The sequence below is a fragment of the Megalopta genalis genome, chromosome 11 (assembly GCF_051020955.1).
Source record: "Megalopta genalis isolate 19385.01 chromosome 11, iyMegGena1_principal, whole genome shotgun sequence".
Lineage (NCBI taxonomy): Eukaryota > Metazoa > Arthropoda > Insecta > Hymenoptera > Halictidae > Megalopta > Megalopta genalis.
Window position 1 is genome coordinate 5,965,607 of NC_135023.1, and position 460,081 is coordinate 6,425,687.

General features: G+C 44.8%; 41 protein-coding genes and 1 long non-coding RNA gene across 85 annotated transcripts; 18 read left to right on the top strand and 24 right to left on the bottom strand.

The window, feature by feature from the left end:
- Nucleotides 1-1,201: 1,201 nt before the first annotated feature.
- LOC117226071 (uncharacterized) lies at nucleotides 1,202-15,970 on the top strand. Of its 3 annotated transcripts, none has more exons than XM_033480047.2 (8): nucleotides 1,202-1,596; nucleotides 2,469-2,624; nucleotides 3,212-3,663; nucleotides 4,070-4,316; nucleotides 5,286-5,471; nucleotides 5,542-5,791; nucleotides 5,872-6,074; nucleotides 6,242-15,970. In XM_033480047.2, the coding sequence occupies exons 1-8, from the start codon at nucleotides 1,459-1,461 to the stop codon at nucleotides 6,374-6,376; spliced, it is 1,767 nt and encodes a 588-aa protein (XP_033335938.1). In that variant the 5' UTR covers nucleotides 1,202-1,458; the 3' UTR covers nucleotides 6,377-15,970. The 3 variants fall into 3 exon arrangements, with proteins under 3 accessions (XP_033335938.1, XP_033335939.1, XP_033335937.1); XM_033480048.2 differs by having other exon boundaries at nucleotides 1,203-1,596; nucleotides 3,209-3,663; nucleotides 5,286-5,465; XM_033480046.2 differs by having other exon boundaries at nucleotides 1,205-1,596; nucleotides 3,209-3,663.
- A 770-nt stretch (nucleotides 15,971-16,740) lies between these two features.
- SC35 (SR family splicing factor SC35) lies at nucleotides 16,741-20,700 on the top strand. 2 transcript variants are annotated; one of them, XR_004491718.2, is made up of 5 exons: nucleotides 16,741-17,047; nucleotides 17,404-17,547; nucleotides 17,725-17,922; nucleotides 18,012-18,100; nucleotides 19,661-20,700. XR_004491718.2 is itself a non-coding variant. In XM_033480174.2 (4 exons), exons 1-4 carry the CDS (start codon nucleotides 16,866-16,868, stop codon nucleotides 18,016-18,018), a joined length of 531 nt encoding a protein of 176 aa, XP_033336065.1. In that variant the 5' UTR covers nucleotides 16,741-16,865; the 3' UTR covers nucleotides 18,019-19,604. The 2 variants fall into 2 exon arrangements, 1 of the variants encoding a protein (XP_033336065.1); XM_033480174.2 differs by lacking the exon at nucleotides 19,661-20,700 and having other exon boundaries at nucleotides 18,012-19,604.
- On the bottom strand, nucleotides 20,692-23,465 carry frj (membrane bound O-acyltransferase domain containing farjavit). The gene is made up of 6 exons (XM_033480168.2): nucleotides 23,202-23,465; nucleotides 22,287-22,558; nucleotides 22,071-22,222; nucleotides 21,791-21,999; nucleotides 21,399-21,720; nucleotides 20,692-21,325 (listed from the first exon to the last, which is right to left on the bottom strand). Exons 1-6 carry the CDS (start codon nucleotides 23,411-23,413, stop codon nucleotides 21,104-21,106), a joined length of 1,389 nt encoding a protein of 462 aa, XP_033336059.2. The 5' UTR covers nucleotides 23,414-23,465; the 3' UTR covers nucleotides 20,692-21,103.
- A 398-nt stretch (nucleotides 23,466-23,863) lies between these two features.
- Nucleotides 23,864-25,342, bottom strand: LOC117226129 (28 kDa heat- and acid-stable phosphoprotein). The gene is made up of 5 exons (XM_033480173.2): nucleotides 25,205-25,342; nucleotides 24,968-25,065; nucleotides 24,538-24,642; nucleotides 24,339-24,469; nucleotides 23,864-24,261 (listed from the first exon to the last, which is right to left on the bottom strand). Exons 1-5 carry the CDS (start codon nucleotides 25,212-25,214, stop codon nucleotides 24,045-24,047), a joined length of 561 nt encoding a protein of 186 aa, XP_033336064.1. The 5' UTR covers nucleotides 25,215-25,342; the 3' UTR covers nucleotides 23,864-24,044.
- On the top strand, nucleotides 25,254-80,730 carry Arl4 (ADP ribosylation factor-like 4). 3 transcript variants are annotated; one of them, XM_033480172.2, is made up of 5 exons: nucleotides 25,254-25,394; nucleotides 26,066-26,242; nucleotides 68,677-70,191; nucleotides 70,414-70,629; nucleotides 71,616-80,730. In XM_033480172.2, exons 3-5 carry the CDS (start codon nucleotides 69,981-69,983, stop codon nucleotides 71,810-71,812), a joined length of 624 nt encoding a protein of 207 aa, XP_033336063.1. In that variant the 5' UTR covers nucleotides 25,254-25,394; nucleotides 26,066-26,242; nucleotides 68,677-69,980; the 3' UTR covers nucleotides 71,813-80,730. The 3 variants fall into 3 exon arrangements, with proteins under 3 accessions (XP_033336063.1, XP_033336061.1, XP_033336060.1); XM_033480170.2 differs by lacking the exons at nucleotides 25,254-25,394; nucleotides 26,066-26,242 and adding an exon at nucleotides 27,734-28,060 and having other exon boundaries at nucleotides 68,677-69,040; nucleotides 69,142-70,191; XM_033480169.2 differs by lacking the exons at nucleotides 25,254-25,394; nucleotides 26,066-26,242 and adding an exon at nucleotides 27,734-28,060.
- Nucleotides 80,731-93,465: 12,735 nt separating this feature from the next.
- On the bottom strand, nucleotides 93,466-97,668 carry LOC117226240 (cilia- and flagella-associated protein 100). Its single transcript, XM_033480372.2, has 6 exons — nucleotides 97,280-97,668; nucleotides 96,844-97,101; nucleotides 96,303-96,663; nucleotides 95,395-95,624; nucleotides 94,576-94,899; nucleotides 93,466-93,882 (listed from the first exon to the last, which is right to left on the bottom strand). Exons 1-6 carry the CDS (start codon nucleotides 97,565-97,567, stop codon nucleotides 93,553-93,555), a joined length of 1,791 nt encoding a protein of 596 aa, XP_033336263.2. The 5' UTR covers nucleotides 97,568-97,668; the 3' UTR covers nucleotides 93,466-93,552.
- On the top strand, nucleotides 94,790-99,117 carry LOC143260277 (uncharacterized). Its single transcript, XR_013034414.1, has 6 exons — nucleotides 94,790-94,930; nucleotides 95,388-95,636; nucleotides 96,276-96,677; nucleotides 96,761-97,089; nucleotides 97,245-97,408; nucleotides 97,679-99,117. It is a non-coding gene; the product is annotated as an uncharacterized LOC143260277 (long non-coding RNA).
- Nucleotides 99,118-102,003: 2,886 nt separating this feature from the next.
- Nucleotides 102,004-106,864, bottom strand: LOC117226155 (uncharacterized). Its single transcript, XM_033480217.2, has 5 exons — nucleotides 106,645-106,864; nucleotides 106,063-106,371; nucleotides 104,030-104,269; nucleotides 103,394-103,780; nucleotides 102,004-103,323 (listed from the first exon to the last, which is right to left on the bottom strand). The coding sequence occupies exons 3-5, from the start codon at nucleotides 104,264-104,266 to the stop codon at nucleotides 102,589-102,591; spliced, it is 1,359 nt and encodes a 452-aa protein (XP_033336108.2). The 5' UTR covers nucleotides 104,267-104,269; nucleotides 106,063-106,371; nucleotides 106,645-106,864; the 3' UTR covers nucleotides 102,004-102,588.
- A 692-nt stretch (nucleotides 106,865-107,556) lies between these two features.
- On the top strand, nucleotides 107,557-109,436 carry bug (thioredoxin domain-containing protein bug). Its single transcript, XM_033480218.2, has 4 exons — nucleotides 107,557-107,827; nucleotides 108,220-108,509; nucleotides 108,587-108,822; nucleotides 108,912-109,436. The coding sequence occupies exons 1-4, from the start codon at nucleotides 107,782-107,784 to the stop codon at nucleotides 109,264-109,266; spliced, it is 927 nt and encodes a 308-aa protein (XP_033336109.1). The 5' UTR covers nucleotides 107,557-107,781; the 3' UTR covers nucleotides 109,267-109,436.
- A 346-nt stretch (nucleotides 109,437-109,782) lies between these two features.
- LOC117226151 (uncharacterized) lies at nucleotides 109,783-114,061 on the top strand. Its single transcript, XM_033480211.2, has 7 exons — nucleotides 109,783-110,485; nucleotides 110,552-110,654; nucleotides 110,726-111,042; nucleotides 111,119-111,487; nucleotides 111,561-111,915; nucleotides 111,989-112,293; nucleotides 112,377-114,061. Exons 1-7 carry the CDS (start codon nucleotides 110,225-110,227, stop codon nucleotides 112,926-112,928), a joined length of 2,262 nt encoding a protein of 753 aa, XP_033336102.1. The 5' UTR covers nucleotides 109,783-110,224; the 3' UTR covers nucleotides 112,929-114,061.
- Nucleotides 114,062-114,201: 140 nt separating this feature from the next.
- On the top strand, nucleotides 114,202-116,101 carry LOC117226103 (G-protein coupled receptor 54). The gene is made up of 5 exons (XM_033480099.2): nucleotides 114,202-114,441; nucleotides 114,520-114,929; nucleotides 115,008-115,233; nucleotides 115,306-115,508; nucleotides 115,604-116,101. Exons 1-5 carry the CDS (start codon nucleotides 114,331-114,333, stop codon nucleotides 115,890-115,892), a joined length of 1,239 nt encoding a protein of 412 aa, XP_033335990.1. The 5' UTR covers nucleotides 114,202-114,330; the 3' UTR covers nucleotides 115,893-116,101.
- Nucleotides 116,097-119,421, bottom strand: LOC117226099 (tyrosine--tRNA ligase, cytoplasmic). Of its 3 annotated transcripts, none has more exons than XM_033480093.2 (8): nucleotides 119,404-119,421; nucleotides 117,823-118,209; nucleotides 117,482-117,744; nucleotides 117,181-117,396; nucleotides 116,929-117,123; nucleotides 116,576-116,840; nucleotides 116,358-116,499; nucleotides 116,097-116,279 (listed from the first exon to the last, which is right to left on the bottom strand). In XM_033480093.2, the coding sequence occupies exons 2-8, from the start codon at nucleotides 118,197-118,199 to the stop codon at nucleotides 116,166-116,168; spliced, it is 1,572 nt and encodes a 523-aa protein (XP_033335984.1). In that variant the 5' UTR covers nucleotides 118,200-118,209; nucleotides 119,404-119,421; the 3' UTR covers nucleotides 116,097-116,165. The 3 variants fall into 3 exon arrangements, with proteins under 3 accessions (XP_033335984.1, XP_033335982.1, XP_033335985.2); XM_033480091.2 differs by lacking the exon at nucleotides 119,404-119,421 and adding an exon at nucleotides 118,568-118,829; XM_033480094.2 differs by lacking the exon at nucleotides 119,404-119,421 and adding an exon at nucleotides 118,269-118,494.
- A 259-nt stretch (nucleotides 119,422-119,680) lies between these two features.
- LOC117226102 (potassium/sodium hyperpolarization-activated cyclic nucleotide-gated channel 4) lies at nucleotides 119,681-121,181 on the bottom strand. Its single transcript, XM_033480097.2, has 5 exons — nucleotides 120,863-121,181; nucleotides 120,572-120,796; nucleotides 120,308-120,494; nucleotides 120,097-120,231; nucleotides 119,681-120,040 (listed from the first exon to the last, which is right to left on the bottom strand). Exons 1-5 carry the CDS (start codon nucleotides 121,150-121,152, stop codon nucleotides 119,822-119,824), a joined length of 1,056 nt encoding a protein of 351 aa, XP_033335988.2. The 5' UTR covers nucleotides 121,153-121,181; the 3' UTR covers nucleotides 119,681-119,821.
- Nucleotides 121,182-121,397: 216 nt separating this feature from the next.
- lt (vacuolar protein sorting-associated protein light) lies at nucleotides 121,398-127,940 on the bottom strand. Of its 2 annotated transcripts, none has more exons than XR_013034401.1 (14): nucleotides 127,609-127,940; nucleotides 127,407-127,544; nucleotides 126,966-127,242; nucleotides 126,696-126,894; nucleotides 126,458-126,612; nucleotides 126,147-126,387; nucleotides 125,812-126,076; nucleotides 125,125-125,628; nucleotides 124,715-125,048; nucleotides 124,409-124,645; nucleotides 124,300-124,337; nucleotides 124,141-124,214; nucleotides 124,009-124,067; nucleotides 121,398-122,407 (listed from the first exon to the last, which is right to left on the bottom strand). XR_013034401.1 is itself a non-coding variant. In XM_033480090.2 (14 exons), exons 1-13 carry the CDS (start codon nucleotides 127,627-127,629, stop codon nucleotides 124,014-124,016), a joined length of 2,544 nt encoding a protein of 847 aa, XP_033335981.2. In that variant the 5' UTR covers nucleotides 127,630-127,940; the 3' UTR covers nucleotides 121,398-122,407; nucleotides 124,009-124,013. The 2 variants fall into 2 exon arrangements, 1 of the variants encoding a protein (XP_033335981.2); XM_033480090.2 differs by having other exon boundaries at nucleotides 124,293-124,337.
- On the top strand, nucleotides 122,258-123,874 carry LOC117226106 (ciliogenesis-associated TTC17-interacting protein). The gene is made up of 4 exons (XM_076525199.1): nucleotides 122,258-122,427; nucleotides 122,501-122,762; nucleotides 122,822-123,106; nucleotides 123,185-123,874. The coding sequence occupies exons 1-4, from the start codon at nucleotides 122,258-122,260 to the stop codon at nucleotides 123,392-123,394; spliced, it is 927 nt and encodes a 308-aa protein (XP_076381314.1). The 3' UTR covers nucleotides 123,395-123,874.
- Nucleotides 127,941-128,113: 173 nt separating the features above from the next.
- On the top strand, nucleotides 128,114-130,095 carry Nse4 (SMC5-SMC6 complex kleisin component Non-SMC element 1). 7 transcript variants are annotated; one of them, XM_076525200.1, is made up of 8 exons: nucleotides 128,114-128,390; nucleotides 128,562-128,621; nucleotides 128,717-128,890; nucleotides 128,961-129,091; nucleotides 129,161-129,275; nucleotides 129,352-129,642; nucleotides 129,720-129,832; nucleotides 129,908-130,095. In XM_076525200.1, the coding sequence occupies exons 3-8, from the start codon at nucleotides 128,842-128,844 to the stop codon at nucleotides 129,953-129,955; spliced, it is 747 nt and encodes a 248-aa protein (XP_076381315.1). In that variant the 5' UTR covers nucleotides 128,114-128,390; nucleotides 128,562-128,621; nucleotides 128,717-128,841; the 3' UTR covers nucleotides 129,956-130,095. The 7 variants fall into 7 exon arrangements, with proteins under 7 accessions (XP_076381315.1, XP_033335992.1, XP_033335995.1 ...); XM_033480101.2 differs by having other exon boundaries at nucleotides 128,114-128,621; XM_033480104.2 differs by having other exon boundaries at nucleotides 128,114-128,621; nucleotides 128,798-128,890.
- Nucleotides 130,096-130,182: 87 nt separating this feature from the next.
- ATPsynbeta (ATP synthase, beta subunit) lies at nucleotides 130,183-133,413 on the bottom strand. The gene is made up of 7 exons (XM_033480096.2): nucleotides 133,254-133,413; nucleotides 132,206-132,409; nucleotides 131,846-132,109; nucleotides 131,420-131,763; nucleotides 131,124-131,349; nucleotides 130,811-131,040; nucleotides 130,183-130,727 (listed from the first exon to the last, which is right to left on the bottom strand). Exons 1-7 carry the CDS (start codon nucleotides 133,357-133,359, stop codon nucleotides 130,554-130,556), a joined length of 1,548 nt encoding a protein of 515 aa, XP_033335987.2. The 5' UTR covers nucleotides 133,360-133,413; the 3' UTR covers nucleotides 130,183-130,553.
- Nucleotides 133,414-133,555: 142 nt separating this feature from the next.
- LOC117226108 (protein FAM136A) lies at nucleotides 133,556-134,824 on the top strand. Of its 2 annotated transcripts, XR_004491715.2 has the most exons (4): nucleotides 133,556-134,046; nucleotides 134,174-134,314; nucleotides 134,389-134,677; nucleotides 134,754-134,824. XR_004491715.2 is itself a non-coding variant. In XM_033480111.2 (3 exons), the coding sequence occupies exons 1-3, from the start codon at nucleotides 133,960-133,962 to the stop codon at nucleotides 134,593-134,595; spliced, it is 435 nt and encodes a 144-aa protein (XP_033336002.1). In that variant the 5' UTR covers nucleotides 133,556-133,959; the 3' UTR covers nucleotides 134,596-134,824. The 2 variants fall into 2 exon arrangements, 1 of the variants encoding a protein (XP_033336002.1); XM_033480111.2 differs by having other exon boundaries at nucleotides 134,389-134,824.
- Nucleotides 134,825-134,895: 71 nt separating this feature from the next.
- On the bottom strand, nucleotides 134,896-150,225 carry LOC117226107 (DAZ-associated protein 2). 3 transcript variants are annotated; one of them, XM_033480109.2, is made up of 6 exons: nucleotides 150,069-150,225; nucleotides 141,092-141,166; nucleotides 140,918-141,021; nucleotides 140,634-140,795; nucleotides 140,388-140,554; nucleotides 134,896-140,061 (listed from the first exon to the last, which is right to left on the bottom strand). In XM_033480109.2, coding segments are annotated over exons 1-6 (525 nt in total). In that variant the 5' UTR covers nucleotides 150,085-150,225; the 3' UTR covers nucleotides 134,896-140,060. The 3 variants fall into 3 exon arrangements, with proteins under 3 accessions (XP_033336000.1, XP_033335999.1, XP_033336001.1); XM_033480108.2 differs by having other exon boundaries at nucleotides 134,896-140,554; XM_033480110.2 differs by lacking the exon at nucleotides 141,092-141,166 and having other exon boundaries at nucleotides 134,896-140,554; nucleotides 150,069-150,218.
- Nucleotides 150,226-150,912: 687 nt separating this feature from the next.
- LOC117226390 (putative ATP-dependent RNA helicase DDX23) lies at nucleotides 150,913-154,395 on the top strand. Its single transcript, XM_033480655.2, has 8 exons — nucleotides 150,913-151,922; nucleotides 151,999-152,343; nucleotides 152,416-152,838; nucleotides 152,927-153,053; nucleotides 153,127-153,366; nucleotides 153,435-153,695; nucleotides 153,776-153,950; nucleotides 154,010-154,395. The coding sequence occupies exons 1-8, from the start codon at nucleotides 151,348-151,350 to the stop codon at nucleotides 154,231-154,233; spliced, it is 2,370 nt and encodes a 789-aa protein (XP_033336546.2). The 5' UTR covers nucleotides 150,913-151,347; the 3' UTR covers nucleotides 154,234-154,395.
- Nucleotides 153,947-159,362, bottom strand: LOC117226393 (prostatic acid phosphatase). 5 transcript variants are annotated; one of them, XR_013034403.1, is made up of 9 exons: nucleotides 156,548-158,068; nucleotides 156,279-156,367; nucleotides 155,890-155,988; nucleotides 155,576-155,815; nucleotides 155,305-155,490; nucleotides 154,893-155,228; nucleotides 154,597-154,815; nucleotides 154,384-154,490; nucleotides 153,947-154,229 (listed from the first exon to the last, which is right to left on the bottom strand). XR_013034403.1 is itself a non-coding variant. In XM_076525195.1 (8 exons), the coding sequence occupies exons 1-7, from the start codon at nucleotides 156,759-156,761 to the stop codon at nucleotides 154,639-154,641; spliced, it is 1,341 nt and encodes a 446-aa protein (XP_076381310.1). In that variant the 5' UTR covers nucleotides 156,762-158,068; the 3' UTR covers nucleotides 153,947-154,490; nucleotides 154,597-154,638. The 5 variants fall into 5 exon arrangements, 4 of the variants coding, with proteins under 4 accessions (XP_076381310.1, XP_076381311.1, XP_076381309.1 ...); XM_076525195.1 differs by having other exon boundaries at nucleotides 153,947-154,490; XM_076525196.1 differs by lacking the exons at nucleotides 153,947-154,229; nucleotides 154,384-154,490 and adding an exon at nucleotides 159,224-159,362 and having other exon boundaries at nucleotides 154,547-154,815; nucleotides 156,548-156,893.
- fest (wurstfest) lies at nucleotides 157,699-160,480 on the top strand. Its single transcript, XM_076525323.1, has 8 exons — nucleotides 157,699-157,708; nucleotides 158,061-158,206; nucleotides 158,412-158,615; nucleotides 158,809-159,099; nucleotides 159,261-159,385; nucleotides 159,448-159,565; nucleotides 159,620-159,786; nucleotides 159,873-160,480. Exons 1-8 carry the CDS (start codon nucleotides 157,699-157,701, stop codon nucleotides 160,096-160,098), a joined length of 1,287 nt encoding a protein of 428 aa, XP_076381438.1. The 3' UTR covers nucleotides 160,099-160,480.
- A 2,106-nt stretch (nucleotides 160,481-162,586) lies between these two features.
- AspRS (aspartyl-tRNA synthetase) lies at nucleotides 162,587-165,548 on the bottom strand. 2 transcript variants are annotated; one of them, XM_033480659.2, is made up of 13 exons: nucleotides 165,367-165,548; nucleotides 165,275-165,305; nucleotides 165,022-165,059; nucleotides 164,871-164,955; nucleotides 164,588-164,771; nucleotides 164,407-164,509; nucleotides 164,026-164,347; nucleotides 163,790-163,961; nucleotides 163,557-163,704; nucleotides 163,283-163,472; nucleotides 163,115-163,195; nucleotides 162,941-163,052; nucleotides 162,587-162,877 (listed from the first exon to the last, which is right to left on the bottom strand). In XM_033480659.2, exons 3-13 carry the CDS (start codon nucleotides 165,057-165,059, stop codon nucleotides 162,714-162,716), a joined length of 1,599 nt encoding a protein of 532 aa, XP_033336550.2. In that variant the 5' UTR covers nucleotides 165,275-165,305; nucleotides 165,367-165,548; the 3' UTR covers nucleotides 162,587-162,713. The 2 variants fall into 2 exon arrangements, with proteins under 2 accessions (XP_033336550.2, XP_033336549.2); XM_033480658.2 differs by having other exon boundaries at nucleotides 165,275-165,548.
- A 155-nt stretch (nucleotides 165,549-165,703) lies between these two features.
- On the bottom strand, nucleotides 165,704-167,775 carry Phb2 (prohibitin 2). 2 transcript variants are annotated; one of them, XM_033480667.2, is made up of 6 exons: nucleotides 167,509-167,775; nucleotides 167,088-167,350; nucleotides 166,670-166,987; nucleotides 166,512-166,589; nucleotides 166,333-166,429; nucleotides 165,704-166,093 (listed from the first exon to the last, which is right to left on the bottom strand). In XM_033480667.2, the coding sequence occupies exons 1-6, from the start codon at nucleotides 167,636-167,638 to the stop codon at nucleotides 165,921-165,923; spliced, it is 1,059 nt and encodes a 352-aa protein (XP_033336558.2). In that variant the 5' UTR covers nucleotides 167,639-167,775; the 3' UTR covers nucleotides 165,704-165,920. The 2 variants fall into 2 exon arrangements, with proteins under 2 accessions (XP_033336558.2, XP_076381312.1); XM_076525197.1 differs by lacking the exon at nucleotides 165,704-166,093 and adding an exon at nucleotides 166,190-166,230.
- A 113-nt stretch (nucleotides 167,776-167,888) lies between these two features.
- LOC117226397 (succinate dehydrogenase cytochrome b560 subunit, mitochondrial) lies at nucleotides 167,889-169,168 on the top strand. The gene is made up of 5 exons (XM_033480668.2): nucleotides 167,889-168,038; nucleotides 168,116-168,172; nucleotides 168,419-168,618; nucleotides 168,691-168,833; nucleotides 168,929-169,168. The coding sequence occupies exons 1-5, from the start codon at nucleotides 168,019-168,021 to the stop codon at nucleotides 169,031-169,033; spliced, it is 525 nt and encodes a 174-aa protein (XP_033336559.1). The 5' UTR covers nucleotides 167,889-168,018; the 3' UTR covers nucleotides 169,034-169,168.
- A 31-nt stretch (nucleotides 169,169-169,199) lies between these two features.
- On the bottom strand, nucleotides 169,200-170,931 carry RfC38 (replication factor C subunit RfC38). The gene is made up of 5 exons (XM_033480666.2): nucleotides 170,601-170,931; nucleotides 170,329-170,466; nucleotides 170,087-170,252; nucleotides 169,706-170,024; nucleotides 169,200-169,631 (listed from the first exon to the last, which is right to left on the bottom strand). Exons 1-5 carry the CDS (start codon nucleotides 170,685-170,687, stop codon nucleotides 169,274-169,276), a joined length of 1,068 nt encoding a protein of 355 aa, XP_033336557.2. The 5' UTR covers nucleotides 170,688-170,931; the 3' UTR covers nucleotides 169,200-169,273.
- Nucleotides 170,932-171,026: 95 nt separating this feature from the next.
- Nucleotides 171,027-174,828, bottom strand: RASSF8 (ras association domain-containing protein 8). 2 transcript variants are annotated; one of them, XM_033480657.2, is made up of 10 exons: nucleotides 174,608-174,828; nucleotides 174,207-174,505; nucleotides 174,026-174,136; nucleotides 173,639-173,950; nucleotides 173,203-173,562; nucleotides 172,965-173,126; nucleotides 172,784-172,900; nucleotides 172,575-172,714; nucleotides 172,196-172,503; nucleotides 171,027-172,129 (listed from the first exon to the last, which is right to left on the bottom strand). In XM_033480657.2, exons 2-10 carry the CDS (start codon nucleotides 174,276-174,278, stop codon nucleotides 172,029-172,031), a joined length of 1,683 nt encoding a protein of 560 aa, XP_033336548.2. In that variant the 5' UTR covers nucleotides 174,279-174,505; nucleotides 174,608-174,828; the 3' UTR covers nucleotides 171,027-172,028. The 2 variants fall into 2 exon arrangements, with proteins under 2 accessions (XP_033336548.2, XP_076381305.1); XM_076525190.1 differs by having other exon boundaries at nucleotides 174,207-174,828.
- Nucleotides 174,829-175,239: 411 nt separating this feature from the next.
- On the top strand, nucleotides 175,240-180,795 carry rempA (intraflagellar transport protein rempA). The gene is made up of 7 exons (XM_076525183.1): nucleotides 175,240-175,559; nucleotides 175,632-175,934; nucleotides 176,004-176,251; nucleotides 176,331-176,649; nucleotides 176,748-176,964; nucleotides 177,035-180,002; nucleotides 180,090-180,795. The coding sequence occupies exons 2-7, from the start codon at nucleotides 175,671-175,673 to the stop codon at nucleotides 180,400-180,402; spliced, it is 4,329 nt and encodes a 1,442-aa protein (XP_076381298.1). The 5' UTR covers nucleotides 175,240-175,559; nucleotides 175,632-175,670; the 3' UTR covers nucleotides 180,403-180,795.
- On the bottom strand, nucleotides 180,576-196,320 carry Nasp (Nuclear autoantigenic sperm protein). Of its 2 annotated transcripts, none has more exons than XM_033479909.2 (3): nucleotides 196,080-196,320; nucleotides 181,781-182,524; nucleotides 180,576-181,684 (listed from the first exon to the last, which is right to left on the bottom strand). In XM_033479909.2, the coding sequence occupies exons 2-3, from the start codon at nucleotides 182,522-182,524 to the stop codon at nucleotides 181,025-181,027; spliced, it is 1,404 nt and encodes a 467-aa protein (XP_033335800.1). In that variant the 5' UTR covers nucleotides 196,080-196,320; the 3' UTR covers nucleotides 180,576-181,024. The 2 variants fall into 2 exon arrangements, with proteins under 2 accessions (XP_033335800.1, XP_076381307.1); XM_076525192.1 differs by lacking the exon at nucleotides 196,080-196,320 and adding an exon at nucleotides 195,423-195,608.
- LOC117226008 (uncharacterized) lies at nucleotides 183,599-195,155 on the top strand. The gene is made up of 5 exons (XM_033479910.2): nucleotides 183,599-183,830; nucleotides 186,770-186,994; nucleotides 191,824-191,931; nucleotides 192,569-192,706; nucleotides 193,324-195,155. The coding sequence occupies exons 1-5, from the start codon at nucleotides 183,752-183,754 to the stop codon at nucleotides 193,581-193,583; spliced, it is 810 nt and encodes a 269-aa protein (XP_033335801.1). The 5' UTR covers nucleotides 183,599-183,751; the 3' UTR covers nucleotides 193,584-195,155.
- Nucleotides 196,321-197,562: 1,242 nt separating the features above from the next.
- On the bottom strand, nucleotides 197,563-199,204 carry LOC143258716 (uncharacterized). The gene is made up of 4 exons (XM_076525202.1): nucleotides 199,075-199,204; nucleotides 198,855-198,996; nucleotides 198,355-198,588; nucleotides 197,563-198,051 (listed from the first exon to the last, which is right to left on the bottom strand). The coding sequence occupies exons 1-4, from the start codon at nucleotides 199,156-199,158 to the stop codon at nucleotides 197,762-197,764; spliced, it is 750 nt and encodes a 249-aa protein (XP_076381317.1). The 5' UTR covers nucleotides 199,159-199,204; the 3' UTR covers nucleotides 197,563-197,761.
- Nucleotides 199,205-199,246: 42 nt separating this feature from the next.
- LOC117226061 (uncharacterized) lies at nucleotides 199,247-201,832 on the bottom strand. Of its 2 annotated transcripts, none has more exons than XM_076525203.1 (5): nucleotides 201,372-201,832; nucleotides 200,311-200,397; nucleotides 200,040-200,139; nucleotides 199,654-199,742; nucleotides 199,247-199,588 (listed from the first exon to the last, which is right to left on the bottom strand). In XM_076525203.1, the coding sequence occupies exons 2-5, from the start codon at nucleotides 200,356-200,358 to the stop codon at nucleotides 199,391-199,393; spliced, it is 435 nt and encodes a 144-aa protein (XP_076381318.1). In that variant the 5' UTR covers nucleotides 200,359-200,397; nucleotides 201,372-201,832; the 3' UTR covers nucleotides 199,247-199,390. The 2 variants fall into 2 exon arrangements, with proteins under 2 accessions (XP_076381318.1, XP_033335921.2); XM_033480030.2 differs by lacking the exon at nucleotides 201,372-201,832 and adding an exon at nucleotides 200,868-200,951.
- On the top strand, nucleotides 201,131-202,287 carry LOC117226062 (uncharacterized). 3 transcript variants are annotated; one of them, XM_033480032.2, is made up of 4 exons: nucleotides 201,131-201,220; nucleotides 201,287-201,604; nucleotides 201,813-201,966; nucleotides 202,058-202,287. In XM_033480032.2, exons 1-4 carry the CDS (start codon nucleotides 201,170-201,172, stop codon nucleotides 202,126-202,128), a joined length of 594 nt encoding a protein of 197 aa, XP_033335923.2. In that variant the 5' UTR covers nucleotides 201,131-201,169; the 3' UTR covers nucleotides 202,129-202,287. The 3 variants fall into 3 exon arrangements, with proteins under 3 accessions (XP_033335923.2, XP_033335924.2, XP_033335922.2); XM_033480033.2 differs by having other exon boundaries at nucleotides 202,105-202,287; XM_033480031.2 differs by having other exon boundaries at nucleotides 201,813-202,287.
- LOC117226058 (uncharacterized) lies at nucleotides 202,215-204,770 on the bottom strand. 2 transcript variants are annotated; one of them, XM_033480026.2, is made up of 7 exons: nucleotides 204,274-204,770; nucleotides 203,733-203,952; nucleotides 203,326-203,458; nucleotides 203,038-203,258; nucleotides 202,821-202,967; nucleotides 202,577-202,753; nucleotides 202,215-202,416 (listed from the first exon to the last, which is right to left on the bottom strand). In XM_033480026.2, exons 1-7 carry the CDS (start codon nucleotides 204,287-204,289, stop codon nucleotides 202,284-202,286), a joined length of 1,047 nt encoding a protein of 348 aa, XP_033335917.1. In that variant the 5' UTR covers nucleotides 204,290-204,770; the 3' UTR covers nucleotides 202,215-202,283. The 2 variants fall into 2 exon arrangements, with proteins under 2 accessions (XP_033335917.1, XP_033335915.1); XM_033480024.2 differs by having other exon boundaries at nucleotides 203,727-203,952.
- An 81-nt stretch (nucleotides 204,771-204,851) lies between these two features.
- On the bottom strand, nucleotides 204,852-220,390 carry LOC117226056 (uncharacterized). 5 transcript variants are annotated; one of them, XM_033480012.2, is made up of 3 exons: nucleotides 220,155-220,390; nucleotides 209,067-210,142; nucleotides 204,852-207,495 (listed from the first exon to the last, which is right to left on the bottom strand). In XM_033480012.2, exons 1-3 carry the CDS (start codon nucleotides 220,388-220,390, stop codon nucleotides 206,360-206,362), a joined length of 2,448 nt encoding a protein of 815 aa, XP_033335903.2. In that variant the 3' UTR covers nucleotides 204,852-206,359. The 5 variants fall into 5 exon arrangements, with proteins under 5 accessions (XP_033335903.2, XP_033335905.2, XP_033335907.2 ...); XM_033480014.2 differs by lacking the exon at nucleotides 220,155-220,390 and adding an exon at nucleotides 212,839-215,065; XM_033480016.2 differs by lacking the exon at nucleotides 220,155-220,390 and adding an exon at nucleotides 212,839-215,064 and having other exon boundaries at nucleotides 209,067-210,124.
- Nucleotides 220,391-220,472: 82 nt separating this feature from the next.
- On the bottom strand, nucleotides 220,473-254,344 carry LOC117226057 (ATP-sensitive inward rectifier potassium channel 12). Of its 7 annotated transcripts, XM_033480021.2 has the most exons (12): nucleotides 247,014-247,754; nucleotides 246,479-246,890; nucleotides 239,804-239,899; nucleotides 239,587-239,701; nucleotides 238,822-239,060; nucleotides 237,872-238,145; nucleotides 237,179-237,371; nucleotides 236,883-237,104; nucleotides 235,619-235,854; nucleotides 234,706-234,992; nucleotides 233,570-233,825; nucleotides 220,562-220,700 (listed from the first exon to the last, which is right to left on the bottom strand). In XM_033480021.2, the coding sequence occupies exons 2-11, from the start codon at nucleotides 246,658-246,660 to the stop codon at nucleotides 233,570-233,572; spliced, it is 2,100 nt and encodes a 699-aa protein (XP_033335912.2). In that variant the 5' UTR covers nucleotides 246,661-246,890; nucleotides 247,014-247,754; the 3' UTR covers nucleotides 220,562-220,700. The 7 variants fall into 7 exon arrangements, 6 of the variants coding, with proteins under 6 accessions (XP_033335912.2, XP_076381299.1, XP_076381300.1 ...); XR_013034402.1 differs by lacking the exons at nucleotides 239,804-239,899; nucleotides 246,479-246,890; nucleotides 247,014-247,754 and adding exons at nucleotides 220,473-220,497; nucleotides 250,408-254,344 and having other exon boundaries at nucleotides 220,577-220,700; XM_076525184.1 differs by lacking the exons at nucleotides 239,804-239,899; nucleotides 246,479-246,890; nucleotides 247,014-247,754 and adding exons at nucleotides 250,408-252,762; nucleotides 254,037-254,344.
- A 1,079-nt stretch (nucleotides 254,345-255,423) lies between these two features.
- LOC117226063 (uncharacterized) lies at nucleotides 255,424-316,007 on the bottom strand. Of its 3 annotated transcripts, none has more exons than XM_076525206.1 (2): nucleotides 315,727-316,007; nucleotides 255,424-255,892 (listed from the first exon to the last, which is right to left on the bottom strand). In XM_076525206.1, exon 2 carries the CDS (start codon nucleotides 255,860-255,862, stop codon nucleotides 255,515-255,517), a length of 348 nt encoding a protein of 115 aa, XP_076381321.1. In that variant the 5' UTR covers nucleotides 255,863-255,892; nucleotides 315,727-316,007; the 3' UTR covers nucleotides 255,424-255,514. The 3 variants fall into 3 exon arrangements, with proteins under 3 accessions (XP_076381321.1, XP_076381320.1, XP_033335926.1); XM_076525205.1 differs by lacking the exon at nucleotides 315,727-316,007 and adding an exon at nucleotides 258,061-258,199; XM_033480035.2 differs by lacking the exon at nucleotides 315,727-316,007 and adding an exon at nucleotides 256,025-256,109.
- On the top strand, nucleotides 255,809-257,738 carry LOC117226059 (coiled-coil domain-containing protein 137). Its single transcript, XM_033480027.2, has 4 exons — nucleotides 255,809-255,948; nucleotides 256,484-256,613; nucleotides 256,683-257,322; nucleotides 257,395-257,738. Exons 2-4 carry the CDS (start codon nucleotides 256,537-256,539, stop codon nucleotides 257,593-257,595), a joined length of 918 nt encoding a protein of 305 aa, XP_033335918.2. The 5' UTR covers nucleotides 255,809-255,948; nucleotides 256,484-256,536; the 3' UTR covers nucleotides 257,596-257,738.
- On the bottom strand, nucleotides 257,825-259,475 carry BORCS5 (BLOC-1 related complex subunit 5). Its single transcript, XM_033480028.2, has 2 exons — nucleotides 258,637-259,475; nucleotides 257,825-258,566 (listed from the first exon to the last, which is right to left on the bottom strand). The coding sequence occupies exons 1-2, from the start codon at nucleotides 258,948-258,950 to the stop codon at nucleotides 258,071-258,073; spliced, it is 810 nt and encodes a 269-aa protein (XP_033335919.1). The 5' UTR covers nucleotides 258,951-259,475; the 3' UTR covers nucleotides 257,825-258,070.
- On the top strand, nucleotides 270,957-389,669 carry LOC117226055 (extracellular serine/threonine protein CG31145). 3 transcript variants are annotated; one of them, XM_076525188.1, is made up of 10 exons: nucleotides 270,957-271,435; nucleotides 274,220-274,338; nucleotides 294,747-294,920; nucleotides 324,105-326,514; nucleotides 368,243-368,367; nucleotides 372,726-372,801; nucleotides 381,780-381,872; nucleotides 382,699-383,003; nucleotides 384,102-384,375; nucleotides 388,640-389,669. In XM_076525188.1, exons 4-10 carry the CDS (start codon nucleotides 325,538-325,540, stop codon nucleotides 388,839-388,841), a joined length of 2,052 nt encoding a protein of 683 aa, XP_076381303.1. In that variant the 5' UTR covers nucleotides 270,957-271,435; nucleotides 274,220-274,338; nucleotides 294,747-294,920; nucleotides 324,105-325,537; the 3' UTR covers nucleotides 388,842-389,669. The 3 variants fall into 3 exon arrangements, with proteins under 3 accessions (XP_076381303.1, XP_076381304.1, XP_033335901.2); XM_076525189.1 differs by lacking the exon at nucleotides 294,747-294,920; XM_033480010.2 differs by lacking the exons at nucleotides 270,957-271,435; nucleotides 274,220-274,338; nucleotides 294,747-294,920 and adding an exon at nucleotides 323,152-323,635.
- A 13,084-nt stretch (nucleotides 389,670-402,753) lies between these two features.
- LOC117226076 (segmentation protein paired) lies at nucleotides 402,754-419,172 on the bottom strand. The gene is made up of 5 exons (XM_033480053.2): nucleotides 418,701-419,172; nucleotides 414,283-414,421; nucleotides 413,655-413,944; nucleotides 406,273-406,686; nucleotides 402,754-405,455 (listed from the first exon to the last, which is right to left on the bottom strand). Exons 1-5 carry the CDS (start codon nucleotides 418,759-418,761, stop codon nucleotides 404,872-404,874), a joined length of 1,488 nt encoding a protein of 495 aa, XP_033335944.2. The 5' UTR covers nucleotides 418,762-419,172; the 3' UTR covers nucleotides 402,754-404,871.
- A 38,725-nt stretch (nucleotides 419,173-457,897) lies between these two features.
- On the bottom strand, nucleotides 457,898-459,472 carry LOC117226258 (ciliary microtubule-associated protein 2). The gene is made up of 6 exons (XM_033480413.2): nucleotides 459,233-459,472; nucleotides 458,934-459,169; nucleotides 458,717-458,855; nucleotides 458,560-458,642; nucleotides 458,349-458,496; nucleotides 457,898-458,237 (listed from the first exon to the last, which is right to left on the bottom strand). Exons 1-6 carry the CDS (start codon nucleotides 459,460-459,462, stop codon nucleotides 457,928-457,930), a joined length of 1,146 nt encoding a protein of 381 aa, XP_033336304.2. The 5' UTR covers nucleotides 459,463-459,472; the 3' UTR covers nucleotides 457,898-457,927.
- Between the last annotated feature and the right edge of the window lie 609 nt (nucleotides 459,473-460,081).

Below are 460,081 nucleotides of genomic sequence, written 5' to 3' on the forward strand. Positions count from 1 at the left end.
GTATATCAGTCTCCACGATCGAAAGAATCTGAATCGTTATCCTAGGATTACAATACGGTTAATTAGAAAACTTAAATTAGAATTCTTTGTCTCAATTCTGTGTTTACAGATAATGATGGCATCTTGCACTTTTCGCGAGTTAAATTATATAACAAGTGTAACAGGAAAGCCAGACGGTCCAGAAAAATGGTACAAGAAGAAAGATGGCGCGGTGTTTGATCGGACATTTGAGTTCTCCAGTGAAATTAAGTATTCAAAACATTATTGTTATTTTATGAATACATTTCAAACAAAATCTTAGTATATTCAACATGAGATTCTTGTTAAAATGTAACAGTGTCCTTTTATTTTGGAGAACATTTTTATCGATAAATATACGATTAGATTCTTAGAAATTGTTAAAAGAAAATGAATTGAAAATGTCAAACGAAATAGCTTTAATTATCAGTACTTTATTAGTGTGATATGTGATTGCGAGGATTTCACAATTACTTATTACAAGTAATACAACAGTTTAAAAAATACTTTTTATAAGTTAAATATTTAAAATATTGTTTACACAAGTTTCTGTCGCATTTCATTTCATTTTCAAAATGGTTGCACAGGTATTCGAGCGCCATCAAGTGGTGGCGATTGAGAATCGTAATCCAAAACGTACGACATATTAGAGGCGAAACTTATATTGGAATCTTTGATTATTATATCCGTAAATTGGATGACCTTGCCACACTATTATTGGATGAAAATTGTTGCGAAAAACTAATATTTAAAACATAATATCTATTTATTCTTATTAATTCTATAATCTGAATAATATTTTACCTATTGTGGTATACTCTATAGTATTTTAAAAATTAGATTTTTTATTTATAATCAGATCTTCATGGTAGTCCAAAAGGTGGACTACCATACATTTTTCTCGGCAAAATCTAATTTTTCAACTTTAATTTTACGATAAAATTCTTTTGAATGAATTAACCTTCTAGATATTCAAAATGTACATACACTTTCTTTTTCAAGTAATTTTTCGATCAAATACTATTATACTATTGTATATATATCGTTCAATCTAGTACAGTTATCAAAAAGCGTTAGTACGCGTATATTGTACATAAAATTTTAGTGGTGTGTTTATAATGATCCCACTTACACACGCATGCGCATTAGCAATCGATTTTCTAATAATGGCGGGGAGTCGTATCTCGCGCAGTCTGTATCCGGAGGTCGCATGGAGCGGATAGTAGTCGCCTTTCTAGCTAGAATCGAGACTGTATGATCGTATGCACTGTGCCGCTGACAATGAGCCGCGGCGGTGACTGTGATAAGTGATCGCGTACCCTTCCTCGTCGCTAAACGCGTAGTGGCAGTGGAGAAAGATAGTACGTCGGCCAAGGAAAGAGTCTACCTCTTGATGACTCGCGCTTTACGCAGGGCGCAACGTAGCCGGAGCTCACAATTATGTTCGATGTACCGCCCAAGTTCTACGAGCTGTGTCGCCTTTGTTTATCGTCGGACGGTGTCAAATTGTCCATATTCGAGGAGGAGGGCGCACAGCGAAACTTCGCCGACAAGATACTGACATGCCTCTCGATCACGGTGAGTCCCGTTTCCGAGTTTTCACCGGGTCCTCGTGCGCTCGCGATGATAAATCAGACGCGACCATCTGTGGTTGCTCGCATTATCAGCGTGTCTCCCTCTCTCTCGCGTGCGCTCCCATCACTCTCGCTTCGTCTCGCCTCGTCCGTCCTCGTCTACGTCGTGTTTCGTCTTTATTCAACGTTCGCTGTCTCTCAAGGGTGCGTGTGTTCGTAGATAATGTGTGTGTGCGGTGTGTGTGTGTGCGCGTGCCACGGGAGAAAGTTTGGCAAGAGATGTGTCCGCGAGATAAGCCGACTACTCACGGGGGCATTTAAAATGGCAGTGATAAGCTCTGCTCCTCGCTCGTGCGGATCCAAAGGAGAGGGGAGCCAGCTCCTTATTTAGACGGCCTGTTATCAGGTTTCACACGCGGATTCCACGAGTCGCTGTCACATTTCACTGCTCTTCTCCCTCTGTAATTCGTCTTCCCGTCCACGATTCGCTATACATATATGCTCTTCTGGAGGAAAGCTCTGCTTCCGTCCAACCTACTTTAAACGATCAACACTTTGCGTTCGGCATCGCATTCGTTTCCCGTCTGGACCGAACGCGTTTTCATCGTCTGAGATTTCTTTATTTTCTTAATGACTCTCGAGATTTTTTTCCTATGCATTCGAAACCATTTATTCAATTGTTTATTCTTTGATCCCTGCTAAGGTATCATGCTAGGGATGCTGTATTAATTATTATAATTCCAAATTGCTTTAAATCTGTTTATTCCACAAAATGACCTAGATGCATATCCATTAAACAATGTAGGCTCTGTCTTATATAGACATAGGGGATCTGAATGGATTGTAAAATCAATCTTCTTGATGCATTTTATTCAGGTGAAAGATGGGGATTCTTTGCCACCGATTATCTGTCACCGGTGTGTGTACAAGTTGGATGTACTACACAATTTCCGTGAGGTGTCACACAAATCTGATGTCATACTCAAACAGTACCTGGATTATGCCAAGCAGTTATCATCACACGATGATCAGGTATTTGTTAAGTAATTTTTGTATATGGTTTTAACATGGGTGCCATCAGCAATACATATATGCTAGTAGGAGTCAGATAATATAAGTGTACCATTTATTGACTAATGAACAAAAATTAGTTTAACATTGCTGACAGAGGTAGTAGTCATTCCCATTCCTAGTAATGATGTAACCGTGACCATGTAATGTGTGATTGTAGATAAGAATGCTTCAGCACATGTGTATTCTATGTAACTCCAACACATTAGTAATATGTGCAGGATACCATGTATTTGCTTCTGTGTCCCGATATATCAGTAATTACATAAGATACTTCAAGGTTTTCTTTATTGCAATCAACTTTAACCTTATCAGTTTGATAGTGACTATACTATAAAAAAAAGTTATGCATAGCTAATTATTTTCCTGCTATTTACTCTTGAACAGGTACAAAGTACAAATACTGTGTTTAATTCCTCGCATTAAAAGAAACTACTCAGCATATGTTTACTTTTTGTTGATAAATAATTGTGCAGTAAATTGTGTTAATGTTCTTTTAGTATGATTTTCTCTTATTTTAATCATGCAACCTTATCTTGTTTCAGAAGAAGTCTTTCTCCACTGCCAAAGTAGCAGGCTTAAGTCCTCTACAGTCATTTCTCCAATTGAACAAAACATTGTTCAATGAGGAGCCTAACTCTCCGGCCAGCATTAATCAAAACGTTATACCTCAGACGCAAACACATCATTTGGAGTTGCGCACCAATGATATGCCAGAGCATGATAACATTAAGTGTGAACCAGAGGATGACACTTGTTCGAACAGCTCTGATCCAGACAGATTAGAAATAGAAGATCGAGATGAACAGGATACAGAAGGGGAGGAAAATGGTTATGACATGACCATTAACAAAAGAATGAAAGTGGAAACAAATTACGAGGAATCGAAACAAAGTACCCCCAATCACAGTCCAGTAAATAGAATGGACACACCAGAAAGCAATTGTTCAGACACTAATATAGATCAAGAAACGACTAAACTGTGGCAAGCATTAGCAAAGTGAGTACAATGTTTTTATTTAAAACATAGTTCAAATAGAAGAATCCATTAAGTATAGAATAAATGATCTTCTCTTTGAGAACAAAATGTAATTTACGTTCCATTGATAAAAGAAGTACACTTGTTCGTTCAGTGGACATTGTTGCTATTAATTTATGCAGTTACGAATTAAAGATAGTCAAATAAGCTTTGTGTAACTAATGCATATTTACCTAATGGATTACTTAAGTAGCTGCCACTTACAGCAGGTGTAGTCCCACAGATAAGATACCATTGTCATTATTTGGGATTAGAGTAGGAACTCAATTACCCACAGAATCTTATCTCGGCACTTTATTATTAAGCCATTGTATTTTCGTGGAATTATTTCATGGAAAATGTAACACTTGATTTGCTTTTCTTACAGCAACAGGAGTTTAGAGATTACCAGGACAAACGGTGACAAATTGAATAATGGATTTACCGGCGAGGCAACTAATCTTCTGCGTTCGTTAATTAATAACAGACAGATCGGTATTACTGCTGTCGATTCGGACCGAGTGTCACCGCAAATTAGGTTCTACAGAGATACTCAAGGAACTACAATCGAGCGTACAGTACCGGACTGCTCTGTGCTCGGCAATCGCACCAATGTCCCGTGTATAGAAAACAAGGTTTGCGTTATTTAATATCTATAATTAAATTCCTTCGCGGGCACATATTATCGATAGTAGCTATAACTTCTGGGCTTCCCAAATATTTACGGAATTCCTAATCAACTGCTAATGAAACATATGATGTCAGCATGCACAAACAGCCGTAAACGTTAACTTTTTTTTGGAGTTATAAGTTGAAATAAAATTCCGGGATTTGTGAAGAGAAACGGGGATTCTTTGCTTTTCCTTTCGGTGACCGTTTTTTCGGGCTCTGATCTCCGTGCAAATAAAAGTTTTCCGAGGGAAGTCCTTGCAGTTTGTTCAATGCAAATACCAGAAGAGATCTGCAGGTATAGAAAGAAAAACAGGTCAGGTGACCCTTGGGTGTCAAGGGATCCCTTTTGGGTCTATTCAGGTCCCATCTGCCTGCAGGTAAGAAACGTGGTAGGCCTTGTAGATAATAGATAACTGGGAAGCCTCTTTATGATAGGCCATAAGCGCGGAGCCCACCATGTCAACCCGCTGTTAACAGATGTTCAGATAACTTGGGATTTCTATAGATTTTAGAGCGTATTTTGTTCGGCGCGAGGAATTCTTCAATTTCTAGTAGAATGAGGAACAGGACTGCAGTATCCTTTGTGAGGCTTTCCATTCTATTGGCTTTTTGTTCTGATAACAGGTACCTACAGGGAATTACTGCTATTTTTCTCGAATTCTCGGCCAAAATACCCCTACCTACACCGATTTTCAAGCTACAAATCTTCTACATTTCCTTGCAAATAATTATAGATTATTATAGTTCTTATAATTTCTATAAGAATTAGATTGAGTAAAAATATACTTATACATGTAAATTTGTTTACATTTTTCGAATGTTTTATTATTAAATTTTCATTATTTCAACATATTTTATCACAGAATTAATTTTGTTCTCTGATTAAATGTAGTATTTATATTCGTGGTAATGAAGTAACAATCATCGTTTAGGGTACTTCTGTGGATAGCAATCCATCCAGTCCAGCCAGTGTCGGACGGAAGGAGACAAAGGGTCGCAGAAAACAAAGTTACCCTAGTAAAGCTCCAATGAGTCCGGACATCGTTAATTACCAGCATGAACCGAACGAAGAACAAGCCCAAGATTTTACTGCATGGTCAAATAAAATGAAGGTGAAGGTACGTTTAATTACTAACGTTTGATTAGTACACCCGCCAAACTTATATTCATACAGTCTCATCGTTACAGGTGGAGGATCAGAAACAACAGTATGATCAGCATAGCGGCAACATGACTAAAAAGGTAGACATGTCCTGCACAAATTGTGGTACTATGACCACGACTATTTGGAGAAGAAACATGAAAGGGGAGATGGTCTGTAACGCTTGTGGGCTTTATTATAAACTCCACGGGGTGAACCGTCCATCCACTATGCGAAGGGATACGATACACACACGTAGACGTAGACCTAAGGGTGAAAAACCAACGAGGCATAGAAGTAGGAACTTCAGACGTTTTATACTCACCATAGTGTGTTTGAATATTTTTATTTCAATGCGGGCGTTCTTTCTTTTTCAGAAAAAGGAGACGTAATTTTGCCACCGCAATCTGAACAAATGGACGCAGAAAGTGCAGATATGCTGGCGGCTCTACGAAGACAAATACAACCTCATCTAATGATGGCTGCAGCGTTGACACCGCCACGTATACCTGGTGCGCATCCACCACCTCCTGCCGCTCAACTTAATTACTCCCTTCCCTTGCCTACATACATGATGCATGTAAGTATAAAATATCTAGCGTTTTCACTAGATTCATTCATATATTATTCAGATCTTACTTTAAAATCTAGAGAGTGTTCTATAATTTTTAAAGATTTTTAGCGAATGCCAGTTCATCGTTAACTAATGTTGTTGAATGACGAATTCTAATTGAATGTTTGTGGTAGCACGTGAAAGCAGAAGGCCGAGAACAATGTCACTTACCTGGGGATGTCAAAGAAACAGACGAGGGGGACGAAGAAAATGTCTCCGACGTACCATTGAACTTAGTTGCGACGTCGTTATCCGAAGACACACACTGAAACACATTTTTGGCCAGCTACAGAACGACTTTGCTAAGTATATATATACATATAAATACGTATAACAAAGAATCTCTAGACAGCAAAGTTCTGTCCAGTGATACACAGGGTGTAGAAAACGAGATCATTCTCCTCGTGATGTCTGCTGCCGGTTTTCGTTCGAGAGGAGATCCTCTCCTTTTTTGAGCTCTCCTTTTCTCTCTAATTCTGTCTCTATTCCCGTAGCGAGAACGCCGAGAACCATTAGGTAGCAGGACATTATGGGGGGATGATCTTTTTTTCCCGCGAGCTACCAAGCCCGTGGCGCAGAGCGCACGAAGGAACGATGATATTAAATACGCAGTATTAATTACGTGGTTATTCGAAATATGTACATATATATACACGGATAATACGAAGAATATTTTTATACAAAATTTTGTACGCTTGCAGCTAGAGAGCGACGGGCGATCGTTGTACATAAACACGCGCAAATTGTTCTTTCGGTGTCGCGCATGTATTCTCGCGTTGAGATAAAGATATGTAATGATGGTGGTCGTTGTCTGTTTTCTTAGTGACGTAAGAAAGACAGTCACCGGTGAAAGTGTCTAAGAACGGTGCTAGAAATTACTGTTCGGGAAGACTTAGAAAGTATAAAAATGAGAAAAACCGAAAAACGTAGACGATATTAAAGGAAAAGAACGTTTTGTCACTAAACACGATTAGTGAACATGAAAATTCTCACCGTTTTGTTCCACGGGCTTTTAGCTGTCAGTGACGGTAACAATCATAATACTCTCGTTGTCTTGCGTAATAATTAAGTGAAAGAAACGACCCAGCTAATTCTAATTAATGAGCGAGAAAAAAACTGTGAAGAGAATGTATTTTTTAAATCGGCTTTAAATAACGCAAAGGATGTTCTCTCCCCTCGGTTAGTTGCGGGGATGAGATCACAATGGAACAGCAGAAAACGGTTGCACGACGTGACAAATGTGTTAACTGTATAATTGTCCGATGCGTACTCGGTAATTTGAGCTTTGCCAAATTACGTTAATGCCAGTATCATCATACTCTAGTGGCCTTTCAGCGATTTATCTCTTCCCTCTTATCCCTCCCCTTAGCTCTTATATCAGACGCGGCGAGCAAAAGCGCGCGAATATTTACTTACAAGATAACAAGATCTTCATTTAGACGATGTAGGTACGTTTTTTTTTACGTGAGCACGAGACTGCCGGTGTGAACACATTTAATACTGATTTTTCTACCTTTTACGTATTATCTCTGCCCCTTGCCCCCTGATTCTTATTATACCCTACCCCGTAACGTCTCGGAAGGCTTTTTTGCGGCTGTTGACGCAGCCGTTGAATAATTTGTACTTAAATAGATGAAACAGCGCAACCACCATGTATAAGCTAAGACTCCGAAAGCAATAAGAAACGCGATGGTACGTAGATTGTCGTCACACAATACTCGTTCACATGCTCTCTCGACGACAATGAACAAACATACAAGAAACTTCAGGAAATAATACTTAGATTACACTCATTCTGTATGCCGGAGGTTAAAAGTAACAAATTTTATTGCTCCACGGTTGCTGCGGGCATCCGTTAACCATTATTTTACCAAATTCTCTCCTCGACTTTGTTTGTTTTATATTAGGCTGTAACATAAACAAATTTCTATAAACATACAAGCATAGATTGATACAAACCAATTAAGAGAAAGTATTAAAAACAACTGAACTTGTTCATGTTACTACTTAATATATTTGTAAAAAGAAGAATAGGAAAACTGTGATTTTTCTCAGTCTCGTTAATCAATTAACCCTCTCAGGGTGAATGGTCATTTTAACCCATAACAAAACTTACCAGTATAAGCAGGTGCGATGACAGGAAATTTTTTTATACAAGTTATTGCCAAATTGTAGTTAGATAAGTACAGTATTTATTGTATGAGATACGCATGTGTTCTCGTCTCATGAATCTCTTTCGTGTTCAGTGTAAAAATAGATAAATCGTTATCGCTCTTTTATTAATAGATGATATTATAATAGTCTCAGAGTACGATCATCATTTTGCGATTTTTGTGAACCGAGAATGTGACAATAGTATATCTTAGTTGACTGAAATTGTGCCTGCTAACCGGGAGTTTATCTTCTCAAATCCATTATCTTTTTCTCTTTTCCCTTATTATATTCTTTTCGTCTAAGGGCTATCACTGATTTACTTTTTTCCAGATTGTACAGATCATGTGTTAATAAACAGGTATTAAGGGAAGCTAAATAGCACATAATACGATGGCCAGTGCATCTACTCATGTATCGTAATAATCTAACATTGTATACATAAACAACTTTGCCAAAAATAGATTTAGTCTGTGTAACATAGAGTATAGTTAAGGGCATACGATAAAAATTAACGTTTTATCTTTCTCTTTCACGACGTCATGCACAACATTTATACATTTCTCTCTCCTCCTTCATTTTTTGTTTCTCCTACCCCGCCTCAACCACTTTTTCTCAGTCTTCTTATCAGTGATAACTCTTGGTAAGGGCTGTTTAGACAGAGCTTCTTCAAATTCGCTTGGCAGTAATCCGTGGAGCAAAACTTAGTCTTTAGTCGTTATCAAAGGAGCCTTATGAACACACTCGTACAGATATACATGCATATGTATATACATATACACAATATATATATAAATATATATATATATACATGTATATGTATGTATATGTACTATTAATGTACAAGTACCAATGATACCACGGTGAAGTGCTGTTCTTTCTTTTCTCCGCCAGAACAATTGTAAATATGAAAGCGAATAATTGGTTCGTGTGATCAATGTTTCATAAAAACGTATAAATATATATTTATTTAGTGATTAGCGATGTATGCATAGACTGCGTGCGTTTATGCTAGCTCCAATACGAGACGATAAGAGCTAAATTTCTCTCCTTTGTTAAAGGTTTCATAAGATTGACGTTAAAAAGGGAAACGGCCGCGTTAAAATTTTTATTTGATCGCGGTCTTGCGAAATCGCACGCAGCCTAGACAGTATACATAATGGATTTTGAATGACGTTGATTTCATAAGAACGGCACTGTGCATGTGGTATCTCGTTACTGACTACCCGAGTATTGGAGGAAGAGACATAAGCGATGATGAGGTTTCTCACTAGTGCGATCCGAATGACAGATTGCTAAGCTTTCTCTCTCATGCGTCGAAATGATCCTTCCACTTAGTACGTATTCAATGTATTTCCTGTTTCACAAGTAGGCTCGGGAGTGACGTATCTTTTAAATAAGCCTTTACTATGTATACCTCATTCGTTTGCGTTTACACTATATGTAAATACAAACAAATTCAAGGCAGAATAGCTATCGGCTTGCAAAATTAACAAGATTTCATTATTGGTTCGTTAACGTGCATGAATTTCTTCTATATTTTCTCCCATTGACTATCCTGCGAGGTTGTAATAAAATTGTTTATTCAGAGAGTGACGCTTATTTAAAAGATACATGACGCGTGTAGACTAAACAGCATCTCCTTAACGGGGAGACGAAATCGAAAGTAAACGACTATTAAAGTACACAGGGGGGAACGTTTTGTCAAGCCCCCGGACCGCCAGTTTTAAATTTCGTCGACAGAAACACTTGTGTAGCATACCATTTTATAAGTGTACCATACGCGAAGAGAACGAACTTATTTATGCAGAATAACATCGATAGACGAAGACAAAGTGGATGAAATGGACAGTTACTTCGTTAGGCATTTTTTTTCTCCCTCAGTTGTAATTTTTTTTGGCTCGCGGTAGCTTGTTAAACCACACGAAAAACATAATTATTATTATTATTAATATTATTATTATGATTATTCTTATATATATTTTTTATTATTATTATGATTATTACCAACGTAGGCGTGTAAGTAGAACATAGGTTTGAGCTCTCTACTAATTCTGAAGAAATCTAGAGGATATTTTTTATAATTATTAGAACACGAGAAATCGAGTATTGCTATTATATATGAGGTATATATATCTATATATATCTACATATAACACACACACACTCACTCACTCACTCACTCACTCACTCACTCACTCACTCACTCACTCACTCACTCACTCACTCACTCACTCACTCACTCACTCACTCACTGTCGAGTATGAATTACGGTAAAAACGTTTACAAGATAATACGATCATTTTTAAACAAAGTAAGATTTAGTTGCAGGGACCGCCAGACACAAACACGAACGGTTCGTCTTCTCTCCTTTTTTTCTTTCTTTTATTAATTCTTTTTTTTAACAATGGTAAAGAAGAAAAATAAGCTGAGGCTTCTTATAGAGTTTTTTTTATGTATCAGTATTCTACGCGTTTGACTTTAGCTGATAAGGAGTTTTAACCAACACTACTTAAATGAATCCCCCGATGGCGAGATTTTGTCTTACTTAATTATTAAATTATTTAGTTATTCGCCCTCCCCCTTGGCCCCTCGATTTCCCAATTTTCCCTTTTTAAATCTCCCTCGGTCCCTTCCCCTCCCGAACCCGCGTCCTTGTTTTTGTACGTCTATTTTTACATAAGCGACCCTCCCCTGAATTTATTTAAACTATAATTTATTATTATATTCACTGTTTTTTGCACCGACGTTTGCGTAAGACATTTGGCAACGACTGGCTTAATTTATTGTTTCTACCGTATTTTTCGTTTATAACGCGAGTTTCACTCTTCTCTCTCTCTCTCTCTCTCTCTCTCTCTCTCTCTCTCTCTGTCTCTATCTATCTATCTATCTATCTATGTGTTTTTTCCTCCTGTCTATATATCTCTCTCTCCCTATTTCTCCCTTTTTTCTCATTTCTCCAGTATTTTCTTTTTATTTACTTTTTCGTTCGTAAACGAGTTCATTAGTTCGTCAGACATCAGACACTGCGCGCGTATGGTCATTCCCTCCTTTCTCTTTCGGGACACACTCGGTATACATACACGTGTATCTAATTAACCGCGGCACTTGATTAGTGTCCATGGTCGGTCGATGCTTTAGGTGCCTTCGCCTGGAGATTTCGTTGAATAATGTTCAAGTAATGATATTTTAAATAAGAGTATGTGTTCGGTATGAACGCGTGAACCCTCACCAACGGATCGGTCACCGATCGGCAGGACTCCCACTTCGATCTTTCGAGTCAGCCCCAAATTCTCTGCTGAAAAAAACAGCTCTTTTACCAAATTGCCATCAATTCAATTTTCTGTTCATTCACCATGAAAATTCCACATCTGAAAAAATTTAAAAATTCGAGCATAAGTACGGCAACAAAATATGGCGAAACAATTGGAACGATCAAAGACAGTTCGAATCGCCGCGTTTATTATCGCCAATAATTTAACGTGGCCACGGGGCGTCGTCGCGACAGATAGAGAGACTGTTTCGAACAGGGCGCCCGTAATGAACAAATGTATACGAAAGCCTCGAGACGAGAGCGTAGAGAACGCAAACGATGCATAACTGTACACGACAAAGCGAAAATAAAGATGAAGGGATTTTCGCGAGACGACAAAAAGGGAGACGAGATACCCTGCTCGTTGATAGAGCGACTCGGCGCCGCGTTGAGATCACCCATGCGTCTCGTTGACATCGTTTCATTCAGAGCGGCATTGATCTATTCATCGATGCATGCATATTCAATATTCATTGACGTACGCGTCGCGCGTCATCGATGATACGTTTATTTATTTCTCGAGAGTCGAGCGACCTGCTACGCGCCCGATCCCGGGAATCAATCTGCATACTGTGAACGGAACTTGTATCTGTTCACCGCAGGTGTCTTTCGAACCGTAAATACTGATCAGCACGATCAATATCGGTCTATTGAGAAGTGCAAAGTGATTTCATTGAATTTTAACCGTTGCATGTACCGATAATCGCATCTTTCGAGACACAGTTATAAATAGTTAGGTAATGTGTTAATAAATTCGCCGTCGTTTTAAGCCACGAATATGGCAGCCTTATTACAAATAAAATGATTTTTATTTATTCAAAAATGCGTAAAAGAAAGATTTAGTACCTATGAAATTCAGGAATAACGACTAAAGTAAGGCGTTGATCGATTAATAGCGGTGTTCGAGTACTTTTTCGGTATGGCAGAATGATAATCGAGGACGTCGCCGACAATATGGCGTCCTCTGTGGTGATTTCAACGGCGGCCCAGCTCTGTTCCGTCCGCCTGCTCGACCGTGGACATTCTGATATCGCGTCAGACTCCTCCGGTGGACCTCCTAAGTCACACTGTACGTAACTTAATAATAAATAAGTAAACAGACGAGAAAAAGGCAAAAGGAGGATAGCAAGAGAATACAGAGATTCGAAACGATTTCAACGATTGTAAATCGTGGAGACCGCACGACCGGATGCGCCAAGACCCCTTCCCTCCCCCGGTTCTACGCCGAGTATTAAATCTGTACTAATCGACTGAGTATTATTTTTATATCGAGTGTAATATTAAATAATGGTTAAATGAAACGCGAGGCGGCAACGGTTATTAATATCGTCGGACGAAACTCGTGAAAATTCTTAAGCGAAGCGGCGTTGACGCGTTCCTTTCGGTACTCTCTCCCTCTTTCTCTTCGATTATTGTCTGGTACCGAAGGAAGTAGAAAGAACGGAAAGGAAGGCGGCATACGACTGATGATGAAGAATCGTGAGTGCCCTGATTACAATATTTTGTATACAACAATGAAAGAAACCGAGCGATGCGAGCGAGAAAGAAAAGAACAAGAAAAAAAATACAAAAAAAGAGAAACGAAGAAGTAAGATGATATTAAGGAGAATAGGCTGTAGTAGGAAAGCGACAAAGAGAGAGATAATAGCGAGACGATCGTTGCGAGGAAGCTCGTACGAAAGCTAACTTCTTTGAACACCTCTCGGCGCGTGTTCGCGGGTGAAGAGAAGCGCGTCGTTTTAGCAATAGCGGAGAAAAAAATAAAAAGAAACTACTTTTGTATCCACGATCTACGATATGTAAGTTAGTTCGGGCTAAGGCCAGCAGCTGTTGAGATTATTCAAGGTTGTGTGTATCATTATAAGTATTTTGAATTGTTGAATAGTAAATAGTGTAAGCGGCGGCTTGAACGAAGCAACGTGAGCGCATTTTGAAGCGAGATGCCGCTTCGTCCAAGCTCGGTTCTCAAGTATTCAGAAGGATACTTGGCGGACAAGATCTAACGAGCTTGTAGAATTCATTGATGAGATTGTTATGACAGATTAAAACCGCACTGATTTTTTTACTATTCGCGGCAGCTATCTATTCAAATTGTTATGCAGCAATTTTATTTGTCTTATTCTTGGACCTGTTTCTTCGAGGTCGACGTTGATCCTCTTATCGACTCTTGTACAGATAATTGATTGACCTTTTATCGGTAAATTTTACAAGCTTATCACATCTTGTCCACCAACTTGTATCAAAGCTCTTTCTCCGTCATGACGATGATGTTTGCCCCGTACGATCGACCTGCTGAGTTCACTTCACCTGTATCTTGTACATACTGTCCTGTGATTTGTGAAACCGAGAAGATAACAAGTGATAACGCTTACTAATTCTTTCTTTGAACAAGATTATCGGACTGCAGATTTTTATACATTAATTTTTGGGGGATCTAGTTACCTATTCCATTGGCGTTGTTTTACTGAGATACTTGTTTGATTGCATTTTACAAGATTTTATCTATTGCATGTGCATGGAATCTGCAGTCTGGAATTATCTTATTGGTTCGAATAAAGTCTGTGAACAAAGAATCAAGTGTCTCGTGTCACGAATAACAGGGCACACTGTACATGCATATATATATATATATTAAAATATATATTCTATATATATTTATATTATATATATTCTATATATATTTTAATATCGTACTGTAACGAGTCGTGAGTCCCGAGCGCGATATCGTCGGGACAGAATAATTTATAAATACCGAAGCACAGTATGCGAAACCTCCCATGACAGTGGTACCTAACTTCGATTAACTTACGGGTCTAACTTGAATCCATGAAATTTTACTGGAATCTCTATCGTATCTTTCTCCTTCTCCTCCTCTCTCTCTTTCTCTCTCTCTTCCGTCTTTTTTTATCCTCCTACATCCTGAGTTCATGAATCTCTATCTTCCTTACTATAGACTATTTCGAAATCTCTTTTTTATATTGTATTGATAAGCGAAAACCCTGTTAGACATTTTAAGCTATTTATTGGGCTGCTATGTGATTTGTTGGAAATTAATTCGAGGCTGAGATGGACAGATGTATTAACTAGAGAATATAAGGAACTTATTATTAGACTGCGGATTTTATGCATTTATGGCATACACGATTGTCTTTGAATTCAGTATGGTATGAAGTTTAATAAAGTTTAATTGAGGTTTCTATTTTATTTAGAACCTGCGAACGAATGTCTACGCTGTTTAAGTTAATCAGACACGTACGAGAACTGCTTTAAAAGAAACTCATGATTCACGCGAACGTGAATACCGTTGTATTAGGTCTACCAAGAAATAATTCACTATCTTCTTCAGAGAGCCAGTAGAACGCAATGCTTAGGAATAAAGCTGGTCTTGAATTTGTTCTCTCTATTATAAATTAAATATTAAACAAATGCTCGCTCTTTCTATCGTCTCAATATTCTCCTTGACACATTTCGAACGAATTCGACACGATGAAAATCCATAATTGCATGAGGCTCCGCATTCTATTAGCCATCAATAGGTCATCGAATAATCATGAGCGCGACACTACAGACGATTATTTGATCGATCGGGACGCAGGATAAACCCACGCCACTCTTTTTCTCGGTCACGGATCAATTAAAATAATAAAGTGTTCTGTCCATTTCCGTTTCGAGGAATCTCTTTCTTGATGTGAAGACAAGTGCTCGAGAACGAACAAAAATCAAGAAATAGCAATTGTGAGAAAAAAAAGAGAGAGAGATTTGCGATCACTCGGCGCCTCTTTACTTTTCTGCGCTTACCGCCTAAGTCAATGAATGTTCGAGCGGACGCTGTGTTTGTCGTTGGCGTCGTTTGCCTTTGTTTCTTTATCGTCTGCGAAAAATTTCCGGGGCGATAGTTGTTCTTCGATTTTTTTTTTCCAATTTTTCCTCTTGAGAAAAAAGAAAAAGAGAGAGATAACGATCAACAGATTCATTCCGGATCGAAGCGAGACGATGATGTATGAAAAATCTATGTCGACGCGACAGACACAGGCGATCGACGGGCAAAGGACCAAAATGTACAACAATCGCGTTCGCCCTTTTTCTCCGATCCGATTTTCTTTTTGTACAACGTGTTAAACAGAGAAGAAAGAAACTATCGAAGCTGTGAACACGTGTTAGGCTACGGGCCCGACGATCTTTTTGAGCGATGTTGACAGATTATGTGTTTTTTTTTCTTGGGGGGCATCTTATTGCAAAAGGGCATTGTTGTGATACCACAGATGCAGCTTCATTGAAAACTTAAATAAAAACAAAAGTAATGCGTTAACGAGTCGTGTTGCGATCTGTGTTTCACTACCATTTAACGCGGCGAGCATTGTATAATATTTAATTTTTTATATAAAAACTTATTCGGAAATGGAAAGCTACTGATTGCGAAGAGACAACACCTCTCAAGAATTTTTCTCTTAATAATAGAACCTGTTATTTCCACACATTAGCTTAATTCTGGCGAATAGTACTTTAATGCATTTAATACTATTGTTTACTGCTTGATTGGACAGTATTGCAATTTTAAAATGATCATTGTAGCGGTTCTAGCAGTAGAGTGATTTGTTGAGAGGAATTGCACACACCACGGCACATTGCTTTCTTCCATCGAGTTATTTTATTTTTTAAAATCATTCTCTCAAGTTTGAACAAATATTTGTACTATTTTCTATTGCTACGCGGAAGGAACGTAAATACTTTTCATACAATTCCTAAATCCAAATTAAAATTGACCAGAAGCGTACTACGTAAGTCGTTTCACATCTCGTACGAAACAAGCATAACGCCGGCGAATTACAAGTCCTACTTTTCCATAAAGTATACCAATAAATAATGATCGAATCACGATATTAATATTTTAAAATGTATTGCGATAATTCTAACAGTTTTCATGCTGTTTATTTCAAATTTTCTTACAACAGAAAAATGAACGCCAACATCCGTCAACTTTTTCCAGGCGAAATAAATGAAAGAAATTAATCAATAAATTCTTCAGTCGAATAATCGCTATTGTTCAAGTGAGCAGAAAGGAATAACTCGTTTCGGAAATAGAGAAAACGGTTGGGTACGGACGGACATTTGAGTCACGCAGTGGGGAGTTTTATTTACGTCATTTCCTACTGTACTACGCGTATACTTCGTTCTTCCGTTATTCGCCATTTTGTCTCTGACGTCTGTGGACGTGTGCCACTTAATCAGAAACTGATTTTTCCGGCTGAAGTGTTGATTTCGTTCCTGGAAATAAGTTCGAGAATCTTGCTAAAATGAGTTACGGTAGGCCGCCGCCTCGAATCGACGGGATGGTGTCTCTGAAAGTCGACAATCTCACCTACAGAACGACGCCGGAGGATCTGAGACGTGTGTTCGAACGATGTGGCGAAGTCGGCGACATTTACATACCAAGGGACCGTTTCACCCGGGAGAGCCGTGGATTTGCTTTCGTCAGGTAAAACTCATCTTTCCTCATTTCCCAAAAATAATCTACAACTAATCAGGAAACTATTAGCACATTCGGCTTATCGAAGATAGCTTCTACCGAAATGTTCCGCTATATCGTATTAATGTGCTACTTCCTTTGCTGGAAGTTATATATTTCTAAAAATATATATAATTGTTTACCTCGCTTTATAAGCATAATAAGATTTTGATGCTTTTCTATTACCATATAGAAGTACTTCTACATATAAGCAATAGATTACTATAAGATTGTAAGCTTGGATGCCGCTAGGCGTTTTACGTCTATCGGTTACCTATATAGTTTACATCGGCAGAGGCACGCTCCTTATTTTTGTGATTTTCCAGATTCTATGATAAACGAGATGCAGAAGATGCGTTGGATGCGATGGATGGAAGATTGTTGGATGGCAGGGAACTTAGGGTTCAAATGGCACGATATGGACGGCCAACTTCCCCACATCGTAGCCGTGGCAGCCGCCGAAGAGGAAGGTAATTATCATTAGTATTGCTGATAAGATTTAAACTCATTAGTCACAACTGATAATAAAAAAGTAAATTTTAGAGATCATTGGTAAATGTGGATATGATTTTCTAGTTTTCATAACTAAATGTGTTTGACCTCTTTTAACTGTATCAATAGTTACAAAATTTGTTTACTGTTTGTAGATCACGCAGCAGAAGCAGAGATCGTAGGCGTTCGCGTTCTAGATCACGTAGTAGGTCAAGAAGCCGCGATAGGGATCGAAGGCGATCCTACAGCCGTAGTCGTAGTCGCTCACGTTCTGATAGTAAGAGCTCACGTGGCAAGTCTCGTTCCAGGAGCAAGTCTCCAGATAGACAAAAGGACAGTCGTTCTAAATCAAGGTAAATAAATAATGTTTAAACATATTATCGGAGTAAATATATTCAATGAACATTTGTTATAATAATACTTTTTATTTTGTTGAATCCAGGGACTGAAGTAATGAACCATAAGCGAGTACGACTGTGAACAGATGCACGTGCCGCGAGTGCGGAATAATCATTTCTTGAGAATGAAAAGGTATTCTATTACCCTCTAATACCTAGAGCAACACTGTCGCACGTTCACATTTCTTCTATCACTTACATATTAATTATGACGACGCACTTGTTTGGGTTTTTCAAACCCAAAACTAATTTTAATGTACTGTATCTAGACTGTGAGTTCAAAGGGGCTCATGAAGATTCTCGTTTGCAAGTTCTTTTTTTCTCTCGTATTACTCTATACTTCGTTAAGTGACACTTGTCACATGCTTATTTCGCTCAGACAAAAGTAAATGTATTCCTATTTTTTCTATGTATGATTAAGCTGTCGTGAGCTGGTGTTTCGATCAATCAATTCAAGTTTTCATTAAGTTCTTGATAAGAATTTTAGATAATATGCACTAGCATTATACATTTGATGTTCGCAATCGATCGTTGAAGTTAGAACAGGCATAATATAATTGAGTTTCTACATTCTATGGATAAAATAAAAGCAGAAAAAAGATTGTTGTTAGTTCGACCGGACAATGTTTCTTGTTTTATAATTGCAATATAGTGACGTGCACAACTTCTAGTACTTTGTCGGTGTAAGTGAGTTATAAGATAACACAAGTCTATTCTTTTTCTTCCATTTTTCTTGATTACTATTATAACTATTTTAAGCCACACCGGCGTATATAAATAATTAAGTACAGGAGAGCATCTATTTCGATCAGATATGTCCAATTGCGAAAAATCGTTTTCCATCAATATGAAATTGTTCGAACCAAGCAAGGTGGATTTAGATATCCCTGGAATTACATCGGGGTATTGATGTGTAATGGTAATTAGCAGGTAATGTAGTACGTATGTGGTCGATTGAAGTCCAGTTTCTGTACAAATTTTAAACTGAACCCTTAAATCAATGATTGCCTGGTTTTTCTATTATCGTTTATCGTTGAGAAACTTTAACGACCTTACTAGTTAACAGAAAGAAAGAAATACTAAAAGTTCTCTGGTACACACACGACTTTTTAGAGATAAGTTATGCGTTTCTGTAATAGTATACAGATTTATTTATGTAAGTTTGCCATTGATAATAAAGTGTAATAAAATGCGGAAGACAGAAACTGTTCGCATAGTGTTAGACAGTGACTAAAAGCTAAGTATAATTGTAGGCAACATAGGAAACACGATCAATCACTGTGTGTTACTTTTAACTTTGCTGAAACTAGGTATCCATGTCAGTCCATGTTACTTGAGTCTTGAGAATGAGTTTCAGTAATCATCAGTTGGTACCACGCTATCTCGTAATATGTATAAATACAAAACAATTCTCTTCCTTAATCAAACAAATTTCGAGATAGTTTCCCTAGAAGAGAAATACAATATCAAATTCACAATTAACGCTGTGAATTAAAGAAAAAGTAACACTAACTCATCATCGAGTTAAAGTGGTCTTGGGATTGTGTATAGATTATTGGTAATATTTTTCATTCACGTACAACAGATTGTCAATGTCCTTCCGAAAAGAAAAAAAATATTAAAAAAAAATCCTCACACACGGATGTAACACGTTTATTCGTTGTAACTAAGTTGTAATTTTATGGTGCCACAGGCGGTGGAAAGGAGTGGCGTGGCGAGTGTAGCCGATGATGGGGTAGCTGAGAGTAAGCAGTAAGCCGAGAGTAGCAGGGCTGTAAGCAGTTTGCAGTAGCGAGCGGTTGGTGGTCTGGTGAAAGCAGGTTCGCGAATCGAGATCAGGGCGAGAAAAAGAGAGAAAGTGTGTGAGCGAAAGCTGTCTCTCTGGGGGGTCGGCGTGCAGAAAATCGCAGAAGGGTACACGGTTCGAGAGAGCGCTGAGAAAATAAAGCGGAGAGGGTACACGACCAAAGCCACCGCGGTTGCTGGTTTCTCGGCCGTCGTCCGGTTTGCAGGTAGCACGTGAGCATCACCAGACCTCGCGAGCAACGACTCACAATTTCAACTGTGTTACGTTTGCCAGTTACTCCGCGTGTTTCTTGACGATCACTTCCAGCTGTGGTGTTGATTAGAGAACGTATCTCGTCCCAGCAGTGTAGGTTCAATTTTGTAAGTTCTGTGGTCCATCCTTGGTACCTCTCAAGGGGATGTTTTTGATAAGAGAAATCATTAAACCATAAAACTCTGGTTGAGTTATTAGTTCACAATTAAAATTGCACTTCGAATTGAGAATGCCCCCCTTGAGAGTACTAATTCGAAGTACGAGTCCTTGTTTTGCAAATTCGCCCCCCTTGCAATATTAATGTTTTATTTGCAATTTTCCTTCGTTGTTTTATTTTGGTATTTTTTGATATATAATTATCGGGTCTGCTTAAGATTTCTCGGGGAAATTGTAGAGTCTGTTAAAATCTAAATTTTGTGATCATCGCTTAAAACACTTGCCGCCACATTCGAGATAATTGGGAGAGTTCAAGGGTTGGGGAATGGAATCCTTTCGCTTTTCCTGTGCTTTTCTTTTCAGGTGCCAACGTACGTCACTGGAGTAAGTATGTTTAGTGGTAAACTGATGGAATATACAGATGATTTAAAATTTCTTTTCGTAGAGGAGAGAGGAGTTGAAGCATTGTAGTAGACTCGTGGAGGGTAAAATCAATAAAGATTACGACATTAAACAAATGGAATTTTTTATTACTTCTGACTTGTTCATCTTTACAAATGGAAGAATAGAAACCCTTTTAATATATTCGTGAACACTCTCTTTTTCATTTTTTCTCCTTTTTTTTTCTCATAAATAACATCTATGGAAGTATTAAGTCAGAATAAAATTGTTCTCATTTATCGTACTGACTGACTGACTAGTTCAATCATAATGATGAAGTATGTTATACATACACATCTTAATTAACATATTCATATATTATTGACTTAGCGTCGATAATATGCTACTACAATTTGTAAAAATTTGGTACTTAAAAAAACTCTATTGCTATAAGCTATCTTAGAGAGAAGACTGTGACAGAATTACTTGGAAAGATACGTACATGCAGATCTTTTAAATACTTTGTTCTAGCGTAGCGGACTAGTTGATCTTGTCCTTACTCTCTATGGGTTTTTGTAAAATATAGGGTTTCAAGCAGCGGACGAGTACGTACAATATTATTGCTACAATATGACCCGCAAAGTATACACTTTTGTAATAATGTATTGACTCTTCCATTCCTAGCAACAAAAACGGTACTCCTAAATATGCCATGCAGGTTGTTTTTTCATACCACAAGATTAGTTGCCACACCCTCCTCGCCTAAAACAATGACATCAATCAAAATCGTAGTTTAGAATGTCAACATGCTTAGGTAATTTTTGGTAGTACCCACCAAACTGTTCTCTTTACTCTGATTGTAGAATTTCATCCCTATGTCCTCGCTCATCAAGAACAAAGGAATTTGACAAATGCAGAAGTAGTAACCGGCTTGCCAGCCATGCCAGGCAGCCGAGAGCGTAAATGTGGCCAGTGTTCGTAAACTTTTGTACGGAAACCTTTTATATACATAAACGCCCATCCAATATTGGATACATGCGTTCCACGACTTCATAGCGGTTCTCGTCGAGTGACAACTTTCCAACTTCTTCACATTCATGTTATATACAGTATCAAAATTGTACTCTTCAACTTTCAATTTTTCAGAATCATACGACCTAGAATTTCATCAATTTTAGTCTTCCTTCTGGTTATTTAGATGGTATAAGAAGAGGTTGAGATATCTACATAGCCTGAATAGCCTTGTAATCTCGAGGTCCGAGGCCTATGACAGGGTTGGTCCTCACAGGATATGCTCCAAGCCCAGCCATTTGGCAAGCACATTCGGCCAAGGCCATGCCAATATACATTCTTAATTTGAAACTGAAAAACGTAGGATACATGTAGAAGTATCTATAAAGAAAAGCTCTTTCCGCGAATTCGTCTGTAGTGACATACTGAAATTTAAAAAGAACTTTGAAGTGCACAATTTGCCTTGGTTAAAGTACTAAGATAATACTGATATTACTCTGGTGGGGTAATATGCATTCATCAGAAGATAAAACACAATAAAGATTGCTGTTTGCTTGAGCTTGGAGTATGTGAGAGGCTCAGGGTCCACATATTTAGAGAATGGCCTGTGCAAATGATCCCAGTATGTTCTATAACGGTAGTAAGGACCTGGAAGAACAATATCATGATCAATAATAACAGAAAAGTTTGATTTGAGATAAATCAGACTTACCAGTCAAGACCCCCATGTAGCTGAAACCATAATGAAACACATCCATAAATCCTACATTTTTCAATGCCTCAGAATTTACTCCTTCCGGGTCATCAGATGCCTGAGTTGAAGCTGCATTTAGCTCAAAGGCTAGTCCAGATAATTTTAGTGTTAATATCATGAGCACAAGATTCGTGTGGGATGGAGATTCTGGTAGACCAATATATTCCCCTAAACGGAATATGAACAGTAGGTAGAAGAATGAAAAAAAGAAGCTTGCCAGGTGACATATTCTGTAAAAAATTAATTTCAAAGTAATATTTTAATTCTATAGGAAAGTCGTAAAGACTATATGTATTAGGATGTTTCAAAAACACTTTCTTTGTCCGAATATTTATAATTATTCATGTCAGATTCACATGCACAATCACCGAATGGTATTGTTTGTATATATTTATACATTATGCATCTTTAACTCATTATCACTCACACAGGCACAAATGATAAGAGTAAAGTAATCAATCTCTACATTGGGAAACCTTTTGAACTTTGATATTAGAGCGAACAAGTGCTAATGCGCTGATATTGATGATTGATATTGAATTACACTGATCGTGTACACCATGCATTAAGATCGAATTTCTCTTGATAAAGGTGTGAGAACTTTGTCTGTCTAGCGGTCTCTGTTCTTTCGTCATATTAATTCGGCTTAATTCGAGCGTTAATAAATCGAGTACAGAACTGACTGCAGTCGAGTAGGTAGAGAGCACTTTGTTAATGTCACTGGTCACTGCAGATATACCGCATAAAAATCAGGACATATTTATACGGTACTGCGGCACTTCGCTGATAAAATGAGAAACGATTGTACGAAGGCAACCGAAATGATGCTGTTTTGAAGTAATAGATTCGCATAGTATTAGCAAAATATCGTACTTTGGAGAGAGCTTGGTTATAATAATCGCGTTAATCACGGTACTGATTACAGGATGAATTACATGACTTCCAGAAACTATCGTGGCCAGAAAGAATCCGAGGATCGTGCATGACCATTGCTTCTCGTATACATTTTCAATTTGTTGATAAATCTTCCCGACAAATACACAGAACAAAAGTATCACCACGTAGAACACATCAGACAACAACATCGTATCGGCTTGACTGCAGTAGCTCGACTGCGTCTCGTCTGGTAGTCTCCCACCGTATTACATTTCGAACTGTATATGGCAGTGCACTCTGAACTGAGGAAGAAACCTTTGCACCTTACATAAATACTTTAATTTTCCATATTCACAAAAAATAAGTAGTTCAAATTAAAAATAGGAAGACAACAAGAATTTAAGGAAGAAATTTCTGTTTCCAGTTTAATAATTACGGCTATGTATGTATATTCAGTTATAAATTGCAATTAATTCGTTATTTCTTCTTCATAGTAAATACTCGACCTAATTAAGAATCATGTGGTTTCATTTTCACGTTATTCTTACGTGGATATAAATTCTTTAATCAAATCTTCTTTCGAGATCGTTCTGTATCACATATTTGGTAAAAATGGTGGATCCGGTGGAAGAGTGGAAGAGGAGAATTGCAAGTTTGAATTCAGTTACTATAATAATTGTATTTATACAAACAAGGACATCTTCATCAAACGCATGCTGAAAATGCGCGGATTTAGTTAAATTGTATCAATATGAAAGTAGAGATTGAACTGCTTGTAATGTTAATGTAATAGTAGCAGTGATGCAAAGTATTTGTATAATTGACACAGTTTCGAAAGTTCTAGGACTTTTTGCCGAGGGCTTTCTGTGTCAGTTCCGTTTTCTTTTGCTGGGCAAGTTCCTTCTGCTTCTTTTCGAGTTCTCGTTTCCTAGCCGCTTCCTCTCGTTGCTGTTTAACTATGGCTAATCGTGCTAAGTCCGCGCGAGCTTCGTCGGTTTTACCGGCCGCATGCAATTTCTGATAATTTGCATAAGCCTTTTGTTTTTCTAACTGCTCCCTTAACAGAAAATAGTTTATTCATTAGTATTTGAAGCCCATTTATTTGGTCTATTGAATAGTTAAGCAAATTGTTACCTTTCTTTTCTAGATAACTCTGGTTTTGCAGAGTCTAAGGATTGATTTAATGTGGATAATTTTTTTGTTTTCTTTTGTACCCTATTTGGATTTTCAACTTGAATTAAATTTTCTACACCCTTTGCTTTTCCCTGTAAATGATTGCATTTTAGATATCACAGTCTTGTAATTACCAAGCATCCATATTGAAATGTATTACCTCTCCTTTAGAATCTGAGTCCGAATCGCTTTCACTGTCCGAGCCACTGGCTGGCGAAGCTTTTGGTTCCTCTTCCTCTTCTTCGCTCTCTTCTCCTTTGTTCTTCTGCAAGAGAGAATTCCAATATATTTTGTACATACTAAGCTTACAATAACAAGTGCTTGTTCGCTAACTCCCTAAATAATATGTATGCAACATTTTTACACAATGTAAGTTCAACCCGTTGCTTAACGTCTCTTAAGAATTTTTGAAAATTTTGTGCTCAGTCTTGCAAATAGAGCCTGTACTGTTTGCAGAGTATCGTGCTCCGAACAAAATGTCAGCAAGTAGTGCATGGAATCAGACTCGACCATCAAAGGACAATTCGACCTTACGTACTCAACAATAATATCTAAGCCGTTGTGCTGTCGGTTAACCTAAAAATACTGACTCTCCATTGGAGCTTTTTTTCCTCCTGGCGTCGCTGCTCCTCCAACTCTTCGGGGCTGGTAAAGTGACGATTCCGGCCCTTGTGACTGACATATTTACCTGTAAATAGATCTCATTTGATCGAAGGTCTGTTGCTCGAGGTCAAATTGAACGAAATTGCGCTTTTGATCGAAGCAAATGTGGTGGGGACAAGAAGACATTTTTCTTGAGCGAAAAGCGTAATAATTTATGCGCTTACCGCGCGGCATTTTTTTGTAGAGAAGGCTCGAAGCAGCCTGAGTAAAATTCTACGGAAATTTCTTGGGAGAAAACTCTCTTTCTCAATGCGAAACGACAATTTCGTTTGATGTCAGATCAACACTGCGCTGCTGCTGATTTCAACGTCAACCACGAGCTCTAGCGGCATAAAAGCATTGCACGGAACATTCGTGAGTATGGTTAGCAGCTTGCATCATCCTGCTGTAATGTTCCAAGGACAGCGAAGATAAATACGCGTGATTTATTTATTTTCTAATCGACAACTATGCCGATACATCAAAAGTTATCTTTTTGTTTTGAATTAAGCTGCCTACGAGAAACTGCGTCAAACTGATGCTTAGGCTTCACTCATTTCTCATCAAATTGTGTATTAATATATTTTAAAAAATGAATTGCTCTACATTATAATTTTACATCCAAAATGCCTGCATAAGTAACCTACATCGTTATTATAAATATGTACATACTTACTCTACATATGTTCACGTAGAGCGTTCGTATGTTGTACGATGTTTTCTCATCTATTCACATAGAGCGTTCGTATGTTTTGTGTGGTGTTTTCTCATCTATCGACGTAGAGCGTTCGTATGTTTTGTGCGGTGTTTTCTCATCTCGTACTGTGCAGTTCATGCTTCAACAATTACGAGATTTTTCTTGACATTAGCTACCGAATCGAATCATTTATTTAAACAAAATTTCTTTGAAAATGAATGGTAAAAGAATATTATATTTTTTAAGCATCGCTGACTTCTTTTCAATTTCTTCTTTTCATTTTACAAAATTTACATTCCACAGTACGTTTTTTGAATGATCAACCACATTGCACACTTTCTTTTTGCAGAATTCAGACTAATTTCTGTGTTCTCCTGTTTCCAAGAGTTCGTCGTAAATCGCAGACGAGCCTCTAATCATTTCTGACATCTGGAAAATTGAATGTCATATGCAAGTCACGAGTCCATGAAATTTCAAACGGAAACGCGGTATTCAAACGCCGTCATGCAGCTGTTTATATTATCAGGTAATTCGATTTTTTATTCGTGATTTAACGACTTACTGTATTATGCCATAACTTCATTGCGCAATGCAATGAGTTTTCATTTTCAAATAACCTTGATTCTATAACTTCATCAGACATGCTAATAATATTTCGAATTATACAATTTTTATGTATGCATTTGCCCGCGATTAGATGAGACAAGTTCAACAACAAGTTCGTTTTTATTACAACAACGAATAGTCGATACAAATACCTATTAGCCTATAACATAGGCTAATTTTACATCGAATGTCGCAGAATCGATTGTATACTGTAAAATCATATTTTTGCGAAATTGTCTAAAAAAAAAAAAAACACGAATGACGATTTCGTGTTTGGGAAATATAAGAACCGAAGGACTGGTTCGCGATCGAGCGAACGATCCAGTCCCACGACCTCGGATCCAGCAAATAAGGGCAGAACCCCAGAGGAGCACAATAAATTATTTGATGAATCGAGTTGGGCGTTCACTCTCATCCTTTTTCTCGTGTATTGTGTTACGCTCGATCGCATGTGCGAAAGACGGATTGCTTGTTCCAGACCGGTCGCCGTTGAGCTACGTTCTTAGGCTCCAATTTATATTATTTAAGAACAATTGACTTGGTTGGTCTGTCGCTTCTTCGAAGGGGGGGCCAATCTCGGAATGCCGACAGCCCATAAAATCATTATATAGGGTGATTTGTCCGGTTTTGCACCTTGCCTTTCATTGTTGTACTTATTGCGTACTTACAGTCATGCCATACCATAATATGCACAGCTTAAATATAAATTAAACGACATAACAAAATATACTAGGATCTATTTATAATATAGTAGACAGTACATATATAGTATATAGTATAGTGTAGTAGGATCTATTTATATAGTAGGATCTAGACAGGCATAGATTGTTGTGGCCGATTCTGTCGCGAATAACAACGGAATTTTACAGTAACTTTCGCAATATATTACATGTGAAAGATATCCAAAAATTGCTATGGAGAATTACAAGTTATTTTATCTCTATTATATCCTTTCTGTAGTTGGTTATATACATATTGTTTTATTGCAACAATATTAATCTTTCATCGATGATATAACTGTGTGGCATAAAATTCTCAGACGCCCTATAGATATTCTAAACGAATTTTCGGCGTGTACCTTGATTTTGATTGGAAGTTCGTTCGCTGATGGCGCCACACCGCACTCCGGCGCGAGCTCCGCAAGAGGGACAATAAAACAGAATAAATAACGATTCTTCGCAAATATTCCTCTTGTCGACGATCGATATATAAACAACAACGAAAAATACAAATAACGCAGGGTATAAATCAGGCTTCGCCTTAGCATCGAATCCCATGGAATAGTTTCTAGACGAACCGACTTCTCCCAGGATCAAATGATTCGAATGTACCGCCACGCAGCATCGAGCACTGTCGCCGCCTGCCGGCGATTCTCTTAAGTGGCATAGTTCGTGATTCCGTGAGCCACCGTCGGCCAGTCTGTTTCGGGAGTTCGGGGTAGTCGGATGTGACAGGGTGGTGTTCGTAAGTGTCAACCGGCGGACGATTGTTTTGTTGTGCTCTAATGTCATTCATTTAAACGCTATCGAACACGGCATCAGACACGATATATCCGCGAGTGTTCCCGCGCCAGCATCGACGATCGTTCGGGGCGGGAAACGGTATATTCGACCGGTTCCTCCGAGTCGAGCGGCAAGTGTGTCAAACTCGATGTAACGTGTTTTCTGTGCGTCCATAGGCAGCGTAGCCGTGCAGTGGTCCGCTCAGTTTCGGATACGTTTCTCGTCGAATAAAAATGGTGAGTTTGAATTACGTCTCTATGCAATAACCTCGCGTTAGAGCTGCTCGGCTCGGGTGCGAGAAACTGTTGTCTGTCACGCGTAAAGCCGCGAGCAAAATAGGGTGTACATAGTATACAATATTGGGAGCAGAGTTGGGCTCAATCGTTATCTATACAGATATAGAATCGAGTGTCGAAGGCCCAATATCGGTCTCGAAATGATATCGGTTAGACGACTTTTCAGTCAGGTTAACTGGATGATTTTCTTATTAGTATCGCCCACGTAGGTTATAGATAAGGGAAAATTCGATTGCTATGGTTATCGTAACATATTTCTTGTCTATGTACACCGTGACACAATTAGCTTATGAGATTGCAAATGAATTTGAAAGAATGCGGTTAATCGTCGAAAAAGAACAAGAATTTTGCGGGAAGAAGGAGCCATCTTAATGTATGCGTTGGATTCTGCATTGATAGCATAGTAGATAACAGTAGAAACCGTCACGCAAACAAATCTCTTAGAAGAGTTCAGGGAATAATACAGAGTTCACAAATCGTTCGAAAAGCAGTCAATTGTTGCAGGAAACTGTAGTAACCAGTCGCGACAAACAAGTGCGATTAGGTTTTACAGATCAACGTACTCACTCGTGTAAATAACGACAAATTACGACCTTCTCGTTGATTTTATCGTTACAATTTTTACAGCTATGAGTTACAATTTATTTTTCATAACATAAATTGGTATGGTTCTATATCGGTACCATCTTATATCGTTTGTGCCAATACACATTGTGGCAGAATTAACGCAGTACCGTACCGAGAACCTGAAATGCCAATCTGAGAGGAAGTTATTAGGTTACATTTCTGAAGACGTTCGATTCCGTATGAAATTAGTCCATCGTTAATCCGCCGTCGGTTAATCGGCATAGTCGATCTCGTTAAGTGAAAATCGGAGAAGCTGAATAGGAACGACGAGCTAACTCGGCCGGTTAACGAGTTAATCTTTCGATTGTCAAGTCTAGACTCATTGTGTCCTTTGACTATTGTCCGCGGAAAATTGTGTTCGATTTTATTCGAGAATAGCCGAGTCTTGACACACTTGGCACGGATTTGTGCTCTGTACTCTCCGTTCGATTGTTGCCCGATGGAAAATCTAAACTATGGTCTCGAATCAATTGCGGCGGAGACATGATAATAAAAATAGCGCGCGCGCGCGCGCGTGCGAGCACCGACAGGCGCGACCGTTCGGTATTTTCGTCGAAGAATTAGCACGCGTAATGTAATTGTTTAAACTCGCCGGCCAGCACAGCTGGGGTATCGCGTGTGAATGAATCGGTGACTGCACGCCGATGTGACAGCTCGGTAGTGTAACCAAGGTTATTACGTTCCCCTCGCCGCGACGTGCCTTATGAATGGATACCTGTTCCCTGTGCCCTTTAATCGACGTAGATGTAGAAATACCGTCGGATGCTGCGCCCCGATGGAAAATTATACGTGTGCCTCTGCCGTGCTCGCGGAACGTTGCCATTTGCGCTCGCGGATTCGCAATCGCCGCGCGAATTCCAAATATGTATTCGATCAGTCGGGTCATTTGACACCAAATTTTTCATTTCGCCAAAATCGATTTTATCGTGCGCAACTTTTTCCATTTTTCAATCGGTCGGTTTTCAACCATTGTTGATAACCAGCTTGTTTCTTTCAAATCGACTAAGATTTTATTCTTCTGTTATCGGTGTTCCTTTTTTTAGCACAGAGAATTATCGAGTTGAAAATGTATATTAACACTATGCCGGTGCACACATCTTAATTTTAGGAATTTATATTACCGCCATCTTCGAGATTTTTTTTTAAATCTAAAATTTCCAAGCTATTATGCCGGCGTCAAACGAAAGAATCATATCTAAGATCTGCGGACGGCATAGTGTTAAGATGGATTGAACGAGGTTGGAGAAATTGTGAAAGATTTTCGAGATGAATTCATGGGAGCTTCTTACATGTACATGCTTACCAGATGCACTCGAGCCGCGTTTAGCATTCGTCCGAAGTCATTGCCACGCTTTATAAATATTCAATCGTTCTATAAACGCGATGGGCTCGCGCGTCGTTTCACGTGCAGCGTTTCTCGCGTTCGCGTCGGGTTTGTTGCGTATTCGGTGTCGATACTCTTCCGAGGAGTTCGATGTATCGTGACTCGTAGCCGCACGTTCGATTCTCGTGGACGCGTAAAAATGGGTCGGGTTTGTGGAACTTTTCCGCGAGACGCGCGACACATGATATCTAAACCAATTTCCATGAAAATGCCGAGGAACTTGCTTCGCAAAAATTGCCATGCAAAACTTCACGTTGTAGATATAAAGTCTTAGCAACGATATATGTACGATTCTTTGTCGGTCTAACGTTTGCTTGTTCTGCTATCGTAAAAATGGGTATTTATCCGAACGTATAAATAAATGAAATAAATTAAATTAAATATTGTAAACGGAAACCGATGAATAATTGACGAGTAGGCAGAGCGCTACTTAAAGTAATTCTCAATAATTCATCGATCGTTAGTTCGGATTTTACGTCGAATGCATTCATGACCTTCCCTTGGTTCTGTGCTCGCATCGTATCGGTCGCGTTGCATCTGCATACGCAGAGCCCCGCGCCGCATTAATTGCACGGACGTCGTATAGCCCGCCCTTAATTGTCCCCATAAATGTAACGAGCTGCTTGTCCTCGTGTAATATCGATGAACGGTTGACATAATGGGCCTTTCAACATTTTATCCGAGCGACGTTCCCCGTCTAGGATTTTATCGTTGCGCGAGCAGAGCAGTTTCGAGTTATTGTTTGCGAGGAATCTGGTAATGACGGAACATTAAGGCTTATCGATGAGTTATCATCGCTCGCTATATTGCTTCGAAGATTGATGGCAGCCCGGGAGAATCGGCGGGAACCCGAGAATTCTCGTGTTTAATGGCTGCGCGGGGAAATGGACGGCCTTGGCTGAGTAAAAACTCGAAGAATTGAATCCCATTCGACCTACAAAGCACACTGTACAATCGATTCTCCACGGAATTCCACCGAATCGAAATTCCACGGGCACAATAATGACCGAACTGCTGGTTTAGAGGCGGTCGAACTTTATTTCTTTCGCCTACAGTTTAACAATGACAAACAAATATTTGAATATATTGTTGCATTACTGTGGGCTCGTTAAAATTCTTACGAAGAGAGATAAATGTTTGTACAGTTCCTGCATCTTGCAATTAACGAAGACATTGTTTATTTTGCACGAAGTTTTGCGCAGTCTAATACAACAAAAATTGATGAAAATTTGAAGGATTCGAAGAATAGTGTTCCAATTAAATACAGTCTTAACTTTGCTTCTAATTTATCAAGTCTGAACTAAGTGCGAACACAAAAGTAACAGTTAGAGAACAGAACGATTAAATACAGTTTCACTTTGCCTTTAATTTTCCAAGACTGCACTTAGGTACTACCGAATAACGACAAGAACGTACATTTCCAGAAATCGACAATCGTCCGATCACGAATTCCGTTCGCGGAGATGCAATCGACGGCACACGTGCTCCGCAAAGAAGCTGTTACAGATCCAAGTTGCCCGAAGAATTAAGCTATCGATAGAATGGAGCTTCCCGTGGACGAAAGTTTCGAAATTGCTGGAGGAAAGGCGCGTCAACTATTTCGCGAACCGCGTTGTTCCGCGCCGGGGATTAATATCGCGAAGTTATTTACGCGGATCCGGGCGTGCTCGGGAATCCCATAAATTTCCCGGAAAAGCGAGGGCGAGGAGCATCGAAAAATTTGTCGGTCACGGGCGAAAGGGATTTTCGAGGCTTTTGATCGCGCGGGAATGTCGCATGTCGCCGGGGTCCGAATTTCGGGCTCGTGGAAACGCGAGTAGTATCGTTGGAAAATAAATATCGGCTGGCCGGCCTACGGGGAAGACTCCTCGTTCAGAAGTAATGGATTTCCGATAATTACGCGGGCAACTAAAACCATCAAAGAACGATGCACGCGGCCCCGTGACCAAGGGGTTAAAAGCCAAGGCCTGGATGCCTATCTTTTTTCACCCTTTATTCATGATAGTCGAGCGACGTCATTCATTACCATTATATCGTCGCGAAACGCGTCTGCCCGTTCACTGTTTTGCAAAGGTGCTGCTCGCTGTGTCGGAACACACCCGACAACTGTGCAAATAGTAACTTTATTTAGGTTGACACTCGATCGTTGTTCGACGATCTGTAAAAGATCACGTTCTCGAACCTACTAAACGTTCGACGAAACCATTTCGAAGACTTTTATCGACGTTTTTACATCCACCTTTCCACGCGGGATCGAGATCTCTGAAATAAACACAGGGTTTCATTCAATATGAAAGAGAAGACCCATTTATTTTCTCATCCAGAAGCGTCCCACTGTTTCACGATGTCCCGTCTATCTCACGATCATCTGTACAAACAGCTGTAGCGATTCCTGACAAACGAGGAACCCTTGTAACCCCGCTCGAGTAAATAATCATGGTTACCCTCGTCCTCGTTCTCACCCCACGCGCGAAAAACTATTCGTCCGAGGCTGCGACAGTTTCGTTTTTCTCGCGTTGCTGGGACTTGGATAAATACAGTCTTCTCGAATGATTCATCTAACTCTTCGCTGGAACGTAAACAATTCTTCTTATGACTTATCTTTATTTTGACATTCAAGTTCCTCCACCTCGGTCCCCTTGATAATAGAACTGCCGAGCCCTAAACGTAACCAATGTATATTGTTTTATAATAATGATAATTTTATAACAATGATTTCTGTTATAACATATGCTCGAATGAAGAAGTTCGTATAAAAATTTCCGAGGAAAACGTTTTTATAGTATTGAGAATTGTAAGAGAAAAAATTCAGAAACCAGTGATTTTGGCTGGTTCGATAGCGCCAGTGCGAAAACAATTTCGTAGAGCCACGACTCTTTCGTTTAGAAAATCCGAGCTGACCATCGGAACTCGATATCGAAAACGTGACTCTATCGTTCGGTAATCGCCGATTAGAATTTTGATGGCTTCCTTTAGTCACGGACGTACAATGATCCTCTTGTTTCTCGAAATGCGAGCTGGTTCGTGATTCCCCGGTGAATTCGGCGAAGAGATTACAATTTTTACGAGGGATCAGCAGTTTCGAGTCACGTCCAATCCGACCGCTACAACGAGACGCTGTTACACGGTGTAATTAAACGGTTTTCGACGTTACACGACCGATGGCTCGTATCTCGGAGGCACGTGTCGGTGTACCGTTTCGTCCCTCGAGTTTCTGGAATCCTATCTACGGCGAAATAAATAACGAAAACGCAGCCTCTATCGCGTCTAATCTGATCACGATATCGCTGTCCGGCGCTACGTGAAAGACTGCATGCCCCTAAGCCACCGCGATAATTGCCTGCAACGATTTATGGACGATCTACGGGCACGTTCCCGTCCCGGGTAGGATCTGCCGAGTTTTCGGAGCCGAGAAACCAATTTTCTCCGCGCTGAAATGAAAATAAGGCGACGGTAGATTGACCGTACTTCACTTAGAAAATTTCACCGGGCTACTTAAAGAATCAGGTTGACGAGGGAGAGTTAAATTTGAATAAAGAAATTAATTAAATCGTTTCTTAACCGTGCAAGTCCCAAGCAGCGCGATCGCGCTGTTTAGATTTTGTGTCGCGCTCAACTTTACTGACCCACGTACATCGCGTAGCTGCTCTTTTTTTCTTCTTTGTTTCTTTTTTTGTTTCATTTGTCAACCTCGACGAACGCCGTCGCGCCGCTTGGTTCTCTTCGCAATCGATTAAGACGAGCGCTGTCGCGCTGTTCGGCATTTTTTCGACCGTGTTTTTTGTCAATGACTCTTGGCATTCAAACGGTTAAGCAGGAATCTTCAGTGTTAAAAAATTGGCGCGTCGCTCAATTATTTGGAAAAAGAACCTAGTCTCGAATCGAAGAATTAGTCGACGCAATCGCACGACTCTTGTACGATAGTTCGTGAAAGCGCATCGAGAAAGCTGGAAAATCGAAAGATCCGGAGGATTTTTGTTTCAATTGTTCGTAACAGTTTGTCTCGTTTGATCGGCGCCCGATTCGGAACAGTACACGGTAGAAATCACTTTCCTGTGTGAGTCGGCTTGCTCTCCGATCGAGGGCCGATTCTAATCGCCACGTGCACCTAGTAACGGCATTCTCGGTGCCGTTCCCTCGCGAAAGCAGCTTGTTTCGATGCTAGACGAGCCCGGTGTTATTTCGAACACGAGGCCTGCCGCCGCCGGGGATAGACGTAGACCGCCTAGACGATTGTTTTCTCAACCGCGATCATCTCGTACTCGTTACGATCGTTTGCTTTCGATAAACAGCTCTGACAGAGATCGATGCGGAATCGCGAACACCTTTCCTTTTCTTTTTCTCCGTTTCTCGGTGGTGCAATGTTCGCCTGCGAATGCACTCGAAATTCGTACGAAATTCTATCCTCCATTTTTTTGTTCCTGCAGAAAGGAGGTTTTAAAGGCACCGTCGATTGGAGTAATTTGACAGTCGCTGCCAGTCTCGATTGCAAAGTTACTCGCCGTGAAAAATAAATTTGTCTAGGTGTAGTTCGCAGAAACAAGAGTAGAACAGATGATTATAATCAATTCCAACTTTGTCGTTGTAGCCTCTCGGTACTTCCCCGAGGCCGGAAGAGTCTTGACAAAATTATCAATTAATCCTTGCCGCGCACAAAGGATAAAGAGCGGCGCCCGGATTGAAATTAAGGAGGAGTTCGCTGCTGATGTAGTCTCTTTTGAGCCTGTTCCACCCTCCGGCTAATTACATTTATTTTTTTTCTCGTCCGAACACGTTATTCTCTGTCGAGGGCAATCGAGCATAATCGAGCGACCAATTAAAAGCCCGGGGGATCCTTTTCGCGAGCGAATATCAAGCGGGCACGAGCCTCCTCCGTCTCGTTAAACAAATAGGACGGTCAAAGGGAGCCGGGGAATTGCTGGGAATTGCTGGGAAGCGACGCGGATGAGACTAATAACTCAATAAAAAAAAGGGTCGATCGCCGGCGGAGGTTGCAGACAGCGTGGAACGCTGCAAAGCGGGTCAGTTTTCACTTTCGAAAATCTTGTTCGAGCACGTTCACCCGCGGTTCCTTTTTTCGGTCAGTGTTCCCGAGGCCGCGAAGCGCGAATGAGCTTGATTATAATTAGCCCGGGGACCTCCGCGCGCTTCTAACTATGTATGTCGACAAGAATCGGTCCCCTGCTTGCACGCTCGCTGAAATTACATGAGAAGGAGTTTTAATAATCACGAAACACCGTTCAATATTAGAGAGATTCGCGATCTTCGCAGACGAACACGCGAAGTGACCGTTCAAATACCGTTCATTACAAAAATTACAGCATAGAAAATTTTTGATAAAAATTGATCAACTTTGACCGACGATAACTCCGCGAAAAATCATTATAGGTCGATGATATTTTTTTAAAATTATAGTTCGAAACCTCGACTTCAAGATAGCGTTTCTAGATTTTAAGTTTGATGCACTCTCACCATGGCAACCCTTTAAATGCGAAGCCATGTTTGTTACATTAAAAATTGCCAAATTTGGCAATTTATCCTACAGTCAATGCATAAACTGAAAATTCTTATCCGAAGCGTCTTTAGCTCGCCCTTCTCACGACAAAGGAAACATCGAAGCAACGCTGTTACGTTCTTCGGTCTTTATCAATTAACTTCACGCTGTTATGGTCGTCGGTTCATGCTCGAGGAACCAGCGACCATTAAGGCGTCGACGATCTCGAAAACGCAACAGAATCATCAATGAATATTCACCGGGCCGCTGATTACCTAGCGAGAGGTTTAATTAAAATTTCTATTCGCGGCTTCCACGGTAAACTCCGGTTACACAAAGTCAGTTACACCGCGCGCGGTAATTACTTCCATAAATTACATAAAAGAAAAACGAAGCGAGTGTACGGCCGCATAGAGCCGGGGTGCAGCTAGTGCTCCGTAATTCCCTCGGTTGCATCAACGCGGCCGAATCGCTGAAAATCCGCAGCGATACGAAATAAACCATGGACAATGGGGGACTCGCGGTGAGCACCGGCGGGAACAATGTCTTCGCTCTGCCGGCATAAGCGCGTTGCCAAAAATCGTAGGTCGGCTGTTTCGCGACAGGTCGCAGACACTGCGACCTTTATTTTGCTTCTCTTCGGAGAAACGGAGCGATAGGATAACTGAAATGATGCAAGAGAGACGAAGAAAGAGGGAGAGAGAATCTAAAGTTTTTAAGTTTAGCCGGAAAGCGCTGTCGACAACAAAATGTAACATGTTGCTGTATTGATTTACCATTAGCTAGATAGAGTGCAGATTTTATGGATTTATTGGAAAAATGTACGATGATACTATCGATGCCATTTTGTTGACCGTAAAGGGTGCATATGAAATTCTTCTACGAGAATGCAATTTGTTCAACCGATGTAATTGGAGAAGAGCATCGATTTCGGGACCATCTACGCGTTCATTTAATGTTCTATACGGTAATAACAATTCGTGCTGCAATCGTCTGTGCACCAGTGACGTAAGAATTCGTCTAGAGGGGTGCTAGAGGAATTGAGAGGCGAAAAGCCCGCGGAGGAGAAACAGCGGATGTCGGGCAAAGAGAAAGAGAAACTGAGGGAATGTTGGCGAAAAGAGGAGCAGAGTGCAAGCGTAGGAAAGAGAAAGAAAAATAGAAAGCAAGAGGAAGATTATCCGGTCGTTCTGCATCCCGAAGCTGGCCGGTGTTGCGCTTCACGATCACCGGGTAAAGAGTTCGCTGCCGGATTGCTTTTCCTCTGTAAACAGAGCCGGCCCACTCGGCCATCGATCCCACACGGATATTTGACGACGTTTCGGGAACCGTTCCTTGGTCAGCGTGTTTGCCGAACTGTTTCGGTGCTGACTAGGTCTGCCAAGGGAATTGGGGATCCGGGTTACCGAGGAATTAGACGACAGAGCCAGATATCGCTGAGTCTTGTTTGGGAACATGGTACATACTCCGCAAACCGTAGCTCCGCTTGCCGATAAAAAACGATCGCGACTCTGGCAAGCATCGTTTGACAAACGCACACGTTTTAAACGAAGTCACTGTTCTTAAAGCGATTTTTCCGGAGCCGATTAATCGGGGGTCCATTGATCGATTCTGTCCTACAGAACACAGTTCTGTTTGACAACTTAATTTGTACCAATTAAAGCTGGCATTGTTCTTCGAAGACTGCTCGGAAGAATCGTGGACGGTATAGCAGACGTTAGAAATTAGTTTATTTCGTGGGTCGAGTCGTAATTCGATCAAGAATGGAAATTCCTGTTCCTCGAAGAAATTTCTAGTCGTAGAAATATCTGTTCGATCTTCTTCCAAGATTGGATCATCGATTGAAGAGCGATCTACGGTTGTGTCCCACGGTTCGTGGATCCACAGACTGATCCAGATATCGAAGTTCTAGGGAACGTTGCCCGCCGGTAGAACGCAAATAATTTCGTTTGCGTTTATCAGATCCGTAGCGGAGTGAATCTACAGTGGCTGTCGGCGTGTATCTGTTTGAAAAGTCTATCTCGGCGATATGTTAATCAAACTACGAGGAGACACGATAATTTGTTTAGACAACAAGCGTTTCCTGTCGTCGCAAATACAACGGCGGATGAATCTTCTCTCTCTCTCTCTCTCTCTCTCTCTCTCTCTCTCTCTCTCTCTCTCTCTCTCTCTCTGGAAAATCAAAAATTTAAATAAGATTGCGTTATCTGTCGGCTCGAATCTTAGCCAGACACGCACGCGAGGCTCCGCTGTGTTCGTGACGATGGTATCGCGATCAAGATAACAGGGTGATCAGCCTCTAATTGGTCACGAAATTAATATTACGATGTCTATGGCTTTTGCCGCACTCGATTCTTCGATCGGAAACTCAATCGCGCGGCGTTTCGTAACTCACGAAACAAAAGCATTCCGGTACGTTCGGTTGTTCGCACTTTGTTCCGCGTTTAGTAATTACGTGCGGATGCACAATTTCACATTTTTCTGTCTTTGGTAACACTTTTTCCTTATCTTTATGTGCGGCTTGTTCGTCGAGCGTGCAATTAGACGAAATACATACAGGGAAGGAAACGCTTCGTGGAAAGATTAGCGCTGTTTCTGATTTATCTTTCTGCCAGCGAGTCTCTAATTTACGAAGATAATTTTGGGTTAAACGTAATTTCCATCGAGTAGTTTCTGCGAGTCCATGTTCACGCAAATCTTCGCGATTTGGGTCGAAGAATTGAATCCGAAAGTGTGCGAAGCGTATTCTTCAAACTGTAGAGATTTAATTGTTGTTCGAGAAAAGCGTGTGAAAAATAATGGATGGAGGCAAACGAGGGTCGGCATAAAAATGAAAGTGGCAAAACCCGGAGAACAATATCCCGGTGCGAAAGCATAAATAAAAACGCAATTCGGATGGCAGATTTTTGGCCGAAAAGTGCGAACAACGCGGCAGCACAGATTGGTTCATCGCGGAGGGAACGGGGAAGGGATCGGTTGAATTTTAACGAGCCGAGAGGGCTATGGAAAATCAATATTTTCGGGCGACGGTGCATCAGCGTTCAATGACCAACCAGCCGCACAGCTAAATGTAATCCGATTGCGCAATTATTCCGCGTTGCTCGTCGCTCGTGCTGCACCGCGCATCTTGAAGCTTTCTTCTCGAGGCTCGGCGCATAGGTAGTATGCATCGCATACAAAGATGGCACGCGTGGTCTCTTACAAGTGAACGCGATCCTTTCGATAACGATTCGGGCGACGATGCTTCTATGAGAAATTTTGTGGTAATTCTGTTTCATTCAAGCACATATTGTAATAGAAATCGTACGAAATTTAAATCTAGTATTGATTGAACCGTAACATATAGGATTGCACGTATTTATCAGAAAAATCATCGTGAAATCAAATTCTATTCAAATTTTATCCAATCTAAATATTATCGCAAGATGCTGCGAATGCATAGTTAATTGCATAGAGATCTGCAGTTTATTGATTAGTTACCGTATACTTAATTTATTGTGCAACAGAATCGTGATTGTTCAGTTTACGTTCGGTGAATAAACTATACGGATCAAATATTTTTACTGCAAAATTCGATTTCATTTTCAACAGCTGAGATCAGATTGCGGAGCGATTTTCAAGTTAAACATTTTGTTACCGCGAACCAAAATTGGGTGCTCTGCAATTTGATACTGCGACGATCAGATTGCAACGCAAATTACAGCCGAAATGTTTGTTCCCTTTATGGAGAATTGCTTTCACCAATTTGCAGAACACTGTATATTCCATGCTGCAGTAGAAGTGGCTCTGCGATAGGTCCAACGTTTTAACGAGGTTAATCAGGTTTCGTTGTAAAATTATATTTTGCGCGCGTAAAATGTATTTACAATTTGCCGTTTAAATTGCCATTTTAGTGAAAAGTAAAAATATATTCGTAAATGTTAAGATGTTCCGAACATTTGGAGGCCAAGACGAAATGAAATGAACGAATGAAAATCGCAACAAGCTAACCGGTTAATTGATCATCTACACTGTTCATCAAAGGGTGGGCTCACACTGTGACTCGGGTAAACGTTCGATCGCGGTGCGAATTTCTCGCTGCCTGAATTACAAATTCGCGGGCAGACACGACAGACGGTTGAAAAGAAGAATTTGTAGGCGTTCTTATCGTCTCGCGGCCGAAATAAAGGACACTGGCAATGCGACAGACGCGTAAAGAGGGTAGGAAGAGCTCCGTTCGACAAATCCTGACGCAATTTCGGCCGTTGACGCGAACGGGAACCAGGGGCGCCTTGCAGGGCGTCATGGTAACCAGGATACGGAGGAGCAGGTACCATTTGTTTAGACAATTTAACGGCCCCCTGGAAACGACGACCACGTTCACGTCGACGTGTCCCGTGGAAGGATGGGGTTGGTTGGCACGCATGCGCCCCTCTGCCAGTCGATAACACCACCGATACGCCAGGCAACCAGCCTCGGTTGCCAGCTGCAACACTGACACACAACTCCACATTGCTAATCCCGATTCGCCAGTCGATGTATTCTTGCCTGGGCCGATATATGTACAGTCGCCTCGTGAGATCGTTCTAGCCGTCCATAGTCACGGGCTGACGTCACGCGAGTCCCTGCAACCCTCTTCCTCGTCTGTGATCGAGCCTTTTCTTCTTAAACGCTCTTTTCAAACCATCGTGTTCAACCCTCTATACATATACGGCCCTCTTTCAAAGACTTCTCTGAAAAGGATTCCATTTCGATCTGGGTGCATGATCATAGGCGTTAGGTTCTTTGAATTCTCGACGCTAGAATTTTCATATCCGTTTGGAACAGAGCAACCATTTCTGCTGACGTTTTGGGACTGAATTGTTTCTGGCGGATTTATCTGATAAATGTACAACAATTACTTCTTTGTAGTCTGTCCGGGCTGTTTGCGCAAAAACTTTTGCACGTAGCCGGCATATTTTGAGGTTGTTGCATCAGTTTACAAGAATGGACATAGCTTATAAAATGTTAGACGGTTAAATGAAATTATTACAATGTTCGCATACGCAAGTACTCGGTTTATAGTCTGTTCATCGTGTTTATTGTAGACAATTAAGAAAATGGCTACTTTTACTCATCCGGCATTTAACGAGCAGTCAAGAAAATGGCTATTTTTAGCCGCCCGGACGGTTAATGTGTTAACATATTCGCGCGCGAATGCAGCCCAGCAGCGAACGCAGCAGGATAATTATTCGTCCGAAAAGTTTCTTGGCCTTCGTTAGCCTTTATTATCTCGTCTTCGCTGCGCAACAACTGGACGCGGGAATAACGAGAATATAATTCGTGGAACATTGCGCAAGAGGGTTGAGGGTTACCATAACCGACTTAAAGGTTACGACTTGGGAACAGCTTACAGCTTGTCACGTCACTGGGAACAGAGTGGCAGACAGCGGAGCGGCGTGGCAGGAGTGCGATTGCCGGTACTATCAAGTTCCCGAAATTGAATTTCAAATACGAAAGTGGCTCGGACATTCGTAAATTGAATGGATACCAGGGAATGGACACTTCGCTTGGAGGAGATCGCTCGAAAACTTTCAACAAGGAGAATACCGTGTCCATTAAGGAATAGCATCGTCCGTCCAATGAAATATTGCGGCGCGCGTCCGTCCGTCTCGTGCGACCTATCGGCTAAAAACTCGATTAAAATCGATCCACCGATTTCCGATTTCATCGGATATCGGGGACTCACGCAGAACCTGTTTTTCCTGGCGCGGAAATCGTGTTATTTCGACATGCGGTGGTGCGAACTCTGATATCGATGTTCCTTGAATTCCGCAATGCAATTATCGAGTTTAATTTCTTTCCGCGAGATATTTAAAGAATAGATGATTTCGTAATGGGAGATCGCGCTTTCCAATGAATTGTGCCAGAGCTGAGATCTGTAAAAATTGGGTTCCCTAAAAATCGAGTTCTCCAAAAAGTGAGACCGCTAAAAATTAAGTCGTCTGAAAATTGAGTCCTCTGAGAATTAGAGTTTTAGGAAATACGAGTTCCGTCAAAATTAATCCCTGTAAAGTAAAATCGCAGCGAGAATTACAACCTGATCGATTTGTCTCTCCAAGTTCTCGACGAGTCTCCGCCGACTCGGCATTGAAGTTACCAAAGAACTCTAATTGAATGCGACTCGACTCACAACCAAGTAATTATCGAACCAGTTCGAGCGCGGATTGGATCCGAATGTTTCCTCATTTATCCACGTTGGATTATTGCATGGCCGCGTAGACGTGTTCGGCTCGGTGACATTGTCAGGCGCCACTGATGCAATTTCCCCGTGAGTCAGATTGCCTCGGCGAAATGCAATTAAAATTGCTCGAATTAGAACGGGCCGGTGTCGTCGCACTTCGGACACACTGAATCACGACCACGACCGCGACTCCGCCGTTGATTTGTTGCTTTCAGGCTCGCTCGATCCGGCCAAGTATTTCGGGCGACGTCCCGGCGCCTGTTCGCTCGCGAACTTTTCTCCCATCTTCGCCTCTTTTATCTCTTGCCGCATCAGTTTCCCGTTTTACGATCACGACTGACGAACCTCTAACAAAGTTAAGGAAACTTTCCTCTTGGGAAGACGTTGCCTTCCTCGCGCGCCCGCGATTTCCCCGCCTGTTTCCCGACGCTCCGTGCTTCTATCGCGATATGCGGATAGTGGTACAAACAAATAGAAAATGGAATACAATGCCATAAAGTTGCCCGGCGGAATTGGCAATAACGCACGCTGCAGTAAAGTTAATTCGAACACAGCAAGACTCGAGTATAGAATACCTACGGGTAGACTTTCGAGTCGATGCCGTAAAATAAACTCGCCGAATGATTCTGTTTAATTAGCTAACCAACAGTGTTCTTTCGATATTTACATTGTAGATTAGGTGGCAGATTAATCTCGTGGCAACGGCGAGAGATCGAGTTTCTTCGACTTGTTTGTACAAGATCCGCGATAATTATCATTAGAATTGAAAGGAGGACGATCGCTCTCTATCAAAGTCGACGAGATACGTCCGATAAATCTCCGCGAAGAGAAAGGGCCCTTCTGGCGATGGATTTTAGGCACACGTGGGTCGATCGCGTATCGACTTTTACCTTGCCGGGCTTAATCTAGGTAACGAACAAGAGAAACGAGTTGTCCTTTCTCCGAAAGGACCGTTAGCCTGATTTCCACTTCGTTTCGGCTATGCGGAAGCGAAACAGGTGCTTGTCTCACCGGGACATGCAAAACTTGTCCCTGAGAGCATCGGCGTACACTCATTATCTACTTTGGCATTCAGTCTATCAAAGAATTCCCCGTTCACTCTACCTAACACAGGAGAACCCTTTTAACGATTCAATTGGCCCTTTAAAACCTGCTAAATAAAACCACTTCGTTCGCTTTCTACATCGTCGATCGTTGCTTACACTGTACGAATGATTCTACAAATTATTCAAGTACGATCCAAGGGACGAAGCACTGCATTCAAATTAGATGTGGGGCACGTAGCAACGAGATCTTAGAATCGGGTGGGGCCTACGAAAATAAAACTCGTTGAAATCTGAAGTAAACTTCGCAGAGAACTTCGAGAATAATGTGCTCAGAAATTTGCAGAGATTAGGTTCGTTCAAGGTTTATAAAAATAAAATTCAGATAAGTCTGCAAGGAAGAAATTTACCTAAATCTGTCAGGATAAATATTCATTTGAATCTGCTAGGATAAAATCTATCGAAAATTGCTGGGATAAAATTCATAGAACTGTCTAAATACTTAATAAACCTCCGCGATGTTGAGACGAGCGTCACTTTGCTCGTGACAGAAGCGCTAAGAAATTGATCGCGCCATTAGGTCCGGGATCCAGGTCGAAGAATATTTTTCCATTAGGTTTTCCCGCGAGAAAATTAGTCGTTGTTTAATGCTGTCTTGTGTGCGGGTAGGCCAACTAATGGGCGGCGAAAGGGTGATCGTTTCGCAGCGCAATTTATGGTTACAGAAATGGAATTCACTTGTCCCGCGGTGCTCGCGTTGGAAAGTCGAGCAAGTCCCGTTTCCCCGCTCGCTTTCCAATTCATCTCTCATCCCGTGCGTTCAACGATAACATAATTACACTCGCAGGAGAGAGAAAGAGACAGAGAGAGAGAGAGAGAGAGAGAGAGAGAGAGAGAGAGAGAGAGACCAGTGGCTCGGTATATTTTCCGACGCGTTTTACAGCTTCATTAAGGAGCGTCCTCGCATTCATCGCCGGAACTTTCACCCCGGTTTCGGCGACCAGCCTTAATTCGGTTATTAGCATGCGGAGCCCTGCCATGAATCGACCCATTACGCTATGGCGAGGAAACCTTGCCCACGCCGCGCCGGCGACAGATTCTCCCTGGCCGAATAAACAATGCACCTACGTGCATTGTTCGACCGGCCTTTGTTACCTGCCCTCTCCACGGAAACTGCGTGCGCAGAGAAATCGGACCGATGATCATCATTAACTCGGGTCCTTTGATCTCGCTTTTCTCCCCTTTCCGCGGAAATTCGATCGATCGCAGCCATTTTTGCCGAGAAGATTGCAGGGCAGGTTCCGGGCTTGAAATTTTAGATGAACGAATTTATTAACAAAATGTTTATTTATATGTTCACTCGTTATCGTGGATCGCAAAAGAAGAAAACAGCGACGATCTATCGGTGTGATAAGTAAAGAAAATCTTTACGCACTTCAGCTATTGTTGTTCGAAACACTCGACTAAATGACTCATTCGAAACAGTTGAGCTCGACAAGATGCGAATGATTGAACGTCCGAGATACTCGATCTTCAATGGGGCTTTCGATCGAACTGTGGCGGAATTATTATATCGTTGGTGATTGCATACGTGCCAAGGATAAAACAGTTTTAATTGATCGGCGATTGCGCGAAGGAACGTGGAGAGACGCGCTGTGGACAGACAAAGGGGACGTTGACGATCCTCTGATTAACGCGAAACGGTGAACACGGAGAATGCGAGCCGGGCAAAAATGAATGTTTTCTGCAGCAGTTGCCGGCGATTCCGTCGGCGCGAAAAAACCCGACAATAATGCCGGGGTCGAATAATTTGCTCGCCCCGGCGCGAACGTTCTACTTCGATAATTTTCTTCGGAGTCCGAGGATGAAATCCACGGCTTTTCCCGCGTCGTGCTCGTAAAAATGCGAGCCGTCGAGCAAATCGAATCCCGGGGATACGGAGCTGGGAGAACGAGACGAAGGAGTCTCATGAAAGCAGCCGGGGCGAGGATGGGGTGAGCTCGCTCGCCTATGAAAATTGATTTGCAGAACGATCGCGACAGGTGGTCCTTTGTCCTGGACACACCGATCTCTATCGATTTTCTTGCCGGATCCGGATCCGTGGTTTCCAAGCGGAAAAGAAAGGGAATTTTCCCAATAAAAATTTCTATAGGCCCGTCCAAGTCCGATTGAAATCGAACAGCCGCTAATAGATTCCCAAGAGACCAATCGAGAAAATCCTACTGTCCTATGATAATCCTTCATTCGATTAATCGAGAACATTAGATAGTCCCTCTCTTTCTCTCTACTATACAATTTTCTATAGCTCCGTCGGTGTCCGATTGAAATCGCACAGGTGCTGAAAGATTCATAAGAGGTCCATAAAGGAAATCCTACTGTTCCTATGATCATCCCCTCGTTCGATGTTCGAGCAAATTATCCACGGTACAGAAATGGCCATTATTCGAATAAAATTTTATTCGAAATATGACACTATAAAAACTTTCTTGCGGAAAGTTGCGATCTTCAGAGTCAAATAAAAAATAATATGTAACCGTAACCGGCCAACAGCTTTGCACGCGAACATCACTCTTAGACAAATTATTAAACAATTTTGGTCGAAAATTTGTATAAGCTTGTATAAGCTTGTATAAGCTTGTATAAGCGCCGCGCTGTGCGACGTGGCAAATTTCTCATCGATCGTTAAAAATCGGTTGTGTGCTTTCTTTTTTTCGGGGAGGAAACGCGTCTCGTCGAGAAAGTAACTCTTTCGGCCGATCTTTTTCTCCTTGCGGCCGAGAAATCATCGATCCGCCGGCCAGATACACGGAATAATTACAAAATCGCTCGTGACGGTGGATCTCGGTATCCCGACGCGTCGAGGCACGAGGCATAAGCCGTAAGCCATAAGCTGCTGCGCGGCGCGGCGCGGCGATTTATTGTTCGTGGCCCAGCGTTTATATAATAAAGGAGCCTCGGTTGTTGCCGCGGCCCGCGCAGCTTTCACTTCTCGTAACCCCGTATCAATTTATTGACGCAGAAACCTGGTCGCGTCCCGTAAAAATTCACACGTGACACGGTCAGGTATAGTTAGAGCCGTTCATCGTCCCCGGCGACTTTGTCTCGCGATCGTTCCTGTTACCTAACGAGACTAGCAGAAACAACGGAGGAGTCGTCTAACGATCCTTGACGGGTCGGTGTCGGTGCTGCTAGGCGAGAAAGTAACACGCTGCCAGATCGCAGATTACCGGTGTCAGCGATCGTTCGTCGGAGATTAGTCTGATAGAATGTTTTCGGAATTATCGAGCAGAATTTTTTCGACAAATATACGCTGCTCCGATTCCCCAGCTAATGCAGGGTTTTCTGAGGCTCCTGGTCCTTGAGGACTATCAAGAATCGATGATCGCTCGTTTGGAGCCATTAGTTGCCCTCAGGAACGTCTAGAGGGATCTTATGTGGTCCTAAGATGTCCTTAGAAACTACTGGAGGTGTTTGGGTATTGCTGGAGGATCTTACAGGGTCTTTGGAGGTTCGTGATAGTTATTAGAGGATTCGCGAATTTCTCTTTCGTCCTTAGAAACTGTAGAGCCGTCCTGTTAACTTTCCAGTATTTTCAGAGGATGCAATATGGTCTTATTACTTTAATAATGTTGTCGAAGAGTTTAGGAATAGCCTAGAGATTTTAAAGAATTTCTAGAGGTCTAATAAAGTATTTATGTATCATCGCATCAATTAATAAAGGACCTCGAAGATTTCGCAGATCCCGAACCTTTTGAAAGGTCTTGATGGACTTCACAGAAGGATTTTATCGACGCCCAAGCTCCTTAAGATCTCCGCCTCTTGGTAATATATATCCTAGAATTCATAAATGACCTCGACGAAGGACTCCTAACGATCTCGAAGATTTCCTCGGACGAACCATGGTGTCCGAGCGAATCCTGGTAGATTCAGTAGCGACTCGGAGGCAGGCGGATGCGTTACAAAGATGCCCGGGGTATCTTTAGGGGGCTCTCGGGACGACGTTGTAATCGCTCGAGCAATCATTTCGGAGCCCGTTTCTTGGTCCCAGGTATTTAACAGAATGATTGAGCGATGGATTAACCGATAAGCCGGCGCGGCGCAGGAACGACCCGCTTTCCTCGGCCGTTAACGTTCGGAAACGACAGGTTGCATCTCCGGTGGCTTATGTCCCATTTACCCAGTTCATTAGGCGCATGCATGCGTGAAAACCGAGCGTGTCACGATTTCACGTAATTTTCCTCGGGACACGGTTATCAATCCGCGACACACCGGGATGGGCGTTCCCGAAATAAAGGAAAAAGACACGGGAGAAAGAGAGACAGACCGCCGTAGAAACCGCATTCCGCCGGTGCACATTGTCTAACGACTTGAACGCGCTCCCCTGGCCGTTTCTCCATCCGGTGAGAATATAGAGCACAAAAAACGTTCATACTTAGCGAAACTACCGCTGTCGCGGCGTGTCATCAGTTCTGATCAATCCCCGGCTCTCGGAAAAATAATACAACAGGAAGCTTCGGAGCGCTTTCAGCCTCCCGCGTAGAACGAATGTATATCTCCTCGAAGAAATTGCATCCTGTTAATCGGGCAGGGTGAATTTATCTCGAAGCTCTAGCTTTCCCCGACCTCTCTCTCTCTCTCTCTCTCTCTCTCGCGTTCTCTCGATCAATAATACTTACACTTTATTGCTACGCGGCATATCATCCGAGTTACATAATTTTCCGGAAGAAGATTCAGCTGTCTTATATTCCACAAAATTGCCAGACCCTATGCATCATCGCCGACAAGATAAATTCGATGCCGAAGATTTTCCTGTCTTCTCGTTTCCTTGTTTACGCGGGTCGATAAGTCTCACGCTTCACAAAAGCTTCACCTAATAACATCCCCTCGCAGAACTCGACGGTGAAAATGAGATAATAATTCGAATATTTTACAGCGGCGCGGTTATCCGGGGCGAAATAGTCGCGTCGATAATATTCCGGTTCGCGACGTGGCTTCGTGCTCGATGTATCGTCGTCCGGTTAACAGATTAATTCCACTTGTCGTCCGCAGAAGACACGGCGTCGTGGATCGACGTGGCGAAGGTGGCCGCTCGAAAAAAATCGGCTCGCGCGTTAATTGCGGTCGATCGTTCATCCTTGAAGTCGCCTGTCTCGCGGTGCTTCGACTTCGGCTCGCAACAGAGCTCTCGTTGTCCGTCTTCGTTCTTCGTCTGCCTTCTCTGGTGCACGCTCGCACTCGCGTCGAGTTTACGGGCCGACAGGTATGTTACATCAGTGTAACGGTATGTTATCGAGCATCATCCCGGTTCACCGCGTCACGAGTCACGAGTTCTCCGGGTGAACAGAGTGCTCGCTGAAACAGAACCCCAGAACAGAGACTGTCTCTCCTTCTTTTTGTCTCGTCTCGCCTCGCCTCGCCTCTTTCCGTGTCAACCTCGACGACCGGCTCGATCCGATATGGATTTGCCCGCTCGAGAAAACGTTCCTCCGTGCCTGTCTAGACCAGACCTAGACCTTGACTCGGCTATCTAGACTAGACCTCGAGTGAACCTGGACTGGACCTAGTCTAGAGCCGGAGTCCACTCTAGACCTGCCTCTAGATTAATTACTTCCGCCTGTTCTCTCCTTTTCCAACCGCGTCGTCGGCCACGTTTCCACGTTTCTTTAGATCGTGCTGCGGATCGAGCCTTCTCTTCGATCTCGTTCCGTTTCATTTATTTTGGCGAACCTTGTGCTTAGACTTCGCCAAAGGAGGACTCTGGATCGAATGCTGCCACAGACGTTTCCTTTCTCGCTGTCCAGTTTCATTCTTCTCTTTATTTTGTTCTTTTATTTGTTATTTCCAACCGCAGAGGGAGCCTTTCAATAATTTTGTCGTATGAAGTATTGTCGTGAACAGGTATGACTCTCGGCAGAGTTTCTTTATAAACTTACTTTATAAAGGAGGATCTTTAGAAAGGATTATAGGAGCCCTTTGTACATCACATACAGTACAGTAGTTTGTACAATTATTAAAATTATACTATTGTTAAACTATTAATACCATAATAAGTAAAACTAATAATATATCATGTATCGTATTCTTCATTTATTTGGCTAACAAAACTGGTTTCCAGGTTGGTCCTGTCTTGAACAAAATTTCAGCAACCGAGGTTCCAAACTAGTTTATTGCTGTAAATTCTCGGCTTATCATCGCAATGGACTTATATTTTGAACCGAATCTTCTCGACACAATGTTCTGGCCTCAATCTTCTGAGCAGATCTTAGAAAAATCCCTTACATTGTCAATTCGGTTTGATTCAAGCCGGTTGCAGATATTAATCTGAAATTGAAGCTACTCCGGGGCCGAAGTTCGATAAAGAGGATAGTAAATTGAACAGCACCACCCATTCGCCATTTCTCATCGGCAGCTGATGAAACGAGGTACATAATTGAATGTCTTCTCCAGAATCGGTGTTCGGCTTCTTTCTGTTTCGGTGGCTAGATGATAGTACGTGCCGTGCACACAATGCACCTGGTCTCGGGGCTAGATCGTGCTATAGAGAGCCCTAGATTAATTGCTTCCGCCTATTCTCCCGGCTTTCATCGTTACCTTGTACTCTACGGTACCAATTCTTTCATTCATGGAATAATCGTGCATCGTTTTGTTTGTTTCTCATTTAATTCGTTTTGTTCGGCCGGCCTGAATGGTAGTCCGAGTGGACCTCTCTAGCCTCGATCTAGACTGCGCTGGATAGGGCTCTAGATTAATTACTTCCGCCTATTCTCTGCTTTTCATCGTCGAGCCCGTATGCTACTACAATCGGCTTTTTCTTTCGTCCAGTAACGAGCGTGTTTCTTCGAACCGGCCACTTTCTTTCGATTCTCTTACGCCCGATTTATTTATGACGCGAGAAAGTGTCGTGCCAACAAATTACAGGGATATTTAATACTTCGGTTGTTCAGCGGATTTGCATACGAAATTCCCGCGCTGTTTTTCGAAACTAGAAAGCGGTCGTAAATGTCAAGATGAAATACCGCTCGGCAGATTTTGCGGAGTAAAATTTACAGGAATTATACAATATTAAAACATCCGCAAGAACGGTATTCTGTATAGAGTAGGATCGAGAATTCTAGATTATTAAAGTTCAACGAACTCGTCCATCGGTTGCATCAAGCGGTCGCTGATTGGAAATTCTAATTTTTCTCTACTCGAAGAGACAGCGACTCGGAGACGGGAAAAAAACGGGTTCGTCTCCCACGGGAGTCGATCAAATTCTGCACGCAACGGTGCTGTTCGATTAATTGCCGTTTAATTGGCGTCCCTTAACAGTAACCAAGCCGTTCGCTCGTTTCCGCGGATTTCAGAGGTCATTAAAACCGTGCGGGCCCGCGAAATCGAAACGAAAAGCCCTCGAGACGCCTCCACCTGTTCATCGGCCGTGAAGTGAAAGCCTCCTTTGGCGTTTTCATTTTTCTCCCTCTCGTCCCCTCCTCCTCCTCCTCCTCCTTCATCTTCTTCTTTTTCTTTCTCTCCTCTCTTCGCCGTTTGTCTCGCCTTCTTGTTTTTGTTTTCGCCGCGCGTTTTCAAACGGACCGCAGCCCGGCTCGGCACGGTGCATCCTAGTGCATCACGGTGCACCGCCGGATGCAATGCGACGCGACGCGTTGAATATTCTCGCTGGAGGACCGGGCGACATTATTTTCCTGCGTTTTCAGCTTTCCATCGCTTCCCGTACGATGCGATCGTCTCTGTGCCCGTCCACCGAAGAAATTCCGACCGCTGTGACTCGATCTCATCCAAATGCATCGATGCAATCGACTCGATCGCTTTCTGCATAACTTTTTTTTCGGCGCGCCGATCGGCCTCGTTCTTCCTCGCCGTTACCTGTTTTCCCGGAACTACAACGCGGTATACATCGTTGAATAATATTTTACTTTTATTCGATACAATTCTTAGAAAACAATGAAAAACGTTTGCTCCATACCTGTCTCGCAGGTTTATCTTTTCTACGAAATTAAAAACACGCGTTCGACGATCTTTCTATTGTATCTTTTTATCGATAAGGATATAAAAACGGTTTATTTGATTCCGCAGTCGCGTAGATTAAATATTTGCGGAGACTTTCACGGACTAGTTGTACAAACGTATCATTATCTAATCGATAACGATATCGTTTTCTTGCGTGTTCGAACATTAGTCATAGTCCTCGCCTTTCAGTGGTTCTTGATTGGACTCCTTCCATTCGATATTTCGTTACCAATGTCGGCTTCCATTCCTCTATCGAATAACACAAAATTGAATGGTTCCATGCAAGTACCGTACGATTCTCATTGGCACACTCGACGGGACGTTCATTAGCAGCGAATTCAATTCTCTCCGTCTCGAAAAAGATGTATCATTGTCTCCCGAAGGTTCCATTCCGATTCCGTTCGCGGACGACTCTCCTCGAATTCGTATCGTTCGCCTCCGAACAAAGACGAACGGCCTGCCGTTATGCAGATTTTTCTTAGAGGTGTGTAATCTTCTTATTACGCGCGAGTCCTCGACAAAGAAGAAGTTCCTCCTTTCGCCAGCGCCGCCATCGCGATTCCATCGGGCCGTCTCTCGGACCATCCTTTGAAAAATTTCTGTTTGTTCTTCCCGTGAGAACAATCAGTTTTATTATCTCCTTTAATTATCGTTATCACGACAGCTATCACGATTTCCATATCGCGACATTTAAACCGTTGCAATCCCCGTTCGAAAATTGATGTACGAGATAACGTGAAATTCATTAAGACGCGTTCTCCTGCCGGTGAGAATAGTTCCAGCTTGTGGAGAACAATTCGACGTTCTATTAACTTCCATAAAATTTTGCATTTTATCGGTTCCTTAAAATTTTCACGGCCCACGAGTGCGTAAAGAGCTCCGAATCACATTTTTTTTCTTCAAATGTCTCGGTATCGGATTGGAACAGCGATATATTGGGCACATAACTCATAAATCTATCTTTACAATCAGAAAAATCGTAAATCGAAAAATTAATGACCTGCCATTCCGACGGGTTCCATAAACCTAGCGTTAATGGCAATAACAACACCGCAAGGAATGTTACCGATGGTCCAATTATCACTGCGGATCCAACGATTAAAATCGTTCCGTTCTAATTATTATCGCTGCACGAAATACATAGCCTGCTCAGAACTAGATCAAATAATAGCGCATCCGTTAAAAATATTCATAGAATTTTCGACTCGTTAAAATTCCTCGGTTCGGATTCTCGTTCGATCGCCAGGCTCCGATGATTTTGCATAAAGGCCCGCCGTCTGGCAAGTTTTTTCGTCTTTGTATTTCAACCCGTCGACATGTTGTCACGATTTCGGACATTTTAATTACAAGAAGATACTTTCGGTCGTAACCGTTCCCGGTGTGCTCGCTTCCAGCCGGCGAGACCGCGCTGCCGGGAATAACGGGAACGGACCAGTTCACCGGAAAAATAATAATCACGAATGCGTAAGACGCACACGGAAACTGCAATTATTCCGTGGCGCGAGCGCATCGGTGCAGAATGCACCGGGACAACGGCTCGGACGAGCTTCCTCCGGCTAACATCGGCCGAATTAAGAATGAAATTATGTATCTTCAGTTTTGTAAAACGTGCACTCCACTTTCGTATGCGATCGTTTTTCTGGGCCAAACAGTAATTACCCTTCCTTCGAGAATTTATTGCACGGAAGTTTATCGATTTCGATTACGCGGCATTTACTTAGTATTTGTATCGCCTGGTTTCTGTTTAGCAATTCTATTTCGTCGCTTTCCATACGTATCCTTTGGTATCTCAAGACACATCAATTTTCGTTTTCGTTACATTTTATCGTCGTTTACCGAAACGATAAATCTTGTTCTCCATCAGCCTCTAGGCAGATAACATGCATGGGAAATGACTATTAATATATAATGAATATTACCGAAAATCATGGTTATTTTAACGGTTTACTCGAGACTCCTCCGTTAAATGCATCGATTTGCAGCGAACAAACAGATGTAGTCGTTAATGTTACGCTCGCAGTTCGAGCGTAGTGATTCTTTTTCCAGCGCTGAATGAACCGCGAGTGGTTGTATAATGTACATTTCACTGGTTCGAGTCCTAGGAATTCCTCATTGTTTGCTTCCCCCCTTGCATCGTTGCATCAAAAATCCGTCGCGTGTGAAGTAAATCGTTCTGACGAAAGCCGGTGCATTTTTCCGAAGAAATCGTTCCTAGTTTATGTAACGACGCTCGTTACGAATCTCTTGGCGCCTCTAGTGTCGTTTCCCTTTCCTCGTTTAGCCGCACACTGGACGCATCCTCGCATCTCCAGACACGAAGTTCTCCCTCGAAACTTTGTGTCCTCTGCCAAAATCCACAGACCTCGACGCAACTTTCCACGAAAACAAATCTATTAAGATAATTCCGTCGAAAATAAAAGCGTCGGGACTACCGAGCAGCCACGGCGCGCTCTCACGCGTCCATTGAAATTTCAATGAACTCTCGTCGTAGCACGCGTGTCAATAAATCAATCTGTTCTATAAATTACCACCGAAATGTTGTTAAATGCTGTTAAACCTTTAACGCTAACACCGCAAGTTCCGGCGTCGAAAATCTTCCGACTTTCGAAACTAGAGCATCCGAGGAATTTGAGAAGTATTCAAAAAATCGTACTACGAAAATAATTGCAGATCAATTAGCGAACCGTAGCTCGTCGCATAAATGTCCTAAGCGTCGGTCCGAACTCAAAATGAGGAGTCCAACGACTCGTGTCGTGAATGAAAACCGTGTGATTTTCCTGCAAATTGTTTCCCAGTTTATAGGATCGGCTCCGCGGTTATGAGTCACGATTATGTGTTAGGAGGATAAACCGGCGGATGAACGTGGATAGAAATTTCGATTCGCGTGAACGCCTGTGGCGTGTTTCAACTGGGTCGTGAATGCGCGGCGTGCATTAGCGATCGGCGATCGACGATCGCCGATTGGCAATCGTTTCACCGGCAAAGAACGTTATTATGTACTCGTTACAGATTACGCCATGTTGCCAGTAACGATGCCGGCGTATTTCTCGCGTCTCTCTGTTCGACACCGCTCGCTTTTTACCATCGGTGTATATGGAACGACGGGAAAACGGAGGATCAATTGGAGACCTTACCATTGTTTTACTTTTTCCACAAAGCCGACTGCCTTTGTCATTTTGCCCGACTGTACGGCACCGAGACCGTCGGAAAATAAGTAATTCTATTCACTTTTTTGCGAGGATTCTATCGTTAACGAGTTCGAAAGGTCAATCGTTCTTTGATTGGTTAGTTAGAGCGTGCAGAATTTGTTTGCAGCGAAATATTTGCTTCTGTATCGACTTCGCTGTGAAAATAACTGGTCTGGTAACTGCAATAAATGGATCGCGGATTTTTATACAAAATAAAAATCGTTTGCACCGAGTGCAAGCTACAGCAGCTGAATATTTGTTTGTTGCCTTAATTATTTCGATTGTGTTAAAAATAAAGCAATAGCAAATGCTTTTGTTATCTCGTATTTGATCTGCCCACTTTTGTCATAAATCCAGTCTAGCAAATCAGTCTCTCGAAACGAGAACGCACATGATGGTAATAATTCCACCACTCAGAGTTCCTAATGTGTAGTTGTATAAATGATGGGAAGCACGTAATAATAAGTCTGCGAATGAAGTCAGCCGGAGACGAGGTTCAAGATTAGAGGAGGCAGTACAAGTCTCTCAATTAGAAGAACTAACAATGAATCACTGACCCAGGGGAGGCAGTAATGAGTTTCTGAAGGTCTTCAAACCAATTTCCAGGGTTCCCGAGTCGCTGAAACCACGAAAGTCGTTCTCAGCAAATACTACAATGCTCGAATCACGGGGCTAACCAGCGATAAACCAAGAGATCAAGCTAACGACCGAAGAAACAATTGTGTCCGAACCCTGGCTTAGACGTTCATTTCTATTTCCAATACATTTGAACGGATCACATCGGAGCTCGGCTGCTGAAGGAATAATTCTCGATTTTCTGCTTTCAATTTCGTTAACGCTTCGACAATTGAAATGTTCTATTTAATTCGATTAAAATTGTGAAGAAGGTTTTCTAGAAAAAAGATCGACTTTTTCAAAAAATCGTGAAGTCGGCGTTGGTGCAATCGCGGAACCAGTCCGAGGGACTGTGACATTATAAAATTTCCGAACGATCGCGCAACGAATCATCGGATTGGACGGCGAGTTATCGGGTCAAACGGCAAGTTATCGTGTCAAACGACGAGTTATCGGGCTCCGGTTCCGAGTCCACTGAAAATCTAGGATCACGCGAGCGAGCCGGGATACGCGTTGCTCAAGAAATTTCCATTGAATTGCGGCGAAACTGAATGGAACTCGCGGATCTACTTTCGTGGCGGTGTCTCTCTACGAAAGCGAACACCTGCGGCTTTCCCAGAGCCAGCAAAGGCAGATTGACGGACAGGCACGCCGCTAATTCAGTCATTCGTCTAATTAACACCGCGTTTCTCACGAGCACACAACTATTGGAGAACGTGTTTTCATCGGTTGCCGCCGTTTTATCGGTTTGCCTCTGGTCGACATTTCTTTCGTGCAAATAGTGGATCGGCAGTTCGCTCGATCTTTGGGCAACCATCGATGCTAATTCCCGCTGTCAACGAGCTGGCGCGGTGCCACCGGAACTGTTAATTAGAAGAAACTTTCTTGCCCGAGGAAACGCCGAACTTGGGATTTCTTTTTCTGTTGCATTATTTATTATATATGCGGTGCTCGTTACTCGTGGATTACATTGTCCAAGTGAAATTTTCATTATTTCTTTGTCTCTTTATTTTGTTCTCAAAATATTCTCAAGATTTACACTCGAAGCCGTATTAATTCATATGAAATGGGAATGCGAAAATAGTTTGGTTTTAATATTGGTTTTAGAATGCTTTTAGAAGACCTAATTCTAAATTGTTCTGACCCAAGATGTTCCGGAGCGAAATATTAATGTAAATAGCAAGCAATAATTACTCTTCGTACTCTTCGATGAGAAACGAGAAGCTAGACTTCTGATAAAGCGATGAATTAAAAGCATCAGAGCGAATGATAGATCAATGCCGAACGACCGAGAATTGGATATGGAATGGAAATGCAGTGGTCGCTAGCTCCGTCGCATTCGTCGACGATCCTATACTAGCATCCTATTTACTATTATTAAACGCGGCTAGCCTTGACACGATACGAATTTGTTCGATGCTGATGCGCGCCCTCTGTTTCTCTCTCTGTCTCGATTCCCACAATATGCTGCCAAATCGTCGGTTTAATTTCAGCCCGGGCCGGGAATTTTCACGCGATCGACGCTATTTATAATCGCACCGCTCGCGTAAATATTGTTCTCTCCGCGAGCTCATTCCGACGCGTTCCGCGAACGCAGTTCACGACAATTCAATTATCGAGCTGTGCTTCGATGCGGCATTGTTACGCTATTAATTCCGTACTCGATGGTGTCTGGTAAAATTTCGCGCACCCTACGCGGCACTCGGATTTTGAAATGAATTGTTACCACGAAATAAATACCTGCCATCATGCCATCGACAATGAATGCAGTAGCTGCAATTCGAATGGACTCTTTAATCGCGATGGAGATTTTAGATTGAATTTCGATCAAGCAAATTGGTGAACTACAGTTTAGATATTGTCTAAATAATGAAGTTCAAAGAAGACAGCTTTATTTTCCTAATAATAATTTGGCTTTCGGAAACAATGAATTGTCCAGATAATATTATTTTAATACTGTTTTTCTTAAAATGTCTCGGTATCGAATTGGAACAGCGGCATGCCGCTGTTTCTCGGCAGGCTTAATGGAAGCTTGGTCGAGCAAGAAAGTTTTCGAATCGTCGGAGTCTGCTTCATCGATATCGATGCTAAGTGGCTCGACCTTTCGCCGATTAATAAAAATCCCATCTGGCAATTGAAGAGCATCGGTGCGGCGCGCGTCCTCCGCGCCAAGGATACCATAGCTAATAATAGTGTCGTGTAACAGTACGAACCCCGTTAGACGCGTTAGTTAAATCTCGTTGGTGTGCATTGGTGGTGGTATCTGGAACGCGGGAGTTCGCGAGGGGAAATCAGTGTGTCGGGCAAAGTGGGCCTCGTAATTCACGATCGCGTTGATAACGCTCGACCGGCCCGGCCGCGGTCGCAGTCGTTTTGGTACGATCCGCCGACATCCTTCTTGCACCCTTATCCGCTCTGCCGTCGTAATAACAGCGTTAGAGCGGCTGGCTTATGATTTCTAGATAAGTCACGGGGGGGGGGGGGGGGGGGGAATCGACTGAGAGAAATCCCTCGCGGATCACGGTTCCCGGGAAAATTCGTCACGGTCTGCTCTTGATTCGCAGCAAGCGACTTCGTTCGATCGCCCTCGGAGCGTGCCGCGATTTCGAAAATGCTGCGAACATGATCTGCCTCGTCCCACGGTAGTCCCCTAAATCCATTATACCGTCCGCCATTTATTTTCAATTCAATTCCTCTGCTCGTCCTAGCATTTAATCTCGTCTCTCGTTTACTCTATCGTCGATTTACGATCGATCTCTCGTCAATTTTTCATCGATCTACTTCTAATCTGTTATAGAATCTTCCACTTATTTTTACACAAAATAGATTTTTGTGTAGCTCATTTTATACCATTAAAAATCGCTCGCGATTATCATCGATTCGCAAATCAGAGTTTCTCGTTAATTTTTCATTGATCTACCTTTCAAATTTTGTACCAAATTCCACCCCGTTCTACTTATTCTCTGAAAATTAGTACGAACGTTGTCATACGGAGGCGAAATTGTTGGAGATTAAACGCAGACCTTCGTTAAATTAGCATACTTAACGGGCTCGAAGCGGTGTTGATTGCACAGAGAGCTCGAAATTCGGGTTAATTGTCGCAGCTCTTTGGAATTTGGATCAAGCGAGTGGAAAGAATCGATCGAACGAAACGAATCGCGGTGAGCGCCGATTGGTGGCGAGTCGGAGCTCTGTTGATCGTCGGTTAATTAAAGCGTACGGCCAATTGGTGCTAATCGGCCCGAGCGTCTGGAGAATCTGTTAACGCGCGAGACTTCGTTGAAATCGAGGCTGCGAGAGATTTCGTCGTTACACTCGATTTGTCGCGGGATCAATAAAATTCCGCGAACCGGAAACGAATAAAGCTCCGCACTATTTTTCCGTCGGTCTCGAAAGATACGTATCGTCGCGACGTAATCAGGCTAGTGGACGTATTTTATCGGGAGCCTAGAAATATTTCGTACGGAGCAGGGCACGTCGAAGTCGTCGCGCTGGCCTCGTAACTAGGCTGTCGCGGATCTCTATGTATTTATGGCTCGTAAAACGGCGCGACACAAAGTCCAGTGGACTTTAATACTGGTTTCGGCTGTGGCTCGTCAACGGCGACCATAAAGCTCTTTAATGAAACTGTGTCCGAGCGTGTTTACCTGCCCGTAAAAATGGCATTTGTTGCACGCGACGCGACTGCGATTCTTCGTACAAATATACATAGATATTCCGGCAGTAATTTCAACTGCGCTCGCTTCCACGGGAGTTCTATCGGAGTCGAAATTGCTCGGCGTTCAAGGATTATGTTGGATCGTGTGCGTTTCGTAAGCGCGCGAGATCAGTGCGCTAGAAATATTTGACCGGAACAATCGCGAAATATGCGAGGATTGCAGCCATAAACGCGCTCTCGCAGCCAGTTTATAGCGGAAGGAGGGCACAATAAAATCCGAGCAAGCCGGCACGGCGGAATCGAATCGAATTTCTATCGACTGGGAGCGCGAGAAATTCCATCTGGTTAACAAACACCATAAACCAGCTCGTAAATACCGCCAAACGGTCCCATTTAGTTTCAATTTAAGCCGCCGATCGGCCATGGTATTCCAGCTATCCTGCTGCTTGCGCCTAAGGCTGGCTAGCGTGATTAAGTGCTTCTTAATTGCTTCTTTAAGGAATTTTCCAAAATACCATTTCCAAGAAACAATTGAGCGGCCTGGAATCATAGCGGCGTATGTCACATTTTCCTCGTTGCGAGAAGCAACGACCAAATCTTTTTTTAAGATAATTTAGAGTTAAGTGAATTTTTTTCAATAGATTTTCAATAGATTGAAACTATTGACAGAAAAAATACATTTTCGTTTAACTCTTGTTTTATACAATTGCTTATATATACGAGGACTTCTTCGACGTTCCACTTCAGCGAGAAAAATTTGCTTAAAGAGATCGCACAGAAAAAAATTCGGTCGATATCCGAAAGTTCCAGGCGAGATTGGCGATTCGGTCGGAGTGGCAGGTTCTCGGAGGCAGCGAGGAATAAATTGACTGGTTCTCATAAGATAATAAGCAATTTCGGCCGAGACAACACGAAAACTCGGAAGAGGTTCACAGGTGTTCGAGGTGTTCGATGTGTTCGAGGCGGCGGGCGTTTCGAGGAGCGGAATCGCCGAAACGACGTGGATCGGGAGTATCGGTTAATTGGCTCACTTTTACTGCAAATTACAGAGCGATCCCCGCTCACGTAATCCAGCGGCACGCGAGGAATTCCGCGCCAAGCCGAGCCGTGGAAACGGAAGCGTGTTACAGCTCCCGGGTGTTCGCGCTCGATGTTCGCCCGAAACCAGGGAGAACGGAATCCGTATCGATCTACTATTGACCGAGATCGATTCATCATTTCCTTGGAAACAAATCCAAGTTCAAAGTTGCAGTCGATCGAAGTTCAATTGAAATCTATCGGGGCTGAATGTTGGAATCGGTCCAGCTAATTCGAACGCGTTGCGAGATGCTCTTCGTTCGAAGTACGATAAAAGGGCGAGAAAAAATCGTAGCTTCGATTTTTCGGACTCGTTGTAACGAGGAGATTCTGGGCTTTAAAACCGCGGTAGTTTCATTGACGAGAAAAATTTATTCAGTTCTGGGGGTACGTTCGAAGTGGCACAATTTTAGGAGCGATGTGAAGGTTCCGCGTGTAAAGGTCGGGCATTATTGGAATTGTTTCCGAATGATTACTTTCTCGTGAATAATTTTTATTCTAATTTATTCTTATCCGGATACATTGATCGTTCCACAATTTCTCCTCGCAAAGTTACAATGGAGCGAACATCGACAAGATTCTGTAGTTTTGCATTGGTGCGATAAGTTTGAGAACGAGCAAGTTCGGAACATAATTAAAAACTGAATTCACATCGAGCTGAATGGAAAGAGTGGGGAAAAGGGTTCGGTACCTCGAGGAAAAGTTTCTTTTCGACGTGCATAAAAGTTCTCGACGCGCTTTCCGATTCATAGAATGGCCTCCCTTCTTAATCCCGGCTCGGGAAGAACGAATTTTCTTTTCAAACATCCGTGCATCGAAAGTTGCCCGAGGAATAACTTTCCGCGACGGATAATTCGTCGATGAAGAAAACCGAGCAGCTCGAAGGAAATCCGTCACGTTAAATATCGACGTTCAAATACGCGCGGCATTAATTACGGCGATTGATCGTTGGTGTTTTCTTTTTGTTGTTCGTACTCGTCTCGTCTCGTCGCGTCGCGTTCCGAATCGGCATCGATTCGCAATCTCGTTGGAGACGTTTCGCGACGTAGATCAGCAAACGGTACTTCGTGTAGCTCCGATCGAATTTATTCGCCATAAACTTCACCATAAATAGAATCTCGGCATTTCCATTTACCGTTGCCATTACATGGCCGCTCCGAGATTTAAGGAATCCACGAACCTGTTATCGATCCCGGCTATCACTGCTGAATACCTGTGATCGCCCTCTCTCCCGTAGTCTTTCGCTTCTCTATTTTTCTCTGTTGTTTGGTGTAATTAATGTCAGACCATTGAGAAATCGCTCGAACATAGTCCTGGAATTTTCTAACCATTTTTACATGCAGATTTTGCTCGAATTTGTCCCGCATAGTTCTAACTTGTTCCAAAAAGATTTGAATCAAATTGAACACGATCATCGGTCAAAGGATGAACTCCAGGTGCAAAACCAGTAGTGCCCGGATTCTTATTGCTGGGAGTGTCTATTAAATTACCACGTCAGCGAGGATGTAGAGGGTGTCCCATTTTGCTGGTCGTACTCGAGGTTGTTCAACGATTACACAACATTGGCCTCGAAAAAAGGGGGATGCGAGCCGTGATTTTCTATAAATATTCAGAGGATGTAATTTATGCGACCCCGAATGCACGCGGTGGCCAAGAAGACCGCGCGCGACAGGTAGAGGCTGCACATGCACGTGCAAAAGTAGGCAAATCAAATTTAAACCGGGAGAACCGAGAGGAATGATGCGGCCAGAGAAATCTGGCGTTCTGGGTCATCGTTCGGACTCTCCGGTATTCATCGCGGGTCCCCTTGATTCCTCCGAACAGAGACCTCTAAGCAACCTGCAAATCTCGCTCGCTAAACCCTTGGGAAATTCTCACCGCGATCGATTGTCGCACCTCGGTCGTTTTTTTAGACCTCCGTCAAATATTTACCAGCGACAAATCGCACGATAATAGATCGCGTCCAAATGGGTGTTTACCCATGTATATAAATAAATTAAATAAATTAAAATCAAATATTGTAGTTAAATTTGTGCAAGATTGATCAGACATGTAAAATTTCTCGTTCAGTTTTTCTGTAATAAATAGTAGGACGTGCTGTCCGTTCTTTTCAATTAAAAATCGCACAATTCTATCCGTAATTTGCTTCTCGAGCACGTTCGAATTTCGCTCGGTAAAATCGTCACCTAAAATCTGCACCGGCGCGTTGCTGCGAGCAAATAATTTCTGCCTTGACTCGCGAGCCTCTCGCGGAATCACTGTTGCATAACTGTTACCCGTTCACGGCTCGCAAATATTGAAAATAAAAGAGCGGAGGTCTGTTTCATCGGCGAGGTCCTGTTCGCTGGTGTTACACAACCTCGTCTCGGTGTGCAAAGGTGTGCAGAGGTGTGCGCGTAACCGTTCGCCGGCTCTCGCGGACCGCAGCAAGCAAACGAGACAAGGAAAAGGAACGAGCGTCAGAATTTTCATCACCGGGGCTCCGTCCTCAATGGACACCGAACAATGCAACCTGTACGTATAACTGTTTGCTCTGGACCGCTAGAACGACGCTGCGAGATAGGGAACAGAGGCGACAACGGGCCGGCACACTCTAGAAACCCGTCGAACCAATGAAAAAGGAGTCGACACTATGCGAATCCGACGCTTAGACCGTTTCTCTTGCAACTTCGTTATCGTCGCCCTGATCCCCGATATCCCGGGCTTTGGACAAAATTTTCATTAACGACGAAATCGCTTCGGTGCGCAGCGACGAAACACGGACGAGCTCTGAAAGAATTCGTTGGGACAAAGCGGGAAGTTTGTTGAACCCGTTGAATCTTAATGAAAAAAAATGGGTTAATTAAGGCGAGGCTTGTTTTGTTTAATGGACGTCTTATGAAACTTTTAATGAACCCTATAAGCTGCTACACAGCTCCCCCATTTCTGAGATTAATGCACCGAATCGGACTTTGGGCGCGGTGCACGTTTTCAGCATCCGCGGTCGAAGTTGGGCTATTAGAACAAGTTTTAGGAAGATTAAGGAAGTTTGCGGTTGTCGGAGCTCGCGACCTAGGCAATCAATTTTTCTTCGGTTCCAGATTCTGTCGATTCATTCATTTGTTCTACTAAAGCTCGCCGAATGGGACCGAATACATAATGCGAATTTTGTGCGTTTACAGTGTTTAGAAATAAAAAAATAAATGACTAACTACTGATTAAAATTTTATTTTATGACAAGTAACATTTATCTGCAATCGTAACTGTAAAATTCGAAGCATGTAGAAAGTCTTAAGAAATTCTCGAAATTTTGATCTGGAAAAACAAGGTTGCAACTAATAAGAATTCGAGGAAGATTTGCAACTTTACGATTCAGGCGAATCGACTTATTTCTGGGCTTACCGGGAACCCGTTTAATTTCCCGGCCGAATCGCCGGCTGTTTATCGGTTGTTAAATATTGAGTCAGCGATCCGTTCCCTGCATTATTAAATTGGAACACCGAAAGGTGGAACGTCGCGAGAAGCGAGGGAATAAAAGTATTGGCAGCGATATCGGTGAACTGCATCTGGTGCATGTGCATCTGCATTGGCTCGCATCCCGACCCACTTTTATCTCCTTTTTTTCTGGACCAGTCGGCCGCACCTGCCAGCAGGATCATTTTGGAACACGCGTTCCCCTCCGAATCCTTTCATTTTTTTCTCTCCCTCTCCTCGGCTATCCCTTCGGGGACAGAGCCCTTTTTCGCTCTCTCGCTAAGCGATTCGAATTTTACTTTGCGGCCAAACGCTTCGCCGAAGCTTTTACGCGCCGTTGAGAGCTCCGCGAATCTAGAACGCGATCGGCGCGAATATTGTTGTATTTCTTGCGGAAGATATTCGATTCTTTTCTCCTTGTAAAAATTTACATTGTTTTAAGAGACAGCGAATAGTAAAGTAGACAGTGTACAATATTCTCGAAAACCAATCGGTAATTAGCATACTGTCGAGCTTCGTGCAAAATACAAATTTTCCAAGACACTTCGTCGCTGAAGTTTCATTTCTAAATTGCGACGAGCACAATCGATTGAACATGTTCCTTTAATTCTCGCCACACAGGCAACCGATTAATAAAATCGTTAGCACGTGCGATACAACGACGCCAGGCCACACGCTGCCTTAATTTATCTTATTATAAATCAATCTATTATAACCGCACAAGTTCGCCTAGTCATGCCCGCATCTGGACGATGATCGACGACGGCGTAAGTGGTTCACGGTGCTTATTATTCTCCTTTTTTTCCCCCGTCGACTCTCTTTTTTCCGTCGCTATTCCCGCAACAGAGACGCGATCGCGGCGAGCAAACACCATAATCATAAATCGTCTTGGAAACAGACCGAAGACCGCGGAGCCCTGTAACGTGTAAACGGACAAAACGAGTATCGGCCGTGTGTTCTGCGGTTTATTGGCTTAGCTTTCGATGACTCGTGTTCCTTGAGGCGTCGCCTAGAGTCGAGAAGCCTTAAATTTGCCTCGGTACCTTCGGATTACGTGTTTCGTCTGGTCTAGACGGTCCACCACATGGGGCATTTCTGTTCGCGAATGTCCCTGCACCTGATTCCGAGTGTCGTTTACGGCCCCGGGACCAAAGGTTGCCGCACCGTGTGCACCGCATGCAATTTTCTTCAAAATTCAACGACCCTGCAGCGTTTCACGTGTCGTCCGTAGTTCGAAATTCCACGATCGAAAGATCACTCGATTCAAATAAAATTAGCGAACCGTTAATGTCATTGCTAAATTCTGAAGTTGCAAGAATAATCGAGAACGCAATGCAAGATTGTCTCGTAAAAATCGCAGCGATCGTGGATTAATTGTTGCAATATTTTAGCGTGAATTGTCCGGCTAATTGGAGGTGCAGCTGCGACACTGATTAGGGGGAGGCGAGGTACGCTAATCGGGGTTAAGGTGCAGCAACGAGATTCGAGGACTTTTTAACGCTGCGCGCAGTCCGAAGGTTGCGCAATCTTCGAATTGCAACTGTTCCAGACAGATCTCCGTGACATTTCATTTACGATGGTTTAATGACGGTGGTACACAGTCGTTTAATATACAGTCGGCGCATGTGCCAACGATTCAGACAAAATGTCCTCGCGTTTCTTCGCGCACTCTCGCTTTCGCAACGGCCCTGGTCGTCGTTCGAGGAAGCGCGGCAACGAAATTGCACGGAATTAGCCGTTCTTGAATTAAACAGGCGAATCGCTATGGACGGAGAGAGAAAGAGAAAGAGGCAAAGGAAGGGTGGCGAGAACAAAGCGTGTAATGGCACTTGATTCGTTAGAACGCAAGAAGAAAAGTGCCGAGTTGCGTCATCGGAGAAAATAGTCTTTCTGGAACAATGGCACGGAAAGGATCCACGGTTGAAAGAAAGTTAAACGATTAGTCGATAATTGGCTCGGTTAACGGCTGCAATTGCTTCTTCGGAAGGGAGGGAAAATAGTCTCGATCCGTAAATAGGCACGCGGCAATCGAGCGATCGAAACGCACGGCGAACGCGGAAGTCCGAGCCGTAGATTCGATCGTGACGGAAATAAGAATAAAGGATTCAGCTGACTTGCTGAAAAAAGAGGATGCTAGATACCGGATGCCGGGGACAATAGGCCGGAAGAGAGACCGAACGGCTGTTCGATGTTTCTCTTTTCGCCTATCGGGCTCGTACCGATGGAAATTGTTCCATTTTTGGTCGATAAAAACGCGAAAAATTCTGCCACATGTTCGCACCTCCGTGTGGATTTTGCGCTTTCACAGCGAAAGTGTGTAGGTGAAATACAAAGCTATAAAAAGAATTTAAATATACTGTCACGTTATTTTTGACATATCGACATGCGATTCAATTAAAAAATATATTTTTGTTGAACTTCTGTTTTTCACAGATAACATCGAAACATTTTATTTCGCATAGGGATCCATAGTCTGGCTATAACAAAAATTTGTGGCTGTAATTTCAAACAGTGTAAACTATAGTATTTCCTTTCCCAATCGTTGCTTTCACTTCATGCACACGGTATCGAGCCTAGTTGCTCATACAAGACACACATTTTTAGCATTTTTTTAGATAAATGTAATATCGTTTAAAAAATTATATAAACCACACTGTTGAATGAATTTCTCGGACGAGTTGTTGTCGATCGAGCTTTTTCGGACGAACCCGAAGAAATTCGCGTAGCCGTGGGGTGTTATTTCTGGGGCTCGTTGCTGTCATTCCAGCCCAAGGGATGGCGGAACGATCACCTACCGTTTCCCCATTGAGAATACAATTTTCGCCGGCGGAAAGTTCGACGCGGGGTTGATTTACGACCCGGAAAAACCCCGAAACTCCTGCGGTATCTTTGGTGAAACACTCGGTTTCCGTTTCCCGGGGCCACTCGTGTTTCCTGCTCCCAGTCGAATGCAATTTTCCCGGCGAAATTGAAGTCGCCCTTTATGAAGCTCGCCGGAAAGGTCGCTCGATCCTGGCGGAAGGACGTGTGCCCTCGTTAAGCTTTCCTTCCGTGGCTGCAGTATTTTTCCAGCGCGACTTTTCTCGGCGACAATTGAATCCGGAGAATTCTCGAAAAACGAATTCACATTCGAAAAGAATCGCACCGGCAGGAATGGAATTACAGCGTGACAAAAGTTTACACGAACGAACACGTAATTTCACCGAGAACCGGAAGAATCGGGGAATTTCTTGATCCGAGATACGTTTATTTATTTACTAATTTATTTATTTATTTATTTACTGGCGAAAGATCAGAGGGAAAATTTATGCCAAACTCACGAATATACAGATAAATTAAAAGACGGATTGTTCTCCGTACACCAAAGATCTGGGCTTCGAAGATCGAAGAGCTTAAGTCGAAGAGTTTTCGAATTCATCGACGCATAAAATTTCAAGCTTGTTTTATTCAGCGTTTCGAGATGGAAAGCATGCGACTCGGTGCATTCCGGCCTGACAATTAGAGATGCATGCGAGGCTCGCATTCAGCGAGCCAGTTTCTAGGACCGTATAGTACATGGGGGTAACTCTCTTAATTAGGACGGGTTATGTCTCCTTAGTGAAAAGTAGAGAAAAAGCTGCAGGGAGAAGAAAGTTGAATGGCACGAGGAGCTGCGTAGATTTGTTTCCAAGTGCTTACGCGGTTTTTTTGTTTCGGAAGTCGGTCCACGGAGAATTAGAACCTGTACAGTTATTTAACATCTTTATTATTATTTTTATTACGTTCATTTATTATTCTTTACTTATTATTATCTTTTGCTTATTATCATTTATTTATTTCAAAAGAGAAATGCCAGCGTCTAGAACAGATTTCTTCGCAATATGCTTGGCAGTCAATATGTTAACATCTTGCAAAATCATCTAGACGCGAGTAAGAAAATTCTCACACGTACATATTTCCTAAAAATATCGACGGATACTCGAGGATTCGAGGCGCAGCATCATTAAAGAGCCCGTCGTCGCCTTGAAATTAATTGGATAATTCTCGCGAAAACTCGCAGTCGAGGCGATATTTCCCCGACATTCGAAGCACAGCTCTATAGAAAATCTGCTCGTTCACAATACTGCAGCGGCCATTTGGTACGTTGCCGTTAGGTCGGCGTATTTATTGTCGTTCGGCGACAGCCTAATATTCGTCGGCGAGCATTATGTTTAACGAACGAGGTCCAGAATTCCGCGACCGGTAATCGTCGTTATCCATAAAACGCGGCAGCCTGGAAGGAGAGATTAATCGTGTGCCGCGAAACTGGAATACGTTGCCGGCGGATTTGCATGCGCACTCGTTAGTCCGGCCACTCTTTGCCAAGGTTACCGATCCTCCGACGTCCCTACTTTTTCCTTTTCCTTAACGAGCTTTTCGTATAATAAAGTATCCTCTGCGCTTAATTGTCCGCTATAACGCCGCTTATCTCGATCGATTAATCGCTCCGCCCTTCTGCTTCATATTTAAGCCGGTTCTCAGAAGTGTTCATTGCTAAAACGTTAATCTTTATTAAAACATTGTTGCGACTTGATTCTATTCATTGGGATAAAAGCGGCTACTTCTTTTTTAAATGAAGAACAATGGAGAAGTAGCAAGCTTCCATTGTACAATTTTACGATGTTTTCTCGAGAGAGCTGCGGAAAATATTTTAAAAACGGAACTTTCGTTCATAATTGGAAGTTATCGGTCCGAGGATTTTTCTGCGACGTTTCCCAATCTTCCTCCGGTCGGCAGCGTTTTTCTCTAATTCCTCTCCAGAACTCCACCCACCGACCGATCCTCAGACTCGTTCCAAAGTCTCCGGGACGCAGGACTGGTTCCTCGAGAAGCTATCGATCTGAAGGTTCGACCGTCGCCACAAAGAACAACGCGAGAGAAAGACCGAGGGAGGAGAGAGAGCCTCTCGTCGCGTTCGGATTCAGTAGTTTTCGAGCCTGCTTGATCTTCCAACGATCTTTTCCGTGGCCATTATAGATCGAAGAGAGTTTCAGGATCGCTTCGCGATGGCTCCGGGCGGCTCACCTGGCGGTTTCGTGCACGATCCCTGTATCGGAACCCTCGTCGTGGACCGTTTAAGAGCCCTTCTGCGAATCCTCTACCAGGAATTAGGAACGAAGGACGCGATATTTCACGCCGACGTAATCATAAATTTGGTCGACGCGTACGGCGAATCGGAAGCCGAGCAGCTGAAAGAAATCGGCAGACTCTCGGGTCGGGATGGCCGACGTCTTGGAATTAAGAGACAATATTCTTCTCGATGTTCTGTTCAAATAAATCGATTTTAACATTGAAACGATAGCTTCTTAACGTTGGAACAATTTCTTCTTAACAGCGAAACAGTATCTTCTTAACAGTGAAACAATATCTTCTCAGCGATGCGTTCAGACAACGATATTGATCTTAGCTTTGTACATCAACATTTTATTTAGCAAACGTATTATAATTGGACGGCGGATCTTTATCCGAAATAAAAATTGCATAAAACAAGAATTAAATAAGTATATATCCTTTCCACAGTTTCTTAGCAAATTGTAAACGATGTAACGATATCGCCATAAACGTACAAAATCTGCGGTCCAATTACAATATACTATAACGATTAGTTTAGCGACGAGGGTTGATTTCGAGATGGTTGACATCGTCGAGAAACTTGTCCGCCTAAAGGCTCGATGTCAGGGCTCGCGGACCGGATCCGGACAGCCGGCAAAAAGGGGTTCGCGAAAAATCGTCGGATAATCGGCAGACAGAGCGGCATCGATAACGCGTTTCTCCTTTCATTTTCAGCCGGTGTGGTGGTGATCGTGGCCTCGAAGCGAGTCCTTTTACGGCGGGGACGAGCATCGAAAGCGGAGACAGCCAGCCTCCCTCCTCTTCTCCTCTCTTGCTCTCTTGCTCTCTCCCACCGTCCGCGACTTTGGCCCAGAGACACGAAAGGCACCCGGCCCGACGAACCAACAACTACGAGAAACAAGAAGAAGAAACGTCTCGGAACGGCAGGTACAGCGCCAGCATGGAATAAAGGGACGCCGCGGGATCATAAACCGAGAGGATTCGGAGGAAGGGCATTCTCTTTCTTGGCCCTGGATAGTAGGGTCAGGTAGAGCCACGAATGAAATGAACCGGCCTGGAGAAATAGAAACCACGAGAGGTAAATAGCGGGAGGGAAAGTTGGTGCAGAGGTGGGAATCCTGAAGCGGTGAGAAAATTTCGGGTGTTGGAGAATATAGAAATTTGGTGGTTCGGTTGTAGGAACAAGAGTCTCCTGGACAAATAGATAAGAAGAGAGACCTGGAAGAAATTTGAGCGCTGGAGAATATATACAACCAAAGATTCCTCTGAACGAACAAAAGTCAACTGGAGGCGTTCAAGATAGACGAGCATCTCGAAGACACACCCCATGGAAACTAAGGCGCCAAGGAGGATAGGAAATTAATGATCGATTGGTACGTCTGAACCTGCGAGAGTCTCTTCGGACGATAAATCGAGACGATAGAGAATCTAATCTAAAGAGAGTCTCTGCAGAGAGAGAGAGAGAGAGAGAGAGAGAGAGAGAGAGAAAGAGAGTCCCTGAAGAGACAAGAGACAGCTCGAGACGGGTAATTCAAGGAGCGTATAAAGAAAAACGTCGACTGGCAAGAATGAAGAAATAGGACACCTGAAAGGAGATCTGGAATGGTTCCTAGGAAGAAAGATAGAGGAAGAGATTAAGAAGAATTGAGACGGATAGCGACCCTGTCGATAAACCGATGAGGAGGACAGCATTCGAGAGAGGGTTAGAGAGGAATGAAAGCTTGAGAGGACAGAACTGTGGAAAGGATAAGAAATTGTAAAGGAGAGGGAAGCAGGGATAGAGAAATTGATTCAGCATTCGAGAGAGTATTTGAGAAGAATGGAAGCTAGAAGATAGGGAGAGAAGGGAAGAGGAACTTTGGGAAAGGATAAGGAATCGCGAAAGAGAGGGAACTCGTGTAATAAAAATTGATTAGAGAACGTGGAAAAGGCGTCGATATTAAGGGGCTGCGAAGGGAGAGGGGCTAAATGCCTGATAAACGGACGATAAAGGTGGAAGAGGTCTAAGAGGGAGAGGAATGGGTGCCGGGATGGGCAGGAGCGGGACGAGCGGCGGGTTCCTCGAGGCACTTCCTACGGGAACGCCGCTCCACGTGGCCATGCTCGGCCTCGACAGCGCCGGCAAAACGACGGCGTTGTATCGGCTAAAGTTCGACCAATACCTAAACACCGTGCCCACCATCGGTTTCAACTGCGAGAGAATCCGCGGCGGCATCGGCAAAGCGAAAGGTATAACTCCTTAACTTCATAACACAGCGACCTAGCCTTCTTAATTTTCGCAGAGAAATGAAAATCTCGTAGTCCATAAGAAGCCTCGAATCGCGGTAATTGTTCAATCGATAGCTTTCCTGCTTAAAGCCGTTTGCTCCGGAAAAGCCGTAGCCGTATGAAATAATTGAAATATACGAAATGGATTCGAATCTGATCACAGGGCATCCTTGTCTGTCGCAGGTGTGAATTTCCTCGTGTGGGACGTGGGAGGCCAGGAGAAGTTACGGCCTTTGTGGAAATCGTACACTCGATGCACGGACGGGATCATCTTCGTGGTGGATTCCTGCGATGCCGAGCGACTCGAGGAAGCGAAGATGGAGCTGACCAGGACAGCCAGAAGTCCGGACAACGCCGGCGTGCCTATCCTGATCCTGGCCAATAAGCAGGACTTGCCAGGTAAGACGAGAACTCGTCGCGCGCGTCCACCTTTCCTAGAAACTAATCAGCTTTGCTAGAAATATAGAAATCGAACAATATCTCGGGCCTAGATTATTCGAGCAATGATTCGGCGGTCTAGCACAGATTTCACCTAGGAAATTCCGGTTAAATGATTCCGATCAATGATCACTGGAAGATAGAGAATCGCCTTTGAAGTCTTAAGAATGTGCAGGATCAAGTGGCCGAGAAAACACTGTCGTATCGGTTCGAGGCGTACGGCTTCGCGTCGGAAGTCTGCAAATGCACTTGACCGAGATTTATAGTGGAACATGTTTAGATTCTAGATCAGGCGCTCTTCATCCTCTCGACGGGCTGCTGCTTCTAATAACGTTGAAAGAAAGCTATCGTAGAAAAATTAAAATCTGATCTCGTTCGAGCACGGTCCGTCGAATCGAGGTGTTCTACGACCCGCGTTGCATAACTTGCACCGTCGATTGAACTTTTCCGATACCGGTGCATAAATCTTGTTTACAGTTAACTCGTATTGTGAATCTGCTTCTGCAATTTCCTCTTTATCCATAAACCTTGCTAAGCGCATCAGGAATCCACGAGAATCCTCCTCCGTTCATCCTCATTCTGGACAACAGTCGCTTAGTCGCCAACTAAATTACATGTTAAATCGCACCGGGTCCTTAAATAGGCAATTTTTGGAACTTTATCATCGAAGAACCAAGTCTCGAATCGTTCGCTCCTAGAGACAAAGACCCAGAAGACCTCGAAAGTCTCCCATTCCCGACACACGAACAGATACCAAGAAGATCCTCCAATCATAAAGTCTCCAACTCTTGGCTCGCGAAGACAGAGTCCAAGAAGATCCCGAAAGCCTCCACTTCCTGGCGCGAGAAGTCGCCGCACCAACATCCTCCAGCCATCATCTATCAAGTCCCCGCGAGGACGTATCTAGTTTCCAGGACTGACGAAGCGGTGGTTTCGCGTGCCTACAGGTGCGAAAGAGGTCGGTGAGTTGGAGAAGCACCTGGGGGTCCTGGAGCTGGCAGGGATGCCGGGTAGCGCGTGCATCCGAGTGCAGCCGGCGTGCGCGATCACCGGCGAGGGTCTGCACGAGGGCCTGGACACGTTGTACCAGCTGATCCTGAAGCGACGTAAGCTGGCGAAGCTGAACAGGAAGCGGGCCAGGTAGGCCAGGGCCTCGGAGGACTGCACATGCGTCTTCTGATATTGTCAGTCGCGGACAGTCTCTCCTTTGGCGCCAGCTACGCCTTCCACGGTGTCTTCGTCCTCGTCCACTTCGGCGTCGCGCGATGCCGGCGTCCGGGAGGTGCTCGAGTGAGAGTACGCGAGGCATCGTCTTCTTCGAAGAAACGTCGAGCCGAGGATCGACGATTAAGTTTCCGTCGGCGCTGTGACGGATCGTGTCACCGGACATCGCCAGCCGGCGGACTCTCGATCGTTGACGGATCCTCCGAGCAAGGTCTCTCCCGAGGCGGAGACCGATCGAGGAGAAGCTTGTCATTGGAGAAACAGTTCTTCCAAAGAGTAGACGAATCATCCGGTCTTTTTCGAGATCGATCCTGAAAAGCTTCCGAAGGGAAGCGGGGGTCAACGGTTTCCGGATACTGTGTTGTTCCCCGAGAACGACAACGAAACGAGTGCTTCTTCGACGCGTTCACGCGAAAAGCTCTGTTTCGTCGGACTTCCTTTTCGACGAAGATGTTACACGGAGTCTGTCGTCGTCGACGAAACGAGACCGGCCGCGAGAATCGGACGCCTATTTTGCTGCCCCGGGAACGGGTCAGCGGGCAGGTCTTGCGATAACGACGGCTCCGTCGCTGATACAGATTACGTGGCTCGTATTAATAACAATGACGGGTCCCGCGCACGAACATCTGCGTCTATGGTAATCGGAGCGACGTCCCGAGCCGGGGATAAGCTTCTTGAGCGATCGTTGGCGACGCGACTGGGCGGAAAGATTCACGCGAGCAACGAGCCAAAGAGAAACCGGCCGATAAGAGCCACCGCTTTTCACAATTCGCGTTCGTTTAATTGTACACGTGTCTAGACGGCTGTTTAAACAAAGGGATTCGGGACACTCGTTTGCCTGTCGTTTTTGCCCGAGATAAGAACTGCCTTGGATCCTCTTATCTCGATCTTGACTAATTGACTAAGCCCTCCAGCCCTGTTTCATTTAAACCCGACCCAATTCTCACTAAGTTCACAACCTACTTTCGTGCTTTCGAAACTCGCAATTTCAAACGATCGATAATAGCAATTGATTTCGACGAAAGAAACGAAAGCCGGTCGCCGGAGTCGCTCAAAAGGTTTTTCCTCGATCGCCGATGGTCCCTGGACGAGCATACTCGTTCAGGCTACGGGGATCGTCTCTCCGCGTCAATAAATCTCAAACAATCATGGTAATCGATCCTGTATCGAACTAGGCGAACTCGTAGATATGTCGAGGTGGGATCGCGGACCTAGGAGTCCCGGCGACGATCGTGCCTCTCCGGATTTTTGCACCTTTATACGTTGTAAACGCGATGAAGAGCGACGCGTCAGGGCGTCCTGTCGCGTCGCATACCTCCCCTCCCCCCCACCGTGTAAAACCGATTTTTGTAAAAAGATGTGATAAAGAACGCCCCCCTCGTAAGCTCTGTAGCGTCGCGTAAAAAACCGCGTGTCGCCCGCGACAATTCTCGACGTCTTGTTAACTGCGACGGACTAATCACCGTCTTATCTAATTACCGTCGAGACTCGTCGGAGCAGCGTTCACGCGCGCCTGTATATTTGTACTCGTTGTCTGTCGTGGTATTTAACAGGGGAAGGGGACAGCAGCTCCCACGGGAAGCGAACCGATCGTTTTGAGCTTCGGAATCATACATATCTCGAGAAAGTTGCATGGTGCTGCTCTCGATGATCGCTGGATCGTGATACACGAGGATGATATCGTTTGTCTTTAGGATAGATCAAAGTATTTCGTTGAGTTTTCGCGGGTTGTTACACGCGTTTCGGAAATTTACGCGGCTTTCGAGTGTTGTTGTTCGACGTAATTGTTGCGTTTCGTTCGCGGAAGTTTGGCCGGGCTCCGCGTTACAGCCTCGAAAGTCTAGGGTTAAATTGGTAAGAATAGTCTTTCGTTTGCGGAGGTTTGACTTGAGTGCCGTTTCATGCGAATTTCGAAGAGGATGACGTTTGTCGAAATGCAATGGGCACACGATGTTTTGTTTGACAAATTTTATAGGTAGCCGCATTTTATACCGGAGCGCCGGTTTGAAGATTCCTAAACGATGATGTTTCGTTCGACGACGTTCAAAAGGCGCAATGTTTTGTTTGAGAAATTTTGCGGGAGGTATCGTTTTTTATGAAATAATTATTAGAGACGATCTTTTGTTTGAGAGAGTTTGACGAAATTGTATTGGGACGAGCGAGTGGCTTCGAGGAGTATAAAATTGTTTCAGTTTGAGCTTGACGATAATTTCGGCTAGTTTTTGAATAGCGATGATCGATCGTCGATCTCGCGGTAGCTTGAACTACGGAAACCGGCTCAAAACGGTGTGCGCTCGCGGTTCTTGCCAGTGTTTACCGAAGCCCCTCGGTAACACTGACACTTCCGGTAACGAGTAGCTCTTATCGACCAGCAGCTTGTCAGACAATATTCCCGGTTTCTGATTCCTTTTCCCGAAGCTGTGCCGTTCCCGTGTGCGTAACGATCGACGCGTGGAACGCACTCGAGACTGTCGAGACGGCTCTTCACCGTTTCGAGTGCGTTCCGCGGGTTAGACACGTGGGAACGCGGCTTAATGGAACTCGAAATCGTTGTCCGTGCGACCGACTATCGTTATCTGTTCGTTCAGGTGGCTCTCTGCTTGCTCTCCTTGATCCGGAAAGGGGAGATTACCGATTGCAAACGGAAACTCGGCTCGCCATCGATAATTCGCGAGTCCGCTAGGGAGTACATCTCTAAGCATATCATTCGTCTTTCCGCGAAATCGAAGGTAGCAATTTGACGAACAAAAAGATTGCACGAGAACAGTGATCGTTTCCGACTGAATAAATCATTTTTTGCAAGAACGAGAGGAATCTGTGAAACGATCGGAGAGGAGTGAATCGATTAATTGTCGTTAGGGTGCAAGGGAAAAATGCGCGAAGTTAATGGGGGCGAAATGATCGATCGGCTCCGATGAGAAACGTGAGCCAGGAATTTCTGAAACGGTCGAAGACGAAACGATCGATCAATTTTTGTTTGACGATAGCGTCAAGTGAATGGAATTTAACGATTTCAGTAACGGGAACTTCAATGAGCGCACAAGTCTGTCGTTGTTTCGAGTCGGAGACGTGCGAGGACTCGAATAAAGGATGCTGGAATAGCCATGAGTGAGTCATTGTACGAAACGTATCACCATGAACGGTGTCGATGAGTCATTAAAACCCTTGGCGAGGTTGAAGGGACTTGTCACCTACGTGAGCTCCAGTAGCACCACGGCCCCTTTAAATCGTTTCACTATTTGCACTCGATTAATTGGTTGAGCGGAATCATTTATTCCTCATTGAATTCTTCATTTCTAGTCAGAAAAGGTGTAGCATTAGTTGTATCAATGAATTATCATTCGATTAGAGAATCGATACCTTAAATAATCCTTGTTAAAAATTCCATAAAATCAAAGCAAAATTTATTTTACCAAATCGAGTTGTAAAATCGATTCCTCTCTCTTTCTAACCGCAATTAATACACGAACAAACCAAACGATCGATCGCTGTGTTAAAATCATGTTTCCGTGACGCGTTTAAAAAGATTGCAGGGTTCTTTTAATTTTCGGGAATCTCGAATTAAAGCTGGAAATAAGAGCTGCTCGTCCCGATCGAAAGCAGCTGTACCGCGAGGATTGTTCCACTTCCGTTCGCCTAATCGCGAAAAGCGAGAAGCCTCTTGTTCAAGCTTCGATTTCGTTCAGCGTTCTCGTGGCCGACCCTCCTCGCACTTCCCTGCGGACTGCAACTCTCCCCAGATAAGCAAATCTCATTCGGATCCGATATAAAACAACCCAGATACCGAGATCGATCTTCCAGACGTCCGTCGGAACGTCTCTCAACGAAAGCACTTTGCGCATCGCTTCGCCGTCGATTCCCCGAAGATACAACATCGTTTAATTAAAGTATCCAAGTAGAACGACGGTACCGAAGCAAACAAGCAGAAATAAACCGGACGAGGAACGATGCAAACGGTCCGCGCGTATTCCGTCTGATGTCCACGTTGAAACTTTTCGAACGTAGCAAAACTCCTAACAAAGATAGAAACTTCCGAAAATAAACGACCTAAATCGTTTTCCACGTCTCTGATCGGGGTTGGGGACAATCAGGATTTATTTTAATCTCTGTCCTCTAAATTTAATCGGATCCGGTTTGCTGCAGACACCGAAAGATCCGAGAAAGTGCTTCCAGAAAGTAACCACCGAGAGGATGCGTCCTAGAATGTTCTGAACGAGTTAGGGGAGCATACAAAATTCGATCTCCGTTCTCCAAATTGAATTAACTTCGAGGAAAGTTCTCTCATAAGGACAGAGAGAAATCGCCAAGAGGAGATCGAACATATTTTACTGCTAAATTTGTTCGCCGAGGAACCCGAAGCGGACCGAAGTTCTTCCATGAAAAATCTGCGAAAGAAACGAACTTCCAGAAACGAAGGAAATTCGGAGTTTCCCTCCAGGTGGAGTAGAAACAGACCTGACCGGAGAAGAAAAATAACAGAATTAATAATTAATAGGGCAAGTTCGCCCGAGGGTTCTGGAAGTTTTCGGCCTCGGACAAGGAAATTCCGAGTTTTCGTTCGAACTGTCGAAGAAGCCGCAAACAATTTTCATTAAAGAATTGTCCCCTATCGGAGGGGGGCAAGAAGAATCGGCAAAGAAAATTGTAGCCGCCCGGGGCTGGCGAAGTTTTTCGCGGAGAAGTCGCTGCGGGGAGCAGTCGGACTCGATGTTTACCGGCGAGACGCGAGAATCGATATTTAATTCGAGAGACAGGGGAACGGAGACCGGAAGTCGCGGTCTGCGGCGAACGATATACGCGTTTGTTGTCCGGAAGTGACGACGGTCTGTCTCGTGACGGCGGTCGCCGCGAAATCCGGAAGCGAGGAAAAAACGCGGGAGAGCGGAGTGATTTAAATTTCTCCGGAGAAAAACGCTGTATCGAGTTGCCAGGATTTGGTGAATGCGTGATTTCTATTCTGTTCGATCTATGGCTCATTGAAATCACGACAAAGAATTCAATCTTGATAATTTACCTACTAAAAGTCAATTAAGATTTCAAATTTAATTTCCGTCATCTCTTTCCCAATGTATCTTGATAAAAATGCAAGAAGGATTAAGAAGCACTCGGTATGTTGTTTAAATTGCAGAAGTTGCGTTAGAAGGATTCCCGAATGGCTGTGTTACACGGAAAAGAAGTTTGCAAATGTTTTAAGCCAATAATAGCTGCCCAATGAATCCTAAATACACTCACCGAAACGATACGATTGTTATCCGTGGTTTTATCATCGAGAACAAGTCGCGATCAGCAAACTTCCCGGTCACGAAGGACCGGTTGTAAAGCCACATCAGAATTAGCCTCGCGGAGAAAAATAGCACTTAGAAGATGCAAATGAGGTCTCGAAGAAGCAGGGAATCGATAAAAGCACAGCGAGTGAGTCAGAGTACAGGTGCGATTCCTTGAGCGGGTCACGCGATTTTTGAATATTCAGGGAAACCGGTGCCAGCGACGGGGGTAACCCGGTCGTTTCTATGGGAAATTCGATCGACCGAGAGAAAATGTGGGGGCGGTTCGTGTCACCGTCGGTCGACGTGCAGAAGGCGTGCAGAACGAGGATCGAGGAAATAAAGATGCGGCAGCGAGCCGTGAAACGAAACGACCGCGTCCCTGGAAACGGGAAACGATGATGGCCGATGGCCCGTGTTATCAGATAGCGGCAAAGTGATATTTCTAGCGCCCAAGGAAGACTCGCGGAGCCACGGAATTCTTTTACTGGCAGCTCGCGACACGTTCCCTGGAAAATGCAACGATCGCGAGCATTCCAGCCGATTACAAAATGTCTCGACCACTGGTAACGCTTCGGTTTTCTTCTGGAATTTCTGCGGCCAATTCTGTACAAGTGTTTCGAACTTCGAAAAGGTTTCTAATCGCCTTACAGCACTTCTCCGATTAGGAGAAAAGTTTCGAGAGGATGTTTTCTTCGAAACGCTGAAACGGTAGGTGGTCTTTGGATGTCTTTCGTGGAATACTGAAACGTGTCGTATCGGGAAAAATCTTTCTGGCCTTTCTTGGAACAGTTTTCGACGACAGATTTTATAATGATTTTTTAACCGGGCCCCTCGGATCGCTGGCGAAGATCAAGGTGAACTTGTTGTTCCAAACTGAGATTTCAACAGCCAAGTAAGACAAATTAACCCTACAACGTTGGCTCCGGCGTGAAAAATATCCAGTGTCCAAAACGCCTAAACGAACAATTTTCGTTGCCGAGGAGGATCCGGTTGCGCAACGCCTCTTGAATAATTATCGGGGGAAAAAGAAACTAGGGCCGGAACTGCTGTGTGCCATAACTCGACGCCAGATGAAAACTTTTTAAGAACGCGAAACTCGCAAGCGTGAGAAGCCTTCTGAATTGCAAAGGAAACAATGGCCTGGACTTTACACCTTTCTCTGCGCGGATACTCCTCTGGTTTTATCAAACAGGTGCTTCCAGGAATGCTGATTTAAATCGGCACTATTTTCGCAGTCCTGGTCAGAAAAAGAGAAAGAGAGACTCCTCGTTTACATGGCAAACAGGACGAAACACGTGAAATGGAACCTGTTCCCTTCACACTTGGCGACTTCTTCGGACACGCTTCCTGGCGTTTAAGCACGTTTGCGGAGTGACCAGAGATTTATCGCTTCCTACATCTCCGATCGCGAGCACCGTTGTGCTATCTTGCGATCCTTGCGATGATTCGATCCGCTTGTACGTCGATGGCTGTAATCGTTTAATATCGACGAGACTTTACAACGTTTTAAAACAATTATTTATGAACGATAATATTCTCGTTTCTTTCTAGACGGAATAAGAAATCAACTATGGATCGCGCGATGCACGGTAATTGATTAATATTTCAGAAATTACTCAGAGTTATCGGAAGTTTAACTATTCTACGGTTTTCGTAGAATCTTAGGATTTATAGATTCGACTGAAAATATGCGCTACAATAGGGTGCAGAACTTCTAAAACAATACAAAAATTGTGCCACCTGTTTCATTTACTTTCGCAGCGGATGCAGAACGCAAGATTGGTCGGGTTCCTCGTCCGAGAGTTAAGCTAGGTACACACCGGCAGGACCAATATCCTTGACTTCCCGAAAAATTCGAGCCGCGATCATAATTCAGGACCGCCGGGGGTTTGCTATTCAAAGTGGCCTCCGGTTTACCCCCGTCGGGGATTGGAATATCCTGCAGGACGAACATCCTGAACGGGCCGAACGTCCTCTCGCAGGCTGATCAAACAGAAGGCTCTCTCCTCTCGTCCTAGTTGCAGCTTCGCGTCGCCTTAACCCAGTTCCTCCTAACTTCCGGCGGCACCGATCGCCGCTACCGACGGCTTAATTACCCCGGGCTTCTAATTAGCGTGTCCTGGACCATCCGGCGACGACGTGTTCGAAGGGCGACGAGAACGCTCGGCGAGATTTCGCTTGTACAGGTGCGGCGGCAGCTAACGAAAAAGCCTGAGAAAGAGAGAAATGCGGGGAACGCGGATTTCTAACGACTATAATGAGTGACGATGCTAGTCGACCCGAGAATCATTGAGAAGTAGAGGGATGGGAGAAGGAGGATATGCGAGAGTTAGGATGACGAGTACGTGTAGCGTACGCCAAATTGAACTTTATACTGTAAGGACACTTTGTAAATAGGTAACCAGGCTGTAAGTCTTGCTGCGTCTCTGTCCGGCGATGGAAAACCGTCGACGATCGTTGGGAGAAGTTTTAATGGAATTTCGGAGCTGTTGCGTTCATTTTCACGGGAGCCTTCTCCCTGGACGAGTAAGTTTGTTAAATTGTCGGGGAACTCGTCGAACGATCCGCGATTCTCGCGATAGATCGTTATCGTTCGTGTCGACGCATCGAGTTGTTCGGAAAGTTTGCTGCTGAACGCAAACAATCGGAAACACTTTTACATTCGACTCTGATCGGTGCGAAGATAACCATCGAATAAATTATTCGTTTGTCAGCTCGCAACATTCCGGACAATCCAGTGATTAAAAATGCTTTGTTGAATTTTCCTCCGACGATGGAGTAAGGGAGGTGAAAGGAGCTTTGTTAAGTATCGCCGGAGAATTCACGAAAACGAGGCGAAAAAAGAGCGAAAGCCGGTCTCGTGTTTAACGAATGGAATTCGCGGTGTAGGAAATTGAAACGATTCGAACGGCCGGAGTTATGCCGTTCGATAGGAAATTGAGATTTTCGCCGACGGTTTTCCAGGCTCGGAGAGGACCGAACAATATCTGTCGAACATGGTTGTTGTTTTTATATCGACTGTCGTTCAAAATTCTATTGTACACTATAATACTTGCCCTTGTTGTGTTTTATTATCATTCAATATTTTATCTCGTGCTTCGATCGATAGATTACGATATTTATGTATTATACGTACCGCTAATCCCATAGCGAATGAACGAGAGGGAGAGCATGTGAGGATGGAACGGTTTGTAAAGATTTGTAACGAGTGTTTGCAGAAGAGAAGGGAGAAGACGGGGGGAGACAGGATGCAGGAACGAGTCACGTTTTTACCGTGAAAACGAGAGAACAATTATTATACATTGTCGTTCGTCCTCGCGCCGCTTCGATATTCGTATATTTATGTAGTAGGCTCTCGTCGCCGATTTCTTGTGTATATGCGCGCGCGCGCGCGCGCGTTGTATGCACTCGTGTTGTACGCCCGTCGTCGTAGCTGCAGCCAAGTGGATGTCGCATTAAACAAAAATCCGGGACGAGCTCTCTCGTTCCGACAGACTGAATGGATCCTTTTTCGACTGTGAGCGAGGATTTTTTTTCTCCAAATAAATCAGCTAATTCCGTTATGTTTTAATTGGACGTTTGTTTGTGCTCCGACCTTTCTCCACGATCCAGAGATCCCTGCCTCCGGGCGACAACCACCTTTTGTCGCGAATTCGCCGTGCCACGTTTTTCCGTCTGCCTAACGAACGACCGCTTTTCTCTGCAATCAACGAGCAAATCAGCCCAGCCTATATACACGAATGCTACTCATCCACTCGACGGGAACAGTCGGTTAAATCTGTACTCGAACGCTGTTCGGTAAATTGGTCAGCCTGTAATGACCAAGAAAATTGTTCCATCTACTCGAACGTTATACAAACGATCCCGGTTAATCTATAATCGGTAATCGTCGAGCAAATTATCCAGACCGGAACACTGTACTGAAACGCGAACGAACCTCCCCACAGACTGACATTCAAGACCACCGTCCCGAAATATTGAATTCCTGTTGCACCAAGACGAGCCGCATGCTACTTGACACTGGAACCGTTCTACCAACCACGCGGAACAGCCCCTTAATCATCGGTTCGATCCGGAGCCGGTGAACCCGCAAACGTTTATGCGAATCATGCCTTGAAAATAGTAGAATCCCGAAGGCGGAAGCTCGTTGATTACCCCCGGCCAATTACCCCGGTGAAAGACGTACCGAAACCCGGCATTCCCGTGCAGCACGAGCCTGATTCCCTGGTTCGGCTGTCTCTCTATCTCTCTGTCTCTCTTCCTCTCTCCCCTCGGACCTTGAAATTACCTTCATCCGGCCAATAACAATCGGTCGGCGCGGTGCGTCGCGTCGTGCGCGGACCGTTTCCACCTCCTCCGGTCTGTCGTCGTCGGCCGTCGGGGCTACTTATTCATGCGGATCAGCCCGCACGAGCGACGTCGCCGAGGAAAAAGGCGAAGGAACAACGGGAAATGGGGGGAGGACGAGAGACAGCCGGCGGTTATTGTTCCCAACAGGATCGGATAGACGCGGCGGCACGTGTCCATTTGCGCGGTGCACGCACCGCAAACGCGAGCACGTCTCGATCGCGAGGGACTCATCCTCGATCGTCGAGGATCGTCGATCCCGGAGCCGGAGGGGAACGAGAAAGAGGATCGCTATTGAACGGGAGCAGAAACTCTCCCGAAGCGGTCGGATCCCGTCGATCGGACATCCCGAAGGCTGGCCAGCCGACTGGAAGAAGTCCCGAGCCGACCAGCCAACCTGGGAACCCTCCCGCCGTTTGAATAATTCATCGCCTGTACGCTCTTTCTCTCTATAAATACGCTTCGATGATCTTTTTGCTACCGCATGGCCTTTTCTAGCTTATGAAAGAGATATGGAACAGTGGGTACGCTTATTTCAGATCTTCGATGGGCTGCGCAACCGAGCGACTTCGAAGAGAAGCGTCTGGTAATCGGGCTGTTGGGAAATCGAGACCGATCCTCGATACCCGAAGAGTCTGCGGGCCTTGCTTCTCTGCTGCCAGGATCTCTTCTGGGCTTCTTTGTTGCGTGGAAGTAAGAACTCGTGTGCTGTGGAAGGTAGAATCAACGGGAGAAAGTAGGGCGACCCTTGCTGGTCGTAGTTTTCCTTGAAGATTATCTTGAAGGATTTTTATCCGGAGCATGGATTTTAGATTTACCCGAGGCGAGTTTGTTTAGAAATTTTCTGGACCTCGGAAGCATGATCGGTGACCCTTGCTCGCCGTTCCAAGAGAATTGGATTGCCATGATCAGACAAGTCCCATGAGAGTACTCATTTAATCGTCGCTGTGGTTTTATTTAGGAACGCAGAATGTGGAATTTTTATTTATTTAAATTATCTTAGAGCCAGTAGAATGGGACAACCATGGTCAAACAAGTCCAACAAACATAACCATTGAATCACCAATGTCAAAGAGAAATGCGGTAGAATAGAATTTTTCGCTGAATCTGCGAAGAAAGATTTCCAGTAGAATCGACGAACCACGGTCAGACGAACTTCTAGTGCATCGATCGTCCTAGAGAACAGCAGAGCCTTTAGAACTAAACGCTCGAAGACTTTCTCAGGAACCGAGAAGGTGCTTCAGCGAAACTTCGCCAGAACAAATGAACCAGAGAACAGTCGTTCAACACCTTGTTAATGCATTCACAGTCCCACGATCCACATACGCGGCGCAATGTTACCACAGAAAAAGTTTCTAAATCGTAGAACAAACACTGCCGACTCGATCGATCGAGAAACCAATGTACGATTTCCCAAAAGAAAAAACTTCCTACTAAATTCTAAAAGGACATAACTATTTTCAAATTTGACCAAACGAAAAGATTCAATCATTTTTTGAGACGTCAGAAGGACCAGTTCACTGGACGATGCGTCAAAAAATGTTTGCAAAATTTCTTCGAAGAACACGCGGTCTGTGTCCGAAGTTACAAGGTAAAGTAATGTCTCCCTAATTGACGCTCAGATTGGTCACAAAAATGGACAATTTGGGAAGAGAAGCCTTGTGATAACAAGGCTCGAACAATCGTATCTCCTCTTCCAAAATTGTCCATTCTTGAGGACAGTCTGAGCGTCAATTGGAGAGACATTACTGTACCCACCGCCGGATCAGTTTCCGCTCGAGCGCGAGGAGGAAACGGTCCCGCCGGTCTCGCTTTCACTCGATCAGCGTGCGATTAGTCCTCGTCAAGAACGTCTCTAATCTCGGCGAGGCGACGCGAAGGAAAACGGAGAAGAAACGTTGAATTTTCACGGGGAACAATTACTGGCCGACGTTAATTGCTCGAATCGGGAAGATCGTGGGTGGCGATAGGGTTTTACTCGCGCGCGTGTTCGCGGTCCTCTCTCGCATTCGCGGCATTCACCGTCGTAGAAAGTTCGCACGGTGCGATGTAATTACCGGAAGGCTCGTTAGAGGACGGCGTCGCGATGCCACCGATGCTCGAACATTGTCTCTCGGTTCGACCCTCTGCACTCCGCGGCCCCTTGTCCCCGCGCAGCGTTATATGGCACAGAGTGCATCGACAAAAAGCCGAGCCGCGTGACGTCGTCGTCGCATCGCGGAACAAGGTTGTCTTTCAGCGAACACGGTGTCATTGTGCCGCGCCGACGACCAGAGATCGTGTTTTCCCGGGGTGCATCTGCGTGGAACGTTTCCTTGATAAGTATTTCCATTGCGTCGCCGTCGAACAACTCAATACCCGAGTGCATTCGCCGGGGAAAAAAGAACTAGCACGACGGGTTTCGGACCAAACTTTCAACGCGGACGAGGTATCCTTTGTTGCCGTTCGCCTCGAAGGATTTTCGCGAAGATATCGCCGTCCAGATTATTATAACATTTTGCCCCTTCGCTGTGACAAAGGTTCATTGATTTCAAAGGTGACACACATACCGCTGCTAAAGAGGAGACCCGCTGCAAAGAGGAGACTTTGCTCTCAAAATCCACGCGAATTAGAGTCGCGAGGAAAATGTTTCGAGCTCCGTACAATTCTTGAAATCTGTCGCAGAAATATCGTCGACGTTCAAACTGCAACAATTCGGTAAAGAATAGTCGTAGGACAATAAATCTGGACTCGTTTGAAAGCTACAAGCTTCTACTTTCGTTACACATGGTTCGTTTTCATGGGAACACGATTTTGCATTGTATAGCAAATGGAAAACTGGAAACACGCTATTTCGTGAAATCGATGCGGACCGAATCGTTCGCACACTGTATAATTCACACGCGAACGCAACCTCGAAGAAATCACTTATGGTAGGTAAAAGTAGAAGCTTCGCCCTGTAAAACGATCCTAAATTGATGGTTACACGATCTTTTTCCTGGAAGTTGCGTCCGCTTAAACATCAAGAATTTTCCATCCGACGTTCATTTCGATGGTCGGCCAACAATTTCGTTTTTGTCCATCGTCAATCTCGAAAATCCCGACGCACGCACATCCACGGACGATCACGATGCGGTGCGTTTCACGGCTCGTTAGACTCGCCAGCTGCGAACGCGTACGCGGAAACAATCATAGAAAGTTCGCGGTCGTTACGATGGGAGAACAACGCGTTGTTCCGCGATCGGGGCTCGGATCCGATTCGCGACATCTCCCAGACGTGCGCGAATAATTGGACAACGTTTCCGTTCATCGTGAATTTTCGATGGAGATCCTGACCGTTCGCCGATCACCTTTTGTCGCGCGGAATAATAGACTCGACGCGGCGGCGGGCCGAGCGGTGCCGTGCCGGAAATTAGCGCACAAAGAAGCACGAGCGAAGTTAAAGGCGGCACCGTCGCAAAAATAGCCGCTCGTCGCCTATTAACGTCCCGTAGAACAAGTGCTAAGCATAATTGCCGGAAGAGAGTGATCAAAGTCTCTTTGCATTCGAAATGCTCGGAGGGTACGAGCGCATTGAGCTTGCAAATTAGCCGGGGACCGAACGGATCGCCACGTGTCGCCGTGATGATCGCGCTGACCCCTCGCGCTGAACCCATTTCCTTGGAAATTATTATAGCCCGCTCGCATGAAAGCGACCCCTTCTTCCGGAAATATCTGCATCCTTTATCCCGGTTTTTTGTCCCGATCGCCGATCGATTCGTTCGCCTAAGAACACACAGCTCCGCGGTTGTTCGTTTTCGACGAATTCGAAGCGCGGCAGGCTGGTGTCTTCTTCCTCGGAGCACCGGGCTGTGTATCGAAGACTTAAGTAACCGTAAAGGTGGAGAATATTCTTTCTCTTCTAAGAAATTACGGCGTCGTCTGGCCGACGAACTTCTCGCGGTTCGGCTTTGGACTCGTCGTCGAGAACTTCTTCGGCGCCGTTTCTAAAAGAGAAAGAGAGCCGAGAAAAAGGAGAAACGATCCTCGAACCAGATTTGTTTTTCTCGAGAAACTTTCCGGCGTGTGTTGCCCTCGGCGAGGCGAGGCGAGTCGCGGCGCGTCGCACGAGTGCTTTCCTCAGATGATCGTCGAATACGTGCGCGCACGCTGCGCTCCGATTGTGGGCGGTGCAACAGCACGTGCACCGTATGCGAATATATTTAGATGCACATGTGTGTACAGTTGCGGCAAAAAGCGAAAGACGCCGCCGCGGCAGCGTCGTGGAAAGAGAGAGAGAGAGAGAGAGAGAGAGAGAGAGAGAGAGAGAAAGAACGCCGCCGCTCTGCAACACACTTTGTCCGCTTGTCAGCTTCCAACCCCGTAGGGACGTCAGTGTCAATTTAATCGCACCGTGTTTTCGTTTTACCGACAGCGGCGCTATTCTCGATCTACCGCGAAAGACGTCGCGGCAATTGTTCAAGTAGAATGGGACGACCGCGGTCGGGCCAATTAAGTGGAGTGTTCGGTTGATTGCACTGGGGACGATTGTTGTCGGGAGGACTTCGAGGTCTGTTCAATCTCTCTTTCTGCGACGTCGAGGAAAATGTTTAATGGAATCGGCCTGTCGGAGTCGGACCATTCGCGCGATCATGATAGTTGATTGATGAGGAAAGAAAACAGCCTGTTCGAAATGATTCATTTTAATATGATAGAATCGATGGTTGGATTTATTGCGGCAGAATTGGTCGACCACGACCGGATGAAACAGATAAGCAAAGGAAATACATCGGAGCTTTATATATCATGATACACTCGGCGATATTACGGTAGCATTACTGTTTTAATTATTGAGACGCGATATACAGTTAGATAGAGTCGAATCTGGTTAACCGACGTGTAAAGAACCAGCCTTTGAAATTACACTTCTGTGACGGGAAAGACCCACTGTTCGTCGACATTCGTTCTCCATTTTGTCACCGACTATTCCACTTGCATTCACGATTGTGCATCGCCTGAAAGCAGACAGAGCGCGTCTGTTTAATTTGATCGGACCTCGCGCAACAGCGAGAACCAATGAATCTCTCAACTATTCTTCGTGGATACTTGGCGTGTGAATTAATTACCGATCGATCGCGTCTACTCTTAGACTTTCAGGCCCTTTGGGACACCCGTTTCGTATCTTCCTCCGGATAATGACCCTTGTACGTCCGTTTAAAACAAAAAAAAAGTCGAGCTACCTTTACAACTAGCTCGTTAAAATTAAATTCCTGGCAAATAGAAGCGTCGGCTCGAAAAGAAATCGAGGTCAGCCGACAAATAAAGACGTCAGGGAGCAGAAGTGCGCGAGATGCAGAAGCACCAGAAACAAATCTTGCGAGAGAACAACGCGCGAAATGGGAACCGAGCTGGAAATACTAAAATTCGCCGAGAGGATTTCAGGTCTGGTTGTACAAGGATTCGGTAGAATGTGCGAAGCAACGCGGGAACGTAACCGTGGCGAAGATGGTGGTTAAAAAGTAACGATCGGAATCGACGAGGACGCCGGTGTCGTAAATACGCGGCGCGGCGGCGGAGCACCGACGTTTTCGTGCACACGCATCCGGAATCAAAACGCGCTGAAAATCGACGTGGGCGCCGACACCGCGCCGATTCGTGGGCGCCACGCGTTATAGTTCGCTCCTTGTATAGGAACGAACGATAGAAAAGGGCGTCGCTTATCCACCCGTATTGCACGCGGTCTACGTATATGGCGACGCACTATTTTCTGAAATTAATCTCTTCCGATGTATCGTGCACGCCCACGCGACTGGCGCCGCGCGCGAAACCGCTGCCAAAAATAATCTCAACAGCGCGCTCGCAGATCTGCACACCGACCGAATATCACGGTGCTGCTACGCGACGAAAAAATGAAATCCGAAGTGCATCGGAATCCCCGATGCGACGAATAAATCAAAGAATCGAAACGTTCGGATGATTGCTAGACGATTCTAAGTATTTCAGACTTACAGTAGATTTTATATATTTTCGATAAAATAATATATTATATATAATAATATATTATATATATTTTCGTAAAATACGAGACAGTTGTTTCCCTTCTTAACGATACGATCGAATTAGAATAGAAATTCAAATTTCGTTTGGCCTTTAATTTAGGAAATTGCGAGACCGTAGAAACGCTTTTCCATAGTAATCGCGATGATTAAAGAGAGCACGAAGAGGATGAGATGACTCGCTTCCGAAGAAACATCGTCGAGAACAGTAGCACAGATCCACTGTGTCAGGTTCTTGCCGTATCGTTCGAAGCTCCATGGAAAAAGCCGTGGGGAAGGGAATCTGCTAATCCAACACAGGCTAGGCAATTTCAACAATGGATCTCCGTGGTCCTGGTGAACTACTTTATTCGCTATTCAGCCGTCCGTGAACTCTGAATAAAAGAGCCCTTTGTCTCGAGTGCTACTCGTCCACGCGCGTTTCAATACCGCCGGCCTCTGTTCCCGGCTCCGCGGCAACTACGACTATTTACAGTATTCGGTTAAATATTGTCCGGATGAAAGCGGCCAGCCATTTACCGGACCCGGAGACATTCGTTTCGCGACGACAGCAATTCGAGCGCCAATTAAATCGTAAACGAATCCGTCGAGATATCGCCGGGCTTGAGAGAGAGAGAGAGAGAGAGAGAGAGAGAGAAACGCCGCGCGCAAAAATCGGAACACGGATATATTCTCCGGGAACCTTGAGGCTAACAAGGATCTCCCGAGCGAAGGCACACCGGCTAAATTATTTGCAAGACTCTCAACGACGTTTATTCAGCGAAGATAATCGCTAAAGTCCCAATTAAGACGTAAAGAGACGCGACTCGAGAGCACCGGACAGAGATGTAGACATTTTCCGAGGACCTTGGAAGATCGCTGGAGGATCTCGACCCAAGATATATCGCCCGAGATCTTCCTAGACTTTAGGAATTGTTTCAATCTTCTAGGATTCCACGAGATCCTGACATTCTAAGAATAACTTCGAGTTGCTTGAGCTGAAGTTGACGGAGGGTTCTACGTGTATTTCGAGTTCTTCGGAATCCCGCGATCCTCCTCCGTATCCTGGATTCTTCGGCGGAGTCTACGTTGCTTGGAATCTCAGCAATCCTTTCTCCAAACCCTTGGGATTAACAACGTTGCATAATTACGGATCGCGGGGCGTCGCGCAGCCGAAGAAACGCCTGCCGATTTCTTTGCGTTTTTACAAACGACGGCCCTGTGAGCTCTCTCGTTTTGCTTTCGCAAACGCGACGGAGTTCGCACGATTTCGAGAGACTAGAGGGGCGGGCCTTGAAAAAAGAAAGCAACTCGAAAACGATCCCAGGAGCGAGAAAAGGGTGCTGCACGCGCAACGCTTCTTAATGGGTCTTAATTCGCGGACAAAGTGTTCGGCGCGAGCGGCTCGCCGAGCCGTAAACTTTCTCACGAGGCCTAGAAAACCGAGGCCCCGATCTCGTTGTTAACGACAACTATAATTAACGAGCGTCTGTTTCTTTTTTCCCGGCGACGAGCCGCGCCGCGAGCCGCTGGGAACTTTCATCGGCGCGCTCGCTTTCGCGCCGATCTCGCGGGAACCGTGGAAGATTTCGGGACCGGAGGATCGATCCAAAAATAAGTTCTCCGCCGATGCGGGAAGATCCCTAAAGCGTTCGTTGTTAATCCGCCGGGCTTTCGGGTCAGCGAACCCTTGCGTCGACTCGCGTCCCTCCTGGCTACACATTCGGGTTAATTAGGTTCATTAAATTGGACGGCAGACAGCGAGGGCGAGCGCCGCCCGAGCTCTTAGCGTCTTCGTTGCCGCTTGATATGCCGAGGAAGAACGTCTTGGACCGGGGAAAATCGTAATTGCATCGGAACTCCTTGTTCGCGCAACCCTTCCGAATAATTTCGATACATCTCGGCCGGTCGTGCTATCCAGGAAAATGGAAACGGCACGTCCTATTACTTCGGCAACCCGAATCGCATTCCTGTCGCGTTTCACCCTTTCGCTGTGCAGTACTTTCAATTCGCCGGAGGGGAGCATTTTCGCAGCAAGAATACAAGCCGGGAGTGTTAAACCAGATGCTTCGCCCTTTGAAACGAGCCCAGGCACATTGTCCGGCGATCTTCTTTCACGGAGTTACAGTAGCTTGAATATCGACAATGATTCATTCGTAGAGAACGTCACGTTTTACCGCGTCGGTGCACAACTTTTTTAATTCAGCGGGGAGCAGCATTTTTCTAGCAAAAATACAAAACACAGGCATTAAACTGGAGGCTTTACCCTTCGAAACGAGCCCGGGTACACTGTCCCCCGATTTTTTGTCGCGGAGCTACGGCAGCTTGAACATCGACGACGTTTCATCCGAGACGATGTGCCAACAATTTCAACTATCGGCTTGCGGTGTTCGTTTTCCCGGGATAAATGAGAATAGGAGGATCAAAGTGGTGGTTTCGATCGTCCGATTTTCGTCGAGGATGTTGCAGCAGCTTGAACGTGGACCCGAGTCGAGCATTCTGACACATCGTCCGAAAGCGATGGTCGTTCGTAGATGAAACGAGGACGGAGGGTTTCACGCCGAGTGGAAGCTCTGCGGCAGGTGCAACGACTCGGATCTTTTCAGAGACAGCGCGTGGGAAGATAACGAAGACAGCTCGCTGGAGGAAGTCGCGAAGATTCGGCTGCAACTGGAAGACGTAGCGGAGACGAGGGCTAGGAGGCGGAGGCAGCTCGAACGCGAGGATGAGTGCCGCGCCGAGACAAAAGGCCCTCTTCTAGCCGCGGAGAGTTCACGGACAGCTGAATGGTGAATAATATAGCGCGGGTTGGACCCGTTGGAACGTGGTAAAGGGCAAAATACACGCAAGGACCGGTGTGCGTGCGAAAAAAAGGAAGAGAACGAGGCGAAAGCAGCCGTTTGCACCGGAGGGGGTTGAAAACAGTCGGGCGATCAAGAGCAACGGCCAGGAGAACGAGAGGGAGGACACCGGGAGAGAGGAGAGAGGAGAGAGGAGAGGAGAGGAGTGGAGAGGAAGAGGAGAGAAGGGAGAGGGCTCGTTGAAGAGTACCCTAGCCTGTCTGCTATCGAGCAATCCTCGTTGCCATGGGGATAATCTCGAAAGGCCTCCTCGAAGTACGCAAAATCCGGACTTTCCAGCGCCGATTTCCACGGGAACGACGCGGCGCAGCGGCGGCCATTCTTCTGGGACCGGTGCTCCAACCTTCTAGACCCTTGCTCTCCCGTTTTCCTCAGCCTGTGCACTCGCCCCGCATCTTGAAGTCACCGTTACCAGGAAGACTTCGCCGAGAAAACATTGTCTCCCTTGCTTCGAGCTCGCCGGTCTCTTTGGCTGATCGGTTCCTCGGAGATCGGTTCCTCTACCGGCACCTAGAGTGTTTGCAAAGGATCCAGCGACTCTTCGGCAACCGAAAGACTCGGAATATTCGGAAGAATATTTATAATAATAATTGACGCTCAGATTGTCCACAAGAATGGATAATTTTGGAAGAGGAGATACGATTAATCGAGCCTTGCGATTCGTTTTTATAGTTACGAATTTTCAACAACTATACTCGAATAATCGTATCTCCTCTTCCCAAATTGTCAATTTTTCTGCACAATCCGAGCGTCAGTTAGGGAGACATTACTGCATTTCGTCCGTTGTCATGTTTGCAGGAAAATTATCGAAGCTGTTCTTCCTCCCTTTTTCCGAGGCCTAAAATCGTCCGTTGCAAATCACCGAGCCTGAATTTCTAGCGAGATCCGCAATTTCCAGGCGAGCTTTGATCTTTTTTTCTTGGTTGAAGCTGTTGCCGCGATTAGAGTCGGCAAACTCGACGGTGAAAAGATGTCTGGGAGATCTCTAAGGATCGTTCGCTACGATACACAACTATCCCGCCCTCGACGCTTCCGTTCCCGGAGTGGAATCGGTAGCAGACACGTGGTCCTCGACTAACTCGAGCCGAGCCACCCTCGGCTTTTCAGCTTCCTTTGTGGCACTCCTCGGTGTCGAGACGACAGTCTCGAGACAGCCTATCGAGGCCGACCTAAAAATCCTCCTGTATTTACCTTGCCGGTTCAACCCTGACATCCGTCGCGCGGATCAATTCTTCCTCGGGGATGTCGGCTGCGTTCTTCGCGTCAAAGACTCTCGGCCGACGACGCGAGTCAATTACAGGCTGCGCGTTTTAGCTCGTCCCGGGGCATTCTCGATTCTCCATCAAAATCCGGAAGAAGCGAATGTCCGTTTTATTCGTTCGGGTCGCGGTGAAAATCGAGTTCGCAGATGTATCTTCCGGTCTCATCTGCCGCGGAGTTTCCAATCTTAACTAAATTCGAGAATAATCGTCCGGAGAGACCAAGAGGTCCGAGAACACAAAAGGCGACACGGATTCGTGATTCATTCCGGAGCTGCTTGCACGCGCGAGCATTTCTTTCGCGATTCGTTTTTAATTAAAATCTAGCGCGCTGCTTCAACGACGGATCGTAATCGCTTCTACGCGATTAACGTGTCTAATTAACGCTTGGACGGCGAGACTCGGGTGCACATTTAGACCCAGAATATAAATACAGTAAATTTTCCCCAATTTTCCTTCAGCTTGTAAGCAAACGTGAATAATTTAGGAAAAGGAGAAACGTTTGAAACGCCGACGCAATTTTTCCGAGATTCGAAAATCGCGGCCAGCAAAGGGTCGAGAAATTCATCGATTCCCCGAGCTGGAACCCGTTCAAACATAAATTATCGCAGCGTCTCCCGCAAACAGCGAGCCAACGCAAACACGTTTCGCCGGCCAGTTACGAAAAAGCTGATCGGACGATAATTAACGGGCAAAGTAATCGGACATTAATTACCGCGTGCAAACGCGCGCAAACACTGATTTTGCTTATTCGGTGTACAAACACACACACGAAGAGAGAGAGAGAGAGAGAGAGAGAGAGAGAGAAAGAGAGAGCTGCAGCAAGTATTGATTTTCCATGGGGGTTGGGAAAGACGAGTGTATCGCGCGCGGTGCCATTTCTGACGTACACCTTCAACCCCGTTTCTGTTCCATTTTTTACCGGACCACTCGTGAAATTGCTTCCTCCTTTCTTCTAAACTCTCTCGCTCCCTCCTCTCCTCTCATCCGCGTCCCTTTCTCCCGGTTCCGTGTACCGAGAAGACGCGTGTGTGCCTTTACGTCTTTCTCATCCGTCATCCGGCCGCGTTTCTCTCGTATTCGTCCCAGGGTCCTTTGGGAAACGAGAGAGGATGCAAAGGAACAAGCCGGGTGCATTCTTCGCGGCACTGCAGCTCCACGGAGTAATCCAGAATTATGGAAACCCGCGGAAGAATCGTTGCCGCGAGTGCTTCCTCCATGAATTCGCCTCATGGTTTTCATATCCGTCTCCCACGGCTCGAAAAGGCCAAACATTCTGTTCACTTCGTAACGACCCATTCGCGTTTCCTGCTGTCGCTGACAGCCAGACCGTGTGCAGCCATACGCGGGATAATTTTGAACGCCCCGCGTTTACTTCGCGAGCATCTCCGGGCGATGCATCAAAATGCGGAAAACACGGGAACTCGGAAGATCGTCGATTTTCGGCGAGTCGTGGGCGAAAAATCGTCGACGTTCGAAGCGTCGTAACTTCGCGAAAAAAAGAATATCTCAGAACAGTCTACGCGCACTCATTTTACAGAACGAACCCTCCAGTTTCGCGTGCTCTGAATTATTTGATCAAAGTTGCTTCTCTAACAGAAAACAGGGCGGATAAAGTAAAGATATTTCTCTCTTAAAATTCTCCACAGATTTTCCTCGGGTTCCCCTATCATCTCACGCATTTTAAATTCTCCCCAGAGCTTGGACAATATTTTCCGGGATTGAAACCGGCATGAATCGAAAGCGCGAAGCCTGCTCTTTCCAAACGCGTCACAGAAATTGCCCTGCGATCTTTGTCAATTTATTCCACATCAAACTAAAAGTGCTCTACGAGTCGATGCACGAGATTTCTAATTTGCATAAACTATTTCTGGAGATATTACCTGACGGTCTGTCGCGCTAACACTGCCCTACTAGCTGGCTGCAATTGAGATCACTTGTCCTCTTGCTCATTCTCTTGCTCATTCTCGACCTCGCGCTCGGCCTCCGCGACTTCCGAAGGGACTTCCGGTTGCTTCGGCTGGAAGGTGAGATCGAAATCGTCCGGGAATCGTGCCCGATACTCCGTGAAGTCCTCCTGGTGGCAATAGTTGGTGAAGAAGGTCAAATATTGCCACTCCTCGTCGGTCGGCACCGGGGGCGGCGGCGTTGGCTTGGCCCTTTGAGTCGTTGGCTCGGAACGCCACACCATGGGCCGACTCTTTATCGCCGGTGGCTCCATGACACGCTTCAGGGCGTCCAGTAATCGATGCATAAGCTCGAACTGCGAGAGTACCGAGAGAACGATCAATCCTCCCACTTGATTGCAGATCTTAACTGCCTGATAAATAAGAAACTAGTAGCGAGAAGCGCCAGGACTTGTTCGAACTATCGTCGAACTCGGCTCCGATTACGACGTGTCGTGTAAGCTTCCAAAGTGTCCGGAGCTGATCGAATTTATGAGCGTTTGACCGAGGAACAAAAACTCGCAGAAATGTTCAAGGACGCACAGGCTCAGAAATATTAGATCGCATAACGAGTTCGTTCGCGTGCGGTCGACGACGCGATTACAATTTCAGCCTAATCTACTCTGTCTTAAAGTAGACACTTCCAGCTTTCGTTTCAGCTAAGTTGCATAGAAATAGCTCTACGGGAACGCATCTTAAAATTCATCTGAACTTTTCCATTCGAATCTTGCAAACCCCACGATGTCAGAGGTCGATTCCCTTGAATTTTTCAAAATGATCTCGTCGTTCTATTCTATTCTAATCTACCTTGTCTTAAAGTAGACACTTCCAGCTTTCGTTTGAGCCGAGTTTCATAGAAATAGCCCCGCCAGAACGTATCTCAAAATTCGTTCGAACCATCGCTTCGAATTCGCGTAATTTTCTTTGTCTTTTCTTAGGTATCGGAGGTCCGCGAACGGAGAAGATCTCCAGGAGAGGATCGCAACGATCGAGATTCGATGTGCACTGACCTTCCTGGCAGCCTCCTCGGTCTCCCTCATGGCTCTCAGCTCCTGCTTGAACCCTTCCTTCTCGCAGATCTGAACGATTTCCGGCGGCAACGTGTCCAGTTCCAGATTAAGGTCCTCGTGGGTCTTCTCGATCCACTTCATCATGGAGAAACTGTCCAGATTGGCGTCGTTCGGCCCGATGCAGCTCTCGTAGGCGTCCTCGATGAACACTTGAAACCGGAGCACCTCTTCGGAGCACACGGCGTTCCGAAAAGCTCCCTCGAGCAGCGTGTTCGCGAGCATTTTCAAATCCGCGGCCCTTGTCTCTAATTGGAAGATGCTGGCCTGCGGAGAACCGTGCGCGAGCTCTCTCTCGGTGCTTTAAACTTTTGCGATCCACGCGATTCCCGGCATTCCGTGCCCTCCTGAAGCTTCAAACTTCGAGAACGATTCGAATACGTTTCCTCGAGCAGACCTTTTCGTCCACCGAAACCAAATTACTTCTTCCGCTTGTTTCTCTGCCATTTTATTAAGTCGAGTCGTAAATAACTTCCGATGCAGTTACGTAGAATCTGTCGTTCTCATCTGCCACGAATGACCGGGACAAGCGAGTTTTTGCTTTCACTAATTAGGTTAAAAAGGGTTCGATACGAATGAAATAAAAAAACAAAACATAAATAGAAAAAGAACAGAATGAATGTCCGATTAGAAACAGAAGTTAATAACGGAAGTTATTTATTGCTCGATCTAAATAGCTGTTGGCGGATCGTCCAGGAGGCACGGAACGCGTTTGGAAATTTTTCATCGACTAAGAGCAATCGTGTTCGTTTCAGGCATTACCTCGAGCTCGGCGATTGCGCTCTCGAGTTCCTCGACCTTCGCCTTGATCTGCACCTCGGCGGTCTCGATCTGGCTCATCATCTCGCTCATCGGCACCGCCATGGACTCCACGTGGATCAGAGCGTTCAGATTCTGTGTCTCGATCGCTCTAAACACTCGGATCAGATCGAACGGATCCTCGAAGTACATCTCCGTCGGACCTTCCGCCGCGATGTCTTCCTCGAACATTTCTGCGGACCAAGGTAAGCCGAGCTTAGCTTTTCCAGCATTAATCCACCTATAATCGAGTCCGCAATCTGAACAGCTTCGCGGCTCGGTTTACTTAACGCTAAACCTACCGAGAGCACTGAAAGCGATTCGCGCGTGTTGCGTTTTTTAAGAATAACAAAATTAAATTTATTTCGTTGGTCGATCGATTTCACGACAATGTATGCACGAATTAGGAAATCCGTTCGATCATTTCCTACGTAAGAATCTACACAGGGTGTCCCAAAAATGTCTCGCAATTCGGAAATTGGGGAACCAAGCCGCGGATTGCATCTTCGCTGAGGAAAAAGTTACAGTAATGTCTCTCTAATTGACGCCCAGATTGCGCACAAAAATGGACAATTTGAGAAGAGGAGATACGATTATTCGAGCCTTGCGGTTTGTTTTTATAGTTACGAATTGCCCACAATCATAAAAACGAGCCGCAAGGCTCGAATAATCGTATCTCCTCTTCCCAAATTATCCACTTTAGTGGACAATCTGAGCGTCAGTAAGGGAGACATTACTGTACTTCGAACGATCTAAATCGATCGAAACGACCGTCTCGGTATAAGTTCAGCGCTAATTTAATTATCTCTATGTAAGAGCTGCGACGTGTAAGTTCCGCTGTTCAGTTACAGGCGAGAAGAATGTAGGAGCACCTATCAAACAGTCCAGGGAAGGCACTTCGTCGACCATTCTGTAGCGGCCGAATAAATCGTTGTCGGTGACGACGCACTCTCCGGACTCGGTTCGATGGATCCAATCGTGCTCGGTCCGCCAGGTTATCGGCGAGACCTGGAACACGAACCTCTGGCACATCTTCACCATTCTCCAGTTCTCCTCCCACATGTAGACGTCCAATCTGACTTGGCCGTATTGCCTGAAAAGATCGTTTCTGATTCCGGTCAACGTCCGCGACTCTTTCGCTTCCTCCTCGGCTCGCATCAGGACAGCCATGCTGATTTCATGATCCTTGGCCAGGAAGTCCTCGAAGACGCTCACGTATTTGCTGTAGCGACGCTGGATAAGAAAAGGTAAGCGACGTGAGGTGAGATCCGTATGGTTGCTGCCTCGCTGTTTCGCGTTATCGCTAACTTTCGCTGTCGCACGATTTCAGCGTTAAAAGCAGATCCGAAGAGCGCGGAGTAAGATAACCATCGAAAGGACTAGGCCGTTCGACGATTCGCAGTGGAAAGATACCCTTATATTGTCCAGTCTCCTCTGTTCCTCCACGAATTGCTGATCGATGCGGATACAGTCGTCCGTCTCCTGTCCAGCCAGTAGCCGAGCCTTGAAGATCGAGCGAAGATCGTCCACGTACTCGTTCACGGAGAACTTCTCCTTCACCACTCGGTTGGTGAACAGCTTGAAGAAACCTGGATCCACGTCGGTGATGGCCATCGCCTCGTCCAGGTCCTTGTGCTTCTTCGCCTCCAACGCTTCCAGGTCGACGTCAACCTTTTTAATAACACGATCGATGCCAAACCGTTTCAATATCGTAAAGACATCGCGAGCTTGATGCGCTTATCGGAAAGTTTAATCATTTTTTAGCGAGAGTACATAGAGAGGTTCGTCGAAAGTAATTGCGCGCTTGATTGCAGATGGAGAATGGATTCCCGCCAGGACTACTACTTACACGAAGGGTCCGCAGGAATTCTTTGTTCTTCTCGGCGTCCACGGTGACTCCTTTCCTCCGCTCCAAATTCGCGGAGCGCTTTACGGCTTTCCAATATTGAAAATAAGAGAACATAAGGGAACATGGCGGGTAAGCGAAGGGCGTCTGCTCCTTGTTCAAGTTGATCGCTTCTCCCAAGTGCTCGTGGCCCTTGGTGAAATAATACTGAGTCCTGTAGAGAGAGAACACGGTGTACAGTAACTGCAAGAAAGGCTGCAGATCTCGTATCCAGTTAATGTACAACGACATCGAACTTTTGAAGTCACTGTTTCTCTCTCGACAGCTTGAAGAAGCAACTCGGAGACACGCGAGAGTTTGAACAATGTCCTAATCGTATCATTTGTTTCTTTTTCTATGAAGAGCGATCTCCGGGAATGGAGTACCTGAAGAAGTCTGCGGGTCGTTTGCCGGACCTCTTCTGCTTCCGGCGGCCGGTGGTCGGCTTGGAGCACCTCTGCGCGTCGGTCATTTTCCCTCGATTCATCTCGCGCTTTATTCAAGCCCGGCTTTTCACCTGGTCGGTCGTTCACCTGCGAAGCTTTACAAAAAGAGAGAGAGAGAGAGAGAGATAAAAGAGACGCCGCGCGCATTTGATTAAAAGTTTCTGAACTCTCCTGGCCTGCAGAGAGAGCTTAATCTTCCGTCGAGGCAACTGAAAAACCAAGCGGAGCATTCGACCCGTTTGGTACTTTGAATAATGTTAATCGCGCTGCGAGTGCCACTCGACCAGGTGATTAATGAGCTAACTTTCAACCTGATCAACTATTTTATCCGCTGAGTGCATCGTTTAATAACTATCTAATGTATTTTCAACGCATTCGGAGTCTAAATAGTTGACTACCGAAAGCTGATCATTTTTAAGTAATTGAAGACTATGTTAATTTTCACCCTGAACTTATACCACGTATTACGAATGTATAATTGTAAAATGAAAAATCGAAAACCGATCACGCGACCGATACTGGAAACTGTGGCGTTCCATAAGTTTAGTATGTAATGATCGAAAGTATGTATAACATTGTAAACGAGTGATTTGTAATCGACCGATCGGTAGAACGTTTAATGTGTCGTTGTCGGAATGGCATAGAAAGGCTCAAATGAATCTGATTTTCGAACGAGTACCTCAATGAATCGGTCGATTCTCAAAGGGCTCGGGTTTTCCACGCCCCAAGCGACAGAATGTTTCCCTGTCGAAAAAGCTACTTACCTATCGAGACAAAGGCTCCCGGATTCTCTTCTGTTCGCTGTCTCTTTCTCTCTCTCTCTCTCTCCCTCTCGCCCTCTCTTTCTCCCTCTGCCTCTCTACAGATTCACCGGAGCGTTCGAAAATAAAAGAGAAAACGAAAAAGTAAGAGGGAAAAAGTTCGATAACCTCCGCAAACCACTACCCTCTTTAGGCGGCTGCCACCGCTGATAGCGCGCTGACGTTTCGTGGATCAGCGGTTGTCAAGTGGGATTGTTTGGCATGCGCGTTTTATTTCCGAGAGCATTTTGCCTCTCACCCCTCTGGATAGATCATTCACTGTCAATTATCGACTGCCACGGGAGTGAAGACTTTTAATTCACGTTAAAGTGGAACATTGTATCTCGCAATACATTAACCAAACGGTAAACGAACAATTGTTTTGAAATTGAATTTCGAGTCTTTTGAATACATATTGTTAATTATTTACACAGGCTACATGTATGTATTAATTTTAGAAATCCATAAAACCTTTGTGTCCGTCACGTACATATCATGTAAAGCATATTTTGTAATATTTTTTATCTGACAAATATGATACATTTATTACATAGAATATTTTGTTATTTCTTTAAAAATGTTCCCTCTCACTCCCATGATTCCAGCATAACTTTGTCTATTATACAAAATATTTTATAATATATTTAAAGACGTCCATTTGATGTGATAGTAACGACAAGGACAGCACAGATCTCACACGTGATTTATTTATGAATATCCGACTTTATACACTATTAAACAATTGTTAATAAATTTTGCAAGCTGGGACCCGGAATAACCTAAGCAACTAAACATCATACTACAAATAATTAGTTTCTTGATTTTATAGACATCATTCATAATAATTTACGATTAAAGAAACAAGAATGAACTTCTAACAACGTTTCAATAACAAATTCAAACAGATTTCATTTTAATTCAAAATTATTAACGATTTTTGCAAAGACTTAATCGTTTAATCAGGCCTGGGCGAGACACGGCTGGTGAGCCAAATGTGGCATAAAGTAGTAGTAGTGGAGCTTGTTACTAGCGGGCGAAATGACTTGTCTATGTCCATAATGCGTTAGACAAGGAAAGCTGATTGTGCAACAAGAATGGAAAGAGCGGCCGGTGGCGCCATCTACGGTGGCGGGTCTGTGAACTAACTTTCCCTATCTCCACCGTGTGTAAGACAAGGACAGAGATAGTGTGCGACAAGGAGAATAAATGTCCCGGTTGTGCCACCAACTTTTTAGACGGACTTCGAATTCCCTGGTAAGTGGTAGGAACACATGATATAGATGGAGGTATCCGACAAGGACAAACTTATGCGTTTTACGGAGCGAGAAGAGGACAGACAGTGAGACTCTCTCTCGATGTATCAATTCGAGGGAAGATTCGTTAATAACTCAATTACCAGGAATAATTTATAAACATTTGCGATCGAAGCATGTAGAATGGACCTTCAGCTACTTTCACATATAGTTTTTGATCAGATTTTATGCGTTATTAGAGAGTTATTAATTAATTTTGACAAGCAGTATCCCCGCGTAACCTCAAAAAATTAAATATCGTTCTACAAATAATTATTTTCCTGACTTTGCAGACATCATTTGTGATTATTTATAATCGAAGAATGTAGAATGGACTTCTAGCAACACACCAATCACAAATTTAATCATATTTGGTTCATAATTAATAAGTTATTAACCATTTTTGCGCGGGAGTATTCTCCAATCCTATTGCCGTAACGGTGCAGACAAGGACAGGTAGATGGCGCAACAAGGATGGCAATAGTCTCAACGTGCCAATAACTTTGTTTCCTACGGCTCCTGATACTATTCTACCAGAACTCCCAAAAATTGTTAATAACTCATTAATTATGCGTCGAATCTTTACAAAATTATAACAGGAATTTAGCTGAGACTTCACTCTAGATTCTTTGGATACAAAGATGCATAAATTGTGTTTGTAAATCGGCAAAATTAATTATTCTCGGAGGCAATGTCAAATTATTTGAATTTACATCGTAACGGTTATTTTGAAAAATGTTAATAAATTGCTAACGACTAACAAATTGTGATCCAAAACGTATGGTGAAAGTCACTGGAGGTTTACTCTAGATTCTCCAATCACAAATGTGTATAAATTGTTATGCCAAAGAGAGTTATTAATAAATTTTGGAAGCAGTATTCCGACGTAACCTTAAAAAGTTAAATGCGTTGTCTGGAAACAATTTCTTAATTAGTTTTGCATCCATAATTTATGCATCTTTGTATCCAAAGAATCTAGAGTGAAGTCTCAGCTAAATTCCTGTTATAATTTTGTAAAGATTCGACGCATAATTAATGAGTTATTAACAATTTTTGGGAGTTCTGGTAGAATAGTATCAGGAGCCGTAGGAAACAAAGTTATTGGCACGTTGAGACTATTGCCATCCTTGTTGCGCCATCTACCTGTCCTTGTCTGCACCGTTACGGCAATAGGATTGGAGAATACTCCCGCGCAAAAATGGTTAATAACTTATTAATTATGAACCAAATATGATTAAATTTGTGATTGGTGTGTTGCTAGAAGTCCATTCTACATTCTTCGATTATAAATAATCACAAATGATGTCTGCAAAGTCAGGAAAATAATTATTTGTAGAACGATATTTAATTTTTTGAGGTTACGCGGGGATACTGCTTGTCAAAATTAATTAATAACTCTCTAATAACGCATAAAATCTGATCAAAAACTATATGTGAAAGTAGCTGAAGGTCCATTCTACATGCTTCGATCGCAAATGTTTATAAATTATTCCTGGTAATTGAGTTATTAACGAATCTTCCCTCGAATTGATACATCGAGAGAGAGTCTCACTGTCTGTCCTCTTCTCGCTCCGTAAAACGCATAAGTTTGTCCTTGTCGGATACCTCCATCTATATCATGTGTTCCTACCACTTACCAGGGAATTCGAAGTCCGTCTAAAAAGTTGGTGGCACAACCGGGACATTTATTCTCCTTGTCGCACACTATCTCTGTCCTTGTCTTACACACGGTGGAGATAGGGAAAGTTAGTTCACAGACCCGCCACCGTAGATGGCGCCACCGGCCGCTCTTTCCATTCTTGTTGCACAATCAGCTTTCCTTGTCTAACGCATTATAGAGATAGGCGATATTATCTCGCATTCTCGTCACGGTATATACTACGTCATAGGCTTGAAAGTATTATTCAGGCGCTTTTTGGAGGTTCGAAAATTTTATTCACTGTCTTATCATTCTTTTTATCTATTGGGCAATTAAGACATACATGTTTATGAGAAATATTTGAAAATTTTACGAAAATTTTACAAACTTGTAAGTAGTACGAGTCAATGAAAACGTGGAAACAATTTTTGCAATATTCTGTAAGCTTTCTAAATTTGATGAAAAATTGTAGTTTTCTAAATTACAAGGTGGAAACATAGAACGCATAAAATGTTGTAGCAAATGATCTTTATTTATCACCAAATAAAATACAACATTGCAATACTAAAACTATACATAAAAGGAAGGAAAAAGAAATATACAAATTTTTCTATTATTTTAAGAGTTGTAAAATGGTCTAGGCTTAAACGTTGACAGGATATAAGAAATGGGTAAGGCGATGAGTAAGAATGGACTAGGAATGGTAAAGAGTTAGAAATAAAGTTAGAAGAAAGTAATGGTATAGATATGAATCATGCCTTGGCAACTGATTGCTAACAAGCGACGAGCTGCCGAGGCTGGAACCGCTACACCATGTTCCGATCAGCCGGCCGGCCGGCAATAACGGAAACGAGTAAGTATTTGCGACGCTATCCGTAGAAAAATACTAAAACTGTTAGCCAAGTGTACCGATTTACATATTAATAATGGTAAGACTGTATATTAATCTACCACCTTGTCTTTTGAACAAAGTCTACTGTATCCAATTCTATGTATAGTTCTGAAGACTAGACATAAATACATTTTCACAGTGTCTCTGCTCGATTAAAAACTTCTCTAAGACTTACTAACAATAGAGACCACATACATCAGTGCTTTATCCATAACTAATAGTGTACCCCATAGAGACCATCAAAGTCTCTTTGATAGCAGGATGCAATTGCCGCTCTATAAACCTAGTAAGGGCCTGGCTAGCGCCTCTGAGGAACACGTCCTCCATTTCCCTAGCTACGTGTTCCTTAGACTGCCAACCCCTGCCATCATTTTCTAATTCAAGAGGAAATATATTATCTAAGTGATCATCAGGATATAATTGTCTCGTCTCTTTCGGATCCTCGCTGTTTTGATAACTATTCTCTCTTTTAAAATTATTTTTAGGCTCGCTATCGTTCAAAATCCGTAAGAAACTCTCTGTTTTGTTCTCCAAGTTGTTCCGATGATCGGTACAATTGTTGGTTTCGTTCGTTCTCAATCTCCTACTGGACAACGCTCTTGCGAAATCCTGCGGCGTGATTGTCTCCATGGATCTAGAGATCTTCTTGTTGTGATCGCCGGCTTCCTGACCAGTTTCGACAGATCCTGGAAAGTGGTCAACGCTCGAGGTGCCTTCGAGGACGTTGGATTCGGACATGGACCTCCTGTCGCGGGACAACGACTTGGTCAGCCACACATTCTTCCGCCAGATGCCCAATTTTGAAACCGGTGAACTCAGGAAACGAGAATGACGAGTCTCGTTCGGTATAATGACATCCACCTCTTTCGACACGCCTATTAACTGGCGGGGTTCCGCTGCCTCGTAGTCGTCGTTTTGCGTTACAGGCAACATGGTGTACTGTAAAAGACATTAATATTATCAGATGTTGATGTTAATTTACGGATTCTATAGAAGCTCCCATGCTTACCTCGTCTCGAGGTGGATTGTAAAACGGTGGCCATTTATCTTGTCTCTTGATCTGCTTGTCCAAACGCTTGGTATGGCAGCCATAGGCGTAAATAGAGGCGAATCTTGGCTCCAGAAAACTAGACTCGGTTCGGATTCTCATCTGTCCTCTGCCTCTAGCAATTGGACTGGTTAAAAAGTCGATTCCCGCGCGTCTTAAACGCAGACTCATCCTGCAAGACTCGGCTGGAATCGGCGGCTGCTGATCTCTAGGCATCAGCGATACCAAACCGGAAACAGACAGGTCATTGAACATCACGCGGGTCTGCAGGGAATTGTTGTTCGGCTCGTAGACGCATTTCTCCACCCTGGCCCATGGGGATCCGGTGTCCCTGGCTCCTTGCGGCAGCTGGAAGTCGAGAAATCAATTAATCTGACGATCTTTCCGAGGTTGACACGTTTATTAAACAAATCGTTTAGATTTTCGCTAAATTTCATGGTTGTCGAGGAAACGTGAACACTCTCTCGCTTCTTTTCGATCGACTACACATTGTTTCAAGTATGCGAATGAATTACTGTGTCGGACCAAGTGGGATACACGTTCTAAATCACACCCCCGTCTAGGAGACTTTAATGCGATTTACGCAATAAATATTACTTTAACAGCAATCCGGGAGACTGACATCTCAAGTGGTGCAGAACGAAGTTCTTGCTGATAAGACGTGCCCGTTTCCTCCTCCTCTAGTCTGTTTCTTCTGCTGGAATCTCTATGGAGCGCATCCAAGGCACGTTCCAGCCTTCCACCGCAGGCCTCCCAGTTAGCGATGCTTGTGCGAGCGAGCCTGATCGACGATAACACCAGCAACAACGGTGCGGATAGCTTGAGTGCCAACATCACCTGCGAACATGACAAATGTATCAGCGAGGATAACTCTATAGAACTTGAAGAGACCATAAAAAAACAGGGAACCGCTGATCAACCGCTTAAAATTCGATTAAGAAAACGATTACAGCGTGCGTTATACGTGCTTATTAACTCGCAGAAAATAGAGGAGACGCATCCAATAGATGCCATCTAAGCGGCCGGTGCCATTAAAATACCTCCACGGGCATATCCTGTAGAAACTCAGTGAATTCGAGCCGCTGAAACAGAGCATGAATGCGTCTTCCTTCCGTCTGTTTCAGCGACAATCGGGTGAAAACCAGGAAGCATAATTCGACCGGCGCTTGTTCAACGCGAACTGCCTCTATTGTATACCGCTCGATTGTTATTAATTCTATACTGTTCCTATCGTCGCGATTCTCACCGATTTTAGGAACAGAGAATATTTATCTCGTAGCATCGATCGTGAGATTTTCGCTTCCAACAACTAATTTTCCTAGTTCAACTTTTCGTTATTTTCGAACGCTTCGATCTTTTATAGTACTGTTCTAATCGTTTTTACAAGTTATATTTCTTCAACAAGGTTAAATGCTTAATTAATTTTCGCAATGCAAGGGCTGTTCTCTACATACTATCGCCCATTTTATATTGTATGTAGTGCGTACACAGTCGTGGAAAACAATGCGCAATTTCGTAGAGATGCAACGTGCGAAAGAGTTTCCCAATTTCCTAATTGGCCGATATTGAAACACAACGGCTGCATACGCTTACAAGCGTGCCACAGAGTAGGTGCAACAACAAAGCAACGCAATACTTTTTACGACTCCAGATACGAAATCTCATCATTGTTTTCCGAGGAGTGAATGAATCTCGGCGAATAAGGCCAGCGTTCCACTTATTTTTGTATGCTAATACAGCAAGAGGAGAACAACTTCGGTGTGTCCATATTACGTTTGCAAATGATTTTCACGCTTCGATAACCGACACGCAAGATTTTGCAACTTTTTCGCGTGAAACAACGTTGTTTCCGTTCCGCTTCAAAACTTTTTCCAACAGATGCAATCGTCGAGAAGCGTTTCTTCCCCCTTTTCTAGCGGTGCACCATTGTAATCGTTAAACCGATTAATCACTTAGGAAGAAACCTCGACGGAGCGAGGATCGATCCGAGGATCTACCGATTAGCAGGCAAAGCTCTCGGCTAGAAGATTTATGGAGCAATTAATTCGATCGTTATCTATGTAACAAGTGGAAAGGTGGAACTTTTTACTAATTAACAAGCCCCCTGTTATTAATTTTTCTCCGTTTACTCCAGTTTCATTCAAATGCTTTTAATCCAGATGGCCAAAGTCCTCGCATCAAAATCGATCCAATATTCTTAATATCCGTAAGTTTACCTTAAAGTGAGAAACCGTTTTGTAAAATGAACAGAAAGAAATCATTGAACGAATAAATACTCAAAACACCAAACCGGTCGGAACGTATAATCTCGGAATCAGTATCTTTCAATTATTGAAATTATGAAGATGCTTCTAGAAGGAACTACTAAAATATTTGATAAAACTTTTACTGGTCGGTAGAGTTTCAGCGTTAATATATAGCGTATAATAATAATGAATAATAGCGAATTTCTTCGTATCAGCAACATCCGCGAAGAATTTTTTCTCGACTTTTCAGCGAGTACAAAAACGAAGATTCGAGTCAATTACATAGACGCAGCAGCAAAAGGAAAGCGTTTCGGTGATAATCAGCGGGCGTGAAAGGCGAGTCGTGAAAGTGAGAGAGAGATTGATTGGATTTTCGGTACTCACTGGTGACTCGATCGCGCGATCAATCGACCAGAGCAGGTGGTAAATAGAGTCTCGGTGTTTCTCCGTGAGACGAGAACAGTGCTGATCCTCAGCTTGCGCCTTCGGGGTAAGGCAGATCGAATAACAATGAAAGTGGCTGGATACGCGCCGCGGCTCCTACTCCTGAAGTCTTCCTTTCCTTGTTCTTCCGGCGGCGCGTAGATCACGCTCGAAAGCCGCGAGCTTGATCGTAGCATCGCGTGAGATCGCCGTCGTGAATTATCTCTTTCGTAATTTACAAATCAACTGGTAACCGCGATGCACTATCGCCTGCAAACGGATCGAAACTATTAATAATTATCGGAACGCGATCTCGTCTCTTAATAACATTTTCATATCGTTGAAACTGTGTAGGATAAGATAAGAATCTAATCATAAACAGGAACTATATAAGTATGAATAGTTATCCCAGACTCTTTGCCCCAATGGTATCTCTACAGTTTCATATTTACATAAATTAAAACATATTATAGTCAGAAGTAGTAAATGTAACTACCCACACGTTACTAGACACACAGATATACGATCTTAATTCTCACTTACCTAATATGTAATAATGTCTGTTTCGTAAAACGATTATGTAGACTTTTCCAAATACAATGACATATTTTTCAATATTATTGCAGACATTTAAACAATGCATAAATTAGGAAGTACTCGTACGTTTTGTAGATGTCTGATAAAAAAGAAGATACAGAGATCTGGTCAAATATGTAAATGACCCGTCGCCTATGACGGCCCGATCGTGACTGAGAAAGTCATTAATCATGAGGTTACACAATGTCATTGTGGTATATGTTTCTGGAACAGAACAGGTGAGAGCAATAGAATGTGCTGTTCGAGCGCACCGAACGGAACAGATTTTGTTTATTGTTATCGTTACGAGAGTTTGTAAATGTGAATACATAATTGATCATGTGCGACTAAAATTACCTGGAAACGGAAATATGCAACGGAAATGCACTGAAAACATTACGATGTTAGCAATTCGAATAAGAAGCTCGGTTTTTAAATAAAAATGACAAAACTTTTTGCGTCTGTTCAACTTCGTATTAGAGCAAAATGTAACCACAATGGCGACAAATTTGGGTACACGGCGAGTTTCTGATTGGTTCATTTGGTACCTGTAAACAGAAGCGAATATGTTTAAAGTGATTCTAAGAATGACCTCTTGAAGAATAATTGATTGTTATAACCGCAGTAACTTACTAACCATCAACCATAGAATAAATTTGCTTCATGTGTTCTTTCAAATTTGATCATTCGTCACATCGTTATCGTTAATTTTGAAGTTTTATTTTTACGAAGGGAGAAATTAGTGTTGTATACGCCCCTAAAAAACGTCACGTGGTGTGTAATTTGCTCCATCTCGATTCCTCGTGTATTCACTTTGCGTCGATAGTCGAAATCGACGTGACAAGATAAACCACACGATACTAAATCGACACAGTCTAGAACAGTCGATTGTCCTCCTGTTCCATGTTTGAGAATCAAAATAAAAATAATGCAGAAATTTCTTTGTTGCGAATGTCACACGGTGAATTGCGAGCTAACTATGATTGTTCGTTAAATATAGTGCGTACATGTGAACAAGTATAAATTCATCGTGATTTGGATGCATCTGTTTCGCAAACATATATATGAGAGACGTGCGTGCAGTCTTTAGGTTATGTACATAAGATGTTTTCCCCTAGAAGGAACTTTTGTTTATTTATCATAGTTTTAGGTGATTTGCCAATATCTTTTCTCTATGTTCTCGCTAATAAATAGACTGCGGATATTTATGCAAAACGAATAAGTTTCCAAACTTTCCTTTATCAACATTAGTACATGCCTTCGTTAACCTGTAAACTGGATGTTTTTTCGGCCATCGAAAGATCGAAAACGATGACTCAGTGATTAATATAATCTAATTTACGCTACTTATTTATGTTACGGGTATTAGAATAGAATTAGATCGATGACTTTACTGCGAATAAATGTGAAAATAAAAAATAATTGGTTAACAGGTTAAGGTCTTTATATTCATGTATTATGTATACTCGTATTTGCTGAAACTTCATAAAATCTGCAGTCTACCGAGAGGAAATGACTGCTAATTTTCTTTCAATTATTTAGTTCAAACATTAGTTGTCCTTGGACAAATCGACAAGGAAGAGATAACGCAGACAATTCCTTTTAAAAGCCCGGATAAGAAATTGGAGTCTGATATAGAACCTACAGAGCCTATAAAGTCGAATCAAGAAACTAAATCGGATACAGATCCTGTGATAACTTCTCTGGACGCTACAGAAATAAAAACTGAGGACTTAAACAAGACCATTGAAGCAAATGTAACATTAAACAATTCTACCTCTAATGTGACTAAAGTGAATTGTTTAACAGATACAGTCTATGGACCAGTAGAAGTAAGATTCTGAACTACTGAAACATCTCTTCTATATCGGTTTTACAAAAATGATTTATATTTTACTCGTTATTACAGATTGCCAATGCAACTAGTTTAATGAAATTATTGATCTTAGAACCTGGACCAACAAACAGAAGTAGGAATGACAAAGAAAATAGACCCTGGTATCAGGTGCCAGGAACATGTATAATAGTATTATTTTATGCAAGATGGTGTGTATTTAGTAGCCATGCTGCACCGCATTTCAATGCATTGCCACGTTCCTTTCCACACATCAAAGCAGTGGCAATTGATGCTATAAAATACCAAATGTAATATTCTATAACTTATTACCATTAGGAACAGTGCCCCATAGAAGAAAATTAAATATAATTAATATATTGTTTATTTATATTTACAGCTTCAATGCTCAGTATGGAATTGTTGGTGTTCCCACCTTGATGCTGATTCACAATGGGAAACCCGTTGCGAAGTTTGACGACAATGTCTACACATTAGAATCTTTCTCAAGATTTATAACTTACCTAACTAATCTACAACCGAATGGTTCATTGTACGTTACGTCATTGGACTTTGCTGGACCAGTTTCCAGTACACCTTCGAACGAAACAGATTACTGTTTAGTCCTCTCGTGGGTCTTCATTGCCGCCTGCGCTCTCTATTTCACATTGCAAAGTAGATGGTGGCAACAGTTTGTTGAATTAGTTCAGAACACGTGGCGTGAAAGCAACGCGCAACACGAACATGCTGACTAAAGTATCAAAGAGAGACTACTTTTTGTCCCGTGTACAAAACATTATGTAAAATGTGAACTTGCGGTATTAAAAGTTTATTAAAATACGTGATAATATTTGTGGTAATTGTTAATTAAGACAATGTAAATATATCATAACAAATACGAGGAATAAACGTTGCTTTGAGAACAGATTCGCATTTTTTTTACTATATCTCAGCCTATGTCGAACGCATACATATAGGTAATTGCGGTATACAATTTCTATAATCAAATTGCAAATGATTAAAGATACCACTACGGGAAGTTTCGCAATCCCGAGAATCATTTAAACGGAACCCGAAAACATCGCGCGCCTTTTATCAATTGATCAACTAATTCACTTTTGATTACCATTAACAAAATTAGATATTCTTGATATTATTTGAATAACATAAAGTTTTGAAAACCCGAAATAAAACATGATTGTTATTATTCGTTTTGTGGCATGAAAATTATTACGTCATAAATAATTAGCGTTGAATTCGATCACCGTAGTTCAACACCGAAACTCGCATGTAATGGCCGACTTCGCGATTCACTTATCACTTCCCTAACTTCATGATTGTTGTGTGCGGCATTTGTTTGCGCTGAAGTTCGTCTCTAATGAGTTTTGTTATTGCAGTTATTACGGAGACGAAATGCTGCGTGTTTCTGTGTAAAGCGATTCATACGAAATAGACGAAGCTTCCACGAGACGATCGAGTCCCTGAAGGAAACAACATGACATTGTTCGGTATTCGGACACGTTCGAGCAATTTCACTAATTTTTGTGTTTCAACGTCAGGTTAGGTTTCCATCGTAGGAAAGCCGGCTGCATTTTCAAGTTAAGGCTAGGCTAGGCGAGCATACAAAAATTTAGTTCAATAAATATATTAACAGAGAGTCAGGTTAGAGTCAACAACGACTCTCTACGAGGCCAACATCTACACGAAAAAGACATGGGATCGTTGAACCTCGTTTGCCCAATGTGCTGTGGAGAGACCTTTAACAATCCACAGTCATTGAAGTATCATTTATTAAGTATGACGGACAACCTATACTGTCCTGGTTGTTCGCAGCGTTCTGACTCTGTAATGGCACTTATCCAACATTTGGATCGCTGTGGACAGAGTGCCGATCCAGAGGAATCGCAGGATGAAAAGCATGAATGTACACAAGAGATTCAAGAGGAATCAGAAACAGATGCAACAGTGCTAATGGTTTGCATCAACATTTCTGTACCTATCCCCACCATGACCTTGATCCTTACCTATTAATTATTTTAGGATGCCAATGTTGAAGACATAGACCAAAGTTTCTTAGCAACTGTAAATGATAGTAGAATTATGATAGTTGGGGGGCCTCAAACGATACAAGTTGATGAAAATGGTATGTAGAATTCCTAATTTAATCTATGTTAATTCTATTTATTTGACTATTGCTTCTAACAAACATATCAGGAGAGATTAAGGTCGTAGAAAAAATGGACACAGATGATACACAAATGGAGCAAAGACCTTTGGAATTTAAGATGACAGAAAAAGTTCCTACTACTGCCAAAAAAGAGGAGAAGTCCTTGACTCAAGATCATATAGTAACTATTTCAGCAGCTGAAACAGACGATAAAGATGGAAATAAAAATATAATTACTATTTTACCTGAGGGCTCAGAACTCCTCGATGAAAGTACCGGTGCTTTGATAAATATGGACCACATAAATGATGTGGGTGAATTAGATGAAGACGGATTATTGCATGTAAAGGAAGAACTCTGCGAGGTAAAAGCAGGAGATGAAAATCTCTTACAATTATACATGCAGATATTCAACTAAATGTAATTATTTAATTATATAGTTAGAACCAGAAGCTGTTTACAGCTGTACTAGCTGTGATATGAGTTTTAATTCAGTCGTCGAGCATATAAAACAATATCACGATGGCCAAGAAGTACTACTGGAAATAGCCGATCAATTAGACGATCTACCTACTGTACCTGTAGCTAATGCCCTACCAGCAGAGTCAGGGAATGTAGTTAACACAAGACAAAGGCAAAGCATGAATACGCTACGTACGGAAGAATGCGTGGACAGCGAAGGAAGACTGTACACACGAAAAGTTGTACAAATAGAAAGGTTTTGGGATAGAGCTCCGGCTCAAACGTCGTTACAATCCACCAAAGCACCGATGATAGAAAAGTTTTTTTCTAATGTAGAAGGAGTAAAAGTATGACAAACACATACTTGTTGATAACACATTAATTTAAACTATACTTTTTGATTGAAAGATTTAATTTCAGGTACGAGAGAAGAGATTGGCGGCTGCGCCAATGAGAATGTACAGATGTAATCAGTGCCTTCAACAATTCTCCAAATTAGGAAATTTCCGGGTGCACGCGTGTCTTCATGGCAACAATCGTTGCGACAGCTGCGATCAAACATTTGCAACGCCAAAAGCATTGCAACTGCATACGAAGGTTCACGAAGGTGAACCAGACCCGAATCAAAAGACATTTGTATGTGAAACATGTGGGACAGAGTTCTGTTCGCATAAAAGCTTGCGATTGCATTCTCGGATGCACGCGCCAGTTAGGGCAAGACACGTCGATGCACCCGAAGGAACACCTAGCGCTACATTCACCTGTCCCGAATGTGGTAATGATGGAATCGTAATTGTTATTTATCTCCTAGTAATTCATAATTCTTCACGTCTACTAATTACTTACAGGTAAAACGTTAGCAGAATCGTACAAGGAAGCGCATATGGCACTACACTCTGGCGACTCTGTAACTTGTACAGTTTGCAACCGGAAATTCGATTCTGCTGATAGTTTAGCGATGCATGCAGCGGTACACACAGAACTCAGTCAATCGCATTCGCCGACGCCACCCTCGACGGAAACCGCATCCACAGAACCCACGGAAAATCAAAAGCCATATCAGTGTCAGCACTGTGGTCGTCGATTTACAAGACCCCATGAGAAGGTGAAACATGAGCGAATTCATACTGGGGAAAAGCCACATGCGTGCGAAGTGAGTATAACTAGAAAAGATTTATTAAATAACTTTTCACGTAATGTAATAATGCTGATTGAATGTTTCTTATTTGCTAATAGGTCTGCGGTAAAACGTTTCGTGTCTCGTATTGTTTAACCTTGCATATGAGGACTCATACCGGGGTCAGACCTTATGGTTGTCAGCACTGTGGCAAAAGATTTAAGGCTTCCTCTGTGTACAATCACCATTTGCTTACGCACGGCGAAGAACGCGCTTACACTTGCCCTTATTGTCCAAAAACTTTTAAAACGCGTGTTCAATTAGCGGGCCACAAGAACAGCCACACGAAACCGTTCCGGTGCACTGAGTGTTCACGGCCGTTTGCATCCTTGTATGCCGCGCGTGCTCACATACAAACACACAAGAAGGATAACAATTTGAAATTCAGTTGTTACATTTGTGGTGCATCGTACGGTAGGGCATTCGCACTAAAGGATCACTTGAAACAACACGGTACAGACATACTAGCTCCGCCAGAACCAGCAAGGGAAGAAGAAGTTCATGAAGGAGAAGATTTCTTATTAGCGGAAGAGGAAGTGGAGGACGATGAATTAGTTATTCCCTCTCCATTACCAGTTGAACAATCATCAGAAGCTGAGGACACTGAATGAGACTATGAAAGCTAGTCAAATGTTTGTTATAAAATTGTAGTTTAACATTGTTCAATATACCGATAAATGTAATAACGAATAATTTTGTATTTTACGTAGAACTCTCTGGAGACTATATTGGCTAAATTTTTGTATTAGAGTGCTGGATTAGAAGTATAAAAATTTTGAATTCTAATACAAACTGCTGTGACTAGAGATGAGATAGTATTGGTTTGTAAATAACGTAATTCGATTTTGTACATCCTCATTTGGTTTTGTATGGTTAGAGAAATGTTACATACGAATAGCGATTGTACTATGAGAAACTGTAGTTTTTAATTGTGTGCCTATTTACCATATTCAAGTAAAATGGAACATATTATTTGATTCGTAATGCATTTTAACGTATTACACGTTCCGTTGTTCTTGTTGCAATGTGATTTCCCACAATTAAAATTTTCTTTCCTGTGTTTCTTGATTTTTAGTTTGTTCGGTATTAACCCGAACGAGGACTTGTAATAAAATACACTTACGGAATACCATTCTATTTGGAGCTCTGGACGAAATGAAGAATCTAGTAGAGGACAAAGATTAATTTTATCATTACATTAAGTTCCGTTGATGTTAGAATTTATAACACTGTAAAAATACAGATGTATTCGTGTAAAGTGTTCTGTAAAGAATTTACGATTTGAATTAATTTTATTCTTTTAAAGAGAACCAATACTTGTTACCACTGGAATCAACACAGAACTATTTGTGCATGTAACTTAAAACATTTTGAAAGCATAATACTTACATATTTTCCATATATATTAACAGAATCGTCTAACGTTTTGTATTCTATTCTTTAAAAATGATAAGAATAAAATGTTCATCCGGATAGTTCTGGGTACGACTGATTAGGAAATAATTAACTAAGTACAAATAAACACAAAGAGTCTAATACGAGATATATTACACGACGAAATAATTCAGCCATATAAAATTTGTATTTTTATTTGAATGTGAACGTGCCAAATTTATATACTTGTATATAAGAGATAAATTAATTCAACTTTGCTAAAAAATTTATTGCACACTCAATAAATATCTGTATAAAGTAAGCGTGTGCACATATTTGCAACCAAATAAAAATATAGTTATAATTTCAATGCTGTTATCATAAATAATCCATCAATAACAAGAACATCTTACTATGCATTTCTCTAATGCAGTAGGTAAATGAAGCATTTACACAGTAACTAAATCTGAATTTTATATTGCAATGAATTAAATATTTTCATTCTATTTTTAGTATGTTCATTATAAAAGATCTGAGTATGTAAATAGATTTTATAGCCACTATATCTAGAGAGCTATGCAAACAGAGTTACTTCTAATCCTAATGGGCCATCTGCTGCAGTCAGATTAAGTTCTTACAATGATTATTGTGCCCTCAGTAGTCTATCAGAATTCACGTTATACCTACATAGCAAGAACAACTATAAACAGCATGGAGCATAAGTATGAAATTACGACCACCGATTCAGAAGTACGATTCTACATTAAAGCAATACTTGATCTAATTTTACGGAGTATGTAAATCTGATAAGAGTTTGTGGGTTCTCAGTGGGAAGACATCGACACCAGCAAACATCCATTCCCTTCGGAGATTTGGGTAATAAAACCCGTATGGCAAGTGGTCGTAAAAATTCTTAGTGTTTTACCAATCGTCATCGTTGGATCTCTAGCTAATAGTGGTTTAATTTACGTGGTGATGAAAGAGAAGTCCCTCCGAACCACTACGAATCTCCTAATTGTAAACATGTGTATCGCAGACTTAGGCAGCTGTATAATATGCCCATGGATGTTCCTCTGCAGAGATCTATTTCAGAACTACATTTTGGGAGAAATTGGCTGCCGTCTGGATGCATCATTGGTACATGCACTGACATTGGTGGTAGTCTTTAATTTGAGTGCAATAAGTTACGATCGTCTGTCTGCAATTGTATTCAATTGTTCAGGAAAGCTAACAAAGAGGTTGTATTACAAAATATTGATCGAACTAAAAATGCACGGGATGCATCAACACGCATAAGTGTACTTTTCTGTTTGAAGGACGATCTACACGTTGCTCATCATTACTTGGATTTCTGCTGTTGCTGTTACTGCTCCTTTGACTTATTTCCGACGTTATTACGAAAGGCAATGGAAAAATTATTTAGAAACTTTTTGCACCGAGGACACAGTGCTGGTCTATCCATACTGGCACATATTTGCAGGCTTGAGTGTCTGGGCACCACTGGCCATTATGGCAATATGTTATTCAGCTATTCTAATTAAAGTACCCATCTAAACTTTCTCATATTTGATAAACAAACAAAGGTTTATTAAAGCTTCGTAATGTTTATTACAGCTAGATCGCTATGAATCACAAGCCCTAAGAAGTAAATATCCTATAGTGGTAAAATATAAAACCAAAGTGGCACAAGTGCTAGCTCTTCTAGTACTGGTTTTCATAATATGTCGTGTACCGTTCACAGTGTTAATAATTAGGAGGGCTCAATTGCTACAAGGTACACCTAAACCAGGACAAGCTGATGCTGTATACCCTCTGTGGTAAATATTTTTGTAACATTCAATTATTACAAAACATGATTTGTGCTGAAATCAGATGTGAAAAACTGTGTAACATAAAATAATTTATATAACAGGTATGTGAGTAGGTACCTGGTGTTGGTCAATACAGCCATAAATCCTCTATTATATGGTTGTAGCAGCAGTTCATTGAGGAAGCAGTTAGCACTCTGTCCTGCTACATCTTGGCTCATCCGTAAGAAGCACGAGTCAAAACCACATAGTGTTTCACAGTTAAAATCGGATCGTTTCCATGAATTAAGACCGCGTTCTCCTTGCATAAGAATAAACTATAACGAAAGAGATGTAATACCAAACAATATATCTACTGTCACCAGAACAAATTTAAACTCAACTCAACTTTAGTTTGGTGTTCCAAGTGGATCAGTATTAGTAATGAAATTCGTCACACATAATGTCACAATAAGGACAGGATATCATGAGATACGTACTAATAAATATATCATTTTTCTTGCGACGACACCTTTATCTACTTATATAAACGTTATATTTAAAAAATACAAGAAAAGTGTTATTGACAATAGAATAAAATAACAAACACCGACAATCTTAAAGTATGAAGCAAGTCTTATTTTTCCTGAATAAGTAAAATGCAAATTCAATACATCAGAGAAGAAATCATTTAATTGCTACGTTTTTAAGACTGTCAACTATAATTTTACCACCGTTGGAAGTGAACAAAAGATTGCCGCTCCAAGACGCTTCTCCACTACCATTTATTACAAGATCAGGCTGTAAGAAGATTAATAAATATTAATAAATCACAAGTCGAAATATCAATTTCGATACGGTACAAGAATAAAAACGTACTTGTAATTTCTCCCACACTTTCTTCTTTGGATTAAGTACATCATCAGGAGTTCCATCTTCGTATCCTTCCACAGTAATTTTTTCACCAGGTTTGCTATCTACTGGAGGTCTCAGTGGTTCCACTCGTTTCGTAGGTTCATCTCTATTCGAATTCAAGATTTATTAAAGATGTATTAAGACATAAAATATGATATTATATTCATTGAATTCAAACATACACAGAGGCACAGAGAACCATTCCATGAGACTGAATACCCCTAAGATTCGCTGGTTTCAAGTTAGCAAGAATAACTACCATTCTGTTTTCCATCTCTTCTAATGGTACATAATTTACAAGTCCACTAACTATTGTACGTGGCCCGCTGGCGTCTCCTACGTCAATTTTTTCTACATAAAGTGAATCAGCATCTGGATGCTTTGATACTTCGACTATTTTTCCAACCCTAATATCCAATCGAGCTGGTGTCAATTCCTCTATAGCTTCTAAACATTAAAATAATGAAATTTTAATATTATTATTTTGATTTATGTACTTTTGGAAATTATAATTGTATGTGCAAAAAGATATTACTTTGTTTCTGTTGGGGTGAATATGCTTTACTAGCCAAAACTTTCAACTTTGGATTCCCTTCAAATTCTTTCCTAATTGGGTCCAACAATTTGTTGATGTAAATTTCAGCTGCATTTTTCAGGTCTCCAGGATGTATTTCTTCCTTGGCAAATGCATTTTCCAAATCTTCATACTTGTCAAAAGATATATCTCCACCTGTAACAGACAATTTTTGTTAATAAAACAGATAAAATATTTTTGAATTGTACCTACCAAATTCGGCAGTCCTTGGTACATTGAATGATTCCCCCTCCTTAAACAGAGGATATATTACATGTTTGGCAAATGACAGAACTCCATTGTCAGTTATATTCCCAGGCTCGCAAAATGCTTTCTTTAACTTCTTCTTAACTGCTGCAGCATTGTCCAGAAGATCAATCTTAGAGTCTTCCTCAGACGAAGACATCTTTGATCCAGCTAAACCAGGTACTAAAACAAAATTGATGTATTTCATTGTTTCTGCTTAACAGAATCTACTTCATGTTTAAGTACTATATTTGTGCTGTATACATACTCATTGGATTCATTAAATGAATACGCTTCTCATAGCCAAGCATCGGTAAATATTTTTCTGAGAATGTGAAAATTTTTCTTTGGTCTACACCACCAAATTGGGCATCAACCTTAAGATATTGTTCATCTAAAGCTTGTAGTCCAGGATACAACAATCCAGACAGTAAGGGATTTGCTATTTGTTTAACTACTTCAGCTCCAGCTTTCTTTGCATCATGTTCAGTTACAAGAGAGGTCAATCGATAAACATCTAATGTGTATTCCCTAGTAAAAGAAAATTTTATTAAAATTATATCTCATATATTTTATATATATATGTTAAGTAATAGAATAATTAATTACTTAGACAACTGGTAATCAGTCCCTTTTACAAATTTTAATTTATCCAAAGGCACATTGATGGATTTAAGCATTGCCTTGATAACTGCCTCATAATATTGTGTACGAAGATCCAAAAGCTCCCAAGGAGCTTTCATGTTATCCAAATAAGCATGAAGGTCAGCAAACAATATTGTAACTTCAGTTCCAGCTCTTAAAAAGTCAGCTATCTTTGACATTGGTGTGAAGTATCCAATATGGGGTTTTCCAGTAGTTGCAGTACCCCAGTATAACTTAAGATCCCTCTGTTTTAGGATATTTTTCATTTTCTCATCACCGAGCCACTCTGCCAAATTCCTGGTAATGAGATCATATTTTTCTTCCCACTTTAATTCGACCATGTTTGCAACTCTGAATAAAATCAAAAATCAATTTATTTATTAAAGCGCTTAGTAAATATTAATATATACTTATCGAACAAAATGACATTCATATGCCGGCCACGTGTGTAATAAGCTTGTCAAGTCGATAAGACTTAACCTCTGACACAATATTTAAGTCTCTTTTTTTAACATAACGATAACCACATTTTATTTCAATAAAAAATAACGTAAAAGCGTTGAATGTAATTCTATTAAAAAATAATAGCTAAAATAAATGATGTAATCTAAATTTTTATTGAATTTGTATCAAATAGTTTTCAGAAATTGTTACAGATTCTAACGAATTAAACACTTTAATACGTATGAATTACAATAAATTTTATTACACTGAGTAACTTCGATTCCAGATCCAAAATTTCGTGATACGCGAAACCGGACGAAGCTGGTGGAGTACACGCATGCGAATATGATGTGTAAATTGTACGGGAAACAGACGGCTAATGTGGACGGAATGCAATGTCTGATGAAATCTTCAACTCAATAACACTATCAATTGTGTTTAATTATTTCAAGTACACATAACATAATTATACATGAAAGAATCATCTAGAATTTAGAGTAATAAATTCAATTTCTTTTGCGTTTCGTTATTACTTTCAATCGTTGTATCTTCCTCATCTCTCTCGTTAAAAACATTATAGGAAGTATTTTGCTGTATTAATGGCTTGTTTATCTCGTTCATCATCATTATTCTCTCGTGTCTTTCTCTAGCGAATTTGTCAAGCCTTTTATAAAATGTTGACGTTGATGGAAACATACGTTTGAAATCACGACGATTTAAACGCAATAATTCGCAGACTTCAATTGCCATTGCTGTTTCTAGCCTCTGCCGATTAGGTAAAATTAAAGAGCCTTCTCCAAAATGACCTCCGTCTGTTTCGTGGCATATCTTACAAGGAAAAAGGATTTAAATAATAATTTCTTTTCAATTTTTTCTAAAGAGGACAAATTCTCGTTAAATTACTTCTCTTCCCTCGAATGTAATTAGAGCAACAGTACCACTCACTATGAAGAACATGTCTAGACCTTCAGATTGACTTTCGTAGATAATATCTCCTTTCAAATATATAACTGGTTTTAATATCCCTAAACATATTTGTATGTTATAATAAAAAGAGCTACCAATTTTATGTTGTATATATATCATTTTTTTATGTCTTACCCATTAAATTTCCAATAACATTACGAGGTAAATAATGAAGAAGTGTGGCTGTATCTAACAATCCGCGACTACTGTTTATTATGATCTCTTGGTATAGATGATCTATGTTCAAGAATGAAATGATTCTGAGACTTGGGTACTAAAGTGATAATTATATGTCTTTTTATACAAACTATTAACTTGATAAAGTATTGGATATGGCTTTCTCCTTAAAGAAGCTGCCTTGGAAACGATATTCATAATAAGCAAGGAGCTTATGTTTAAGTCTGTCTGGAAGTTTTTTCTCGTGAATATATTCATTTACTCTGTACATAATTCGTTGATACTTCAACTCCGGCTCTGCAGCTGATCTTGCCAGTTGCAGAATCAATACTATTACAATACACAAGTTGAAAGATATTCTTTTCAATAAATACTTTCATAAACTTGAAAAAGAATTACCTATAATATAAATTAAACACCCTTTTCCTAGTATTAAAATTGTGCAACGTACTGCTGTATCTTTTGTGCTTAAATCGTACAGTTCAGTAAAACTTGATCCAAAGAAATTGCTCACACCCATGTGGAGATACTGTAAATAAATTTCTGCACTCGATTTCTTATTTATTCCTGATACAATTAAATACAATTCACTCTCCTGAAATGGTGGAAATTAAATTTCTTTATATTTATTTGATAGATCTATGAACATACTTCCATGGTTGAGCGATCAATGTGCGCAAAGATAACCGGAGCAACGTGTGTGAAACAGCAACTCCAGTGGAATATTAATGTCATAAGCATTGCTATCCATAAGGCTTTATCCATAGCATGAGAAATTGTAAAATTCTGCAAAAATGAAATTCTGTGTCTCCTAACTTGTTACTGCTTTGGAATTTTTCTTTCTATCGATGCTTATACTTACTGCTGTGATCTGCCTTAAATAAATGCGCAATGTCCAAATGCGAACTAACTTCACCGTTGGCAATAGTTCAGGTATTAAGAATAATGAGTTTGCTTCGGGGCCTGGAGGTGTTATAGTGTACTGCTGGAACCACAGCATGGGAACCGACGATATAAAATCAAAGAAAAAATAGCGTTTCCCATAATGTCTAAAACAAACATAATGCTTTAAATCATAAATGAACAACTATGAAATTTCAAACGAGGAAGATGTGAATTACTTTACCTTGCTATTAGAACTGGGTCTAAAAATATTTCATGTCCCTCGGATGAAGTGAATCCAGTTATAAAATTTAAACCAATATCAATTATACAAATCATTAATGCAGGATATATTAGAGTCCAACTAGATGGGTTGGTACTTTTTACTATTCTATGAAATGACACAATATATGGCGCAGTAATGAATAGGTATAGATAAATAAACGTCATTAGAATGTTCCAGTAAAACCTATGTATATGAATGGATATTAATTTCAATGACGAACATAAGTGAAACTTCACTGAAGAAAATTACCTAAAGTCGCTACATGGATGAATTATCCACCAAAACGAAGACCGCCCATGTCTTCGTTTCTCAAAAGCAATTGCAGCATAACTGCGTAACGTGTTACGCGTTAGAGGATGGTTCTCAGAAACCAAAATGAACTTTTGAAATTTTCGTCTCCAACGAGCATGAAACTTTGCGTTGGGTGGTAACTTCGGTAAATTACTCTGTGATGTTTTCGGTAGCTCACATACGTGAACATCTACTCGCTTCTTTAATAATTTATCAACAGTCATTGTATTACGCTTTGGATCAAACATTGTAAACTTTTAATATTTCGCTTAAATCTTGTAAATTCACTATCTTCAAAGTTATAATTACTAACTTCTGTTTGCTATTTCTTTTTTTTTCAAGACGTTTGTCTCATAACAGAAGCTGGAATGAAGGGTGACGAAAAAGAAATTTCTTGTAAACTGTTTGACATTAAAAAATGGATTCCGGAATTCCTCATCGGTAAATAGAAATGTATTTCTGGTCACTAGGATCAAATTAAATTCCTTTCATCTAGAGAAGATGGACTTTAATTATAAAAATCATCGCGAGAAAGCTTCGATAATTAAGCAACATACAGCTTTTAAAGCGGCGTGAAAAATTTATATATTAATTACAATTTGTATATATATTCCTGTTCTACATTGCAATTCATAAATCGTATTTACAGAAAAATCTAGACCAAGTATCTTAGGTATAGCAATAACCTAAGTACACGTAATCTGAGTGCTGATTACGTATTGTAGGTACTACAAAATGTACTATTAATCATTTTATACAATAATGGCACCTCGCTGTACAGGATAATTAGTTGGTCAACTGCTTATTGTTCTGTTCTTTGCTGCATTTTACTATAGAGTAATTCGGCCTTAAAGCTTCGATTTATACATAAGTATATACAGCGAATTAAAGAATTCCCACCAATCGCTTTTAAATGGTCATACACTGATAATAAACCTTGAAAAAGTTCTCGAATGAAAACATCCTATTCGAACATTTTGTTCTTGCCAGAATTTCCCCAACGACGAACACATACATGCGAGAAAAAAATGTATTAACATTCACGAAAACGTAGCGCAATGAAAGTTTGATATAGAAAAATATATATAATATGTATAGATATTGGCAGGGGTTTATTCGTCGTTGGCGAAATCACGTGTATGGAATGTAGTACACCTATTCTTTACAAATGGTTTCTGTTCCTATTATTTAACAGACAGAACATATACATATGTCGATTAATATCAAAAATGATATCACGTTCCGCATCTCTAAAGTCTCTCTTTCATTTGTACTTCAGACAATACGAAACGAACAGCATTATGCTTTCGAGAAACTTTAATAGTTTGTTCAAAGAATGAATTTGAAAAGGACATGATGCCGATAGGTGGTTATTGCATTTTGGTTGAGTCTATAGGGCCTCAGACCCACGAGTTTCTGGTGCAAATGCAATCTTCAATGTCCGTCGATGGTCACTTTGGTGGAACGAAAGTCATCAGCTCGACAACGTCGAAACTGCACTGTCTAGAAGAGAAAAGAACAGAGTCAGTTAATATTAAGAAAAATTTCTCGATAGATTTTTGGTAGGCATTGTGTTAACATTGAAAAATATTTTAGATTTGTGTACGAAGATGATGGTTTACGCGAGAAATCAATTTACATAGGTATAGAGGATAATTCTTACTATGTAAAATTAAAGCGAACTTGTCCATGTGATCAATCTGAAGAAATCAAAGATCTCAATTTTAATCACGACAATGAATTAATTAGCGAAGGAGTGAATATATTGCTCATGCGGTATTTGGCGTTAACAAATTATGAAGGAACATTGTCTTTTCAGACTATCACCATAGATGGGGAATTAACCACATCTAGTTATGTAAGAACATATCAATTTATGTTGCACAATGGAAAATGAAACTTAATTTTTTCCGGCAGGTATGTACTCCAGCCGAACGTATGGAAATAGATGGACACTTTTTAGATGTCTATACAATTCAGCGCAAAATACATAAACAGGATGGATATGTACAGATTATAAAAACTCATTTAAGTTCACATGGTATAATATTGCGGCACAATTGTTTAGATGTGCCTTATATATTAAAAATTAATCCACTGGCTGATCCAACAATCGCCAATAGTACAATAAAACTAGAAAGTCCACTAAGGGATCGTTGGTCAGAAGATATTGAAATGTTTTCTAAATATTTAGATACGAAAGTAAAAAATTGCGACAAATATTTTTAACGGTCATCATGAAACGAAAATCTGAGAAAATGCTTTTTTAACTTTTTATAGTTCTCTAAAATGGCTGAACATACGGAATACCTAGTTGATCATCCAGAAGTGAAACAACTGATTACAGACTACATTCAAACGCTACTAGTTGGTAATCACGACTGGATAAGCATTCTACAATTTCTTTTTAGACAGGTCATATTACTTATACAAAAAATATTTCATTTTGCAACAAGTTTAAATTTTGCTGGTCTCCACAGTGAAACCTGATAATGTAATTGACTTCACGATACAACATTTCAAAGCGTTTGCAAAAGATCCGATACCCTGGGAGACCAGTACAAGGGATGAAAATGATGACGATGTAATATCACAGCTAGCAGAGAAAACATCGGAAGTCGTGTGCGGTATTTGTGGATTGACCATAAAGTGTTCGAAGGAAATCTCTTCAAGATCTTCTTATGAAGAATGTCTAAACATAGTAAGTACTTTTAATCGAAGTGAATCATTATTGATACAAATAACTTTCAGTGTTCCTACGATTCTATGAAATCTATTAAATCATATGATACGTCCACCTCAACTTCATGTAAAATTAAAACAAGTTCAGAAGAGCAATCTGTTGATCCTCAAGATGATTCAAATTTAGAAACTGCTTGCAGCAAGTGCCACACAATCATGAAAACTTGTGACAAATATCAAGTAAATGTTTATATTGAAAGCATACTTCATAATTATATTATATCATCACATATTATATTCATAGAATTATTTGATTTCTAGCCTTTATCAAAATGTCCTGGATGTTTTAAAATAACCAATACATGTTCGAAATGTTCTATTATCGATCAAATAATACATATGTTAAAGGGATAATACATTACCTATATCATTTTCTGCTGGAAGACGTATCTTTATGTGAATTGCATATGACACAATTTTCCTAAAATTAAAAGTTACACTATGTGAGAACATATAGAACGTTTTACATGTATTCTAAAAATTAATATACATACCACTAGTTCAAAATTTGGTAAACAATGTTCATGGAATGAATGCTTGCAATAAAATACAACTAAGTTTCTTGGTTCTGTAACAAATAATAATTGTAAGAATATAATGAAAATAGAATTACAGCTGTTCAGGTTTTTGTTATCCTTATAGATACCTCTTACAATTATTTTCCGGTGGCAAGCTCCACACATTTGATCATCTGATAACAAAGTACATAATGATTATGAACATTGCTACAATTACTATAATTGCTTCTTAATAAATACCAACCATCGATAAATATTCCTTTCTGATGACATTTTACCAGCCTTTCGTGTAAATTAAAATAATCGTTGGATAAAGTTTTTTTGCAACCTTCTTGCACAGAAACTTGAAGATTATAATCACACATCATTTTGACTAAAGCTTTCTTCAAGCCAGGAATTTCCAAGAATGGGTCTATCCTCTGTACCATGAGTCTAGGATCCACGTAAGTCCCTATTTTCTGAAGGAGAAACGTAATAGCCTCTGAAAAAACACAACTCCGTTTAGAAATTTATACAAAAGTGCCACTATTAGCAAGATAACATTATTTACTAGGTTTGTCGAGAGAATAGTTGATTAGATCATTCCACAATTCCTCATCATCATGTTCTTGGCAAAAAGCAATAGCGCTTTCCATATCATTTAATTCCCGTGTCATGAGTGCTAAAGCTTCAGAGGTGTTTCCAATTCTACCAAGCAAATACACCATTTCTGGATAGAATTGCCTCTGACTACAAATATCCAGCGCTTGCTGTATCGGGTAAGTATCAGATCGTCGTAAAAGTGGCAACAGCTTATCCCGAGAATAGTCTGCATAGAGTCGAAGTAGTAACCCATGGTACTTTTTTGAATTTTTCGGATCCTTCTGATCTAATGCGTGTAGATACTGGTAGAGCCAATTTTTAAGAACATAAATATCATTTTTTAAATGCAAATTTCGTTATTTGGTTTGTATATCTTACCAAGTATAAATATCGATGATTATGTTCCAATCTTTGCACAACAACCTCGGGTGGCACGAATGACACTATCTCTTTCTCTAAAAAAAATAGTATAGCTTGATCCACATCCAAATCCATTAAACCTTCGATCATATCGGAGACAGTATAATATAGTCGGAACTGCCGTATAAGCTGGAACACGCCTTTGTGTCTTAATTTCAAATACATAGCTAAAGCTTTATCGTAGCTCCCACCGTAAATGTATAAAATAGCTAGAGCTTCTAAGAATTCTTTATGTCGTTGATTTTGAGCTGCTATAAGGTGCTCTAGAACAGCGCTCACAACGGCTGCGACGTTATATAATGTCGGCGACCATTCCTGCACTAGGTTAAGAAATCCTTTAGGATCCATTTTCAGATATTCGCACAGAACCATTTCATAAATCAGTGGGTCTAATTTTACATCGCCTCTTGGAAGAAAAGAAGAAATGGATCTCAGTTGATGAACCCTTGCAAATTTATAAACCTGCGAGAATATACAACAATAATCAAATTGAAAGCAAAATGATAACAGTATCCAACACCAATTTCGTGTTTCTCGCAGTTTTCCTTCAACATAAAAATCTGTAAAAATTGCCTATTAATTACTGAAACGTGTAATTGGTGTTGGACAATATAATGAAACACTGAATTAGTAAATTATACTAACTTCTTCCTCCCACAATTTTTTATCCCCTCCTAAAAATTGTACACAGAGTTTCCCTGCCTCATCGTATTTCTCACAAGCTAATAAGTGATCTAAATACACGCGGCCAACATTAACTAAATTATGCCTTTTACAGTCCTTGCCATTATTTATTGTTACAGCTTCTAATGCTTGTTTAAATTTCCCGTGCCTTAATAACCATTCAATTCTGTCATCTGCATCATATAAGCTAGCTACAACAATATCTTTTGGACTCACAATAAAAAATCTAAGTGTAAAAAAAGAAGAATTAGAAAAATTTCAAAATATCTACCACAATTTTTAAGCATCAAGAATACCTATTTTCTTCTTTTAAACAATCTAAGTGGTAATCGTTACAGCTATAATCCTGGTAACCACGTAGTGTAAGAGAATTTTCACAAACAATTACAAAATTTTGGAACTTTGGTTCAACAACATGTACTGTTGGCCTCTGTCTTTGTCCATTTTCATCTAATTCCTTCAAACATCCTAGTAATACTAGTTGATTTTCTAGTGGTGCAATACCAGAAATGTAGAAATCCACTTGAAATGTAGAGACTGAAATTAAAATGCTATTATTTATTATGCTCTTACAATCTGTAATTACTTGATTAAATGATAAATATACCTAGTTCTACTACATATTCTGGTAGGTCTCTATTAACCATTTCCTGAATTGATCTTTTCCTAATTTGAAAAATTCTTACTATGTCCACCCAACCAATTAATAATGTTCGATCATCTGACCACCTCAAATTACACCTATAGTGTTCTGGTAAAGCTCTAGAAAAGAGAAAGATTCTTTTGGTGTATTCTCTTAATTGTGTTTTACTATAAATTTTCTAATATATTAATCTTTCACTTACTCTGCAGACCTAGTCCATTTAATAAAACCTAATGAACACCTTGCATTTAAATCATAAATCCTAACACCTTTATCCGATGCCCATGCTACAAACTGTCCAATCCATGCTATTGATCTTACTGCACCTTCTGCTTCACATAACACAGTAAGCTTAATTCTAGATAAAAAAGTCTTTTCGTACAAAAGTAATTTATCATCCCCTAAAAAACAATAATATTAAAGTTATTTTCAGAAAACACAAAAATAGGACATAATGATCTTCCTTGCATACCTATAATAAATCTTCTGCCACTACTGCTTTTATAATAATTTGGATCTATAGCAATACTTTTCACAAATCTGTTAATGGTATGATTATTTTCTATGCTATAAAGACCATTTATAAAAACTTTTCCATCGTCGCTACAAGATGCAATAAAATCTCCATTATGATCTATAGAGATTTGGTTAACAGCAACAGTATGAGCCTGTAGACTCTTTGACTGAATATTGTTGCCTTGATGGTCTAGAAGATGGATCATGCCCCAATGAGAACCCAGGCATAGAAACTAAACAGAAATAGAAATAGATTACAAAATAATTAAGAGATCCCTAGAAATAATCCTTCTCTGAACTTTGGTCTAGTCTGTACATTAAAACAGCTTAATTTCTATGACACAAGAACATAAGATATGAACTAAACGAATGTTTGAAAATATTATATAATGTATACCTTCGGATGCACAGCAATGCAACTAGCTGAATCGTTTTGCAATATATTATCCAAATCGTTTCGCATCCTGACGTACTTGAGCCTCGGCTCTACCTCGTCGATTTCCCGATCTGAATCATCTTGATTGTTCTGTTCTTCCTATAAAGAAATTTCACAACATTCATCGGGATCTTTTGTTTGATTGTAAAACGAAAAACTCTACCTTGTCCGAGGTGTTTTCCATACCCGTTTCTTCAAATTTTTGCCCGTAAAATCGGAATGTACGATTATTTGTAATCACGAGCTGTCAAAGTTTTCCTCGCCTTCCTTAATGAGTAATCACTGTTTCTTATTCGCAGTCTCTTTTGGTGCTCACGATTCAAACGATTTTATAATAATATAGAAAATTGTTAAGAAACAATGCGAAAGTAACCGCTTGAAAATAAATAGTTTGGTAATGTAATGCGATCAAGCCAATGCAGCAAACAGTTCGTAAATATTAGCATAGATCAATTTCACAGTGATGGATGATAAGCATAGGGATAGGTTAACACTACAGTAATGCTTTAAGTTTAAGCATGCACAATTTTCGGACCGTAACTTGCGTAGCATGCAAGGATGGGGAGTGAAATTACTTTGCTCTCATTGGCTGACGATTCACTGTTGAGACAGTGCTGTCCTCGCAGTCAAAAGCAAAGAGAAAACTATGAATGAATAAGAGAGCGTAACATCGACAATTGCACAAGAGCACTTACCAGCACTTACTAAATACTACATAGTTAATGTTAAATCCACTGCTGATTACAAACATATCAAACATGACCAGAAATTTGTTGCTGCTATTACTCTAATTTTTGATAAGTTGTTTCAATAATATTGTAGCGAAGAAAGAAATTAAAATGTCCCGTGAAAGTACTAATTTGGTGGACAACACCGTGACTGGACGGTCTTCAAAGGAACGTAAAGAAATCTTAAGGGAAATTATAACCAAAGCCGAATCTCTTCGTAAGATCTCTATGTAAATTTAATGTATATAATATGTGTGATTTATCTAGAAACGTATTAATATCACGAAAAATATGTACGACATGTAACAAATTTTGAAATTAGTTAAATAAATCACATGCACATACATTGTATAATATAGAGTGTTTCATGCTTCCCATGCATATTTAGAATGAGTCGAAAGAAAAAGATGTCATATGTACTACAAAACAACGTAGCAAATCTCAAAGTGTAATAATTTTTTAATTAACACTAATGCATCAACTTAGTTGTAGAATGTGCATCATCTGACACTAAGTAATATGATATTTTTATTCTTCTCCCAGCTCGTTTTTAAAAATACAGCTTGTTCCAGTTGCATGGAATATTCTTATAAGAATAAACTAGTAAGAATATGTAATTTACAGAAGAGGCAGTCGGTGATATCACTATAAACACGTTAAACGTATGTATGGAACAAACAGATATTATAAACAATGAAACAACTCTGGGTGAAAAAAGTATATATACCCCTATTATTTTGCTTTTTTTATACATTTATCTATAACTAATGTTTTAATATGTTGCTAGTACATAATCAAGAGCAAGTATTATTAGATTCTGAAATGATGAACATATCATCTAAAGTCCTAAAACAATGCACGCGTGCTTTAACAAAGCATATGAGCACTTATAATTATGTAGAATTTGCGCAGGAAGTGGTATGTATTACAATATAACATATATTATGTTTAATTTTTTTTTATAACAAATTTTCTATATTTGTCTAGGTACAATATGTAAAACAACAACCAAATATAGAATCAGAAGTAATAGATTGGTCATATTTAGAAAACAAAGTTATAAAATGTTTTAAAACAACTCCTAAATACAGCACATTATTAGGTTTTATATGGTTTTTTAAATGTTTATAAGTAGTGTAGGCAAGTAAGGAATATTTTATTTCTTTTCTTATTTGTAGGTACATTAGTACCATTGGAGAGAAAGGACATAACTAGAAGAAAACCAGCAATCAGAGATGCTCGGGCACAGATAAGAAGGCCTGAAAATGTTGAAGTCGTTGATAAAGAAGAGGAAGGCTTAGAACAGACTGTGAAAATGAAAGCTTTTATTACGCGGCAGTTTAAAACTAATCATAAACCTCTCGATTTCTTCAAGCTTGTTTTGCATCCTTCAAACTTTGGAAAAACGATCGAAAATATTCTGCAAATATCTTTCCTAGTCAGGGACGGAAAAATACAAGTGACAAAAGGTCTTTCTTTTTTAGTAATTGCTGAAGCATATAGTTTTCTTCTGAGCTTACTTAATACTACTCCGTTTTGATAGTAGATAGTTCTGGGATCCTAGTGGTTCAACCATGTACAAAAGATACTATGCGAACAACAACTGGACAAACTTCAAATATTCAGAATATTGTCTACTTAAATATGGATCAGTGGAAGGTAAGAGTACCTCGATGCATCTTGTAGTTCTTTAATTGCAATTAGTCAATTCTCAAACATAACTTTCTATTTCAGATGCTTAAAGACACTTATCGAATAGAAAAACCTATGATAAATTTTTAATAACGGAACGTAAAACATTTGATTTCAATATTAGTTGCAGTAAGAATAATCTTTGTCATTTTCGATCTATATTTTGTAAAGAGTATGAATTATTTCGTTTAAAATAACAGAAAAAAATATACTTTTGTACTTAAAATAAATGTGTATTTTTCTCTATTCCTGTCTCAACTTAAAAAAAGAACGTTTTACGAAAACGAAGGATGATTTTGAAACTTCGCATTTATCCATACGTTTTTGTAAAATTTTTATTAATTCCTAACATATACTATAGTGTCTTAAGTATATGTTGAATAATAACAATGTTCTTCGATCTATAGCTGGTGGAAAACATCCTGAACAGAATTATAAAATTTACAGAAATTTTGTGGCTAATTATGTTCACGATGTTCTCAACACTTTAGTACGTCTCTGTGAATTTTCATAAAACTGAAAAAACAATCTTCTAATCCCCGTTTTGCAATTTCGATACAAAGACACTTGACAATTTTGGATAGAAGTCAATATTCCTCTTGTAAATAAAAAAGAAACAGGTTTGTATTATTAGAAGATCGTTTTAATTATTTATTAATGACATGATTACGATGACTGTGTTTTCGTCTTATTGCTTGGCTAACGATTCTGCCTTTGCTTCTACTTCTTCAATGGGGCCGACCATATAGAAGGCGACCTCTGGAAGATGATCATAGTCTCCACCTAAGATTTTCTGGAATCCTTTAATAGTTTCTTCCAATGGTACTAATTTTCCGGCATGGCCAGTGAACACTTCGGCAACCTATATAAAAATAATTAACAATCATGACATAGCACAAAAGAAAGTCAATTTCAGCGATACAATAAATACAGAGATACCGTTACCTGGAATGGCTGAGACAAGAACCTCTGGATTTTACGAGCACGGGCTACAGTAAGTTTGTCTTCTTCAGACAATTCGTCCATACCCAAGATTGCGATAATATCTTGAAGTGATTTGTAATCCTGCAAGATCTTCTGTACACCGCGAGCAACGTTGTAATGCTCTGTTCCAATAATATTGGGATCCATAATACGGGAAGTAGAGTCAAGGGGATCGACGGCGGGATAAATACCTGATATCAATCATTCAACGACAATGTTAGTCTTCTTCCAGAATCTATTGGAACGTTATTAGAGTAACAATTCGTTTAATTACCAAGTTCGGCGATAGCTCGAGACAATACAGTAGTAGCGTCTAAGTGAGCAAATGTGGTGGCAGGAGCAGGATCAGTCAAGTCATCAGCAGGCACGTAAATAGCCTGCACAGATGTAATGGATCCCTTCTTGGTGGTCGTAATACGTTCCTGCATGCTACCCATATCAGTTGCCAAGGTTGGTTGGTAACCGACGGCGGATGGAATACGACCCAACAAAGCAGATACCTAGGAAACGTCAATTATTATTAATGAAAGTCTAAATCGAAAATAACAGAAAAGTATAGGTGACACATACTTCTGAACCAGCCTGTGTAAACCTAAAGATGTTATCAATGAAGAGCAATACGTCTTGTCCTTCCTGATCGCGGAAGTATTCGGCAACGGTCAATCCAGTCAAAGCGACTCGGGCACGAGCGCCTGGTGGTTCGTTCATTTGACCATACACCAGAGCTACCTTGGAGGTCTTGTCCTTCAAGGAGATGACACCGGATTCAATCATTTCGTGATACAAATCGTTACCCTCACGCGTTCGCTCGCCCACACCAGCAAACACGGAGTAACCACCATGGGCCTTAGCTACGTTGTTGATCAGCTCCATAATCAATACAGTTTTACCGACACCGGCACCACCGAACAAACCTAACGAATCATATCGTATTGATATTATTGTTTAGACCATTGCACCATGAGGTTACATATATATGTAAAAAATCAAATTTACCAATTTTACCACCCTTGGCATAGGGGGCAAGAAGATCCACAACCTTGATACCAGTTACCAGAATTTCCTGTTCAACAGACATTTCTACGAATTCAGGAGCATCTGCATGGATGGGAGCAACCTTGTCAGTAGGAATGGGTCCACGTTCATCAATTGGTTCACCAATGACATTGATAATACGACCCAAGGTCTCAGCACCAACAGGAATACGGATAGGGTATCCAGAATCCAAAACAGTTTGACCACGAACCAGACCCTCAGTACCTGTATAAATACATTTCATCATAGAAAACTATAAGTACAATGGTCATCGAACATTATTTGAATTTGATTAAAAATAATAAAAAAAGGTTAATTTACCATCCATAGCAATGGTGCGCACTGTATTTTCTCCAAGATGCTGAGCAACCTCAAGGACTAGTCTGGGGCTACGATTTTGAACCTCCAGGGCATTAAGAATTGGTGGAAGTGCATCATCGAACTGAACATCAACGACGGCTCCAATGACAGCCACAACTTTTCCTTGGGCCCCACTCTTGCTTGCAGCCTTTGCATAATCTCTACCTAATTGTAAATAAACAGTGAATATTAAATAATCTGTACAATTATCTTTGTACACGGCCAACCAACATTTGTCAAACTTCACAATTATATATCCAATGTTAAATTATTATTTTCCTCAGAAATTATGCATCCATAGGACCTATAGATGAAATAATGATTAAAATAAACTCGATTGAATATTAGATAATACTCACAAGAAGTAAGTTACATAATACAAATTACATGTGTACATTTCAATGAAAACTTAACAAACTTGAATTTCAGACTGCATAAGTATCCGTAATTACTTTATTAAGTGCAAATGATATGTATTTATCGAAAGTTCAAACTTGTTTAATAACTTATACAAGGAAAGAAAGATAATCGATTGTCCACGAGACTTGACTGATGATAATAAGTCTAAGAAAATCAGGTATTTCTTACACCGTGATATTCAAGAGAGAAAATGCGATTCAAATAAAAACCGAACAATGATCGAAATACTGTCAATTGTAGTCATGACAAAAAACCGTTTCAATGCAGTCAAAAATTAGTCGAAATGACCTTAATGCCGCCATGTTGGCACAGTGGTATCACCACTACGGTACGGTCAAATAATACGGATTATATAATCAATACAATGCTTCCTTTCCTCGATATTCGTATGTCAGTTGTAAGAATAAAATAGATAAATGTTAAGTCAGTTTGAAGTATCAGATTGAGACGGTAAAATTCTAGAGGGTGGTACTGGTGGCTCTGTAACTTGTCGGCTGTAACACGATGAGGAACGGTGCGGACAGTGTTACGAGTTTGATTACGACAGGGCGACAAGAACGTTTGATAAAATAATAAATCGGTTACTCACTGTTCACGGACAGTACTCCGGATACTTTCGCAGCTTCATTTTGGAGAAGGGCTGGTTTGACGGCCCTCAGGGCTCCAGCGGCTGCCTTTGATACAGCACTCAACATCTTGGCCGGTCAAGTGAAGAAAGGCGACCGGAATGATTTCCAATTCGTATGGACTGTACCCTATTGTACAAATTTCGCATGCGCTCTATGAGACCACGTCTGCGCGCATTTCTACTGCGCAAAGTCGTTATTGGATCGTTGCATACAACTGCGTACACGTACAATCGTAAGCCGTGTTCTTATGTGTTCTTATGGAACAGTTCCAGTTTTTACAATGCATTGAAATAAAATACAATATACATAATATTAAAAATAACCTTTCATTCGTTTTGTATCTAAAAACGGTACTTGAAATTAAATCATATATTGATTTTTCATGCTACTTTGTAGTACATACATACGTTATTCTACTATGGAACCGTTCATTTGAATTGTACTTTTATTAATGAAATAGATCATGATGTTTCTTTTCTTCATTGAATAGTAGTCTGTTTTATAAATATTGTTGACTATTTGGACCCGCCAATTATAAATTCTTCTTCAATTATATAACTACACATGTACATGACCTAACCTACAATTTTCCATGCGAAGTGTTGATACAGCTTTAAAGGTAGCCGGTTATTTAATTCCCTTTTATTTAGTATCGAATAAGTAAAAATGGTTGAGGAACAGAGAAAACGAGTTGAAGAGCATATGAATAAAATGGTGGAGCAGATTGACAAGTCTCATATTAGAAAAATGCAGGTATATTTGATTGCACTAAAGGGTGTTTTTAGGTTATTTCATTACTTGCACTCTGCCATGATACATTAATGAATATTTCTGTAGTATGTGACAATAGAAATGCAATTCAGAAATAATTTTATTTCAGGGTGACATGCACAGGTGTGCTGCAATATGCTGTGACAATGAAACTTACAGCATGCAGAAAGTACACCACTGTGTAGAGAACTGCAGCAACTCTTTAAATAAAGCTCAACATTATATTCAAGGAGAGTTTGAAAGAGTTCAGGTACTGAATCACTCTCTAATAATAAAAAACAAATTAATTGAAAACCAACATGACAAATAATAATTTTTTTTCAGAATCGATTGCAAAGGTGTGTTATGGATTGCAATGATAAAATAAAAGATCAAATGGGACCGCATCCTACACAAAACGATGTAGATAGATACAGTGATGAATTTGATAAATGTGCTACAAAATGTGTAGATAGTTATTTGGATATGTTACCTACATTAGAGAAAACAATGAAGAAAGTTTTAGCTAGTAAAAAGTATGAACAGCAATAAAATTAATGTGAATACTAATGCAATCAAATGAACACTATGTACATTACCTTACTTATATAAAAGAAAATAATTTTACATGCTGGTAAATATAACTCTAGGTCTCATACATTTAGAGTACATAGAAATGTGCATACACTACCACAATTTATTAATTACAGATAATGATGACCTGAGTTGCATTGCAGATTATGTAGCATTTTGTATCCAATACAACAGTTTTTGTTACCAATTTGTATTTTAATCGTCACAGCAAATGTTGTCATAACTGTGGCAAGCAAAGAGAAGGCTGGTTGTAACGAATTCCATGATCATAGTATTTATTAACTAGTACACTTGATGATTGCAGTGGTACATTTTCGTTTCTCCTGATTTTATTATTATTATCTCTCTCGCTCTCTCACACTCTCGCTCGCTCAACGTAATAACAAATTCATCGTTGCAATTAATATCATTTCTTTATTGTTACAATAGACATTACGCTTATTGCACACTTTTTTTCATGATATAAAACCTTTCCACCACTCTTGCTGGATATAAAATAATAGGTCAAAATATGTCGCGGTAAATTCGTGATCTAAATTTGTAGAAATCTGCAAATAAATTGTTTAAATAAGAATAATTTAAATATAAATATCAACACAGTAATAGTTTCACTTGTTTCGGTCGTGTGTATGTGTTAACAGTTTTATCTGTGACATTGGGCTTTATATCTTTCATAAGTATTTTTTACTTTTTTTTCTTTTTCGTTTCTCATGATTGTTTTAATGAACAAAGTTCGACTTCGATTCGTTTGTTATTTCATTCCATTCAATTTTTTGTCGTAGCTGCAAAGATTCTTTTGGTAACTTGGTGCATTTATTGCGCAATGGAAAGGGCAAAGCATTAGCGGCCCTTCGCTGATATGCAAACTCGCAAAAATTCGACGAGAGTGTTTCTCTTAATTTGTTTTCTGCTTTTTATTACATTTGTCGAGCAACAACACGACATCATCTCTCTTGAAATTTTCGTCGTACCGCGATGTTTCAAAGTTTCTTAAAATATGCCTCATAAACACGTGTCAATGACCGTAGGTAGCTCAATGTCGTTAAGTGGAATGGCATGAGTTTTTTCATTTACTTATTCTTTTTTTCGCTTTTCCATTTCGGAGGGGAAACGTCAATTTTCTTCCGATGTCTCTCGAGGTATAAGTGAATGCTGCGGCTATAGTTCGTACTTGGCGTCGCATGGATTGTGGAAAAAAAAAAGAACGGTCTATGTAACATTCTGTATCCCAATCTCAGTCAGACTCTTCGGACTAGATTTCTTTTTTCGTTTTCTCGTTTAACAAAGATTGTGATCAACGCGCCTCCTTATCAAAAACGCTTGGACATTTAATACGAGTAGCTGGTAGTAGGTACGTCTGGTAGAAAAAGAATAGTAATCGAAGGTACAAGGTGAAAACGTAGGTTCACGGCGCTATCTTTCTTTCTTTCTTTCTTTCTTTCTTTCTCTCTCTCTCTCTCTCTCTCTCTCTCTCTCTCTCTCTCTCTGCGGCAAACATGCGTTTCTTTTGACTGGGTGGTGCGTTTCGCCTTATAAAAAAGTGTTTCATTTCCAATTATTGCTCACATATCTTTCTCTCTCTCTCTCGCGCGCGCGCTTTCTCTCTATCTTATCGTCTTACCGTTTTCATCTTGGATCGTAAAGATCATACTAGACTCGATCGACTCGGTACAAAAGAATCAAAAAGACAAGTACAAGACCTACGTTGCGCTCTTCGTCGGGACTTTTGAGGTAATCGAATATCACAAAAATACAAAGAACGGTATATTCGTATAGGGTGTACCAGAATCTTCCTGCCCAGGCTGTGCCCCTATGTTCAACGAACAGAAAGCAAGAGTAACATATGATCGTTTGCGGAGGATTAAATAAAAAAGTCATGAACCCAATGTCTTTCTGAATAACATTTATGATTGTAGTGTGTCCGGTAATACGTTTTAACATTTTTATTCAATATCCTGTCACAATTCCAAGGAAAAGAATAACTAGAAATTACCCTAAAACAAAACGGAGATTTCTTTCTCGCGAAGAAAAAAAAAAGAACAACATTTTTATATTTTGTCGTTTTCTTCTTCTTTGCGTTCGTAGAACATACTGATACAATCGCAGCGGGAAAATCCTGGAGAGCCTTGTGTGGTATTCATCGATTTTCATTAGGAAGTTCCTGCGTCTCAAATAGTGCAAAATTCAAAATGCTGACACGACGCTGTCTCTCTCTCTCCCTCTTTCTCTCTCGATAAATGGCCTGTAAAATTTTGTTTGACTTCCGTAGCGATGAACGCGCCCGCAGAAATTCAACTAATAGAGTCCCTTTTTCTCTTTGTTTTCCATCCCTTTTAAGGCAAAATAGAAATCACTTTAATTCGCATTCAATTCAATTGCAAAATTTCGTTTGTTTTTTATTTTTATTCTCTTTTTTCTTTTACGCTCTTTATCCGTGGAGCAGAAAAACTCGCTTCCTATCGCGTTACGAGGGCGGGATACAACAATATGCCTGCCCTCTCACCTCCGGTACAAGATTGAAATTGCGAAACGTATGTGTAGATGTACTGATCAAGTTTTCTTCTTCTTTTTTTTTGCCGGAACACCCATTTCGAAAAATTTCTAAATAGAACTGCGTTTCTTTTTTTGTTTTCTTCTCTTGGTCCTATCCTAAGCTATCACCGATTGTAAATTAGTTTCTTCGATCTTCATTGCTTAATTAATATCGAGTTTAAATTGTGCAGCCTGCCGAATGCAGCAACGACAATGTGCCCCATTCGCAGGCTCACATCGCACTATATATGCTATGATTGCGGAGCAAAACAGTCGTTTCGTATCAGTGCAATCAGACCATGATCATCATCATCATCGTCGTCGTCATCATCATCATTGTCTCTACATTCTTAACAATACATGATCTTCCTAGCATCTCACAAAATAATCGTTCCATTACCGATATTAACAATTCTGCACACCACAGTGCAATACTTACTCCGATAGCTTCAATGCTCTCGTCTTGGGGTCTGCGCGAGTATTATAGTTTTGCTATACATTTTGCAAGGAGCCTTTTCTAAATTCAATTATTTAGCAACTCAGGAGCAAATTTTTAACGGCAGTGTGTTTCTTGTTGTACATTTATGGGTGTCGTGAAATGCTAGGAGCTTCACGAACTCTCATAAAGATAGAACAAGAAATATAAAAACTTATTTAGAGCTGAAGATTTCGTAAAAAATTTCTGACTCAAAAAAAGGACACTGATAGAAAATTCTATAAATATATTTATAGAATTCGCGAAAATTATATAAATATATTCTATAATTATATTTTCGGTGGGTAAAATGTTAAAAACAGAGACGCTTTAATGCTTTTATGCTTCAAATACAATATATATTTAGTGCTCCTTGCATAGATAATGTATGACAATCCTGCTCGGCTTGGCGCTTGAGAGCGCTATGAGAATAAGTATTGTATCCTAAACCGTGGCCGTTACGAACCCGCTGCGTTGCTGACCGTATCATCATTGCAACTCGCCTAATATGGCTGACGATAAGGCTCGACCGCGTCGCCGCGAATTCACCCTCTACTTACATGGATATTCGATTTGTACTTTGAAATTGAGTCAACTATTTGTTTCCTTCGCGAGCTTCGGTCGAAACCAGTTCCCATACAGTCGCTAAACATTTAACAGAGAAACCATGGGAAAATTCGTGAAGGTTTTTTTGTCCGGATGTCAACGGAGTTTCGAATATAATACAAAAAGGGAAATAAAAATATATATATAGTTAAGAAACGCGACAATGTTTCATGTACGGGGACGCTACATGGTAACTGTTTCAATCAAAGCGCAATTGTAACCTGCTTGAAGAAATTCGAACGGCGCGGTCGAGCCTTTCATTTTCAATTAAATAATAACTTTGTTAGCCGACCTAGCTAATCTGCGTTTAAAAAAGAAACATCAAACAACTAGGAGGAAAGACTACTGATCGTTTAAAGAAGAGAGTGCGTACTTTTTTCTTTCGTTTTTCTTTTTCTTTTAGGTAGAGTAGTAAGTATCTTCGAAGTCGTCGAATACGTGAGAATCTTCGGTAATTCAGAACATATATATATGAATATATATACATATATATGTGTATATATATATATAGTTTTTTTTTCGCTTTTGGCACTCCGGAGCCTCGAACATCGTCGTTTTTCTTCTTGATTATTCTGTTTTTCTTTTCACCTTCGAATAGCAAAGTAAACCAAACAATAGGCGCTTTCGTAAGGCATACTATCTAAAACCAAATTCGCGTGTATGGAACGAAAAAATGATGTATGCAATAGATTTGAAGTTGGATCTGAAGTTACACGACATTAAATCGCGTTACAAAGCATGTTTTTTACGATTACAGTGTCACAACCACGAACGACTCTCACGCATTCCTCAGGCTCCTATCACGTACATAATCTTTTTTTATTTTCTTGTTCTCTAAACGTTAGGGCTACCCATTAATGATCGTTCTCTCTCATACTTCTTTTTCTTTTCTTTTCGTTATCGTTTTTCGCAAAGTAAAACGAGAATCTTTTACTTTGAGAAAAATAAAGACTACCTGCTGGTGGTCACCAGGAGTGGGGAACAAAGAATTCTCGAGGGAAAGAAACTAGAATGGTAGTCGTGTAAAAAGTAACAGAAATAACGTGAGCAGCCCCTTTGCTCTTCGGCCTGCATTGCAGAAAACCAAATCGCGCTTAAAAAAGGCTTAGAACACACTTTGAATATCGATCCCTGTAGGCGAATGAGACAACTCGCGTCCATTGATGCACGGTATTCACCCCGCTAACTCTAAAAAGAAGAACAACACCGTGTTCCCAACTCTCGCTTGCGTTCAATAACCCTTTTCATTTAAATTAATTAAAAAAGAAAAATAATAATAAACAAACTGGAACACCTCGTGCGTCTCGAGTATAGATCGTTAAATGCAGAATGATCGAGCAAAACGTACTTTGAAACGTCTTTTTGGGGTGGTGACAAGTCGAATAGTTTCGCTGAATTACTCCGTCCTTAAAATGCGATTTCGTTGGCAGTCGTACAATTTAAAACAATGCCTCCCTCTTCTTCCTGTTCTTTTTTTTTTTGTTTGTTAAATAATCATTTTCTTAGACTCTACTTTAAGTACGTCAGAAAAATTCATTGTATCGCTCGATCGTTCTCGTGAAGTCATCGTTCTAAGACCATAACGTATTTCTTTCGAAATATGCTGGGTTCTCGTTATGAAATTTTCACACATCTTTTACAAAATATACGTCTCGTCCTTTTTCCCCAATTTAATTTTTAAGTAGCCGCTGGTTTCTCTTTCTTTTTTTTTTTTGGAGTCCGCATGACAAGCGTCGCACGAGTCTTCCCTTCTTAATGATTCTCTTATTAAATTTCATAGTATGTTCGAGGCGCCGACCGATCGCTAAGATCTTAAAAAGAAAAAAAAGGGATCACATTTATTTCACCCGATGCGCGTGTGTACCTGCCTGTTCCTTAGTCATTAAAAAACCATGATCTTCAACGAAAGGAACAGAATATTATCAAGTTCTCTAAGCTCTCTTTCTATATAGATATTAACTCGCGCTTCGCGATCGGTCCGCGCTCAAAAATTAATACTAATTCAATAATTAGCTGCTTCCAATGTAAAAAATAGTAGAACTCTAACACAAAAATCGGATTTGCCTACATGGATCATTTCGACAACAATATGCCTTTGTTAGACTTTTAGTGTTTCACAAAAGGTATAATGGTTTACCAAAAGTAACCGCCCTCTGTTCCTCCTCCTAGGAAGTTTTTCTTTTGCGATATAGCCACGCTGTGGCTTGCCATTGCAGCTAGTTGGGCGGCGTTTGGAACTGTTGGTGGAGGTGGCAAGACGGGTTGTGAGATACTATCGAATCGATTAGTAGCATCGAACCCATTCTTCAAAATAAAACAGTTAATTAGTCATAATGATCGGAGCCTTGCACAGAGCAAGATAGATATGAAACTGAACTCTTACAGGCATCACAAGCGTAGGGGGCCTAACTGGAGGCTGCATTGCTGCTGCTGGATAGTATGCTGCAGCTGCGGCTAACGGTGGATAATATTGCAGTGGCCCGTATGCAGGATAACATGAGCCCAAGTATCCAGGGTATCCTTGACCATACATCGGTTGATACATCTGCAAAAACAATTAATTCTTAGCTTCCGTACTCTGTAAATGCTTGAAGAAAGCTGTAATACAATTGCTACAGTTATCTGTGATTCGCTCGACTTTTACTAGGGATATCGGTAAATTCTCACCATAGGATGTGTAAGAGTCTGATCATATGTCGGTGGTGGTGGACCCTGTGCAGCGTAGAGCTGGGGCTGGTTAGGAAAGACTCCGTACGGTGCGGCACCTGCAACTATTGTAGAATCGGCATGTAATCGGATCATTGGAACTAATAAAAATGGAACCAGAGATGAATCTCTTACGTGTACCACCGTAGGTAGCAGGCTGTGCCGGCGCAGGGACAAAACCTGTTGGTGGATGAGGTGTCACCGGGTATGCTGTAACACATGCAATGGAAAATGCAGGTCCGTTCACTTTGTTGGCAGTAGGTTCTTCTAAGCCAACGGTACGTGGTACCACTGCCAGGAAGGATAAAGGACGACGCGCGTCAGGTACCGACAAGGCACTAAATGAAACTGTTTGCTTGTTATTCATACTTCATACTCTATTCGGCCAGTTTCTCTCACGTGCCCTGCAGATCACCTGACTCGCGTTATCAATGTTGGGACATATCCGACGCCTTGTCGAACAGACATGCTGCTTTGAAAAATGTAATTGCTCGACCCTTCGCTTCAAGCTTTAACTGATCAACAGGTGACCCAGCGTCGATTACGTCCCAACTCCAAAAGTGGTACTCCCACACCCAAGTATATCTTACACATGACATACACCGTTTTTATCAAGGTACTATTCAAAGCTCAAACAATGTTAGTCACTAAATAATGGTGAAAAGAAATAACCGAAAAAACGGTATCGCTGCCTTCTCTTGTTACCGCTCGAGTTTACCGTCGTCACGCAAATGCAAGTCAAGTTTCCCAATCAACGGAAACATAATCGGCGACCGGAAGAGAGAGGAGTCGATCGGTAAAAAAAAACGTAAACGATACAAGATATATATATATATACTTATATATATATGGTATTTTGGTATATATGTATACGCAATATACATATATGTATGCATACATGTGGAAAAAGAAGTAACGCGACGCATCCGCGTAAACTGCGTTGGTACAAGACAGGCATCTGATAGTAAAAAAAAAACATTTACGCCTCTGTCGAAAATCCGTTTGTTCTCGTTTTCCAAAATGACGATCGTCAACGGATAGAAGAAGAGATAGAGAGAGTATCAAAAAACGTCGTGCAGATAATAGGAACAAGGAACGCTCGATTTCCGATGGGGTTCTCGACAGAGGCATAGTTGAAAGCGAGACACTTGAGAATAGCTTAGCGAACTATTTACTTGCGACCGGTTTGGCCGTGAATTAAAGAAACAACAGTACGTGTACGTTTGGAATCTGAGAATGGAGCAATCTGTGGTACATCTTGTCACTGATTTCATCGATCATCGGATCAGTTCACGAGCTACTTCGCCGTTGGAAAATATGTTTATTCGAAACAAAACAATTGAATCCGCGCGTCGAGATAGAACGAAGAAACGAAAAGATTTGTTTTCTTTAACTACTTTCTTTCGTAAAATAACAGGAAAAAAATAATCAATGAAATTTGAATTCTTTTCACCTTGTTTGAACGTAAATACACAGAAAAAGTACAATAAAGTATCTAACAATACAGCCACTACGAGTAATATATATATATATGTATTATGTAATGTATCGACATAGTCAAAAAAGTAATCATCAGGCAGTCGGTTTTTGTGAATCGAACGGAAAATCAAACAAAGAGGAGGGACAAAGAACAAGAATATAAGAATCAAGAAGAAAAAATGAGAAACTATTCTCAAATGAAAACTCGCGTATTGATCGACCTACCTTTTACTTCTAAAACTAAGATATAATACGAAACCGATCTCAAAGCAAATAGCGTTACGCAATCAAGGTAAAAGCCAAATACATTCGTCTAATTAATCGAACCCTCGGGGACTCGTCGACTGGCCCAATGCACGCGAACGGAACTAAAATTTTCAAAGAGTGTAGTTAGAATCAAATTTTCTCATTTTAAATTCTCAATTTGACACCTTTTTAAAAAGAAAATAAATTATTTCTGGATCAAAGACAAGAAGACAAATTTTTCATGATGGCCATTCGCGAGTCGTGCAGGCTCGATCACATCGAAAAAAAAGGAATGACAAAAAACAGAGCCAAAATAAAGCCATGGGTAAGAAGGGGGTAAATGGGGGTTGTTCCAAAAGGTGATGTTAAAAACAAGCCCAATAATCAAGATTCGGTCAGGTGAGACAGTTGTGGTAAAAAACCGATAACAAACGATCTAATTTCCGATGAAAAAAAAGAAACAAACAAACAAGAACGTCTCGGATCCGAGAGAACAACTCGTTCGTTTTTATGCGTTTTTTCTTTTTTTTTGTTCGTTTTTTGGTTTCGGGCGGTGAATGTGTAATTTATACAATGAGTACAGTGGTACGAATGAACAGAAAAAAATGAAGTAGATTATATATATATGTATACGTTATTTTGTTATATACATATATATCAATATGTATATATATATGTATATATATATAAATATGAGTATATGAATGTTTATGTATATATCAAGTTCCACACATTCAAAAACTTGTGACAAGATTCAGCAAACCACAAATTTCTGCAAATATCCATAAAATAAAGGTCAAACATGATTAAAAGTTATCCGTAATTGCGTAATATATAATTAATTAATTGGGCGCTACTCGCGCGAACCTTGCCACGAGCGAGATATACTTTTCTCTTTATCTTTCCTCTCGCGTCGATCGACCTCCTCTGTCTTCTCGTTCCCGATGGCAACCGCGAGAACGCCCAATTTTGTTTTATTTTTTTTTTTAGTAAACTAAGTTACGCTCCGTGCTGTTACCATTGATCACGCGCAAAGAGGAACGTTCGGAACAATGTTAGAATCGGAACTTGTCCCCGCGGATTCTCTCGGATATCTCACGGTTTCCACGGAAAACTCTTAGGTTCGATTTGCGTGTGATGAATAGCTCAAGCTCAGCAGCAGTGGATGGACATGTTGTACTCTAACATAGATGTCAGCCCACACCAAATTGTCCATGATAATTGAATACTGGTCCAACGCGTGGAAACGAGCTCTCCTCGAATTATGTTCCATTGCTCTTGATGGCCTCGCGTGTGTAGGACGACACCGTTTCCTTTCGTTTATCATAGTTCTCTCGTGTCATTATTTTATGATTCTCGGACTGGAATAGTAGCAAAAGCGAGGCGCATTCGTTGTCCATCGCGGTCGGATCAGTCCCCAATCGAATAATAAATTTATGTGTCAGTGCCACGGTGCAAACAATCATCGAATCCAATAACAATTGATCAGAATATTCAATATTATGCTAGTACGAGTTTTGCTGGGTAAATTCATTTATTATAATTATTTTTTGGTCTCTCTCTGTGTGCTCCTAATTTTTCCCTCTTTCTTTCTTTCTTTCGGGCTCTCCCTCTCCGCCTCCCCCTTTCTCTCAGCAGTTTAGCGGTCTCGACCCCTCTTTATCTCTCGTACACGCACGCATTCCTTCTCCGTCTTTCTCTCCGTCTGCTTTCTTTAAAGCCTGATTTGTCCCAATGAGCATATTCGACCTAGTTCTACCGTTCGTGCCAGATGGTCTTTCCAGTTTCGCCCGTTTCGAGAGAGAAACCGGGCGAATCCTGCCGCCCCGTTTCGGTTTTTGCTTTTTGGTTTTCGTTTTTCTTTCTTTTGTAAATTAGACGATCTTTCAATCTCATCGAAATGCTTCGGTGGAACAGTCTTCGTGTCTCGACGAGACCCAGCGACCGATCCACACAACCACCTCCGGCAAGATTCTTCTATTTTTCATTCAAGGGAGGCCATGGAATGTTCAAGAATTTTCTCATGGAACACTACAATCTCATCAGTCTTTCGTGCACGAAATCCGAAGCAATATAATTTAACGAAAGCATAAAAGGAAAAAACGTCTTCATTTGATAAGATCGCATAGATCACAAGGCAAACATGATGTAACCACCGCTAATTTTATGTGGAGTGTGTTTCCATTGAAACTTCTATTCGATCTATTAGAAATGAATCAACTTGAAATTGTGATAATAATTTCATATTAAAAACGATCGAATTCGGAGAAGAATTGAAATGCATGAACACGGATGCGCTGTCCAGGAGCGAGGCTTTTATCAAAGTCTAATGGACCAAGATTACTTGTAGTTCCCACCATTTTGGTTTGAATTTCAAGAAGATCCTGATCAATGATCCATTTTCGTGGGATATCGGTCCAGGTCACTGAGTCTCGGCGGATTCGAGGCACGTCTCGACACTCTCGGCAACAGTCGACCGTTGTCGTCGACTCGCAATCTCATCTTTAAGCTCACTATTAACAGTATACATGATAGATTCTGCCAAACATGCACATGCAGTTCAAAAATGCTCGAGAGAGATTCCTATGATCTTGCGGCGACAAGTGTAGCCAATCGAACCGTTTCATCAGAACATACGTTTCTTTCGCGTATCGCAACGCGAGTTTCGTGTAATCATTATCTTGTCGATCGCCTCGATAGATCCGCGAAGTAATCAAAAAATTTAACCAAGATGTTAATGAATTCGATGTCTCGTTCACGACAGGAATAGGAACGTCTCTGTATATCCGACTCCAAAAAGACATACTACTAAACTGTTCGGCTACACGACGATTAAAAAACGACGAAAAACAGATCGCTCGTGTCCTTCTTAATCGCGAATGATTTTCTCGAACGATCCGGAGAAAACGCGAGCCAGAACACGCGACACCAAAACGAATGTCTTCATTCTCGATGATAAGGAAGGAAGCCGACTCAAATTAAAAAGGTAACGAGCGATCGTACGTACGAACGTAAAAAAGATAGAATCATGGAAAAGGTCTATCACAACAGATTATATGAGCATGCATTGCAACGCGCTGCGCGAGCACCTTTTGCAATTGTATTCCACGCACGAAGACCATATCCTTTCAGTTCGTTTCGTTGCCGGTCGATCAAGGATAACGATAACAGAGATTTTAAGAGGTAAAAGGTGCTCGCGCACGTACGCGCTCGCGCGCGTTCAACCGCGCCCGTGCCACTACCGATATACATTCCAAGGCATGCAAAACTAAAATTACAAATACGTGAAAAATCATCAAAGCTATGTATATATTTATATACTTGCACAGAAAACCGATCAGGATGCAGGCAAACTGAATTTTTCGCTTGAGATCTCTTGTCGTGATGCGCTGCACGCGCGCGCGCGCGCACTCACGCACCCAAAAATAATTGGGCATTTTCGTTAACGACACTTAACGAAAACACGCCTCGTCGCTTCCGGTTTTGTTCAACCGTCTCCGACGAATCGTGCTTTCTTCTCTTTTGCTGTTTCGTTGAACAGTGTCGACGAGATTCCCGAATCGATTGTCCGACTAATTTTTCTTTGTTCGTTTTCTTCGAATTAGCGAGCACTACCGTAGTAATTCGTGATACAGAGTGTGCACGTATATATATGTTTACGTATATACGCTACTTATTTCCTTACGTTTATTTTTCTGTTCCCGTTTCAAAATGGGACTTTAAGCTAAACACGCTACCATTGTCGAAGGAACAAGTAGAAATTCATCTGGATATATATGTATATATATATATCAACTACAAACACGTGCAGAAACGACCACAAGTTTCGTCTCTATCGTTGCCTTTTTACGATTTTGTAAAGTCCTTGGTCGAACGGAAATGGCGGCCGACGAAAGCCGTTTTAATCATGAAGTCGATCGAGTACAGATCTTATTTGATGGCTTTTATCATTATATTCGTCTTTTGTTTTTGGAATTAATAACAAGAAACTTGTAGCCCGAGCCGAAGCGACATGCACTATTGTTAAAAGTGAGCTACCAAGTTTCTATCGAGTAGAAGTATCATATAAATACGCTGAGCTTAGATACAGCATTCGTGTCCACCTCGCTGGCCCATCGTGCCCCGTGGACAATTATTTCAAAGAGGATTCGCGTGGACGTTTTAATTAACAACGAGTCATTTCATTGATCGTTCGTCGAAGATGTTCGCCTCTTGAATGGTTGCGCCACGCGTGGCACGATGGGCGACCAGAAAAAAAAATGGAAAAAAAAGAGAAAAAAAGAGAATAAATTAAGCAATCAGCCAATACCACGGTCTCAGTACGAAATATTTGTACACCCATATCAATATCTTACGTTCATATTGATTTGGATATATAGCAGCCGACGTCTCCAATTCAAAAAGTATAAGTCTCGATCGTGTTTAAACGCATTCATCTCGAAGGACTTACGAAAATACCCTCGTCGTCGTTTCTAAAGGATCACTGTTCTTTTTTTGCACATCTTTTTTTTTTCTAATTAGATCAAAGGATCCTCCTACTTTAGAGTAGAAACGAATTCTGATCAATATTTCCATTTAAAAAAGGACGGTATATTGAAATCATGCTCTTCAACGAATTATATCGTAATCGATGAAAGTAAAATGCAATCGATATTACCGTGGATGGAGTAGTATAATTAAATTCGTTGGTTTTTCTAGAAATAAAAAATTAAAAGAGTAATATAGTTCTACATAGAATAAATGTGTTATAACTTTCTGAATGCAGGAGACTAGAAAATTGTATTGAATTAATCGATAAGAATATTGTTCGGAGAATTTCGAAAAAAGTTCTATCGTGTAAAACTAAGAAAAATATTTGAAGCACTAAAGTAGAAGAACCCCTCGAGCATTACGCGACCGGAAGTGCACAGGTCATTCTTCAGACGTAAACTCAAGAAACGCAGCACTTCCGTTTCCGTAACAAAACGACGGATTTTCAACGAGCGATCTCTTTCAGATTCAACGCGTATCTCTCGATCCTCTTATCGCTGCCAATCATGGCATTTAGCGTCTAACCAACATAAACCTGGAAAAACGAGGAAACTGAGATTAGTCACATTCATTCTATAATCTCTCCCAGATTTCCTCAAAGTATCGTCACATATTTATTGTCATTTTATACGCTAGCCAGATGCACGATCGCTTAGTATCAACGATCTGTCAATATGATTAACGACACGAGGAGCCGGAAGGGGCCGGGACTAATGTTCGATATTTCGAACGACCGATGGCGGGAAATCTAGATCAGCCAAGTTTTCATGTTGTTACTCGGTTTCGTGTCTTCACTTTTTGAATCGGGAGGCGCACGGTGCATCTATATCTTCATATATATATTGGTGGAATATATATATAATATATATATCGTGTGATACGTAATATATGTTGGTATATAAACACGTAGTGAGTTAAGGTAATATATAGAGTAAGGTGAGGTTAGATACGTGGCTTAGGCTGCGCGAACGCCGGTCTCCGAAGCTCCACCTACTGACTGGGATCAAATCGTCTTTGTAATGGTCCGCTGCAAACATATTGACAGCCACAACTGTAGGCGCTATCCTTCGGTTTTTTAGCGGCTATACCGTGTCACGATAATACGCTCGCAGAGATTTGCACCAGTATTATCCTCGATTCTCGGTTATTAATTTCTTGCCTGCGTGTTTCGTTCACACAGCGTATAAAACTGATCTACTTACAGACTAAACTTTTACACATCCCTTAAACGCTACGCTCTGTAATCTCACACGTCTGCCTTAGGAACAGAGCCGACTGAATTAGGAATAATCGCATAAGTATCCGAGCTGTTAATCAAGTACGATAGTGGATTACTATAAAACAGTGTAGTGGTTCCGAGCTGTACGTCGATTCAAGATTTCCATATTCCACGTACCAAACTCGAGAAAATCTGTTGCCAAAGTAAATTGTGTACCTCACTCGTACGAGTCGCAGGCTGATTTCTTTGTAAACAGTTTCAATGCATGTTGTTATGTATGTATGTATATAATACCGATTGTAGGTATAATACCCGTAGCAATGTTGCACCATTCAATATTGAAATATTTTTTAAAAAGTTTGTAACATCCCAATATAACTGATATCTGTTCGTGTCTAATTATTGTACAAGCAAAAAATAGCATAGCTAATTTCTAATACTTTGCAAATATGTGAGTAATTTGTACTCGTAGAGTACTACTCCTAATTATTTGCTGAAATAATAAATTATTAAATAAACTGTGCGAATTAAATTTTTTAATATATCCATCGATCGCCATATTAATGAAAATGAATAGCTTTTTGTTAACTCCATTATATCGATGCATATGGCTTCCAGAGATCTTATATTAAAATGAAAAAAATATAAATTAAAGTTTCTCTTAATTTTAGAAAACAATGGATCATCAGAAAGTTTAATTTTTATTGTTACTTCTTCTAATGATGATTCAAGAAGTTTAATAATTAATATAAGCAAAACTTTGTAATATCTGACTTTGTTCTTTGTATTTTGGATACCTATATCGTCGTTTCTATAAAAATTAATTCATGTACAATCAACTGATATTATAATTTTCACAGAATCTCAATCTTTGTATAATTATAATACAATTAATTAAAAATTACTGTATTTCCCCAAGGATGTACGACAAAAAAAGTCATAATGCTTTGTTTGGAATAAAAAAAAAATAATTTCGATCTCAAAAAAAAATCATTCCTATTATAAATATATTGCTAATTACATTGCAAAACCGATTTTTATTAATTCCGAATGAAAAAATATTAGCATACGGCGATTCTTGGCAGTGTTTAACAATTGATCGCTCAATAAATTTTTTTTTTAATCGTACGAAGCACACACAACTCGTGAATATATGCATAATGCGTACTTGGGTATGCATGTTGGCCGAGTCAATGAAAAGCGCATAAATAAAGCGGAACGTGGCATAGAGTGAAGGAAACTGATAACAGCGCAACAAAAACCGTCGATTTTTGAATTGCATTCGACTTTTAATAAAGAGTCGTCACGAAAATTATCCAGGACGAGCTCTGGAAGCCATTTTGTATTTCCCACACAGAATGCGGTATTGATTTATCTGTCACTGGGTAGTAATTCAAGTTTTTTTCTCGTCGCGCGAGGACGAGGATCTGTTTGGAGGACAAACGATACAGATCCTCGATAGAATTTGAATGTGCACCATTCTTCACAGGTGTCGGATAGCTAATAGCCAACAGAAAAAAAGAATTGTCCGTCGTACGAGTGACAAGTGGGTATATCCTCGACTCAAAAACACGAGATACTCTTAACGTGTGTAACACATACTTCTAGTCGTTATTGCGCGTTACGGTGTATAATTACCTTTCTTGTCGGTCATTATTGCTTAAAGTTTCACAAATTCTAGCAAAAAAATACGTTATTCCTAATTAAATCACCGATTCAAGTTTCAATACTGAGGAGACGAGCAACGGCTGTGACACTTGACGGACACTAGCGCCCTTTATTGAGCCTGCCCGTAGCTCCCCTGATGCCTCAACGCTATTGGTCGAGAATTTTACGAGCGCCTGACCAATCAATGCAGCGTTCTCCACCTGATATTGACCGCCAAAAATTCAATACTCTATCAAGTTACTCGAAATATTTTCAATAATTTTCCGTGTTATAATAATTTTTTCTTGTACATTGTATAATCTACATCGAGTTTGGGAAATGTTTAATGCATTTAATAATTATTGAATACAATTGAAATGTTTGATTATGATTTGCAAGTAACGATAAAATTTTCTATTTAAATGATATTTACTTTATCGTAATATATTTTTATTGTTTTATTATTAGAAATTAAATACTAACGAACAAACCATAAACAATAAACCGTAATTATTAAACATCTAAGCTTATATAAATCTTTACTAGAAGCATAGATCGAATACTAAATTTTTTAGTCATAAACATAAATTATTCAATGAAATTAAGAAGTTTAATCGATTAGTTCACTCAACTTTAATGACTATGCTATTCAATTGTACAAACACATTTATAAGTGGAACTAGTATTTATACAAAATCCTACTTCATAATTAAAATACTGGAAATGTAGCAATAATTTAAACATAAGTGTTTACTATATATGTAAATAATATATGGAAATAATTAAGATTATAAATTGATTGGGCTTGCATTGAAAATGCAACCAGAAATACAATTTGTCGCGCATTGCGACAATCTCTAACGCATCACGAACTGTACTATCGTATACACGACGTATGTGATTGAAAAATAAATGTATTAGAAAAAACATTATTACAGTAAACAGTTTACTAATTAAAAGTGCATAAATTTACACAAATATAATGTTCATTAAAATCAGTATATTCTGCTAAATAACTGCAAATAGTCGTGCATTATTGTACATTTCGCCTTGTTGTGACATCCGATAAAATCATTCAACAAAAGATATTTATCATTTATTTCTATTTAATAAGAGAATTATTGTTATAAATAAAATATATCGTCATATCAATATAGACTATTCTATTCTGTATAATAATATATCATAATAGTTCATATTAGAATTTTAGTTTCCTAACCTTATCGTTTGCCAGAATTTTGAGTTAATAAAGCAAACAACAGAGAAGAACATGCCAAGGACATGTGATCAACGTCGATCGCGAGAAAGAGATCGCGATCGTGATAGAGAACGCGGCGATCGCGAACGTCGTGATCGTCGACGATCCAGAAGCAGGTCCAAGGATCGCAAGAAGGACAGAAAACGTTCTAGATCGCGAGAACGATCAAGGGAACGGGATAGATCACGTGAGAAAGACAGAGATAGGTCTAGAGAGAGGCGTGAGTCCAAAGACAAATCTAAAGATGACAAGAAGAGGAAGCCAAGTCCTATATTTGTTATGGAAGATGAGAATAAAAAAGAAAATAAGTCTGAGCCCAAGAAGGAGGAAGACGAAGCAGATGAGAAAGCAAAGCTTGCTCTGAAAAAAGAGCCACTCAGTTTAGAAGAATTGTTAGCTAAGAAGAAGGCAGAAGAAGAGGCAAGAGCCAAACCAAAATTCTTAACTAAGGAGGAGCGTGCAGCTCTAGCATTGCAGAAGAGGCAAGAAGAAGTCGATGCCATCAGAAAACAGCAAGATGAAATACGTAAAAACTTATTTCACAACGAGAGTACTGGGAAAGAAAGAGAATGGGATGAAAGGGACAGGTAATTTATTATACGTCTGTATAGCTTATTCTTTCTATTAAAATAATACTTAAAACCTTTAAATATGTTTTATCAGTTTGCTAAGCAGACGTAGAGAAGGTCAGCGTGCAAGGGAAGAAGAAATCAAGGACAAGGATAAAGAGAAGGAAGTAGAAGCTATTAAAGAACGTTACTTGGGATTGATAAAGAAAAAACGTCGCGTTAGAAGATTAAACGATCGAAAATTCGTGTTTGATTGGGACACTTCTGAGGACACATCCGTTGATTATAACAGTATTTATAAGGAACGACATCAGGTTCAATTTTTTGGTAGAGGAAATCTTGCTGGTATAGATATCAAAGCACAGAAGCGAGATCAGAGTAAATTTTATGGAGAGCTCCTGGAAAAGAGGAGAACAGAAGCAGAGAAAGAACAGGAGAAGTATGCACTCATTTTGAAACTAAGAACAATTGATAGATGCAGTGTATTAACTATTTTTTTGTTACTTTTAAGGATGAGATTGAAGAAAGTAAAGAGGAAAGAAGAAAAGCAGAAATGGGATGATAGACACTGGTCAGAGAAAGCTCTCCATGAAATGACAGAGAGAGACTGGCGTATATTCAGAGAAGATTACAATATCACAATAAAGGGAGGTCGTATACCAGATCCAATTAGATCGTGGAAAGAATCAGGATTTCCTAAAGAAATTCTTGATATCATTGACAAAGTAGGATACAAAGATTTAACACCTATTCAGAGGCAAGCTATTCCTATAGGACTTCAGAACAGAGATATTATTGGCGTCGCCGAAACTGGTTCCGGAAAGACGCTCGCATTTTTAATTCCATTGTTATTATGGATTACCAGTTTACCAAAAATTGAAAGACTGGAAGAAGCAGATCAGGGTCCTTATAGTATAATTTTAGCACCTACTCGGTATATTAACGCACATAACTAGAATTAATTATTTGACATTAATATATATTAATATAGCTCAATGACCAATTATACAAAATATTTTCAGTGAATTGGCACAACAGATTGAAGAAGAAACTAACAAATTCGGACAGCCATTAGGCATAAGAACAGTCGTTGTTGTTGGTGGCCTTTCAAGAGAAGAACAAGGTTTTAGATTGAGGATGGGTTGTGAGGTAATTAATTACTTGATATTGTGCCTGTTGTTCACTATATATAAGATACATGCTTTAATTTCTATCATCGCAGATTGTAATAGCGACTCCTGGACGATTGATAGACGTTTTAGAAAATCGGTACTTAGTTTTGAATCAGTGTACTTACATAGTATTGGATGAAGCTGATAGGATGATAGATATGGGATTTGAACCAGACGTGCAAAAAATTTTGGAGTACATGCCAGTGACAAATCTGAAACCGGATAATGAGGATGCCGAGAATGAGGAAAAACTTCTAGCCAACTATAATACAAAGAAGAAATACAGACAGGTAGGAAATACTATTTTGCATTGTTCTATTTTCTTATGAATTCTAAACTAAATTTCTATTGCTTTTAGACTGTGATGTTCACAGCCACCATGCCTCCCGCAGTAGAACGATTGGCTAGGACTTATTTAAGGCGACCGGCTGTCGTGTATATTGGTAGCGTAGGCAAACCGACAGAGAGAACAGAACAAATTGTACACATTATGGGTGAGGCTGATAAGCGCAAGAAACTTATGGAGATCCTCAGTAGAGGAGTAGAACCACCAGTAATAATATTCGTGAACCAGAAGAAGGGTGCTGACGTTCTTGCTAGAGGTCTAGAGAAACTAGGCGTACGTTTCTTCATACCATTAACTTTTGATTATGTATAAAAAACTCGACATCTCATTCAATATTTTATATTTTTTTTTAGTACAATGCTTGCACACTTCACGGTGGTAAAGGACAAGAACAGAGAGAATACGCGCTCGCATCTCTCAAAAGTGGTAGCAAAGACATTTTGGTCGCTACTGATGTCGCTGGTCGTGGTATAGATATCAAGGACGTTTCAATGGTTATTAATTATGACATGGCTAAGACCATAGAAGGTAAACGACATCATTTTATTGTTAAACAAATGGAAATCACATCATACCTTTGTTTGCAGATTACACTCATCGTATCGGTAGAACTGGTCGTGCAGGAAAGGCTGGTCTTGCTATTTCATTCTGTACCAAGGATGATAGCCATCTGTTCTACGATCTTAAACAAACGATACTTGCAAGTCCAATCTCTACTTGTCCACCGGAGTTATTGAATCATCCGGACGCACAACATAAGCCTGGCACAGTGGTAACGAAAAAACGTAGGGAAGAGAAAATATTCGCCTAAAAGATACACTAATCGTATGCGTTTGTTTATAATCGGTCCGTGTGTTTCTGTCTCCCATGCGGTTACATATTTTTTTTTATAATGTATGGGCAGAAAAGAGTTATGACTGTGTATGTAAACAAAAATAGAAGAAAGTGTAAATATACATACTATGAAAATGGACTTTTGTATTATTTCTGTTCATGTAAATAGAGGATCTATGGATGTGGTATCTAGGATTGAAGAGAGGAAATGTAATCCTATACCAGCCACCATTTCTGGAAAAAACATATTAATAAATGATTTATTATACAATGAGCTGTTCTAAAGAGTGTATAGTTTCATAATTATTTATTATGCGAATTCAGGTTTTAACGTCATTACTTATTGGTAAATTGTCTTCTACAATGGTACAAATTGTCATAATCAAGGAACTGGAGCAGGCGGGGGTGTATAGTCCCCTTCAACCATGCATTCGTTTTTCCAATCGTCCGGTATTATCGGTTTCATAATTTGTATGAATTTGTTTAGTGGACAAACTGTTGTACATCCAGGTATAGTTAGAGGATACGGTTCATGGTCGGTTGTGTTTTTTAAAAATACCTATATGCGAACGTATAAAAATTATACAAATGTTTGTTTAAATACTTTCCCAGTTGCATAAAACATAAGTTTCTTACTTGAACATTCCAATCATCTCCGTCCTCGTGTAACTCGATCATGGTCATGATATTATAATGTGGCATTTGGTTGTTCCACACATGCATGACGTCCAACAAAGTTACAACGGTGCTATCGTGTCCAATATACATAAACATTTTCCTATCTACAGGCTCAATGGTGTCATCTTTCCTCGCCAACATGTCGGTCACGATTTTTTTAAGTAAGGGACCTCCTTTGAGTCTCTTTAAAATATCATTGTATCCATTGAGTTTAAAATCGTATAATGTCAGCGGTTCCAACTTATCAGGATAGTAATCTATGGACCATTCGGGGAGGGTCAAGTTCATTTGTTTCTGAAATATAATTGTGAAATTTATAATTCATGTAAGGTGTCCTAATGCATTCACAATCTTTGAAAAGAACACTTACCTCAGCTGTTAATGTTCCATAAAGTGAATTAACATCTTCAGGGGACGAAATTGTCATACCTGTTAGGTTTGTTAATTCTTTGTATAACTCTATGTTATTATCTTGAATCTGTTGTACCTCCGGTAAAGACGTGATCGTGTGTCGTAATTTGGTATATCTCGGACACGTGTCCCATATTAACATCAACTATAAAGCAATTAAAATAGCTAAAAATAAGTATAAAATAAGGCATGTACAAAAATACAATACATATATATATGTGTGTGTGTACTGTATCTTCTGAACGCGGTTGATAGAACAAAGTGACCGGTTGCCAGGGTAGATCAGCCTTGAAAGATTGCTTTTCGTTTGGTCTCCATAAAGCAGCAGCTACCAGCAAAGCAGACATTTTTGTACGATCGACAGCGGTGGATTGTAAATAGAATATATCTGGACTGTATATTGGTCCCAAAAAATCACCATAACGATGGCGTAGGTACAACCCTTGATTATATTGACTCCTCCTGCCCTCCTACATAGTAGTTTTGAAGTGTATCATTAAATCAAGTCTTAATATTAGGTCAGCCAATAGCGAGAAGGAATTACGTTTGTCAGTTGACCCCAACCATAAGGTTCCATTGTATTATTTATGTAGGGATCATTTGGATATGTGTCTTGTGGTGCCCTTTCACCATGTCTCATTACCTGAAAATAATTTCCTTCAATTTAGACCAAATAATTACTGAAATAAAAAAGTATAAGTAAACACCGAGCTATTTTGTGAAACTGCTATTAAAGCAGGTATAAAATTTATAATAGGGTAATATGTAAAATCTTCATAATTAGTTCACACAAATGGGACATCTTTGTATATTATGAAGGCTCTATATCATTTTCGTCGATCATCTGATAATGTTAATCTTAGCTTCCACCGTGCAGATAATAAAGTAAGAAGATATTTTTTTTTCGATGCGACGTAATTCTTTTCTACCTACCAGCGTGACTAGTCGAAGAGTAGTATATCCACTTTCCTTCTCATTTTTCTTGTTAATGGTCGCACCTTCTTCGAGTGTTACAGGCGACCCTAAAAATAAAGTGAATGTGATGCATTAAATGAGAATTTCAAGGACGTTGGTGAAACTGAATACTCGACATGGCTAATATAGTCACAGCAATATGTACTAGTTACTGTAAGAAAAACTGAACGTAACTATCGTTAACAAATTGTGATATTTTTGCGCGCTTATCAGTAAAAACGAATTACCTGACGATAAGTAGATGATGATCGTGAAAAATAATAGTTTAACAGCAAACATTTTTACGTATGTTAAACAGGTATTCAAGGACCGTCTTCCATTGACCATTCGACTACCACGAACTGCTACACGTGCGGAACAGCCGCGTACTGGGGTCTTAAGAACTGCTAGCAGATAAATTCCGTGTCCCCACCATGCGAAAAGCTGTATTATACAATACATTACAATGTTACTAGTAACAAGACTGGCTTATCTCTTCAAGTGTCGAACATTTATTCCATTGATGCCAGCGATCTCGCGGCATCATCGTGTTCCGGTTCTCCACCTTTGCGATTCGCTACCACTTCGTGAAACCTGCAGAATAAGTTAACAATTAATAAACCATAAATAAATTGATATTTCTTTATACTACAAAGCTATAATTGCCAATTGTTTAATTGGACAGTTGCTCTAAATTCTTCAGGTACTACCATATAGAGTATTTTTATCATTGGTCCTATATGATTCCCAGAAATGAGAACAATACCTACTCGAGGAAATAACTGCATAAAAAACGGGAATTACGTAGTTATGCAACTCAATTGACTTGCAACACTTGCTTGTTATTGAATTCTGTTACAGCTGCTCCGAAATCGGAAAAGGCATTTTAATTGCTATCCTGGAGAGAAAATGATACAAAATTAAGTAGCATTTTTTTTCAGCACGCACTATGCACCGCGCGTGATTCATCAGATTGCATGAATAAAGAAATGCAAATTTTGGAGCTTGAAAACGTGTCTCAACGCCTACGCAAAGGAACTAGCATCGAAACCGATACAGACTCGTCCTTAATGACATACGAAAATAGTTGCGACCTGACAATAAACGGCCCTTAAACATTGTTTAGCACAATACAAAAATAAATTTAAATAAGTGACATCGTTACTTCAACGTCGTCATTAGTAAACTGGGATTGCACAATTCGTGGAACGCGGAAAATGATTACAAAACTATTACGCTTCAACGATTTTGAAATAATCACTGAATGATTATTACATAACTATGTCATGTTACACATATGTCATGCTATATTATATATTGCAGTTACAAGATGAAAATAGAATATAAAATAATAAAAGACCGTGAAGAAAGTTCTATTGCTTCACATATTTAAAATGATATGAATCAGGGTATTTAGAGCAACAGGTCATATTATAAGCGTAACAAACTGACAACTACTTCTACATGAAATTGCAATTTGAGGAAACTGTTCCATTTAAAGAGAATCTGTTTGCTCCTCCGCCGATAGAATTCGTTCGAAGTCAGTCTCTTGTCATATTTTATTGTCAGGGCAACGACAAATCAAGGCACTCATTTGTTCGATCGGAACATCATCGAGCACCCTTGCAAGTTTATACAAGCATCTAACAAGCCTTGATCTTAGTCAACGCGATCCACGAGCCGAACAAGAAACCTCCAGGATAGAGAAAAATCGCGTATGCGAACATCTTCGTGAAATCGAAGACTGAAAATCCACTGAAGACGTGGATTCGTTGAAAGGATCCAAACGTGAGGATACAGAACCAGTTTCAGCCGTGGATCGCATAAGCGAAAGTGGTCAAACGGCGGTGTCGAAACCCCGGAAATCCCGTCGCAAGAAGCCGAAAAACGCTGCCGCCAACTCCAAGGTCTTTTACAAAATTTCGTGACTAGCTTACGAAATTCCTTAGATAACGCTTTTACTTTCTCTTCTTACGGGAAAGAATGACAAAATTAATTCAGTAAACGTTGTCTGTATTCTTTAAAGAATTTAATGTATATTCAACGTGTGAAGTTATTTTAATCATTTGATTGTATTACATAGTTTTTAATGATTTTTTCACAAATTTGAAGGCAAAAGCAATGGCTACTCCCAGCGGCGAGTATCGAAAAGAGGTACAGAAATGCAATTCACAAACTGGATCGCAGTCACAGCATCAACAACCGTGCTCCATATCAGCGATTCAGAATCAAACTAACTCGACAACGCCGATGCGATTAAGATCCCTCTACACCGCGCACAGTTATCACGCGCAAACAGATGAGTCTAACTATCAGGTACATCTGCAAGTACAGCTCGAAAAGTTGAAGAAGACTCTCGGAATTTTATCCCAGCAATTTTTTCTTTCACATAGATTAAATTTCAATGTTTAAAATTCTATTAGTCGTTGGCTTATAGATTTTTCTTAATTTGTTGAGCTGTACCTTGGAGAACGTTTGTAGATCAAACATAAGAATCATTTTCCTCTAGCGATACAGTGAATTTTCCAAGTATTTTGAAGCGCCTCCGACGGAACAATGGGGCGGATTAAATAACAACTCGGCGTTTTCCAATTCGACGGCTCTTTGGCGGCAGCCACGAAATTCGAAAATTATCTCGCCCTACTATGAGGAGACTTGCGTTTATGCAGAGAACTGGAGGGAACACGATACCGAAGCAACTATAGTCGCCACGCCACATGGGACCATTTCCTTGAGACTTCACAACAGGATCCGAGTAGATATGACAGTAGATCGGGCAGTTAGAGTAATTAACTTCAAGGTACTCTCGTCTTTTTCTATTTGAAAACGTTTTTAAATGATCACTGATTTTCCTACAAAAAGGAAAAATATTATATCGACATTTCGCATTAAAATTCATGTAGGAAAATTTGCTTTATACTCACAGAATTTTCATATGAATTTAATTTATTGTCAGCGTAGAATAACATTGTATTATCGTTGAGCGGTTCTGGAGCAGCCGCGGCATTACTACATCCTAATGGAAGGATATATCAATACGGATCACGAGTTGAAATCCTGGCGCACGATGCCCACGGCAATAACAAGTTAGTAGTATATCTGTAACAACATTAAAGTACTATTAATAATAATGATCATTCTGTATTAGATACGCAAAGATGTGGTACAAAGGGGTCAGCTTCACTTCCGAACAATGCGCTCTTGTTTACTTAGTGGATACAGCAGGGACGAGAACAACAACTGATTCATTTTCTGATATGAGTCAGGTATAAAAATTCTAATGTATGTCTAGTATTGTTATTTACATTGTACTTTTCTAGGATTTTGCTGTAAGCGTTTTCTACTCTCGTTCTCGACACGGTTCTGTCTGCTTACAAGAAGCTACTGCTGCTTTGAGCGCTGCTCAGTACTGGTTAACGAATGAAGGCGTGGAAAATTGGATCATCAATAATGTCAGAATTTCCCAGACACCAGACGGTCTTGTTAGGTATGTTCAAGTCATCTTGTTACATACTATCTTGCATAACGATTCACGCAATAAACAGTTAAAAATGTGACTTATGTTTTCATCAGGATTGCTCGCAATAGTAACAAGTATCAATTGCGTACATCCCCCAGTAATGGTACTGCCTCGTTGACTACACCATTTTTACACTGCACTGCATCCTTGGGCCAAACATCTCATCTTTTTGTGCGTCGCGGTGAACGGCGAATGCACTACGATGGGACCAGTTTTATCGTTCGAAATGCAGGTCATAGTGCTGGTTTCGACGACAACAATCAACTGAAAGTCTATTAAGAAATTCTCATACGAATTCCTATTATCGTGAGCTTCTTGAAGGCTACCGCTACAACAACGCAACTCATCGCATCCAGTATACAGATTTACTTTTAACGTCCTAATGCAACTATGTGAAACTGAAAAATATGTCATATATTTTGGAACTCGATGGTACAGCAAGCCAACAAAGATTGTAACCAGTTTTTAAGTTTAGAAATTTATTTGAATTCTATTTTAAAGATGTTTAGTAATTTAATTGAATTGCCTTCATTTACCCGAAAACATAGCACCAGGTGTGGAGTACAATAAAATGTTCCTTTAAATTCGGAAAGATTAATATTTTCGCTAACTTGTTCCCTATACTACTTTGTACATTTCTTAATAAATAATATGGCTTTAATATTCTACTTATCAATCTAAAGGGTGATTCAGTAAAGGTCATATTTTTCGAGACTTCAAAGTCATCAATTAAAATTTAAATAGGATTATATATTTCTAGCATTATACTATAATAGGTAAGATTAAGACGAATCAAATAACCTACAGTAACATGACCTTCACGCGACCTTAACCCGATTAAGCATTGCATTGCTCATCGCGATTGGAATTGTCGCACCGAAATTGGCTACGACTTAAATAAAAAAAAACCGTCTTCACAAATAGGACCACCTTGATTATGATAGAATTATATAACCCTATTCAAGAAAACACCTATGACCTTTAAAAAAGAAATTATTTCCACTGCAATATGTATCTCTCCAAACCATCCAATCTGTTCTTCTATTGAGCATTGTTAATAATAATAGAAATACTGCTTTATAACAACTTTAGTGAATCACCCTGTATATTATTACTAGGCAAAAACTTACTGATGAAAGTTGTACCTATTCTTCCTTAACAGTCTTATTCTAAATCTGACATATCCGAATCATATCCTTCAATTTCGAGATCATCTTCTGATTCATTTGAATCTGTTTGAAAGCCATCGTGAAGTAGAGGTCGCATTTTTTTCTGTATGCTAGTACTGGCTCTTCTACAATTTGTAAACATGAAATAATTAAGAAGATAAGTGTATTATAAAAATACAACAAAGTACATACTTTTTTAATTCAACTTTTGAAGTAGAAGCACCACAATTAGATCCACTCTGTAGTTGTTGAGTTTTTCTAGCCTCCTCAAATTCTCGAATGTCGTTAGTGATTTCCTCAGCAATATTTGCAGTAAATAAATTTAAACTATCATGTGACTTAATTTTAGATATTAGTGTCTGTTTCTTTTCTTCATAAGCTTTACTTAATTCACTGATTTTTGAGAGAACTTGCTGATTGTCTGTCATATCCTTTAAAGCTGGCAACACAGAATGTGGATTAAAGGACTGCATTTCTTTTGTACGATAATGCTTCTCCAGACCATACTAGAAATAATATACAATGAAGTTATGATTATGATACAATATCAATTTGATAATTATTTTTGAGGACTTAAGATGCCTTTATCATTTGCAAATTACCTCTTTATCAAAAATACAAAACTGAAATGCATTGTCAGTTATTAATTTACATAAGATATAATTAGCATCTAAGTGTTCCGCTTCCTTTATTTCTGTATGCAGTTCCATAATATTGCTCCAATCATTTAATTTGATTCGAATCTTAAATAGATTAGTAGGCATCTTATAATATACTCCGTACAAAAGATATAATCCTCCAATGCGTTCCTTGAATCTTGGAGGCAATAAAAGAAGTTTTTTACAGATATGCAGAGTTTCCTCACAGAATTCTAACATTTCAATATATGAGGGACGTCCACTAAAAACGTAAAAAATATTTTAGTAATGAAGTCTACGAGTTAAAACCAGGAAATAATTTTGTCAGAGATATAGTGTTAAATTTATGCATGATCTACTTGAGTACTGATAATGATATGGATTTTGTAAAATATTTATGTGTAACTTACGTAAATACTAGAGAAAATTTCATTTCTTTCCAAATCTCGCAAAACGTTTGAAATCTAATGTCCTCTGCCTGTTCGAAACGGTTAATTAGTTGTTCGCAATCTTCCTTGAATCCACTCAAGATCACCGACTTGCTTTTTGCCATTTTAACTATTTAGTAAACAACAACGAACAATATTAATAGTCGTTTTTATTATTTATTACTAATTTACCTGTTGTATGAACAGTAATTTAAAACCCGCGTTCGTAGAAGCCTATTACTGTTTGACATTTAACATCACTTTCTTTCGTAGTATGTGCTAGCGACATCTATGAAAATGTATTTTAAAACGCGGGTAATTCAAATGATTAGAAATTGTATACGAATTGCAATTGACTGTAATTTTACAACTAGTTGATATTTCGACCCTGTATCTATAATTCAAATCGAAACTCCAGCGTGTAAACAATGAAAACATATAATTTTAATGTTTGAAAGTGGTATTTTGTACTGGACACTCTTAATTTTTAATATTTATTGTTGTAATAGTTCTTAAAATCTAAAAAACTCGATGATTTAAAGTGTTTTATTTATTATTTTCCTTCTACTGTAAAGTAATTAGCGATAACATTTACTAATTACTTCTGCATGATACGTTTCAATACATATAAAATTGTGGAAAAATGAAAATCTTAAAACTTATGGCGTCAGACGTTTGGGATCACGGGGAAACATCGACACTTTTCTGATATTATCCAAGCCAAGGTATAGCATTACAACACGCTCCATACCGATTCCACCGCCAGCATGTGGAGGACAACCATATCTAAACGCGTCAATGTAGGACTTGATCTTTTCTATATCTGAAATATTACAACAATAGTAAATATACATGAATTTAAAATCTAGAATTTATCTAAACCTACCAATTCCATGATGTTTGGCGCGTTCAGTGAGAAGTTCGGGATCATGAATACGTTGTGCACCGGAAATAATTTCCTCACCTCGCATAAACATGTCGTAAGAGTTCGATATTTTCTGTAATAAGTACTCAAGATTTATTTAACAAGTCACTACAATATAATTAACTATAAACTTACGGGATTATCTGAGTCTGGCATTGTGTAGAAAGGTCTCACTGCTAATGGGTACTTGTCCAATATATAGAAATCAGTGTCGTACTAAAAGCCAAATTAAAAACACAATGTTATATTCATTCTTGAATCTATATGTACATTTTGAGGTATATTCTATATATAAAAACATACCTTTGCCTTTACAAGTTTGCCTAACAATTTCTCATCGGGTGTAGATAAATCATCTTCCTCGCCTAAGGTTACTCCAGCTTCTGCTAGTAATTCAATAGCATCACTAAATTCTAATTTCAGAGCCGGATCTAAGAATTTGAAAGGTTCCACGTTGTATTGTTGACGTACGGCTTCAATGTCGGCAGCATAACTAAAAAGAGTAGTGTGTAACAAAATCATCTTCATGAAATAAACTCGATTTAGTTATATTCTAATTAATTCTACATTTACTAACTTATCACGGAGACCTTTAAACATTTCGGTGAACATTTGTCCAATAGTCTCCATAACTTCGTGATAATGATATTTAAATGCCATTTCCAAATCGAGACCAACGAATTCCGTCAAGTGTCTGTGTGTATTAGAATCTTCAGCTCTAAAAACTGAGAAATTATTACACATATTGAATAATTATAATATATAACAAATTATAGGTGATTGTTCGTTAGATGTTTAATTCTATAATACCTGCACCGATAGTAAAAACTTTGTCAAAATCAGCAGCAATAGCCATTTGTTTGTAAAGCTGTGGAGATTGAGCTAGATAAGCACTTCCTTTAAAGTATGATACTGTGAATACATTTGCACCACCTTCACTTGCAGCAGATATAATTTTCGGTGTATGGATTTCAACAAAACCCTGTGAACAAAACATTAAGTCAGTAAATATGTAACATAGTCAATCAATTCCAGAGATTACTTACTTTATTTGTAAGAATATCTCTGAATAATTTACACACTCCTGCTTCAACCCTGTATATAGCTTGATTAGCTGGAGTTCTTAAATCCAAAATTCTGTTGTCTAATCTAGTATCTTGATTGACTTTTATGTTGAGAGCATTATCATCTCCTTCTCCCATAGGCCTTGAAGCATCCTCAATTTGTAAAGGTAATTGTGGCTTAGCAGCACTTACCACAAATATTTTTTCAATGTGAACCTCCACATCTTTTTGTGTGCAGGACTCAATTTTGGAAGGTACACATTTGACTACTGCCTCTGTATCCACAATGGATTCTTTGGTAATGCTATAAAATTATTTAATTGAATGTCAAACAAAATTTATTCATTCATTTCTATAACTTACTTTGATATAAACTTAATCATTTGTTTGCTAGTTTTTTCATTTACTGCTGCTAATCCTTGCACTGTGTACGATTGTTGTCTCAAAACAATAAAGCACTGTTTACCTGCAACAAAATACTCTTATTTTCCTTATTCCGAATCTAACAAGCTAAATAGAATATCACTGCTTCGATGTGATATACCTTTAGCACGACTAGTATGTAAACGTCCTCTTAACCATACAGTTTGATTTTCTAATGCTGGAGACAAATTTTTGATATCAGTAAATTTTCTCTCTGCATGTTTCTCTTTACTTTGTATTAATCCTGTCTCTCCATATTTGTCCCCTGAAACATCTTCTTCTTGACTTGAGTCTTGCTGTGCTTGCTACATTTATAAAGTCATAATACGATTCTTATTAAATAAAATTATATGATAGAAAAACTATTTACTTCCTATCACATTCATATACAAAGTCTAACTTACAGCTTGAGCTTTACGTTCTGCTTTCTTGGCTGCTTTCTCAGCCTCTTTCTGTTGCTTTTTGAGGGCCTTCTTCGAAATTTCATCTCTTTGGTAGAAAAATATCTTTAAAATGATAAATAAAAAAGCATTCAAAAATTATTATTTTTCTTACCCTCCTACAGGTGATTCTACAGGCTTATCCTCTCCCATCTAAAAAATAATGCAACATATTAACATAGTAAATGAAAATTATTTTCTATATGTAAAATATGCATATTTTATATCAATGAATAAGTATATGAAACAATTGACAATTCTATTCTATTACGAACAATTATTTTATATAAAACGCATATGGAAAGGATTACAAATAAGGTTAACTTAAATTCATACCTTAGAAACTTTATTATTTTAATTATACGCACCTTTATTTATTGAAAGTTTAAACAACACTCGCTAGAACACAATATCTATTTATAGTTTCTTATCATTAAATGATGTAGAGCTATGTACGTACATATATGTATAATTGCACAGATGTGAAATTTGCCGAAATTGTGTAACATCGAGGTACGTTCTGAAATTGTCTGATACTGATGATTCATTTGCACACATACATAAGGTGTAAAAATAGATGCTTATGTAGGAAATAAAACATCTATACTAAAAGAACACACTATATACTTATTATAATTATTGCGAAAAATAGATTACATATAATTTACTATTAACAAAAATGTCTTGACATTGTCAGGAATTTGGTCTGTACTCTCGAATTGTGATAGAAACAATTATCTTATAACATACAAAAATAAAACATTTTTACTTTGTACTTGATTTCAATATGATACAGATAAATTATAAGTTATGTTTTATTTACGACTATACTAATAATATGTGATACACACACATATGTGTTCACAGAAACATTGTATCTTTGTTACGGAGTTATATTAGCACAATATTGTTAAAGAACTTGCATATTTCACGACGATAATAGGATTCGGATAAGGAACAAATAAAAAGACGAGCTCGCATCGCAAGATCTCTCCAAACCTTAAGGTTTGCAGTTCAAGAAACTATCATTTTTGCTCCATCATCTGCTGAATCCAACAAAGTCGATATTTGCTCTTCTGGAATTACTGGCGCAGCCCCATACAACGGTGGTTGAGGATTGGATTTTAATGATTTCACCGCGAATTCGGTAGTATCATTCCAGCTTTTCCGGCCCATTTCTTCAGAATCTGCAAACACACGAACTCGAGATTTGCGAGCGAGCATCATCGCAGCGTAGGGCATAATAAAAGGAACAAAGTAAAGGTGCAATAATAATTTGCATCTAGAACGTCTAATGAATGTTATTGACATCTTTTGTCGGTATCTACATAAGTAACATGAAAAAATCAATTTATGTTGTATGTAACATTATTCGTAATGGAAAAGTATAAGTGTGAAAAATTTTCACATTGCCTTTATTTCTTACTTTTTAATTTATCTGATGAATCGTCGAACGACGGATCTTGAATATTCAACATTAGATTATTGCCACTAAGATAAAGGCGATTTTGGGACGCAGCAATCTAAAACAGGAATTACATTTGTACATCACTTGTTTCATAGAGCACATGGTAGTATACAAACGGAATAATGTTTTATAATTACTGTGCGAGAAATAGTCTGCGCTGCTCGAAGTTTTCTTAATTTTAGATAACCAGGGTTTTGGCTAACAGCTAGACCAAGGTACACAGGAGTTAAGGTTATTTCTTCTTTGAAAATAGTAATTATGTACTAGAGTTATTTGTATTATCAATAAAGGATATCATTTTAGCTGCTTCTGCTTCACCCTCTGCCTGGACAATCTTTTGCTGCCTTTCTTGTTTTGCTCTTTCTACAACAAAGGCTGCTCTTTGTGCTTCTTGCTGGGCTACTTGTTTAGCTTCTACAGCAGCTGTATATTCTTTACCAAAACTCAGCTCAGTAATAGATACATCATCCAGTACAATGTTAAAATCACGTGCACGTTCAGTCAATTCTTTTCTTACTAAGTTTGAAACCTGTTGTCTTTGTGTAATGAGCTGAGATGCATTGAACTTAGCTACAACTGACTTTAATACTTCATTACAAATACTTGGTAGAACCTAAAATGTAATTACAACCTTGAGAACCATTCTAATAAAGTCAAATTTTTATGATAGAATCTGAATAACAGTACTATATTATTATAAAATTCTTACCAACCTTCTCATCATAATCAAGACCTAAATTACGGTACATTATAGGTAATGTGGATGCATCAGGACGGGAAAGTACACGAAGAGAAATATTGACCATTTGCAAATCTTTGGATCCAGTGGGAGAAGAGATTTTTCTAGGTCTGCTTCTAATATCGTAAATAATTGGATAATGGAACCATGGAACACGAAAATGAAGACCCTCGGTCATAATATCTTTTTGAACACCTCCTATGCGAGAAAATATGATCGCTCTATGGCCAGCCTCCACTGTAACGAAACATGAATGTTTTAAGTGTTCCACCATTAAAAGAAATGCGATTTTGAAGATGACATGCAGAAATAAGTTCATGAATGATAAGATTTCATATTGTTATACAAATCATTGTAATTAAAGATCATAAATAATATTTAAAAATCATATGAACCTGTGTATAAAGATTTCGTAACACCATAAACCGCCACGCCGGCCGCTGCGAGGACTTTGAGTCCTAAAGAAGTACCATTTGGATTTCTGTAGAATCGTGTTGCAAACTCATGTAGTTTATTTTGTGCCATTGTTAATCACAAGAATGTATCGTTGCACCAAGCTAAAAATCGATCGTACTTTTATCAGACTATAGACTCCCAACGTGATAAAAGTTACAAGTTAGAATGCTGATGGTTTCCAATTAAAAATGGCGAATAACGTGCACCGTCCACAATGGAGAAGAAACTTAAGGGATGATTTGAATGAACAACGAATTTACATGTAAATTGTAATTCGAGCTGACTAGTTTTCATGAAACGAAATCATTATCCTATTCGTGCAGAAGCTTGCTAAAACATTAGAATTCTATCTGAATTTTGAAATAAAAAATTGCTTGCTACAATTTATAAACTGTGTTTGCATATAAATATATCTCATAGATAAAAATATAGAACATTCACAAAAAAACATGGCGCTGTGCTATACGAGGTAGTGAAATGTCTTCTGATTTTATATTGTATTTTGGCGTAGTTAACATTTTTTATAATATAAATTAATTTTTCCAGATTGCTTTGCCGGCGAGGCGTCGATCTCCGTAATTTTCGCAGCTTGTATACCTGCAGGTGAAATTACATAATATATAACCTTTTACTTCATTTCGTTGTAAATTAAATTTCGAAAGATTTATGTTATTATATACTTTTATGTAGAAGAATTTTCACGATCCATATTCTAAAATAAATTAAATTTTACTCAAATGATTGTCATGACTACTATTTCAATATTTTTTCTTTAACATTACATGACATGTCTATGTGTATATATATATATATATATATAAATTAACAGATATTCAATAAATAATCTAGCCCACTCAATGTTGCTGTTACTAAACCATTGTGTTCTGGATCTGCAATTTGTGAATCTCACGATGAGAAGAATATGCGTCTCAAACGACCCATGTCACCACATTTGACCATCTATCAAGTTCAATTGACAGCATTCCTGTCAATAACACATCGTGCAACAGGCATGGTATTGGCTAGTTATGCAATGTTGCTTGGTTTGGGTAAGAATGCAATTCTTTACTTAATAAGGACTGGAGCAAGAAAAATGTAGTAATTTTGATCTATAATTATAGGAACATTGGCGATCCCTGGAGGTATTCCTTGCCTCATTGAAGTGATTGAAGATTTAAGTTTGTCTTCGGTTCCTCTGTTCTTAGGGAAAACTCTTTTAGCTCTTCCTGCTACATACCACTCGATTAATGGATTACGTCACTTGGTAAAATATCAGTTACTTTTCTTCATAAAGAAGCTATTTTTAAAGTAATTATTTTTTATTTATGAGTCATTGATCTTTGTCGTTAATGTTTGCAGTCCTGGGATATGGGAAAATTCCTCACCATTAAAGAAGTATATAGCACTGGTTATGCAGTATCTGCCTTATCAGTGATCGCGGCTATTGTGCTTGCTGCAATGTAATCTCAATGGCATGGTCAAATTATGATACAATCTTCATTGTAAATTTACAGTGTGAATAGATCAATAAGTCGGGTCTTGTATTTTGCAAGCTGTATTAAATCTAGAATAAAACGTTTTGTTAGACTGTATTATTAATCAGTTTGTCATCGATTAATGTTATACAATCTAGAAAATGTATAATAATTTATTAAAAAACTTATTTATGTTTCAGTAGCTATACTTTTAGTACATTTCAATATATTACATAAAACCTTCAAGAGACGAATCAATAAATTTTTTATAAATCGCCATGAATCGTGCGACAAATGCCTCTAAGTGAAAAATTGCTTTCGATCCCCTATGCATTTTATGTTCATATTCTGCCGCAACTGTTGCAATTTCAATTTTTAATTGGAGATCGCAATTTTTTATGCATTCTTGTAAAAGTCCCTTAAATATCAAATCGGTCGGAATCGCGTGCGTTAATAATTCGTAAAGTCTATTACGTATTTCCAAAAGTTTTCTTGGACTTTGTTCACTGACCATCATGTTAGCAGTATTTCTAATATATACTTGCCAATCTGGTTCTGCTATCTTCTGGTCTGCAGTGAACGGATATCTGAAAACAAGTGATTTAAATTTTAAATTTAAACTCAAATTAATACATGCTCTGTTAAACACGAGTGGACTTACTGTTCTACTTTACATGCTTCAAGCATCAGTACAGCTCTTCTCAAATTCCTACCACTAGCTTCAGCCAATCCAGTAGCTAATTCATCTGGTAATGTTAAACTTTCTCGTTTACAAACTGAATGTAAAATATTCTTTATGTCAGATATTGATGGAGCTGGTACTCTAATTCCTAAACACCGAGATCTTATAGCTGGTAAAACTCTAGATGTTGAATTTGCGCAAAGTATCAATCTGCATGTAGCTACATATTTTTCCATTGTTCTCCTAAGTGCATGTTGTGCATCTTTAGTGAGCTGATCAACATTTGTTAGAAGCACAACTAAAATAAAATGCAATTAATTTAGCTAATTAAGACTCAATAGCAAAGAATAGTACACATACCTTTAAAGTCTCTTTGTCCACTTGAATCTATTTGATGAGTTTGGGCAGTTGTTTTTACCAAGTCCATAACAACTACTCTATCATAGATACCTACATCGCTAGGATTCACTTCTATGTGATAATTGCTGCTTATGGTTGTTATTTCTAACTTTTTTTTGGATGGTGTCTGAAAATAAAATCAGTTAAAAGATGAGATCTCCTCGAATTAAAACAATAAATAAATAAATAAAAGATTGATATACTTCAAAATGCATGGTTTCCATCCTCAATCTTTCAGATCCGCTACCATATAATTCTTTTATAACACACATTATCCGAGTCTTCTTTCCTGCACCTGGTGGTCCATATACTAACAAATGTGGAAAATCGCCTTTCTGCACCTGTAATTCCAATATTTAATTAATAAAAATAATATAGTTTCACTCATAGAATCCCAGTTTGAAGTACACTGCACCAGACAATAGTTTTCCAGATAACCTCCTCAATTAATACATGCGTTGATAAATGATATTACCATATTTTTTAGGTATTCTGCTTGTTCCTTGTGGTAATCCAATTTTGCGAGCGTTGTTGGTCGATATTTATCTACCCAGAGACTCATTTTCACCTAATTGTTGTAGAACTTTAGTATAATATAACTAATACTCCGTTTCTTTCACAATTTCGCAAATATACTTATGTATTAGTTAATATTACGTTACAACACATCTCACTTTTATAATGTATATTTACATCATATAGAATTAAATATTGTTCAATTATTTAAACGTATAATAATTATACAGTACAACGATTATTAATACCGGCAACTTTTGGTACTCAGTAGACATAAACACAGCTTTAAAAGCGCGCGAAAAGTGTAGATACATAATTATGTACATACATATATGTAGCACTTCTTCTTAATCAAATAAAATAAATTCAATTGACGAAATGCATATTTAATTTTATTTGATCTTGACTTTTATTTGTATATTCAATTATACAATAAGTGCTTGCTTTTACAACAAAAGCTAACACACTTTGGTAGATACAATAAATCATTGTACGAAACGTGTTGGTATTATTCATAACGAAATAGTTATATACTAAAAAGTAATATAAATTCTATATAAAAATGCAATAATGCACAAAATAATCTGAATTATTAGATTTTTAAAATTATTGCTAATGATAATGGCAGTGTGTGAATATGATTCTAGAAATGCATGCTGATAATGAATGAACAATGGTGATTGCTACACAAATCTATTATATAAGATGAAGGAAAGGTTCTCTTTAATTAATGGACTTAATTTAATCTATTGTATATAGAGCTTGATTTCGGAATGAAAGTTAAGAAGACAGCTTCTTATGTATTTAAAAATACGTGTAATGCAAACTAGAATGTTTCAATAATGTCTCTCAGACTTCGTTATCACATACTTTCAACGATATGTACAAGACACATATAGTAAATCTACTACATTTGTATTTTAACTACATAGTGCACCAGTAAGTAAATGCTTTTAATTCACAGAATTATTTTGATTATAGAAAATATAGAATATTATTTTGTGATAGTAGTATTTCGTGCAGTTTGCAACTGAATTATAATGACATTCTTTAGAGTCGTACAATTCAAGTGCGTTGTACGATTCATCATTTTTTAAAACTTTGGATAAATGTATTGTCTGATACCTATAATCCTTCATTATACACGAGTTAATAATTAAAATGATTATTATTTAATTCTTACAACTATGTTTGTTGAAAACTATATGGCCAGTGGATGAAATGAACAGCAATAAATTGCGTTCACGAAGATACAGAAAGAAAATACTTTCTTCGCTTTTTAACGTTCTTAACGAATGTGCGCACAGCACATATTCTCTATGTGAAACGTTTTAAGAACGAAAATTGCTATGTTTGACTTATTAAAATACATTGACTTAATGCACACTTATACCCAGACACCGTGTGGATTTTTGCTGGTGGGTACTGCAGTCTCTAATTGCCTCGGGGAACCTATCATTTTTCGTGTACTGCCAGGTTTGTGAGCACCTAAATATTTTTGACGCACGTTAGTAGAGCAATTTAATCTTTATCAAGTTAATTAAATTCAAGTACCTTCTAACAGCGACTTGATTTGTTCATCTTGACAAGCAACAGCCAAACTTTGTAAATTAGCTTCTTTCATATCAGCTACCAATCGTTCTACTTGTAACTTTTTTTCAACAATGGCAGATTCTAGGCTCACTACTTCCAGTTTCAATGATTCTGCACATTGTGAAGCTAATTCTGCAGAGCGTTTTGCTTGTTCCACCTCGTTTTGAAGGTGCTCAACTTCGGTAATGATTTTACGCTCCATTATTTGTCTCTCGTCTGTCTCACGACTTATGTTGTGCTGCTCTATGGCGAGTTCCTCCATGACTAATCTATAATGTAGATAGAACGAATTAGTATCTTATCGTATGCTATACGAATGGAAAAGATAATCTTTTTGCACCTGATTTTATTTTTACATTGAAGCAACTCTGTTTCACAGTTTGCAAGTTTTGATCTTAACAGTGTAATTTCTGATTTCAGCGTTTTTTCTTGCTGTCTTACTATTTCACTTTCCTCTTCTACATGCGCCAGTTCTTTCAACTGCAAAATAGACGACAATATATTGAATAATGTTAGCAAAATCTGAGTCAATACGTTTTGAAGACACACCTGTTCTTCAATGAGACGACCAGTAGATTCCATACGATTTACTTCCTGGGAAATGTAATCCATTTGATGTATCTGCTCTCTGTTTTTAGTTTCCCAGTATAATATTTCAGCATCGAACTAAAAATAATTAATTCATTTTATAAATTGTTAGTTTCGTTTACAGACCACTATTCCTGCATACTTTTGTAAGATCTGCTTGTTGTGCATTTATGGTATCACGTTGCTTATTGACTAGTCTAATAAGTTCAACATATCGTTGAGTGTAAGCAACAGTAACCATATTTTGAGATTGACCAGATAATTGATTCACGGACTGTGTCTGTCCCTTTGTATCCTGAAATTCCTAAACACAAAAGATCGAATAAGAATCTCAATAGCACGATTGTATGCAGTCGTACAAAAAATTATTTCTGTAGAACCTGTATGAGATTCCTCTTCAGCTTGACAGAATTACTAGAAGATGGTTGATCCTCCTTATGAACATGAGGACTTCCACTATTTGTACTAGATTGAAATTGCGATCTCCCAGGACTATTTAAGTTAGGTGGTGGAGGATCTCTGTACGGCGGCAGTGTTCTTAATGGCGGAGAACCTGGTCCTGGAGGATCCCTATACGGGGGAACTTCGCGTACTTTCTTTTGAGATACATGGGTATTGCTCTCACTGCTGCTAGCACGAGTAGGAGACTGTGATGGTTTTTGTATATTCTTCCTTATGTTCAGTTCCTTATTTTTTAAGTGAGGTGTGGGTTGAACTATGGCAACATTTTCCATCTGAATCTGTATTAAAATGTAAGTATTAAATAAAACCGTTCAGAACTTTTCAAACGGTTAGTATAACATATAAATTAATTACTTCTGCATTATTTTCCATCATATTTCCATGCAACCCTCCAAAAGTTAATGACTTTCTGGTGTCACGATTTCTATCAAGACACCCTTGGAAATCATCAAACTCAGAGTTTGGAGTTGCTGCAGTATTCTTAGTATCATCCTGTCCACTAGTAGGTATTGCAGAATGCTCTGAAGTTGAACTGACCACACCATTTGCCCGTGGACCATGATTTAAACGTGTACCTAATGAACTTGGAGCCTTATTGCTATCTGGTGTGGAGCGTCTTAATATTAGCTGTACTTCTGATGAATACTCTCCCCATTTCATTAAAATCTTGTACCAGAAAGTAATTATTTATAGCAAAATAGTATGAAGAAAGTATGAAGAAACAGTTGCACATATCAATACCTTCAAAGGGTTTTCATATGGAGCCAACAGACGCTCATTTGTTCGCCATCTCTCTACCAAAGTGAATCTACCTGTTTGTCCTGTAGCGTGAGCAAGGGCGTATACTACATCCTGCAAGTTAATTTGTAATTATGTAAAATCGACAGACTAACTACAAAGTATTTAGATGAATAGTGCCAACCTGACATGTAGTGGTTTCTGTAACACCACAAACAATACGCTGTATACCTTCTACCCATACTTTCAGCTCCATAACGTCACCAATTTATAATCGTAAGATTAAGCCTTAGCATCGCTAAATTGTGCTAAAAGACAGTAAACCAGTCATCAGATTCGAATTTAAATGATATCATTCACACGAAGAATGTTTGCGCAATGAAGATTGACGCGCGTCTCTTCAATAACTGCTTTTAAATACTGTTCGTAGACGGTCCTTCTGAAAGCTTTGCTATTGATATGATAAAATCCGTTTTCTTTAACCTGTAACGTGTAATTATCAAAATGACAGATTTACGTCCATGATAACGCAGAAGACAGGCAAACGCTTTTCTCTAACTCTCTATGATAGCAGTGTTACGTTACTTTGTCAATGCATCATGTTCTTCTAATCACAGAGACATTGCGCGCGTAAAACAGCTGCAACTTTCTTGCACACTCTCGCTTAGGCTTTTTATAAATACGAAAACTGTTTATCCTAATCTTAATAATAATATGGGATTGTATGAGATTAAGAAGGCTCAGTCGATAATTGGAAATAACCGACGGTGAAAATATGTACGGAGTTATTCACTCTACTGAAACCATACGAATTTGTTCTGAAAAACAAGAGCTCCCTCTCATGTCTCGATATGTAATGGTAAAACATGTATGGCTCTTTGTAATAAAAATGAAAACAGTCTAAATTTAAATTCTGCAAAACTGAACTAAGGAATTAATAATTTGCGCATAAAAATTTGAATAAATTTCCTATTCCCATCAAAATGCTTCGCTATTGAATACATATAAGAATAGATACAACGCCTTATGAAATTGCTGTGTTGCGAAACATTTCAAGTTACTTGCTTCGCGGCTAGATGGCGCCACCATTCACTTTTTCAGAGTTACTAAATTACTTTATTAAATAATTAATTAACATCGAATTAAAAATAGTATATATCATACAATTTCGATATAGAAGAGATTACTTATAATCCATACATACAATTTTTTATTTATTACTAATAATTTATGACACTACTCGTAGCTGTTTTCTCAATTAAATTAACAATATTTTCCACTTTAGCTAATTGCTTTTAATCAAAGAGTAATTACGCATTTTTATTTGGAACACATATGTTTTTTCGCGTCAGCCCTCTAGCGGGAGCAGTTTAATCACCTTCACATTGCTATGGCAACGTTTACATAAACTAAAGTTGTGAAATGTCAAATACAGCTGAATTTTTCATTAATCTTAAACATTGGTATTAATTATGCAATGGAATTTAAGTTAGATAAACTCGAGTACTCTTAATTATTTAGAGTATTTATTATAGAAGTAATTACTGCTTGTTTAAAGCATAACTAAGATTAAAATGTGAATAGTATTCAGTTTTTCTACTTCTGACAGTTTGGATAGAACCAGTAAAAGAGTGACAATTAAAACGCGATGACGTTGTACTTTGATACTCGGGTACAAAATCCTGAGACAGCTTCGATAAGCACTCATGCAATATGGCATTCCAATTATCCCATGTTGGCAGTTGCTGCATATTCTCAAGACAGGGGTGGTTTTGTGACACTTTACGATGATCAAGGTGAACCTGTTCCAAATGTAGAATCACCGAGACATTCTGTAGCTCAGGTGACTGCACTGGGATGGCATCCTGAGAGACGATGGCTTGCAGCAGGGTGGGAAAGTGGAGAACTAAGGGTAATAATTTATAAATTATTTAAAACTAATAGCCTCGAACTAACTTATTAAAGATTATATTGATTGTAGGTATGGCCTGGCGATACTGGTACCATAGAATTCAATGTAATAGTTACTCCACACCGTGAACCCATCAATATTTTACAATGGAGTCAACATGGTGGAAGATTAGTGTCTGCAGATGCAGCTGGATCTATAGTTGGTTGGAAAATAGATTCCAGAGGTCAATTGTTAATGATGTTCCACCATGAGTTAAAAGATACTTTTGCACAAATCGTGTTTAAAACTGTCCCACCAAAACCTGCAATTGATATTAGGTCTGCATTATGCATTCAGCTTTTAAGCACTGTACTCAATATTATAAAGACATAATTAAGGAATATGAATGTTTTTCAGTGGTTTAGCTAAAGCAGCAGTCGCAGGGGATGAGAGAGCTTTAGATATGTTCAGTTCTTGGCGCCCTAGAACAGCTGCACCAACAACAATTGTCTCCCAGAGGGACAATCATGCATTTTATATTGGTACCACAAGCGGTGTAATATATTTTGTGGATAATCAAGGACAATGTACAGAGGTTCTCAGTACAAGCGGCGCCACATTACAGTTCCTCTTGCATCATCAGACTAGGGATTCTATCATCATTATGACAGAAGGGTTGAATATAGGGCATTTTCAAGCAGATCCTATCACCGGCCGTCTCAGTGAATTGACTAGTGTGAGGCAACAATTCCTTTTCCTTTTAATCAACTCAACACAACTCTGCGATACTTTTGTTTTGCATGTTATATGTGTAATATATTTATTTTTTGTCAGGTGAAACTTAGCAGTAGATGTGACATATCAAGAGTGAGTCTATCATTATGTTGGGTCAGTGGAAACACTTTAGCGATTCTTACAGGGGATTTAGACATTCGTTGCTTGGATCTACATAATGGTGACACTTACGTATTGAGTCCGCCGGATTTATCTGCAGGGAACATTGCTACTCCCCAAGAAATCTGCACAAGCATATCCTTCTGTAAAACAAATGGTACCATCAATATTTCTATTTGTAGTAAAAATGATTATACACTAGATACTCCACTATTAATATTTTGTAGGTACTTTGGCAGCTGGAACAAATTTGGGAACAATTTATTTATGGAAACGCAAAGCTGATATGGACGCCGACGAAAATGCTTGGTTACCTGTACCAGAAATATGCACCATTCACGGTACAGTAAAGCAACTCACATGGGGCGCTGTTTACTTAAGAAGTCCGTTGCTGGCAGTCAACTGTATCACTAACGTATTTATACTGCACCAGCAGCCAATGTGTGCTGCATACAGTGGTGGTATTTGTGCGAGCCAGCTCAGCCCCACTCAGATACTAATAGAAGTTGAAAACTTCTCTTATACAATGAAAACAGATATTCGAGTACAGCTCGTCGCAGTTAATAAAGAGTACATCGCTGTTTCCTCCAGTAAACACGTATCGATATATAGAATCCATAAAGAAAACTCCTTGAACACTACATGGATAACAAACTTCATTTGTGATACAGAGAAGCTTTTAATTTGCGACCACACTTTGATCATTCTTACTCCCGTGGTTATACAGTTGAGATCAGTGGAGGGCACAGTTATTCAGGAGCTACCAACGTTGCCAGAAGAAGGTGAACCGATCACAATGGATCTGACTGGACAATACCTAACAGTGGCGTCCTTGAATGGCACATTAAAAATCTGGGATTTGAGTAAAAGGGAAGCTAAGCTGCACACTAGAGCAATGGCTCCTTACGAAGCCATCAGTGACTTTGCCGAGATCATAGAGGCCAGATGCAATGCAGACTGTCGCTGCGTGTCCATCACAGTTGCCATGACGAACTTGATGCCCAGTTCTATTTTATATGTATGGGACATCGAAAGCGATCAAATACACGAGTTTGATTTCGCAAAGTCTAACGACATTGACGAAGATGACACTGCACTAGCTGTAAAGTGTAGAGGAAGATTAGTCACGGCTCACTGCTGGGATGTAGAAGATCCTAGGCTTTTGGTGTGCTGTGCTCAACGACTAGAAACACGGGACTCTAAACACTCTAAGCAGAACAATGAAAACGAGTTCGATGTCTCCACAGCTACTGTGATTTTGGTATCAATGTTTGCCACATCGGATCACGGCATTGTTGTTAAAGACATAATGCCAATCAAAGATGACAATTGCAGAGTCCTGGGCGTTCAGACTCCGCACGTAATCATTTTAAACTCTGAGAAGACCGCGGATAAGGCTAGTAAAGTCCATAAACTGCTCATGAGAGGCTTTGAGGAACTCAGCTTGTGCGATTCGATCACAAGGAAGGCTGTTTTAGACTTTAGCTTTTATATTAGCATCGCAAATATGGATGAAGCTTTCAAGGCGATTAAATCCATAAAAAACGAGGGTATTTGGAAGAGTCTAGCAAGAATGTGCGTGAAGACGAAGCAACTGAACATGGCACTTCTTTGTCTGGGCCATATGAAACAGGCCAGAGCAGCGAGAGCCCTCAGGGAAGCTATGCAGGATGACAGCTTAAATCTAGAAGCCAAGGTGGGCGTATTAGCTGTGGAATTGGGTCTGTATAACGACGCAGAACACCTGTTTCGGGAAGCTAAGAGATTGGATCTCTTGGGTAAGCTTTTGGAAGCTCGAGGCAAATTCAAAGAAGCCATAGATCTCTCGAGCAACGAGAATAAAATTTGTGAGAAAACTAGCTATTATAATTATGCTAAAACTCTTGAGGCAGAGGGAAAAGTTTCAGATGCGATTGAAATGTATAGCAAAGCGGATTGCCACAGATTCGAGGTACCAAGGATGCTGCTAGTAAGACCGAGGGAGCTTCTGTCATATTTGAACAATTCCGACGACCCAGAAATAAAAAACTGGCACGCACAGTACATAGAATCAACAGGTGATATGGAAGGTGCTCTGCGTTTGTACGAGCAAGCCAAGAATACTTTAGCAATGACAAGATTACTTTGTTATTTTGGCAAGGAGGATGAAGTCAGCGAATTGGTATCGCGAACCAATCACGCTGCATCTGCATATCACTTAGCAGCGCACTACGAATCAAACAACAACGTGACACAGGCCATTCATTTTTACACTATCGCTAAAGCGTATACAAACGCTATTCGTCTGTGCAAGGAGCACGATCTTTACGAAGAATTATGGCCTCTAGCAGTGTTGGCGCCGCGACAGTCCCAGATAGATGTTGCCAAATATTATGAAGAGAATGATCAGCCGGATAAAGCAGTTTTATTGTACCATAAAGCTGGCTTATTGCACAAGGCTTTGGATATTGCGTTCAAGACAAGACAGTACAGTGCTCTGCAACTAATCATTATGGATGTTAATGCGGATTCTGATCCTGCGTTGATAGTGAAATGCGCCGAGTATTTTGTAGAAAATGATCAAATCGAAAAAGCAGTGGACTTGCTCGCAACAGGAAGAAAATACATGGAGGCTTTGGAATTGATGCAACAGCATAATATACTGTTGACCGAAGATTTGGCAGAGAAGATGACATTAGACAAGATCGATAATGATCCAGATCGCGAGAAGATTCGTATTTCTATATTAGAAAGAATAGGCGAGACCGCTTTCGAGCAAGGCAACTATCATTTAGCTACGAAGAAGTTTACTCAAGCTGGCAATAAGCTGAGAGCCATGAAAGCGCTGCTGAAGTCTGGCGACACCGAAAAGATCTGCTTCTTCGCCCAAGTCTCCAGGCAAAGAGAGATCTACATCATGGCTGGCAATTATCTGCAGTCGTTGGACTGGCAAAACCAGCCAGAAGTATTGAAAAATATCATCAACTTTTACTCTAAAGGAAAAGCGATGGACTTACTGGCAAATTTCTATGTTGCTTGCGCCCAAGTTGAGATAGACGAGTTTCAGAATTATGAGAAGGCCTTGGATGCATTAAATCAGGCCAGTAGGTGTCTTGCAAAGGTTGCGACGCCGAGGGATCCGAATATTCATAAAAGAGCCGTTGACCTGGTGAACACTAGGATAGCTACAATTAGACGTTACTTAGACGTCAAAAAGTTAGTAGCGATAATTGTGATAATAAAATTTCTGTAATCTGTTTTCGCTTCTTGAATCGTGTGATGCATTATATAATGGTGTTGTAGGTTGTTTGATAGGGGTGACACAGGGACTGCGATGCAACAGGTGCGGCATTTGCTCGATTCTCAAGGCTCTGATCTGGAGCAGTCTGTACGACGTGGAGATTTGTTCGCCACTATCACCCAGCATTATATCAACATAGGTGACACTGATAAAGCGCGTGCTACTGTGGATGAATTAAAGCTTTTAGTACCTGGAATTAACTTGAACTATTACTACAACGTTAGCATGCTCGAGGCACTTGGTTACAAAATGAAGATTCATAGACAAGAGAGCTCTGATAGGGAGGAAGACATTGAGGAACTTTTGGGAGAATAAAATGATGTTTCCTTAAGGAAATTTTCCTCTTATTACAGGTGAATTTTTTAACACAAAATGTAATTTCTGTTTGAATTTTCAAGACCAATCCGTCCAGAATTGTGATAGTTATTTGCCTAAAATAATTTATACAATATCGTGTCTTAAGTGTATAGTAAAAATATACAAGTATCTTCTGAACATTTAGAAAAAACCATTGTTTAACGTTTATTAATCAGATTTATACAAGAACAACCTTACTCCTTGATATTAATAGTCCTAAGAAAAATAAGAGCTGAAATCAATTAGGACAGTCGTTCACAGCTGTCATTCACTGTCGGTACACTTATTAGACACAATAAATAAAACATGTATTGATAAAAATTACGAAATAAACTACGGCAATGAGTGTGATCGTTGAATAAAAAAATTTAAGGAACGAAAAGTAGAAGAGCGATCCTGGCGTCTGCTCTTTTTTAAAAACAGTTGTCGCACCATCGAGATGTTTTCTCCCGCTGGATGCAATGTATTTAACTCTATCTTGGTCCAACTCTTCGAATTCCAGAGTGGTACAGTTTTTAGTAGATCACTCCGCGAAACATAGCAACGATTAAGAGTGTTCCAGTCTGCACGTAACTAGTCTTCAAACAGCTTTCTCCGGCGTTGGCTTTTTGCACGGCGAGGCGGTGGTCTCCGTCTCCGCTTCGTCAGCTTTCCGCTTCTTGCGTACCAAGTGGGATATATCGCTGGCTGGCTTTTGAACTTTTGGGCTAGAACCTGAATCGCTACCACTGGGTCCGGCACCGTTCGAACATCCCCCCGCGACCTTGCTTTTGATACCTTCTATCACCAGTTTGCAAGCTTCCTGTTTGAAATCTTTCATGTCTGAGATCTTTTCTCTGATCTCCGGCAGTAGTTCTTTCAGCTCCTGGATCTCTCCTTCAACGGTATAAAATGAGTCCTCCGTCTTGGGCGGTTCTTTGATCTCCTCCAGCTCTTTAATGCGTGCCTCTAACAGCTCGGTGGCTTTGTTGAACTCTTCTATGCTGGAGTCAAACTCATTGCCCAGCGAATGCGCCAGTGCAAGCTGGTAGTGGATCTCTGCTATCGCCCTTGGCTCGCGCGGCTCGATTTGCTGTAGAAGCTCCAAACACTTGTGTAGATCGTTTAGCGCACCTTGGAAATTCCCCCCCTCCATAGCCACTTCTCCTAGAAGCCGATAAGAGTCAGCTAGGAGCTTCCAGCCGGGTTCTCCTCGCTTTAGTAACACCAGTTTTGCTAACTCCAGGACTTCCCAAGCTACCTACAATCGGGGGAGAAACATTCTTTATAATTTGTAATGTTAAAACAAATAATTATCCGCTGTTCCATTCGATAGAAGTAATTTTTATTTTTGTACCTGTAAATTATTGACTTCATCCTCTTCGTCCTCCTTTCCAATGTCCTCGGTATCCTCCTCCTCCCCATTCTTCTTCACATCTCCGTTCTGTTCACTGGAGCAAGACGGTCCATTGGCATGATTCGTTTCCTTGCTGGACCCGGGTGCAGTTTTCTCCTCCTCCTTCTGCTTCTGCTCAGCTTTTTCCTCGGTTTTCTTCGAGTCTGTCTTCTCCTGTTCCTGTTTTTCGCTGACGGCCTCTGTTTTCTCTTCTTTCTTTTCTGCCTCTGGCTTTGCTGCTTCCTCTACTTCGGCTTTCTTTGGTTCCTCTGCTTCCGGCTTCGCCTCTGGCTCCTCCGCCTTTGTTTTCTCAGCTTTAGATTCCGTCGAACTTTGCTCCTTTCCCTCAGCAGCCGCAGCATCCTCTTCTTCTTCCTCGTCCTTCTCGTCCACGTTACTCAGCTTCTCGTCCTCGCCTTCTTCTTCGTCGTCGTCGTCCTCCTCTTCCGCCTCCTCTGATCCTGGCACTCCGCCACCCAACACTCCCGCCTCTTCTCTGGCCAGACCAAGAAGTGCTCGACCGTACAGAAGATAGGGTTCACCGAGTTCGTCTGCTGTATCCCCGTGCTTTTCTGCCAGCAGCTGGCAGGCTTGCGCCAACGCGGTCACAGCCATAGTGTAATCCCGCACTAACAGGTGCCGTTTCCCGTGGGAGATCGCAGTTGCTGGATCGGTGAATGCTGCACTCTCGGCGACGTCAGCCATCTGCAACGCGAACATGTTTTTGTTATGTCGGTTATCGATTTATTTAACGTCGACTCTGATCGAATTGGCAGACGTTGATCAACTCTGCTTTACAAGATTATAGAACTACCCTTTCTTTCTAGACCCTAGAGTTCAGGCTGTACGAAAAAGTTAATCGAGTCCACCATCGACATCGCTTAACTTTCAGCGAAATGAATCGCTCTCACTGATCATCCAATCACGAGCTAACCCATTCGCTACACTTAACATCGTTACGCAATTAATAGAGCATTCCTCCTACGCATAGCACGCGTCATACTTTCCACCTGGACCAGACACAACGATGTGGATGTCCGGTAAATGAAAAGCGATTACAGAACCGCAGTGAGACTTATGGGGGACAAGCCATCGCATCCTGACTGTAACAGGGCCAATGGAATCCAAACTGAATTAGCAAACTGTTGGAACTGGTTAAAAGATGGATTTCCTGTGGAGGACGGATTACCCTAAGGACAGTTGCCTTGTCTAATCAAGCGATTACCCGGCTGTAGCTCAGGATAACGAGGACAAACAGAGCTCTACAGAAAAATCTCCTATACTACTTAGACAAGAGTCCCACCTAAAATCAAAGAGGATTAAACTCCAGAGTCTCTTCTCTGTTCCGAAGAAGCTAGAGCTAAGCTCCTGCGAGATCAGCAGGCTGTGTCTTCGTCATCGGGATCTATAAAACTTCCTGCAACTCTATAGAACCGTGGTAACACCTACAAATTGTGGAAGCCCCGAAATTTGGAGCTCGGGGTGCGAAAGGTCGGCGAAAGTTCAGGTCCCCCAGGTCATCCGCAGTAGAGCACCCTCCTGCAGTGGTCGCAGCGTCAGCGACAACGGTGGAAAGTCGATCGCGTGTGATCATTTCGCAGGATCGGGAATTCGAAAAGGGCAACAGGAGACTGTGATCCGACGAGGAGAGTGGCTACGGAAGGAACGAGACGGGCGGAGGAACGGCTGCGAAGGAGCAGGAGCGGATTGTCCGCAGCATCCGGGGTGGGGTGGCACGTCGGTCGATTTTCGTGCGCTTCGACGCAGAACGGAGATGGCGTGCTGGTCGTGTTTCGCCCCCGAAGAGGGAGACTCGCCGAAAACAGAGTCTACGGGGGGTGTCGATCGGTCAGTGCGTAACTGGCGGCTGTCGGTGCGGTGTGCGGGTTCTCAGTGGGTTGCCAGCGGTCGCCCTGGGCACCACCTGCACGGATGGAGCCGACCCGTGTACCCAGGGCCCCTGATCCACGTCTCGTTTTCCTCATTGGCACGCTAGCTCTCACTTTCGCAGGTAAAACCGCTCTTATCCTTCGACCGCCCCCCCCGCCCCCCGAACAGCCCCAATCTCCTGTCGGCATCTTCTATTGTTATTGTTTTCGGTCACCCTGAGCACTACCTGCATCAGCGCCCCTGATCCACACGTCTCGTTTTCCTCGTTACCACGCTGGCTCTCGGTTTCGCAGGCAAATCTCGTTCGATCTCCTGTTGGCATCTCTTTTTGTTGTTGTTTTTGACCGGTCAGCTCGGAGACGGTCCCATAGAGAATTTCTGTTTGTCGATGGATTACCGAAAAGCCAGGTTTGTTTATTTGGTTGCTGCGACATGTGGGCTTTGCGATCAGCTGATCGGAGGGCTCGCATTCTTTGCACGCTTCTTCGAGCAGTTCGCAGGGGATTCGCAGAGGTGATCCGGAAGTTTGCGGGATTGTTCCTGCGGGGGATTACGTGGACAATCTGTGGGGTGTTTGTGGACAATGTTGCGTAATAAACGAGAGTTTGGTGGTTTTTCATTTCCGAAGGAAATTATTGCTTTTCGAAATATTTGGATATCGTAACGTTTTCTTTGCAGCGGGGACGATTGTAGGAGGCTGAGATCGTTTGTTTCTCTTTAATCGGCAGATAACAGGAAGTTTTCGAGCGTAGTTTCCTTTCGTGGTATTCGGTCGATCCACGAATCGAGGGGAACGTGTCAATAGATAGCTTCCAACTGTGCGGACTGCCGCGTAGCCGTGTTAATAGACAATCGATGCTCGTGCCAATCGGTGTGCCGATTAATTTCCCACTGTAGTCATCCGCACGGCGGATGATAGCTTGGAATCGATGCTACGCGGAGCACGTGGACATCGATGCCTCTCGCTTCGAACTGCAGGCACAGCAACTTCTCGTACCGGAGGGTCTGAACAATACATAGATATTTTGCGGATTCGGAAATCCCTCCCTCTATCTTTCCGTCGAAGATAAATTTTCTGTCGATCCCCGTTGTCGACTTACTAAAACTTCATGCTTCGGATACTCATTCTTCGTACCTGTTTGCGTGATTGATACAACGCTCAATGTATCAATGATCGATCATTGAACTAGATCGAAACGGATTGTTGAATAAAATCAAATTCCCGTATTAAGATCTAAACGACCGATTCGGCCGAAAAAGGGGCCTCGAAATCGGGATTTGCATGAAGATACGATCGCAGCGGTGAACAATATCCTGTCTAATCATAGCAGCACACGGATAACATCTATCCTCGATGTTCTCGTACAGCCTTCGTTGTTTCCAGTTAATCGAGCCATCTGAACGCAAACAATCCGATACGACTCCGCGGCGATCCATAAAAACACGGACACGGCTTGCTGCTCGCTGTGTAGCTCCCTTTTTAACAACTCCTTCGCGGAGATCGCTATCGTTTTTCAAGTCTTCATCGGGTTCTCCGGTCGCTGGTGCCAGACTCATTAGCGTTTCTCCTTCATCGATTCTCGGTGATTCAACCACGGCCAGCAACCACCGGTTGAACTCGTTGCACCTAGTACACTTTTTCACCGGAGGGAGGATACGGTCACTCGAAACAAGCGCTTTCAAGCTCGAGGGCTCTCTTCGGCGACAACCGCAGGATTCCTTATGCAATAAAATGTCATAACACGCAGACTCTGTCTGGCCGCGATGCTCCTGGAAATCTCGCGTCGTTCTCCGGCAAAACTATTGCTTCATCGACAGTTTAATCGGCTAGCAAGCCATTCGAGTTTATTGCCCTGAACATTACCTTTGATTCTCCTCCTCGTTTCTCCGTCGTTTTATTCCCGTTTGATCCATCTAATTTACATCGTTGCATCTTGCCTGGTGATTTCAAAGTGGAGATAAGAAATTTATTCGATAAATAATGACATCGATAGTTCTCGATACTTGAAATCCTGAACGGGCTCCATTGGAACAACGATTTGAACAACTAATTGATTTTGCGATCGATGCCATGGTGACTTTCAGGTAGTACCAATTGCTTTTGCACAAAGTTTAAAAAATTATTACATTGTCAACAAAAATTAATGCACCGATGCTAGGGCCACACGTTTCTGTTCTAAATTGCTAACAGTATCCGAAACAATGCGGGGATCTTCTCCAGCGGGGATGCAGTAGTTAGCATTAATGGCTCAGTGGTATAAACCCGTGGATGGTCAGACGCGACGTTTGTAGGACGCTGGAGCCTCGTTCGCCTGTCCCCTGTGATCGGACGCTGCAGCAAATGGATTTTCCCGCCGTAATTCTCGTTACATCGGTAAACCTCGGTTTTTAACATTTCCATACCATCGAGGTCATTCAATTTATCCGCCACCCAAGAAGAAAACGGTGATTTTCTAGGTCGAATGCAGACACTGCGGTAGGCTACTTTTGGCGACTGCGTTCAATATAAATCCGATAAATGCACGCGGATGAAAAATTCCGTCGTTCATAGTGTATTCAGCGAAATCCGCGTAAAGGAATAGGAGTACCGGAGGTTACCTTGACCGAATCCAGGCGAACGAGTTCATTGTTCAACGTTCGGTGACCGGGTTCTCCGGAAAAATTGTAGGGGAGTCGCATCCATATTCAATGAAGTAGGGAGAGATAAATGTATGGATCGTTTTGTGCGAGGCCACGTAATCCCCGGATCCAACTATTCCGGTATTCCGCAAGACCCTCCGTGGATATCCGGACTATTCCGTGGCGCGCGACAGAACGCGTTCCTCGGATCGTTTCGGCCAGCTTTTCCAAGTTTCCACAACGGGATCCTTTGAAAATCCAGCTCCGACGCTCCGTGAAAGGATCCGGCAATTCTTTCCGCACCGATTTCATTATCCTGGCGTATCGCCGCTGGCTGTGGACCTCGATTTGCGAAGAACTGAAATAACGAGACCGAAGTTCAGACGAAAAAGACACCCCTGCGATTTGGTCACGGAGGAATCCTCCATTTTTCTGTTGCAGCGACCGGTCTGTTGTGCGGCGCCATCATGTCCGACCATTGGGAGGAAGTCAGCTGGAACAAGGCGGCTCTGACCCACGCGAACGTGACCCTCAAGTGGTATTTGGATGGACAGGTGGCGATGCTCGAGCCCGCTTCCGGTCACCGGAATCACCGGCCCGGAAGACGACCCACCTTCCTCGTGCCCATGTACGGCGGCATTTGGATCATGTGCGTCTCCCTAACCGGTGAGTCGACGATCCTTTTGATATCATTTTTCACCGGTATAATATCGCGGCGACGATCGTATTATTTTCGTCAATATTTCATATCTCGCACCCCCGTTTCGGCGTTCTTAGACATTCTTTAACACGTCTCCGAGTGGCTTTTAAGGTGGGAGAATATTATTTCGCGGGAGCGTAGCAACGAGGGATCCAGAATTGTTTTCAAAATTTCATTCTTCCCCGCATTCTTACCGCACGAGGTCCTCGCGGGACTTCTATAGTAGTATATTGGTCCACGAGTGCCATTTCCTGGTCGTTTTAATATCAGCTCCAACGCCGCAATAGTTTCTTCAAAATCAAATATTGGTTTCCTGCGCCATGTGCCATTTTTGCGGCACTTAAGAGCCTTGTCGACGTATTGGTTCAGCCGAAGCGCCATTTCTTCCCTCCTCCTTCGAAATTCGATGTTCGCTTTCCAATATTCCGTGTGTCGTATATCCGAATCATTTCTGGAGGGTCTAGACTAGGAACTAAAATGTAACATCGTCGTTTGATAAAGAAAGTAACGAATCGTTCTCGCACCGTGCAACGCTAATCCTGTCCAATTACCCACTTGTGGAACTAAAAATTGCCACTCGCCCGGCTTAACTGCACGTTAATACGTTCCCCTAATTGATTTCTAATTCTGAGGGCGTTTTGCAGAAGGCTGATTGCAACCGTGGCTCTCGCGTGAGGCTCGAATAAAACAATTATGGCTTGCGATAAGAAACCGGGAATGTTAAATGACTTGTAACCTATAGATCACACGTTCCGCGCGAACCGTAGTATGAAAATACCAGTCGGAATAATAATCTCGACGAAAGACGTATGCCTGTTTCGTTGATGATATTCATGCGGAATCGATTCCGTGCAGAACCTCAATGATACACCCCCTCCCCCTACCCCGTAATCGCGGCGACGTATCTGTACAGACTGCTAAATGCGTTCTACATATACGTGGATACCACCTTGACTCTGAAGTTATCGATCAGTCGATTACGATCTGAAACACCGTCTAGGCATGCCGTGACCGTGAACATCTTGGATGTTCCTTCTCCGAAAGTTCGTGTCAATCACTTTCGCCTATCGTGGAACCGTTTAAGGAGGAAACCGCAGCCAATCCGAACTTCCTCGACATCCCTGTGCCAACAATAACCGTTTAATAACAAGCGTTACCTAATCGAAGGGTAGATCGAACGCGACGCGAAAAGTTTTTCTCATGGAGCCACTGCTCGTTCGGTCCTGATCCGCGAATTCTTTGCTCCAAAAAATTGCCACAAGCTCGATGAAGCACAACGCTGATTTTCACCGCCTCCATTTATCGCGTTTCTGTGCACCAGAGCATCGGAAAATAAATCAACAAGCGCGGATAACGAGCGGACTCGTAATCATGGTACGCGTGAAAAATGGGAGAAAATGAGAAAAACTCGAAATTTATGCGTCACAGCGACGCTAGAAGTACAGGGAAATTGCTCGAGTTTCGTCGGGCAGAAGACCGTGCAGGATCGCGTGTTTTCAACGTTCCTCAAAGAACAGTTTTAACGACAGAACGGTGCAGCTTGTTAGTCGCAGATCGCCCACGTTCGTTTCCAGCCGCTAATTGTGCGGCCGTTTCCTTTTGTTTTTGGATTAACAGAAAGGAACGACGGGAACTCCGAATATAAAAGGGACAGGGTAACTATTCAGTTATCCGAGCTTAATTACGGTGACGCCGTTAATCAGCGTGTCCGCCGCGCGTTTCTTTCATTAGCCTGAAACGTGGGAGCGGAAGAAAATCATGCTTTTCACGGTCGTCCTTGTTCTCTCTCGGTTCAGGCTCGTTCCCCGAGATGCGCTGTAAAATCCGCGGAGAGCGGACCAGTTTTCAGAGATTTTGTAGAGAAAACCCGCCAGAGGGAAACGAGTCGTGGAAAAGTACAAAATGGGTGTGACGCTGTCGGTGAAAATACTATCTACTCCTGGAATTATAGTCTCGTGTAACACGCAGCAGAGGTAGCTCGACTAATCAACTTATCCTCTCGGTTTACTTTCTATCCCCATAACAGAGATAAAAGAATTTCTGCAGGATCATTCAACGAGAGCTCTAATTGATGAAATTCTCGGGCTGCTTCCGGCTTACCGATTCATTAGAGTATATACGATTTCGGAGAACTCTGTTGTCCCATCGTGCGTCGCGTCGTCGAACAGTTAATTATAGACCTCTGCCAAACGGAATCGATAAACGGATTACGAATCTGTACTCGCCGGTAACGAGCGGCTCTATCAGCTTCCGCGACCAAGGCGTATCAGTTCGTTAACGACGGCGAAACGTTCTCGTTAACCGCGATATTCCGCACGGGGAGGTTTCCTTGTTCTCGAAAGACCGTCGAAATCACGCGACGGACACAACGGACGAGTTTTCCCGACGGTCCTGCTGTTGGTCACGACGACGTTCTCCGAACATTTAATTGAGAAAACTTCGGTCCGAAAGTTTCAATCCTCGCCTGGAAGGACCGTCCGCTCCCAACGGTCTCTGCTAGCGTGGGCGTGCAATCACGCTTCGATTGTATGCAACAAGCCTTTGATTTCCTCGCTTCGCCGTAGAAAAATCGGAAAAGCGATCATCGTCTCGACGTTCCTGTCCACTTCCGGAGACGTTCTCCAGAGATTCAGAATCGTAAACGATCTTCGTCCCTTGCAGAGAAATCTCGGGATGATGAAAATGTCCAAGGTGTCTTCTGCGATTGCTCGATTCTTCGAGTTCTTCCGACAAGTGTGTTTTCCCCGAAGGAAAATTTTTTGGAAGAAATACTGGCTGAAATCACGAACGAAGAATCATTCATCGTTCAAGAATTTGTCCATTGTTTTGAATCGTTGAAGCGGAGATCATTCGACAGATTTCGGAGAAGAGAAATAGCGGAGGATCGTCTCGTTTCGACGAAAGAGTTGCAGAAATAAATCGGCAATTGCGTCAGATTTCGGTGCACGCAGCTGATTCGTGGGCGGGCGGGTTTTTATCGTGACCTTCGAGAGAGCGTTTGAGGAGTCACGCGCGCGCAGAAATCATTTGTTCATTTCCCTTGTTTTTTTTCGGAAAGTTGCTCTGATGGCTCCCAGTCACGCCAAGCACGAAATATTGCCGCAGACTATGCACATGAACCGGGGGCAGCTCGACCTTCCCGCGAAAATCAGCCGATAGTTCTAAACACATAAATCCCGAAGCAATTTTCTGACGACAGACCGGACTCCCCTCGCGAGCTTGTAATTTACATCTCAATCCTGTACCGCCACCGTGTCGCGTAACTGCGAACGTGTTCGATGATTGATAGAGACCACCGAGAACGCGCGCGCCATAAAACAGAAACATTAATCTGCAGCTTGAAAATATTTCTCGAGGTGTTATGCAATCTCGCGATTACCTCGCCCGTATGCTGTTTCTCGCGCATCTGCCCTCGCAATTTTTCGTCTTTCAAATCTCGAGCTCGATGCGGCGGAATGTAGAGCGGAAGTTACACGCATTGTCCGTTTCCATTTTTATCGATGCTTCGCTCAGCTTTAAAACACGTTCGTATTATCTGCACATTGCACAGGTGCTTCGGGATCACCTTCGACAGAACCGTCGAAAAATGAAGCTCGGCGTTCAGAAATGTAATATATCGAGACCATAAAAAGCTCGCTGTTGCAGGAAGTAACTATTTCTGGATCGTCCTGAATTTTTATGATTTCAACCAAATTCTCGTCGCGACAAGACATTATCAAATTATTGTTTAAATCACGGCAACATCGACAATTCCCTGTTCGGAGCCAATCGGGTGGACCGGGTATTATCGGTGCACAAACAGATAGCAATTTGATAATCGTTGGGGAACTGACTTGCGGATAAAACGGCTCTGCAGCGCGAAAAGTATTAAAACAGAATCGAGCCGGCAATATCGGCGGGGGTGGGCGCGTGCATCCACGTATAAACTGCAATTCCGTTGGGGACGATCGATCGGACGGTTTGACAACCGTTAACGATGGTCCATCTTTAATTATCCCGTGCAGTCGAGCGCGTTATTCGAGCGTTCGTTATGGTAACGAGCTCGCGAGTTTCGAGGAGAGTAACCTAGACCCGGTGAACTTGGGTCGCGATCTATTTCTGCTTCTGGATTTATTATTACCCGATCTCCAAAGTTTCCGCGGCCTCGTCCGTTACACCTCGTTTCCTTCCTTCCTTCCTTCCTGACATTTCGCAGAAATCCGCGTTCGAGTTCGTCCCGTCTGACCAGGAATCTGATACCGCGATTCACGCTCGAGCGACTCCACGATCGCGGGGTCCCCGGTTAATTGGATCGGTCCTAGGCAGTCGGCCGAACGCGAAACGAACTGGAAATGAGAGCCGAAAAACCGATTGACGCCCCATTAAGCCCCATTCGCACGCGTCCAATCGGAAACGAACTCTCGCGAATTACGTCCTGGATCCCCGTTGAGACTCGCGGAAACGACAATTCGCAATTTACGCGCGTTCCGCGGTCCCTTTTCGAAACAGTTTTAACGAGAGCCGAGGCAACGAACCGTTCATAATTTCGAGTAATTACGCAGCACGGGTTTTTGTTTCGATCTCTACGTGCCGGGAGATTTTATTTTCGAGCCCGGAGGGCTGTCGCGACCGCGGCGAATTTCGCTGGAGACCGAGCGTTTTGAAAATTTCCTTTTGAATTGTCGGAATGCGCCGCGCGGATCGTTTAATTAAGATTCGAGTCGTCGGGCTCGGGTGAGAGCGTGGGCGGATTTTCTGCTCCGCGTTGGAACGTGACGCGGGGGCCGCTATTCCTTTTTCACTTCTTGCGTTTCAGAGGAGGAAATACGATTACTGGGTCAGGTAGATTTCCCGCAGCAGAGGTGCATTAACTACTTGACGCCCGACGAAGCTCACGAAGAGATCCGCGCCGCCTGGCAAAACCGTGAGTATGATTGACACCCCCTTTCTTTCCCCCTCGTACTTCATCGATCTCGGTACTGGCGCCAGTCGTATCGTTTCATTCGCGACGGCCATTCTGTAGAATCTGCCACAATGATTTCCGATGACACGTGTCGCCGAGACCGATCGCAAATTGGAAAAGATCTTTTGCACTGCACAGTGGTCTGGAAACTCGTTTGCCGTGGCCGACATTACAGTTTCAAGGTATTGACGATTAACGCTAGGTTTACGGAACACGTTATTTTATAAAGATACATATATGGGAATTTATTCGGTAAATTATTAGAATAATAATCGCGAAAAATCTGAACGAATACACATTTGTTATTTTTATGAAGCAACATACACACGTTGCTCTTAGTGTTCCTAAATCTAGCGTTAATACTGCATAAACCTCGCGCAAACAAGAGAAAAATGAAAATTTTCAAGATTCTTGGTAACAGGAGGAGAGATAAAATATCACATAGTAGAACGAACGTTAATGGATTGAGTCGGCCACAGAAGCTGCTTAAAAATTTCGAGAATCCGAATGGATTCTTTGTGCGAGTTTGATCCCCGGAGACCTTTTTCCGCCTCATCGAGCCATGCCCTAAATTCTCCTACAGTCTCTCTTCTTCCAGGGATGCAGAATTTGAGTATATCCTGTTCCCTAGTCTGCCTGATCATCTTGGGCACCGCGGTTTTGATAGGATTTTTCGGATTGTGCAGGCACCAACTATCCGCGGTTCTCGTCACCGGTGTGATGTACCTTCTGGCGGGTAAGTTGAACGATAGATCTCGTGGAAAGATCCGCGTGAACGGGATAATCACATTAACCGAGGAACAGTTTTGTTGGTACTGCGTGCTGCGGTTGCGGTCGGCAAGCTCGGTGACCGGGAGGATTCCTAAGCACTCGTCAAGTCGACCGCAAAATAAGCGGTTTGTTCGAGGAAGCCGGATAGTACTGTTATGCTGTTGCAACTCGATGAACTCGTGTTCTCGCTGCCTTCGTCCGTTTCATCCGCGGGAGCTTTCGAGATCTGTCCCCCGATGTTTATTTTATATGGAACAACGACCGGATCAATAGTCGCGGCCGTTCGATTTACATCTCCCTGTTGAATATTGCATCGAATTGTAACTCGAAGCGGACTCATTTCAATTTCAATTGGAACGAGTCAATAGAACCTCGATTAGTTTTTACAAACCGGACCGGGGTGTTTCCTTCGCGCTGCAAGAGGCAAACGCTTCTTATCTCTGATAGGGTGCTCTTAGTTTCCGCGACTGACGAACATCGTTTTCTAGAATGCCTTCTACAAGTAGGGAGACGTTGTCCGACGAAAATGTCTATGGATATCTTTTGAGTTCGAAGGTCCTTGACCTAGAGCAATTGTTGCAGCCACGTTCGCATTGTTCACCCTGACGATAATTCATTTCAAGAGGGCCCAGGATCGGGGCACGAGGATACTGGACGGTCCAGAGGATGGTGTGATTGGTGGACCGGTTCCTAGGAACGTACTGAAGGCCAGACGCTTCAGCAGCTCGTGGAGCATGGATTTCGGTTGGGGTGGCGTCACCCTGTGCGCCCTCGCCTCTGTGGCGTGGATATTGCTCAGCAAAATCATGCGTTTCAGCCCGGTCGCAGCAATAATAGCGTAGCAGTGGGAGGCCTTCGAGGTTTAAAGGTCGTTTCGAAGAGTTACGATAGTGTGTTTCGGTGTCGACGACCCTCCCGACGAGCTCTGACCACCGGGGTGGTACAGGCACGTTTTCTACGCAGGGAACATATTCTCTCTGTTCTCTCTCTCTTGTATAGTTAATGCAGAGATCACGGGGAATTTTTTGATTAGACGACTCGCGATTAATCTCGCGGATTGTAATTAAGGGCCTGTGAGCGTTAATTATATCAGGAACGGAAAAGTTGCCGCGTTGACAAAACCTGGACACTCTTGGCGATTTCCAGGGGAGCTGGGGAACTAGGTCAGACATTGAAATGAATTTTGAGAGTATTTTTTCAGAATCGAAATCACTACTGAAACCGACCACCTCGAAGGCAAGAGGCTGCGCTTGCACGTCTACTGGAGGGTGCATGTGCATCGCGTATTTATTTGTCGACCTGTACTTAAGGTGCGGCAAGTAACCAGTACAATTTTTGTCCATCACACGGAATGCAATGTTTTGTACAATTTACCAAGTAATAGCTAGTTTCCGATAGGGGAAACACCAAGTAAACTGTATGAGCTGTACGAGCCAATTTGATCCTGCAAGGGCACACTGTTTTTCTTTGGAAATGTCCTAAGTGTGTTTTTACAAGGGATTCTAATTGGTTGTTTGATTCCAAAGGTCCTCCTAACGATATGGTTCTTTACTACAAAAGAAAAACATATACAGATGCATGATTAAGAGACAGTGTCTAGGTGAAAAGCTTTTGGAACAGAAGGAGTATTATGTTACGATAGTCTAGAACAGTACAGAACAGATGTATGCGTTTACCTCGGTTTTGATTTGCACACGAATTAGTCAATTAATGTGAAACCAAATAGTCTGTCTATTTAGACACATTTTTAACAGTCTCCTGTAATCTATTTTTTTATGAAGTAGCAACGGATATCTTATTGAGTTTCTTAAGAGGAAACACCGGTTTGGATATTTTAAGTACTTTCACAGGTTCTAGAGGCCGAAAGGATATTTGTTGAGGTTTTGCTTGAGAAATTTAACTACAGAGCATAATAAGATATAGATGCCTATAGTGTAATTCGATCGCCTTACAATAGAGAGATAAGCATGTTTGTAACACGCATAGCATAGAGTTAAACTTGTTCGAGCCAATGTAAGCAACGATAAGCGTGTCTGCAAGAAAAAAAAATTTTAGCTTTTGCTACAACTTGTTACAGCGAAAAAAGAGGACTTATGCCAACAAAAAAATATATCGTACACCAAGGATTGTGAATCGCAATTCGTCCATTAAGATTTAAGATACAATGATGTTTTCGATGGGAGCATCAAACTATACCCGGAGTTTGAGCATTGCTGGTCCAATGGGAAAGCAATCGAGGAGGATATAATGTGCAAATGCACTGGCAAAATTATGCTCCGGGTGTTTATTTAAACAAACCGCATTTTTCTGATAATATTTTCTTGTCGCATTTTTTACCTGACCCTTGTTATTTGTTATATCAGAATTAATGTATCATAAAATGCAATATAAATAATAAGCTATGTATAAACACAGATGCCCTTGACTTTTTACTTCTCCCACACAAAATCAAATGAACATTCCAGCACAGCATGACTTTTATCTCTCTCAGTCATAAAAAAAATGTATCTCAGAGTTTTTTTTTGTAACTAAATCACTTGTGTAAGAACATTGAAAATCAATGCAACAGAGGAAGAGCAAATATAGCACGGATATTTGTTTCAAGAATAACACGAGTTATATTGTCAACGTTTTGGTCATTCTATGTATAAAAATAGTATTACAAAGCGTCCCATTCTTACGTATCTAACTCGTGGTTCTATAGACTTCTCGATGTGCATTTTACATATAATCTCAAAAGAGGAGAACGACTTATATGCCATAAATAATCGAAATCTACCGGAAAATTCAACGGTTAGAGGTTACAGAACGTAATATGTAGTTTGTTTAGTTAATTTTAGGTTATGTTTGTTAAACGGATTTCACAAAAATATGGATCCTCGGTGGGCAAACACACGCACACAACGTTACGATGCGATACGACGACGAACATTTGAACACGTGACCAGTCGTTCCGCGTGTGTGTGTGCGTGCGTGTGTGTAACGCGGGACACGCTAAACACAGTGTTCAATAACATTCTACTATACATATGCATGCACCAACACGTCACGTCTGTTCATGGATTCAAACAGATTACTATTTTTTGTAGTGGTAAACAACAAAGGTAGTAGAAGCGTGAACCGAACGGTGCTCGAGAATGTACGTACAAAAATACACCGCGCGTTACGACCAGTATTGTTCTGTAAAACCGTTCGAATGAAAGTAGCCTTATTTTTCGAACCTGTTAGGTGCTTGTTCCTTTCAAATCATTATTCCTACGAATACCGTTTGCTGTACGGTGCTCCAGTCCAAGAAAACAATGCTGGATAGCAGATATTAAGATAATATGTCCTCTTACCTTGAATTTGTTGGTTTAACTGGGTGTTTGACGGTTTCTCAACGACAGACACACTTTCACTGTTTCTTCGAAGGTTCTCCTAAGTTGTGATTCGATCGTTTGAACGTAAACTTTATGTAAGTACAAACAGCCAGGTAGATCGAATGGGACGGGACGACCGTTATGCCAAACAACGGTTTATTACCGGCACGCGTACACTTGTACGAGCGTCAAGCACACAGAAACGAGGCGGATGCAACGATGTGAACGACACGCTCGGTGCGCATGTGGTGCGCATGCGCCCTCGTTTTGCCGCCATTTCCTGCTAAAGGCGGGATTGGTTTGTCTTAGAAATATTACCATTTGAAATCAATTATTTATTGTAATAATATATATACTTCAATTGAATATTAAATCAGAAAAAATGCGATCATTTTGATTTCCAAGGACGTAACAATTGAAATCTAGAGTATTAGTTCCACGGTCTCGAATAGATACTAAGCGACATGTCTCCGTCTAGCTTAGTTCGATATATCGAACTAGACAGATAGAATTATATAGATTTTCTATAAATAAATTTTACCCACTTTTTCAATTACCGTTGTTATTCTGAAAATGACAGAATGTGAATAGCACAAGAATAGGAAGCTTAAAAAATAGTGTGTGAATATTATATTTAACAGATTCATAGATCGATATATTTCGAGAATCGCAATCTGCGTAATGTACGCTTTTTGAATTTTTGCGCAGCCTCCATTCGACGATTGCCGCACTCATTAGAAGCTGTCCCGCAGTGTCCTGATTTTTTGAAGAAATTTTGTGTTTATTGATTAGGAGTAGGTAAATATGCATCACATATCGATTATTAATCTATCAAGAATAGGTGGCATTGTTATCTAAAATAATCATCGCGAATATTCGATTATATCTTGCATAAATGATGAAGTATCAGCAACAGGCTGTTGCTTGCTGCTACCCCTAATGAATTAACGCCAGAATAATAGAAATTTCTATAATTAATTGAAATTATCATTTACCCGGGTTTAATAAAGGAAAATATACACGTTAACCTATTAGCGTAACATAAAATATGACATTATCGTATCAGATCGGTGCCGGTAGACAGACCTCAAAATGGCTACCGGTTCTATTCCGAATTTTCGATCTATCTAAAATCGGCGGCCATTTTGGTTTGCACTAAACTGTTCCCGCGCATTGAAATTTTTGCTCCGTGGTTTTTAGGAAAAAAACTATGCCAAAAGTGAGTGTTTCGTGGATCCATCGGTATGAAAAGGATCCTGGAAACAAGATCTAGTAAGTAATATAATAGGTTGAGACCCAATACATTTTTTACTCTAAGAAAATAGTAAAATGTATAGCATAGTCGATTACTTGTTTCAAGCTTGGGACACGGCAACCTCTACGAACCAAAAAAAAAGAAGAGACTGTGTTCACGCTGAATCCTGCTATCACAGAAGACGAAAATAACGTCGATCATCAACGGTGAGTGTTTCCACAATCCATCTCTTTTTATTCAATGCTTTATATTTTTTCGAAATTTCATACAAAGAGTCACAGAAATAAGATATCAAAATAGTCGTTGCACTGCGAAGCAAAATGATATGAAGTAATAAAGCAAATATGAAATTTGTTCGTTCGATTTCCGGATATTATATTTAAAAAGTCGAGCGCTTAAAGTGTAATTATCCGGTGATATCCGGCAATTCGTTTTTAACGAGGCTACTGTTGCCGTCCAGAGTGCTCTTAACCGAGATTCGACTATTAGATTTCTCGAGTATTTGTGGGAATTTCAACTTTTCCGAGGTAATATTCATCCCTTGTTCGCCGTTATCCTCGCTAAGTAGTTCCTTCTTGCGAGTTGCGAACAATTTCTCCTTAATTTGCGTCGTGGCGTGTTGCTTCCGGTTATGGTACTCTTTCCAGCAACATTGGAAGCTAGTGAACGCATTGTTCCAGATACACAGCTCCTCCACTGGAGGAAGAAATTTTATTTAACACTGACTGGCTTCTCTTGATTGCAGAATTAACCCTAGGAAAACTGAGACTGTCCTTAGAGATAACATTTTTACCAAATTAAAAACCAAGGAAGGCATTGCAAATAGGAATTATATCATTCTTTTATGGAACAACCACTTTCTAATAAGTAGATTGAGATAGAAATCACTTTCTAAATTGTTCTAAGAAAATCGACATAAGAACACAGGCTTTATAAATTGTTCTATAAAGATCAGAAGGAGAGTCTTCCCGAGGCTAATAAGTACCGTGTTCTTTGTACCGAATAAAATAATTGTCATGGCCAAGAACGCGCCAGCTGGCAACGTAACGTTAGGCAAAAGCGCGATGACCAGGTTCAAAATAGCTGGTCCCTCGCACAATGCCATTCCCTTCATGGTGTTCAGCAGCCATGGCACATAGAGATAAGGGATACCATACTTATCGCCGAGGGACATCATAAGCGTGGTTATCAGTCCTGCGGCTATATTCGTCACTAGTATCACGATCTTCAAATCTGCAAACAACGTGATACTTTGCTGAGGACATTTTTCCGCTAGATAAGCGAAAGAGGGCACTCGAGTTCTATCTAGACTATCAAATAATTTTTAACAGCATCGAGATATCAGTTCCGAGAAAGAGAAGTTTAGCACAGTTCGATTAGAAAGTTTCTTGGATAGGGGAAAATAGGATTCGAGTAGATTGAAGTTTGCCGGGATAAAGACACTCGAGGAAGGTAACGTTCGAAGTCTCGTAGGTGATTTATTATTCAAGTATCGTTACTGAAACTTCGCCGGAAAAGAGCATTAAAGGCGGCGGATTTGGTTGTTGCGTTCCCCAAGGGGGTTCGGCCTCCGGCTTCGAACACGATCGAGCTGAGACAATGTGTCGTGAAGCGGATTATAGCCAGGTATAGCGCTCCTACCTGCGATAACGTTAGGTATATTGATCGCGAACATTAAATCGGGAGCATTATGCGAGAATCCGGGCAGTACGTTTGTACCTTGCAAATGGACTTTTTAACTTCGGTTACTTTTCGTTCATTATCTTTGGAGCAGTTTGGAGTCTCTTTCAATTTAAGTGCCATTTTTTCCGGATCTGTTTCTTGTTTGGTTAACTTATCCACGTGTTGTACGTCGCTCGGCCGTAATAAGTTAACAAAGAAACACGCAATCTGCAATTTCACGTCGGTGTCGCAATCGCAGTCTGTCCTTTATTGAATACACGAACGTGTGTCTACACGGTGAACGTTTTACAATAATTTAAACGGCGAGGAATGGCAGGCGACATTAACTTGACTGGCTCGAGAAAGTGAACGGCTAACGAGATAGCCGAGCCTGTTTATGGAACAGACAAAACACTTGCAACCAATTGTGCACGGTTAGAAAGGACAGCAACAGTTCGTCGCGTTTCACGTGGAGCCCGTCCAAAAATACTCGAACACAGAACACGATCACTTCGACGATGATTACGCACAGTTGCATTAGCAACCAGGGTGTATGCAGCATTGGGTATTCCTAGAACAATGCAACAGCGCTCGATACCGTTCAGTTTGCAGAGAAATCCTGTCGAAGCCACTTACGGTTATCGCGCCTAACACGATCAACGTGTAGTGTTCTATCCCCAGTATCGAAGTCATCAGCTTTAGGTCCCTTTCCACTTCTAAGGGAACTAAAAAAGTTGCCAATCGTTAGTGAACGCGATGTTATACAATACGGTGCAATACGTAGGGATTTTTCTGAATGGGAGTTATCACTTTGTTAAGTGAGTTCGAGAGGTCCCAAGTGATCATTGAAGTTTTTAGGGAATTCGATTTCTCAATTTTCAGGGATTCTTAAAGGAATTTGGGGTCTCTTCAAGAAGTTTGTGAAATTTTAAAGAGAAAAGTGTTCTGCAAGGAATTCGAAGGATTCTCGAAGATCCAACTGTGGAAAACTGCGGTCTTTTTAAATGAATTGTTCAACGTACCAGATTCCTTGGCTCTGCAATGGGATATTTGCTTCTCATTGTCAGACCTCGTCACGGAGTTGCTATTCATTATTCGAACAATATCGAATGCCGTAATGACCTAGCAATTCATATCATTGTTAGCATTTCAAGTTGCAGAAATCGATACTCGGCGAACGAAATCAGCGTAAATATTCCTTCTACTTTCATACGAAGCTAGCGATACACATATACGAACTCGGTCAGCGTTCATTTATGCAGAAACAATTAATGGGTATTACGATCGACTAACGGTCCCAATGAGGCCCAGCAGGATCACGAAGATCGAGTGTCCCATCATGTAATGGTCGCACAGGTTGCACGCCAGGTATCCGATCCGCTAAAAAGAGGTCGCAATCATTATCATCTATTTTCTCGTCAATATCCACAATCTTCTAATCAAAGCATGATTGACTTCGTCGAATTTCATCGTGGTAACAACTGCAAATTCTAGTCATGCTATTCATTCGAAATTAATAACAATTAAACTTCGGAGAAGCGACTGACTAGAGGTCCACCCGGCTCGGTAAGTTTTCGTCTATTTCGGATTCTCATAGTGGTTGAGGTTAATTAAATAGACGGAAGTATTTTCTTAATTTTATTTCCACTAACGTGCACGCGTTGCCGCGCGAAGGAGCCAAAAAGCTAACTCTTTATTTCGGTAACGGGGTTTTCAAAATTGTTTGATCGATCTCTTCGTCTTCTATCGTTCGAGATCTCTTTCCCACGACGAGGAACACAATACCGTGACGTTAAAAAGACGTGCGATCGTGTGTACACACACATACACGTCGAATCATCGATATTTACCGAATTTCTATTGCTCCCTATGATCGATGTCACAGAGGAAAGCAGGGAACGTTTCCGACGACGCGCCATTTTCTATATTTTTCTGTGTTTCAAATTCACCGAAAATTTGACCATTTTTTACGGGGTCTTTATTACCGAAATTTGCCTTGGCAGGTTATACAGTACAATTTTCCAAATTCACAGATCCTCGCGAACAATCTGAATAACGACAAACACATACTCGACCGCGTTTCACTTCAGGCAACAATTTCGGCCATTTTCGATGTTCATAAAAATACAAAAAAGGAGTAAAAATACACACGATGAACTATCATTTCGATCAGATCGCAAACGTGTTCGGGAACCAGGCGACAGTAAGTCGAAATTTATTAACGACAGTCCGGTAGAATTTCTTGCTACGCTGCAATCATTTTCCTCAGAGAAAAAGTCGCGATCCCCATAATCGGAAAATTGGTAAGTCTTACGCAGAGCTGAAAGACAAAACGTTCGTTAACAATAACGTACACGAGAAAGAAGTGCTGCGAGTTTGTCAAGCTTTATTGTTGTCCACGTGTGTCCTGCTGTTGAGTTACCACAGCATTTTCCATGGCCGAAGCGAGTTTAGCATCCTGCAAAATGGCCAAATCGTTCAGGGATACAAGCACAAGGCTGTGGTCAATTTGAGCTTGGGTTATTCCGCACCGTACTCGTCGGTTTGCTTCCTGGCGATCGGTATGCTCGCCTATTCCCTTGTCTCGGTGAGAAGCACTATGGTTACTTAGGTATTACCGTAGATTTAAGTACCACGATCTCCTGTGCCCTTTTAATTAACAATCAGCGCATTGCTCGTTGAACGAAATCGTAATCAAATTAATCTGTTATAAAGAGATGGTAGAACAGTAAGAACAGTGGATTCGATAGGGAAAGTATCGAAGTTGATCAATAATGAATTGTTAATCGCTACAGAAGAAGCCACACTGGAGCCTACCATCGATAGTCCTCTATCTGGCTGACATGGTGTACGATATCAGTGGCGTAGTAGTGGCGATTTGGTTGTTTTTCACAAATTTATCGCTGCCAACAGCCGTGGCTTACGCGACAGCATCTATAATATTGATGCGTACGTTTCGATTCCTTGACTTATTAATCCTAAAAAAAAAAGGAACTAATTGCAAACAGGACAATTTTTTGAAGCAGATACATATTTTTAGAAATGATCTTTCCACCGATTAATACTTCCTCGATATATTTTCACCAGTCGCAGATATCTGGATATGGTTAGGCGTGCTCAGACTCTACGAACAACGAACCTTCAAATAACCATTAAATCTCGGACAAAATTCAAGGAAAATACAAAACAGACAATCGTTTCGTAAGAATGTTTCTCCATCCTTTATATACTACAATGTACACATGCTTGAATAAAGAAGTGAATCGTCAAGTGATGAGACTGTGCGAATCGGGATCGTCCTTGGTCAGGACACTAGAGTAGACAGTGGGACAGTCCAAAGAATCTGTTGAACACTTTGCACCTGTATCGAAATTCCTTACCTCTGGGCAATAATATAACCTAAAATTGAAAGATCATAATCAATCTTTCGATCTGGGTCACCGTCGGTTCGAAGCTTGAAGATTTATTAAAATTGTCGAGGAAAATTCGTTCGAATTTTGTTGCAAAAGATCATTCGCTTGTTTCTCTATCGGTTTGTGAATTCTCTGATACGTCTCACCTGGGACAGTATTTCCTGAGGGCCTCGTTAATCGTGAACTTGCCGTCGAACTTCGTCTTCGATATTTCCTGCACAAGAAATCCCATGAACGCCTGACAAGGCACCGCGGTCGCCTGAATGTCGTTATCAGGCTCGATCGTCGCCAGCTGATCGGGCACGCAACGATCCTTCTCGCCGCTGAAAATCGCAACAGGTTTCACGCGTTTCCCCAAAAAACGATATCGCTTCTGTCGCCGACACTCACTTGCACAGGAACCGTTTCACGGTGTCCAGAGCGCAGAACATGCTCGGCTTCACCGCGATTCCAGGAACGCTCCAGAGCAGCTGCGCCTTCGCAGCCAGTTCGAGAACATCGTCGTCCAGACTTTTCGCGACCCTCGACAACTTCGAGCTGAATCGATACGATTAGATTCGGTGGAACGCGTTTCACTGCATCCGCTCTGTACAGAGTAATGTCTCACCCTTTGAAGAATCTGCCGACAGAGAGATCGACGGTCTTTATATTGGGGTTCGCGATTCTCAATCGTTCCTTGATGCGATCCTCCGGAGTTGGCGAGGATCTTTCGGCTGGACGCGAATCAGTCGCGAGAGATTCGTTCGCATTTGTGCTTGCTCGAGTTTCGATCGGATCGTCCGGTTGGTTCCCAAGAGGTTCTTCTCTCAGGAGATTTATTAGATGCAGCTGTAGGTTCGGTTTGGATTAGTGTTGCGACGCGAAGCGGACGGGGTTTAGTGGTTTGAATAATTACGCTCAAGTCGGGATGCTTGCGGGCTGCTGTCTCGACGTAACAAAATTCCCTGGTGGACCAATTCCGGTGACCCAGTTTCAGGAAGTACACGTTCGACGACTCCTTGACGTCCAAGATTCGGCTGGTTTCGATTCTGAAATTGCGATCGCGTCGCTGCTAATTGTTCTGAGACGCGTCGTTCCTAATTGGGATGCAATTTGATTCTCCCAGATCGAATTTCTCGTTTCATCTCATAGAGAGCTGTGCAATCGACCGCACGGTATCGAATGGAAAGCGTAAATGATTTTGTGAACGCGTTAAAAGGCGAATCGTTATCTTCGTTATCAAGATAATTAGATTAACTGCGAGCGATAAGTGCAAACGATCGAACTGCAATTGTCGTGCAATAATTCGAATCATACCGACACCTGTTTCCGACGACGCTGGGCAGAGAAACGGCTACCATGACAAACGTCAGCAAGACCATGCTGGCGATAATTAGGCAAACTGCCAAAAACGCGCGGAATAGATCCGCCGGCCATTTCCTCAGCTGGTTCACCACGCCTTTTATTATCGGCGTGCCGACGTCTTCGGGAATCCCTTGATACCTCGCGTCGTAGAGAAGCGAGACGTCCTCGCCGAAAGGATCTACGAGGATTTCCAATGATTGCGAGTGCTCGCGAGGACCGTCGCGGCGTGTTCATCCGTTCAAAGGACACACGAAACTTTTCCGAAGAATATATATATGTATCACAAACTGCGTTTCGTATCTAAAAATATTCGACCGCCCGCGCTGCGGTAGACTCGAAACTGCGGATTTGATGCATTTACGTGCACGCACATAATTTTTTGCTGGCGTGTTCCATTTTACCTTCGACTAGCTCGCTCTTCGCGAGGATCATTGTTCACGTGATCGAATATTTTTAAACCGTAGCGTAGTTTGTGTTCGTGATTTCCACAGCGACTTACCCTTCGTGCTCGGCATAATGTTCGATACTTTCTCACTGCTAATATCGTCCGCGTCTCCGGCCCGTTTATGCAGTTAGTACCGTTCGCCAAGTCAGCATTTCGCAATAATTGGCCGTATTTAAATTGAGTCACGACGGGCCGCCATGCTAACGGAGGTGCGCGGCCGGCATAGTGTACAAAGTGGAGCATCGGATACGCGCTCAATCACGGAAAAAAACATGCGATCGTACGCATGAAGCAGGAATTCTCGCGACCGGTAAGGTTATCGTGCTGCTCGCGATTGTTTCGATCGGAGCGTCGCGAATTTCGCTGGATTGCGAGCCGAATTTCTCCGCGGGACGCGTAATTAATTAACGAACGACCGATCGAAACGTCGGTAATTCTACGCACTCGAAATTCATGCAGTCTCGTTCGCTATGCTAATCTCGTACTTCGGAACAATAAAAGTACGAGGAAAAATACGGGATTTAAAAATAGCATTGCGCACGTGATCGAGGCGAAAGCAAACACTGCGATTCCGATTAATCGTTGGTTCCACTTAGCACCGACTTCTGAAAGCGAGACAGATAAATCGGAGGTGAGGATAAATTCGAAATGTCTTTATTACAAATAACATTTTCACAATTTACGCTAGAAGTCACGATGGCAGGTGTCCATGACTCCGAAACAATGGAGTCATCGCTGTGACCGAGGTTCTCCAGCGTGCTCCATCTAAACGATCTCAGACTGATTGCTCGGCGATCGATCCGCGGATTCGAAATGATCGCTGATTCCTGTCGAGCTCTTCGCTTACGATAACCTGGAAGCAATAAATATGAACGATAGCGGTTCGTTCGAACGACGAAATTTCGGAGATTGACATCCCAAAATCCGAACACTTGTCCTATGAACGCGCTTGCTTTCACGACAACGGCGAATTCGATTGATATCGAAAAAGGATGCGCCATCACTATTTCGTGATCGATCTGCGCGGGAAGCACGAAAAGGCACGCGAATGACTCGGATCATCGTGCTCAATTCCTCAGGCACTAGATTACAAAAATATAGTTTCTGTTCTTGCCGCGCCGAATCGGCTCCGAATCGCTATACCAAGGCGGAGCAACGCCGATTTCGAGTTCCCGCGTCCAGCCGATCGTCCGTTCGATAGAAAAGATCAACACGATCGATCATAAATCGTTCCTCCGCGGAATATCGTAGGGCTAACGTGTCGGAAAAGCGTCGTGTCGCGTTCGATGCTAGTCCAGGAACGCCCCTAAACGAAGCTTTCGGGAATCTAACGCGCTAAAAGGGAAGAGGATCGCGTGCGAATCGACGCTGAATTACGCTTGGAAGCTTCGCGCGAACCGACCCGCGGTTTTCAAATCGATTTAGAGTAGAAATGATAGTAACGCGAACTCGAAACGGCTCGAGGAAACTATCGTGCGAATTAATTACGCGAGAGAACTAAATACATTCTGCTAGCTTGTGCTGCGGTCCTTCGACCCTCGGCTAATTTCGTTCCATTCCTTTCCGGCTTCGAACGATTCGGTGACGCGAAATTATCGCAAAATACGGTACAGTTTGATTGAATTCCTGCGTCACTGGTATCATCGGTGTCAAAGCGAAATTTGGTCTGTCCAACGGGGCAAGTCTGTTATATCGTTTGTTAAACGTCGAGCTCAGCATTGGTTTCTAGCAATTCGAGAAATTAATTTTTTCTTATTTGTACACGCCGCAATCACTGCGCATTCATTTGTATTTACTCGTCGTCTCGTTGCTGTTACTTCAAATTCGTTTACAAAGATACGGTCTGCTAGTCGCGAGCGTTACTCGATCAGCAACAACTGAATCAGCAATTCAAACAGGATCTCTCGACCGTACAATTCTACCTTCCCGAAACCAGCGACCGGTCCTAATCAGCTGGAACGCGAACAGCCGAGGGTTGAGCAACGACCAATTACGGATAGCTTGTTTCGGAAGTGAGCGCTGGTCCGACTGTATGTACAACACGATTGCACTGGCACTTGTTCGGAGAAAGGCACACGCGGTTGGCAATCGTTCGTGAACAACGAACCGTTCTCCCCGGAGTCCTCTATAGTTCAGGAGTTCAAACGCTCGTGTAGGAGACCGGTTGTTTCGCGACGACGCTCTTCTCCCTGTTCTGGGGAGCACTGTTCTTCGGGGATTCGTCGCTGTCGAGAGAACTATGGTCGCTGTTGGGCCTGGACAGCGCCTCGTTCACGTCCTGCAGCTGCGCGTTCTCGTAGCTTCTCCTGTTCCTGGTGATCGTAGCTTCGTGGGGCAGCCGAAGATCTTTTCTGATGTACTCGGGACTCGAGTTCCACTGGCAATGAGTGCCTTCGTAGAACCCCGACTCTGGCGAGAGATCGGACGTCGGCGAGATCGCGGTCACTGGAATCGGCGAAGGGGATTGGCTTGGAAGCTTGGGTGACGAGTACTCCGTTGGCGATAGATTAGGATCCGATAGGGAGGTTCTATTACCCTCGCTGATCTCCTGAAGACGCGGAGCTTGCTTCGGGAACTTCTCCATCTCGATGGTCAGTCTGTCGTCGTTCAAGCTAGGTCTTCCTCTCAGTTCGTTCTCCTTCGTCGAAATGTTCCTCCTGATCGCGTTCAGGCGTTCTTTGCTACCGGTGTGTCGTCTGGCGACCGTCAAACTTTCCCTGGGCTCCAAGGGCCTGTCCAAAGGTACCAACAGATACCTTCTGGACCCGTTCAAGCTCCTCCTGGATCCGTCCAGCGACCTTCTATCTTCCTCCAAGCCTCTCAGGATGTTTCTATGGTAGAGACTCCTTTTGGAGCACCTCTTCTCTTCGTCTCCCAACTGCAGCTTCATCGTAGTCCGTCTGCTACCTTGCCTCAACAGAGGACTGCTCTCTTCGGAGGTCTCTGGCTCCTCGTAAATGATCTCCCGACTGTTCTTCAGGATCTCTCTGTTGACCGCCTCGGGTAGATGTTGGAGGTCTATCTCGCCCATCACTTGGATCCCGTCAGGGTCCACGTCTAGGATCTTGTAGTGGTCTCGCGGTGGTCCTTGCTGGCTAGAGTCCCTGTGAGCGTTTCGATAGGGGGTATCTTCGACGCTGGCCTCGCTCCTCATGCTGTCCACGTGCGACAGCGGGTGATGATGGTTCGGCAGGATCATCGGAGGACGATGATGACCGCAGTGACACGGGCCGTCCGCGCAAGACTCCCCTAGGAAGTCCTCGTCAACTATCACACCTGGAAAGCAGTCTACTACTTAGCGATCTAGGGGATACGACAGTTGAATACGCTTTGGTCCCGATTAATTAAGACATCATCGTGGGCAAGCTTTCGAATTCTCGAATGTTTCAATTGTTCGATCGTTCGGCGTCTTTCTCCGAAGTTTGAACCCAACCCCTTGGACAGTTTACAAGAATTAGTCCCCGAATGTTAATCGACCTGGGAAACGCATGCTAGTTTCGGGGCCCAGGCCACGGAAGAACCAACCAACAGCAACGTACACCCCGAATGATTATACAAATGGCCTCGATTGGACACCGGGTTCACCGATCGCCTCGATCTTCAGCAAGGCCGCGGTGACGGACTCAGGACAACACGAGAGACAGAGACACAAGCTCGACGACGGACATTGGACTCCCCGTTCCGTCGCATGTCTAATCTTATCTCAGGGTCAGGATCTTTGGCTTCCCCACGAACGTTTGCCATTCGATCGTCGGGATTCTGCGGTCCTCTCTGGCGGAGTCTATCGGCTCCGATTCGCTTCCTCGCAGGGTGCTCGAACGGGTCAGACTCCCGGGCAGTCGTCGATCGATGGGATGTCGATGTGCAGCTTCGAGGAGCCCTGGGAGGCGTGTCCCTGCGGGAGCATGAACTCCGTGGCGTCGTTCTGGTTGACGGCGGTCAGCACGATCGGCACGGATTTCGGCTCGCTAGGGACTTTCCGCAGGCCTCCATCTACGGGTATAGATCCAGCACCAACAGTCAGACAAGAAACAGGGCACCGGGAAGCTGCGGAACAAGCCCGAGGAGCAAAAGCGAGGTGAAAAAGTTAGAAGCGAAGTGGCGAGCAGAGATGAGAGCGAAACCAGAGAGGCGTGCAGAAGAAACAGAGAGAGAGAGAGAGAGAGAGAGAGAGAGAGAGAGAGAGAGAGAGAGAGAGAGAGAGGGAAGGAGAGAGGGAGGAGGGTCTGGTGGATGCTATCGATTAGTTTGATTCGCATGTGCATCCCAATTAGCGCGGTTGGCTGGCCTTGCTGTATCGTTAGTGGTTGTTTTGCAACGAGTCGCATCGCTCGTTCTCGATGCCATGCCGATGGGCAGTTTTAATTGTGCCGGACATGCCAGTCTAGCGGAACTGCGACGTTGCTCGAAATCCTGTAACGTGCAGCGAGAGCTATCGACCAATTTTAGTCCAGGGTTAATCACGCTCGAGCTGGCTCGCTGGAGCACGTGGTGATCTTGAGAACGTGAATTGGTCGACGGGGGATCGCGGTATCGACTGTCGTCGTTCGACAAATCAGGGACGATTCGATTTTAGCCAATCTACGATCGGATTGGATAATGGCCGGCTAACTCGGACCCTGGTCGCGAGTGCTCTTCGACGAACAGCTGTATATCAGCTATAGATCAGCCCCAGATAGCCATCGTCGAGGAGCAACGAAGCCACGCCTATTCCGAGCAGAAAAGAGACACTCGGTCCTTCGACTTTCGTTGCTCCTGGACGCGATCTAAAACGCTCGGAACATCCAGATTCTAAAAGATCCAGCTAGTCTAGATTTACCACGATCGGTCAGGATCGCTATACTCACCGTTCCCATGACGGAGCTCCTCCTGCACCTTGTAGAACTCTGCGAGCTCTCTGCCGCAGCATAGCGGCGTGTCGACCTGCGTGGTGCTGTTGAACAACGAGTAGTCGACCTCGTAACCCTGCCTGTCCTTGGAGTAGGTGACCATGGGCTCGAACCGGTGTCCCCAGAGTATCTCCTGCGGCAGGTAGCTGGACCTAGCCTGGGTAGTCTGCCCGGTGGACTCGATGGTACCTTCGAGGATAGCGACGACCTCGAACCTGTCCGTCAGCATGTCTTCGGCAGACATGGTGTAGAAGGGGGACTCCGAGTTGATCTTGTGGACGATTGTGGTGGGCCAGATGAAGAATAGGTTGCCGTTCTGGCCGTCGGTGCCAACGGCGAGCTCCTGCTGGTTCTGCGAGAGCACCTCGCCCTCCTTCGTGGTCCTGGTCCTGATCACCTGCGCCCTCACCGCCGCCCCGATGATGTGGCTCTTCCGCATGTCCCCGACGCGGAACATGAAGCACAGCTCGCCGTCCCTCTGGCAGATCACCGCGTTCCTCGAGAACAGCAGCGTCTGCGTCCTCTGCTTCGGCCTGCTCATCTTCGCGAACACTATGCCGACCATGAACGCCTGGATCATCACGCCGGCGATGCTCTGCACGCACATCACGAAGATCGCCTCGGGACACTCCTCGGACGTCGAACGGCTCCCGTAACCGATCGTGTGCTGGGTCTCGATGCTGAACAGGATGCAGCTGGTGAACGAGAAGATGTTGTAGATGCACGGCGTCCAGTTGTTCTCGAGCTGGAACGGCGGCAAATGCCGCTCGTCGAAGTCACCGTGGGTGAACGCGATCAGCCACCAGATCACCGCGAACCCCAGCCACGAGAGGATGAAGCTCAGGCTGAAGCACAGCAACGTCCATCGCCATTGCGTGTCCACCAGGGTCGTGAAGATGTCCTGGAGGAAGCGCAGGGACCGCCGAGAGATGCGAGACTGCAGCACGTTGCAGTCCCCGTTCTTCAGCACGGCCCGGCGACGCAGCTTGCGGGTTGGTCCTGCCCTGTAACGGCTCCTGCAAGATCCCAGGCCCCTGCTCAGTCATCAATATCAGCACTTCAGAGACACGATCGTTCGTAGAATATTTAGAAACAATGGTTGTTAGGGGGGAGAGTCGAGTTATCGGTGAAACTGCGTGGATGGGAATCTTCGGAGTATTTCGCGGATTCCACGATGCATTTCTTATTTGATAGAATATTTAGAACCTGGTCGAATGAATCTTACGTAGCTGGAAGCATGAACACAAAGCGCAGATACCCTAATGACTCTTTCATTAAATAGATAAGGGTTCAAAATAAAAGAAAAATAAAAAAAAGACAAAATAAATGACTAATAACGAAACGGATAAATTGTACGTAGTTTGAAGAACGAAAACGAGGGTGTACAGACCCCGAAGACTGTTCAGAGTCCAAGAGCCCGATTAGGCACGCCGTAATCTTAGTTAACATGCGCACCAACCGACGCCAATTACGTTTTCTACGCTAATCTCGGACGTCGAGAGCGGAACTCGATTTGCATGCGGCTGACACGAGATGGAAAACGAAGGATCCGTCACCGCGTCGATTCCAGTCGCATCTTCCAGCCGAGCTATGTAACGTTGCTTGCACAATTCGACGGAATGCATTATGCTCGTCTCCCGAAGACTGGGTGTTGGGGACGCAACGAACATGGTGTAAACGTTGTCACCAAGGTCTCTTAGGCTCGACGCAACATATGCAACTCGATAATCTATTCTCCCCGAGAGATCATAGCCGATTAGAATAACAAATTCCGTGGATCACATTGTGTTCTGGATTGCTGGATCGATACCTGTATCTTTTTCGCTGCGAAAAAATTATTTCAGCGACACGCCCGCTTCGGAAAACCATTTATCAACGCTCCGACGCGTCTATATCTATGTTCATTTAAAATTTCACGCGACACCTAGGAAACCGTCGATGGGCGAACAAGCTTCCTTATAAAGAAAATAATCTAGACAGCGATCAAAACTTTTCTTACGTGCAGCCGCGCGAAGATCTAGAGGCACGTGTGCAGAAAGTTTGATCGCTTAACAGTTTAACTACCTTTTAAGTAATAATCCCCCAAAGAAGTTATTAGACTAAACGGCTCGGAATAATTTGTCGGTCCGTGAACGAATAATTGAACGGTTCATTGAATAATCGTCGATTAATATGGTTTCTCGAGACGGTTAAGCGACTACCGATAGACGAAACGTCGAGGTGCAGTTGCCGGGAGTATTTGCAAGGTGATCGATCGATCGCGTGGACCGCGCGGAACACGGGTTTCTCCGGGGTTTCAAGGGAAATACTCACGATGGATCTCTGCGCATTGTACGTCATCGTTCTTGAGCCTTTCCACGACAAGCCTGAGCGTCCCGAAATCACGGCAATTTAGCTGGTCGAACCGCACCGCGATTAACACGGGAACAACGGCGGCTCGATCTCGACCCGACCCAACTTCTCCCAATCACGCGGTTTATCGTGGACCTCGGCAAGACTTCGACCGGCAAATATATCGCTGCGCCGAGGAATTCGCGGGCTATTCACACGATCGGTCCGGCCCGGCCATAGTTCTCGCTCGGAACCAGTCGACAAATGATTCCCGGGCACGTCGAGAGGGCTCGATCAGCCGTTTTATCGCCACTGTTGCCATTCATGGCTACTGTCAGCGTTGTTTGCTCGCCGAAGAAACGCCGGACACACGCGTCGCTTAGTGACGACTTCTTAATCGGACCTCGATAAAGTAATTAGCCGGCGACCGTTGCCGCGAGTGTCGACGAACACACGGGCCCCGTTTCGTTGTTTGTGCGAGAGAAGCTGCGCTACCGTCACTGGGATAAAATCAATGCGACCGGTTCGATGATCCCGTTCGTACTCCTCCCTTTCGGACGGCCAAAAGGAAGTCGCCATTGTGACTTCGAATGATAACCGACCGCTATTTACCAATTTATTTATTGCCGTGCGCAAATCGACCGACGACACGCAGTGAACTCCGACGTTTCGGTCGGCTGTCGTCGATCGCCAACACGTCTCCTTCCTTTTTCGATTCGTAACCGGAATTCTCGTACTTGCGAAAACGTTGCGATCGAATTGTCTCACTCGTGCGAACGATTTCTAATTATTCGTGTGCTTATCGTCGTGCCCGTCGCACAGAACATTTTCCGGAAACAATGCGTCGAAAGGATTTCCGTCGCGCGTATAATTTCGAAATACGTTATCTTTGTGCTTTTATCGTCGAGTTCGCTGAAGCCTATCGCGTTGGAAAATAATCGTTTCGCAAAGGAAATAATAAATTAGAATTGGCTGTGTTGTTGTGCTTAACGTGCATTATGATCCAGAGAATCTTCTAATTCACAATCTATCAGAGAATTCCGCTCGACCTCCGCACGATTCTTCGAGATATCGGCAGGTCTCGGGCCGTTATCATAATCCCATGATAAGGCTAATTGCCGGCAAAGTGACTCCGAGCCACGGTCGCTTCATTAAACGTTCTACAAGGATGATCAGTTTCCACCAGCTGATTCGTGAATTAATCAGTAGCCAGCCATAAACGATCCGACATAACCAGATCCGAAAGATTGTCGCGCGCGAGCTGACAGCTCCGCGCATTAATCGTGAGCATTAATGAATAATGATTAATCTCGAGATTCCGTGCGATTCGCGCGGAATCTATTGCGCAGCGAGAATTCCCATCGATAGACGATTCGAGCGTGACGGAACGTGACTTTACCTGCTGCGAAAGGACGAGGTGGGACTCTTCGGCAGTTGCAGGATTATGGGAGTCGACGGTGTCACCGGAGTCAACAGATTTTGCTTGTCCTCGGGACTCGAGGAGGACGTTGTCACGCTCAGCAGCGGACTCTTCGGAACCTCCGCGTTCATTTTAGCTTCCTCCAAACGTTTCTCCGATCGGAAATCGATTGAGAGCTCGATTTTATTCTCCGCGAGCTTCTCGACTCGCTTTTTAATTTCCTTAATTAATTTCCCTTTACTTTCCCAGCCCTCCTTCGATCGCACCCTTGTGCCGGTTCAACGAAGAGTTTAATGGTACGCGCGCTTCGATTTCATCTAGCCTTTAATTTCCTGAATTTATTTCTCCTCGTCTCGCACTCTGTCCTCTCCGATTGTGCCTCGTCCACTCCTTTTATTCGATCGTACTCTTTGCACTCTTCAATTTATTTTCCCTTCGCAGACACTGTTGATTTTACATCTGGATCGTGCCAACGTTCTCTGGCTCCACCGCCTAGATCCCCTTTATCGATCACCGTTCCATCAATTTTTCTGCAATCGGGCGAATCGTTCAGATAGCAGGCTTATCGGAGAAATTCGCACGTGAGATCCCCGTTTAAACTCTGTTCAAACAGTATTTCGATCCGCGCGCCGCTCGATTTCTCGGAGATAAAAATTCCCGGCGAGGTTCCTGATCGCGGTATATTATAGCCGCGGCGGAAGCGGGTCGTCCGCCAGGTTCAGTAGCCGTGGAACGAGAACGTCATTGCTTCCCTCCCGTCATTAATTATCACACTTCACCGACCTTTCACTTATCGCGGCCGATCTTCCGCACGCTTATCGCGCTAATCGTGGCCGAGTCGAAAAGAACGGTATACATCATTTTTATCGATTGTCTCTCTCCTCGATGATGCTACTCAAGGATCCGTCGATCGGCGATCTTCGTCACCGGCGTCTTGAGTACACAGCTGGCACAATTCGAACAATCGTTCTCCAAAACGATTTACCGTCCCGCCGTTTCCCAATTAATTTAGCCGTATCTTCTCGATCGGATTTTACAGAGTTCACTTCGACGAGAATCGCTTCGATCCGAATGTTTCTTCGAGAAATTCCCGATATTGTTGCAAAGCGTTTTCAAGTCGATTCACTTTGTCGATGTTTCACTGCCGCAGCCTGGCTTTATCGATGATCCTCGGTTATCGAGCAACTTCCTTCATTTTTCTCGAAGATGATCGTTGGCTTCGATGATCGGTTTCGAAGACAGAGCTGGTCGCGACGGTGGATCGCTGACTAGTTTGCTAGTGGTGGATCTACTGATGTCCGACGAACGAGGCTGCTCGTCTTATACGCACGAGCCAATACCTGGCCAGCGGTCTCCACTTATCAGTTACTAACAATAACGTTTGCTCTTTCCATTTGCGGGAAAATGGGCTGGTTGCGTCATGCGGTACACTCGCGGGGGTATGCGAGTCCTGGCCAGGATACCTCAGGATCTCTTCCCCACTCTGGATCGGTGATTTCACTCCGGCGAAGTTTCAATTAAAAGCAACTTCTTTGAAATTTCTAGACGATGATTTTAGACGATGCTATATTTCTCTAACTATGCATAAATGATCGACGCCGAACAGATAGGAGTTTCTTAATTCTTTCCATATCATTATCGCCATTGTACGTCATAAGATCGAACTTCTGAATATCCGAGAATTTCGCCGAAGAATATCCTTATTGTTCAACGATTTTCCGGTAAACGAATGATTGAATGTTAAACCATCAAGCTCTTATCCCCACGAATCAGCAGCTCCTAATGGCCCGAAGCACTCGGCGTATCTTGATCTCCTCACCTCTAATTTGTTAAACGACACTCGCGGCGGAGGAACTCGCGGCGTTTCGCGTCGCGCCTCGAGCTTCTCATTTACTTATCCTCGCGCGATTAATTGTTGTCTGCGGGATCACGACGGGATGATTCGCTTCGAGGCTCGATCTCCACTTTGAATCGACTGTCTTCGACTGGTCAGCCACCACTCTTGTCCCGACAGAGACGACTTGTCCTCTATCGGCCAAGAATAAGGCTTCGCGCGCCGGTCTTCGCACACGCGTCTAATCTTTATTGCACCGATCTGCAACGATCCGATGACAGCAACCTGCCGGGTTGCGTGTCTCTCTTTGCTCGGTACTTAGACGAATTACTCAGGAAAATGGCATTCGCCGGTGTGTCCTATCTGCTTCGGCTGCTTAACTCTTTAACGAGCGAATTCCTGAAAGTCGTGCTCGCCGCGCTGAAAATTAACGAGGGAAAATCGTTACCCGGTTGCTCGGTCCATTGTTTCCGATTTTAATCGTGCAACAAGAACCGACTGCGGTCTCGCAAATTCTCTCGCGCACAGGAGACCGATATCTGTTGGTATCTGCTATCCGTTCCCGTTTTCGAGCAAAAGTTTCGCGATCGCGATAACGCGCGGCTCCCCGAGCGTCGTAACGTGCGCTATTAATTAAACGCTGTTCGTTCGATTCTCTTCTCTCCTCCGTTAGCTTTTAAAGACCCTTGATTTTCGCACTGTATTTAGAGCGCACGTGCGATTCGAACGCAGCAGTTTCTATCGCCGAATAGTTGAGTATACAATAATTTGAAAATAGTTAAACGAGATGTTGACTACGCGTTGAACACGATGATGCACCATCGACTTGGTTCGACTGACTGAAAGTCGGAGGCATGTCTTATCAAGAGCGAGACATCTTCTTATCGGAATCGAGTTACGTGAATTCGCTCATCGGCCGCGAAAACCGTCACGAAGCCGGTCGATCGAAGAGCGTCCGTGCAAAAGGAACAATTACGTATCGCCGATGCTGACGTTCGGCTCGATCTCTCTCGCGCTTGTGCAAACGGAGAATTTGTCAGATAAGAGTCGCCGATGCGAAGAAACGACGGGAATCTCGATCGACTAATGCACGAGATGAAATCAGCCGGATCGAAGCGAAAAACAGATCGACGCGAGAATTTCGAAGATGGATCGTTCAGAAAAATGTTTGCGGCTAATCGATCGTGTTCGCGCTAAGGTATAAAGTTGCACGGTGTAACGGTCCCACGATCGCGGGCCTTTCGCGTTTAATGGGCCAACGGTACCTTTGTGAACGACATTTTCACGCGTGATTCACCCTCCGCCGGCTAATTCGATCCATTGTCAACGAATTGGAGCTTCCTTGGAAAGAAATTCGAGCCGGAAGGGCTCGATCAACACCGGTGGAACGGTGAATCGCATTAGCCGCCGGTAATTTATTCCGCGCGCACTATAATGGCGCTATTCCATAGTGGACGAGGTATCGTGTGCGTCGTTTGTAGGCGTCAATTGAGAACGGTACTAATTCTACCGAGCTCGCTGCTCGAAAACTTGGCCTGCCGTGCTCTTCTACGACTGCCCGCGAAATATCTTGATTACCGATCTCTGTCTCTCTGTCTCTCTCTCTCTCTCTCTCTCTGCCTCCATTATTTACCGTAATTACCATCGACTGCTATTTCCTAACAATAACTCATCAATTATTCCCTCTGGAAACATTTATTTCATTACCGACTGCTTCGTTCATCAACGCGGAAGCTGTCAACCGTCAGCCAACAGAAGCTTATCGAGCAAAATTAATTACCGAGGTAACACTCTTGATTACTCTTCGTCATTTCCCTCAGAAGAATCTGCGATCTGACTATCCCACGAACGTAACAATAGATTTCATTACAAAGACAATAGTTTCTACGTTATCGAACGCTGCAAAAGAGGCGAAGTTCGACGCGAGTCTCGCATGTGCCAGATTAACCGGGAATTACCCACGAACCGGGACAACGCCTCTACTTTCCTCGTACACAATGTTGCAGTTCGTTTCTCTAGAGCCGCGGTGAATTCTATGCGAGATCGGGTTGTTGTAATAAATCGTATTCTACCTCGTCGAACAAAACCAACCAGTTGTTCCGTTTCTCGCGTCGCCGGCCAGAATCGGATCTCGATCGCGAACCCACGGATCTCGCTTCTCTGCCGGAAGAGCCGGCCGATTTCTCGCGGTCGGACATGATCGACGCACAGTTTTCAGCGAACGACACGATTAAGAGCCGAGCGTTAATGCAATCATCGGGTGCAAAAGCTCACTGCCGGGCCGGGCCGAGCCGAGTCTCGCCGCGGGCTGTCCGAGCGCGTCGTCGCCCGCTTCGATAACGAGCTTTTAATTAAACTAACGAGACCGGACGAGCCGCGAGGCTGAGACGCACGAAGATTTTTCGTTTCGACGACGACGCGCCACTCGGGAGTTTCCGAGGAAACGAAAACTTTATTCCCCCCCGCCTCGAGTACTGTGTGCTTTTCGAAATTACTCAGGGATCGCTGTTTGTCTTTTCTTCGATTAATATTCGATTAAGGGAGCCGAGCGATTGCGAAATTCCGCGATCCTCGAGCTTCGGGCTGCCGGATTTCCTTAGATTGTAATTCATTCGACGAGTATTTAATCGGGAAAACGAGAAGACGATTCTCGTATTTTTCTTGGAGCTCGAGACTCGCAAAACTTTCTGTAATTATCCGGAATTTTGTTTCCTTGGATCGATCTTTCGTTTAATTGGGGAGGATGCAGTTTTCTTCGACGGCAAAATATTTCAGGCTGCTTCGAACGATCAGTCCCTTCGGAATTTTAATCGTTTCGATGATCGTTCAATCCGATGAAGCGACTTGGAAATTCCCGAATTTTTCTTGCAGCTCAGAATGTTGTTTTTCTTCTCGATTACTCGTTTTAACCGAATCGAAGAGGATGGCGGTCTTCCTCGACGCGAAAATCCCGCTTCTCGATAATTCTCTGCTTGTTCAACATATTCGAAGTTCTTCGGCTCGCGTCGTGAATTTTAATCACTCTTTTGTGAATTGCCATTCAATTTCTAACAATAAACGACAATGAGTGCGGCACAGACAAGCGTTAGGTCACAGGATACCGAACTTCTATTTCCATAAGCGGTTCAGCGCATGGCAATTTGTCACGACAGGCTTGTTAAGCGTATCTGTTGCACGTTTAATCTGTACAGATAAGTGTGACGGATTAGACGCGCGGTTGATAATTGGTTCGCCACATAATCCTCGACGGTCTAACATATGTATATAATTTACATCGGTCCAGACGATACGCGCGAGTGTGTTTCATCGGTATTATCTGCGGAGTACATGCGATCCTGTAACGCTCGCGTAGAATCGCGCATATCCTTTCGGAATCCTCTAAATCGAATTCAAGTTCAAACTCGAACTTCCTGGCGTCGACGTCATTGGGAGATAAAGCGGAAGAATCGGCGAGAAAATCGCGGAGTTCCGCGAGGTATCGTCTTTCCAGCAGGAAACGCGAAATCTGATACACGGCGAGGTTTCATTCCGAGTTTCCGCGATTAATTCTGACCGCGATCCACGGATTAATCTGTTAGAGACGGCCTTTCGGCGCAACCTGAATTACTCCGACGCTCTTTGTTCGCGTTTCCCTCGGGAAACGACGAACACGTTCGTTTTACACGGCTCACGAATCTTCTGGCCTTCTTCGCGCAGTCGTCGGTTCAGTCGATCGCGAGATCGGTGACACAAATAAATCAGAGAAGCATCAAATATTTGCAGCGAAACGAAGTGATAATTGATAAGATCGAAGCGATTACATGTCGAAGACATCGCGGATCTCACGGATGCATCGAGAATTCTTTCCCAGCGACGAGACGACACCTCTGCTCGTAAATTCGACAAATGCATTCTAAATTTCCGTCACGAGCGAGTTGACAGCAAAAATGGCATGTCGCCGCAATAAATAATTAAAAGCAAAGGTGTGCGGAGGATCGATGGACGCCGGGAGCCCGCAGATGGGAAAGAAATCCTCGGGCATCAATATTCTCGGCGAATTAAGGCGAAAACGTGGCAGATCGGCGAGCCCCGGCGAAGGACGGGCCGCTCATTTGCAAATTTTGCAACCGCCTGGACGCGGGCCGCATGCGAAACGCGGTCCCGCCGCTTGATAAATGACGACGTGGGGTTTGCCGAACGTGAATTACAGGTAAAGGGTAAACACAGACGGTGTTCTGCGAGCTTGGTAGTCGGTGGACAGAGGCTCGTTAGTCGGACACGCGGCCTCGGGGACCTCGTGAAAACGTACGGCACCGGGTCTCGCCGGGACATTAATAGAACTTTGCTCGATAAATTGCACCTGTCTCGCGTATTAAACGCCGCCGCCGGTAAATATCGTCGACGAATGATAATAATTATGAACGGAACGGCTACGCCTCGAGCCGTGTCCCTGTGCCCGTGGAATCGTTGCGGGAGAGAAAGTATACTCGTTGGCTGCCGAACGATTACGAGCCTTCGTAACTCGAAGATCACGGTGGTCTTTCTTCGTCGATTTATTTTTATTCCGGTCTCGCTACCTGTCGGATCGTTACCGCAACGTCTACCGTATTTTCCCGAGCCCTTGGATCTTCGAACAATTTCCTAGAACCTGTTTTTCCAGATAGACCAAGAACTTCACGCGGTTCTTCACAAAATCGAGTAGACGAGCAAGGCTATTTGTCAGTCATCGAAACGACGAGTGCAGAGAATTCTGCTCGTTTTACAGTTCGTTAGTGGAAGTTAATGCCTCCTGTAGAAGAATCGCGTCGTCCGGACGAATTAACGTCCCGATTTTTGAGAAGAACGGTGAACAATCGTAGGCTTTTCCGATTAGCGTCGGCGTTGTCAGCGGATCGGTGTTTTTTCTAGCATTTTCGCCGTCTATTTCGAGCGGCAAACAGCATCTGGCGCCAAAGGAACTCGGCAACAAATCCCTCAAACAAAACGTGAACCGCTTTCAGCCGAGGACGATTCATGCGCGAGATACACTGCCTTGGGAAGTAGCCACGTGATGCTTAAACTGTTCGCGACTGTTTTGTTTGGTAATTGTCGAGCGATTATATCTGGTTTGTCGGTAATGCGTTCATTCTTCGCATGCTAAGTGGACGTTTCCGGCCGTCTTCGACGCACCTCCTTAGTTTCGCGATTCGGTAAATGAATAGACGGTTCAACGAACGATTTTTCTATCACTGATAAGCGCTGCGGGGACAGTTAACGCGTTACCAAGTCGAAACGTACTTGAAGAAGGCTGGATCGGAGGTAGAAGAGTAGCTTAAAAGTCAATCTCTCTCTAAGAGTCTAAGAGCCTAAGTTCGACGTCGACGAAGAAGCGAATGAAGAAGAAGGAGAAGAAGATGATCTAAATTCATCCGAAGAACAATCTAGGATCGCGAGAGTGCAACGAGTCCAATGAATGAAGGGAAAACAGTGGATTTAGACTCACCTGGTGGAATCCTGCCGACCAACGCCACCGATGCTGCTGCTCTGGGTGCTAACCCTGACGAGGGTGACGTTCCTGGGCAGGCTGGACAGGGTGCCGAGGTTTCGTTGGCCTAACAAGGGCGAATCGGCAGCGACAGGGTTCTCGGGTACCGTCAGCTGGCCTTGAACCTCGGTGTCCTTCTCCTCCTCCTCCTCGATGGTGCCCGGAAGGCGGAACAGCTTCTGTGGCTCCTCCATGCCGATCTTTCACTTTCCACATAAATCAATCTCCATCGGGAACTCGAGGATTCGTCGTCTCTTCTTCTTCGTCTTCGTCTGTTCTCTTCGGCCCTGTTAGCGGTCTTCTGTGGGAACCAACACGTCCTCAAGAACGATACCCCTTGATCCTCACCTGATGGACGTCGCCGGGCGACGATGACTCACGTCTGCTGGCCACCGAGAGCAACGTTCCGTCTCCTGCCATCGTTTCTTCGTCTCCGTCTCCTCTCACTTTCCACCGGCATTCGCACCGCCCTTCCGTTCCTGGAATCCCGGCATTCCGCGTACCCTACGAGAAACAATGTCACAACGTTAGTCGAATTCGTATCGGACGCTCTTCCTTTTGGACTTTGGATCGCCATGAAGATGTTCGACGATCACGAAGAGGAGAGGGGATTTACGTAGATCGATATCGTGTTACTTCAGACTTTCCTGTTTACAAATTTTACGAGAAATTTAACCGGCGAGCCCGCTACGAACAATTTACTCGATCGTGACGATTAGTCTGCAGATCTTCATGCAAAATGAAGTCTAGGTAATGATATTGTTTTGAGATAAGCATCGGATTTTTGCCTCGACTCGAAGAGCGACGTATCCACGTTTTTTTCAGATTTTTCTATTTTGTCTCTCGATGAACGATCAACAGAATTTTCGGAATTATCGTACACGTTTGAATCACAGTGTGCGAAATTGAGACAAGAGACCGCGGGTTAACGGACGCCGATAACATTGTTGAATGGTTCTTCGAAAAGCAACGCGTTATCGGTTGTCCTCGAACCGTGAAAGTTCGCCGATTTCGTGGACGTTTCGACGTGATTTCATTTCCACAAGAAATTCTTAACCGATGGATGAGTCACGCGTTCCGTTATCGCCCGGGATCGTAATAATTACAAGATCGCCGCTGTTTTTCGACCGTTCCGACATTGTTACGAAAGATAAGCCTTCGCTCGAGAATATTTGCCTCGAAGTATCTCTGTTTCTCTTCGAAAGAAACCAGAGGTAAAGAATGCTTAACGACTGTCCCGCGAGTAGAAAAAAAAGCCGAGACGAACACACAGCGTACTGGGAAAAATGACGATGAATTAGAACTTCGATGAGCGGTCGTATAATTATTTTGTAGATTTACAGATTACAACGAGTCGTAATCGCTGAATCATCGAACGAATCATCGCGCGACGTTTCTCGCGACCGTGGTAATTTTTATCGGAAGATGGTTTTGACCTGTTTTGAAAATGTCTCGTTCTATCTATCGATCGTCCGTCGTACATACATCGAACTCGATGATGTTTTAATTACCGTTGCGAAACTGTCGACGAGACAGAAACGGATAATCATTGTGCAAACAGATATTTATAACAGATAACAGATAACAGATCTTGTCTACCACGGTAACATAAATTACGCTCTCTGCTTTTCGATCCACCACGCCATCCTCATAAATATTCCGTTATCGTGCCACCGCCGCCTATCCGGGCTGTCTGAACCGTTCTCCGGGAGATCGACAACGTCTCGCCTTCATTTTCTAGCGAAAGATCCATAGATCAAAATGCGGGACCGTTGCTCGCGGGTACGAGTGAAAGTTCGGCCCGTTATTCGAATCGTGGAGCAACGATACGCCACTATTCCCTCAACGTTTCTGAATGGAAGGACCCGAACGTTTCGCGGAAACCGTAAATTACGGAAAGTCGGAGACGAGTGTGACTTAATAGTTGCGTGAAATAATCTCTACTAACATTCGAAGCGAGATGCAACAATATTATTCGCAAGCATGTCGACATCGCCGAAAACTTGTTCGAATTTATCAAACACTTCTGTGGCAAAATCTGGGCGCACGAAAATCTAGAATAACAAAAGCAAGATATTGCTTTCAAAATTGATGATCCAGTTAATTGTATCCAGTGATAAAATTGGAAAAATGTTTAAGTGGAAGAAAAACGATCCGAGGGAAGCGGGAATCCGAGAAAAGGAGAGGCGATTGAGAAGTATAGTCAGGCGATTCGAGTGAAAAGCAGAGGGTGCAAGATCGAGGAGGACGGCAAAGATTTAAGTAGAAGTGGATCCTCACTGATCAGACTGGTCGGTCACGGGGGCTCGGGCGATTCTCCCCTTGTTTCCCTGAAGGAGCAGCGCACGTAAGCGCGTCGCACTCGCAACTGTTTCGTTTCGGATTCGCGGCCGTTGCACGAGATTGTGCGAACGGATGCCATGGCGTTTACCTCTTATGGCGGGGATAATGCAGGCACACCGTGGCACATACGCGCTCGAACACGCGCCGCTGCCGCCTGGCACGTGTGCCAGCCTGCGAAACAACCCGCGCGATCATTCCGACGCGGAATTTCGCCGGATGCGGACCATGTGTCCCCGACTGCATTTTTATTTCGACACCGAAACCCTGCACGACTGCTCACAAAATTGCAATCTCGCGCTGCGCTTCCCCGCACATTCGAAAATTCCATACAAATTTCCCCGATGGTCGAAAAGGGATCGGAGTCTCTCTCCGAGTTCTCTCTCCGAAAATATTTTTAGAAGACTTCTCGAAGCGCGTCGTTCCTTCGACCTTAATATCCAATAAATTATCCACTATTATTATTAATTATCCAATAAATCGCAGAACGGAGAAAAGGCTTCCTGCACTGATAAAATGAGGAATTTCGAACTGCATTTGAATAAAATATGAGGAATTTCAAAGCGTTCATAGCCTAACGATCTAGCGAGTGCAGCAAGAAACGCGAACTTTTCGAGGCTCGAGCGTGCATTCTCTCGATTGTTCGTCGAGGAGACGATCGCGCGGAGTAGAAAGAAGCTTATTGATAAATATCTCGGGTCCCGCCGCGGCGGGCATAATTGCGCGTGTAATCGTATGCGTGGTCGTTTGTGCAGCGCGATTCAGGGAGAAGAGGGACGTTTCCGGTAGGGAGAATGCAGAAACCTGCGCGCGCGAAGAATCGTGTCTTAGGTTGGGCTAGCTCGACGTTGCTCTTAACGTTGAAATTCACGTGCCGAGCCGCGGATGATCCGTACCCGTTGATTGCGAGGCACGTTAATCGTTCTGCCCGCAATTACGGTCTCGCGTTGAAATTTCCATTCCACGTCTCGAATCGTACGAGCCAAATCGCGGTCGTCTTCGGGATCGAAGATGCATACCCATAGAAAGGTATGGCCAATGGATCGGTTACGTAAAACTTGCATGATCCTCGGCGGCACGCGAAAATTGTGTAACGGGCAACAAAAGATGGTACTTCATTTGGGATTCATTAGCGACGGAGATCTTTAGAGCGCGGCTTCTTCGTCGAAGCTTTCTAAAAGCTTTCTTCGATGGAAATTGGCTCGTGATACTCGCTCGTACCGAACCGGGTGGATTCGGAAAGATGGACGGTGTGTCCTGTAACTGGTGGTGCAACCGATTCTACGTTAGAAAATAAGTCGGGAAAAAGGGTAGCATTTTTTCATTCAACACTAGAACCACCGAGCCCTAAATGTGAGTGATGTGGGAAATGTAGGAAATATCAGAAGACTGTTTTTTGAAAGATGCAAGTTACGCCTGGTTTGTAGTATGACGAGAAGTAGAATCGGTACGTCACGACCAGACGTGCCACTCGATTCCTATTAAATACAGTAATGCCTCCCTAACTGACGCTCAGATTGTATACAAAAATGGACAATTTGGGAAGAGGAGATACGATTATTCGAGCCTTGTAGCTCGTTTTTTATAGTTGTTGACAATTCGTAACTATAAAAGCGAACTGCAAGGCTCGAATTCGCAAGGCTTTTCTTCCCAAATTGTTCATTTTTGTGTACAATCTGAGCGTCAGTAAGGGAGACATTACTGTAGTATCATTTCTTGAAGCTATTTTTTCTCGAAAACGAAGCCTCGAGTGTAACATATTTACTCTATACCTTCGACTTATCTTTTTACGTAGAATCAGCGCCTATCCGGATTTATCACCCGTTGCCCGCACCCTGTAGATCCTCCCGAGGTAACTAATTGTTCGACATTTTTTTCTAGATGCGACTTTATAGAAACTCGTAGATTGCAAACGCGTAAAGTTAAACGGCTCTGGAGAATCGTGTGGCTTGCGAAGGCATAAAACCCGCAGTTTACCGACCAATTATTTCCTTGGAGTATTACAGAATCGCGTGGATGATGATGGCATAAAATCCGCGGTTTATCGATCAATTATCTCCCTAGAGTCTTCGAGTATCTATCGCGTGTATTACAATAAAAGCCTGTGCCGCGCTTTCGATCGAACGAGACTGGAACGAGCGTGCATCGATCGTTGAAGACTGTTACGTTCGTCCTGCCCTTCGGGAAATAAATCCGAGCTCGGATTTCGGAATTGGTCTGCGGAATCGTGGAACCACGCACGCATCTGGATTCCATTGACGCCGGCGCGTCAACGCGAAGACGGTTTCGCAATTGTCGCAACGCGCGCGTGGCAAAAGCAATCAGCGGGAAGCGTGTTTTTATTGTTAAAAGTCCCCGCGTTTCGCACGGTCGCGATCCTAATCTCGCCGACGTTCGTATGAAAAATCGAAAGGCTGCGGAACCGTTTCGCGATTCCTGGTATTTCATTCATCACCGCGACGCTGTTTCCGCGTTTCGAAACGCGGACAGTGATAAGCGCGCTCGCGCGCTCAAGCGTCGTTCTCGTTGCCGAGCGTTCCCCATAAAATTTCGCGGAGAATTAAACGAAGGATTGTGTGCGAACCAGCGATCGAGAGCACGGCAGTCACGAAACGACGGGACGGGCCGATTCGCCGAGAAGAAACGAGGTCGACACGCGATCGGATGTCGGAAAATTCGCGTCCCGCTTGATGATCATTAATCACTGATCATCCGTCCGAGCGGCTCATTGTCTTTCCGGCGTGGATCACGTGAACCGACGACACGCCGCGCCGTGCAGCGCCGGAGCGATCGCACACCGATCAATTAACGCATTCTCTCACGTCATCGGCGTTTACCTTTCAAACGCGCCAGTGATGCCAACGATCGCCGCGGAAATCCATGGAAACGCACTCGCACCGGCGTCGATCTTCCCCCTTCGGCCTCCCTTTGGATCCTCCGGATCCTTCCGTCGATCCGAATCAGTCGACGCAGCGAAATCGACACGGTCGGCCACGTGGTCTTCGATCGCTTCACAGATGTCGTGCGAACTGGCGACGTCACTTTTCGAATTTCAAATCTCCCGCCAGAGGGATCGCCGCACCGTTCTCAGGGGGGTTCCGGCCGTTCTCGGACGGGTTTCTCGCGGGTTTCGCGGTGGAAACGACTCGGAGACAGGTCGGAGAGGCTACGACGTCGACGTCGAAACCTCGTGAAACTGCGATCGCGTCGGCAACGAGCGTACCGAGCAACGAGTTTGCCCAGTGACGTCAACACACCTTCCTCGCCCGCCTTTATCCCTTCCCTGTTCTCTCTTGCTTAGCCTTTTCCTCCTACTTCGCAACGAGATCGAGGATCGACGATCAACAGCCACGTACGCGTTCTCGAACCTCTTGCCCATCGGTCTCGGACCGTCGATCCTCGATCGCTCTCCTCTGGATCGCTCCTCGACGCGAATTCTCACGACTGGTCTCTCTGCACGTTCGTTCCTGTTCTCTGTAGTATCTTTGCTCACTTTTATATCCTTTTAATTCGCGTGTCAAGGGATTCGGTAAGAACGATTTTAATTATATTTCTTGTACGGTTTCTGATACCATTTCTTGTACCAATTCTTTCGCTCCTTACGTTCGAAGCTTTTCCCGCAGAGAGTAAAAACGTAATGCATTTAGTATTCTCGTGCACAAAAAGCTGAGAAAGAAACGGCAGAAGCCAATCGATAGACGATAGAAAAGCGATTCGATCTTGTAGCAATGAAGTCCTTTCTTCTGGCCTCTAAAGAATGATTGCCGCACTAGAATCAGTCGACCCGTCCGGACCACCTGTTGCTCGATTTGTAAGCAGAACGATCTCGGATCGATCGACAACAGCAGGGATCGTGGAAAGTTTTTCGTCGAGGTTTCGACGAGTGGTTACGTGAATTCATGGAACCGGTGTTTAGAGGCTCGTACACCGGTCTCGTGAATATTTGATGAGATACGTAAACCGGGAGGCGGGATTTTTGAGCGTATGCTAATCGGCCTGTGCTCCGTCTTTATTATGCGTGTTACGGTACTCTGCGGCTCGTATCAAATTGTCAATGGGCCGAAGGCTACCGTGTATGGTGTCGCGCGACACTGTTTTCGATAAAACAGTGCCACTTCGCTCACTTTTACTGCTCGATCGCTAGACAGAAAACTAATCGGTAGATCGCTGGATTACGATGTGCTTGGGACAAAAATCGATAGGAGAGACACGAAGCACGAGAAACGTTGGAATTCAATAATATCGTCGCATTGTTTTCAGCATAATTTCCATTTGGATTTAAGAATAAAGTTATTCGTCTTGTTTAAAGATTTGTCGACTAAAAATTATTCCCTGGAATATACTCAAATTCTTAATCTTCGGAACCAGGAAACTTTTCGAAAACACAATCTCCTTTCTTGCTTAAGAAAGCGGTCCAGTCGCAAAGGAATCACAATATCGTACAACAGATGCGTTGATCTCGTTGAGAAAAGTTGGAAGAACGTGCAAGATGCAACGCGTATTGAGAAGCAAGAATAAAAAGGACCGTAAGGACCAGGTTTTTCGAATTGTTTTTCGAATAGCAAGAGCGTCTCAAAAGTTGTTTATCGGCTAGAACGGACGACGAACGGTGGTTCGAAGGATTTCGACGGCGTCGGCCAGTTTCCCAGGCACGGCGAGCGATCATTATTTAATTCGCGATGCGCACGAGGTGCTTGTTACTCGATTTTTCGCTCATAGCGCCCCTCGCCTCGGATCGTTTCGCGGGCGGAGCACGTGCGTTCACGGTGCACCGGCTTGTGTGCACGCCGTACACGCTAATGCGCACTAACAAGGGACAGTGTGTACACTGGTATCCACTAATAGGGGACACACTTCGCCGTGATAATAACCAATTACGTCAACGAGGCCGGAGGGCATGACCGTGACGTTTCGATGGGCACCGCGAGCGCTGCGACCACCGATCCAATCCCGGGGACCGTACGAATTTTCGTCGAATATCGTTTGTTCGATACACCTTGCAGTTCTGCTCCTGAAAGCGGAGATCTTCCGCGTAAATCAGTTGCAAAGAGCAAGACAAATTTTTCACCGCATCAGAGAATCACTGATTAATTGTAACGAGGAAGAACTCGGTGAATTTTTTCATTCGCGTTCGATGAAAATGGATCCGACGATTGAGTGGACTAGAGTCATAGTGGGATAAGTCACTCATGCTACATTGTGAGAAGCAAGGAGTGTTACTGTTCACTGATTAGATATATTGTTGAGATAATTAAAAGTTACGTGAATTTATAGTAACTTTATCATTTATTTTACTCGTCTCTCTTTGGCACGCGTGGATCACATTTTAAGAACAAGTAAGTCAACATTTTCGAAGCTGTCACTTACGCCGTCTATGATTCTAATTCAGTTAATTAGTATGGCAATCTCCTTCCACGTAATGATTACGAGGAACCTTGGCTGACCGGTGTTTATCAACAATCGAAAGCCTCCTCCCATGGGATCCGGCAAGGTCAACGCACAGTTATTCAGGTTTCGACATCGAACAGGTGGACAGAACGCGTTTCCATGGCAACAGGCCATCTCGTCGATTAATTTCGCTATCAGCCATCATCGACCGATGCAATCAGAATTCGAAAGGAAGGCTTTTACCTTCTAGATACACGCCGTCCAGGACGAATATCGAGTTAGGAAACGGGTCCCAAGGTCCCCGGGGCACAATTTTAAGAAACGCCTTTGCGTCTTCTCGTTTCTCTCGATCGTGTCGCGATGAGTCACGATTTAATGAGAAAGCGGACGCGTCGGGATTCCTCGGACAGCACTGATTCACGGTCGCCGGAAGAAATCATATTTTCCGCTGTTTCATAGTTCGCCGTGATCCGTTACGGTGTCCGGCGACGATCCGACACCGACGACACGCGCGTAATTACCGACGTCCATCTCATTAATCGCGTCCGCGGGCTGGCTCATTCATGAATTCGACGATCCGCGATACGTTAACGCTCCGCGCTGCTCGTTACTTGCAACTTTGAAACCGCAATCACCGCCGAGGAACGTACGAACGGTCGTTTAATCGGACACGCGACGTGACGGTAACGTTTGCCCATTGATGTTTCTTATCAATCTCGAAACGTGTGCGAACCGTGCTCTTCGAGCGCTTTTATTTCTATTTTCGTGGCTCGTTCAACGAAACTACGACCACGCCGAATCGAAAAGAAAAATACGGCTAATACACCGAACAACCAAAGAAATTTCCAAATAGACAAACCTAGAGAAGCGAAGCAAAGAACGGATGAATTAATTAGCCCAAGCACTGACGAACATTCGAATGCACGGAACAGAAAGCTACACATCCAACAATTTTCTTTCAGCCTGCATAACCAGATCTCGTTGAAACGAACGATGTTTGGAACGATTGCAGCCAATGCAGTGAAAAAGAAAGAACGTTTTAGAGAATCGATGACGCACGATTCGATGCATCGGCCTAAACGCTAGCGAAAATCTAGCTTCGGTTCTCTTTGCTAGTAAGAACGGCGTTAGCAATGCCAGCCGTGGAAACTATAGTTTCCATTTGACGAATCAGCCGGTATCGGGCCGGCCCGTGTTGCCGCCTCGCTATCGTAACACTTACACGCTCGGCTCGGCTCGGCTCGGCTCGAAAAGTGTGACGACCTTCGGCCACGGCTGCCTTAGTCACGACTGCCGCCGTGAAAATGAGGTAAACAAGCGTGTAATAAAAGTGTTCTCCCAGTAATCGCACTGTTGGCCCGCGACGTTGGAAAACCAGACGGTGATTCCGTCGTGAAAAAAGCCGAGCCTCTTCTCCAATCGGCGACGAACTCGCCCGTCGCGTCGACGAGACTCGACGACACTGACGACGACACCCGTCTTCTTCCTCCTCGACGATACACTGTCTCGACTTTCGCCTTTCGTTTCGCTGTAACGCGAGACCGAGCCGGCAGCCTCGCCGATCCTCGCTTCTTTTCGTTTCTGCCGTCTTTTTGTCGCTGTTCGGTTTTACCGCTGCACAAGCTGCTGCAATTGGACCATCTATCCGCTGGGTAACCGTGTATAAACGCTCTCACCGCGAGAGCAAACAGTGCTGTCGAGGAGCTAAGCCGGAGTCCGCTTCTCTTTCCTGTTCTACGATTTTCAATCCCCCGCGGAATATTTCGCTAATATTTTCCGGTGAATTAGATCGCGTGCCAAAAATTTACGTAATGGAAAGAACGATTAATATTTTCTGCTATGTATTATACGTAATCAAATTCGATGTTCGTAATTTCTGGACGACGTTTGTCCGCAAATGGTCGATCCGTTCTGTGTTCGAGATCGTAGCTGTACTTCATAGGTCGTGCAGAAGTTTTGTTTCGGTGGTCAACTTAGCCGCGAATGTTGCACTCGTTAACATGCAAGGTGCGATAAGCATTCGAAAATTTATCACCGTTCTTTACCATGTTTTAAGTCGTCCGAAACCCTGGTCGGTTCAACAAGAAAATCGTCTTATCGTTCTCTTCGGGAATCCTGTCGACGAGTAACTTAATCGGCGTATCTGCTGCTGTTCTGTACAATTATCCTAATACGTTGACACTTGGCTTAATTGCTCGAGAATTTCAGGAGTCACCGTCGGAATCTTGCAATAGAGTTGTTTGTGTTTCGGACGTGAGTCACGACGAGTTTAGTATGTGTCGTTCAGAGGAAGAAGCGCCGCGCGAGCATTCGAGGTGCGAACAGAAGCACGCGAATCGTTATTCGCGAGATAGTGCAAGCATAATCAGCATATCAGACCGAGGACAGTCCCGGAGGAGGATGTCGCAATTCCGCGCCGCAAGGTGATACGCTTCGTCGTTTTTCCATCCTCGCGCGCCGGCTGTCATTCTAGACACCGCTCATTGTCGCGCGGACAATGGGCTGTTTTGAATAAGAAATTAAGAGAACCGCGATAACGCGGTTGTAGAAACCTGCCTAGAGGAACGCGGAATCGACTCCTCTCTCCCTTTCTCCCTCCCTCTCTCTCTCTCCCGGTGTAACAAAGGTCGTTCACTCGAGAATCGACGATCGAGATATTCCACCGAGATTTCCATCAGTGTCGGATACGAAAAGACAGTATATTCTAGTGTGAACAAATAGTTGGTCCTTTCTTCGCGACACATTTTAGGTACACGCTTGTGAAAGAGTTCGCCACAGAAAACTGGCCACAGCAAAACATCAGAAAGCTCCTAAGAAACCATCTGTTGACGGAAGCTGACAATTTTCAGAAGTATCTTGGATCGCGGGGAAAATCAGCCGGCCATTTCAGAAGAAGTGTTCAGAGAGGAAAACGAAGCAGACTTCAAAGAAACAATAGGAACCGCGGACCAGAAAGAGTCGGAACAGCGTCCCTGGGACACCGGGGTAGAACCTTGAGGTATTAAAGTTTTTATCGACGTCGAAACTGTGTCGGGTTCGAGGTAGCAAAAAGATGAGTCGAGGATTTGTCGGTCGGAGGAGAAGAACGGGAAAAAGAACGAGCTTTTCGTCGGTCGTCGGTGGAAGAGGTCGAACAAGGAAGAGCTTGGGTTCCCCTTTTGCACGATGGGCGAGCTTGCGCGGGTCTCGAAAGAGGCGGTGGCCGAAGGGAACAAGGACGCGGGGCCGTGCAACTTGCACGAATCGTACGTGCTCGAGGAACTTGATAGCTGGTTTAGCGTGTTTCGCGTGGTGTCATGGCTCGCCGTGCGTGGAAACCTGGCCCAGCGGAGACCGGAGGGACGCGGCTGAGATTAAACAATTGACTGGCGTGATAACGAGGGCACTTCCCGCTGCTAAACTCATCCTGTCCTGTCGTGTCGAGCAGTATCGTCTAACCTACGGCTCTCTGGATATCCACTTAGTCCTCTGCTCATCCATCTGCCCTTCAACCGACGAGTCGTGCCGGTCCATTGCATCATGCCGACCGAATATCTCGACGTTCAAGCTCCTGAATTCGCCGCGTTTCCCTATCCGCGGAGCCTTGAAGCTGTTTCCGCCATCTCGTTACGCTGGACCCACCGAGCCATAATATCGCGCGCTGCCTCGCAAAAAAGAACTCGTTCGGATTCTTCGAAGTTTTTATTAGAGAACGTGCACCAATAATGTATAATAATTGATTCGTGCAAGGAACCGGTCATTTTGACCGTGGTAGGTTCACTGGTAATTTCATAATCGAGGTCAGGAGTTGGCTGAATTGCTTTCTCGTTCTCTCTGTCGCTTGCGAGTTGCAAATATTTAGCTCCGGCTTGACCTTTCCCAAGGTGCAAATATTTGGTCAATCGTGTGCAGATTCTCGATGAAAGATTTAGGACAATGGTACGCCTTTGCGTTCATAACTTGATTACAATGATAATAGTAATTTATTTATTCATGCGCACGGTTAGAAAAACCCTTTTTTACCTGGAAGTTAGTTCGTTAGCGAAACCTTAATTTCGTGATTATATTCCAAGTATCCAGCCTTTTCCAGATCTTTTCGCAATTTCTTATTTTCGTCTGAACATCGAATCGAAGGGGTTCAGTTGTTAATTGGAAGATTTCTAGCATTCTTTAATTTCCTGCAGACCAATTATCCGCATTGATCGCAGGATTGCAAGACGCGAATCTTTTTATTGGTGTTTTTCTGCGTGGATTCGACGAATATTCCAGCGGACTCGAGTCCGCGGCGTGTGGAACGGAGGAGATAATTTCTTCTAGAGCTCATCGCCGTCCAGATCATCACGGCATGCCATTTAACCGATGATTTCCGGGCTCGTTTAGCCTCAGCCTACAAGCGCACGCTCGGATCTGCGAAGCGTGCCACGCGGCTGGCCCGCGATCTTGCAAAATTACACGTTTACGTGTACAGAGGATAAGTATTATTTTTCTGTGCGTATGTGGTGCCTCGCGGGAGAAAGAATCCGATGGAATCTAGACGCTGACTGATCGATTGCGAAACGCGTTACAGGTCCGTTCTACCGAAACGTTTGCCATCCATTTCGTCGATCTCAACCCGTGTTTTCGAGCTAAATCGTTTAAATCGGTTTCGCACAAAAGAATCTAGATCCTCCGAACGAGTCTAGAAATAAAACACCATCGTAGCTTTGGCAGAAAATAGAATACGGTAGATCGGCCAGAGAATTTTGCTCGGACAATTGCCATGGAACGATCCGTTGTCTTCATCGATTTGTGTCGAGCACCGTTCGAGTTCAAGTTCGCCCGATTCGACGTCGCGTTCCGAGAAAGGTCGGTTCACCGGCGGGATTTATGGTGTAGTCGCCGATTCGCTCTAAAGTAAACGCATTCGATTCTATTTATACCCGGTGTGTAACGCAGCCACCGTTGCGTTACATCGGAAACTGCGAAACGCTGATGAACGATAGTGACTCACGGCGATCGCGCGCCTTTTAATTAGAGTCCCGAGTAACTGTAGCTCCGCTCGATACGTCGAGATATCCCGATCGAGCAGAATTCCGCCGATCGGCTCGGAAAAGATTTGCCCATGCGTTCGCAGTCGCCCGATCGATTTTGGATCAAACGGAAGACCGAATGCGGTCTAAATCGAACACTGCGGGAATCTGAGCGTAAAAAAGAAATGAATTCTACGCGCGCGAGGGGTTATTAAATTGCGGAAAACCGGGAAAACGGACGAAGAAACCGGATACCAGATCCGCCGTGGACCGGATGCGGTTTAGTTGAAGGAACTCGAGCGTACGCGTGTATAGTACGAAGGCAGCCCGGCATGACGTCTTTGTGCCCCAGATAGAACAATTTAGAAGTCCGGTCTACGGTGAAGTCGAGCCGCGTTTTAAGAGGTCGATCGTTGCAAATCGCCCGGGGAGTAATTGATCCTCCTGTCCGTGGCAATTTGCCCGAGGAGCCTCTACCTTTCGTTTGATAACGGGTCGTCGATGCTGGAGCGGAAACGACCACCGTGTAACAACCTGTTGGGATTTCTCCCGGATCCGGGCTCGCGTGACGTCCACGGAATCGTTGAGCAACCCCTCGGTTCGCGAGGTCGATCGTTAACCATCGTCGTGGCAGTTCGAACGAAGTCGGTCACTCACCTATACCTGCTCCTGCGGGCCTCTGCTCAGAGGATGATGATTCGACTTCGATGAATCCGAATCCATCGGGTCCGGACCTCGATGACCAGCTTCGGGGATCGTGATCACACTGTCGTCGTCTCCCAGGATGAAGCTGGTCTTCTTCAGGGGCTCTCTGGGCCTGTGGTTGTCTCCTAAGCTCGATCTTCTCGATAGGGAAAGTGGGTGAGGGAGAGGCTCGCGGTAGACATCCTGAGGCTCCGCGACTTTCTGGTGCCTGTCAACGACAAACTCGATTAGCTAATTTCAGCTTAGTTCGTTCTTCTTTCGCGACTAACGGTAAGATTGTAAATCGAGGAGTTCGTGCTCCGAACGAGATAGAGCAGAGTTCGTTTTAACCCTCGGAAGACGAATGGTTTTCGATGGTCGCGAGAGACGAGAGCGGCGTCATTTTTATTCGTAATAAAGTTTGTGTTGGGAATCGGTGCGTGGTTTTAGTGAAAGTGGAAACGGACGACGTGGTCGGACACAGATACTCTGTACAGTAATGTCTCTCTAATTGAGACATCTGAGTCTCTCAGATTGTCCACAAAAATGGTCACTTTGGGAAGAGGAGATACGATTATTCGAGCCTTGCGGCTCGTTTTTATAGTCGTTGACAATTCGGAACTATAAAAATGAACCGCAGGGATCGAATAATCGTATCTCCTCTTCCTAATTTGTCCATTTTTGCGGACAATCTGGGCGTCAATTAGAGAGACATTACTGTACACTGTTTTCTCTCATTCTCTTGTATAAGATCTGTTTAAGGGTAAGTAGAAATGATCTGTCGTGACCAGACAATGGTTCTACTCATGAATAACGTTTTAATAATAATTATACCGTGGACCTTTATGTAAAGTAAACATTGTTTGTATCTATTGATTGTACAGATTGCCCAGACAAGCAGAAACAGCGTGATCAAGACCGACGAACCATTCTTCGATAATCTTCTCTAGGTAAGCAGTGAAAGTTTACTCAGAATTTTCATTAATTCTCTCGCACGAAATCGTAACACCGTCGAAGTTTATCGACGAGTTTGAGAACTTTGAGCCCAACAAGTTTGCACGACGCCTGTCTGAAACGATGCTTGCAAATTTCGTCTCCGAGTTCTTCACCTAGACTCTAAATGCTGACGGGACGGTGTCTTCGGCGGAGGATTGATAAGGCCTGGAATCTGATCCATGGTTGTCCTCGAGGTGGATCGCCTCATTACGTCGCTCTTTTTCGAGTCCATCGTGGCCCTCGATGCGTCTTTATGCATCCTCCTATCCTCCTTTTTCCTCTCCTCCGTTCGATTCTTCCTCAACGACGCGTTGATGTCCTCCAACACACGATTATAATCCTCCTGGTTCCTTGTCTCCTCCGACATGTGATCGATCGAATGGGCCTCGCTATCCAGCAGCTACAAAAACATAAACCGCAAGTTAATCGAAACCGCAACCTCTCCCCTCCACTATCAAATACTTCTCTCAGAGGAACTTTTACCACACCTACAGGATATTTATTCTTGTATGTGATATCGTATCTCTAGGAAATTTCTCATTTACGTGTATTATTTTCCAACAACCTGAACGAGGGAAAAGTGTTCTTTACGACAGAGTCGGGCAAAAAGTAATCCGATCGATGATCAACGATTCTGACTCGTTGGTAATTATGAATTATTATAAATCAGCTGGTATAAATTATAAATTAGTTACGACAACTAACGAGATACAATCGTTAATCATCGATCAGATTACTTTTCGCCCAACTCTGTTTCGCATCGACCAAAATAGCTACGGCAAGTGTACAAAATAGTAACGCGATCGCCTCTCGTTAACATCCTCGTCTTCTCTCGTTCTATAGATTTATGTATGCCATAAAGACCCGCGGTCTAATAGTTACCGAAGAGCAGTTCGATTCCTCCTGTATCTTTTTTCTCGTCGTATCTCGAATACTTGACCAATTATTCCCCTGACCGGTAAACGGGGCGCGATCCAGCGAAACGGTTGCTATTGCTGGTATAAATAAGATCGGTGGATGCCGTACCTCGTTCTGAGTATAAAAGACGGGCGTTTTCCCGTCGATCTGCATGCTCTGCATGCTGTCGCGCCTCAGGGAACCGTCCGGGCTGGTGATCATGACCGGGATCGGAGTCAACGGAGTCATCGGTACGTTCATGTGCAGTCCACCGGTCGACGATGCCAGGCTCGAACCGGATCCGGTAGTCAACGAGCTGCTGGACGCGTCCCGGTAATGAGGGAACCCGCTGCTGCTCATGCGCTCTGAAATCATCCGTGGAATCTAAATCTGTTGGTCGATGGCGGCAGAATATCGGGCTGTCGCGCCACGGTGATCCCGATCCGAGAGACCGAAACTACCGGTCGCTATCCGGGAATCTCGTTTACGAGCAACGCGAGCCACCGCCTTCTCGTTAACCGTTTCCCCGGCTTTTACGAACCTGTCCGGATATTAACCGTCCCGTTGCTTATCCCGGAACGAGACATTCTTTCGATCGGAGCCGAGGACGGTCCGTGAACCGACTAGTTCTTCGACGTTCCGAACGAGAAACGAGTGTCTTTCGACAGTTTATGCACCTCTATGGACTTCTAGGGGGAACTAACAGCAACGGCCGTCCACGAGGATCGTATAGAAAGCAAAATTTATCGGCACCTTTCGCGCGAATTGGAAAATTCGCAGAAAATTTCTGGATGATAGCTTTGTTTTAGATGGAATTGCGAAATAAGATCGTGCACGAAGATAATGCGGAAAGCGTGTGCGAATCGATCGGCACTTTTGGAACGAATAGAAAAATTGCAGAAAAATCCACTAACTTTCTAGGCGTACCGTGACAAAGTGTCGCGCACGAAGATCGAGTATAAATTACGCACGAACGTAACTCCTTGATTCAACAGGAGAATCGCAGATTTACGAAGCGCAGAAAAATATGTTTGAAAAGTTTTCGCCGACGCCATACTTCGTGCTTCCATTCAGAGTAATTCTTTCGTGGAGATTCTCCGCGGAAAATTTGCCAGGTATTTTCTGCTTTAACAATTCACGGACAAAAGCGTTTCGCGAGCAGCTTGAAACGAACGCCGCTTTCTGATTGACCCTCGCGCTCCTAGTCTATAAATATAGAGGAAAGTTTGAGCGACGCGATTAGTATCGGCGCAGATTGAATGAACTTGATTCATGTTAATCGGGGTCAATTACATTTTCCCCGGGCTCGCGCGATCCTCAATCAGAGTCCGCTTTTTACGATCCACGTGGAAAGAGCGGGAAATAACCGTCGGGAAATTCGTCGATTTCGTACCTCCCTTTGCACGCTGCATCGCTCGAATTTTATCGAGATCTGCGGCGGAACAGAGAGGCGTGTCCACCTCGTAGGTGTTGTTGAACAAAGTATAGTTCACTTCGTATTCCCCGGTCTCCTTCTTGAACGTGATTATGTGCTCGAACCTGTGTCCCCATAGTATCTCCGAAGGTAGATAGGAGCTTCTTGCTTGCGTGGTCATGCCGGTCGACTCGATCACGCCTGGAATTATCGTGACGTTTCTGAACGCGATCATCGATTTGTTCGGTCCCGAATCACCGACCGAGTTTGCTCACCCTCTAGTATCACCACGATCTCGAAACGCTCCCTTAGCATATCGCTGGCCGATATGTGATAAAGAGGCGACTGCTCGTTGATCTTGTGGACGATCGTCGTTGGCCAAATGAAGAATATCTTGTCCTCCTCGCCGTCTCCACCCACTTTTAATTCTGTCTGGAAGAATGGCAGCAGTTCTCCTTCCCTTGTCACCTGAAATGCAACGAGAGACGCAGCTGAAGTGCAGCAAAACTTACATCTTGGAGAATCGTAATTCTCCACGAATTTGTATCAGAGAAAAGTGCTTTATAGAAAATCCACCGTCGGGTCAACAATTTTGATCGTCTGTCTTTTTTTAACCCAGCAGAACTTTGCAACGAGTCGTCCTTAATCAATGTTTCCCCGATAATTTGAACGATTACGCGATAAGAAATCCGGCGTTAGATCGTTTTGCAATTGGAACGACTGCAAGAGATAAGAAAGCTGGCGTCAAGTTGTCATCTTCGAAGCACCGTGTCTTCCGTCTTTCTCGAGCTGCTGGCTCCACTTCTGACATTGTATAAATATATTGAGTTATTGCGGAATAAATGCGACTCGGTAAAAATAGAAGTAGAAAAGGACGAGCGGCGAAAGAGAGTGTTTCGGCGGAAGGCGAGTATACGCGAAGTGTGTTTTGTCTCGCGTTCAACCGGTCCAAGGTTCGATCCGCTCACCTTCCGTTTGATCATCTGGGCCCTGACGTGGGCCTCGATGATGTGGCTCTTCCTCATGTCACCGACACGGAACATCAGACACGGCTGGCCGTCTCTCTGACAGATCACAGCGTTTCGCGAGAACAGCAACGTCTGCGTCCTCTTCTTCGGCCGAGACAGCTTCGCGAACACTATGCCGACCATGAACGCCTGCAGAATCACGCCGGTCATCGATTGGATGCATATCACGAACACCGCCTCCGGACACTCGTCCGTCGGGTGTTTCGAGCCGTACCTAAAACGTTCGCAAATGATCCTTGCGTCTGCCGTTTCGAATTCGATCGATGTCTAAACCGTTCTATCGATTCCTCGAAGCGCGAATAGAGATTCGAGGATGCTAACACACCTTGACGACTCTTTCCTCCACAACTAGAATATTCGCTAATTACTGTGAAAGATACAGTAATGTCTCCCTTACTGACGCTCAGATTGTGCACAAAAATGGACAATTTCGGAAGAGGAGATACGATTATTCGTGCCTCAAAGCTTATTTTTATAGTTGTTGACAATCGGTAACCATAAAAAAACGAGCCACAAGGCTTGGACAATCGTATCTCCTCTCCCCAAATTGTCCATTTTTGTGGACAATCTGAGCGTCGGTAAGGGAGACATTACTGTATTGCGATACAACTCGTACTCCGAAGAATAGCTCTGCTCGATAACGTCTTTGCTCGTTCTCGATTTCTAGATAAATTCTGATCGATCCTTGCAATATCACTAATACGTTGAAAGAAAGAAAACTACTTGTCATCCTAAACAAACGACCAACGACAGCAGCGCGTCCACATTTAGCGGGTTAAACCGTAGGCGAAACGCTTCTCCCAAAAGTGATAGCGTCTGAAATTCGTTCGAATCATGGAATCATCTGATCCAGGAAACATCCCGCGAGTATTAGGAATATATCTAGTCACCCGATAGTGTGCTGCGTCTCGATCGAGAAGAGGAACGAGCTGGTGAACCCTCGGATGTCTACGATGCACGGCGTGAACGTCAGATTTGGGTTCGAGTAGTTCTCCGGGTCCAGGTCCCCGTGGCTGTACGCTATCAGCCACCATATCAGGGCGAAGCCGAGCCACGAGAGCAGGAAGTTCATGGAGAAGACTAGCAGCGTCCATCGCCATTGGGCGTCCACCAGTGTCGTGAAGATGTCCTGCAACGGATCTTCGGTCAAACGATACGTCCAATAAATGAAAACATCGAAGGAGTATTCGGTAAAGGACGATGGGGGCTGAAATCGGGGCGCAAAAATAGCGTGGCCTGTAGCGGTTCGATTTTACATAAGAGAATGGTAATTTTAGTTGCTTGGAGCTTGGTGATTCCGCGGCGTAAACGTTTCTAGATGATCGCGGAGTCAGCTGTTCGCGCGGAGAGCCCCGCCGCGGCTATAGATGCCGGGCAATTTGGCAAGTGGTTGCAATTATAAATCGAGAAAGGGTGAGTGGGAATGGAGGAACGGCGACTGGTTCGGGTATCGAACAACGGGAGGATATTATTCGGCTTTGGTTTCTCGGCGCGATCGAATCGTTGGTAAATGCGAAACCTCGAGACGCCGCGTGGTCGGCGTAGTCGTCGACCGAGGCTGCCTCGGAATCGCCTTGAACGACGTCTTAACACACCGCCGCGATCGTCGGTGGCTAGCACACGGCCGTACGCTTTTAGAAATACTTTAAAATTACCTGAAGGTAACGGCGCCGCCGCTTGGCGACATTTCCTTGTACGACATTGCAATCGCCGTGCTTGAAAACCACCCTCTTGCGGATCCGCCGCGAGCTGAACCTGGTCTGCCGGTATCTGAAAGCAAACGAATGGATGGTGCCCATTAACACGTAGAACCGGACGCCGCGGCACTAGAGCAGTCTAGTGGCTGTAAACTTTATTCGAAGCAATAAAAACCTCGTTTCTGCCCGCCCGGCTCGAGGGGATGATTTATTAACGCGAATCAAGCCGTCGCGGTCCCTGTCGCTGAATGTCGGAGACGTGTTATTACGTCTGGGTTAGGCAGCAGGCGTATCGAGAAGGGTGTATGAAAACACAAAGGGTGTTTAGAGTGAATAATCGTGAACCGTTCCCATATCGTTCGCCAGCTTCGCTTGTCGAAGTGGGCGCACTTCGATGGGCCGAGGGTAGAACGAAGCTGTGAATGAACTTGGAAGTCGGGACTAGTTTCGTAGCAACGTCGAGAGTTCGCGTCTACTTGAAGCGAGATGTTCATAAAGATATTTCTCGCGGGAACATTTTTACGATTTCACCGTGCGAAACGATCGGAAACGCGAGAAAAGTCGTAACGGATATGATGCTTTTGCTCGAGATTATTTTTTCTCGGCGTCTTCTCCCGGCTCGAAATAAAAAGTGGCTTCGCGCGCGATGTTTTGGCAAATATTTCCGAATTCGTTCGCTTCTGTTAATGGAAAGAAAAATATTGTTTCTAGAGGAATCGAGACGTATCTCTGTTGGCAAAAGCGTTTACAGGAGAACCTAGCAAATAGACTCTCTGAGAGAAATATTCCATCGAAGAATCATTGCTATCGCAGACTTCTCATATATTTGATGAACCTCTTTAAAAAAACGTGAAATAATTTCACATCATTTTCACTTCGCACTACTTCAAATTCCTTGCGTATATTCCACAGTCTAGTGACCAACGATGACCGGGCAATATCTCGAATTACTTGAACACTGTCTCGTCTGTCGCTAACTTTGGAAACGAAAGAAATTTTCTTCGCGATAGAAAAGACTCCCGTGGTCGATAGCTCGACGCGACGTTTTCGGTAGATTCTTTCTCTTGGTGCAGGAAGGGAAATCGTTCAACGTTGTTGCGTTCGAACGAAAAACGAGCCGTTGCCTCTCTCGCGGGTTCTCTAAAGGCCGTTTAAAACGGTAATATCGTCTGCTCGGAAATATACGGAGCTTAATGCCAGAGGACATAATTTACGGTCGAACGGCTTTCGTTGGAGCCAGGATGGACCGATCGAGGGCAATCTGCCAGAAAATCGACAGACGAACCTGCTATCGATGATCTTCGGCGTGTACGTGATTCACGGGGCCGGACGTCTACTCGTAAATCGTTCGGAAACCGCGAATAGAAAATCATCGAAGAAGGTTGAACGTTCCTCAGGGTCCTCGGGGTCCGTCTCAAAGAGAATTCCGCGTTCGCCGTGAATATTTTCATCCTCGTCTTTCGCAGTATTTCGGGAAGGACACCGATCGTTCGTTCTTCCACTTTCCTTTTCGCCTCTTTGCGTCATTGCCGGTCGCGAGCGAGTCCATACCTCACGAACGAGGAGAGAAAATAATGTTATTTGATTACCGAACGTTTGCAATTCCAAATATCAACACGAGCTATTTTCTCGCGGTTTCTATTCTTGTACATTTTTTTATCGAGTTTCGCCTCGCTGCTTTATTAGAGCGCCGAAAAATAGCGCGTTCTCCTTCCGATGGACAGAGAATCGCTTGGAATCGCTTAGAGAATTCTCTAAGAATCGCTTAGAGAATCGCTGGCTGATCGAATGACGAATTGATCGCTACGGCGGATCGGTCCGGCGTTTACGAGAACGCGACGGATTTATTAGAGCGACGTTTTTCCCTTATAAATCAACCGTAACCAGTGACGGATCGGAAGATAAACAGTGGCGGCGATCGTATTTAAGAGACTGGTTAATCATCGAGTCTATTATTAAAGGTGTATCTCATCCGCGGAGTCTAAAAGCGGTACATTTATAATTCGTTCCGATCGGTTCTCGGGCCCGGGAGTTTAGCCCGTTCGTTCGATTCGCCGCAAAGTGGTCCCGGCGTGTATAATGCTCCTCGCGAAAACATGTGCGACGAAGCTCGCGAGCGAATGTTTGTCCGATCCCGTTTCATCTGGGCCAGTGACGTTAGTCGTTTTATAGAAATGTTTACAGTGCCGCGCTTGCCGCGGAAGCCTCGTTAATTCGCGAAAAAGAAACCTCGCTATCCTGCCTCGGTGAGAAACTCCTGAAACTTCGAATAAAGAAAACGTGGACCACGATTTGTACGAGCCGCAATAATCGGGAGAATTAGTGCCTTATATAAACATTTCATAAGCAAACTTTTTCAAACTTTCTCAATCTTTTCTGCGGATCGTTGCAGAAATTCCCATGATCGAAAAGCTATCTTCGGGGACCCGAGCAACGTCGGAGGAAAAAGTTGCGGGATTCGGGATCTTCGAATCTCCGATCCACTTGTTGCGCTTTGAATCGTTGGTATTTCGTCGATCGGAAAGCGATAGGAATAAAGTGACGGTATAAATACTAATCGTCGTCATTTATGCGAATAAATACGCGCGTCATCGCTTCCGGATGACGGTGTAAATTCCAGCTTCGTTCGCCAGACGACACTAACACACGTATCGCCGTCTGATCGAAACGAAACCAAGCCCGAAATAAATCGGGCCGCGAGGGACTCCGAAACTTCGTAAAGCACGGACGCTCAGGATTAGAAGCGTGTCCGGCTGTTTACGGACGATGTTGCGCAGTCACGGATTATTACAATTCGCGTATCGTAGGCGCTAACGTTGTTGGCAGAGCCCAAGGATGACTGCCGGTCTCTTTGAACTTGTCTTTCCACGGCCGCGATATCGACTTTGTCCCGATTTTGCCGAGATCCGCGCGACGACGAGGTGTCAACGTGTTCTTCCAAGCACTGCACACCTACACGGTTGTTGGGTTTGGCAGAGCTCGCTACGATAACTGGCTGTTAACGACACGGTAATAAACGCTCGAGGATAGTCCACTTTAGCGTTAAATACGAATTTTTGATTTTTGGTCAGCGATCGGTGTTAGATTGTAGTCGGTTGATAATATCGACGATTTTTATATCCTTTCGGTCTTCGAATAATTTCTCGGACTTCGCAACGGGAACATTTCACAAAGAAATTCTCTAGTAATGTTTCTCTGATCGACGCTCAGATTCTGCACAAAAATGGACAATTTAGGAAGCACAATCTGAGCGTCAATTAGGGAGAACTTATTGTGTCTCATTGCTAGACTGCGATTTTTACGGATTTACGGGACAAATGGTCTGGCGCCACTTAAAACAGAAGAGAGATTAGAAAAATCGAAGAATGACGAGACACTAGTTTCAATTTACTAAAGTTATTAGAGAATTAAAGACATTTTTAAGTGACTTCTGTGTTTTCTGCAACTGACATAGAATACTCATCGCGAGACAACGTAATCGAAAAGTCTACCGCTACAAAAATCTGTTAATCGTTTCAAGCAGGAAGCGTTTAAACTCTCGACCAATACCGAACAAATGTTTTCACAGCGAAGCTGATAATATAAATTATTCTCTGAAATAAGCGTTAATCCGAAGAATCTTCCAATCGTTGAAAGTGAAAAGCGCCAATCCTCGTACCGGTGTCGGGCTTACAAAAGGATCAAAAGCACGACGTTCAGCTGGACTCTCTCACGTATTCGACTCGGGAAGGATCTGCTTCTAAACTTTATAGCGGCGGCGTAAACCATGGGGGTCGTATATTTATCCAAGGCTAGAGGGGCCGGCTCCGAAATTCGCTTTGTTATCCCTCGTCGAACAGGGAGGGCTGCCCGTTCGCCTAATCGAAGTACACCCGCGGTCCGTGCTCTGTCATTCTGCCAGTTCCCGGTGCAGTCTCTCAGGAAATCGCTCAATTCCGTTTTTTTTCGGCCTCCGTCAGCGACGATTCGACCCGTCGCGAACGGAAATAGTCCTCGATCGCCGCTTCGCGGAGCTATTGAACTTCGCGGGACGTTTATTCCGGGCCTCTAAAGTGTCCCGATTCGACGAAGGATTTCCATGTGTTGCGCTTATGTTCCGAGAACGCTTAAACAGCCTGCTTCAACGTTGTTTTCATCTTCGTTCATAAAGATTCTTCATGATTTCCTGAGTCTCCAAGCGATCGTCTCCGCGCGTTTACACGAAAATAGAAGTCGGCGGAAGCTTTCATTTTTACAGATCTAGTCGAAGATCTAGTCGAAGATCTAGTTGAAGATCTAGTCGAAGATCTGGTCGAAGAAATCAATCTTTTCGTTTCGAAGGAAAATCAAATATTTGGATCGGCAGATATCGTTCTCAGGATTTCAGCAGGTTAATACGAGTATTGTGATAGATTCTGATAGCCGCGGGTGTTATTTTGATAGGAGACCATCTGCGTTTCGTGTTAACAATGTATTCGACTCGGCGCTGAAGATCGCAACGGCCGGTTAACGGGGATAAATATTGTGATGGATTTTCGTTTGGATCGCGGATAGCGTTTCGATCGGAACCGTGATCCAGGTGGTAGGGGAAGCGTTCATGGATCGTGTCCAAAGGCGTCGTGAACGACGGGGGAAGACGAAGTCAAAGAAAACAGGATAGGAGGTGCAGGAAGAGCATCCGGCTGCGATTAACCAGGCTCCTCGTTATTAGTTTCCCGAACGGACCTAGACCCGCGTCGTTCGATTTGGCTTGGTTCGTTCGCCTGGCAAACGACGTTCTAAATTCGTGTGGTTTCGCATCGTTCAACCCTGACATATTGACCCGAGATGAAAATAGATTAAGACTTCCACACCTGTTCGCGGCTCTGTTGCTAGCGAGCCTGGAAAACTACGTGCCGGAGCGCCACAGATTTTCTCTCCTCTCCGTTTTTCATCCGGCGCCCTCGAGGAGCATCGCACAGGGCTCGCTTTATACGATCGAACACAATTCCACTGGCATCCTAACGCTTTCATCTCGATCTCGGTTCATTCTGCATCGGAGAATCGAAGTTCTTGCATCAAGAAAAATAGCTTCGTAATGCTATCGAATTTATTCGGAAGAAATCTTTAGCGTCGACGCGTTGCCGATCAAAGTTCCAAGTTGTCGAAAACTGCGATAAATCTGGTGTCTAGTTTGTAGAGCGAATTAAAACGATTCGACATAAATTTCGAAGATTTGTTTCTTATAAAAAGAGAAGGCCTGTACCGTACTTTTCTCACAGTTACGATTCTATCCCTGGTCTCTTGAACATGTCCACGGATCTTTTATTTATCGCAAGATCGATTAGAACGGTAAACAAGATCAGCGAGAATCTTGATTTCTTCGGTAACACCTCGAGCCGTTCTATTAATTTCACTGTACCTGTAATTAAGTCTTGCATGTTCTAACGTTTATCTCATTTGTCTCATTTAGAAAGATTTAATAGTATAATAATAATAATAACATAAAAGGAGCCGACAAGGATAGCTTTCTCTTTCGAATAAGAGAAATACTCGATCCGCGAGCGCGGCGATTACGATGCGAGGTGATTATCGAGTTACGGCTGGTCAGCAATTTGTTCACGGACACGTATTAATGGGCCGGAGCTCGAAAGGTCCATGGAACGGGATCCGAGAGTCCTGGCAATCAGTTAATTGATTAGTTGAACCACCGGTTAAGAAACACGCTACACACAGGATTTCGAAAGGCCCGGTCCACGCGAGCAGAAACGCGCTGCCCGTTGCAGAAGCCGAGAAAGTGGCCGCGATTATGATAACTAGCCGCAACGAGCCTAATGACATAAACCGTGCCCCTCCGGGGGCAGAGACAGAGACGGTGGTGGTTATTGTTTAAAGATCGCTCGGCTAAGATCGGACGAACGTTAAACTCTCGATGGACCGGGCAACCTCGCGATTGGGACACTTCCATCCCCGCTTCGAAACGGAGAATAAGTCAATTGTCTACCATTTCCGCAAACATAGCGTTCTTTGATCGGTGTCCAAAGTTAGCAGCACCGGAGACTTCTCAATGAAGTGGTAATCCCGAAGGTCGGCGTCTACGCAATTACTAGGCTGTGGATTTTCGACAGATACAGCGCACAGTTTTAATTTTAATTTCGACTTTGCTAAATCGTTGGCGAACAAGCGAAAACGTCGCTTATGAAAATCGTCTCCAAGATGTTCTCTGGTGATCGCAGTAAAATTCTTCCCAATTGTCTCGCAGCTCCTGAACAAATATGGACACGATCTGGGAAGAGCAGATACGATTATTCGTGCCTCGTTTTTAGAGTTGTTGACAATCTCCTCTTCCCAGATTGTCCATCTTTGTTTACAAGCTGAGCGACAATTGCAGAGGGTTTACCGTATCGTTAGGCTGCAGATGTTTACGCTGATTCGCGTGTTCGAAGATTCGGTTCCATTTTATTCATACTCGAATTCCGTTCGATTTCATTTATATTCTAATACAACATAAAGATCTGCAGCCTGCGAGCAATTTGCGTTTGCACAGATGCGTAAGCGGGAACTGAGAAAATACAGGGTGACACGATATTTTCGCAGATAGGTCCGTTTCTAAAATAATCGAACGTTTCCACCACGATGCAAGACCGTCGCCAAGAAGTGGAAATGGAAAACCATGATCGGACAAGACGGCGGATATCCATCGAAATGTTTCGAAGCGAATACTCTCGGCGAAGAAGCGTCGTTCGAAAGATCGTCGTCTGTTCGATTCGATCGACGGCTTCGCACAGAATCAGCCCTGGTTATCTAAGTTCCACTCTGCGTTCGAATAGGCGATTGACCGAAGCGTATGGTGATCAACTCGGAGGGGAAAATTCGTGGGGCGACAGCATACTTATGCAGTTCCTCCCGCCACGCGGTTTCCCCGGAATTGGTCGCCTTCACGACCAGCATGGACACCTGGGAGAGCGCCCTCCTGAGGCCGGAAAGCGCCATGCCGTCCCCCAGGTGAACCTTCCCCGACCCCGAGGAGCTCGGCGAGAGGGTTTTCGACGTGGATCCATCCATTCTCTTCATCTCATGGTCTAGGCGTTCGAGGTTGCTTCCTCACGCCCGAACAAAAAAGTAACGGCGGTTGTTCACTTGTCACACCGACGTTCCCACGGGATCGTTGCTCACAATCGTGCGGACCATCGTTTACCGATTATCCAATCGAGTTCTGCGCGCGGCTCGTATAAATAAATGCGGATCGAATCACACGTGGTGTCTCTCTGTCTCGGCGCGAGTGTCGGGCCACTCTACACGGACTAGAAAAATGAAAATAGAGAGAAAGGAGAGACAGAGACAGAGAGAGAGAGAGAGAGAGAGAGAGAGAGAGAGAGAGAGGAAGAGAGAAAGAGATAGAGAGCAAGAGAAAGAGAGGCGCGTACTCTCGCCGGAAGGAACGGACGTCAGATGGCCGTCGTGAAAAGCCCCGACGTATTATTTCGGTTCGACTTGCGCCGGAATATTCGGCGTCTAAGTTTAAGCGTTCACGCCCGAGGCCGCTGGTCTAGCGGTCGTTGGTGAGGCGCGACGGACGTCGCAGCTCGTCGTCAAAGCCAGATATCGCAGCGTGTCCATAGCCAATGGAAGATCCAGATCAGCCGCTTGCACCACATCCGTTTAGCGACGATCTGGCCGCGTAATCGTCCTGCAGACGACGCCGACCGATCCTCGAAAACAAGCCGAACGAACGGTCCCGGCGGCACTCCACTGACACTTCGCGATCGCGAACAAACCGCCGACCGATGTCGATCGTCCGCCAACGGCCAAACGTTGTCACTATTCGAACGACATTAGACGCTAGACGGTTCTCCCTAGATCGGGGGCCCACAGGTTTTGCGTAACCGAGCACCGACCTTTGCCGCAGCTAAAACAGTCGGCGAAAAGGGAGGCTTACGCTCCGCGAAAATTCGGGGTCCTCGGACGCGGACCGTTCTCGTCGAGCGAAAAACCGATGTACGCACTTTCCGGACTATTTATAAAAACCGTCGCGTCGGTCGCCGGAATCATCGGGAAGAGATAAAGGATCGAACGCGAACACGGTGGGGGCTCGCCGAGGAAGAGCCACCGAGAGGGCACGTTTAATTAGCGGACTCGTTGGCGAGCGGAGGCTCGGCCGACACTGAAGCGATCCAATTTCGAACCTTGGCCAAACGATTTTCCTTTTGTACTCGCACGCCAGCCGCTGGCACCGATCCGCTAGATTCGGCGACGCGGATAGAGATGGAGCCGCGATGACAACGGACGTCGCACGCCGCGGGTCAAGTGGATGTTCAGGTGCGACACCGAACACAGTTCGTCGCGCGGTGCACCCACATCCCGATGAAACTCGCGGGACGACGTCGTCAGGTTCTCTGCCGGTTCCTAAAGGCGCGATCGAGTGAACTGCTTTCAGTCTCCTGATTCTAGAGGTCCGTCTATCTCGTACATAGGCTACCCTGGTCTTCTCGGGTCTGGAAGTGTCCTCGCGGGGCTTGGTGACAGCTTTTTCTAAGATCGTTTGCGGTGTGATCGGAAATTTTGACGCAGAGCTTGTCTAAAGACGAATTCAGACTTTGGATAAAAATTTGGCAGAAATCATGGATGCACGTCCAAAGTGCAAAGTTTAAATTCGCTTTGATCTAGATCTTTCATCGACCCCTAACTCGCGTTTTCTTAACCCTTTGCACTCGGATGACGACTTCGAGGCATCGCTAAACGTTACTATACCACGAAAGCCCAAAGATCGTTTTAAAATCTCGTTAAGCAGCGTGTACAACTCCGACAGATCTTGCTGCAACCCCTAATTGAGCCTACGTGCTGAAACGATTGCTCGGGGAGCAAAGGGGCGCGAGAAAATCCAGCTGGGAAAGCCTGGTCGGCGCATCAGCGTCTTCCGCAATTAGGCGGTTCTATTCTCGTCACGAAAAGCGAGATTTCTGCCGATCGCGGCAGGGAAACAGGAACGGCCGGTCGCTATTTTCGCGGGGTCGCGGCCCGAGTATTGTGGTCCAGTTCTCGACGAGTCGACGCCGGTATTTTCGACGGCGCCGCGGCGCCATTGACGGAATTATCGCGATAGTTCGAGCACGGATACACCTGGCCGTCGCGTCGCCTCAATGGCTTCTTTTTCAAACACTCGACAGAACATCTTTGTGTGTGGAGCGTTCGAGTTTATGACGTCCGTCGTCCGCTGAAATAAATTGCGGCATTGTAGAGCAGTGTATCCAAGAAATGGATACAGAGAAGCAGCGATTACAGTTTGTCTGGATATTCCTTGCGTTCGACGGTATTAGAATACAGTAATGTTTCTCTAATTGACGCTCAGGTTGTCCACAAAAATGGACAATTTGGAAACAGGAGATACGATTGTTCTTGGTGTTAGGGAGACATTACTGTACCTCGATGATACGACGATTGGCCGGTTGCACTACGACAACGTGACAGACTGGTCGTGGATATTGCGAAAGAAATCGTAGTGCAAGGGGTTGATATTGAATTCATTTCTTTCTAACGAGCTCTGTACGCAAGACGAGACGGTGTCGCTTCATCGACGAATTTTATGCACTTTTAAATCTATAAACTCTGCTCGACCGAAGAGTAATTACACAAGATCCAAGTATCACCGAGCACAAGCACTTACAATCGATGTATCCATGCGAAAGTATTCATCGGGACGAATGATAATTGTTTGTATATTTGCCAGAGCTTCGATCAGGAAGCAAAGAAACACTGGCTCGGATTCCTCGAAGGTCCTCGGTTCTACTAATACCCCATTATCACCCAGCAAAATGAGCTATTTGCAATAAATATGCAACGCGATAGGCTCGTAAAAGTCAATTATCTTCGTCGAAGCGGACCTCGGGTTTCTAATTAAAAACGGTGCTACTAAAACTATCCAATCAAAAATATGCGCCAAAAGTCACACGATCTTTGTTAGCACCTCGTTCGTGCAATTAAGCTTGCACCGTCCCTATTATCGCGGTGAAACGTGCTCGATTGATAATCCATCAACACGTATATCTCCTTAATGAGTTCGTTTATCAACGCCGTAATGATTCGGCGAAAAATATGACAGCATGAACTAGAAGGCTCTCTGGAAGGTCACTCTTTTTGCATATCGTTGGTACATTTTCGGTTGTAAATGCATTAAACATAGGACGTAAAGTTTCGCGATTCCCCTATAGCCTGTCCAACGAATCAAATCGGTGAAAATCCAAAACATTAGACAAAGTGTGTCACCCAAGATGTTTACCTAAAATATCTCTGATATTTTCAACGATGCGAGAAAATGTGCAAGGAAAAAATATTGCGACTCAGAGCAGCAAGTATTTTCATAGAAGAGATTCTTTTCTCAAGATCGATGTTCTGAGTGAAACATCCTCTTTACGCATTTTCTCCCATCATGAACCCTCGAGCAGCGGACGATTTTGATAAGAATACAGCATAGTGGAGCCGGTTATCGTGTTGTAATCAATTAATGTGCCTTTGGTTCGGGCACAATTTACTTTATATTTATCGAATAAGATATATTACATTTTCGTATTCAAAAATAACCGAAATAAAAGAATAAAAAAATTCTTTTGCTCGAAAATAAGCCAAATAAAAGAATTAAAAAATGTAGTAAGCATTGTCGTAAGCAATGTGTAGCATTCGATAAATGCGAAGTTAATTATGTACGAAAACGAACCAAAGCCACAGCAGTTGGTCACCCCGCGGTAACCGGTTCCGCAACCCTAGCCGAACGGAAACATCGAGCAGGGTGTACGCGGAGCCGCGAGAAATGAAAGATAGTGGCACCTGCTCAATAAAGGGCCGGTCTCTCCCTTGAAGCTGACCCTGCTGAACGTTCTCCTCTGGAAGCTGCTAAGAATACCGCGCCTCTGTTTCTCGGCATTGGTTCGTCCAGCCTCGTCGGCGGAGTCCTCGCTCAGTTTCGCCGCAACCGCGGCCGCAGGAACCGTCGAGTTAACGAGCAGCTCGTTCAATGGCAATAGGTTTTCGTTGCCGGTGGCGGTCGCCGTCGAATGCTCGTCCGATTCCACGTTGGTTCCTTCCCTGTGAGACCCTTTTTCGGTCATGAGCATTTCGTTGAACGATCCCGAACGATGCCGCCGACACCGGTGCTGTCCCTTCTCTCGCTTTTTCGTATTTATAGCTTTACCCGCGGGTGAACTTCTTCAGCTACGACTACCGGCTCGCGTATCGGCGCGGTGGTGCGTGCACGAGAGAAAAGCCTCTCTCTCTCTCTCCTCTCTCTGTTCGATCTCCGACGACGGTCTTGGAGCATCGGCGGGGCCAGTCTCTTGTCCACTCGCGCGGGAAACTCGGCGATTATTGAATTGCACGGGGTGGGCACGGTGTCGCTGGCAAAACCTTCCTCTGCGAATCCAGCAATAGCCTCAACCGAGGTTTACTTCGCGAAGACGTCGGTCGAATTTACGATTTGCCACGGACACCACTTACAGAGCATTCCCTTCCGATTCCACCGATTTAGCTCTCTCTTCCCGCGCCTTTTGTTCCGGTCCGCCTCGGCTTCGGGTTCTCCACGGTCCCTTCGGCGAGTCTTCTGAGCTCTCGGCACCGGCGCCTGCACCGGAAGATACAAACAGGGATCGTTGAAACCGACCGGTGGAAAAAGACATAACGCGTCAGGGAACGCCCCCCAGTTTGCAATGCAAAGCGGTCGCGTTGAAATTCACCGGAGCGTTCCAAGTTCCACGGCCACGTCCACGGCACACATCGGCCGCCGTGCGATTTCTCGTGCAAACGCTCATTCTATCGTTTATTCTCGGCCCGTTCCGTCATCGTTATCAATTTTCCGCGGAGCCAGCGCGGACGCCGACCGATATTTCGCATCGGAAACAAAAGTCGCCGCACAGCGGCTTCCTCCGTCCGACCGCTTCCGCTCCGAAAATGTCGCTCTCGCCCGATGCTTCTCGCGATAAATCTTTCGGCGATCCTAGCAACTCTAGACTCTAGACTCTAGAGAAGGCGATTCTCAATGGAACTGCAAAGTTTATCTCGGGTCACAAAGAGACGATTGTAACAGCCGCCGGAATCCTTGTGCTCGAATCACACAGCACCGGCGTTGTCCACGAACAAAGGGAGAACGCGTGATTCTAGATCTTTTTGAATCGTCGCTGAACGAAGCAGCATTTTCTGTTCGAAGCGCAGAGAGAACCTTGGAACTTGACTTTCGTAGCACCGATTCAAATATTTTGTTTGTCTCCCCGAGCGCTCCGGTTCTCGGTTGATCTTCTCGGCCTGTTCCGGGCCAGCAGGACGAGCCTTTTCATCGATCCTCATCGATATTCCAAACGAAGCTCGAAGTTTTCCTCGAGCACTGCTTTTCTCGATAAATCCGAGGATTTCGTCTACGAGATGATTCCAAGAGATCTCTCGATATACTTAGGTTAAACGACACTGATCACAGCACCAAGATCGTTCTCGATCCTTTCTCCACGGATTCCACCGGCACCGGAATTTTCCACGGATTCTCGAAAACGCTAATCCGTCTTTGCACAGCAGCGAGCATAAAGTATTATCCGCAATTTGAGAAGCTCTCCGGGAAATCCCGGATGACACTGATTGCACAGCCGACGACTTCCGCGACACTAAGATTCTCGATCGCCTCGCGCTGTCCCGTCGATTGTCTCTATATTTCCCGGCGACGCGAGCAGCGAAGATCTAATCGCCGGTCGATTCGGGATCTCGTAGCTTCCGCGTGCAATTCGCGTGTAATTCGCGCCAGCTGCACCGGTTCGTCGCGGTCACCATTCATAATTCACACGGGCGACGACGACGCGCGACGACGATCCTTCCATTTCGCGGGGCCGTGACGCGATCGCGACCGATCACGATCCACGATCGCCGCGGATCCACGATCCACGGTCTCGTCCTGTCCACCTGTCCCCCGCCGGTTGTTGCATAAGAACTCCACGTCGGTCGGATTTCTGGTTCCGGCGTCGAGTCGCGTCGCGCCGATCGATCACGATCACGATCACGATCACGATCACGACACTCTCGCCTGCCGGCGTGGATCCCGGGTTGCTCGGCGAGGATCTAGGCAGGATCGGTGCTGGATCGGCCGCGCTGCCGTGGCACTCCTCGATCGACGGCTTCGTCGAAAGCCGGCGAAAACCCGCTCGGAACCTGTCAACGGGAGAACCACTTCTGAGATTGCGTGCGCCGCGGCATAAGCGAAAATAATCCACGCACACGATCCTACACGCGCGCACAGGCTCGCCTCCACCAACGCAATTGTGACCAAAAGCAAAGAAATTAACGGCCGCGCTGATTTTTAAATAGGCGGAACGCTCTGGACAGCTCTACATTCTTTTTAGGATTCTTTGGGCATCGGCGGACATTGTGCGAAAGTAAATAGTGCTGCGATTCGGTGGTCATTGGCTTCCACGTGCTCGGTAAAAATCGTTTAGGCACTGCATCGGAATATGTTCGGAGTAACGTGTTGTTTTAGGAAAAAAAACTTCGTTCGACGCACGCCTTACGACTACACCGTGGCTGGATCTTTGTCAAATTCTCAAATTCTGATCTTACGAATTCATTTCAACGGAACAATAACGGGAAAACAAACGAATTTATCGAGTAGAACATTCCTCGTGGCGTTAATGTTTGTTGGCACACGGTCGTTGGAACTATATCTTCGTTAGCGTACAGTTACGTCGATCGGATTGCACGTCTGTGTTTTCTGCAACGGTTAAACAACGACGGCGCAGCAAAGAATTTCGTTCCAGGTGGATACGATCGAACATCGCGCGTACCGTGTTCGAGTGTTGTAGTACAAACAATATCGATTTTAAAATCGGTCGGCTAAAGTCGCTACTCCAGATTCGTCTTGTTTGATCGTGGCAAATAAAGGTTTATCGAATCGCAACAGCGTGTCGAAGGCGGATCGGGCGCTGCGCGTAGATACGATCAGTATGTCGAAGATCGTGGAACGTGCGTAGCTCGTACAAAATGTTGTTTTCCCGTATTATTTTCGTAGTCGCGGAGACGCGAAGAATCGTATGGAAAGGTGCTCGCGTGTCCACTGATTCATCTGTGTGCGGAAAAAACGCGGAACACCGACGGAGACAGGGATCTATGTGTGCGCGGAGCAGCACATTCGTTCGAGCTGTGTGTACGGATGTGTGGGTGTGCAGTCGCGAGCTTGACATGTGGGCAGGGGCAAAGATAAGATTATGTGGGACCGGCACACGAAGTTGACGGTTTTTCGACGCGGCATTTTTTCCGCTGACACACTTCTCCGTTGGATTTTTCTCTGCGGCGAGGTCTTCGACGAGTGGATTCGATAGTCCAACCATACGGCGCTTATCGCTGATGTCATTGCGAGAGTCTCGACGCAATAGAACGGTCTACCGACCCGAGCGTTTGTTTTACATTATTTTTAGATCGTTCCAATGTACCGGAGATGGAGGATTTCGGAAGTCGAGGATTATTTTTTGGAAGTCCTCGCGTCGAACGGACGACAACGATCCGTCAAATTGATTTTCGTGCGCGCGGTCTCGCTCGTTGTTCCCTTTCTCTTCTCCCGTCTCTTTGTTTCTCTCTGCCTCTCGCTCTCTCTCTCTCTCTCTCTCTCTCTCTTTCTCTTTGTCCGCTGATTTTTCCGGCGATTTATGTGTCACTGACAGCATAAATAGAGAAACGAGCGGAACGAACGCCTCCTCGATCGCCAACACGTTGGTACGTGTCACACATTCTCCCGACTGGCGTAAGAGGCACGAGTGCCTTTATACATATGCATGCAAATGTAAATAAGCGGCATGAACTGTGCGCAAAAATGCGCGCAGATGTCTGATTATTGCGAGGCCTGCTTATGGGGTCGCGAACGTTGATAAGAGATCGTTCGGGCTTGATTGTCGCGGCCTGTCATCGGTAATCTGCGCCGCGAGGAGCTTTAGAAATTCTTGCAAATTTTGGTTCACGCTTTCGTTTTCGGTTTTCGGGTCATCGAAGGCCTCGATCCACTCTGAAAACGTGGAAGAATTCTCTGGTGAAATCGGGGCTTCTCCGCGATAATTTATTATTGTTTGATGCGCATTTGATGCACGTTTCGGTTCTGCTTCGGTGTGGCTTCGTATTCCACTTTATAATTTCATCCGGTTGTATAATTTAAAACAGCGAGGATCTCTTAGTTCTTAATTGAACCGAAACCGGCCGCCGTGTCCCAGAGTCTCGGGATCGAAGCGAATCGCGAGAAATTGCGCCGGTCTCCTCTGAAAAGAACGATTCTATTGTTACGTATCCTCGGACAGGTATTCAATTTGCGTACTTAATCATTTTTGTTTCAATTAACGAGGTAAATGGTGTGGAAACGGCAGGAAGTAGCTCGGACCACCGCTAGATGACGCAGCCTCACCGGTAAACCGCAGTTTCCCCAGATTTCTCAGAGCCCCCAGCTTCTAGGGAGAAAATGTGGATCGACTAAATCGAAGAACAAACTTGTGGTTGGTCGATAGAAAGTCAAATTCAATTCGGAGCCTGACAATAGACTTTACAATTGATTCTTTGGTGGCTAAAAATACATCTGATTCAATTACAAAGAAAACGGGCTGTAAGATCTATTTTAATCGTCTGCATCGACTATAACATTTTTAAGGAGTTCTCGGTAATCTCGTTAAAGTATTGCACTGAAAACGTCACGAGAGGAAAGCGGTGCTATCAATCAAAAAGTCCGTGCTATATCTACGCGTGAAACATGGCGTCGTTTCCGGTGCGACGCGTTCGAATTGCACAGCGGTTGGACCGGTTTCAAGAAATGCGGGTGGCAAGGTAGCCGAAATGAAAGCATTGTGTCGAGGTGATTTTTAATTTAGGACTGTACAAAACTGAATTACATCTATCGTATGGTACATATATACAGTTTGCGCAACGAAGTGACTCAATCTTTGAAAAGATTTCTACATTTAAGTTCCATCGTTAGGTACGCCCTCATATTTGGGTCTTGAACTTTCTCCATGATCAGTTTTTGCAAATTCACGTCGCTCTTTTCAAGTTTGCCGCTCAATTTCTCCGCGTATTGAATCCACACGCAATTCGGACAGCCAGACATGCAACAATTCGTGGGCTCCACCATGTCGTCCATCGAAGAGGAATCATCGACTTCCGCTTTCTGTGCTGTCTTCTCGTCGGACGTGTCTTGAACGCTGTCGATGCACTTTCTGCACGTGGAGTAGATTTGTCGACACTTGCATGATTGATTTTTAGTAATCAACCGAACTGAATTCATCGCTGCCTCCGTTGCACTTTGTGGATGCACCTGTTTGAGAAAACAAGAAAATTATTTACAAGTGATTATTGGGAGTGGAGTTGATGGTTTGTGTTAACGTTGTGTCCTAGAATTTTTAAACGAACTACGAATAATTTATAAAATGTTAGATTGTCCTCTAACCTCCTTGGCCGCTACAATTATACCTTGCATCGACAGATCGGACATTTCTAGATGTCTCCACTTACAATGCGTTTAGCTGCCGCATGTATCTATATTTTATTGTTGTCATTAGTATAATTTCTTTTAACAGAACTTATCTTTGAAGCAGTTAAAACGATGCGTATGGTTTCCAGTCTATTTATTTAAACAGATTTTACGTTTTACAAGAGACGCTCGTTTTAAATTTGGACCAGTCGGTTCAACTTTCGCGCGGATTTGACCGCCAAGAAAATTGCGGGAAAATTTAACGAACATAAATTCTTGTATAAACGGATGCATGACACATTATAATAAAAAATGGTTAATTCAGAGATTGTACGACAGTTAAATGTGTAAATATTAAGTATGTGTTTAGTTGTAACAGTTGAATTTGATTTGAGTTTATAGCGCGCCATTTTAACCGCCTTTTTCGCTTGTCAGCAGCGGCATTGTGGTCCACGTGAGAGTCGCGCACGGTTGTTTATTCGCGGAAAATGGGGCGGAAAATCCCTGGAAAGAAGCACCGAGGTGTGAAAGATCCTTTGAAACAACAGGCCAAAAGACACGCAGAGTGAGTTGAATAATAATTCAGTAATTTTTAACGAGTTCTTTACATAGATTTCGACTCGGCGTGTTGTAGGTTAGAAACGAAGATAAACGCGCCACCGAAAGATGTGGACGAGCAATCGGTACCGAAAAGTTTGGAGAGAGTGGTGAAGCTGAAAGAAGCGGTGAAATCGGGTAAAATAAAGAAAATAATCGTCAGAAAAAGGAAGAAAAAGAACGCTCTGATAACTGTGGGCGATAAAGTTCCGAAGTCTCACCCAAAATCGAAACCCGAGAAAGTCGTTCCCGTTTTCAAACAAAGACCCAATGAAAACGAGTATCAATTTTTACACAGAGTCAATACGGTCACGCATAATTTCATTAACGAGACTGCTTTTGAAAAGAAGTTTGGAGTTCAAGTAAATAGAAACCCGGAAACGGGAAACGTAGAAGGAATTTCGAAATGCGAGATGACGGAATTGGATAAGATTGACATGTTGAGGGCGAAACATAAAAATATTAAAAAAAAGAAAAAGAAAGGTGTAACAGAGGTTAAGATGACAAAAAGCCAAAAGAGGAGGGAAAAATTGAAGTCGAAGAAGGAGAGGAAAGAACAGGAAAATGCGAAGGATTTTGGGGACATGAAAGACCAAGTGAAGTTTGGAGAAGTTGTTCACGAACCACCGCAAATAAAGATTAGACCCAAGGCAGCTGACTCAACCATCAGTTCTAAGGTTAATATTCTTCAAACTTTACCTTGTTTTTGCCTCTATAGGAATTAAAGAATATTTATTATTCTGTTACAGCCTGGCAAAAAAAATCTTCTCCTACATTCCTTGTTGAAGAATAGTGAGAAAAAAATATCAGGTTCTAAGAAGGCGTTAAATAGGACAGGCAAACTTAGGAATCTACCAATTGGAGAAAGAAGACAGTTGGAGAAAGATCAGAACGACATCATAGAAGCATACAGGAGGCTGAAAGCACATCGGTCTTTCGAAGACAACTAGGGTATGTAAATCATGATGTTGCATTTGTTTTATAGATTGTTTGCCTGTGATGACCAGGATGCTACAAATCATTCTATTGTACTGTTAATATTTGATTGAATATTTTTTTTTAATAAAATGTACAATTTTTTAATGATAGGAAATTGTATGTATTTTTGAAATTAAACATCATATTCTTTTTCCTTTTTTTTTACAATACAATCATAGGATTAACATGAAAATAGACATATATATTTATATATATATATATTTATATATAGAGTAGGTTTTTATAGAAGAGCTTTCTGTGCAAGATGCGTGTAGGTACTAGAAGTCTTAGGGTAAGGGTTGTTAATACAGACTTGTACCGAACAATAAAAGAAAAATACTAGAAGAATACTCTAACAGGTAGATCCAAATTGTGTTAGCACCAGTGCAAATGTACTTTTGAATACAATATAGCTTCTAGAGCTACCTCTTTGATACCTTCAACAATTTATCCGGTAGTCCATACAAATGGTTCCAGTCTCTCTTCTATAGGTAGAAGGTTGTTCAATGTATCCAGGCTCTCCAGGGTTTGATTCAGGAGAGAATGACACTTGGTTAATTGCTTGCTAAGCTCGTGTACTTTGTTCAGTTGTTCGGCAAACTTGGCAAACTTCTTTTGCCTCTCCGTCGCCAGATTGAACATTTTGGTAACTTCGGGTTCTATATTGATGCAGAGAGTAGCTTGCTCCCCGGCAATCATTTGAGCATTGTTATTAAGGTGATGTTGATAGCGTGCGCACAGATTGAACAGACCAATGGGATCCAGTCTCTCCAGGACTTCGGGGTCTCTAACGCCGGGTGGCAAATTCAGAGTACCACGCATAATGGGTAGGAACATGGGGATACTTTGTAACTTGACCAAATCGGGATCCTTGTCGGCTGAAGGGTCTGCAACAGCTGGTTTCACTACTACTATGTTGTGAATTTTATCAGAGGTAGATTTCCTGAAATAAACAATTTTATTCGAGCTGCTTGTATCCGATAAACTAGTTCAATACGTCGGGAGATCGTTACCTGTAACTGCTAGATCCTAAGCTATTCTTACGTCTAGATATATCCTGTGCACCTAAACTCTTGCCTCTGTACAGTTGTGATTGTTTGTTAGTCATCTTTGGCGAGTCCCCGATGGGTCTGTTCACCGTGTAAGATATATATGGTAGGTCGGAATCCGAACAAATGCTGGCACCAGGGCTGATGCACCTGGGGGGAGTGTCCTCCGGCACTCTCTCGCGATTCGGTACGCTTTTACCACGCCTCAATGGAGCACCTCTGGTCCTACCTGAGCCAGTGTTTTGTGCACCGCCTTGAGAGCTTTGTTCCGACCCCATCCTGATCGATTCGATTACCTCAGATAAGTTCACGAAGCTTGCATAAATATAAACTCCTTCAACAGTTCATGTTAACTTTTGGAGCATTTAGTGTACTATATATATTTATATATATATATATTATAATGCCATTAAAAGCCGCATTCGGTAGCTCTAATCTTCTAAACGTTCCATAATAAGTATAGTCGTAACAATAATCGTCATGTAAGGAATAAGGCCATTCGACGCTGCTCCTTCGCGTGTAACGTTCTAAAGAAGCACTCGCTGCAGTCGTTCATTATTACGATTCACAGCGATCGATTGGACATCAGAGCGTTCTTTTTCATCGAGCATCGTTTGTGAACTCGCGTGGACCGCGTTTGCAGACGCCGCTCGAATTCGTATCGGCCAGCGCGATAACGGCACACCACGAAATCGGTTACTCGTTCCTCTGTTGTCAAAAAGTCATTTCCCTTTCTGTCGATGACTGTCGTCGCTTTGCTAGAGTGGATTCACGTGCCATTGTCGTCGACACGACGGGAACACCATCTGAGAAACGTATTTCGAAGCAACGAGCTGGGAATCCCCCAGTATTCGCTCGATAACGCATTCACCTCGCACTGTTGCGGAAAACTATTCCCAAATTCCTATCCGGCGAAAAAATCCAAAATTTTATACATCAAATAGGTCGAGGACACTCCAAAATAGAATTTAGGGAGCTCTGCGAAAGAGAATTTCATTCGATTTTTAATTTTATTTGTAACTCGAAAATCTTTCCAAATCAGGGATATCGATTTTTAGTTTGTTTCAAACTGTCCATCTGTGGAGAAATTTGTAGAAGGATTTTTTGATTAGGGAGGAACGATTTCTACGAAAATTTGTATCTATCGAAGTCGGTGAGGAAAACGGTTGCTTATAAATATATGTCGGACGGTCCATTATCATTCGAACCGGAGATACAGAAATTGCTGGTCCGACGGCATCAGAAGTCGTCGATTTTATCAGCCGAATTTTTGTTTCCACGAGCCTCGTCTGAGCCCCTGATAACAGTCGAACGTCGTGCAGCCATGTTGTCGTTGCCGGTTGAATAATCGATGCTTTTTCAGAGGGTTTTTATCTGAACGCGTCGATAAAAGTGTTTTCCCTTTTTTATTACCGCAGGGCGTGCACTAGCATCTTTTCAGTGTAATTGATATTATTAAGAATAGCACGGACGAGTACTCGTTGCCAATGTTAGTATATACATGTCGCATAAGAATTTTTATTCGCTTCCAAATCATGAAACGCGCCGGAACGCAAACGAGGTATACCGAATACTCGATTTTTGCTAAGAAGGTCCACTCCTATACCTTGTCCGTGCTAGCACGTTTTCGCTATAATCGATACCATAAACGTTAAATATAACTAAGCATTTCTATCGCTATAAAAGATGATGGCTTGGCTAATTATTCGTCGTAAAATTTCATCTGGACGCTTCGCCTTAAAAACTAGAACGAAGTTTCTCCTACGGTCGTCCGTTTGAAATTCTTGTTCGCTCCGAAATTTATCGCCTCGATTTGAATACGCCCGTAGAATGAGCATACAAAATGCAAAATGCACGCGTTTCGAGGTTTAGGCGATGGCCGAGCAAGCAGTTGCGTTGCGCAAAATGGTAATTCCTCGAGTCGATGCTCTTTACAACCACTTTTGGGCTTGATCCAGGCCACCCACGGTTGCCTAACTTCGCGGGACGATATCAACATTAAATTTGCATTATTCCGAGCCGTGACGCGCGTCGTTAGGTCCTCGTCTTTTCCCATCTGGACCATTCTTGCGCAATCGTCGCCATTTCCTAGAATGTCCGAGGCACGGTATTTATATTCAAGATCATTCGATCCGAGAAACTCGCGCGCCTGTCTGGAAGAGACGTCGATCTCCCTTCGAATCCCCTGGATGCTCACCAAAAACATTTATCAAGACGTCGGCGTCTAATTCCCGTTGTCATCGATCAAACTTCAAAAACGAGGATTTATATCGCGATCGGTGGGCAGAGCGTGGCTTGCGCCGAGCATAATCTCCGTTCGAGCCTGATCTCGTTTACACGACTCGGACATCGGTCCCCAGCATCGTCGCTAATAACCGAGCCACGCAGCTCCACTTAATTAGCTATTCGGAGAGCCCATCGCGCGGTCAAGGAGAAAACTCTTGTAATTTCACGGCGCCGCCGCGCCGACCAGTTTCCAAACGGTTCCCGTGGCGTCTTCCAAGTCTATTAAGGTCGATTAGCGTTCGCGTTAATTATCGACGGTGAATCGAAACGGTTCCGCTCTTTTTTCCGAACTTTCCACCGGCCGGGCATATCCGATCCTCCTCTGCTTTCCACTTTCGACGGGGACTCGCGTGACCATTTCCTCCGCCCGGCATCGGAAGCGATTTAGAAAGCGGGCGCTTAGCGAAAAACAGACCGGTCGATCTGCACGGAGGCGTGCCTATTAACGAGTCGTCGTCTGGTTCGAAATAATTATCGCGGAGCCGCGCCGGCTCGCGAACGAAAGTCATCGAAATATGTAACCGCAGTTCCTCGCGGACGCGCGCAATTCTCAGTCTTTCAAAGACCGCATGCATGCTCGGTCCCATCGCATTCTGCTGTGTTCTTCGACGAGTCCTCGTTGCAACAACTTTCTAACGCATCGACGTATCCAAGCATTATCTTCTCGGTCCGCTGGCCAACAGACAGAAACGACTGGGCATAGCGTTCCTTATCAACGTCGCTTGAATTCAGAGCGGTCAACCGTGATACTATTTTTTAGCTGCGACAGTTGCTGGACATTTTTTCTCTCAACCTTTCGGTCATTCGAAAGCTCTCGCCCTTACAGTAATTTATTTCTCTGGTTTCTGTTCACCGAACCGAAAAGTAAGCGCGTTCGTCGCATCCTCTAGAAATTTGTAACAATCGAACCGCTTAACGTAGGTTCATTAAATTTCTCCTATATTTAGACTTTGCTTCGAAGAATATACGTAGAAATTTTCAACATGGAAGATTCATTTTGGTATAAGATACGACGATTTTTGTTTAAAGCCTTCCAAGATAACGTTTGAGAAAGTAAGTTTCATCGATAATTAGGAAACAAAAAGCGGGGATGGAAAAACGACTTCGTTTCAAGATACATAGTCTCGTTAAGATCCTGTACGCACAATTCGAATCGAATCAATCGAACAATGCTTTCGGGGAGCTTATTTAAAAATAGGTCAAAGCGGGGTCAGGGGCGCTTTGATCTCGCGAATCGTTCACCTGTATTACGGTTGAGCATTACGAGGTAATAAGTTTGAGCATTACGAGGCGTTTGCGATGTTCATAATTGCGAAGAAAAATGGGAACAAATCGAAAACGACGGAACTGGGGGTGTAACAGAGGGACGCGAAGCACGGGGCAAAGAGAGACGCGTTAATAAGAGCAGCGGAGTAAATGGAATATGCATGCATGTCTCCTGCAGGCTGCTCGGGTTCGCACAGATTCCAATATTCCCCTCGACTGTTCCAGCTCCGGTTATGACTGGACAGTACCAGCCCGAGTCCTCGAAAATTCCCCGCCCGGCCGGTCTTCGTCCTGTTTTTTAATCTGTGGCCGGGCCGCCAAAAAGAAACACTTGACTGGTATTTTTCTCATAGCCCCATGATACCCTTCTGAATAATTCAGCGCGGAATTTTGGCCGTGCTCCGCCGAAATTTCCCCGAACCACCCGCGCGGAATTGTTCGTTTTCACTCTGTCGCGGTACATAAAATTGCAATTCCCCCGGCGAACAATACGCCGGCCGGTCTAATAATTTTCCGAGCTGCAAAAATTCTTCCGGAACTCTTGCCTCCCTTATTGGCAATTTTGATCTTTTGCACGGCGGCGGAGCGTTCTTTTGTCGCGCGGTTCGAAGCGACGCGGTATTTCCAATGAAAAACTCGTTCGGTCGATTGTCACCGCCCCGGTAGAATCATTTTTTCCGCGCGAACCGTTTCCCTGATTATCGCGGAACGACTTGGTCGCCGTCGAGCCGCGGTTCCTCGGACTTTTTCCGCGAAAACCGCTCGCCGCTGAAGCGACTCCCTCTCTTTAGGAAAAAAATCTTCTCGGTGCTCACGGTCAGTTTATTCAGTTGTTTAAACTTCGGCTTGGACCTCGCGGCGCTTGCATTCTTCCGGGGCGGCCCTTTCGAAAACATTGTCGTCGGAGGAAATTTCATCCGAACGTAGATCTCGTTTTTCCCTCGGGTGACCCCTCTGCGACTCGTTGTGCGGTTAAACACCGCGTGTGCCGCAGCGGAGACGCAAATTGGACGTTTCAGCAACGTCGGGAACGCTGCCGGTAGTTTTTCAGACCCGAAACCGCCGGTTTTAAATAATTACGGCAATTGGACCGACCCGGGCGACGCGATATCTAATTTTCCCGATGTTAGCTTCCCTTAGGAAACCCTTCTGGAATTGCTGCCAATCCTATTCTTGACGAAAGAAAATTGGCAAATGGCACAATCATTTGTTCGGTGGAACCCAAAATTTGATGCTATTATATATTTTCGTATCATACGAAGCCAAGAAATCTTTCATCTTGAAGAAGTTTGTGCAATATGCCCAAAAATTATGGGCGCGTAAGAAATTGACAAGGGACACGATCAATTGTACTTTGCAATCGAAACTTGCATCGTATTTTATATATTTTTATTACGAAATCAAGGTATCTTTTATTTTAAAGTAGCTCGTGCGTTTTTTCCAAAGAATTATAGATCGTGCGTTACTCTATCTGACGTTACTCTATCCGTTTACTATAAAAGAATTTTGCATCTGGAAAAGATTTTATGTATCGTTCGTCGAAGAGTTACGACTGTATAATCAAGAATAAACATCGCTGAAAGTTACATAAAAAATCGACGCGTGTCCCCGCCGATTTACCGTAGCGAAACGGGCGGCCAGAACTATTCTAGCGGTTGAGATATACGATTCGATTATTCACGAGACGCTACGGATTTTAATAGAACGGGCCCGGTCTCCTAGCTATTTTGCGCTCCGCTTAATGTTTAGACGATTTGGAGCACACGAGCACGATTTTTCATTCGCGAAACTTGCGAGAGCATCCCGCTCGAGCAAAACCTTAGGCGATCATTCTTGTTACCGTGCAGAATGACACGAGCGATCGTGACCTTTCTTTAACCAGCTTCTTTTATCGTGCAACGAATATTTCAAGTAATTCTAGAAGCAAGTCGACTTGTCGTCTGAAATTGGATAAGTTAACAGCCTGTGCAATTACATTACGCTAGATTAGTTTAATCTACAAGCCGACACAGTTTTAGCGTAGATTTTGATGGAAGCGTATTCGGATCCGGTGCAAATTCTTTCGTACGGAATCGCGCGTACGGCCGTCACAAACGAAAGATAAACTTGAAAATACCGTACGAATTAATCGAACGCAGCGAACGAACATTATCTGGAGAATGCTCGAGCTCGATGGAGCGTGCATTAATGCGATGTAATAGAAGCGGCGCGATCTGAAATATTGTGCACGGAGAAACGGGATCGCGTACGGTGGTTTCGTTCGCTGGAGATTTCGTCGGGTGCCTCGCACAATGCGTTTCATCCTTTGAAATAAATTCGACGGGATTACGAATCGCGGAGGCTGTTTGCAAAGAAAGCGAGAGGCGGCCATTACGCCGCCGAGAATCTCGATCGCGCTCACAGATATCGGCGGTTGTAATCTGCTAACGACTGTTTACACAATATCGGCGCTGAGCGAGGCGGGACGACCGACGCGGCGAGGTATTTCCGTGCATCGCCGATTAACCAATCCCGTTGCGTACAAATTATTTTAATAACACGGTTTATCGCGAGCCTCGGCGGACGCGTTTCACGTGTCAACGAGCCGTTTCCATTGCGCGCCGCAATCGAGGGAAGCACAGTTTTCGCGACCGTTTCCTCGCGAGATCGTTTTTCTTCTCTAGTGCCGCCAGCCGCCGTTCCCCGCGTTATTTATTAATAGGGTAAACGCGCGATTCGAGAGCCCGGAACAGAGACACCGGGAGGACCACGAGCGAAATTTCGTTGCTTGTTCTCGCGGCCTCGCCACGGGACACGACTGAATAAACAATCTCGCTTCGAGGCGAATTCTTCTTTCCCGAAGTCGACGCTCCGCGGTTTCAATTGTGCAGAGGACGCGAACGCGTCGCGATACCGTTCCTCCCGCTTCTAAATGTTCTCTTCCCTTTTCTCCTCCGCGGATTATTGGCACGGGAAAGCTTCCTCCGAACAGCGAGCTTCTACCGCGTTCTCTGTTCTTTAGGACGTTTCTTTTTTTCTATCTTTTTCCCGGAGAGAGTCATTCTAGACTTGTTTCGATCGTCGATGAATTACACGTTTTTGTGAATCATTTCAGACGAATCCAGCGCGTGTATCGATTCGGAATTTTGTGGAAATATTTGCGAGTACTTGTAGAACGCGCACAAATTTTTCTGTGCGAGAGGATAGGTTTCTTTCGAAGTCAGAGGGTGATCGCAGTTTGACTATCGAAAGACTTCGCGAATTTTCGGACGCAAAGCTAGCTGATAATATCGATTCAGAATTTTGTGGGCATATTTTTGAGTCCCCGCAGCACGTGTGCAATGTTTTATCTTTCATAATAAATGCTACGTTTATGGTTATAATAGCTCAATCATAGATATCCATCAGCAGTTGTAATCGAGAGGTTTCCGGAGCTCGATCGACTTGGAAAATTTCTTGAAACGAAACCGACGTCGACTTAAAATTTCGCAGACGCATTTGTCAAACGCTAGAGAACATGGACAAGTTGCATCGAGAAGCAAGGCAAGCATTTTTATCGAAAGTTACAACTAAATCCTCAAAGTCATGCACTCTTCCCTGGACCAGCAATCGAGGCTGGGACAAAAAGCAGAGCCTTCTATTCTCCCGCAGAGTAATATCACCTAAGTACACGTCCCCCGAAATTTCGAGCATGTCCGTAAATAGCAATTTCATGCTCGCGTCTCGCGGCATCGTTTCGAATAATCCCGCGAGGCGATATCTTTCCGGGCCGCGTCCAGATGTGTCCGCTCGAATCGTCGCGGAACGGGGCGCGTTCTGGAACGGGCAGGAGCCTGTCGTTTATTCGAAAAAGATTGCGCGAGACAGTGGCGTTGCCCAGAGCAGTGGTCGCTCGTTTTTCCATCAGATTCGGAGCATTTCAGCTGGCCGAGAGCTGGTAGCTGCGTGGTCGCGACCTCGACTGGGGTTTTTCCGTACAAAAAGGTTTCGGGTCAAGGCTCTGGGGCTCGGTGGTTAGGGCCCCGCGGTTGACACAGCGTATCTAGATGGATCGTGGGCCACGGAATAAGGCCTCTTTTCAAAGTAGGCCAAAAGAGTATGGTCGTCGTCGTTGCTCCCTTGGTAGCCGGCAATCTCGAGATAAAAATCGCGAACGCGTCGAGAGAGAGAATACCGTGGCGAGGAAGGCTCGACGGTGGAGGACGAGGGGTTCGAATGGTCGGGAGAATCGAGGGGGGACAACGGGTAGGGGGAGCGTAAAAGCGGCATTAAATTTAAATTGCTCGTATCCCAGCGCGCCTAGCGCGAAACTTTAAGAGGCGGCGTCATCAAAAAATGGAGAGACGACGACGTCTCGTCGTAAAAAAGACGGCCGCGATGCGTATCCCCCTCTCGCCGGCGAGACGAGGCGAGGCGAGAGATTACACCGCGAAATGTGATTGTGCGCGACTATCAGCCCCCTTGCGAGATCTGAATTACGATTTTATTCCGCTCGCGAGCCCGTCGATATATGTACTCCTCCTCTTCCTTCTCGGCCCCCTTTTCACGGCTCTGTTCGACACACAGTCCCGGATTAGATGGGGGTAGACCAGTTTGCTTCTCGCCACTCGATTAAGGTCCTGCCGCCGGCAGCAGCTTCTTGATCCTGGAATTAGCCTTTCCAGTCCTCTATGATACTTATCTCTCGCGCCGACGCTGCCGAACATCCTCGGACCAGTTTAGTGTCTTCCTCTCCGCCTGGCATTTGGTTTCGTAAGATGAAGCTGTTCGAGGAACAGTCGTGCCGCCTCTATCTCCGGCCGGTTTTCACCAACCGCGAAGAATACCGTCGACGTATTTCACCCGGAAGTTAGGCGGCTCGCGCAAGAGCAATTTCTAAATCAATGTTTGATCGCGCCGTTTGTAACAGAACCGCGGTTTTCACGCGTGCCCGCAAATATTCGCACGGTGCAAATAGCTTCGCCGCGAAGAAACCTGGCAATCGCTTTTGGTTTCGGTTCACTCAACCGGACACGAAAGGATACTGTCTTTGATCGGTCCTCTCGAGTCGCATAACTCAACGATCTATCCTATCGATCATCGTCGTGGATCCTTCGAGAATATACGCGAATAGTTTATCGTAAATAGTTGCCCCTCCGCTGAGAAAAGAAATGATTTTTCCATCTCGTTGCAAGCATCGATGTTTCGAGGTCTCGGGACACAATTAACACTTAGCCAACCGAATGGGGAGATTGATGCCATATAAGTTTGCTTAGTAATTTTTGTTCAATAGAATGAAATACTTTAATTTTATGAAGATTTTTGAGATCTCTAGCGCGGTCGTGGAAGTGTTAAGAAGCCTCGACGCCCGTGAATTATGAACATGTTCGAATACACATTAGGTTTTACGGGTTCCGGACGGAGTGGCGAACTCGTAAACGAGTCGAAGTTAATTGGGAATTGAACCGGACGAAGCGTTCGCGAACAGCGAACTTTAACAGCGAAGAAATAACGTCGGCTAGATTAGACCGCGATAAAATCCGCGGGAGTTAGGCGAAGTAGGCGCGAGCGAGGGCAGAAGGGGGAAGAAGAAGGTCGGGTACCTTGGAAAAGGTCCGAGCGATTTGCGGCGAGATGCGAATCTTGATCGCTGCTTGGTATGCAGACTAGTCCGGGCAAACATCGAAATTTCGTCGAACCGGCCGAGAATTTGGTTGCTTAGGGCTGTTTGCCTGGCGGAGAGGCAGAGACCCGGAGAAATCTGCGATTCGTGCCTCTTCCCTCGCGTTCTGCATCCTCGCTACCCTATTATCAACTTTGCGACCGTGTGAACGCCTTCTCGCAATTTTAAAGGCTAACCCGTTTACACGGTTCGGTCCTTTACCGCTCCGGATTGCGTTGTCCTTTCGTTCCGAGCTAATACTGGCCGGATAACTGCCTTTTCGGATAAGAATATTTTTTTGCAATCGTTCCTCTGTTCGAGAATGATGACATTTAGTTTCATACCATTGGGACTTGCGTTGCACTCAACAGCAAAGTTAAAGCATCGCTAATTTTTCACCGAGAAAATGGTCGATCTTTGAGCAGCTGTAATTCCGTTGCAAGCTATGTTAAAATCGTGACTTTTTTTAAAAATTGAAGCTCGAAGTTTCTGCTTCACAATAGCGTATTCTAATTTTTAGTAACGTTCCGCTCCGTGACCGATAGTATCCTAAATCCGAGGGCATGTTCGCGATCCCGAAAAAGTGCAAAGTTTAACGCTCTCTATGGACCTGCACAATTTTTTTCGAGCATGTCATTCACAGGGCCGCAAAGTTCGGACTTTCCCCTTTAATTTAAGGGGCGAATCGAGTCGCTACGATTTTTTCTCGCTAAGTTACAGCACTTTAAATGTGCCGCCGACATAAATTCTGTTGATACAATTCTATTGGCCATAAAGGGTTAAAATACGTTGAATGGACGGTGTACTATTGCGCGTTATAGAACTTTAAAGGATAATAGCTTCGGTAGAAAATGTCTCGGAGAACACAAGCAGTACTTGCTCGAACGCAAGACGAATCGAGGCATTATTTTCAGCTCGAGAGGAATGTAGCGCGGAGCTGTTTAGAACGACTCGAATTAATCGAACGGTTCGAACCCGATCCGTCATCGTGGCTCTCGCGGATCGATATTCGATCTGCTCGTAGAATTTCGAGAGACCTCAGCACTCCTGCTTGAAAAATGATTTGACGGTGGTCGCTGCAAAATCGGAGGAAAGTAAGGAGTCATTCCGGTCGCAAGAAATCGACGCGGTATTTTTCTTCACCCGTGAATTTCTCCTCTGTAAACGTGTCCAGGTGTACAGTAACTTACCTGGATCGATTTGTAACTTGTCTAGGATACGCGATTCGGACCTATAGAGAAATCCTTTGAAACCGTAGGCAAAAATTAGCGGAATCCTGCGTCGCGCGAGAAACGAGTGGACATGTATGAATTAATCCTCCGTGTTCGCGTTGCTTCCTTCTTCCGACTTCTACAATTTCATCGACGCATTAGGAGCGATAAGAAATATTTTCCCACCGAAATCACATACTTACGCCCAATCTTTTGTTTCCCTTTTCTGCCCACAACGTAGCCGTGTCGATGATAAATTAAAAGAGATTAGATATCGCGGCCCAAATATTCGATGATTATCTGTGTACTTGTTTTCTCATTTCGAGGGCTCTTTTTACGTAAGCGATAATGTGTGCAAGGTTGCACACACGGCGCAACAAAGTACGAAAATTTCGGAGGTCGGGTGTCCCGATGGTATCGCGTAATGGGCGAAGAGTGTAATTGAATTCGCATGCGGGTCTCCCGCGCTCCTTTGTGCAGCTTATGCACCGGTGCATCGTCACGAGTAGACACTCGGCTAGCCGGGTAGCTGTTCCTCGGCGGGCGGGGATGAGCAGAGGGAGGAGGAGAAGGAAGAGGAGGATGGCCCCGTACGTGTCTTGTCTTCGTTCGATCTTCGGGCCGGGTCAAGTCGTTTGCATTTACTGCCAGTCCTGCCTCCGGGGAGCTGGCTTTCCATCGCATCGGTCAGAGTCATCATCGCGTTTCAGTTATCGCGGTGCCTTCGCTCGCCCGTTACAGGGCGAAGCTCGTGCTCCGAACGAGCCGACACTTGTTACTATTAATTACGCCGGCGAAATCAGCCCCATCCACCCGGCCACTTTAACCTCGTCGCCGATAGAAATTGCGAGCTTAAATTGATTAATGCCCTGCGACTGGATTTATGCGCGCCGCTCTTTCGCTGCCGCCGCGCCGCCGCGGCCTTCGTCTCCGTCGCTAACTGTTCCGTAATTATTTTATTATTGTCGCTTCGGGATTCGCCGGAACTCTATAAACGAACTGTTGCTTCCTCTCTTTCCTCGCCAGCAGTAGTAGTCGGTCTCCATTAACATCCGCGTCGATTAGCACCTCGCGAATTCCTGCGCGAGAAAAATCAGATCCATGTTTATTTCACCAAATATCGGTTGTACACAGGTGTCACAATTTTTTTTCAACGAACTTGGAACTCGATATTTAGCACGGTTTATTATTCGGCTGAATCAAAATTGGTTCGCACCTGCGATATTCAAGAGCGTTGCGCAAGTAATTTATATAATAAATCTTGTCTTCTCTGTTCTTGCATTACGAAATAAGTTGACCCGACTTCGTGTGATTTTTATAGACGCCGCGCCGCGGCGGTGCACGCGTTAAAAGCGGTATTGTTATTTAATAGGTTATAGTCGAAACTTTCGAATGCATCGGCGAAACAAGGAACGCGAAACCAGTCATTCCGGATCCGGTTGCAGCTTCGTAATCGTTTCAGCGATTCAAAAAATTTGCAGGATCGAAGTTTCGCGGGCGAAGACTCCGTAGCAATTTTGCGGAGCGCGAGACGAGTTCGTGACCGGTCGTTTTGGGCCCGGTGAACCGTGCGTACCAAAAACGCGGGGAGCCCAAAGTTCGTGGGATCGAAGTTCTGTAACACGCGCAAGTTTCGATGGAACTTGGTAGAACAACGAGCCTGGAACCGGTCGTTCCGGGAATCCGGGAAATCGCGTTAAAGTTGTGAAATTTTTAACGACTGGCCCGCGAAGAAAAATTGCCGAAGGCGTCGCAACGAGCCAATCGTTGACACGCATTTTCCGCGGCGTCGGGGTCGCGAGGTCGGCGGGATGCGAGAGGTTGGATGCTCGTCCGCGGTAAAAGCTGGGAGAGAGGGAGGGAAGGAGGGGTGAGGTTGCCTCGCGCGCCATCGTGGGTTCAGTGAGCAGCGAGCTCTCGTCGCGTGAACATCGTCTCGTCACGGGTCTCTCGGAAACCGGCGAGCCACGTGCTTCATTGTTCCGTCGCGTCGGCGAGCTTTCCCGTCTGTTGTCGGTTTCGATTCGCGATTCAAAACCGAGAGGAACCGTTCTTGTTTGTTCGCGCGCGCGGACGTCCGCGTCGGTTGCAAGCGGGGTGCGTCGGTGTCGCAGAGCGGTGACGGGATATCGCGTGTTCGCGTGACCGACGAAAAACCGGGTCGAAGGTTATTGCAATTCAAATCGAGCCGAATTATATCGAGCCGCTTTGCTCCTCGTTCCGTCTGTTTCTACGCGCCTTCTCTTCCCCCGATTTCATTCAGTTGTTCTCGCATTTGGTCGCGAGACCAGTATTTTTCGAGTATTCGGGGTCGTTCGTGGTGGTTGCAACTGTGATCGGTGCATCGCATTGTGCTTGGATGCAGCGGCGGCTGTGAAAAGTAAGTTATGTTTACGAGCAATTCGAACCTCCATTTAGATATCTGGCAAATTTCTTTCTCTTCTTTGGCTTAGCACTCGAAGACATGTTGACTCTCGAGTGCGAAGGGTTGATCTTATTTTAAATTGAATCGTATCATCGATCGGATCCTGGTGCAGTGGTGTTTTAAAAATTCTGCGATTTTTGGTAGCAACGCTGTAACATTTAAGCTGCGATAGAGGATAAACGTTCCAGATTTGAAAGACTAATGTCTAGAGGCATTTTAAATGCGAGACTAGTTCCCCTGGCTTGCAACCAGGCGTGCTTGTTTGTCCAAGACGAGGTGTCCGTGGTTCGAAGGCGGAGACGCGGGTAAACATCTCGTTTTAAAAATAATTCTACGCGTTCCTAGAGCCAGCCACGAAAGCTCCCATCGCGTCGTTTACATCTTCGTAAATGTTTTACTTTGTCTTAATGCGACCGCATCGTTCGACATTTCCCAAACGGTTCTACCCCCAGGAGTCATCCCCTGCAAATCACGTGCATCGCTTCAGAGCGACTATATTTCATAACAGTTAGTATTATCTGTATAATACAATACCGACATATCCATTCCTACGTTCTTCGCGTGTATCTGGAGAAATATCGAGATATTAAAATATCTATATCTGTATAGATTTCTTTTATTGTATTTACTTATATATATTTTTCTTTATTTTTATGTTTATTTATATTTATTTTATTTAATTGTCTCAATGTACATTAGCACAACATTTGGTGAAAATAATATTTCATTATTTTCGTAAACCAAATAAACGTTTGAACGCGTTTTTTCTTGAACCTTTATTATATAAACATAAGTCGCTATGCGAGCAGCGACTCGTTCAAACGGAAAAATTCGAACGGAAGATTTTACAATGTTGTGGATTCTTCCAGTAGAGTGACGCCGGTCTCGCGCTATCAATCGTCGACGGAGTCAACAGCTCGAGGAACAATGATATTAAACGTAGCTCGATTAGGGAGAGCAGAGCATTCTGAACGGAATCCAAGCTTATCGCTTATCAGCGTCGTCCACGTTCGAAATTCTTCCTGTTCGCGCGTGCAGCAAAATCGACCGATATTTCGTGGTGTGCGCCCGTCGTGTTTGTACAATTAGGAGCTCGTTCCGCGGCGTTAACACCGAAAGTGTCGAGGGAACCGGGCCCCGGAGCGGTTTGTTGCGTAATGACGGCAATTGCACGGTGCTTGTGTCGTGATAAGGCATGTGCCTCGGACGTTCCTCAGGTGTACCGGGAGCACCGTACTCCCACGTCGTCGTCGACGTTTCATTGTAATTTCGCGGGGAAGATAGTAGGGCCCAGATACCGCGCCTTAACGAGCCGGGATCCCTATCGTCTCGTCGACGTACATCCCGGCAACACCGTGTTTCGTTTCGTCAATAACTTTGGGCGCATAGCTCGTAAATCATCGAGTTCCCGGATATATTGAGAACAGCCGGAAAATTGATTTACGCCAGTTTTTTAAGTACGTGCCGCGAATGCTGCACCGGTTATTGCAGCTCCGCGTGAACCGTCTGTGGCTCTTGACGGTGTTATCTTTTTGTTGATTTTCTCGCGAGACGGGTAACTTCGGGGCTAGCTTCGGACGAATTTTCGGAAGTTATGCTAACGAGAAACCGCAAAGAATCTACGTTGACCTTAACGTTCTCTGCCTCCAAACATTTTCGTATTCGTTTTTCTATAAAAAAGGGATGATTCAAGTAGAGCCTGAAAGGTATGGAATAAAACATGCAAATCTGTAACGGAAAAAGGTGCACTTGTTTTTCTAGAAATATCGACAACTCGTTAATGTCACCGTCCGAGACGAAAATTCTCGATTAAATTCGTTATAAAGTTAGTGGGTCGAGCTCGATTTAAACTTCATTTAATTACGGTTAGAAATTTCAAGTTATATCTAAGATTGTACCAGTCCGATAAGTGTCAGTTAACTCGGATTTATGATAACATTCGACGAATTTGGATTCGGTAGCGAATTACTTACCATTTCAGCCGCGTTCGATTTCCAGATTAGGATCTATTAAAAATTGTATCGCATACGAGGCGGTGAAACGGTCTTGAAACTCGTCCGGTAACTCGATTCGAAGTCCGTGGCCGCGGTTCATTTGGATGTCGTTTCAAGTTCGACGGGAACAATGGTCCGAAAGTTACGAGAGTCACCTGCGAGCATCGTTGCAGTGCGCGCATAGTCACGCGTTCCCGGTTGCATAATGCCTTGATTAACGGCGGACAGCCGCGCCATTGAAAGATTTCGTGAAAGTCGCGGCGCATCCTCGCGATCGCTGCTTGCACTCGACAAACAGCTCTGCTCGGCTCGGCTCGGCTCGCTTCCAAGGAAAATGAAAGGTTCTAAAGGTCGTATTAGCGACCAGTTAACCGACTGTTTAACCGGCAGTCAACGAACCTTCTATTACGTTGCGTGAGTTACGAGAAATGCACGTTACAGTCGTGCAAATATTTCACTTATCGGCGTCCGCCATCAGACGTTTACTGTGTGCTCACAGTCCAAAAAAAAATAAGCAAGGAACGTTCTTGACACACAAACGGCGCGCAGATAGCGCATCATCGACGTTTAGCACAATTTTTAAAAGCTTACAGAGCGCAATTTCGAAGCTACAATACAAAAAGAACCATTTCGAAGATTCTCAAAATATTGACACAGTAACAGATTTAGTATCTCGAAATATCTGCGACACAATCTATGAACCGAATCTATTCGCATTACTATAATCCGCTGTTTTGGTCCGCAGAAAACCGGAGCGAGAATATCTGCTGCAAGGATCGTTCCAGTTCGCCTGGATCTTTATCTCTCTTTGATCACACCGGTTCTAGAGGAGGATCGACAGTTGCGAGACAGGTTGGCAGACAGGTAAGACGATTTTTTGTTTCGTCCGACTTCGTTGACCTTTTTTCCGCGAAATGCCGCATTTCCGCGCTGCGAAAGTGAAAGTCATCAACGCAGCGGACAACCGCGAATTTTGCCGCTCGATTCGGCCACGCCGTCCGCATAAAATGCATCGTTGATGCCGCATCGATTCGCTTTTTGCATTCCGGCATGCCAGGGACCTTTTTCTTGCTGCGCTTTTTTTCTTCTACCGTGCAACATCGTTCGTTCCTCGCGCGCGTATCGTTCGCAGTAATAGGTCAGCGTTGGTATAATGGCGCCGTTGGATGTAAATTCGTTACTACGATTGTCGCCTCGGTGATTAATACCGGTGTTTATCGCTGGTCCCGCGATGATGTTTTCAATTGTTCGCGCCATTACGAGTGCTAGGTTATTAAAGTGCAGCACGTTAACTGAGATGGCCACCCGATTCTACGACACGCTAATGTTTCAATACCCGCGCTCTCCGCAGTTTATTATCGCGTCGCAACGAAAATTGCTCGATTGAAACTGATCCAATTACTCGACGAGCACAAATCTCCCGCACATTCTACTTACTTAATGCTTTCGTGCAATCTCAATCATGTTCGTTCTATTAACCGTTTCGTTCAGGCTCCATCCGTTTCGATCATTAGCTTCGGCGACTCCCGACAAAATGTTTGACCAACGAGAAATAGGATCGTTAATTTTCTAGTCTCCGGGCAACGCTCGACAGAGTGCTTGACAAAGTGCTTCTGAAAAATCGATCCCCATGGTATCAGAATCCTCTCCAATTTATTTGGTAAGGTAATCTTCGATCTTCCGGTCTTCCTCCCGCCGAGTAAAATAATAAATTCTCGGACAAGAGTAGCAGCCGCAATAAAAATAAAGCTTCTAATAAATCGGAAAACGGGGTTTCTGGGTCGTCGTTTTTTCCCCTCCCCGAACATCGAGCCGGTCGATTATCGATGCTCGATAGCTTAACTTGCTTTCATTAGGCTCCTTTGTCGCCCTACCGGCGCATCAACGAACGGCCGGCAATTATTCGCCGCGTTAATTACTCGCCATTAACGAGTTTGGAGCGCGAGAGTCAAGGTCCTTCATTTATCCGTCCAATTTGCGCCGCGTTTTCTTGCAGTTTCCTCGTTTTTTCCTCCTGTCCCCGCCGCGATCCGGCTCGCTTAGCCTCGTCTCTCACGTCTCTCCCGTACGCGTGTCGCGCTTCCGCCGTGAAATTACTGTTGCTCGCGCTCGATAGATCCTTAAACAGATACATTTCAAATAACTGCTATAGCCCGACGAGCGACTCGGTCATCAGCTTTCCGCGGCAACCATTAATTTTCTGCAGCTATCGAGCCGCACTTCAGAAATTATGCCCCGAGTCGACGCGCCGCGAAAATATTTTCTGCCTCGTTTGTACCAGCTCTTTATTCAATTATCCTCGTCCAACTGAGAGCGCCGGACGCGACGGTATCAGGTTTCCCGCCCCATAGTTTCGAGATATTCTAGATTTCGTATTTTATTATTGAAACGAATGCACCGGCGTCGATTCTGCAACAACGGGGACGGATCGATTGCTCTTTCCGCCTTGGATCTATCGTCTATTGATAAGCAGCCGGTGAGGTTAATCATCGTTGCACCAGATGGCTGTTGCGGTTGTCGCGATCGCAACTTTTCAATTGCATCCAATGACAACGAAGTCAAAGTTAAGAACGGATCGATGAGATGCAAATTGGTACCGGCTTAAGGTGACTTCGACGAGGCGTTTACCTCGAGCTCTCATCAACGTCGAAGTTAAAACTTCGGTGTTTTATGCACCGTGCGTTTATGTTTGCGCATAATCGCGTGCAGTCCGCAGCGTGGTAACGAGCAGATCCGATTTTATTTTAATGCTATGAAAGTTTGGTACGAATGCGTTCGTAATTTCGCGGTGTAGAATCGGCTAGCCGCGAACAGACTCTCGTTGTGAAAGCTCGAGTGCGAATATTTAACATTCGGCGAGAGAGAGAGAGAGAGAGAGAGAGAGAGAGAGAGAGAGAGAGAGAGAGAGAGAGAGAGAGAGAGAGTGACGATATGTTCAAATATTATTCCATCTTCAACTTATATCGCCGCGCGGAACATCCCGTTTTACTCCTTCTCAAATCCCACAATTGAACCCGAAATTCTATGAAATTCCGGCACCGTGGATTTATTATTATAGACCGAGGTATTTATGCATATGGCAGGTACGGTTTCAGCGTTGAAGCATCGTAAATCTTTCATCGGTCGTTCTCGATTCTGCAAATCGCGGTAGCTTGTATATCAATTTTATCGCGTCGTAAATAATTTCCATCGTAGGCACATGTCTATCGATTATTCGTGACGCGAATTCGATGACCATTAAATAATTACAAACAGAAATTAGCTACGGACCTTCGCCACGCACCGTGTCCACGGTTTAACAAATATCAACGCAATTTCGCAGCGGCGATAAAAGTCTCCGCTTGTATTTCTCTACTCCATTAGCTCGTCGATTTATCTCCTCTGCGGAACGACCGCGAGATTACAGCCGCGCGCGTCCTTTTTCTAATTTTTCTCGCATTGCGAATCGATGACGCATCGTTGTTCGCGCCGTTGCACCGATCGTCGACAGACAGAAACAGAGAGAGAGAGAGAGAGAGAGAGAGAGAGAGAGAGAGAGAGAGAGAATATTTGATTAGGATCGCAGCCTGCTCGCCGATTGCGTCTCGAAGACACGCGCCTTTTGTCTCGATTCTCTCGCGTTTCGTTTAATCTAGCATCGAGCGCGATATCGCTTTTATTATAGCAATATCGGGAAATTTCTTTCGGCCGGCCGATAATCGAACCTGCGACGGAGTAAAATTTTTATCGCCGGCTTTTCCTGGAATCTGTTAACGCGGAAAATCGCGTTCCGCAGATCGCGCGAAAATTCCGCGCCCGGGCCGCCTTGTAAGTCAGCTTCCTCGCCTCTTCCGCTTCGCGTTCGCGTTCGCGCGACGCGACGCGCGGAACGAACACGCTTCTTTTATTGCTCGTATCCGCTATCGCTTCGACCTCTTCGGAAAATCCTGAACGACCTTCAATACCTCCGCTACCTCTCAAATAACACCGTCGAATCTTTATGCATTTATACGCGGATTCGTAACGCTCGAGGAAGCCCGTGCATAGATATAAAGGCAGTTTCGTTTTATCTATACGGTGAGCCATCCTCGTTCCGATTTGTTCGCAATAACATTTTTTCGGAATTCATCATGCCGACGATAAGCATCCGGCGGTTGCTTCTTGGCTCTCGTTGCGTCAACGATGATGCAAGGATTGTAATTGCAGGTCTTAGAGGTTCGCGGCGAACGTAGATAAATGAAAGACGGGTTTTAATGCCGTGAAACGTAGATGCAGTGTCATTATTTATGTAATATTTGGAATTCGACCCGTTCCGCTCGAAGTCATCCGAACTCCAAACCCAACAATAGTTCTTCGGAGTATTTTCACTTTCTACTACACGGTGCGTATTTAATGCATACGAAAACGAGTCTCGCGACAAAAGTTCAAGTTTTAACGCATCGCGCGCGGATTCTTTCTGACAATTTCACCGGAGCACTTTTACAAAGTCTTTCCAATTATTAATACGTCACAAACATTCGCTTCGTTTTATTTAGTTTCTCGTCGCGTACCGTTTCTCTGAATATCTTTCCATATAAACTCGTTTCTTCGCGAAGCACTGATTTATGCAAAACGGCAAAACTCGCGTTTAATTGTCCAGCGTATCCAGCGACCGACGATGTACGAAGAGCGTACGCAACGAGCGCGTCTCGCATACAATGCGTCAAACGAAAGCGCGAAAATGATTTTGTAACGCGATCTAACGAGTCTCGGCGACGCCTCGGAGTCACCGCTCGAGTGCAAAGGTTTAATAGCCAAAGTTTAGAGCCAGTTAAAGAAAAGATCGCGCTTACAATATTTAAGATAAACTTTCGAACGAAAGAGTCGAAGAACGCTCGGCGATAAAAAGAGTTTAACGGCCCGGAGATGGTGATCTGTGCGCGCGTTGTTTCGGGATTAAATAAATTGTATAAATGCGACGGCTAATAAAATAAAGCTTGATAGCCCGGTCGGGGTCGTAAACCGACCGAGGGCCGACGGGGTTAGAATTCGCATGGAATAATCAAATTCCTGTGTCACGCGCGCGACCCCCGTCCGCTGGTCCGCGTTCATCTTAATATACGGTGGTCGTGGGTGGCCGGATAAAGGCCAATCGAGAGGATACGTGTCTTCCACGCTCGAAAGTGAGACATATTGCTACTTAGGCACGAATGTAATCGAGCCGTGAGCACAAGCGAGACTGATGCAATCAGGCAAAAGTCGTAAAGTTGGCGGACAACTTTTTCCAACGGGATCGCTGCGCTGCGCTGGCTGCGTACTCGAAACGCTTAATTGAACATTGTTCCTTCAACCATCCAATTAATTCTCACGATTATCTGTCGCTTGTAGCTTCCATTATACATCGGAATCGAATCAAGGAAGTACACTGCTCCCGTTCGCTCGATGATTTCTTTAGAACAGACGTTTTTCGCTCGAGCATTGCGTAATCGATCATAATTTTAAATAATCCGCAGCTGCGCAAGCATGCAGAGGCATTCGCTGTACGCAACATCCGTTTCTAATATCGTTGATTCGAAATTGCCGAGTTTTTGTTGTTTAATTGACCGCGATCTAACGGCATCGATTATGCCTAATGAAAATTGCATTGCCAATTAATCTCGAGGAAACGACATTCAAGAAACGGCGCGAGAGTCTCGTCGGGTCTTCAGGTGCTGAAAAACAATTTGATCGGATAACGAAATGGGACTGTCGTCGTTTCATCGAGGATATCTGGAGAGCCACGTGGAAATAATTTTTCGGCGAGAATTCGCGAATTCTCGCGATCGCTGAAACGTTTCGAAAAATGGAAGGGAAGTAAGATGATAAAAAGGTGTCGCGACGGCGGGGAGGAAGTTGCCTAATTAATTACGATCTAGAGTTATCGATTACCGAAGTTGTCGGTGGTTTTCCACGGAAAGCGAAAGAATCTTGCGGTGGAAGAAAATTTCAATATCGAAGCGAACGACGCTCGTCAGCCACGAAATTTCCCGGACGATCGACGAAACGGTTAGCCAGCGAACGAACTTGAACTATTCTCCTTATCGCGACGGGCCAAGTACTTTACTTTTTCCCCGGTTTTTCCTTTCGCCGAGTTTACCCGCGCATTTCGGCGCGGACCAGGTGTATTAAGGCTTTTCATCTCGATATTGGAAAACTTGCTCGAATAAATGAAGTTTTTCGCGAAACAAGAATCCTCTCGTCAAATTGCGACCGGCGAGAACGAGTTTCTTCCGCGAATTTCGCCCTCGTTCCGTCCCTTGCCCCCGTCCCAGTCGCCTAGATCAGGGGGATTCTTTGTTTCTCCGAGGACTGACTTCCTTAATCCGTTGCCCACCGATGCATCCGCCCTCCGCGTTCGTTCCGTCGGCTCTAGAAACGCGATCGACGCGCGCGATTGTAATTAACACGTCCGCTACCGGCGTCGTCGCGGTTCGTCGTACTTTACGCGAAAATCGTCAAATTAATTTTATACAGGCTGGTGTGTAACATCGCGTAGTATATGGTATAATAGGCGGGCAGTCACGGTGTCGGTCGCTAAATTGTTTTAATATTTTACAAACGGGATACGCTGTTTTTAATGAAACATTTTGGCAAGGAATTCCTGGCATCGAAAAACCGGCGGAAGCGAAACGTGTTGAACTCATACGGTGCATGTATTAAAAGCATAGATGGGCTGCGCCGAAAAAAAAAACAGCAGTATCTTTCGGTGAAATATCTTTCGCGAGAATAAAAAACAAAATCGATACCCATTCTAATGAAAACAACGGCGTCCGGCGCCACGGCAAAAATCGAAAGTAACAATGTCGGATGTAAATCTAAAATCGGCGCAATCGACGAATTAAATATTCGATAGCGGCGTGTTCGCGCCTCAAATATACGCGTGGCATCGACTGCGGGCCGTTTTTTACGAATAAATTCATTTAGTTGGTATCGCAGCGCGCGAAATAGTTTTTCCCCGGGTAAAAACGTGAAAAGGAAGGTTCTCATGGCGATAACCCGAGCACCTGGGGCTTGAATCTCTGGGAAAAAAACGCGGCAGGATAAGCATTAATCTCAGAATTCTTTCCGCGCGATCCGTTTCCCTGATTCGCTAATTTGTTACGCGTTTTAATTCCCGCGTCGCTGCCAGCGCCGAAATTCCACGGGATCCGCAATTTATGGGACGATAAACGCTTTAATATTCAACCTTATTCCTATTTCGAAGCCGGCTCGTTGCCGCTCGTTCCCGTTCGTTTTTCTATTTGGTATTTTGCGGAGCCGGAGCGTTTTGGGAGCGCGTATCGCGAACTGTACGTGAACTACATACGGAACTCGGTCTTATTAACATCCATCGGGGCCAGGTGGACGAGATAAGAGTTAATCGGCGAGACGTGGGCTTACCCCGGGCCGAAAGGAGACGCAACAACTCATCCGGAGAGGACCCGGGCATTGTCACGTAAAACGCTCGTCCATCTTCCTTCCTCGCTGGATATTTCTCGCGCACCCCGACTTTTCATGGGCTTCCCCTGTCCCGGAAATGCACCTTCGATTCATCGCACAGCGTTGCCCGCCCTTTAATTGTTTGTCTCTTCATTAAGGGATCCCGACCCGGTCCCCGGACTAACTTATCCCGTGGAATTAATTCGAGGAGCCGCGACAGGCAATTCAGCGAGAGGTGTGACGTTTCGAGGCACGGAAACATTTTTTTCTCTTAATTTTTGCAAGCTCGATCGGTCTAATAAAAATAAGGGAATAAAGAACGTGCTTCGGCGTGGTATTGAAATTAGTTCATCTTTGGAAATTAATTGGAACAAAATTGCACCAGATATTTAAATGGAAGTTTCGTCATTTTGTTAAGGGTACTTTGAACCAAGGAAAAATAATTTTCCAGAAATCGGTGAAAAAGTAATCCGTTCGAAAACTGTCGGAATAGCATCCATGAGAATCTTCTTCGAATAGCATCGAAATTAGCTCGTCTACCGTCTAAATTTTTAGCAAGGATACCTCATCAGATAATAGAATTAGAGTTCTACCATTTTGTTAAGAATAGTTCAAGCTACCGAAATCTATATTTCCTCCGCACCTCGTGCTCTACATTAAAATTCTCCGGACTCGAACGCTCCGAGAAGAGAGCGCGCGAAAGCAAGAAAAGAGAGAGGTGTCGCGAGGATAGAGAGGGGAATCGCGAGGAATTGGGTTGTTGAGGGATCTTTCCCGAAACGGACGATTGCGGGTTCCTTTTCATTCGTTTCCTATTAAATCCGGCCGCGCAATCTCGGTCTTCGGGTTGTCAGCCTTTGTTTCTCCCGTTGTCCGGTCGAGCCGTTCTCTCCGCGAGCCCCCGAACCCCGCTTGTTCGTCTTAATATTGGTCTGGTGGGCGGACAGGCCGGGACCTAATCAAAGGGATGCGCCGTTATCCCCGGGAAAACGGAGATATACACGCGGGCCGTCTCTTCCAAACCGTAATCGCTTGCCCGAGAATACGTGCTCTCGAGAATCGCCGAGCGCGATTTCCCTCGGAGTGCCAACGCGATAAATTTATTTCACTTGGCAGCGGGACAAGGAGAACCAACTCCTGCGATCGTCCCGTCCAGTTAACCCTTGACCTCTGGTTCCGTGGACCTCGGTGTCTCGGTTTTCTTCGAACGATTCGAGGAAGCGAACGCTTATTGTTCTCTCCGCGGTCATCGTAATTCATTACATTTACTCGAAACTCCGTCTCTGCTCCAATTTTTATCGAATTCGTCGAGCTTATCCGCACGAAGATCCCACGATTTTTCCTCTGCATTTTTCTCTCCAGGCATATCGCCTTTACATACTTGTTTCTCGAATGGAAAACGCAGGATCGAAGGGCTCCAAAATTTTTCCCGATTACTTGCCGCAACGACGAGAGAGATCATTTCTACGGTACTGGATTAACGTTCGAGTCCTGTGAAGGAGCGATCGCCTGGAGACGTTTAATTAAACGCGACAACGACGATCTGTTGTAATGTCGTCCTCGGATTGCATTAGCCCGGAATCAGGCTCGTAAATTCGAAGCCGTTGCGCCGCGTCGCGCCGCGCCGTGCTGCACCGCGCCGAAGCCGCGCCGCGGGTAAAAACAACGGCCGGCCCGGCAGCAGATAATTAGAGAAGTATTCCGAAAGCGCGGGACTTAATTTAATTTAGCGGGATCCGAGCGATTTGGTCGATGCGAGAGCCGGTTATGAAATATGTTGCAACGGGGCCGGCCCAGGTATTTCTGTACTATTCGAGGGACGCGGGTGCAGCAGCCGCCGCTGCGCCCGGAATGATGCTCCTGTCGCGTCGCGTCGCCTCGCGCCGAGTCGGCCGGATTTAAACGGAAATTATATTCTGCAATAATTAATCCATTCGACGCAACGTTTTATTGACCGACGGCTCTGTATTCTCGAGCACTTAATATGTAATATTTCGCGACTACGATTCGAAGAACGGGTCGCGTTCTATTCCGATGAACCGCGCGCGGTTTCGTTTAATTGCGTTCTGGGGAACTTAATGGATTTGTTTGTAAATTAATATAGCTGATACCGGGTCGCTAGAACGAGAGACAGAGACCCCCCCTGTAATCGCTTTAGAATCGTCGGTGTTTGCGGTAGCAGATAGCATTGCTCGAGAGATCTTGCCACCAAACCACGATTATAGACGAGAGAGAACGTCGCGGAATTTATCGCGTAAATATTAGCTGCGAATAACTCGTTTTATCTCGCCGGATATTTCTGCTTCTCCGAGCCGTGTATAACATGCAGATTGCGAACTGTCGCGCATATTTATTGCTAGTAAAAGAATTCACGATCTAGAAGACGTAGAAATTACAACGCGCGATTCCAGCTTCTCCGGACTCTTGAAAACACGCGTATCTGCATTTGTATGCGTTTGTATTCAATTTTCCGAGTTCGCGAACGATCGATTTAATAATACAAAAACGAAGTAAACGAAATTAATCTCGAAATCAATTGTATCGATCGTGTAGGATGAAGGAAACCGAATTTGACTGGGATGTTTAGAGAACGCGAAAGAATTAAAATACCATCCGCTGCGATAAATTTTAACTTTCCAGTTTCAGTTTCACGAATTAAATTGCTCCGAATTCTTGGGATGTTTAGGGCTTAATTTTCGGCACTAAACGCGTTTGTATTATGAACGCGGCACGAGAGGAAATAACGGCTCGAAGCGGGAGCAGCGTTACTGGATTCCGGTTGTTTGATCCGGTGTCGTTTATCTTATCGAGATGTTAACTGAATGATGCTCGGAGATGTCCCGCAAGAGTGTTGGGCGCCAATAAAATTCTGCGTGATCGTCGATCGACCGCGTTTTATCGGCGCCTTTTATCAGCCGGCTCGGCTCTGCTCCGCTCCGCTCCGCTCGGCTTGGCTCGGTTCGGTCGGCGCAAGAAACTCGTTACCTTTTTCTCGATTACCTTTCACTTCGTCGCCGTCCGTCAGATCGGAAAATCTCGTTCGCCGGCGCGAAACTGTCGCGGAAACCTGTAACCTCGTTGCTGGGTGGCACGAGAGCGAGGGAAACGTTTCAGCAGCTGATACCGTCTGACAGATAAGAAATTTTTCGAAGCTTGTCCTCGCGGGAACGAACTTGCGAGGGATCCGCGAAACTTCTCTGTATCCGTCGCAAAAAATTCACCATCGAATCGTACCAGCCGTGCTGCACACCTTTTACTTAACGCTAAAAACCCACCGCGCCAATTGAAAATACTCTGTAATTTGTAATCGTTAGAATTGCGGAGACTGTTGCGTAAGAGATGTTTGTATTGGTTCTTTTTTAACGCTCGCAAGATAGCGGCTGCGCCAATTTTAACCTGGACTAGTTAAATCGTTCGCTTAATTACACGATCTTCGGTGGTAAGTCTGTAAGAAATATCTATGGAAATGTGCTTTTATAAATAGCCGAATACAGCTCGGTTGTGAAAATCATTAACTCGCCGTTCGTGGATTAATCGAAGCAATTTTTCTGAGAGAAATAACGACAGATTAAAATACACATTATTCAGTCTTGTTACTCAGCCTTGTCGTAGCAAGGCACGTCAATCATTCTTAGTGGCCGTTAGCTTTATTGCTAAGATTAGAAGGAATTACTTTATCCGGTATTACACAGTTTTACTTCCTTTTAATTTTAATTGTCTCGTATTTTATTCTGCTGATTTATAGCTGTCCGAAGACTGAATATTTTACTCGCTCGTTTTACGCCGTTAACCGCGTAACTTTCGGGCTGCTCGTGCTTACATATCGGCAAAAGTGTGTCACGTTAAAGATTGAGGATCAAGGCAAAAATACCGGGCTCATAAAATCTGCATCGAGTCGATGTCACAGAAGCTTTTTTACCGAATCTTTTTCTCGGAAACGTTCGCCGGTCTCCTTTTTGCTAAAAGGCAGCCTTCACCGGAAGCATAAACGGAATATTGTCAGCGTCGACGCGGACCACGATCGACTTTGTCCGGCCGAGTCCGTTTTAACGAGTTTTCGAACAGCTTTGTCGTTCACACTGTAGTATAATTAATCGCTCTATATGCGAGCCGTGGTAAGATTGTCGCATCGGTTGTCACTTTTCATTCACATTGTCGGCGAGCCGGGGAGACGTCGACCGTGATGGCTCCCAAACGAACTAATTACAGCTTGCGGGCACGATTCGAAAAATCCCGATTTCTCTGATGCTTGAAAAATTCCATTTGTCGGCTCGTAAAATGGAAAATGCAACGAAAACCGTATCGTAACGTTTGATCGAGGACACGTGCGTGCACAGCGACGGTGCTTTTAATTAATTCCAATTAGCTTAACTTTTGTATCGTCGAGTGGGAGCCGCGCGTTACCGAACCGTGAATCTTTTTGTCATTTCATACGGCCACGGTGTATTGTTTTACAGGAATTCTAATGACGGATAATTAGGAGGAAGTGAAACGGTCCGTCGACTCGCGGTCCGTCGATTTTCTTTTATTATTTTTCGAGCGACAAGCGTCCGTCACGGTTCGATTAAATAATTCTTCGCGAACGAAGGTTCGCTCGTTAAACAAACGTTCTCGAAACGATACCGGCGAATCGGTCGAGGGGCAGACCGCGTCTTGGCGGACCGGTCGCAAATTACTTGTTATCTGCACGCGAGAAAAGTCAGGGGCTCGAGAAATATTGACCGGAAGTGGCAGTCGAACGGCGAACGCCGTCGGGAACCTTATTTTTCTCAAGATGGATGCCTGCTGTATCCTCTAATCTCGTTCCTTGTCCCGTTTCTCAGCGTTGACACTGATAGAAAATCGAAGAGCCGCATAACGTTTCTGTGAATTATGTAAGTGCATACACCGTCGCCACGAAACGCGGCCGCTAAATCATTACCACTCTTCGTCCACACATTTTCCTGCAAACCGCAAAAACCAGGTCGTTCGCGATATTCTTCTTCATCTCCGCCGAAATCGTCGTGCCAAAATCTTCGTCCATTCCTCGCATCGAAGACAGATCAAAATTCTCGTTGAAGTTTCTCCAAGAAAATGTTCGACCACTCGGAAACTCGAAAATACATTTTCTCTTCGATCGAACGATTTTTTACAATTTTTTCCGAAACGGGTTTACCACCTTTTCGGAGACACCTTTTTTTCTGCTATCAACGTCGTCGACGGATTGCGGGAGTATCGTACTTCGGCAGCGAGAAGAAAGTAATTAAGTAATGCTTTCGTCACAGTTGAGGTGGCAACGAGATTACGTCGGGTTACGTTGCAGAATAAACAGTTGCCTATCCGGTCATGGTGGCTGGTATTTCGTTCCACCCTACCCTAACCGACCTTTTTACCGTACAAAATAACGAAATCATTGCAATTTGTTTTAACATACCTGTACAAATTGAGTGTACAATGTACAAATCGATTCATCTTTGTGTTCCCTTTAAAAAATGTTTAACATGCTCAGGGTCGAAAATGAATCAGTTTGGAAATTATGATTTTTGTCCCGAACGCTCGTAAGATCGCGTCAGTGTGTGCCGTGCTGTTTTCAGTTTCGAGGCGTGTTGCACTCGCGAAATAGACGGTTCGGATCGCGAAATCATACGTTCCGAGTCATCCTCGACCGGACTGCGACCGCGTCCATTAGTCACGCAATAGATTATGCCACGTAAATGATGCATCGTGCTTGGCACTTCTCTCGCAAATATTCTCCGAGAACATAAACGTTATCTTGTTGACATCATTAGGAGTACGATAGCATTCCAGTTTTCTGATCGTGCCGGCCATATTTATCGCTCTTAGATAACGTCCTTCTTCTCTCTGAATACGCTTAATTCATTTGTCTCGACGTTTCTCGGCTATTCTCTCGAAAACAATAAAATCCACCGCGATTTGCACTTGCAGATATATTCGCGTTGACCTTGACACGTTGATTGGTCGATCCGTCTCGTCTATTAAAAATAACTAGACCGTATTTATCACCACTGGACCGCGGAGCTTTATGCAAAATAAACACGTTCTGCATCGATTGCAGACGCCATCTTTTTTGGTTATTTTGCTATTGTTATTATTACTATCGTTCAGTTACTATCGTTCTCCTAACGATTTCAATGCATCTGGAAAAATACAGAAGCGTTAAATTGTTCCGAAACTTCTGTTGTTTTGCAGATTAGGCTCATTATAAATCTATGATAGAATGTATGAGATAGAATATCTCCAAATCATGTTTTTTCTTCAAATGTCTCAGTGTCGAATTGGAACAGCGAAAATGTACATATGTTAAATATTTTCCAGCGTTTATCGTGACCGTTTAAGATGAAATCTTGAATGAAACTTGTAACGGAGTACAAATTCGTACTAATAATAGAACTCGCATTATTGCAATAATTTGCGAGACACCCACCGTTTTTCCCTCGAGCCATAGAATTGGCGGAGACCGATCCGAAACGTGACTAATTCCATTCCCACGGAACGCATTCGACGAACCGGATAAAGGCAGCTGGCTCTCCGCCGAAATCCCAAGGTTCGCCGATTTTTCCGACTTTATTCGAGCCTGCGGCCTCTTCTCGTGCTTCTTCTGTCCTCCCCTCTGTTTTCGTCCTCTCCGAACCGAGAGGGCCCTCCTGTTGACATCGAGTAAACTTTCTTGGCTCGATGCACCGTCTCTGAAAGCGATCGGGCAGCTCGATGCCGTGCAAATAAACGCCACGCGCTCGGCCCGCTCCGCTCCGCTCGGCTCGGCGCGGCGCGGCGCTGATCGGCGCGGCGGTCGAGCGTTATTAGTCGCCGGCGAATTTGAAAGTCGTCGATATTCCGGTGTCCCATCCCCTTTTCCCGGGCTAATGAAAGTCAGATTAACCGCGAAACGCGGCCTTTCCTCGCCGAGCTGTTTACCTTCCGACTCCTCCCCTAACACCCTCGATTTTTATTGATTTTTCTGGGAGATCGATCAACAGACACGGGGTCCTTTGATTCCACGGCTTCAGGCTATATTCTCTGCCTTTCTGGCCGCTGTTAGATTGGAATAGCTGCGGCGATTATTGTCGGGGCAGGTTCGATGAAATTTTTAGCATGTGTATAAGTCGGCCGAGATCTACGACACGTATTTTTTCAATTTTCGTTATAGGCTCGGATGAAAAGATTCAAAAAATGGAACAATCGTTTCGATACGGACGGGGTATTTTAGTCGTTGTACAGAAAGCCGGTGCCTCTAGCATCTCCAACGAATGCAAGTCGTTTAGTCCAGCTTTAAGAAAGTTATCGCGTTTTAAAATCGAATTGTATTAGGATGAAGAAATTTTCATCGTTCTAGTTGCGAAGAGAACCCAAAAAGATGTTAAGTAAAAGTGGTAAGACGAAACGCTCTCTCTTGTACAACTATTTAGAAAGAGGATCGAGCAGATGTTCGAGACTTTCTCACGTCGCCCACGAAAAAGTATTCAAATTAGAGATTCGCTATCCCGTCGATCTCACTTCGAAAATCCTTGGCTTCATGCAACCAGGTCACTTTTCCCATACGATTGAGCCAGAAGAACAGCCCCGGAACGCGTCCGACAGGAATCTAATCGAACTTCTGATCTTGGCTACGATAATCGAATAATTGTGAAGTCACGCCGACGACCAGCGAATTAGACGAGCGCGTGCCGTCCGATTGTTCGTTCCTGGGAGAATCGGTAATTGGCGTGGGCGCGTTTAACGCTAAACGTATCACCGCCGGTCGAACGACCGGTTTTATATTTTCGGTTTCATAATTATCGGAAGTCGTAAAGCTGTTTCCATTAAAAATTGTCGAATACGTTTCTTTACTCGGGCGCGCGCTGTTATAAAAATTGTGAAACGTTGGGATCAATTTTATCTGGTGGTTCTTGCGAGGTTAAATTTTTGTTAGTCGTTTTTAGACCTCGGTCGGATTAGCGTTGATATAAAAGGGCTGCGGTGGAATACGCGATCGATCGCGGATCGTTTAAACGGGTCGTTGTGTCTCGTGGATCTATATAGTCGATCGCTGGCGCTACCGGTCGTAAAGTATCCGATTGGTTCGGTATATAGATGGGGAAACGAATCCCGCAGCGACTTCTCTGATCACCTGTAAAGTCGTCGACAGAATTCCACGCGCCTCGGGAACGTTGACCGCGGGATCCCACTGTTTTCGTGTTGTGCAACCTGCAGTCGGTTTCACTTCATCCCAAACTCGTCGAGGGAAATCCGAGGCCCCGAGACGGGGCGACGCGAGTTACGTTTATAACCCGAATCACTTTTTAAAAACCCCTTGTTGGACGATCGTTCTATCTTCTGGATCTCAAACCAGTGTTGCGAGATCTTTCGTTTTTTAGTAGCATCCACGTGGAAATTAAAATTCGGTGCATGCACCGTGGATGTCCTGGCACCGTTTCGCTAACGACGATGACGTTGAAAAACGTTGAAGCATTGAAATTTACTCGAATTATGTTCCCGGCAATCTTGGTCCCGCGATAGAACATGGAAAACACGAAAAATAACTCGCCTAAAATGCGATCGAAAGTCGGCCCGTTTATAAAAATAGAGATTGAATTTGCACGCTGTCCGAAAGCTTTCCGATCGATGCACCGTTTCAACGAGAAATATAATACGCAAATGGACGCTTGAACTCTTATACAATCGGGGTTAATGCGTGTCCGCGTAAAAAAACGGTGAACCGACAATCATAAAACAATAGAGACCGGTCTGTTTTATTCTATTTTCTGCCTGTAGGCTGTGATTACCGGCGGCGATCAAATCTCTTTCTAAGCTCTCGGGTGTTGGGCACGTGACTTACGGCTTTCTACGTTCGCAGAAGTATCGTTTTCTTGACTATGGAAAGTCTTTTCTCGGCTATCGTAACAAGTATTCAAATTTCACACGTTCACGTTCCCACGAACCGTGGCACGGAGTGAACTAGAAAAGATGCTGCTAGCCAGGACACCGGGTCATTTCTACGCGGAGGAAAACTCCGTTGAACGGGTTAGAATGGAATCTGTGTGGACGACGCCTCGTTTCCGATCGAATCGAATTCGAATATTCCGCCGGACACTCGACTGTCTGTCTGTCCGCGTGCCGCACCGTTTCTATTTCGAGTCTGACACACTTTTCTTTTTCAGAAACGCGGCAGAAAATCCTATTACGTTTTTTCCGCTTGAGATCGCACGGGCTTGCCGCCGATTCGCGGATACTTTACCTCGGTCGTGCCTTATTTATTCAAGAATCAACTCGCGAACTTCATTATCGATTCCGCAGCGCCGTTTTTTCTTTTATTCCGCGACGCGCGTTCTTCTCTCGAGCTCTTTGCGCTGCGCCGTGGTAATCGGAAACTTCCGGTGCGATTTTACACCGCCTTCTGTCGCGATCGCAGGCTGCGATATTAATCGAAATGTCGGTAAGCGACACGTGGTTGTCCGCTCGGTTTCATTGAACCGATTCAGCTTGCTGTAATCGTACGCCCGGAGTCGTTTTACCGTCTCTGGTTCGCTAGTTCGGAGTGTTTTCTGGCGACCTGAACGTCCGCTGATCTTACGAGAACTTGCGATCAAGGCGACTAATTGCTCGAAACAAGCTTTGTAGATGTCGAGGAAATTCCTGGGACCCGGCGAGAAAGAGAGAGAGAGAGAGAGAGAGAGAGAGAGAGAGAGAGAGAGAGAGATTCCAGCCAGCTCTCTCGACGTATAATTTCGTCGGAAATTACTTTTATCCGGCGCGTTTGCGGTGTCGTTGATCAGGATGAGATGGAATTAAATTCTTAGAACGGTGTGCGCGTCGTTGTCGAGGCGTGGGCGTGGATTCTTCTTGGTACATTAGTCGGAGGATTTCCCTCCACCTCGGTCGCAATCCTCGAAACGAAATATTGATCTCAACGTTAATTCTTCGAAGCTTGGACGAGCTCTATCGCCCGCGCGTTCTTTCAAAAATTTGATTCACTCGATCCTTTGCGGTCGGAAAACCCGAACAACGTCGCTGAAATGATCTTTATCGTTCGCTCGACGATTTTACGCGCTGTCGACTTCTTCACCGACTACTCTCTCTCTCGCTGAAGCAGAGTTGCACGTTATTCGGATTCTTTCGAAGAAATATTTGTCTAGGATAATTGTCCGAACGAATTCCTTTCGTCGAATATTTCATACGAATAATTTTTAACGACATCTTAAACCCAATGTAAACTTTTGCTTAATAAGTTCGCAACAACATCGTGTACCCAATTAATGCAGCACTGTCGGTGGAGTGCCGGGACAAAATTTGATTGGAATCGCACGAGTGGTTCTCGCGAAAATAGGTCGCGAAGGCAATTTTTCATTCGAGCCCGATCGTGTCCTTAAATCATTTAGCAGCGTTTAATCGGTAAGTTGCGGCTCGGTAATTAATCGATGATGGACACGTTGACCGTGAAAAGCTGATCCCCGAGTCAATTTTTTTTTCCGGCGGCGTCTAATTAGGTTCGGCGGACTGGAGTTTAATTGCAACAGACGTAATCGCTGGGAAGAAGTTTCGCCGTGCTCCGGGAAGAAAGCCAATTTCAAGTGAACTTTTATCGGAACGATAATCCCTTGCGATGACTTTCTCGCGATCGGAGTCTCGTGAAATTTTTACGTTCCCCTTGGCGCGGCGCAGCCACCGGGGCCGTTGACATTTTCGCGGCGTTCCCGTCACCGATTTTACGCGATCCGCTTCTCGAGCCCGTTCCCCGCAACTTTCCTCCGACTTTCAGCTTTTAAGCTCGTTCGTTATGCTTTCTTTATCTTCGGCCGACCGCGCCGGCAAGAGAATTTCCGTTTTAGGTCTTCCGATATAATCATCTGCCCTTTCTTCGGTCATTTTTGCAAACGAAATCATTCTTCTCGGTCTAAAGCTCGAGCTTCTAGTACAATTTCTTCGAACATTTATGGGAGCCACCAAGTCGATATTAATGTTTGGCTTTACTGCCGTTTCATTACAAATCGAGATTGGCAATTTTTCTTTAATGCTTGGATCTTCGTCCTCGATTCCATCATTTTCTTCCTTTTTCTTGGTCATCTTCCCAGAGAGAGGAGGTCTTTCTCCTCGTTCTAAACGAATCGGAGAATATCGATACATCGATTACAGATGATTGAATTTTCTTCGTTCAAACACGCGTTTCAATAGAAATAGCAAGATGATATTTCATTGAATTCGGTCTTGTAATATTTACGAAGCGACGCGTGTCGAGCATTATTTAGCGTTCGATGTTACGATTATTAGAGGAAGACAACAATTTCTAATCGGTTCCCGATTCTTGCAATCGATGCGGATCGTTTCTGTTCTGCGAAACGACCGCTTTCACGTTCTGTATTTTAAAACTGCCGGAGAGTCTAAATGAAATTCGGTCCTATCATTTTTACAGAGCGACGCGCGCGAGTCATTTGAATGCTGGGTAGGTTTAGCGTTAAAATAGCAATGAATTCTGAAATTGTCGGAGCAGTTGAAATATCCGATGGTAGAAAAGGCTTGCCCTTGAATCATCGACAAGAGTATTAATCGAAGCGGACGTGTCACCGGGGAAAATCGATATCCGTATCGAGCCGAGGGTTTAATCGCGGCTGCAGCGCGAATGCGTGAAACGAGAATTACGGCGGACGATAAATCGCGTTCCCGAACAAAAGGAAAAAAAACAAAAGAGGGAGAGAGATAGTGGAAGAGGGCGAAAGAGAGCGAGAGAGAGAGAGAGAGAGAGAGAGAGAGAGAGAGAGAGAGAGAGAGAGAAGCTATGGCTTATAACGTCGCGTTGCGTCGGCTGGAAAACGATGCTGCAAAGGTGGCGCTCGGGCGCGATTGTTTAATCAATGGAACGTAATGGAAAGATAGTGCAAATAATTTAACATCCGGAGCGACGGGACACGACGCGACCGGCGAGATTATACGGACTTGATCTCCCCGTTTCACGCGCCCGAATATTAATCACCGGCGAAAATATTTGCCTGTAAATTTGCCGCGTTACTTGCGCCCTATTAATTTCTGATTAATCGGGCCGTCTGCCAGCGACGATTCCTCGTTGCTAGTTGCTCGTTCCCCGTTGCTCGTTACACGTTGGTTGGTTGGCTGGCGCGAATTTAAGACGGCCATCGTTTTAATATCGAACGCCACCGGGATTTCGATGAATTAATATCTGTTCGGTAAACGTCGAATGCGACGCTGCCAGTAATTATCGCCGAAAGCTGCACCTGGGACGTTGATTAACTTTCGCCGCATCAGCCGCTCTTATTTCGCCTCGATCGCTATTCGATCTCTAGTCGTATGCTCTTCTTTCATTCGCTCGGATACGATGTTCATTCTCTATTTGCGTGCTCTTCGCCTTCTGCTCGCGTGCTCTTCGCTCTTCGGTTAAATGCTCATCGCACTTCGCTCGAACATGCTTCAATTTCTACTCGCATGGCCTTTCTTTTCCGCCTATCGCACACCATCGTTCGCATACCCGCTCCGTTTACACGCGATTCGCCTACCTGGGGCTTTCTGTGGAACGTGTTCTAAGGTCCGCGTGTATCAACCGAATGATAATCGCGTCCTGCCGGACGGCGAGTTGATTAACGATCGGATCCTGGATCCCGATGAAGCCGCGAAGCTATAGCGGCGAGACCTTGTAATATTTCTCTGGAGAGGACACTGTTTGCGCCAGAAAGCCTCGGCTATCAGAACCTCGCGACTCGGAGATCCTCTATCCACACGTGCACACACACCGGCGCTGATTTACGGGCCACCGTAGCGCCGACAACGCGCCGGTGCGATCACTCGTTATCGCCTGTCTGGGAACGGTTTCTGTTTCGCCATATTTCTTGGCAGTTAGCGACCAAGGACACGGATAATCTTCCTTCGGGTAATGTTCCGTCGAAAATGCACTGCGCTCGTAATGCACCGCGCCGGGATACGTATCGCGGCAATAAACGCTCGCGACCGTCTACCGGCTGCCTCTCTAGGAACTTATCTTTAACGGCTGCTTTATCGAAAACCATATTTCAGCCGAGTATTGATCATTCATTCGGCCGGCTTATTGATAACCGAGACGGTATCGCCGATCTCGCTCGTCTCATGGCCGTGGCTCTCCTTCGCACCTGACTGGCTCGCGATGCACTTGCACTCGGCGTTTTCGTGTTGCGTCTGCACCTTCGTTCCTCGGCTATCTCGCTGTTAGCGGCTCTCCACAGAAATTATTCCGAGACTGGACGCGTATGCAGTCCTGGCGAAATATGCGCCTGGACAGCTTTCCATGGTAAATCCATCGAGGAGACCGTACGTTTCTTCGAGGATATAACTTCCCTGGGATATTCGAATAGACGCGTTTTTGAAAACTGCGTCGCGACGATCTCGAATGTTATCGCGTATATCATTTTCCCGGAGCAGAGATTTAGCGGGAAGGAACCGAACTGCAACGGATCTGATCGATGGCGGTAATTTGGTTGGCGCGAAAATAGCAGCGGCGCGGGTGCGATCGCGATTTTTCAGCATCGCGCAGTCATTCTTTCCATTTCTCACCGGGATCCGATCGATGCGACATGATCGCCGAGGTGTCCCCTGCGTTTTCATTTTAATTCGGCGTCGGTTCCGCGCATTTTTCATCGCGCGGGTCGCGTTTGTTTCTGCATATTTCATCGATCCCTCGAATTCCCGCAAATTCTCCCGTCCCACCCCGTCCCGTCCCATCCGGTCGGAACGACCGCACTTCCGCGTGGAAACTCGTGTTATCGATCTATCGACACCTGCCGCGGGTCGAATCGAATTAAACGGCGCCCGATCGTTTTAATCCCCGCGACCGTGTTTAATTATTAACGAGATGTAGTCGTCGGCGACGCTGACCACGAGCCTCTCTTGACATTTTTCAGATCCGAGGGAAAGATTGAGTGAAGATGATTCTCTACTAACAGAGTGTGGAAATTAACCGAGTGTTGAAGCGAGAGCCGCATTAACGTGTTATTAACGTCATGTAACGATCGTCGCGAAAGTAATCATGGAGGAGTTCTGCTGCTCGACTTGGAGCGATCCAGGAGCCACCCGGGGTAAGTAGATAATCACGTTTTCAAGCTGTTCTGTCGCCTTTCGATTCCTCGTTAACCGCATGTACGACGAGATTTGTAATCTTTCACTTTGGAAATATCACAGTGGGGCCACACTTGTCGGAACCACTCGTGAAGTAATCGAGTAGCAATTCAGATCGTGAGGATAGATTTACGAGTTATTTGCTCGATGTACAGTATAACATGACTGTGTATGTTATTTCCGGCACATATTACAATAACGCTGGTTCAAAACCAGAATAAGCGTCCAATTGTTCCTTGAATTCCTCAAAATCGCCTTTTCCCGAAGGAATCGACGAGATACGAAAGTAAATGGCGCGTTGCAACGAGGCGAACCGCAAAGTCCAAGTGAAACGTAGTTGGACACAGCGTCGAGGTCGAAACGTAATCGAGTTGGCCATTGAACGCGGTTTAAATGAAAATCGAGTGGGAAATCGTGGCTGCGAAGCAAAGCTGCGTTAGTCATAGAATCGGGATCAATGTTAAACCGAATTAGGCGTCAAATCGACGTGGAATCGGCGCTGAATCGACGCCAAATTGGAAGTAATATCGGGATCGAATCGAAGCCAACAAACCTATTCTGCCGCTGTTGTAGAACCGACCAAAAATCGAAAGCGATTCGAACGGTGGCCGGATCGATAATACCTCTACATTTCTATTCCCAAATGCTTTCTACTACGTGATTACCAAAGCCACGGCGATACTGGAATTAATTACCGCTGAATCTACAATTCGGAGAGGTCCAGCGAAAATTTTTCGTTTCGCGATAAACGAATTGATAAAGACGTCGATTGGCAAAGATGTCTCGTGCTCTCGGAAAACAATTTGCATAGCAAATTGAGCGGTGGCTTTGACGGCCGCGCGCGGTTACAGCGTTAAACAACGCGGCAAACATTATCGCGACACGTTCTCGGACTGTGGCAACACTCGTGGAAGCACTTGCACCCATAGTTACGCTTCTCGCCCACGCTTGCCCCCGGACGGGCGGCCAGAACAGGTTCTTCGAATTCGTTCTGCGAAACAAATTAGCCGAGCGGAGAGTTACACGGCTGTAACAATGCGATATATCGCGCTCTGGTTACTCGTTTTTTTCCCATTGTCGAACGAGCTCGCCGGCCGTAAAGCAACCGGTCGCGACTAACGCTCCCCGCTTTCCTTCATCGGTCTGTCGCGTCGAGAGCGTTCGAGGCCCTCGTAGAATTTCATCTGGAAACCGCAGAACGGCGAGAGTTGTCGCTGTCGCATAGCGAGAACGAATCGCTGTCTCGTTTCCTTCGAAAGTTCCCATTGTCTCTCGATGGTCCGCGCCGCGGAGAGTCGTTCCTTTTTTTCCGATGGTAAACCGAGGCTCGTTTCCCGATGATCTTTAGCCGCGCCGATCGAAGAAGCCGTGATTAGGCTCGCGTCACAAGCCTGGGAAGAGAAAATGCCCACCGGCGCCATTATGTAAAGGAACTAGTTCCTTGTAACGATAACCTGGATTGGCAGTTAATTGACCGGGGATCATTACGCGTTTCTGGCACACGCGAATGTGTTACAGAAACCGGCGGCGACCCGATAAAGGTTAATCGCTCTTTTCGCGGGGTTTTAGGTAAATTAAATTTCTGTTCGCTTTTTACAGTCGAGTATCAACTTTGCGATTTTCGCGAGATCTTGCAATTTCTTTTGTTCGACGTAGACGCGTCGTCTACGCGAAGCGAAGAAAAGTGAAATTTCGGTCTCCGATAACGTTGCACAAGCTTCTACATCATGATCGAGGACAGGCAAATCATTTTTCAATCTCGTGTACGCTTAACTGAATTTCGCAAGTCCCGAGTAGGAAAAGTGTCGGTCGCTCGACAGTTTAATTATTAATAAATAAATGATACTTCGCTTGTGTATAAGATATTCGATCGTGTCTTGATACCAATCGAGGACAGCCTTCGCGAAAGGATCAACATTGAAAGAATACATGCTCGTTACTCGCCTAATTATCGCGCTCTCGATCGTACACGTAGTTCCGATTAATTAGTGTTAGGTATCGCTGTCGAACGACGAAGGGAGAAAAACAGCGTGGGAGGGGAGAGGGGGAAAGTGCGAGAGAGAACAGGTGCTGATTTCCACGGAACGATCGGCGTCGGGACGCTTCCCCGCGAGCGCAAACAAGCGTCGGTTTCCATTTGTCGCGTCAATTATCGCGCATTCATTCGCTTTCCGGCTTCGCGCCGGCCTTTACGGCTCTTTTTCGACGACCGGAGATTTTTTTCGGTTCTCGTACGCTCGCGATTGTCGCTTCTTCCGCCATTTCGTCGCGGCTTGGCTCGCGTTTGCGCTACGCAAATGTCGTTGATTATTTAGCTCCTTAATTCTCTCTAGCGCCTCGATAACTTATGTTTGCTAAATTATCTTGGTGTTACGCGAAGGAGTATTTAACACAGGAACTACCGAATCAGTTAAAATGACGGGTTTTCCCCGATTTTTTCGTTTACAATTCATGAACGCCGACCGAAAGTGAATCGAGATGGGATTTCGCGTGGCGATCTGCCACGGTTACCCGGGATTATTCTATGAAAATTTAATGAGAGCAGCGGCGGAGAAGTGTCTTACGAAGGTGTGTTTGCGTGACTTCTCTTTATTTCGATCGTGATCGAGAGCAGCGAACGTAATTCGCTCGCGGCAAGAGAGGCGACGCGACGCGACGCGAAGCGAAGCGATTGGCACGAGGCTGTGTACTCGTCTTGCATAATCCACCGTGCACGTGCCTCCGCATAAGAACGCATAATTTGACGCGGTGTGCACGCAGAATGCGCATCCAGCCTTCGGCGTCCTTGTCCCTCGGACCTCGTTTTCTGCTCGATAATGCCTCGTTATTTTTGTGCACAGCTTTTCGTCGACGACGCGCGTTGCGAATCCTCGACTTCTACTCTCTTTTTTTTTACGAATGCGTCGCTTTAGTCGCCGCCTTTCGCGCGACGTTCGTCTTTGTCTCTGTGGAGCATTATTCTCCGACGTGCTATGCCGTTTGATTGTGATACTCTAAGGACGATATCAGAGGAGCGTCTGGAATTAGGATATTGGTACCGGGGAGTGCTTCCACATTTTCTTTCGTTTTTTCTCTTTCGCGTAACTCTTCTTTGTCCAATCTTTTTTCCTAGAGAATGCTTCATTAAAGCCCTTTCGAGTTTGACTCCAATCTGGCCTCTTCAGAAGGACTTCATTGCGCGGATGATTGTCAATATTACATGTCTTCTACAGAGGTCCATCGTACTGTTTTATTCAGCGTTCTTCGCAGAATGTCTGCTCTTTCTCCTTTGAAAGACTGTTCATCATGGAACTTTTTTCTTCGATCCGTAACTTCTTGCTTTTCCTTTCTTTGAATCCTTTGATGCCAAGACGTCTCGTCTTCTACATAATTGTCAAATATAATCTTTAGTTCTCGGTAACCAGGGGATTAATTCGGAAGAATAGATTTCATACGAAATCAGAATCTAGTTTTCCTGCGAAATGTGTTCTATCAAAATCCAGATAAAATTACTATCCAATTAAAACAGCATCCTAAAGACAAATTCCAAAAAGAAAATGCTCTTGCAAAGAACCTTTTCGAAGTTCTCTGGTGCACAACAGGTGTCCCAATGCTGGCACGCAGGTGTGTCCGCATCCGTAGGATATTGCATCGTTTCTCCCTCGTCCAGCATCGTTTAGACATTTATTTTCCCCATCATCGTTAATTAATAGCTTGTTTGGAATCGAGTGCCGTCAGCACAGGAGCCGTCTCGGGAAACGGAGGCTGCCGTCGTCTTCTCTAGTTTCATTTTCCTTCGAACGGAAGCCAGCGCGTTTGCGAGCCGTTTAATTGCACGCAGCTCTGGTATTTATTAAATTTCCGTGGCTGTCGAGGCATCGCGTTACACAGCCGCGTCTTTCATTGAGTCACGCTTCACGAACGCGACCGTAGGTTCGACTTTTCACGGGATTCAAGGATGCAGAGCCGAGAAGAGAGTGAATGAGAGAGAGAGAGAGAGAGAGAGAGAGAGAGAGAGAGAGAGAGAGACGGGCGGACGGACAGACGGAGATGGATATTTACGTATTCCCGGTCTATTTGTTACATCGTCACGTACCGTGTAATGACTTCTGCTACGCTGCGCTGTATCTCAACGATCAGCCGATCGTCTTGTAAAACTTCTTGCCGTGCAGGCTGATCGTGGACCGGCACGAGCATCGTTTTTGCCCGATTATAGTACGCGACGACTGTGCTCGCGCTCTTATTATCGTCCGAGACTAATTTCTGTCAGGGCGGCACGCCGTCACGGAAGTGCCGACTACTTCGTCAAACATCTTCATCAACCTGTAATCTAAGTACCCGATGTGCTCCGATATTAAAAAGAAAGCGCGTAGTCCTTAACGCGCATCGATTCCCATTATCGAAGCGAGAACGGGACGGAAATTAATTTACCGGGTCGGCGTCCCAGATTGACTCTTAATAAAATGTGTTAGTCGCGGTGAAACGTCCGGTCGACGCTGTCTTATTCCACTGTCTTGGAATTTACCAGGTTTTTTTCTAGGTTCTGTAAATATTAGTTTGCGAATTGTTCGACATTCGAGAAATAATAGTTGCATCCAGGATTGGGCATTGTACGAGTATAAATTCTTCGAATAAGATTTTATTCGGATAACGTACCGAACAAATTCTTTGAATAAAATTTTATTCGGCTAATACGGGTATCGAGTAAATTCGTCGAATAAAATTTGATTCGAGTAATAAAATTTTATTCGAGAATCACTTCGCGAATAAAAATCTATCCGCGAAACGTTTCGAATAAATTCCTCGAACGACTGCAGCCCCGCAGAATGCAGTCGTAGTTCAGACATCGCTAATCCGGGGCGGGTCGCCGCACTAATCCGTGACAAGCTCCAAAAGCGAGTAGCCAGCGTCATCTCGGCGAACCAATTCTTTTCATCGGATCCGCGAGCGTTATTTCCCGAGGGTCTCGCGAAAGTCGCGGAGTTCGTCGACGTCGACGGAGTCTGCTCGTCGGTTTCTGGCCGCGACGAGGCTCGGCGCTCGGGTGTCCCTTGTCTTCCAGCTCGCGGGAGGGGAATTCTATCAGCCGGAGCGTGGAGGAGCCGGCTGCGGGCCGGGGCGTCCTCGGGAATTTAACCCAGATGCTGTTTTTCCTGGCAGCATCCTCGGCATTTCAATGAACCCCGGCCCTGTCCCGGTCCCGGCAGGATTGTATTCTCTCTCACTTGCGACACTCTGGAGGGATTAGCACGCGCCGCCCGATTCTTCCGCCTCGGCTTTTACGCTTCGCTTTTTACGCCCGCGCTTTTCCCGCTTTGCTTTCTTCGCGGCCTCGTTCGAGGAGCCAAAGATAAATCAGAAAATCGTCGCGCCCTCCTCCCGCGGGAGCCGCTTTGCAGACATTTCTTTGCCCTTTGACGCCTCCTCGCGATTCTTCGCCGATGGGACACACGGATCCGCTGGCTTTGTTCGTCCAGCAGCGCGAAAAGTTCGTCCCGATGGGCCAGCAGCTTTATGGTTTCCTGGCGAGATCAAATCCGAACACTTCGAGACAACGAGCGAGCAGAATTTTCATTTCATTCGAAGGCCCATTTTGTACTCGTCGAGCAGTCGAGCACGAGCCGATAGTGTTTGAATCGCTATTTCGGTTTATTCGTTAATATACGTATGCAACTCCCAATGTCTGAATGCATCCCGCTCGATTGCATAGTCGTTTGAAAAAATCTACCTCGCTCGTATAACAACGAGACTCGTGCGAGCCTCGTATTACATTCGTTGGCAAGGATTTCTCAACGAGTTCGATGCGACGCACGATTATTATTATTTTATTTATCCCTTTTATTATTTCTTCATATTCTTGTTCTCCTATTTTTTTTCTCCGAACTAATCCTCCAAATTAAAATGATCGACGAGCGTAAATGGAGTTTAATTCGACTCTTGTTTCTTTTTTAACGACGGCGGTGTCTCTTTTCGCTGACTCGCGAGAGAAACGAGTAGTTCTCGTTTCCTGGAATGGACGCAGGGGTGCAAGGATTTTTGGATCGCTTCGGCACCGATATTATTTCATTTCTAGACGGGGCAACGAGCGTGCAGAATTTTGATTTCATTTGATTCGGCTATGTAGTTCGCTCTTAACGAAACACCGATCGACGACGTCTCTTTTCGCTGACTCGCGCGAAGCATCGTTCCGGCGGAGCTGTTTCGCGAAAGCACGGTTAATGAAACATCGCGGAACCGTTTTGCTCGGTGCAACGCGACCGATCGAGAAGAAAATGATCGGATCATTGAGCAAACGATAAAACTCCGTCCGCGTTGCGGCGCTCAAACTTTCCATCGGCAGCAGAACAAATCCTTGTGTTTACGGTATCTACGAGATTCTCGATAGCCGTTGATAACGACTTGTTTGTCACGGCGCGTCGCGGGCGAGAAGATAAAACTCATGTAAATCGCCCGACGCGCTGACGAGACTCCGATTCTTGACTAACGCGCGGCTCTTTTACAGCTCAATTTTCTTTTACCGTTGTCTTTATGCCTCCTTACCGCTCGGTAATTCCCCGTTGTCGTTCTCGAACATCATTCCGAATAGTTGACACATTTTCCCCAATGATTTTCCCTCGGCTGACGACGATCTATAATTGCTCCGATGCGAAACGCTGCTCGCGATTAACAAGTTCTGTTGATACGCTGTTTTGCGTACAATGCCTGTCAAAAGTATCGTATCGACAATGCTCGATAAAAGAACCATTTGTGAATGGATTTCTCGGATACGTAATGTGACTTCGCAGAGAAAACGCGCACGCTCGAATCAACGAAAAATTCAACGGATAATTTTCTCCTTCGTGATTGGTTAAGGATTAGAAGCAGGAATCTAATTTCCAGGCAAGTGCATCGAGCATGTTCGAAGCGAGCTCCAGTTGTGTTATCGGACGACACAGATTCAATAAAATACTCGTGGAATCGGAGCTCGATTAAAGCGATATGGGAGAAACTAGAGGGAGAAGGAGAGAGAGACAGAGAGACAGAGAGAGATTGTTGCGTAGGCCGACGATCCAAAAGGTGGCCGAACGTTCTCCTTGCGTAAGACGATAATTGGCTGATAATATGGTCGCCGTTTAATTGACCGGTGTGGACGGCCAGAGAACAGGTCTCCGATTTTTCGGGAGCCGGAGTTTTCGCTGGCCGGTTGCTCGACGAGCGAAAAAGAATCGAGAAAACCAGCTTCGGCAGTTGCAATTACTCCGTGCCCGGCTCTGTCTCGCTTTCCTTCTCGCAAACCAGTCCCGGTAGAATCTTTTAAAGACTGTACCCGCGACACAGATCGGTGAACAAGCGCGAATCGGACGGTTTTCTGTAATAAAACCGCAGGTAACTCGAGAACGGTCGAGAGCTCGATAGCTCCGATAGCTCGAGAAGTTTAGTATTCGAGGCGGTCGGTCGGTGTACGATTCCAAAATACCGGTCAAAAATTCGCGATTCGCTCTGTGGACGATCAAGGCTGTCCCATTCTATCGGAGTTGAAAGTGCCCAGTGCCCAGGTGTTGCGAAATCGCGTACGTGACCGGTAAACAGCTGTCTGAAACGATCAAACCTCCATGAAAATTTCGTCCCACGCGGAAACTCCGAAAGTGTTCGACAAATGTTCCTCTCTGTTCCGCGTAGAACCATTTGGTTCCATTTGTACGTGAAACATTGTCTTCGTGAAGCTTTTAAGATACCATGAGATCCGACTGCAAAGTATTATTTCTTTCGTATCATTCTGTAAACCAAAATACTTCTAGATATACAATAATTTCGGACTGTAATCGCCAAATATTCCAGAGACGTTGAAGCAACTCTACATTTGCAATTATTACGCAAATATGGTAGCGAAAACCAATATGAAACAAAATCCTTTTTGAATTCATAATAGATCCCAGGATATCGTTACCAGACTAAACATTTTTTAACCCTCCGCTTGTCACTATTTCTATGCGAAGCACAAATATAATTTGAACAATCTAGAATCTAGAACATCGTTTCCTTTATCAGAATTCGATATCTCACTTCCAAGCACGTTGAATTAATTGTTAATTTCACTCTTTGGATAAAAATGTGACTTGGCGTGATAGCAGAGCGTTAAAAATAATTTAAGACATCGAAAGTCTGCAATCCGGTTTCTCATGGTCAAGGTTCGACGAAGTTCAATCCTTTGCAGACCAGCCGCGTAGTAATCGCATCGGGATGATTCGATGATATATATAAGCCAAAGATCAGGATATACCGTTAATCTTTCTCATTATTTAATATTTCTCATTATTCTAAAAAATCCTCGTCCGTAAATGGTGGAAATACAATGCGCGCTTGGACGTTGAGACGTTATCACCGACGATGCAAGAAACATTCGTTGAACAGCGTCTATAAATTATTCGGAGGATTGCTCGATCAAACACATTTCGCGAGAAAATTCAGCATTTGCCGGTGCAACGATCCACCATTTTCCTCTTTCCCGGGCACTTTCGGGTTTCACAGGATTAAACCGTGCTATTCTACGAGCCGGGCAAGATTTATTCGCCGGAGATTTATTTAGGCGAGAACGCGTCTTCGATTTTTTCCCAGCCACCGCACCGCGCCGCGCGGAATCGATTCGAATCCTGTTGCGACCTGACGAGCATCTCTTTCCCGAGCAACCCGTTTTCGAAATGCTGCTCGTTCAGGAATTCGCGGGGTCGTCGACGACGCAATTACACGAGCTACCGCAACGGTTCGCGGAATTAAGTCGAGAGAATTGTGTGTTTCGCCGTTACCAAGAAAGAAAAGCCCTATCACGGAGGATCGCGGCGGGCCCGCGATTTAGGAGCCGTTTTAAGTGTTATTCAAACCGCGCCCAGCTCGTTCACCCTCGAACGTTACCCTAAATTCGCCATCGATAGCCGCGGCGGTACCCGTAAAATCCTCGTAACTTTCTGTTCGCGCCCTCTGACGCAACTGTTGGCGACTTTGAACACCGTTATCGCGACGGAGTTTTATCATCGGCTATCTGACAGCCTTCGGGGAGCCTTGGGCCACTCGTTTCAATTTTGTCTGCTCTAATTACACGGTAAGCATATCTTTTTACGATAAAGAATTGCCTTTGCCGCGTTGCCTTTGAAACTGCGAGCATATTATTCAACTGTGGTTATCTAATGCTAAAAGATAGCGTATGCATAACCTTGACATAACTTTGGCATAACCCGATCCTAGCACGTAGATGTGTATAGACCCTAATTCTCTCGGCTGTAATGATCGTTCACTGATTTCGCGAAATCGAGGGACGCGCACCGTTCGCCGGACGAACACGCGAGGCTTTAGTTCGGATTTCCGCGAGAAGGTTTCCGTTTCTTCGCCGGGCTATCTCGCTCGCAGAGCCCGCTCTCCGTTTAATAAGTGGCTGCGAAGTAATTGTATCATTGCTTCCTGCCTTTAATCCGATTGTGTAAGGGCAGACATCTCGGCGAGCTTCCGCCTGGATCGAGTTAAGTGTCCTCTTCTTCGACCGACGCGACTAGACGCGATGGCTCGGCACCGGCGAACTTCGGCGAAAACACTTCGCCTTGATTTCCCTCGCTTAGCCCGACAAGCTCGAGTCTATTTAATTATTTGGACAACGGGACTTCACTGCGCGCACTCGCCGGCATTCGAAACTTTAATCGCTTATTAAATTCTTGTTCGCGAAATTGGGTCGGTTGACAAGTTTTCGGATGACTCGCGACGGTGTTCCAGTAGAAATTTGAAGAAATAGATCCGTTGTCTTTCTACAAGCTTCTCGTTCGAGACATTCGGCGACACAGCTGCAATTTTATTAAAAGATTTGGCAACACACGCTCGAACGAGCGAGAACAACAACAACAACAACAACAACAATAATAATAATTTAATTTAATTTATATATACGGATGAAATCTCATTTTTTACTATACAGAACTAAAAGCTAATATTAGTATAATATAGAATCTGCAGAATATATCTTATTTATAGGCAACACGTGGCACATACTCTGCAGAACGATTTTCTTCAAAGAATCAGGAATGTTTCGGTGACAGGTAGTTCTTCAAAATGTACTTGCTTCGCATAAATAATCGTTATCGAACGTCTTGTAACGATAACGAGCATGCCCAGAGAGAGAGAGAGAGAGAGAGAGAGAGAGAGAGAGAGAGAGAGAGAGAGAGAGAGAGAGAGAGAGAGAGAGAGAGAGAGATAGAAGTTCGACTTCACCGGCGTTGTAATTCTTGCCAGCAATTTAACTCGAGCATATAGGTATAGTTTGGTATAATAACAGCAAGATAGTTGCGCGATAAGACTGCAAACGTTATTAACGGATGCAAACTGGCGCATACATAAATGCAACGCGTTCGTCCGAATGGAGGACGAAGACAGGGAACGATAAGAGATGATAAGACCGTCGATGCAGCGTGTAACGAATAATGCGACTGTGACGTGCGCGGAACTGGACGAAGCGGAGACAAATTAACAATAAAAGGATGATAAACGAGGAGGATTAGAGAAGGCAACGATGAGAGGAAAAAAAAATGCATTGCTTGACAAAGTAGCGAGGTGTCATAACGAGCGGTGTCTTGCAGCGGCACGCTAGACAGCGCCCATTCACCGTGCACGTCTCACTGGCAGCAACTCGAGCGTGTTCGAGCATTCCCAGAAGCATCCGTCAACGACGGACACCGATACTGGCAACGCCTCGTTCCTGAAAATATTTCGCGTGTCAGGGTCTAGTAACCACGCTCGCGAAAATTCCTTGACTCGTTCTACGTGGAAAATCACGCGAACGTTTCGTCCGGGGCAAAAAAAGCGGCTGTCTACGGAGACAAAGCCTTCGAAAAGCTCCGGTGCTCGTCGGAGTCGTTTCTTTTCTGTATCCGCCGGTTTCGAAGTTAATTTTAGCGGTCCGCGTAACACCGGACTCTCTATCCTAAATATATTTCGGCGTGTTTTCGATTCGCGGTCACGCACGCCGCACGCAGCCGAACGAAACGCGCGTGTCCATCGATTATGCGCGTCGCCGGACGCCAGCTCTCGCCTCTGTTTGTTGTCGCATGATCGCACCGTGTCAATAAGTTCCGACATGCGACCGTTCCGACGACGTGCTCTATATGTTTTCGTTGCACGCGACCACGCTTCTGCGACGCTAGACACGCTGCTGCGACGTTCGTTTCCTCGGCATAGAAGACGCGTCAGATTTTTTAGCCGCAGGATCGACGAGACGCGTAGAGGGGTCAGTGGTCGATTGATCCGAGTCAAGTGTCCAATTATTTGGCACAGATGCTACGATTGAGCGCGTCCGGCGACGAGGCGAGGCTATACCAGCGAATGAATCGTTCGTGCTTTTTTCCGGCGTGGAAAACCGTGGCGGAGAGGCCCCCGGCTCGGAAATCTAGCCCGCGGGACATGCTCGCGCGGAATTCAACCGCGATCTGGCACTTGTTTGCGTCACTTGCGTCAGAACGATCATACGCGGGGGCATAGGACAGTTTTAGACATCGAAAGCCACTCGCTTTTAAATGCAACGACCGCGTATACCGCGTTGACGTCACCCTGTTGGATCATGTTTTCGTGTCGCCCGTCGACCGTGCAGCGTTTCCATCTTTGCCTCGACCTACCGACCAGATTCCGCGTTTCGATACCGACCCGACTTTGGCCCTTGCCTTCGCCCTGTAACGCAGCGACGTCGTCGGAACGGAAGACGTAGATCTTCTCGATTTAAATGTATCGAGAACCGTGGGCACAGCTATCGCGCAGATTTCCTTCTGAATTTGGCTTTTGTCTGGCCAATCCGAACTTATACCACTGTAGAATGTATCAGCGTTCCCGTAGATCTCGGACTTCTCTTGATTTATGCGGATCGAAGACGCGAATCTAGATTCGTTCGAACCGGTTCCCGTCTTTGTCCGACCATTGCTGACTCATTCTCCTGTCGAAAATGTTTTGCGAATTAGAACGGACGTTGGAAAACATGCGGCTGCTTTTACATTTGTTCTACCGCGGACGATGGTTCTTCCATCGAGACTGAAAACACGAAATTTTGACTCTATCTAAGTTTTTTTCTTTTTTAATTAGCTTTATATTAGCTAAATTTTTCGTTTAATGTAATATATTCGAACAGACCGAACGATACTAGGATTATTAGTGTACAAAAGAGTTAAAGCAGTACGTATTTTCTACGGTAGAATATTGTTGGAATATTTGGGATCGATGTTCGGCATTTTAACACTAGGTTTACAGAACTCGCGAAAATGATTAATTTGTTAATGTACGATTATTCAGATTGCAAAGATGCATTTATGAGTTATTTATTCAACGTATTATTCGCGGCATATATTACAATGACGCTGATCCGAAATCAGAATAAACGTCTCATTGTTACTTTTGTAAACTAATATAAAACAGCTGCTTTTAGCGCTCCTTGAATCTAGCGTTAAAGAGATTTAAGATGTCTAACGAGCTCCTTCCGTTGTTGCCGAGCATGAAACCAAGCATGGTTCTAACCAGCCCAGCCTTGAATCGCGACGGATCGATACGGCGGACGGAAAAATCGCCGGAGAACTTTAGGATAGGTCGCGAATGACAATCGTTCTGGGATCGGCCGTGTTCTAAATATAACAATGCATATCGGTCACGCTATTATCTTCAATTATCTCCCGAAAGCAATACGGATGCCTTTAGAAACAACAACGACATTATCGCGGCAGCAGCCGACCTCGTGTACACTGCTGCTCAAAAGTATCTTTGCCGGACTCGTGTATTTTCGACGGACAATATATTCGTATATATTCGAACGGCGGACAAAGGGCGGATGCAATTTTTATTCGCGAATCGTGAAACGATTTTATTGCTTAACAAATTCTTTTGCCTCGGAAGAGCGATTGTACCTGCGACGGAAATGAATTTTATCGTACCGCACAATTGGGGCGTTCGCTGCAAAAAATTTCCTCTTCGCGATTACTCGATTTCTTCAATTTACATTGTTAACGAGAAAATGATAAGACTTGCTGCGTTCACGAGGTAACACATGGTTCATTTAAATTTGCAAACTGCAGCTGTACAGATACGCGTAAGTGTCGTACAATATATGCACTCGCTCGCGGGGGAGAGAAGGAGAGAGAGTGAGAGAGAGAGAGAGAGAGAGAGAGAGAGAGACAGATCGTAAACGACACTCTCGTCGAGATGCACTTTGAACCGATGAAAAGTTGGCTGAAAAGCGAAGCAACAGTTGACGCGTCGTTTAATTAGTTTCGCTTTCTGCTTCGTCGGGGACGAACGCTCTCTCTTCCTCTCTCTCTCTCTCTCTCTCTCTCTCTCTCTCTCTCTCTCTCTGATCTTTCTACCTCTCTCTCCATCTCTTTCTGCCTCGGCTGCTCGCGCCAGCACGATATCCTATAAACGCTTCCGTTGTGTCTTTCGCGCGCACTCGCTACATTTGATCCGTACCAACTTTCCGATGGAATCCGCTGACAAACATGCAAGCGGATCGAGACGCGACCCGGCGATGTTGCAAGCCCGGAGCCGGCACAGTTCCTTCTCATTTTCGAAATCGATATTTTCGATTTCTCGTTCGAGTCGTTTCTCGACGTTAGGATTCGGACGTGGTCCATCGTCGGCGTTCGCAATCGCAGAACTTCGCTTGAGAATCGATTCGAGTCTCTCCGGCCGTAATTAACGGAACGCGATTCGACTCGCAGTCGTCGGACAGAACAATCGAATAAAAAAACAATCTATTCGAAAATCCGTGACGGGATTCTGTGCGGCGAAACAACGGCATCGTTGATTGCGCTCAAATGAATGCGAATTCCTTTGTGGCAAGGAACGGCGTGATTTTATTTCAGCTGGAAATTAATTTAATTTTCGAGAGACCGAGAGATAGATCCGTTGCTCGATATTATTGATACGCGCCGGAGGAGGGACGGGAGAGCGGGGGCAGCGTTTGTAACCAGCATGAAATACAATCGTAACGCCGCGCCGGCATTATTCTACCAGGGCCATTAATTAAACGTCCGTGGCGTTGGATGTTTATGATTGTTAATGTGCTGCGCGGCGTGTATCAAATTATGTCAAACGGAACGGATGTTCTATCACAATTCAACGAGAAATGAAACGGCGAGGTCGATTCGCGCTTCGACGGAACAGCCGAGGCTGAATCTATTTAACGGCCGCTGTCGCCTGTAAATTTTTCCGTTCGAACTAATTGTTCGACGGACAAAGGATCGATGGATCGCCCGAAATCGTGGGCGATGGCGGCGCAACGCGATTCGTCGTCGCGACGAAACGCGACGAGACCGAGCTCCTATCAGCATCCCGACGCGACGGCAGGGCTCGACTTCCTGACAACCGTAATTAACCTTCGGCAGACTTTCGTCGTCGAAAACTCGCGCGGCACGATAAACACGCTCGTTAACTCGCTCCGGAATTCCGCGTCGTCTTTGAGCCGCGTGTATTAACACGACACCGACTACTGGCGCCATCAGAACGCGGCTCTGCCGCATTCTCTATTTTCGTGAACGGTGATTAAACATTGCGAGATCAAAGCCGGCGTTCCGCGCAAATCGCGTCTTCCCCGTCGAAAAAAAACAACAACGAAAAACGACTCGATTCCGACTAATTAGCTGCGTCAGAATCCTCTTACGAAGACGTCTCGCAGGCTGGAGAAAAGGGAGAGGAGATTGTTCTCTTTAAAAAGTACATTTACAAATGAAAATCTTCCGGTGCAGTCGCATCTCCGGCGATTACGTTCCTGAACGGCCAGTTCCTGAATTCTCGTCGTCTTTCCCGCGTAATTAAAAGATGCTTTGAGTATCGTTTGCTTCATCCGGTTACGCGCTCCCGGGTCGAGTTCATTTTCTTCCGAGTAAGGCAGATTTAATACGCCGGATAGAGTAATCAAATAAAAAGCTCCGAGAAACGTAGCGGCTTGTACGGGAGAAATGCTGGATCGAATAACATGTACTTTTTAGCCCGCAGAAGACAATTAACACTTTTATTGTCAATCTCAAAAAATGAAAACAAAGTACACCGTTCGACAAACTTATAGCACAGAAAAATTTTCGACAAAAATTGGGCAACTTCGACTGGCGATAACTCGGCGAAAAATCGTCGCAATATGATGACTGTTGTTTTAAATTAAAGCATGGAACCTCTGATTTAAGATCATTTTTCTGGATTTTAAGTTCAATGCACCCTCGCCACTGTAATCGTCTAAATGCGACGCCCGTGTTCGTCACATTTCATGAAATGAAAATTGAAAGGCTTCGTATAACCATGAATTGGCTTTTCAACGTTTCCAAATCTCGGCAAATAATTCCGTCATCTGTATAGGGGTTAACCAGTTGCGCTTCGAGGATCGTTCGCCTCGGCGCAGTTGCAGCTGCAGACGCAATTGCAGTTGCAGAAAGCAAGATCTCGCGAAAAGAGAACGCACTTTTAGGGATCGAGGATCGTTCCGCCGGGGAAGCTGAATCGCGGATGATGCTTACCGTCTCGTTTGGTAGAAAGCATCCCCTCGCATTCAACGGGTTTTCCGGCAGCCAAGAGAAGGTCGTCCTTTTGTGTAGCCGAAGAAGAAAGCGTGTTTCCCCGCGTTTGCGACAGTTTCCGGAATATTGCTGCGAACGGTTCGCGCCCGAGCACGCCTTATTTATCGTCCGCGAGGCTCTCCGCTTTGACGTTCGCGAGAGCTGTTATCCGTCGAGGAACATAAATCCTATCCGTGGCGCGAGGACCGCGACACAGGAGAGGCGGGCACTGACAAATAAATGCCGATTCACGCGTATATTTGCTTCGACTTATCGATCACAGTCTCCGACCAGACGCGACGCGACGCGAGGCCGAAGGACTGTATCGGCACCGGGACGGTAAACTTGAACTTTGCTGCGAAAATAACCCTGTCCATTTCGCAGCTCCTCGATCGGGGGACTTCCGACGACCCTTTAGAGGGACAAAATACGAATCGTAGAAAAGAAATGTCTATTATTAACACTATGCCGTCCGGTGGCACCACGCTGGTGCCATGCAAAAACGATCTGTTGTGTGCCGGTGGTATCATTTTAAAAAATTGAAATAACATTTGAACTATATTTCTTGGGTGTTAAAAGGCAGCAAACTAACTACCACGAGGCTCGAACAATCGTGTCCCCTCTTCCCAAATTGTCCACTTTTGTGCGCGATCTGAGCGTCAGTTAGGGAGACATTACTGTATTTTCTTCGACAAGAGAACTAGCCGCCGAGGGCGATAAAAATTCATTTTTCCTCGTCCGTTCGATGGATTTCAATGAAAATAAAGTTTGTGCTCCGGAGCGCGCCCGGATATATATTTTCCCTGATGTGGGTGTTGTTTTCATCCGCATGCTCGTCCGGCCGATGTTATTTATATTTATTGGACGTTTACGAGTGACTCCCTGCTCGTATCCCGCCGGATCTGTTCGCGTTGCGTCGAAAACGTTCTCGTTCCCCGTCTGGTATACGCGCGCGATGTCAACTCGCTATTAGCGCCACGAGTTTATTCTCGGCCCGGCTGTTTGCCGCGGCCGAAAATAATTCGAAGACGATACGGAAAGCCGCGTTACGCTCGCATAACACCTAACACCGTGTCCGAAGATGGTGGCCGCCACCGGCGATCGCACCTTCGCTCCGCGATCGCGATTCTCGGATTCGATTTTCCGTCGAATTGAATTTCGGAGGACGATTTAAGTGCTGGAGCCGAGTTAACGAATTTACCGTCCTATTCATTTTCGGAACAGTGTATCTCCAAAATAAATTTCTCGATGGCATTACCATTTGATCTTAGTTGCATCCGGAGTTCGCGTTGAAATTTGATTTGAAAGGAAGGTTCCATTCGAGCACCGAATGCTAGAAGAACGATCCGTATTTATTCGTGTCGGAAGCGTAAACTTTCGTACGTAAGGTTCAATTTACGACATCGGTAATAGCATTTTCATTTAATTTCCAGAATAACAAACACGTCGGATCCACGGGATTACAATTTTCGGGAGCGGTCGATGACTTAATAAGGGGAGAATCGAGTTATTTTGGGTGAAAAGTATGGAAGCGTTCGGGCAGCAGGAGATTAGCATGCGGAAATAAGTGGAGGAATACTATTTTCTGCGATGCTTCGTTTCCGTGGTAATCGGCTTGAAAGGTTGGTCCGATTGCTGATTACAAGGAGCCGGGGAGCTAAGCCATGAACAGACACGACCTTTCCAGTCTCCGATTCTCTCTGGACCCGGGGTGCATCGTAGCGAGAACGTTTGTTCTAGAGATATCCGATTAACATTTCCATGTAGAAATCATGCGCTGCCATATTTTCCGGGGCTTATCCCGGCGTCGGAGAAATTCTTAGCTCGCGATTGCGGGCCGCGGGTCTCTCTGATAAAACTTTATCGCGACCGAAAATGAATAAAAACGAATGCGCGCGTTTGATTCGGAAGCGCGACGGCCGCGAAACCGACTCATAAAAATCCATATTCGCATAAACATCGGCCACTCGCCGCGCGCCGCGCTGCGTTGGTCGCAACTAGGTAACGCAAACACGCGGACAAGCGAATAAATAAAATCACGATGCAGGATAAACTTTGCGCCAGGGAAATTCGCGGGGAACCGATAGCACAAATAATACTCTGACACCGGAAACGTGTCAAAACGAGCAGGCCGCAGCCAAGGGAAGCAGCATAAATCCGAGCCCGGTCGAAACGAGTAAATCAGAGAGACGGAGAGAGTTCAATGAAGTTCTCTATTCAGCCGAAAGCTGAAACTACGGATTCGATTCCGCGGGAATAATCATCTCGAATGGAGCCGTGATTCTCCGGGCCGCGCCCGGTAACTTCTTTTCCCGGCGGTGTTAATTGCCGTTAATTGAATCGCCGCGGAAGGTGGAGGCGTGCCGGACGATGCTTAATTAAACGTTTCACTCGGCGAGCGCGGATTTGTCAGAATGCCGCGTGCCATCCAAGTACACAACGCTGACTTCCGAGTCGGCTAGTTGCACGCTCGGTTTCGCGTTTTATTTACCGACGAGCGACGTTTCTCCTCTTCTCCCTCGCTCCTGTCCTGCTGAAATGATCGATGAAACGCGGGACACGGCGAGATCGACAAAGGATGCTCGGAAAACGCGGAAAACTCCTTAACACGGTGGACAGAATAATTAAAGAATAACAGGACAACAAGAAACGAAAGGGTACATTAGTGAATTTTTATGAAAATGACTGGAGTATGGTCTACGTTTTTGGGGTCGCTGGTGATCCCGGCATTTATCAGTTAAAAATGAAAGGAGTAGGCCAACGTGTACGAGATAATCTCGCCGATTTTCGGCACGGAACGGGGCCGCGTCTCGTTGGCGTGTTATTTCTTCTTTATTTTCGGCGGCAGTGTAATTATGACGGTTTCATTTATTCATGCTCATCTAGTGGAATTGCCGCGTGAAATGCATTAATAAGCATACGAGATGCATTCGATGCGAGCAATCAGAGCAGAATTTAGATTATTTTTTTAATAAAATATCACCGGGATTACAGGGGTTTGGCGAAAGGTCCGACGAAAAAAAAAAACAACAGATCCGATGCTTTTTTCAGCAGACCCCGTGCGCACACCTGTGTGCACCTGCATGCACGCGTGCACGTATGCGCCGGTCTTTTTTTGTAGCCGCGCGTCTCGTTTCCACGCTGCTGACAGCCGCGTGTTCGGCTCTCAGGTATGTAGCTACCGCTCGCAGTTTTCACGTTGCAATTCGTTTTACGACTTCGCGAAATTACGCGTCTCTCCGCTTCGCGCCGCACCGCGCCGCGTCGCATCGCACCCCGCCGCGTGTAGTCTCGTTACGCGCGTCGAAAATCGCGCTGGATTTCCAGGTTTTTGGCCGCGACGGAAATTTCGTGCGGAATTCAATGAGCGTGTTCAATGGGGGAGAACGAGTCGCGTCGCGTCAGCCTGTCGGAGACACACAATGCTCCGTTGTCGCGGCATTGCCAGAGAATTGTTATAAACAAGTCCGGCGTCGTTTAATTAACACCGGCGGCGATGAAACGCGCCGGCCGCGCGTACAGTTCGCTTGAAATTCATTAGCTCGTAATTTCCCGGCGTTCGTCATCAATTTTCCATCGTTTTCCCCGCGAACCGACGTCGACGCAGACACCGACGCTCGTAAGCCGCGCTCCCTTGCATCATTATTTTCCCCGTACGATTGGCGTCGTTGCACAGCCTGACAAAACAGGAAAGATGCTCGGCTCGGATAGCGTTATAAAAAATCGAAGCCAAAGGTTATTTGGCTAGGTTATATATTGAACAACTGTACACCAGTCGCACAGATCTATAAAAATGTTTCTGAGAAATTATTTGATAAGCTTGCAGCATACGTAGATAGCAGATTTCACGCATTTACGAAATAAGCGGACGAAATACAGAGCAGAACGACGATATCGACAAGATGTCAGGATTTAATGGTATTATTCGTGACTCGATGATATTATTTGTAACACGATAATATGATTTGTAACGCGATGATATTATTTGTAACTCGATGATATTGTTCGCAAGTCGATGTCATTCAATAAATCCGTAACATTTGTATTATTTCGCGCGAAGATGCACGGTCCGACTACAATAGAGAAATCATAGAAAGTTTGAAAGTAAATCCGTTTCTGTCATCAAAATAATTAGAGTCGCGTTCAGCGTTTCGTAGGTCCAATGTTTAATTCGCAATCTGCGAGGATCGTGACTCTTGTGCATCTAATTGAAGTGGCAATTTGTATGCATAAAATCTGCATTTTCCGAGTTATCCGCTCGATTCGAAGTTAAATAGGCAGCCGCCCTCGAGTCGGAATTTCTTTTGGGGATATTTGGATCGCGAATATTCGTAATCGCGGTGAAAAGTGCTGTTGAATGTGGAAACGGTAGGTAATATTCGGTATCTGGAGTGCCGGTGCTATTCATTGATGCGCATTCACGGTGCATCCGCGATGAATGAGTCGCGTGCAATCTGATTGCCTGCGGCGGATCGACACCAGAAATTCGCGACCCGCGGCTAATTAATTCGGGGACGAGGATCGCGGCCGTTGCGACGGGACAGGTGGGTTACTGTTAGAACCGGCGCGGCGGGAGGATCCCCGCTAATTCTGATCGGCAAGAAGTCTTAATTGCCGTGACGATTGCGCGCCGGCCAAAGCGTGAACGAGCCTCGAACATACTAACGGCGCTGCCTAATTACTGAATCGCGGACCCTTGCGCGTTTATACGGAGTCTGCGAATGAAAAAGCTCGTCTCGCACGCTGTATTTTTGCTGGAACGTTGCTCTTCCTAGTTCGCGAAACATTCCGGCATCGTCGAGGATTCTGCTGGATAATTCACGAACCTCTGTCGATTGCGTGAATACATTTTCCGACAATTCTATCGAATGTTCACGCACGCGATCGGTGGACGAACCCGGGAATAAAAGCCGGGCGAGTTTTCGGCGGCGGAAAAAGGTCGTGTGATAAAATTCGCTCGATCTCGGAAAAAATTGTATTCAAAGCTCGATCGCGCTATCGCGGAAAAGTATTTAAATACCTTGCCGGATGATCGATAAACGTTGTTCAATGGAACAAAGTATACGAGTGGCCACGCACGGCTGAAATAAATAAATAAATAAATAAATTCTTCGATGCTTTTCGAAGCCCCCGCAACCGGCCGATACGCAGCGACGCCTGGCGCAACAAATAAATATCGAATACATTTTATCTTTCGCCGAGCAAACATTTACCGGACAGCTTTCGTCCGTACTTTCTCGCGTTTTATACGTACCGGCGGTCAGAAGTTCCATGATAGAGCACCAGCGGGTGGAGAGGAACGATGATTGTCGAGGGCGGACCGTTAATTACGTTGTTAATTAAATGCACCGAGATACTCCGACGAAATTAAAGCGAGGCTGATAATATTGGATTCGCTATCGTCGAACGGAAGGAGCGGCGCGTGTAAGAAAATTGTGATTCAGAACCTGGGGGGGGGGGGGGGTCGAGTTATTAATTAAGTTAATAATCAGCCGAGGAGCCGGGGGCAGTGTAAACTCTGCAGAGCCGAGCCGAGCCGAGCCGCGTCGAGCCGGCACGCGCGAGCGAAACAGACTGCGTGTAATTAGTGTGCTTAACCGAGGACGGAATATTAGGGCCGGGGGAGTTGCGTGAAGGAACGCGAAGAATTATTTCTGTTGCGCAACGCGCGACAGATACGTGACGTTCTATTACCGGGTAATAACCGGTCTGCTTAACGAGCCTTGTTTGGAAAAATAACCGCGCTAAAACGCAGCTAATAACGACGGATGACCGTATACGCGACCGAGAACGAGTCGTTTTTCTTTGCGCGATTTATTTCAGTACATGTCGAAGACGAAGCAGGTTTCCACTCCCCGAAACTAGGGCAGCGGTGAGTTTTTTTTATTATCATTCGAGAAACGTCGCCCGGCTCGCATTTTCTTACCCCTTTTATAATCACCTTTAATAATTTGCCGGATAGGGTTGGCGAAGCGATGGAAAACGAAAGAGGGCGAGAGGAGAGGGCGGCGGGGGTGCAGGAGGTGTTCCGACGCCATGGAGCTTTTTAATACGACCATTCTTCCGGGGGAGTAAGCTCTCCCGTTTCTGGGGAACGGATTGCAATTAATTAAGGCGCTTAAGCGGTCTGTGTGCGAAGAGGCAGCCGGGAGGAGCAAAAGGAATCGGCGGAACCCGAACGGAACGGATCGCGTTTTAATTCCGCGCCCTTTAAACGCGCGAAACTTCCAGAAAATAATTCGACCCCGACAGAACCGCGAAGAAGCTCCGCGTCCGTTGGGAAAATAAAAATAATTCGCGCGATTGAAAAATCCGTCTGCCGCGTCGACGAGCAACGCCGCTCGATTTTACAGGAATCTGTATTCGGACGAATCGTAGAACACGCGAATTAAAACGGGACACGTCCTCGCCTAGGAGCACGTGTTTGCTATTTTAATCGCGGCACCGCTCGTTTCGGCGCGCCGCGTTTTAATCGGTCGGAGGAAATCAAAGGAGCGATTAGAACGGGCGCCGTTCGAACAGGGCCGCGACGCGACGGCCCCGGGAGAATTGTGCGGTCACGATTTTAATAAATTGCGAGCCGAACGAAACAGCTAAACGGTTTGCATTCGATAAAACCAGAGGTGTCTTGCCGCTGCCTCTAATTTCCAATAAAGCGAGCGACGAACGCCGCCGCGTTACAACGACGACAACCGCACGCGAGGCATTCCGATAAAATTGGCATGCGCTTTTCGGACATCTCGCGCCGCCTGATTCCAGATTCCGCTCGTACACTCGACCTTCTGTTTTATTTAACCATTCCCCGTGCAATATTTAAATGATCCACGAGCGGCGGACCCGAGCACCTATAGACTGTTTCTCTCGTGGCCGTTTCCATCCCGTCGCATCCGTCTGCTTTGCATATTCTTTGCTCCCGTCGCTCGCTTCCTTTGCCCCCGTTGCTGCTGCGCTCTCCCAGCCGACGCTTTAACTGTCTTCTGAATTTTTTCGGACTACCAAACTCCGTCAAGATTCCCCGAAATTTTCTATTCGAACGCGGCTCGCCGTTTCAGGAATCCGCGATTTTATTCCCTCGAAATACTTTGCTGGACGTTCGATGCGAATTTTGATCGCCGCGACTTTTAAACCACTCGCGGCACGATTCCTTTCGCAACCGCGTCGATAATTTTAGTATTACCAAATTTGTTTATATTTAAAAGAAAAAAATCTGTTAAAAGCGTGTAACTGCTGCACGAGTCGAAAAATTCAATTTCATATGCATAAAATGCACTGGGTTATATAAAATGAAAATACTACAGCTCGAAGGGTTAATAATCTCTGCTTGGAAAAAAAGCAAGAAGCTTGGCAGATTTCGAGATCTTACAAACGCGCAACGTGTTTTCCAAACGAAACGCGCGTGTGTGTTGGCCGCTGTTCCTTCCGAAGGTGTTTGTTCTCACTTTCGGTACCTTGGAACGTTCTCGCGAAAAAATGTATTCCCCGTCCGGCGGCGGCGGCGGCGGAACGACCATAAGCTCGGAAACGAATATGCCTTGTTGTTTGCTCGGAACAGAATCTCCTGGCGATTGTTGGCGGACGTACCTCCGCGTTTATTATTCGCCGAGCACCGGCTGGAAATAAGAAGTATACATCCGGAGATTCACTGGTATCATCCTCGTCACCGAGGGAACGAGAGACTTGGAGCGTGTTGCTTGCCGACAACTTCGGAACTCGGGGGACCCCGTCCAAGTTACCGGGAAGCTGCTGTCTCTCTTGATCTTCACCTTTTTCACCGGTCCCGGTGAAACAACGTCTAGATCGCGCCTCGATCTCCGCCACAAAGAAGGAGCGATTCAATTAGGTCGTCGAAGAGGCGAGATACTCTTCCGAGAGTATTTTTCGTCGTCCCCGTGGTCGCCGGACAAGCGTTGCTCGTCGTTTCACGAGGAAAATCCTCTTTGTAGACCCGGCTACCGTCGCTGAACTTATCGAATTGCCACAATAAATTTCGAGACTTCGGCTAATAGCTTTCGTATCAGGATCTTGCCAGAGATTCATACGCGGGGACATTTTTAACTCTTAACTACTATACTAGCATCGGGTCGAGGAGTGACAGTAGAATATACAATGTCTCTCTAATTGACGCTCAGATTGTCCATAAAAATTTGGGAAGAGGAGACACGATTATTCGAGCCTTGCATAACCCTGACATAATCTTAACAATTCGTAACTATAAAAACGAACAGCAAGACTCGAATAATCGTATCTCCTGTTCCCAAATTGTCCATTTTTGTGGACAATCCGAGCGTCGATTAGAGAGACATTACTATAATCCGAATGCTGTGCATTCAGCCACCTTTAGTTCGTAGTAAAAATTTAGGCGGTCGAAGACAACGTGCAATTTATAACACAGGATTAAAGAAAGAAGAGAACCGAATTTTTGCCTAATTCAATGGCAAGGAACTATAAAGCGTACGCGACGCGTGACACACGAGTGAGGTTACAAGGTGGCTATCCGTGTGTTATATAATGTCGTTTCGCAATTGTGGACATTGCGTGGACATAAACACTGGTTCTGGCGATAAGATTATAGAAGCTATACCAGTTAGTGGTTATTTAAGAGACGGAGTTAATCTTTATTTCTTTGACGATACATTTCATTAAAATTCCATTGGAACATCAGCTTGACGTGCGGCTGTTAAAAATACAATGTTATGCAAATGTGCAGGAATGTTTGCGAGTAGCCTGGTCGTTATAAAAAAGAAGGTTCGCGACCCTCGGGTCGTAAGAGGTCGACCAGGATAAATTACGCCTCGCGATCGATTTACAACAAAGCTCGATTTTTCTCGGCGCGTTTCGTTAGCTAGGTTACGGGAACCCGATCGGACCGCAGAAGTTCCTCCCGATCGTTTCCTGCATCGATCGAGAGAGTCCTCGCAGCCGCAAGTCAGAAAAGTTCGGAAGCGAGGTCGCCGGGAACTATTCCGCAAACGCATACTGTTCGAGTTTCTAATCCAACGGCTTCTAATTATGCGACGCGTACTCCACGGACGCGGCTCGGCGCGGCGCGGCGACCGTGTATTCGCCTTAATAATCGAAATTTCTAATTAGAAGGGAGCACGCGGGCCGGTCCCGGGCTCTTAGCGTTATCGCAGGAAATCGGCGCCGGCTTACAATTAGCCCCGGCGTATTTATATTCGCGGAGTTGCGCACGTGCGGCTGCGAGCCGCGCGGTTCGTTTTCCGCACGCGTTCGCTTCCGGTCGCGGTCGATGAGAACTCCTCTTCTTCGGGAGAGGCTTCTTTCGCTCCCGCGGGATTAAACTGCGTCGATGGGTTTTTCGCGGGAACGTGACGATAAGGAGCGGAACGAAGATGGATCCTTCGTCGCGGCAAATATTCCTTATCTTATTCGAAATGAAACTTTTTCTTGTTCCCATCCGATTTTCCCGAGGCGATAAGATACCTGGGATACATACAGAGTTTTTCAAATTGATGTCAAGGTTATATATAATATAATATAATATTGGGTTGGCAACTAAGTAATTGCCGATTTGTTCAATGAAATAAAAAATTTCTTTTTACTTGGAATGAAGTTTAGTCTGTAATGTATTTTCCATTTTGTTCGATGACCTTTTGCCATCTCTCCGACAACTTGAAAATTCCACGCTCGTAGAAAGTCTGATCCTTTTCGGCCAAAAACTGAGTTAAGTGAGATTTTACAGCGTCATCGGCATTAAAAGTTTTACCACGAAGGGAGTTGTCCAGGGATCGAAATAAGTGGTAATCCGATGACGCGAGATCAGGGCTATATTGGTGGGTGTAACATCAATTCCCAACCAATATCCATCAATTTTTGCCGTGTGGACAAAGACGTGTGCGGCATAGCATTGTTCTGCTGGAAAATGACACCTTTACGATCGACCGATTCTGGTCGCTTTTCCTTGACCGCTGCATTCAATTTGTCCAGTTGCTAACATTCGCGGATAATAAAAAATAACATAATAATAATAATAATAATTTTATAATATAACATTTACGGATATCATAAAAATGGGACTGAGAGACATCTATATAACTGAAATCGGCAATTACTCAGTTGCCAACCCAATAAAAATCATGACAAGATATACATAACATAATAATAATAATAATAATAATAATAATAATAATAATAATAATTTTATAATATAACATTTACGGATATCACAAAAATGGGAGTGAGAGACATCTATAACTGAAATCGGCAATTACTTAGTTGCCAACCCAATAGAAATCATGACAAGATATACATAACATAATAATAATAATAATAATAATAATAATAATAATAATAATAATAATAATAATAATAATTTTATAATATAACATTTACGGATATCACAAAAATGGGAGTGAGAGACATCTATAACTGAAATCGGCAATAACTTAGTTGCCAACCCAATATAATATAATATATATATATATATATAATATACAATATAATATAATATAATACAATATAACTTTGACATAATCTTGACATATATTGGTCGCATCGAGTATCGTGACGTGATCGTGATCGTGATCGTTAAACGCCATGGGACGTTCAGATTTGTATTACGAGATCTTTTCGGTTCTTCATTACTGTTTCAGTGAGAACCGATATGCATAATGTAACCAGTTCGAAACGGTTATTTCCGGAACCTTTTCAATCACCAAGTTACACCCGACTTGGCCCAGCTTTCCCAGCCAAACCTCTGCGAATCGTTGCAGGACCAAGCGTGGACAAGGTCGTAGAACGAGCGTAAGTTCTCGCCAAGATGTAACCGTTTTGCTAACCGAGAGCGCAGTTTTTCCGGAATTGGCCGGACTAATGCGTCCAAGAGGAGATCGTAGCGCGACGATTTACGATCCGCTTGGCGTGCCTCGCTTTGTCGCATCCGTAAAACGATTGGAAATCGTTGTCGTTCCGCCGGAATCTTTGATCGGAACAGTTACCAGGACACGGCACTCCTACGCTCTCCTCCTACGCCCCGGAACGCTCCGGTTCGTCGAAGCGGATCGTTCGCGTGGGTCCAAACGAAGGCGGTTTTGCTGTATGCAAGTTTCCCTCGGGCCGATACCGGGCGACGAGTACGAGGCGCCATTGAAATTCCGGGCGTTCTTCCCCGATAATAAAGATAGCTGCTACCATTGACATTTCTCTGCCGCGCCGGTGAAGGAAGTGCCGCCATAAAGCCCGGCCAAGGGTGTAACGCGGGGGTGTAACGTCACGCGACCCCGTTGTCTCTGCGTTACGCGTGATCGAACTCTCAACTCGAGCGGAGATTCCTCTCTCTCTCTCTCTCTCTCTCTCTCTCTCTCTCCTGCTGACGAAGTTATTGTTTTTATCAGGAATGGACGGCGAGGCGCCGCGTCGTCGAACGAGACATGATTTCATCTGTCTGTACAAAGTGGCGGACTATTTTCTTAATCTACGCAACCGGCGCTGAATTATCGATTTTATGGCGCAGGCTGCCTTGAGCCCACTTTGCGTTGCAATTTTCGTCGCTGACTCACTCGGACGTTTCTCGGTCGTTCGTGGTATGCATTGCTCCGAATTGTCGTTTGCAATTTCCTTCTAATCCGAAGGATCTCGGGAAACGTTCGACAGATCGATTCAATTTTCTAGAGTAATCGTAAAACACCTGCAGCATCGAGTCGGCGACGCAATCGATCGGAAACGGTGTTAACGCGACGTTTACGGAACGCGTCAGAATCACCCGCGGCCAAAGTTCTAACCCTTTGTATTGCACTTGAAGCTGTTTAATCTCGCGCGACGCTATCCATTGTTCGAGTCGGCGAAAGATTGAATATTAGGTCGAGTCATGAATAACATCTGTTTTTTATCAGACACTTACTCCGTCTTATTTCTTCTTTTGTTTTATATTTTATTTATTTCGAACCCTTATCTATTTAGCGACAGGAAAAACTCGTTTGTCCCGGTGACTTGTAGTGGGTAGATGCGAACAATAGATTCTACCTAGCTGCATCGGATGTTATTTACGACTCGACCTAATATAACTGTGTCAAACTGTCAGTAAAGATTAAATATAACGCATACGATGACCCGGCGAGACCGAGTAACGTGCTGGACATTTAATAAGACCAAACAGATGTATAGTCGGAACGACGATACGACGAGAGATACGTTGAAAAACAAGGAGCGAACGAGAAGATACGACGAGCGATCTGTGGCCAGTTGGCGAAGACAAGGTCATTGCAAGGAAAAAAGGAAAGAAACGAGAGGAATTATATTATCAGCCGAGGAACGGCGATTGGGCCGGATTTTAGCGAGCAGAGTGCGATAGCGTGTTTCTCGGTAAAGATAACACAAGGCGACCATCGACCCCGTCGAACGGAGGCTGAAAGGAACAACGTAACGAGGTGTGCCCACGCGGGCAGACGAGGCACACAAGAAGAGCCGGGTCTCTCCAGAAATAATTCAACGCTCGATGGTGTAATAATAGCCGTATTGCAGGCGTTTTATCGAGTTTCCTTGCAGGTGCACACGAGCCGGAGCCGTTGCCGTTGCCGGAGAGCCGAAGAGCCGGCGTTGGCCACCGGTGTCGGATGGACTGGGTCAAGGTGGAGCCTTTAAGGGGATGGCCCCGAGGTGCGGGAGTGGTGCGAGGGTGGTGCGAGGGTGGGTGCCGGCCGCGTCTCTCCCTTGGCCTCTGAAAGAGCCGCGATATCAACTGTGAAATAGAGTGACGGTAATGGTGTGCTTCGTGTTGCGGGAGTGGCCATTACAGTTATCGCAAAAGTCGCGTCATAAAGAGGATGCCTGGGTCTCGGTGCTGGAGGATCGGCCACCAGACCGAGATCGTAAAGGTCGCCGTGTCGCTCTACCTATTCCACCGGTCTTTTATACCAGCAAAACATCGTCCGCGTCCAGACAGACCGCATAATTCAATATCCGCGGCGACCGACCGCTGATTTTAACGACACCCGGCCAGATTCTCGCTTACTCGCCTACGATAACGTCTTCCTGTCCTGCGGAACCACCCTCGCTACCGACTATGCTACCCGCTCGGGGCTAATGGAGTCGCTCAACGCTGTTCGCGATTACAGAACCCAGAAGAGAAACATTAGCTCTCTTGCGGCAGCTGCTCTTCGCCGAGTCTGTTCTCTTGTCGTGAATATTTAAGCATCGAAGTAGATGTACGTATGCAATAAAGATAAATTTTCCTCTCGCTCCGAGAAATTATTCGCTAAAACACTAAGCTCACTCGGAGCTATCGATGAACCCTAATAATGTACAGTAGTGTCTCTCTAATCGAACCTCGCGGCTCGTTTTTTATGGTTATCGATTGTCAACAACTGTAAAAACGAGCTGCAAGGCTCGAGTAATCGTATCTCCTCTTCCCAAATTGTCCAGTTTTCTGCACAATCTGAGCGTCAATTAGCAAAGCGATAGCATATATACCATATATAGCATATATAGCGATAGCATATATAGCAGAGCGTCTTCGTAGCAGACGTTAGAAACAATCTTTAGTCGATCGTCGTACAAGCCGCGATTTCCAAAGAAAAAGACCGAGTGCACGAGTTCCAATTCGTCTTGGCGAACAGCTCGCGAGGAAACTCTAGTTAGCATACTTTCTCAACGCATTCCTTTTGTGTTTTCCAGGTGACGGATCGAAATCGAAAGGCTGACAGTGTTCGAGCCGCGTGAAAGTGACCGACCGGCAAGGATTCCGCGCGTCGTTAGTGACCCAGGTGAGAGGACATTCGTCAAAACGTCCTCGTTAACGATTCGCGCGATCCGCGATCGACACACCGAGGCTTCCCGGGGTTTCCGTATCGGGAGGAACTCTGGACGAGAGGAGATGTCCTTTAAATGGTTCGGAGGCCGAGACAGCACGTGCAAGCCGCCAGACATTCAAAGATAGCGAGTGGAGGTCGGCCGAGCAGGCCTTCGACGGCGGGCCAGTTACCCGAGGTTCGGGCAGCTCGATCGAAGATGAGGACTCGCGGTTCCGTGATCGAAGGAACGGTAGAACGAAGATCAAGAAGAGCCTGAGCGACCGAGCACCATCGTCGAAACCCGACCAGAAGTCGTTCAACTGCTTCGACAGGCCTAGGATCAAGTTCACCTTCAGCGAGAAGGTTCGAAGATCCGATCGCGAAGAAGCCGACGATCCTCCCGGTGATCTCCCGAGGGTCAAAACAGAGCCGACTCGCGGCAAGTTACACAAAAGCGACTCGTTCCTGAAGAAGCTCGTCCGGAGCTCGAAAGACAACATCGCCGAGGGCTGCGAGCGTCTGGTGAGGAACATCCAGAAGAGTCCGTCGGTTCTTCGGAGGAAATTTCTGTCGCACGAGGAGCCTGCCGCGGTCGTCGATGAGAAGCCCGTGGCTCCTCTGCGGAGGCAAAGGTCCACAAGGAGACCTCTGAAAGTCGACGAAGCAGCGGCAACATCACCGGCAGCGGTAGCATCTCCTAACGATTGCTGCGAGGAATCCCCAGCAGCTCGTGTTTCCATCTGTCCTAGCAAGGACGCTATCTCTCTGGCAAACGAGAGCCGCGATACCCGTGGGACAGACCGCGAGACTCTTGTAAACGAGTCTGTTAGGCTGGTCCCAGGCGGCCGGGTTCGCCGGAATAGTTGTGTACCGGCCGACGACGCGAGCTCCTCGAAGAGCGTCTCGGTGGAGGACGTGGAGGATTTGATTAGGTCGGAGAACAACCTCCGGTTGCTGGAGCAGCGAGTGCTGATCAGAAGGCGGATAGAGAAGTCGGCGAAGCTGTTCGAGGCGCTGCAGTCGGAGCAGCTGCGTTCCTGGAGCGAGGAGAACTTGGCGAAGAAGGGCTCGAAGGTCGCCAGGCATCGGCTGGACCCGGTGACAGCGAACTGCTCGCCTCTCGCCCACAGACGCTTCGTCGTCGAGGTGTCAAGGTCGCGGCAAACCGAGAGGAAGGCTACGAGCGGCTGGCAGGCTTCGTGGAAAGCGAAGCGATCGCCGCCGCCGGACGAGTGGCAGGTTCATAGGTCGACCGAGTCACGGCGGATCGGCGATAAGGAGTCGGACGATAAGCCCGAGCCGGCGAGGAAGTCGTGGATGCCCAGTGAGGAGCTGGACGCTCGTCAGCCGGCCACGTCGACCGTGGTAAAATGCAAACTTGCGAATTTCACCGACTGCCGACAGCTCGAGGCTGGCCACGAGGAGGGGACTGGCCGATGCCAGCTTGCGGAGAGGCCAAGTAAACACGAGCTAGTCGCAGGACAGCCCGAGAACTCGACCGAGGTGGATCATAATCGACCGGAAGTAACCGTTCCCGACCCATCGGCGCCGGTTCACGCCGCCATCGATATAGACTGCGTCGAAGATGACCGGCCCGACGAGCAGCAGCTAGCGAACGCTTTGCCGCAGGTGTCCGATCGAACCGCCGCATGGAGAACCTGTCTCGACTCGGCCGCTGGCATCCCGAACTCTGACGGACCGCCGGAACCTTTGGTCCTGGTCGACCAGGTCGCCAAGAAGCCCAGGTGCAAGCCTCTGCCGAGACTCGTCCGCAAGAAGAGAGCCAACAGAGTCCTCGGGAAGACCCCGGATCCCAGCGAGCCGAAGATGAAATTCCCTATCAGGATGATCAGGATCAAGGACAAGCTGATGCTGGGCCTCAGCGCCTTCACGATTCTGTTCACCATCCTGCTGGTGATGGACCTTCAGATGGACCTAGGTTACAGTGGGCATCATCTCGTTCCGAGTCACGGGAGGGTGAGGTTCGGGGACGATCCGAACTCGGACACCATTTACAATAACTTTCGAAGGAAGTTCCTGCAGAGAGTGAACGCTAGCAAGGAGCAGACGAGCGGCGACGTGTCCGGGACCACTCAGAACAGTGCCAGGGACGTTGGCAGCGAGCGTAGGGACTCTAGGACCGAGAAAACCGTGGTGCACGACGGTTTTCCGGATTTAGTGGACATTGTGGTGAAGGGTTACGGTGTCAGTGTGTACGACGGGGTGGCCAGGATCAGCGGGGAGGACCACTCGTACAACCCCACCCTCGGCGAACTGAAGAAGATCAACCCTAAGTGAGTCCTTCTCTTTTGCTCTGTTCCAGATTCTTATTTGTTTCTCTGCATGCATCGACCTGTTCGACGATGGTTCTGCGAAATTAATGGCTGTTCTCGATTCGGTTTTGGTTTTCATATTTCAGAGCGACGTTGATGCAGAATGTTTAAAGATTCACGCGGAATCCACATTATCCGAGTCGTCCATATTTCTGAGCCGAGTCGACAGACTTCTCTGCTTGATCTCCGATAAATATTTCATTGGTTTTCTTGTTAACAGTCTTTCGCGCGGAACGCGACACGATTTCGGTCGGTATCGATCATTAATTCATCGTCCGTATCCGAGAGAGAACACTTTCGCCGATAAAACAATATTTATGTGTTCGACTTTAAATAAGAGCGACAGTCATTGCCTTTGGAAAAGCTGAATAATTGATCGCGCGGCCAATACCTTGTCCGGCTCGAAATCCGTGAATTTTAAAGGACCGCGACGGTTGCCGGGGATGCTTATTATCGACGAAATACAGTTAAGCTTCTCGGAATAGCGTTCATCGATCATCCGTTAGTTTCGCAACTCAGGAAATCTCGAACTGTGCAGATAATGACGGTCGATGCAAAAATTTTCCGCCAGTCCCCGACCTCGGTGAAAATATCTGTCCCCGTTTCGTCCGGAGATAAGCCATTTCCATTCAACCGACGAGTTTAAATCTCGTCTGACCGGCCGTCCGAATCTCCTAAACCGATTTTCAGAAACTCTCAACGGAATCCCTCGGATCGCCGTGTTTTCCCGCTCTGGCATAGTTCCGCTGTCAGGTGAAAAGTACAATTAACACGTTCGAGCGTCGCGATGGTCGCATATGGGTGACATTGATTTTTCACTGCTTCGCAAAATTCACTTTTTGAGTGAAATACATCCGAACAAATTAATTTAATCGGGATCTTTAGAATGCGAAAGAGTTGAAGAAACATAACTCTCCAGTTTCGGTTTCATTGATCAAATTATTTCGATTCTGCAGGATTTCTTCGTGTTGATTTTCGACAACGAATGAAACAATCCTTAAGAAGGAAGAGAGAAAGAGAGATCCATTGAAGGAACGTCGCGCGTCGCATCGATCAGAAGGAGGAAACGCGCGGAAAACAGCTGCGACGTCCGCGTAATTCTAATCGATTGTTTACGCGCTATGCTCGCGATCACGTGGACGCTGTTCCGATCGGGTGGTGTTCCCGTCGACAGAAGCTCGATTTGCGGTCAAGCCGGCTCGATGCGCCTTCGATTCGTGATTCAACGGGATCGAGAACGTCATTCTCTCGCGTAACAGCCAGATAAAAGGCCTCGAGCCGCCATATCTGGATCACGAGCGCTCCGAGTGTCGGCCACGTACAAGCGCGACGCGATCCGCTCTCATTGCCCCGGGAAATAACGCGCGAGGCGAGTCAGCTGGAACCGTTTAGCCTTCTCCTACCGATACCTGGGACTAAAACCATCCTGTTTCCCGCTTCCCGTTACCCGTTTCCCGTTCCACACCGCCCGACGGCTTTATTCATTGTTCTCTACGCGCTCAAACTCGATGGCACTTTTCGTCTCGCCACGCGGATCCTCCGTTCTCCAAGGGTTACACCTGTTCTACAACAACGCCCTTCAAACTCGCTCGTTTCCGCTCGAATTTTCACCGGAGCTTCCCCGGAGATTTCCCTTGAAAAAACGCTTCTCTCGTCTCTCCGTCAAGCATCGTTTTCGTCGGTTAGAAAAATTAGTTACCGGATTCAGTTGGTCGAGTAATTCACTTCGTCGAGGAATCTCGCATATAGAAACGTACTTACGAAGAAGAAAGAATCCAAGGACGAGTCGTTTGAGCCGATTACACCTGTTTAAATGGCTAAAGGTTTAGTATCATATTTCACCTGGAATAAACTTTCTTTATCCGTGTATCAAAAAATCAATCTTTCGCTCAATTTTAAGAAAACTAAAACGATATTACATTGCAGTGGATAGCTGAACAGAAAGCAAACGCGCTAATTTCATTATAGAAAATTAATCATGAATAGAAAGTATATATATAGAAGACGTAACTACTTCCTCTCTTCGCACGAAGCTTTCTAGAATTACTTTTCTCTTCGCTAATTCAGTAAACGTGTAAACAATACGGGTCGACGTTGATTGGCCTACGGTTAAAAAACCCTTTCCGCCGTGTCTCATAATGAAACATCTCCGAAAGATGGTCGGGCCGCTTGCACGGCATCGTGACAAGACAATACGAATTGGCGTGTCTAATAATCGTGCGCGTCTTAATTCGAATCGAGGTTCACCGGCGACTGCATAATACCGTTGCATAATACCGGAGACATTTTCGCGTACACAACACCCGGTTGTTATTCGCGGAGCATCCGGCGCTGTAATTCAAATCGTCGCGTCGGAGCAATCGAGGACCCGAATGAAAATCGCGTCGAAGAAACGCACCGAACAACCACCGCCGGCGTCGGCGGAATTAACAATCCGATCTAATTCGATCCGCGGCCCTTGCAGATCGTAACGACTGGACACGAGCTGAATAGCCGATTGGCCGCGGCCATTTCGCCCCGCGACGATTACACGCAATTCCGGCCGGAGCCGCGGCGAAATTAGTCGTCGCGCCGAGCCGCACCGGTGAAAAGAACCGTCGAAGAGGGTGTGGGAATCGGCGAGGAAATCACGTCCCCGTCACCCGCTGATTGGAACAATGCCGCAGAACAAAATGACGCGCGCTCTCTGCGACCGAGCAACGCCACCGAGGCTCGAGATTTCTTTTTTCCTCGCTCTCGGGATAATTACGTTCGTCGTCGTCGATGCTCGCACGAGAACGTGCACGGGCGGATGGACCACGGGACACCGCATGTATAACGTATAACACGTAATCTTCTGTGCGGATGACACACGCGACAATAAAATCGTTTAAGCGGAATTGATCGCTAGGCGCGGCGACGGCTCGCGGAATTCTTTCTTCAAGGTCTCGTCGGACAGATCATAGCCTGATGCACCGACTCGGTTCGAGTTTGCAGATGCGTTTATCCTGCTTTCGGTCGAATCAAATTTTCGGGTAGGAATATAGGAATTTAATCGTCGCCGGAATTGGTAGACTGAGTGGTAGGCTTTTGTAAAAACTGTGAAAACATCTCCATCGAGTATCCACTTGAATCCGGTAGCAGAAAGATCTCGTACGTTACCTGAGCGCATTTTCACCATAAAATGCATTCCGTGTCGTAGGTTCGCGTCACCACAATTATTGAAAATTCTATTGGAGAATCGATTGCAATATTCTAGAAATCATAAGGACAAAAGAAAAATATTTGGATCTAATTATATACATCTTCGTAGCGCCACCTTTGACTCATTGTATACCAAAGAATTATAAATGCACTTCGATCTAGAAGCATCTGGCACTTGTGCGTCATAATTATCGCGGTTTTTCCTCCAGACACAGACTGATAATGGAAATCGCTCGATTTCCTCTTAGCTATTGCGAAAAAGTTTGAAGTACATTTCGGTTCACGGTTAACACTATCCTGCAGACCCGGGGAGGGAGAGAGAGAGAAGGTCTGTTCGTAGATCGAAGGAAAATAAAAATTCGAGCGCGAGTAAGGTAATATCTGCCGTATATATTTGCTTTTACCCCGGTGACGTATAGAATCGCTGAAAAATACGAGATCGCGCGCGTGCATCGAACGGCCGACACACTTTCGACGGAGTTTATCGTGCGGGGGCCTCGGTCTGTTTCGTGTGTCGAACATCAGACACATTTGTCAATTTTTCGGTGAACAATCGAAACCAGATTTCGCGAGGAATTCCGTCTGGAAACATCGCGTCCGAAAGCGTGTCTGGTCCGAAGGATATTTTCGCGCTCGATCGTCGCGTGAACGGATAAACTCGCCGATTAATCTGGGTCAGGTCGTGTTCATCGCGAACTTCGTTATCCATCCGTTACAGACGGTCGTAGCCGAGCGACATATCGGCCGATTACCTTGTCATTTATTTCGCAGCTTCTGTCTATCTGTTTATTAATTAATCTCGCGAGAAGACTGTGTTCGTCAGAATTCATTTAAATTATTGATACGTGGATCGCCTCGCGGAGAAATAAGTCGAGAGAAAGGGAGCGTTTTAAATCGTGAAAGCTGTTTAAACGAGATCCGAGTAAATTATTCCAGTGAAATTGAAATTGAAAAGTTCAGGTCTACGATACCGAGTGGTCTTTCCACATCTGTTCACCGCTGACTGTCCTTAATCTGGGCAGATTTTATGGATGACATGGCGGTGGACGCGTTAATTGAATAGGGCTTCGCGATGTCGCAGAAAGGATATCAGGATCCAAGCGAGCGTATCTAGAACCTAGCAAGGATATTTTGAATTTTAGTAATAAGGATATCTGGATCTTCTAATAACGAGGACATTTGGATCCTAGCGAGGATCTGGATCCCCGGGCGGGGTGAAAAACTCGGAAGCCAGCGGAGGACTGCATCGGGATGCGGGCAGACTGCATTTTTCATTGCATTTGTCCGCGAAGATCGATCCTCGGGAGAGGAGCCCCGCCGAGCGGAGCGGAGAGCGCCGCGTGCGTATTATCGAGCGACCAGCTAAGGAAAACAGGGAACAGCATTTCCCCGATGGTTACGCTCTGCAACCTCGCCAGATAGAACGCTCTCGGCTCCTAGTGACCCCAGAGCGTCTAGGGAACAACGCATTGTTCCGCGGGATAACGGTGACAATGCCTTTAATGTCTCCTTTCGCAGGATTACTTCATCTTTGAATAGGGCGCACGACCGGTCGCGAACTGTGCTCGCGATACGGCTCGCGCAACAGTCGCACGATCGAAGGCAGCTTCCGCGTAGAATCCTGAGCATCCGATGGCCCTGCTGTTCTCGCGAGCTGAATAATTGGCTGGTTAGCAAGTTTCAGTCTTTCGGCTTCTCCCGGGGAAGCTGCTTGCGAGTTCTCCTCCGCGACCGGGGCGCGATAGACTTTGCAAAAGTTACGCGAAGAGGAGGCCCGTGTTCGAACATGCAAAATTCATCAGCCACGTTGCAGCGTGCGGTGTCAAACCATCGGTATGGCTTCGCATTTTCGATTTCGAAATTCTTGAAATTATACCGACCCTTTTGCGGGAAATTTCCAAACGATTTTCTCAATGCAAGCACGAATCACGGTAAAAATGAGGTGTTTGTGAATTCTGGAACATCGTAGATTATTTATTTATCGTCGCATCTGCTTAATAGCATTTGACGAAACATTTGTAGGATTACCGTCTGATAATCGTACAAACTGGTAGCTTTTCAACGACAGTTCCATTTCTCAATTTATACGTTCCTTTTTCAACTGTGTAAACTTTTTAAAGTCTTAAAACTGCGCGAACCAGATTTCATATTTTTCGCCCAGGTACGCGCAACTCTTTCGCCCTAAAACGTAGGTGTGTAAAACAATTACAGAATTAGTACATTTTCAGTGTACTTGGATCGCTCACAATTTTTAGCAGCTGCATCGGAACACGCGAAACAAAATCGAACACGGCGCATCTGGCGGATGGATCCGCTGTCGAGTTCGCCGCGACCCAGATATCACGGATGACCGATGCGCAAGGTCGCCAAAGCAGAAATTAGAAACGATCTAATCGCCATTAGCCTCCGTAGTCAAACATCGCGGCAGCTGACCGTCCGGCCCCGTCGCGTCGCGTCGCGTCGTTACAAGCAAGCCACCGTCGAACTATTTACGCTCTGTGGAATCGTTAATTGGCTTCGATACGAGCCAATCGGTGAAACCAATTCCTCGTGACCCGAGCCCGGGTTCAAGAGGGTGCAACAAAGCGGGCGTAATTCTCCCCGCGAACGTATTCTTACACGCGTGCGCGCATACACCGCGCAAATTACCGTCGCGAGTGTACACATTATTACCGGCGAATTTACATGTGTATAATGCTGGTGCACCGTGGCCCGACTGCGCGCGGATTCGAGACCTGTGTTTGCCATTTCTTGTACGTGTGTGCGTGCGCCTGTATAGCCGCGTCTCTGCTCGTGGCTGTGCCTCCGTGTGCACGACCGAGCAAACATGCATAATAGTGCATCGTCGGGAGCGGGTTAACGCGCTCGTCTTGTATCGTCGCTCGATCAAATATCTCGGGACGAAACTTCTGTTTTCCAAAATATAGTTTTTCTCCAGCAGGCGAAGGTAATCGATTCCCAAATATTTTGGCAGTCGAATCTTTTGAAGAAAATAGAACTTCCGGATCGTTCCAATAAACTGATGTAAGTTTTTGGTAACTGTTTTCGCGAAATATTTCTTTCCATAGAGGTGGTCGATCGTTCGAATAAAAGAAAAAGAATCTTTTTGGTGGTCGGAATTATTTTAGGGCGTTCGTTTGTTGTTGATCATACTCGAACATTATTCTTGTTAACTGAGGTATCACTTGCTGTATTTTTTATAATCTTGCGTAATTATACGCAAAGAGTTAAGGGTAGCTTCGGTTTCAAAGTTTAATGCCGGTGGGTAATAATTGGGGAGTACGTCATTTCTGGATCCTATTTAGCAGTTTTTAATTGGACTGACATATTCCGTTCACAAGCATTTGGACCTTTCTCTCGGAATAGGGAACACGTGGTAATTTTCCTAACTATCGATGGTAGATTCTAATTAATTAAAATTGCGGAGTAATTAAGTCCGAAAATACGTTTAACCTACTTCAGACCCGAATATTTTCGGACCATCTCGCTTTCGAATTTCAGCCCTTTGAGGGCGAATGTCGTCATACTAACGACGTCAGGATATAGCTCGTCGACTCGCAATCTCGTTCTCGGAGAAAAATATTCCTAAAACGGTAGAACCCCGTTTATGCAAGAATTCTCAATTATCCGAATACGCTTCATCCATAATCATCAGAATAAATGCCGTGTTAATTAGTACAAATGAATGGGTTGGAATCATAGTGGCGTAATACACGTTTTCCACGTTGTGAGAAACGAGCCGTGTTATTGTTCACCGACAGGAGTATTTTCTACCTACCAAATTTATTGTTAAGTTAACTTCTCGTTAAGCGAATTTCTAGCGACTTCATAATTTCGTTCGCTCGTCTTTTTAATATTTTAAGCGCGTACAGATTACATTTTAAGATGAGTTAACATTTTCGAAAGTTTCATGAAAAATATACGAACATCGCCGAATTTAATAAAAACGTAGTAATAAGCGAAAGGTCACGTTAATTTTGCACGAGCGAGGAGAATGAAAAAAAATGCAAACTAACGATCAAGCGAATCAAAGTTGCATAAGTCAGAGTAAGGGTCAGGTGGAGGCCAAGGGTGAAATTAGGGGCGATACTTGTTCGCAGCGACGACGGTACAGGCCGTTCCGTCGTAATTTCGGGGGAGGGGCACACACCCGGGCGGCTTGAGGAGCGCACAAAGCATAAAGGGGCAGGGGGAACGGGGGGACGCGGAGTTCCCTCTGGGTGGGAGCGAGGATGACAAAGGTGCTCGAACCGGGCGCCGGATGTTTGCTCGGAAATAATTCATCGTCCGTAACTCGGTCGGGCCCGCGTGGCCAGGTGAATTCAAGTGATAGGAAGTAACCTTCCGAGAGGTCTGCGAGGTTCGCGGGCCGAGGCCCCCATTCATAATTTCATCGAACCGATAAATTTCAGGATGCGTTAATATTCATAGCACTTGGCCGGAGAGATCGGGGCCTAGATAAAAGGATCCCGGTGAAACATTCAAAAGATTCTCTTTGTTCGACCCGGGGCCGAAACCTGCGACGACTATGACGGATTGTTGCATTCCGAACGAATTCTGTTCCGGCTCTGCGACCATTGTTAACCCGTTCGCATCGTTAGCGTATCTAGATGCTTGATCTTTTTTTATATCGCAGCAACTTTATCGAGTTTATTAGTGTTCAATTAGGCTGCTGAGGTTTAATTTGTTGCGCGATTCCGTGAAGCGATTCTAGCGGGAGAGAAATTGAATTTAATTCTGTGAATTTCTCCGAGCGAGCTCCGGGCAGATTTACAATTATAGAAATATGATAAATGAAAAATATCTGAGGATTTGCGTGCGTGGAAATATAGGAAGAAATATCTGGAATCTGGTTGCGAATTCATCGACCGCGGCAACCGTCTATTTTCGTGACAGGCATTTAATTTAGATGTAAGGTTAAATTGGAATAAATCAGGGAGTTGAGTGACGCGGCGGAGAACGAGCAAGCTTTCGGCGGAAACATAAACGGACGTATGAACGCTAAGGACTGATTGTTAATGCAGGTTACATGCATAATTAGCGAGATCGAATAAGTTTCTCTGAGCATACTGGAGACGTCAGTCGAACAGTTGAAGTCGTTGAACTTCTTTCTAATCCTTTATTTCGAATCGAGATCAAAATTAGACGCAGCAAATTGTTCGCAGAGCCGACAAATTACGTTCGTCGTCTATTGTTGTCTTCTCCGAGAAGAATGCGTACCGAAAGGCGTAAATAAATCGACTGGAAAAGGGGGTGGAAATGAATGGAGAGGGCACAGGAAATTGACTGGAGGAATTTTCAGATTAGATGCTCGAGGGTGTATCAGGCTCGACGCGATATCGTTTGCGAGTCTCGTCTGGGAGAACGTGACGAATCGAATTTGCCTTCCTCGCAGTTGTTCTCCTCTCCGGGGAGAAAATGATTTCGTAACTCGAATACGCAGTAAACAAATTCAATCGTCCCAAAACGCACGGTTCACTTTCCCCATTGCGCAGTTTGACGACCAAGGGAAAGCCTCGATTCATGAATTTTCTCCCGCGCGTTGGCATAAATAACCTGCACCTGTCTTTTCTTCAAAAATAATTCTCCGACAAAACCTTTTCTGCAAAATTTCATTCAACAATTAAGCATTCAGATATGAATAAAAGAAAGAGAGAGAGAAAGAGAGTTTATGCAAGCTTTCAATTCAACGAAAATTAAAGTCAGAGAGAGGACTGGATCGAGAAAAATCTCGACAGAAGCGACACGAGAGAGAGGATCGTCGAGGATCGCATTAATCGCGGCCCGTCGATCTGGATTATTAATCACCGGGTTTTCGATTCGGACGAAGAATCGCGCGCGATGCTTTACGATATTCCTTCGACGCTCGTCGAAGGAAAACGGTTCCAGCCGGTCGAGCAGCATTTTTCCCGCTCCGCCAGGGACGAAAAAAGAGGGGAACGGGCATTCGCGGAGTTCAAATATATCGTAAAAGTTGCAGGCGGCATCCGGATCCGAAGCCGTGGATCGCGAACGGTGCAGGTGTTCGGCCATCGCACATGCACCGTGTACATTTTCCGATCGGCGAGCGAAGCGAAGCGAAGCGAAGCGAAGCGGCGTTTCCTCGACGCCCGGGACATTTTTCATCGAGCTTTCCCGCGAGCCGATTTAGAGGCAATCCCGTACTCTGACCCTTGACGAAAATTAATCGAACACTCGAGCCACAATATCCTGATTTCCGGCGGTTTGCCTGCGCGAATCGAAACAACGGCTCGAGATTGAAACACTTGGCCGCCGGCCGAGATTCGGACCCGATCACAGGCCTCCTATCGTTTATCCTGCCATAAACCCATCCCGTCCCCGGGTTTCCCAATTTTTTCACCATTTTTTTTATCAATATTCATCCGGTCCTCGCGGTTCTTTTAGCGTATCAATTAACGAGCCGAATGGGCCGCACAATCCTTTGACCGAGCTGCAAAATTAACTCTTCTGAAGATCAAAAAATGTTTCGGAATCTGCATGCTGCAGGTAGTAACTCTGTCCAATTTTGGTCGCACGAGGTTCTCTATAGTACGGTTCTGCTTCAGCATCGTCTTATTCTTTTCGCCAAGTTTTTCGCAGTTTCGAATAATTATAGAACTTGCCGAGGAAAGCTGCGCGATCGATGAAACGCATATGAAATCGATTCCAAAACTAGTGTTAATTATCCCTGCGTTACAATAGTATACGCGACAATATATCGCGCAAGTAGCGAATTAAAGGATGTACAGAAGAAAGGAAAGAGATGATGGAACAAAAGAAAAGATACAGTAGAAGATACAAAAGAAGATGGAGTGATTGACCAAGAGGGGTTATCGAAAAGGGGAAGATCGAATTGCGGTGATAACAGAGATTTTAAAAGATTAGTCGACGCAGAGATAAAGTTTCCCGGCAGCGAACGAACGTGTTAGAGAAACCCATACTCTTTTGTAAACATTCTATTAAACGTATTAATCGCGGCGATAAACGCTATCGGTGACCGTCCGAGATCTTTGAATGTGGACCGCAGTTACGAGACGCCAGGGCAGTAAAAATGTTTACCACAGCATCGAACGGTTCTCGTGGTTATTTTTACGAGGACGAGGTACTCGGTAGCAACGTTATAAACTGTTGATCGATTAACGATGCGTAACGTGCGGCGGTCGCCGAATAAGAAGAAGAGGAAGAAGAAGAGCGAGACCGTCGAGCGATTGGAAGTCGACGTCGCTCGAAGACGTCGACGTTGTTGTTAGGTCGTTTCCTTCCGCGTCGAGTAATTGCCCTCGCTAACGAACACAGCGTCGCTTTGTACCGTCGGAATCGCGTCGCTGGAAACTAGGACGGATCCCATTTCGACGGGAACTTTCGAACGGATGTTGCTTGTTCTGTGATTTTCGCGACGACGACGACGACGACGACGACGACGACGACGACGACGCCGAGGAGGACGAGGACGACGACGACGAGATTCGGTGCTCGAATCGAATCGAATCGAAGCTTTTCGCTCGACAAGCTCAAGAACGTCTTGGAGCGTTCGACGAATCGATCTCAGATACACCCACCCATTCGCTGTAATTCGAGTTCGCCGAGGATTCATTTAGACCTCGTGAAATCCTTCGGATATCTCGACGATCTCGCCCCTCCGGCCTTCCCCTCCCACGCGATCCCACTTTGGACACCTGTCGTGTCTCTTTGAACACTGTTCCCTGTTGGCTATTAAATCCTCCCTTCTGTTTAGGGGTAAAGGGATATCCGCGATTGTTTTAGTCCGGATCTCGAACCATTTAACTCCAGTGAACCCGAAGGAGAGATCTGTTCCTCCTGGATCTGCGATCCCCTGATTCACGATCTCGGAAAAGAGATGCGATCCGTCGAGTTGATTATTTTCAAAGAAACCGCAAGACCTTTTGTATATGCTTAACATTTAGAGTACAAAACCGATCTTCTTGAACAAGAATAGTTAAAAATCACGCGAGGTGTATTTGGCTAATCGAAAGTATTGTAGAATGCGATGAAAAGAATAATCGAGTTTTTCGAACTTCCGGACAAGAATAACCGCTTAACGAGCACGTGTACGGGCGTAAAAAACCGAGCGGAAAGAAGGGTCGCACGGATAGAGATCGATGGCGGTGGATTAATTACAATGCAAATTGATTCCTTCGACTTCTTTTTTTCGCCGGGCGACCGGGGAAATTGATTTTCCGTTAATTAAATGTCGCCGTTCGACCCGATCCTAATTAGGATTCTCTCTTCGTTAACCGCCGCCGCACGAAGATGTCCCTCGACCACACTTTTTCTCCCTTAGTCCCACCTTCTCGCTCTTGATCCACGATTCAAAGGACCTCGAGGAGATTTCAGAAGCTTTCAAACAGCTTTTCCTCTCTGGCAGAAGCGACCGAAAAAAGGAGGAGAGGAGAAGAGGTCGCGAACGAAAAGGAGAATGAAAATAAGAGAGACGGAGAAAGAGAAATCGAGACAGACAGAGAGAGAGAGAGAGAGAGAGAGAGAGAGAGAGAGAGAGAGAGAGGTATTGGTAGGAAGAAAGACAGAGAAATCCAAGGTTTCCGCGCGAAGGACCAACTTCATCGAATAATCGATGGGCCAGGGTTCGATTCCACCGCGTGGCTTTTTCCATCGAAAGGCGAGAGAGTGGTCGGGCCGGATGCAACAGAGAAGCCGAAGGGGAGAGTGTACTCTCCGCGAGAACAGGGAGAGAGGAGAGAGAGAGAGAGAAAGAGAGAGAGAGAGAGAAGCGAGAGTCGGAGAGAGTGAAAGAGAAGCGAGTCGGAGAGAGAGAGAAACGGAAACGGCGAGACCGAGAGATGTTCCGCTCTGGAAAACAGAGATGCATTTCTCTCGAGGAAAAGCCATTTTCTCGCCTCGCGCCGCTTGTTTAGCCCGGCTCATTTATAATTTCCATTGCACGCTGGCTGCGTCTTGTTTACGACGTCCCAGCGATTCGTCCGCCGAATCGACGACGCCCGTTCGCCCGGGGATTCGCCGACTCCATCCGAGGGGAACTTTTACCCATAGATACCCAGTGTCCCGTAAAACAATGATAACCAGCCGATTCTGCAGGAAAAAAAGAAACCACGTCGAAAATGTTCAACGAATTTCCATTATTGGCAGCTTTTCCCTCGAGAACGTATTGAGAATTTATCGAACGCCTATTTATCTTTTTATCGCACGTTAAAATTAATCGCGGGGAAAAATTGGAGATTGGAAGAATTGCGAGTTGAAAATTCTGGCGAATTTATATCGGCTTATCGGTTCTACTTATCGTTCGCATCGACGCACGAGCGTTTCCGCAAATTTTCGAGCTGTAAAGATTTGCACATTTTAATAAAAATAGCGTGTTGCGCATTGTTGGCAGGAATTTTCACCGAGAACCACCAGCTTCTCAATTTTATTCCGGTCTCGATTGTTTCCATTTTCACCCAGAATGATATATTATAGTTATAGATAATGCAAACTTCCACGAAATTTCTATCGCGCTTTTTTAAATTTCATAGCGAGAGAAGCATAGGCACGGTCTTTCGTTTAACCATCCACGAGTTCCAAGTTGCATCAACAGTTATTCAGGAGCGACTTCGAATGTCCGAACAATGTTGCATAATTCCTGAAATTCTTCCGCTGCAACGATCGAACACGGATCGAACGCGATCGTTGCAGCGATCCACTGCAGCTCCACGGAGCATTAGAATCCATTGAAAGGAGGGTCCATAAGGTCCGAGCAGCTGTACAGAGAGGTCCCACGAGACGATAGGTATCTCGCTCGCCTAAATTCGAGCCAGTCAATAAGGCGATCATTAAATATTCGTAGTTATTCCGCGTGCCGAGGCATCGTGCTCGCGAGAGCCTCTACAGCCCGAGATCTCTCGAAGCATTCGACTGACCCGATGGTCTATAGATCGCGGTATCGGTATCGATGTCGGTATCGATAGGTCGGGAACAGTCTCCGAAGCTCCCGGGACCTCTAACAACTTGTTAACTTCGGCTTCGAGACATTCGATTAGCTTGCTCCCGCGACAAACATGATTCTCTGCGGCCGGAAGTCTCCGACAGGACCGATCCAGCCGCGGCTACGATTTCTTGGGCGATCGCGATCATTTGCGAACGTAAACTCGTAAGTGGATTATGCAAACTTTCGCGATCAGCGGCAATTAAAATTGTCTCTTCGATTAAGCGGACGTCGGATCGGACAACTCATCGGACTCGCCTCGAGAATGCGTCCCGCGTTAATTTGCAGGCATCGATCTCCCGATTGAAATAATTCCCTGGTCGAACGTCGTTGTTAGATTTTCGCGAGCGTGTAACGTCGGTGACATTCGATCTACTTAATTTCATTTGCTCGACCAGCTCGTATCTTGCCGCAACGATGAATCTTTAACGAACAGATCAATATTCCCGTCTGTCGCGTGTCTGTTCCGTTTATGGTTTCATTTAGAATTCCCGTGTCGACGACGTCGTAGGAACGCGCGCAACACCGGCGTCCGTCAGCGTCGGCTTCGGGACCGGGGGACAGTGTTTTTAATTACACGGACAGGATGAAATTTCCACGCGTGTACGCGCGATTTCACGGTGGCCGCCGCGATTTCGTTCCCGCGATCGAATTAAGACTCGTACACGGGCCGGTCGTCGCGAATTTCAGTGCCTCCGAATCGATGGCCATGTTTTAATGAGGAAAAATGCAACGCGTTTCGATGAATCAGATCGCCGGTCGTTCTCGATGGGAATACACGATCGAGATCGATTCTCATTTCCCAAACGCGATTCGGTCGGTTTATTAACGCTGGAGACGGGCCGCGCCGCAGTCGTTTCGTTCGGACCGGAGATCGCGGATGATTGCCAGGAATGGAATTACCTTAACGATAATTAAATAACGCGCGGTTCGAGTAGCTCGCCTCGATGGCCAGCCGATGATTAGGTATCGCGCAGAGTAAACAGCCGGGATTGTACTCCGACACTGAGAGGAACATTCGAACGCGGTGCTCAAAGTATTGGGTCACCCGAATTCGTGTCGTTCGATCCATCGTCGGTTCTCTATGCTTGGTAAAATCCTCGTCCGGGGTTCTTTCCTCGTTCGAGAAACCGATCGAACCTTGGCCGAGCCACATCGTCGCTTTCTATAAAAACGTCGAATGATTTTTCGACACTGAATGCAGAATACAGAATGCGAACTAAAAAGAGTATGTATAGAGCATCGACTGAAACCGAACAATCGAAAGCTCGGAGAAGCTGGAGTTCCATTTTGCACAAAGATCTAAATTTTGGAATTCGGTCTAACGACTATTATGACCAAATCAAGCGACAAAAGCTCGACGAACCTGAATCTTCTATCTGCACGAAAATCGAAATTTTTTGAACAGTGAATTCGGAATGCAGACCAGCGAATGTAAATTATCGAACGGAGAATGTTGACTGCTAAACGGATCGACTAGGATAGTCGAAGAGAGAGAGAGAGAGAGAGAGAGAGAGAGAGAGAGAGAGAGAGAGAGGAACGGTGCGTTGAACTTGCGCCTGTGAAAAAGTGTATTTAACAAATTGACTCGTCTCTTAAATAAATAATCCCGGCACTTTGGCGACCGGCCGGAACAGGTTTGCTCGAACAGGTTTCCTCTCGCACGATTCGAGAGCCACGATGACAAATCAGTTGAAAACAGGGATTTACGTAATGGAGGCAACATCCGCCACGCGACATCCTCTCCGTCCGGTCTATTATTCCTGTTTCATTGGCGAGTACGTTTTTCTATGGGATTGCGTAATCGATTGTGCGACGGCCGAGAACGGCGCGCTGCACTTTTGTCCGTTCGATTCATTTTCCACTTTGTTTTCGAGAATCTATTCCGACTTCCGTTGCCTCGTCGAACGATCTCTCCGCTCGCGGCGAACAAATTCGGACTCCTGCGTGCGGTCGCGCTTCGCGGCGTCCCGGTTGGCGAGAAATTACGCGGAGAATAGTTTCATTTTCCGAGACGGAGATCGCGAGGTGCGACGAGATTTATTCGAAACGTTTGGATCGTGCAGCGGGACACCAGAGACGCGGAAACGAGATAGACGCTGTTAGCTGACGGCACGCTTCTCGGGAGAACCGGAAACGTCTATCTCGCGAACAGCGTCCGTGTTCTCGTATCTTGGCGTTCGTCTCGTCTCTCGCTGATTATTTCATCAATTTTTCCACGCTCGAACGATCTCCCAGAGAGAACGAGATCCTGGGCGCTCGCATCTGAAACTCCTGCCGGTTTGGTCGCTTCTACGGCGAAAGCTCCATTATCCGAACGTTGCACGTGCAAATAGCTCGATTTAACGCTAAACCTACCGTCGCGGGTCAAACGACCGATTTCGTAATTCTTATTTTATAATTACTGAAATTATAAAACAGTTTCCACTGGAAATCGTTGAATATAACAGCGTAAAAATGTTCTCGTTTTCCTATTAAACGTCTGGGATATTCGGACAGATTATCGAAGTCGTCGTTTATCGAGCGCGACAAGAAAAACAATCGAGTTCCGAGACCGGGCGAGCTCGAACGAATCTTTCCGCGATTGCCAAGGGCCGTTCCATAAGTGGTCACTAAAAACGCGGACGAAGTTATTCCGCGTCTGTTCCCTCGAGCCGACGAGTGCGTTCGTTTCATTCGTCCGAAACGTCCGGGAATCCCGTCGTGCGCAGTAGGAAGCCTGTTTCCGTGGCCACCGTGGAGAATAAAGTGGATTTCACTTTGCTTCGCTCCCGTCGAATTATTGTCAATAATACCGGAGAGCTCTGCGCCCCATAATTGCGGTACGCGAGGCGAAATGTCTTTTACTTTGTCAGAACTTATCAGTGTTCCGAAATTAGGTTCGATTCTGCTTCCGTTGGTTGAATCTTGTTGCCGATGCTCAATGAACTCCTGTATGCGATAGTTGAAACTTCCAAGATGCACAATGTAATTGCGGAGAACGTGCTTTGGCGAAGTAAAATGAAGAGATCGGTGGCGGACACTTGGAATTCAAGCTGGGAATTTTCTGGCCTTTTCATTAATTTATCCGCTTCGCGGAAGCTTCCGACTGAAACGAGACATTCGAATTGCCGCGGCGCGGTACGGCGGCGGAGCTTTTTTTCAAGGAATTCCACGTTAATGAGTTTTCCAGGTTGTCCTGCTATCGGGGTAATAACGTCACGCGGAACGAAGTTCGTCGGCTGAGAGCCGTGCAAATGCGAGCTTCCCCCGGAAGCTGTAGGTAATGTGGACACCAACGCGGCCTCTTTCGACGGTTAATGCGAGGCTCTCCTCCCTCTCTCTCTCTCTGTCTTTCTCTATCCTCTCTCCTCTATCTTCTCTCGCTCTCCCTATCGCGACGCAAAATGCGTCCTCGACGGCACTACGGATTCCGAATGCGTCGTTGATGCATCCAATGCAATCTCGCGGCAGCTTCGAGTTCCATCTTCGTTCGACAATACTTCCAGAATTTCTCGCCGGAAACTTGGCCCACTTTCCCGGTCGCTCCGACGGTCTGTCGCGTGAACTTGCCCACTTCCGGAAATTGCATTTCCTAACGACCGAAAATCCCGTTCGTTAATTTTATCAGATCGACAATTTTTTTCAGAACCCGAAAATTCCGGCTTCCTCTCGTTGCCGTATTTTTCCACGCTATCGGACGCTAACGATTCAAATTCGGGGGACCATTGCGACCCACCCGACCGTAACAATCACTTTTTTTGTACGATTCAAGTGGACCATAGCAGCGGAATCATGCTCGGCGCCACTCCAGGTACCTGCAGGACCTGCGTTTCGCATGGCCCGTATCAAATCGCAATTACCGTCGAAATCGTCGATTCTTCCGACTCAAAATTTCGCGTACATTACGTCCAAAGGTCACCGAAGAACCTCCAAAAAGCTTCGACACCCGTAGTAATTTTTTCCGTTCGAAAAACATTCGCAAACGTCACCCAATTCTGGAGACTTATGGACACCGAAGTTGGGCTTACGAAAATGACAACACGGCTCTGTTAATTGGAAACATCTTTTTACCGACATAGAAAGCTTTTTCGTAGTTGCTATTTTTGAGAAAAAAATCACGCGCAGTGGAGAGCAAGCTCGGCAATCGGGGCTGAAGCGTTAACTTCGGTCGGACAGCAGCCTCTCGTGCTCCCACTCTGCATTAACGTCATTCATCCACCGATCCCGCAATTCCCAATTACGAACAGTCCCTGTCATGGTCCGGATCGCCTCCTTTGGGAGAAATTCCATTCACCTTTTCGTCCTGCTCCTCTTTCATCGTCGCAATGCCCGCATTGGAACGCAAAGTTCGGTTTAGGACACACTCGGAGTGTCCTCTCTAATCCGTGCTCGATCCAAATCGACGCTGATGTCTGTAAGCTGCACGTGTCTGGCATATCCGTCGTTGGAAACGTCGGAACAAGCCAATTCCTGTATGCGTGTGCGACCATCCCACGCAACCGGTGACATTTGCGCTGATTAGTTATTCGTACGCGCCTCGCTTCTCCTCGCCTCGCCGCACACCGCGCGCGTCCGCAATTAAGCCGGCTCCGCTGAAATACCCCGGGTTTTCCGACAAGCTGATCCCCCCAAGATATTGCCTGTTAACGTCCACGTATTTTTAGTAAAGCTCAGCTTTCTCGGGATTTTATGACGCCCTCGGTCTCACCCCGGGAATCGCGTTGTGAAAATCGCCTCCGGAATGACACCGGCTGCAAGGTGCAGCGGACCCGCCGCCGTAGCAGAACCTTCGGTAAGGTCTTTGAAAATCAGCCGCCGTTTTTTTAACAATCTCATAGAGTACGAAACATAGGTGCGGTCTTTCGTTTCCTCCTAATTATTTCGCAATTTATTTATTCGTCCTTCCTGTTCCAAGACGCGTTAACATCGTGCACTATGCGCCTAGGGCGGCGTGCAGACGGAGTGCAGTCGACAGAAGTGCAGCGAGGGATTTTAAGAAATCAGAGGAACGAATGGACTCGATCGGTTCTCTAATTTTCCAGAAGCTTTATTCCCGGGACTCTCGGAGTCGCAGGCAGATTTTCTTCGATCTTTTCTTTGCGCTCGGCCATTTAAAGTTCGCCGGATTATGGATTGCATTGAAACGATCCCGTGGACCGACAACGGCTGGTCTTTCCCGGTCTGAAAAGGACCTTGTCCCGTTCGCTTTCCCCGGCGAACTTCGCCAGCGATTTTTCCACCAGCCTTCCTGTGTATAATAAACGATTTTCATTAATTCTTGCATTGATTCTTCGGTGCCCGATCGAGCGAGTTTCTTGACAAGTTCTTCGCCGCGTTTCCGGCAGAAGCGGGAGGAAGGGTAAGGGTGGACATTCTCAAAGGAGTTTGTTGAGCGTTCAATGCGCGAGCTGGATCAAGTTCACTGTAACTCTAATCGCTATTCATCGGCCTCTCTCTTCGTCCTCTCGATCGGAACCTCGTCTACGAAATTCGAAAACGCCGGCTAATTATACGGAACGAATGCTGCCAGGAACGAATATTTTCACGTTGCTTCTCGACGCCTCTACGTGCAAATAACCGCCGCTGGTCGAGATTCGCGCGTAATTATTTGCACGAGTGCGAAACGAGAGAGGCGACGAAAGGGAATACGGAGCGACAAGATTTCCACGGTCCGGCGCATTCCGGTTGTCGCGCATGCACTTTCCGCCGTTTTGTCTCCACGCGCTGATTAATAGAGAGGCCACGCGGCGCGACGACCGACCAGAAAGGTGTAATTAAAACGCGAGCGAATAAATTATAACTTTCGATTACCGATGGATTTTCAATCACGCCCGGCGACGGGTTTCCGAACTCCGAAATTAGTTCGCAATTACGGGCCGGGTCCGTCGAGCGGGTCGCCGCGCCGTGTGGACAGGAACGAACCAACTATTTGTTTCTAGCTCAAGTTCTTCTGATACGAAATTAAATGAGAGGATCCGCGGAAAACGTTAAAATTTAAACGTTCCTTTGGAACGTCTCAGACATGTTTTTAGCGAACATTTAATTCTGTGACCGCAGAATGCTGTACAGTCAATTCTCCCGAATTGACGCTCAGCTTGGAAACATAAATGGACAATTTGGGAAGAGGAGATGCGATTATTCGAGCCTTGCAGCTCATTTTTATAGTTATCGATTGTCAAGCGCTATAAAAACGAGTCGGAAAATTCGATTAATCGTGCCTCCGCTTTTCAAATTGTTCATTTTTGTGTACAAGCTGAGCGTCGATTGGGGAGAATTTACTGTATATTATTCCTGGACTTAGGTACCAAACAGATCATATTTCCGTTTAATATATTAATATAAGGGTTAATAAAACAGTTCGCTAACGTTCTTTCTTCTTTTCTCAAGATTCGAGTCAAAGGGTAAACGGTACGCGCATAAAAGCTTAACGATTAGATTCTATCCGGGGACTGTCCAAATAGATAACGAAAAGAGCGCAGACCCAACAGCCCGAGTACTTTCAATTCCATCGTCCCCCAGGTAGCAGTCAGGGCAACAAGTGCAAAGTGGAAAGTTTGCAGGGAGTCTGGTGAAGCGTCTAGAGCAGGTGCACCGGTGGAACAGGTGATAGCGGGCTACTCGCGCGCGATTTCACGGACGATCGGCCGCACGCGGGACAGGAGAAGAGCGGCAGAGAAGGCTCTCTCGAAGAGCGAGGGTGGTTGAACGGTTTACAAAAATCCAGCTGCCTCGAGCGGTCTCGTTAAGGGCGCGGCAGAGGGACGCTGCGGCGCGACGGAGTGTAAAAGCAGCATCGTTACGTCGGTTAACAAACAGCCGTGGCTGGGGCGAGAACGCTCGGAAATCCCATTCATGATTCCGATTTCAGCCGGGGACCGGGGCTCGTAACTTTCCTTCTGTCCGCGTCCTATTATTTCCATCCCCCGTTGCCTGTTCGCTGCGCCTGGTTGTGTCTGGTTGTGTCTAGTTGCCGCGTCGCGCAGTTTCCCCATTCATTTTTACGGTGTCCCGTTAACGGGGATCGGGAACGGGCAAACGAGATTATACGGCGTGCTACAACCCGTAACTTTTAGTTATAATTAATATTCCCCGCGGCGCGCGGTGCGGCGTGCGGCTTGCTGCGCGGCGCCGCGCTGGGAATCACCCCCGGCGCTTTACGCGTTACGCTCCTGTCGCAGGTGAGCCTTTGTTTATCGGGCCCTGCAGACTATTGATATACGATACGATGGTTCACGCATGTACACCTTGTTTGCATTCCGAGAGGCTTGCGCCTCCGCTTCTATGGGCCGTTCCGCTTTTCCGAAATGGATTCGTAGCTTTCCGGAGCGAATCCGCTCGGAGTGTTTGCTCCGCTGTCACGTTCGCTCGATTGTTTCTGCAACGTTTTTCCGTTTAGTTTGTTCCCGGCTACAAATCTTTACTGCGAGAAACGAGAAGTATTTACTTTTAAAGCGTGTACGTATCGTTAAGATAATTCGGTGTTCGGTTAAATTGTATGCTAACTTTGTAATTTATTTCACTCGTCTTCTGAACGTTTCACGTTACTATGATATTCCCACTTACTCGCACATCCAACGAATAGAACGGATAACTTCTCGTAAATGTCTAGGTTATTTCAATTGTCAATTTCAATGATCGTTGATTAAGGAATTCAAAGCGCGTCGGAACGTCGCGTTCCGCGAACCTAGGCGTTGAAGAATGCGCGAAGGGTAATGAAACGTTGAATGAAAAATATTTGATCGCATCCCGGGGTTTTTCGATGAATATCTGCAATCGGAACGCCACGAGACAACAGACTTTATCATCTTTTATTCGATGCTCCGAACTAGTCGCGTGCGAGCAAACATTCCCGGCCGAATCGCGGAACCAGATACCGCCGTGGTCTTTCCGAAAGTTTCCCCGGGGTTTCTCGGATTTCCTGGAAGATAATATTCCTCCGTGTTCCAAGTTCCGGAACAGTGACATTAGCCGTGGATTTTCAGCGTAACTTGTCGGCCAGAATGTCACGACGTTGCTCATCTTCGACGGAATACAGTATTATTAGCTCTCGCGCTCGGAAACTCTGTGTACGTTTCCACGTGGACGGTCCCGATCGTCGCGATAATTGAGGTCCGTTGATTGCCGTTTAATCAGCGGGAACAAACAACCGGCAGCAATCGGCCGCGAGCGACGCGGAGAAGAATGCCGCGCGGTTTGGTTTTCTCACATCCCGTATTGTTTTAGTCTGGTTGCACGCGTGCGTGCGTGCGTCGCCTTTTCTGTGTCGGGCGATCCCACAATTCCGCCGAGAGAGCGTGAGATACCGCGTTTCAAAGCGCGGGTCTAATGATTTCACTCGGATAAATCGGCCCGTCCGCATCGACAATTACCAACGTAATTTACCATTTCCTTTTACCCGGGATCTTCCTTGATCATTTCAAAACGGCCCCCACCGTCGATCATCCTTCTTTCCCCGTTTTATCATCATTTATTCCTCCTCCCAGCTTTCGTCATTACCGCCTATTCCTCCTCCCATTTTAGACACCTTAACGCCGCATTTCACCTGCAATTTGCATCGGCAATGCCTGCCATTCGCCGGCGTTGCAATAACGTCGCAAACGAACCGGCAGCTGTGCGGCAAAAATGCTTATCGCAACGAATTCTTCGGCGGAGCCGGTGTTCCGTTAAATTAGGCAAGGGGAAAACAATGATTACGCCGTGACGAACAGCTGTGAATAAGAAGAGAGGATCGTCCACGCGACACACCGGTTGCAGTTCTAGAGCACTGAATTTTAAAGATAGCCATCTAGTCCCTCTTGCTGGTCACTCTGTGGTCAAATATTTGAGCCACCCCTTTTCTTCTCCCCTGGCAGACTCGTCTCCTCCCTTTCCTCCTCTGTCGGCGCGTCTGTGTCCGTTTCTCTCCCGGCAGCGGCCGAATCTTCAACCCAGATGGCCTATTGACTCGAAACGACCTCTTGAAAGAGCCGCAGAACTTTTGAAAAGAGCCCCGGAGCCGCAACGACACTTTGTACACTGCGAGAATTAGAACGAAGTGGACGAAAGTGTACCGTTCCATGCGGGAAAGGAGAGACGAGAGAGAGAGAGAGAGGGGAGAGAGGGCCTCGTCCCTCTAATTGCGCTTTAAATATCTTACGAAACATTAATCCCCGTAATACCGGAAATTAAATAAAGCGCCAAGGAGAAGGAACAGCCCTCCAGGGATCGGAGAGATCAAGCCGGAACAAATTTATCGGTCGATGAACCGTTTTCGGCAAACCTTCGCATTTACATCGTCGGAACCCGTTTTATTTAGAATCTATCTGCTTTTTATCGGTATCTCAGCGATTCTAATTCAATCGATTCATTATAAATTATCGACATCCACTTCGGTTTCCTCGTTGATCGCGTTTGCAAAATTGACGAACGTCGGATTGATTCGACTGGCGATCCTGGCTATCGGTGCGTTAATTGATCAGAAGACTCGATGTCAAGCCGGTTTCGTTCTGCCAAATTCCTCGCCCTTCGTTGGTATCACGGGCCAGCAATCAAAGCGCGATTTGGCCCGGGCCTGTTAAATTAACTAGGCTCGGGTTTCGGTTAATTACAAATTTCACGGGAATTCAATGAACGCCCGGCTCGATTCGTCGTGACCAGTTAGCAATTACCTCTGCAACGCTAACACCTGGGTCGGCATTGACCCGGCCATCCGCATAATTCACCCGAATTTCTCGTCTTCTCGTAACTTGGGTTTCGGTAAAAAAAATTAACGAAATGTCCCTGTTGAATAATATTCGCGTCGCGATTTTACAAATGTCCAGCATCGAGAAATCTACAGAATCTTTACTAACCAACATCTCTGAAAAGATAATCAATTTAGCACTTCGACTGGCACGCCAGCGAGCACAAAAATTGCATAAAATTAAAGTATTTTATTTAGCCAAATTAAAATTGAAAAGATCAGTGCGAAGCTTATTTTCGCGTACAGTTGACGCAGCAGTTGAAGCGTTCGCTTCGGTTCCTCGGCGGACAATTTTTCCTGTGCACAAAAATTCGCGATCTATTCACAGCAATACGAACCGCGGATGGATCACGTGACGTTCTCCGAAGATCATGCGATCGTTGTCGCGCGGTAACGGTTAATTAATCGAGCAATTAACGGCGGCGATCGGATGTCGAGATTCCGGCGCACTTAGTCTCGCGGAAACCGAAAACCTGACGTAAATTCCGCGGGATTGAACGAAACACGATACTCTGGCCGCGCAAGGAACTGCATCGCGACGCGGCGCGGCGATGTTTCCCGATGGGAAATGCGCGAGAAACGGCTGGTGCATCCGTCGTTCGGAAAGACGTAAACGGCGGCCAATTGGCACCTAAACGCAACCAGACGAAACTGAAATAATCGCGTTGCAGTTGTCCATTGTGCTTCGGGAAAAAGCGGTGGTCACCGGTTAAACGAGTTTCCGATTAAACCGAGTTACCGGTGCCCGGCCCGGCGACGGCTGTTTACAGAGGTCGGCGAATATTGTCGTTGCCGGAAGTTTCGCACCTGGCCGAGCGACACGGTTTTCGGCTCCTCTCCAACCGAATTCCTGGCTAATCAGTTTTCGTAGGGAGATGCTCCGCTTCAGCCGAACCCGTCGCGAATCGACGCGCGAGAATATCCTCGGCGAAATTTCCCAGCCTCGACTCTCTCCGTTCGCTTTTTGCACGCTTTTTCTCCGCCCCCCTCCTTCCCGCCACGAGTGCAACGATTGCACTCGTAAATTGCGCGACGCGTCGCCGTTGATCGTCGTTAGCTCGAGAACGCGTCCTCGTAGATGCGATTCTTTTTCCGCTTTATTCTAGGCTTTCGACTTCGCGGTTTTTTTATTTTAGCGGCCGATCGGGAAATTTCCCGGCGTCGAATTTTTTGTTCCATGATTCGATAGCGTGCTCGAACATTTTGACAGCGGTAAAGTCAAAATTGAGCTTGTTGCGAAGCGGTCGAGTGCATCGGTAGACAGAGGGCCGCCGAATCGACGATTTCGAGTGGTATTTCGAGTTTCGCGGTCTATAAAAATTGGAGGAAAAATCGTATCCATCAATTGTGGCACTCCAGCTCTCTCTCTCTCCCTGCAAGCGTTACTCATCGAAACCAATTCATCGGCTGGAACTTCAAATGTGATTGAGTTTGCTGTACAAAGCGTTCAAAGTTTTCGGCTACGAAGCTCGCATGGGACGCTTCGTTTTCGTGCTGCCCGAACTTCGTCAATTTCGGGGATTCCAGGAGGTCGTTCCGCGCGCGCGTGTTTCCGGAACGCTGTACTTCGAGGCAGAAAAATCGGAAGCTGTGTCAGTTTCGAGCCTGATTTAATTAAATCGCCGCGGCCGTCGAGCCGACAGGTGTTAACGAACGTGGCAATTGGAATTCCGCACGGTCGAGATATTTAAACTGGACCGTTTCGGGGATAGGACGTGTTTTCGGGGTAATCGTCCAGAAACGAGGAAAGAATCGGAATTGCAATCTTTTTCCGCGGCACTGCTGTTGCACCAGCTCTAGCCCCGTAAATTCCTGTTGGCTGGCTCGGCCGCGAAAATCAATTTCTCCGCTCGGACCTGGGAACACTTAACATTTCCAAACCGATAAACGCCGTAATTGATCACGATTTCGCCGGGAAACACGTCTCGTCCGCTCGTTAAATATTTCGCCGACCCTCCAGTTTGTTTCGGGCCGAGCTGTCTGCCGGATTTCCGAAAATTTACGAAAGAACACTCCCGGCTGTCTGTCCGACGCTCTCGTATCATCGTTTCGAGCGAGCTGCATTCGGAAATCTCCGTTGCAATTTCTGAACTGGAAAGACACCGACGACGCTGTTTTAATGCTTGCAATACTGTTTAGTAATCGATAACTTAATAACTAATACTTTCTACATAACTAAATCTCGGTTTCCACCGAAATATTCACAATAGTTTTTTGTCTCCTACTGCACACTTTACAATCTTAAGAACTTTTCTGGCAGGAAATCTGAACCTCTTGGCAAGTTCTACGATTACTTAAAAATACGCGAAATGTATGAATATTTTCGGAGACTGTCTCCCAAGGAAGTCCACGAATTTGCGAAGTCCGAGCCGGTAGCACTGTAACCGGAAACGGCAAGACGTTCAGGATCCGTCGTCCGGCAGCTAATCCTCGCGATGCAATTTGCATCGACGAATGATATGCATATTCATAGGAAATCGGCGCGCGAGGGCCCAATGATTTTACGAGCAATTGATAAGGAACGAAAAGCGCAGCTTCTAGATTTCACGCGAGCCCGCGATTTCCGTTTGCGTTCCACCGGCACGCCAAGTTGCGACGAGCAGCTTTCCCCCGATTGTTCGACCGGTCGATCGAGGAATTTAGAAGCGGCTCGAGTTTCGAGTGATCGTGAAACCGTCCGAGCCACGATGATCCCGGTGTAATTCCGCAAAGCCACGGCCGTTTGTCTTGCGAACCTCTTAGAGGCGGACGCGAGCCGGCACGAGTGGAAGACGCAAGGTTGCAATCGCGATGCGCCTGTAATCGCCGGACCGGGCTAATAAAATGCAATTCGAGGAAGAAATTCTCGCGGCGTAATAATGCTCCTTGCATACGGAAGAGGCTCTGGGTACCTCCGAGACGCAACCTTCGGGAAAACAGCGATTGTAGATGCATTCGGAAGTGCAGGCATTTCTGACTCCCTTAATTAACGATAATTGCGACTCCGTATCGCTTCCCGAGTGAAGACGAACACTCCGACGTGTGCCTCATTAATATTTATCTAAAATAAGTGCACTCCGTTTCGCGTAATACGATCCGAGACTGTTTGGTGCAACGTGCTTCGTAAACGATAAGTGCACGGGTTTCTTTCCTCCTAGCCTCTTTGACAGAAAACTCGAGGGTAACGTTATCTTTTCGAGATACATTCTAAGAACTGTGCCATCAAGAACTATAATGATAATATAATAATAATAATAATAGTAATATTTTATTTGATCAAAGAGAGAAAGTCTCTGTGCTGCAATGGTGTGGCAATATGTCGCACAAGTTGCATATCAAAAAGAAGCAAAGGTCGGGGTATTTAAATAATGAGAAGCGGAGAAAATAAAAGAGAATGCGATACAGTATGAGATCGTTAAATGAGACCTAAATAAAATAGGTCTAGGATTAGGAAAGTGATAAAGAAAAAGGAATTAACGTCGTAAACGAATAGAAAGAATGAAAAAAAGGAAATAGCGATGAAACGGTGCTGTCTTGGAGGTGAAGTCACATGCCCTGTGCAAGTAAGAGCGATTAGCCTCGATGAAAATGACATAATAATAAGATAAGACAGCGTTGAAGATGTTGAAGAGTGGTAAGGTTAGGAGAGCGTGCAACGATTCCGGTAATCGTCGGTCGGAGCTAATAAAGTGAAGTTAGGTGAAGGAACGCACCCGTAATAACATCCAAGCATGCGATCCCCGTGGTCTCTCTCTCGAGAGGTCCGGATGAGTTAACCGACGGAACCGCACAGAGTGAATCGTTGCATCGCGTTCCACCGTTGCACCGTTACAACGGAGAAGGGAATTACCGAACTGAACCGAAAAAAATCGACTTCGGCTTTTAGCGGTCGATCCTCGAGCCGGGCGAACCAGACATAATTATTCCGTGTTAAGAGGAGAGAGCCCCGGCCACGAGAGAGGCATGGAACCTCCGTCAGAATATGATAAATGGCTGATCCATATGCATGGGGATGCACTCTCCAAAGAACCGCCTATTCATCGACGGAGTGAAAACGACGCTTTGATATTTCGTCTGTCTGTCAAACGCCGGCGAAAAAGCGGTCGCTTTAATCTCGATTCCCTTGGATTTTATTTTGGCAATTTGGGATCTTTCGGTGGCTCATCGGTGGCCCATCGGTGGCCATTCCGTGGCCGTTCAGTTTGCTGTCTGCAACAAGTGTCGAATTCTTTTTCAGAGGATCGAACAATGCGAGCAATTAATCATTAACACTGGAATTAGCAAAGCGACTAGTCTGTTTTTTCTTGCCGAAATAACGGGGCTGCATTTATCGAAGACATCGCACAATTTTCATTTTAATATATGCGCACCCAGTAATTGGCCACACAAGCGTCTCTACAATCGCAACAATCGTAAAATAAAATAAAATAACTGATCAGTTTGAATAATTCTAACGTTAATTCAGTTATTTTTATGCAAGCACCTCTGGTTAGTCGTTTTGCGCGTTGCTTAGTATTCACCAAGAGATTTCGATCTCACGAATGAATCGCCTTATTAAGAATAACAACGTGTCTAATTTCATATTAATGCAGCGTCTTATTTTGCATTATTTGCTACGTGTCTAGAATTACTCGAGCTACGTAGATAGAGATCAAGGAAACGGTCTGAAATCGAGGGAGAGATGTTCCGGAATAGGAAAAAAAAAATTGCTTTAACATTGTGTTTGCCGGTTAATTTTCGACGATCGCAGAGGAAATAGATCGGAGATTTTCGCAGCAGAAGATTTTATTTTTCGGCCTGGTGACGCGCTCTAAAATCGTGGACCGCCGCGCGTCCCGTGTACACCGCAACGTCGCCAGGCCATGCATAATGCATATTGTGCACTTACCAGATCTGGACTGCATCACCAGGAAATATTATCGACACGGGAATATCAATGCGAGGAGGTGAGAGTGTCGCTTCCTTTGTCCAAATTCAATTCCGCGACATACGTCGCCCGACCGGAGTAGAATAGGAACTGCATAAATAATAAAGCTGTCCTTCTATTGCGAATTCTTGCCGCGTGTCCTCTTCAACACGTTCAGGATCGCCTAAAAATAGCTTGCCGGCTGGCAACAGTCGCTTTTTACATGACAAAGTACGCGACGAGTCTTAGTCGAACATTTTCGAAAAAATCTAACCGCGAATAGCTTAAACAATAATATTAAATAAATTACCGAGTAGAATCGGTCTGTAGCGACAGATACAATTAAAGAGTATAATCAGAGTTCAACTTTCTCGTCGAATGGAAAGTGAATACTGCCTTTTTGGTTTCTTTTTACACGTACGCAGAATCGTCCTGCTTTCGACGTCGTCTCCGATAATAGCACAAAAATCGAATTTCCCAAATTCCCGAGCGAACCGCAGCGAAAATTCAGCAGTTCTTTTATTCGAGAAGTTCGGAATAGGGTGGAGGTCGGGTCTGACCTGAAACCGGCTGCCCAATTATCGGCAGATCAATACTTTTTTTTAATGAGGGTGCCGAGGTATGTAGGTTGTCAGTTACAAAATCATCGCCGCGTTGTTTTTCGCGTCGCGATCGATACTTCCCGACCGAGTCGTATCAAAGGATCGTTTTTCGTCGCGATTTCCTTTCGTTCTATCGAAAAGACATTTAACAAGCGCCAGGATCGTTCCTTTTGCTAGATGTCCGACGTTCTCGATCAAGATGAACACGTTGAATTTTCAGGAAACACGGAACCGGAAAAGGTTTGTCGTGATTCGGATCGGAGCACGGCCGTACCATAACGTATTAATGGCTTCTTAAAATCAATAGCAGCGGCCGCATCAATCTTCGATTACCATCGATCAGGCACTCGTTGCCACGCGAACGCGACACACGCCGATTATTCAAATAATTATTTGCGCTGCTGATCGAATCGAATATCACGACGTGGCATCAATCACCGAAACGACTCGCGGCTGCGAGCCGGTCTCCCCGAGAACGTCACTCAACGACCCTCGTTACCATCTCTACAAGTGTCATCTATAAAATTCACTATCATTAGGAATTTCCGAGCGTGAATATATTAACAGCGATACGAACAACGCTGTCCACTCGAGCCGCTGAATTATTTAGCCGCGTTGCCTTTAAATACGCCGCGTCCGAAGATAAAGAGAGGACCTTCGGCTATTATTGGTAGCTTCCGCGAACCTGAATACACTAGCAGCAGAAAAATTGGGACGCTCGTACGAGGATACGATCTCTCGGACGAAAAAGGTCTCGTCGCAGAATGTTCGCAATTATTTCAAGAATAAATTCCCAAGGATCGGCTTCCGCGACGAAGCGATTGCAATTCTTCTTGGGGCCGGAACACGAGCTCGCATAAATATTCGCGATCCGTTCCGTCGGCGGAGCAAACGATCATACCATCGGCGACGCAACGGATTAAAGATTCATGGAGGCGGGGGGTGGCTGGGAGCCTCGAAAATTCCATTGCACGTGGCTGTAAACGCGGAGGGAGCCCCCATCTCGAGGGGCGAATTTCGGTTCGGCGCGCGGCGGGAACAACGGGAACGCGGGCTGCATTCGTCGCGCATAAATTTTCCACGGTCGTTGCCGGAATTCGTGGATCACGGAGGTCGCGAGCGCGTGCATCCCGGAGAGGATGCGAGAAAGAGAAAGAGAGAGGGGGGAAAGAGAGGGCACGCGCGAAGACGAGCGTGTTTCCCGCTTGTTGAATCGCGCGGCGAACCGCCCCGAAAACAAACAGCCGGCATATTTGCCGAGGTGAATTGCTGATGTCTCGTAAAACACGCCGAGCCAGGCGCCCTCGGCTCTTTGTCTCCGTTTTATTCGACCGATAAATCTCGAAGCCGGAACCAGCCGCCCTCCGATCGCCTCTGTATCGCCGTCACGCTAATTTTAACTCGATTAGGCAGCGGGACATCGGCCAGCGGCCCATCGAGAGCCGCGTTTCTCGAGGCTCTGCCACTTGGAACCGCGCTCAATGACTTCCCGTGATTTGTTGGCCCGTGTCCGTGTCTTCGGCTGTTGGACATCGCCGCTTTGATTGCCAACCGACCGTATTTCAATGCCTCCGATTGTTTTATTCCTGTATCGCCTCTACAGATTTGATCTACATACTCGCCGAACCATCGGATCGCGCGAATCGGCCAGTTTCCGAAGCTCCGCCGCGTCGTTCTCGAGCTTGTAAAGACGAGTCACGAGGAATTAATAAAGTAGCACGTCAGCGACTTGGTTTACGCAAAATTATCTCGTTGTTCCGACGACTTCGAATCTGTTCGCGAAACAGAAACCTCTGCGTGTTACATGCTTTACCGCAAGATATAAAACTAGAAATTGAATTATTTTCGAGACAATATCTTTCTGGAATATGAGTTTCGAAAGCGGAATTAGCTCAGCGGAGAGATGCACCGGGATGTCTCGTTCGGTATGCAAGACGCGCCGCGTCTTTGAGAAGCCGACACCACGCTCGGAGACTGATTCGAGCGACCGTGTTCACCTGGCCGAGCAACCTGCCCGATTTATAATGTATATCCCATAACCGGCGTGCAATCCGAGTGCAGTTCTGGTCCGGCGCGGTCGAAATTATTCACGGCTCGGACAGAGAGCGATTTTCTAAAGTATTTCCGGCCGGTAATTGCTCGGTAATTAACGGAGCCGGTTGCCGGCCCTAATTTGGCAAATATTGATTCGTGGAACCTGCTAATTTAACACTCTACCTTCAATTCGTAATTGCACAGGATCTCGCGGACCTGTTGAGATTGTTTCGTTCTATTCCGACCTGCGAACGATCGAACTCCGCTGCGTTACGAATCCAATAGCGTTCGCCCACATAGTGACTATGACAGTCTCTGTACTGTTCAATTAAATGTACAAAGCCATGGGACACGTCTTTCTAATCAGGATACTTTTATTTATTATTTATTCTGTGCATTTACGAGAAGAATGGACTGAATTTACTTGGACTTATTTTTATTATAAAATAAACTATTCTATTAAATAGAGACTATCTACACTCTATTAAATAGAGAATGTGAAACTTTTGTGGTAGCGTGAACAAACACCCTTTCCGGAATTTTTATGACAAGTTGATGACGCGTAGCATCGTCTACTAAGCCCGTCTGTTATCAAACGCAACCAATCATTTTCCTGCGTCGAAACAACAACTATGGTTTCACACGGAACAGATTTGGCTAATTGAAAATAATTTCATCGAACATGTATTGATCTTCGGCACGGACGAACGAGGTCTGTGCCTCGAATACCACAAAGAGGAATGTTTCCCATCGGACTTTTGTTTCCGTGCGAGCTAAGAACCGAAAGCCGATCCCGAGCCTGGTCCAGGATAAAAGAAATCTGTGTAATTGAAGTTGCCGGATGAGTTTGCGGTGTTCTCGGCCTCCGTCTACGTGTTCGAAACCTGTTCGACGACGTGCCGGGGCTATGGCGACCCTATGAATAACAAATGAACGCCACCTCCTTCGCCCCTGTCTTCTCCCCGGTGCACCTTTTTTTTCTCATCCGCGCGTTCTCTCTTTCTCTCTTGTTGCTCTGGCCTTTCTTCGGTGGCTGGACTCTCCCTCCTTGTTCCGCGACGCGAATAAACCACGCTGAAAGATTCAGTGGTAACTGCTTGCCATTAACCAGCCCTGCGTCCTATAATTCCTGCGAGAGGGTCGCTCCGACATGTTAATTCCCGGTTCGAGAGCACCGATAAACTCGGATCTCCCGGGAGCCAACTTTCGCTAATCCAGTTGCCGAAAAATCGCCGACGTTCGGGGAACCTAGTTTCCGGAAGTGCTTAGAAAGTAATGAAAATTGTTGACCGAGCGAAACACCGTCGCGAGACGCACGCCTTATGAAAACTACCGGAAGAGGGGACAAAGTTGACGGTGTATCTTGTGATTGGCGCAGAAAATGTTCTTTCCCGGCAAGTTTGCGAGCTATCTCGGCCTCTGGTCGATTAAATCTCGAAACTATCTCTCTCTCTCCCTCTTACTCACTCTCTTAAAGCCAGGCTCCCGAAAGCCTCCAGGACATACCCTTCAGAATCCTCGATCCAGAAATCGCTGATACATATTTCATCGAACTTGTCCATCCCGGCAGGATAGTTCGGCGGCTCTAATTCGCGAACTCCGGGAGAGATCATTCAGAATTCATCGAGCGATCGCGCGTATCGATACGTACGGAATCGGGAGAGGGAGAAAGCGGACGTCCGTGGCTCAATCTCGGATACGGTGCTTTACGATCGGTCGTACATAGAAACCGGGCTTAAATTCGGGGCCCTGATGGAGTTACAGACGCCGTCTACGAAGAGGAGCAGGAGCCGGGGGAGATCGGGACGAGGGGGCGGGGCGGGGAGGGGGACGTGTTTCGGGGATCGAGATTAGTTGTGCTCGCGCGCGTGTGTTTCCGAACTCAATCTACGCCGGAAGATTCGGTTTGCAGTTTCGCGAGCACGCCCGCTGCCAAATACCCGCGCGCTGCCAAATACATGCACGCGCGAGGAAGTCTCTCGCGGTGAGTTTCGGCACCCTCGACTTCCGGCCGCGTCTCCAGCACGCGCGGAACAACCCCCCTTCTTTCCACGCCCCACCCGCGCGAAACAGACTAATCAGACAATGCCGTAATCAGGCCAGGCTCGTTTGTCTGCCGCCTCAAAGGCGTCCGAGTTCGCTCGCCGTGATTTCATCATTTGATAATGACCGATAGTCCGGGCCTCCCCCGCCCCCCCCCCCTCTCTCTCTCTCTCTCTCTCTCTCTCTCGCAAAAGCTGTCCTTTGGCAACCTAATTTCGATCAGCTGATCGCCCGTAGTAGATTTTAATCTGAGGGAAAATTAATCGTTCGCCGGATCTCCTAGAATCCTAGAATCTTCGCGAGTCGATAGAATCCGCTCGATTTTCATGTTGGAGAAAATGAATCTTTTGCCAGAACAAGAGGGGAAAATATATTTTTTCTGACAGGAGTCCCTGGAATCCCGGAATCTTCGCGAGTCGATTTTACTTCGATGGAAACAATTTATTTTGATCCCAGAATTCCCAGAGATCTGGAATCTTCGTCTTTGTCTTAGGATCTTCGTTCGTTTTGTTTTGTACAGTGTTCCTGCTTTAAGATCCAGAAAGTACGATCAAAAGAGGAGATTTGCCGGGCAATTTGGCGGCAGTGTATAGTCTCACCTGTGTCCGCTGAATTGTCTGGCTCGGCGAATCTTTTTCGATTATCAATTTCGTTGGGTAAGTGGATTTTGAGGAGCCGGAGGTGTCTCGGAGCCTCCTTTGAGGCGGGATCGACTTCAAAGAACCCCGAGGAGGTCGCGGATCTCTCGGCACCTTAATTAGGTAACTTGAGAGGCGTCTGAATTAATTGCTTCAAGCCTCTCTCTCTCTCTCTCTCTTTCTCTCTCTCGGTATATGGCATACATTATCGACTATACTCCGAGGTAACTAAAAAGTCGTTGTAAACCGTCTGAAAACAATTACAGAACTCCTCTCACCTTGCTTTTAATTGATAGATTGTGGATTTTAAAAGAGAAATCTGTTAAGATCGTGCTACAATTTCAGACAATTTTTACGTTAATGTTAGCCCTTTGCATTCTTGTCGTACTTAAGTTACAGAACAAATTTCTTTTTAATTATTATCTTTTGTACTCATACTGTAAGATAATCGTGTAAAATACACGAATAAAATCCCAAAAGCTTTTATTCATCTCCTACAGCATTTCGCAGCAGTATATCGATTTTTATAACTATTCGACCTTGTACATCAAAGGCGCAATTGTTGCAAAGGATTAATACTAGACCCCTCGCCGTATAGCCAGTCTGTTAATTAAAGATCCCTGTGATACCTTGAACAGGAGGGGACAATTAATCTCCGAGGAGGGTGAGATCGATTCTTCCGGCGTTTTCGTTGCTGGCGCGGATAGATCTGGAAAGATAAATCCTCCTGGATCAAGCAGATTGCTCTCTCTCCCCGAACGCGGTCTCCTCGAACCGGTTGAAAAATCAGTCACGACGATCACGGAACGATCCTTCGTCATGCTAATCCCGGTTGCCCAAGGTCTGTCGCGTCCAGCCTTATAAATAACCGCGGCCGCGGGATAAATATTAACGCGGTTATGATTCAGTCCGATAGTGTCATCCGTTGTCCGAAGCATCGCGAAATGACCATTGCTCCGCGATGACTAATTTTCACGCGCTCTTCTGCGGCCTGCATTCGTCATCGTCACCGTCCCGGGACTTCTTTCGTGCCGTCGTCGGCCGTTATCGTTTCGAATAATATTTTGCCGGTGCCTCGTTCGCGGGAGACCCCTCGAACTGTCAACGAGATAGTTTGTTAACGTCACGGCGAACACGCTTCTGTCGTACCCGAACATGACACTTTGACAGAATCAATATTGAACTGAAAAGCCGATTGGTTTGTTCGCGGCAATCGGTGCATAATTAAACCTAGTTTGTTATCGCTTCGTCCGGCGCTGTCGAAACGAGTTTCGAAACGTTGAATCATCGCGTGGCTATCTTCCATCGTTGCGCCTGGCGATGCAGTTTTCTAGTTTCTATTCGAGATATTCTCCGAGGTACGGTACATACAAAGGTAACTCTGATCGAAGCGTTCGCGACCCGCGCGGCCGCATTGTACGAATCTCCCGGAGCATTTTAAAAGAGTCCTCGATCAACGAATATATCCGAGCCGCGGGAACAACGAGCATTAATCGCGCGACCGATTTAAGGACAACGCTCGGCCGGATGATCGTCGGCACGATCACTGAGCCGCATCATCTTCGAAGTCGGCCGCCTCCGCTCCAGTTCCCCGTTTTTACCTCCGCTCGAAATCTCGCGCACGTTGTTCCGCCTAATCCATGCGTGCGTCTCCGTTCCGCATAGATGCGTTTAAAATGTATGCGCGCGGCGGTCTGCGGACTGGCCGTTCGCCTGCCGACGTATCCGGAACTGCACGCTGTACGATCCGGGATCGTCGGTACGTCGAGACGAAACCGGCTTATCGACGAGCTCTGCCTCTAATTAACGTAGCCCGGGTAAATCTGCAACTGTTTTACAGAGAGAACGGGAGCATCGCCGCTGAGTTTCGGATCGAGCCTCGCGGAACAAAGTGTGCCCGAGTGAAACTTTCAAGTTGACGGTTTTCGCACGAGACTTGCAAAAAGAGAGGACAAAAGGAGATTTGAATTTTTTGTAGGCCGACGGGATAGAGCGCGGGGCGGAGGGGGGCTCTTAATTAAACGGCGCAGCAAGCAGGAAACAGAACGGTCACGATTGTTCGGCATTGTCCGGGCGCATATCGAACAAAAAACCTGTCCCGTGAACACGGTGAACATCGGGAAGAGGATTAACGGAAGGACACGGGGATCCTTTGAAATTCCAGCCATTCATTCGCGGATTCCGATGCCGGACAATGACCGCCGCGCGGAGGTTGGCCAATAAATCCGACGCGCCTCGCCATGCCGGCAGAAATTAGCAGACTGCCCACCCCCGCGTCCACGGATTAACGCATTAGCGGAAAATACAGCCGCGCCTCGGTTCGCTCGTCCTTTTCATCTCGAGGGCTCGTTAAAAGCGTCGTTTATGCCGATGTGCTTGTGTCTCGCGACCCTCTCTTGCTCTCTCTCCCTCTCTCTCTCTCTCTCTCTCTCTCTCTCTCTCGGTCTCTCCTGATTCTGGTTACGGTTCACGGGTCACGATTAAAAACACCGAGAACACGTCGGAGCCGGCTGTGTTTCAGCCGGCACGGCGCGGCGCGACGCAGCGAGCTAATTTCCGGGAGAAGCGCATGCGACACCCGAACGGATTGTCTTAGTCGTCGTCGGGCGTTGCGAGGGCAAACGGGACTTGCTTCCACGGATTCCGCTTCCAATTATCTCCGAGACGACTGCCGCGTCTAGACGCCGTCTTAATTTATAATACGATTGGACTGGGAATCGCGCGACAGATCAGAATCATACTCGGGGACACGCTCCGCATTTTCGATATCGGGTATCAGGAATACAGAGCTCGTTAGCAAGATTAACCCCGGATACGCTCAACTTATTTTTGTATGCTAGTCTGCTCCACGATTACACGCAGCTTGCGTGGATTTTTCACCGGCGCGGCGCAGCCGCGTCTTATCTGTTATATTTATTAACGGGTATAAACCGTATATAAACCGGTTATAAATCGTCGACGATATAACGTTTAATCTCTAGCTCGAACTTATCGTTAGAATTTGCACTTATAAAAATCCTATTCAAGCAGCTGACTGTCGCCGAATGAAGTCCTATGCTGTTCTTCTTGTAAAAGAGATTGTCATCTTGGAGATAAATAGGGTATGTTCAGTGATTAAAAGCATCGGGTGATTAAAGATGGAAGCCCGGTCTTCGCAACGAGCTCTTAAAAGTCGATGTACGATTTTTCGTCGCGGTTTTATTACGCTTTGAATGAATAATGAACCGCCATTAGAGTGACCCGAGGTAGGTCGCAAAGAGGCACGATCGAAATTGTACCTCGAGGATATGCCTCGGAAGAATCCGAGAAGGGCGTCGTTATACCTGGCGGGTGGTGGGTGGGTCATCGATAGCTGCGCCGTTTCTTTACGATGCGCGTCGAAAATTCGTAACAACTTTAACTTCTCAAAGGGTCGAAGAATTATTTCCCTTCCTTCTCCATCCTTTGTCAAAAGAATCGAGGAGAACTCAGCTGTGTCCGTTCGTATTCAGTGTCCACGTTCGTCGATCGATAAAAATCGAACGTGATCGCGGCGCGACAGTGCGTATTTGTTACCGTATTTATCATCCTTATTTCTCGCGGATTTTTCTAACAGTACTGTATACGCTGGTCGAAAACACGCGACTTTACGGCATCCGACGCACGTAACGATTTCGAGGTAAGTAAAACGAGTCGGTATCCGCGAAATCCGCTGCGAACCTTTTGAACAAATTTGCTTTCGATTTTTCCGAGCCGCTAAGGAACGGGGAAAACAGTTTGCTGGAAACTGTGGCTTATCTTCGATCTTAATATCCGGTAACCGAGAGACTCGGTATCTTGAAGAGTGTACGAGCGTTGTAAATCGATAGGGGACACGATTCTACTGATCGAGATACAGAGAGGATATGTGTGTGTGTGAGAGAGAGAGAGAGAGAGGGGGGGGCTCTCCGCATATATTGGCCGGGTCCGGCGATTGATGAGATCGTTAAAGTAGACACACCGTGTATATCTAGTTGGGGTTTCATACAATTCGCGCGAGTGTACACGGGTGCTCCGCGTACGTGTACCCGGTCGCGCGTCCCTGTGTGCACAGGTCAGAATGCACACAGTCTGCCTCAATATGCAGTGATCACTAATGCAATTTCATGGCGCATGCACGTGCAGTAACGAAGGCTTAGGTCACGCTTTCATGTACACTGACTGATTACGTCTTGCCTGTGGACGTGCGCGCGCCCGTGTAACCGGTCCTGTCCCACTGTCGTTTTATCAAAACGATTCGACACGGAATCGGGCTCTCCGCTGCCCACCCAACACATCCATATATACACACACACACACACACATATATATATACAACATCGGCCGTATTAATTAACTTTCCTGTTTATCCTCGCGGTCCCATGGATTTCGATGCAGGCCGCGACCCTTATCGAGCCGTCTACCTCGTAAACAGGCTTCCGATCTTCCCCTAACTACCCTCAACGGTTAATCGAGTATTAAGAAAACCAGCAAACAGATCAGTAATAAAACTAGACACGCAATAAATATCTCGTTGCATATTTTGAATCGCGTCGAAGGTCATCGTACTGTACAAGATCACTCACAAAGAGATTCCGTCTCTTCTAATTAGTTGTTTCAAAGGGGTTCGAATGATTACAAAAGATTTAACGCTTCGTAATGATGACAAAATTCGATTTATAACATTTATAACATTCACAATTTTTATTATAACGTATGCTTGCTATAAAGAGTCTTTATAGCTGCGACAAAGTTTAAAACAAAAAAATGCGGAACCGTGAAAATGTGAACAGGATGGAGAATCGAACACCATGATTCGAAATCTGGCACGTTTATTCGCTTTTTTCCGTTTCGAAATTGAAGCGACGCAGTTCTGGTCCATAGGATAAGAGCCACCATTGTGTAGTTTAAAAAAAGGCTTTGGAAGGGACAGGAGTGCGGAATGTCCCAGTCGGGGCCAGAAGTTTCTGCTAACTAGCCGAGTGATTTATTTAGCGAAAAAAGCGTGCTTTATTGGAAACACGTCGTGTCGGATATCCGACGCGGCAGCGGCATTGAGAGGCCGAGACGGCGAGTAAGCGAAGCCTGGTCACGGGATGAATTTCAATTATAGTACGCCGCTCTGCAGCTTCTTGCACACCTGTACATTGTGTTTATCAGCTGTCGCGCGCGCTGGACACTATCCCGTAAATTCTATTCAACGCTCTTGATCCCTGCGCCCTGAGAAGCCGATCCATTCTGTCTTCCAACCTCCGGAAAAGTCGATTTTTCGGAATTCTCGCGCGTTCGCTGTTCGTTTTGTGAAATTTCAAAGAACACGGAATTTCCACTGTATTTCCGCGACAAGCTGCAACAGAAACCGCGACGGGATCGGCGTTTCGACGGTTCTGGAATTGGGAAACTTCCCGGATGCCTCGGTCTCCCTCCGCTGGCCTGGAAAACTTCTTAACGATAGCCTGTATTTTTATTGGAGTAAGTAATTACCGGTGCTTGTTCGACGTAACGACGCTCGTGCCTTGTTTTCTCCCTTTTTCTTCCTCGAACGAATTTCCTCCGATAAATACAGGATGTTTCTACAATCCTGGTACAACGGACGGCAGACTGATGATCCTTTGCGAAAAGAATCGTTTCCCGCGAAATTTTCACTTTTTCGCAACCGGACGCTCGTTTACCTCGTGTTTCGAAACGACTTCAATTTCGAAAAATTACGGTCAGCTGGAAATTGGCCGAACATTCGATCGAATTCTACAGAAACTATCGACTAACTATTTTACCATCTACTGGAATGTCTTGATGAATGCGGTCTTCTTATTTCCGAAAAGGAATAGCAGCTAGTTACTTTTAATGCTCGACGGTGGTTCCAGCGTTTGATTGTATTAGTCGCGAAGTCCACGGCCCGGTAACAAATGTTCCAGTCGAGTTCTAATGAAATTGCGGGATTAAAAATCGCGAGATAAAATTGCGGACCGTAAGATTTTCCGGGGAACTTCAGCTGTTCCGTTCGCACGGAAGATTCGCGGTAAGTAGAATCAGTCGGGACTGGTCGGACAAGTTGGCCGAGCACATTTAAGCGCGCGTGTCCGGGCCGAGTATTCAAATTGAATTCTCGCTGGGTGTCGCGTTCTTGAAACTTCGTAAAAACAATTTACATAGCTCGTAAAGTCGCGCGGGCCGAGAAACATACTGCGCGTCGCGACCGGAATAATCGCGGCCGACTAGAACGTGAGTATGATTAAGGTGGCAATTAGTTCTCTGATTAATTTTAATAGATCGCCCCGCGAGGTCGCCGCCACCGCCGCCGCCGCCGCCGTCGGCGTTCGACCGTGATGGCTGATAAAGTTTCACGGAAAAACAACTTTTACGACCGCACGCTTGCCTGGAACTCGTTATGAAAAGTCCTGGAAAATTTATAGAACAGATGTCTGAATACCGTTGTTACCCGCGGCCGAGAATTTTATTAGAATCAGAACTATAGAGGAACCCTTGCCTGTACACCGGCGAAAGTTGGGCGGAATCGCTGCTGCAGAATCCAAAGTGGAAATCAAAACTGTATTCTGTCGCTCTATTCGTTTCCACGTTTCTCTTCTTCTTTGCGTCTTTATTCCGCGCCGACCTAAAATATTTCTAGCAGCTTGTTCTCTCTGTCCAACGAAGCAGGAACTTGAAATTCGATTTCATTCTATTTATTTATGTATACAGGTGAATGCTCGTTTTTCCAACAACTGAATTTATAGGCATTTCTCAAGATAGGGCAGGAACCCCCTTAACCGTACATTGATTTTTACTTTTACTCCGGTATCTAAACGTTCCATTATCTAATCATTGTGTCATTTAGATATATTATCACCTTATAGAGAAATTGAACGAAATTGGTAGATAATAGAACGTTTCGGTATCAGGATAATACAAAAGTAAATCTTCCGATAAGAGAGGCTCTACTGTATTAGGAAACCGCATCGGCGATGCATGTTCGACCATCGAGAATTAAGGGATGAATTATTTCGAGGGTAAACCGATAAATTCATTGTCTCGCTTATACGATATATATCCGGTTTGCGGACTGCGATTGGAAACTTGCGTTCTATAAAAAATTTGGGAAACCGACAAATTTATTGCCTCGTTTATACGATATATCCTCGGCTTGCGGACTGCGATTCGAAACTTGCCTTCTATGAAAAATTTTGGAAACCGATGAAAATAATTTCGGGGGCGAAGTTTTCGAGGGACCGATAATTATCCGCGACGAGTAGAGTAGGCGAAGCGTAATTTCCGAGGAAACAACGCGGTGTCTCCCGGAAGTTCATCATCCCCTTCGTCCGTCGAATCTCGAGATAATTCACGAAGGTTTAACGCGGCGTCGTCGAGTGGTTAGTATGCAAGCCGCAGGGGGTGGCTCGACCATCGTCTGGCTTGCTTTCCCACGGAAAAAACGAGGAGACCGAAGGTGAAGATTTTCTGCTGAACCGGTGGCTCTCCGGACCACCAGCCGTGTAACAAGCTCTCTTTCTTTCCCTTCCTCGGCTCCCGCGTCTCCTTCCTCTTCCTTTTTTCCCTCTATTCTTTCTTCTCCGCTTCCTCTTTCGATTCCACTTCGCGGACGCGCGGTAGGTCGTATGCAAATTGCACAGACGAATCCAGGGGGCCGAGAGGAAAGAGCTTCTAAAGCGGCGCGCACAAACTTCTCGCGGATTTTTCTGTTCGCGGGTCTCCCGCGAGATTGTTCGAGACCTTTCTCCCCGCTGTTGCTTGTATCGAAACATCCTCGATTCAACCCTCGACACAGTCCTGCGATTATTTATTTTATAACTTCTTCGCTGTTTAAACAAATTCTACTCCGCGAACCGTTCTCCGCGGACGAGCTTACCGCGCGCGGCTTTCCGTCATCCCGGCTGAAATCGTTGAACCGGAGAAGTCGGTATTTTAATCCGGAGATAAAGGTTCCCTCCGCTTGTGTATCGAAACAAGGTTGATTTAACTCTCTGCAAAGTTTTGCAATTATTTGTTCTATAATCTCTTCGCTATTGAAAATGTTCTGCAATCTGTTCTCTGCGAACGAGCAGTTTGCTGTTCTCTAGCAAACGGAACGACATTTTTAATCGCGAATCGATCGAATCTCTGAGAAGGCAATATTTAAGAATCGCGCAAATAAAATTACAAAGATAAAGCAATCCGAACAGCGGAGAAGCAACGTATAAATAAATGATAAGAAAATGTTCGTGCACGGCTGGAATCTACATTTTCGTGAACGCGTGTCACGCGTACGGTAAACCCTTGCAGCCGGAGATAAGCCGGGGCCATCCCGTAATGGTATTCACGTGCCACCATGGGAAACTCCCTCGTTCTCCATGGGATAGCCTATCAGACAGCCGGGAAAACCTTTGGACAGGACGCGGAACGAGGGACCAGACTCGTGACTGCATTCCATGCATTTTAAAAGGCCACGAATTACGTTTCTTGAATCATCGCGCTCTCGCTCGCATAAGAACGCCGCGTCCTCCGCCCTCTGAATCGAATACCTTCCAGCAAACAAGCTCATCCATGAATTTTCACTTTCGTTACTCCCTTTTCGCTTTAATCTCGCCGCCGCCGGCGCAATCAACGGGATCTCTTAATAAAAACTAATTAATTCTCTCGTTTCTGTTCCAGGAAGAACAGCTCCACTCTTGAGAGGTTCCACTTGCAGATCTCCAGGACGGAACTATACCCGGTGAACTCGAAATACGTCGAACCGTTGCTCAGGGAGATCGCGACCAGGCCTATTGTCCACGTTGGTGAGCATCCTTATTTGCCTAATTATTTTTTACGGATTCTTTTGAACCTCGAATAGAAATTAATTGGCCGACTTGTGTCTCAAGATAGAGTACTTCGTAACTCCTGCTTCTCTTTAGTAAAAATAATAATAATAATAATAATATTTATTTGATCAACGGAGAAAAGTCGCTGTGTTACAAAAGTTATAAAAATGTCTCGCACAAGTAGCATATCGAACAGAAGCGAAGAAAAGAGATGATACGATAGAAGAGAAAGTGCATGTATAAAATAAATAAATAAGTAGAAAATGCTTGAAGGTTTTCGAACGAAAAATAGATCGTTTATCGAGGTATTTGCGAAACGATGGAGTCGCGGGGGCCGTTCAGTAGAATCGGACGCCGCTGGTCAGCCGTCCTATCTCGAGCGCGATGTATAACAATCGAAATTCTTGGCCCGGTCGATATCGATCTCGTTGCCCTGGGGCTATCGCAACGATCGAGGCCCGTTGTAATATAAATTTCGCGAGCGACAGTGCACGCAAATCGTGCCGGGAATTTTTCCCCGGGCGAAATAATGGATGGTAAGCCGTGGACTCGTACGTGGACCTTTATTAAATTTTCTCACAACGAATCGACCTTTCCCAGGGAGGATCCTTGCTCCCCCGCGTCCACGAAGACGATGGTTCCTTGCTGAAGAAAAAGTAATTCACTCGTTTCGAAAATATATTCGCGCTGGCCTTGCCCGGCCGCGTTCGTTTGCCGTGCAGTCGCGCGCGCGCGGCTCTCCCCGACTTTAAGTAATTAAGAAACAAAAACATCGCTCGAAGCTTCAATACTAAGTGGTAGAGAAGACGGGGGACGGAAAGAGGATGAAAGTTAAAGCTCCTTTACGATCCCCGGAGTTGCTGAATCTTCGGCATATTGAATAACTGAATCGCAGAAACTTCGGGATCCAGAAAATCTGCAATCCCACTGCCGGTTATGAAATTCTCCGCTTTGTTCCCGACCCCATCAATTAATTTCCCGTTTGATCGATCAATTAGCCCGCTCCTCTCGAAACTTCGAAGTCGCGGAAAATTGTACGCGAGCCTTGGACATTGTTGCGAGTGAATTCCTCTTATCTCCTCGGCGCCAGTCCGCTCGAATGAAATTTCACGAGGCAAGAACAACGACGCGGACGGCAATTATTTCTCGATCGAGATGAATCCTTGATTTCGCGCGACGTCGGTAATTTGTCGCTATTGCTACGGCCGTGGAACCGATGCAGGGTCGGAATGGGCAGGGTTTCCAACGGGAAGCCGAAGCAACAAACAAAACGGAACGCATAGGGGAATCAGACGCGTGGACATAAAATTAATCCGAAAAGTCCGGAGCAATGATCTTCTCTGTTCGAATGAATTTCTCTCCGGCCCATGAAGCCAGTCAATTAACCGGCGTTATTGTGACCGTGGCTTTGTGCTTAGTAATTGCTGGGACGCGGTTCATTGACTAACAATGCCGATCGGAGAACGGTGGTGGGAAGAGCGAAACAGATAGCGGTCTCGAAGCGGAACGTTTTAAAATTAGAGCTGGCACGGCGTTGCACGCGCAATTTCCGGCTCGATCGTCGCGTCGACTCTCGCTCGATTATTTATATTCGCCGTGCACACGCGTATCGCTCGGCTCTTTTTATCCGACAAGCCGTTTGAATGTCGTGCCGAAACGATCTCGCGGTTGCGAACAGATAAGGCGGTTCGTTCGCGACTATCAATTATTATACCACTATCTGGCCGCGGCCCGTCCGCGAAACAGCAGCGTATTATTACATCGCATCTGCGATCGCAGCGATGCCAACGCTCCTGGATGCTTCAATTGTTGCGAATTCTATGGAATTATCTAGCCATTATGGACGAACCAGAATTTTTTCGTTATTCCGCAACGATTGTAGGAATTTTTTAGACTTTGCTGTACCTTTGTTGAATATTCTTCGAATATTCGACTTTAGAATTGCAGATGAAGATGTTAATTGCGTTATTCGAAATCATTCACAATAGAGGTGCACATTTTCTACTAACTTGTGTAAAATTTTATATTTTATAAATTCGCATGAAGATTAGTCTTTTAAATGATATTGATGCCGGATTCTAGAAGAGTTAGAAGATCGTTTAGAAGATAAACGAACCCAATTTTTGTTCGGCCAAGGAATATGAATGAAAATTCCGGAGAAATCGAAGGATGCTGACGGATTTGCGTAATTTCGATCGCACCCCGATGATAGTTTGTTAAACAAATCGCGCGGCAAGGGAACGAAGTTAAATCAGCGCCAAGGAGTCCCCGGTCGCCTGGGATCCAATTATTAAGCAGTATCGGGCTGCCGTAGGAAATTAGATCGTCGATCAAAAGGGAGGGTGGGACAAAGACGCCGCCCGGGCATCTCGGTGACAAAGCGGGTCGATCCAAGTTGCTAAACAATAATTAAATTGCGCGGAGAGAGCGAGGGAGAGAGAGAGAGAGAGAGCTCCGGAAGGAGCGGAGAGAGAGAGAGAGAGAGAGAGAGAGAGCTCCGGAAGGAGCGGAGAGAGAGAAGAGTTGCGAGGCTGCCGGCATTCGATACTCTGAAAGCTGATTTCGATACGTAATCAGGATCCACGAAATTAGACGTTTAATCAGAGCGGAATCTCGACGACGCGACACAAGGCGAAAAACTTTGCCGGAATTCAATTCGTTGGAACAGAAATTTTTGTTTGTCCACCCCTGGCTCCTGATTCGCCATTCTGCATTTTCCTTCGGCGGTCGCCTCGTTTGCTCCGCTTAAGAAAATTACGCTAACTTGTTCCCAACTTTTTCTCCGTCAACTTTCCAGCCTTATTTTTGTATTTTCTGTTCGACGGAGAGTTTCCCATCGAACTATATCAATTTCTGTTAACAAACCAGTGGATCTTGCCACACTCGAGGGTATCAGAACTTTCCCATCCGTTTTTCCGATACTTCCCCGGCCTTTGTCCATCCAGCGACCTTCGAACTTTCCTCGAGTTCAAGGTGAACCTCTCGTACAGCCTTCACCGTCGACACCAAAGGTCTCGGTTATATGACTAAAAATAAATAGAAAATAATCGCGACACGAAATTGATATTGTCTCTGCCACTGTTTGCGCAACACGCTCGTGACTATTTCGCGTTTAGTTGCCGGTTTGCGTCATCGCCGACCCGATTCCGTCGACGATCTTCGCCGACCTTCTTCAAAATCTCTGATAAACACCGATGTTTTTAAAAAACTGCTTTACGCAACAGCCAGGAAATAATTGCCTCCATTAATCCTTTGTTTCGCTGGGAAAAAAAATGTACTCTCGTTTGCGGAAACGAACTATTTTATTCGCGAAATAAAAAGTGAAAAACCTCGCGTCTAGTTGCGAAGCAATTTCCGCATCGTTGGTCAGCAAGATTGGCGGAAGAATCGCGTCCGCCTCTATGTGTGGTGGACACGCCGGTCACAAAGTGTTAATGCGGTCCGGTCGCGTAAGTAGTTCGAGTCAATGACTTGCGCGACGCGACAGCACGTCGACGATTAATTGCCGCGCGTGATAAATCGACCGCGGGTAACCTGCGCGGCTGGTACCTAAATTAGGCATACATCATTTCTGAAATTGACACAGTGAACGACCGATCGATACGCCTCCGTGCATCTCTGCCAAGAATTTCTCCGCGCCGCGAAAAAATCGTTACAACGTCCAACAAATCCTGCAAGAATACGGAACCAGATATTCGCGGGACTCGTTGAAATTGATTCGCGGAAACAAAGGTCTTATTGCCACTTTTATGAGCTAATTTAAAACCGCTGTTTTTATCCGTGCTCCATAAATCCAGTGTCGCTACGCAATCGACATTGTGCCATTTCTAATCGTCGGACAAATCAAATTTTTTATGCAAAGTGAGAGCGAATTCGCGACTCGACGAGACGCTCGAAAAAACAACTTTCGTACTTTCCCGCGGCAGCGGACCACTTAGGATAATTTTTCGCGGGATCATCGGAAAGCGCCATTATCGGAACGAATGAATTAGAAATACTTTTGATGGTAGGGTCGTGCGATTCGAAGCGATTCGGGGCCGATAAGAGTAGCAGCCGTTCGGAATCGGTGCTCGACGAATGCACTCTGCTGATTATTGCTTGATATCCGCTCGCCGGCCGAGTGCAATTAGGCGGGGTTTAATCGCTGCGGGGCCAATCGAATCGAAAATCCACGATCGTTCCGGTGAAATCGAGCCGGAAAACTACTCCTAAGCAATTTGCGTGTTCCGCTCCCCGGGCAGGATAATCGTCAGCCCCTTTTTCCCCCTAACCGGTCCCTGGATAAACAATCTCTGGTTTTTACTCGAGGTTCCTTTTTCTATTTTTGTTCGCAGTCCAGAAGGAGGGTGGCACGCAGCTCAAGCTCGAGATCAACTATTCGTACATGCAGGCGCTCTTCAAGCCTATGAGGTGAGTGCAACTTCATTTCTCGCGAACTTGTTCGCTTTACTTCGATGTTCAGAGTCGTATTCATTCTTCATAGAAGATTCGTTCGATTTGGTTCCGTTTTAACGCGTTCGCTACATTGTCCAATTTTTTGTATACAATCTGCTCGATTTAAAAATATCAGAACGTTTCGGCGAAAGAATGCGAAGTGGTTCCCTTGATTATTAGACCGCGGATTTGTACATTTACGAGAGAAATGAGTAGATCGAATTAAAAACAGTCGTAACATTTAAAGACTTTGAAAAGAATTTTTTAAAACGAATAAATATCTGTGCAGACAATTTTTATTTTACCGTTCATACCAATGTGCATAAAATTGGGTCTACCAAATTCGTGTAACGTACGAACGCGTGTCTGCAATGCTGTCGGCGTTAATGAACATTTTCGAGGGACTTGCAGCTCCGTGGACCGTCGTTTGCCCACGAAATGTTGCAGTTTTTGTTGCGCGAGACGAGATCCTCGAAGAAGCACGCATTCTTTCTGAAAAGTTCGAGTACATCCCGCCGGTTAACCGAAGGAGTTGCGAGAGTTGCTCGAAAACCGGCGCTTATCTCTAGCGAACGCGTGAGAGCTATAAGTAACATTCGGCTCGGCGAATGCACTACTTAGTGTTACAAATGAACGCGCAAAACTTCGGGGATGAAGATAAGAGGGGAAAGTTTCGCGCCTTGGGACTCGGGTTTACCGCAGATTATTTTGACGGTAATCGAATCCGCGGGACTCTCGCAACCGCTTCCCGAAGTCGACTCGATAAAATCGCGGAGTCTCGTTGTTGGACACGTTCGTTCGAGGGATTAACAATTTATTTAATCGGCGAACTTGCGCGAACACGTTCCTGCGACTCGATCTCGCAGCAGTTGCATCCCTCTCTAACTTGGCTGTGTCATTGTCACCGAGAACAAAGCGGTCCTTTTTCAGGACAAAATTCATCCTCGATGCTTCTGGCAAATTTCTTGCTAATCACACAGTGTGTTTACCGATTAACAATTCTTTAATCACTCTATTTGCGAAGCGTCGAATACTAGGTCCTTCTCCGAAAAATCCGGCAGATAAAATTCAATGAAAAAATCACTCTTCAATTGGACGGATTGCTTTTAATTCCTGCTGCTATTTCCTGCGGTCGAGCGTGATGCGATGGCTGCTAATTTCCACTACCTACGAGTAATTGCAACCAATTTCTGCATTCTAGCGTTTAGCTAAAACAATTGCCACCAAGTTGCGCAACTATTCTCTTCGACCGAGCCAAATTGCTATCAACTTCAACCGCCGTTTTCTTCGACCGTGACACAATCGCACCCAATTTCCAAGTTCTCCTCCCGTTGGAACAGTCGCTGCTATAATAGATCGAGCTATTAATTTCGACCGTAAGGAACGTCGCTTTAAAAAAAGAGAATGGACTGGATGCTCGCAAAGGAGACGAGTATTTCGTCCTCGAGCACGTTTCCGTTCGGGAAACGTCGTCGAATAGCTCGGAGCCTAGGCCGAAGAAGCGGCGCATCCGAGAAGTCACGATCGACCAACCCTCGCGAAAGCGTTTCTGGGTCTGAGACAATGGGAGGATGTGACGTATCGCGTTTTTTTCTGAACGGAGAAAGCGAAAGAATGCGGGCCGGAGAGAAAGGGAGAGAGCGAGCACGGGCGATGATAATTGAGTAGAAGAGGCAAGGACAGTTCGAGTGGCTCTCTCTCACGGCACGAGGCACTTGGGCCTCCACTTATGTAATTGTGCTCGTAATCCCATCCCACGTAACTTCGTCAGCCGTGCACGATGCACCATGCACACCGTGCACACGCTGCACGCTGCACTGCGCGCGCAGAAAAACCACAGAGAAACCGCGCGACAGCCTCTCGGGGTGGAAGCCGAGGAAAAAAGGAGAGGAAACGGGAAAACACGCGACGATAATCCCATAATTTCGCACGGTGGCTAATAGCTTTTCCCGATTAAACCTCGTTACTTGTACCTCGATCCTCTGCTTGTTCTCCTTTGCCCGTTAATCTATCATTTTTCTGGGTCGCTTTTTCGATTCTATCACGAAATGAATCCTTCGTTGCTCCACGGAAACCTGCTGATTAGATTGTCCACACGACGTCTGCAATGCTCTTGACCGCTCGACACACGAATTAAATGAATTTCGCTGTGGTCAAAGACATATAATTATGAAATAAATTAACCTTTTCAGTGCTATGCGCGCTGTTTCGTAATGATCAAAGCTTTCGTCGAAGGCGAGAAAAAGCGAACGTGCGAAAATAATTTCGGTCGCAAAGGGTTGCGAATAAATTACGAATGCGAGGAAAGTACAAAAATCGTTGAAGCACCTTCGATGGAGCTGGTCGATGAGCGATCAGTCGCAGAGCGAGCGCAATAAACACGGCGGGGCCGATCTATTAAAGAGTAAAGAGCATGGAAAGTTCTCGGGGGCCATAAATTCGCGTGGTCCCCATCCGGCAGGGAGCCGATCGTTTCGAACGAGTTACCGAGGGCCAACGTTAGTGAACCCGTGCGCCAAGGGTGCGCAGGCGGTCGAGAGGAGAGGGAATAAAGTAGAGGAAACGTAATATCCCGAAGTGGAGAGAAAATTCGAGACAAGTGAGGGTCGTCGTCGCTTATTGCGACTCTTTTTATCTGTGCCGCACCTTTCGGCTCTTCTCGACGAGTCCTCCAGCCTCCCCGACACCCTCGCCGCCCTCGAAGCCAACCCCCGGCGCACACACTCGGCCCTTTAAACTTCCGGTCGGCCGAAGATTCCGCGATAAGTGGCCGAGAGGCCGGCTTAAACTCCGGTAATAAGTTCGGCAATAAGTTCCATGGAAAGTTTCCGGCCTCGGCCAACCCCGGCCAACCAACCCCGGTCGTCCATGGTCGTCGCGACGCCGACGCCACCGCCGCCGGGAGGGACAGAGAGGGAGAGAGAGAGAGAGAGAGAATTTGCCGAGCGAAATTGCGAGCGTCCCGACGCCACCAATCCCGCAATAAGCTCTCGTTATACGTTAAGGAGGACACCTCTTTTTCTCGTTTCGAAACGAACGAGCCCCGGCTTTCTTTCCTACTTCTACCGCCCGCCTCCGTTCGCCCCTCCGGAGATTCATTGAATGGACAATTTCTCGCGACGCTTCTCTTTCTCTCTCTCTCTCCACGGCAAATTATTTCTTCGAGGATCTTTTTATTGCGACCCGCGTGAAGGCCCTTTGATTGCGCACTTCGACCCCTACTGTACATCCTCGAGACGTCTCCTCAACGATTTTCGTCGACTTTTCCCTCCACGGAGCACACTTTTCCTTTACCTTTTACTCCTCGGACAAATTGTCCTAAAAATCGGCCGACTTCGGTTTCTTTTTTTTCAATTGCAGGAACCATAACAATCATCGTCGGACTCGCAACCCCTTGGCACAGAAATTAAGTCGACGTGGCCTCACGTACGATTTACTTTCTGATTTTATATACCAGCTGAAGAAACGAATACGTTGCCGGTGACATTAGCCGACAATGTTGATTTTAAATATGTTAAAAATATTTTCAAAGTCTTTTTGCATCAAGTTTTACATCTGAATATTTAAGAATTGTCTCCGAGTCATAATATAACCTATCGAGCAGCAACAGTCACTGACGTGCATTGCCTCGTACGAGCGAGCAGATCGAATTCTTCAATATCATTTATTCAAACACTTTTACGACAGAGGCTCTATAAATTGGAGAACGTTAAAATAAGAAACCGGCCGTTTTAGCATCATAACAGAAAGTGCAAGCTGACATGCCAGCTACATTTATGGATGCCTCGTCCGCGGTCGGTGCTATTTCCCGGCATCTCCATTTTAGACGGTCTTGAATTTTTCGACAGCAGATAACATTGATTACTGTCTCTTTCGACGTGTGCGGCTTCGGTGTCCGTGATCGGTCATTTTCTCCGAATAACGCATTAAATTTAGTCTCGCATATCGCGCACACGGACAAGCGTCTTCCGTTAACTAGTTACAGCTTGTTATTTTTGCACGGTCCACCGGTTACCGGCCACGGTTTATTCTGTTCCGCGAAGATTACCTTATACTCGCCGGCTCGACGTCGTTTATTATTTCATCTCGGCCGCGTATTTTTGTAACAAGTACGATGCGCTCTTTATTTTCACCGCGGAAGTGCACGGAGCCGCCGTGACGTGCCTCCACGAAAACATTAGGGCAGCTGCTGCGTTCATCCGACGTGTACAAGTTGCACTCTAAACAAATGCCGCATTAGCCGCGTTATTTTATTTACAGTGTACGGAAGTTCCCGCCCCCTTCGCCGCGGTAGAATATTCCCGCGAGAAACCGGCTCTCCAATTTCTGAAACGATCGCGATGTCCCGGATAAGAAGCATTTTCCATAGTTCGGTTCCCCGAATTCGAAAAAAACATCGAGTTTCCCTCGTCGCGCCGCAGTTGCCGAACGCGGTTCAGGCGTTCCCGTTATTCAATTTCGCGCGGAACTTTTCGCGTTCGAGTGCCGCTCGCTCGATTATTACAAACAAATTCCGGGTTTCCTCGTTCTCAGGAAATATCCTTCGATTAATCGCGGAATTCGTCGAACCCGATGCTCCGCGGATCGATCTCCTCCTCCACCGGGGCGGGGGCGCGTGTGCTGTAACGCGCGCAGAATTTCCGGTATAGATTTATCGAATATAGTCCGGTAATGCGTTCCATTTAACTCGTTAAAACGCGAATGGCTTCGCGGCTCGGCAGCTGCCATTTTTCTTCGGCGGTGCCACTCGCGGCCCGATCAAGCAGCAACAATTACCATCGACCTACATCATTACCCGGCTGTAATTAGCGTTAGGCCGCGCACGGTTTTGCGGACCGGCGGCCAAGTGCTTCTCCGATTTTTCACGAAAATTCCCGCGTCCGTTTAAATTGCCCGGAATTATCCACGAGTGGCTCCGAATTCGTGCTGAAAAAAAAATCAACAGTAATCGGTCCCCCGTTCCTCGGCCGATGATCCGGCGCCGGTCATTATTTTCGACCGCCTACGCGAGCCAAAAGATTCTTTCTTCGAATAACCGATTCAACAGCCAGAAATTCGACGATTTCGAATACGATTTCGAATCCAGCTTGTCCGAATCAGGTGTCGTCGCGTAGCGATCGAGGCGACGAAAGGACAGCGAAAAGTAGCGAGCAATGGCACGCACGGTGCGCGCCCTTATCTCCGAGGTCGTCGTGCTCCAGATGCTAAACACGACCCATAAATCAGAAAGTTCGCCGGGAAGGAACAATTAATATTCCCGAAACTGGCAGAATAAATTCGACGGTGGGTCGTATAACGGGTTCATTTGAATACGCCCAGTGTGACGGGGAGGTCTTACACCGGCGCGTAATTATTCCGGGCAAACGCCGGTTATCTTTTCCACACACTTTGCCGAAACGGCCGGGGGAGAGAGAGCAAGCGGGAGAGGTAAAGGTTCGGGCCGAAAATTCGCCGAAGGAAGCTCTCGGTAAACAAAATTATGCTCGGCGAAGTCGGAAGGTCAGGAGATGAAGCCGAGTCTGGATGGCTGGTTGGCTGGATGGCTGGATGGCTGGATGGCTGGCTGGTTGCCTCGCGACGCCAGTTAACTTTTAATCAGATGCAAATTACGCGCTAATTACCCGGCGACCGTCGTATTAATTAGCCCGGCCTGCTCGGAAAAGTTCCTAGTCCCGGCCAGCCGCGGCACACGGCTTTTCCAAGTCCCGCTGCTTCGTTTCTACTCGTCGCTGTCTCGGCTGCTGCCATATCTCCAACGAGCCTCCCGTGTCCCGTGGCATGTTAACGGGGCTATTAGGCGACAGAGGGTGCTTCTTTCAGCCGGAGAAAAATTATTGAATTTTTTTGCAAAGTTTTTACCGGTCCGTATCGTTCCGCAGATGTCGTATCGTCTCTCGATGTTTTTAAATATGTATTTCGATTTTCTCGTCAATTCTCGGTAACCCTTTCTGTCTGCGAAAATCTGCAGATATTTTCCTGCGAGTTAGGGCTGTTCCTACTTGCTGGTATCGATCGCCAGATTTTTTAAAATTTTTGTTACCTCGTCGTCGATCGACGGTGGCTCTTTTTCTCTGCAGAATTTTTCAGATATTTTTTGGCGAGTTCAGGCCGGTCCCCGATATAATATCAATCTTCCGAAGACTTCGCAGCATCGCCGCGATTCTCCGAAATATTTTCACTTTGTTATCAATCGTCTTTAGCCGCGTATCTAAAACGATTCCGCCATGGAAAGTCAGCGGTGATCCTCCTCGACAATGGATGTCTTCCCTTATCCGAGAGGTCAGACATTTCGGCCATCTATTTTCTATTTTCCGTTAGATAATTTCTTTCGTGAGACGGTGAAGGATTTTCCATTCGAAAATAGATCGCTTCTCTCTCTCTCTCTCTCTTTCTCTCTGTCGGCAATCTATAGTTTGTTTGATAAAGCACGGGTCATCTATTTTCTACCAATTGGCCAGAATAATTTGCAAACCGTTCCCCTCGATTAGCCCCGGAAAGGAGATTTACGGTATCTGGGACCAATAAGCAGCACAGCTTACGCGATCTTCGAGTACGAATATATGAAACGATTCGAAGTCGTCGATCTATTATCGCCGACACGGCAGTCTCGACCACCTGCAACCTTTCCTAGCATCGATAAAGCGACGCTGTAAAACGGTGAACTTCTCGGCTGACATTTGCGCGAGGGAATCGTCGAAATTCCCTGGAAATGTAGTACGAAAACGCCGCCTCGATGACGATGAATTAACTAAACATTTTTGATCGTGCATTAAATCTTTCGCCCCCGTTTCTCTTTCGGTGTACACAATTCATACATTCTTTCGTCGTGCATTCGTTACAAATTTTGCGCAGTTCGTCGTACGTTTTTTAATAAGCGTCGCGCTCGAATATCAAGCACGATATACCACAATGAAATCGTCTCGTCTTATTTTTGTAGGACTTCGAAGCGGATTTTTCCATTGCTCCGCAAATATTATTCATCGCATGCGTTTCGGTTCGGTCGGCTCCATCGCGCAGAATTTCGATTAAGAATAATTGTCTTCGAGGTTCCGCTATTATTTACATTCCCATCGAGTCCCGTTGGAACACGGTCGTTCAACGTCAGTACATCGCCGGAATTCAGGCTTCTTGTTTCCCTCGCCGGTATTCCGCAAGAAAAGGTGCGCACGTACGCGAAGGATTCCCTCGGGATGTCTTTTTTATTTATCGCCGTCGACTTCCACGATGGAGCCGGCTAGCAAAGCGGCAGAGAGGGGAAGACAGGGAACATAGCGTTTTCTTCCACCCACACACTCTCTCTCTCTCCGGGCTGCCTCGTATCGCTGTGTTTTCCCGAGGAATCGTCTCCTTTTAGATTCCGACGTCTCCGGCGCTCCTTCGGTCGTACGTGACGCGCCCTTGAACGGGAAAAATATTTTTCCAGAAACAACGGGAAACTGCAGGCGAACGTTCCGTCGTCGAGAATTACCTTTCCCGACTGTCTGAATCGACTTCCCTGCGCGACACTATTTTCCAATCGTTATTACATTATTTCGTTATCACATTTCAGACTCCGCAATTAACGCTATTCTTACCGCAGACTTCGAAAAAACAGCTAATAGAATTTTATTTGATACGATTTCTTGCGTTCGATCTCACTTACAAATTCTCCTAAAATGATTATAAAATTACTTTGCTAGGAATAGACGTCGTGGTATGTTTTTCACTAACGCGATCGGGCTTGAGTCTTTTTTTATTGTTCTAGACTTTGATGTAGGGTAATTTAGTATAGGGTAGCCTGACCACTTTGGTTTCGAATTTCGCTTGGGGTTATAGGTCAGGATGAGGTGCAAAATTTTACGCGAATAAAAGGTTTCGAACAAATCCTGTAAATTAATTCCCGAAAATTCACCGTTACGAGAACATCTCTACGATTTAGCTTTTAACTGTTGGAACACGAGGACGAAGATTTTCCGCCGTTGTTTTCGAATGCAAGGTGTTATTCGTCGACGATACAAGTTCGCAAGAAAGCGGATACCACTTTCTGTTTCCACTTTCTCCGTCCCTCCGCGCTTTCAGGAGAACTTCCCCCGCTCGTCTGTTCTCATTGGTAAAGCTCGGCGATGCCCTTGAACGGAAAAGTATTTCCCGGGAAACGACAAATTTCCCTGGGGCTTCCATGGATCCGCGAGGCGCGGCGCGCCCGCGAAAGACATTTCGGCACGTGTGCGGCTCCCACGGTTTTTTTACGGATTGCGTGGGCTGAAACGCGAGAAACATATTCGCGAATTGTTTCGGCGCCTCGTCGGGATACGCGTTTCTCTTCCGGAAAATATTTTACGACGATCGGAATCGCGGACGAAATTATTTTGTCGTCGCCGCTGCGGGAAACGCTGAGCAGAATCACAATAAAAGCGTCCGTGGCTTCCGGCCTGCGCTAATGCGACTTAAATCGCATTCGGAAGTATTACAGTGGCGTAATTATTGTCGATTAGACCGCGGAGGTGTGCGATTTCATTGACTCTGTGCAAATTTACGGCGATTCTGTATCATTTATTATTTATTCAAGTATTTTCCACTAAAGAGTCTCTAAACTTTGTCGAACGCGAAATAAGGAAACGATCATTTTGACCGTTTCAGCGTTGATTAAGGGAAATTTGCTTTCCTCCGCGAGTAGCTTTCATAAATTGGACGAGGTCTGTTACAAATTGCATCGATTCGCTTCGACGATGCCTGCATGCGCGAAGCTGATTTTTATTTTTCCGTCGGGACGTCGGTAATTGTTCGAATCGGTTACAGGATTCGCTCACTCGACCGAGTAGAAAGAAATAAGGGAGAAGTTAATATTTCTAGCGACAGATAAGGATGCGTTCGCGTTCCCTATCGGCTCGACGATCCCCGACGATCTGTAGGGCCTTATACGTGCCACTGGAGCTCGAGTGTTTTGGTGACAAGAGTGTTTGTTTCTGCGACAGGTTTCCTCGGGAGCAACAGACTCTGCCGAATCACTTCTATTTCACCGACTTCGAGAGACACACGGCCGAGATCGCAGCCTTCCATTTAGACAGGTAAGAAAATACTCGTGCCACCGTGCTCTCGAGCACGCCGGTTCTCAAACATCGTTACTGCACTCGGTCGTTCCCCCTTTCCCCTTGTCCCGCGGTTAATCAAATTACGATCGGTGGCCTGCGAGCTCTTGTCGAGAAATGGGAAAAAAATTTATTCGCTGCAATTACTTTGCGAGCAAGCGGCGCGAACTGACATTCGCGAATTAAATCGGGAGAAGCTTCGGCGAACCGTATTGACCCAGTTTTGCAATACTTTGCACGGTTGAGACAGACAATTGACTCTTGTTATTCAACGAATTTTCGAATGTAATAAGAATAGATAAAGAATAATACAAATAATTTTCCTCGGGGAACTGGACTTCAAAGGATCAAATAATGGGAAAAATGGGCTACGAATCCTGATTCTTTTTTTATATATGTATACAATTGAATTACATGTTTGCTACATCTAGAATAAAATATAAAATCGAACGATTGATACTTTCAATAGTCTTCGAAGTCAAATTAAAGTATTTCATTTAATCAAGTATAAGATTGAAAAGTTACATTACGGCCCTATTAAGAATCGTTCCCGAATATTCCGCGAACGTTCACAATAGCAGAATCCTCAGGAAACGCTCTAAGAGAGAGAGACGGAGAGCTCGAGAAACGCGCGCAGTCGGTGAAAATTCCTCGGTAATTTCGGTTCGTCGATCAGACCGCCGGGAGAGTTTTCCTAATCCGATCGAAAAGTTTTTCCACTCGACGAGAGAAAGGGAGAAGGAGGAAGAGAGAGAAAGAGGTAGAGTAACAGTTTGCTGCAGCGATTCGAACGATTTGTTTGCAGACTGTTGGGATTCCGGAGGGCGATGCCAGTCACCGGTCGAACGTTGAACCTGACGACGGAGATTTATCAGATCGCCGACGGCGAGCTCCTGAAGACCTTCTTCGTCAGTCCCGCCGGCAATATCTGCTTCCACGGCAAGTGCAGTTATTACTGCGATACGGCGCACGCGATTTGCGGAAATCCGGACACCCTCGAAGGGAGTTTCGCGGCGTTTCTGCCGGATAAGCCGTTCGCTGCGAGGAAAGCCTGGCGACACCCCTGGAGAAGGAGCTACCACAAACGCAAAAAGGCGCAGTGGGAGCACGGTGAGTGGTCTAGATCGCGAGACGACGTCGTCTCGACGCCAGGAAACATTCGATTAACCCGTTCGCATCGTTAGCGCGTGCTCTTGATTTCCCCGCTTTCGAACAACTTCATCGAGAGAAGCTAAAAGAGCGTTTGGTTTGCTCGTTTTGTCGCTTAATTTCTCCGGCTACGTACAACCTCTCCAAGAAAAGTTAAACAAGCTTTGGGACGCGTTTCCGCGTCGCGAAAGAAAACGAGAAAGAATTAATGTGGAATATATGGAAACTTGTATTAGAGAGGTAAAGTTAAATTGTTTTTTTCTTCCACGCCAAATTTGCGAGGGTCGCCGACAGGATCCCTGCGACGATGACGGACTCGGGAAGACGGTGACCCCTGACTCTCCATTTTGTTTCATCTCGATAGCTGAATCGGTTGCCGAGATATCGGGCTTTAAAGCGTGCATTTGAAATGTACGGAGGGATGGGGGATGAATGAGAGGCGCAGGGATTCTTGGAAATACCGTGGCCTAGTTCTTTTTTCCGGGAAATGCGTACGTTACCGGACTGCCGGCGATGGTGTGGTGGTGACGTTGGTGTGCGTGCATGTCGGTGTTAGTGGAAACTGCTGACTCGGCGTCTGTAGCTGACCAGAAGCTCGGCACGTGCCCCTGGTTTGCGGCGGGTCTCGGTGTTCGGGACGATTTTTCCGAGTGGAACGCGTCCGGTTTATTAAAACGAATCGTTTGCTCGGACGTCTAGGGAATCGGTGGTCGTGTCGATACGAAACAAGGCGGGTTACGAATAAGAGGCATCGCTGCATCCAACGCCACCAGTTGCACGCGGAAAGCTCTCGCGCCGCCTCGATGCCAGCTGCTCGAACTATCGCTAATTTAAATTTAAAATGCACGCGTGCCGCGCGAACGTTTAGATACACCGGCGGGATAATGTTCCTCGAAATACATATTCCCGCTGATTAATCGCAGCCTTGTCGAGCTTGCACGAGGCTCGATTATTTTTAATTCAAATGTTGCTCTCCGTGCGCGCGCGCCGTAATTACGTTTCGTATTAAATCTTCGCGATAACGTCGTCGCTGAGCGCGGTATTTCGAAATGCTTCCAGATTCCGATTACTGTTCCCTGGTGAAGGAAATCCCGCCGTACGACAAGGGTCGAAGGCTCCTCGATCTGATGGACATGGCCGTCCTGGACTTCCTCATGGGGAACATGGACAGGCACCATTACGAGACCTTCAAGATCTTCGGGAACAACACGTTTCCTCTACACTTGGATCACGGCAGGGGATTTGGGAGACCTTTCCACGACGAGATCTCCATTCTGGCGCCCATATTGCAGTGCTGCATGATCAGGCAGAGCACCCTCGGCATCCTGCTCAAGTGAGTTCGCCGTCGACCCTCGGACAACCGCGGATCTTTTTATTTCGATCCCATCGGGGCCCGGTCGAATCAATGAGATCAGTGTCGCCCGCGACGGAATTCGCACCCTCTGGAGCCCGCTTTAAAATTCTATCGGTGCCGCGTAAATCCCAGGTCGATCCACAAATCAAACTCCCTCGCCTTCGATTAATTTCTCGCGACCCTATCGAATCCCGCGGGGAGAGAGCCGTCGATCTTCCTCGCGTTCCTAATTCCGCGATCGTATCGACGCGCGCCCGGGATGCTGAATGCTGGGAAAAGGCCTCGCAGGGAAGACGAAGTGCGAAAAAGGGCGGCGAGGGGGGGATCGATCCGATGAAAATTTACAATTCGGAGCACCGGCGGGGCGGCCTCTCCCCGCGGGTTTCGAAAAAGAGAGAGTCGGCTCTCGCTCGTGCCGCCCCGCCGCGCCGGGAGAACTTTACGAGCCGCGCGGCCCGGAGGGAGCCGGCGGGTGCCGCGAGCGCGGATAAGGCGGATTTCGGAGTGAAACGTTTTACCAGAATTGCCCGCCGGTACCTTCGCTCGTGAATCTCCGCTTTGATGCGAATTCACGGGGACGGGCTTTTTACGGCCGCGATAAATTCGACGAGGAGCGGATTTCGTCGACACGCGTGCAGAGCTACGCGGTGACCGATGCTCGGTCATCCCGGGCCCGCGATTATCGATTCGAGGGGTCGGGGCTGGACAGGATCCGCGATGTTTAAGCTGTCGTTACGACCCGCTAACTCGAACCGCCGGATATCTTCCCCGACGCGTATCTCGATCGCGTATTTCGCCGTGTACTTCGACGCGTATTTCGCCGCGACACCCGCCCGCTGTGTTTCTCGATAAAAATTGAGCACCCCGCAGATTGAATTCCCCGAGACACGGCGCGTCGCCTCGATTCCCATCGAAGATACCGCTGAATTCTTTAACCCTTTGCCCTGCAACCACGGCTGAGAGACGCGGTCGGATAATCGGGCCCAGAAACGAGAGCCGCGGTGCGTTAGTTGGAACAAATATGAACTAGTTAGGCGTATGTTAGAATAAGAGATATGCGTTTTGGGTCTTTTTCGTTTTCCGTCCTTTAATCGTTTAAACTATGGAACCCAACACCATCGAAATCAAAGCCATCAAACTGTGTAAAGTTTGTACGAGACTTATTATAGTTCATAAAACTATAAAACTATTAAATCGTAGGGTAAGGGTTTAACCCTTCGCGGTTCAATTCAGTTTTCTCATCTCGTGCCCGACGAGCTGTGTCCCCTTATCGCCGCTCAACATCTTGCCACCCCCGACGACCGCCACGGGGATGATCTTTAAATCCTTTCGCAGCCGTTCTACACTTTGTACCCTCGGATTGGATACAGGCCTTTTTCGGTAATTGTTTCTGCGTTAAGAACATTTATCGGGAACAGTCTCGCCGGCTGTACTGGAAGCAGAGATTTTTGAGAATTTATTCTTAACAAACCGACCGAGCGATAGCTTTGAAATTTTTAGGACATCTTGTCGCACTATCCGAGTGTTAAACGCAATTTTCGTTTCTCGGAGAAAGCACTTATCTTGGGAGTTGAAAATATTCATCTGAAAAGGGTGTCACGAATGACGCGCCTGGGAGTGGGGTGATCTACGAACATTTTTGTCTAAGAACTCGACGAACCAATTACTTCGACATTTTCTGGGTACTTTAGTCTCGCAATCGAGTTACCAAAAATCAATTTTCATAGTCCGACAATAATATCTGTAGTCAAGATAGAAATAGTGTTCGTCGAACCCGTTAGAGGCGAGAGCAGAGTACGCGGTTCTTCGACCGAAGCCAGCGTCCCGAATCAATGTACATTTTCGCGAACCGTTTAATAATTGCTCGACACTGCAGATATCTTCTTTCGTTCCCGACGCGTCTCGAGAATAGAATGAAATTGCATTTAAACTCTGTCATCTTGGCACTTCGGCCGGTCGATGTGGTGGCTCTCTCTCTCTCTCTCTCTCGCTCTCTCGAGCCGGAATCGTGTGCTGCTCGTTGAGGTCGCATTAAAGAAGCCCACACGCCGCCCATTAAACCCGATATTATAGGATAATTGCATCCTGTGTCTGCTACAATGCAGCTACTTCGTCGTATCAGTCACGGTTGCTTCTTTCATTATTACTTCGTTTTCATTCAATCCCCCATTCAGTCGCGTACCAACAATACACTGGCCAAGTTGCGCCGCTGTTCTTTGAATACATTATTAAACTCTGAAATTTGTATATATACGTATATATACATATACATATACTTATACATACATATATATGTATATCTCCTGATTAATTGCCCTAACGAGACAGAGCCCGGTGTGCGCGCGTTCATCGTATAGCTCGCAATCCGAAATTCAAATTTTTACGTGCAGCGTCGTGCAAACTCTGATTGCATTCCGTGGAACGAGAAACAAAGTAAATTGGAGAAACGGTGGCTCCGGTGTAACGAACTTATGGAATTATTTTCATGGGTAATTGAGTGGTCGATTCGCGGGAAAACAGACTGCTCGATCGTAGGAAGTTGTCGCGAGTAGGCAAAATTCTCCTAAAATTCACGGTAAATTGTCCCTAATTTTCCTACAGCTTTTAGACAAAAATGGACAATTTGGAAGTAGGAGATACGATCATTCGAGCCTTGCACTTCGTTTTTATAATTATCAATCGGCAACTATAAAAGTGAGCCGCGAGACTCGAATAATCGTGTCTCCTCTTCCCAAATTATTGTTTAGAAATTGCAGGAAAATTAGGGAGAATTTACTGCACAATGTATCGAATAAAAAAAGGCCGGGAGAATTGATTACACTTCCCGCGGAACTTCCGGATGATGGACCTCGTCTCGAGCTTCGATTAAGTAAATACTCGGAGGAGCTGTCGTCCGGGGTCATCAATTTCCACGGCGACCATAATCGTTCAGACGGTATAAAAGCTGTTCGATCGAGTCTTTATCCCTCCGACGACGCGAGTCCGCTTTTCTCCTCTCCCTTGTGACATCGAGAAGTAGCCGGCCAGAAAAGTACTTTTATCCGCTTGCCTCTTCCAGGATGCGTCCTTAAACATACATACGGCCGCCTGCATACCGGGTGTGTCCCTAGAAAGCTATTTAAACTGGCGACATCGTCGAGTTCGGTCCGCGAAACATTCGCGAATCAACAATTTCTTCCAGAGATCGATTTCTCGGACGAATCGTTTTGCTTTCGGTCGTGGAAAATCCGTCGCTTCGCGATCAGAAATTCGTCCTCGGTTACTATCTGTCTCGCCGTGTATACGACGCAAAGAGCATCGTAGAGCAGTCGACTTAAGCCGATACTTTATTCATCGCCTCCATTACCCGCTTCGCTCTCCCAAAAATCTCTCGCGAAACTCGCGCGGATACTCGGCTCGGCCGCGATAATAAAATAATCGTCGAACAGTTCAGGAAACCCGATCGCGTGCATTTTCCCAATCGGGGAAGGTCCGTATCTTCGGGCGGAGGGGGGGAACTTCTAATTACGCGGAATTAGCATTTTTATTGAAAAATTTCTTTCCTCGCCGATCGATCCGGAGGGTCACGTTTTTTAATCTTTCCGGTCCGTCGTCGAGAACGACTTCCGCGGATTTGCATGTTTATTAAAAAAAACGGTCGACGGATCCGATTCGGCGGGTATCGACGGTTCTCGAGCTCGCCAAGATCGTTCGTGTCCTGTTCTTCTCGTCGACAAAGTCGAGCAGCGTTGAATACACCTGGCGAGGCGAGGCGAGGCGAGTCGAGTCGATCAAAGCCGTCTCATTGTTCGGTTTCGACACTCACTTTCACTGGACAGGGAAAAAATAGTTCTCCGCATCCCGCGGCCGTCATTCAGAGCCGCGACAGCACAAAAGGGGAAGAAAAGGGGACGGAGCGCAATTTTTGCCGCGAACGAGTGTCAACCGCGTCGCTGTTTCTATTTCCCGGTTTACCGGACCCGTTTTGTTCCGGCAAGCGCGCAGAAACAATACAAATTGTCTGCCGTAGCAGCGTCGTGCTTCGCGGAAACGCCGACAGAAAAACTGCGAAGCAGCGAATTAATTGAAGCGCGTCCATCGGGACACCGAAAGTACTTCTATCGGAATTTTCGGTCCCTCGAATCCGCCCGCGAAAATGTATCTTCTTCGATTCGGGAAGAAGTGAAAGAACGTTTCGCGCGAAGACGAAACTTCGTAGAAACGTTCTTAACAGAATCGAAGCTTTCACGGTTTTTGTTTTCAGGTTCCACAACGGGCCGATGCGTTTGAGCGAGGCGATGCGGGAAAGCATGGCGAGAGACCCCGTGGCGCCGGTTCTATGGGAGCCCCATCTGACAGCCCTTGACAGGAGGGTGCGCGTGATACTCCAAGCGATCAGGGACTGCATAAATCGCGAGGACTCGAGCCAGGTGGTCCACGAGAAGACCGAGGAGGGCGCGTCCTAACCCTTCCTGCAGTTCCAGGTGAAAGAGACATTGAAATCGTCGCTGAAGAGAAGAACGTCGAATGAAAACGATACAGCGAGTTAATCGCGACGGTGCCTCGTGTTCGTTTGTAAAAAAGAAACCCTGTACAAAGTCTGTAAAAATGTCTGCGTGCGAGAGTGAACCGTGAGAGTTTCTTACACACCCCGCGATCCGGGAAACTTTCCGTTCGAACATTGTTATTCTCGCGTTCGTTATCGATTAATTTCCATCGAATCGCCGGATTTCTATCGTCGAGCTTCGAATCCCGCTTCGCGATATAACCGTGTTCGATTCGTCGATTCGATATCCTACTTTCCATTTCACCGTTCTCGCAACTTTTCGCGAGAACTGTACAAAAAAGCCTGTACATAGTGTACGTATGATGAACGTGGGCGCAGTTTTCGAATCAAAAACCATTTGCAACGCCCCCGCTTTCCGTGTACATACAGAGAGAGACTAGAGAACAAAGCGCTCCGAGCTGGAGTATTTTCGAATTTGTACTCGCGCTCGTGTTCTACTCGTTGTTCCTCGTTCTAAGAAAGAAAGAAAAAAAGGCCGAAGCGCGATCTCCGTCGAAGCGACTCATTAATTCGAGCCTCGGTTTCCCACGAGGACGGCGTCGAACATCGTTGCGAATCGAACGCGCGCGCGCGTTCCGGCTGCGTGGATGTCACGATGCGTGAGAGGTCTTTTGTAAGAGCGTGCTTTTCATACGCGTGTGCGTCCGTGACCGTTTCCAAAATGCACCTGTAACCGTAAGTGTTTTTTTCTGGGCAATGAGGAAAAGAAATGAGCTCTGTTCGAGAAGTCTTGGTGTCGTCTTGTCGCTTCCCCGCCCCCGTCTTTCGCCTTCCCTTCCCCGCCGACAGGTAAGATATAATTTCTTAATCATCGATCGTCGGCCAAGTCGCCGCCGAACCCTTTCACGTTTCTCGATCCTTTGATTTTCCAATCGTCGTCGGTGCCACCCCTTGATATCGCGAACAGCCCTCTGGCTATTGGAAGGTGAAATCAGTTTCCCCGTAGTGAATCTGAAAGGTCCGGAGGGGCAGGTAATTGCGCGAAGATTTAGTACAGCGCCGAGGCACTGTTTTCGACAACGGTCGGCGAAAACAGGCGGTAACTCTCTCTCTCTTCGAGGTGCCCGGAAACGATAGCTCGTGCTCGCGAAAGAATCTCGAAAATTTCAAACGAAAAGCGAGCCTTACTTTCCTTCGGAGCTCGCGGTCGCGACAATTAAACGGACTTCGGACGCCGAAGGGAAAGCGAAACGAATTTCATTTCCATATCCGCGCGCGAAAAGTGGAAATAGCAATTTGTAGAACGCTCTCTCCCTCGCTCTCTCTTTCTCGCTCCCCCTCTGGCCGACTTGTCGAAACAACATTAAACGGGAACTGCAACGAAATTACGCCGACTTCCACTCGCAATTAAGCGGCACGGGCATCGGAGGATCATTAAGCTCGCTTTGAGTATCGGGGACCGTGTTTTTGAAAAGTGTTTCCGATGGAATAACGTTTGTTTCTCTGGGAAAATAGGATGTTCGCGATCGCGGCAGGATTTTCGCCCAAACGAACGCCGGCTACAAAATCTAATGTCTGACCAGCGCCGGACATTTCTGCTTATTCCTGTTTCGTACTCCGAAAGCTTTGTTCGCTTTGTTGCGTCCCGCTACAGTAAATTCTTCGTAATTTAACGCTCTGATTGTACACATAGACGATTTGGGAAGAGGAGATACGATTGTTCGAGCTTTGCGGCTCTCGCTTTTTATTGTTACCGATTATCAACAATTGTAAAATCTCCTCTTTCAAAATTCACCATTTTTGTGCACAATTTGAGCAGCAGGGAGAACGTTCTGTAATTTGCGAAAAGTACCGTTGAAATGTCCACTTAACCCGTTGCCGCACCATTTTCCTCATAGTTGCGATGATTAGCAGTGTTTCGACTGTAATAATTTCTAAGAAGAAAAAAGATAATTTAAATTTATCGCGTGTCTACATTTACTAAAATGTTTAAATACTGCCGACAAGAAATCAGAATTTTATTCAGACCGAAGAGAAAGAGGAATAGCGTTCATATTTAACAGATTATTACCAGAAATCTTCATCGCGTGTGTCAGACTCGTCAAAGTAAGGCAAGGGGTTAAATCCTAGTTTAATTCAAGCAACATAATCGCAACGCGACACGTTGAACGATAGAGTTATCGGTTCATTCCGAGAACTGTTCTCGAAGAAAACAAACTTCGGGGACAATCAGTGTCCGGTCGAAGAGATGCTTTTCTCCTTGTCCTGTTTTTAGCCGAAGAACAACCGACCGGTTCCCGAAACTGGCACGAGAAAGCGGGATTACTAGATCATCGCAGGAGCTGTTGACAAAGGAGATAGAGGTCACGGAGCAAGGGGTGGGGAGGGGGGCTGATCAGTGTCGGAATTTTCTAGCGAATCGGGTTTCCAAAGCTCGGAAAATATTTGTTTTCCCCCGGCGAGGTAGGATTTCGTGAATTTTTAGACGTTCGTCACGGCGAAGTTACTTGTTTACCGTGTTATTTTTCGATGGAAGATTCGAGCTGTCGTGACAGCGCGACGCGGCGCGCCGCGACGTCAGACGGCGAGAACGAGGCTCCCCTAGAATGTTTCTCGCAACGTTGTTCCGACGATGATGGTTCCGCGCAGATATCCTCGCGGAAAGTTGCCGCTTTATTGTCGATGCCAGCCAGCACCCTTATTCCGGGAAAGTTTCGCAAGCCGTTGCGAAGTTTTCTCGCCCTCGCGTGAAAAGGTGAACGGTGAATTTTCCACGGAAGATCAATAAAGGGAACCGGACACACCGAAACTTTTTCTTCTGTCGCCGCGAATCATGCATACGATCGCGGGGATCGTTAAGCGAGCGCTCCGAAGGCTTCTCGCTTCATCCAAAGACCTTTCAAACTTCGCATCGATATCCGCGTCGGTTGTCATCGTCGATTCGATCGATAACAATTTCCAGATGCCGCTCCTGTAAAAGAACAACTTCTTTCTCGCCGGAAACTATTTGGTTGCGTAACAAGTCCGTTCGCGAACCTCCGACGCCTAGGAAAAGACGAGAATTAGACGAATTCGAAGCGATAGTTCGGACCAATCTTGAGATACGTTCTCGCGGGGCTATTTCTATGCAACTTGGCTCAAATGAAAGCTGGAACTGTCTACTTTAAGATAGAGCAGATTAGAATACGATAGAATGACGAGATCATTTTGAAAAATTCAAAGGAATCGACCCCCTCCCTTACATCGTGGGGTTTGCAAGATTTAAATAGAGAAGTTCGGATGGATTTTAAGATAGGTTCCGGTGGAGCTATTTCCATGCAACTTAGCTTAAATGAAAGCTGGAAGCGTCTTCATCGAGATAGAGTAGATTAGGCAGAAATTGTATAACAAGCTCGTTCGGGGTCGGTGATCGCGCGGTGCTGTATTTTCTTACAAAAAAACGCGACTTATCGCGCAACCTAATAGACGAACGATCGGACTTTCCGGCGAGCTTTCGGCTCGAGGAATATCATGTTTGCGTATAATACGGCAACAGAACGCATTTACTTTCGCGTCGATCGCAATTAAAGCAAACAGATTAAAGGATCAGGCCGGAGGACGATCGGTGGTTCGATCTCGATCAAACGTGATTGAATCACGAAATCCGATTAAAGCCGTGGCGTGTCCATCGGTATCAGAGGGATTACAGTTCAAAAACAATCGTCTGAGTGGCTAAGGTGACGTTGCAAGCAGCTCAGGATCCCCAATCAGTCTTGGTAGCCGTCTTAGGCGAGTTTAGCAAGTGGTTCCTGTAACCGACAGGACCGTAACACGATCTCAATCTCCCTTTGCCAGACGGGGTAGCAGAATGGGCGGGAAGGGGGCTCTCCCGTTGGCACCGACACAGCAGAGGATTGGGGAAGGATATATCCTGTTAATTACGCGATCTCGGGTTTGCCTATGACGTTAGACGTCCCGGCCAGAACGTCTGTTCTCTGACAGCTCGAATTCCCTCTGTAGACGAATGTGTAATCTCGAGAGGCCGAGTTGCTGCTTCGTTTCTGCACCGAATACTGTTCGTTCGGGTAGCTCGAAGAATACGGTATTATATTCTCCCTAATCGACGCTCGGATTGTGCACAGAAATGGACAATTTCGATAGAGCAGTTACGATTACAGTAATGTCTCCCTAACTGACGCTCAAGTTGTGTACAAAAGTGGACAATTTCGGAAGAAGAGATACGATTATTCGAGCCTCGCGGCTCGTTTTTATAATTGTTGACAATTCGTAATTATAAAAATTAACTGCAAGACTCGAATGATCGTATCTCCTCTTCCCAAATTGTCCATTTCTGTGGACAATCTAGGCGTCAATTACAGAGTCATTACTGTATTATTTTTATAATTCTTGACGATCGGTGATTATAAAAACGAGCCGCGAGGCTCGAATAATCGTATCTCCTCTCCCCAAATCGTCCATTTTTGTTTAGAAGTTGTAGGAAAATTAGGGAGAATTTGCTGCACCTCGAATCGCCGCGAAGACTCCTACGGTTGGACGATCGAGCAAAAAGGAGCCTAAAGAAACTATCGAGAAGATAAATCGGGCTCGGACGTTCTACTTCGAAACCCGCCAATTTAATCGGCTACCGAACGTTGAAATTAAAAAGCGACATTCGAATGAAAACGGTGTACGATACTCGAATCGATTCGTGGACTTTTCAATGTGTAAAAGGTTCGCGGATGTCGGTCAATTTATTTCAGGCGCCACCAAAAATTTACCGTACCAAGATTCCCAAGGATCTGCACCAAATTTTTGTTTAATAAATTACTAATTTTAACAAACGAAAGCTGTAGTTATTTCCGATCGAACCCGACGATTTCAGGTGAAAAACATCCGCAGCGAAACGTACGGCTCGCGGTCGCCGGAAGGAACCAAGTAGAATAAGTAAGTGAATTATCAGACACTGTATTATCTATCTATACCGAAACTCCTCGCCGCGCAGGTTCTTTGTTTAATAATCGTCGCTTCGCCGAACAAGCTCGCGATTTTCTCGTGAAATTACGTTCGTAGACAGCCCCGGAAGTTCGCTGCCGGTAAATACACGGAGACCCCTTGTAAAACCGTAAGTGGAATAGATTGAAATTACAGCGACGTGGTTGAGGGTGAGAGAAAGAGAGAGAGAGGGAAGGGGCAAAGTGAAGTAGAAGAGGTCTCGCGCTGATCAGACATCGGAGATAGCGAGGTTGCCAGCGACGAGACCGCTCTGGTCCGCTTATTTCGCGCCGGTCGTCGCGTTCGAAGGGCTTTACCGACAATTTCGAGGCACTTCCGGTCGACGGTGTTCACGAAAGTTCAGCGAGCTTGCGCGGCCGGGGCACCGAAAACTTTTCGAAAACTGTGCGGAAGACTCTCGAGTGCGCGACGGCTTCGTCGCCCGGTTCTCTCTCTCTCTCTCTCTCTCTCTCTCTCTCTCTCTCTCTCTCTCTCTCTCTCGTTAGTCTTTCGAAAATCACGGGAACTTTGATCTCCGGCGATTCCGCTATAATCTCGCAGGCGCCGCCGACACGTGCAAATAATAACTTCCGGCGGAACAAGGCGCAGCTCTTAGCTACTGTCTCCGCGCGATCTACCCAAGTTTTCCTTGTCGAGGCACAAGAACGCGTGAACGCTCTGCGACGTCGCGACGATTAATGGAAGCGACTCGACAAATCTTCAAGTTATTCTTCGACGATTCGACTTCGCGCTGCAGTGAAATGTTCGCTCAAATTTATGAGGAAGGATAGATTTTCTTGAGTCGATCGATATACGGTAATTTCTCCCGGAAATGCCAAATATCGGGTTGCTGCGAATTTCCCTGTGCTAGTGCTGCGCCTGTGCAATTTATTGCTGCGTCGATGCTAAGGGTTGACGGAGTCGGTCAAGGATGCGATGTGGCACGCGACGCAAATTTCTGGAAGACAATACAATCTGTTTGGATGCGAATAAGGTAAGAGAAAAACCGCGGAGCTGCAAGATACGTAAGTATTAGGCACGTGACCGTCGAATCGAGTAGCGTGGCCTCCGAATTGCCTTCGAATCGTGTCGTATCGCCTCCGAATTGTCTTCGAATCGTGTCATATCGCCTCCGAATTGCCTTCGAATCGTGTCATACCGCCTCCGAATTGCCTTCGAATCGTGTCATACCGCCTGCGAATTGCCTTCGAATTGTGTCATACCGCCTCCGAATTGCCTTCGAATAGTGGCAAGAAATTAGAAATAAAAAGTTAAGTTATCGTTTTTATTCTAGCATCACTATAATTATTATATACGTAATTATATAATTCATATTCTCTATCACATATCATTATAATTAATATAATTCATATTAATGTATAATACATCGACATGTGCTGGGCGCTGCGTTTTTTCGCCGACTGCCCCGAGTTTCCATAAAAAAGTTAAACTTCGTATTCTCAGATCTGCCGGTTTCACTTCCAACCTCCGAACATTTCTGAAGGAAATCACAGTAGTTTTAAGAACGCCTAACGTTCGGACGCGCTTCGATTCCGTGCTTTTGATCGTTCGGAAATGCGACGGGTGAATATTTGCGGTCCTGACCCTCCGGCGACGTTGACTCTACGGCGTCGTATCGAATTGTTGTTAGTTTTACGAGAGAAACTTTTCTTCTTCCGGCTAAGCAGAAATCTTTCGCCATCGGCCCCGGTACAAAGGGCGCGTGGCGAGGCGGGGCGGGGCGGGGCGAGACGCGCACATTGGTCGAAAAAGAGGAAAGTGGAAAGTTTCTCGTTCTCGCCTCGAACGCCGGGAAGAAAGTTGGATTGTCGTCGCAGATCACAAAGGGACGAGCGTTAAGGGTTGATTTATGGGGACGGCGCGAAAAACCAAACCGGCGGCCAGTGCGTCGCGATAAATATTATCCGCGTTTCCCCTCGACCCTTTTCTTTCCACCGTCTCCATTCCGACCGCGATTTCTAACCCTGGTGGCATTTCCGCGCTGAAAACCTGAACGTCCCTCGTCGCGATCGGAGACGAGCACGTCTCTTTCTTCATACGCGAAGAAAACAATTGTATCGCGAACCTTTCGCAAAGAATAGATTCAATGCCTTCGATCGATGCTCGGATTAATTAATCCTCAGATTAAGCGGGCACCGGGTCCATTAGGACTCAAGATAATAAACGTTCCATTCAAATTCTAATTTTGTAGCAGTCGTTGTTTTATAATTATTAACTATTACTATTGAAACTAACGAAAGGATTAACTTTGGTCCCAACAAAGAGGTTCGATATACGAGTGATATACCAATGAAAATGAGTCGTAAAGATTCGAATGGATCTGGCTGCCGTAAATGCTCTCTACGATGTCCCTGGTTCAAAGGTCAAAGTCTCGAATAGCCTGAAAAGGTTTCGGGGCTGTCGGTTGTTCCTTGTGGATTTTCTAAAGGAGTTTTACGGTCCCCTGGCGAACTATGAAACTAATGATTAATTAATACGCGATTTCTTTGCTCTTGAACGACCATCGATTGATATCAATTACCACGCAATACGACCGCCCCGTATCGGCAAGAACAATCGCAACCACATGATCCGTGGGGCATTCTATTGAAGCATGTTCGGTGATCAATATTCTGTTTGATGCCTCGCCCGTTTCGGAGTACCGTATTGAACGCGTGCATTACATTATTAACCTAATTAATGATCTGCCTTATGTTCTAATTAATGTACAACAAACGATATATTTCGTGAAATTTAATCGGCTTCGAGATCCTTCGCCCGGTAAAATTCTTGCCGTTGAATTTCAGCAAATAGGTTGAATACAAAAATCAATACGGCAAATAGTTCATATAATAACGTAATATAATGATATAATAACGTAATATATAACAACTATAACCATATAAATAACCGTAACTAAATATAATTCAATACTTACTAAAGGGAACGGACCGTGTCTCGATTTAATCGAAGATCCCATCGATTTGAAAAATCCCGGTTTTTCAAACTCCGTTGAACAACGTCTCTGAACCGCGGTCTCTCGGCAAGGATTACTCGAGGCAACTTAAAGGCACCGCAAATCTCTGTATAATTCAGCTTCCATTAAATCGTTCCGCGAAAAATGTAAAATTCTTTATCAAAAGAGCTTCCCTCGAGGATCTCGGACGATTTTCGAAACCGTAAAAGATGAGCACAATGGAGCAGCAGGGCCGTATATTACAATTATGCTTCCCGTCTTATCGAGGAGAACGTTACAGCGTTATCGCGGCGGAAAGGCTGCGGAAAATGGCAGCGACTTAAATGGCGCGGAAGAAAGAATCAGCCGAGAACGAGGATAAACACGATTTCTCTGTGTTGCCGGCCGAGGACGTGTGTTTGCGCGTCCGCTAACACCTTTTATCCTCGACGAGGGACGTTAGGGCGTTCTCGATGGAGCGCGGAAACCCTCCAGCAGACGCCCTTGCGTGTACGCTCGCGTTCGGATATACGTGACCGCGTGTTCCCGTCGACTATACCACTCGCGACACTTCGATCCCTCTCCGTCTTCTTTTCTGAACCTCCTTTGGGAATCGCTGTGGCCGCACCGGGTTCGTACGTTTTCATTTTCTAATACTTTGCTGCGATCCTTAAAGCGTAGTTCTCTGGAAAAGAGCGTTAATTGTACGCCCTGCGAGTCGGGATCAAGGTTTTTCGTAAAGCTTCTCGCAATTCCTAATACCGCGCATTTGTTTAAAAGCCTTGAAAAATGCCAACGATCGACGAATTTTTGTTTACCGCGAAGAGACAGCAGATAAAGTAAGAAAGAAACGGAATCGCGTCAAGGTATCTCGAAACTTTCAATTCGTGAATTTTGGAAAGCTTCGGATTATACCCTTCTAGTCTGCCGAAGTTTTTTCGAAAATATTTTTAATAAATCAGGCTCGAGCCGGATTATTTTGAAATTTTTATTCGAATCGTACTGCGGAGATCTTAATTATGCGCACTCTATAAAATGTAATTGATAAAGCGTGTTATTTAGTATTGTTAAACTTCAAATTTTATCGGTGAAGGTGCTGCGACAGGAGAATAGTATAAAAAAGTCAACGTTTGTTTTCAAGAACAATTCCGTCGAAACGATTTCTGATTACAGAAGCTCTACACCAGCGAACAGTGCCACGTAACGTCCCTGAGCCACAGTTTCCGCGGAGAACGTCGAACATTTCGATGGGATGCATTTTGATGCATCGTTTGCATAATCGCAGGGGATTCGCGCGACGCAGAGAGTGTTTCTTTTCACTTGGCGAACGGTCTTTGTCGTTCGAACGGACGCATTCTCATGTTAAGCACTGTTTAAGAAAGTTCACCGCGCGAGCATTATGCATGTATGCGCTTTTACGTATGCACTGGCATGCGCACACGACTTTAGCGATTTATGGATTCCCAGTTACTCGTACGATATTATTTCTACATATAGAATATCGCAATAACAATTGAATTCTTACAAATTCGGCGACCCTGCACTTTGTGTTACCATTTAATAGCTATTAACAATTTTCCGAAACCATGTAGTCCATCCACTTACAAGCCGTAAGTGATCACAGATTACTTTAATAATTAATATGTTAGACAACATAAACATCTGCATTCTCACAGTTGAAGACTCTAGAATGAATCTTTACAAGTCATTTTATTAAATTTTTGAAGAGCTACGATTTCTATTTAATTAGTAACAAACATTTTTCGGAAGGTTCATACGCCATAATAATGCTTCCAATGTGTAAGACAAAGAGCGGTAGAGTGTGCGAGAAGGATAGCAGTAACACGCGGTGGCGCCATCTACGGCGGCGGGTTTGTGAACTAACTTTCCCTATCTCCACCGTGTGTAAGACAAGGACAGAGATAGTGTGCGACAAGGAGAATAGATGACCCGGTCGTGCCACCAACTTTTTAGACGGACTTCGAATTCCCTGGTAAGTGGTAGGAACACATGATATAGCTGGAGGTATCCGACAAGGACAAACTTATGCGTTTTACGGAGCGAGAAGAGGACAGACAGTGAGACTCTCTCTCGACGTATCAATTCGAGGGAAGATTCGTTAATAACTCAATTACCAGGAATAATTTATAAACATTTGCGATCGAAGCATGTAGAATGGACCTTCAGCTACTTTCACATATAGTTTTTGATCAGATTTTATGCGTTATTAGAGAGTTATTAATTAATTTTGACAAGCAGTATCCTCGCGTAACCTCAAAAAATTAAACATCGTTCTACAAATAATTATTTTTCTGATTTTGCAGACATCATTTGTGATTATTTATAATCGAAGAATGTAGAATAGACTTCTAGCAACACACCAATCATAAATTTAATCAGATTTGGTTCGTAATTAATAAGTTATTAACCATTTTTGCGCGGGAGTACTCTTCTAACCTATTGCCGTAACGGTTTAGACAAGGACAGGTAGATGGCGCAACAAGGACGGCAATAGTCTAAACGTGCCAATAACTTTGTTTCCTACGGCTCCTGATACTATTCAACCAGAACTCCCAAAAATTGTTAATAACTCATTAATTATGCATCGAATCTTTACAAAATTATGGCAGGAATTTAGCTGAGACTTCACTCTAGATTCTTTGGATAGAAAGATGCATAAATTGTGCTTGTAAAACGGCAAAATTAATTATTCTCTGAGACAATGTCAAATTATTTGTATTTACACCGTAATGGTTATTTTGAAAAATGTTAATAAATTGCTAACGACGAACAAATTGTGATCCAAAACGTATGGTGAAAGTCACTGGAGGTCTACTCTAGATTCTCCAATCACAAATGTGTATAAATTGTTATGCCAAAGAGAGTTATTAATAAATTTTGGAAGCAGTATTCCGACATAACCTTAAAAAGTTAAATGTGTTGTCCAGAAATAATTTCTTAATTAGTTTTGCAGCCATAATTTATGCATCTTTGTATCCAAAGAATCTAGAGTGAAGTCTCAGCTAAATTCCTGTTATAATTTTGTAAAGATCCGACGCATAATTAATGAGTTATTAACAATTTTTGGAAGGTATGTTTATCGGTCTAGTGCCTACCGTGTGTAAGCCAGAGAAAGGTAGAATGTGCGACAAAGACAGAAATATCTTTTCCGTGCCACTAACTCTCTTTTATACACCTTCTGATAGAATAGTATCAGGAGCCGTAGGAAACAAAGTTATTGGCACGTTCAAACAATTGCCGTCCTTGTTGCGGCATCTATCTATCCTTGTCTGAACCGTTACGGCAATAGGATAGAAGAATACTCCCGCGCAAAAATTGTTAATAACTTATTAACTACGAACCAAATGTGATTAAATTTGTTATTGGTGTGTTGCTAGAAGTCCATTCTACATTCTTCGATTATAAATAATCACAAATGATGTCTGCAAAGTCAGAAAAATAATTATTTGTAGAACGATGTTTAATTTTTTGAGGTTACGCGGGGATACTGCTTGTCAAAATTAATTAATAACTCTCTAATAACGCATAAAATCTGATCAAAAGTTATATGTGAAAGTAGCTGAAGGTCCATTCTATATGTTCCAATCGTAAATGTTTATAACTTATTCCTGGTAATTGAGTTATTAACGAATCTTCTCTCGAATTGATACGTCGAGAGAGAGTCTCACTGTCTGTCCTCTTCTCGCTCCGTAAAACGCATAAGTTTGTCCTTGTCGGATACCTCCAGCTATATCATGTGTTCCTACCACTTACCAGGGAATTCGAAGTCCGTCTAAAAAGTTGGTGGCACGACCGGGTCATCTATTCTCCTTGTCGCATACTATCTCTGTCCTTGTCTTACACACGGTGGAGATAGGGAAAGTTAGTTCACAAACCCGCCGCTGTAGATGGCGCCACTATTCGCTATTGCTTCTTCCCGCGTACTCGACCGCTCAATGTCGTATACTGTGTTATATTACTTCCAAAAATCGTTAATAACTTATTAATGAAGCATTAAATTTGAAGAAAATTGTAATGAGAAGTTAGCCAAGACTTCATCTTACATTCTTTTAACGTAAAGGAGCGTAAATTATGACTGCAAAACCCATTAAACAATCGTTTTCCGAGTGCGTATTTATCTCACTAAGGTTATATGTAAATAGTGTTTTCAAAATTTATTAATAACTCTCTATAGCATAACAATTTATACATTTTCGTGATTGGAGAATCTAGAGTAGAATTCCAGCGACTTTCACCATACGTTTTGGATCACAATTTGTTCGTCGTTAGCAATATATTAACATTTTTCAAAATAACCTTTACGACGTAAATTCAAATAATTTGACATTGCCTCCGAGAATAATTAATTTTGCCGTTTTCCGAACATAATTTATGCATCTTTGTATCCGGAGAATCTAGAGTGAAGTCTCAGCTAACTTCCTGTTATAATTTTGTAATGATTCGATGCATAATTAAAGTGTTATTAACAATTTTTGGGAGTTCTGGTTGAATAGTATCAGGAGCCGTAGGAAACAAAGTTATTGGCACGTTTAGACTATTGCCGTCCTTGTTGCGCCATCTACATGTCCTTGTCTAAACCGTTACGGCAATAGGTTAGAAGAGTACTCCCGCGCAAAAATGGTTAATAACTTATTAACTACGAACCAAATGTGATTAAATTTGTTATTGGTGTGTTGCTAGAAGTCCATTCTACATTTTTCAATTATAAAGAATCACAAATGATGTCTGCAAAGTCAGGAAATTAATTATTTGTAGAACGATCTTTAATTTTTTGAGGTTACGCGGGATACTGCTTGTCAAAATTAATTAATAACTCTCTAATAACGCATAAAATATGATCAAAAACTATATGTGAAAGTAGCTGAAGGTCCATTCTACATGTATCAGTCGCAAATGTTTATAACTTATTCCTGGTAATTGAGTTATTAACGAATCTTCCCTCGAATTGATACGTCGAGAGAGAGTCTCACTGTCTGTCCTCTTCTCGCTCCGTAAAACGCATAAGTTTGTCCTTGTCGGATACCTCCATCTATATCATGTGTTCCTACCACTTACCAGGGAATTCGAAGTCCGTCTAGAAAGTTGGTGGCACAACCGAGACATCTATTCTCCTTGTCGCACACTATCTCTGTCCTTGTCTTACACACGGTGGAGATAGGGAAAGTTAGTTCACAAAGCCGCCACCGTAGATGGCGCCACCGGCCGCTGTTTCTATCCTTGTTGCACAATCAGCTTTCCTTGTCTAACGCATTATAGAGATAGGGGAACTTATATCGCATTCTCTTCGCAGTAAAAATATTCGCTGGCGTGAAAGTGATCTTTGTGGAGATTAGACCCCTGTTTCTACATAAGAATTAATTAGATTTGTTGCTTTATTTCGCTGAAACTTTGCCGAGATATAATATTCTTTCTTGAAATTTTTATACAATATTGTTCAATATATTATATAACTGTTAGGACATTTACCAAGTTTGAGGAACATTGCAGGGGCGTATATTAAATGTTTCAGAATGTTTCTCTTGATATCTGAGATACATTTTTTTATTAAAAAAGTCGTGTGAGTGTAAATAATTGAAATTTCTGTGTACCGCAGTCTATTCTAACGATGTTGGTATTTCAGAACGTGTAACATAGAACATCATATTGCTATACCTCGTTTGTGTTCCGAGTACCATCTCACGTTGCGAGGATATCAGTTTCAGCGTTTCAACGCGGATGGTGCCACGAACCTACGAAGAGTTAGCTTAAATCTGTCTTACACAACTATACTATACACGATATCGTTTCATATACGTATGAAAACCTACACGCTTTTTGTGCATCATTGTCACATTTGTCCATTTCTTGAAAATAAACGTTTACCTGAAAATTGATTGTCTATGAAATTGATAAAGCTTTTGGACGAATTTGTTAACGACAAACGTTTTCATTAAACTTTTATTGAATTATCGTTGGCAATAAAATACAATATGTACCGACTATTCAATATTTTATACAATGTTTGCGCATTAAATTATCCTAGCATTTACAGTAAAACAGTGTTTCCACACAGCGTTGGAATTAAAAATTCACCGTCGAGCAAAGGCTGATTATTTTCTCAATAGTCGAAACCGCGTTACAATCGTTGTACTTGCTTCACAAAAATATTCTCGACAATAGTTCCTAATTAAAATTGTAATACTAACGCGATACTATTATTTACATATTAAATACATTTTTGGTCAGACTGTATACACACGAAACGTGAAATAATAGAAACTTAAGACGAAGTACCCGAAAACCAAGAATGAAGGAAGGAACTACCGAAATATTTACACTACCTATTTATTTAACACGTTGAGCGCGCGGCCGATTTTGCTGGGTTTTCCGTTAAAGCGGCCTTAATTATATAATAAAGGTGGCAATATTTTTTAACTTATTTTTTAACCAGTCCCTGGCAACAGACGCCGCCTAAGAAAAAGTACACAAAAGGACTGACACCGCACTCAACGTGTTAATTACATCATTAATTTATACTTCACAAGTTATACGATAATTCACAATTGTTGCATAAAGAAAGAATGATCGAAGAGTTGCCAGCAAACTGTCTTCAATCACGAATTAATAGCATTTACCACGTTTCAACTTACAAATTTACGTTCTCGCGTATATTATATAATCACTGGACGCGTCTGTCCCGAAGATAGCGAACACAGAAAAATTATTCTAAAATTTATACAACGACGTACATTACAAACCTAACGTTTAAAACAAATACACACTGAATTTACTGGCACGACTTAATAAGTTTCTCCAGTGCTTTGATCTTAACAAGATTCTATTTTATCCTCTCTTGCTGCTACTTTCTTTAAACAAAAGAACATTTAAATAAATAGCTACAGTTAAATCCTCTCTACTAACTATCCAAAAGGACGCTTTGCTAGATAAGGGCACTTGAATCGTCGATTTTTCTTAACAAAGTAGAGCAGGGTGTCGGAACGCATCCGAACGCAACATATCTGCTGCCAAGGCTGCGCCTTCTGACTACAGTAATGTCTCTCTAATCGACGCTCGGATTGTCCACAAAAATGGACGATTCGGGAAGAGGAGATACGATTATTCGCGCCTCGTAGCTCGTTTTTATAGTTGTTGGCAATTCGTAACTATAAAAACGAACCGCAAGGCACGAATAATCGTATCTCCTCTTCCCGAATTGTCCATTTTTGCGGACAATCCGAGCGTCGATTAGAGAGACATTACTGTACCGCCGCTGCGTCCCGCTCCCCGCGTTGCTTCCAGCACAGCCTTCGCGGTAGCAACGTTGCGTACCAAAGCGTTCCGAGCCCTCTAATAGAGCATCAGTCACATTGGTTTTATTAATTCTCCAATTAAGCATCTAATCGAGTATTTTGCAATCAAAATTAAATCTGTGTTCCGAGCTAATCGCCTGCCTCGAACACAGACTCATCGTCGAATACTCAAGCGGCACATTCCCTCATTCGTTTTCTCAGACTTCAAAGTCCGCAGATCTCGCAGATTTCACAGATTTCTTAGATCTCGTAGATCTCGCAGATTTCTTAGATTTCTTAGATCTCGTAGATGTCGCAAATTTCGCAGATTTCGCAGATTTCTTAGATCTCGTAGATGTCGCAAATTTCGCAGATTTCGCAGATTTATTAGATCTCGTAGATCTCGTAGATTTCTTAGATCTCGTAGATCTCGCAGATTTCGTAGATCTCGTAGATCTCACAGATTTCGTAGATCTCGCAGATCTCGCAGATTTCGTAGATCTCGCAGATCTCGCAGATGTCGGAGAGAGAATCGCAGACGTCTGAGAATCGGTTCTCAGTTAGGATTTCCGATGCTCGTTACATTCGAAGAGGCCAAGCACCATGGCAATCGGTCCAACAGTGGCCGCGTAAACCTAATCGCCGACCAGCAGACTTTACAATGCCTACAGTCTGCCGACAGAGAGGGCCGATGGTTCGCAGACGGATAAAACGTTCAACAATCACAAGCCAAACCAGTTGGCACTTGTACATCGCGCAAGAATCGAAGGACCTCAGTACCAGCTGTAGAATGGTTGGTGAGGGGTAGGTCTTGGTGGTTGTTGGAAGCCTTGAGCACCGTAATGGCTGGCGAAGGCTTGATGGGGATGGCTGGTGTGCGCATGGGGTTGCTGTAGGCTGGAAGGGGGGCTAGGGAGTCCCACCCTTCCGCCACCGGGGATTGGCAGGTTCCAAGAGGGCGAGGTGTTCCCTTGACTGGTTTGTTGCTGCTGTTGTTGCTGCTGCTGCACAGGGGAGGCAGAGCTGATGGGGAGGTCGGAGGGGGTCAAATGGTCGGAGGAAGGGTTCGAGTTGCCGGAATTGGGACCCATCATGGTCACCAAGGAGTTCGGGGTGGGAGGGAGCTGATGGCTGCTGGGTTGTTGATAAGTGGACGAAGCCGAGGCCGCCGGAGATGCTTGGTGGGTCATGTGGTTGGCGCTGGTCGAAGACGTCGCAGGCAGCAGGGTGCTGGGATATGTCACCGATGGTGGCAAGCCGTAACCGGGTGCCGACCCGACCGACGAAGGCAGGCGGGTCGACTCGGACGCCAGTTGATGAGACATGCTGGCGTGGTGGGACGAATATAGCTCCGGAACTGTGGAAAATAATGTGAATTAGGCGACAACCTCTTCTGTTCTTTCAAAGAGTTGATAGTAGCTAGAGGAGCTATTAGGTCGAGTCGTGAAATAATTTCCGTTTCTTTATCGGACATTTATTTTGTTTTCTTTGTGTGTACAGTAATTTCTCTTAAAAATCTCTCGCGTGTGTCGGGATTGAGAAATCGGCACACACACAGATCTGATAATATAATACTAAATCGCGATTCTTCGGGCCTTGCGGCTCGTTTTTATAGAAACTCGGGGCAGTCGGTAAAAAAAGGCAACGACCAGCGTGCTGCTGTACATTAATATGAATACATAGTAGTGCTAGAATAAAAACGATGACTCTACTTTTTCATTTTTCATTTTTTGCCACGATTCGAAGGCAATTCCGAGGCCATGCGACACGATTCGAAGGCAATTCGGCCACGTGACACATAGACCTAGGACTGACAAGCACAGGGAAATTCAGAGCAACCCGAAATTTGGCATTTCCGGGAGAAATTACTGTACTCGATCGTCCCGATGACGATGAAATGTCTCGTGATCAGTAAATACGAACAATAGATTCTACCTATTCGCGACTAGACTACGAATTTTATGCAAAAATGAGAGAAATGGCATCGTGAAATACAAAACAGAAAGAACATAAAGGAACACGATCGTGTTATTTTTAAATAATTAAAATTGTCAAGAGAAGAGACACGTTCTACTCGACTCACAATTTTCGAAATCGATGGAAAAACATTTGTATTATGCATAAAGTTTCGCAGTCCGTTTACGATTCGACCTAATAGAGACGTTGAAGCCTACCTTGACTGGAGGAGAAAGTTGTGTCAGGCAGAGTCTGTCCATGGGGATGAGCATGAGGGTGGTTCGAAGGTACGGTGGCCGCGGTGTGAGGATGCGGTGCAGCCGGAGGATGGAGGACGTAGGACGCAGCAGGATAAGCCACGGAGCTAACGTAGCCGCCGGAAGTCGTCGAAGATAATTGCTTCCTGAGCCTGGCTCTCCTGTTGCTGAACCAGACCTGTATCCTAGCCTCCGTTAACTTGGTTCTTTGGGCCAGCTCCTCTCTGGTGTAGATGTCCGGGTATTGGGTCCTCTCGAAGGCCCTTTCCAGCTCGTCCAGCTGGTGGGCCGTGAAGGTGGTCCTACACCTTCTCTGCTTCCTCTTCAGGGGGATCCCTGGCTCGCTCTCGCAATCCGAGCCGGAGCTGGCTTTGCCTGAAGAAAAGAAAACGATCGAGAAGGATGGAGAATCTGATCAACGTGGAAATTGAATGGTAATTATTTTAGATAAATCGACAGAACCGAACTCGCCGAACGATAGGGTTTGCCGCGAGGACACGTTTTTACGGGCTCGCCAACGAATCGAAACGCTGGCGCGTAAACCATGGCATCACCGAGGAGGAAGAAGGTGTTTTACAAACGCGGAGCTTGCCCTCCTTTCGGGTCTGGCGTTAACAACCGACAACTGGTTAGCAGAACGAGCAACAAAATAATAGAAATACACCGAAATAATGGGGTGCCGGGACCCGGCCCGGAGGGTCGAAAATTACGGGGTCGTGTCTAATAGCTATTAATTCCTCGTGTCACCTGCCCGGCCCCGTCTCTCCAGGTGAACGCACGTTTATGGTTTGTTTTGCCGAACCGGAGTTCAAAAGGGCCGCACTACGCGCCGCACACATTGCGCTGCTTATTTCACACTCGATTCGCGACCGACTCTCGTTGGCCATACTGCTCGCCCCCTTCCCCTCCTGCCCCTTTTGACTCTTTTGTTTCGATCGGTGGCCACGTCCATTATTATCGACGGGCATTAAACATACCGAAATAGACCCCATCGAGGAAACTCCTCCGGTCGCGGGGCGAGCGTTTCTTTGCGCGAAAATTCATAATTCGCATATTCTGCTTGGAAAACTTGACACGTCGAGTGCCTCGTCGATTGTACATAGACGACGGTATTTTTTAATCGGGATTCGAAATTTATTTTACTTGATCTATAGGCTCGGTTTCGTCGATTAAATTAATTCCAGATCGCGGGAAGTTTTTTAATTGCTGTTCGACGCTCGAACGCGATATCCCCGACACTCAAATTTTCAAATTACAGAATAAAAATCGAAATAAAAATAGATGGATCGACGAGAGAAGAAAACGGCGGGCCAATTTCCGGAGGAAAAGTCGATCGCGTTCGCTTTCGGGTCGCGACGCGAATGGAAAATCGGAGGGAAGGTAGGCGATGGGAATCGCTATAGTTTGTGCGGAACGCCAGAAGCGAGCCGATGCGAGAAAGGAAAAGGAAGAAGCGGGTCCCCGGGTCCGGGAATAGAGTCCGTGTCGAATGGGCATCAACGCGGGGCGTCCCGGCGTCAGGCGTCGTCGGCCGATTAGTCGCGGCCCGCGCAAAGCCCGCTCGACAATTTCAAGACGCGCCGGGGCCTTCGCTCTTCCGCGACTTCTTCTTTTTACGGACGTGTCGTCCGTCTCCGCGGTTCCCGATGATAAATTCGCTGTAATCTAAAAATGCGAGCCGTCTGCGGGAGCCTCGCGTCGTCGTCGCTCGAATTCCTCGGGAAACGAACAATTCCTCGAGCCTCTCTATTCTTCGCGAGCTACGCTCCTCGACAATTTCCTCCCCCACGTTCTACGATTACACTCGGATTTATTTCGCCTTCTAATACAGCGGTCTAATACACCGTGAACGTACAGTATTGCCGCAGCTTACACCTTCCACCCTCTAAAAGCATCGGGACGCTTACAGAAAATTGAATAAATTTGAGAAACCGACAGGAAATTCTTGTAATTTCTTCGTTCGCTTCGAACTTAATTTCATGAAACTGCAACAGTAAATTCTCCCTAGTTTACGATCAGATTGTGCACAATTGGTCAATGTTTAACAACAATCGGTAGCTATAGAAATGAGCCGCAAGCCTCGAATAACCGTACCTGCTCTTCCCAAATCATCTATTTTTGTGTACGATCTGGGCGTGTCAATTTTATAAGACAGAATCGAAGTTTCTTTTCGAGACTTCGAAAGAAGAATTTAAATATTCCGCGTGCCAAATACGAACTCCATAAATATCTGCAGCGTATTAATAAGCGGGCAAGACGCTTCCGAAACGAGCAGATTTTCGAGATAATTAGGGTCAAACGAGGGGTTCGATGCGGATAAACAAGCGTTCGATGTGTACCTTCTCCGCGAAAGATCGCCGAGCAGAGTGCTTACGCGACGATCTTTCTCGGCCGAGATCTCGGCCGAAATTGATCGATAAATCCTTGTAAACGCACCTTTTTCGGAGCTTATTAAGCCTGCCGTTTTTTCCTCAACCCTTTCAACGAGTTCCCGAAATCGGGAACTCGAGAGAGAGCGCGCGGCTTGCTGCTCGGTTCCCTCGAAAAGTCGGATGGAAGCGATTTCGCGGGATCACGGCAGAAATTGCAACCTCCGCGAGGCTAAGCGCTTGCTACCGGCTAGTTATTACCAAACTTTCGAACCCCGGAATTAACCCGCTGGGTGTTAGAGATTGCTGGGTAGCCGGCCGAAGCGATTCCGCGGCACGGATCGTCGGAAGATCGTCGACGAACGGCGCACGCGTTCGTTTTCTTCCGTAGAAATCGAGGAAAACTGCTGGGATACATGTTATCGAATCGCCGAATGCAACTTGAAAAATCAAGGTTATATTCGCGATTGTTGGAATATTGAAATAACTACCAATCGCGACGTGTAACGTCGATGTATCGTCACGCGTTGTTTATGGTGACATCTGTACATTGATTGTATTGTCTGTATTGTATAAGCGATGCTCTTTCTCAATCTTGTGCCGGCAATTAACGTGAACACTTCTCTTTGGATTATTGTACAAGGATTGTAAGGTTTTTCTGGTTTTATGAATTGATTATGACAAATTACTCCAAACTATGCTGCTTAGCTATGAACCTCGACGCTTTATTTTGCTTACACATACTCACTCTCTCTCTCTCTCGCTTACGCCTAACGCCTGTAACCGTTCATCGCCTTTCAAACCCAACCGATCTCTCTCTCTCTTTCTCTCTCTCTCACACACACACATACATCTCGCGTCCTTCGCCACGCATATCCACATGTACACCGCATTTCTTAATCTCTCTACAGTTTTTTAATACATAAAGGATTGTAATCAAATGTAAAATAATCTCCAAGGTACAGTAAATTCTCGCTAATTTTCCTTCAGCTTGTGCACGAAAATGGACAATTTGAGAAGAGAAGATACGATTATTCGAGCCTTCTGGCTCGTTTTTATAGTTAACCATCGTCAAGAACTATAAAAACGAGTCACGAGGCTCGAATAATTTTCTCTTCTCAAATTGTCCATTTTTGTGCACAATTTGAGCGTCAGTTAGAGACATTATTCCTTCAATTCTAACATTCTGCAGATTTAATCTTCGCAACCCTTAATATGTTAACGAAAAAATTAATCTTCAAATTATCTTCTAATTCCGTCACCCACGCGCGAATAACGCAGCAACGAAGCAGTCGAATAAAAAATTTGGAGAAGACACTTCGGCCCGAACACCAGAAAATCGAACGTTCGTAGGTGCGGTTTAGTTTGTGCGACGACGGGTCATGAAAAATTGCTGATTCGAACGCGTGTTTCCCGGTGGTTTCGAAAACCGCATTCGGCGGTGGTCGGCGCTTCTGAGGCTTTCCCACCCCCGGCGGCAGTTAACGCGATGTTTTTGCCCTCCTCTTTTTGTTTTGAAAGGGCGGCCGACCATCGGGCCCGATCGACTTACACAAATCTACGGGCCAGTTTCTTCCCGTTCCTCTCTTTCAAGTGTGCCGACGAACTCTGTTCCGACAGACCACCGCCGTCGGTACCAGAGTCTCTCGGCTGTCTGTGTCTCTTCGCCGAGGGTGGAAACAACCCCCTACCGTGAGAAATCTTTAACGTCGATCATCGTGCCCCGCTCGCAAAAGATATTTCGCCGAGAGACCGAGTCCGATATATCCGTTCCATCTTGATGCAGGTGTTTGGAAAATCCACCGACATATTTTTACGTGTCCTATCGATTTTATTTTACTCCATGCAATGCTAATCAATTTATAAAAAAAGAACTGTCCAGTAAAAATGTACGGATATTTACAAAATTAACGAACCCCGTCAAGTTCCCTGCAACTCGTTGGAATCGTCGAGAAGAAGAATTAACCCTTTACACTCGAAGCCATTTGAACCGTAAATCTAAAATAATTTTTCTGACTTCTGGTATTTCCATTTTATATGACAAAGTGCATTGTATGCATGTGAAATTGAATCTTGCGATAACTTGTGACGACGGTTACACTTTTAACGATTTGTTGAATTTAAACTTCGTTAATATAAAAATTATCTTATAACGCGAACTAACAATTTTAGCGGTGCCTCAGAGTCACCACTCGAGTGCAAAGGGTTAATAGAGAAGGTATCTCCTCTGTCTCGCAATTTCGTATAAAAATGCAGTCGCAGAAAAATCCCAAAGATCCGAACGGTTTCCGAACGGTTTCCGAACGGTTTCCGAACGGCTTGCCGGACTTTCCAATGGCGGCAAACTTTCTCGGAAATCGTCGGAAGCGAACTTCTCCGATATTTCAATAAATCCTGGCACCGTGGGACGTACCCGGAGGAAGATGACCGCCTAAGCGACAGCGTTTAGGGTTGTCCCAGCTCCGTGCACAGATGATGATCGTCAAAGTATTAACACACTCGGAGGGTCCACTTGCCTCGAACGAACTAATTACAGTGTCCGCTGATAATCGAGCGCGATGAATCGGCCGAGGTATCGTTCACCCGAGCCAAGATCCCGCAGATCCAGTAGATCCTGTGCGCGGATCTTCTCCTCCGGAGTCTCTCTCGGCTCTCGATACCACCTATCGAACTTTCGGGGTCCGTGCACGTGGGCATGTACCGGGCGGCGAGAAAATTACAGAGAGCTACCGATCGTTCTGCGCGGCGCGGCACGGCGGGGCACGGCGGGGAACTGCGGGGCGGTACGGGAACCCGGTAATTTCCAAGATCGAGAAACGCGAGGCTGATTAATGCGCGACCATTTAATTTATTCATTCACCGTTTCTTCTCCGCGGACCGGGCGCGCAGCTCCCGTCGGAGGGAAGATGATTCCTTGGTGGTCTTGGCAGGCCAGCTGATGGGGCGTGTCATCGGGAACGATCGTGAGCGCGAACTCGCTACTAAGTTCCGACATCTTCGCAATTTTCCTATTCCGATCGGTTCTGGTAATTATGCTTATTTCGTGCTACTTGCGCCCGAGCGAAATTCTCCGTGGGCCGGGCCAGGCCGGGCCTTCGGGGGCAGCGGGGGGTAAGTTCGAGGAATCATTAAAGGCCATGAGCTCTTAACGGGTTCGCGATCCTCTGCCACCGCTCTGGCAGTGTCTATTTTGTAGGCAATTCGGATTATTCAGTTGCGAGGGGTTGACTGCTTTGTTCGGAAGACATTTTGGGACATTGAAAATAGTTTTCAGAATTAATTAATTACTATTTAACCGTTATCCGGATTTTACGGTGGCCGCGGCGGTGCTGCGCAAGTTTAAACGACTTGCGTTCATGTAATTTAGTTGAAAATTCGTGCAGTTTCTATGTATAATCTATGTTAAATCTGCTGAGGGTAATTAGAAGCGAGCGCGAACACACAAAGTGTGTTTCTTTCACATTATTATACTTTGCGTATTGCTACAACGCGGTTATTTAGTTTGTAGCTCGCGTAAGTGTTTAATAAATAACAAAATCATCGAGTTTGCAATGTTTCGACGTAAATTGGAAGCGTGTAATATTTATTGAAACAATAAGGGATAATAATTGGCAGTCCGGTGAAGGGTCAACTATCCTAGAAGTTGTCCTAGATCGATTCTAGAGCGATTAGGATAATAGTAAAAATCTGCAAGATGCGTTCACGGCTATTTTTCAACGAATCGATGTCGATCGAAAATATTCTGCGAAGCTATTTGCTATGGAAAATGTTCAACAATTGTACAGGGTTCGAATAAAATGGTGGTCCTCCGGTCTACTTTGACGGAGCCGTTGCAATCGTTCCGCAGAACGCGACTGACACACTTTTTTTTCAAACGAACGTCCGCCAAGAGTGATTATTAGGTGGAACGGTTCGCGGCGAGCACCGGAAGCGCATAAAGATGTCTTATTTTCCCGAGGGTCGGGAGTCGCGCGCGATAGTCCAGGGTTTCCGATGATATCAAAAGTGGTTTAGATCTCGGTGGATTGATAAAAGTAGCAATGGCTCCGCGCGCCGCGGCGGGTTTTGCAACTTTCCACAAGTGGACGTTCGAAGCGGCTCTATCGAACCCTAATATCTGCCGAAGAGATCTTCGTGCCGCGGTATTAGCCCCGGATATCTTCGTCCGAGTTAAACGGCAGGGGAAACCGCAACTAAGAAACACTTTTTCGAAAGGTCCGCGATGATTAAAGAGTCCCGGGAGGAAAGTTTCTGGCCGGAGTCGCGAATTAACTGCGAACTACATCGCTAAGCTCCACTTTTGATCTGCCTCGTAATTTCCTGCGCGGGTAATTTGCCCACGGATGGAACATTACCCTGCGCAGGAAGCTGTTACACCTTAATGGTCGCTTTTATCGCGGACACACTTTTTGCTGGAAAAACCGCCGGCGAATTTCGCGAAGCCGTGCATACACGAAGAGTCGGGGACGCGAAACCCGAAGCGACCGGGTAGCAGAACGCGCGCGCGCGCGCGTGCGCGTTCCAGGAGAAGAGAGGCCCGAATCTTCGAGGGGCTATCGCCGCGCTGGATTTTCAGCGCACGCGAAAAAGCGGATTATTCTCGAGGCCGAGAAAATTAGGGGTGGCAAAAAGCCCGGTCGATTCAATTTCCGACTCGACCCATTGGAGCCTCGGGGACCAAATTACGGTGCCGGTGTCGTTATAATCTAATTTTCCACGGTGGCGCTGTCGCGGGAGAACATTCGCGGGAGCCTGATTCACTGATTCAGCCGGATCATCAATCTTGGTCGCCGCGGATGGGAAAGATCGCGCGGACATTTTTTGTTCGACGCTTTTTCGAATATTCTCGCGCGCCGTCTAATATTTTTCCCTTTCCGTCGACATTCTTCTCGGGACCCCGCGGCCTCGTTTTCATCGAATCGTGCGTACATTCTTCTTCGAAAATTCCCTATGGAAACTGTTCGATGAACTCACCGTCTCCTAGCTTAGTCTCGTCCTCGGGATCCCGACCCCTCAGTAGCCTGGAGATCGCGGAAACGCTGGGAGCACTGGTCCTGTCGCAGATTCCCTCCTTGATCAGACGATCGCGAATTTCCCAAGAGAATATCCCGGGATTGTCGCGCTTGTACTCCTCGATCCTGGCCTCGACTTCCGGCGTGGCTACCCTCGGTTTGCTACCGCCGATCACGCCCGGCCTGATGCTTCCGGTTTCCTGGTACCGGTTCAGAATCTTCGAGACGCAACCGTGAGACACCCTCAATTGTCTACCAAAGCAAAAATTACAGAAATTCAGGGGACAGGGTGTCCCATAATTACGTCAATGCCCCGAAAAGAATCGATTTCTCTGGTCAGTCGAAGTAACTTTTTTCCTTAGCGAATCACACCTCTCCGTATGTTGACGTTATTATGGGACACCCTGTGTTGTTCTACGATCAAGGTAGAAGAAAGAAGCTTTCAATCGACGGAGAGAGTTTATGGAATTTCAGAGCTAGAAGAATCTAGCTCTGAAATCTAGGCTATAAATATCGTAAGAACGCAGGAAGATTAATTTCAAGAATATATTTGTTCAGAGTGGAAATTAGAGAACGAGTGGTCGCGTTACCTTGATATGACGCACGGCCTGACCCCGGCAGCGGCCATCTCGACGATCTTCAATCGGATATGATTCGGCAAAGGGCGTCCATTGATGAAGACACCGCCGAGCTGATTGACGCGGCCCTGACCCGGTATCGATCCCAAATCTGCGGCAGAAAACGATCTTCCATTAATACCGGCGAACACCCCCGGCGAACATCCGTGTAAGAGAGTAGGATCCGTTCGAAGGCCGATTGCGAAACGATCCGAGTCCTTTTGTTTCGCAGCCGAGCGAAAGAACGGGCCGAGAGAACAGTTACTCGATGGCGAATATAAAGAGAAACTTGGATTTATCGTTCCACCTTCACCTCGACGTGTTTCCTGCGTTCTCGTGGGGAGGCTCGGCGGCAAAGGGGAACGGCGCAAGAAGGAAGGAGACTCTCGAGTCGAGAGAAGGAAAGAGTTATTGTGCCACGCGGTCCCATAAATAACGATAAGACCAATGAATTCGAAGGGTTTACGACGCACAACACTGATAGCGTATAATTTGCCGGGTCGAGTGCGATCGGGACCGTTCGCACTGCCGGTCCCTCGTTTTGCTCCGCGCGTCATCGTACGTTTTCCTAATTAACGCGTCTCCCATCGGATCGAGCCGAGACGTCTGCCGACAGATCTCGCCGAACGACCGTGTCGCATCGAAAAGAGTCGTCTCATGCAGACGTTTCGCGATCTCCACGAGCCGGAAACGAGGGTCCGCCGTCCGCGATTAATTATAATAAGCGGCGTTTTTCCACGGAGCAATTTAATCGATGAACCTGGTTGCAGATGCAGGTTGCAGCAGAGAATTTTTCCTTGAGCCGAGGCGAACGCAGGCGAACACGAGATCGCTGATTCGAACGTAAAAGTTCTTTCCGTTGGATCGCAGGCTTCCAGCTAATCGAGTCGAATATTAACGGCAACTGGATCGATCGCGATCGAAAACGAGCAAAACAGCTCTGCCCGTGCAGACCGTGTGACTCATTATTCTTGGCATAGTAACGAGAAGAAAAACTGTGTGTTGTCCCCGCACGACACCGCGATATAGTCGATTATACATAGAATATAAAGTGCGGCGCGTGGTCGCCGAAGCGAGACATCGCCGCGAGGAAAAACAAATTGTTAGTTACTTATTGCCCGATAGTATAATCGAACTAGCCGATCGATCATAAAATGTTCACACGGTCTCTCGCTGGCTTTGGGTTTTCTTCCACCTCCTTGACGGCCGTCTATCGTCGAAGAAATTTCGTCGGCTCGGGACAAGAAGCTGTACCGTTTTATGGAAACCCTTGGAAATTGTTACTTCGCGCCGCGATATTAGGTGAAGAAACAATGGAGGTGTTTTTGCAGCTGGGAGAAGTAACATGTTCGAGTCACTTTGTACATCCTGAGAAAGAAATCGTGGTACCAGCGAACGTTCGAGCTTCGTAATTTGTGCATCGAAGAAAAATCGCGCGTAGAGAAATCAACTTTTGAAACGTCGTACGTCGAGTTTTTCTAGAAAAATACATATTGGACAATTTTTTTTAAAAAAAAAGATCGTAAAAGCGTTGGAGATTGTTCGATCTAAAAGCGTATCTGCATAATTGAAAATGACCGAGCATCGCTCAATGACGATCGAGTAAAAAAAGCTTATGGAGTTGTGACATAACTGCGGTCGCGGAACACATTTCGTTAAAAAACCACATTAGAGACCTTCGATGTTGCGAGGAAAAAATTCGAGCACGATCGCGGACAAGCAGGAAGCTCGATTTTCACAGAAAAATTCTAAAAGATCGCGGTCGACGGAGAATACTTAATTGAGGAGCGATTAAAGACCTTCGACGACTATCGAGCAAAAAGCGAACAGTAGAATTTAAAGTCCAAAGAAACAGGCTACATAATTTCCATGGAAAAAAATTTCCTCGAAGGGTATAGCTGACCAATCTGTAACGCAAGTCCTTCGATATCGATGGAATAAAAAATGATAACTTAAATCGTTTGCGAGTGAGTCGAGCTGTGTCGACGGAGAACGATTTTCTTCGTCCCGAACGTTTTCCCGCGGTTTTTCGTGGCGGGAGCTGCGATTCCACGTGCTGGGAGGTCCCAAAAACAGGATCGATTAACATAATCGGTGATTGGAAACCTGATCGGTTTCCCACGGTGATCTCGCGCGTCAAGGTGACGCGCGAAGACGAACGGGGCGGGAGAATTCGAGCGAATCGTTCACGTAACGAAGCGAGGGACGAGGAACGCGAGAGAGAATGAGAGAGAAAGAAAGAGAGAGAGAGAGAGAGAGAGAGAGAGAGAGAGCAGGAGGAAAAAATGGAGAGCAGGAGGGGAGCAGGTTGAATCGCTGGTCGGAATTGCGCAGAATCCGTCGTCAAAGTTGCATAATCGGTGTTGTGCACCGGTTAGAGTGCCGCCGACGGCCGAAAAACGTCGCGCAGCCTTCGAAAACCTGGCCTCGCGGGGGTGGAAAAAATTGCTGTTAATCTAGGCTGCTAATTAGAAAACTGCGCAAGGTTCCCGGTCGGTCCTCGACCCGGTTTCGAAGTCCGTTCGCTGGCGATCCACGAGATTTTCGATCTTGCCGCGATTAACGCGGTTAGCCGCGCGTTAATCGATGAGAAATGGAACTGTTAATTATTGGAAAACTGTGACAGCCTCCGCGAAGGATGTCTGCGAAGAAGAGAGCGACTTCCTCGATGCTAATCGAGCCGTGGATGATTTTCGCCCTCGCTTCTCACGCAGCCGGCGAACGGGTTTCGACATTCAGCGAAATAATTAACGATCGTCGATGCATCGAGCGGAGCGCGCCCGCGTAATTGCGAGAAACGCGTCCGCAACATTATCAATCTTCCAGGAATATTTAATTACCCGTTCTCGCCGGGCGTTAAACGCTTCCATTTTGCATACGAGCCGCGCGCGCGCGCGCGCAAACGATTCGTTGACTAATTGTCCGCCGCAATTAAACTCGGCAGTAACAACACACGGTGCGTAAACCCGGACAGTGACAAATGACGAGCCCCGGGACAAGCGTAAGCAACAAATAAAAATGCTAAATTCAGAGGACGCCTTACATTTGCATTCGCGATTACGTCCTCGAGTCGATCCACGCTCCTTATCCGGCTCTATGCTCGCGCGATCTATCCTTTGTTGTAATCGTTCGGCAAGATCTGCTTTTTAATCGATCAAGGGACCCGCATGGGCGTGCTCTCGGGCGCCCGGGAAAGCTGCAGCCACCCGGGGTTACCGAAATTTACGACGCCATAAAGTTTGGCACCCAGGAGTCCGTTTCCAAAAATCTGGCGAGCCGGCAACTCGATTTTACGAATTTTCCGGCAGGAAGAAACGACAATGCGGAACATGCTCGAGAATTACACGGTCGATTTTCGACTTCTGCTACGATTACGAGCGGAAACGAGCTACTAATCGCCGAAGATTAGCGACCTATTCGACAAAATTTTTCCGCTATTTCGAAGTCTCGCGTGTGCAGAATAAAATCGTCGAAATACTATCGGATGGAATTTCATCAGTTCCCTAATTACTACACGTTATTCGACCTTTTAATAAACGGAGAACGAAGTAAAATAGATAAGTGAAATGAAGAAGATTGAGAAAAATTTAAGGATCGCTTACACAATTAATCTAGAAGAAACGGAAATTGTGAGAATAATTTCGGATTGATCGCAACGTAAAAAGATTATTTGTCGGTGTGCAGATTTTTAAGGGTGCAACATGGAATGGGCGGGGTTGGAAGGGTCGAATAACCTTGACATAACTCCTAAAAATGTTCTGCAGAAGATGTTCTAAGAATGTTCTGTGTGCAGAGAATAAAAAACGAAATGGCGCAGACGTGCAAAGTGAAAAAGCAAGAGCACGGGAGTTTTCCAGAGCGTCGGCGGAACCCGTCGAAAAATACGTTTCAGTATTTATGACTGTTATTAATGGTAATGTTCCGGTGTTCAAGGGTCAGGTAAAGTTATATATCAATGGGACGTTTAAAAGTCTTTAAAGGTATCCTGTCACTCCATTGTCGGAGAGATTTTTCTGCCACCGGGCCAGTTGTAAAATCACTGTTCCGAATGGTCCTCGAACGTTGCACAATGCTAACGCAATCCTCGCACATTTTTTCCACGATTCTTCGGCTGTCTCTCGCTTCGACCCTCCCGAAAGTTTAACAATTGTTCTAGCACCGTCGGAACTGGATCTTGATCATAGATTATGCTATCAATGTTCGTAGAGAATGGAAAATTCTACAAATATCTCGAATATACGTTTTCTGACGCTGACGATCGATCTCTAGGGGCTCGGTTTAAAGAAAATTAAACCGCCTCAGTGGCAAATAAAACTTGTAAAATATTCGAAAAATCAGGGCAGTCCTGTCGAATCGGAGAAGAATCCTGCAGAACAGACTGCAAAGTTTACCTTGAAAGGGGTATCCAGTGAAGCAGGGTCGCATCATCGAAAAGTTCGTAGTCACCGTCATCTCAGCGCGTCCGCGCTCCCAGCCTCCACAAAACCGGCACGAAAGCCGTGTTTCACCCCGCACAGATCTCCGTAGGATCGGTAAGTATCACGAAACGATAGATGGATCACCGTGGCAACACTTTGCGAGCTCGTCGATGTCCGGCTTCCGCGATACGCGTTATCTCGACGCGACACGGCCAGGATATCGCACTGATCGGTATTCTCGGATCACGAGGACGACGAACTGTCACTGTCACACGATCTCCGCGAGGATCGGTAGCAAGCAGTCCTCGGATTCCACGCGGTCCAGCCTCCAGGACCCTCCTGTCGGATGCGTATATCCCCACCCACGTATCGGTCCTTGGAATATACCTGGCTCGTCGAGCAAACGTGGAATCGTTCGACGAACTTCGCTGGACCCGGACCGATCGGCTTTCTGATCCTGACTAGCTTCTTCGAGAACTCGCCACCGGGGTAACTAACACTTGGCCACTCCCATCGTCCACGACTTCTTCGTCGGCAGAGCAGCTGGTGGGGACGAAACGGTGAGCACTACGTTAGGCCTCGGTTAGGTGGCGAGGACAACGTGCTCGGCCCGGCCGCGTACCTGTTTCCGCGGCTATTCTCGACCAATCCAGGGCCAACAGCAATCCCCTTGGCAAGCCCCTCGAGTCACGCCCAGTCGCGCATGACTGGAAGCTTGCGGGGGAGGACTGCGGAGACCATGCTTGCGAGTGCTCCTTTTTCTAGACACGCTAAAGTGGGGGATGGTTTGGCCGATCATTTGGCTTTGTTTTTCATTTCGGAGTCGCGTCTTTTTGGACGGCTTTCTTCGCAATCTCCGTTTTTGTTTTTCGTTGACAAATGCATCTTCCCGAGGACCACGAATCGTACAAGCTGCTCGACGAGATGCTCGTACGTTTTACCCTCGGACTAGTTTAACCTGACTAGTTCTCAAGGGTGGTTTTCTTCGGACTCCATCCTTGTCGACGATGTCTCGATATCTCGAATTTGTTGACAATGGTGATTCGATCCGATTGTCCAGCTTGCTTCTGCAGTAACTAGGATCAATGACAGAGAACAAAGGGACTTCTTATTAAACTGTGCCATTTACCGACCACCGAATTACAACATTGTCTTTCTCCTTTTCTTTCAATCGTTATGTTTTCCCTCCGCGATTGTGTTTCTCCGCGATTCCATTGCAATTTCTTTTTACCGTGTTCGCAAAACAGTGATATTATGTCTCATTCGTTGAAACGGTATTGTTTGCAGCGTCGTTGACGCAGCGGGCAATATATATATACATATATCAAAAACCAAGGCAAAAGTAGACGAAGAAACGTACCAATATACAGATAAAACGCGGAATAAAGGACGAGCGACGATTACGAAAAAAAGTCTGGAGATCGCCGATCGCCTGTCAACGATACGAAAGAAGCGTAGAGTCGTTTGTCAATCGCAAACTCATGGATGACAAACAGGTCGGGAAGAAAATCTTCGAAGACCGTCGCGAGAGTCGAAGAACGCGGCGGACCGGCAAGCTGGTTGGGCAAGAGACGAGCTCAAATAACGGCGACTCGCTTGAAATCGTTCCCCTGACGATTAACGCATGATCACTCCCAACTTTCGCTTTTTAGGACCACCATTCTTTTCCCGCCGAGGAAATGACGATGCTCCGTTTCGAGCAGGACGTGACGCTACTCGTCGACGAGTAAAAAGACTAATTGAATAACAGAGTTTCGCGACTTCCCATTTTCTTTTCTCGTTTTTTTTTTGCCATTCGTTTATGCGAATGGACTATCCGTCGATGCGTCGGAGTCGTTTTGAACCCCGTAACACTCAGGACGTATGATCCACGAATAAATCTTTTCCCAGCAGAACGTTGCTGTCCAGTGTCTCTTCTTTGAATATCGACTTAAAAAGATCACAAACTTTGGTCGCGTATCATCGCTTACTTCATACGTCAAAGGGTTAACCCATTACAACTGAAGCAATTTTATGTTTCATCCAGCACTTCCATTTTCCGATAATCTATTGCAATTTATCGCACGAAAATCAGTCCGTTGGCAAGTGATTGTACTTTTAACAGATTTCTAAATGTGAATGCTGTTGTTTAAATTTTTTCTAAGCGCTATGGCGCTTGTTTGAAGCGTAGAACGATCGTTGATGGTACCTCGTAGTGCAAAAGGATTAAGAAAGCAAGAGAGGACGAAGTTGGAGGATTTTCGCCATCTCGAGACGAGCAAAAATATTTTGGCGGGACGCAGTCGAAGCAACGAAGTTCCTACGAGACCTGTCCGCCGGTGAATCGATTCGCGCCGCAGTTAGAAGCCTACGAGATAGATCATGGTCCCCGTCGATTTTCCGTGGATTCGACGCGGCGCGTCGGGAAATGGCGTCCGGAAAGCCCGGTAGGGCCCCCGAGTCGAAAAAAATCTCGGGTAGTCCGAGAGTGGAGGACATTGTTCGATCGTTGGTCTCGGCCTAGAAGAGGACGCCTGGCCGCTGATGCCCCATCAATGTTTATTATCGTCCCTGTTTGTGCGTTCCGTGAGTTACGAAGCGCGAGAATGGCCAAACAGAAGGCTGTCTATGGAGCGGACACGCATCGGCTCGCGGGAGGTGGCGGAAAAGCGGAAGGAAACCGGCAAAGGACCACCCGTCGGCTTCGTCCTGGCGGAGCAATACGGCGTTACTTTTAACGGGGCTGTCCGGGGTCGTCGGCGTCCCGCGGCGCGGACAAAACAAACTCCCTAATGTCTTCATGCCACTCATCGCGTACCATCTTCGTTTACGGGGGTGAGAGAGGGCGCAACGAGCACCAAGGAATACGTGGAACCGGAGGAGACGAACGGAGAGAGACGAAGAAAACGGCAGCCCCTCTGGCCGGTCTCTAGCCAGTTGGTAGCTCCTTCGAGGATCACCGCATCGCCGCGCCGAGAGTGCCTGCAGTCTCCTCAAGGTCGCGACGAGATCTCGTCACGGTATCGTCACAATATGTCGCTGATTGCCGAGCGTGAAGCGGAGAATTTCGGATCACGCCGGATGGATGAAGACGTAATTGATTTACGGGAATGCCAAAGCTATTGGGAAACCGAGCCCCCACCAGCCTCCGGTGTTTGTTTTCGGTACGTTGTCGGCGGACAACGCGAGCCTGGCTCGGTTACCATCGAACATTCGGCCGAAGAATGAACGTTTTTACAGGACTCCGTGTTTGGGGTGATTACTATGGGCGTCTAGTACGGACGACTGGACCGTTTGAAATCGCGGTACTATCGTTTACGAATCGGGGCGCCAAAGTCCAAGTGCATCGTTTCCCCGAGCGGTATCGTTCCCAGAGCGTGACTCCAGTCGAGGGGAAAAGGCGGCGAATCCCGTGACGCGGTAACCGATCCCGATCTAGGAGATCGCGAGCAAAAACCGTCTGCGCGGAGTGTGAAGCCGGCGTGGGCGATACATATCTCGCGTCTCATGGGGAGCCATGAAAAGTGGGCGTAGTCAGGAACCAGCAAATAGATGCAAATAGCCAGAGACCCGGGGATCCGCCTACCTGACACGGCGAGCAACATCGCAACCCCGGAACACCGTTACGCCGTAAATAATCCACCCCGTTTCGAGCATCGAGCAACAAACCCCGTCTTTCTCTTTCTCTCGTTCTTTCCGCTCTTCGACCACGTCGTTCAATTAAGGGTTCGTAAATAGTTAGACTTACGGCTCAGGTTAGAACGGATCCACATGAAGACGAGACGCTGAATCGTAAATCTTCCGGTTCCTGTGGTTTCGGGGAATCGGCAGTCAGTGACGATCTGAAAAATTGCGGTTTCCGGACGCTCAGCGCTTGTGGTCGGAGCAGTTCATTGTGCCCGGAGTCGATTCCACTAACTTCGGTGGCGATTGTTCCTGCACGGTCGAGCTATGGCGGACCACCGGCTGCTAATGGTGGCCTCGCCAAACAGGGGAATTACGCTGAACCGTCTAGAAATTATGGGGTAGAATGATGGAAAACCCTGCTGCCTCTTGATAAGACTCGAAACGGTGTAATTAAATTCTGATAAGCGGTCGAGCGAGCCGATTAAAAATGCCTCGAGAAGTTGAAGCAGAGCACAACGCGATGTATCGAACGAACCAGGGATCGTGCGGGGGAAACGATAAAGTAGCTACGAAGAAAGCAATGATATTTACAAATGTTGCTCGGAACGGAACAATTATACTGCCGACGACCGGACGAAGATGGCGAACCACGAGGCTGCTGGCTGTCGAAATTCTTCACGGGACAGAATGAGATCGATCTCGACGCGAAGAACCACGCAACGCCCTCTTCCAAAGAGTTGATTTTTTGCCAGCAAACAACCCGGCAGCCGAGGATTCTTTGTCGGTCCACAAGAAGGGACCTCAATGCGACTTTGACGAGGATGTTGACAGATTCGCAGCAGCAAGACCGTAGGGGGTTCCTCGCCAGTAGCCTCGATCCGCGTCAAGAGAATCAGGATTTTCACGTCGGCCTCGCCTTTCGCGGGCAAATTGTTGCCTTCGACAGGCAAAAGAAGTCTTCCGACAGGACACGCCCCCTTTGATCGAGAGATCACCGAACTTTTAGCGCGAGCTCGACGAAACAATCATTGTGGAAGCTCGATTTTCAGCTTTGCTGCTTCCTTCCTTCGAACGCTGTTGACTCTAATTTGTAATTTTGTGGCAGATGTCTGCGTGCACCAAGTATATTTTTGGATGTAGCGCGGTGCGATCTTTTTATTTTGATAATTTTGAGAGGAAGGAAGAGACGAGGCACGAATCCAAAATATAATATTGTCACAAATTCCCAGAATTCTGCATAGAACGTCCCCAAAGATCAAATTGTCCTAAAGTATTCGTTTACCAGTTTCTCGAAGGCAAGGCAGCAGATTGGATAACGATAAAAGGGATCGACAGATCGGCAAATTGAAGATGAGGATGTTTCTGCTGCTGCAACACAGCGACAGACAAGAGTCGTGCCAACATCACAGCAGAAGCCGTTCACTTTTTTGCCATCTTCATCCCCCGCCAAGCCCGGCTGAAAGCAACCCCGTCATGGATGTTGACGGTTGGTCAGCGGGATGTCCTGTAAACCAGAAAACGTCCACCGTCCGAACCGGAAAAGCTCCTGGAAGTTGTGCAGTCCAGCCGGAAGGTAGTGCAGACCGCGTTAAAGCCTAACTTTTGGCCACTTCTCGTCACGGATCGCCGTAGTTATCGCATCGAAAATTATTCCGGGTCCTCCTCTTTTCATCCCGCCAGTGGCGTAACAAAATGGCCACGGGAGTCTCGCAACAAAATGATAAATATCGCGATTTCAAAGGATCTTCACGCCTTCTGGAATTCTGGCGTCTCTTTCATTCTCCTTTTACCTATGCGAACAATATCCTAGACGTTTCTATTATTCCTGATTTATTTAAACAGAATACATTAGTTGTTATATTGTACTCGCTACATATTTGTTAACAGGGAAATCTAGAAACAAGCTCGGCCCTGTGGGAGATTTATATAATTCATTTTGTCGCCGGAAAAATGATTTCAGGACTTGTATCCGCTGCATTAAAATTGAAAAATTTCCAGCTTTTTTTTTAGTGACGTGCTAAGTGGTCCTAAGGGTGATTCTTGGATGCCGCGATTCTCCGCGCCATTGGTGGCCGCGTAGGAAACGTGAAAAGCAAAAAGAAAACGAGGATGGAAGTGCTGGAACAGTTCATAAACGGTCCTCCGCAGATCCTGGACTTCAGGACCGACCGTAAATCTGACGCAGCTCGAATCGCTCGTTGTTGCGACAATATTGCGCGTGAAGAAGGACGAAGGAAGGCATGATGGCTATACGAGAATGGCCGTAAACTCATCATTCCTGATATACGACTCCGGGATCGGACCGATTATGCCAGCTCGAGATGCACGCCAGCTTTTAACGCATTATTACCGCGCTATTACGAGGAGCTCGCCTCGTCTCTCCTCTGGCATGGCTGACAATCGAGAACACTGGCGATTTATGAAATCTGCCGGGCTCGACTTTTGCGAAACCTAGACGAAAACTGACGTACTGGAAGAGTTACGACGACCGCGGCCTCGGAACTGGCCAACGGGACACGACGGCGTGGGTGGAAAATGATCCGACACTTGTTCTTGTTTGTCCAAGTTACACGCAAGGTTTTATATTGTTCGTTAAAGTTCAGGCGATTGTGAATCGGACGATACTATTTTTATTTCACGCGAATCACCGCGGATATCGGTAAAAACGATCGGAACGACTGTACGAATTTATTAAGTAATAAAATGTTGTAGAAAGCTGGACCGATCTGCTTGAATAAAACATGCGTTTCTTTCGGCGGTGTTGTTAATTTCTTGCCGGGGGAGATTTTGCACATTTTCCACAGTGGTACCGAGACACTTGAAATGCATCGATTTGTCGGATTCGCGCCGCTGATTCGGTGAAATCTTCTCACCGGTGTTGCTACTTGGCCCGAAAAGTCGTCGATTCTTCCGGTATCTTGGCCATCGAGCTCGTTAATCGCGATTTACACGATGACGTTCCTGTTCAGTTGTTTTTGGGGTTACAGACTTCCTTTCGCGACTGGCTGTCGCTTCTAACGACTGACAGAGTGGCAAATTTACTTATCGACTGCTTAATCGACAATATTGTAACTCTTTTGTTAATACTTCGACTGCCGCGTCACCCATATATGGGTGACAGAATTATTTGCTCGGATTTTAAAATGAATTTCTACGCTAATCTATTACACTTTCCGCGTCTTATTCAGATTCGCAAGACGTAACGTCGTTGAAAAAGTAATCGACGTAATACTACAACTATACCTTGCAAATTTAATGTGATTACATAAAATACTTTAACTTTATGAAATTGCCGAAGTTGTCGGCGAGACAGTCAAAGTGTCAATTTGCTGCAGTCTCGTATTTTAAATAAAATCAATGAATCGAGCGCGATGGAAATATCCTCGCCTTCTCGAGCAAACGAATTTTAACGGAAACGTCAAGAATAAGTTGCAACTTCGGAGCGCAATTTTCGAGGACGGTAAGAATGCGCCAAGGAAACAGGGTGCTCCCGAATGCGACGCGACCACGTGACAGGCACCCCGCCAGGTTCTTGTCAGTTCGTCGTCAGGACACCGACCCTTAAAACGGGATAACGTCCTTCGCGTGTAGGCGGTAAAATCTCGAGTCATAAATTCATCGGCTCGTAAACTCATAAATATTTGTCATCATCGCTCATAATCCGCATTGTTGCCGATGAACTAGGCCCAGTTTAGAGTCGAACAAAAAAAGGGGTAAAGAACCGGAGAAAAGATCTGGCAGACGGGAACAGCCGAGAGCCAAAAACGCGAGGAGATAAAAAATGTGCGAATACCCGATTCCCGGCAGACCTTTTTCGAAATTTACGATTCTGATTTTTTGCTCGCGTGCCTGACTCCTGACTTTCGAGGAAGCGTTGCGACCATTTTTCCGTGTTTCGTGCTTCTCAACCCCTTTTTGGACACGGCGGACAAAAAGCTTCTGCAGAGAATGAATTATTTAAAAGATCCAGCCGGGGATAATTATACCGGCTCCGGACTATTCGCTGTTAGCGCGAATATTAATTTGTAGGCTATCGATTGTTCACGAAGTGTTCTCGCAGCCCGCCAAAAAGCGAAGAAAATTCGCAGCGACGAGAAAGGCTTCGAGACGCGCGACTTTATTTAATTCTTGCCTATCGTGGACCTGTTGCTTCGTTATCACCACTCGTTAATCAGCAATTACACCGACACCCCTGGTCCGTTGGTATTGCGCCGCGGATAATCGGCCGCGATCGAGAAACAGAACGATCACCGTGAAAGGAAGAGAGGCAATTTTTCGTCGATGGTGCTTGCTTCTCGAGCACCGTCCAGACCCGGCCATGAAAATCCGCTCGCGATCTCGAGAATGCTTTTTGTCTCGGTTAATATCGCGCGGCTGTCTGGATCGTTAAACGTGCAGTAGCATCGAGGTTGAGGGCTGCATGAATCGGCTGGATCGCCGAAGATCGGTCGTAGGCGTTGTACCGCGTCGATCCCATCGATCGTTGTTTTCCATGAAATCCGTTGTCAAGGATTATCCTCGCGCCGTGCCGCGCCGCGATCGTTTCTGGTCAATTGCTGGCAAAACATCGTGAGAACGATCATCGGCGATTGGTAACGAAGACGTTCTCGATCGCGTCTGGTACTAAACAAATAGGCCGAGATACCATTCGAGGATCGATCGATTGAGCAATAACGAGCAATCAATCGTCGCCGAAAGAAACGTCTCTCGGGTGACGTCCGAGCGGACGTTAATCGAAAATTAATATCACCGGAAGGCGAAGTCCATCAGTGGAACACCGGCGGGACCACCGCAGCTCTCGAGACGATTAAATATTATTTAAGCGGTTAAACGAAGCGATTACTGTTTTTACCCGGCTACCAAACGTTTTGTCACAGTCTACACACGCGCGATAATAATCTCGACCACGCTGCATCGACGAATTCTTTCGCTAGAACGCGCAAAAACCGGCCCAGAGTTTCGTCACTCTCGGTTCAGTCGCGGTTTTAGCTTCCCGATAATATGATTCGTCGAAGAAAATTTCCCACACAAGTTGCCAGTTTCGCTGATCGGCTCCGGCGTGGCCTAATCACCGCCGCTAAAAACCAGCGAATCGATCCCGGGAGCAAATTCAGCGCGGATCGAGCCGAACACGATCGATATATTTCTCACGGGTCGCGCGGGGCCCTTCGCTTCGAAATTCTAATCTTGACCCGGTTTCGTCACGCGCTGTGTTCTTTTTTTTTTCACCCCTCGGTGGACGAGCACGCTCCCGCGCGCTGTCAACGCGTTGCCACCACCATTTTTTACCGCGGCGCGGCGGCAAAACGAATTCCCTGCCGACGTCGACGTCGACGTCCACGACGAGGACGACGGGCGAGGGCGACGACGGTGCCTGGAAACGGTGAAAAGGAAGTCGGTAAGTTCACGGGCCATCCGCCGGCGTCGTGACTTTGATCCACATTCCGGCTTGGAAACTCGTCGGATCTACGACGTTGAGTAATCGCGGTTGCGTCACTACGCGCTCGCGAAATCGCGGACACGATCGATCTCGCTAATAATCGCTGCCAACGCCGCGAGTATAAAGTCATTAGTCGAGAGACACCGCGCGCGCGCGTGATGAAATCGCGGAGTCCTTTTCCAGTGACGTAACGAACGATCGAGAGACCTCCGTCGCCTATTGATCGAGCTTCCCGGCTGCTACTCTGCTCCAAGGTGTACCACTGAATCATGCCCCATGCATAGTCAATCCTCGCTGATCGGTCTCTCACACCTTCTCGTTTTATTCACAGATCCTCCGAGACGTAAATTCGAATCTGTATCTTTGCGTGTTCGCATACAGATAACACGGTTGACGGATGCGTTGCGAATGTCAGCGGTTGGTTCGCCGTTAACTCTTTCGCCGTTAATACCATCATGATCCCATCTTCCGAGATTCGAGCCTCCAGACGTTAGATAATAGGAGGAAAATGTTCCCTAATCATTAGGTGATCCCGTGAGTCCGTGCCGCAAGCTTTTTGTATTTTATAAGCACTGCGCGAGGCGCAATGGCGGGAACTATTGGCTCGTTGCAAAAGTAATTTCGGCGTTCCAGATAGACAGCTTACAAAAATCGAAAACTACTTTTGCAACAACCCGATATATCTGTGCAATTTATTATGGTATTATTTATTACTTGGAAAAGGAAGAATCGTATCGTCCCGGGACCGGGGACGCGGCTCGAGCCACGGTTCTTGCGTTGACACCTCGAAGAGAAGGAGGAGGAGGCCGTGGAAGGAGAAGCAAATAGATTCGGAATCCCGATATAACCTGTGCAGCTCGGGGTGCCACTCGAGCGATGTCCGATGGCTCGAATTACCCGAGCAGCTGCCGCGATATCGTTCAATTTTTACCGTAATTTCTCCGCGGCGATTCCTGAAAAATGCTCGTTTCCTCGGTTTCCCTTCACCGGGAAGAAAATCCCCGGGAAGGCCGAAGCCGATCGACCGGACGATTCATCGGCTATTTCTGAACGCTTACGGCGGCGGTGGTGTGTCGGGAAAAAAGTGGTTTGCATATTTTTTCACTTAGGCGACTTCATCAACGACGGTCATTAAGCGGTGCAATTTTATCGCGGGCGACGGGCGACGCATACGACCCGACACACGAGAAGACACGCGACACGGGAAACCGCGCGGTGCTTTTTGAATTAATCGAGCGGAGCCGGTGACTCTGGTTTCCCCAATCCGCGGAATCGATAACGCCACAACAGACTAATTAACCATGGAATAATTTCGCGAGCCTCTTTTGCAATTGAGTGGGTCAGAATCGTAGCGGCGTTCGTATTGTTTGCCGATCAAATTTATCGTCAAGATCATTTAGAGTCAAGTGAATTCGTAGTAACTTTATAATTTATTTCACTTGTCTTCTTAACAATTTGTCATGTGTCTTACGCCACTATGGTTTAAATTCATTAATATTCCAAAAAAATGTAGAGAACCTGCGAAGAAGCGTCCGATATATTTTTACACGAATTAATTAATATTACAGACCCTTCTGTTCCCGTAGTATTTCCGAAGGTTCTGGGAAACGCGCGACTTAGGCCAGCTCGGGACCATTATCCCGGACGCTAATGCACGACATCCGGATCACAATGAGGTCTCCCATCGCGGGATTCTCTTCATCATGTCGGGTCTCACCGCGGGTTATCACGGTAGCCACGACTTCATTCAGGATCGAGATCGAGGAATTCTTTTCAGACGGACTAGTCTGCTGGATCTATCAGACCTTAATAAGATCAAGAAAAGTCTCGAGGAGAAAGGGGGAGGGAGGAGGGAGGCTGTAATCTTGTACGCGTATTGTCGAGTAGGATGATGGAGGCCGATGAGTCCCTGCTTTTTCTCGAGCCGTCTAAACGAGCTGGCTTCTGGTTTCTAGAGTCGCGTTCACCCGATTCTCTTAACATTTCTCGCGTCGTTGAACAAACTTTCATTCGGAGCAAACGAGTTGGATTTGTTTCGTTGAGCCAATTTCGATCGAGGCTCGCGACGGAAGCTAACATATTTTACCGCAAGTTCGCGCGGACGTCGCGAGGCGGAAGCGGAAGTAGATTCGATTCTGGATCTCGTACGCTGCAATACGCGTTAATCGCCAGCGGCACGGGACGACACAATGATCTCGGGCGGTCGTCGATGACAGTCGATGGAAGAAAGATCGATTTCTGGCCGAGAGGCACGCAGCGGCATTATAATTCCGCGCGGCCGTCGGCGGATCTTTTAACGCGGCGCATGGTGCAGCACGGCGCACATGCGTCTGTATACTGTGCACCGTGTACGTCCGCGACGTGTGTATGCCCCTCATTTGCTGCACGTCGACCGCCGCGGATGCATTTATCATGCGGCCGCCTGCCTCGATGCACGGGCACGCACGCGGGACGCGGACACACACGCGCGCGCACGCCTTCTCTTCGAATCGAGAGACCAAAAACACCGCTCTCGCCGGTTCACCTGGCCGGGTTCGAGAGCTCCGCGAGGGTGTGTGCGTGAGTGCACGCTGCACTCTGCACGGTGCACGCCGCAGGAAAACACGAGCCGGTTTCACGTGTGCGACTGGACAATGGCGGCCGTCACGGTGAAACGCATCGAGCCGCTACCGTCTTACGCCTCTGTCGACCGCGCTTTCCGCTTCGCGATATCGGCTTGCCGGGAAAGCAAATCGATTCTACCGTCTTCGGCATCTCGAATCGATCGTGCAATGATCACTGTTTCATGCTATTCCGTGACATCCTTCGCTGTATCTCCCAATTTTCAATATTTAAATGAGAGCAAGATAAGATTTTTCTGACATTGGACTATTACGAATAGACTGCGTATTTTATATATTTATGGTAAAAATAGATTGGGGAGACTTGCAATAGTAAAAACATTAAAAGAAACTAAGGATGATGATCTATTAATTTCGTGCAGTTCTTCGATGCACTGGACGTGGGATTTCGTAGATGATTTTATGAAGCGGGTGGTGCACGATCTATAATAATATTTCCCGAGGATTTTCCACAGAAGCACACTCGATTCATTAATTCGTGTCCCATTCGTCAGTGAGCGGACGCGAGCCTGCCCAAGTGCATTACTCTACGTACGATCCGAAGATTTGTAACTTCATTCCTAGAAACAAAGAGGAACACTCCCTAGGTAATTGATAGGTGTATCGAATTTGAGTAACGCGGCGCGTGTTGTCGCTTCTTTTGCTCCCGAATCGAGTCCAGCGACGTCAGGATATTTACCATCGCCCTGTCTACCGTGATCTTCTCGGTAGTTTCGAAAAATCTGTGATCCGCAGTCGATAAAAAGTTTATGAACAGGATTTCGATAGATGACGCGTTAAGATCTTGCTGCCTCGCCCGTTTCAATACTTTCGAGAACGTACGTCGTAATCGTCTTATTTTGGCGTATGTAGGTTTCGAGGAAGATCTGCCGATCGTCCGATCGAGATTACCGCGAAAGGGAAGATCGGATCGCGAGGAGGAACGGCGAAGAGAAGGAGGGAGAGACACAGAGAGGGGTTGATTTTTCTCATTGGCCGGGGGCGTGGGACGCTGAGGAGCCGTGTACGAGCCAAGAACAAGCCGGGTTCTTCAAGTTTTTACCGGCTACCGGAGTGACTCAGCGGCTATTTCTCATTACCAGACCGATATTTTTGTAAAATTGGATTTTCGTGTGAGAAAGCCCGCGACCCTGGCTACTCCTCCTCCTCCTCCTCCACGGTGCCGGCACCATCATTGAACGCGCGGCGTCTTTCAAACGCTCGCTTTTTAACTGTGAACAGGAATTCGAGGGATCCGTCGATCCTCCTCCCTTTTGCGGCTCGCTTCTCCTTTCGATTGATATTGCACGCCGCTTCTTTAATTTTTAGACAATCTTTTTTACGAGCAGATAACCGAAGACCCCGTTTTTATTTTACAGTTTCGTCGAATAAAGTCCTCTTCAAAAATTATTATCAAGAATGCTTTGACTCGATTTGATCTCTCGACGAAGCAGTTTTTGAAATTTACCTATTCGTGCATCTGTTCTATCGATTCGTTGCACCAATTTGCCGCAGCAAAGTAAACCGGGGATTAAAGACGAAAGAACGAGACACCATTCTGTGTCGCTTCTCACGATTTCGAAGCCGAAGGAACGAACGAGAAGTTGTTCGGCACGAAACTTCGTTGCTTTTTAGCAAAAGTGAAAACGCGGGGTTCGGGGGTTTGGAAAAAACCGATCGATTGCAGGTTGCAGTCGCGACGAAGGAATCGAAACGGCGCGGTGCGACGTGGCCAGAGTCCCGATCACTCCTCGCTTTCGAATTCAAATGTTCCGCGATCTGGCTTATGCAATTCGGCGATACCCGGTCTTTTTCATCTTTCGGATCAATTGGCCCCGACACAGAGGGAATCGTTTGCGTGCCGCGAAATTTCCCGATGCAAATGGCTTGTAACTGACCCACCGCAGTGTCGGACCAATTTAAGGGATCATTTCCCGGCCCGGCCATACTTCACATCAGAGCGTTGCGACGAGGAGCGAGCCTTGTGATGAATTAGGGGACCACACACGCTCTACACGCTGCCTGCATGCGCATCCTCCGGCTGCAATTTCAGATCGGCCGCTCTCGATTCACTTTCGTCCGACGATTCGATTCGTTCGACGCTGAATCCTCTCTCGCTGTATCCTTCAACGATTTCTAGACAGATTGCTGGGTACATTTTGACCCGTCTTCGTCTTTATTTGAAGCCGCATTGATGTAGGAATATCGCGAAAAAGAAGTTGCAAACAATTTTACTATTCCCTTTTTTTAAAGCAACGCGCGCTAGTCGCTTTTAACCGTTTACCATGCCATTGTCTTCACGGTTACAACGATTAGAAGAAGCTTTTTCTATAAATTTCATCGATTTGGTTTCGAAAACGAATTGATTTTTGCCGAGTATTGCAAAGGATTAATCTTAAAGGAAGACTTTAAAAAATATATGTATCCGCCAGCTGGAAATAAAGCTAACAGAAGCTAATAAAACTTTGAGATTTTTGGGCTTTCGTTAACTTGCAAAAGTTGACGCGCAGGATACAACCGGGAGAAGGATCGCTCCGCGCAGAAGGAAAATCAGGTTGGCCAGCGGCGGCTTAATCATGCGCGCCAATTAACTCGGCGGATGATTAATTTTTCTACCGAGGTCGCTTCTTCGACACCCTCACGGGGCCGGTCTCTCCACGCTCGATTTATGGGATTAGCCGCGGTTCGTACAACCGGGCGTATCCTGCAATTGAAAATTCTACTTTGTCACGGGTATGACGAAGCCACGTGGGCGCCTGATTCTGGCTGATCAGCCTTAATTCGGGGAAATTCGATCCCCGAACTCGTCCACCGAAGCTTCGCTTTGATCTCCGCGAAATAAATTAAGTCTCGCCTTCGTGAATTCACGAGGTAAATCACAGGTGGCCGTCGACTACCACGGTTCCCAAAATTTTCGAAAAGAATTTTTCTAGACACCCGAAGAAATTGTGTTCTCTTCAAGCTCTTGCGAAACGATTGACAAAACGAGCCTCGTCATCTTATTCGTTAGCTTATTCTCTCACGGCATACGTCCATCGAAATCAAATTTCTGCTTGAAATGATAGCGTTTCTTGGCACCCGGTGACCGTGACAAGAACTGCCGACAATCTAGCTGATCCTGCGATCGTCCGATCGACGATTCGACCAAGCAGAAACTGTAAATCGAGAGACACGTACCCGGTTTTGTCGGATCGACTAGTCAACTGTCCTCGAACGTCGAAGAGACGACTTTTTACCGGGTTGCAGGACTCGTGGGAATCCTGCCGATATCCGTTACTAGTTCCAGGTTGTCTACTTTTCGCGAGGAACCGGCATTCAAAGCACAAAGGAACGATAGCGGTATTAATTAAGTCCCGCGGCGAGATCCGTGACAGAAGCATCGCCGAGCCAGCGGAATCTTTGATTAACTTTTCGAAATGGAAATTGATTCTCGAGCACAGTGGAGAACCTCGGTTTGATATTAATTTCTGCCACCGTGTATCTGCTGAGAATTTTTGCTATTTCCTTCTCTCTTACCGTCAGCCATCCTATTACACTGTTCACACTCCATCACGCTATCTTAATTAACATTACCATTCGTTCCTTACTCTCGACTTTTTTCCGACTTTTCCATCTCGCGCGTATGTTATACAATGTTGACAGAATAATTCATGGACCGGTGTAAGGAGGTACAACATAGCAATAGTGAGTTGGCAGTACGGACTGCATTCCTGACGCTTTTCTAACTTGTTTCTGCTCTTTTTATTTCTTCGTTCGCGGATCGTTAGATCTGGTTGTACAGATTGAGATGTACTGCTCTGTGTACGCAGCGGACACCCTCTCATTATCAAACAATAAATTCTACGTCTGTCTCTGGCAATTATTCTTAACCCCATAGAATATCGAGTCCGACTCGCGATACAGATTTCAAACACGACCCGTCAAGTGTACGCACCGTTCATTTATAATTCTGCTCGTTTTGCTGTCGATGTCTTAAACGTTCGAGCAAGCGCAGACGCATTGTAAATACCAATCTTTCTTCTTTCTCATAAAAATTATGTTAATCCTGACGGGATTACCGCACAATTTCATGTCTCGCGAAGACGAAGCTTTTTTCTAAAATTCAAATGTAATTTTAGATACAATTTTTAGAAGAAGCTTACTTCTCCACGATCATGAGTTTTTCCAAAGACCTGAAATCGTTCTTACGCCGCGTCACCACGAAGCTGTCACTGCCAAACAAGATTATCGATCCATCGAGCATGGTTATTGGAAAGTGTCCGTCTCCTGTCGCGTGCAGATCGATTCGGAATCGTCCGTTGCATTTGCCCGGCGATTTCGCTTCGCGAGTACGTTCCGTTCGATCGTCTATGCTGGAATGCAGATGGCACGCGCTAGCATTCCGTTGCACGTTAGCCTCATATCGCTTGATGCATGCCGACACGGCCCATTGAGCCCGCAGCGAGCGAGTGCACGCAGATGCGCGCAGATGCGCGCAGGTGCGAGCGCACGAAATCCTCGAAAAAGGAGGAGAGCGCTCCCGGTACTCTAACGCTAGTCACCGAGGACAACGCTCGGCTTCCGCGTTTTTCGACCGGCCGCGAATTAATCGCATTATTAGTTTTCTTCAACAGTGCGCCGCGGCCCGGCAGTTCTTGCGGTGCAACACGCGCTTTCCACCTTGATTACGCAGAGAGAATTCTCGACAGTGTCCGCGCCGCAAGAACCGCTGGGAGTGACTCCCAGCTGCGTGCAAACGAGTCCCGTTGATTAACTCCGCCGAAGACTATTATCCGGGAATAGTCTTGACTCGGTGCGGCGCGAGGCCTGCCGACTAGATCGTGATCCGAGGGTTTCCGATTTCAGCTGACGTGGAACGATTCGATTAACGCGATCCTCGATCCCCGTACCCCAGCAGCCACCAGCCATTTTTCCGCGAGCAATATTTTCCGTCACTCCCCTTTAATTAGATTCTGACGCAGGCGAAACTCCGTGCATCCATTTTGGATGTACCTGCCACTCCGGAGACTCGATCGCAATTTTTTAATCGTCTACCAACGCGCTGGAAACACGACCGATACTTCTATCGTCATTGCGCTACAAAAGAGTCCGAAAGACTTTGATCTATCTTCGCGGCTGAAATGATTAATTAAGCGCGATCTCCATTACGAGATATTAAAACGGTTGAGCAAAATTACGAGCTGCTTGCAACGAATTTCAGCTGACAATGTATAATTGATTGACCGCGGATTTTATGTATTTATGACAAATGCGAGCAGAAAGAACACGGAACATTTAAGAAATTCGCGAATATAACGACCGCGACATGCTTCGTCGTTGCAACGGACCCAGCTCCGAGACTTTATTTTTTGGATGAATCGAAGAGAAGATTAAAAATAGGACTTCCGACACAGCGTAGGTGTTAAATATGTTCGGTATGGGGAGCAACAGGGACCCCTCGTTCGGTGGTTGTGTAAACACGAAATTCTATTACCTCGCGATCTCGATTTCATACCGGACGCGGGACTTTTCGGTCGGCCACCGACTGCGGGGGTGGAAGAACGAGGGAGCCGAACTGGCTTCGCCGCTCTCGCGTTACAAACGATGCCGACACCCACCTGTGTCCGACACTCTCTCCCTCTTCCCTCCTTCTTTGCCTACCTGCCGCCCTCTTCTTCTTCTTCTTCTTCTTCTTCTTCTTCACCTTCTTCTTCTTCATCGTACCGACAGCCGAATTCCATAATCACTCCCTTCGTTTTTCTTCACAGAGAAACGATCGTTTCATTGCACGAGATTTATTACATACTGAATGACACGAGAAGGTGAAAATATTTATAGTCTATTTACTATTTAAAAAATCTATTTTACCTCAGCCAAACAATTTCAATGCCGTTGTTTCGTTATATTTGGGAACGTCGGCGCAGCAGACGCGTTCCTTTGATAAAATAGAACGGTTTCGAAGACGCGTCTCTACGGGTCTAAAGTGAAAAGTCTATCTGCCGGTAAACTGCATCACGGCGATGCACTTAGACGTTCCCGCGGCTAATGGAAGGGTCGGCTAGAAGAAGCCCGGTGAAATTGATGGCGCGAAGTCGTGTCCAGCGAGTTGTCTTGATTTCAGTGGATTAAAGGGAATCAGGGAAACCAGAAGGCGGCGATGAGATTTCGTGTACCGTCTCGCGAAGAAGTCGCGGCCGCAATATTGCACGGTTTATTGCGGGGACGGTAGATGCGATGCGACGCGACGGCGTTGCATAGGGAGGCATTAAGGCGAGCGCTAAGAGACGGGTTAGGCCTGGGCGTCCGAAGGCGTCCGATGGCGAAATTACTGATTTTGTACGCCCCGGGGCATTCATTCCTCTCTAATGTCTCGCTTCCTCGTCTGTTTACACTAGGCTTCTGTTGCTCCCGTCGCGGATGAAAGTGGACTAACGGACGGAAAAAAGGGAACGCGTATTACACACGTGTCTGCTCCGCTCCGCTCTGCTCTGCTCCGCTCTGCTCTGCTCCGCTCTGCTCCAAAGAAAACCGTCTTATTTCCTCGTCGCTCTTATTTCATGGGAATGCAAAAAAAGACGGCTCCCCTTATGTCATTTGCGGCCTTGCGCTCTTCTTCTAAACGTCATCTCAGAAAAATCCAATAAATCTGCTCTCCATAGAAAACAGCTGAAAACAATCTGCCGAAGTAATGGGTGTTTTCCGAAGTCCGATAGAACTTCAAGTATCAAACGAGAATACCGAAGAATAAAATCTGCAGAAATTTACGCTGCCCCGAGTCTCCGTTATCGATTCGCAATTAAATCCCTGATCTATGGAAGACTCGATCCAGCGGATCTAAAATGTCGAAATATTTTCGAACGGGGAAAATTAATCGATATTCATTTCTCGCGTGCGCCGTGGTTGTCGGTATTGCGCGTGTCAATCATGTTCGCCCCTGGCCGGTCGGCGCGGCGCGGCATTATGCACGAAAATGAGAGCGGCGTGTAGCGCGCCGCGGGCGCGAAGCCTTGTTGTACGGTAAAACTAATCAAGCTTCTGGAATTAGCCTGTCGGCTCGAGCCGAGGCAGAGGGAAGGGCCGAGGAGGGAACGAGAGATGGGGAACCGGGAAGGGGGCAGAATGAATAGAAAAAAAGGAAGAAGAAGAAGAAACGAAGAAGAAGGCTGGGAAGGATATGAAATTTTCCCCGGGGGCGCAGCGGGTCGCCGAAAAAACCGGGGGCCACAATGCGCCCCAATTTTTATTCGAACCTCTCGTTGCTCGTCTCGCCGGACCCTCCGACTTTGTTCCTTTTTGCCCGAGACTCGAGACGCGAGCACTCGGAATCTTCGGGCCATGAATGAACAGGACTCTCCGGCATCATTAATTAAACTTTCGGGCTACCGGGCTAGCGGTACTCAACCCGTTTTTTATCCAGGACTATGCTCCGCCGCCACCTACTACTTTCGGCCGGCTTTATTTATTCTCAAATGTCCTGCATTCTTGGACTATCGTTGTCCATCGGTGGCTTACTCGTTAATAACTCGGAGGAAATTTTGCAAAAATTGCGACTCTGCTATACAAAGTCGAATTGAAAGAAACATCATTATGCTGCTGCGAAATTTTACAGAAACGAAGGTTCTGTGTCTGTAGAAATAAGAATCATCTGAAAGCAGTTTCGTAGACGTGTCAAAAAATTTGCAGTGCAATAGTCCGCGCGCCTCGGCGATTCAAGAGGGAAAGTTGATCACCACGATCGCAAGATCCACCTGTAAAACGGCAGATGCGTCTATCCAGTGTCACTGACATCCTCGGGAACTTTCACGCGGCAGCCTTTCGAAAATCGTGTTTCGCCCGAAAAAATGGCCGTCCGGATAAACTCGGTTCCCGTTAGAAAGGACAGGAGAAACTCGAGCAGAAAAAGAAGCAGAGAAAGAGAGAGAGGCGAGTCGAAAAGAACGAAGAGGAAGACCCGGAGAAGAAGAAGAAGAAGAAGAAGACGAAGAAGGCGAAGAAGACGAAGAAGAGGAGAAAGAGGAAGAAAACGAAGAAGAACAAGAGGAGGAGAGGTATCCGCGTCGGCTCGATCAAGCGTCGATGACTGGACAAGTTTCCGCGGATGGGTATCTGGTAGGGCCGAGAAATGGCGGCTGAGGCGACAGCCTCTCCCGCCCATCCTCTCCTCTCCTCTCCTCTCTCTTTCTCTCTCCGTCACTCGCGCCACACCGTTGGAAACCGTCGGGCAAATTAGGTAAAAACAAAAACACCTCACCCTCCGTGGAGAAGCAGCGACGACGGCGAGAAGAGACGTTGCGGGGCCCTCCGGCTTCATTGTGCGCGATAATGGGCCCCAAGTAATTAACCGCACTCCGGCGCGGCGTCTAAGCAGTTCGATGTTCCTCGGGTCGCAGAAGTGCGAAGAATCCGTTTGCACGCCGGCGCGGAGCGGCGAGCGGACCCACGCTTCCGCTCTCTCGTGGAATCGGTCGACAGCGTTGGGGTTGGGATTCGTTCCGCGTGCCTGTGGGCCTCCTCCTTCTATCGTCGCCTTCCCCTTCCATTTTCTTTGCGTTTTCATCAGTTTTCCCAAGCTACTCCTCTTGCTTGAAATTTAATAGTTGCGGTTTCTGTGATCGAGACGGAAATCTCTTTCTGACGCACGGAAGCGACGCTAAGGGGGTTGATGCGCGAGACGTACCAGAGGAAATATTGTATCTTTAAATTCAGGTGATTCGAACCTCGAGTGGCTGACCATTTTCACAACTGTATTAGCGACGTCGATTATAACAATTCTGCGCTATATGGAACAATTTTTCAAAACACATTTTTTAAGACATTTATTGCAGAATCGTTAGCCTTCCTGTTGTTCCTGATGTAACAGCAATTTATTTTAGTGAACGATTTAAATGCTCCGAGTCAAAGTGCGAGCAAGTTCCGAAACATTGTCTCTGCAATTTCATCGACTCGCTGTCAGAGGATTGTTGCATTTAGAAGCAAGAGAATTTCTTAACGACTCCGAAGAATCGCAAGCTGGTAGGCAACAAGGTTCCGCTGCCGGTGAACAAAGGCACTGTAAGTACACGTCGTTGGAATCGTGAAAAGAAAACGTGAAATCGGCGCGCGAATGGATCGCCTCTCGTCCGCGTCGATAAAAAACCGGACGATTTAACAGCGAGCACGATGACGTCTCCGAGGCGAGTGGTAATGGGCCCACATCATCCAGCCGGTGGTTAATTAAAACGATCGCTCGGAGAGATCGGGATCATTTGTTTAGCGATCGTGCACGGAGAGTTATCTGGCCGTTACGATCGTGCCGTGTCGGATCGCAATCAGCTACCGGATTTAACATACGAACAAATCTTGCGGAGAAGAGAGAGCGAGAGAGAGAGAAAGAGAGAAGAAGAGAGAGAGAAAGATAGATAGATAGGGGGTCGAAAGGGGGACGAATTTGGTGGGCAGACTCGTTTAACAAGGACCGAAAGCGTCGGACAAGAATTCGAGCAGCGAGAGGACTCGCGTCCTTGAACGATCTTCGATCCGATCGAAGGAACGATCATCGGAGTACGTAAGCACCTGCTATCAGCCCTACGATCTCCGGAGATAAAGTCATCAGTTCCGCGGACAAATTTATCACGGGCTTCATAGAGGATTATATATGTCTCGTAAAAAATATCCGAGGACGATAGAGAGTCGATTGAGAGAATTTAAGGGAGCTGATTTCCGAGACGAACAAATTAGAAGTTTGTCAAGGATAATGTCCGATGATAAATCTAAACGATAAATCGAACGTTCCTTGGATTCGATTTCGCGGTAACGCGCCGAAGAGCAGCAGAGGTGGACGCGTCTGGGCGAGACTACGCTCGGAGGACATCGTTCGGCAAACAGGGAACAATGCGTCGCGACGCATCGAATTAAGATGAGTCGGTAGATAGCTACCTGAACTGTCACGCGCACAGTCACACCCCCCCTCGGCTGATGGACCGCCGAGAAAACAATGAGCGCCGGCGCGGCTCGTTCCCGAGTGGCTTGATTAGTCATTATCTGGATAGGTGGTGCATCATCCCGGTGTTCGGCCGTGTTACAAGCGGCGGGATCGCCATTGTTGTGCCCGGGAAAAACTCGAATCCACCTTGGGCAGGAATGAAGAGGAAAAAAAGAAGAGAGTGAGAGAGATAGAGAAAGAGAAGAGAGAGAAGAGAGAGAGAGAGAGAAAGAAAGAGTAGAGGAGGCCGAAGGAGCGCTCGTTTGAGGTAGCCGCCGGCTCATTCACGTTTCGAAATGAGATCGTCGTCTATCCCTCTCCTTTGATCCCGCCTCTGTCTCTCCTTCTCGCCGATTTTTCTTCTTATTTCTCTCTCACCCGCGTCTCATCGTGGTCCCGTGATCTCCGCCACGGTATCACTATCTCCTGTCGGCCTTCTTCTCTCTTTGCATACTAGAATATCTACTCACCGGATTCGTTCGCTCTGAAAAGCCGACGATTCTTAAAACGTTACGTCACGATGCTATTAACCGAGGAGATGATTCTAGTTATTGAATTCCTACGGCGATCTATTCGATCGCGCGCACAATGACTCTCGTTCGATCGCCGCGGACACGCTCGCTTTTCTAAATGAACTTTCCTCGTGCCCGGTTTTCCAGCAACAGCTACCGAATATTCCTCGGAAACGGGATACTCCATCTCGGATTTACAACATTTCGATGACTCCTTCTTTTGCGCAACATCTGACATTGTGTAATTACGTACAAAGCCTTTTTAACACACCGATATCCATATATGTCATACAAATACAGAATTGCTTTCCTATGGAAGCGACTACTCTGGCGATCTTCTTGCATCTCGTAGATTCTAACGTCGCATAATAAATCTTAACAAAGGTCAATTTTTGATCGAAACGATGCGATAGATACGGTATCAAACGGGTATAAAGCACGCGTCGAATGCAAGCCTCGATGAACTCGGAAAGCAAAGTGTCTGGACGCGGTTCGAAGATCGTCGATTTTATAATAAATTGCACGACGGTCTTTCGATTATTTATTGTCCGGGCTGAGATCGGAGATTCTAGCAGGAGCCAGGAGGCACCGAAAAAAGATTCTATTCCCGCAAGAAGAATAAAGACGACCGCTAATGCGGCCAGGAACAAAGAACGAGGAACCCCCGTCGGCTCACCCGGTAGCATGTAATGGCGTCATTTCCTTGTCAGGCGTTTCCGGTGTAAATTAATTTATCAAGAAGCGAGAGCCAGGAGTGGCCCGGGCACCATTTCGTCCTCGCGGGCCTCCGTCGTTAGCCCTGGACCAGCCACGAAATTACGTCGCTTTTTTGTTGTTCGTCCTTAAATTAGGAGTCAATTGGTGTTCCGCGCGCGATCGCCGCGCCGTGCCGCGCCGCGCCGCGTCCCGCTGTTACATCGCCCCGAAGAAAATTGGATTTCGTGGCTGGATATGTCCGGGCTCGGGGACGAAATCGCGGCAAGATTGATCACCGTCGCCATAGGAGCCTCTTCGGCAATTTTTTCGCCGGGTCTCGCGAGTCCAACGACGCTTTCTTGCTCCCGCCATTCCGCGTGTTTTCGCGCCGAAAACTCGTCCGCCGTTTCTTGTTCCCGAGTCCCGAGAACCCCGAAGCCTCTCGTCTTCCTTTTCTCGATGACTCTCAGGGACCACGGGATAACCGACCCTGCTCCCGGATCGACCACTTATCAATTTTAACACGTTCGCTACCTGTATTCGCTCTCGCGGACCCGCAATTTCCAGACTACGCTAGGGCAGCGTCTGCGCGTTCTATCTCCGACGAAGTGAAAACAGGTTCTACGGCAACCGAACATGTTTTGTCGATAACTATGATCGATCGGTGTAACTCGTAGATTCGTGCTTGAGGAAACGATAATCGTTGGACTACAGAGTTCTGCAGAGGTTTTGTAAAAAAAAACAAAGAAAAGAAATGAAAAAGAAACAGAGATCAACCGTTGGTAAAATCCTAGTAATTGTCGTAAAACTCGAACGGTCCGCAAAAATGTTAATTTTTTTTTGCAGACTTTGACGGGTTATCGAACGAACTAAGATCCACTGTACAGCGATTGCGCAAACTACGAAGAAGAAATCTGAAGACCGAGTAGGTAGCATGCTTAATGAGCATTAGAAAGTATTTTTGTGGGACTCGCGGCACAAGAGAGCGCACAGAGGGGACGCGGCAGCAAAACGACGATGTCGGAAAGGCTGTTATGCATCAGTCAAGCCTAGATCCAGCAGAAATGTCTCAATCCGCGGGTTTTCGGGCCTCGGCGGATGTTCCGCCGCTTTCACGGATGCCATCAGGTGTAAAGGCCGATCCGCGGCGACTATAAATAAGCAAAACCACGTGTCGGCGACGACGCGAGGCACACCTATTATTAGTGGCAATTAATGAGATACGGTTTCCGCGGGGAATGTGTCCGTGGTAACGCGCGTTCGACTCGCCTATCCCGCCGTGGAAACTTCCTAGCGCCGTAATTGCGGCCGCTTATGCTCGTCAAAGTATTCTCGACTTCGCGCGGCCGTTTGTCGCCTCGCGGAACCCTTTCCCCGGAAGATTAGGCGCCAAAGCGAATTTCCCTCCCCTTCCTCGCGCCTCCCTTTAGACAGCGATCCGCCAGAAGTGTTTACACCATCAATGTCCAATTGCAAAATGGAACGTGAGCTCCGCGCTTCTTATAGAAACGATTTTTACGCGGGAACAAACGAGACAGCCGGCGAGACGATCGAAGAAAAATGCGAGGACTAATTTTTTCGTGGTCCTCGGAGTTCCCTGAAATTAGTACTTGTTAAGAAATCGATGATGCATCGACGCGGTGCCTAGAATTTTTCATTTTATGCGCCGAGGATGCATATAGGGTGCATAGACGAAGGAGGGACATGGAGGGGTCCAGACAAAGAAAGCGCGGCAATGCGATTAGGCGAGTTGATCAACATTGTCTGCGCAAGTGGTCCCCTCGTGTACTAATCCTGCTGTTACCACAACATTTGCACAGATCCTGTCGAAGGACCTTTCAGCCGGACGACACCATTAACAAGATTAACTCGAAAGTTTAGCCAATTCGCAGCGCGAACAGAATGCCAACAGTCCGCCTAATCCAACGCTAATATGCCGCGGCGCAGCGGTTGAACGCTCTATGGGGGGTACCTGGTTTTCGTGGTTAATCCTATAATCCCTGTTCTCTGTCACGTGACCGCTTGTGGCGGCAGTCCATTAACCGGTCCCACGGGGCCAATTGCGGGATGAATGACCGGCGAACAGGGATGCGTGGGCGTTCAACAAGAGGAAATCCTCATTGTTTAACCTTTCTGGAGACTCTTTCTCGGAGGAGCATTGTAAAATACCGTGGCGAAGAAGAAGAAGAGAGCCGATACACGCGCGACGAGCTAGCTTTTGCAAACGAGCTCGATGCCGGTCAGAGTTCGTCGTAAATTCGTCAAGATGTCTCATCTTGGAAGGACCACCACGCCTACCGAGCTGCTAATCGTTTTCGCCGACTTTCTCCGCAAACAGAATGATCGGACAACTTTTGCGGTCCGCTCGATCATTCCTCGAATTTTCTTCCCGAAGAATCCGCACCGTACCTTGAAGATTCTAGCTGGTAATCGATTTTGAGAGTGTTCCCGAATATTTTGTGATATTTAATCTCATTTTGAATACGATTTTATTGCCGGAGGGAAGTGGAGACGCGGGCACTGAGTTTGCAAGTGGCCTGAAAGGGGTTTTTCAATTTGTTCTTTATTCTGCATTGCGCTCGCTGAAAACCAATTCAGTGCTGCGCTAATAATACGCTAAATGCTTCGATAATTGGGTCCACGAGGCATCGAGTTCGCAGGTCCACCAAACGAGCACGTTTCTTGATCCTGTTGTTTAAGGACGAAAGAAATGCTGCGTATCTTGTTCGATGAATCGAACAATTTTGATTCGACTTTTATTCGACTGCGCTGTAGCATCTTTACTGGTTCGAACAGCGTTCCGAGCATGAAGGAGCTTCTCAGTTCCTAAAGACTGAGCTATTTTAGTCTACAGTGTCCCCGAGGTCTTAGATACGCAAGTAATAGTGCAACAGAAAGGATTGGCAATACCCGAGCAATAACCTAGGTGCACAGGATAACATAGCATTAAACGAGGAACCAATGCACACTGCCCCCGACAATTAGTCATAATTCACAGTAAAATTGGTGGCCTCGGAACAGTAATAATCAGCTCCAGTTTCTGGTTGTTGCCTGCGGGCCCAGTCGTATAACCATTATTCTCGCCAACGGTTTTACGGTGTTTCGGGTGTTTAACGTTCGTCGGCACGAGAGAAACGTCGTGATTTTCTTTCTCCGTTTCTCCTTTTTCTGTGTGGAAGGCCGCCACACGGACCAGCTATCGTAAATTTTCAGCCACTTGATTTTCGGCGACCTTCGGGAAACGGGCCTCGGAGCCTCTGGGCTCTCGACTCTCGGCGCTTGCGTTGCTTTATAACGTCTAGGTTCAGTTTTATGCATTTACTGGGAGAGCCCTCGAAGGCTGACTAATTTACGATTATCCAGTTAGCGCGAGCGCTTAGGGCGCGCGCGTTTTTACTGCGGCCACGCGTGCTGCACCCTCCGGAGACCGGAACTCGCGTGGCAAGGGGTGGCGCCTCGATTCCATGATTCCTGCCAGCGAGATTCCTCTCTCGATCTTGATGACGCTACCGACGAGTTCTTCGGAGAAAGAGGAAAATGTACACAGTGAATTTGATCCAAGAGAAAGTATTTTATAGTCGACATAAAACAAATGAATGTTTAATAATCTTCGACAAATTAAATAGTTTTCTTTCTTCTGATAATCGCATTTTAGAGATCTAAAAAGATTGGGGATGGCACAGTAATCGACACCCTGACTCCATACTCCACCAACATTCGTTATTTATTGCAGATCCATAAAAAAATAGCGGTTTCTGCAAATTCCCTCGATACGTGACAGAAGGAAACTGCGAAGACAGCTTAACGTTCCGATGAGACCAGCAGTTACCGCGTCGATCACGGCAGTATCTGCGATCGATTATTCCTAGAAACGAGTATCAATCTTGTCCGCGGGTAAAACCAGTTGCAAACGCAGCAAGCAGTCAACCGGTTGGCGCGACGAAGACAAAACTCGTGACGCACGAGAGCTCGCTCATGCGGACAGCGAAAACTTGAACTTGTTCTTTAGCGATCTCGGAAGTGATCCGTGATCATGGAGCAACACCAACGAACCGTGGTCCGGTCGATCGGTCGAAAAATCCATGGGGCCAGGGAACACGGTGCGCCGTTAATTGCCGTATATTTAGTCAAAATCTCGACGAAACAGGGGAATCCGATGGAGAAACGAGGCAGGGTTTTTCTGGCTGATCGATAGCCTGCGGTTTCTTGCGTATGGTGGAAACCATGGGAGAGAAGAGGATTCGTGGATTCGTGGCATCGTGGATTCGAGTTGCTGACATTAATCCCCCACTTTTTGATCGTGGCGAGACAGCCCCCACCACCATGGGTCGCCGTCTCGATCGCAAGCAAGTGTGGGCGTTACGGGGGCAGGGCCTGTGATCCCACCAACTGGCCAGCCCTCGACGTGGGTGTTTCGGTTCCTTGGAAATGCGCCTTTTGTTCCCTCAGAGCTTCCTCTCTCGCTCCCCGCAAAAATCTTTGTGACGACGCCGCTCGATAAGACCCGCCGAATACCCGCCCGATCATCGATTAATGCGAAAGCACATCCAAAACAACGCGTCGAAAGCTCTCCATCATTTTTTTTTGAAAATTCTCAGCTGCCGGGAAAGATGTCCCGCATAGAATAAATAATCAATAAATCCATCGATTAACATAGTAAAGTGATAAAGTACTTTACTCAGTCATTTTCCCCATAAATGCGTGCATTTGGTGCAATGCGTTAGTGCAATGTCACAAGTATACGAGTGGCAATATTTTTATCCTATTTGAGAATCAAGTTTTATTAAGAGCTATTAAATAAACGAACCACTGCTAAAGTGCACGAGGTGCAAGCAGGTTGCAAAAGTAAACGCAGTAATTGATTTTCAATTCGTACATTGCCGCATAAATTGTCCGATCGTGAACGATTTTGATGGGCATTTGCGTGGCATTTCGACAGACTGCGGCTATTTAATTGATCAGCTGATTCGGTCGAGGCGGTCTTCTCAGAAAAACGCCCACGCGGAAACAACAAGCGCGTTTAATCTGTGAATTGATTTACGGGTTCGATAAACGTGTCGCACGGAAAATCTCGAGATTTATCGGCGCTCGCGAGCATAATTGCGGGCTTGCACCGTAGGAAGTTCGCCGTGGACCCTTTTTCTTCTTGTTCCCTTGCGCGCCGGCTTTCGGAAGGGCCACGAGCACGCGCGCTTTGTAGAACCGAACCAGCGAAACGAGGAAGTCGTATTTCGTCCCTTTGAGGGTGCCGCGATCGTACGTCGCGTTTGATCTCGGCTCCGATGACGTCTCGACGCCCTGCCGCACCCATCCGTGCACCGTGGAAAACGAGCGCCGAGGGAAACTCCGACGGGCTTTTTTTCTTTTTAATTTCCACGGATTTTCTACGCCACTAAAATTGGAACACGAGGATCTAACCAGCCGAAACGCGGCGAAAACGCGTTCGATTTTCGACTCTGTTCCTATGTTGCTTACGAAATTCTCCGGTTTTGCTCAGCCGGTCGGCGTTGATCGATTTTCACGGCGATCGATGAACCACGGCGGTTTTATGCGAATGCAGGAAACGTGCGCGCGAAATCGACGGAATTTCTCGATCGATCGGACGAAATCAATTTTTCGTCGATTCTTTACGAGGTCGTTTCTTTCCGAGTCCCTCGAGTTCTCGACAAAGCAGCAAAAAGCTTTCGAAATTCCGTTAAGGGCTTCGTTTTTCTCGCCACGAAAGAAGCTTCGAATGTTTCGTTAAAGGGCGACCGGGGAGCGTGCGCCCGGCCAGACCTGGAAGAATCGGGCCCTCGACCTTTCGTCGAAATCTGGTCCGAGCTCTTCGCGTGCACGCTATCATTGTACATTATGATTTACGAGGTCGGGCCCGGTACGAGAATGCAAGCGAAAATCCCACTTTTATGAGTTGATGAGTTTATGGCGGTTGCCGATGGTGGCTGGCGTGTGGCCGTCGTCCGACCAGAGGAAATCGTCGTGGATTCCACGATTTTCGTTGGCATACGTTAAAGGGCACCATCTCCCTTCGCCAACGCCACGATCTCACGCCATCCTCTGATCTGAGGCCTCGATCGATCTCGATCTTCTCACATCAACGAATTTGTCTTGGGCGAAATTAATTTCCCTCCTCGATCAATTTCAATGTCGATGCGATTCAGCGAAAGTTCACAGATACCTTCTGAATTAACTTATGAGCAGACTGTGGATTTGTGACAAAATACATATAGTTCTCAACATGTAGTTTATAGTTATAGCAGCAAAATGAAAGAATGTAGGAATCGCGGTAAGATAATTTTTGTCAAATTTGTTGGTTGAAAAAAAAATGAAAACGTGGCGTCTGCTTTTGCAATGGGAAGTGCGCTAAAAGCGAAAAAAGAACAAGGGGACCCAGGCCAAGTTTCATTTCGAAGGACGTGCAATGGGGCGCGTCACAGACGCATTTATGGCCAATTTTATAACTAAGTCCCGTGAAATGTCCTTTATTCGTTCACGTCTTTTTGCTTTCGAGGACAACGGTCCCAAGATAAACGCTGGCTTTCGAAAATTTTTACAGAGATCTCGGTGGACCCCGTCGGAGGAACTTTGTTGCGATTCCTTCGGGGAACAAACTTCTTCCACTACGAAACATCCAGACGTCAACAGATGTTATGCATCCCTCGGCCACCACTCCAGCCACCGATATTTTTCATATTTATTTTAGGCCCGAAAACAGGGCACAGATTATTCTATTATAAAGAAGATTGTTTCATTAAAAACCAGCAAATAAAGCATCGCGAGCCCCGACGCGGGCTAAAAACCTGTTTATTGTTGTATCAAAGGACGCCGTAATCATGGCGTTTAGAAATGTAGATCACATCCCGCGTGTTAGCGATATTCCAATCATCTCGACGGTGCCAATTACAAAAAGGAAAAAACGCCTAATAGTTGCTGCTACCGGTGTTTCGGCATCCTCTGATCCCCCTTGCTCTTTCCAACCGTGACACAGCAGGTTTCTCTTAACTATATGGCCATTCGATCGTCTACTACTCCGCATCGCGCAGTTGTTCCCCCTAATTTTCACAACATGCTGCTCCCAAATTTCTACAAAGTATGTTGCTATAACACGATGCTGTTCGGAAGTCGGTCGTTCAAGGGCCGAGTAGATTTTTCCGGTTGATTCTTATTCTGAAATCCACAAAATCGACGATGTCTCGTTAAGAGAGAACTTAACTGGAGCAATCGATTTTACATGATTCTATTTTGTTTCAAATTTTGTCCACGCAAATATTCAAAATTGAAGCCAAGGAGAGAGAATCGTCCCAAATTGTCCATTTTTGTGCACAATCTGAGCGCAAATTGGAGAAAATTTACTAGACTTTCGGTGCAACAGACGGAAGTGCAAGACACTCGAAGCGTGATTTACAACGGGGGCAACCGGATTGCCCCGAATGTGGATCGTCGGTGCACCCTAGGCTGTAATAAAACGTGAAAATCTGTGCTCGCCCCGTCTGGCCACGAGATTCGCCTACCGTCAGGTCTATTTCACGAGAAACTACCGGCTACCGTACGCAAACAAAATTTATGGACCCTCGTGGTGCCCTACTGCCCGTTTTCGGCTCAGGTCCTATGCAGTCTCAGCGTGGAAGCTACTACTGACCTACTGCCGATCTCATTGTCCTGCATTGTCTCATTGACCTTGACTCGCAGGGTCGACTTTTACCCTGCCAAGAAGGACCTTGAAAATTTCTCCGAAGCAAAGTGGGTTACCGGGCCATCATAGCCTGGATACCTAGGGTTGTATTTCTTGCGAAGCGCTTTAACAAATTCTGGGACGCTGTGCAGATTTTTTGTTCGCAAAAAAAGGTTCCAACGAATGCGTTTTCTGGAAAAATCATTTTCCCTCGAAGGACCATCGAGTTGGCAGTAAAAATGATTTTACAAGAAAATAATATCAAAGGTATGCTAACAATAATAATAAAACAGTTGGCAGAGTCGAAGATTAATTTTTCTTTGCTGCATATTCAACTAGAAAATCAGTTTCTTAAAGCAATAGCGAGTACTTTGAACGAAACCTGAATATCCTATAAATTCTGAAGACCGATCTTCGTCGAGCAGTCGAAAAGTCAATGTTGACGGAAACAGGTGGAGGTGGAACAAGCCGCTCCAACTTAGCCGCGGCAGCGTTCGAAGTGCTCGTATCAAAATTTGTCGCGGCGTTCACGGCTATCTCTTCTCCCGTACAGCTGTTTAACCAGCTGTAACGCATCGCACCTCCCCTCGCGGCACCGCAGACCGCAGTCTACAGGCCGGAATTTTTTCACAAAAGGCACGCGTGCATCGATAATGCGTTGGGTGTTGCGTGACCGCCGCTTCCGTCCGCTAACCGACTCGATTTTTGCTCCATGCACACCGGGGAGATTCGACAGCCACCCAAAACCCATGATACCCGACAGCTCCGACACCCCGAGTCGCTGCTGTAATTAGCCAAGCAGGGGATTCTTCTTGCGAACGGCGCAGGAAATCTTGCTTCTGCACGAAGATTCGCAGACCGTACCTGCCATCAGCAAAAGACACTTCTTGACAGAACTTGCAAAGTATACCGTCCAGAGCGACCAAGGAAAGTCAGCACAGCGAGGGACAATTGGCGAGTGCCTGGCTGCTTAAAAAGTGATTCGAGGAGATTTCACCTGAGCGACACGAGCTCGACGGCGTCCCCAACTTTCGAAAGAGACCGCGCGACGAGCACGCGTCCCCTGTCAAACAGTTCCAAACATTGTGGAAACATCTGAATCTTGTCGCGAGTGGACCACGGGTGGGCTAGCCCAGATCTCTCCCTCTCTTTCTTTCTCTCTCTCTTTGTCGCTTCGTGAGCTATTTGTCAAGCGTCTGCGGGGGCGGCGAGAGCGAGGCTCTCTCTTTCTATCGTGGACAGAGGGTCGCGTGGCCAAACAGAAGTCGGTCGCCAGTTTTCTCGGATGGTTGGCTGTAAATCAGCCGTCACAATGGGGGTGGACACGTTCACCTCCCCGTCAGGGGGGAAAGCTGCGGATTTGGGTGAAAATGACTTCTTTTTCTTTCTCCTTCTTGCGCATTTCTGAGGCTGGCTGATAGAGCTCGAGTCTCGGAGCGAGGAACAGAGAATCTCGATCTGCTCCGAAGACCCACTGGCCCTAAATTTTAGAAAACTGTGCCAGCCACGAGAACCTTTCTTACTGACTTTTCACTTTTACGGCTCTCGGACACAATGTTCTCTGGTCTCCTGCCACGTGCTGCTTGGACCATCGTTCGGTCCAGGCGATCGCTACCGGTGTTCGTACGGGTTATAAACGCATAAATTCTTCGGCAATACTCGTTTAATGGACTCTCGTGACCTGCATACTTCAAGGACGACATCGAGGATGCAGGACTGACCGTGTCCCTCGAGGGTCCTTTGCTCGGACGCTCGTTTTCTATCCGGCGACTTTTATATCGAAACTATTCGGGACTGCAATTTAGCCGAATCCTTGTTTCTGGCTAACTTCGAGGAGGTAAGAGAGGAGTCGGAACAGAAAACGAGGTGTCGACAGCAACACGCCCGTTCCTCGTAAATTAGAAAGTCATTAGCGAGCCATCGGAACTCGATTAATTCACCCTGGCGAATACCACGCGGGACACCGGCATCACCAGTCCATGGGAATATCTATACGGGTGTCAGTTGCTCCGTGAAATTCTCCATCGATCTACGAAATTATCCGACATATGGCTGCTGGAGAAACTCGGGGTTTTTTGTCGGATGCTAGGATGCTTCCGGCCATTTGAATATATGCCTCGTGCACCATCCTCGATCGTTGCGTACTCGAGTTTCGGGCTCGTACAAATTCGAACTGAAACTCTCGAAAGGAAGATGAAACAGACAAACGGATGCATTTTCTGATCTAAAGGTTTTCTACGAATTTCGAAAAACAGTCCTACGAATCTCTATGATCTTTGTGTGGATCTTTGTGCAGAAGAAAACTTGTCTAAATCGATTGTATAAAGCAAATTGTGTTCCTCTTTTTAACGGCTTTAATAAATTCTTCATTGTTCTATATTTCTCTTAACTACTTTTGCAATGAATGCATAAAATCTGCAGCTGTCCGATGATCAATTTATTTTAACAAATTTTGTTAACTCTTTAACAACAGAGCAGACGTAAACGACTTGGTCCTACACGATCAACGATCTGTTCCACTTCTAAATCGACATTCTTCATAAATTCATGAAGCGATCCGAGGAAAATTGCAATGATGACCGCGCGATGGGAGAAATCGGATTGATTTGCACACGAGGCTTAATTACCGTTCCGGCGACCTTATCCGAATAATATCCAAGAATTTCGAGGAGAGCGAGGATCGGGAATAGCCCGTAACAAACGGACGTGACGTGTGTGGCGCTGAGAAAAGGGGTCAGCCATCGTGCGGAGAGCATTTAAAGCCGGATAATTACAAACTCACCCCTCTAGGTTTGCTCTCCGGCGTGTGTGGCGTCGGTTCAGAGTTCGTGGCACACGTATGAATTATGAATTCGGTGCAGCCGCGTCGAACGGGGCCGGTGCATCATTATCCATCTGGCGCGAGATCTCGCGGCTTTCGCCGAGTTCTCCGGGAAAAGGAGAACAGATCGTGCGGGCACCGGCTAATTGACAGGATGGTTCGTTACCGTGCGGGGGGTCTGGGTCCTCTTCATGGGATGGAACATTCGGCCGACACCTCCTGATCCTGATAGAGCAATTTTGCGCGGAACAATTTGCAGATCGCCGAAAGATCCACGATGAAGTCTGACCGTTCTCTGCGAGCACATTTTTACGGTTCCCATTGAAGCTTTTGAGGTTCGTTGATAGAACAGTTTTCGGTAGGACGACTCGGTTAGCTGTAGATATTAGTTGCGCTAGCTTTTACTTTTGTCCGGAATTGTTGAGAAATGTTCACAGAAAGTTAATGCTCGTTGCGGGGTTACGTCGGCGCGAACAGAAAAGTTAACTGTGTCTGTGAATACTTCGTTTCCTAACTAGAAACGTTTAAAGAATCGATTCTGTTTTTTTTCGGGGGATTTAGAATCTCGGAGGAACGTTTGACAAGCTGGAAAAATGTCGAATACTCGGGAGAAGGTAACGCGGGTGTTGTTTGATAATTATTTGAAATATTCTAGTAACGATTTCTATTTTTCCGGAGGTCCTGGAGAACCACGCAGTCTTTGACTGTAGAACCACGGCCAGACTCGACAGAGAGAGACTGCAGACAATAAAAGGTAGCATCTCTGATTCAGAAAGATCGAGGAAAATGTGTAACGTTTTTTGTAAATGTTGCAAGGGCTTTTGGCGTGGATAACACGGGAGAAAGATCGCGAGGACAGCGAAGGATTGAAAGAAGATGAGAAAGATAAAGAAGAAAAGGTTAGAGTTTCCATCGAAACGAGCGAAGCGAAGAAGCTGCAGGTTGCAGCAAAATCTGCTGCACGTGCAGGTAAGCTTTATGAATTATTTCATTGTCAATTAGGTGTCAAACGGTTGTTTCTTTAACACAGATTACAGATTGACGAAATTAACGAAGTTAAGAGCGATTAGATTAAAGAATGAGGCGGTGAAGAAAGAAGCATTGGCATATCAGTGCAGAAAAGAGAAATTCTTTACTGCTCTGACGAAACTGAGGGTAAAATATGTCTATGCTAAAGCAATTAACTTGAACAATTAATCGGGAGATATTTTAGACAAGCTTATTGCGCCAACAATGGGGTCTCACTTGTCATTACAAAGAAAGGATGCTTCTGCATGAAAGTATTCGTTTAAAAAATATTATGAGGTGCACTTCGAATTTTTAACGCAATCTTGACATTAGAAACGAATTATCGCATTCATTATTATCACCCTGTTTGCAGGATAAGATCAGAATATAGGATTCCCGATGTTCTACCGACAGATGTCAAAGTGTTCGATAAAGTCAGTCTTTTCTCCCTTTAATAAAGAAGTCTCCAACAGAAAATAAAATTCATTTGATTGTTTCACAACAGATTTTGAAATACGAACTCGACAAACGAAACCAAATGAAACTTCGAAAGGAGAGAATGATCAAAATCATTCAAAGGATCGTCGAAGAGATGCAACCAACGAAGGTGTGTTGCAGATTCAGGAAAGCAACGAGTGAAATCAACGACGAAGAAAGTTCCATGAAATTTCCTTCGGAAGAAACTATCAGCGTCGATCAGAATTTGGAGAACCTCGAAACCGAGTTTGGGAAGAAGGTATTATTCGCGTGTCTTCATTTTAATCCAAGTTATACAAGTGATTTTTAGGAAAGCAAAGTAGTAGCAAAAGATTTCGAGGTCGCCGCAAAGCCTGACGAAACGAAGAAGCCGAAGGGCGACGAGAAGAAAGCAACCGAGGATGTCCATAAGAAAAAAGATGCTTCCGCGGATAACAATAACGTCCAGGAAGCTGTACCAGTTAAGGAAATCGATTCAAGTGAAACAGAATTATTCCAAAAAGACAACTGCTTCTTCTCGAGCCCAAACATCGTCACTTTCGACGTGAGAAAAATTAATTTCGTCTGATCGAAGGCTGGATTCACAAGAGAACTGTGATCGATACTTTCCAACAGAACTACAAAGCCGGCAAGAAATATTCGCGAAGGGTGCAGATCATCAACAAAACTTCCAAATGGGCTTACATAAGGTTCAACAAAGTCTACGCCGACATGTGGGAGCCAGAAATCATTGGAGTATTAAAATTAGGGATTCTAAAATGACTTTGAAGTTAAACAGCTGAAGTATGACAGACGTTTCTAAATCAGATTGACATTATGGACGCAGCGAGAGTCAATCCGGGAATGCACTCGACGATCAACGTGAAATTCTCTCCCATTTACGACGAGAAAGTGACAGCAGAGATTTCTTTTCTTACATTGAGCCCCGATAATTTGAAAACTTTCCACGAATTCCGTGTTCCCGTGGTCTGCAAGCCCGAACAACCTCTGCCTGTCGTCGATCCAGCGGAGATCAGGTGACAGGAATCGATGCTAAATTAATTTGGAGCTCGCGAAACGAGCTCTTTCGCTTAACATTCGACGAGAATGGAGACATTGGAAGACTAACGAGTGGTAATTATACGTTCAGGTTCCCCACAGCTCCATCCTGGAAATTCGACGACCCTAAATTCGGCGAGAAAACGCTCACCATCGCGAACGAAGGTCGAAGAACCTTTGGCGTGGTGATCGGAGAGCGAGACGACCGTGAAGATTGCTTTCTGTGGCACTTCGACCAAGCAAATATTCTAGCCGCCTCGCCTTCGGTCCTCAGCGACGTTTTAAGTACCTGTAATTGTTTCGCAAAGTCAACCAGAGTGATAGACAGACTGCGGATTTTTATACAAAGTCGTACCTTCGGAAGTTGTGCAAAATATTCTTCTGGCCGTGTTCGTTTCTATAGAATTTAGTGTTTGATTACATTTTTAAAACTTTAGCGATTGCTCTAAGATCCACAAATTGGTGATAAGCGATTACAGGATCGACTAGGAATCGATTTAACCTTTTAGTCAGAAATGAAACGAACGATGATAACGAGGTCAACGAGGATCCTGGCAATACACCACGAAAATTGAAGCTCATTGAAGTCCCATCGAAGGTGAAGTGTCAGCTGAGGATCACCTTCCGTCCGCGTCACATTGGATTGCACCACGAAGTCATGAAAATTTATTTTCGCTGCAGTCGAATATTCCACAAACAGGTACCCTACGAATGTTATTTTAAGTAATTTAGAAAAAAGATCGTCGATAATAAATGAATAAAGAACTTTCGATCAGGCAGTACCGATTTGGGCAGAAGTCACTGGTCCCCAGATCCACGTAGATCCACCCTGTATCGATCTTGGTATCGCTATGATCGACGTCGATGTCTGCCAACAGAATTTCGATGTTTTCAATAGCGGTGTGTTCCGATGCGTACCTAAATGTTAATCGAAGACGATGGAAATTGATTACCTGAGACTTTTAGGGCGTTCCAGTGTTCAGATTTCCACGAAAACACCGAAACAACTGGGAAATCAGATTGTAGTTTATCCCAAGAACACGATCCTGCAACCCGAATCGTCTTCTCGAATCTGCGTTAGATTGACGCCAGAATCTTCCATTTTGCACTTGTCTAGAAGGTATAAACAAATTAGTAAACTGTCGTTTCATAAATATTGCGTAAACAAAATACTTTCCTTGACAAGATGGAGACTGTCTTCCGTCAATTAATCGATCATTGTTCTCAGTTTTTACGATCCTGTATCCAGCATGCTGAAATTTCCGCTGCAAGTGCAAATGATAGCTCGCGAGGAAACCAAGCCTCCGCCATTAACATTGAAAGTGCTCGCTAGCTTGACCACGTGTCACGGCTTAATTCTAGGTTCCTCCAATATTCTAAGAAATCTATCTCCCGAATCCGGCGAATTATAGTCATAAAACTAGTGCTTTTTTCGCAGAGCCTGCAGAGGTGAATCTTGGCACGGTGTACACACACGAGTCGGTCTACACAGAATTAACACTGACGAACGACTCTCTCTTGATCCAAGAGTATGGTTTCCTTTCCCTGCCAATCTTCATGGAGATCCAACCGAACCACGGGTTCGGGACTATACTGCCTGGCGAGACTGTCAAGCTCCATCTGATTTACTCGGCACGTTGCACCGACATCCCTGGAAATGAGATCGGAGCGAATGGGCTGGCCGACACGCGCAGGTTATTCAATTTTAATGAACCATATACAGAGATTAACCTTCTCCTGATCCTCGAGGGGACAGTTAGCTATCCAGCTTTCAGATTCAAGCAGTCACCCTTGCGGAGCTTGCTTCTCGGAAGAAAGAAGCGAAGATCGGTGAGCTGAGAGAACTGAATCGAGGTCTTCCTCCGCCTGATGATCGCGAACCTACAGAAATAATACCGAAGAACGACGACGAAGACCTCGAGGACGGTAGCAGTCCAGCTGATCGTGTAGTCAGTGACGAGTCGGTGGAGGTGAAAGCTCCAGGTGAATTATCCTGAATTAAACACGAGCAGAAATTGACCTGATTCGGCTCTACCAAAGTTAGGGCAACTGGGCCACGCTCGCGAGGGCAGGACACGGCTCCTCCGCAAATAAAAAATATCAGAGAATATTTTTCACAGCAAATTGTTACCTCAGACTGTAGTCAAAAGTGTCTTTAAAGAGAAACTGCAGTCTTCTTAGCCACCAGATATCCATACGCATTTGCCTGATTTATTTTAGAGGAGACTGTGGATTCAAGAAGATTGAATCGGAGGGACAGGAGGCAGCAGAAGAACAAGATCAACGTCCATGTACACATCGTGGACACGCTCTGCGAGATGAGCGAACAGATTCTCGAGTTCCCTGCAACACCTTGCGGCTCTTTTTCCGCGGTAGCAAGCAGTCCAGTCACACATCTAAATGAAAACGGACACTTTGATAGCCGGAGAGACGTCGGGGCTAATGAATAATAAATTGACTCAGGTCTCGGTGCATCTGCGAGGCTACAACATGGCCTCCTACCCTGGCTGCACTTGCGGGATCCTGAAGAACCAGGAGAAAGAGTTCACGGCGAGCTTCGAGTTCAAGAGTTCCTCCGGTAGCGTTAAGATAACGCCGCAGCGTGGCACCCTGAAGAGCAAACAGTTCGTCAAGGTCTTCTTCGTGTTCGAGCCGGGGCTGCCGGGCAGCGAGCCGAAGATTGATGAGTCGAAGAAGCCGGAGAAATCGAAGAAAAGAGATGGATCGAAGGAGCCAAGCGGTCAAAGTAAATTCAAGATTTATCGTTCGCGATTCCTCGAGTTCTTCTTCATCGGACTGATTAAAATTGTTGGCTCGGCTGAAACACTGATTTCTTCTGTGAAAGAGAGCAAGAAGGAGAAGAAGAAAACGGACGAGAACGAAGAGATTCCTGATGTCGACAAATCGGCGGAAGAAGCGTCCTTGCTGGAGAATTTTGAGCCCAGAGTCTTCGCGATCTTTGCTACCTGTTTCATCGATTTGACGACGAAAGATGGACAGAAGAGAGAAGAACTGTTGTTCGTGAAGTTGGTGTGTCCTGTCACGAGACCGGAGATCACGATCTTGGATAAACATCTCGATATATCATTCGGACCGACGGCCATTGGAACTTCTTCCAGGAAGATCTTGCGGATCAAGAACATTTCCACGAAGTGTGTTCGAGTAGTCGCAGTTGGCAATGAAGATTCAATGTACCGAGCTATTTTTCTAAATTTATTCAGGAGCGTCAAGGTAGACGTGAGCCTCCTGAGTCCGCATGGATCGTTCTTCGTGCCTCCAGGGAAGACGATCGAGACCGGATCGATCCTGAATCTCCCTGTCACTTATCAACCGATGCATGCTCTAGAAGAAGAAGTAAGATGCCTAAACTTTCATTTATATTTCCCCATATCAGAAGCTCCTGTAGGAAGGAATGACAATAAATTTCGTCCTCGGTGTTTTGCTCTTGAACACCCACGACCAACCGTGTCCCCGAACATGCTTCGCGATCTCGGTATCATATCTTCCTGGTCCAGGATGAATTTTGAACGGAGGTCCTGGTCTCACGAAGTCGATGTTGCTGTCGAATGGATAATTCTTCGCGTTCTTTGGCTTCCTGGGCGATTTGGGACTATAGTGACCAGGTCCTGGATGCTTCGGGTCCTTGTAGGATAACGCGAGTTCCTGTAGCACCAATCTCAGCCCCGATATCTTGGGAAATCTGTCGGAGAACGATAAAAGCTAGATCTCCTAAGTTTCGTAGAAACTAGATTTACCTCCGAAGCATTCGAACGTCTCGGACACTCGACGATCGTAAATCTGCTGAGACTACCTCGGACAGGTGGTCCAGCGTCCTTTAAAATAGTTCGACTTGTGCAACAGCTTGTCGAGCTCGCTTGGCAACGATCTAGGCCAGTCGCCGTGATCATCCAACTTCGTGCGCTTCTGATAGCCTATCAGGGAGCTCTCGTCCCTCCGTCCTAGGAAAAAATACGATTTATTAATCGCGAAATCATCTAACCTTCATTCTGAATTACGAATACCTGTGAAGAGATCGTACGGTCCCCTTTTCCCAGTGACTTTCTGTAGGAAAGCTTCAAAGGTGTCCGGATGTCTCACCTTGTACCTGTTTGGAGAATCATTATGCTTACGTGTTTTTCAATAATTGTTTGATAAAGATTGAGGATCGTTTTCGAGTACAAGTTGCATGGCAGTCTCCAGGGCTTCGAAGTTCTGGCAAATCTAGGTTGCAGACCATCGTACTCGAAAGTAGGCACGCAGGACGATCCTAATCGCTTCCTTTCGTCCAGATAGTGATAGGGATTCTTTCTTGTGTACCCTGAACAAGACGGACAATTAGCAACGTTGACTAAAAAATTGTTCAAGCACTAGTACATTGGTCTATGAACAGTTTTACCTGGTCCAGGGGTGTCAAATTTCAGTGCAGGTTTGAACCGAGCCACGGTTCCGAAACCCACGTTCCTCTTCACACTTTTGCAGGGTTTCTCCATGACATCGTCGGGCCACTGAGAGATTTCATGGATTCCAGGACCTAGCCCTGTCCGCATTCGTTCCCTTTCCACCATGTATTTGTCCAGCATTTTACCTCCCATTGTCGCAGAAAATTCTGCACTCTCCAGCTCTTTTTTCCAACTAATTACGTTAACAGAATTTCTCAGTGTTTCCATTTAAAAGCTCGTCAGCGTCGAGACGTACTTCGTGGCTGCAGACTTCTTCGGCAAAGGTGGAAGATCGTATGTACCAACAGCAGGTGCATCGGACATGCCCTGATAAAATTTTGGATGCATTCCAATATTCTTGTCGCGTTTCATCGAGCTGTTGAACGGCGGCGGAGGGACGCCCTTTCGAGGGACCAGACATCGGCACCGCCATTTCTGACAGCATCGACAGAGTTTGAAAGATACTGTCGTGGATCTGCAGGGCATTGCGACCTATCTTGACGACACCCCGCGTCTGAATATCAAGGGATACGAATTTAATAACTTTCTATAAATTTTATCTTCGCAACTGCTACTTAATTATTTTCATAATCCTTTTGCTGTTGATTTCCTTGCCAGAATATGAATATTCCGTTTTCAGAGTTTATGAAAAAGGCTAATTAGAAAGGACTTAATTGAAGAAGGTTAAATCAGCTGCAATTTCGAATGTGCAGTGATATATTCGATTCGATATCTATCGATTGATGCGTATGAATTCGATGTAAAACGAGCTTTAATCAATATTATAGCTTTTATGATTAATCGAATTTGTAATGGAGGGATTGTGATACTAGATTAATGTGCAACAATGAAATTTCATAGTTGAACGCTCCAGTTGTCGATAAAATAGAATTAGCGAGCAGTTTTACTTAATCGATCGAAAACATACAATGTAATTCATTGATTACGATTTGATTCAGGAATTCTTCGAGGTGTCCAGCTCTAGAACGAGGACAAGGTGGCGTCTGAGAGTCAGTGGCCGAGGAGTGGTGCCATCCTTATGTCATGAAACCTCATTTCGGAGTCGCTCGGCTGGAGGTTACCGACGACAAACCCGTCGAAATTA

What these genes read in the sequence shown, in the direction of transcription:
- LOC117226240 (XM_033480372.2), bottom strand. Translation starts at nt 97,567, where the DNA reads ATGTCGTTGTACATTAACTGGATACGAGATCTGCAGCCTTTCTTGCAG. An exon ending in AATTCCTGCGGACCCTTCGT is followed by an intron (nt 97,102 to 97,279) that starts GTAAGTAGTAGT and finishes GTTATTAAAAAG; the next exon opens with GTTGACGTCGACCTGGAAGC. An exon ending in GCGCAATCGCCGAGCTCGAG is followed by an intron (nt 94,900 to 95,394) that starts GTAATGCCTGAA and finishes GGTTCTCCGCAG; the next exon opens with GCCAGCATCTTCCAATTAGA.
- RfC38 (XM_033480666.2), bottom strand. Translation starts at nt 170,687, where the DNA reads ATGAGTCTCTGGGTAGATAAATATCGACCAACAACGCTCGCAAAATTG. An exon ending in TGGAAACCATGCATTTTGAA is followed by an intron (nt 170,253 to 170,328) that starts GTATATCAATCT and finishes TTTTATTTTCAG; the next exon opens with ACACCATCCAAAAAAAAGTT. An exon ending in GAAGCATGTAAAGTAGAACA is followed by an intron (nt 169,632 to 169,705) that starts GTAAGTCCACTC and finishes ACTTGTTTTCAG; the next exon opens with ATATCCGTTCACTGCAGACC.
- LOC117226061 (XM_033480030.2), bottom strand. Translation starts at nt 200,936, where the DNA reads ATGGCGCGTCGTCGGAAACGTTCCCTGCTTTCCTCTGTGACATCGATC. An exon ending in TAGGGAGCAATAGAAATTCG is followed by an intron (nt 200,398 to 200,867) that starts GTAAATATCGAT and finishes ACCTCTTTTTAG; the next exon opens with CGGATCGGATACCTGGCGTG. An exon ending in TTGCAGAGCCAAGGAATCTG is followed by an intron (nt 199,743 to 200,039) that starts GTACGTTGAACA and finishes CAACTTTTTTAG; the next exon opens with TTCCCTTAGAAGTGGAAAGG.
- LOC117226057 (XM_076525184.1), bottom strand. Translation starts at nt 250,694, where the DNA reads ATGCTCATGACCGAAAAAGGGTCTCACAGGGAAGGAACCAACGTGGAA. An exon ending in GAGACGCAGCACACTATCGG is followed by an intron (nt 238,146 to 238,821) that starts GTGACTAGATAT and finishes CGAACGTTTTAG; the next exon opens with GTACGGCTCGAAACACCCGA. An exon ending in GATCGTGGTGATACTAGAGG is followed by an intron (nt 237,105 to 237,178) that starts GTGAGCAAACTC and finishes CGATAATTCCAG; the next exon opens with GCGTGATCGAGTCGACCGGC.
- RASSF8 (XM_033480657.2), bottom strand. Translation starts at nt 174,278, where the DNA reads ATGGAGCTGAAAGTATGGGTAGAAGGTATACAGCGTATTGTTTGTGGT. An exon ending in AACAAGCAGATCTTACAAAA is followed by an intron (nt 172,901 to 172,964) that starts GTATGCAGGAAT and finishes AATTATTTTTAG; the next exon opens with TTCGATGCTGAAATATTATA. An exon ending in CAATGTAAAAATAAAATCAG is followed by an intron (nt 172,504 to 172,574) that starts GTGCAAAAAGAT and finishes TCTACATTATAG; the next exon opens with ATTAGTCATGGAGGAACTCG.
- Phb2 (XM_033480667.2), bottom strand. Translation starts at nt 167,638, where the DNA reads ATGGCACAAAATAAACTACATGAGTTTGCAACACGATTCTACAGAAAT. An exon ending in GTCTTGATTATGATGAGAAG is followed by an intron (nt 166,988 to 167,087) that starts GTTGGTAAGAAT and finishes ATTACATTTTAG; the next exon opens with GTTCTACCAAGTATTTGTAA. An exon ending in AAGCAGAAGCAGCTAAAATG is followed by an intron (nt 166,590 to 166,669) that starts ATATCCTTTATT and finishes ACTCCTGTGTAC; the next exon opens with CTTGGTCTAGCTGTTAGCCA.
- LOC117226258 (XM_033480413.2), bottom strand. Translation starts at nt 459,462, where the DNA reads ATGCCCTGCAGATCCACGACAGTATCTTTCAAACTCTGTCGATGCTGT. An exon ending in AAGAAGTCTGCAGCCACGAA is followed by an intron (nt 459,170 to 459,232) that starts GTACGTCTCGAC and finishes TAACGTAATTAG; the next exon opens with TTGGAAAAAAGAGCTGGAGA. An exon ending in ACCGTACGATCTCTTCACAG is followed by an intron (nt 458,497 to 458,559) that starts GTATTCGTAATT and finishes ATTTTTTCCTAG; the next exon opens with GACGGAGGGACGAGAGCTCC.
- bug (XM_033480218.2), top strand. Translation starts at nt 107,782, where the DNA reads ATGTTTTCCCCTAGAAGGAACTTTTGTTTATTTATCATAGTTTTAG. An exon ending in CAGTCTATGGACCAGTAGAA is followed by an intron (nt 108,510 to 108,586) that starts GTAAGATTCTGA and finishes TCGTTATTACAG; the next exon opens with ATTGCCAATGCAACTAGTTT. An exon ending in GATGCTATAAAATACCAAAT is followed by an intron (nt 108,823 to 108,911) that starts GTAATATTCTAT and finishes TTATATTTACAG; the next exon opens with CTTCAATGCTCAGTATGGAA.
- LOC117226055 (XM_076525188.1), top strand. Translation starts at nt 325,538, where the DNA reads ATGCCCAGTGAGGAGCTGGACGCTCGTCAGCCGGCCACGTCGACCGTG. An exon ending in GCGCTCTTCAAGCCTATGAG is followed by an intron (nt 372,802 to 381,779) that starts GTGAGTGCAACT and finishes TTTCTGCGACAG; the next exon opens with GTTTCCTCGGGAGCAACAGA. An exon ending in GCAGCCTTCCATTTAGACAG is followed by an intron (nt 381,873 to 382,698) that starts GTAAGAAAATAC and finishes ATTTGTTTGCAG; the next exon opens with ACTGTTGGGATTCCGGAGGG.
- Nse4 (XM_033480100.2), top strand. Translation starts at nt 128,285, where the DNA reads ATGTCCCGTGAAAGTACTAATTTGGTGGACAACACCGTGACTGGACGG. An exon ending in AACAACTCTGGGTGAAAAAA is followed by an intron (nt 128,891 to 128,960) that starts GTATATATACCC and finishes ATATGTTGCTAG; the next exon opens with TACATAATCAAGAGCAAGTA. An exon ending in TAGAATTTGCGCAGGAAGTG is followed by an intron (nt 129,092 to 129,160) that starts GTATGTATTACA and finishes ATATTTGTCTAG; the next exon opens with GTACAATATGTAAAACAACA.
- LOC117226129 (XM_033480173.2), bottom strand. An exon ending in ACTCAGATTCTAAAGGAGAG is followed by an intron (nt 24,470 to 24,537) that starts GTAATACATTTC and finishes AATCATTTACAG; the next exon opens with GGAAAAGCAAAGGGTGTAGA. An exon ending in GAGTTATCTAGAAAAGAAAG is followed by an intron (nt 24,262 to 24,338) that starts GTAACAATTTGC and finishes TTTTCTGTTAAG; the next exon opens with GGAGCAGTTAGAAAAACAAA.
- LOC117226099 (XM_033480091.2), bottom strand. Translation starts at nt 118,641, where the DNA reads ATGCGTGTACTCCACCAGCTTCGTCCGGTTTCGCGTATCACGAAATTT. An exon ending in TGGAATCGAAGTTACTCAGT is followed by an intron (nt 118,210 to 118,567) that starts GTAATAAAATTT and finishes GATTTTATTCAG; the next exon opens with AGTTGCAAACATGGTCGAAT. An exon ending in ACCAAGGACTGCCGAATTTG is followed by an intron (nt 117,124 to 117,180) that starts GTAGGTACAATT and finishes TGTCTGTTACAG; the next exon opens with GTGGAGATATATCTTTTGAC.
- LOC117226076 (XM_033480053.2), bottom strand. Translation starts at nt 418,761, where the DNA reads ATGACGGTGACTACGAACTTTTCGATGATGCGACCCTGCTTCACTGGA. An exon ending in AGGCCGTGCGTCATATCAAG is followed by an intron (nt 413,945 to 414,282) that starts GTAACGCGACCA and finishes TTGCTTTGGTAG; the next exon opens with ACAATTGAGGGTGTCTCACG. An exon ending in AACTTTCTCCTCCAGTCAAG is followed by an intron (nt 405,456 to 406,272) that starts GTAGGCTTCAAC and finishes TATTTTCCACAG; the next exon opens with TTCCGGAGCTATATTCGTCC.
- LOC117226103 (XM_033480099.2), top strand. Translation starts at nt 114,331, where the DNA reads ATGATTATTGTGCCCTCAGTAGTCTATCAGAATTCACGTTATACCTAC. An exon ending in TTACGACCACCGATTCAGAA is followed by an intron (nt 114,442 to 114,519) that starts GTACGATTCTAC and finishes GTGGGTTCTCAG; the next exon opens with TGGGAAGACATCGACACCAG. An exon ending in TCAGGAAAGCTAACAAAGAG is followed by an intron (nt 114,930 to 115,007) that starts GTTGTATTACAA and finishes TTCTGTTTGAAG; the next exon opens with GACGATCTACACGTTGCTCA.
- LOC117226390 (XM_033480655.2), top strand. Translation starts at nt 151,348, where the DNA reads ATGCCAAGGACATGTGATCAACGTCGATCGCGAGAAAGAGATCGCGAT. An exon ending in GCAGAGAAAGAACAGGAGAA is followed by an intron (nt 152,344 to 152,415) that starts GTATGCACTCAT and finishes GTTACTTTTAAG; the next exon opens with GATGAGATTGAAGAAAGTAA. An exon ending in GATTGAGGATGGGTTGTGAG is followed by an intron (nt 153,054 to 153,126) that starts GTAATTAATTAC and finishes CTATCATCGCAG; the next exon opens with ATTGTAATAGCGACTCCTGG.
- LOC117226058 (XM_033480024.2), bottom strand. An exon ending in GCAAGCATCCCGACTTGAGC is followed by an intron (nt 203,259 to 203,325) that starts GTAATTATTCAA and finishes CCGAACCTACAG; the next exon opens with CTGCATCTAATAAATCTCCT. An exon ending in GTGAAACGGTTCCTGTGCAA is followed by an intron (nt 202,754 to 202,820) that starts GTGAGTGTCGGC and finishes TGCGATTTTCAG; the next exon opens with CGGCGAGAAGGATCGTTGCG.
- Nasp (XM_076525192.1), bottom strand. Translation starts at nt 195,503, where the DNA reads ATGGCATATAAGTCGTTCTCCTCTTTTGAGATTATATGTAAAATGCAC. An exon ending in TAGAACCACGAGTTAGATAC is followed by an intron (nt 182,525 to 195,422) that starts GTAAGAATGGGA and finishes TTCGCGTTGCAG; the next exon opens with ATGGCTGACGTCGCCGAGAG. An exon ending in ATGAAGTCAATAATTTACAG is followed by an intron (nt 181,685 to 181,780) that starts GTACAAAAATAA and finishes CCCCGATTGTAG; the next exon opens with GTAGCTTGGGAAGTCCTGGA.
- LOC117226108 (XM_033480111.2), top strand. Translation starts at nt 133,960, where the DNA reads ATGGTTGAGGAACAGAGAAAACGAGTTGAAGAGCATATGAATAAAATG. An exon ending in CTCATATTAGAAAAATGCAG is followed by an intron (nt 134,047 to 134,173) that starts GTATATTTGATT and finishes ATTTTATTTCAG; the next exon opens with GGTGACATGCACAGGTGTGC. An exon ending in GAGAGTTTGAAAGAGTTCAG is followed by an intron (nt 134,315 to 134,388) that starts GTACTGAATCAC and finishes ATTTTTTTTCAG; the next exon opens with AATCGATTGCAAAGGTGTGT.
- LOC117226106 (XM_076525199.1), top strand. Translation starts at nt 122,258, where the DNA reads ATGATGCCGATAGGTGGTTATTGCATTTTGGTTGAGTCTATAGGGCCT. An exon ending in AATTAACCACATCTAGTTAT is followed by an intron (nt 122,763 to 122,821) that starts GTAAGAACATAT and finishes TTTTTCCGGCAG; the next exon opens with GTATGTACTCCAGCCGAACG. An exon ending in CTAAATATTTAGATACGAAA is followed by an intron (nt 123,107 to 123,184) that starts GTAAAAAATTGC and finishes AACTTTTTATAG; the next exon opens with TTCTCTAAAATGGCTGAACA.
- LOC143258716 (XM_076525202.1), bottom strand. Translation starts at nt 199,158, where the DNA reads ATGGCACTTAAATTGAAAGAGACTCCAAACTGCTCCAAAGATAATGAA. An exon ending in TTAAAAAGTCCATTTGCAAG is followed by an intron (nt 198,997 to 199,074) that starts GTACAAACGTAC and finishes ACGTTATCGCAG; the next exon opens with GTAGGAGCGCTATACCTGGC. An exon ending in TCTTTTCCGGCGAAGTTTCA is followed by an intron (nt 198,589 to 198,854) that starts GTAACGATACTT and finishes CGTTGTTTGCAG; the next exon opens with ATTTGAAGATCGTGATACTA.
- BORCS5 (XM_033480028.2), bottom strand. Translation starts at nt 258,950, where the DNA reads ATGGGGTCGGAACAAAGCTCTCAAGGCGGTGCACAAAACACTGGCTCA. An exon ending in TTAGGATCTAGCAGTTACAG is followed by an intron (nt 258,567 to 258,636) that starts GTAACGATCTCC and finishes TGTTTATTTCAG; the next exon opens with GAAATCTACCTCTGATAAAA.
- Arl4 (XM_033480172.2), top strand. Translation starts at nt 69,981, where the DNA reads ATGGGTGCCGGGATGGGCAGGAGCGGGACGAGCGGCGGGTTCCTCGAG. An exon ending in CGGCATCGGCAAAGCGAAAG is followed by an intron (nt 70,192 to 70,413) that starts GTATAACTCCTT and finishes TGTCTGTCGCAG; the next exon opens with GTGTGAATTTCCTCGTGTGG. An exon ending in CAATAAGCAGGACTTGCCAG is followed by an intron (nt 70,630 to 71,615) that starts GTAAGACGAGAA and finishes GCGTGCCTACAG; the next exon opens with GTGCGAAAGAGGTCGGTGAG.
- fest (XM_076525323.1), top strand. An exon ending in ACGCTGCCGCCAACTCCAAG is followed by an intron (nt 158,207 to 158,411) that starts GTCTTTTACAAA and finishes ACAAATTTGAAG; the next exon opens with GCAAAAGCAATGGCTACTCC. An exon ending in TTAGAGTAATTAACTTCAAG is followed by an intron (nt 159,100 to 159,260) that starts GTACTCTCGTCT and finishes TTGTCAGCGTAG; the next exon opens with AATAACATTGTATTATCGTT.
- lt (XM_033480090.2), bottom strand. Translation starts at nt 127,629, where the DNA reads ATGGAAAACACCTCGGACAAG. An exon ending in ATCATCGATATTTATACTTG is followed by an intron (nt 125,049 to 125,124) that starts GTAAGATATACA and finishes TGGCTCTACCAG; the next exon opens with TATCTACACGCATTAGATCA. An exon ending in GAAAGGAATATTTATCGATG is followed by an intron (nt 124,338 to 124,408) that starts GTTGGTATTTAT and finishes CTTTGTTATCAG; the next exon opens with ATGATCAAATGTGTGGAGCT.
- LOC117226062 (XM_033480031.2), top strand. Translation starts at nt 201,170, where the DNA reads ATGAACTATCATTTCGATCAGATCGCAAACGTGTTCGGGAACCAGGCG. An exon ending in TGTTCGGGAACCAGGCGACA is followed by an intron (nt 201,221 to 201,286) that starts GTAAGTCGAAAT and finishes CATTTTCCTCAG; the next exon opens with AGAAAAAGTCGCGATCCCCA. An exon ending in TCGCCTATTCCCTTGTCTCG is followed by an intron (nt 201,605 to 201,812) that starts GTGAGAAGCACT and finishes TAATCGCTACAG; the next exon opens with AAGAAGCCACACTGGAGCCT.
- LOC117226102 (XM_033480097.2), bottom strand. Translation starts at nt 121,152, where the DNA reads ATGTTTGATCCAAAGCGTAATACAATGACTGTTGATAAATTATTAAAG. An exon ending in ATTTAAGGCAGATCACAGCA is followed by an intron (nt 120,232 to 120,307) that starts GTAAGTATAAGC and finishes TCATTTTTGCAG; the next exon opens with AATTTTACAATTTCTCATGC. An exon ending in TTGATCGCTCAACCATGGAA is followed by an intron (nt 120,041 to 120,096) that starts GTATGTTCATAG and finishes CCACCATTTCAG; the next exon opens with GAGAGTGAATTGTATTTAAT.
- frj (XM_033480168.2), bottom strand. Translation starts at nt 23,413, where the DNA reads ATGTTGTTGTCTGATGTGTTCTACGTGGTGATACTTTTGTTCTGTGTA. An exon ending in ATAACCAAGCTCTCTCCAAA is followed by an intron (nt 22,559 to 23,201) that starts GTACGATATTTT and finishes AATTTTTTACAG; the next exon opens with AATATGTCACCTGGCAAGCT. An exon ending in ATGCATATTACCCCACCAGA is followed by an intron (nt 22,000 to 22,070) that starts GTAATATCAGTA and finishes TTTAAATTTCAG; the next exon opens with TATGTCACTACAGACGAATT.
- SC35 (XM_033480174.2), top strand. Translation starts at nt 16,866, where the DNA reads ATGAGTTACGGTAGGCCGCCGCCTCGAATCGACGGGATGGTGTCTCTG. An exon ending in CGTGGATTTGCTTTCGTCAG is followed by an intron (nt 17,048 to 17,403) that starts GTAAAACTCATC and finishes GTGATTTTCCAG; the next exon opens with ATTCTATGATAAACGAGATG. An exon ending in GGCAGCCGCCGAAGAGGAAG is followed by an intron (nt 17,548 to 17,724) that starts GTAATTATCATT and finishes TACTGTTTGTAG; the next exon opens with ATCACGCAGCAGAAGCAGAG.
- LOC117226393 (XM_076525195.1), bottom strand. Translation starts at nt 156,761, where the DNA reads ATGTATTGTATAATACAGCTTTTCGCATGGTGGGGACACGGAATTTAT. An exon ending in CATCATCTACTTATCGTCAG is followed by an intron (nt 156,368 to 156,547) that starts GTAATTCGTTTT and finishes CTTTATTTTTAG; the next exon opens with GGTCGCCTGTAACACTCGAA. An exon ending in GTTGGGGTCAACTGACAAAC is followed by an intron (nt 155,816 to 155,889) that starts GTAATTCCTTCT and finishes ACTACTATGTAG; the next exon opens with GAGGGCAGGAGGAGTCAATA.
- rempA (XM_076525183.1), top strand. Translation starts at nt 175,671, where the DNA reads ATGACGTTGTACTTTGATACTCGGGTACAAAATCCTGAGACAGCTTCG. An exon ending in AAACCTGCAATTGATATTAG is followed by an intron (nt 176,252 to 176,330) that starts GTCTGCATTATG and finishes AATGTTTTTCAG; the next exon opens with TGGTTTAGCTAAAGCAGCAG. An exon ending in GTCTCAGTGAATTGACTAGT is followed by an intron (nt 176,650 to 176,747) that starts GTGAGGCAACAA and finishes ATTTTTTGTCAG; the next exon opens with GTGAAACTTAGCAGTAGATG.
- LOC117226397 (XM_033480668.2), top strand. Translation starts at nt 168,019, where the DNA reads ATGGCGCTGTGCTATACGAG. An exon ending in TGCAATGTTGCTTGGTTTGG is followed by an intron (nt 168,619 to 168,690) that starts GTAAGAATGCAA and finishes CTATAATTATAG; the next exon opens with GAACATTGGCGATCCCTGGA. An exon ending in TTAATGGATTACGTCACTTG is followed by an intron (nt 168,834 to 168,928) that starts GTAAAATATCAG and finishes TAATGTTTGCAG; the next exon opens with TCCTGGGATATGGGAAAATT.
- LOC117226155 (XM_033480217.2), bottom strand. Translation starts at nt 104,266, where the DNA reads ATGTTGGCACTCAAGCTATCCGCACCGTTGTTGCTGGTGTTATCGTCG. An exon ending in TCTCCCGGATTGCTGTTAAA is followed by an intron (nt 103,781 to 104,029) that starts GTAATATTTATT and finishes CTCGACTTCCAG; the next exon opens with CTGCCGCAAGGAGCCAGGGA. An exon ending in ACAATCCACCTCGAGACGAG is followed by an intron (nt 103,324 to 103,393) that starts GTAAGCATGGGA and finishes TGTCTTTTACAG; the next exon opens with TACACCATGTTGCCTGTAAC.
- AspRS (XM_033480659.2), bottom strand. Translation starts at nt 165,059, where the DNA reads ATGGGAGAGGATAAGCCTGTAGAATCACCTGTAGGAGG. An exon ending in AGTTTTTACTATCGGTGCAG is followed by an intron (nt 163,705 to 163,789) that starts GTATTATAGAAT and finishes ATAATTTCTCAG; the next exon opens with TTTTTAGAGCTGAAGATTCT. An exon ending in TGCCAGACTCAGATAATCCC is followed by an intron (nt 163,053 to 163,114) that starts GTAAGTTTATAG and finishes TACTTATTACAG; the next exon opens with AAAATATCGAACTCTTACGA.
- LOC117226008 (XM_033479910.2), top strand. Translation starts at nt 183,752, where the DNA reads ATGGAGCCGACCCGTGTACCCAGGGCCCCTGATCCACGTCTCGTTTTC. An exon ending in GCTAGCTCTCACTTTCGCAG is followed by an intron (nt 183,831 to 186,769) that starts GTAAAACCGCTC and finishes TTTCTGTTGCAG; the next exon opens with CGACCGGTCTGTTGTGCGGC. An exon ending in CCGCGCCGCCTGGCAAAACC is followed by an intron (nt 191,932 to 192,568) that starts GTGAGTATGATT and finishes CTCTTCTTCCAG; the next exon opens with GGATGCAGAATTTGAGTATA.
- ATPsynbeta (XM_033480096.2), bottom strand. Translation starts at nt 133,359, where the DNA reads ATGTTGAGTGCTGTATCAAAGGCAGCCGCTGGAGCCCTGAGGGCCGTC. An exon ending in TTACACAGGCTGGTTCAGAA is followed by an intron (nt 131,350 to 131,419) that starts GTATGTGTCACC and finishes GACGTTTCCTAG; the next exon opens with GTATCTGCTTTGTTGGGTCG. An exon ending in TCGAGCTATCGCCGAACTTG is followed by an intron (nt 131,041 to 131,123) that starts GTAATTAAACGA and finishes GATTGATATCAG; the next exon opens with GTATTTATCCCGCCGTCGAT.
- LOC117226063 (XM_033480035.2), bottom strand. Translation starts at nt 256,069, where the DNA reads ATGTCCGATCTGTCGATGCAAGGTATAATTGTAGCGGCCAAGGAG. An exon ending in TAATTGTAGCGGCCAAGGAG is followed by an intron (nt 255,893 to 256,024) that starts GTTAGAGGACAA and finishes TTTCTCAAACAG; the next exon opens with GTGCATCCACAAAGTGCAAC.
- LOC117226107 (XM_033480108.2), bottom strand. An exon ending in TGCTACCTACGGTGGTACAC is followed by an intron (nt 141,022 to 141,091) that starts GTAAGAGATTCA and finishes ATTCTACAATAG; the next exon opens with TTGCAGGTGCCGCACCGTAC. An exon ending in AGACTCTTACACATCCTATG is followed by an intron (nt 140,796 to 140,917) that starts GTGAGAATTTAC and finishes TTGTTTTTGCAG; the next exon opens with ATGTATCAACCGATGTATGG.
- LOC117226056 (XM_033480012.2), bottom strand. Translation starts at nt 220,390, where the DNA reads ATGGAGGAGCCACAGAAGCTGTTCCGCCTTCCGGGCACCATCGAGGAG. An exon ending in GGTCGGCAGGATTCCACCAG is followed by an intron (nt 210,143 to 220,154) that starts GTGAGTCTAAAT and finishes ATGACTGAGCAG; the next exon opens with GGGCCTGGGATCTTGCAGGA. An exon ending in GGAGCTCCGTCATGGGAACG is followed by an intron (nt 207,496 to 209,066) that starts GTGAGTATAGCG and finishes ACTGCTTTCCAG; the next exon opens with GTGTGATAGTTGACGAGGAC.
- LOC117226071 (XM_033480046.2), top strand. Translation starts at nt 1,459, where the DNA reads ATGTTCGATGTACCGCCCAAGTTCTACGAGCTGTGTCGCCTTTGTTTA. An exon ending in CTGTGGCAAGCATTAGCAAA is followed by an intron (nt 3,664 to 4,069) that starts GTGAGTACAATG and finishes CTTTTCTTACAG; the next exon opens with CAACAGGAGTTTAGAGATTA. An exon ending in CAAATAAAATGAAGGTGAAG is followed by an intron (nt 5,472 to 5,541) that starts GTACGTTTAATT and finishes TCATCGTTACAG; the next exon opens with GTGGAGGATCAGAAACAACA.
- LOC117226059 (XM_033480027.2), top strand. Translation starts at nt 256,537, where the DNA reads ATGGGGCGGAAAATCCCTGGAAAGAAGCACCGAGGTGTGAAAGATCCT. An exon ending in CAGGCCAAAAGACACGCAGA is followed by an intron (nt 256,614 to 256,682) that starts GTGAGTTGAATA and finishes GGCGTGTTGTAG; the next exon opens with GTTAGAAACGAAGATAAACG. An exon ending in ACTCAACCATCAGTTCTAAG is followed by an intron (nt 257,323 to 257,394) that starts GTTAATATTCTT and finishes ATTCTGTTACAG; the next exon opens with CCTGGCAAAAAAAATCTTCT.
- LOC117226151 (XM_033480211.2), top strand. Translation starts at nt 110,225, where the DNA reads ATGGGATCGTTGAACCTCGTTTGCCCAATGTGCTGTGGAGAGACCTTT. An exon ending in CAGATGCAACAGTGCTAATG is followed by an intron (nt 110,486 to 110,551) that starts GTTTGCATCAAC and finishes TAATTATTTTAG; the next exon opens with GATGCCAATGTTGAAGACAT. An exon ending in ATTCACCTGTCCCGAATGTG is followed by an intron (nt 111,916 to 111,988) that starts GTAATGATGGAA and finishes AATTACTTACAG; the next exon opens with GTAAAACGTTAGCAGAATCG.